The sequence below is a fragment of the Ptychodera flava genome, chromosome 6 (assembly GCF_041260155.1).
Source record: "Ptychodera flava strain L36383 chromosome 6, AS_Pfla_20210202, whole genome shotgun sequence".
NCBI lineage: Eukaryota > Metazoa > Hemichordata > Enteropneusta > Ptychoderidae > Ptychodera > Ptychodera flava.
The window spans coordinates 32,524,534-33,080,384 of NC_091933.1; the positions used below are offsets into that span (position 1 = coordinate 32,524,534).

A 555,851-nucleotide genomic window follows, 5' to 3' on the forward strand; every position below is an offset into this window, starting at 1 on the left:
AATTGGCCATGTAATGATTCTTCAAGACATAAAAGGACAAACAAAACAAATAAATAACTTGGATCTCTTTTGGACCTAAAAGATTGTCGATGAAGAGATACTCTTAAGATCTTTGAGACATCAACTGATCGTTATTACGGGTGTGCACAGATCCAGTGAGTGATTCCATTTACATGTAATATTGCGAAGGATTATTAATATTGCGAATGATTATCGATTGCTCTTTTCGCTTATTACCGTAGAGCCCCCGGAATATGATTTTATCGACAACACGCTCCCTGACCCTTGCTCTATTTCAAAAGATAAAGTGGGATCGTGTTTCGCATTTAGTCATTGATATTAACACAGCGTATATATTAAGCCGTTCGATATGAATCAATTTACTTAAACTTAAGGTTATCGGTGACAGTGTCATGTATAAACATTCAATAAAATGATAAATCTTTCGACTTCTTGATCTGGTGATCCCGACAACTGGTCGCTTTCAGCGAATGGTACGTTATGATGAAAAGGGTGGGGGGGGGTTCATGCAAATAAGAAATTTGACATCTATTACGTATATTATGAAATCATTATTTTTTCACGCAGAATGTCTACGTCATATGTTCAAGATCTCGATTCATCTTGCGCTTCGAACGATTGTCAACTCTTTCTGTCTGTCTGTGTCTGTCTGTGTCTGTCTCTTTCTCTGTCTGTCTGTCTGTTTGTCTGTCTGTCTGTGCCTGTCTCACTCTGTCTGACTGTCTCTGCATGTCTGTCTCTGTCTCTCTGTCTCTCTGTCTGTCTCTCTGTCTCTGTCTGTCTCTCTGTCTCTCTCCCTCTCTCTGTCTCTCTCTCCCCCTCTGTCTCTCTCTGTCTCTGTCTCTGTCTCTGTCTCTGTCTCTCTCTCTCTCTCTCTCTCTCTCTCTCTCTCTCTCTCTCTCTCTCTCTCTCTCTCTCTCTCTCTCTCTCTCTCTCTCCCTCCCCCAGTCTCCCCTATCAGATGCACAGTATAAGAAGTGGAAGTCAGATCAATATTCATGAACGTTCATTCAGACATACTATACATGCTTCACTTTCCTTAGCTTCCCCAACCTTGGACGATATGAAAAAGGTCTTCGCAGGGTCACATACGTTTCTTTGCCCTGTAGATCGCTGACTTGACGCTGATTTGTGACTTTGAAATATTCGAGTTGTACATGAGATGTTTTGAGCGACGTGGGGACAACATGTTTAATACACGTCTTCGTGCAAATCCTCTTCTCACTCCTCTAAGGCAGTTCGTGTTTGCATTCTAAAAATCTCTGTCTTATCTTTTTGTACGATGATACAACGTGAGGCTCGATATTCACCAAGAAAAGATGGATAGTTAATCTTTGATAGCTTCTTCGTGGTAATTTTGACTCGTTGATTTTGCAAAAATAACGAGATGTTGCCAGAACCACTTTCAATCGCAAAGTCTGAAGAGATTTATTTGATTGTCTTCGTGCAGTCAGTCAGCATTGAACTCGATCAAGATGATCAGCCTAACCAGAGACGCAGATAGCTTAGTCGCCGTTTCGCAACCTCAAAGCTTTCAAGTTTTGAAGTCCGAAAAGCAGCTAGATTACAGGAGAAGGGGTGGGGGAGACACGGACTTTTTTGAAAAAGATAAATTTATTCCAACACAGTAGCAAATAAAACAAATCTACATAACTGTGAATGTGTCAAAATTACAATGCAACCTGTCTGAAAAAATCAGTCATTTAACTAAAAGGATGCATCCTTCAAGTTTTACAAGACTTGAAAACTTTGTGATAAAATCCTCATCTTTGTTCATCATCTTATAAGTAAAATATAATGTATTCATCCATGAGGAAAGATAACATTTTAATTGCACTATATAGGATTGAAGGTAACTTTTAATCCCATCAAGAGTAACCGAATTTCGAATATTATACCTCATCTGTTTTGTTTACCTTCATTTGCATGTCAATGGGGCTAAACACGTGACCTGTTAGATTATTAGTTCATAGTTGACTGTTCTTGAATAAATACCCCCTACTGATCCAAGATACCTGTACCTGTGTGTGCGCTTGATGTTGGTGTCATCAATGGTGGAAAATCTGCCATTGCATATAGATGTATACACATAATACACAGATCACGTAATGTGAAGTTCTTTTGTTTATTTTTGTGTCACATCTGAGCATATAAAACAAACTCGATCACGAGTACATAGCTATGATGACAGAAGATCGATTAATTCTAAGTTAAATTGTCTAAAGTCTTTGACTTGGTGAAAACAAAAATAAAATGACCGCCCTAGCGCCCAATCAGGACGCTAGGGCGTCGCTATAGAAATGTCGATTTCTGTCTCAAGCTTGGACACCAAGGAGACGAACACTTTCATCATTCATTCTTTCCTTTATCTGTGAAGTCAGTATTTGTTTATTTCTTTGTTTTTCGATCTTTTCTCGGTACAAATTTGAGGCATAGATTACAATTCCATTGCTCAACAATAAACAGAGGTCTCTGAAGACTCATCCAGTATTAATCTCCAAATTACTTCTACTCCTCGGGCATGGGCACGCGGCCAATCACACAGCAGCCGAGACGAGCGCCGGCGTTCCCTGTTGCCAGACTGCCTTGGTCACCACCTCGTCCAAGATCATCAACCCCGGCGTGAATCTGCAAGGGAAAGTTTCACTTCATCAGTGCTCGTAAGATACAATTGACCAGGTTAACAGAGCTTGTGGCTAGGAAACGGGAAAAACTCTACCAGGCCTACATCAATGCAACTTACAAATTCACAACGTCTCTGTTCATCGTATGCCGGCCCCGCCAAATACGGTGTCATCGCATGTTATAAATAGTCTCACCCGCGAGATATGAAACAAGTTTTCTCATCGACTCAACGCAATCAGTACGATATAATGTTAATGAGGCCTGTTTTATTGGGTGTTTGCAATTCGTCTGGGCTGATTCTCGATGTCCGGGCGAAAGCCTGAGCAAAGACTTCTGAACTTACGACAAAAGATCGTCCGATGATCGAGTTTGGGCCGAGCAAAGAGGCTACGTTGTCTGTCATTGAAAGTTGGATTTCGCCATCGCCGTCACTGTCAATATTACCGAGATCACCAACATGTCTAGGAAGAACACAATGGGAGAAAACATGATTAAATGAGCAGAGCTTACATATATCATCACATATGCATATGTGGGAGATGCGTATAATTATACAGATGTTGCAACTGAGATGTTGCCTGCTACACTTTGAACAGTGGGAGCAACTATATGTGTTAGATAGACAGCGTTTGAAAATCAGAGTGAAATATTTCATTGCCATTTGAGCAAACATAAATCGACAGGGTAGCCAGACTGAACGTTTGAACTATAAAGTTCCATTTTAAGGCCTAGGATCAAAGGCAAAGTGCAGGTATATGCTCCATTGTGAGAAACTGTAAGGGGGTTTGAAACAAAGTGACGGAGTATTCTCAGAAGCGCAGAACGTGTTCAATAAGAAACTTGTAATACTAAATAAATCAAAAGCAGTACCTGTGGGTAACTGAGCTACATTTTCCAATTTGTATTTGCTGTCCATCATAGCCGAAGATGAATGGAGACTTTACCAAGTTATTGGAAAATTAACATTTTGTTTTAAACGCGGAATTCCCATACTTGCTCAGGCTAGAATAGAGATGTACAATAAATTGTTATTTCTGTTTGCTTTGAACTAATAATTCATTGTATATTCTTGAGAGCAAAATCGTAGGCATAGACTCTACCGTTCTTCGTCTTCTGGAGAGCCGTGCACCTTGCCGTGCGGGTTGTAATGACCGCCGGCGGCGCTACAGCCCCGTTGCGAGTCGATGTAGCCATACTGGTGGACGTGAAATCCATGGGTAGTGTTGGGAGTAAATCCAATCAGGTCCAAGTTGATGTCAATGGGATCGTCGGCTGCCTTGAAGTCGAAGATTGCAGGAGATCGTTAGTATTCATACAATAACACGCCACAGAGGTTGTTGGTGGCGATGAGAACTAAATATTTTTATTCCGTTTATTGGTTTTGACAGGCATCATTCTATTTTCTGTATAGCAGACGATAACTGACTTGATACTGCTACATGAAGAATAACGGTATGGTGACTGTAACTTCATTATTGCGGTTCAAATGGTTTCCGTTTTTCAACTCAATTTTCTTGGTGCACCTCAGCGAGCACATTAAGCTATACCCGAAGTTAGCTTTGCTATTGATTAATATTGAAGTTCAGACAGAAATGTCTGCGCCTCGGGGACAGATATTTGGACTCTCACTCTTTTACAATTCTTTTCTGATATACCATTTGTTCAGGTTCGTTTTAAAGCTCTTGGTGTAAAAAAAAACACTTTTCACCGTCTTAGTTTCCGAAAATCTGAAATTTCATTTTTCTCCGCAGAGTTAACACAGGAATGGCGGCCATTTTGAATTTCAAATATCGGTAAATCTTGGTAATTTGTTTTTCTAGTACCGAAATTCGTACGGCGACCCCAAATTTTTATTCCCAATTTTGAAAGAGAACGGTTGAAAGCTAGATTCCCTGAGGAAAGTTTGAACTAAAGTTTAAGTATTCCACCCCAAGGCGCATGGGCCCACTACCTTAAAGAATGAAAAAAGATGCGTTGATTGGCATGGTTAATTCATTATGCTGCCGAAACAAACACAATCCCCCCCCCAAAAAAAAAAAACAAAAAAAAATTGAGAGAAAAGACAAGAGTCGCAATTACCGGGCCTATAATTTTTGTGACATGATATAATTAAATACAGCAAACTGGTAGATCGATGAGTCTGACTGATGACGAGGGGAAGCGAAGTGTAAATATACAATGATATTTTCTTTCGTTCTTTAAGCTTTGTGGCTCGTCTGTAAACTCATCCGGCAGTCTTAACGAACGATGGCGAATTTTGCATGAAATAATGTACGAGGCAAAACGGAGTACATTATGGAGTCCAAAGTTTGCTTTAGTCCATTATGGGTGGGGAGGGGGTACATTATTTTTATTATTTATTGTTTTGGTAATTGTATAAAACACCACAATTCTGGTTATCGGATAAATTGCCAGTATAACATGCCAGATGACGCACAAAATTCACTAGTATCGACAATAATATAATATAATATAATATAATATAATATAATATAATATAATATAATATAATATAATATAATATAATATAATATAATATAATATAATATAATGTAATGTAATGTAATGTAAGTAATGTAATGTAATGCAATGCAATGCAATGCAATGTAACGTAACGTAACGTAACGTAACATAACGTAACATAACATAACATAACATAACATAACATAATATAATATAATATAATATAATATAATATAATATAATATAATATAATATAATATAATATAATATAATATAATATAATATAATATAATATAATATAATATAATATAATAAAGAATAAGAATCTTAAAGAACTGTTACTGCAATTTCAAATCGATACTATAATCATTGTCACCCTTAAAGCGGCACTCCCACTTGGTAACATTTTTAAAGCACATTTTTTTAATGGCAACGGTCGATATTTGACGTGGCGACTGCGCGCGGATCGCGTGATATCGATAAAAACATTTCTTCAAAAAAGTAAAAGTTTGAATTTCGGTGGCCCACCTAAAGTCAGCTTCCGAACATCGAACGTGGCACTGGGCCATTATCAGCTAAGCTATGGAGTACGAGTCTACGCTTACGCTGCTGTATGCCACAGTACCACTCGCGTCGGTGATCGTCATGCCCCGTGGGAGAAAGCTGAGTCTCACTTACTTGGCGAATAAACGAAAAACAATTTTTGCTGATTCCAACAGAATTCGCATAGGTGACTAGCACTAATAGGTACGGTTGATACATAGCGGCCGCCGCGTGGTATGCATAGACGCATACCACGCGCGCGGCAAACCACACGTACTGTGTGGCAGACGACAAAATGTAGTCATCGGAGGCGGCTAATATTTAACACGTAAAAACTGATGTTTATGTGGTACTGGTCAAAATATAATACAACTGATTTAAAATAATGAAAACGACAAAAACCAAGGAGAAGTTTTTAAAAACTTACCTAAGGTAAAGGCATAATGCTGTATAATAAAGTCTTTGCAGTGGGAAGTAAATTAATTGCGTCGTTCGAACTTGTTGTAGACTCCCAAGAATATCGTCAATCAGCACAACAACAAACCTTCGGGGGATTTCGCGTCAAAATCAGAAACGATCGTAAAACTTCGGGATGTGAAAAATACGCTCGGGAAATGACATGTTTTTATCGATATCTCGCGATCCGCGCGCGGTCGCCACGTCAAATATCGACCGTTGGCATTAAAAAAATGTGTTTTAAAAATTATACCAAGTGGGAGTGCCTCTTTAAAACCCTTTCACCACCATGGTTCAGCCCAAACCCATCGTTATCAATGGTGAGTGTCACAGGTAATTAAGGTTTAATAGGTTAGACTTACCCTTTGTGAGACAGACAATCTGCCTTGGATGGGCAGGTAACTTCTCAGACTGGGACTCATCGCCGGATTGGGAAATATGTAGCAACCAGCATATGTCGTTTCTGAAAAGAAGACGGGGTACGCAGACTGTCTTACATTGCTGAAATTATTATTTTATGATATTTTAAGATATCTCGCCAATTTTGAGGGACTATATACTGCAGGATGGTTTGAGAAAATATCTCAAACTCTACAAATGGGGAAACGCGCTTGATTATGTGCAGGTGGAACTTGATACTGATTCAAAAGAGCGCTGTAGTGTCTTTGACGCGTGTAAAAAGTTATCCCTCGTAAAGTCAAAGAGCTCTGGTAGTTTTTAGCTTCGTCCCATTCTGCTTTGCTAAGGAAGATAGGTAAGAGAAGTGTTCTCAGACCTTTCAATGGGGATATTTCGTCCTGTCCAAGCTGCTGAATTTTCAGAAAACGGGCGAACAATCCTCTCTGATATAATTCCCCGCTCGTGAAGATATACTCTGGAATGCTAGGTAGACATAATATTGAATGTCGTGTAAATACTTCACCACAGGCATATTGCAGTGCCCACCTATTGTTTATATATTGCTGTTGGATCACAAACCTAAACAAACACGGTAAACCATACCCCCCCAAAAAAAAAAGAAAAAGAAAAGAAGAGATTACAAATAAAATTTTGAGTGCATGCTTTGGTCTATCTAACCTGTGATACAGAGAGGTTCAGTGCCGGACCACTGTTGTTTGTCATCACATGTCCGTGAGGTGCTGCCATTCAGTTCGAAGCCGTCGTCGCACGTGTAGTAACACTCCGAGTCGACATTGTTGCCGTTTGAGCAATTGACATTGCCGTTGGCCGGTGGTTCCAACTGCGTGCAAGTCGACTGTTGTATAGGCTCTACAGAGAATAGTTTAGATGTGTAGTCGTTCAATTGTTTTGGTATAATCATTTTATAATCATCCGAAATATGTCAACACTAAAACGCCACCTCCCTCTTCTACAACGCACACTGTTTTACAATATGTGTCGGTTAAACATTCACAATGTTTGGTAATCATTCCTTTGAACTCAAGCAACATGTATTGAAGAACATATTGTCGCCTTGTCATGAGAGAGCAATGTGTTAACCCTTTGAGCGCTGCAATTGTTCCCTCTAAAATTATAGTTTGCAACATTTTACCAATTTTTGTGAATTTTCCTATAATTTTTTGACATTTTTGGACCGAATGAACATCACATTTTATTGGCTTCAGATTTTTATCAAAATTTTAGCAAAAATTAGAAATAAATTGACTGGTGTATATTTTGATATAGGCAACAAAAATTGACTTTGGCGCTCAAAGGTTTAACATTATTATGATTCTGTAGAATACTGTATCTTCTTACCTGGTAGCTGAGGAACCGTCGGGGTAACACAGTTACGTCCACACCCGTTGAAACAGCAAATTTGTCCAGCCGGGCAATCGATAGCTCTTTGGCATTCATCGATACAGCCGCGGTAATTTTCCATGTTGGGACAGAGTCCGTATCGAGTTGGTTCTCTCGGATCTATATTTGAAAGAATAAGAAGTAAAATAAATATGCATGTATTTCGTAAAGCGGTAATTTATTCTTTAAATTTTTAAATACGACACTTTTATCTTACTTAACACTGACATCTTCTAATCTAGAGGTTAGGCTGCGTTCACAAATAACGGTTTGGGGGGAGGGGATGGAGGAATCGCGATTAAAATCTTGTTTTACAGATCCCCCTTATTACCCTAAACATTTTCAAGTCCTCCCTTCTATATGATCTAAATTTTTCAAGTCCCCCCCCAAATTATCATATAGCCCCATACTTATTATGTATTGGGCAGTTCTAAAAGTTCTTAAATTGATTCATTTTTAAACGCATTCAGTGGATTTTTTGGATTTATCAGTCTAAGCTGACTTGAGTCAATCCAACTCTTGCCAGGTCAATGGCATCTGCTGAAGAGGGCACAAATGGCCATCATGAGAGAGTATGCAAATTGTGAATTCCTGGCTACGTTTTGCCAAATTGTGAAAAATTGAGCGAAGTGACCAACCAATTTTTTTTTCAAAAATACGTGACATTTATAACTTAGATGCTGCTCAAAATTGACAATACTGGAAGATTAAAATATTCCATAAAATAAACGTTTTAATCTCTAAAAGTTTGGGTATAGGCCTAATAATGGCAAATTTAGTAGAAAATAAATAATTCCATTCAGTCACACACTTTTTTTTCGTTTAAATTAAAGTCTTTGCTGTTCAAAGTTTTACTTTTGTGTAATTTAACGATGAGAATGCGAAACTTTAGAAAATCTAGCATGGTGACCCTATCTTTTTCCTTTAATATTTGATGATTCCCATATGCCAGAATTCAAAAATTCCTGATAACTTTCAAGTTTCCTGGTCTTCCATATCATGTTTTACTCTCTGGTCTGATCTTCTGTACAAGTACGTTTCACTGTCATGAGCGTCATTTGACCAAAAGTCTTCTTCAACTACATCATAGTCAGAGCTTTCTCTGTCAATGCCGATACGCAGTGACAGTGACACTGCAGTAGCAAGGCAGGAGCTGTATTAACTTTGATTATTTTGACAATATTTTTGTTCAGTTTATACAACCGCGTTCTTGTTTTACTCCCTACAGCATGCTGAACTGTCCAGTGTTGATCTTGCCAATACAACCTGTGTATGTGTACCGTGCATTGCATCATTGACAAATGACTTTCAGTCTGGACTCTTTGTCAGTTATCATCCAGTACATATTTACATATACAGGCTAGTAGTAAAGAAAACGTGGGCAACTGGGATGAAGTAAGAATTTTACACCCCATTTTATTCATTTATCTACATGAAGCGAAGGAAAAATTAACCATCCATGTAACTAAAGTATAACCCTGACCTATATACGAACTCACGCACGCGCAGCAGTGCATTGTCCTGTACTAAGCGAGGAAATTCCCTGCTGAGCATGTTTATACATATACGGAAATTCCGTGTGAGTCATCACCATCAAACTAGCCTATATAAAGGAGCTCCGTTGTCAGTCGCGGAGTCTAGCTGATGTTGAACACGAAGTTAACTAAATTTCATATCCATTCAATCCATAATGTCTTAGGTATCTTTCCAGAGGTGGACTAAATCCTTCTTGTTTTTGAATTTCTAGCGCCTGATGAAATATGTCCTGAATAAGTTCTGACCCCGGAGCCTCCTCGTTCCGAAGGGTTGCACCTTTTTCTTGTATTTGTGTAAGCAGCTGTTTATATTGAACATAATAATGTTTATATTTCTCTCTTCTTTTTGATACTCCCGTTTTCCCTTGTATTACATCAATAACGACACCAGGTATAGGTGTTAAGGCTAACAGTACCGGAACTGTCGGAATTGCCGCTATTACAGCAGAACTTACAAGAATTCCTTTAGTAATATTAAGAGCCATATCAATTCGACCCATTAATTTATAACTTCGTCGATATGCAGCACTTGTTCTTTCTATGTAATCAGCCAATTGTTCAACGCTTTCAACAACTGAGATGTGCATTTTTTTTTACTGTATATGTAAGGGGGGATAAAAAATAATTGTAGTAATATAGAAATACAATATGGCAGAAGGAGGAGAAGATATACCATTCCAGGATTTCGTTAATACAAATTTGAATGACGATGATGCTACTGCTGAAACATCTTTTATCGGCGATAATACCCTTGCAGAAGCCGAGCCTTTCCAGGCCGGCTCAAGCGACAGACCCGCAGGTGAGTCGTTGTTTAGACAGAGAGAAGAACTTACAGATATAACAGCTAACCAATACTTAGATAGAAATAGGATTACTGATGCGCATAAACGAGAATTAATGCATACGAATACTAGTATTAGGGATGGAGAGCTGTATTATCGAGAAGCCAGGCTGACATCAAATAAAGGCACGAAGTCTTTAATGCCCTCCTCAATAAAAGGTAAGGGAGCTGCAGAATTTAAAAAAGATATATTAGGAATAGATCCAGATTTTGTAACAGAATTGACTGATAATGAAGCAAAAATGTTATTGAAAAGGCAGGCAGATAGACTGAAACCATACGACATTGGACGACTCAGAGATAGAATAACAGATTTACGAGAAATTTTAGCGATAATGCCGATGAAATACGTACTATCGAAAATAAAATCGAAAAATGGAATAATGAAAACCCTGAATATAGAGCTATTAATGATGAATTAAGGATTGCGAATATGCGTATAGCGACCTTAACAACGAAAAATCAAAATAAGGCTAGAGAAAAGAGAAGTTGAAAAACAGTTAAAGGATCCTGAAACGAGCACCCAAGGAAAAGGAAAAGCCGAAGAAACTACTAGCTGAACTCATAACAAGAGAAGCTAAATTGACAATCGAATTGAATACGAACATGGTAAGATTAGCGGGGCACGTGAAAGTCTGGCTACGACTAGGTCTCTTCGTGATGTAATTTCTGATCCAGAATTATCACTGAGACTGAAGCTGACAGAGTTATTTAAACGAAATGGTATAAAATCGCGGCAATACTGACTGCCCTTGGAATGACAATATCAACAATTGCCCTGGCTGTAACTAGAGGAGGGAGGGGGAGCAGGGGGAGGAGGAGCAGGAACTGGCGGGTCTGGTTCAGGTCCGCCCAAAGTATATACAAAAGCGAAAGAAATTGTAAAGCAATTTGGTGAATGGTTAAAAACATTGGCCGCAAAAAGTGCTGCTGCAATACCAGGTTTAATCGGCTCCCTCGTCAGTTTTCTATTAAAAACAGCAGGATCGGTGGTTGGATTTGTCGGAGAACAGCTATGGATATTTTTAACTGGTTTAACATTAGTCATTATAAATAAAATTATGTATTAATATATGACACCCCTACGGCATCAACATGTTTGGTGAAAAGAATATTGCAAAGTTTCTTTCTAAAAATAAAGACCTGTTTGGTTTCTCTGTCGAATTGGAATGGTGCAAACTCCGACGAGTAAATCGACATATCCTTCGAGCAAATCCAGGTGTCCGACTCAAAGATGATAATCTATATCATAACATATTAGCTTTCGTGAAGGAATGTCAAAAGACTAACTTCTTTAAGCGACTAGAATTCATAGCTGTATTCCAGGATACTGAGGATGACCAAGAGGCTCATCATCTCCAAGAATATTGGGTTCTTCGATTGATTCGCGACACAGGCAATCGATTTATCTTTCAGAGCAGACAAATTAACAAAATAAAAAGGATAATATTTTGTTATGTGATTTTTTCTTCTAAGTTATTATATACACGAAGTGAAACTTAAAGATGTGATTAATTTTCTTTTAACTGTAATTTCTTTTTTTCTTCTACTATATACATTACACGAAAATGGGGTACGATAGAACATTATCACCGACTTTCACCAACCGAATACCGAATGGAACGAAGTCAGAAAGAACTCATCACGTGATTGCTCATAATCCAAGTGAGGCAGATCCAGGCCAGACACTTATCATACGATGTCCGAAGTTAGAAAGCGGAGTACTCTTAGTTCCAGATACTTTCGACCTGGTTTTTGATCTCGAAGTAATGGGAGGTGGAACTACCCGTGTAGTACAAAATGTTGCAAAAAATTTGGTGGAGCGTATGAAACTCACATTTGAGGGTCAGACACTTTTCGATTTGAATAAATATAACCTTATTGAATGTTATCGCGATCTCTTCAAACATAAAAAGGAGAGAACGAACATGACACTGTACGGAATTCAGAACGAAAATCTAAGAAAATTAAGAAGCGGTTCGACCGATGCAGATGCCGCCGTCGTGGGCGATAAGTTACTTTTCGACACATATAAAACAAAATATGCTATTCGTCTCACTCACCCCCTCATAACAGGTCATGGAGTTGCATATCCAAAAGCGTTAGGGAGTCATATTGAATGGGAAATTACGTTGGCACCCGCCCCCCAATTACTTGTCAGTAATCAGTTTATTACAACCAATTATAAATTAAAAAACATTCAAATGGAATACGAGACAATTTCTGACCTCAATCTCGCGAGGTCAACTGCTGGTTATTACAACGGTGGAAAAAGTTACCTTTACGAGCATATACATTATTTTAGAACAATCCCATTCAAAGAATCGGACACGGTTATCAATGAAAATATAAATGTACCACGACGTAGCATTAGAGGTATCGCTATACTCTTCACTAAAAATCAGAATCAGTCAGAACTGAACAGTGAACTTTTCTTTAACCCATCCATTGAATCTGTGTCTGTATCATTGAAGGCATTGCAAATAAAGTGTACGCTCAGAAGATGATACCAAGACAATTTTGGCGAGAGGTGCGACGGTATTTTGCTGAAGATAAAGATTGGTGTGAAATTGATATAGATGAGGCCGATTATTTGAAGAATAAATTCTGTCTGTTTATCGATCTGCGTAGTTTAAAGATATTGAGTTTCATGGAAATGGTTTAAAAGTAATGAACACAAAGGACGGAATTCAACTTGAGATCCTGAAGAAAGATACCGCGTGGGTTGGCGATGACGCTCACATGATAATATATTTGCCCACATTTATGTTATCAGTGATGCCCTGGTCTCTATTGAAAATAGTAGATTAATGTCTTTACAATTTTATAACCATGACCCGTCGTCCGTCCTATCGGCCATGTTTCTGCCAACCATTCGCCTGTGTCTGGATTGTATAGCTGCACACGTTTGATATCATTTGGCGCCATCATGATTTTACTACGCTTTTCACTACGGATTTCTCCAGCCTTTTTCCGTACAAACTGTACAAACTGTGCCGGCTCCGGCTTCTTCCCAGTTTCAAATAGATCTTTATAATCTTCAAAGTTCAAATGTTTTCTAACACAAACATCTTTCACCCCTTTATTTTTTTTCGTCTCCGAAGTTGGAGTTCGAAAAGCATACACTTTCGAGCGTATGCCGACAAAATCAAGAATAGGTTCACCATTCAACTCATCTTTAAATTTACCTATCACTTTTTTATTAATCTTCGGAAAGTTGGGGGCCACCAGGGACCGCTCATCCCACTAGTATCATATATAGACTTCTCACCATTCTTTTCAACATCTTCTCGGACTATATCATTGAAAGTTACGTCCGGTCCGGGAGTCGGCACACTGTAAACAAAACTGTCAGTATCCATGTAGGCTAATCGTATTCCAGGGAACTGGGCCCGAAAGTAATTGTAATGCGTCTCATACATAAGCAGCTTAGAAAGTTCCAGTACTGCGGCGCCGATGAAAACTGGTTTTACATATCTATGCTCATCCGTTTTCAGTTCCAGTAGGGCACTGTCGCAGGAATCGCCATCCTCTTCGGAAGTTATGAAAGTTATATGTTTCATCTTTGGATTATACTTCTGAATCTTTTTACGTCCACTATCCGTGCCGTTCCAGTCCGAAACAAATTTAAAGTCTCTGTACTTTCGAACATCTTCTATTGTCTTACCGAACATTGCATTATTCATCAGCTTATAGAAATTCTTTTCGAAATCTGTCCTCCCCTTTTCCTCATTTTAGTGTTAAAGTCAATATATTTCGCGAGACATGGAGCTTCATCGAAAGCAAGCACCCGATAAATCTTTTTCAATCTCATTCCCATCCGAAGATAGAATTCCAGCAACTTGTAGTGTAAGACGTATCTCTCTCTATCCATCACACTTGTAATCAGTCGACCGCCCTGCCTCGGAAATTCATAGTGATGCGGTGCTAATGGCAAATCGCTGTGTTCTTCATGTAATTCGGCTGGGTATTCTAAGTCTACTTCTAGAAAACTTGGTGGAAAGGTGGAACCAGGTCCCCACGCTCCGGCTCCGCCCCCGCTCCGCCGCTCGGCCTCCCATTCCTCCCACTCTTCCATCGTCATCCAATGAAGTCCGCCCGTAGGCATTGCCTGACTCATTGCCCAGCCGTAGAGATTGTTTGCATCGAGATATTTTATTTCGGTCACCGGCTTCTCTGGATCGTAATTCCCGTAAGCAGGATGATTTGTCTGTAAATAATGAATATTACACTGGCTGATACCCCCTCGTATTCCCCGTTGTACGAAAGTCATCTGCTCAGCATCTTGAATGAGTTTAAACTTATTACCCGTGTAAAGTAACATAGCATCCCATGTCAAGCCAGGGCGCTGACATATAGTGGGCTGGATCTAACTTATATGCTTCTAAACATGTGTCACGGAAATTTTCAAATATATTGCAAGAAGTAGAACGTCAGTCTCACAATAGAATTCCATATAATCACGAATCGTCTTACATCCAACTTCGTCCCATACTCTTAATGCATGTTCGTAATCGGACTCTGAAATCCCCTCTTCCGTCAATTCGCTATAAAATTCCCCCCTCTCCGGGAGCTCTTCCTCTCCCAGTCTGTCAACCGAGTCTAAATATTCGTAGGGGAAGAAACCTTTCGCCCTTTGAATGTCCGGGTACGAAAGTGGGGCCGCCGTCCACCCGTGGGGCTCCGGCACAGTTTTTGCCAACTTCGCCAATGACCCCATCATCAGCTGAGCACTGTCCATAAACTTTATAGAAAAGAAACGTCTCTTTATCTCCCTCTTCCCTCCGGCAACAACAATTGAGGCGTGAAAAATAAATGTTTTCGAGAGACCCATAATTCCTCCATTGCTCGTCTTAGCTATAATTTTAGGCTCTGGTCCGGAACCCCCATCATCTCCTTCGGTAACGATTTCATGTAATTCTTTCAAAATAAAAGAACCATCGTATCCCTTGAGGTTGTGAAAGTAGATAGGAATGGTTCTCGACGGCCGGCATCCTTCGCAATAGAAGGTCGCCTCCTCCTTCACTACTCGGTATCCTGCCGGCTCTCCACATGCAATACAGACTGGATCACATCCGTCGCGCCGGTAATTAGAAGGATCCCTCATCGGTATTATTTTCCAATAATACGATTTAGAATAATACTCGGCCCGTTCTTTCATATCCTTTAGAAAGTCTGTAACACAGGAGAGACCTGTGAATGTTCTTTTACCATAAACAGTGGGTCGGCCCGGGCCTCGTTCCGAAGGTCCCCCACCCCCGTTCCACCATAACATACGAAAGACAAATTGGAATGTGTCGGCCGTCCCCTTCTCAATAATTGCCTCAGTATCTGCATAGACGACGTAGGGAGAAGGAACCTTCTTCCGATGTCCTTCAAATTGACACACTTCCTTAGGAAAATCTGGCTGGGCAGTGTCTGTTCCACAGTATACCTGATGTTTTTTCTAATTCTTCTGTTGACTTAAAACCTCTTTTACAAACCATACAAATACACTTCCGTCTGCGCTCATTCTTTCGATTAGTACGAGAATTACGAAGGCGATTTTCCGCAGTAATTGGTACGAAGTGAGAACGGCCGCCGTCTTCGCCAACTATCAGTAGATATTTGCTATTTGATTCCTATCGGCTTCACCTTCGGCTGGGCACTATATAACACAGTTATGTCGGACGGGGGAGCGGGATCATTTTCGTAGATCTGAAATACTTGAAGTTTGATGCCTGGATTTTGCTGCTCGAAGCGCCTGAATACAGTCAGATCGGCGGGCGTAGGAAAGGGAATACCTTCCCAACAGTAGTCAGCCATAAATGGGGCGTACGTATTCCATTTTCTCCTTACCTGACCACATTTCTTTTCACGAAACTCGGGGTCGCTCAACTTTAAACTTGCTACGATGGCGTATTGAAAACAGTTCTCGCTGCCCGAAGGTAGCACCAGATCGCTAACACAATGCTTATTTTTTAACCATCTGGGAAGTTGGACTGCGCCAGCCCCAGCCCGAGTAAAACTTCTACTAGAATTACTTCAAAATTAAGTATCTCCTCGAGAACGAGACCAGAACCCTCAACATTTTCAATTGTATCAAGCATACGATCGTAGCGATCTATTAATTGTTGCCCCACATCCGATCCCGATCCTCTTACATCTTTTGTGTATGTATCATTTAATTTAACATACAATGAACGCGGTTGTGTATTACCAGTTTTCGGATCCGATAATTTGACTTCCATTTCGGTATAAACAGAGTACATCTTTCGTCCCCTTTGACCATACCTTCAATATCCACCAGCTCCCCGATATCCTTGACTCGCTTGACTTCAGGAAATTCTTTTCGTAAAACTGCTCCCTTGAATGCTGTATGTAATCGACGGGCCATAATAATCTTTATGATATATACTATCCTAAAAATTTTTAAAATGAAAAATAATTATTCTATGATAGGTCATCAAAATCCACTATAATATTTTTGGCAGCATTTATTTGTTTATATATCTCGCCTAATCTTTCTAAGTCGACTAGTTCTTCCGCATCTTGAATTTCTGGTTTATTAGGCGCAGCACAAAATATTAATCTCTCAACAGTGAAAGAAAGAGCACGCTTACTTAAGCGCGGTTTAAATGCTAAGAATTCTATCTTACTACCTTTTCGGATATTACGAGGTACAATAGCAGGATTTTCTCGGACTGGTAGTAACGGACTCACTGTTTTAAAACCGCAGTCAATTTCTTGAACCATATCAATACATGTAGCGAAATCGTGAGCCCCTCTCCCTCTCCCTCTTTTAAACTGAAATTTAAAATACGCCACTGGCTGAGGCCCCTCGCTCCCTCGCTTCTGATACACTTTAGATGGATTGTAAAATCCGCAGTAGTATCTTGGAGTGAGCGGCCAGGCTTGCAGCATAACTTTTAGCAGTGCTTGCATCGAAACTTTCACCTAGGGTACGGAATATTATTAAATCAGTAAACTTTTGAAGACTCGGTTGCCAACGGACACACACCCCATCGCATGTAGCAGGATCCCTCCCGAACCATATTAGGTCCGATGTTGAAAACCACTTCTAGCTCACTGTCTACATATATAATAGGATCTACAAGATTCACCAAATATGAGTTTGCCGTCACTGATTTGAATATTCTCTTCTCCGGTTTCAAGTATTTTATTGCAGTTGAAATAGAAAGGATTGTCATTGTCTTATCGTATATATCTTAATAAAAAAAATTTTAAAAAATTTCTATGATATAGTATCCTAAAATGTCATACATATTCATAAATGGACCAACTGGAAGTGGTAAGAGTTACGATGCAGTAAATTTGGATCCGTATCACGTACCAGAATTTGACACTAGTTTTTCCAGCAACATTGCCGACTTTTATAATGGGCGTGTCACCCACGTTTCGATTGCCGATTTTCAGAACCAGTTTATAGAACATACGCTTAGTTTACAATGTCAGGCTGGGAGAGGAGGGGGAGTTTCCCTCCCTTCAGAACAATACATTATTTGTGACTCTTCCATAATTCAACATCTGACTTTTTCTCGAATCCGGGGCGTTTCCACGGAGGGGAAGAAAAAAAGATTGTTTCTAGAGCATTTGACCATTTACCCAGTTTCATTATCATATTCAAAGATATGCCTTGGGATTATTGCAGGCGGAATGTGTTGACTCGAGCCAGGTCGTACGAAATAGCCGCCTTAGAAGAACTAGAAGAGATTCACAATAAGTTCAAACAGACTTTCTTAGAAATTTGCCACGACTACAGACTTCCATGTTGGTAATTCGGAACGCTCTTACCCCCCTCGTTCTCAAGAATATACTTAATCCAACAATTGATACCGAGACAGTCGGACCAGTAGAATATCCACGAGCTTTTGACTTTGGAATTGCATGGAGCGGCGGCAGCCAGGGATTTTTAATAGACGGTTTCAAGGAGGAGGAACTTGAAAAAGCGTACTTCCCACCTGGTCAAGAACAACTAGAACAACCTCGAGTCTCACTAAAGAACCTACACAAACTTCTTAACGCTTGTGAATCTGTGTGTGCTTATAATGCTTCGTTTGACCTACGAGCACTTGACATTATGAAAAGGGGGGACTTTGAAGTTACTTGTCTATGGCTTATGTCAGTTGTGTACATTATACTTCAACCAGAACTTATCGATAAAGCTGAACAAGGGGGACTCGAAAGAACGGACTGTGGTAACATGAGAAGTCGTTTTGAAGATCTTGCAAACTTAATATGTTCAGGAACTGAGTGGTACCACCTCATCCACATACGGCCGAAAAAGATGCAGTAAGTGAACATTACTTACGACAGTACATGATAAATACTTGGCCAGGTGGGGGGTGGAAGTGGGGTGGTAAACTGACACTTTCGGCTTTCAAGAAATTAAGACTTTTTCCATGGTACTTATTGAATAACTTTCGTAAATACTTACGTTAGTACTTACGTAGTACTTGACAAGTACCATGGACAGGAACTTACGAAGTACTTACGTAGTACCAGCACAGGAACTTACGAAGTTCTAATAACATTTTCCTCCGGCTCCCAACTATTGAAACTTTCTGGATAACCTTTCCATTTTATCAGATAATATTTCTTTCCTCTAATTTTTTTCGTCTTCAAAATTCGTTCTACTCTGTACAGCTCGTCGCGTCCAAAGGGCGCTCTGAAGTTCATCAGAATAGAAAGTGCCGAGTATTTCCTCTCCATTCAGATCTTTTATTTTGTAAACTGGTGGTGTTCCCAAGCCAGCTGCGTACACAACTTTTGAAACTACGAAAATCTCCTCTGTCCAATTTGGTAAATATCCTTTCTTGAAAGTGGTCTTGTATTTTGTAATTCGGACACGTTCTCCCGGCTTGAATTCAGGGTTGGCTCCCCCGGCTGCCAACTCAGGACCGAATAGTGTATAAAATGCCTGCCAATCGTTCTCCTCTGTTACGTCCCTGGGTTTCATTTTGATACTTCCGTGAACGGTGTTATTGTAATTCTCGAGAAGGTGGGGTAGAATAGAAAGCCATTCACGTGTCTGTCTGTATGTAAAGTATTTCCACATCATCGTCTTGAGGGTCCGATTAAAACGTTCAACGACGCTAGCTTTTTTGTCACTGTAGGTGTGAAACCAATGAATGCCTGACTCCTGGAGCCACCCCTGCATTTTTCGATTAGTAAATTCCCGCCCCTCATCTGTCTGAAGTTTGTCGGGTCTTCTCCCAGATTTCTTAATCACATCTTGTAGTGCCTTCAGAGTGTCATCGGCCGTTTTTGACTGTATTGGCCTAGCCCAGGCATATTTACTGAGTACATCGATTACTGTTAGCATGTATCGAATGTTATGATTCTCTTTTGCGAATGCTGCAGGGAATTCCACAAGGTCTGCTTGCCACTGTGAGTCTATCGATGTTACAAAAACGCGTCGGCCGCCCGTAGCATGAGAACGAGGTACCGGTTTATGTAGATTATAAGTTAGCTGAGTTTTTAACCAGTCCTGCACCTCTTTCTTAGTGACGTGGAGTCCGCTGGCCCGTGCTGCGTCATACAATTTTTGCTACACCTCCAAAACCAGTTTTCGGGTTGTAATATAATTCTCTAAGAGTACCTTCAGCTTCCATAATTGTTATATTATACGAATAATTTTATGTCGTACGGATGCCGTAAACGAAATACTAGTTTACTGAATGGCCTACTTTTCAATTGCTTGATTAGGCCCACGGCTTCCCGTTCTGACACCTCCATTCCATATTCTTTTATAATAGTTTTGTTGTCTATCTTGTTCGGTGTGTAAAATAGTACTAACATCTGTATGTTTTCCCTGAATGGTTTACTAATACTAGTATATTGTTGAGTCAGAACCCAGACAGATAATCCGTCGTGCCTTGCGCTGAAACCAAGTTGGACTAAAACGTTACTGCGCTTCTTCATATCTTTGGACGAGGCGCAGTCGTCGAGGATTATTAAAGTGTTCGTGCCGGCCCATTCTTTATGCACGTAGGTTAATGTATCATCCACTGCATCGAGTCCGACTGGAAATATAAACACATTATCATCGGTGAAAATGAATCTTCTATTATACGCTTTATTATTCATGAATGTTGGGCAAATGAATATCACATATTCGAATTTCCTTAAGTACGGACCGGTGAGGAGGTCCAACATAAATTCTGTTTTGCCAGAATATGTCGGTCCAGTTATAATCATGTTGAATGGTGGGGTTACGTATATTGACATTTCCTCTGGATCTATATACTGTAAATTAATGAATCTCTTCTAGTTCTTTTAAGTTACTGGTTCGAGTTAGATGAAACCCAGTCACATCGACAGCATCTGAATGAACTATATAGTTAGTGACTTTATTCCAGTACCTACAATAGTAATGAATATTGCTAAAGATAACAAACCAATTTTACCATATTCGTGAATAGGGTCTGCAGATGCTGCCCGTTCTGGGGAGGGGAGGGGAGGCCCCCGAGTCGTGTCATTGTGAGGTGGTGTACTCTCCGGGCTCGTCTGCCACTTCACAGGATCTCCCCCCTCCATCTCGTGTACAGCACTTTCTCGAACTTCCGTGTTTATATCACCATTCACCCCGAAGGACATAGATTCTGTTGCGTATTGCAATTCATTATTATAACCCGAGATTGCCGGGCCCGAAAGAATGACCATTTCAGACGGTAAGAGAAGTAAATTGGGTGAGACTGCCATATCAAGTTTTACACCAGTATTCATTATTGTGTCTTGATATCGCCTATAACTAATTACTTTGTCGGTATTACGAATTTCATCTTCGAGGAGAACACCGAATTCTTTTCGGACTTGCTCTGCACTGCCAGTATCGCCCACTATGGTACTACGAATATTTGCTTGTGCGCCAAGTATGCAATATACGTAGGCTTCAAGGCTTTCATTGAGGCGGGCGAGACCGGCCTTTGTTAGTCCCGAGTCTCCCTTCAGAGGAATGAAACTATTGTATTGTCCCTCCGATCCATCATTTCGGAAGAAATAATAGTGTGGTCTGTCTTTGTCGGGCAGTACATGTTTTTTCTTTCCAAAAATGGTATGTGTATAGAAAACGCCTCCGTCGGCGGAGAGGAAAAAGTCATGACCGTTGTATATCGCTTTTGGCTGTCGAACGGGACCACGATTAGTGTAATATTCATATCCATAACCAAGACCTTTATTTTGACCTTTTCGATAACGAAAGTCGGACTTCGTTGGACTTATATTTCCAAATTCTGTACATAGAAGTTCATATTGGACGAGATTGTACGGATTGTCGCCCGCTTTGAAGGTGGGGGTATCGTCTGGAAGTGCAACGCCCATTTCGTGAAGGATCCGACGTATTGTAAAGTATACATGGAAACGGCAGAATGATCGTATTTGCGGAGGAAATTTCTTATCAAAGAGATGGGTGAATGATATACCACAACCAGTAGTGCTGCACCATACAGCGAAATTCAGTTGCTGGTCCCAATATTTCATATGCGGGCTGCCCAGCCAGACATTACTTTCTTTTGCTGTTCTATGAGTGATTACATTATCTTTGAACACATCCCGTGGATGAAAAGTAAATTTATCTGTCGGCGTTACATATATTTCTAAGTCCATGAGAATAGGTTTTATTCCCCGTCCGGTTTGGAAGGAATATCAGCATGCTGTACTGTCGGTACGCTCGTCTTATTCAATTGAAAAGCAACTGGGAATAAGTCTGTACTCATTATTCGTGTTTCTATATACATATAGATTTAAATGGAGGAGAATTTTCCCGGAATCCATCCCTGTCGGAACGTTAGGGGTACTAACATTCCAGACTATGTTAATACTTTATTTCGGATTCAGGTTTAAACGAATTTTTTATTTTTTACTAAGAATAGATAACATACTGCAAACAATGGAGAATTTAATAAAGTCATCGGCAGCGGCAAATATGGCAGCGCATTCCGAAGGGGCTTCGGCACCTTCAGCGCCTTCGGACAATAATCAATCCATAATAGAGACAAAACGTGAAAAAATACTCTGTGTCATCGCAAGTGGTCAAAGTAAGTTATTTTTGGTAAGGAGATTTCAGTTGCTGACGTAGAAAAATGGAAAGATGAAACGGTGGTTAAAGCCTTCAAAATGTACGAAGCGAAATACAGTTCTCTTATAAGTGATACCATCACTCAAAGTTTCATAGATCTAGGAGCCCGTGCAATCAGTCAGGTAGTTCCAATCGATGATCGAGATAACTATGCCACTGATCTTAAAAAGGATTTTATTCTAAACAGTGAAATAAAACGATTATCAGGACGGATAGCGTACACGTGGGGGCCCCTGATTGCTCTAATTTCCACCGGTTTAATTACGGGTAAACATTTAAATTTTAAAAAAATCGGGTTTAATATAGTACCTGAAATAAATGGATTCAACTTCGACGACTCAGCAAACGGCTCCCGCCAGGGACTCCGTCAGACGACCCGCACCACGACACCGCACACCGACAGACATCCGAACATCCGACACAGCGCAACATAGAGAAAAGTGACGTTACCGACGAAGCATCCAGGGAGAGTTGCTGCGGGCAAGAAATTAGCGGAATGGAACAGGCAAAACAGGGAGAAGAAACTAAAAGCAATGGAGAGGGAGGGAGGGGGGAGGGGATCGATGCGGTAGCAGACCTACCGCCTACAATGAAAGAACAGTGTGATAATAATTCACGCTGGTATAATAAATGTTATCTTGTTTTAGGAATTGTGGGAGTTTCATTGACTGCATTAGGGCTATATTGGGGGCGTGCTCGGCATACCCCTGTCCCGTTAATCGATCGAGTCCAGATCGGAAAGATCCTCCCAAAATAAGAAAGCGGAAAAAACAGAGCCAGTAGCGCGCCCTCCAGAACAGTTCCGACGGGAGGGGAGGGGGAGGGAGGACCCAGCTCCTCTACATTGTATGAGATGGATTAACTCCCCATATTTTTTATTTTTATTTTTTTATTTTATATACTAGTCAGCAATCATGGATATTAAAACAGTTGTAAACACAATGTACGATGGTATTGTAATCGCAGGACTTGCGATGGGATATCTTATGATCTCCAGCAAATTTCTGAAAATAGAGGTTGGCGATCCAAGTCGTCCAAATTTGACTCGATTGGCAAAATTAGGCGGTGCGACTGCTGCCGCGGTAGCAACCAAAGATCTCCTTGAACAGAAAAATATTATTCCTGCAGAACCTTATACTTCGTAATGGGCACCTTCGGAATATTATTCATCGAACATTTATACTTAGTAATATATACAGCGCACAACATGATCATTTGGATTGAAAGCAAAACAGGTGAACCTGTTACTGTTAATTTTTACCCTTGTATTGACACGACACAGTTTACGAAGATAAGACTGCTAGAGTGCGGACTATATAATTCATGGCATAACATAACATCGACGAATAATGTAATAAAATATCAAGAAGGTGACCAACCGAAGAAGACTAAATCAATACGTCCAGGTAACTACAATATCGATACGTTAAACAAAGCAATCGGGTTGAAGCAAAAAATTAATTTTGAAAAACATCTGCCGACAAACCATGTTTATCTAACTTTGGCTAAAGATATTAAAGTCTATTTCAATGCCACAGGTAGCTTCGCCAACGTCGTCGGCTTTTCAGATAAACCTGAGAACAACCCAGTTATAAAAAGTACTATGAGTCCGAAGAAAGTGGATTTCTTAACAGTCACTAAATATATAGTTCATTCAGATGTAGTCGATGTTACTGGAAATTATGTTTCATTTGGTTCGGGTGCCTCCGGAGGATACATACAGGGAAAGTATCGAACTGTTTACAAATACTTCCCATCCGGGATACGAGAGAAATAAGTGAAAAGGTTACTTACGATTTTAAAAACGGAGCAATTTCTATGCCATTGAGAAAGGGGGAGATTACATGAATTCAATGCGTATCTGGATAACAGATCAGGATGGGAACATGATCGATTTCAATAACTGGCCAATTAGCTTTTGTATTGAATTATTGTAGTCCCGAAGCGGGGCCGGTGTAACCCTATCGGAAGATAAACCATCCCACGACCAATCCTCCAGCAATATAGATCATCTCATATTTCTTTTGCTCAGGACTGGCTGATAATAATCTGAGAATTGAACTGGACTTGACGTAGAGTTGCTTTGCACCGCTTCTGCTCTTCTGCTTCTCAGGATTTCTGCATCTGTATCTCTTAATTCTGCCGCAGCATGCGCATCCTTTGCCTGATTTTCTCTTTCCCAGTCAGCCTGTAGTAATCTTTTTTCTGACCAGACGTTGCGATCATGTTCAAATTTTTCTAATGCTTTATCATGTCGGACTTTCTCTTCAATAAGAGCCTCACCATTCCCAGAAAGCTTTTGTCCGATAATATTTCCTCCTGTGAATGCCGTTGCATTTAATACAGCACCGAGAACTGTCATTCCTATAGCTGAAGCCATGATTGTGTATATTACAAGGTATTATTTTAATTTTCACTGTATATAGGTCCCTACGGAGTATGTCTGATCCAAGTGGCTTCGGTCTAGGTACAATTCGTATGCAAAATCTTGAGCTTGAAGATCTGAGTGATGTTAAAGTTAACAATAATACTAAGATGGCTGCTAATCATAATAAGGATTACGTCCTTCGTTATAAAGACCGCGAAAAATATTTCGTTTTAGCCAATGCCGCGGCGCCACCCCACGAACATGCTGTAGAATTTTCCGAACTTAAAGACATTGATGAAACTGTAATTGACGCCACAAAGGCTTCGAATGATTCTACTCCTTTTGCTCTGACATGGGATTCGGCTAGTCAGAAATTCATGCCTTATAATGTGCCGCGTAACATCTTAGATATATTGGATAGTGAAATTGCAGGAGGTGTTGCTGAACCACCAGGAACTCCGAATGTGATTTATTTTGATAGCAATGTAAACAAATATAAATTGTTAGATTTTCGTAGTTGGCTTACTCCTACGAATCCATACATTGCACTTCTTGGTATACCGATTCACCTTAAAATTAGTCCTCTTAATACAATAATGAAGGCAGATAATACACTAAGAAGGTGGATAAACGAGGGGGAGAATTATTGCTCGTATACAGCTAGCGGAGTTCCAGTTAGATTATTTTGGGACACAACTTTAAAGAAACTGGGTCTTAAAAGTGTCGGTGATGAGGCAGCTGTTCTCACTTTACAGACTGTAAATCAACAGATGACTGATAATATGAAAATACTTCAACATGGTACAGTTCTCATTAGATGTGTAAAGTTAGCTACTGGAGATGAATTTGACGATTTGGTTGGATATTATGCTATGAAAACAGATAACAGAACAACTTGTGATATTATCATAAGTATTGATAAAGATCGGGGAGGGGAAATGAGTATTGAATGTTTTGTTGGTGGGAATAGAATAGAGAACGACTTAGGAACTACATTTGTACGTAGAGATAAAAGAGTGAACACTTTAGATATCAGTACCATTCATCTGAAACGTCTCATATTATTTGAAGTAATGGTCTTCCGTCATATTTTAAGTTCAGAGGAAATTACTAAAATTTTATCTATCAGGTGAACAAGTTCGCCCGATAGGAACTCCGAGTTCAGACCTCAGTCATGTAGTAGAAAAATTCACATCAGCTAGACTCCGCGACCGGCCGGCCGGACTGAAAACGGGGTCCTTTATATAGGCTAGTTTGATGGTGATGACTCACACGGAATTTCCCGTACATGTATAAACATGTTGTGTGTGACTCAGAAGGGAATTTCCCTAGGATTCCCGCTTAGTTCAGGACAATGCACTGCTGCGCGTGCGTGAGTTCGTATATAGGTCAGGGTATACTTAGTTACATGGATGGTTAATTTTTCCTTCGCTTCATGTAGATAAATGAATAAAATGGGGGTAAAATTCTTACTTCATCCCAGTTGCCCACGTTTTTCTTTAACTACTCAGGCTTTGTCGAAAAAAACAAAATATGTTTCAGCACACTGTAGGGAGACAGCGATAAACTGTAGAAAATATTGAAAAAATTATAAACGTAGCAGGCCAACTTGATTGGGTTTTTTTTACGAAAAAATCATACCTTTAAATTTTTTCGAGATAAAAGTCATGAAATGTAACACAATGGCTCCAGATTTTGTCTAAGTATTACTAATATTAGAACAATTAGATGGCATTAAAATGTTATTCATTTTTCATTGAATTACCTGACAAACCTTGGGATTGGAATATGTAATTTTAAGGTCAAGAGAACCAAACAATTCAGCCCCCCTCCAATGGGCAGTGCTAAACCTTCGAGTCTCCCCTCCAATACCCCCAAATTTTCGAATCCCCCTGAATTCCTCCCGTGAGCACCCCCCCCCCCCTTTCACTGATTTTTGTGAATTCAGCCTGGAGTGGAGCACATTTTCACATTACATAGGTATCCTAAGGCGTCCCGATGTTAAAAACACTTATAATCCTTCGTTTTTCACACAACACAGGTGACAGGCTGTTGCCCTGCTTGGTAGGCTTCATAACCCCATTTCAATCCAATACTCGCTCAAAAGATCACATCTCCTACATTGAAATGTAGCTTGTTAGGCCTATTAGGCCAGACGTTCGATTTAATACGTTGGCTTGTTAGTGCAGAATAGTATTACCTCAAATCACACACATACAGACACAGACAAATGAACAGAGAGTCACAGACAAACATCTCTCTCACTCACTCTCTCTCTCTCTCTCTCTCTCTCTCTCTCTCTCTCCTCTCTCTCTCTCTCTCTCTCTCTCTCTCTCCCCCATGTAATTTTTGTAAGGATAAGTTCTATTAGATTTGTGGCAAGTAAAGTATATTCAACTAGAGTAACACTTACGTGGAGGTACGGTAAACAGAACGACATCAGAGAATGGTCCAAATCCATACTGATTTGTTGCTCTCACAGAGAAAGCATATTGAGAACCAGCTTTCAGATAATGTATGTTAATAGGGAATTTAAATGTGCCTGAAATGATTTTATGATGACGGTTGACGTCGGGTGGATGTTCATAATAATAAACGTCGTAGTCGTAACCTGTGCAAGAGACGACACAGAAGCCGATAAGTGCCAATTCGCCCACATTAGAACTTCTGAATTGGCTTCTTAAGAAGTTCGTGAGGAATGTTCGCCTGTCACAAAAGTCGTAGAACCCGTGAAAATCGCCGTCAAAAATTCTTACACAGCTTAGTGACGCGTTTACTTCTACAAATGGCAGTGCTATACAAACATCCTCGACAAACCATTGGTGTTATGGAAAGGGAAAGTTTCATTTCTATAGCAATGTTTTCATGTGCCCCACAACGATCTTGAATAAATAACTATTTTGTCAGAACACACATGAATACATGGACATGAATACCTACTTTCGTGTCTCTCTTCATCCGGCACAGGGCTAATCAACTCAAACGTGACTTTCACACTGCGTTCGTCACTTACGGCTGACACTGACAAGCCGCTTGGAGCTCTCGTTGGCGGTCCAGGCGGTTCTTTGGTAAATTACATAAAAGATACGGAAGAAAGAGAATTGTCCTCAGTCAATACCTACGTCATCCGACAATGTGTGAAAGATAAGTGGAATAATTTAGCCATTGCGTTTTTCGGAAGACTCTCTGTTTTGACTCTCTGTTCATTTGTCTGTGTCTGTATGTGTGTGATTTGAACTCCTTGACTTACTGCCTGTGTACCACGGTTCTCCTTTTGCGTGAATCTCTAACACCACCACCATTGTGATGGTTATTTTAACGTTTTCCATACAGATACGTCAGGAAAAGGCCGAATTTGATTTAACTATCTATCTGTCAAAAGAGTAAAAAAAACAACATTTTTTTCATTTTCGCTCAGCGAAAAGTAAGATGTGATAACACTATTTAAGTTACCAGCTACTTCTTCCGGTCCGCCGTGCACATCGTAATACATTCTTTCCGACAATGGCCCTGCCCCTCTCATATTGAAGTTCTGAACAACGAACACATAGCGAGCTCCAGGTTGTAGTCCCGTTATAACAGGCGACTCGTTTTCAGTGTTATCCAAACGAACAAGAGGCCATGAGAGATGATCCGTAGAAGTCGGATCATCGGAGTAGAATACCAAGTTTCCTGAAATAATTAAAGGACACAAACTCCAGTTTAATAAACGGATCTTTTCCGCTAGGTCGATTGATTAGAATCACGTGGAAAGATCAGTCACAGCGAACTGAAAGACAGCTCTCAAACATTTTAAAGGATAATAACCCACACATGATGCAAAGACACCGCACTAACTCGAAGTCCTGTGATATAGCGTTTCTGAAGTGAAGTCACGCACTCACGGTATTGTGTAACTTTGTGAACAAAACATTCAAGAAACTGTCGAATAACACATAAACACTCATACATATCTACTGAAAACCTCTTCTATATTCCTCTGAACAGTCGCACTTATCCATCCGAAGAAAATCTCTCTCACCTGTGTGCTCAAATCCTCGGGCACTGACAGATCTGAAGGTCACGGTGACATCAACTCCTGATTCGGACCTACCCACTTCCTCGACTTTGACTACAAGAGGTTTGAGAATTGGGGCATCACGGCCTTTTTTGAATAAAAAGATATGTTACAGTTGTTACGGATAAAGCTGGGATATCAATGATGAAATTGTTGAGCTTGTTGGAAAATGTGAGACTTTGGAAAAGTTTTTTTGTAGGTCCATTATATTGAATGAAAATCTTCTCGAAGACCACGTCAAAGGTAAAGTAATGCGTCTTGAAAAAGTATATCGCTGTTCTGGTCAGGAATCTCAAAATGTATCGCAAATGTTCATCAATGCTTGTACTTATACCTCCAATCACAGATGTGGTGGCGTAGACTGGCTCTCCGTATGGTCCGTAACCCGTGTCGTCCCCCTTACGAAGTCTGAACCGATATCGAGTGAAGGAACCAATGCCGTTTGTGATGGTTACTTCTTGGGAGTCAACAACTTCCTGATATTTAGCTCTAGAACAATGAAATGTTTCTCTTAGGAACTGATCGATTGACAGTAGATCCATCGATAGATCAGCAAATGGTGGGTAGAGAGAAATGTATAGATAAATGGCGGATAGGTACATAAATTGATGAACGTTGGCTGGATGGTTGGAGGAGTACACGGATGGATACGTGATCAAGAGGACGGGCGGTTGGACAGATGCATAGATGGATGAGATCAAAGATGCGTTCATGGATTAATGATTGGCTGGTGTTGCATGGCTGGGGAGACGGGCGTTCGGACAGAAATAAAACGAAATGGAATGGTAGGGGCAGGCTGAAAAAGAAACCAATGAAAAGCCAGAAAGATTGCCAGTGACGGACGGAGAAAAGCAAATTGCACAAAACAAGAACATCGCCGAAAAATCGAGGAACAAATAACATATTTCAACGCCAGTAAGAAATGCTCAAAATTTTCGTGTGCATTCATCTTTTTAGAAACCAGTTTCCGTCAATCATCTCAACACTTGATCATTTGCCCAGACCGCTTTCTTTTATTCTGTTCGTTCGTGCGTACACCTGTGTGTGTGTGTGTGTGTGTCTGTGTGTGCACGAGAGAGCGTCAACTTGTTTGTCGATATTATCAACTTGATAATTTACACAATTGCGCATGCATATACTTGAGACAAAAATAACTTCAGTCTTACTCTGGAAAAATGAAAATTGAATACAAACATATCAAAACTAAAAGTTCTTCACGCAAATTTTGGAAGCCAGTTTTACGAATCTCTTCAAGTACAAATCTTAACCAGGCACGAACAGAAGGAATTCTAGCAATTGTTCACAAGTTTCCAACGTTGAGTTGTAAAAGCATCGTTTTATTTTTTGCAACGATGAATTTTTTCATCTGAAAAAGGATGTAAATTGCAAAGAAATTCGCCGATGAAAACATCAAATAAAATCGTGCCTTAAGCGGCGGACTATCTTTAAGTCTATCAGGATCATGAGGGAACTTACCCTTGACTTGTGGTCGATGTCGGATTGACGGGTTGATATTCTATGGTGTAGACGACAGGGCCTGTAGCCAACGAGGCCAGGGGGTCATCCCATGTCAGCCTCACTTTAAACAACGTCACAACTTCAACGCTGATGTCAGGCGGCGCATCGTTATAAGTGCTAGCTTCACATTTGACTGTTGGTATTCAAGAGGAACCGCTAAGGTTATAAATTACTGAACGCAATGATATTCATTATCAATTTTTCATAAGCACAAAATTACATGATTGTCGACGTTGATATCGGTAGTACATGTACCATAGCCACATCAACAGGAACCCCTATGTCATCATCATCATCATCATCATCATCATCATCATATCATCGTCGTCGTCGTCGTCGCCGCCGCCGCTGTCGTCTGTACAATCGTCGTTGAGACTGTTTCATTATTAGAATCACGATGATAGCCGTCATCAGTCTTTCTCGTCCATTTTTTGTTTTCATCATCTTGACAACAACTATGTGCTACAATCGCGTACAATACTGGCATGTGATGAACACACGAGTTTGTTTACAGTTTACTTCCTTTTCTGTCTACGCTATCATTTTCAATCTTTCAATCTAAACAATGCCGACAAGGCAGCGATGATGACAAACGACAGCCAGTCCTGTCGCATGTAAAGGATTAGTTGAAGGTTTTGATGACAAATTTGTTTGACAAGTTTTCCTTCAGGGTTTTCGCTGAAGGCTTAAAGGACCGACTTGACACGAGCTACGCTTGACCTCTGCATGTTGAACTTATGAAGAACTGGCCATTTTTCATGTAAAGTGGTATCATGCGGGAACAATAACCTGTCAATCATATTGTTAGCGGTTTACAAGTACAAGCATGGGAATGTAAATACAATCTGATCCTATTTCCGATATAAACAACATCTGTGTACTGCAAGTGATATACTTTTTATTCAACCATATGCAGTTGGACGACTTTTCACTGTGCGGAAAGCTGCAGCGTTGTGGTTTAAACTGATTGTTTTGACGATTTGGTTGATGGTTGAATGCGTTTTAACATCGAAGATTTTTGTGCACCGGTAGCTCTATCTATTAGAGCGACAAACCTATAAACCAATCTCTCAACAGGAAACCAATCAATCAATAAATCTGTCAATCATCAAACGTATAAATAGCATAACATGTGAAATTCCAAATGTGTTAGGGTACATAGTCGGAACAGTGTTGTTACTTGGGATTCACGTTTTGTCTTAAACTCCTTGGCAGAGTACGCCTCTCCCATTTAAATGTCCCCCATTTACAAAAAAACCCAAAAGTGACATAAACACTAAATATTGAAGTCGATATTTTCTTATGTAGTGGTTTGCCAATCGGGTAATTCCTATTTGTATAGGCAGTAACATCCATGTATAAACTGCACAAGCGAACCGCATCTCGCCATCGTGGATAGATAGTTCAGCCCCTGTACATCTACCATTCCGTAAGGTGATAAAGTCAGCCGACTAACTCGCAAGATCACTCGGCAGTTATCAGACTGTTACACCGCATGAATGGTGTAAAGGACAATATTTTTTGCATGGAACCTAATCATATCTGTTTGTACAACTTGTCTATCTCGTATAGGGAAAGAAGATTTATTTGTTTACCGAAGAAGAAATATGAGAAAGTGCAATGTAGGTATCAGAAGAATTTACAGCGAATTTATTTTGTAAGTTAAAGACAAGACTATGTTTTTGGTGTGTGTGCATTTTGCCATTTCAACTACAATCATGTGACAATTTATTTGTTTAGGTATATAATGGGTTAAAGGTCAATTACGGCGAACTAAGCCCAAGTATATTACTTGCTCTCATCATCATCATCATCATCATCATCATCATCACCATCGTCCTCCTCATCCTCATCATCGTCATCATCGTCATGTGGTTGTGCTGTTGTTTAGCTTGCGCCATCGGTTTGTTGGCGTAAGCTGCCATTAAAATGAAATAACGGGGAATACTCCGCAAGCATATTGCGACACGTATTCAGCTGGTCAAGTGAACCCAGTCTGCACACATGCATTAAATGCACTGTTATGTTTTAAAGTCTGGTCCGGACTAGAATTCAAAGGTAAACAACAACAGTATAGTACAGGCGGTGTTGACAGGCAAAATCATGTGTTTCAACATGCCTTGAAGTTGAGGAGTGTCAAGTAATTGTAGTTGACTCACAAAATACAAAATAGTTGAAAGATCGTCTATCGCTACTGTTTGCTACTGATGAAAGCTAGAGACGGTTATTTTGATAAGGAGGCATGGTGTAACTTTGAACGGCTTAACGATGTGGGTCAACTCTAAAGTGCGTTAACCCTGTTGCTGAATGTCTTGCATATGGCGCTTTATTGATTTATAACTCATCCATGACACTTCATTGCATATCTACTGACTTCTTGAATGAGCCATAAGACTGTCAGCTGGTTCAAATTACTTATTTTCTGTAGCATGATACGGGGCAGTTCAGTTTCTCTCATTCGGGGTTTAGTACACAGTCATTTTCTTTTAAAGTATGCTGTCCTAACACTAACTCCAAACACTCCCCCTTCCCGGTCTGAATGTGAGAAGATTGAATGTGAGAAGATAAGCAAAGTCAGAAAAGAAAATCAGAAGTAAGATTTTTTAGGTTCTGTAAAAGTCAAAAGATGTTTCTGTAATTATTATTAGAAAATCGATCGGATACATTTCTTGGAGTATATGGGCAATATGTTTAAAGTTTCGTTTCCGAGGCTACCGTATCATAGACAGTAGAGAAACTTCTCTATTGTCTATAACTATTGTCTATAACCATATCTGTGGTTTAGTAAAGTTGCCAGAACGACGTAGTGCCTCTGTACACGGTTCCTCTGTGATAGATAGCTCTGGTTCTGTAAAAAGTACTTTTCTAAGTACTTTTCTAACGCTTACCACAGAGCAGCTATCGTGTGTCGATTCACAAACGACTGTGATACGGCATGTTTGAATTAGTACTATCTCGATGGATGACTTTTATAGCGTGTTGGACTTTAACTTCAGTCGAACATCAGAGTTACAAAAGTTATACGGCCCTTCGCGGAGGTTGAGTGTTAATATTTTAGGACAAAGTTGAGGATTATAAGAGGATAGTCTCGAATAATCAAAGTAAAGCGTCACCACGGTGTTTGTCACATTGATATAAATTTTCGAAAATCAGTGTTACTACTTTACTATGCTAAAGTTTGACATCGGAAAATTGATAATTTGTACACCTGCTATCATAAATTTTCTAACACATCACTGCTAAATTGCTCGTTAGCTCAGAACTATTCGAAATTGCTATATTTTGTCTTTTAGAAAATTCGTTTTCAGGAAACACCATAGACAGCTATGCTAAACAACCACGGACATATCAAAAGTTGTATTTCGTCTCGCAATATAGGCTTATCTGTTACATAATCACAGTACTCACCGAAGTGACAAAGAGCAAGACAGATTGCCAGCACGTATATCAGCCTTACGGAGTTGGCCATTCTTGAAGTCACCGTCCAGGGCCCAGACTAGAGATGTCTGATCCGAACGAGGATATGACAAGCCTTGAAAATACCTGCAAAAATAAACAAATAGCATTTGATCCCCCGGGGGACACTCTACACTCTATGTACAGGGTTAAAGATCCAATTTTTGCACTAATTCGATTGAGAAATAGTGCGTACTTCATTGGTATGGGTGTAGAATTAACTTTTCAGTCGTTCGTTGACTCTGTATAAAGACAGAGAAAGAAAGGGAGTAGAGTAGAAATTGGCCATGTAATGGTTCTTCATTTGACCTAAAAGGACAAACAAAACAAATAAATAACTTGGATCTCTTTTGGACCTAAAAGAGTGTCCAGAAGAGATACTTTTCGAGACATCAACTGATCGTTATTACGGATGTGCACAGACCCAGCGAGTGCTTCCATTTACATGTAATATTACGAAGGATTATTAATATTGCGAATGATTATCTATTGCTCTTTTCGCTTATTACCGTAGAGCCCCCGGAACATGATTTTATCTACAACACGCGCCATGACCCATGCTCTATTTCAAAAGATAAAGTGGGCACTTCTCGGGATCATGTTTCGCGTTTAGTCATTGATATTAACACAGCGTATATATTAAGCTCTTCGATATGAATCAATTTACTTAAACTTAAGGTTATCGGTGACAATATCATGTATAAACATTCAATAAAATAATAAATCTTTCGACTTCTTGATCTGGTGATCCCGACAACTGGTCACTTTCAGCGGATAGACGTTATGATGAAAAGGGGTGGGGGGTTCATGCAAATAAGAAATTTGACATCTATTACGTATATTATGAAATCATTATTTTTTCACGCAGAATGTCTACGTCACATGTTCAAGATCTCATCTTGCGCTTCGAACGATTTTCAACTCTGTCTCTTTCTCTGTCTGTCTGTCTGTCTGTCTGTCTGCTTGTCTGTCTGTCTGTTTGTCTGTCTATCTGTCTGTCTGTCTCACTCTGTCTGACTGTCTCTGCATGTCTGTCTCTGTCTCTCTGTATCTGTCTGTCTGTCTGTCTCTCTCTCTCTCTCTCTCTCTCTCTCTCTCTCTGTCTCTCTCTCTCTCCCTCCCCCCCAAGAAGTCAGATCAATATTCATGAACATTCATCCAGACATACTACATGCTTGACTTTCCGTAGCTTTCCCAACCTTGGACGATATGAAAAAGGTCTTCGCAGGCCGGCCGCCGTCACATAAGTTTCTTTGCCCTGAAGATCGCTGACTTGACGCTGATTTGTGACTTTGAAATATTCGAGTTGTACATGAGATGGTTTTGAGCGACGTGGGGACAACATGTTTAATACACGTCTTCGTGCAAATCCTCTTCTCACTCCTCTAAGGCAGTTCGTGTTTGCATTCTAAAAATCTCTGTCTTATCTTTTTGTACGATGATACAACGTGAGGCTCGATATTCACCAAGAAAAGATGGATAGTTAATCTTTGATAGCTTCTTCGTGGTAATTTTGACTCGTTGATTTTGCAAAAAAACGAAATGTTGCCAGAACCACTTTCAATCACAAAGTCTGAAGAGATTTCTTTGATAGTCTTCGTGCAGTCAGTCAGCATTGAACTCTATTTCGCAGATCAAAATTGATCAGCCAAACCAGAGACGCGGATAGCATAGCCGCCGTTTCGCAACCTCAAAAGCTTTCAAGTTTTGAAGTCCGAAAAAGCAGCTAGATTACAGGAGAAGGGGTGGGGGAGACACGGACTTTTTTGAAAAAGATAAATTTATTCCAACACAGTAGCAAATAAAACAAATCTACATAACTGTGAATGTGTCAAAATTACAATGCAACCTGTCTGAAAAAAAATCAGTCATTTAACTAAAAAGATCATCATATAAATGCAGTCCGGGTCAGCTCCAAAATTGGAGACGCTATACCATAATATTTCCCCCTCTCATTAGCCAATCAGCGGCCAGCGCGCCATCAGTAAAAATTGTATTTCCTGGCAACCTCCACATGCGTCCTTCGTTACGTACGCCATACTGTGTCGAACTCCCGCGCCGAATTCTGTCATAATGTCGACAGTTGTGTGGCCACTCTGTCAAAACACAATTTCAAACTCGCGTACCAGTTTTATTCTGGCTAAGGCAACCAACCCCATATATCGCTGTGATTCCTAGACTCTGGCTTGAAGTCCTGCGAAATATAAATCGTGTACCTACACAGATCGTTCAGAATACCCCATTTGTATAGGAGATGGCAGCGATACAAATTCTACCGTATGGGGAACAGTGTGTGGCCACTCTGTCAACTCATTTTCAAAATCGCGTACCATTTTTAGTCTGCGTTTGACAACTACAAAACAGGTATCGTTTTAAAGCTCTGACATTGCTCTTCTTTCTTGCAAAATGTTATACGCGTACCTACACAAATAACCTTTATAACAGTATTTCTAATAGTGATGACGAACATCCACAAATGATTCTCGGTACTTGAGGGAAATCGATAAACTGGGGTAGAAATGAATCGTCAATATTTCGAATATTTGTTCACTAATCGGACTCCTTGTTGGACATGACCTTCTGCAGAACACGTGGATTATGTTGACTGTCGAAATTCGTCGAAATTCACAAGACAGGGGCTTAATAAGCGGCCCAAAACTGCCGATCACACTGGGTGGGTAATTTGTGACCCAGCGTGACCTGTACTTTATCAATGATGTAATCTGGTCGATGATTGGCTGAATGCCGGAATACATTATCATAATGAGTCTCCAATTTTGGAGCTGACCCGGACTGATAAATGCATTCAGGAAGCATCCTTCAAGTTTTACAAGACTTGAAAACTTTGTGATAAAATCCTCATCTTTGTTCATTATCTTATAAGTAAAATATAATGTATTCATCCATGAGGACAGATAACATTTTAATTGCATAATATAGGATTGAAGGGAACTTTTAATTCCATCAAGAGTAACCGAGTTTCGAATATTCCAAACAGTGTATTTTACAAAGGAAGTAATACAGCATATAATGTCAGATGTAGCATTATTAGTATTTTCGATTCCTGCAATTGCTAATCTTTTATATTGATATTGTTTCCAAAGTTGTTTTTCCTGAAAAAAGAAAGAGAAACGGACTACACTGCCACTGCCGGGTTTTTTGATAGCTTCACTCACCAAACTTGTCTGTGCACTAGTATTTCCATAATGCATGAATATTTTATACACATTTTAAAATATTCAAATAAAAGCATTTCGGGTATATTTATCCGACAAAAATACGGCAAGAGATAGACTGAAAGGTCCGTCGCTAGAGGACGCTCTGGAGGGGGGACTGCAGAGAGCGTCCTCAAGCGACTGATCTTTCAGTCTAGGCAAGAACAGAAGAAATAGCATTAAAATTAATACTGAAATATACCTTGTGTAATTTTAGACACAGGTGCATGTCTCAAGCGTTAGTATCAATGGGACTATGTGTACATGAATGTAAACAGCATTTTAAGTGCCGTTATACACTTCAACCCCCTCCCCCCCTCCTCACTTTCGGGGAACACCTTGACGACAAACTAGGCTTTTCTGGAGAAATCATAGAAACGGAGAGAGTTGTTACATTTAGATGCTTTTCATGCACAGGCCCTTGTGACGACGTGATTTACCGATTGGAGGTTTGAGAGCAGTATTAACATCCCATTAAGTATTCCATCCCATCTTGCCTACACTGTGTAGAAAAACCTCGGGTCAGGGGTTTTAGGCGGGCAACCTAAAACCCCTGACCCGAGGTTTTTCTAATGGAAGTTGTCTATGGTCAACCATTTTTTAGACATCTTTCAATAAGTCAAACAACATCATCAACTGCTCGTTTGCAATAATATTGGTGAAAAAAGGGGTCAAAAGATAGCGATAATGTCCCTTTAAGCCCCGGGGGTTAAGCAAAGAGGTATTGAAAGTATAAACAAAGTATAAACAACCATGGTGGTAGATATTTTACTTATCAATAAAACAAAACAAAAAATAAAAAACAAAAACATTTTCCTCTTGATAAGGCAGTAATGCATTTGCATACTAATAACTTGAAGACGAGCAACGATTCTTTCCAAGTAACGATGTGTTGAGTAAATCTCTTTCTGAAAGTCCTGCATTACAAGAATGAACAACATGGGGAAAGATCGATATTCCTCATAACTTACATATCCTACCTACCAAATTGGACAGAACGGTGTTAATGAAGCTTGGCTGGTGTAAACCACAACCTATGTCTTCAGCAAATCGTATGTAAAATACACTGCACATCTGGCCTGTCTAGATTTTGGGAAAATTTTACTTTTAACATGCGAGGCATTACAATGCAGCCATGTTCCCTTCTCCACTGAAGTGCAAATTGATCATGACGCAAATGATTTGAAAATATGTTCATCGACGAAGATGGGTTTTGTCCACTTCAATAAATTTCAACAAAAAGTTAGTTTACAGATATCACTTTTTATTCTACGAGATAACATTTTGTGAAATGATGACATTTTTTTATAAAATTTTGAGTGTTGAAATTTTTCCCACCAAAATTTAAGTGCAACATTTTGCCAATTTTTGTGATTTTTTTGTTTTATTTTGACAATTTTGAACCAAATGGACATGACATTTCCTTGGCTACAATTTTTTATCAAAATTTTGGCAAATTCTGAAAAAAATTGACCGGGGTATATTTTGTAAAGGTGGCAAAATCGATTTTGGCGCTCAAAGGGTCAATACCTGTTACACATACACCAGGAAAGATACGAGTGAAGTGCTCACTTACTGATCAGCAAACCAATCATCAAGTCATGATGAGCGATACTTTATTAATCATAATTTCTGTGTTGGTGCTTATTTCAGTATGCAAAACCACTGATAATGCTATTTTCATTTGGCAAGATAAACGGCAAATATGACGTGCGAGTTTTTTACATTTCTACTTTTTTCACTGAAAATAAAACTTGAGAGTAATTAGCATTGCCTGTGATGTTAAATAAAATAATCAGTTCAACATTGTCATGAGAGTTGTATACCTTAATTAAGAGTTTGGTATGGATATTCAAACGCTCAAAATTTTTTACAATACTTCACAGGTTTGCCGTTTGTATCAACTCATTGTTGAAGCTGTAAATTAAATGGAAAATTTTGTTTTGTTTTTTGGAACAAACAATTCCTATTTGAGTTAACATGGGGAGAATTTCAAACTATTGGTAATTTTTTGCCGATTTGTTTCTCTAATTGAAAACATAGCATGGTGAACTCTATATTTCCATTCTTGCTCACAAAACACAACACCTTCAGCTCAGTATGGTGAAAGATTAAAACTTCAGCTTTAAGGTGTGAATTTTTAACTCTACATTGACTGATGTTAAACCAACAATTACGAATTTAAAACAATCCTTCTTTTACCACTATTTTGATAGGTTATTTTTTTCATGCTCAAATTTCTCTGGATTTGTACTGTCACTCTGATTGACCTTGCACTTGAAATTATTTTTGGTTCTTAGAGTTTCACCTGGTCATATTCCCAGTTTTTGATAACCATATTTCTTCATGTACAAACTACACGTACATGACATTGAATTATTCAAATTAAGCTATAATGCCCCCCCCCCCCCCTTCCTGGCCAATAATAGACAAACTTTGCACGACACAATGTACGAGGTAAAGCCGAGGACTTTATGGAGTGCAAAGTTTGCTTGAGTCCATAATGGGTCAAAAGGGAGGGGGGGTTACATTATTGCTATTTTTTTTAGTTTTGGCAATGCCAGTGAACTTGTAGATGTAGAAAACATCTGGGGCCACAATACTGGCCAATAGGATGCATTATCAGTAATAATCTGAGGGATGACATCAAAAATTCACTGGTATTGTCAAAGCTCTAATGTAAACTTGCTATTAATGTCATTAATTTCTGTCGGAGAAGTTTGCTAGAGACATGCGTCCAAATCACGGCACTACATCAATGAAACAAAACACAGGTAATTGTTGCAAACAGGAGTTAGTTTTGATGAACTCAAGTACACCGTTTCGTTGGCGAAAAACTTTACATAGTCACATACTATAAACATGACCGTAAGAGGTATGTAACATAAACAGAACTTTCAAAAACAGTTCTTTTTTCATACGACAAGTATACACAAAGTAGCTTCCGGTAAGTATTGATTTTTGTTTGGAAAGAAAAAAGAAAGACTGTAAATAACTAATTGTATAGTACATATATCAGAAATTCATTCATAGGTACACTTCTGAGACTCAAAGATAAGGAATGAACTTCAGTGGATTTCAGTCAAACTCACGTTGAAATATCAACGGTAAGCTTTGGCTATGACACACGGAGTCAATAACCTCTGAATGAATGGCTGTACACCAGCAGTAGGTAGGGCCCGGTCATCGTCCGCTCGCATGGGTCCGTTACTTCCCACAAACTACCTGATTTTGGGGAGCATCCAGCCACCCGGACAAGAGACCTTGGCGAGCGAAGATGGGTCCTGGTTGGCCAGAAAGCTTGTCAGTTGATTGCACAAATTTGAGTTTGGCTGGGTTTTTGTTTAGTCAACAACCAACGAAAACGGATGGATTTTTGTGTTCCCAGGTACAAATAAACCGTACTTGTAGCACAACAGTTTCACTTTGCTTGATATCATAGATTGAAGAGGTTGAGCACAAACATTTACATTTTGAACATTAGTAAACCAATTGTCAATGTATACTATGCTGTCTTGAATTTATTTCTGCCTTCATCAGTATGACATGAATTTGAATATACTTTAATCAATTTCTGATGACAAGATGTGAGGTATGTGTGACACTGCATGTCTTTTATGCTGAGAACGTAAACCCTTTTAGCTTTTGAGTTGCTTAAAAAAAAGCAAAGTTAGATCAAGTCTGTGCAATTGATCAACTTTCTGTCTAGATGGACGAGCCACCTGATGTGTTACTGCCATCAAACAATTAGGTGGCAACTTTGAAATGCGTTATGTACCCAGGCCTATCCATCATATTTTATTCATAGCACAGGAATTATCACAGCTCCCTGTTACGATGGCAGGTGTGTTTTAAAATTTACTTGAAATTGCTGAAACCTTAAAAGACATTCTAGCGATTATTAGAGACTTTCAGTTGACAGGCATAATGAAAGGCATTCACAGCAAGGATAAGGCATACTGTAAATCAGTTTCTATGTTACTGAGTGTTTGTACATGTTTGCTGCATCTGATACCCTTATTCTGATGTGTGAGTGAGTGTGAGAGTGTACAATTGACATAGAATATATGTAAGACTTGCTTTGAAGTTCTTGGGCCAATGTGCAGTGTTTCAGAAGCTTTTAGCTAATTGGTTGGCTGAAACTCATAGTTCTTATTGAGTTATTGCCAACTGACAAATCAGCTACCGAATAGCGCCCCCACATTTAAGACTCCCTAAGTTCCTGTAAATAATGATAAAGACTCCTTAAGTTTCTGAAAATAATGACTATTAACCTACCAGAATACATGTACTGTTCTGTCCCACTTCAAGCAGTAGATGGACGTCAAAGAAATGTTTCCAGTTTTGGAAGCAAATATAATTTATCACCTGGTCCCGACTTCACTGGAATAAATGATAGCTTTCTTTTTATTCAAAGAAATTGTTATTAGATTTAAATTTCTGGAATGCCTTTTTATTCGTGTGAACTTCAGACCAGGACTGTGTTTAGACTGAAGAAAAAACTAAAGTATAGACTCTTCCGCCGACCAGAGGCACACAATTTTGGAAGCTCATAGCATTATCTTATCATTATTGCTGATTTTTCAAATAAATGGCTTGACTGATAAAGGCACTTTGTAAGATTATCTACAGGCATTGAACTTGTTTTTAAAGAGTTGCCAACTACACAAAATACAATTATTCTTCTGTATAATAACAAGAAAGAATTTACAAACATTTATTTTCTCATAAAACTAGTTAAAGTGGTAATGTTTTCTTGTAACACATTTCAACATCTAATTTGGGTGATTACGGTTCATACCTGGCCCTGAAAATCACAAGAAGACTATGTGAAATTGAGAGAAAACAGATGTCTCACGAGCATTTGTGATTTGAGTGGACAGACTCGGAATCCAGACTCACAAGGTGTGTTGTTGTACTGATGGACAATGTCCTAGGGAGTCCACAAGAAGTAGGGTACATGTATCAACTCAGTACCACGCCATATGCACACTGCCAGAGCTGTAATGATTGACAATATCCTAGTGACGTAACAAGAAACAGGGTGCATGCCAAAACTCAGTACACCACGCTCTCTGCCACTGTCCCCTCAAGGAGGGACCTTGTCACTTCATTTAGAGCTAGCAAAGATTACAAGAGTTCCAGTGATTCAAGTTTGATCTTGGGAATGTAACATTCATCAAAATACAAACTCACCCCCCAAAAATGTAACTAGCTATCAATTTTGTGAGATGGGCTCATAAGTGCAAAGAGATGGTCTTACTAGTGCAAGGTCAAGTTTTAAGTTTGTTAAATAAAAAAGCTACAAAAGAAGCAATGCTACTAGTTTGATACTGATTACTAAATTAAAAGAGCACATTTAAAACATGTGCAGCAGTTAAATTTATTATCTAAGTCTGTACGTTGACAGCATTTCATAGCACCTGTGGAGGAGGTCATGGCACAGTTTGTACATTTTCCACTGCGCTGGGAGAACAGCTCCAATGTAATTTGAGTGTATGACAGTTGGTGTATTTCTGCTTTCTGCCAATTTTATTTTTGTGTGACAGCACCCATTTGGCTGATTCCCCCGGCCAGACTGCACTAATTAAACACTACAAGTCTCATTTCATGACCTCTCCTTTGATAAGATAGCACATGGGCTTTTCATCACAATTATTCAGCAAAAATCTGAACTTTTATATCATGTTTTTTACGATTTTTTTTTCCATGGCACAAACAATCTCAGACAATTTTCAGATTGACAAGTGAATACCGAGTCCATAGATGGTAGTTCTCTTTTTCGAAAATGTAACAACCCCAATAAAGGGCCATTTTGTGGTTTTGATATAAGACACAGAAACCAACGGATAACAGAAACTTTATGTTCAAACCAAGACAGGCTATTGGGAGTGTGCAAGGGGGTTACACAAAAAATACAGGTGAACTTTGAATTCTATGGTCTCCAAATGATGTCAAAATTGCAATATTTTTGCACTTTACTGTAATAAAACTAACTTTGACTCTATCACAATCTGTATATACACTTTACAAAGCACATCCAAAAAAACCAACTTACAGTGGTCCTTTCAGATTAGTTTGTGAAACTCTAATATTTCTGGTACTTCTTCATCACCTTTCCTTTTTATTTAAATATAAAATTTATTGAACTTTTTCACCATCATGGTTTAGCCCAGTCTGGTCCCCCTTGTTTTCTATGGTAAAGCTGGATCTCCAGACTGGGAAATGAAACTGAGTTGGAAAGATTTATAGATTACATATGGACAACACATATACGTAAACTTGAAATAATCAAGGTATATACAGTTGTTGAACTTGAAGTTACAATCCAGGTGATGACACTACTGTTTAAAAACCAGCTTGACACATGCCCTCTACACTGATATTGAAAAATGTCAATCATTTCAACAAGTTGTATACTTTTTCCATGATTTGCAGCTGATCATCAGTAGCATGGACAAAGCTGACAAGATGGCTTCATTTCGTTTTCTTTGAGAATACAGTACAGCATCACTTGACGGGAGTTGCTTCAAACACCTCTCACTCACTTGCTGCGATTATTTCTATTTTGGGTAACACCTGAAACAATGAGAGAACAATATCATGAAGCTATAACTCGAACAGTAATTTACACTGGTTGAATACAGCCGAAGAGTGGGCGCTGCCAATGGAGATATGGGAATTTTAATATGTAAAATAAATATCAGTGTTTTAATGGATGATTAAATCTGGTTTAACAATTGTAGACTTAATGATGAAAAATTCCCACATTTTGCCATGAATTGGCTAAAACACTTGAAAAGGGTACTTTGAGAGCAATATGATTGAATACAAAATTTGGATACATTTAACATAGAGCAGATACATCGGCTGACAATAGAGAAAGGAACGATACATACATGTATATTGCCGGTAGTGGGTTTGTAGAAAATTCTTACTTGGATCAAGTTGACTTGCAGAACACTTTGAGGTCTGACTCTCTAAGAAGTTGAGTTCATGGCATAACAGTGTATGATTTTTTGTACGACTAAGCAACTTTATATTTTTGTTTCTTCATTAGAAATATTATTTTGGAATGCTATTTCAATGGTGCACATAGAATCCCTTCGTGATTAAGGAGACATGACTGACTTGGTATACATAAAGCACACTGACCAAGACCTGTCATTAAATTTTCTCTCTTGTTAACACTTTGAGCACTGTAATTTTTCCCACCAAAATTTTAGTGCAACATTTTACCAATTTTTTTTGAAATTTTCTGTAATTTGTTTGATAATTTTGGACCAAATGGATAACACATTTCATTGACTACAGTTTTTCATCAAAATTTGGCAACAATGTGAGAAAACTTGACTGGGGTTTATTTTATAAAAGCAACAAAAATTGACTTTGGCACTTAAAGGGTTATGCATGTGGACATAACAGCAGGGCTACATGCACTGCTTGAGAAATGATAGCACATGTAAGATTGTTAAAGGTATACAGTCACCTGTAATCTAAATATGCCCATATATGGTCAAGGGGGTGTTCCTTGGTATTCAAAATGCCCATGTGAGGGCGCTGTTTTTAAAAAGCGGCCACCCGCTTAAAATCTGTGATTGGTTAGATTTTCTCTTTCCATGGTGACTGTGGCAAAATAGGAACAGGTGACAGTATACCTTTAAGACTCAGTTGATTTTGAAGGGACAAACCTCGTTCATCTTTGGCCTCTTCTTTCTGGAGCTGTGGATGCATTGTATGGCTACATCGTACAATTCTGTCATGGTACTTTGGTCGTAATTGAGGCTGGTATCAACCATGCTCAGGAACTCCTCGCTAGATTCACAGCAATCCTCCACGTGGGATGGCAGATCTCGGCTTTCTCTCTCCTGATCAAAGACGGGCAGTCCTGTCATCAGTTCAAACAGCACCTGTGTGAAAACAGGAATGATCAACATGAAGTGTCTGTGTGAAGATGAAGGATTGAACAAGACAATGTTTTCATCTGTTTTATTTTTGGTGTCACATACAGTACATGTATGTCATGAGTTATATTACACCAATATAGTGATGGCAGAAAAAAACGCAATATGATCGGTCTAGACATGAATATGACAGTACTATTTTGTTATATATATATATATATATATATATATATATATATATATATATATATATATATATATATATATATATATATATATATATATATATAATATATATATATTATATATATATATATATATATATATATCTTTGCATCATTCATTTGATTGATCCTCATTACCATTAACCGATTCCTAAGTTGGTGACTTGTGTGCAAAGCCCTGTAGAATCCTGTGGGATCCTTAGGTTGAAAGGTTAGGTGATGAGTTTAGCCGCCTTACTCACCATCAAGAGCTATGGCCAGTAGTTGGTAAAAATGCACGTTTCACATTGTTGAAGCTATCGTGCTATGGGGAGTTGTATGCCATTGTACATTATAGAACCCAAACGTGTAAGGCAAACGTGCATGACAAAACACTGTAAAAGTCTGCACGTTAGACATTTTAGACACGTTAGGTCCGTACACGTTAGGTTTGCACGATACACGATAGGTCAGCATGATTGGCATGGTAGATTTTGACCGATGTTGAAAACCTAAAATGACATACACGTTAGACATTTTAGACACGTTAGGTCCGTACACGGAAGGTCTGCACGATACACGATAGGTTTGCATGATTGGCATGATAGAAATTGGAGTCATGTGGAGAACCTAAAATGACATACACGTTAGACATTTTAGACACGTTAGGTCCGTACACGTTAGGTTTGCACGATACACGATAGGTTTGCACGATTGGCATGATAGATTTTGACCCATGTTTAGAACCTAAAATGACATGCACGTTAGACATTTTAGACACGTTAGGTCCGTACACGTTAGGTTTGCACGATACACGATAGGTTTGCACGATTGGCATGATAGATTTTGACTCATGTGGAGAACCTAAAATGACATGCACGTTAGACATTTTAGACACGTTAGGTCCGTACACGTAAGGTCTGCACGATACAAGATAGGTTTGCATGATTGGCATGATAGAAATTGGAGTCATGTCTAAAATGACATACACGTTAGACATTTTAGACACGTTAGGTCCGTACACGTTAGGTTTGCACGATACACGATAGGTTTGCATGATTGGCATGATAGATTTTGACTCATGTGGAGAACCTAAAATGACATGCACGTTAGACATTTTAGACACGTTAGGTGCGTACACGTTAGGTCTGCACGATACAAGATAGGTTTGCACGATTGGCATGATAGAGGTAGACCTTACCGTGTTTGTAGGCCATCACGTGAATCTTGAGAAATATCGTATAACGTGCCGACCTAAGATTCACGGAGCTAACGTGTCTAAAATGTTAACGTGTATGTCATTTTAGGTTGTCCACGAGTCAAAATCTATCATGGCAATCATGCAAAGCTATCGCGTATCGTGCAAACCTAACGAGTACGATCTAACGTGTCTAAAATGTCTAACAAGTATGTCATTTTAGGGTCTCCAGATAAGCTGAATGGTACAGTCATGATACACACATTAGACATTTTAGACACGTTAGGTCCGTACACGTTAGGTTTGCAAGATACACGATAGGTTTGCACGATTGGCATGATAGATTTTGACCCATGTTTAGAACCTAAAATGAAACATAGACATTGACAGACATTTTAGACACGTTAGGTCCGTACAGTTAGGTCTGCACGATACACGATAGGTTTGCACGATTGGCATGATAGATTTTGACCCATGTCGAGAACCTAAAATGACATACACGTTAGACATTTTAGACACGTTAGGTGCGTACACGTTAGGTTTGCACGATACACGATAGGTTTGCACGATTGGCATGATAGATTTTGACCCATGTCGAGAACCTAAAATGACATGCACGTTAGACATTTTAGACACGTTAGGTGCGTACACGTTAGGTCGGCACGTTACACGATAGGTTTGCACGATTGGCATGATAGAGTTAGACCTTACCGTGTTTGTAGGCCATCACGTGAATCTTGAGAAATATCGTATAACGTGCCGATCTAAGATTTACGGAGCTAACGTGTCTAGTGTCTAAAATGTCTAACGTGTATGTCATTTTAGGTTGTCCAAGAGTCAAAATCTATCATGCCAATCGTGCAAATTTATCGTGTAACGTGCTGACCCAACGTGTACGGACCTAACGTGTCTAAAATGTCTAACGTGTATGTCCAGATAAGTCGAATGGTACCATATGTCAATCGTGCAGTCATGATATACACGTTAGACACTTTAGACACGATAGGTGCATCCATGTTTGGCGTGCACGATACACGATAGGTTTGCACGATTGGCATGATAGAATAGGACTTATTTGTACGCCCTAAAATGCAATACATGTTAGACATAGGTTCTTCAACGTTTGGTCTGCACGATACACGATAGGTTTGCACGTTTGGCATTTTAGGCACGTTAGTTCCAACCTGGCATACACGTTAGACATTTTAGAAACGATAGGTGCGGATATGTTGGGTCTGCACGATACACGATAGGTTTGCAAGTTTGGCTTTTTTGGTCACGTTAGTTCGGCTGTTAGTTCCGACCTAACATGTCAAACATGCACTACTAAAATGTAAAAATGTCTAAAATGAAAAAATCCCGACTTCTGGCCATGGATGACCATCAACGCACAACGAATGGAAAGCCCCATCTAAGGGTCAGGACTGCCCACATTGAGCCGACTGATCCATTAGCTCAGTTGGTAGAGCATCCGTAATGTATACGGGGGGTGTGGGTTCGAGTCCCGCATGGGTCACTTTTCATTAACCACTGTATATATATATATATATATATATATATATATATATATATATATATATATATATATATATATATATATATATATATATATATATATATATATATATATATATATATATATATATATATATATATATATATATATATACACACACACACACACACCACAATACCAAAGTTGTCTTAATGGCCCTGAAAAAGATTAACAGACTTTTCTATAAAATGTAAACACTAAATTGATAAATTTCGGCGTGAGCTTATTGAGAAGGTAAATAAGGCTGTTTTTCTAAAATTAATATAATTAATCAAACAACACACAATCATGACAACAGATCTGTATGCATTTTTCAGTGACAGTGGTACATACACATTTTTGGTCACAGCTGCGTGCACAGAAGCACAAGTCAGCTGCGCAGAGTGCCGGTCAACTGTAATTTTCAATATTTTATCAATTAAAGAAATTAAATACCATACGGCTGTAATTTTTCAATTCCATCACTTATGCACCCATCTCTGAAAAACTGGCGTGAAGATTTAAAACTTACCACACCATAACTGTATGTATCCAGTTTATCGGTGATCAGCCCTTGGAAGGCCTCTTTAGGCATGTACGGAGAAGTGCCAAACACTGTGGTTGTAACGATGGAACTGGCTTTGGGGTCTGACGGACCAAATCTGACAAGTCCAAAGTCGGCTACCTTGCCCACATAGTCTTCATCTAGTAGAACATTGGCGCTTTAACAAAATAGAAATGTCCTTTATAAATTTTGTGAGTACATTATGTTTTACGCCTATGTACATAATCGCTTTGGTGGCAGAGAATTCAGTATGTGGTCATGACCTGTGTGAAGATAACTGCTACATGTTCACAGTGAATCAAAATGTCACTGTTGAGTATCCATCGTTGTACATATTTCAGAGCCCTTCTTGAAAACTCTGGACTGATTCCAATAATCACACAGATAACTGCTGTGGTCATTTTTCCACTGTGGGATTTCTTCAGATGTGAAATATATATTTCCCTCAAAATAACATGAAGTGTGAATAATATACATATGAATCCAGTGAAAACATGAAATACGTTCATGTTTCCACTGGATTTTCATTCTTGATGTTTGACAGCTGTGTGTTTTTGTTTTAATGTTGGGATGTAAGATGTCTTTCATGTGAGGGCAGTGTTCTCAACAGTCATCAGTGTCGTCCAGCGCAGGTACAAACGTTGCTAAATGAGACTTGGAATCAAAATTGGGTGGTCAAAAGTTATCAAAACATGATTTTGAATATTGTCATGCGGGTAAACAAGTTGTCCAATGCCACTTTGAATTGAAAATGGGAGACATGCAAAAGTCATCCAATGTGGATCTGAACCTTGGCCTTGATTACACGCTGCGGTCTAATCGCTGGAAGTGCAATATGAAGACTATCCGTTCAGAACCAGCACACATACCTTTTTATGTCTCGATGAATGAGTTTCTGTTCGTGCAAGTGACAGATTCCTCTTGCAACATCCCTGGCAATATTTAATCGGAGTTTCCATTGCAGCGGAGGTGAGCCCCCAGCACAGCGAAGTCTGTCTTCCAGTGAGCCGTTGGGCATGAAATCGTAGACCAAACAGAAATGGTGACCATCGCAGGAGTAACCCAGCAAGTTAACTATGTTCTCATGTTTAACCCTGGTAGACAAAACAAAATATTACACATTTCTTTCAGACTGATCATGTAAATAAATAAATAAATAAATGAATAAATTAACTTGAATTGATTGTTACATTTCAACACATCAAACAATTTTAATTCAAAATATTGTCAGAGAAGGTGTACATCATTTACAACATGCCAGACTTATAAAACATTTGTCATCTGACAAAAAAAAACTTTGAGGAATGTCTCCATATCAGATAACTTGCAGTAGTTAGAACACTCATTTTAGTTTTTTGATGTGACAGCTATTGAAATGATTCTGGCATATACTTGCATATGAGGAGCCACTTTTCAGTTATGTAGTGCTAAGGGTACATGGCTAGCTATGGACAACGCGATATGTATGGTATATGGCTGGCTATAGACATAGTGATATGTGGGGTAAATGTCTAGCCATAGACAAGGTGATATGTAGGGTAAATGTCTAGCTATACTGGTAGACAAGGTGATATGTTGGGTAAATGTCTAGCTATACTGGTAGACAAGGTGATATGTAGGGTAAATGTCTAGCTATAGACAAGATGATATGTAGGGTAAATGTCTAGCTACTTGTATAGACAAGTCAATATGTAGGATACATGGCTAGCTATAGACAAGGTGATAGATCAGGTACATGTCTAGCTATAGACAAGACAATGTAGCAATAGTAGATGTAGTTGCTATCTCTTTTACCTTGAAAGTATTTCCACTTCTATCCTGAACTGTTCCACAACTTTTTGTAAAAGAACTGTTTGACCCTATACAAGAAATAAATGTAAGTAAACAATAACACAATTAAAATTTCTATTTCATTTTCTCTTGTTGGAAGTATACTAAAGAGATGTCAACTGCATAGAAATGAAGAAAAATTTTCACACTTTCAAAAAGTAAAGAGGCTTTTAACAATTTGCAACATCTGCAGATGAGAGATGATCTTCAGTGTGAAATATCTGTCCATATACCTACCGATTATCTACTGTTCAAGGGCATCTTTGTTATACAATGCAGCTCTATTTACAAATATTTGCATTCCTCGTAACTTAGTATAAGGAGAAAGACCATTGCAAAATGTATTCCGAATAACAAACCAGATTTCCTTCTTAAGAGAACTTTCCAAATATTTTATATGACATCATCATCATCATCATCATCATCATCATCATCATCATCATCATCATCATCATCATCATCATCATCATCATCATCATCATCATCATCATCATCATCATCATCATCATCATCATTATCCTCCTCCTCCTCCTCCTCATCATCATCATCATCATTATTATCACCGTCATCATCATCATCATCATCATCATCATCATTATCATCATTTTAGGGAAATTACATCAAAATAACAAATTTTTCTGGATGTTTGTACTGAGTACTGACTGATCAACTCACACATTGTGTGCTCAGTGTGAGATATACAATGTCTCGCCCACTATGTGCAACCAACCTGTGCAACACTGGCACAATGACAAAAGAAAAAGCTTGATTTTTTAAATGAACACATACACTTATGCACTGAAGAGTACTCAAATCAGCTGAGAGCAAGTCATTATTAATAAATGTAGAACATTCACTTGCCCAAAGTCATGCACTATCTACCTAATGCATCCATAAACAATTCACGAATACATGTATAGCTAATTTTTCATTTCCTGCAGATTCTGAATTGGGTTTCTGATGAAATGCATAAAGTCTGTAGGTATGCCACCTTAGAACTGGACAATCCAAGACAGAAACAAGACAAAATTCATCCCAATCACAAGATTGGCATTTGCAAATTGCTATTCTACTTACCTCCTTTAATCTTTTCACAGCAACAAGCTTGCTATCTTCATGGGTGCCGATGTAGACTGCTCCAAACGCCCCCTCACCTATTCTGTTACCTCCATGTTGTCGAGCCTTTTCATTAAAATTATTTGTCATTGCACAAAGATCCGAGTAAGGAAACTCTGTTGCTGTAAGAATCAGAAGAAAAAAGCGATTGGGATAAGCGATCACTTTAACCCTGTCACCCCCATTTAACTGTCAGGACGTCCAACTCTACAATAGAAAACAGTTGGATTGGTTCAAACCACAGTGGTGAGAGGGTTAAGGTAATAATTGCAATGAAACTGAACGTTTCAAACTTCTGCATAAACTTCCTCAGGGGAACTTACACTATTTCATTTTCAAAATCAAGAATGGAAGTCATAGGCAACCTTCTGAAGTTTGGTAATAGAGAAATGAATTGACTCAAATTGACTGGTACTTAAACCTATTGCGGCTGTATTCTATTTCATGTAACTCTTGGGGAGGGCTAAATTGAAGCTATGACCTGTCGTAACACTGTGAGTAAAACCAGAATTTTTCGAAAGATTCAGCCAAACATTTCAGTTTAGCATATTTGTGATGGAACTTTGACAGCATACAGAATCAGCTCTATTCATGATATGTTTATGTTACTAACCTTCTGATATAGATATCAAGTTGACCCTGGCTTCATCCACAGCAGCTGCAGTTTGTTTCTTCTCCGCATCACTCATAGTTGACTCTGGACTTCCATCACCATCACTGTCAATTTCCGTGGGTTCTTTGTCACACCTCCTCTCTGTGCCGCCTTGTGTGGAGGATTTGACATTCTTGAAACTGCTATCTGTGGGTGTTGAAGATGTGATATCACTCCCCTGGATGTCGTCGGGCTGTGTGCTGTCTAGATCTTTCGGACTGTCCACGCCACCTGAGATGTAGCTACTATGAGTATCGAAATAGGGATTGGAACTTGGGCTTTTGAGGGGTGTTGTTGATGTTGAGCCATCGGTACTGCTTGTGGTGCTGTCCGTCCTGACGTACTGGGTCGTCGACGATCCCGCACTGTCTTTGAGGAACATTGATGACTCAGAATCGGTGGTATCCGGAGACCTGGGTGGAATCCAATGCTGTGTCTCACATTCTCTGCCAGCATCCAGTTCAATTTGAGACTCTTGCTGGTGCTGTAGTTTAAGACGTGTGTAGTCTTGGAAAAAAAAATAGATATTGATGTTTAATGAATCCCCATCAACCAAAAATATTTAAAAACCAGCATACAGATGTGAAATGTGTTAGCTACTCTTCCTGAAATATCAATGTTGCGTAGTTAGTAAGAGTTACAGAGGCAAAGCAGCATTGTAACAATAGATCATTCTAAGACTTGGGGACATGCATTTGTCAGACAGCCCCCTACAACAAGAACAGTCCAACCTAAAGGCGTTGGACCCAGTGTTTTTCAGTTGTGCTGAAATTGTAGATTTCTAAATGCTTCAAAAGGAATTAGATGCAGGAAGTGATATATAATCATAAGTGGAAAATTGAAAACAGACATAGTCATGAAAGCTGAAATATACCACTGTATATTTATTGGAAAGATGCACTGACATGCTTAATTATCTGTTTGTGGGCTTTCAAACATCAATATTCGACGCAACCACCATTCTTGATTTTACTTTGCCGAATAAACAATACAACACATACCAGTATTGCATAAAGTATGAACAGTGTTTTAATAAACTTCTACGATCATGAAAGCCTATACAGTAATAAATATACCAGTATTAGTTACTGTCTGACTTAATTAAAACAGATGCTACTGATATTGTTAAGACTGGTTTTACGAAAACAAGAGAAGCATTGTCCATACCAGGGAGGATGATTTCTGCAGCTGATACTAAATCTATCTTCAACAACAGGTCAACAAGATCCCGGGCTGTTGCATTCTGGGTACCCCAATCCTGAAGCAGAGATATTGTCGGACTGCCACCGTATCTCTGCATCTCGTTTCGAAACATACTGCAGGATGCATGGAACGAGAAAATCAAGGCCATATGTGAGTTACAACATGATAAGTTATCTTGTATACAAAATTCAATAATCCAACATTAACATAATGGTACGACATGTGATACAATATCAAATATTCTCAAATAGTAAAATGGGAACAGCACTTATGCTAAAAAATTTTTCTTTGTTTGGGCGCTGCACCAAACACAGCATATTTTGCTCAAAAATCACTTTTTTGCACATATTCATTCAATTTTAATTAATTTGCCAGCCCAAGATTAAAATATTGGTTGGTTTCACCTTGTAGCTTGTCATGCAGTCGAAAGTTGTGTAATAAAGAAGTGTTGATTTATGCAAATGTATGCAAATTACCCTATTTCCTGGCTTCTCTTTCCTGCCAATTTCGAAATTTCCAAAGAATTTAACTCAACTCTGGCTGGGTCAAATTTTCTGAAATTTTCACATTATGTTCTTTAAATGCTATATAACAAAACGACTATTTCGTTGGGCAATAAAATTCTTACAGTTTGAATAAAAGGCATTTTAATTTTGCTTATCATGATTTTAATCAATGTTTTTGAATGCAAATCTTTAAACCCTTGCCATTTTAGAATGAGGATAGAAAATGCCAAAAAAAATACCGGTAGTCATTTTTGCTACATGTACTCTTCTTTCAAGTGAAATATCACATTACAGAAAATAGCATCAAGTTTTTGACTTAAAGTAATTTTTATCATTAATACCAAAATTGAGGTTTTTTACGCCAAATATACACCCACTTCATCCTTTGAGTAAAGTATCACCGGTACTACCAACCTAAACTTTGAAGTCTCTGCGTTTTGAAAATATATAGTATGAGGGGGTTTCCTTGTCATCTTTGATGAGAAATATTGCTTTGAAAAAAACTGTGTTGGCAACATGCAGCTCCACCTTAACAGCTCTACAAGCAACATATACAATATAAGTTTGTGGACCAAAGGATGTGGTCCACTGATGTACAGGTCTGCCAACACACTGAGTATTTGTGAGTACACAAGGTGTTCTTACAGTATTTGTTGCTGTGAATACTTCGGCTCATCGCTGTTTCTTGACTTGGGGATGATTGCCGCTAGTGATTCCCAATTCCGATTGAGAGGATTTGGAAGATCCAGGATGTAGGCAAGTTCGCGAAATTTTCCAAATGGAAGCTTCCTTATGTAGGTCTCTGGCTTTATCTTTGAAGACATTGTTTAGCTTCAGTCCTGTGGGTGAAACCAAGTGAAGAAATTTTGAGGGTTATTTTTTTCCTAACACTTCTCATATTGGTTGATTATATGAAATGGAGCTCTTTCTGTTATACATGGACAGCAACTCTTCTCGTTTTACATTCAAAAGACCTCTACAGTGTTTTCATCCATAGCCATCAGCTAGCAAAATTGGACGGCTGTATCAGCACCTTCACAGGCTTGGAATAAAGGAGAAATATTATTGAGTACTATGGAAATTAACAATGACTACACAAATTATCGCAAGACATCAAGCAGTAGACAATCACGCTATTCTTCATTCAGTTGTTGACAACAGCACTCCATGCAAGGTTGATGTACTGTATATCATTGGCTGGAAGTATACACATCTTTTGTCGGCAACCAGATGATATAATGTTGCCATACTAAGATGACAGGGTCCATATACACTCAAATCACCTAAAATTCAAGGATTTCAAGGATTTTTCAGTAATTTTCGAAGACTATTTAAGGTCTAAAATCATTTGATTACTATAGATCATTTTTATATATTTTTACATATCATTTTACATATCATTTTCACAATGCCACAACTGATCATTTCATGATTTTGAAAATCATGGGTGGCTTATCCATTTAACAGGACCATCCAAGCCTCAATTTCATTTTCAAGAAACTTCCAAGGACTTTTGTGATCCTGATCACAATATTACGATGCCATTGGTGGCAAGTGGTCAGCAATCACTTTTTCACACGGATGGGGACATGCTCAGTACAGTCGTCAATGTTTTAGTAAAATTGAGAAAAGATAGGCAGCTGTTGCATTTTAAGTGCCAGTACACAGCACAGTTAAATTGAAGCAATGCATTTACAGCAAGGTATAACAAATGATCTGTTTACAAGTATTTTCAGTATATGATAAATTGTCACTAAACAATACTTAACCTTTGATTTTAAGTTTCAATTATCAATAGTCATACTGTATCTACATAAACCAGTACCATATTGAAATATTGCACCCCATTCTTTCATTTGTCATATTCATAATTCACAAACACTGAATTCAAATTATCAGAGTTGGGGCGTTTTTTTCTAGCATGAAATATAAACTATAAAAGTGCTTTGTTAGAATCTACAAGAATGACTGCTCTTTTGTTACTTTTAATGTTCTAATAATGTTTGAGAGCACTTTGTTTGGTAATTATGTCAATACTGATTTTTCTTTCCTTTATTGAAATCACCAAAACAGAAATTGTTTTTCTTGTTTGTATCACAATTCATTCACCCAAAACAGTTGTTTGTTTGACAACGTCATTGAATACTCTCTTAACTGCTTTTGTATTTGAAACAGAACGTATGTGTCAATGGTTGTCTTTCTAATATTGCATCTACAGGCATCAACATTGGTTATAATTAACCAAACTGCCATAAAGAATGGCATGGGGGAACGGAACTTCAACACTCATCTTGTCAGTACATTTGTTTGTGTTTTTTGTCTTTGAAAACTGAACACATTTTCAGCATTGGTCTTTTTCAGATTGAAAGAAAGGGCATCAAAATTGGTTAAAATTGTTAGAAAATCTGCTTAGGTATCTCTCTCATACTGTCCTAAGGCCTAAAGGCCTTTGCCTTGCCTTTTTCTCTGCTTATAATATAAACTGGCCTAAAAATATCCTAATGAAATCCCTGCTTTCTCATGTCCTCAACTGTGCAGCACGGTGAGTAAATCAAGTTGTTTGAAATTTGGTATCACCAATTTGCATTTATTGTTATCAAAGGACCACAATAGTCTGGTTCCCTGACCCATTTCCCCGGTAGAGGGCGTGGGGAAATATAGGGTCAGGTACCGGGTAGCCATCTTGAACAGAATTTTGTTCAAGATGGTGGAGGTTAGTCACCTGACAGAACATGCTACAACAAATATGGCACCTACCATGAAAACGCCGGTCAAAATTCGACTTGTCAGAATTATGTTCGAACACTGGTATTCGAACCAAAAACATTGGCACACGAGACGGGAAACATAAAATGAAATCCAGAAGTACGGGGAAATAGAGGTGATTGAAGACTGGCTGTGATATCGCAGCAGTACTTGTGGCGTGTATCGAACGCGCTAGGGTCATTGAGGTCATCGCCGATTGTGGCGTGACCCCAATGACCCGAGCACGTTCGATACACGCCACAAGTACTGCTGCGATATCACAGCTAATTGAAAGCAAACTTTGTTGGAACTGTGAACAACGATTGATTTCGATGGATAGAATGGTGTCCAAATTTCGTGAAAAATGCCAGGCATCATGTCGACGTTCTCAAGAGGTGTGCTAAATCACAGTGGCTAAATCATGGAGGTAGAAAGTCTTTCTTTCTACCTCCACGGCTTTGTGGTACAAACAAGAAGTTGGTGTCAAGTGAGCCTGAAAGTGCGAAACCCAAGAAAGATGAGAAAAAGTTACAAGTGTTACTTTCATCCAATCACAGCTTGTTTTATTTTAACCCAATAGCGTCCATGTTTACATTAGCCCTCTACCGGGAAAATGGGTCAGGGAACCAGACTAGGACCACAAGTCCTCTGTTATAACAATAGAGCATGGACACCCTAACTTCATGATTAGATTGTAGGGCTACAAGATTCACTGGATATTTTGCTCCCTCAGAGACATAAATGCTCTATATGAAGAGCTTAAACTCAAAAATGTACACTACAGAGCTCAAATTTAGGATTTCTTATCAGGACCATTTCGTTCCCCCTACATAAGCCAAAAAGTGATTACACGCAAAGCAATGTCCTGTACACATGACTTTATGATTAAAATATACACATTTGATTCTAGATTTATGGTACAACCTGTCACATTAAAATATGGCATCATTGACACTGTGTTCTAATTTGATTACAATTAACTTTGACGTACAAAATCTGCAAACATGAACTTATTTTCCCTTCAAAACAAATTAATGAAAGTATTATCAAAACTTACAGCTGTTGTCCACATTAAAAAGAGGTCATGGATGTATTTTGATGAATCAAATCCATGCAGCAAGTCACTGGTTTATTTAAAGGGAGTAAACATATCCTGAGTAATTACTTCTTTCGTTTCTGCTTTTTTCCATCGTCATGTGACTCAGAGTGTTTATTCTGTGCATAATTCCATCAGGTGTCATACGGTTCCCCCAAGTTACTCCCCGTTGGATCACAGTAACCATATGGAAAGCACTACAAAGACACGGGGAAGTCCCCAGCCCCAGTAAAATCAACTTGTGAACATCCTGTACTCAATTTAAATTTTTTCAGATTGTCTAAATACAAGAGAATGGAAATGTACAGAAAATACATAGCTACAATCAAAGCTAATTTAACCCTTATCCTGCCAAGTTCATGTGTTGCCATCAGGTCTGAAGAACTGATCATTTGAAGGCCCTGTGAACAGAGACATTGTGAACATGATTTTTATTGGACTAAAACTGCTATAACAATTATTACCAAGCAAAGTGGGTGAAAACGTACTGTTTTGACTTGGTGGAGGGGAAGTGATACAAACTGTCTGGCAGGAACAACGTTAAAGACACAGAGTTTCCCAGTCAACTAATTCTTGCAAATAAGGAAAGATTATTCATGTCTGTTATGACATTATAGCTGTTGCATTTATAATTACTTGCATCGGGTGACAAATCAAAAGTTGACAAAGATCAATTCAGAGATAATTTTGAAAACAACAGATTAATATACAATACCATGAAATGAATAAATATGTACACGTACGTGTCCAATTACATTTTAGTAGAATACTAAATTCTCCATGGTGTAAAAATTTGTTTGCTTTGATTTTGTCATAGCTTTGCTAACTAGAATGGCACAACACCATCCTAAACTGTTCAACCCTCTTTCCCTGTAGACAGGTCCACACTAATCAATGGATTCGGGTGATGAAAGGGCTTATGCAGCAGATATTTAATTTCCTGAATGTAACAAGTTTGAAGAGGTCATCATTTGGTTTTGTGATGCATATGGTTATAAGGAAACTGGAAAATGCACTCAACCAAGGACTCTTCTCACTGAAAGACACAATCAGAGCCAAAATTTATTGAGTTGAAATGTTAACTTGGTTGACTATTTTGGGACCAAATTAACAATTGCTTTTTTGGATGGGTGAGTAGAGGTACAGAAAATAATTTTTTTTAAAAATCTGATGCCTTATTCAACAGAGGGCTAAATAAGAGTGTTTAAACAACAATTTTCCTATGTCAGTTTTTCAAATCAAAACATCAAAACATATCAGCATGTTCTAAGTAAAAAGCTTTAGGAGGCAAGTTCCTTCATGATATAGAATTATGTTTCCATGTGTGTACCTATCTAAGTCATAAACTTCATTTGTTTTCTATTGAATTAAATTTTAAAAAGAATGAAACAATTTGCTTTCTGATTCTTCTCATCAGGACTATGCCCCTCGGGGACAGATAGTCGGGCTTTCAAATTTCTACAATTCTTTTCTTATCTACCACTTGTGGAGGCTCATTTTAGAGTTCTTGGAGGAAGAAAATTTTCACCGTCTTAGTTTTAAAAAAAATCCAAAATAGAGTTAACACAGGGGTGGCAGCCATTCTGAATTTCAAATATTGCAAAATATTGGGTCTTGTTTCTCTAGTTCCAAACTTTAAACAGTAACCCAAAATTTTTATTGTTGATTTGGTAAGAGAATGGTTAAAAGTTTCATTTGGGAAATTTTGAGCAAAAGTTTAAGTCTTTCAGTTTTACTGTCGAGATGCATACAACCTTAAAAGAGGCATATTTTTTGCAGTGGTATACCAATTGTCATATATAAATTCTAACTGTCCAAGTCCTTGTCTTCCATTGAATTTTAAATCCTGACAAACAATTTGATCTCTGGCTTAATAATTTCTGAATTTCATCAGGAATGTGCCTCTTTAGGGCATGGCTAATATGAGGTTATTACCAAAATACTGCAAAAGGATACATTCAGACATTGACACAGCAGAATGTAGAATGCAAGTTCAACAATTTTTGTTCTGACTTTTAGCACTAGTATGGAATCTCATATGTGCTGCTGGATAGCCTGTGAACTACACGAACAGAGGCACAAGATTTATTCTTGCAATTGTCCTATGGGTCCCTTGAAACTGTTCAAGAGTGAATGCACAGATGCAGCTGTAGAACACATGTAGCATTTTAAATCTGGTGGGGACGCCTAGAAACGGTAAATGTTGTGGAACAGGTGTTCCGTCCTATTACTTTTTGAGCGCACGCAAAATTCTACCGTTCTCGACGGTAGATGTATGATGAAGGAGAATACTAATGCCATACGGCAAAACTGAAAAATCTGACTATCATCTCCGGTGGTCCAGCTGGACAAGATCAATTTTCAGGTACACAAAATGCACTCTACCAAATGAATGAGATCTCCATTCTCACCTTTGACCAGCAGGGAAATGGGCACCAACAGGAAAAGCAAGACATCTTACTTAGTAAGGGTTTTTCCCTATGTTACTTTTTCAAAACCTTATCCATAAAGGAAGCGATGCAGGATAAAATTATCAAATAAACCAACATGCACACATCTAAATGCTTGGTTGGAGGTTATAAGTTTATAATTCTTATGCAATGCAGTCATTTTTTTCCAATACAACAAAGTATCAGCTTTCTCATGTTGCAAATTGAAGATAAAAGAGTCTGAAATATGTTATAATGGATAATGCGCATTTTACTAATTACATAATCTTTGAATGTCACAACAATATGACCTTTAACTTGTTTTGACATATCATGGGATCAAAGGCAAATTTAAAGTAAAATACCACGTCATCAGCATCGTTTTCTCTGATGGATGTTACTGTATTGAAAATGAATACAGACAATTAACCCTTTTCCTGCCAAGTTCAAATGTCACCATCAGGTCAAGATGGTTGAGGACCAGAGAGGCATGACCTATCCAATGTAAAGCAATTTAAAAGAAACTCAAATATTTGAACGCCCTGACAACCAAGATATTATAAATATGATTTTCACTGACCAAACATGTTATGACATGCCAAGTCAAGTAGGTGAAAATGCATATACCAGTAGATTTGGCTCAATACTTCCTTTTTGCTGATCTGGGAGAGGGGAAGTGATAAGGACGATACCTACAATACTGAGCTTCGGATAGTGATTATGTATGACTGATCAGTGATGGCGGTGTATTATACCGGTAGTTTACATAGCATACATACAAGCAGTTAGAACTCTGTGTATTTAGGTGGAGGAACACCGATGCACATCTTTCAACAATTACTTTGGTCAGTCTTCAATTTTGTTACGCCTAAAAAATCTGGAAATTGGTGACACAAAATTCCTTTGTGTGCTCACAATTTAACCATGGTTTATGGTTTGAGGAAATCATTTAATATCACCGGATTTGATGCTTTGCTCATTCCCATGGTGATAAAATAATAACTCTAACGACTTGTAAACTCCTTCGAAATACTATTAGTGTGAAAGAGACAACTTTTGGATCTTTTGTTAGTTTAATAATAGAATGCCTGAAACATAGTCCCCTTGAAATTATATTTATTTATCTCTTTCTGAATCAAATTTCAAAACTAGCTTACGTTATATTGGTGTGGTTTTCATACCCTAATTATTAAACTCACAACTGTATGAAGTTAAATAAAATCGAGCATACACAGATGTAGCACTGGTAGATTGAAAATGTTAGTAGAAGCTGGAACACTAATGGACTACATCTTATTCTTATTTACAGTTTTACAGTATAGTAAAATAAAAGTTTTGTAGTTGAGGTAGTCAATAATTCCCAGTCCTTTTTTGAGGGTGCCGTTAAAAAACGATACAAATTGCTATCCATTATTTGTGCTCCGCCTTTTAAGACCGTATAAGCTTTGGTCGTATATTGCTTTCAATAAAGGCGGAAGTCTTTTGGATTTAGTCTACCAGCATCCGTCTATGATGATGGCAGAATCATGCATGTTACCAATTAGATTTAAAGTCTGACTGCTATCAGACGTTGAGGCCTGTTATTTGCCGTTCCATCATACCGAAACCCATACCTTCGTACGCCGATTTAAACCTCTGCCTACATGACCACGAGCTGTTAAAAGTCGACAGATCGACTGTCACATGTCGTGCCCGGCACTATGTGAGTGTACCGTGTGTGCCTGACACAATACGATTTTGTGCGACCGCACAATCGAACGGAAGTTGTAAAGTTCAAAAATAACACCACAGCACCCTTACCTTGAACTAAAAAATGTTTTGTTGTAGATACCTGGAGGAGAAAGTGTAAGGCTTTGCAAAAGTTTAACACTTCAAGTGTTACATTTTCGGAAAACTCTCTCTCAGGCGGTGAATTCCGTTGAGTTTGTCCCGTGTGATGATTTAGTCAGGGCGATTCCACCAACAGTACTGCGCAAAAGTAGTGACCTATGACCCACCGACCAGAACCAGCGCGACCAGCGGTGTGTCAGACGTGAAAATTGAGTTTTGAGCTGGCCAAGCACGCAAAAAGGGATATAAGTGGCGAGTGTGAAAGCTTAAAACCTAACTTTGTCACTTCTGTTAAATCGCGCGCAGATAAATTAACTCACTTTCACTTGTTTAATACATCCGTGTTCCCTCAATGGGTCAAAACTTCCCCTGTAATCGTATCGTACCCGTAGAGGAACTGTAGAAACCGGAAACGAGGTGTCAACTGTGCGAACTCTTCTTTGGAAGGTGCGCAGAAGATGTTGTTATCATGATGCTCGATTTTAATTGCTGTTTTGACGCTGAATGTGACATCAACGATTTTGTGAGGACAAGGAAATGTCAACAAGCTCAGTCAGAACCCAGGGCAACCTCAGCAGGTGAAAAAGGTAGATGACATCTTCAAATTTAGTCAAATATGAAACATATTGGTGCATATTGTTTTCACACTTTTCGTGAACATGTATTTGTAAATGCCGACAATGTCGAAGAAATAACTTTTACAGATCTCAAAGAATTATACCCGATGTGGACGCTGGTTTTGATTAACATATCGCAACGCCCCAATGGATAGTAAGGTGCACATGAGTGTACCCGTGTGTACGGTGAAGTATATACGGAAACATTGATTTCATGACATGTCAACGCCCCGCTCGGTGGTTTTGGGCCATCTCTAAATTAAGTCCCTCCGAGGATCCAGTTGGAGGGACTGTGGTTGGACGATGATTCTCATGTAACTCAGATTGATTAGTATGGTCATAAAAGCTAGAACTCTGGCTCTAGCTGAAAGGATTAGAATGACTCTTACCCTGTCATGAAAACGTATTGTTCGCTAAGTTGGACTACTGCAATCTATTCTTTTATTTGAGAAAAAAACTACAAACATCCCAAGAAGAGTTGTAAAGGTGCAGAATTCGACATGTGTAGTTAGACTTCCTGTATTGTTGGATTTTGCTGCCCGTTTTTTGTGTGTTTATGTGTTATGAAAAACTTCAAAAGGCAATACATTCGTATGATTCATAAGTTAAAAAGGATTTACTAGTTTACAAGAAATTTTTAGGAAACCTATTTGCTCTACCTCAGATATTGTACATTCTTTAAAGTCCAAAGTTTTGGCAGACTGCAATTTGCATACAATATGTGCTTGAATGCCAAACTTAGCTACTGGTAAGGAAATATACATCATCCGCAATTTCACTTACGGTTGTAATGTTTTGCTGAATACATGCTTGATGGCCAAGCAGCGTAAGGGCCATCCACAGTGTACCAAGTTTCTGGTTGCAGAACAACACAACAGCGCTGATCCCACATGACGTAATTTTTTCTCTAATTAATATGCATAAATAAATATTTGTCTGCATTTACGCAAGAATGATGAAAATAAAACCTGCCAGTGTTACAATGGATATTAAAAATCACACTAATTGGAATGAATTTGTGGCTCAGACTACAAGCTGCAACAACAGCTGCGCATACAACAACAAAATTTGTCTTACTTTTAGGCAGCGTTGTCCAAAGTCGCGCGTGTGCAGCTATATTTAGGAACAAACCTAATATCGCGATCAACGCTATTTAATGTTAAATATTCCCATATACATTGGCCTATATTAAAAAAAGCCAATATAAAATCAGACTGGAAACATTTCTCCCTTTTTTTATCAATGTTTGTTTTCAAACAAACAATATGCATCTTACTGAGGAAAGTTAGTAATCCCTGCGGGTCAAGTTGCTTCATAAAGACAGTGAGGCCCCTACGAGTGCCTGATGTGTTTTCCTAAGAATGATTGGGCCCAGTGTTCTACAGGTGCAGTGTTTCTGCAATTATACTCATTCTATACCCTTCACACAAGTATACAGACATATATAGCTTTTCATTGTAAAGATACTGAAGTTCCTATACATAATAGCCTTCATCTTACAAAAGATGTCCCTGGAGTGAAGCTGTTTGTTTTTTTTACTATTCATAGACAGCGAGAGTGACAATGTCACCATTATAGGCCAAGAAAGGAATGGGGAAATTTTGTTTACATGGGATGATCAACCACCGTCTGAGAAGCGTAAGGCAAACGGAGAAGTCACTTATATCGGCCTCTATGATCAATCAACGAAGAAAAACTCGGTAAGTATCACATACTGCACACACAGTGTCAAACTATGAGGAATGTATACAGCAAATGTCTATCAGAAGGAAGGTTAACTATTGAACCACAGTCTCCAGTGTGATGTACAGATGGCTTATCCCACTGTGAGTGCTGTCATACTGACATTGTATAATCATAATCATAATCATAATCTTTATTTCTTATATAGCGCATTACATATTTAAATATCTCAGTGCGCTTTACAGTGAAAACAACAAAAGACTGACAAAATTACAGTAAATTTAAAATGTTCAATAAAAGTAACAGGTGGTAAAACTCAAGAAACTGTTAAAATAGATCAAATAAAAACTCAGGTATTTAAAATGACTTAAAAGGGTATAAAACTCATGTATAAAATGACTTAAAAAGGTAAGTTTTTAACCCGACTTTAAAACTATCGAGTGACTGAGATGCACGAAGGTGCGACGCCAAAGAATTCCACAAATGAGGCGCACATATTGAAAAAGCCCTATCACCATAGTAAGCTGTGCGAACAATGGGTTGATGTAACTTAATTTCCTCATTCGAAAATGAACGTAATGTATGACTTGTACTACGTCTAATCAAAAGCTCATCAAGGTAAGGCGGTACATAACTACAAAGAACTTTGAAAGTAATACAAAGAATTTTAAATTGAATACGTTGTTCAACAGGGAGCCAATGAAGGTCACGAAGAATGGGAGTAATGTGATCACATTTTCTCTTCTTGATAACAAGTCGAGCTGCCGAATTTTGAATTGTTTGCAGTTTGCGTATTTCAAATGAAGGGAGGCCAAATAAAATGTTGCAATAATCCAAGCAAGATGTGATAAAAGCATGTACGAGTTTCTCAGTTGAAGGCTGATCAAGTATATTACGGATTTTACCTATCTTCCACAGAGCATGAGAGGCCGATTTACACACATTGACAACATGTGCTGACATACTGCCACTGGAATCCATCGTGATACCAAGATTGCGAACAGTGTCAGATGGGTGAACAATGACATTACCTATTTTAATATCACAATGAGGAACCGGACCTACACCTGTAAATTTAGAAGAAAAATGAATGACCTCGGTTTTACCATCATTTAGAGCGAGCATATTGTCTCGCATCCATCCCCTGATTTCATTAACTACATAACTCAATTGAAGTTGTCGGGACTTGATCTGCTTCGCAAGTGATATACGATTGTGTGTCATCAGCGTACATCATGTAATGTAACTTATGCTTGAAATTGTATCCTCTAAGGGTGCTGTGTACAGATTGAATAAAATTGGTCCGAGAACGGAACCTTGAGGTACACCACAATCTATACAATTGTATGTATTTAGACATGTACAGATGGACTTGGTACATGTATGGTGTGACCTATATATGAATACATCAGCAGATCTATTTAAGTTATTTATGGCAAAGATGTAATTGATCAATTTATCCTAATCTCGCCTCTCAGAAATGTGTCTGGCGATTACTGTAACGTCGGGAGGCTAAAAAGAAATTTTCAAATCTGTGCTCTATTAGGTCTGTAGCCACATGAATTTTTGTGGCTGAAAGGAATTCTGAAAGTTAACAGTTTTGAAGGTTTCCAGACACTTGGCACCAAAACCACGCCGCACTATACAATCTTGTCCCATACAATTTTACACCAAAACCTCTGTGCACCAAAACAACCTTGTACCAAAAGCTCTTTGACCCAAGATTAATGTCGCTCCAAAACAATAGCACTTGGCCCCAAACTATCGCAAACCTGTAAAGATGAAAATAACCAATCACTGCCCTGGATCTATCATCCCACGGCTAAAGTCTTGAAAGTGTACACACTTAGAGAAAAAGATATCGTGCAATTCCGCACAAGTTGTAGCTTTTAGTAGTCGAATATGTAGGGACCCAGAGACTGCATGTAATAACCACCAGACTATTACTTGTGGGTCGATGATTTAATGTACCTAATTTTGCCAGCCAATTTGCAGTTTTCTTTTTTCTAATTCTACCATTTATTGAGGTTTTGTGCAAGAATAAATGGTTCATGGTAGCCAAAATGTCTTGACACTGTAATGCTTCCAAGTTGCACGTAAAAACAACACTGATATGATACATCATGGATTTAGGATGAGTTTGCCGTATAATGGTGCTATACTTGGGGTAAAGTGGTTTTAGTATGATGTTGTACATGGGGCGAAGAGGCGTGGGATGAGGTAGTACTTTGGACGAGGTGGTGTTTGTACAAAACGCTTTTTGGACAAAGTTATGTGGGGTGACTTGGTTTTGATGCGAAGCATTTGGACCCCATCCTGAATATTAATGTGAATGTTTTTGTTTCTTTACAGGTGTTGTTTATTCATGACAGTAATGTACACATAGTTGGATGCTCAATAAACCAAGAGAGGACCTTGATTGCTTTCACAACCCTTGGAAATGTTGGGTCAAGCAAGGAAACTAAACCAACACTCTCTGGTAAGCTTTCCACTTTATTGCTGCTAACAGGCCCCCTCCCCAACAACACACACACACACAGTACTTGAGGTAAGTCATAAGTCAATATATGACGTGAGGACCCATATATACTCAACTAGATTGGTACACGAGGATGTTGCTCAATGAAATCAGGCAAATCTTCTCTATTTATGGGATTCACAGAAGAGTCATTAAGTTTGGCAGCATATATGTGGTTTTATGCCTTTCGTTTCATGTTGTAAGATGCTACATACATGTATGTGACATTTATTTTGTTTATTTCGTAAAAAAGACATCAGGAAAATCACTTTCTCCAACGTACACGGTGAGGAACTTTCCTTGCAAGGAAAAAAACATCAAACATGTTGAATATTTTGCTCAACAGCACAAAAAGGATTGAAATCACACAAAAAAATCACTGGCATATGAAAGTAAAATTGCTGAGCAAACAGCATCTGCTGTCAAATTGATTTTGCTCTTAGAATCAAAATCTTGAATTCATCAGAGGCATGTTTACCCATTGAAGTTGTGGTGTATGCATGTACAAAGAAAACTGAGCCCCGTGTTTGTCATGAAAACAGCCAGGTTTTGCTGGGGACCTAATCTTAGCTTTGTGAAGGAACTTGACCACCTAGGACTGTGGTAATTTGCAAGCTAATCAAGTGTGGGCCCAGTACAGTTCAGTCTCACTGAAGTGTTTATAATAATTGTACTCATTTTGAACACTTCTCTAGGTGTCTACAGATCATTTCTGGCGGAGGTTCAGCCCCAGAACAGAGTATTTTCCCTGAACATTGAAAGGAGAAACCTTCTGAAATGTCAGTTCCTGTACAGCAAGCTGAAGGGATTCAGCGAAACCCCGAGCAAGGACACTCACATGTTGTTCTTCCTGCATAAGGAATGTAAGTAGGAATCTGGTTTTGCTTACCTGGAGTTTAAAATCAGTTGTGGAGTGATGCTCATGGATGATAGCGGTGTGGTTTGTAAAAGAAAGCACGTGGTGTCCGAGTATAAATACCCATCTTGATTCGATGGGAAAGCACTGCAGTGCTATTTTTAGATTTCTTAACCTCTGAGCTCATGTGCCCTTACAGGGTATTGACCTGGATTTTATTGTTGAGTGAAACAACATAACAAGGCCATTGACCCTTTCGCTGTTACTGGTAGTTTCAATCATATTTGACCATTGATACAGGATGTTCCCTTTGTAACTAAGCACAGTAGCTGTAATATTGATGGTCACTCTAAATATGGAATAATCAACTGTCAACATTGGTATTTTAGCATTTCATTTATGCAATTTGCATCACCCAAGATTGTTTCCTGGTAGTTTTTAAGTGATTAAATCAATTTTCTTGACAGAAATTTTGAGACTTTCTCTACAAGAGGTGTAACATCACCTCAATTTATGTATTGTCGATATTTTTGCAGCAATTGGACAGTATAGGATTTCACTCGGGCGAATGGGAGACAAAGCTGTGGTGAGTCTGTAAGGTCAATGACCTTTTAAGAAAGCATGTCACGACCACTCTAGGAAGTGCCCAAGAAAGGGAGAATTTGTTGCGGGAAACTTTGGACATGTGAAGGATTTTGACCCAAACTTTGACAATAATGAAAGCTGATGAATATTCTCCATAGAGAGTGACTCATAATAAGTTGATTTACATATTCAAAAATTGCTCAATAATAAATTTGCATAAGTGAATAAAATTATTGAGGAAAGTTAAAGGGACAAATGGCCGACTTTGTCCCTTTAACATTAGATGCAACCTTTGAATGCTAAGAACCAGTAGAAATAAAGGGTCCATATTTTTCATTCTTGACAGGCTCTGAACTTTTCCAAGTGTTGAATTACTTGACAGACCAATTACTATTGGTCAACTACAAATTATTCAAAAATGCTGTCTTCCATTCACATAGAGATGACATACATGAAATATTTACATTTGTACCAGTTAGGCCAAAAAAAAAAATTGTTTCTGGTCACTACGTGCGTCACATCAGAACCTGCATGTCATGGCTTGGAGGGTACAGCTATCCTATATATCCCTGTTTGCATGTCAAACAATGCTAAAAAGAAAGTGGAAGTATTATGCAGCCAGTGATAAAAGACAATAATGTTGCATCAATAGTGCCAAGCCAGCATTGTTAGGAATAAAAAAAAAGAAAGGAAAAAAGAAAAACCGCGTCACCGCATCACTTTTACTGAATGTCAAGGACCAGAAACAATTTTTTTTGGCCCTATGAAATTTAATATGACAGGCATATTGGGGATATTATTGCTGTGATTTTGTAGTTTTGGCAGTGCTAGTGAATTTGTTGATGCAGAAAACACCAGGCGCCACAATGCTGGATAATCGGATACATTGTCAGTAATCATCTTGGAGAATGATGTCACAAATTCACCGGTATTGACAAATCTATTATACAATATTTACGTATGGTTGGATGGGTAATAATCCTCAATGTGTGTGGTCTGCATGAATAAGTTAATCTGAATAAGTACTGTACATGTAGGTGGTAGAGTTAAGTGATCTTTCTTGACCGGATGATGTCCTTTCACAATGATGTCATGTGTTTGCTTTAACTTGTCATACAAACTCCAGAGGCTTGAGAATGACATGACCACAGGTGGGTGAATGAGCCATACCTTGAGTGGATATGAAAGTTGATATGACTTCCTGTACATATTTATCCAGGGAGATTTTAATCATTCACTGTCACAATTTACCATTCTTCTCACACAATTCCAGGTATTCACCATATAAGGAATTATTAACCAGATGTGAACTGTAGTAATGCACTTGACTTCTCATCATATTTCACATTATACCGGTATATCTCACTATGGGACTGATGTAAAGATGTACAGTGTATTTCAGAAAATTCCTATAAATATTTTCCTTTAAAACATGCTGCAAGTATATCACAAAGTCAGCTTTTGTAGCTGATTTGAAAAGGATTTCTCATGGTCAAGGGGAAACCTTAGGAAGCCCACTAAGCCGTTTTTTACACAAGAGGCAATTAAACACCTACATCAGAGTGTTTGATTTGACCTTGGACTTGAAATGATCATCAGCTTTCATCACCAGCCAAATGTAATTTTGCTAAATATTGTGGTTTTTAACCACTCAGCAGTGTAGACGTACCAGGGAAGAGCTGTGAAATGACTTCAATAGATGAGGATAAATTGCCTTGCTATGTGATTTTTTTTAATCATTTTTAGCTCACATTTGGTATACCAATGTGAGGTTATCGTATAAGCTGAAGTCGGTGGCATCTGTATGTATGTGTGTATGTATGTATGTATGTACATGTACGTATGTTTAGTATATCCGTCAACATCAAAAACTCGAGAACTGCTGCACTAATTTTTAGCTTGGTATTTGATGTGTGGATGCATCCAGGGCTATAGATAGGATTTTGTTCAAATGAAGTTTGCATTGACCAAATTATGCAAATGAGCTTTAAAAATGTGAAACTGGTCACAAATTAACTCAAGAACCACTGTTTTGATTGCTATGAAAATTAGTGAGCAAGTACCTTAGGTGGACCTTATACAGTTGTATGTATATGGGTGTATACCAGTAGAAGATTGATGAGGTAGCATTAATTTTTTTTACCTGATCCTTTGTACATTATTTTTTCTCCACTGTCCAACCTTTTCTTTCCATCAAGTCTTCTGTGGCTGATTTTTTTTGTTAAGATTTGCTAATGTACATGTATGTAGGATAGACGTTGATATGCATGTTTCTAAAGTTGACCTCCAGTACCTATGTTACAGACCTTATTTGCTTTTGTCATTCTTGTTTTCTGGTTGTACTGTGTAGAAATCATTGTCATTACATCAACGCAGAATTTTGCTGCACTGAACAGATAGAAACAACATTTATTGTTGATCTTTGGTACCAATACTATCGTGTACCAATTCCGATCAAATGTGAGCAACACCGTTAACATTGTTTTGGATCAACTCTCAATTACAGTTGCGTATCACCGTGACGGTGTTTTGTTTTTCTAGGTAATGATTGGTCAGCCAAGAACGAAACAGATCGCCAAAAAGTTCCTGTGGGCACAGTGGGATGTTTACACACAACGACTGTTCTTCTTGCATCGGCGGAAACGCAGAAACAGCCGTGGAGACAACGGTGACGATGTCCAACTGACATGTTTTGAATTTAAGGATGCTACGTATGAAGCAGTGGTAAGAGGATAGAGAAATTTCTCAAGTAAAGTTTTAATTATGAGATCAGTGCTGCAGTGGCCAAACTGTCTTACTATACCAACTCTGAGTGCTTTTTCAATCATTGCTTCCTATGGATAATTTTCATAACCTTACTCAGTAAGCCTTTATTGTTAAAGCCTTATTAGTGTAAACACTTACATGTACGCTGGCGGTTCTGCTTTTCCCTCAGAAAGAATAGTTTTGAAATTAAAAATGATAATTTTGCTGTACATTTTCCCCAGTTATCTTTTCTTTAATGTTCTAGGCTTAGATTGGTAGGCGCAAAATCATTTAGGAATCTATACTGAACTACTCCTGTACTAGTAGAACAAGAAAAAGGGGAGATTATGACAATGTTATCAAAGTGAAAGCTGTCTATTTTGAAAATTTTCTCATCTCATCTTACATTAATCTTTGCATTCAATTTCTGTTACAGTTAAATCTGTCCCTCACTCTTCCGATGCCAAAGGAGCTGTCATGGTGAGTTATACCAAACTTCATTGATTCAAAGTGACTACAATGACAGCAAACCTATGCACATTCCTCAAGTAACTTTCGTCAACTCCATTACTTTGTATAAATCATGCTGCCTCCTTTTGTGTTTTGTTTCTCAGTGCACAAATGATTTTACCTTCTCGTGTCTATTTATAGACAGAGAAGGTATTAGAGTTGAAAACCAATATGCTGCTGTCAAGAACTTCCATCTGTCAAGACTTCCGTCTGTCAAGTTCCGTTGACGGCATGCCATTGTGATGGGTCATATCATAAACTGGTGGGGGTGTTCATGGCTCAGGTTGAGGTGTGGGAGAACGATTTTGAGCTATGACAAAAATCAAAAGGGACTTAGCGGCATAGCCACAGTGTTAAGCCTTTCTCCAAGGTTTCTTAGTTGACTACAATCTATTACAGACTACTGAGCTGACGTTAGGGGTACTCACTTTGTGTTTGCTCACTCTGTGAGCGCTAGTGTTTGGTACTGAGTTGCGTGGATATCCCCTCATGGCCTCACGTGATCTGGGCCTGTTGCATAATCTGCAGAGATGATCATATGCCTCTGAGTCTGAAAACTGTCATTGTGTAAGCCTGTCGGCATTTTCCTTGCATTTTTTCTCATTTAATTTTGCAAAATATTTCAAGATAACTCTTTCTTCCCAATCGTTTCCTGGAGTTTCAGAGTCATATGAACGAAAATGAGTGAAAGTTTTAGACAGGAAAATCGGACGTCGGCCATGTTCAATGTTTACAGTACAATCAGAAGTTTACGTGGAGGAATTAACCAACAAACACAGGAGTGTTCATGATGCCCGCCCTCTAGAGGCAGACCCTCCTATATGAAGTACCACATTTGATGCTTGTGGAAAGCTTGACCACACAATGGAGCATTTAAACTTTTAGAAAATGACAAACTGAATAAGAAGGTATTCAGAAAATGTCAAATACTGAGGAAAAATGCGCAAATATTCAAATAAACAGGTTAACTGATTGGTCAGCTATAAAAAACAATGAAAATGTTTATGATCAAAAGTTTTTGAGATGCGCACATTTTAACAAATACAGAAATTATTAACATTATAAATATATTACCAAACTAGTTTTCAGGGATGAGGCAGGTTGGTAATGAGGGGCGAGAGACAAAGGCATTCCTATTTCTGCGTGAGAATGCAGGCTCACCATTCCATTAACAGCATATTTATTCAGTGTTGTGTTCAAGTTCCATATTTTGCTGTCAGTAATACAATGATAACATGAGCAAATCAAATCAAATTAGAAAAGCATCAATGCCCTTGTGTGGATTTTTCTCAACATGGCTTATTTCGCCCTATATATTTCGTATCCAGCAAAGGCATATTTTGATGTAAAGTCAAAATTAACACTACATTGCTGACAATATATTTTACCGTTTCTCCATGAATTTTTCTTTTTTAAATTATAGTATATTAGTACTTCAAACAGATTAACAGTTATCGTGATGTCAACCCATAATTTTACATCACAAAGACTGTAATTCTGCCAATTTTTTTTGTTTTCAGTCATTTTATAAATTTTGCACTGCACAAGATGATTGAACAAATTGCAATGTTTGAATTTGTAAACTCAAAGAATAAAAATCCTTTGGTCACAAATTAAATTATTTTTTGAAAAGAAATTTACTCTTAAACACTTTTAGCATATATTCTTTACACGGTCATGTATTTCAAGGAAAATATGCCTATTAAAAACAGTAATTTCTTCACTTTCAATTTTTTTTCAATACTATGACAATTATCAGCCATGAGGTTATACAAACACAAGACCAGATAGGCGTTTTTCATCATTTCCACAGGACTCTTTGGAAAATCCATTAAAAACAGTTAAAAGTGACTGGAAATGATCACTTGGTATACATTTAATTTACAGATGCCAGGTTGTGTATTTCACATGCACTCAGGTCAGTAAGGAAGTGCGTCATTACTATTTTGGACTGTTAATTCTTATTTCTGAATTGTTTAACTTTTTTCCACATTGAACTATCTTTAGGCAGTTTATACAGTAGCTTAGAATTTTTTTGATTGATGTATTTAATCATCTTTTGGGTTCTTTGGGTCCATATCCCACCTCATGCCCCTACATCATCAACTATTTACCAACAACTCCATGCCAACAACCAATTACCTGACCTGGCCACACATTAGAGAAGGTACAGCGTCATTGACGGTATTTTTTAAAGAAAAGTATTAAAGAGTGATGAGCTGTTTATTCTTTGTTCATGCATGTAAAATTTCGATCTCGTATTGAACCCTAAAGCACTGTCTCTCTTCTTGTCAAGGGAATTTGTACAAGGCAGTTTTTAGCTCATATTTGGTATATGTACACCGTATGATAAATACCAAAAAGAGCTTATATGGTGAATAGATGGTGTCTGTATGTCGGTCTGTATGTGTGTATGTATGTTTTTAAAATTTATTAGGTAGTGTGCCTTGTTCTGAGCATAAGTTCCCCTACCATCTGCTGATACCGTGGTAGAAAATTCTTTGCTTCAAAGCCTCATCGGGAAATTTTTTTTTTTATCTAGGCATTCACACCAAGTCAACTTCCTAGGGCAGCACATAACAGGTAAGGCTCATGCATTAATGACAAAGTGGGAACTTCATATAAAGTAGTCTTTGACCAAGGGGGAGGAGATTATTAAGCAAGACACTTTGTATGTGTTCTCTGTGTCAGTGAAGAATGCCATCAAACGAATGGTCTTCAGTATTCATTTTCATTGAAATTATCACTCTCAATAACTCTGCTTTTAGTGTGATGCTTTCCAGATTAAAAGCCTTCTTTGGTCAAAATTGTCAACTTTAATATCTGCACAATACAAGTGTATGTGGAGCATTTCAAAAATGAAACGCCAGTTGGTAACCATGTAAAAGTTGTTATTAAAATTGTTGATTTTAATAAGCGCTAATTATTGTTTTGTTTTTCAGATGAAAATTTCAATATGGAAATAATAACCAATATTGGAGGTATGATATGAAATCAGAATATATCTGAAAACTACTTAAAGCCACATAAGTTTGGCGGAATGACATGTACCAAGTTTCTAAGTTTGTAATCAGGTTTAATGAAAGATTATGTCATTGACTTCTCATTAGCTACTTCTGCCGTAGCCCCAGTTGAGATTGTGTAAAGTTGTTTACGTGTGTACGGGTCTCGCTCAAGCCCTGCACTGTGATCATTGCGAGAAAGAACAGAGCAAATAGCCCCTCGTTTGTAATTGACAGGGTCTAATCTAAATTCTTTACAAAAATGGTGGAAATTTGTATAAGCAACAAAGAAACACAGTTGAACTTATTATTTTTGTGAAAGAGCTGGAGCTGGAGCCTGTGGGAGCTGGTGTGATTGCAAGAGACAGAAATACGGTCGACATAACATTGTGCACTGTGGCCTAAATATATCAAAAATATTTCAGAAATGTGATCTTTTCTCTTTGAATATACAGTAAGTTTTGTCATACTACAGCAATTGTCTTTGAAATCTTCAGTGCTGATGAATGCTGCTCTTGTGAAGTAGTACAGCTTGCAGATGACCATTTCCAGTTTGCTTGTAAGATACTAATTGTTTACAAACAAAAGTAGTCCAGGTTACGATGCTCATTAACATAGGGTTATGGTATAATGATTTTGGTATTGCACTGCAGTGCAAAAACCGATGGTACGAACACGCAAACATGTCAAATATCATATAATTTACATATGCTTCATTGATAGTGATGATTTTTTCCACTTTCACTGTATATTTGAGTAAAGCAGATGTTACCATGTACGTACAGGTGAGAACTGATTTTCCATGTTTCCTTTCAGGTTCACTGTGCATCTGCTACCAGCATCCACTGTTCTATCCCAAATCCAAGAACAAGGAGCCGTTGCAGGTTCTCAAAGACGACCCGGAAGAGGAAGAAGAGTGGGAAGAGTTGGCGGAGACGGAAACTCTGGATCTTTACTACTCGGTGTTGATGTTGCACCATGGTTACACCCTGCGTTGCTGTATTCCTAAAGTTCCAAGACACTTCGCAACGAAGATGAAACTCCAATTTATTTCACTAAGTACGTGCATGTTATGTGTTTGAGAATCAGCAGGTGTCTCCACCGAAAAAATATTCTCACATTGTCAATTTTGATTGCCACTCTGGGGTTGTACGTGAAGATCTTCTGAATTAGTTGTTCCTTTTGAAGAATCGATGCACTAAGTGTTTTACACTTCAAGAGTCAATGGTTTGAGCTTTGCAGTAGACTACTTTATACGTAAAACGTGTTTCTCCCTTCAGATGACTATCTCCTGGTCTTCGTACCTGGGTATGTTGCACATCTACTGAATGTATCTTCAGAGCTGGAGCCATGTCACCATATAGTGCTTCCCGTGTCGGATGTACCGCATCCGACCAAGACGAAAGGTGGCCTGGCAGCGTCAGTGGAGGGATCCCAGCAACTGGTCGGTTTTCTTCACGAGAAGACTTCATGTAAGCAGGGTGAGACAGATACAATGAAATAAGCCTGCACATGTAGTTTGCACGGCTCTGTCTCAATTTATGCTTTTCTTCCTTATTTAAAGGTACAATGCGCCCCAGGGACAATATTCGGACTCTCAAACTTTTGCAATACTTTTTTGGCCTTCCACTTATGTGGGCTAATTTTAAAGCTTGCTTTTGTTAAAATTGAAATTTAATTTTTCCCCAATAGAGGTAACACAGGAATGATAATTATTTGAATTTGAAATATCAGTAATATTGGGTAATTTGGTATTCTAGTACCAAATTCTGCAAGATGACCCCCCAACTGTTATTACTTATTTTGAAAAGGAATTGTTAAACATTTCCGTATATAAAGTTTGAGCAAAAGTTTAAGTCTTTCTATTTTGAGGCGTATGGTACCTGAAATATACTAATAGATGCACCAACCAATCCCCGAGGGTCAAAGTGTGTTAGTCAGATGAACATTAAAAATCCATCTGAATATGTAATGATGTAAATGTCATATTAAGTCTTTAAGTTCCATTAAGTTGTTGAAAATTGTTGAAAATTGTTGCGAAATACAAAAAACTTGTAGCATTAATGTATCTGAGAGTGTAAACAGTGATAGACATTTTGGTATAGTGTGTTGTTTTTCATTTTGTGCTAAGGTAGACAAAATTTAGCATTTGTGGTCTTGGACTGCTAGTTTCTATGTAAACTCAAACTGTTTGGCAGAATGCCTTGCTCACCAGTGTAGGACCTGTATCACAGAGAATTAATACAGGCAAACCTGACTGGACTCGAAGACTCTGTTTTATGTTGATATTTCCTTTATGTCAACATCAAATACTGCATTTGGTCACAAGTAGTGCAAAGGCCTATTCCATTGTCCAAGATTTGCTCATCCCTGATACTCCTAAAAAATCATCAGCTTCAGCCTTGGGTGGAAAATAAAATTCTATTTTCTCCTCACTTGTAAATAAGCAAGTTTTTAAAATATGTACACTTTGACCCAGTCTTTTGTAAGCTGCAAATTTCTGCTTTGCTAGTTATCTTTTGAGTTGATCTTATTGTACTACGGGTACTGCTATTAGAGCTTGGATTGGTAGATTTAGATGGCTGTTTTTTTCTGTGTAGTATGGCTGCATTAACCTTTTGAGTGCTGTAATTTTACCTAACAAAATTTTAGTGCAACATTTTAGCAATTTTGATGAATATTTCTGTTATTTATTTATAATTTTGGACCAAATTGACATAATTTTTCATGGGCTACAGTTTTGAATCAAAATTTTTCAAAGACTTTGAAAAAAAATTGGATGAATAAAAAATTAGTTTGGTTATATTTTTGAAAGGCAGCAAAACTTGACATTGTCACTCAAAGGGTTACTTATCACATGTTGCTCTGTCCTGTAGCGTGCCCCACACTTCTGAATTTATTTGCACTTAAACCAATCCAGTATGTGAGTTAGATGAACTGAAATTTATGGTTACCATAGAAAACATATGAAAGTATAAAATATCGAAAAACCAATGATTAGTTTGTGTATAATAGCGTCAATCGCGATTTCAGGTTTGTTACTAAATATAGCTGCATGCACGCGACTTCGGACAACGTTGCCTGAAATTCAGACAAATTTTGTCGTAGTATGCACAGCTTTTGTTGTAGCTTGTCGTCAAAACCATCAATTCATACAAATCAGTTTTACGTTTTGTAGCCATTGTAACACTGGCAGGTTACCTTTTCGTCGTTTATGCTGAAAATGCGAGCAAATATTAATTTTATGCATATTAATGAGAGAAAATGTGACGTCATTTGCGATCAGCGCTATTCGGTAAGCAGAGGTGGCAGTACTATTTTAAGAAAGGGAAGCAGTCAATGGACTTATAATTACAGCACATCCAACACATTCCACAGACCAGTTGTGAAAATGTTTCAACAAATATTACTGTCTTTTGCAATGCTACGCATGAGTTTCTCAGATTTGAAGCCATTTCCTTGGCAGGTGATAGCATTCTAGATTGTACATCGGGCAAAGCGTACAGAGTTTCACTGAGTAAAGAAGGAATCGTGAACATGTTCAGGAATTCACGTCAGCCTGCCACCAAGCTTGCACTGTTACACCTGGCAATTGTGCATGTCCGAGAAATGGACCTGATTAAAAAGGTGCGTGAGCTTGTTAATTTTATCGTAGATTTTATTGTAGAACAAAATTTAAAGCAGCAAGTCCAATAAAGGCAAATTAAAAAAAAAAATCAAAATGGACACATACAAATCAGCAAATCAAATGACAGTAGCCACCAAAATGAATCAAACTGCTAAAATATTCAAACCAGTATATGACATAATACGTCATGTTGAAAATTCAAAAATGGGAATAACTGGAAGTTGTGCACAGTGTTGAGATCGTGACCTTGTACCTCTGTGCACAATGCAAAATTATACAAGGTTATCTTCGTCGGTGTCTGACCACAGGGTTTATATCTAAACCAATTTGTACAATGCAGTCACTGTACAAGACCTGATGTGCAGAATGACAATTATTTCAGTCTGATTCAGTTTGTTTCATATTGAATACAAATTGTTAAGTAAATTGGATAATACAACATGAGGTTTTCACTGTGTGCACAATTTTGTAGGACCAGAGTCACATAGGTCAAAATATTATCTAATAACACAACCTTGCAGCTACATTGTACAGTTCTGCATATTAGAATTTTAGCAATTCAACTCCAATAGGTTACAACGTTGAGAAGTGTAACAATGAGTGCAATCAGTGTTGCAGTAGGCACTCCAGACATGAACTTTACAGGTGATAAATTCAAATATGGTGAAACTAATTTTGTTAATGAGAATAATAACATTTTTTTGCATTTTTTTCCCCTGCAGTTAATGATTTTAATCTGCAGCGATGTAATGTCATTTGACACCTCTGAACTGTTGTCTGAGGTCCTGGTGGCATCAACTTACAGTGGTATGAGGAAACAGCTTGACAAAGAGGTTTTGAAATTCCTGCCATTTACTGGTGCCGACACATTCAGAGGTCAGCTTGAAAAGGTTAGAGATGTTTACTTTCAAAAGCCAATTTACCAGTATATTGTTTCCTAATTATGGTGACTGTTGTTTTATGATGTTTACGACTGTGTAGAATTGTGATTTAGTCATCTTCTGAACTGTTTAATACATAATGCATCAACTACAAATGGCAATGCAGAAAAAAATCGCTACCAAGATGGAAATGGGCAGTCACAGAGAAATAAACTTCTGATTGTTAATACACATTTTAAAGCAGAGATTCATGACTTCTAAAGTTACTCTGAGGCTTATAACAGCTATAATTTCGTTTTTGAGTACTGTTAATTTTCCTGCAAAATTTTACCAATTTTTATGAATTTTTTTGTCATTTTTCTGATAATTTTAGACCAAATCGACTTTACTTTTCATTGTCTACGGTTTTGGATCAAAATTATTGAAGAAAATTTAAAAGAAAATAGTATCTGGGCCACATTTTGTAATGGCGTCAAAAATTGACTTTGACACTCAAATGTTTAAATGAAGAAGTAGAATCACGAGATGAAATTTTTGAGAAGAAGTTTTCAGTTTGCTGATGCTCCCATGAAAGATACATGTGTAAGACTTTGGTGCTTAGAACTTTTTGTGAAATTATTAAAATTTGTAATTCTGAATCCTGAATTATGATACGTACTTTCATTGTATTGAGCTATGCATTGTGGAATGATCGCATTCAATGGTCAAGTTTTATTTTTTCAATGGCTATTGCAGGATAACAGTGGACAACAAATGGCCAGATTCACCTATGTACCAAAGAGGAAACTCATAGAGGGTATCATAAGCAAGGTGAGTGGTATAAGGGGTATGTTACTTACAAACAAGACAGTGTGGTAAGATTTATCTGTATACATTAAGATTCAGTTCTGTGTACTTACCTGATGCATGCCATATTAGCATGAAGAAGGCACGGTAAGGCCACAATGTAAAAAAATATGTGTTTCCTGTAACCCAACCAGCCCTATCTAAGCCCTTTGACCTTAAAACCTTTGCACATTTTCAAAAACCACGCATGATTTTGCTAAGTTTTGCTGTTTATTGATGGATCACAGTCACACCAAATAGAAATAAAAAAATCCAGGCCAACATACACTACTGGTAGTTTCTGAGGGAATGTTAACGAAACACGACAACCTTTTTATGCCTGAGCACATGGATGACGCAAGTTTGGTAAAATTGCACAATGGTTATTCCTCATGTGTTCTGAAACATTTACTAACAAAAATCACGTGTCAATGCCTTGTCTCAAAGCATATCAAATACTAACCCTGTATCAGTCACTACTTTCTCCATTTGAGTAGCCAAAGCCTGTGAGTCTGTCGGTCAACTGCTGTGTACATTCAGTGTATCATGTATTTCTAATTTGACACCACAAGGAATCAATGCTTTGGAACTCCTCATTGTGGTGTCAAGATGTTGTTACTGTCCATGATTATGCCTAACTTTGCTATTGTGGCTATATCAAATTCTATAGAGTAGTGTGTTTATATACATATAAACATGGTGGTTGCGTGTTGACAGAGTTACCGCATGGCATTGGGAACTCAAGTGGATTGGCAGTATATATGAACAAAACTGACCAATTGACATCTTTCTGATACAGCTATCATTGCACCTGGTGCCTGCCTTTCTGAGAAATAGATATTCCAAAAGTAAAGTAGTTTGCAGCAGTTTTTACCAAGGTAGAGGTGAATAAATAGATAAACATTAATAGATAAATGCCAGTTCTTGAGCAGACAGAATTTGTATTGCTTGTAAAACATCTGTATCACTGTTAAATATGTTTGTTTCACTCGTTAGTTGGTTTTCTCATCATTTCCCTAGCAACCTGTCCGGCAGATCCCTGGCCACAGTGAGGTAAGGTCAAAGGGGAATCCATCCGCTCAATACGAAACATCATATTCCTAGAAATGTTTTTGACTAAGGTCTCATAAGGTCGTGTAAGGTCACAGAAAATGAGGAAGTCCACAGATCATTAGCATTATGAACATTGTTTCGAATAACAAAGCTCTTTGTACTCGTCAAATGTAGGTGAAATAAACCTCCAACAATTTAGAAATGCAAGCCTTCTGAAAACAGGGACATGATATAAGATTTGCTCATTTCTAGTACATTCCTGCGTGAAATAAATTCTGTTCACGTTATTTGAACAACTCCTAATGATGTACACTGTATTGGTGCAAACTCATAAAATATGTGAATACACTTGAAAGCATATTACCCTCATTTTCCATGATCTTTTAGAGGGATAGGAGATGAATCCACGGTCCCCAGGGGGAATCAACTTTGTCAGTGATAGGCAAATACATTGTATAAAGTTCAAAATGGTGACAATGTCACAATTTACTGAATGAAGTCTACTGTATACTTTGCAATCAGCGATATCAACCGTGATGAACACTTTTGCAAGTAAAGTGTTACAGTTACGTAACCATTGCTTAGTTTTTCACCATTTTATTTTGTCTCAAACTCAGCAGTTTAAATCCATGTCATTCATGTGTTTTAAACTCCCTGTTGAGGAATTTCGTTGGGAAAGGCTGCACTGGAATTTAGTGGAAGATGACCTTGAAATATTGTTAAGTGCTCAATTGTATGGCGACACTGTTTCTGATCACAAGTGGTTTTTTTTGTCTATATCAAGCCTTTGAACCTTGACCCCCTAATCCTCATATGAAAAGGGTGCAAAGGTTTATATTAAAATTTATATACATGCCTACAATGTTGCGTAAACATAAATGAGGAAAGCAGCGAAGCTTAACGCTGTCATCTGTGATGGTTTCATTTGCAATGTAATGTAAATTGCGAGTTGCTCTGACCATCAGCGGTGAAAGGGTAATTTTTTGATGAATCTTCATATGTCAGGCTGTTGATCAGCTTGGATGCGTAAACCATGTACAAAAATCATACAATACTTGATAATATCAATTTCACTGCTAATCTCTTCATGGACACATGGGTTGTTTGTCGTAATATACCATGGAGACTTGCGCTAAGCTGTCCAGCTGACATGTCACGTATTTCATTCATTGGAATATCTTTGATTTCTGAATGATAATTTGTTTTCAGTCCGAATTTTTTGCAGATTTGTAGCTATCTCCCTTTTGTGTCAAGATGCCTTTCACTGTGGACTTATATCATATTTTCAAATACTTACTCATAGACCCTGGCGCCCGAATCCCAGGGCCTGTGACTTAATCTTCTACCAAGAAGACATGATGCACTGTCAATATCACAAATTGTATCGTGTGACCTTTTTGTATTTCTCAAACTTATTAACATGCTGACAAACCCCCACCCATCCTTTTCCTGGATTCTGACTTACAAAACTTCTCACCCAATAATGTATATGTGTTGTGTTTACAAATTACATAACATGCATATATGTACTTGGGTTTCAGTGTTCTGGATGGTGTGAACAAATAAAAAAAGAGTCTGGTATTACAATTGTTGTACAACCACAGTCACTCAATTGCTGTCACCCGTAGTCAATCCTTGATGCAAAATAGCAATGCCAAGATATTGCTAAATGTGTTTGATGTCATGTTACGGTCATGTTGGTGTCATCACATTTTGAGAAAATACTCATGCGAACCACCAACATCGGTGCAGACTCTGTTTTTAGCAATATGCTGACCACAAGTTGGACAATACATTTGATCAGAAATTGCCAATCTTGATCACACATCCTCCAAGCAATGACGCAGTAAGAAATGACCATATATGGTCATTGAGTGCACTTTGAGTTTCACATTAACAATTTGCATGTGTAAATTTTTAGGGTGCTGTGGACAAGAGAGACAGACGGCACACCGAAGCTGAATTCTGGGATAGCATCAGAACTCACCTGAAATTGATAGCCACCAATCAACACAGGAGATTCAATACCACATCAGTCAAACATGAACTTGAAGTGCAACAACACAAGTCAATGGTATGAGCTTTTACTTATAGGTGATCTAATTGGCATTTCCTTGGACATAGAATATTTTTATGATACAGGTGAAAAAGACTTTACTGATGAATTTATTCAAAGCTTGCTTATCAAAATCCCTACACATATATACATATCAGAATGATTTAGACATGTCATGTGAAAGTCAAGCCTCAAAATTCTCAAACATTTTTTACACTCTTTGCTCAGATGTTGTTGTTCATGCATATTAGTAGTAGAGCTAATCAATGTATCATGTATTCGACCATAGCTATTGGTCATTGCATATCTCCTAGTCACGTTTTTCCCCAAAATGCCAATTCCAAACACGATCCTAGTTGTTTATGATTGGTCATCTGTAAAAGCTAGATAAGTAAGGCCATAAGACTGTATATTATACTGGTATATATAGTTGACATACAAGTACATGAATATCCAAAATTGATAAGTTATGATTATCATAATATTTGCATAGTCATACAATATCATTAATATTCTTTGCATAAATGAATATCAATATGACACACTTCAAGCATTTGATGAAAGACAATCGTACGTTTTCTCGATTTCCAACCTGACAGGAGAGCAGTGAGATTGGCAATTCGAAAGTTGCCAGCTTACCCAGGCGAAACTACTCAACACCGGCAATCAACAAACGAGCTCAGCTTCAAGATTTCAGTATAACCGTTCCTTTCCTTGAGAAACAAGATCAGCTGGAGATCAGTCAAGAAACCCGAGCTGGACTGGTAACTTAGAAACCATTGGATAGATTATCTCCACTAGCGTTTAAATATAGACAGTCAAAATGTTATGAAACCTTTACTGTAATAACGATATTCGCTTCTTCCAACTATCAAGCCCATCATTTCATCAGCTATTAATATCTTGACATTTAATTACAGCATCCATACACAACACAAGATGATTGATGTTGACAGTGAAAGGTGGAACAAATATTGACAAGGATTCAATAAATTGATGCATGACAAACTGAAACATGAAGAGGGATACTCCTGATAGTTACCCAACTGTAATATAATATACGGCAAAGTCAAGTTGTGTTTGATGCTATTGTCTTCAATGTTAACATCAATTAATTAATCTGAATTGCTTGGTGTAACATTCTACATTAGGCATTCTACAAGTTATGTTTTGACATAATGTTTTTACATAAATTTGCACAAATTTGCACGGACCATGCCATAATTCTAGGGTTACAACAATTCTATAATCTGTGATAAATCAGTTTGCTTTCGAGATAGCATTTTTTCATCTTAAAAGGAAATCCATTACCCACATATGAAAATATTGATTTTGTTGGTTCTGTATTCTTACTTTCATAAATTTCTTGATTATTTTTGTACAGCTGGTCGACAAGCTTGCAACACACTTGTCCAAGAACTTGAAGCGAGAGACCAAAGTGAAGTCCTACAACATCGCCACAGAGTTTGTGGCGTGTCAGTTACGGCAATCCAAGCTACTGCTTCAAATGATGTGGACAGCTCTGGGGTATGAGGCTGACGCTCACTGTGTCCAAAGACTGTCTACTCTGTAAGTACCACTGTGCAGACTTATTCATTGATGCTGTCTTGACCTAGTCACCCCCTACTTGCCTGTAAACAGGTCCACAATCAGCATTGATAACAATGAGTTTGGGCAAAACTACTTTGGTGAAAGGGTTAGATCAGACTTTAGTACATCTATACTGTCTTCAGCATGGTTGGTTGATTTGCATTCAGTAAACTTGGTGGAAAGTGTGAAACAATTCCTGGAAAACTTCAAAATTTTAACCTTTGATAAGCTTACAAATTTGAAAAAGTTGAATTTTACAAAGTTGATGTTCTGGCATGTCCGATTGTTGAAAATTTGTATTCTTGGAGGTGACTGTAGAGTTGCTATAAATCACTCCCGTTGACACCAGACTCTTATGAACCGTAGTCCTGACCAGAATTCACTTGTCATCAATAACAATGCAGTTTACGCATGTACGGGCAGAGTTGACAAGCTTAATAATGTGCATATCAACATGCTTTGGGGAGAAGAGCAAGAGATTATTGTTGACATTAAAACAGAAATAGAGGAAAAAATCAGCAAAGTTAGCATTACTGGCACTTGAAATGAAGAGATTCCGATCCACCTTCAACTGTTGTTGCTCTCTCCGCAGCAAAAGGGAAGCCACGGAAGAAGACCACGCATTTTTTCACATCCTAGAAAGGTACTACTATGTTGCCGAAGAATTGTGCTACCCAGTGCCTTCAGGTGAGCTGTGTGAACTGTCTTCATGCTTGTCAGTACTCACAGACTTTGAAATTGTTATAAGGCTTCATGAACTATCCTGAGGGACAGTGACTATACTACTTGTTGTCTCACACGTGACATTCTTTTGGACTCCCAGTTACAGATACGCAGTCACTGCTTTGCATGTGTCCATATGTACTGACGAGACATGTCAACAATACTTACCAAAAGAATTCTAGTTGCACCTCATAGTTTGCAGTAGCAAACATTTATGCATGTCCCAAGGTATAGATCAGCGACTTCGTACTATAAAAAAGTTTAAAGAAGTCCATTAAGGGATATTGATGTTAGTCATCACTGGAGTTAAAAACGTGGACAGTAAAGCTGTTTTTATGTTCGTTGGTCAGCTGTTTTTCTATCAGTGTGCTCAAAACAGGCAACTGTTTGCTAAAGATAGTAAGAATCTGGTTTATACTATGCTTACTGATGAAGAGCCTGATGCTTACATTGCCTAATTTGCATGATCTGTGATTGACCTTTTCTATCATCTGACCTCTGACGTACTGTCATATAATCAAGTTCACAAAATAAATTTCAGAAATAGTTCCATGCGAAGATTGTATCTTTCAAATTGATGAATAAACAACCATCTGCACTTTGTCACCATGACAGGCTTTGTGTCTCTCATCACCATCCTTGGATACAATTGCCTTGACAACCAGACATTTCTGCACTACGTCGATGCTGGTATTTTTCGACTCAATGATGACTTCCTACGAGCTTTCATACAAGAGCTTAAAAAGGAAGACAATGACAACGAGAGTGCCAGGATGAAATTTCAAATCATCAACAGACTCGACCCTCAGGTGAAAAAAACAACTTTATTCCTGAAATTCAGCAGTGTAGTGATAAACCTGTAGGAGACAGTTAAGTGTGAAGAAAGCATTTGTGGCTGTTGAGGATACTCACATAAAAATAAATATGGAAATTCAAACTGACAAAATTCGGATTTGAAACTGGAGAGTAACTTGTAAGGAATCTGTTTGCATCATTTGTAAAGTTGGTCAGGTATGCCCCCAAAAAATGGGTGATTTTTGGTGAGTGCAGTGTGACTGAGATGGTATTTCATTGTTGCTTGATTTTAAATTAGGGTATATCTCACTATTACGGTGAGAAAATTACTGGTAGTTTTATTCCTTCAGTCGTTGATGGTTGACATTATTTCAGGACTGACAAAATGGCTGTAATAGTTTTTCATTGCATATCTTCCGTTGCTTGTCAGACTTCGATGATCGAAGCCTTAGAACAGTGGAACCACCCTACAGCATCTAGATATTTATCACAGCAGTATGTTTCTGAAGTACTTCTAGAAAATGAAGGTGAGACTTAATTTGATGTGAATCTTATTGTCATTGCAGGGTTTAAAGGGACAAAGTCAGCCATTTTTCATGAATTTTGTTTGATACGAGATACTACTTATATTGTTTGACATGTTGAAAGATACTGAATGAATGGGTGACCATGCATATACTTGACCCCGGTTTTAGACACGATACATGAAACCATCGTGAAAGTGAATAAATGGTCATGACCATTTATTCATTTTCACGATGGTTGCATTTAATTTGTCTTAAACCTGGCCAAGTACGGTATATGCATGGTCACCCTCTCATTCAGTATCTTTCAACATGTCAAACAAAATAAGTAGTATCTTGTATCAAACAAAATTCATGAAAAATGGCCAACCTTGTCCCTTTAAGGTAGCATGCGCGTCTTAAATGAAAGAATTAAACTTTTGCTTGAACTTTTCTCAATGAAACTTTCAACCCTACATCTACCAAATCAAGAATAAAAATCAGGGGTCACCATGCAAAGTTTGGTACTGAAGAAACAAATTACCTAACACTTACTGATATTATATATTCAAAATGGCCACCATCCCTGTGTTAACTCTATGATGATAAATGAAATTTTTGATTTTTGAAAAATTAAGGTGGTTTAAATTTTTCTTACTCCAAGAGCTTTAAAATGAGCTGCCACAAGTAGATCAGTAAAAGTTTGAGAGTCCGAATATCTGTCCCCGAGGTGCATTCTACCTTAATATTCCCCTTCTAGCCATTGAAGTTGAATCTTGTTGAACACCTGTTGAAGCCCAGGATACCTCAAACAATATCGAAATTGAAATTTCAACAATTTTCAAAGTAAACAGATGAATGTCTGTTTTTAAAGAAGCACTACAAGAGGGTGTACCAGATTTCCTCAAAATGAGAATTAAAATATTAACACCCACAAACTCACAGATATATGCCGTTCATACACAGGCCATTGAAACGTCTCTGAAACGGTTCTGGGCCAATACTGACACAGAAAGTTATGTGTGGACACTCCGAAGTGGTTCTGAAGCGTTTCAGATTTGAGACGGTTTAGTCGGTCCGACCAGAGCCGTTGTAGGGATTAACTCTATCCGCAAATCGCTGTGTGGACAGACTGAGCCGCTTCAGAAGCGTTTCAAACGCCCTCACGCGACAGGTATTTGTAACATAAAACAAACAATAAACAATATACAATATTCACTTTCGCCATGGCTGCCGAACACAGTACTACATCTCGCGGTATACTGGTCCGACGAAGAGATAAGCTTGCTACCAAAAACCCTATCGATTCGACCATAAAAAATAATTACAATTTGAAAAACGTCGAATTAATAGGAAATTAAAACTGCCGAAATAATTTAGTGGTCGTATTTAATTTGGTACGACGAGGATGAAATTTAAGCGAGACATGTTTGCCATGTTGAGACTGCTTCAAAGCATGGACTGAAATTTTGTGAGGTCGACAAATTAGGTAACAAAAAAACCTCAAACGCACGTTGGTGTCACATCAAAATCAAAGTTGCCGCGATTACAGACGGAACAATCTGTGACACTGCCACCGGCCGCTCGACGGACGAAACGTAAGTTGACATCGTGTGCCAGCCCTTGGAAATATATTGTAACTCCTTGACAGGCAGATGAGATAGTCTTATAGCGTTTGATGCATTGAAAGTTTGTAAAAATAATAAAAAATGACATCACCGATCATAAGAAACGTGGTGTTGAAGATAATAGTATGACGACCATATTTCTGTAAGTATTATCTAACTTTAGAAAACCAACATCTGAAGATTTACTTCAACCAACACTTTTGGATTTGTTCTACTCTTTATTATAAGATTAGTCGAATTTCTGGAAAGTAGGTGTACATTTTCGATGTCTGTGTATCGTCTACACCGAAGTCATATCCGAAAGAGTATAATCAGTTCGCGACAGCGTAAACCTCTCTCTCCCTCTCTCTCTCCGGCATTTCAATGTTTTATATTGTCGACATTTGTATATCAGTCTGAAGTTTCAGGTCACTGCTCAATGCAAGTAGTTGATGTCAATTTTTACCGTATCGGGCATGGTCTCCATCATCACTCTAATCGTTAGTGTTTTCCTGTTATATTCCATATCAAACTCAAAACACAACGTGAACAACGTTATATTGCATCTTTCGTATCAAAAACCGGTAAAGTTCGTAACTGGTGACATGTCACATGCCTGGAGAAAGTTCATCACCATCGATCGAATGTCCGTGGAGCTTTTGCTTCCAAATAGACATATTGAAATGCACAGGGAACTTCGCGGTATGGCAATTATATGAATTTTACCGTGAAGAAAGTCTGTGACTTTAAACTGGCCGCACAACCAACAATAAACATGGCGGAGCAATGATACCGATTTCAGAGACTTCGATTTTTTTTTCATTGCGACCTCGACCGCTGGTGAGAGCGAGTCGTCTATTTGTTTCCCACTGGCTATTTGGCTTTGAATTTTCAATTGCCATCATGTGCTAAGTTAAAGCTAAAAACAAGACTGGCGTTCTCTGTAAATCAATAAGCCTTTTGAATATGAAAAAATCGGACATCTGAACCTCAACACGCAGCTTGAAAGTTGTTCTCCGAATACGGACAGGGACATCGGCCCGGGACATCGGTGAGGCCGGATTTCACGTAGTAGCTATGGAAACCGACGGCTCGTTCTTGTTAGAAACCATGCGATGTACGCTCCCTTGGGCCATGGAATTTCGCCGTGTCGCCTCTACAGACTACACCGTCCATTACCTAACCATGCTATTAAACAATCACACGGTAGTTCAGTAACATACAATGTATATCTTCATTAATCTACCGATCATCGACCGTCGAACACTTCAAAAACAATGGTCACGGTCACGGATTCAAGGACGTTCACAAGAAGAAACTGTCAATAAGTGGCGCGCAGAATTATTTTTACTGGTTTTAAGAACTTCTAAAATAACTTGTAATCTGTATATCTTCACACATCGAACCGATATTGTATACCTATCACCGTTGAAGTTTATGTCTTTCTCTGTGGAGTTCTTTTTATCCAAAACACATATTCAGAAGAGTCCCACAGAGCAGTCAAATGAAAGGATAATTGCTTCAAACGAATGAAATTGCACGAAAGAATGAAAATCAACAGCACACCCTGGACGTGATTTAAAACAATAGCACTTGTGAATAGGACTATTCTATTTGAGTAAAAAGTGCCGTTTTTCTCGCAATTTTAGCAACTGTAACGACCCTTTATTCTTTAATGCCTTTCCATAATTGAAACTAGGTTTAGGGCTTATACACACAGTTTACACTGATGTACAGAACTTTAAAAAGTATTCTGCTGGTAACGAGCAAGGGTTTACACTCTAATGGGTGCAGTAAAACAATGGTCACGTCCATAGGTTCAAGGACGTTCATGGGGAGACACCATGGCAAATAGTGCAGTGTCGTAAAATTGCTTAGACTAGTTTTAAGAACGGTACAATATCTGGTCATCGGTGTACTGCTACCTTTGAATCGAAACAATAAGTGTAGACCTATAGCTTCGAAATTTTATGGGAGAGACCCCACGACTGAGACCGACAGTAGCATAACAAACTATTCCCAATTGTGCGTCCGTGTTTAATACAGACATCTCTGTAGGTGATTCTGGTTTCTCAATCGAATCAAAAGTCCGACATTGACAAAATTGACATAAAATAAGTCCGAAAAGTTATGTTTTATTCAACTAACTGATTCACCTCCTTTGATATCCCCTAAGCTACATGTAAACAGTCCGGAAAGACTGACATCGATGTCTCCCGGGCCCCCATTTCTTCACCGTTTTGCAAAACATCTCATCAGCCGGACGCATGGGCAATGTCTTTGTAGGTTGGTCAAAACTAATGACAGTATAGGTCAGGATGTAAAATCGGTCAAAGTAATATTGAATATGGAAGACGAAAATGCTTTCATCAATTGACAAAAATGAGAGGGAACGAGTCAGTAAATATCAAACCATAAAGGGGAGATCGAGACTGCCATCCCCTATGATTAATCAACTGGGAACAAAATATATATTTCGATCAACAGACTTACACAACCAGAGACAGCATTTTATTCAGCTTTAAAATAAATCACCGCCTTTCCTATAATAACACCCCGTTTGCGTTTCGATCTACTCTGCTCTGTCCCCAATCATGTATGGCCGTCCGGGTTTCGCCTGCCGTACTGACTGACACATGGTTATTTCTTCACATATTTTTTCATCGTTTGGCATAAAATACAGCATCTCTTTTGGTGCACAAGGCAAATCAACGTTTAGAAGGAAAGTCACAGGAGGTTAGGATATTATATACCGTAGGTGAAATTAGAATAGAATATTGAAGATGAAAAGACTTTTATCGGTCGACAAAAATTGCCATAAACCGAGAATTGAGATTGTCTATGATTTATTAATTGGGAACAAAAATATTCGATTGAGTCATTAAGTTTGTGTTTGATTCGTTTCAAAAATGTGTTCCTACAGTCTTATGCTATTGTTTGTGTTCATAAAAATGTTTGTTTCGCCTCGGATATTTGTAGGGAAGTTTGGATTAGTGTGGACGGTAATGTTTTGTTTGTGTGATGAAAGCTTATGGCGAGGCGAAACAAACATTTTTATTAACACAAACAATCGGATAAGAATGTAGAAACACATTTTGGAAACGAATAATACACAAACTCGACACAAAAACATTTTGGATGGTTAGGTGGGGAGCCTCTTTCACATTCTTTACAGCCAGTACGACGTCGTCCATTTCAGCCATCTTGTTACAAACAATGCTTGGCCATACACACCTTTTGAACTCGAGAGGGCGCATTAAGACGTCTTAAACATCAAAACAATGGCTTAATTTTGTGTATGTGGACGCAAGCAGACTCAATCTATTAATCCCCTGTGTTTACAAATCACAAATAGTGTTGCAGAAGCGTTTCAATTTTTCCCTGTCTGAACATAGTAATAGTAGCACATGAAAAGGCCCTAACTGAATGAACATAAAAGGGCTGTGTTAGGCCATACAAGCAATACAAAAAGTATGTGTTTTTAAGTAAGAAAGGTTTAACAAGTAGACCTACTGAACTTGTAGGAGATGGTTAGGACCTCAAGTGAATCAAATAATGCTTTTACCATCAGCTGTATCCAGAAATATTTTACGAATTGAAACAAATAGTTTTGAGCTGTTGTGCATTGTATGCATGTAGCCTCACCTTTTAATTGATATTTGTCCGAAAAAGGGTGCAAGATACCTTGATACAAAAACAAATACGAATTCCATAATTCTTCAGGCATTTAAGATTTTTGGATAACGTGAGGGCGCTGTACCGGGTTTCTAAACCATTGCATTTGATATGCACTTGCATCAGACACCGACTCTGTACTGTTTTTAATTCTCTCTAGATGATCCGTTGCAAGACGATGGTTGGGAGAAGGTCAAAGTTGGAGCCTTATCTGAGCATTCCTACTCAGAGAGCATACAGAACTCAATGAGTGTTGTCAGTGGTGAGTGGGGATCATTTTCTAAATTACATGCAGCTTACGAATATCCATGAATGACAAACGAGCTCAAGATATTGACATGCATGTTTTGAAATAATGTAGATCGACAATGGTTATAGAGGTGTATTCTCGATAAGATTAAACAAGAACTAGATTGTTTAAGTGAATTGCAAATTTAATGGAAAACACGTAGGTGCAAAGTTTGAATTAGACAGATACACGCAGGGAACAATAAGTTTACCAAGCCAAGAAAAATGCCCTTGACCATTGTCAATGGTAATATGGCAAAATTAGGATTTTGAATCATTGCCAAATGGTTTGTATATTTCAGACGATGGTGCCAGCAGTTTTGAGATTCTCTCCGTGGCAACATTTCCACCCCTGACAACACTGATTAGATATATAGAAAGTAAAGGTAAGGTAATTCACTTCAAGGGTTTGTTACCCATGAAGATAAGCTTGAAGAAAAATCTAAACTTTGAGTTTTGATACCTGCAGTGATGCTTGTCAGGCTTAAGTTAGATATGAGATATTTTTTATAAGAGTGTAGTCTGCATGACTTTAAATGCAGTCTTAGTTGAAAGATGGCTGTTACAGAATGTTGGTAAAGCAGCGAGTTAGAATACTCACAGAATATCCTGGATGGGCATGGATTTCTGCAAAAATACCATTGAGGGCGCTGTTTTCACCAGTACCTCAAAATTTCAGTTGACTTGGGCCCTCAAAAGACATACGTGTAAACAGTACTCAAACTGAAATATTACACCTATCAATTGGATTTGTGCTGCTGATTTTAAAGTCTAAATGCTCAGGTAAATGTTACTTTGGTAGCCATTGGGAAATTAATTCCAGGTCTTTTGTCAAATGCGTATTCTTTGCATTCTCTGCTGATCGATCTTGTGGTGTCAAACATTCAACCAAAAAGTTTACTTCTCAAACCTGTGACTTGATTTCTCAAGTATGCTAAATACATCTCTTGTCTTCATGTTGCAATATTTGACAAGTAGCCGTGAATTCCTTGTCTTTCTTGGTACTTTTCAGAGACAAACGACACTACCCAGCTCGCCGCAAAGATGACAAAACCAATCGACTCCAAATATGTAGAAGATAATGCACTGCACTACACAGTGGAACAGTGTGGCGAGAATCTTAGTCACGTTACCTTTTGAAATTCAGAGTTGATTCACTGCTACAGTAGTTTTAACAGCTCATCCAGTGATCATATGTTTAGTCACGTGCCAAATCATGTGCCACATATGTATTTTATAAGTATAGTTATCTGGATATAGCTGTAATGGTGTATGCCAATATAACCGTGACTGCAAAATATGAATATGTAAGTTTATAGTGTTAGGTTTTGGAGCGCAATATCAACTATAATTTCACCGAGTACTTCCAACATTGCGTGAATCTTTATATGGATAATCACAAAATGTTAATTTAAGTATGGATACTGCGCCATGTTATGTGTGCAGAACAAGGTGTTTGCAAATCTACCAGCCTCTCAAATCAATCAAGACATCAGAAACTCAATTGATGAAAAAACTAGCGGGTTTCTTAGATAATGCAAATGATTCCAGTGTCAGTGTATGTGCTGAACAAATGTGTGCTGAACAAAAAATTGTAGTCTATAACCAGAAAAAAGTTTACTTGACTTTTTAATGATATTACTCGGAATGTGCTGAATATTTCAGTTGTCATTATGTCACATGTGTTTTGACTGCCAGCAGGAGATTTTTCACATTGTAACTTGGGTAGTAGCCATGGTCTTCTGAAAGCTATGGATGTGTGTTAGCAAAGATATATGATTCAAAATCCATTCCCAGATATTTTTAGTAATCAGTAACTTGTGAACGAACCAGTTTTTTTCAGAGTGGAACTGATGATGCAAAAAGTAGGTCTTGACTTTTATCAACGCCACTGTTCATGTCAGGTTTACTCACCCATATGATTTTTTTCAGAAGTGTTGTAAGTGAAATCATTGCTGAAAAATAAATTGCCGTGATATGACCACTGATAAAATGTATATTCAAAGGCAATGTGCAATAGATGTTATCAGTAGAATTGTATATTTCCTCAATGTTTTTAGATAAATTAACACGCCAATTCAAATATCTTAGCAAGAAACATCAAACTGGAACTTAGAATTGAGGTTTAATTGCTTGTCCTTTTAATGTATTTACCAGCAATTCTTAATGCCTTCATTTTAAATGTACAGTCTAAATGATTATTACACTTTTTAACCAAGACGCTTTTGCCTGTGCTAAACATATGTTCTTGGTCTTTGGGTGATTGGTAATTAGAACATGCACTGCAAATGAAACTCATTTTGTTAGACCTGAAAAGCCTTTTACTCTGAATAGAAATTTTTATATCGCTGAAAATGTGATGCAAAATTATTTACACTTTCCTTGTAAATGCCTTTTTAAGCAAGATACATAGAAAAAAGTAATGAAATATGACTGAAGGGAAAGATGTATTGTTGCAACCAGTGCCATATCCTAGAAGTAAATTTGAAAGCAGGTGTTATTTTCACAGTAACAATTGTTGTACAGCCAATAAATCCTTACCTTGACAAACAAGTTATTTGATTATTTGCATGATTTGATAATCCCTAGAAGCTGAAATTTTGACTTTTGAAAGCTTGTTTCATGTAAAGATTATATGAATTGTGTTTTGTCAATAATTGAAGCAAAGGGACTAAAAGCCATATCAAACATAGTTGGGTTACCCAAACTTGTGTGTCCAGTAATAGGCCATTTGCATGACCCCACATCATGCATGAGTGACCGTACATCCCACTATTTTTGTTGGTGTGCAATATTCAAAACTCACCATTTGGTACAGGCTTAAATGCAAATTTTGACTCAGTTGCTATCTAGTACAAAATGCAGTGAACATGGTTAGATTTTACAGCGTATTCAATCAAGCAATTCATACCAATGAAAATGCCAGGATAAGGTCATACAGGGGTCGTGAAGAGTGTCCTATTGGCATTGCCAATGCAGATCTTGTATTTTGATTTTGTAATTCTAACATAGCATACAAAAAACAAGCAGTCCCAAATAGTTTCTTATAAATAGCTTTAATGTTTTTATTCACACAGTTTACCAATGCTTTGTAAAGTGCGCAGTCAAAAGACGGTTATAAAAGTCGTACCAGTAGGAAAAAAATTATACAATTATGTACATTTTGTTTGAAATTTTTTGTCAAATCTCTGCACGTTAAAAACTTATTTTTGTGTCTATTTGTATGGTACACTGTACATCGTGAATGTACAATAAAAGTTTTGAAATCTACACGGTTTGCCATAAATGATGTTGATTTCTGTTTCTGAGATGAAGACAACGAGGTGACATGTACACCAGGTAGCATGTAGATTCAGTGATACCAGCATCAGACAGAATTTCTGCAACTGTTTGTGAACTATTCATCTAGCTAGAAGGTGAATCCTGTCTTGTAATACCACCACACCCTACGCATGAAAAGAAAAAAAGTGTTCATTTCATAATTTGCAAATTTACATAATCCATCTACAAGCTAACAAGTTCTCGTTAGTTTCTATATTTCTATTGGTTTGACAACTGGTTTCCTAATGTGCCTCATGCTGGAGCCGGCTTCTTGTGGTTTGAAGGGCGCCATGACGCCGTACGGCCTGGGTACCGGAAGTTCTGCGTCATCGTCTGGTATGTAAGCGTTGGGTCTGGGTTCGGCCGTCGTGGTCACACCTCCCGCCAAGGTGTACTGCTCTTCCTCCTCCTCAACCTGCAAGAGTGGAATCATGAAATCATGAAAAATGATTGTCTTCACAAGGTGTGGTTTGTGTGGCATTTTTAAAAGCCCCACAGATTTCCAGCTCGTTATATTCCTTGACAGCTTGCAGACAGTACAGGTACTTGCAGTGACTGTGTATGTGGCACCATCAGCAACAAATTTGTGAGCATGACTTATCAAATTTGTAGTCAGCAGAATCTTCGCTTTGAGAAAAGGGATAACCCAAATACATCCAGAAGTAGGGTAAGAGGCAAAATATTGTATTGGAGTATTATCTCAGAATGCACACAAAGTTTGACACACTTCTTTTGAAAACTATAAACCACTTTACATGCTGCACGGCAAACAAAGTCAACTAGTGTTTTCATATTAGCTAATCCTAAGCCTTTATATTATAGACTTACAAAGCCAAAACCACATAATTTACAGCATGGCACTGATTCAGTTCACATAGGTTGTAACACGCCCTTATATGGAAACTTACCATTCGCCTGTATTCACTCTCTTGAGCTCGCCTTGTCTCGTCTCGTAGCATCTTCTCCCATTCAATGGCGGCTTCCTCCGTCGGTGCTTCGCCTTGTTCCATGCGGATGTAACTCTGCTCCAGGAGCGCTTCCTTCTCTTTCACGTGCTGTTGAAGTTTCATGGTCTGTGCCTGGGTCATGGACAGTTCTGACACCACAGCCATCATCTTCCGTGTGACCTCTTTGATTTTGGCCTGGAATTCATTAACCTGTAAAGGGGGAAAAATTCAGAATTGATTTTCAAATATGAACATGAAACACAGTAAATCAAGTTTGTGCCATCCATACACAGTAATCTGAGTGTTCATTTCAACATGGGCGTTGATTTCAGGATATGTGTAAATGAAATGGAAATACTACCTGCCAAATTAAATTCATTTATCATGAAGTTTTTCTGAGAGAAGGGGGAAGCAGACTTTTAAAGCCCAAGTAATGCCAACTTTGGTCCACTTTCTTCATATTTTTTGTTTGAAATCGCATCTTCAATTTATAAAAGTACATGATAAGTGATGCTGAATTGTAGAGTATGCACATGCCCACGATAGAAACCGAGTGAAAAATGAATTTTTCCCTGGTACATGTATGACGATTCCCTGGTATTTAAAAACATCCTCATGAAGCTCAGGCTTTCATTTACAGGGGCGGTATATCTCTTACCTTCTTTGCCAAGTTCAAGGTGTCCAACTTCCCAGACTCCGCTTTGTTGCGGACCCTGTCTGATAACCTGGAGACTTGTTCAAAGACCAGATCCTTCTCTAGAAGTTGTTCCTCTTTCTCTGATAACCGTATTTCAAGCTGCAAACAAATCAAATGTGGGAACTGTTAAAACTTATGCGAATTATGAAACAGACTTAACACCGACAAAAAGAAACCATAACAACCTTGTCACTGTCAAAATGCTGAGCAACTCTGTTGTCCACGGACAGGCTGAGTATGCATTTTATCCAAAATATATTTCCAACACTAAACATTCTCCATTTCTGTTTGTTTCTGTATAACATCCTCTTTTTGTCATTTTAAATGACCTTCCAATAATTTTTGTATACCATTTCCATGTTGCAATTATAAAGCAGTGTACATTTAATGAATAATTTACAGAGTCATACAATCGACATTGAACTTGAAATAAACAGCTCTGTGAAGGACACAGTTCTTACCTCTTCAATTTTGTTGTTGAGTTCGGCTGGAGACAAATCTCTCCCTTCTAAAAGCCGGACTCTCTCCTTATTGTAAGGGTTTTCAAGCTCCTTCTCAAGTTCTGCCATGCGATCTTGACATTGAGCAAGCTGTGAAGAAAATTAATAACATCCACGTTAACAACATATCAAAGGATATGTCCAGTCAAATGGCTGTTTCTTCATTCACAATTCTTGTCATTATAAACCTTAGAACCAGTAGAATTGTTTTCAATTCCAAATATTTGTTGAGAATATTATACTACTGGCAAATGCTGTGTAGTCATCAGAAAGTCATTGTCAAATTTATTGTGGTAACTAATGAGTTTAAAGGTATACAGTCACCTGTAATCTAAATATGCCCATATATGGTCAAAGGGGCGTTCCTTGATATTCAAAATGCCCATGTGAGGACACTGTAATTAAAAAGCGGCCACCCGCTTAAAATCTGTGATTGGTTAGATTTTCTCTTTCCATGGTAACTTTGGCAAAATTGGAACAGGTGATAGTATACCTTTAAACATTTGCTACCTATCACTAATACGCACGCGTGAACACACCCTTATCCTCTTCACTTTTAAAGATTTTTTGGTTAAAACATCTATGTGAAGAAGATTTATTATTTGTTCTGTGGTCAAAATTTCATGATAACTATATGAGGTTAAGGTGATCACCAATTTACCATTTGTAGTATAGGACTTTCAGTATGGACTTTGGGCAGAGGCAGTTATATTGGGAAAGACCTGGTATGTCAAAGGCACTACTACACCGAAGCAATTTTTGCCCTTCTCATAACTAATGGAATTATATCATATGCGGACAGAGTTTCAAAATCCTGCAATGGTACTCACTTGAATTTGCAGGGTCACGAGTTCACCATCAAGCGCTCGTTTGTTTGGTAGACTCTTCCTCAGCAGATCTATTGCCCTCTTCTCCTCTCCTAGCTGCATCTTGAGGAATCGTATCTCTTCCTCTCTGGCCTGGAGTTCCACGTCGCCTTTCCTTATCATGTCGTCTTGAATGTTGACCTTCTCGTAGAAGATGCAGACTTCCTCGTTTCTTACGATGAGCTGCACACCTCTGTGAAAACATGAACAACGGTGTATTTAAAGGATATTTAAAACGGTAAATACCTATGGATTGGTCTCTATCCAATACTATTCCTTTAACCCTTTTTAATTGTCCATGGTTTGACCCGAACTCGTTGTTGTCAATGGTGAGTGTGGATCTGTTTACAGGCAATTAGGGTGAACAGCTTATGATTTCTGAATGATCAGAATATGTTTAGGAATTTCTATAAATTTCCTGAAGTCAGATCTACATACATCCATACATATGTGAATGTTCTTGAGTCAAAGAAAACAGTGGTGTATCAAATTGATTATGCGTACACACTGTGTATTTGTTTCATGGTGTAAGAGGTAGGGTTACCATAATATCGAGGTAACTAAATGTCAGTGAATGGGGAATGCACCACCCAGACATGGGTAATTGGATTAGGAGGAACATTGATAAAAGCAGAACCAGACAGGGGGTAATTTTCAGAAACAACCAATATCTTGAATTGCATCCGCTAAAAGCTTCTCCTAAAGAAGTTCTACAACTTACAGAAATGAAATTTCACAGTTAGAAAGTCAATCAGCATGTCTTCATCAACGGAAGCAACTGTTTGCAGGGTTAAGTCAAAGCAAATTGTCACATTTTCACCTCATAGCACACACTGGTCAGAAATCAGCAGATAAACTGGCATGGAGAGACTCAATCCCTTAGAATGACAGTTACCCTTGCAATGACAACATTACCTGTCATTCCTGTGTTGGACAGCACTTTCGTATCGTTTTCTAAGTTTCACCATCTGTTCCTCAGCCTGGTTGATCATCTGGTTCAGTTTATGGATGTCCATCCTCTGCTGTTCTCGCTTCTCTTTCATCTCAGCTTCTATCCTCTGCTGTTTGGCCAGTTCATTTCTCAACTGGTCTCTGATGACCACTGCGTTCACATGCTTCAGCTTGGCTTTCTGTAACTGCCTGTTTTGATGTGAGTTTACAGAACAACAGATCAAATTCATATTCTCTTCTTTTCAACTTTTCATTGTGAAATGTTGGTGTGTTGCGTCTTCATGAAATGTGGTACTCAGATTATGGAAATGAAAGTTTTCAAACAACTTGGTCACAATGAAGGCAACTGTAGTAGTGTAGTTGATGACAATTTCACTCTTGAAACTGTTGTCAATGTTATGTTACTTAACAATAATGTACCTCCACCTGGCACATAATGGACAAAAAGCAAACTTTGAATGGTATAATGTATGAGGCAAAGATGAGTATATTAGGGAGTGCAAAATTTGCTTGAGTCTGTTATGGGCTGGAAGGGGGTACATTATTGCTATTATCTTATAGTTTTGGCAATGCCAGTGAATTTGTATATGTAGAAAAACATATGGGGCCACAATGCCAGATAATGGGATATATTATCAGTGATAATCTGGAGGGTATGACGTCACAAATTTCACTGGCATTGACAGATCTATGATATAATATTTTAAAGTATAAACTGTATAGTATTCTATGTTGCGATGAAATTCGTTTCTTCGCCTCGATAAAGTTTGTATGTGCGACGTGTGATAGTGAGCATGCGTGAGTGAGTGCTTCACAAACTCTACAACGTGTGGAGCGGTCTCAGTCAGAAAAATGTAACAACTTAGCCGGCTATTGAACCACTCTTTTTTGAGAGTGGGGATTTAGTCGAGCGGTTCTCTCTGTGGCCTCTCCGCTAGGCGACTGATGCCGTATGTTGTGGGTTCGAACCCAATTGAAAACTAGCCGTATTGCTAGAGTTGACTGAAAAGAGAATGTTTCCTCTTATCAAATACATTTAATGTAACTTTTATACATTAATATCTGATACCACACATTAACTAACATAGCACATTGCCACCACGTCTTTGAAGTGAAATGCAGCCTCACCTTTCTTTAGCATTACTAGATGTTCTCAGGATTTCAATTTCGTTCTGAAGAATCTTGATTTTCTCTCTCATCTCCGCAGCTTTCTGTGTGCTGGTTTGTATCAAATTGACGCACTTGTTGCGTTCATTCTTGATCACGTCGTACATCTTTGCAAAATCCTTGAGTCTGATGAAAGCGAGAATAGAGAGAGAGGGTAATAATTCAGCTTTTAAAGTCATTCTATGAGAAACTACACACAAAATATCCTATGATACAATGCAGTACTCTAAGGCACATAATAAATTCCAATATTTACTTATAATCCTTTGAGTGCTGTAATTTTTCCCACCAAAATTTTAGTGCAATATTTTACCAATTTTTATGAATTTTTCTGTAATTATTTTGATAATTTTGAACCAATAGTCACAACATTTTATCAACTAGAGTTTCTTATCAAAATTTTGGCAAAAATCTTAAAAAAATTGACTGGAATATATTTTTCAAAGGTGACAAAAATTGACTTTGGCGCTCAAAGGGCTAAGGTAAAATGCACCTCAGGGACAGATATTCAGCCTGTCAATCTTTTACACTTGTGGGGGGCTCATTTGAACCTTATGGGGGTAAATAACCAGGGAATTTTATTTTCACCCATAAAATAAAGATAGCATGGGGATAGCAACCATTTGGAATCTCATATTTCAGTAAACAGTGGGTAATTTGTTTCTCTAGTACCAAAATTTTGAACAGTGACCCCGATTTTTATTATTTTGAAAAAGAATGGTTGCAAGTTTGCTTGAGCAAAAGTTTAAGTCTCTCATATCCGAGGCATAAACTATTTTAATTTTAAGCAATCCTTTGTTGAAATTGTACTCAGAAATAAGATTACACTATATTGATTTGATTTGATAGAAACTTAATATTCTTGTCTTCATGACACCATAACACACACACAGAGAATAAAAAGCATCTCTCACTTGACTGTCATTTCCTTGTATTTCTTCTTGTTGTCTAATATCGCAAGGTCTTTAGTTTTCAGGTCTTCTATGGCTCGGTGGTACCTCAGCTCAGCTCTCATAAAATCCCTGGCTTTTTGTTCCCTCTCGTCTGCTTTGATGGCTGCTAGTCTGGTCAACTCTACAACTTCTATTCTCAAGTCACTTTGCTCATACAGAAGTCTCTCTTCTTCAGCTATGCTCTGTTCCACCTTCACTTGTTCCACTGCAGTGAGAGAGTTCTGAAAAAGGATGAAGAATTCAATTTAATAAAATTTTCTATTTTTTGTGAGTAACCAAAATCTTGTAGTACCGTACACAGTCAACTTAGACTTTCTCAAGGCCCATAGATAAACATCTGAATGACCCTAAATTTCACAAGTTTATCTGATATACTTGCCATACTCCAGTTAGCGTATGGTTCAAAATAACAGGGGGCAACCGTATTTGTCATACTCTAATCAATCATTGGTTCAAGATGGCAAGGGGAATGTTCATAAAGAGTAGCTATATTCTGGATCTTTTTAGTGATATTTTCTTGTCTCTACTTCCTCATGCTGACGGATCAGACAGTGACATGTAGTGTCTGATGCGATGTGATGTCTAGTTTTCTTTCATATGCTGATTTTTTGAATGCTTTTCAATAACTGGTAAATCATCTGTTGTCAGAGGACAACATCTGCTTCTGTTCAGTTGGTATATATTGCTGGGTCAGGGCAGAAAGACGATGGGGTTTACTGAGAGCACCATAACTTGAGTGGAATGCGACAAAATACACAGGAATCATTTTCAGTGTACTGTTGCGCAAAGCGGTCGTCATATGTACATACAGTGCAATTGCGATATTTCTGTCACTCCTGTTTATTTCTGTGACTGCAACTTTCTTTCACACTGATCTCACCTGTTGAGCAAGCATTCTTTTTGTGTTATCAACCTCTCTCTGCAGCTCTTTTCTCTTATCCAGCAGGGCGTCGTCCTTTGGCGCGGCATCAGCCTGAGATTTCACTTTGTCGAAGACAGACTGTGTGTGTGCCAGGTTTTCCTGGGCCACTTTGAGTTGGAGTTCAGTCTTCTTGAGGTTCCTCAGGTCTCGGTCTCTCTCCCTGAGCTTCCTAGCATGTAGATCATGCTGATTTTTCTTCTCCAAATGAATGTGCCGAAGGCTCAGGTCAAGTGTAGCTCTGAAACGTGAATTCAAACAGAAATAGATTTGTACAATAAACCCAGTAACACAAACTTTTCATGGGAGGTCAAGTCTCCTGTGAACACGAATTCAGCATAAACTTTAAGCTTAGCAATAGTTGCTTAGAATGTATTCTACATGCAATTATGATAATGTTATCTAATAATCTTCATATCTACAATCTGGATCATTGATAAGACATTCAAATTTATATATACATATTTTTTGTTCATTTACATAAAAAGAATATATTAATTGCTTTGATTTAATTCTTCAATGTTTGTCAATCTTGTTTACATTTAAAAATTGTTTAAATTAATTCATTAAATAAATCAATTTTTAAAAGTTATTTATAAATTATTTTCATTTATGTATGTATGTATAACCTTCAGATACATACATTTTCAATTATTATATATATAACCTAAACCGTCAAATCAATTTTATGAAAAATGTGGTCCATATATTCTCATATCAACCTTTGAAAACTTTGAGGGAAATATGAAATGATATCTCACCTGTCACCTTGATAAACAGCTTCCCTCTCTTTCGCATATTCATATTCTTTCATCTGGCCATCGAATTCTCGCTGCTGGGAGTCAACCTTTGATCGTTGCTTGTCAAGTTCTGTGTCCATGTCAAACTTGTCATCTTCAAGCGTTGTTCGTTTGCCCTCCACATCATCCAGCGCTGTTTTCAGCTCTGTGTACTGCTCGTTATGTTCTCCCAGTTTCCTTTCAACTTCACTAAACGTAACAGGAGTATAGGTTGTGAGATCGACAGTTTAAGTTTTTGATACATGTTTGGATGTAAACACCAGCAAGATGTCAAAGAGACCCAAGCAGTAAGGGTAAAAGAGTAACATTCAATCCAACATTTTGCATGAGAATTGTGTTGTAGACTGTGGTACATCGGAAGATATTAGAGTAAAATAAAATCTTTATTATAGGTTTGAATTACATTCTATCATTTACAAATGGTTGATTCTTCATTTCTGTTGCTCAAAGTGAAACGAAAAACCATTTGAACGATAAACAACAATGCAGATGACATGGAACTTAATGCTACCTTGTGCTGCCTTTCATAAATTGTTTTTAATCGTATGACAAAAACACAAATGTTCTTACTTTTTGTGTTTGTTCATCCTGTCCATTTCTTTGATGTATTGTCCTGGCAATGTTTGCACTTGCACAAGCTCTCCTTTAAAATTTTCCATCTTTTCCACCTCTTTCTCCAGATCTTTCAATTCAATGTCAACTTGTCTGTTTCTGTTATCTAGTTCCTCCTTGAGGTTTTTCACTTCTACTTGTCTCTGAGCAATTTCAACTCGCAGATCTCCAATGTTTTTCTCAAGTTCTTTGGTCTGCTTTTCAATTTCTTCCTTTTTGGGCATGCGCGAGTATTCCCTCTCAAGCATCCTTTTTTCCTCTTGCAGGCTGTGGATGAGAAAATCAATAAAGTAAAGTTTACATTGTACTTATATGCAAATTCATGAAACTATGAATTTCACATTACAGATAATCTTCTGACATTGATGAACAAACTACTCTGAAGTGAAAGAATTTATACAGGGTCACTGTAGTGTGGACTCGTTCATGGTTGGCTACATAATGTGTCCCATTCCTGCCCTTGACAATTAAACTTTGTGTAGCCATGCAGGCTCAGCTGAGTATTGGCCTCTGGTTTGGCTCAGCAAGATTGAAGTTGAGAGCGCATCAAGGTAGGGCAGAGATTTGGAAGAGACTATATCGGACCGTGAGCTTTGAGAGATTATTACTGTGATGTTGAAATTCGAAAGTCCTGCTTTGGACCTCTGGTTTTTTTGAGCAATTTTCTGCAAATGAAGTGGAGAAGGTATCCTAACAGAGTTCATTGACCCCAGAATTGTAATGGCTGTACAAATAAAGCCAATCAAAACGTAGTCTTACCTCTCCATTTTGAAATCATATTGAAAATTCCTCTCTTCTGTTTCATCAAACTCATTTCTGTGTTTTAGCAGCTGTGTCCTGAGTTTAGTGACTTCAGTGTTGGAACTCTCAGGAAAGTTATCCGCTTTCTCTAATTCTACTCTTTGCCGTTCCAATTCAACTGTGTTGTCCTTGGCTTCTTTGAGAAGTCTGGCTTCCGATTCACGGGTTCTGGAGAATTACAGCAATGTGAAAGGTTTTTGTGAGTTTCAAGTAACCAAAGCAATTTGATATCACTTTGTCCTTCTTTACATTCAACATTGATAAATACTGATACACGGCATTACTATTTTAAAACACATATTTGACAGCTCTATTCCACTGCTTTAGGTTGAATCTAAAAGCATGTAATAGCCCTTGCTGTGTTTCTGGTATTTCAAGTAATAGTGGCCCCCTCCGCCAAAAAGTTTTCTATTGTCCTGGCTGTGATATATTGAATTATGGTGAATTGCAAAAATAAACATTTTTAAAACTTGAAATAGCCTATCAAGCAACCATTCACTTACTTTGCTAATGTTTTATAAAGGTCAGTGTATTTAGCCTTCAGAAGAGCCACCTTTGTACCGGTCAATTTTCCTTCTTTGAAGAGCTGGAAATACATAATAAAAATTTAAAAAGGGTATGTATGGAAGGAAAGTGTATACAAGTCATGATGATATATAGGTTTGCAAAATTATTAAAATGTATGATTACTTACACATATCGAAAAATATTATGTGAAAACAGTAATAACTGTAGCTTGTCGCCTTCTCTGAGTATAACGGGTAAACGTAAAGAAAGAATCAACATAAAATAATATACCTCATCAAGGCACTGAAAAGCAGGACTTGCTGACACTTCAACTTGACTTTCTTCTTGCAAGACGACTTTCGGAGCAACCGGTACAATGGCTGTTTCGGGTTCACGAGGTGGACCCTCGTCCCCGCTGTGTTCAGCACTCATCGTATGCTTCCTCTACGGGCAGCTGAAACGAAGTTCACTTCTATATCAAGTTTGGTCTATTTCAAATGTATGAACGTTCAGAAAATACTAAATCCCTTCAAGGGATTCCAAACATATTTGAGCAAACTGATGACTATGGCCCTACATATACGCACGTCTATAGAGGTCTGAAATGACAGTTTTCTTTCTGATCGCAATATTCTCGGAACAGTGAAAATCAGTGAATTGTGTGTTCAGTTCACTATGCTCCAGTGACGGACTTGCGACTAGACTCCGTTGCTCACAACTTACGCTTACATTACACAAACCATTACACTCACCTCGACGGTAACGCAGTGATAATTCACAACCTTTCTCCTTATGGCAGTTAAGGGCTGAAAACGCCCTATTATTTTGTTACACGCATAGACTTTCCGAGAGAACGGGTTCAAAATCGTGGTAAAATGGCCGACAATAATATAAATATGAAGTTACCAAGGGCTACAGGATGTGACTGGCGTATGTAATCTTCACTTTGATTGGTTGAAGAAACGTAAAAACATGGCGACTAACCATTTAAACCAATAATAGGTGATCTTTCATATGGTGTTCGGAAACGTGTTTTTTCGGGGTAAAGGGTCAATGCGCATGTTTCGTTCGCATATTTGTAAATCCGCCATTTTCAAGTCGCTCAAGAAGTCTCGTGTGAGTGAAGCCCTTCAACTTTAAAAGGCACAATGAAGATTGAAGAGGTGAAATCTACGACGAAGACGCAGAGAATAGCAACACACAGTCATGTGAAAGGGATTGGTTTAGACGAAAGTGGCACAGCTATTCCAGCAGCTGCCGGTTTGGTGGGCCAAGAACTGGCGAGAGAGGTGAGCATGCGTGATAAATATTCACATGGCTTCCACACTAGTTGATGTCAAATTGTCACTGTGTCTGTGGCAAGGTATTAATGGTCAACTGGACACAGTTCGACAGGATCCAGAGACTCCCTTTGGTCTATTCTGTAACTAGCAATTCAATATATAGTCCATGGTGGCAGTTAACTTCATGACGCGATGAGTGATAAATCAATAGAAACTTAAAATTTCCACCGACACTGGTGTAATACCTTGTATGGTACATTCATGGAGGCAGTAGAGAGTCTTTAATACTTCCTCCATCAGTCCATGGTAGATTGGACTGAAGCTATTTTAGCACACAGACACCTGAAGAACACTTAGCCCAAGAACCATTGCTAAAACGTTCAGGCGTTCTTAAAAGGTCTAACTAGCTTTGTTTTGCAACTTTATTTCCCAATGATTATATCCGATTATGTAGTGAATCATTTATTCTTAAGGGTTGAAAGTTGTTTTACAGCTGATATTGTCACCTACCTGTATGTGGTAATAGTAGATAGTTCATATGTAATATGTATGATGATGAAACGTTGGAAAAGGTAATCCAACTTCCAAGATGATAGTTGACCAATAAAGAGGCACAAAATAAATTAAGAATATAAAGAAAATTTACAAACAGAATTGAACTTGAAAGTTGCAGTACTGCTTTCAATGATATTGATCTCAGAGCCTCTCCTGTTAAATTTAGATTGAGTATTCATGCATTAAAAATTGAAATAGGATGCCACACTAAACACTGGTAAATGAAAGTATGTGACCTCTGTGATAGCAAATATGTAGAAGAGGAACAACACTTCATCACTTCTCGCAAATTATCCACAAGTCATAGAAATCTCTTGTTTGCTGCTGGAGCTAAATGTCACAATGATATGCCTGACAAATTTGAATTCATAATGAAAAAAAGCATATCAATTTTTCTAGCACAGTGCATATATGCAGATACATGTATGAAATTGAGAAAGCAATGCCCATGGGGAATGTAATTATTGTTTTTCTTTCTCTTTATTTGATGAGATAATACCTTTGGCATGATTTTTCTTTTGATGAATTTCGGCATTAGTTTTTGTAACCCTTTTCTTGCCTTAAGGTAGTGTGCGCCCCGAAAGTGAAAGACTAAAATTTTTGCTGAGACTTTCCTAAATGAAACCTTCAACCATTCTCTTACCAAATCAATAATAAAAATCGGGGGTCACCATGCAAATTTTGGAACTAGCGAAACAAATTACCCAATATTTTGTGATATTTGTAATTCAAAATGACTGCCATCCCTGTGAAACTATGGGGGAAAATTAAAATTTTGGATTTTCCAAAAACTAAGACAGTGAAAGTTTTTCTTTCTCCAAGACCTTTAAAATGAGCCCCCATAAGTGGTATATCAGAAAAGAATTGTAAAAATTTGAGAGTCCGAATATCTGTGCCCGAGGCACGTTCTACCTTAGGAGGGAAGTCGTGTGTTCATCGATAAAGTACATAGTATGGTTTGCACATATATGGAAGTTTACCTCTTTTCAAGTGTTAAAAACTCATTTTGTAATGCCTGTAATTACAAATCTACCCTATACACGTTGTGTTCAGGCTGCTGGTGTTGTGGTTGAATTAATCAAATCCAAGAAGATGGCGGGCAGAGCAGTACTTCTGGCAGGACCACCAGGAACTGGAAAAACAGCATTAGCCCTTGCCATTGCACAGGAACTTGGCACAAAAGTACCATTCTGTCCCATGGTTGGTAGTGAGGTCTTCTCATCAGAAATCAAAAAGACTGAAGTGCTCATGGAAAACTTCAGGAGAGCAATAGGTTTGTGAAATAGTTCATATAAATGTCTATATTATCAAACAAATAAAAAAGACAATTAACATACATAATATATACTTATACATATCTGAAGACAGTTTTTTCTGCAGATGTTAGGATATTGGCCTTACATAAACCATGCCTGTGTGTCTTCTTTTACATTTCAATGAAACAAAATTCAAATTGTCATTGATGTTGCTAATTCAGGTCTCAGAATCAAGGAAGTCAAAGAAGTTTATGAAGGAGAAGTAACTGAACTTACACCCTGTGAAACAGAAAACCCCATGGGAGGTAAGCTGGTCAAATTTTCTACCTTTGGTTTTGAAGGGTAATATCAATTTCTGTATACAAATCATTTTCTCTCCCAAATGACCTATTGTGGCAATGCTTTTCCCCGCAGGTTATGGAAAAACAGTCAGCCATGTGATTATTGGTCTGAAGACCGCCAAAGGAACCAAGCAACTTAAATTAGATCCTTCGATTTATGAAAGTTTACAAAAAGAAAAGGTTGAAGTCGGAGATGTTATTTATATTGAAGCAAATAGTGGTGCAGTAAAGGTTTGTTTGTTTACCAATCAAGTTCAAGTTGGGATGATCGCCTGAAAATTTGATCCAAACTCACTCTCTGGTGGTAGTGTATGTGTGTATGTTACTTTTTAGATGGGTGGGTGTTTGGGGTTACTGCTCATGCATGTTAGGTGATTGATAAGATTAGAAAGTGTGGTTTCTTTCCCTTTTTCTCCAAACAGAAAGAGTATATTTAAAATGACAAACCTAATACAAATGTACAGAGTTACAGCGCTGTGAAATTTGTGAATAATGGTACTGGTTTATCTTTGAAAATCTCATTAAAAATGGAAATAGCTTATATTCAATAATTGAGCAGAGTGAACAGGTATTTGAAATCTTTCCATTTAAACTCTGTCTTGGAATGTAATGCTGTAGTGGAAAACAAAAGTAACTGCTGATTTTAGCGTTCCAGCTCATATTCATGAAGTTCGTTGTGATTTCTCTTCCAGAGGCAAGGTAGATCAGATACCTTTGCGACAGAGTTTGATCTAGAAGCGGAAGAGTACGTACCACTGCCAAAGGGTGACGTCCACAAGAAGAAAGAAGTCATCCAGGATGTCACGTTACATGACTTGGATGTTGCCAATGCCAGGCCACAGGTATAATTATGTGTTGCTGCTTCATGTGCAGTTATCAGTGATCACACGTGTCATGAAATTCTGCACTCAGCCTCAGGTTGAGAATGTTTTATTTATTCAATTTATTGAATTGAAAATTGACTTGCAAACTCTGATGTATTGTGAACCAAGGATTGGGCATTTGACTTTGTATGTCTAGAGGGCAGCAGCTTTTTAATTTGGTACACCAATTGTTCTTTGATTGAACTTATCAATATCAATTCATTACAAGTCTTTGTTTCCATCAAAGTTTAGATTTCTTTGAAAATGTTTTCTGTACCTTCCGTTAATGTCATTGAAAATATCCGTCTTTAGTTCCAAGCATTCAAAATTTTCCAGTGTTTTGATAAAATACAAGTTTCGAATATTAGTATGACTTTCTGAAGATAAATGTTTTAATATTTGCCATTCAATGTTTCTTTTCAAAGGGTGGACATGATATCATGTCTATGATGGGACAGCTGATGAAACCAAAGAAAACAGAAATCACAGACAAACTGAGGAAAGAAATCAACAAAGTCGTCAACAAGTACATTGACCAGGGAGTGGCTGAGTTAGTCCCAGGTGTCTTGTTCATCGATGAGGTGCACATGTTGGACATAGAATGCTTCACCTACCTCCACAGAGCGTTGGAGTCGTCCTTGTCGCCCATTGTCATATTTGCGACAAACAGGGGAAGATGTGTAATCAGGTAAAGATGACTTCCATCTGAGGTCCATCAAGAATTGAATTCTAAATAGTAGACTCTCTCCTGGCCCCTCCTTGGCTAGGTAGTATGGCCCTCTAGGGCCCTGATTCTAAGCTAGGTGTAACCTGGCTCAGTGAGCTGGCACAGCCACTGATGTGATAACTTAGCCAGACTGTTCAGGGTACATCAGCGCATGGCAGAGATTGGAAATTGTGCAGCAAACCACGGATCGAGTGAGAATTAATGAAAATAGAAACTGTTGTTTTCTTGACCAGTTTTTTCTTCAGACCTTGATCCTTGGTTTAGTTGTGCACATTTTACATTGAGACTAGCTGCATGTTTCTGTGCTTTGTGTCCTTTTTATGACAAGTTGAAAGTCCTTGAGAGAGTGGACAGCTCTTAAAGTTTTGTTGTTCCTGTACATTTCTCAACAGAGGCACAGATGACATACTCTCACCCCATGGTATTCCGCTAGATTTGCTAGACAGAGTGATGATCATCAGAACTTTGCCCTATTCACAAGAGGAAATGGTTCAGGTAAGTTTTTCCATGCTGAAAAAAAAGCCCACAGTAATCTTGTCTTGTTCAATGCAGGTTATGAAGCAAAAACACTGACAGGGGAAGGAGACTGCTCAAATAGTATAGCGAGCTAAAAGTGAACAAGCACCATATGCTCAATTCTGAAAATAACAATCTCTTCACGATGCCTCGTGATTGTTGAGTTTACTTTTTACAAGTTTTCAGCATTGCTATATTACCATTGATGCCCACATGGCATGAATGTACTCAGAAATCCAGAAATGAAAGGTCTAAAAAACCACATTCATGCGCTTGTTATGTTGTAAATAGTTATAGAGGAAAATATTATATTTGGTAGCTTCTGCTTAAAATGTTTTTCCAAATATACTGCATCATGTTGTCTATAATGAGGACATATTTGGGGCGATTCATGATGAACTAATAAAGTCTGACTCTTCAGAAAATTGTTTGTTCCAGATTATCCACATTAGGGCCCAAACAGAAGGCATTCAGGCAGACCAAGAATCATTGCAATTGCTCGGAGAAATTGGAACAAGAACAACACTAAGGTATAGTAAAGCAGGACACAGAGCAGCCATCACTTGATGCAGATAGCGTTGTACCGTTTTGATAAAGCTATTGTAGATTTTGTTGTATGTCACCGTTTTTAACAATTCGGAAATATCTATGACGTGGTCGAATGATGACTGGGGAATAAAATGTTTTCAAAGGCTAAAAACTGCTTGATCGATGTATTTCCTGTTGAAAGTTGTCAAGAGATATTACATTGCCATTTCTGAATCAGTACTCAATGGTCTCATTCTAACAATGCTCCTTACACAGATATGCTGTTCAGCTGCTGACTCCGGCAAGTTTACTAGCGCGGATCAATGGTAGAGACAGTGTTTGCAAAGAAGATGTGGAAGAAATCAGTGAATTATTCTTTGATGCTAAATCATCAGCTAAAATCCTGGCAGAACAAGAAGACAAATTCATGAAATAGTGAAGGGGAAGCCAAGTATTAGTGTCAGATCATGACAGCATAAGATCTCTTACAGGTTCATTCCTGTACCTTATACAAATAAAATAACAGCAACCAACAGCAAACATTAAAACAGTATTTATGTTGATTCAATTCTCAAATTCATGCTCAAATATATGAAAAAGTTTTCACATTATTGGCTTCCCATAGTTTTAAAGCAAGGTATGATTTCTTTTTCACTACTGTAACCCCTTCACCAACATTGTTTGGCCCAAACCCATTGTTATCAAGGGTGATTGTGGACCTGTTAACAGGGAAAATGGGGGTGTACAGGATAAAATTGTTGAAATGGAAATGCACTCCAAGTCAAAATAGTGATTTCTAAGACAGTAGTTTTGATACAGACCTTGACATCAGCTAAGTAGAAGTGGAAACACTGTATCTTCAGATTTCTACTTACTGTTTTCTCCAATGTAACTGTACTTTGTGTAATTTTCAGGCTGCTTTTTTACAAATAAATAAAATTCTGGTTTTAAATACACGTTTTTGTCTCTTTTTTGTGAAACAACATTTGTATGCTCTGATCACAAAAAGGTTTTTACAATTTTTGTATTGAGTCCCAATCTGCATTAATCAGGAGAAAGACGATCTGTCCCAGTATTACCATTCTCAATAAAGGTATACTGTCACCTGTTCGAATTTTGCCACAGTTACCATGGAAAAAGAAAATCTAACCAATCACAGATTTTAAGCAGGTGGCCGCATTTTAAAAAACAGCGCCCTCACATGGGTATTTTGAATACGAAGGAACACCCCTTTGACCATATATTGGCATATTTAGATTACAGGTGACTGTATACCTTTAAAGCTCCCCATTCCTGGCATTATACCATGAAACAGGCAGCATTAGGCCGCTGAAAGGATGAGCATTATGCCTGTGACAAAACTAACCCTATTGAACTACAAACCTCTTCAAGGTACGATTTGACTTGGTCTAAAATCTCTCCATCATATTGGTGCGCAAAAATTAGGATCGTGAAGTGGCAGAGACACTGCTGACCAGATCCGACTCTATTCCTCCTGCCCTCGGGGATGTCCCTTCAGATACTGGGGCATGTAGGGAAGTCCTACGCAACTTTAATCAAGCGCCAGGTTGTTACATGTAAAGGGTTGATTTGGGAGAACCTTTTCATATCCTGGGTGGGGGGCAGGAGAATTTTGAGGAAAAAACTTGCAGGTCAGATTAGAGAAAATGTGTATTTCCAAGGAGGTATCAAAAATATTTGCTATATCCTATGGATACCAAGTGCAAAAGGGACACTGACTACTGGTCTCCAGCATTGCTGCCAACAGCGGAAATATGGAGATATGTGATCACATAATGTTGAATCCTTTTTAGGGCCCCAACTGTCAGAATGATTTGTAATACCAGTATATCTGATATAGGAGGTAAATGTAGTTGCACTATGTTGCAAATATGATACTGCTTTTAGTGCTGAAAACAGGCTGTAGTATTTCACATTCAAATTTATGGAAAAGATTATTATGATAATACACTTTTACTTTGCCTCAAAAACATATACTTTTCAAACAAAAATAATGAATATGAAGTGCAAATACAAATACAAACGATCAACTGTAGCTACCACATTGTAAACCTTGCGTATCAGTTATACCGCTATCAGCTTTCACCAGAAGCTACGTTAATGCCTACGATAAGATTAAGGCTGCAGTCACAAATACTGGAAAAGGGGATGTTGAGGAAACACAATCATGATTGAAATCTTAATTCATTTTAGATCACCCCTCAATACCCTCAAATCCCACCCTCTATATGATCCAAAACATTGAAATCCCCCATTTTTATATGGCCAAACATTAAAGAGGCACTCCCATTTTGTAACATTTTTAAAACACATTTCTTTAATGCCAACGGTCGATATTTGACGTGGCGACTGCGCATGGATCGCGAGATATCGATAAAAACATGTCATTTCCCGAGCGTATTTTTCACATCCCGAAGTTTTACGATCGTTTCTGATTATGACGCGAAATCACCCGAAGGTTTGTTGTTGTGCTGATTGACGACATTCTAGGGAGTCCATAATATGTTCGAACGACGCAATTTTACCTCCCACTGTGAAGACTTTATATACAGCATTATGCCTATACCAAAGGTCAGTTTTTGAAAACTTCTTCTTAGCTTTGTCATTGTCATTATTCTAAATCAGTTGTATTATATCTTTAACCAATACCACATAAACATAAGTTTTTACGTGTTAAATATTAGCCGCCTCCGATGACTACATTTTGTCGTCTGCCACACAGTACGTGTGGTTCGCCGCGCGCGTGGTATGCGTCTATGCATACCACGCGGTGGCCGCTATGTATCAACCGCACGTAACTGGGCTAGTCACCTATGCGAATTCTGATGGAATCAGCAAAAATTTTTTTTCGTTTTATCACCAAGTCAGTAAGACTCAGCTTTCTCCCACGGGGCATGACCAATCACTGAGGCAAGTGTTACTGTGGCGTACAGCAGTGTCAGTGCAGACTCGTACTCCATAGCTTAGTTCACAATGGCCCCAGTGCCGAACGTTCGATGTTCGGAAGCTGAATTTAGGTGGGCCACCGGAATTCAAACTTTTACTTTTTTGAAGACATGTTTTTATCGATATCTCGCGATCCGCGCGCAGTCGCCACGTCAAATATCGACCGTTGGCACTAAAAAAATGTGTTTCAAAAATGTTACCAAATGGGAGTGCCACTTTAATGAAGCCAACAGTATTAAACTAAAATTCCTGTATCTCTTTTTTTCAGTATTTTGGTCTTTCAAATCTCTTGTTTTACACTTTGCTCAGCTCAACTGCTGAGGGCGGTATTATGGTCTGAGGTGAAGCCAGTGAGCCAGCTGTAGCCAGCAAGGGACTGTGAGAGAGTCTAACCACGGCGCGGGGGCGGCCGCTGTGCATCGAACAACATCGTGCACACGTAACTCGTGTACAGTTACCTGTGGTCTATATACATGATATGTGCGCCCCATAGATGTGTGTACGTATGCCTGAGAAGACGATCTTCTTCAAAGGCATATTTACATACGTCATGGGGCGCATACAGAGCGGAATAGACCACAGGTGACTGTGTGCGTGTGCTCTGACACTGTGACAGGCTATGTGTGCAGCGCTTTGATAGACGCCAAAGCCATACACAGACCGCACTTGGGAAGTTGGGTGATGCAAAATCATTTTATGAGCGATTCACGCACGCGAATGGCCTTTGACTGACCATGATTATACAATCAAGACTGATACAGACAGCCGGCGGCACTGTAGAAGCACATAACCATGGTCGCCCGTGGTATGTAACGTACATCATGCCCGCGACGGCCCACTTACCACAAAGTTGCAGCCGAAATGAAATGGATACTTGTACATTTACGTCAACAGCGTGCCACCCAACTTATTTAAATAACGATATAGCTCCCCCTCCGTCAGCTAACGCCTCCTTAGCTCAGTGGTTAGAGCACTGGTCTTGTAAACCAGGGGTCGTGAGTTCGAATCTCACAGGGGGCTGGACCAATACCTTTTTGCCCCGTACTTTTTTACCTTTACATTAATTTGTCGCTTGTAAACATCTCTGTTTCTTGTGCATTACAGCAACCCTTTGAGATTTTGATCTTTTTTTTTTATTTTTCTTGCATATTGCATTCCACACATCGTTTTTTGCATAGGCGCACAGAAAGGGGGTCTTCTAGTACTACACTAATAGCCCTATCAGCTACGTCGGTGCCGGTGCATCTGTGTTGGTAGTTATGATTACTGTGGATTAAAGCCGCCACTCAATTATCAGATTTATCTAATATAAATATTATTTACTTGATGAAAATATTCAATGGAAAACAAAATAATGACAAACTGTTAATGGGATGTTGACACATTTGCTAATGCGAGACTGGGATTGAGAAGGGCGCCTTTAAACTTTTGATCATGGCACACTTATCTTTTTTTCTCAAACATTTTAGGTTGCAACACTTATACCTTCATCAGTAGGATAACCTGACCTCAACTTTGTTACCTTTCGAACACCGACGTCTCAGATCTACACGCACGGTTTCCCAACATAATCACATTGAATCACCAGACCTCTTTGTGGATTAAGAAAATGTTCAAAGTCTTGATAGGGATCCCATGTCCGAGAGTCATGGCGTTGAGATCAGTTAATCCTGCTGATTGAGATGAAAATAGTATTTCAACCGAAAATTTCAGTGACAAAAACTAAGTGTGTTGAGATCAAAAGTTTAATTGACAGTAACGATTGTTGTTTTGCATAATTTGAGTGGTTAGAAATATACTGTTCAGTGTCTTCAAACATGTCTTAATTAACAGTTGTCAAAAACTATTCATTCAACCACACCTATAGATAGAACCAAAAATGTATGGTAGAGGAGCTAATGATTGCTTTGTGCTCCAAGCTACAAATCTATAAAAAGGTGATATTTAACACAGTAGCAGTAATATAGTACTGTAAGTTGAGGTAGTATCTAATTTTGATTATATTTCATTAAATTTTCACCAAACAAAGTATTGGCCCTGTCTACACAGTATCTTGTGTGAATCTTGTTGTTGACATTGTGAATGGATTCTAGTCCAAACTAACATTCAGTTGTCAACATTGGATATTATCACCTAAAGGTCACAGTGGAAAGCTGAACACCAGATATTTTGACATGCTTGCTAGAGGGTGAGAAAGTGTATTGTACTCTATTATTACACCTCACCTATAGTACTGATCTTGTGACTGGCTGAAAGTCCACCACATGACATTCAAAAAAAGCGATATACCATGGTTTGATTTTCTCTTGCCCTCGACTCTTGCCCGCTATATGCTAGCTGTTCGAACACAAGTTTGAAGCATGCATGGCGTACAGGTGCCACGCCAGGAACTCTTGCATAGGATATATAAAAGGCGTCATTCGAAAATTTGAGCGTCATTTCAACCTGTCATTCAATGCTAACGGTACAAATACTGGATTTTGTAACACATGAAGATTGGTCACTGTAACAATTTGTGGCACGCCCTCGGGCTGGTGATCCTGACTGAAATATTGATGATACCCTTGCATGTGGCTCAGGCATCATCAATATTTCAGTCAGCATCATCATCCCTTGGGCAGACCATAAATTGATATTGCCCTCACTGTCATGTTATTATTTAACTAGAATATATAAAATGGAGAAAAACATCAAAAGTTGCAGCATTTGCAGCCTTCAATTGGTATGTAATTGTTTGTAGACATAACAACTCCCAGAGTACAGTGACTCCATCTGTTCAATGGTGTCATTTTCACACAGGTTTGAATGAGAAAAAATTAAAATTGATGTATCAGTAAGTAAACAAGATTGTGTACATTTCCATTAAACAATTACGTACTGCTTTCCTAAGACAACAGTTGGTATAAGGTGAAGGATTGTGAAATCTCATGACGGCACAATCAATGCTTGACTGAATGTCTTGTTAAAATAAACACACAAAAATCAAATGTAAGACAATATTTTTATTTCATAAAAGTCTACACACAGATGTACTATACATTTCACAAAAACAATTGCATAATTTTAAGTAATATTCACGATTCAGCAACAATATAGTTATTCAGAATTCTTTGTCAATTCATTTTTTATATATACAGAGTACTTATAACAGTTGTATCTTTACAAAATTACAAAATTTACAAAACGTCGTGGTCTTCCAAGAACAGAAAGTATAAGTTCTATGGTAAAATAAAATAAAATACAATTTCGAGGCAACCACTGGAAGATGTTTGCAAAGTGGGGCTTTGGAAACACATTGCTTTTGCTCTCTGCTCAATAATTCATTGCAAGGAGATAACAAAATGCTGCAACTATATTGTTCTTTCCAATTCTTGTTTAACATTTTAAACAAAAGTTTACATGGCAGCTCTCATATGCACGGATTGTCTTTCATTCTCTTCACAATATAATCAAGGATGGTACTCTAATTCATCACGTGTTTGAAATATTGTAAATATCGTGTTTTTTTACTAAAATTTAAACTTGATGAACACTGCCTATGCCAAGGACGCCTCAAACATAATTACAAACTCACGTTCAGAACATTCAAATGATATTAATCCTGTTTGAGCATCTCTTTTGCTAAGTTAATATCTCATAAAATATAAAGAATTCAAGTTAAAAAGCAACTAATAAGAACATGTATGATTTTGATGATAAATCCCACATCTATACTAACACTACTGATGGTCACAGGACAGAAGACTCAAGTCAAACGGCATTTGGAGAAGAATTTTGATCAGAAAGTTAATCGAAAACCAGGCAAAACTTAAAACAAATTTAAAGGGCTGACCTGCGATCCTCTTTGGAGAAAAGGAATTACATATTCTATTGACTCCAAAGTGCAAACTGATATTCAGATTGCTTATGGGAATTAATGTATGATGTAAATCGAAGCTCACAGGAGGTACTTTGAACTGCAAGGTAAATGACAGTAGAGGGCTTACTTTAACCACGGCCAAAACGCAACTGGAAAAAAAGAGGACTTTTTACAAGTAGCAAATGGCAACATGATTACTTGCTCAACGATAATAATTACATATATACACTACATGTATGTTACAATCTGATGACCTCTTACATAATCTTTCATATTAACATTACTTAAATCATCAACTTATACATTGACTCTACTACTATCAATTGATATAGGTACAAAGAAATTGTACTAACATCTTCCATGACACCTAAATATGTCCAACAATGATTTCTTAAAGGCACATGGCCTAGTAAACTTGAAATGAATATCACTGGTCATGTCTTGTCAATATCTAGTAAGAAGCATTTTCCCTTCTCTCTTTCTAAATTGTACTTTTGGAATGTGTGCGATGACGAAGGACGGTATGATGATCAGTGTAAATGACTGGTATGTTCTGTCTTCCACTCCTTTCTGTTACAGGGGTACGCCATCAACAATCCGCAACTTAGTGGATGTTCCAGCGTGTTTGTTTTCAACAGTGAGAACCTGAAAATTGACAAAATGTATACAGATATTAGTATTTTCATCCAGCTCCACTGAGCAAAAGGCACTTAAGTAAGCATACATATATCTGTAGAATATAAACCTTTACAGGGCAGTTCATATACTTATACAACATCTTGTACTGCTGTACTGCCTTTCTGCATGTCAAGATGACTACATCACAAACAAAAACTCTTAATAGTGGCTTTCCTGAGTAATAGTACTATAAATTATTTATGCAAAGCGCATTGGGCACACTTTGAATATGCAAATCACCCAATAATGATTCATTATCAATGGAGAATATTAATTGGCCTAATTACATGCATTATCTGGGCTTGACAAAGAACTACCTCTGAGATTTGCAAGCACAGTAACTGTGTGGAAAGTTTACATGACAAAATGTCTGACCTTGTTTCCTTCTTGTTTCTGGAAAAGGAAAGCTGGATATTTGTACACAGCATGTGCATACATAGCCTCTTTGAACTCTTGTACCAGAGCCTTCTGGGACCACTTGCTTCGAACACGATGGTGATTTTTCTGTCAAGGAAATTGAGAACTTGTCTACGACCGTGCAGTACAACATCCTATGGTGTGATTGGTAGAAATATTTACACTATGGTTGAGCCAATAAATTATGCTAAGTATATCAAATTAGACATATCATCATTGTTTAACTTTGAAAGACAAGATGTAAAATTCTCTTATGATGGTTGAGGTGTACACACATCATGGCTATTTCTTATATGTTAAGTATGGAGTAATCTGTAATCTTGAAAGGAAAGAATCCTTGTCTGATTGCCACAATATTTGTGATTAAAGCGCTTAAAACTACGCAAAACTTTGTCCAGCTCTGCTGTTAGTTGCTACATGAATCATCAGATAAAGTAATAACTTTATTCATAGTTTACATCAACTCACCAGATCAGCCAATTCAAACTTGCCATGGTACCCTTCTTCAATATTGAGATTTTCCAGATCGACACAGACCTGCCCCATTGACTCGTTGTCACCGGTCATGTCAAGTATGTGAAACACAATGTATCTGTTGAAGGAACAGGGAATATTATTGCAAGACTAACATCTTGTATTCAACCTGTTGACATGCTCATCTTCATCAGTGTTTTTGTTAAGGCCAGTACCCGGTAAATGTTATTGGGATTTCCCTCTCATTTTACCGGGGTTCCCCTTGGTATATCAATGGAATCAGATTAGGGGACAGCAGAAATGTTACAGGGGTTCCTAAATCAGTTACCAATATTCCCAAACCTTAGCTAAAACACTGTTCATGTTGTCACATTCACCAATGATAATCTCACTTCTACTGTCTGTGAATTTTACTAAGGTTTCAATAATCTGCTAGGTGATTTTAAAAGCAAGGAAACCTTCTGTTGACCGCTGTACTTAGGGGGACTTACAAACAATTACAGCCTGACTGTTTGAAAAAGTTCTGCATAGTCATAACATGATATCACTGATGTTTTTTAAAACTGAGTAACAGTATTTTATATGCTTCAGCATTAATATGACCACACAACATAAACATGTCACAGCATACACAGCGAGGTGAGGGTATGGTACCTTTCTGTGAGTTCTTCTTGTGGAACATCAAGTTCAAACGTTTCTTCCCATTCTGGGTCAAGTGTGCTTTTTGCAACCTGGTGAGCAATAACAGATAGATGATCATCAGCTAGATACACACAAATGATTCTGAAACAAGAGTACTTTTTTCCACAATTGTCACTATGATTACATTCACAGAACATTAAACTGATATTCAATGTATTATATACTTATGAGAACACCAAGAAAATATAAACAATTAAATTGTACCTTTGTGATTAAATACATCTCAGCCACGAAAATATTGTTTGAATTCCCAATGATTAATTTACAAAGAAGCACATACAAAGAATATGACATATCAATATTAAATTCATGTTGTCTCATGTGATCTAAGAAGTGTAAAAAAAAGTTCAAAAATTATCAAAGAGCACACATATCTGGTCTACCCTTTCAAAGTTCCAGGGAAAATAAATTTCTTGTTCAATCGTTTGGTATTTCTTCTATTCACAGACACACATCACACATGAGTGATTACTGACCGTTGTCTTATAGATTTCTTGAAGACCAGGTACCATTATCTTCACATAGGGATCAGCATCATGTCCTGGGTCTCGTCTTACCAAATCATTTGCACGGTGTACGGTGACCAGCAAAGTCTGAGGCAATCGATATCCAAGGGAGATTTCCAGGCTACCAGTAATACTGAGATCAGTCTGGAAGGAAAAACAATGATAAGAATCATGTCAGGGGTACTTTCAAGTCAGGTATGCCATTATTTATATTTAAAAACTTATATATGTAAATACATGTAGAGCAATTATTAATTTATTTGAACAGGCTTTTCTATTCAGAAATAACCTAATTATATCATATGGCATGTTATTCTTGATTTTTTATGTTGACTTTTATAGTTTGCAAAATAGGGCCAACAAATGACCAGCCTCCAAAACTTGCAAGTAAGTTACCATTTATCCTTGTTCATATGATATAAAACCCAACTTACCTCTGCCTGTAATTCATACCAGTTAGTAAACACCTCTTTGAAGTTGATCTCACTGAGGTTGACTATTTTCTCTCCCATGAAGTCGTCTTTGCCAAAGATATCCTTGTCCCACACTTGAACCCGGAGTTTAGAATCTGAGACGTCTTCTTCGAGTAGTTTAAATGTGAATATCTCATTATAGGTTGGATAGAGGGTGTTTTCAGCAGCACTGGAGGTCTTGGCTCCTTCAGATGTTTGGTCTGGGATCAATTCAAACTGAAGACAACAAGATACTTGTCACAAAACATCACGAACTTGAACTTCTAAATCTACTGATATCAAAACTGACACATTCAGTTGTGACACAAGAAATATTGCAATGTGTATTCCTCAGTCTCGGGAAATTTTTTAATTAACTTGATGCTTCTGACATACTCTCTTCCAATATGATACAGTCAAAACATTGCTGGGTGGTTGTTAACTGATACTGGTAATTAGTTAGACAAAAAATTCATATACCCGAGGATCAAAATACCTTAAAGTTCAAATTCATTTGCTATGTAGCCAATACAATTGCTATCGTATCAATGATTTCATTATCAATACCTGTTTTATGATATCAATGTTGAACTGACAGAAATGATCATTCTATTGCTTACTGATTGATTTTAAGTAAATACTGGGTTTGATTGTTTGAGTGAGATATTGTGGATAGATGAATGTTCAACAACAGACATCTTGGTATGAGGATTATCAATCCTTGAATTCACAGTAATTACAAATGCTTCAGAAACAAAAGATTTACACATAATTTGTTAATTAAGTTATCAAAATCCTATTGATACCGCCGAGAAATGTAGTTAAAATAATTCAGAGTCTATCTTTCAATGTCCAGACTCAATAAAGGACAAGGAGACTTTGAGCTTTGAAGAATATAGACATTGAAACTAGCTACGTTAAAGACCATATTGGCAAAGAAAACAAAAATTTCATCCGGTATACAGAATTTTAGATGAAACCTGTTGCTGTACCTTGACATACGGATTGGCAGCTTTTCCACTGAGATCCTTGGGTACAAGCTCCTTAGCACTTACTAATTTTATCAATAACAAGGTTTTGTACTTGTCGTATTTGAATGATAATTTGATTTCTCCCCTGACGTCGCTAATTGTCTTCATTACCGTGGGATCCATCTTCTTGAACAGGTGTTTAAGTAGATACATGCTTTGCTGCAAAGTGATAACACACACGGGAAACAATAAACCATGTTTCTTGCCGATGTTTTTGATATCTCTACCTATTCAATAGACCGATAAACTCAATCATACGTCTCACACTTTAAGACTACAAATAAGACAAGTATTTGGTCCATCTCAGAGTTTTTGGTAAAGTTTGGGTACATCGGGAACCCACCTACCATTTCTGTTGTCCTCTAATAGGAATGCATAAATTTAACAGTGGAAACCCTGGTAACATTCATTTTTGTAACAGTCAGTCAGAGCACTGCATTAATAGTATGCAAAAAAGCTGGAAAGGGTGTATATATATATATATATATATATATATATATATATATATATATATATATATATATATATATATATATATATATATATATATATATATATATATATTCTCATATACAAGGATGGTCTGTGATCCTGTATGGAAACAGGTAATGTGAAACCGAAAAAATAATATTTTCTACAACTTTGACTGCGCACTTGTTGAGGCAATCACCTAGGGTTCACAGGCCAAGAAATAGAGTTCTCCTTGGTACAATCATGAGGTACCACCGTTGTCCCATACGGTAAGGCACAGTCCCTCCATCATCATTAATGGATGGACTGTGGGTACGGTGAACAGAGGCGATCATACTAGTAGATCATAGAAATGTAATTGAAGATCTCAAACCATTTTCTTATGAAGTCATGTCTCCTATGTGAAAATATGGTACTGTATATGTTATAAATTTCAGCTATTTCACATAGTACCTCTGATTATAAACAGATACTTTTTGCATATAATGTTTCTATGGGTATTATAATTCAGATATTGTATACATTGTTTATCCATTAGCACCAGACTTTGGTCACTACAAAACCTGTTGAGACCTGGCTGCGTACAATATTCCTTTTTTAATACATTTTTAATACAATGGTGCCAGCAAGTTGAACTATTAATTCATTTTTTTAACAATAAGATGAAAAAAGATCTACCTTATGTCTTTGTTATGTTAAGCAGTGTCGTTGACGTAAAGATCATTATATAGAGTGGCTGTTTTGCTTGCTAAATTATTATAAAGTAGAGAAAACTAAACTACAGCATACCTTTTCGTGGTCATACTGTTCTTCTTCTGCCATTTGCAACTTAAAAAGTGGGTGAACATTTTTAGGTCTTCTCTTTTGTGGTCTTGCGGTCATTAGTCTGGCCATACCTTGGACACGATTAGGGTCAGACCCTACGTGGTCTCTCGTTTTCGAAGAAGAGTTTCCTCCCATGGTTGTTGATTGTTGTTTACCTGTAGGCTGCGCTGTTCTACACTCGCAGTCGTACTCGCTGACTGAAGTTGCTGGTCAGTTTGACATTCAACAGGCACTTCAGGTTAAGATCAAAGACAAACCTATCGAAACAAAAAAATATCGGTCAATGTGGGCGAACGGTGGTGTTTCCTTATTCAACACCCGTATTTCCCGTTCTCGCATGCATTCTTTTCGGCAGCTCTTTCTCACCCTACTCGACAGCTTTTGTGATGAAGTTTTACGTCACCAATCGTCACGGGGAAGTCAGGGAAGATAAGAATGCCTAAGTTAAGTATAATTTATACTATGGCTGAAGTAATAGCGATATCAGGGTTTTGGAAAGGGAAATAACAAACTTATGACATTTAGACATTCGGAGGCTCTTAAACTAAAATCTTAGACTGAAGCAAACATATATTGGTCGATGTAGTTAAGTGCAAGCTAGTGCATATATACTATTAGAAAGCTAAGGAGTTTGAACAAGGTCACGTGATATCGCCCCTTTCCACAGCCATTTTGAATATTGGCTATTGTTTCTGCCTCAGCCGGGCAGATTTCACCAAAGTTTCGACTGTTTCACTTGTCCTCTAAACATATTTTGAAGAATAGTTTATAGGCAAGATGGCAAGTAAGTAAACACTTTCGGTTATAGAGATATTCATGGATAACTGACAAAATACAGATCCGTTTGAATTGCTTCCGCAGACGCGTCCGGTTCATGTATGTATGGCTGCATTAGCGTATGGCCACGTACTTCTCAATGAATTGAATTGACGAAACGTCTCGGCAGCACGCTCATACTTTGTCTCTTTTTTTCACTTGTCTCCCTCACAGTTAAATTTCTCGAAGTTATAAAACCGTTCTGTGCGATTCTGCCAGAAGTTCAGAAACCAGAAAGAAAGGTAAGACACGGGAGGCGATGTTTCACAGGTTTCCCTGCTTGAGTAGCCGGGATCAGCTGTGTACATGTTGTGTTGAAAATTAAATGGGGACCGTACCAGGTCAGCCGATCAAAATGAAATTGTAATACGCCATGTCCGTGTATATTTCCAATCTTATAACACAATGTTACCACATTATTACACAAAATAAACATGGCTGGTTATTATGCGACATTAGAAAGGATCACGCGAAGGCAACTAAGGAGAACGACACACTCTGCCGTGTACGTATCTTGAGAAACAATGCATTGCGAAGTGCCACGTTACACACTTTGGGCTTCTCGCAGGTGATAGTACGTTGGCGACTTTCCAGTCGTATGTTTTCATGTGCATTAATTCATATGTAACTCATGCACGCTCGGACCGTACAGCTTTACAATACTCCATTATGGCGCATAGTTGATAGTTTGAATTTTGTAAAAATGCAGAATAGACCGTTTCTATGATACAATATGGTAGTGTCGTCGTCCAACAAATGAGTAAACGCGTGGTCAAAGGTCATACGCTACAAACCAAATTGATATTGTTAATGGATACAGGTCATTCAATTCCACAAGGAATGTCATCCAAATGGAATAAGCACATGGAAAATGCATAAAATTGATACCCTAACAAAGATTAAATCACCTTGTCAGACAGAGATTGATATGCAGTGTGGAACATAAAATAATAAAAACAGCAGTTTCTGATGCAATATTGCAGCAGAATGCAGCACCGATGTAATATGCTGTACCATACTAGTATTGATGTTTGCCTTCGTCCAATATTTTAGATCCAGTTCAGAGAGAAAGTGCTATGGACAGCAATCACACTATTCATCTTCTTAGTCTGTTGTCAGGTTAGTGAACTTTCACACCATTTCCTGTTTTCCCAGACACACTTTTTCATACATGAGGAAGCACATTCCTATAGTTTATATACAAGTGGGTTGAAGTTTGAAAGGGTGAAAAATGTTTTATCTTCCCCATGTACCTGGTAAGAAGTTTGCTTTGCAAATTTCATTGTAATATTTTCTTTATTTTCTTTCATAAAAAATCAAAACAAGTTCATGTCCAAAATAGTATCTGAATTTTTTTATGAAAACAACAATAATAGAAATAACAATAATGATAATGATAAAAATTCATTTTCTTGCACACTTATACAAATACCAAGATATATACTAAATGAGTCACAATAAAATATTACATCAATGTTTGTTTCTCGTCTCAATCAGAACTTATGTGGACACAAATGAACATGGATGCATAAAACATATTATTTTGTATTTGAAACATAGATTGTATGTATATCTTACCACAAAGTTAGGGGTAAACATAGGATATTGTACTGGCTGCTCTGCACCATGAAAGTATGAAAGCAAAAAGTTTTCTTTGATGACGATGTCATATTTCATATTGTCTTACCAAATGGTATACATTTTTCAATGTTATCCATAGATACCATTGTTTGGCATCATGTCATCAGACTCAGCAGATCCATTCTATTGGATGAGAGTTATCATGGCTTCAAATAGAGGTGGGACAATTTTCCATTGTTTCTGAAATTGTCACGTTGCCTTTTGTATATTTGTTGGTATCATTTTGCTGTCATTGCAAACTGCATTGCTACAGTTAAAGGGGAGTATCTATTCATCTATGAATTAATTCTTACAACTTTGAAATACACGGTCATTACAGAAATTTTTATAGGTACTTGGAAGACCTGTTTGTCATGATCTTGATTGCAGTTAATGAAATGAGTTGACAGTAGACAACACAGACAAAGTATGTGAAAATCCTTGAAGTTATTTAGTCTCTTTTTCAACAACTGGGTGTGTGTTGTAGAGACCGAGATGTGCATGGACCCAAACTTCATTCAAATACAGTTGCGCTTACGATACCAAGTCTGTATACCCAACTCTCATACCAGGAATTATATATACCAGCATTGCAATCAAATTTTCATGTGCATAATCATGAACAAAATTGTCATTTATTTTATTCAATAGGTACCTTGATGGAGCTTGGTATATCTCCAATCGTCACATCAGGTCTTATCATGCAGCTGTTGGCCGGTGCCAAAATCATTGAAGTTGGTGATTCACCCAAGGACAGAGCTCTCTTCAATGGTGCCCAAAAATGTAAGCATTATCTCAAATGTTTATTAGTTGGGTAAAGGGTGATGCAGCTTGTAATGGAGGGCCTAGGAATTTGAAAAAAATGAAGTATTTTATGGTGAAATTGAACTGTTTTCAAACCGTAGAAGAAATAATTAATTAGCTGTACATGAAGTCATATTGCATACAAGATTAAACCTTCCTGGCTAGAGATGGCTTAGATTACAAACATTGTTTTAATTTCAATAAATGTAACTTTCAAGTTGATTTGCCGCACTAATAAAAATATTAGTTTTTCTATGATTTCCCCAATGATATAAGTCAAAGTAATAACTGTATGACACCAACAATGAAATGAAATCTTTCCTTGCCTTACAGTGTTTGGTATGGTTATCACTATTGGTCAGGCTATTGTGTATGTCATGACTGGCATGTATGGTGAGCCATCTGAACTGGGTGCTGGTATCTGCCTGCTAATCATCCTTCAGGTAAGCCAACATATCCCACTGACTGACTTTATGATATGTCAAGGAGTGCCCTCTTATGTATGCCTATTACAATTTTTGAATGTTTCTGGATAAAAAAGAGTGCTACTTTTCGGCAAACACTGACACAGACCCAAATGTTAGAATGAGATAAGCCAACCATTATTGAAAAATTTTTGACAATTTTATGGTTCTTAATTCATTTCAGTTGTTTGTGGCTGGACTGATTGTATTGCTGCTGGATGAATTGCTGCAGAAAGGCTACGGTCTTGGATCAGGTATCTCACTCTTCATTGCCACAAACATCTGTGAAACCATCGTGTGGAAGGCCTTCAGTCCTGCAACCATCAACACTGGAAGAGGTATGTACATATCACAAGAATCGACTAAATACAGTTGTTAAAACCAGCGAGGCACAACATGACTCATAATTTGCATTTGAACAATGACTTGAATATTTGAAGGCCCCTGAAAATAGAGATTTCTGTTAACATGATTATTTACTGAATAAACCAGCAATAATATACCACACCAAGTAGGTGAAAATATGTATGGGCTTTGGCTCAACACCGCCTTTCACTGACTCAGCAGATGGAGAAATAACAGGCCTGGTAGGATGAGGATTAATGTTGATCCTTTCATTCCATTCGCCAATGTCTAAGTTCAAGTTCAACTGTGCCGTAGGAAAAATAGAATTATACGTAAGTGGAGTTGTTGAAGGTGAATATCCATTCAAATATCTATTGGTGTTCATGTTATGAGTCCTAACGCAAGCTCACTTATTATCTCCATGACAGGAACTGAGTTTGAAGGTGCCGTCATTGCGCTGTTCCATCTGCTGGCCACACGTACAGACAAAGTGCGCGGTCTTCGTGAGGCTTTCTACCGTCAGAACTTGCCAAATTTGATGAACCTGATGGCTACTGTGTTTGTCTTCGGCATAGTCATATACTTCCAAGTAAGTTATTCTTTCAAACTTTTTAACTTTCAGCTATGGCATGCTTTCATCATGTATATTCTGCAAGAATACTGTGTGTTGAAAAAGAATAAAGGCCTCCAAAATTTCACTTTTAAATTTAGGTGAATAGCTAGAAATGACAGTGTGAAAGACTTGTCAAACTGTGGAAAGATGTTGATACCCAAACTTTTCTTCCTAGGTTAACTTTTTTGCAAAATGATGATGTTAGAAGTAATAATTACAAAAACATAAACTACACATACACTTGTATTAATTTTGAGGGTCATAGGTCAAAGATTGACCTATCAAGAGCAGTTCTGCTGTCCCTGATCATAAGTAAGCTGATTATCATGGTGAACCAAATGACCTAGAAACTCTGGTAAATTGTTTACCTGTATGCTTTCCATGACAACTGCCGCCCTCACTCCCTCCCCCCAACTCCCACCCCAATGTATATTTGATGTACATTTCATGTTCTTTCCACAGGGATTCAGGGTGGATCTACCAATCAAGTCAGCTCGTTACCGTGGACAGTACGCTTCTTATCCAATCAAATTGTTCTACACTTCAAACATCCCCATCATCTTGCAGAGTGCTCTCGTATCAAACTTGTACGTCATTTCCCAGGTGAGATGAAACATCACTTGCTGTGTGCCCTTCATTAGATAATGCCACAGCAGTTTTATTGCATCAATTTCAGAAATAATGATCATGATAAGGTACTTGCAGGTTTATAGTTTTAAATAGAGAGAGAGAGAGATTGTCATGTTTTGAACATGGTATTTCATTGAGTGTAGATATTTGACCATATTTTTATGCCAGGTGATACATTATCAATGAAATTGCAAAGTCACACAATGCGCCTTATTTTACTTTAACACACAACGTACTTTATTCTTACAGATGTTATCAGTAAAGTTTGCCGGAAATTTCTTTGTCAGCCTTTTAGGAGTCTGGGATGTAAGTAACCAGTCATTTCTTATCTTCAGACTCAAAGTATATATAGTCATGTTATCAAAGGGTTCCTATCATATTGGTGCCACCATTTAGGAGGTGGCTGCTAAGGAATTTTTAACTGTTAGTGGCAAGATATTTTTGAATTGTTTGGTGTCAAATACTGTGTTATAAACTTGAAGTTCACTTCTATGATGCAAGAGAAATGAGAACACTGAGCAGAGTAGATCAAAGGAAGGAATGGAAGTGGTTCTTGGCAAGACTGTTTCATATTTTACTAATCTTCACTTACTGTTCTGTATGTTGAGCTGGTAGATCTGTAATGTTATTGTTAATAATGAAAGGAACAATCAGTGAGCAGTGGCCGTGAAAGTGAATCATATTGTTTGTGACCGTGATCAAAGCCACAGTAGAATTCAGTTTGGCATATTCAAAAGTGATATCACTGAACCTCCTGTCTGTAGTTGGAATAGTATACTTTTTCCAGTTTGGGAACAGATTTTACTCAGACTTCACATGATCAAATTCTAAGCCATTCGCCCAAATCAAATATTAATGTCATTTCCAGGATACATCAAGCGGAGGACCGGCACGTTCCTATCCAGTAGGAGGGTTATGTTACTACATGTCGCCGCCGGAAAATTTCCAACACATGATAGGTGATCCCCTACACGCTCTACTCTACATCGTCTTCATGCTCGGATCATGCGCATTCTTCTCAAAAACCTGGATTGAAGTGTCAGGATCATCGGCAAAAGATGTAAGTCAAAGCGTGCCATTCTTTGTTTAGCCACAGTTACTGGTACTCATTGTTACAGATATATGGTGATTGTATTTCCATTCAGTTTTCAATAGAATTTCTGTATGGGAAAAGTTAATTATACTGTCTGACTGAAAAAATCTGAAGTGGTCTAGTCCATTGTCAACTCAAGCCCTGCAGACAGGGCAAGTCATCGTAGAACTTCACTGGTGATGATGTGTGGTCAACCTGGTGTATAGTTTGTGATATTGTTGGAATGTTAATGTTTTCCCTTGTACTCAAGGGTTGTAGCATAATGCCTGCAGACAGCTGACCTAAATTTGCATAATAGCATAATGTCTTTATAAACGAACGAAAAATTTCTAAATTTATCAGAAGATGGTAATTTTGTGTCCCTGGTTTGACAGACATGCATTTTGAAGAGCAGACGAGAAAGGGTCCCGGTTTGCAGCTTATTTGTTTGAAATTGTTGCATTGAGACAGTGTCTGTCCGCCTTCAATCCAGTCAATCCTGTAGATAAATTTTAACCCTGCAGATATTGAATACAGGTCAAATTAGGGATAAGGAACATAACCTGCTTGTGTTTCTGTCTTAGGTTGCAAAACAGTTGAAAGAACAGCAAATGGTCATGAGAGGTCATCGGGAAAAATCTATGATCCACGAACTCAACAGGTAAGGCATATCTGGTTATGTAATGCAAATTTTTTTAAATGGACATAACTTGATAGCAACAACGTCATTCACTAAGATGTCTTGGTTGAAATTGACAAGATTTGACTTTAACTGTGGTAAGTTTGTGAAAGAAAGACTGTAGATATCTTCAGTGATCAATCTTGAATTTTGAAATTGCAGTCAACTAAAATATGTTGAGGGAATAACAGGTGACGTAAAACTCCTGAAATATGATATTTATATAATTGACACTTGTGAACAAAAATCTGCATGTTGTGAATTTCAGATACATCCCAACAGCAGCTGCCTTTGGCGGTCTCTGCATTGGAGCTCTCTCAGTGTTGGCCGACTTCCTTGGGGCTATCGGATCTGGTACTGGTATACTGCTAGCCGTCACCATTATCTATCAGTATTTTGAAATCTTTGTCAAGGAACAGAGCGAAATGGGCGGCATGGGAACGCTACTCTTCTAGAACCACGACTTGGCTAAAAACGTAACATAAAAGAGAAAATTTTATTCACTGGTAAAATATTCATCTCAAAGTTTTTTTTTCTATCAGTTTCAATCGGATCTCATCCATTCATATAAGTGTCAAAAGACACCAAAACAAACTTGCAAAAGCAGCATACCCGAGATAAAGAGCAGTCCGTCAAAAACTTTCATTCTTTCTAAATCTTGAGTTTCCTCACATGTATTTTACCCTGATATAATCATGTTTGCTTCTATCATTGCAAAGTGAACCGGCCCTCATTGTCTACCAAGAATGAAAATGCTGTCAATTTTTTTTAATTGCCCATTGTAGTTTTGCTAAATGTGTATTGTTAACTCTAAACCACCTTCAAACCTGTTCAGGGTTGTCAACTGCCAGAGACCATATTATGTATGTCATACTCATCCTAGCCAATTACCTACCATCCATCTGTCAATTATATGACCAAAAACACTGATTTGAAACCAGACTTTGTATGTCCCGTGGTTTTCAAAAGTATGGTCGGGACCCCATGTTTGGAAATTGATCTGAATGGGTTAATGTTCCAGGAAAAGTAACATTCCTTTTCAATGAAGTTTTGTTTTATTCCCCTATGATGTAATATTTTAAAGAGTTTATGCTAATTATCACATTGTGATGCAAATGACGATGAAACAATGTATTCAGACACATTCTCCAATATATCAGCTTTTAGTTTCTTGCTCTGTATTTTTATCAAAATGTTTTGCAAAAGGAATTGTTTCTCGTCCCAGAACTTTACACAAACGAGCGCATTACATGTTTCTTGATTATGAGGATGATACGGTGTATAGATAAGGATTGAGAGAATTCATGCTATTAGTTTGATTAAGCTGATCAATTTCCTTGCCCTACAGGATAATTGGTTGACAATCCATTGTGTCCTGGGCCATATTTTTAAGCCAAGTATTTTAATATGTCAATCTTGGTTTGGATCTGACATGTCATTGTAAATTGCCATAAGATTTATCCCCCGTGCTGCGGTACAACATTGAACAAAATTTCCAAAAAAAAAAAGCATATGACAAAAAGGAAAAAAAAAATGTTTTAATTCAAATGAAATGAGTCTGTGACCAAGTGTGTGACACGAATGTCTTATTCTGATGTCAATGCAAGTTATAGGAAGAGTTGAATGTAAAAGATCATTTTGCTTTATCGGCAAGTTCTGTCAAGTCATGTCAACAACTGTTTTTCCCATAAAAAAGTAAAACAACTTTCCAACTATAAATTACTTTGATTTGTGAGATCTGTTTTATGTGATCGACAGACTGTGGGAGTGTGTGTTTTATGCCAGTGACCAAGGAATATGTTGATTTGTTTACATAGTTTGTAAACGTTGTGGTCATGTGACAAGGAAGACAATAATATTTGCCTACATGTGCACCAAAGATCACTTCAAGCTGTAGAGAAATTATTGATTAAATATAGAGCAAATGAAAAACCATATCACATAATTTGAACCATTATCTTATGCTTGACACATTGCATTGATATGGTGTGTGCTTGACTTTTGTAGGAAATGATGATAAAGATACCTGCAAAGTGAGTCTGTGTTGGACATTCTTCAATATGTCAGTTTGTAGAACTAGGCTAGAGATCATACTGAGATAAGTGTCATCATTAAAGCAGATAGAGCCAGTAAGATCAATCACTTGGCTGGTCCATCACGTGTTTAACCATGACACTTGTACACAGCTGATACCAACATAGCGATGTCAGTTGCATAAACAAGCTACTTTATCCTGTGATTGCCCAACAAGTCTTTCAAATTGCGGGCAGATTCTTTGTACACCAGCACACAGTTGTGTCCCACATGGTGTGGGCATGTCAGGGAGACCCTAGGTTGAGATAAACTCTGAGAAATTTTGGCTGATTGCATGCACTGCATTGATCTTGATTTGTAAGCAGCTTGTTGATATGGTTTTGTGTGGGATCTTCACAGAACAGTAGACAAGTTCATGTTTGTAGCGGTAAACACAGAGCAGACCCTCCATCATCATTTCACACGTAAAACTCCTATGGACATAGTGATTTGAGAACACTGAAGTATGTTCAAGCGATGACATATTACAACAAACTGTGGTGAAAGTTCATTTCATGACACCTCTTTGCCATGGTATCTTAAAAGTGTTTATTGCTCAATTAGAACACACATTATATTTGTACATTTCTTATGGTATACAGACCAGCTGAAAATATATATGGGTCTTTGATGTCAGGATCTGTGGCCTTTGACAAGTATAATGCTAATACCTCTACGAAGGATAAGTAATCTTATATGAACACACAGCTTTGTCTCTGTCAGTCTTCAACTCTTGTGAACTGACCGTGTTTAATATATCTATAGAAGTGCATGCAGGCAGTTCCTATAAATCCATTTCTGTGAAGCAAACGTGCAAATTGCTGAGGTGAATTAAACGTTTTAGACTTATAAATTAGCTGGCCAACGCTCAAGTTTCTGGTTAAGTTTTTGACAAATGATTAATTGTTTTTGTAAATGAGCTATGTAATTATGTTTCATTCGTACATTCAATTTCACAAAATTTTCATTTGAAGCTTGTTTTCATCCTGCGGTCAAAGTAAGCATTTAATCGCTGCCTTCCACCTGTCCCTGTTAGTAACCATCGCATTGCTAGTAAACAGCAACAAACAAGACCAGGGGCAAACGGATGAAAATTCATGGCATCGAGAGCGCCCTCTGCAGATAATTTCTCCGATTGCGGCTCAGTCCGATGTGCGCCCTCATGATGTTTATCGCACAAGGTGGACTTCTGATTCACTCATTTCATTCATTTATCCTTCGCAATGCGATGTGCAATTTGGTTCGTCAGAGATCGTATCTATGGTTATCAGCCTTCTAATATCATCCCAGAATAGCGATGGAGAGATACGAACTAACAGCCAGCAAGAAGGTCATATAATCTGCATCTAAGCCATTTGATAGCCCAGATAAGCATCGCCAGGGATTTGGCTCTAGGATTACAGAAATCATCCGAAGCGACTCGTCTGAAAATGCCACTAGGTGTCAATCATGTCAGTAAAGTCCCTGCCTCTGGCCAACTTCTGTCAATACGCAGCCAAACTTTAATGACAAAGCCATCTCTCCCCCCGTCTCCGAGCCACAGAGTAAATTAAAATGCGTATTTTTTTTCCTTCAGCGTGACACTTTACAAGTGAATTGGACAAGGCAAACGGTTAAGCGCAGTAGCTGTTATTAATACTAACTTTAATGCCGTAACGCTAATCTATTGTTACATTTGCGGTCATTAACATTGTTTTCTTTACTGTTGTTGGTCGTGTTCACATGATAGGAAAGAGGCAGATAATCGATCATTTTAACAAGTTTCAGAGCACCGTTGGTTTCGGATTTCGGTAATTTCCGAATCCACTACGCGCATCTCCCGACTCTCTTTTCCATAAGCTACGACCTGTAGACTTGCTATTTCCATCTCGATTGCAATTGATGTGGAATATTGATTGATAAGAAGATTCAAATACTCGAATCTTCCGGATCAGAACTTCCCTTTCATGAAATTTTGTACACAGCGTCGTAAATTTCAGTGGTTATTTTCTTTTTCGTGCTGTTTTTGTGTCCAAGGGGAAATGCTACACACCATTAATTTAAAGTAATGTTTCCATTGGAACTGTAAACATCCACATTTGGGCTTCCCACTCAAGATGTGGTCCTGGAGAAGTCTATAATTTAGTGAGGATTTTCGAAACCGATTTGAGCCCGCTGCTTCCAAGTTTCAGTGATAGCACGCGAAAGTTAAAGAGTTGTTTACATGTTAGATGGAAAAACCGACGCCGGAACGTAAATAACATAATAAACAGTCGATAGGGGAACCGAAACACGCGCAAATGGTGTTGCAGTCATCGTGTAATCGTGTGCGTCATTTCTGGATTGGTAGAAATGAGAATTAATTACTTTTTATCGCATTCAAATTCAAATTCGAATTCGACTTTCACCAACCCTGGCTGGTTTATCGCTTTTTGTGGCTATCACGGCTAATTAGGCAGGAACAGACGAGTTTCAATGTGGGCCAGGGGGAATCTTCAATCATCCCCAATCACGGACACGCTTGTCAGGTGTTCACCTCTGTTTTTTCATAATTTGTACACTCTGTCGATTCTGATGCCCCGTCCGATATTGTTTTCTACCAGTACAGATGTCAGGACATCGTGTTGGGCCCTGGTCGGTTTCGTGCCACACCGTGCGATGCCCTTTCAAATCAGCCGAGTCAAATAGGAGAAGTCAGCATATCAAACCCGCGTTCGGAATCCCCACGACGCGTACCGCGAAATCTGCCAGGGATCATTACGAGAAAATGAACACATTTGCAATCAACGTGATGATATTGACAAGCCTCTTGTATCAGGCAGGGATTTAATTAAATTCAATCAGTGAAATATTTATTGATATGAGTTTCTATTTCCAAGTAATGTGAGATATGATTGTAAATGTGCTGGTCCGCGGGGAGTGACCTTTTTAAACAGAATAGTCGCACTGAACAAAACGGACCTATCATTATATAATTAATATATTTCTTTAATTTTGACCTATCTGTTAGGCCGGCAGTTTGTCATCCTAGAAGTGTCTCGGAAAAACGGATTGAAGGCACCCATGAGATCGCATCGGGAAAAATTACATGACAATTTCCCAGAGGATCATGACTTTTTAGCTGTATATTTGGATTTACGACGTCCCAAATAGCCATCGCTTCGGAACGCTTTTTATTGTTTGGAAACGGTCATGAAATCTGCAAATGAAACTGACATGAATGCCCAACAAAAGAGTGCACTACGCGAATCCAATCGGTTTGGATTTGCATCGCCCATATCGTGCGGTTATCAATTTCACCGCATCCATCGTGACTTTGGAGAAAGGGGGAATCTGGAGTGCGCATTTCTCATTTTCATGAAATGAAATCAATATCTTTTTTCATGTTTTTATGAAATCGAAATCGCTATGAATGAACTGTGTTGAACATCCAACTTTGGCGGGCTGCTTTCATCTCTTGGTAATAAGATCGCTTCCATTTTAATACTCCCCCTGAATTACTAAAATTACACCCAAATATCTCGACCAAAGACCTAACAAATACTCAGAGAAAAGTTGACTGCGCAATGAATATTTTATGACGGTTTTGTTAGTCTCGGACAAAGGGGGATGGGTTTCTGTTGCCTGTAACGCACCAATTTCATTTCGGTATTCACGAGATGCGGAGAAATAGATTCCGGAATCACATAATTACGATGAGGATGAAATCGGAGGCATTCATATTTGCAATCTTTTATATTGATTACCAGCTCCCTGGCCAAGTTAGCGAGTTTGTCCTCGGGTTGGATAACATCTGGCGTTTTGTATATATCGTTGTCTCTGGATGCATTTTCCCCAGTGTCCCACCAAGTCTTCCCTCTGTCCTCAATCTATTTAATTCGACCTCCCTCCTCGCGGTATACTCGAATTCCCCCAGTGTGCATACAGTATATTGTAATACATATTACGAGCCCTAAAACTTTGTCCCACTTTGCTGATGTGCCCTCCAACCAACGACCTTCCCTCGTGACCTTCCTTCACTGATTTCGATTCGAAGTATCTGTCACGGTCCGTGAAAGTAGACAAAGAGAGGATTGAAAAGTCATCGACTCTGTTTACGACACTCGTGTTTGTTGTTGTTGTTGTTGTTGTTGTTGTTGTTGTTGTTGTTGTTGCTTTTTTCCGGCATCTGTCCTTCTGCTTATCTTGCTGACCGTCAATCTGCTACAAAGAAAACGCAAACAAAAATACAAACAAATGGAACCATGTTTCCACACTGAGGTGTCGACACATAATCGATGCTCATCTCAGACGACACCGTGTGATAACTACTGGAGGGCCAGAAGTGATCGAGATAAACCTCTCGAGGTCAGAGTACGAGCAGCGTGAATACATGTATTGGAAATATATCACCTATAGATGGACGCTGATACTGTTACGTTATGACAGTGTCACAATACGAGCGCGCATTTTCCTGATATCTACACGATCCACGTTACTCAACATAATACACACATTTGTACCCTTTGTTCGGAAAACCACGTTACACAATTGCAGCGTGCCTGTGTAATGTGATATCACGGTTGATATTAATTTCTTCGTATCACGTATAATTTTCACAAGTTGCCTAGATCTCTGCCTGTAGTGCTTCCAATTTGCATATCAATATTCTTTAACTTTGTAGGAAACGTTTCTGTCAAACGTCTTTAACGAAATTTGTGTGTGTATGTGTCTGAGGGGGGGGGGAGGTAGGGCTTGCCATTTATGCCGCTTGGTATCTTATTTGATGTGTCGTAATAATAATAATTTTGGATGTTCGTATAAATTGGAATCTTAAGAAATACCAAAACAAACCCAGACTGCTTGAGATAAAATTACGCTCGAATTAAAAAAGTCCTCGGACTGGGCGATCTTATCAGAACTATAGCATTTTATAACAAGGGGGGATATTGTCTGGAAAGAATGAAACTCAACCTAAAATTTAACATGGGAATCGGGCAGTATCCACAGCAGAAATGCTGATAATAGATTTGAGTTGCACAGGTATAGCATTGTTGTCATCGGTATGCCCATTGTTATGGATCATAACAGGTGGTGTTAGCCACGGTCCCATGACCAGTGAACATATTTAGAGACCGTTTTAGCCAGTGTTTCATACCGTCTAGACGAGCCGTGAAAACACACACAAAGAACGTTATTATCAAGAGGAGGCAGACAAACTTGCCTGGTGGCACTGTTTTTCTGTTTGTCCATTAGGCTGTGGTGTGTTTTTGCTTTCACAGAACACCTCGTCAAGCTACAGGGTGGACGATCGATTGTGACATATCTCCCCGGTATGGAATTTACCAGGACCCTCACACCGGGAATTGAAAACTCTCGCACAGTTCTGTCGAATCGACTAACACCCATATTTGGATGCTTTAAAGTCATGCGATTTGACAATTGATCGTGGTTTCATCGCGGGCGACCCGAACGTGGACGAAATTGAGCCGTGCACTGCTTCGCGCAAAATATAGCAACACGGCCGCTCGAGTTAGCCGAGCACCCGGCAAAGAGAGATAAATTGCGAAAAAAATTACAGAAGACAAACAGTATGAAAGCGAGAAAAACAGCAAAAAGCCAAGAACAACTGGAAAACACAAAGCAAAAAAATAACAGGGCAAAGTCCGAGCAAAACAGGACAACCAGAAAAAAAAACAAAAACATAAAACGCAAGTACACATCCCATCGCGCCAAATGCAAAGATCTACATCCAATCGATCAAAATATTGAAAACTTTTTTCCACCGCGAAATTCAATATATATATATATATATATATATATATATATATATATATATATATATATATATATATATATATATATATATATATAATGTTAGTATACTTCAGTATTGGACTGCCGATGTTTTTTTTTGTATTTAAAATTGTTTTATTGGTAACATTTTTTAGTAACATGAACTTAAGATAAAATGAAGTACAGTGCTTAATTATCCACAATTTTGTGTAATATTGAAATCCATTTGTTGCAATGTCTCTCTAATTTGTCTTTTTCCAGAGCTATTTCGTACTCTAGATGGTAGTTGAATTTCACTTGCAACATAAAAGCTGCAAAGTGTGGTTTACTCTGTTTCATTTTCATGGCATAGATGTGTCTTTTGGCTAACAGTAGCAAGTGATTATGAATGTCAGAGTAACCGTCAACGCCAAAGAGCACTTCATTTAAGTTATGTCTCGTGAACAAACTGAGAGATGCCTCGAAAAATGTGTGAAACTCGTTCCAGAAGGTCTCAGTGAATTTACAGGTGTAGAAAAGATGATCTAGTGTCTCGTTGCTGTTTTGGCAGAATGAACAGAGCGGTGATTGGTCCATGCCTCTTCTAGATAGATCGTAGTTTGTGTACAGAATATGATGAAGAAGTTTGAACTGGAATTCACGTGTTTTTGTGTCTATGGCTATCTTAAATGGTAGACTATATATGGGAGACCATGGTCCAGTAAAGTCATATTCTCTTTCATAATATCGTTCATTAATTGGACTTAGTTCCTCTTTACTGTAAATGGCGTTTCTGATGCTGGACTGCCGGTGTTTCTGTCGATATTTCGCTGATAAGATATGGTAGAGGATTTATTCATCACACTGACTTTTTCATATTCACTTTTTACCAGAGCGTACGTAATAAGATCATACAAATGTCCCTATCATATAACGTCTCGAGTGAATTTAAACGTTAAAATAAAAAAAAAAGTACACGAGACACAAGACATATGCTACAGTGTGTACACTGTGTATGTTGGGTAAAGTCTGATAAAAAAGCGGTATGAGCCATTATGGAGGCAAGATAAGATAATACCCTCTCCCAGCTCGACCGCTGATAAGAGACACATCTTCGACGATTCCAACCGTTGCTCATTTCAATGTGGAAATTAACACCGGTACAGCTCTGTGCAAATATACGCCGAGTTTATAGTCCGTCACTGGCTGCAGCCTTAGCGTCGTCGGTTGCGCAACACACACCCTGGGCGCTAATTGCTGAGTAACTTTTCACTGATGGAGGGCATTTTTGTGATCTCCCCTGACAAAAAGGTCGAAGAACGCGCAAGGTAAGTCAGGTGGGAGTGGCTGCGCAAACGGCTCGCTCTGTCGACTGTGTGGCACGACATTGAAATGAAATCTACGCACATGCAAATACGATTGTCAATTTCCTGTCGCTGCCTCGTCCCGCATCGTGACAGCGCACTCGAAACCTTCACTGAAAGTGACTATTAAATCGGAATTCCTGTGGACGATGTAACCAGAAACGACAGTCTTCGGCTTGGAAATTGCTAACTCTTAATTTCATTGCACAACGCTCGAGGCGCTTGCAATTTAGTGCAACACAAGTGAAGTTGGTTCTCTCGGCCAAACGGTTCAAGCGCCGCAGCTGTGTTTATTGTCAGTTGCTCGCCAGCCAATATCTCGTTCAACGACCCAAAAGATATTTTCATTAATTACTCCGATTTGGTGTATTAGCTGAAACAGACATTCTGGCACTGATGTAGGATTTCGTAATGAGAAATATGTCAATTATTCGAGTAATGTTGGCGCATTTCTGTTTTGAAGCTGAACGCTCGCAGTTCACAATCGCCCCTGAGTACCGCTGAGACGTGATTTTCCTAAATGATCAAAATTTTTTGATCGTTTTTTTGGCCTAATTGGATATTCACTCTTAGCGTCACAAGAACAAAGGGGTACGATATTTGCATGGGATTAATTTCAATTTCGCTTGTTTAACAGTCAACTCTTCGACGTTTATCGACCAGTCTCCAGGTATGGGTTTGAACTCAAAACTGCGTCGTTTTGAGTTTGAACCCAAGGCCAGTCACTAGACTACACACGTTGACACATGAGCACGGAACAAAATAATGGAGGAGGCAAAAATATCCTCGTTGAATGATAACCTGTTCTGCGTGATCGTAGGGGACAATAAACGTGACAGGGGGATTATCAGTTCACTTCATCTATTTTTTCCCATTTCTTTTCCAAGTCTATTTTCCCATCTCTTTTCCATATTAGCGACTGCGGGATTTAGACGAGTGTTTGAATGCCTAGTAAATACAGATAAATTCAAAGTAAATTGATGATTTTGATGCGATGCGATAAATATATCTAAATCCCCACCCGGGACGCTCTTGCCTTATACTTGCAAAGCTGGGTGACTGCCATTGCATTTATTTATGTTTTTGTTTCATTTATATACCCCCAGGGAACTTCAGAGAGAGAGAGAAAAAAAAAGCTTGGCACTGGCTGAAGTTTAAAGAAATTGCGAGTATAACTCGAAGTTTACTTTTATTGGCGACACGACATTACAGACTCGGTTGGAATGACTGCCGTGACCTCCATAAACCATGTCATTTTCCAGTCGATTCGTTCTGCCGAATTTGTTTTATCTTCTTTTTATTCCGGTGTTTTGTGGATGCCATGTAGAGGAGCCCGGTTCATCCCACCTCTAACCCCCGTAATCAACAGTGGTAATAACGGCAGCTAACGTTCATTTATTTGTACACGGATCACCTAGTCACAGGAGATTTATACAGTAGATTGGGTAGGAATGGCTAGGCGGCGTTTTCAGAGGCAGGCGCGTCGACTTCTTGCAAGATTAGTTTGGCCTTTGGCACGAACACAGCCTGTACCCGAAATACCTTGTTTCATTTCGCCGCCAGTGTAGCGTTTTTTAATAGGCGTGCATTAATTGAGGTGTTCCGTGGGCATATGTTAAAAGCATGGAGTAGTTAATAGAGAAATTCTCTCCCACCGGCCCTTAAACATCGGACGACAATTGAGCGATGATGGTTTTCCAATTTGCCTCTTGTTTTGTCCATCGTCTGTATCCTCGACAAAGTGGTGTAGGTAATGTAAAAGGCGAAATGCGTATAGAGAAAACAGGGTTTGAAAAACACAACTGTCAGTTCACTGTCACTAATTCATTTCCCTGGTGACGTGTTAAGTGATGTCTGCATAGTCACTGCGTGTTCGAGCTTTTCCCCTTTTTTTTGCAATTTGGTCTTTAAAACAATCTACTAACAATAATATTTCAGCCCTTTTCAAACCAGTGGATTTCATTCCGCAAGTGGTTTTCATCGTCGAATTTCACGACCCATGTTTTTGAGTCAAAATATCTTTTAATATTCCCCTTGGCCATACAGCCATTTCCAGCTGCATTTCCGTCACGCAGGGCCTAGAATGAAGATGGCCCGACAGAGAAAGGGCGTTTTTATCACCATTATATCTTATAAGTGGCAAAACTGTGACGAGAACTTCCGAATTCATTAGTTTCCGTACTTTCGTGTTCAGAAAATGGACACACGAGATTTTGTCCCTTTCAAGTTTCAGATAGTGAAGATGAGACGATATTGTACTGGACACCGTGACATATGTTCCTTTCCTTCTCTGTTCAATGAGCAATTTAGGAGTACGCTGATTTATACGGAGAAGCTGACTGTTGCCCTAGCATTTCAGAGGAGAGCTACCTGTCTCATGTGGATACGTACATTGTTCAGTAAAGAGAAAATAAAGAGCACATTATAGAGAGAAATATACACTGTTAGCGTGATTAACACTCGCCTCAACCGACATGTCAGTCTGATGTGCTATGAGAATTTCTTTTAGCCAGCTCAGGCAAGTCGATGCTCAAAACTAGCACTTTCGCGATTTTTTTTTCAACAAACGCGAGGCGCCGATAAATTTTCGGCGTAATCGGATCGCGGGCTCCCGAGCGCAACATTGAAGCGAGCGAAGACAGACTGGCCTCTATTTCAAGATGGCTGCACCTGGCGAGCTAACCGATCTTGATCTACCCAAACAAAATGACGAATTAATGCGGAATAATGCTACTCAACGCGACTGATTTGGTCAATAGACCGTATTGAGCACCAAGAGAAGCAGAAAATACGGCGTGAATTTTTCGGAAGAGAGGAATATGGCCATCGTCTGCGTTTGCTTATCTTGGATTAGTAAAGTCGATTGACGATCAATACTTAGCGCGATGTCATCTTTTGTTTCTCTCCTTTTTTTCTGACTCAGATGACCAGAAGATAATTAAATGAGAAGGAAAACCGATCTGATTTTATTTCGCGCGATATACTACTCCGAGATTTTCATCCAGACTAGACTGCTATCTCCCTTATCCTGTAAACGCTATATGAATACTCGACCTATTCCACAAAGGCGGATATCGGCTCTTGTCAATACCGCAGCCTTCAGATAACAGTTCACGTGGGTTGACGACACTGGATAAGAAGCGAAATATATATGCATTACGTCTCGTATGTTGTGTCGCGGGCCATGTGTATACGGTTGACTTACATCGCGTCTACCACTCTAGATGTAATTGATGATTTAGCAAACATTTAACAATGGCCCATATTTGACATCAGTGTCGGCTCAATTTCTCGGATCCATCATCGACTCCCTGTCGAAGCCGTACCGCACACTTCGCTCTTGCCGCACCGCAGACATCCCCGGATGTCGGACATCACCAGGGGGTGGCCCCAACCTCTTATCAGGAAGAATAATAAATAAATACGAAATGTTGACACACAAGTCTTAGATTTTGCAATAACATCAGCTTCCATCTTGTTATCAAAATAAGGGACGAAGATGGTGTGTTTTGATAAAGAGCGGTGGCTTCAGCTGGACGGCGGGAATGAACCCTAATTTCTTGCAATGTAAACTCGATTAGGGGACATATCATCTGGCTACTCGCAAAAAAAGCATATTTTTATTTAGGCAGGCTATACGGCTGATGAAGGGAGTTCAATCATGATATTTAGCAGGCGCTGTTGTGAAATCGCAACGGTATTTACCCGGTGTCGAATTAGGTGCTTCAACGCTGACTAACCAAGGGAATCGGACAGGTTTAATTCCCTACATTTTGATAGGTAGTACGGTTTCGAGCCAGAGAAAAAAACCCGCTTGCTAATGGTGTGTTGATGTACAAGTAATACTTTGCAATATATTTAATGCATGTATACGGTAAAGCAAGCCAGGCGTGTCAGAGCGTTTCGACGACTAGGGAGCGTTCATCGTGCGCATCCAGGGGTGGGGGATAACAAGTGACCTTACAGAAAGGGCTAGAATTATCAATTTATGACCAAAAAATCGTTGAAACGTGTCATCAATGATAAGCCTAAACCACTGGAAAAGATCTGGGAAGTGAACATGGAATACGTATGAGCTCACCATTTATTTATAATAAAAGAACATTTCATGTCGTATAAATATGTCGGCGGTATTTTCATCCTGCATAATGATTGTATACCTTTTTAAAGAGCATTTTTCCGTTGAAAGAGTCTCGTCACAGGATATAGGGTTGACAAAAACAAAGATGTTTCCCGGTATAGACGGAAGAAAGCAGGTCTCATACGGGGAAAAGACATTTGCAAATCACCACAATCCAAGGGGGTCAAGTTACTTCAAAAAGCTAGTGGAGGCCTTCTCTGAAAAATAAAATTCTTTCCATAATTATAATCCATTGTGTACAATGGGCAAAAGTTTCGTCCCAGACTAAAATCCAATAGTCAATACTAGCATTGGGCATACCCACATGATCATGATACTTGACAAAAAAAAACTACATTTAATGGGTGACAAAAATAATAAAAACTACGTCTATGCTCAATTAAGGGACCTTTCTCCAGAAAGGGTTCTTTTAATTCTAATTTTAATTGAAAAGGTGGCAGGCAGAATTTGCATATCGGTGAACTTTTCATTCAGCATGTCCGCACGTGGGATATATCGACACAGTTAACAAAGGACATCTAAAATATTGTTCATTTATGAGAAAAATGTCCCACCAAACTATAGAAAGTTGGAAAAATTATAACTGTTTCTTTTTATTATACCAACAATTATATTTTACGATGTGACAAAGTTGTAAATGTACTTGCACCAAATTAGGAAGTGAAACTAGTAACCTCTTTTTTTACTGTGAGCAGCATATTTCAAAAGAGACAAGTTTCAGACGATAAATTTTGATACCCTTGATGTTCGAGAAATACTGCTGCATTTGTGGCATGTGTTTCAATATTGTAACAATCCTTACTTGTCCGTTTTCTTTTCCTGGAGTTTTTCTGTCTATCCGTCTACGGATCCGTCTGTCTGTTTGTTTGTCTGTCTGTATGTTGTCTGTGTCTGTCTGTCTGTCTTCCTGCCTGCCTGCCTGTCTGTCTGTCTGTCTGTCTGTCTGTCTAAGTCCATGACTCCATCGCTTCCTCCGCCTGTGTAGCCAGGCAAATTCTATCTGAAGAGGACGACAAGCTTGTTACGGTTTAGTTTCTTCTCATACTAGGACAGATCATTGACTCATGGAACTGCGTGCCTATGAATTCCTAGAAAGAAATATTTACCATCATACGATTCTTCGTAATGAGTAAATTGTCTATAGACGGCGAAAACAAAAGAACACACGTCGATGTAGAGTACAGCTGGTATTAAATTTAACTTTTCACAATTCTCTATCTGGGCAAACAGAAATATTTACTTTGCAGGGGCATTGCTTGTGGCAGTGACTTACATGTTATTTAACAAGAGATAACCTCTTAGTTTGATTTTACTCTGGAAATGTCTGACTTTGGAAGTTTCGACTTCCCCTTTTATCAAAACACTGTTCACAAAAATGACAGTGTGAGGAGGTGTTCGCCTGGAGAACTAATTTTCCCGGCTGTCGTTTGAAAATAGGGCGCCCTCAATAAAATACACATGGACGATGTCACTCCAAACCCAGATAAAAACCAGTCACACAAGAATGGCATTTTTCGAAAAATTTCTCAACAGCTGGGTCCAGACAGTCATGCAAGACAAGTTTTGCGTTATTGTTTTTACAAGAAACGAAAACAGCTAGAGAATGAACGTTCAGGATATTGCCATTGTTAAAACTTCAATTTAAATTTGCATATTTGGTGTGTGTTTCACATCATTCTATTGCTGCAACTTTCGCTTTCAACAAATAACTGTACGTATACTTGAATTAATTCACGAGACGACTAGGACCCACTGCAATGACGATGTGCTTCTTCAAGACGGTTTTACTGTCAGGTCGTCAATGTAGGTCATATTAGTCACGGTACAAGCCTAAGGAGACATTTTGAACCCGTAACCGTGTAATTTTGTGTGAATTGGAAATTTTGCAGCGCATTCACAGACTTTTGCGAACTATTTTAAGAGTATTCATGCTTCTGTTCTCAGTTCTTCACTGAACCATAAACAGTCACAGTTCACGAACTCAAAAACGTAAGATGCTAAAGGTTTTGCCCCCAGTCCCTCTGACATGATGAAACACGCACTCGTATCTCACCATAGTCGAGCCAACACAGTTCGACACAGTGTGTCATCTTCTCAGGATCAGGGCTGCGTTCACAAATATTTTTAGTGGGGGTCGCAGTGACGGGGCACTCCTTTTTCGACTACGTCACTGACGATAACTTAAAACGGTTTCTCTGTTCGCAAAATGTTAAAATCTTGTAGTTATTTAGAAACAAACCGCCGAACACTACTTTTACAAGAAAATTAATCCAAAAGATCAGATTTCGGGTAAACTAATGCGACTTTGTAAAACATCACCATGATTGTATCTCTGATATGTAGACCAATAGTGACGTCTGTATATGTTTACACAACCACATAAAAAATGTTGTTTTTCTTTACATCCATACTTTAATCAATAACTCGGCAAAATAATTTCGCATGGTGAACCTTTAGCTTCTTCGAAATTTTGCATGATATATCACGAGGAAAAAAATACCTGATCTCGTTAGCGAATATTTATTTTAAAAAGATGATAAAACGAATGGCATAGTACTGTCTTTGGAGAATGAATTTTTCAGGCGATCAGCTTGAACACAGGGCGAGTCAACTCCATGGATATCTCAAAAAAATATCGGGCGCAGGAAGCATTGCAACCTAGCCAATGATTACAATGCTTGTCGGAACACCATAGGTTGTGATAAAATTGCTCTGAGTCGTTGGATGTATGATTTCTGTTCTGTCATTTAGAATTTCAATTTATTTTGTTCTGTTGTATGCTGTAGTTGGTTCACAATGAAATTTATAAATTTATTAATTCGAGAGCCAACCAGCACAGTGCCCAATAAGATACGCATACATTATTTCTCTACGTCACTTCTTCACTCATACTGTTGTTCACTCATATTTTTTCAGGTACTCAAAAACACATCTTGAAACTTCGAGTATCGCCCAGACATCATGATTACATCATCTTAACGTTTGGGCTAGATATCGAGATACCGCAAGAGCGGCATGAGTGCCGCCATACCAGGCTCTACAACGCAGTAAAAACACAAAATCGAACATTTTAGTCGACGGATTCTGAAAAACTTTCAGATCTGTTCAAGGAAAGTTAGTGCTCAAGCAACTGTAATCTTTGTGAAGTATTTGCCATTATTACTTTGCATTTTGCTTCTGCATTATAGCTTGAGAATCTGATTCTACTCTACTGCCCTACAGCGTTTACCGGATCAACACAGCCTGTGTGTAATATTCGATATTATTGTTGACAACCGAATTTTAAGTCCGGACTAGCCAACAACAGTATCGTCTACTGTACACATGACGTTGTGTTAATGGGTGTATAATAGCACATCTTACTTCAACACATCACTTCGCACAAAGAAGAAGAAAAGTGCATGTTTTCTATAACAAAACAATGAAAATATTATCAAAAGTTACACAACTGATCCCTTTAAATATCTGGCTCCCTTGCTTGATATCTGGAGCACAACTACAAGAATGCCTGTACTTTACGAAGATTATATCATTAACCACTGCATCCATTGGTTGACACTAACAAAGTTGGGATCGCCTGGTATTGAGAGTTTCTATATGCTATTGACGGGCAAAATAAAGAACACTGCGAATCAACATTGTAACACAAAACCTAACATTGACAATTTTCTAAAAAATAAAAAGTATAAGATTGTGGATTATTTTTATTTTTGAGTTAATATTATGCAGCAGCGGTAACTACGCTTTTTTGGATCATTCATCGATACGGGCGCCCAGAGCTGTCAAGGGTAAAGCGTTTAGGGAATTAGTCATGATAGCAAATGCATTTCAGGCGACACTAAACATTCTTTTGCGGCATTAAGTTGGATTTGTAGCGCTGATATTAATTTCAAGTGAAAGGCTAAACATGGCATCGTTTTATGCCAGTGTTAGGTATAATATCACCATTCATTATTGATGATTTAATCAAAGATTCGATCCCCAGTGAGGCGCAGCAGTTTTCATCTTTCTACAGCGCTTTGCTTGGGGTTAATCCGAAAGCCCAGATTTACCGGACTTTGGCTGCGCGCTTTGTCGTTAAGACATTGAATAGAGTACTATCTATTCAACATCTATCTATCCCGATGGAGAAGGGAAAAAAATGAACTAAATATGATTCTCGTACAGGATTTCCCTTCGTCTTGCTGAATGTCGAACGTCATCGAGGCAGAATCGATTTTGGTTTCTAAATCCCTCTCAATCCACTACTTGTTTGGCTGTCGCAGCGTTGCCGCTATACGTAATCACTGTTTCAGAGTGACACTTGTACCGCTCAGTACAAACGTGGAGATGGATCACACTATACTCTATTTGAATACAATCTGTATACAATGCCCCCCCTCCCCCCTCTCTCTCTCTCTGAATCTGTCATCCATTTCCCCCATAATATTTTATCCAGTATGCCAATCTTGATTTTCACTAGTCCGTCATCAGCAGTTACGCGGGAAAATGAACAATTTATCACATTGTCACGTGACCAATGTTTGGTTACGCCATAGCTCTAAATACGATCATAGAGAAGTGAATGTTTAGAGTTATAGTATGTGAAGAGTTTTTCCTGTTTTGTTCCCTTTTATACAATAGAATTACTTCATTCTGACAAAATACAGCGCAGAGACCTGAGAGATTGTTATCATATATTTTAATATCATAAGTGAACAAAAATGGAATAAAATGAAAACAAGATGCTGTAAAAATGGAAACGATCATTCCGTTCAAAAGATAATTTGAAACTCGCGCATGTGTTTGTTGAGAAGTATGGATTGTGTGAATAAAGAGGGTTCATGATATTGTCTCGTTTTAAATCCAAATAAGCGTTACCATTTCAGTATTTTGCGCTCTGGGTAAAAAAAGCTAATGCGACTGAAACTCCCCCTAAATGAGGCATTCTGCTGAACAAGGCAATCCCTTTCGCCGAGGAGTAGACTATTGGGAGTTTTGAAATCCCGCCGCTACGCCAATGTTTCTGGAAGCACTCGAATTCTGCTACATTTGTTCATAACCGTTTTTTAGCAGTGGCTCCCTAGAGGATCACGGCATTCATAAGATGGGTAGAGGGTTAAGAGAATAGAAATTAGACCGTACCGATTGAACATTTGTGAAATTTGATCCTCGCCGTTCGTGCACAACTCCACCTTCTACTGATGAGAGAATCCAGGGCAAGACTGAATTATTCCGATATCTTAATTTTTTTCTGTTCGTTGAATACAGCGAATTCAGATCAGAGCCCGGGAGAAATTATAACATCGAATGCATATTTCACAGGAAAACATATTCTGGTACGATACGGGTGAACAAAAATTCGTCTGACTCAAAGCCCGACTCTCTCAGCTAGAATTTCAAGTTCTAAGTTGACCTTTTACCAAGCACTAGTGATCCTCACTTGTTTTCCGAATATCAAAATATGGATCGCTCTGGTTAAAAAATGAAAGTGCGTCGATAAGAATGGAATTTTAGGAAGAACTAAATATCGAAGACGAGAGTGTATGGGAGCAAAACTGAAACATATGAAACATGAAAGAGACATCTTATCGCAGTATATCAATATATCTTTCCCCTTTGTTCATTTCAACACAGAGTGCGATCTTTTATTTATGGTTTTCCCCGTTACTTTGGTTTTAATAATTTTTATCTCTTGACATGCTCTTTTATCTCAAATCAGTACTGATGGGCGTTTTGTCTCCATTTTTCCCGAGATAAATAATCATTTTGTTACAGTTGCCCTCCTCCACTCCGAGGTAGCAAATCATTGCTTCGATCTCCCTTCTGTTGTTCTCTGAGTATGATTAAGACAATGCGAGGTTTCATCGATTCGCTGAGGCAACCTGATCTTGCTAAGTTTTGTTTCTGTGTCTCTGTCATCTCCAATTAAGAAAACTTTCGCCATCAGCTGTGAAAACTATCTCGACACATCTCACCATTAAAAATCGATCGCTCCTATCGACGAGGTGTAAAGTTTTTGTAAATTTCACTAATGTACGTTTCAGTCGCGGAATACATTTCGGGGGCTCTGAATGCCAGGCGCGGATCGGCCGGCAGACAAGAAGCCGCCTGATGTTTCTTTGCGCGTTTTGTGCGGGACCGTGTTCATTTCATACTTGTGTCTCCTAATGAGCAGCCAGTTCCCATTTGCGAGTTGCAGAATGCACGTAGGGTCAGTCCTGATAAGAAACCACAATTTGAGTCTCCCGTTCCCCGAGGATGCCTGCGAAAAGTTGAATAATAACGGGGTCCATCTTTTGCGAGTAATATATGTTTTTGTAGGGTAACATCTTTCCCAACTGAAATCATCGCAAAAATGCACGGCTTTAAATTTCCATGAATACCATTGATTTCATTTGTAATTCATTTCATAGTAGGCCCGGCTTTCCATCTTACGTTTTAATCTCACTAATGCAAACCCCTCCTTATCAAATATTTATACGTTATTTTCAGTTGCAGCTAAATAGCCCTCTGTAGCTTGGGGCGATGTTTTGGACAGTCTTTGATTGAAATTTTGTCTGCTTTGTGTTTTCTGTCATTGTTTCCTGTCTCTTCAGAAAAGAAATTCCCCGCAAGTTTTCAAGATGATTTCCCAGGGGCTAATGAATATTCATTTTTTTTATAATGTCAAGAGTTTGTTTCCTTTTCTCTCCACCTTTTCTGACAAAAGTACCCATTTTTTTTTAAAACCAACCCTGATCAAATTCATAAAAATCATTACGGGTATTGTCCACCGCGCGACTTCCTCATCTGTTTTGAAGGAACCACATGGCGATACTTTAATCTTTGAAGAGTACTTAATATCGACAGCGAACTTTTTTAATTCCCTGTTATCGCGGGTTCGGATAAAAAAAGAATGGCAAAGAAAGTTCTGAATTCCATGGTCCAAGTGGCGGCAAACTTGTGTTTCACTATGCGATACCAAGGAAGAGCTGAAAAGTAAGCGGTCTCGCCAAGGAAAGCAATCAGGTAGATTGCCTATAGATATCTCCGCCATTGTTCCGCAACACAACATTTCATAATTATATCATACTTTAAAACTCAACCGAGAGATAAGGTTTGGGAATTTGTGGCGCCGCGCTTTTTCGCCCCTTTTCTCTCCCTTTCTTGAAGTTGAGGAGACGAAGATTCGGGCGAGTCCCCGAAGTGCATTCCACGATTCAACGACTCGTCGGCGGTGCTTGTCGTCCCATCGAGTCACTCAATGAGCGGAGACGGTGACAAAAGATGCAACTTTCCCCCTCATCTCTCCGCCTCCGCAGAATCCATGTCCTCTGACCGGAAAATCGTAGCTTAGAGCACAACCAGTTTAATTTAGGCTTTGGACGGACGCTGGTAAAATTCAGGCTGCATTCAGAATACCTGATTCCGCCGAAACGTTAATCTCAACAAGTAATCTGCGCGCTCCGCTGTCGCCTGGGGGACATAAAATCAGCCGATAGGACCCGTAATGCTTTATACGCACTCGTGGTTATCGCGGCAGATGATTTGACGTTTTGTAATTAGTGGAAGGACAAGTATGTGATTGCTAGTTACGTCTTTAGGGCTGGCCAGACCAGTTCATTGTGTAATGTTCATCTTGCAGCTTTCAAAATTGAAAATTTCGAGTCCGAATCTGAAAGTGCCGTGCATGATTTCTTGTGATCGAGATTCAATGCTGACAACAATCGAGGTTAAGACAAGAAACCGCCGATTTAGTTTAATTGTGCTAAACTACCCAATTTATTGCAAGATCAATCTTTATTTGTGCTTCGGCTTGCCCAACAAGATGGCACTTTCGATACATATAATTTAAACTGCCTGTGCACACGCGTCAAGGCAGATCATAGCAGTTTGATATGAGCACTATTCTAAAAGTATACCTCTCCAACCTTACGCTATGCAACGCCTGATCAGTTACTCAGTTACACAAGTTTGCCTTCACCGATATTGAAATCAGCCGTTGTCTGTTACCGATCTTCTCGATCTACGAACTCAACCCGCATTTTGCAGTTCTGAAAATACAAAATCTCCACTTCCTGCAGAAACAACGGAGTTCAAGTTCATTGCTGACCGACCTTTGACATCGTCAGGGCCAATGGAATTCGTCACTAAAATTAAAAATCACGGCCATTGTTTTTACTAAAACTAACAATTAAAACGAGGAAGTATGCTCCTTACTGTTTCTTTGATCGAGATTGACGGTGATTCGTAAAGTCATGTGATGTGTGTATGATGACGAGAATGACGATTTTCATCAGATGGGGCTTATAGATAAGATCAAAAATTTATACAAGTCCGCTCTCAAGATAAGTTTTTGTCGTTGTTATTTTTGCCAATGCGATACAGTGAGTGAACGTTTTTGTTTTGGGGCTAATAAGACCGGTGGATGACGAATTTTTCCTAATAGATGACGTCAGAATCTCGTTTCGAAGAAACATATACAGTTTCCTCCACTGAAGATTTAAAAAAAATACACTCCATTCACGCAAACCATACACCCAAGATCCGTTTTTTACGGTCTATGCGCAAACACAGTCGATTCCGAACAAGTGTGCGGTGCCACGGAACACATTTACTCGAAAATCCTAGGGAATGATAACGCATTTGTCACGTGACGTCAGTTTTAAAACTTAGTTATAAATATTTACCGTTTACAGTGTAACAGTATCTAACTTTGGCATTGTCAATGCAGCCTTACATGAACACAAAAAATTTGCAACTGAGGTTGTTTAATTAAAATGGGCGTGTTTTTTGTAATCAGCCCGACTCTACAGTGTTTACCATCCTAATTTTTTTACACGTTTTTAAAACTAACGCGGGATCCTACCATTTCTTCCAGTTTTCTTGATGAGTCACAGAGTGGAAAAATTTAAATTTCCTACCGGCAAGGAGCTATAATCACATTTTCCAAGGAAAAGGCTACACGAAGATCACTGATGTTTTGGCCTATGATGCGGAGGACTGAAGACAATCGCTCATCAAAAATAACACATGATGTGTGTTAAACGCGAGCTGTGTTAAACACGTTGTCAAATAAGAGTAAATAGGGCGGGAAAAGCTTCTAGTCGATTCATGGCAAACTCCACGTGGCACAGACACAGAAAACACCACCACCAACTCGGTGCGATTTTATACTTTCATAATCAAACCGAGGCCTTCTCTAAATCGTCCTCGCGGATTGATTAATCTGCGTGTAGTATCTCTTAGTCGTGGTATAGGCTTGCTCAGGCCGAGACAAGTAGACTTTAACTATACGACGGCCAATACACCCGTTGACTGTCGTACATGCGCCAGCCACACAGACTCATCGAATTCGCTTGTCTGATAAAGAATCGCTGATAAAAATAACCCTCGTACTAACGGTCGCTTAATTTTCTTCAGTCGAGGGTCGTCAACCAGAAAATTGCTCGATATAAGGACAAATTGATAAAATAAAAAAAGCCATCTGAAGCGATAAAAATGATATCTTCATTGTTTCAATGGATCAAAAGAAAGATAATCTTAACTCGATGCGAACTACATTCAGAACGGCATTTCCAGCTATCGTATCTGCATTGAGCTAAAGTAAAAAGCGCCTTTAGTGGGAGAGATCGACAGAGCAAATTCCCTTCAATTTTTTTGGGATTTGAAATTGATTAAAATTAGGGAGAGCACAATATGTTATTTATGACGAATTCTATAAGTAGAATTCTTAAGGTCAGTATAGACACTGCTTGAAAGGTCGACATATCTTCAATTTCAACATGTTACAGATAACAGCCCAGGGCGGGGTCTCGTCGTCAAGGAAAAGATAACATTATTCTCAGAAAGTTTGCATAAATGATTCAAGAAGAGTTTCAAGCAGTTGAAATGATATTTTCCACTATTCTTTGCACGATTTCGATGACATAGCTGCTTGCTCAGGGGCATAGGGGCGCAGACGCGACGGGCCTTGGTTTTTTTTTCTGTAGTAATAACATTTTCCAAACTTTTCCTCGGAGCTCTCGATTCTTCTCCCTTTCACGTCGTGTCATCGAGTGAGCCCTCTGAACAGGATTCGCGAGGACCTCATGATGAAAAGTTACAGCAAATTTTTTTCACAACATGATAAATTAGAAATACAGTTAAAAGCACAAAAGACGGGTCTTCGATACGCGATTGTTATCGGACTGAAGAGGTCGGCTTCATCAGATAAGTAGTATCAGCAATAGTTGGTCGAACAGATCGTATAGGGGTCTATACTCCTCCAAACATTACTCTGAGATCGCTTAACGGGCACTCTTGACCTCTGACTCCAGCAACGATTAAATCAACTTCTTCCGATCTGTCTCACAGACACCCTATATTTTGATGCTTTCAATATTGCTGTCCTCCGAAGTATGTCGAAAGATTCTCAGTGGCAAATAATGCTAAAAAGATTCCCTTAGTATTGACGACACAATGCATCATGCACAATATGCGTCGTTATTGTTGACAAATATATTCTTGTCCGTACTGAAGTTCAGCCGTCAACGACGGCAGAGGCCATCATTACACTCGTATTGTGTTGAAAAGTTCAAGTTGAACACTTTGACTTCATATTTGCAGTACGACGAGAAAGTGTTTGTTTACAAAAGCGACAACATTACAGCAAATGTATTAAAAGGTGTAGCTATAATTTGGCTTTCAATTTGAAAGTTTACCACCGGGTACTTACAAAATTTCCGTTCGCATTTCCCCGTGAGAGAAGTACGTATTTGAACCGATAAATATGCAAGCACAATTAGTTCACGCCTTTGATATGTAAATCTAGTGTGAACATTTAAAAATGCAAATCATCTACGCAATCCCACAGTAATATGATACTGCACTTTACGATGCAATACTGACTATTAAAATATGCACTGATCAGTGATTTGCGAGTTGACGTATTAACAAATCCATTAACACCAGATCATCCCACGGTCCAGCTGTTTGCCGATCAAAAGTTGAGGATGTGACCGTGCGTGAAAGGTAATGAGGATAAAACAATCATTCACACAGAAAAGATTACGGCAATATTGCCATCCACCATCTCTTTCTGAAATTCCATCAAGATCTACGTGGCATGGCTCAGTTTCTGTAATTCTAGTAAGCTTTTAAATAATACCAGTGAACTTATAGTCTCGGAAATCACCAGTTCCTACGAATAATTTCTCCGGAAATCCTCGCAACGCGTCGAGCGTTCATTTATTGACGGCGCGACCATGAAATCGTTGCAGATTTAGCGGTTAATTTTATTGTAATCAATTTTCAGGGAGCTCGGCGACGACTTGTGGAGTGTCTGTGACGGTGCAGTCACCAATTGTACACACAGATCACAACAAACTGTTTTCACGACGGTCAACCTCACATCGTGGTACGCATTTCGGCATTTCCGACACCAACAATCAGCAAGATGTATCTCAAACAGTCCACAGTTAGTACTCGATTAGATCACAGCATGATCGCCTATCTTTGGTGACATGGAGCGTCCCCGAAGCTTTTCAGTCGCAAAGTCAGTTGCGGGAAACAGTGTCGACGGTTCAAGAGGGAGCCTATATTTTCTCAGATGAAAGAAATCTTCCATTTCGCTCCAAAATGAGCCAACATCTAAATGTTTCGGTTGTTGGAAATTTATAAAGAGATTCGAAAACTTGTCTATCGATAATTCCATCCGATACATTGATCTGCTGTTCGATATAGTCACGTGGTCTGATACCAACCTCACCGAATGGTAATTCAAGACGAGTCTGTGAAATAAATCGTCAAAATAGCAATCTATTTATTGATAAGTGAACTCGTGTAAAGTCCAACGACTTGTATCGATAAATCATGATCAAAGCGATCAAATCACGACATTTCAAGTCAAATTGTGCAGATTTTTCCCCACATTTTTATAATTGTATCCGTCATCATCAATGACGAATGAACGATATACTTCAGTAAAAGTAAGATCAGAATTGGTGCGTCGACTGGCGTCGAAGCGTAGCTGCCAGAAAAAAAAATCAAGTTTTGAAAACGACTTGACATCAGAGATCTTAAAACCAACCAGGCGCCATGCCAAACCCCTTATCGGTCTCCCGATTGACTTCATTCATTATGAATTACGTCTGATTGTTGCCTCGAATATTAGTATCTAGTGAGTGCAATGGTGAGTTTGGCTTCACAGGGTGGATATTGATCACGTTGTTTTGTATTTGTAGATATATTATATATATATATATATATATATATATATATATATATATATATATATATGTATGTATGTATGTGTGTACGTGTGTAATATATAATATGCATATAAAGTACAAAGTAGTAACGTAGTTATATCAGATATTTACTTTGCACTTGAAGTATCTTTGTTATTGTATGTATGTATATACATACTCTCTCTCTCTCTCTCTCTCTCTCTCTCTCTCTCTCTCTCTCTCTCTCTCTCTCTCTCTCTCTCTCTCTCTCCATATATATATATATATATATATATATATATATATATATATATATATATATACATACATATATATATCACCTTATCTGAGTATATATATTATATAATATTATATGTTTACGCATGTGTATATTATATATATATATATATATATATATATATATATATATATATATATCAGTAGAATTATACAGAATGTATACTTCTAAGTGCGTATTGTGCGGGGAGAGAGAGAGAGAGAGAGAGAGAGAGAGAGAGAGAGAGAGAGAGAGAGAGAGAGAGAGAGAGAGAGAGAGAGAGAGAGAGAGAGAGAGAGAGAGAGAGAGAGAGAGATATTGTATACTGATTGTATTCAAATAGAGTATATTGTGATCTATTTCCTCATTTGTACTGAGCAGTACAAGTGTCACTACTGAGTGCAGTATTCATGATGTAAATTTTTCACGGGGAATCATTAGCTAAGAGTTTGTTTTTGTGGCCGGTATCATGCGGACGCTGGGAATCACAAAATGAAAGCCACTCACGACATTTTCATTCCGCATAATAAAGTAATAAAAGCCGATTCATTGCCCCGTGCATCGAATTATTATGCAGAAGAGCCATGTAAATTGAGAAATGATAAAAGGATGTCAACGTGGTGAATTTGCGAGGGGAAAAAATCCATAGTGTCTCATCTAGGGTACGTCGACTGAATGAAAGTGGAAGTAAGAGGTATTAGGTTCCCATTTGTCATGTAGTAACGAGGGTACACAAATCCCGCTTTATTGGCTCGGCTAGATTGCACAATCCATTTTACTGGCGAGAGGCATGCGTGTGAAATTGGACAGCAGATGATACGTGTCCATTTCAATCTAACTTCGATGTTTACTGTATTAACACATTTTATCCCCAATCACACCAAGATCAGTTATCGTCCAAATCTTAAAAATTAAGTCGTTTAACTTCAAAGAATGACAGAATTGAATTTAATCTGCTTTGGTGATATCACCAGTGTTGATCCGCCCTTTAGTGCAAAGTCAAATTTGACAGTAACGAATGTATGGCCAAGGAATCATGTCCTTGACGTTGAACAGTAAACCTCTAATGACGTCGGTTACTTTACGTTAAACATGCAAATGAAAAGTTCAGGATTTTTTTTGAGAGAGAGAGCAGGCAAATACAGAGCTCTTGTACCAAAATATCGTTATTGTAAAATAATATCAAGTACAGAGAGAGAGAGAGAGAGAGAGAGAGAGAGAGAGAGAGAGAGAGAGCAGGCAAATACAGAGTTCTTGTACCAAAATATCGTTCTTGTAAAATAATATCAAGTACAGAGAGAGAGAGAGAGAGAGAGAGAGAGAGAGAGAGAGAGAGAGAGAGAGAGAGAGAGAGAGAGAGAGAGAGAGAGAGAGAGAGAGAGAGAGAGCGGGCAAATACAGAGTTCTTGTACCAAAATATCGTTCTTATAATAATATCAAGTACAGAGAGAGAGAGAGAGAGAGAGAGAGAGAGAGAGAGAGAGCGGGCAAATACAGAGTTCTTGTACCAAAATATCGTTCTTATAATAATATCAAGTACAGAGAGAGAGAGAGAGAGAGAGAGAGAGAGAGAGAGCAGATGAATACAGAGTTCTTGTACCAAAATATTGAAACACAATATCAGGTACCTTAATTTGATGAAATGGGCTCTGTAACTACACATTGTCAAAATTCTTGGAGATAATGACAAGACTTCATTGAGCAAGGAAAATGAAGGATGAAACACAAAGGGAGAGGAGTCTGTTAACAGGGACGGGAAGAATAGAAAACCTTGACTTGTTGTGGAGCGAACAGTCATTTACAGGAAACTGTCCTCCAAAATTCTGCAAGGCCGTCCACTTGAGTTCTGTTCTTGTGACATTCAATCAATCAATCCATTTATAAAGCGCCTGTATCCTATAAATCAATTGTCATTGTCACGTACAAGAGAAATGATCTTAGCTGTGTACAAGAAGTTCAGCCGTTTTTTCGATTTTTTTCAAAGTCGAATCTCTGCGCTTAGTATAACCAAAGGGTGGGAGTATTATGATCACAGATTGAATAAATTTATTAAAAATTATCAGTCTGAACATTTCTTAAATCAAACACTTTTCTTTTTAAAACGTTTCAGAAGACAACGCCATTGTTATATGCAACTCCCCTTCAAACCTTGTGAGTCTGCGTATTTGCTGGTATTACAGGGACTGTGCTGGTATACGTGAGAGTGCGTTGAGAGTTGGTGTGCATGGCTTGAAGGTTTAGTGTGGTTATCGAACCATTTACTACTTCTGGGGTCTCCATATCAAACAAAATTCTTCCTACACAAAGCTCGACATAAATACAACGCAACTGCAGACGTAATTATATTTACATAGCTCACGAGCGGTTAACTGGAAAGAGGGCTCATATAGGCGGTACAACATCTGCTATATCCCTTTTTTGGATGAAACGGGATGTCTTTTATTAACGGGTAACAGCAGAACAGTTTATGTTATGTGGAAAACAGGAAGGATAAACAATAGACCGCACTTGACTTTAGCAATCGGTGCGTTTCCCCATGGAGGTACCTCCGTTCCCCAATGCTCAAATCGCCCAACGTGCGCATCAAATAGATCTGCATCTTGGGACATTTACAAGTTTGAAGCTTGTCTCACTGTCTTTCCGTGGTTGGTTTGGTGAAAATTTTTAAGCAACCCACTCAATGCTGAAACCACTGTTCGATAAAAAACTATGCTAGTTGAATCTGAAATACACATACTATAAACCAACGGCAGCCTTACTATAAAGCCAGGTGTCTCTCTCCTGAGCCGTTAACGTTCGCTTTGTCCCAGCGTTGCAATACTACAATACGTACACGAACAGGAAAGAGTTTGAAGCATCACATTTTAATCGACAATATATTTTGTACAACATGTACAGACAAAAGGGGTTATCCATATCATACTTATTGTTTCTTTGTCAGTAAGAGTTTACACATTACAAGTTTTTTTATCGTAATCGTTCACCATCTCTGGATCTGAGCCATTCTCTCACTCTGATACAAGCCTCGTCAAGTATCCGAAATGGACACAGACCAATCTATGCTAATGAAAAAATCGTAATCACCTCTCCAATGACGTCACTAACAGTTTTGAAGTGAAGGAAAAATATCATGATACGATCGCTTATTATTTTTTTCTGTATTGCACCAATTATGATTTAAATAAATGGTCATTCTCTTCAAATAAGTGGTCCAAAAAGAAGAAACAGTCTAAAAAGTCTTTCTCATATAAGTTGTTCTGTTTGATAAAAGTTTATCTTTCTTAATTATTAAGAGTTCAGATAAGAGAGTATACATTAAACCCGCATTCTAAAGCTAACATCTTTTACTCTTTAAAATCTAGTGATAAATACGAAGATTTTGTTTACAGTTGCTCTCGTCCCTCCTCGTGACATTCAGTCAAGGCTAACATAAATTGTACTCTCTACGTCGTGCTCAAAGGAAGAAGTTTCCACTTAAATTTGCCAGTGAAAGTATTTACAATGAAGCGTTTATTTCTTGCGTTGTGCCCTTACGCAGCTCGGTAGCTCTCTAATGGGCGAGTTTGTTTCAAGGAAGGGGTGCGAGAAATGACCAAGCGATAGACTGCAAGTGCCACTTCAGGTCTCTGAATAAATTAATCATGCTCCACCATGGTAATCCACTTGACAATGTTTTCCTCAACACTGAAAAAGAGGAAGTTTAGCAGACAGACAACCCCCTCCCAAAACTCAATGCAAACTCACGTCTTGGGTAATAAGCATGCAAGAAAGGCGGTGGTTGAAATTTCCCAACCAAAATCTTCGTCACTGATGTCTAAAACAATAAGTACTGCTTGCCTATACAAAAGAAAAGAACAACACCACTTAAACGAGAGTTGAGTCTTTTCAACTTGTGATACGATACTGGTGAAATCGACATGAAATCTCGGAGTCGAATGTGCTTCCTAAAGCGGTGTGTCCGTATGTCCCCCTCCCGGTGGGACTAACCGATCAACCTCTGGTGATTTCCCATAATGCCGTATAACTTCCCCAGCTATTAGGAGAGGTCGAAAGGCGTGTCCCCCGACGATGGGGGCATCTAGTGCCTCTTTCTCTCGATCGGTACTGGCAGCAACGCGAACGGCAGTCAATAATTCACGACCTGGGGTTTACCGGGTTATTTTGCGCTAAATTGAACATCCCTGGGTGTGTTGGGAATAGGCCACTGAACACTAAAGGAAGGGTATCAGAAAAAAGTCTCAATGAGAGCGATATTCTGGACCTCTGGAAGCTTAAAATTCCCTTTCTCCGAATGCAATGTACAACTAGAAAGGAGAAGGGCGTGTCCCTTTCTCTAAGAAAACGTGTCCCTTGTCAGGCGACCCGACTGTTCTGGATTCTTTCCGCTCATACGATGTACACACCAGCACGACACGGTTCTACTGAAAAGAAGCAATTATACACATCGTCGCTGTATTGTTCAGTTCCTTAGACATGTATTTAATAGAGGTATGCTATCCCAACGGCAGTCTCTCTGGGTCTCGGTTCTGATTGCTTTTATACATCAAATCACTCTCTTATTGGTTATGCAAACACGCATCGCCGCCAGCCATCTCAATCCTTCGCCCAGGAGACTCAGCTTTTGAAAGTCTAATTCATGCCATAGCTCCCACCATGCTCATGCTGGATGTCGGTGGGCCCAGCGACAGGCTGGATGGCACTGCCATGTGCGCCGGCGGGGGAGGAACGAGCGGCGTGCACATGCCGCTCGCCGCCGATGGGTAGGAGTGGTGCAGGGTGCTCATCCCCGGAACTTGGTAGTCTTCCGACTTCACCATGCTCGAAGACTGGTGGTAGGGCGATGGGTGGTGGGGGGCTCCGAACGCCGGCTGCTTCATCATGGAGTCGCTGTGCACTTTCAGGTGGTCCTCAACCATGCCTTTGTTCTTGTTTTTCTTTGATTTGGTGGAAAGTTTCCGATTTCGGGTCTGAATGCCGTCTTTCTTCATGGTGAGAGGTCTGTTCACCTGTAACAATAACATTAGCAGAGCAATCAATACCATTACTCATGTTCAATTCGCTATCTCCTGTGTTAACATACCATATACACACAAATTAAATCAGTTCGCCCGCGCTAAGGTGAGAGCGGGTCTTCGAAAGTAAATAATGTAATTCCATTGCGTCAGTATTTAATTTTCCAACTGATCTGGCAATACACTACTTAAGTGCCATAAAAAGCTCTCCCCCCCGTAACAAAATGATAGTGACAAGTAGGTGAATCACTTTTCTGAGGACGTAAAGCGAACTGATAACAGGACAGAGAACTCTTTGCCCCAACACCACGACCTAACAACGGGGCTACTTCAGATTGACATATACCAAATACTCATGGTATTCAAGTTCAATGCGTAACGATGGAGGTCGTAGGCGCCGCAACTAGTCTGTAACTGATTTTGCCTTTGCTTTTGCTTCAGTCGAGGTATTTCATATCAAAACAGGGCTTTTACGTTCAGATATTCTAAATGTCTGTCTTATATAATATATATATATATATATATATATATATATATATATATATATATATATATATATATATATATATATATGTGTTTGTGTATGTATATGTATGCATCATATATTAAGGCATGTGATTTACACGCTGTTTAACATAATTATACAGCTTCAATCATGTAAACTATATCTTTTGAACAAGTGTTGTCAGGAAAGGTGGCCACAGCTAAAAGGAAGCAGGCGGGACTCATTTCCTTATTTTTATTTCGCAAATACATTTCAACGATCTAGTTTCACTCGCGATGGACCTTGCTTTTTTTGTGCGTTCAAAATAACTACTTCATTTTCTCGTATTAGTTTGATAAATATCATGGACCGGATGGCGATGTTTCCTCTTTTGTGCATGATGTTTCTAAAGGTCAGGAGAGCAAGTGACAGAAATGCGTCTGTTTCCGCAAGATTCAGCGGCAATAACTCACGGTTCGGAAGTGTGATGGTGAGCGATAAGAGCGAAGAGATGTTCTTTTTCAGCGGTCACGCTTAGCTGGCTTCAAAAGTGGAAGACAACAACTTGCGGGGCGAAAGCGAAAAAAGATGCAATACGTGGACTGTCAAGATTTGTCATGCTTAAACGAGGATCATTGGGTGGAAGAGCGGGGGGGGGGGGGGGGGTTCAGGTATTGTTCAATGTCGGCTAGTTCGGTCCCAATGGCGCGTGGAATTCCCCGCCTAGTTCAACTGACGTGCCCTCTTCACCAAACACATGCAGATCTAAGTCTGGGCAGAGAGCTTCGATGAAAGAGACGAAACAAGAGATCTGTATTAAAGTTACACTCGCCACAGATCGTTAGATTGTGTCGGGCAGATAGCCATCTAAAGATCCTCATAATGATAACAATTTACTCATTGACCCCGCGACCCCCACTTTTCAAGAGGTCTTCGACTCGGCGTCTCCACCGGAGAGCCTCGAGTCCCAGTGAGCCGATTCGGTCGAAGGCAAGCTGGGACGGCTCGACTTAGATTTCCGACGGACGCGTCAAAGTAAATATATAGCATATTTTATAACATTTAGCTTGTCCAACGTTGAGATACACATCTCATGATATGGCGATCGCTATCACAGTGGTGGAGATCATGTACCAGATAAACAGATCAGATCTGGGTGTTCAGAAAGGCGGGTAATGATTGGCTAATTATTATGCAAATTGTAGGCAGACGTGTTTTCTCTGCTAATCGGTGGATAAATAAACACACTACCAACTTGGTTGGGCTTCAATTCACACAATGGCGGGTGTGAATTGATTAATTAAATTACACTGGCGCCAATCACGTGAAAAACAATACCAATAGAGGGCTTGATTTATTGATTTTTGATTGGAGACACTGCGAGGTGTCCGGTGACTTGTCTTCGGGGTATAGGTGAATGCGGCTGTCCGCCAACTATAACTCCGAGCCGGATTTCTCTGAAAGCATCGCTTTGCGCGATCGGTTCACGGCTCCATAGGAAGCCTCATTTAAACTGTACTGATGCATTACACGGTTCAAGACTATAAGGGACGGGAGAGGACACTGCGAAGAAAAGAAAAGCCACCACGGCCGTGTGCAAATCGCCGGTGTCTTGCCTTCCCTTCATGTGAAAACAAATTAAACCCGCCCGAAAAGATCCGAGTATTGCTGAACACCATTGAAACCCAATCAACCATGTAAAGGTTTTTACGGCGAGCCACGATGTCTGGCAGTGCACTTCATGAAAAATTCATCCTCTAAAGATGCTTTTTAAGTTGTTGGCGACAACGGGGGTCTATTTTAGCATAGGCACCCTATCCTCCCCCCCCCCCCTTTTCCTGGACGTAGCCAATGCACAATACAAATACTTTATACAAACTGCACCGTTTGTGCGTGCTTACTAACAACACGGTAATAAGAAAGGTACAAAGGACTTTCTAAGTCTCTCTGCTTTCAAAAGTCTTGAAAGTCTACCCTGGAGTTGTTTGTGTTCGTCTAATTTGTCAAACAAAACGCTATTCAACTGATCTCATCTAGTGCCATATCGCTCAGACTAATACACAGATTCGACTCCGGAGGAGCAAAGCCATGGTTTTCTTGCCGGTTGCGATACTGAGCAAAAGTCGCGGCCGTTATGTGTCAGCTCTTGACAAGATCAGGCCACTGGCATTAAGAGAAATCGAAGAGGCGCGTTGTTTTGACAACAGATCCGCCATACCATGCCAAGCATGTGTCAGTTTGCTCGTCCACGCTGATATTCTCAGTCCGGGAAGGCACCGAGAATAGCGCAGCAAGGGCCTGCGGTCGCATTCATCCACGTTACACAGGACTGGAATAATATCTTAGCAGGCGAAAGGTCCTGGGCCACTCGTTGAGATCCTAAACCCTCGATTTATCATGCGGTACTCACGTCGGCTTGGGCTATGAGAGCGCTATCACTCGCCCATATGCCCGGAAATGACGGGGCAGACCCTTTTGATAAAATTGGTGACTTTTCTTACAGAGCATATACTGCAAGGAGCACTTCTCTAACGGGGAGGGAACAAAAATGTTTTCACAGAGAGCAGGAACAAAGGTCAAACGAGAAACAAAGTGGTTTACCACTTGATGAATGACCCGACAAGAGAAGTCTTAATTCGACTGTCAACGAGCTCAAGTGGTTATATCAATGTCGTCGAAAATACTTACCCCGTGAAGTTTGTAGTACAATCCGCAAGCGTTGCATACTGGGTCGCCGTTGGCGTTTCTTCGCCACAACGTTGTCTGAGTACCTTGGCAGTTGGCACAGCTCGTCCCAGCTCTTCGGGCTGCAGACTATCGAAGACAAAAAAAAATATATCAACGGAAAAGGTTAAAAATATTGCTGTCGTAAACTGACAAATAGAGTTTTTGAGAGACTGCAGACGGAGTAATTCAGTCGTGGGGAACACAAGGCACTTAGGCCACGCCGTTTTAAATTTCAAGGACTCTAAGTGGATCGTCTTTACTTGTCTGAAATTCAACTCCGTCTAGCGTTTCGTTCGTTCATTCTACCGATACGACACAAATATATAAAACAGCCCTTTACAGTTTTTCATACAATATTTATACGGAATTTGGAAGAAATTTTCAAGCACCACGACGAAGTGCCATTTCGCAAATTGAACCACTGTGACTTTAAGGCACGTTGTGTAGTTTGAGAACGAGCTGTCATTTTAAACGAATGGTATGGCATGAACCTTTAAAATTGTTCTCCAGCTCGTACGCAAAATACACAATGTCATTATGGCTTGATGTTCATATGATTTGAGGTATAGTTTCAATTCCTGCATCCAAATTAACAAGCTGTTAAAATAGTTTAAAATATTTAGCCAAACTGTCGCTCCCCTCACTACCTCCGTTCCATTTTCCGAGCGGATTCGCAACTGTTTTCCGCAGTCTAAAAAATAAATACATCCCCCACTAAAATAACACCTTCAAATCCGGTTGTTGGACGAAGCGTGTTGCAATCCCATTAGAAATCATAACAAATTGGCGCCGAGGAAGCTTCACCGGACTGTCCAACTGTTTTCGAACAATTTGAACCAGTAGGGTTGGCACATCTCGTCCTATAAACAACTGTACTAATTAACAACTTTTTTCCAAAGCATCTTCAGAGATCGGCTAAGAACGCAAACCATACGGCTTGATGATCACCATCATATATACGATATACGATTTTTTTTTTCAATACTTTGAAAACGAAGAGAAAGGGCTCACTAAGAGGGCAAATGAAGATTAACCATCACGGCATTGCGAGTTCTTGACCAAGTCACACTCTTTTGCGGCACTACTTGGTCGCTTGGTGATGCCAAATGAACTTTTCCCTCTCGAAAACTGAGAAGTATTTCCGAGGAGGTGCCTAAACTGCACCTACAGCTCATTTCGTTTCAAGTGATTACAGCCTACTGGTAAAGATCAACTGGTGGGACAGATATGGTTCGGTTCATAGATGACAAACCATTGGACGACCTATTGGGTCTTTCAAAACATGTCAACGCGGGCACATCATGTTACTGCAAGAACCAACAGAAGAAATCTCCCCCATAAGAAAGGGCGCACTGATTTCACTCTCAACATTGGCGCCAAGTGTCTGCCACAGAACGGGACGGCTACGATTCGCTTGACGGCGATTTATAAAACCGTGTATTTCCACCGTCAAACACGTACAAGAAAATGCGTTTTCACTTCAGAGGAGATTCTGAAGGTCCGACATTACTGATAGACTATTCTTTGTGATAAAGATTTCTTTCTCTCTATAATAGTATTAGCCTCGGGTAGAACTCTGTGAAGGGGGCGAGTGTCGGATTTCGGTATCACCTTCTGCTACAGACGTTGCATTTCAGAAGCCCTGCGTGCGGGAAGTTAAAGTTTAAAGCAAGACTTTGAACAGCTGATCCCACACAAGCACAAATTTCTTTTTGATATTTTTTTGCGAATTTCGGGGTTTTCACATACCACTTAAAAGTAACCCGTTATATTCCCAGCATCCATTGCTAAAGATTTAACAAAAGACAACTATAAACGAGGCTCAATGAAAACAATGTCATACCATGTGATAAATCTCCAGGGTGTTTATTGAGATAACACACGATTCCTATCGCATTGTTCGTTCGTTAGCAATTTTATTAAGGCAATAGAAAGTTTATAAATTTCAGTTTCTACTGTTTGTGCCTTCAGATACGAATGATATGTTCACAAGTCAATAATGGGGACTTTTTAATTAGCATGTTGATAGTTTTACATATAAGTTTCATGACAACCCTTAACATAAAACACTGCAGTCCACGGGGTGGAAAGAAAACCAAGCAGATATAATCTGTAACGAAATCAAAGATTGAAAACAATCTACAAACTTCAAAGTGTAACAAAGCAAATAAAGAGGTAAATAATAAACAAGCAAACATAAACTTACCAGTCTTCGTTTGGGTTTTATCAGTGGTCTATTCTGACCGTTCATTTTATGATACAGTCCACATGCGTTACATAGGTAATGGCCGGTACCATCTCGCCTCCATAAGGGTGTCGAGGTTGCCCCACAATTCACACACTCACGACCCTCTGCTTGAAAAGATCATGATACGAACGTGGAGATTTAGTATCAAATCCCCGACCTTAAACATCTTAAAACATACATCAATAATACCTAATACATGTGCCTACCAGCCTACATTAACATTTATATGCAAACATACTTATACATACACATGCAAGCATACATACATAATACATACATACACACACATACATACATATAAATACATATGTAGACATGCATACATACACACACAGTCCATACACATACATACATAAATGCATATTAGACGAATACATGCTAGCACAGCCATCCATAACATTTATTCACTCATACATACATACATACATACATACATACATACATACATACATACATGTACACACTAAAGTTCATACACATGCATGCATGCATGTTAAACGATTGCATGCCAACACATCCATCCTTTCGTTCATTCACTCGTTCATTCAATATACATACATACATACATACATACATACATACATACATACATACATACATACATAGACATATGGATACATACATACATACATACACACAAATACATAGAACAGGATTAGAACTAATTTGGGATAATTGGATGGTGAAGTAATGTCGGTTTTATCTGCAAATGTAAATTATCTGCATTTCTTTTTACGTTATACACTTGTTTTTATGAGTACTTTGTAATATCGCAACATTCAGCTACAGGGTACCCAACATTTCTGAGAAATTTGAAGAATATGAAGATCCAATTATCCCAAATTACTTCAAATCGTGTTATACATACATGCATACATTACATACATGTGGCATGCATACATACACACACACACAAATAGTGCAAAGGGTGTCATTATCAGTAAAAGATTGCATTCGATTAATCTACATTCCCTGAAGTATGAAATTGATTCCTTCCTTGAATATGTACGAAAAGACTATCCCGATGAACTGAGGTAACAAGTCGAAACTCTATGAAGCACATTAATACTGAAAAAAACGCCATCATATATTAATTTAAGCTAAACAACGGTTCTTAATTCATAGCTGAACCTGGAAAAATCGTAACGAAAATTGTGTCATAACTTGGGCAAGGGGGGTTTTGCATGTCAAACAGATGGAAAATTTCCTCATGATTTTATGGCTCAGTCTCGTCTCGCTGTCTCCGTATACTTGATCTCAAATGTCCAGAAATGACCAGCTGCAATCGAAAATCCAATAAAGCATATGCCTTGTATGCAATTTGTCGTTTCGTTTTCCTCATAATATTTACGGTTTAACGATCCGTTCGCTCGCTGCGTATCTCGGAGCGGAATACAAATTTTTCGATGGCAGCGAGCTCGCCACAGAAGCCATCTCCAAGCAACACGAAATGCATGCGTGGTTCATTTTCGGACGGTTCTTATATTGTTCAATTGGCTTTACGAAGTTTTTTTCTTCTTTTTTAAGTATGTTAGATCTGACTTATACATTGCATTGCATACTGCCCATCATCGTTTTGTATGTATGTAAGTAGACGTTTTCGTTAATGTAATCAACACACTGAAGTCGCTTATATTTTCGGGTCTGCTAGACCCGTCTTGGCAAAAGGCTCCGAAGTTCTTCTAATCTTACAAGTCGTTCGACCAACGGCGACGAAATCTAACATTAAAACTGAAGTACGAAATTTCACGATCTTCATGAATATTTTGTCACGATTCTCTATGAGCACCAGTAAAAGGACCGCTAACACGAAATCACTGTGTCGTAGTATTAAAGTAGGCGATTGCAGTTTAATGCTAAACTATGAGAGAGGGGCGCGATGCAGAAAGATTGGTTGTTGATCTCAGATGCATGCTTCAGTTTATTCCTGACGACATGTTGCCGACTTTACAGTCGCTGATCATCACTCAATTTCAGACCACGGTGCCCAAAGACTAACTCTTTAACTCCCTTGCGGTTACTCTCTGACGGTCCAATGATCGGCGAGCATTCTTTCCGTTATTAAATGACCAGTGTTGTTTTTATTACTTTCTCTCGCCGAACCTCGGTTAAGAAATCCCCAAATCCTACAAAACTTTCACAACTTACAAGAACTTAATAACATCAGGTTTAGAAAGAAGTCATTTTTGTTAAACGAGAAGTATGATTTTTTTGTTCTGCGTTATTATTTCATGGGTGCGACTTTGCGGAAGTGCTGATCGCGTGATTTTGATCTCAGCGTTCTTCGTGTATATTTTTACAACTGACGCATTGCATAATTGTCGTCTCTTCAATAGGGGGGGGGGGTCGTGGAGGCAGAAAGGACCTCCGTGAGGAGTTAACACTTTGGACGGGAAGAAACGGTACCTTTAATCAGCGGAGGGAGAGATCGTGAAAATTCAATTGACTGGGGGTGTTTTGTAGCCGTGCGAACTATGTGAGACAGGGGTGCAAAGTTAATCTGGCGTTGCTCCACGCAATACGACGTTACGTGTGAAAGCATGACAACCCCAATAAAATTTTGACGCCTTTCGCCCGTTGATACTGATGCTATCGTGTCCCGATAATTAAATCTGTTGAGTCGCGTCGGTTTAACCAGTAGTGTGACTATTGGTATCACCGAAATAATTTATCATATTTGATCAAATTCCCAATAGGGTGTCGCCTACATTATGACGAATAAATTCAATTGTAGTGCAACGCACCTTCGAGGCCACAACGTAGTAATTTCCTTGTATGGCAGCCCGTGCCATGCGTGCGTTCATCTGTAGAGAAGGCGCCTGTAAGACCCTTGTCTTTTACACAGAGATAGAACTTTCGTACAGCGGGATTGTTTATAAAACATTTACTTCAGTATTTCTGTGCGGGCATATGGATCCCTAACGTGCTTGTTTCGCTGCGTTCCCGGCACGGTCAAGGGTCGGAAAGTCATCTCCCTAATCGCCTGGCGTTTTTTCTTCGGCGAACAATAGACAAGAGTGTAACAGTGACACAATTGCTACTCCGAACAGAAAGCTACACAACAAAAAAGGCGCTTCTTAAACCGAGATAAAGATCGGTTAAAGAAGACACGGGTGCGATAAAATAACATGAAAATTAGAAACCTCGCTTGGACATACTTACCGGAATTTGAGCGGGTTTTTGTTCTCGGACGAGGGGTAGAGAAGTTGACATTTCTGGCACTCAGAACACTGGGGTGAAAACTGAGCGAGTTACTGAAGTCCGAACTCGTAACGTAGGCTGGATATGTGGGCATCGGGTGGGTTTGGCTCATACCGCTTTGTGAACTCATTGTCAACGCTGATGAAGAAGACAAACTGTTGTCCGAAAGGCTGCTCGATAAACTTGACTTGGAGTGGATTTTGTCGTCTGTCGATTGGGAGTTGTAGTCTAGGGGATAGGTAGCGGTGCCCGTGATGTTGTCTGGAGTGCTTTCCTTTGGCGGAGTCGGTGGGAAGTTAAAGAGATGGGGGCTCGTGTGAGCATGAGCTGTAGATGAGAGCGAGTTGGCTGGGTGAACGCTGATGGGCCCAGTTGTCGTGGAGTGGTGTGGTGTCTTACTGAAGGGGTTGGCGCACCACGCTGTGTGTCCACCAGAGCGACTTTCGATCCACTGTATCGGCGGTGCGTGGAAGTGTGGTCTGCAAACTTGGCTACCAGGTACATTTACCCTAGCTGTTGGTAGGACAGGAAACATTATGATAATTTTTTTTCTGAGCGTGATACCACAGACAAAGGCTGTTTCGTGTTCTGGAACTTCCCTCTCAGTGGTCGACAAGCTTGTACTCCCTCACCGGAAGCGAAAATGAAAACAAGTGGTGAACACGACTCATAGTTTACGAGAGATGCGGAAACAGGATGCGGTATTGAAGCGTACTCTCGTTTCCACATTGGCTGTCAAATACCAACTTATCATCCCCGCGTCAAGTTATTTTCATTTCTAACGAGCAAATGACTTACCTGTGTAATCATTCTCATTAACTTCTAAAAATCAATACGGCCACTTAAGAATCTAAAGCCACGCAATTATCACAAGTAGCCATTTCGTTACAGTATGTGTACGACAAGAAGAGTGCACACACACAGCAAATTCTGCGGTGTTGGTTTTTTTTTAAAGAAAATTTGGTTTTGAAATTCGTACCGTGGTGCGGTGGGCGGTAACTATGCACGGCAGCCCTGGCTGCAGCTGGGCTGGCGTAGTAACTCGCCGGGTTGACAGGGTTGCCATTGCCGTCAAGATGGTGAAAGAAGACGTCCACTTCGTCCGGTGGCAGCAACTGGGACGGCTCCACGAAGTTCAGTCCGGCTGCGTGGGCCGCGTGCATGCGCTCCGCCGTGTGGCTCTCGTGCTGCCCGTTCATCATGGAGTGCATCCAGCGGCTGTGCTCCGATACGCTTGTCGAGTGGGCTACTTCCATGCTTGCGATGCTCGAGGTCTCGGCTTCCGTAAGAGCTTCGGTGACCTTCCGAAGTACCTGTAGTAGTCGTACGAGTTTCAGTAGCAGACGATTAATGCAATTACAAGTGGCTGATGGGCCTGTAGTCACACACTGTTGACGTATTGGCTGTAACCGGAATCTCAATAGTAGTCTGCAACGAGTAGAGGAAAAATAAATCAGTGCTTATGCAAACTTTAACTAAAGACAGTCTCAAACTAGTTTTAAAAGGTTGCATACATGCTAATCAATAGTGCTGTGAACAATGTTGGCAAATAAACCAATTTCAACATTTACGAATTTCATTGAGATATCGTGGAAATCGATACCAGCCAAGTGTCAAAGGTTTCTACTGGTTGATGACACTGTCGCGCAATAGAGGAACCGAAAATAAATTATCACCGTACATGATAGTAGCGAATTACACTTGATTTACGGCAAAACGACGATACCTCTGAACTTTTGTATTCAGAAGGACTGATATAATTGGTGCGATAAGCTGGTGAGTTATTCACTCCAAACAACCAACCAACTATCAATGTTTACATCGGAAAGGGGTCGTAAACAGAGAAGCGTGCAGGATCAGAGCGAGCCGTGTAAACTTCGCGGGCAACTTGCGCTAATATTCGCAGCAAACTCACGAAACTTTGTAGAAATGTACGGAAAAGACTGGTCTGTCTGATGCAGGCTGCTAAAAGTGAAGGCAAACTCCCTACCTCATGTATGAACAGCAAACAAGAAGGCGTTTGTTACCCATCTCTTTTGCGGCACATTCTCCCGCTATGCTGGCGCCAGTGGGCTAAGCTAGTCAGACAAGCATGGCGCGACGCAAGTACTAATGACCAATCATAGGCTCTATTAGAATGTTGATTTTGACATTCGCTGGACGTGCCCCATAAAAGCCCCGCCCTGATTGGATAACAAAGCAAACTACTGATTTCATGAACGCGATCTGTCAATCATACCAAGACGCCTAGTGACAACCCAGCTAATAGATTACCAGTCGCGTCGGGATGGTCCACTTGGACACGTTCTCGTCCTCATAGTAAGAACTTTCGATAAGAAGTGTTGCCGATAAATACTAAAGCACTTTGACTTGTAATTGTTTACAATGTAATCATAGTAAAAAGTGATTCATTGATCCAAATCGTCGGTGTTAGTTGGCGCAGAGACAACTCGACATCGGAGTTCAAGACGAGTGGGGAAGTTAAAGCTCTTTATCAGATTATGTAAAAAATCCTTTATGATTATTTCACCTCGCTAGAGAATGGTTTACAATATTTGTAATTTGCGCGACTTTGTAATTCTAGACTTCCAAATAAATATTGTAGCGAAGCAGCCACAGAAACCCGTGTCCATTTACCCTCAGGCATAAAAATTTCTTCATATTTTAGGGGGCTGGCAAGTGAGCGTATTATGATCTTAAATGGCCGCAATGATTGGTTAAGACCGGTGTTTAAGACCGAATGAAAAGGTGTGAATAGGAGACGCACGCGTCACTCTGATAGAACCCGGTAGAAGATCATTAGCTTTTCTTTCATTCATGTACACACACAAAAACACTTCAAAGTTTATGACACGCCCCACGAACAATACAGCCTTTTGACGACCCTTTAAACTTACAACTTTGACCTGTATCATTGCGTCGTCCTGGTAGGTACCGTGCGGTGCCGTGGAACCACGGGATGAACAGACGGGAATGGATGTTACCACATTCTATTTTGCCGTGGGGAGAGCGCTTTGGTTTCTGCTCACACACCCGATTGACAGCGCCATAATTGGCTAACTGTGCGGTGATCTTTTGATGGTCACACTAATTTAAATACGTCGCCACTCTGACGCCAGGGTCATGACGTCATCGCTAAAGTAAATACCCCCAAATTGTAACAACTTTGGCGGCCGGATTTTTTGGGGAACCAGAAATTCGAACCATATCTATTACTAAGATAAATATGTTTAATGTGCAATAGTTTCTCGAAGTGTCTGTTGCATTCTTTGAGAAGTTATTGTTCTTCTTTCTTCTTTTGCTTTGAGACCCCACTCATCATAGAAGTTAGCAGACAATAAAAGTTGCCCGTGGTCCGATGTAGCCCATTCTCCAAGACTTGACAAAGACGAATCTGTAACTGTTTGTGACTATATTGACAACTAAACGATGTAAACAATCATATAAGTAAGCCCCATTGTTGAATAATTTATAAATTCATTTAGATAATTACTTCTGCACTTACGCATTGTACTCCAGTAAATTATTACAGACGTCCGTGCAGGGGTCTCAGTTGGCCTCAAGTCAATATGCACGGGGGATAACCACCCAACCCATTTACATTGATTGCGCCTCTAAAATTAGACCTACTACTTCTAAGGTTGTACATCCAAAAATAATAGCATTTAATTTCTAGTCTTGAAATAGTTAATTTTCCGGGAGTACGTCGACTGTAATCCGAATTCGCGTTTCGATAACAGCGGGTCGAGTAGTCAAATCCCGGAGGCAGCAATCGTGAATGGAGGAATATAACCGGCGTTTTACATACACGCACGGGCAATAGGCAGGAAAATGTCGGTTTAATGCTCAGATCAACCCCTGACCTTGTCGCTTTCGCGCTCGATTTCAAGTCGTGTTTTCAAAGCTGCGCTTCGGTGATCCACATCGGTGCCTTCGATGCAGGTTCGCTGACGGACGTATCCGCATTGCAACGTCTAACTTTCTAGTGTTGTCTTAATAATGATGCACTCCGTTCTTTGGCAAATCTTCACTGCTCGAAATGACGGACGAATTTTATCGACCACTGTTCGACAACAGCCTGGCAAAACTGGATCGAGTGAGCATTTTAAAGCTGTTGAAACCAGAGAAACTTTTCACTCTGAAAAGGCGGGTCTACAATGGCTTTGCAGCCTTTGACCGCTTCAAACGTGAACTTGAGAGAACGGTTAAAATAATTTTTTATCGAATTCGGGACGAGGAAATTCAAAAGCAAATTGTACATGTTCCTTTTTACATCACGATTTTCAATGTCGGCGAAGGATGGTCGTAATGCATCTGAAGGTGAAATAAACAAAACAAATGAAGTGGCATTGAAAATAATGCAATAACACGAAGTAATTAAACGTGTATTAAACTTTTTAAGGGGGTAAAATTATGTTATTCTATAAACTACACAATGGCAGCGTCATAAATCTTTCAGCGATTCTGCTTAATTTGTAGGTATTTGTACGATCCATGGCGCTAAATGGCCCAATTTCTCATGCTGGCGTGACCATGGCGTGACCCGCTGAATGTTCAAATCCTCCATGGCGTATACAATCAGACAAATATTCTTAACTCGTCTTGTTCGTATCTTGTCTCTGAAGCCTTCTGTCACCTTTGATGTCTATTCCAATATTTTTGTTCTGTCCGTACAAGAGAGTTATTTTTTATATTCATGGAAAATGCGTAGTGTTCGACTAGTCAACGCCATTCTATATTTGGGCATGGCCACGGTCAGTGACCGCGGTATTGCGTGATTTGATTTGACCACTGAATATCATCACTTCAGAATAAAATTCATTTGTCCACAGTAACGTTGCATTTTTGCACAGAGCGCGTTATGTTTGTATAGCTGATACTTGTTTTACAACACACTTTTAAGAAGAGGACGAATGAAGATGGTGTACTTCTTTGCCGGGGCAAAAATAACGAAGTCAGATTTCAAGTTAAAAGCTATCGTCCCTTAAAATTGAAAAAAAAATGCGCGGTGAATCTAGAATCAAGCCATCTGTTTCAAGTGTTGCTGTGCTTGTGGTTTAGCAGAAGTGTATGGTTAAGTTCTAGACTGAGGTGCGATGTCTTGCTCATCCGATAAAATCTCTAATAGAATAAGACGAAGTTCACGTTCGCTTTACTTTGATTAATTTAGAAATTTAAATGCAAAAATCTCCCTCTCTTTGCCAGCTGTTTTTAAAAACTCTACTTTAACCCAGCTCTTTCATGTCATCTCACTGAAAATCAAAGCAAAACTTATGTTTTGCTTTTTTTAAGTAAAAACGCCAGGCATTCCGCACCAATAGCTTCGGTGACGTACATTAACTAGCGAAGAGTTCCCCATTTTTTTGGCAAATCTGCCTTACTATTTTAACAATTTCACGAGAGGGACTGAATAAAAACGACAACTGAATCGGCGCTAATCGCCGACAAACGGCAACCGCGCTGTTTTTCAGCGGCGCGACTGTCAGCTTTCTCAATGTACTACAATAAGACTGCATGGCCACAAGGCATGTCACTATCATTACCATCTGACGGACACTCAGAAGTGCCAAGAACTTATCATTTCCTTTTTCCGACGGATTCATTGCCAAAACTTTACATAATTTTCAATTAAAACCTGAAATCTCCTGAGATGTCTGGTCGGGTTCGGGACTAAAAAAAATCTTTTTAAAATATGTGTATATCGCATTATGGTAAAACCGTTTCTCTCGTTGCAAAGTACCAACCCATATAACCGGGTTTTTTTTACAGGTTGTGTTTCAGCCCTGAAGCGGAATAATCAATTTGTCAATAGATCAAGTGTCGAGAGGTAGTCATTTCGTTTCGAAAACACACTACGCAGTGTTTGCTTTTACACTCAATATAATAGTAATTTTGCGAAGCATATATACAACTCATCCGATTACTTTTTTCTTATGTGTGTGTGTCAGTGTGTGTGTGTGTGTGTGTGTGTGTGTGTGTGTGTGTGTGTCAGTGACTAAGTAAAGCAGCAAGTCTCGCCCGCCTCTGCACAACACCGAAATTCGCTCAAAATAAGCAAATCGGGGGAATATTCTGGGAATTCAATTACTCCTCCCGATTTCACACAAGTGTGAAAAGATTAACTGAATCACAGTTCTTTAATTAATTTACATAAATTACCTAGAAAAAGATAATTGTAACTAAAATCAGTCCATTTACACTCGAAATCAAAAATCATTAAAACGTTCTGGTCGCGGCGTTTACGACTAAACTGAGCACCTTATCAAAAATCAATCTGTGTCTTCTTCTATTTTGCCGTCTTTCTCGCTTAAAATTAATGAACAGTGATTTGTATAATCAAAATACCAGTGTTTTCATTTATTTTTAATCCCATGGATTTTAGTTTAATGCATGGATAGTGGAGTCACACACGAGATGCCGCGGCCATATGGACACTGCACGATAAATCGAACGCAAGCGCCAGCGTCGACGGTCAATATGCATTTTGAAAACAGTCAATACTATAAGTCACCCAGCTTGTCTTGTAGCGACCGTCGGCGAGATTTTTGCTCCGGTTACAGGCAATCCTTGCAGTTTTATGAGTAAAACCATCCAAAATGTGAACAGTCGAAAAAATCCTAGAACAGTCGAAAAAATCCTAGAAAAAAGGTGTTCTTGCCTCTCTTAAACTGTAATAGCGTGATTGTGTTGGAGGGTCTGGGCTGAGCTGTGATTCTACGGCGGTAAGGACTTCATTGACTTCGCTAAATTAAATTCCAGTCCCGCTGTGGATAATTTTTACAGAAAGAAGACCAAACTGACCAATTTCAGTAAAAAATATCATTAGATACGACCTTTAGAAAGGATGCATTTCATTGTCTGCTGAGCGATGGAGGTTTTCGCACCCGATAAAAATCCGCGCGAAACAAACAACACAGAGAAAAGCAGTCTCGTCTGAAAACGTTTCCATGATTAAAATCAGCGTTGCATTTTACGCTGAAATAAACACTACCGGAGAAAATATCATTTCAGCAGGACCTTCATCAGAAATACTTGTTTTAGGCAGTCCTATCGGCTATTTTAATCTGTATAATGAAATGAAACGAAACAAAGGCCACGGCGCCGAAAGCATTCCAAATCTCAGCCTTACTCAACGACACTAGCCTCAAAGTAAAGAAGAAATTGGATGTTCCCAGAAAAAAACACCAGTCACTCTCTTAAATTCTTTGAACTTGAATGCACATTTTGAAATCTCTAACTTTTCAAAATTAAATTTCCAGCTCTAACCAGTATAATTGGTGTCAATAGCGACAGGTGTATACAGCCTGGGCGAGCTACTCTCAACGTAGATTACTCCCTGTTCCTCGCATTGTTTCCACCTCCAGGCGAGTTATGCAAAATTAATCCGAAAATATTTTAAAATGCGATTTAATAGCAATCTTAATTACTAGGGCCAGATGATCCGATTTTACTCCTCGCGGGAAATACTGGAGGAGAGGAGGAGCTGTTCACAAATTGGGATAGCGATGGATAATCATAACCCATGAAGAGGATAAGTGTCAATACGAACCGTCAGATTCAGGAAATAGCGCCCCCTCTTGTCGAAATCCCAACACTTCTTCAATGGCCTGACTCGTGCATCGGCACAAGTACCTGTTATCGGCTGCAAACGAGCTAAAGGTCTGTGAATCAAAACACCTGTGTTCTAAATTTTAGACCTACACAAACGGAGTAAAGTTGGCCAGGGAGATCTCACAGAGCCCACAATCTCGAGTTGAGGAGTCATCGATCCCATACCATCCTCAACAACGAAATTTATAGCAACGACAACCGAGAATTACCCTAAATCATCCGCGATATATGCTGGACAACTCCGGTGGAACATAATAGTAGCTCCGATAGTTCAGCTCCGAAGCGCAAAATGAAATCCGTTGTTACCCGCAAAGAAGAGGAAAAGCAAAAAACAAAAACAGAGATAGTTCGTCAGTTTGAAATTGATAGTGACAAATAAACTGCCAGGATCGCTGGTATAATGTACAAAAATGTCCACCCCAGCGTGAAAATGCAGACAACTAATATATCTTTTGCGACAGCTTGAAATTTCTTTAGTCACAAACACCGTAAGTTTCATTTGATAACGCAACTCGATTTGACAAACTTCCTGCAAAGTAAACATTCATGTTCAAACTAAACGTACATGTTAAAATACTGCTCTGCGGAGCCGTGTCAACACAGAACATTAAATACGTGCTCATAACAATCTAACAAGTTGGGCATCTAGTCAAACAGGAACCACCACGGGGTGATGTTAGCCATGGACTTAAATAAACACTAAACGTTTTTTGTAAACACGGACGGGTTTCTGCGACTGTCATTCCTATGATCATGCAAATATACATAGTGAAGAAAAAAAAAAAAAAAATAACACGTTAAAAATTATGTTGAATGCCGGGCAGATGTTTAAGCCAGCACAATGTGATACACAGCTCGTCGGATTCCCACGCCGCGGCCCTGTAAGCCAACACTTCACGCGGATCTAAAAATGAGTACAAATAGGCGGAGATAAAAGACAGGGGAAGAATATCTTATCTAACTGTAATAATTATAAGGTGTTTCAAGTTTAATCAATGATTATCTTTCCGGGCCTGATAAAGAAATTGACACAAGAGCACGGAGAAGCTCGCGTTCTGCTCACACGACACTTGAGCACGAACCACATTCCACATATGTGCCGATTTCACGGGCAAATATTAGTTCGAATTTATCTTCATTTTTTCTCGTACGTTCTGTGACACGCGTCATCAATTGCGTCACATGATATCGTGAAATGAACACCATATCTGGACAAGGAATCGTGTAAGGAGCGCTAAGTAATATTAGAAGATGTCAGAGCACGACATTATCTGTGTTTCTCGTTTCACGCTTTGTGTGGCGAATGAGATCTGCCTTCTTGATACGGCAATTATCCGTAACGTTTATCTGTGAAATTTAAGACTGGGAAACATGAAAACATCGACCGTATCTCTCGGCTTTTTTTTTTGATATCGTACTCATAACGAGATATGATCGCATCTGGCAAGTGATCATAGAAGGCCATAAAGCTACCCCTAGACAGCCTGGGCTTCGCCAATTTTCATTCGTGAATTCCGCCGTTCATTACTTTGCTTACCGAGATAAGTCCCGCGCCAAAGGTAAAGTGGATATTTAGATCTTGATGGCATGTCATTTTAACGCGATTTTTCGATTTTCTTATTCTTTTCTTCTCCACTTTCAAACGGCATTAATGAATGTTGTCTAGATTATTATTTTTGCACGCTCAACAAGGAATGCATCTCCCATAATTTTGTAATACAATGAATGTTTAATTTTGAGATAATTACTACATCATGATTGAACATCCAAGAAAAGTCCAAGATATACCATAGGAAAATTATTGATTTTGAAAATATTTTCAGCTAAGATTCCAAGATAGGAAAATTATTGATTCTAAAAATATTTTCAGCTAAGAATCCACGATTAATATAAAAGAGGGTATTTATCGGATATGTTTATCGTGAAGCCCAAATATATTTTTACACACCAATTTCTCTATCAACTTACAGAATGTCCAAGAAGTAGTTGCCTTTAAGTTGTACGGCGACGTTTGTACATACACACAAAAACATACACACACACACAAAAAAAAAATATTGGCGCATGCCCGAAGTGTGTTCATAATTTGGATTTTGTACCATTTTCGACAAACTTGTTAGAGATTTCTCATTGTTTTGTTGAAAGCGTTCCTTGAATACGATAAAAAGGAAAAATCAAGATGCAGCGAAAAAATATTCTCGGAGTCCCCATAACGGTGAACGTTAGGATACCATCTACAGATGTTTATCTCACTCAGAAGACGCGATACAGGTACAGCCGACATGTTTCAATTGATGAACCAAAAGGAAGACAACGATAAATGTTCATTTGTACAAGTCTTGTCCGTAATTGTGTTCCTCTGAAGGCTGTGTGAGTGGTTATAGCAAACCGCTCTCAAGAACAGTGAAGGTGTTGACACTAGAGGGCGCCGTTGAAAGGAAGAACCCGAGCTAGCTATTACTTGACGCGTCAAGCTGGAAAGTTTCCGGAGCCGCAATCGAATCTCCGGTGTCGCGCAACGGCGTTGAATGAATATGTCTTGTCCTTCTGCAACCGATCTTCATCAGGTTGAATGTACAGAAAGAAAATCTCATTTTGTAATCTATTAAATGATGTGAGACAAGCAGGAGAAGAAAACATTTCTCTGTGTGCATTTTCAAATACCTTGCCTGCTTTGTGAAAGTAAACGATGTTTGAACTCGGCGGATATGCAGTGTCTATAGATATAGTCAATCAGTGTGTTATATTTGTATCACAACATTATTCTGTTTGATAAACAACGTAATGGGAAATATTTTTTTAAAATTTACGTTAGTATGTGGAAGAATTCATATCATTGTTGTTCACATGATAACGGAAACAGCGGCCGTGACGACGAGCAGTAAAATTCAACTGAGAAGGTATCCGAACAGTACAGAAGTCCTCGCTCGCACTAGCTTTCCGTAATCAAGGAATTTTTCGATTTTTCCGCACCGACGAATGTGAAACGTTACCGAGAAAATAAAAGAAATAAATCATAGCGATATACTTTAGTTTTTTACCTCCCACTTTATGATGAGAAAAGAGAACCCGAAACAAATCTCCGCAGATCAGACCGCCCGACTGTATCGCGCTTCGATAGTACGACCCGAAGGCCTATCGTTCTTGTCTTCGCACCTGATATTAGGAATTTAATAGCAGAGGTGTTCGAACGAGAGCGACAAAAGTAAAAAAAAACACGGAGCACTTAGCTCATTTGCTAACCCGGATTGATAAGAGTGGTTGTACAAAACAATGGTGATTAGTAGATTTCATCGTTGATTTCATGACGTAGATATAGATGGCATCACGTTGTTGGTATCATTAGGACGCTGTACATCACCGTTATCGCTCATAATAATACATATATCACGGCAAAATACCTGATACATTCTCCGCTATCAGATCTTTTTTCTGTCAGGAAAATGTAAATTTTCAAGATGCCTTACCTTCATAAAATAGATGGTCCTTTTTGTAGATGGCGATCGAAAGGCGTTTATAACTTCTGGTTGTGTGTGCGTATATTTTTATGTCGATTTGAACTCCCACTATACGAGCGTGCGTGGTCGATGCGGCTACCTGACGTTCATGCGACGGACTGATTAGCGAAACGGAACATGCGCTTTAAACTCCTGGTGGAGCACAGAGGCTAGGCCTGGGCTCAGCCAACCAACGTGTACGATACTCCGCCCAACTGCACTTGCACGCCGATTTGTTAAATTGTTTGACTATAGGATTATTATAGAAATGTTGCCATTTCGCTGTTGACTCAAGTAATCAGAAAACAAGCGGAATACTTTATCATCCTTCTGAGTAAATCTCCCTACCCAGTTTGTACAGCCTAACTCAAACTCCCAGGCCAGACGGCACTGTTGGCGTACACAGCGGATTTCGGTGTCTTTGTAGAGTGCCGCGACCCTTCTTGTGGAGGAGCTTTCCCGTGTTGTAATCTCCCCTTGGGAGCTGAACTTTCGTGACAAACGTGTCGAAAGATCCAGTAAGACTACCACAAACGTGAAATAGAAAATGAACGTAGCGCTCTACTTGAAATTTTTGCAGATGTCACGATTGTATTTCGCAATTGCTGATACAATTATTGTATTTCCATGCTAGCGTGATGATGGTAAAATTACTTGGTTGATTCTAGCATCGATATAAAAAACAAACCAAACAAGTAAAAGCAAAACTCCAAGCCATACGAACAAAGAAACGATAAAGAAATAATTCAAAATCAATTGAACATAACACTTTTTTAAAAGTTTCGAGAAATTTTCCAAACAATTTATGAATACATCTCTGTGAATAAGTCAAGAAGTGAGGTTTTTCGTCGGCATACTTTGCGAAATACTTCTATACTCTCACAAAGTTGATGATAACTGCCTGCCGCAGAATGCCAAGGGCGCCTGCGCAAGCGGATTTGATCTGTCATTTGGTGAGCGCACACATTTTCAAAATCCCACCTGTCCCCGGCGCCGCCAAGCTATACAGGAATAGCAGAACACCCCATAGGAATTAATATTTAATCATGTGGTCAGGGAACTGGACTTTCGGCGATCCGTGTGGTGTACGATTGTTTGCACAGAGAAACCCGCAGACTGCGGCCGGGTCAATGCTGTTATGCGACACAAAGGCGGTTGCCGGGGAAATGGTAACCATGACGAAACCCAATGTCGCATGTTACATTACATCACCGTTTGGAAAAACATTTGTTACAACTTGCATGGTTTCCCTATGGAAAATGTTATCTTCATTTTCTGAATTATTTTATCGCCCTTATATCTCGTTAAGATGTCAATGGAATCTTCAAGTTATTAGCTACTACACTTCACCGAATCCATCAATTCATCTTCCTATCTCTCTTATCAAAATTCCTCGGAAAATATTTATCTCATCAACATTATTAATTGATTTCATGGTGATAATTTCATATTCTTGTCAACACGATCGTTGTTTCAACACGCCGATGGACAACATGTGCGCTAAATTTTCAACTGTCAAAACTATCTATTACTTCGATCGAGAGCTTTTCAAAAATCCAGTTAAACGCAACTTCAGGTGCGTGTTTGTTTGTTCCAGTGCTTGAAAGAAGTGCGACCCCATCGTCGAACACCTTGATATTCACATGACATCCTATCTATACGTCTCTCGCAGCAAACTTAGAACCCCCAAAAAGTTCGAATTCGCAAGTCAAAATGGGACCACTTTTTATTCGCAAGGGTGAAATCAAAGTCGCAATGCTTTCGCAAAACAAGTAGGATAAAGCTTTCTTTTACTAGTTTAGTATGAATCATTTTGCTGGATGAATTTGTCCTGTGCGGCCCCCATGGGTCGTCTAGATCCGACAGGAAATCGCTGTCATGTTGGATGACAGCCATAATGGTGATGATGATGATGGTGATGGTGGTGGTGATGATGATATCATCATCATCATCATCATCATTATCATGATGGTCGTAGTGATGACGACGACAATTGTTGACGAACACAAACTTAATGATGATAAATTAAGTGTCGATAACAACAACAACAACAACAACAACAAACTCGGTAATGATTGTTATTTTTTTTACTTTTTTCCATCTTAATATTTTTCATAATTTATAATATTGGTTTATCTGATTTATGCGAGTGTTTTCTTAAATGGCCGGATGTTGTTTGTCATTATTATTTACGTGGATGCGTCCTCCTAGATGTTGCTTTCTTTTTTTTCTCCGTATATACGTATGTGTGTATCTGCAAATATCATACAGAACTTATCATGACTGTACCCTGGCTATCTACACACAGCGTACAATATCAATATGATCGGCGTGTCTCGATGCGCTCGATAAATTCGCCATAGGATACACGTACGATCGATCCGCCCGCTGACGTCGCAGCAACAGAAGAGAGCTTATCTCGTTGACCTTGGACGTCACCAAGAACACAATTTCTGCGAACTAGAGAATGACCCTTGGCTTCCACTATCCATTGTCAAACACTTCCACAGTCGAGATACGAAAATGTAATTTTTCAGAATAAACAAAAAAATCATCGTTCCCCGACCTCTTTAAAAATCTGTGATGAATTTGAAAGATGTTTACAGTGACAGAAATTAGGGCTGATCATATTAATGGAGGGGAATCTTGATGGGATGTGAAAGGCATTGGGAGTGTGGTTAATACAAATGTCTGTTTGATATATTGGAATATAAAGGTAATATCAAATAGAAACATAGCAATAACTTTATCGCTTTCGATGAAGGTCGTGTTTGCATTTTACTAGCACACTTAGTGTTTTTGCATTGACATTCTGGTCATAGCAACCGTAAAAAGCTTGCAAGTCCTGCTGCAGATCGTATCTCTGTCTTCGGTAATGGGGTGCGACCGTTAGAAGACCGTAGTACAAACTTCGTCGGCTGGATCTAGCTCACTTTTAACTTTGGGGGAAAAACAGAAATGGTTGCTCAGGGGCTGTATCTTTCGAGCGGACATAATAATTTAACATATTCTTTGTGATAGTACGAATGGGATCTGTCTACAGTATCTTCTGATGATGAATAGTCTGTGATGCTACAGTGAACCTACCACAATGTGAAAAATATCATACAAAAACGATAAAAATTTTGCGCTTCTATCGAAAAGATACAGGTGTAGATCAAGACTATCTTTTTTAAAATTAATTTTGATGTATCATCCTAATTTCAAATTCGGTATCGCCTTATCACACATTTTACTGTCATTTCAGTGTCCAAATGTGTAGCCTCTACCCACCCTTTACTAATATAAAATCTGAAAATATATCAATTTATTAATTTTAAAGGTAAAACTTTAAGTACAAAAAGTCTTTAGTTGGGGTTACTTTTATACTTCTTAAACTTCAAGAAAAGAAGATAATAGGGAAGAGCAAATGATTGGGCTGCTTAAAATCTATTCTGTATGAATATAACGCCAGTGTTCTCCCTCGTTGAAATAAATTGTTGGTAACCACCAGACGATGAATAGGGTAGCAAAATGAATAGCGCTTGTTTGACGAGTTTTGTCTCTTCAAATAAAAGAGAATAGTTTCATTTTATAGCTATAACCAATGGCTTTCTCTGTACGGTTTGTTGAAACAATAGACTTAGATTTGGCGCGCTGTGGCTTAGCCGGAGGTCCCGGTCAGACCGCACATGCCTCGTATACGAGTCCAAGTCCCTGGTTATTATTGGACGACACAGCCCTCTCCATGGACAAACTCAGCACCCAACCCACCGGCGCACGCTCCTGATGTATTGCTCACAGGATAGTGAACTTGACATTTTGTGTAGCATTGATTAATTGTGCCATTTGTGTGTCACGAAGCGAGAGTGAGACTATAGGCGACAAGAGGGGAAATGTATTTGTAGCATCAAAAAGACGCGGCAAAATCTATCTTGAAATCGTCGGTTTGCTAAAAACTACAACTTGTCGATACATGAGCAATTATTCATAAAAGTGCCGACAGACCTCATTCCACGGCGGGGAAAAAGTTGTTTATTTTTATGTTATGACGTTTCTTCCGGATTGTCTTGATCGAATGTTTTGGGCGACAATACTTTTCCAGAGTCGGAATCAAGAGAAAAATGGACAAAACGGAAACGTCACGAATGTTTCGTTTCCTCATTGTTCAGAATTGGGTTGGCGCGCTAATTTAGAGTCAAGTTGCTATACGTAAAAAATATAATATTTCACACGTATTTCAAAATGAGAAAAATCATCTTATATTATTGGGAAAAAGTCAACGAACGATACGACGTGTTCTTATTGCATTGTATACTTGTGACTTCGCCGCGCGCCGTCGCCACTTTGTAAAATAGAGAAATATGCAATACCTGTGTTTGGAGTAGCTATTAAATTTTTGAAAGACTCACAAAACCACAGAAGAATGCCGACGTCACGCTTTCTGCTTAGCAGGTGTTAAAACAGAGGGACAAGCTACCATGTGTTTGGAATTTGAAAATGACACACAAAGCATTTTATAAGAACAATCGGCTTAAAGAAGTTCACAGGTGCATAATTTCTTCCATAAACCAAGTTTAACTTCGTGTATGAACATGTACTTCCAACAGGACTTGCGATGTGAAGTGACAGGAAAAGTGTGCGCAGCTCTGACGTCATAGATCCCGGCTGCATATCGTTTCGTCTGTGACACATGACGCCTAAATATTTATGTAAGTTTGGCAGAAAACGAAGTTTGTTGACATGTCGTCCATGTTATGATAGTGATCATAATGCGCTGGGCACACACGCGGTACGTCTTTGCGTATCACTTGTAAATTGGAGGTTTTTGCGATGTGCCGCTCTCACACCGCGAGCTGGTCGTGGTATATGTCAAGATGAGCAACCCTTGCTTGCTTTTTGAAAATGCGCCATTCTTCCGCCCCCCCCCCCCCCATCACCGTGCCAAACGGATATACCATTTCCGTCGCCCGGTGCTGCTAGGACATCCGCGGGGCTTAACATCATTGCTGCATGCCCGACAGCTGACTCGGAGGCAGGTCGTGCAATAATGAAGTCTACCCGCTGAGTCATAGCGGAGATCTTCATCCCAGTCCAACTGACGCATCGCATCAGAGGCAGTCGTTTCTCATCGCATTTACTCGTAACGCTTGGCTGCCGAACGGAATACGAACCATATGTAACGAGTATATATTTTATATTAAAACTGACTCTTGTCTCAGGGCGACTTCTGTTGCTGTCATCTTGGCAGCCTGTCTGCTTGACGCAAAACACACACGGTGCTGCTTTGCTGTTGACCCGTTAATGGCTTTCACACACAAATATCACGCGACTAAGTTATCGCACAAATAACACTGTCAAGTGTAATACAACAAGGATATGCATTGATATTTTCATAAGTATGAGCGATGCTCTGTCGGCTTCACATCCCGTGATCCGAAGAAAAAAAGAAACTGGTATTAAATGGCTTTACAACTCGCTGTGAGGAGTTATTTGTAAACAATATTGTTAACGTTAACTACTTTTCAATGTATGAGAAACTTGCGACCTTCTGCGGTGCACCGTAATACAGCAATCAAGAAATGAAGACATTAGATTTTTAAGCGCTTATAGGTGTGAATTTCAGACGACAAAATTACAGCCGCTTTCTGTGAAAACACATTATAATGTTTATGTCTTTATATCATTTTTATTTGATGTCGAGAATGATAAAGTGATAATGTGATAAAAATGTCGAATGTTGGACTGATCGATCAATCGATTTTATTCCATGATACCCCTTTAATTTTTTCCTCTGAGGTACAGTAATATATCTAGTATTTTTTTTTAACTTCGGCTATAACATCGGAAATGGATATAGCTTTCCCTATTTATATGTCCTGTCAATCTGTAGACAAAAAGTACAGCAAGTGCCATACTGAATAATATCCCTGGATGAATATAAAAGCAAGCTGGCCTTGAATTCTAAGGGTTATTATTGGTCATCCACAGAATATATATAAATCTTCAGCCTAATTAAGGTCATCAATTGAGTCGGCAAGTTAATTATCACTGTCAGTGAAGGGTGTATAATCTTCACAGAGAAAACTGAAGAGAGATGTGTACCCTGCCCTACTGTGTTTGTCTACGAAGAGTAAAATAAAAAAGCGTCGTTTGAAAACGTCAAAGGACCTGCCAAACTTAGGAAAGGGACTAAGTAAGTGTTCCGTCTGGTGTGATATGATGACATCAAGGAACTGTGTTGTAGAATTCAATCTGGGCTCATTTTACTGGGTAGAGTTGCCTCCTCCTGTAAAACAGTCTCCCATAGTAGGCAAAGAGGTGGCCATTGCTATTACAAATTTCTCGTTGTAGAGTCTTGAACTATCCGGGCGAGCGGCGCAAAGTTGGCCGGGGGTGGAGGGATGGGGGTGAGGGTGGAGCTGATCACATGGAGAGGATGATTCGATCTTATCATGGAGTGTTTTTGAGTTGAATACTCCAGCTACCCAGATACATTGTACTTTGACGAGGCTGTTTTTATCACCAGGCTTTACAATTCTGAGACGTAGGGGTGGTCACATTCAGGAGGTCTGTGCAAACTTCATAAATTGCACTTCAAACGCAGAAAAAAACCCCACCACTGAGTGTTATTCTTTGCGGTATTGCTAAAGAGTTGTGCTACTTCCGAAGCAGTGGATAGCAAACCAGAGGCACAGCACCATTTCCGAAACTGTTTTTTTTTCTCTCTTTTTTCACGTATCTCATCCGGCTAAAATTGCACTTTTTCAAGGGGCAAAGTCACCGGTTTTAGGCATTGAGTTTTTTTGTCAAGTTTGCACTAGTTGAGATGGCGGTTAACATTGGCCATAACCTCGACATATACAGATGGATTGGTCGACAGAAGGTACCTCAAGCCACGCCTGCCGTCAGAACAGATACAGAAAGCAGTCACATAATTGCTAGTATCTAGCACCATAAATAATATGTTAATGAGGTAACGGCTGTTCTCACAACTACAAACCCTCGCCGTACCGCGTGGTTTCATTTAATAATTTTACCTTGTATGGTCAACAAAGCTTGTCTTCATGGTAACTTTTTGGTCAATATTCCATAATTTTAAAAACAATCTTCAAAATCTACTACTTTATTATGCTAGCTAAGTTCAGTATCTCTGCAAACTTACACCCTTATGCTTAGATCGAACAATGCATAAAAATAAAAATAAATAAATAAATAAATAAACAAATAAAAGTTGAGGTGGTTAATGTCTCTAAAAACGATCAATTGGAGTGGTATTGTAAGCCTGATGGGATTAAGTTTACTCTTTTGTTCACCTGAAGCATGCCACTGTATAGAATGTGAGAGATCTGGAGTGGAGGTGTAAGAATTTCAACTTCTATCCACACCTTACGACTATGCTATTTAATGACTCCGAGTTATTAACCCTACATCCATTATTTATGTGACTGAGGCATCCTTCAAGCATTTACTCAATGACCCTTTCGACGCCTTGCTTCTTTTCATTGCAATATTTTTTTTCACCCGAGGCATCAACTCACATCCGATGTTTTTTTTCTTTTTTTCCACTTGCAAAGCGTTCCACGCCAGTTTGTGCGAGCAAGGGGCGGCCAACTCTTCGACGGTGCACCGATATGAAAAGTAGACCGGGAAAGTTGGGTACCTCGGTGTTCCTATTTCTGTAAATACATGTACTGCGTAGAATTCTTTTTTTTTATGGGAGTTGAGTTTTCCCATGGCGGTGAGAGAACATTAATATTAGAGTGAAGAGGCTGTGGAAGAGGATCATCGTTGCATACTTTACAAGACTATTATCTGTAGTTTTCCGTTCGGATGGACATGATCGCCCGACTCGTCGGCAAAACCTGCTGCGCGCTTATTCGAGCGATAGTAAGCCGCGTCATTTCTTCTTCTCTGCGTCATTATTTAGCCAGCGTCTGCCAAAAACTATTACGGCTGAAACTGACGCCGACCGTATTCGTTAGCGTCGCAGTCAATCGAACTGTGTTATCGGGCGGAAAGCCAAACAGCGTCCCCTTATCCCAAATAATTGTGCCGGTGTTTTACGGCTAATTTGACTTCATTGTTTGTTTTGTTTTATTTATTTTTGGCGCGACTTTTTTTCTAGCAATTTTTATGCATTCTTTTGACCGACCAACATTCACTGAACCAGAAATATACAAAGTAAACAATTGTAAGGATGGTTCAGTTAACACTGACAATGTGCTGCACATACCCGTCTGTGTGATCATTTCAGATATCTTCAGACGATTAAAAATTAACAGCCTTTCTGTTTCTTTTCATGCTATTTATGATCTTAAAAATGCCTAAAATTGAAAGCTGTCGGATTTTACAATGTTCCAACAGCTCACACGACTGAGTCTTGACTAAATAAATGGTTACATGGCTCCGCACATGGCTACCGTTGTCGCATATTGAACTGCATTTTGTAACAATTTCCTTTGAGAAAAACAACTGACAAACATTTTTTTCGTGTTCGAGTATTTGCCGTCATCTCCCGAATCACCAAGTCCCTGCATTGGTATGTTGACACTACAGCTCATCTGAATGGTTCGACCGTCGGGACATACCTGCGTTGTATGAGTCTTTGAACTAAAGACTGTGTATGTTCGGCTTGTCCCGCCTGTTTAGTTTGACTGTCGGTTTCTTGTATGCCGTTAAAACGCATTTACGGGCGATTGTCACCGCTGCTGCTGGAATGTCTATACTTTTTTTTTCATTTTTTGCTCTCTTTCTATGTGCTTTGATGACGCCCAATTTCAATCAAGGGAGTCCAGGGGGACGCTGTAGTGAGTGCACCAAATTACTTGCTTTGACGTGACTAGGATGCGGATTCTCCGTCCGGTAACCGTTGTGTCAGCCGTCCTTTTGACGCAGGTTCTTCTTGTCGTGTTCGATAGCGTCATTGATAGCTACTAACTTTCATAGTTTCATTTTTTAAGGAACTAGTTGACACTTGTTTTTTATTTTTTTTCATTTAACTTGCCTCTGCAAACTGTAGCCGGTACTTCGAAGAATCTATTCGAAGAAAAAATGATTGATGGGAAAGGGCACAGCACGAAACCTAACTCACAACGATCGTCGAGTGAAGTCAGGCCCCACTTAGAGTAGCTGACAAAAGCAGCACATCATAAATGTTGAGTTTAATTCACGTGCGCATTTTTTCCCCAGTTCCCAAGCTGTCATTTCAACGCATCACAAAAATACAAGATGGCGGTCTCACTTTAGCTCACCCGATCAGTTCGACTCGTAATAACCTAAGTTTTTTTGCCATGTGCTCCCGAAAGAAGGGAAATGCTTTGAAAGATAATGCAATCGTAAGATCTTGTTGGTCGCGGTGGTTGCTTGCTGGATGACAATTTGAATGCTGAAGTTGTTATTATTATTGTATCAATTTCATCGCGGACACAGAGACACATTGTCCTCTGATTGGGTGAGAGACAGACGGGTGTTCGTACGTCACAGGGTCGACGATAAAATAGTTAATCACGAGGCTGCTGTTGTATGCGGGCCAACATAGCCATATAACATGAAATGAACAACGCCATATTTTTTACAACCGCTCATGTGCGTATCATTGTTCTATTTTGGCATGCCTATCACGTGATACGCTCAGCTGATAATATTAGAGGAAAAGGCCTATATCCTGGCCTCGATCATTTTAAAGAGACACGGGCCGAATAAACTCTAAGAGAAAAAACTTGTGTTGAAATATGGGGATTGAAATGGTGTGTTATCCTACAAAGTTTGCAGTTCATCATTGGTTGGCTTAGTTTCGCACTGTCGTTTCGCACGCAACGGCAGAAAGTCATCAATGTGTTCGTTTCAGATGTGTAACGGATGAAGAGAAAAGTTGTTAAAAATCTTTCACAATAAGTACGCACATGGACGTTACCGTTACACAAGTAACATGAATTTTAATGACATTTGACACTTTGTTCATTATCTTTTGTAGTCTTACACAAGATTACATTATTAATAAAAATTGACATAGCTGGCACGATAATAAGTCAATTCAACACAAGATTTCTCCTGTATGTATGTATGTATGTATGTATGTATGTATGTATGTATGTATGTATGTATGTATGTATGTATGTATGTATGTATGTATACTTTAATTAGGAGAGGATTTACTTCGCATGGAAGTATACAACACAGAAACATACATATTTACTTATACATACCACGTGTTTTTACATACACATACATGCATATATATATATATATATATATATATATATATATATATATATATATATATATATATATATATATATATATATATATATATGCCGCAGTTCAGCAGAACATGCCGCAAATAATATACATGTATGTACTGGTAAGTAAGTAAGTAAGTTAGTACGGAGCTATCTAGCTATAACATGAGAACTGCTTCTTCAGAGAACGCCAAAGTGTAAGGTTTTGTTGACCAAAAAATGACGCAATTGTCTACGTCATTGGGCAACTCTTGAAAGCAACTTGAAAATTTGATTTAGAATATTAACGAGATAAAGTGGACAGGGATGGTCCTCCAAAGACCATAACAGAACAGGTCTCATGTCGGTTGGTCTCCACTCAGGCAGAGATATGCGACGTGACAGCCCGGAGCAACACAACGGTTCACCTATTCTTTGTACATTAGTGATGTTTTTCTGACTTAATATAGTAGAATATGTCTCTAATAAAGTGGGGTTTTACTGGAAAATTACGCGGTGTACAACGTTGCGCTGTCGTTTTCTCTGGAGCTAAAAAAAAACTCGTCCCAATTCCGTTGAGGGAATGAAAGGAAACGAAGAGGCTTGACTGTACTGGAGAGCCACATGGCGACAGGGGGCGACTCAACGCTGTATAATTCGACTAAAAAATTTCATAGCTGCTCGATATAATGATCCAATTTATTAATAATTTCACGCTTTCTCCTTTTGAGATGAGTATAGTGACGCTAGGGTGATTTCCAAGTTTCACGCCAAACTTCACATACTAAACTGCCTGCTTTTGAGCTCTGCAGCTGTTGCCTGCAGGGATTCGGCGCGAATTAGAAAGACTGAGCAGAGCGGCTCCCCCCTTTGAGGCTTGCTAAAGGGGAACACGCGACAAATTCAGCAGGAAGAAAAAAAACCAGGCAAATTATTAGAATAATTGCCTTAACGTTCCGGCTATACCTCGGCGAACACGTCATACAACATGTCCCCGTGTTTTCCGTAGGCCTGACCAAGAGACTATCCAACCGCGTCGGAATAAAGAGGGAAAAAATTCAGTTTGTTTTTCTGAAATAACAACATCGATAACGTCACTTGACGCGACATTTCTGAAATCCACAAAACAGCACGTTTAGGTCAAAAGTTGGCAATTATACAAGCTCCAACTTTGGCCTTGCCAGCGTGTAGTAACGGTGAAAGTCGTCTCATAGCCAAGCTAAGAGTCTACAGCGTCGGGGACTTAGAAATAAAAGCGAATAGTAATTGTGGAACACGTGACGCTGTTGGAGTTTATATGAAGGGCTTCTGCAGTGGAAGCGGTTATCTGTCACGGTACAAGAATCAGAGGTGTCGATGGAGGATTTATATCATCTGCCTCGCTAATCATCGGAATAGTTGAATACTAAATATCATTTATGATTCCGATGAATACATGGGCAAACACGTCATTTATAATTACATTAAGCAAAAGCAAGATACTCGAATTGGCCAATGCCAACTTTCCGGTGCCTCCACAGCAAATCCCCGACGAGTCGTCAGTGTCCTTATCTTTCCGTGCGACCAGAAACGGACCGATGGTCCCTAGGCATCAATCGCGATGAAGTTTGCGAAGTAGACTAAGCGTGTCCTTTTTCTTGGGCACACAGGGTGTAGTAAATTTGGAACTTTCTATACTTCAACGGATGGGCACCTGATTCTGATACGCTTCTAAGCCCATGAACGGAACTCCGCTGTCAAAGCTTTAGAAACCCCCTGCCAAATTTGTAAATTTGTACACGCCCAGTGTTTACGACTATTTTCAACGAAGCAGGTGTTTTATGCTTGTCAAAGAGGCCCATGTTTTCTTTTTGGGAAAATTAATTTGATTTGAAATTAACAAATCAGCCTTTACCGGGAAGCCGCAACAGGAATACATCCCGCAATAATACGGATGCTAAATTGATTTTGCGAAGTCAAAAATAAAACCTGACTTCGTTACATTGTTGGTTTTTTCTTTGCCCTTTGTTGTGAAGGGTTAATTTTTGTGTCTGTTTTCTCACATTTGAAGCACCGCTACTTTTTTATTAAATTCACTTTTCTCCAATCATTCTTGGACTGCGTCGTTTTCAAAAAATCCAGAAATCGAACTGTATCTCTGGTTAAATTTCTATTTCAAACGGCAGTGCTCGGAAGGGGACAATAACTACTCGTTTTAAATGATTCTAGTCGTTTGGTACATTGAAATGTGCACCACATTGGCAAGATCCCAACGCGCTCCATTCTCCAATGGTTTGATCAATGTAATATACATTAAGAAAGACAAGATACAATTATGATTGATGGCTGCTGTATGTGTAATTATTTTGATTTTTATAGTTTTCTTTATTTACATTCCCCGAGGCGTCATTCTTTGTACAAAGGCACACACGGACCAAATTGCCGCAATGGAGACGCAGAACGCGAGCTCGGTCTTAGGGTACGTATCTCGGCGGACCCGCCCCGCTTTGCAGACTTTGGTCCGGCACACGATCAAGTCGCTCCAGTGGTTCGGTCGGTACACAAGCTGCAAGCGTTGCCCATTTACAGATACGTTAATCTGAAAGGGGAGACAAGTTTCCCGCACCCGTATAGCGCACAAAGAGCTGGAAGTTCCACCTCGACCTTACCAAAATGGGGCATTATGGAATGGCAACACACCCTAGTTTTGCAGGTGCACGGTTTTTGTCTCAGCTAATAGGCACGTTACACTTGGAACCTGGTGAAAACCAAAAGAAGTGCCTCGCCATAGTGTCGAGTAATGATTAACAAAGTGCGGGTAGAAAAAAAAAGCTTACAAAGTTCTCTCCCGTCGTATAATGAAATATACATCGTGTAGTAAGAGTCGCTTGTTCTAAGGCACTATAATTACTGCGCGCCAAAGTAGATTTTCCAGCTCTTCGTTGAATTGCCTGGTCTAGAGCTCGGCACTGCAGGTGCATGGACATCGCCGATCTCGCCCTGACTTCTGTGTTTGCTAATTGCCCGGTGTAAAATATTTCTTTGTTGTATTGTCAATTTAAATAAAAACCAGTGCGGTGCGCGCATTTAACAGGCCCGGCGCTGAATCCGCTACGCAAATAGTCTTGACGCAGAAAGAAAAGGAAAAGGAAGAAATGAACCAACAAACATGATTCAGTGGATCATTTGAACTACTCCGCCAGGGCTTTTCAATTTATTCGATCAGTGGAAACAAACAGACTACATTCAGAAAGAGGGCTCTAATTTAGATTAAGCTATACCTCCATACCTGAGAGAATTCGATCCCAACCATACTTAAGGTTATTGAGGATACAGGACATTTTAGAAGAAGTCTAAATGCGGATAAGCGCCGAGAGACAAAAAAAGCGCGCCAGGCAAAGTTAATTTCATTTTCGCCATGGCGACGCGGTACTTTAGGAAAACAACTATCAATTTGCTGAGAAACTGCCGATACACTTGCTTTCAAACCAGTATGACTAATCAGAATCAAGCGTTAGGAGTAAAACAATGAAAAACTTAGTCCCCTAAATGTTTTTCCTTACAGTTTGTCTTCACTCGCACGCTTCTGAGAAAGGTGAATGGCCGGCTGTAACTTGTCGATTGCTTTGTTTCTGGAAACCGATTACTCTTGCGCGCGAATAGTTTTGTCAAAGCTGGGCACCCGGAGAAATATTTAAGTGCATGCATTGGTTTTGTTTTTGAAGGATTCTCTTGTATTGTTTTGTTTTTCTGCAGCGCGATGTCCTGAAGAGGCTTTAAACCACTGTCGACTTCACAAAGACACTTGCTCGGACCGCGTTGAGACCGTGAGCAGAAGCCGCCAAAACAGGTTGTTCGGTTCCTCCACTTGGAATGAAATGGAGAGGGCTTTTGAGCGTTTAAAAACGATGAAATTTGCCAAAACATCAACGTGATGCTTTTAGCACAATGAATTATTAAAGAGAGAGGGGGGAACTGCGACGATTTCTCAGTCGATGCTTGTTTAAAACCCAAAACCGTTCTGTGCCCGCGGAAAAATGAGCGCGAAATTGATCGCCCAGCGCACGGTGATAACCAACCTACTATCCTAGCGACCGAAGAATTGAGAAACCGATAGAGAAAACGCGACTTATAGAATTCCTAAGGACGTGCGATTCGTCCGCTGTGGTGACTTTTTATACATTTTAAAACTTTAATCGAATTTCACGGTTTCATTGTCAATTAGGCAAAGTTTGAGCGCACTCTCAATTCTTGTTGTCACGGGAACCCAGAATGGATTGCTTAGAAAAACGAAAGATGGGGCGTCAATTGTTGTACTCGGCGAAATCGTACATAATTTATGAAATTTAAGAGTGAATAACTTAAACACTAAAAGCTGAACGAGTCTGCTCGAATTTTCAATTTTTGTTTACAGTTAAGGTGATAATATTCGGGAGTATAGCTGAGAGCGGCGGCCCACCCCTCTCGTCATGTCTTATGGGCGTCTCTTTCTGTTTGCTCGCTGTTAAATAAATCTATAAATTCGGCCGCCATATAATCTGCTTCTTTGCCTTACCTTCATGTTTACCCGCACACAGATAGATAGATAGATAGATAGATAGATAGAGAGAGAGAGAGAGACAGAGACAGAGACAGAGGGGAGGGAAGGAGGGAGAGAGAGAGAGAAGGGGAGGGAAGGGAGAAAGAGGTGGCGAAGAAGAGAAAGAGGGGACGAAAAGGTATAACAGACGTCATGTGAGAACAACAACCACCTTAATGAAAGTTTTTAAGCAAAAAACAACTCCGCGCGTAAACAGTAGTTCATACACATTTTCACAAACTGATGTCTGTAGAATCCTCAGAGTGCAGACGTAAAATGCTAGAACCGGAAAATACTAACTTCCTGCTTTAAACTGTTGAATTTTAAGGTTTACAATAGTCTCAATGAACCGAGAAAAATCGTATCTCGAGAAATTGTATTAATGTAAACAAAATAGCTAATCTAGTTTAGATAATTTTTCAGAGGAGTAAAGTTTAGCCTCGCAAGTTATGCTGAGCACGCGCGCCATGTGAAATTGGACATGGGTGATTATGCATGATGATGGGATAAGAAATGTGACATTTTTTCTTATCTGATATTTTTTTCTCAGCTTCAACAAACACGGCCGGAGATTACTGCAAAATCATTTACAAATGTACAATATGTGTTTGCAAAGGAAGAATGTTGTATCATGATCTTGAACAAAGTATAAGCGTCCAAAAGGATACCCTCTGGAAGATAGGGACGAAGTTTGTCTCTGCAAGTTAATTGCCAATAAAGATGATAAAATGTCAGATGCGATGAAGACGCCCGATATCATAGGTTGCGCAAACAGAATTTCACACCATTTGAAAATGATAAGCCAGCAGTCGTGGCTAAATTTGATCAGATTTCGTCGTTTTACACCAAGAACTGTGACGCGAAAAAAAATGGGCAACACACTTACCGTCAAAATAATTGAATTTGGTGGTGAGGGAGGCACGGTACAAGTCTGATCCGGGTCCCGATCTTCGCTTTCCACAAGTGGACTCACTCTCGCGCTCCGTGTATCTCTCCACTGCGGTTATAGTGGGCAAGGCTTTTATGCTGGCGCGTGTCGACGACGGCCCAGTCCTGCATAATAATGAGAAACCGGTTCGAAGTGAGACACAAGCAGCGTAGCTGGTGAGCTTTTATATAGCATAGGAAATACAAGACAAAGCAGGTTTCAAACATATCGTTGTCAAATGTACAGGCGTTTGCATGGTGTTATTATTCAAGAGTACCCTATCCCTCTATAGTTTTGTTGGTATAGACATCCCAACAATGCGCATATTCAAGGGAGACCGGCGGAGTATAAACCACCGCTCGGACCCTAACAATCACTGGAAAAAAAGTTTCAAAATATATTATTACAATACTAAAACTGTGGAATTCTAGATTCTATCGTCAAAAATTCAAATCGGTGACTACTTTTATCGATGGAAAACGTTGAAGAGGTTTTTCGCGGTGCAGATTCTTTTTTTCTATATTTTTCCACAGTCCCTCCACAAAATGTGATTTTTCTCATGTCATAAAAAAACTTTTGTATCAAGCGCCAATATTTTTTAATTGAAAATAGTCGAGAATTTCTTTGAATTGCTCCGCCGAATCGACAGGGGAAAGGGAAATTGTTTTTCCTTCTTTGCAACTTCGAAGGAACTTTCCTGGATTGATCGAAAGCGCATATGCAAACTTTAAGCGCAAAAATTTAAAGCCATACAGAATGCGCCCTTCTGAAACTTAAATATCAAATTAATATTTAGAGAATCGGATTACAATCAATTGACGAATTTGAAGTCAAATTGGCGATCGATAAATTCTGGGCCGACGATTTTCGGGCGAATGGCCATTTCGGAAGTGACTTACGAGGCATTGAAGGGAATTAGCCATGCAAATGACAGCGGTCGTGTTTGTATCGAACGGGTCCGTTGTTTGGACTTGTTTAAATGTTTTGATCGCAGACGCGCGGCACAAGTTCGATGTTCACTCGCTGCGGGCGGGCATTTTTACGGCGTGCCACTCGGCAGAGCCGCTCTAGATTTGGCAGAGAGAGAGAGAGAGAGAGAGAGAGAAAGAGAGAGAGAGAGAGAGAGAGAGAGAGAGGGAGAGGGAGAGAGAGAGAGAGAGAGAGAGAGAGAGAGAGAGAGAGAGAGAGAGAGAGAGGGGGGGGGGGCAAAGGATGGTAAAACTTTGTACTTTTTCTCAAACGTCAATCGCAGTGAGTATCAGCCGACTTTTATCGCCGCATCCAATTAAACGGGAAGTTTTTCTCCTCTGTCGATAAGGTAATCCACTGAGGCGTATCCGAGTGGTTTGACAGAGATGCTGTCGTTCAAGCAAGCCACTGATTCCACTTCTCAAAGTCGACAAATATTCCCAAACTCCTAATGCCGGCAATGGAAATGTCATGTTAAATATAGGGAGCTGCCACCTCCGTAAGTGGTAGTCACTACTGACACTTTGTAATCTTTAAGACATTTTCAACTCGGGACTGCATCTGACACCCTGAGGTGACGACCGCACGTCAGGTGCCACCGCACAAATAAAAAACCGACTTGAAATGCGGAATTCCCACATCGCTTCTCCGGAATGGAACGGATCTTGTCCCGCATAACACCAGGTATGACGGAGCGAAAAGTAAAGTAACAACACTTGTTTGATATTTGTCATTTACCTATAACAGTCGGCAATATCGACAACACGGCGAGAGAGTCGCATTCTCGGACAGACGGGACACGATTCTCATTTCCAGTGATCAATCGGTGGAGCATACGTACAAGCGTCAGCGGACACGATTCGACCGACCAATCGATTCGACGCTTTACCACTTGTTTCCCCCAACGGCCAACGAAGAGCGAACCGTCCAGGGAATTCTCCGCAGATAAAACTTTTTTTCCCGCTCCCCACGCGCTGCAGCGGTATAATTGATTGCCTCACTGTCTATTTACGGCAGTTAGTGTTGGTTTCATATGAAATGGACACACTTGACATTGTCAACAACAACCGACATCGGAGACAATTACCCGGCACTGGCGTTGCTATCTCATCAGTTTCATCCGGAAAACGATCCATTCTCACCTTACAAAAGACAGACGACAGCATCCGACCAACTCTCAACAAATTCTCAACACTAAGAGGCCTCTACGAATGAGCCAAATCGACTTTAAACCACTCGAATAGCTTAACACTCCGAGTACATATCAGCCTAGCCTTTTATTCTCTAACCGTACTTGAACTTGTTTCAATAGCTTTCCCTTTCTTAACACTTTCTTTGCGTGGGTGCGCAGAGGGAAACACTAACAAAAAGTTAATTTTACCACATTGAAATCAATTAATACAGACTTTTATCGTAAACCTTTTCGGTGATTCATTTATCTTCTGTTTATCTGCGTTCTAGGCAGGTTGTTTATGTTTTTTTAGATTCAAGAATTTTTAAAACTAGCAGTTTTCCCGATGCGTGCGAGCTCTCCTATGCAACAAAAGTTAGAGATTTCACATCTCAAAGAAGAATATAATAATATGAAAGATAACTTGAAGCAGTTTTGTTGTCAGAGGCATTTCAAAGATGAGGCCTCTGTCTTCCAAACAGCGAAACGAGTGCCGGAGAAAAGTAGCAAAAATAAGAAGCAAAACAATTTCGAATCGTCATATTCACGAGTTAAGATCGAAAAAAAACTTCTTCGTACAAAAAAATCCGTTTACCGGGGAGAAGATAGATAAAAATAGTTGAATATATTTTTAAAAAAAGTTTACATGGCACTCGCTGCGTATTGTTTAACCACTTTCACAAGAACCCGGACAATTCAAACCTATGTACGGTATCACCGGGGTGATGACAAAACACACGGACACAACACAAACCACAAAGCAGCAGTTTCTTCATTAGAATTGAAAAGCCACCAGTCTCAAAGTTCAAGGGATGATATACAGCACTCCTGCGTTCATCAGCGGCTGGCATGATGATGATGATCAAAAAAAAAAAAAAAAAAAAAAAAAAAAAAAAAAAAAAAAAACTGCCGGTGCTCGGGCGCATTTGAATATACTTATCACTTGGTAATAATGCGCATAGAAACTGGTGATTATTTGGGGTCACTATTTTGGCGTAGAGCGCACTTTGAGGTAGTTTATGGCGAGCCGGGCGTTCCCTATTGTAGTCTGTCTGCCTCCGGGCTGTAAGGTATTACTGCTAGACTTCATGGTTTTTGTTTTGTGTCAGTCATTCGAGAGCTAGTATGAATGACACCCATATGCAGGATAATTCAATTTTTCAGTTAACTTATTTATCTTACAATACGCATTGTTTACGGACCCCCGAAAAGACTCCCCTAGCGCACTCCACAAACTTTCCACTGCTTTCCTGAAGTCCTTGAATTGCGCGCGCGCGCAAAAGCAACTTTCCGCACTCGAGGTAAAAAAAAAAATAGCGCAAAAAATTATTTTGCACGGGGTATAAAACTTCCGCGGGGAACTTTATCCGTCATGAAGGATGGAATCAATACGGCTGAAAAATATCGCTAAAGGAAACCGTACACCATCAATCAAGAAGAAATCGACAGCGCAGCTACATGAAACGGACACAGGCGGAGAAAGGTGCGTCTATGACTTTTTCATAGGCTCTTACACGCGTCATGCTCATTTGCATGACAGTGGTCCGCAGCAGGTGCCTGGACGGGATCAGACCCCGTCACTTGGAGCTAACAATAATTGCACAACGCTATGAGTTATGCATGCATGTGTTCAACAAGTAACATCAACCGGCCAGCATTCATTAACCGTATACGTCTCCAATTTTCCACCTCATCAATATGGAAAAAAACAAGTCGAATATTGCAGAAAGAAATTTTCGTCCAAAATCCAAAGAAATACACTTTAGAGGACGATAAAAAGCAATTTTCGAGGAAAGTGCATCAAACACTGAATTATAAGTATTTAACTAATTTAGAAAAAAAATCCCAACTTTTGCTTAAAAGTTGATGTGTTGCGGAGAAAGTTTTTTCAAACTCATCGTAACTTTCATCTGTTGCTCCAGTGTCCACCAGAACATCTGTACGAGAATATTTTATGGTCCACAGAGACCAGAGATCTTTTGATTCGCTACTTATAAGTTTTTGAATACTTCAAAATTACATTTTGTCTATTTTTCGCTTTTACTCAGCATTTTATGGATGAGATAGATATTTTATGTTTAATAATTGCTGCCGTTATCAAGATTTTTTTTGTCATGGTAGCTGCCAATTTTTTTATTTTGATCAATCGCTGGCCATGTTTATTCGACAGTAACTATCACATGATTCGGTGAGGCACCAGTCCCTAAGATTACATAGCAGCAATGGTTTGATTAATTCATTGAGTGGATTTATAAATTTTCTTGAACACTATAAATTTCGTCAACATTTTCCCTTCCTCCACGTGCTCTGGTGCACAAATGACCTCAAGTGCCCCCGTGTGTCTGATCAAAGAAAATTTTAGATGCCTTATTTTTTCGTTTCCAATACAATATTTTGGTGCATTGTGTCCTTTTGTTTGATGACATTACAAGTGGCGGCACATATAAATTGGGGCACCTTTAGCAGGCGGTAATGGCGAACACGTGTGGCTCTGTCGGTCCTTTCTTTGCGTTTCCAGCAGTGCGGTTTGCTTCTTTACACGGGGTACAGTCGCTCGGACCACTTAACCCATGTGCACTGCCGCAGAGCCTTCCGCACACTCTTGCTACCAGAAGCGACCAAAGGGCACCACATCGTTGTCTCCGCTGTTACTTATTTACACTCAGGTAGCGAGTATTTGCTTTGTCATCGCGGTCTGTTTATTTTGAGCGACCCAGTCAGTGGCTTTCATTGAAGGCGGTCACCAATGAAAAAAAAAAGTTCCCCGCATTTTTTCAAAGCAACGTAATTATAGCATGATTGTTGGATAAAGAAACTTTTTCGGAAATGCAAAATAACAAACTTTGGTGTATAAGTACAAAAGAAGCGGTTTTTTTTCAATGTTGTGAGTATATCCTTTGTATTGTTTTTATTTTATAAACTTTGTTGCCGGCGGCTGCCGCAGATCTTAACAATAATACCCTGCTTGTTCTCATTTACACCCTACGAATCCAATTCTTTACATAGGGGAAAAGTACTACCGGCGAGGGAAAAAAGTACATATAAGATTAGCGCAAAGAACATGACTGGTAGTGAAAAAGGTGACCAGTCACTATGGCGAGCGGGACTTTGGTAAAGGCCACGAATTATGACTCTCTCTGTATTTTCTTGTTTCCTCCCCTCATGAATCCAGCATTGAAGATGGCTAAAGTTGACGACAAATGACCACTGCAGCAAATTTCTTTTCAGGTCCCAAGAAACTACTGAGGCTATGAAGTCATTTAAAAAAAAGCGCGGCATATTTAAACTGAAAGTTAATCAACCTGTGTTGCGATTTTGAATCATGGAATTTATGGGAGTAAGGCACCATCTGTAAAAGTCGGTCTGGATTAGGTACAGCGGATACGGTGACGTCGGTAGTGCCATATAAATGTCCGTGAATCTGACCTCTGCCGCCCTAATCGACTTAATGCCAACTGACTAATAAAAGCCGAGGTTATCCGCAAAAAGCCTTCTGAAAACACAGAATAGAGAAAAAATCGATCTGTTCCAAACCAGGACAGCCAGAAACGAGAGTTAAGGATGGAAAACCCGGTCAAAATCGTGGAATTGATTCTCTGAAATGTGTAAACAAATTGCGGTCGGACAAATATTTCGCTTACGTCGTGTCGGAAAACGTTGCCGCAGTCAAACCTTCAATGAAAAGTCACCAGCTTACCAGATTAAATGCTTCGATGCGTCAGTTTCGAGTCGACAAACCAGAATTAGACCTCTAACAAGATTCTATCTCTGTTTGCATTTTACCCTTTTCATTTCGGTTCCAGGTATTGTGTGCTCGCGCTTTTTCCCCCTTTAAGTAATGGATTCCGTAACGACACGTATTGTAAATTACAAGAACTGCGTCAGATCGATTCGGAAATGCGATAGTTTACAATTTCTGGCCTATGTGACTTGGATTTTTATCTCTTGTGCCAAGGTATTCAATTCGATAACATGAGGCATTCTTTAAAATTATAGTACCTATTTTTTCAATAATAATTTATATTTGATAGTTGTGTAGCTGATTTCTTTTCCAAAAACCTAAACAGACAATATTCTGGCAGACAAAACACTATCGAAATAGCGAGCAATATCACATCGGCATTTCAACACTGCTAATTTATTGTTTTCAGTCAAAAATGTTTGAAAGAAACTACAACTTTTTTATGTTTAGTGAAACCATCGGCCCTAAAAATGTCATTCTCTTCGAAGTGTGTCCGCCGATCACTTTAATCCCATGTATGTATTCCTGAAGTGAACTTTGACCCAGAATACGATCGTTTTCCTCTCAACAAAGTGTCCTCATTCAATGCTATCAACCGTCGTTATCGCCTTCAACATTTATTCTTGGGTTTTTTTTTTAGATTTTTCTCCGAGAACCTCTTATTCACTGCATCAACCTGCGTGTTATTACATCAAATATATGCTATGGCTTGCGTATGTACGCGCATTATCAGTTATTGATGACAGAAACGGCCGAATGTGAGGAGGACATACAAGCACCCTCAATTTAATTTCTCCGTGCACTACACGAGGCGCGATGTCAGATAAGGAGACTCAATTCATGTAACTCTACACACCGGCCTGGGTAGCAGCAATTCCGAGATAAGGGTCGCGATAATTACATAAATATTGTCTTAATAAGCGAAACGAAGTATTGATCGTGTTATTATTACCCAGACCTCGTTGCCTATATTATGGCGGGGGCGCGACGGATCAGATCGCCGACCGAGCGGGTGATCTGGCAGCCGATGTCGGCGATAGGTAACGTGTCAGCCGGGATCGTGTCACAACGAACGAAGAACAAGGTCTCCATCCAATTTGCAGATTGATATAGGAGTAGCCAACCCATGTCCTTTATCACCGAATGAAAGACAAGGGTTGTGAATGCGCGTTTTTTTCCCAGAAAGCCCATCAAGCAGCATTTCCAAGCGTCGGTTTGTACTGTGTATGCTTCCGGTTGCTCATGTTGGTTGCTCTGTTATGATAACTTAATTTGATCGTATCGACGGTGTTTAACCCGGCGGCTTACAGCGTTTAGAGCGGCAATCAAATAGCTGAAAAGTGCGCATCTATATTGGTTTACCATGACACATTGATTCTTCAGCCCCAAGTCTCTCTCTAACAGCTATATATTGGCGAAAGAATAGAATGCCCAACCTGTTTTCAAATGCTCGAAGCAATTCTAAAACTACCGGGATATGTCTGGGGAATGCGTCCTGGTTTTAGGAATTATTTTGTTGCACTGAATTTCTGAAACTTTTGACCGTGTGTAGCTTTTGGAGCTCAAACTTGAAACAGTCTCCTTCTCGCCTAATAAAAAGTGAGTCATTAATACATACATCTTTTTTTTTCACTTTAGCTCAATTTGCAAAGATCGACTGTTCTCGAACTCGAGTACTCTCATCCATCATGCCTCCCTTGGGTTCATTCTGAATTTGAGAATCCAAATTAATATCATTCCTAATAATTCATTATCCTTGCTTTGGAAAATCTGACCGGCGTCACACGATGATTATTATTGTTAGCGAGTGTTCTCTCTCCTGAGCTCAGTCCCGACAGCGACGTGCCATCACTAAGTATGGTTTGTAATTTTTAGAATTTTTTTTTACACTGTCATTGTAACCCTCTTGCAGAAACAAAAAGAAATGCACAATCAAATCCCGGGTTTTGAGTGCCGCGCTCGAACACTGCGCGTCCGAACCAATGCATAAACGATGTCGCCCGTCGTTACGTTTAAATAAGAGGCGAGCATGAATCATTATTATCTGCGATGATAGAGGAGTTGAAGGTAATGAGAAGTAATGGTGAATGGTTGTTTCGATATCTGATGCAATTCATCCACGAAAATACCTAATAACTGAGATCGAATGTCAATGAATGAAATGAAACAGCGTCATAAGCGATAAAAACATCGCTTTTGGAAGAAAAAGCAAAAACAATGCGTTGGGAAGTATAAAAATACTACCCGTACTATACCCGATGTCGGGTTCCGCATGTGCAAAATATACATATAATATTCTAGCGATATTTCTGAACACAAAAAAGGCGATGTTATCTGACAAGCAAGTGTGAAATGTCTTCTATCAGTGTTGAAGAGTTGTTGAAGACGGAACCTTCCGGAACGGTTGGCGCCTTCGCGAGGTGAAATCGTAGCTTCTTGTTTTTCCAATTAAAACACGAGACTGACGAATGAACGGAAGCATATGTATTATTTGCGAGGCCTTTCGAACTTTATCGACACGCCCACAATAAATTGTGCTAATTGGTCTTTCATTAGCGAGTAGCCTCCGTCAGGACATGATAACTTGTTTTATCACCTGGGTTTTGAAATGAATCATATTCAATCATAAAAAACGATACAACGAGAACACAGTCAAGACAAACTGACAGATCAGGATGGCCAGCCCGCCCATCCGTCCGTCCGTCCGCCCGTCCTTCCGGCCGTCCGTCAGTCCACCCGTCTGTTTATCAGTCTCTCTACGTGTGTCTACGAGCTACTGTTTTCCCTTCGTGAAGAAACGTTACAAAATGACAGACAGACAGACAGACAGACAGACAGACAGACAGACTCAACAAGTCTATGCGCAATGGATATTTTACATTAATCGGTTAGCGACATGCTACTTGTTTAAGAAACACTTTTTCACTTTCTTTTTCCTATTTTTGAATTTTTACGCTTTTTGTATCAAACATTTCTGTCCCATTTCACGTAAGCGTAGTGAATAACCAATTATGTTCATCGTCATAGATTAATTAGAAGTAAGCGATGCGTATCGAAGCGGAGCGAAATATGTATTAACGTTCGGACCTAAAAATACAATATGTCAACACCAGCCTAAATGATGAACAGGTCTGCACTAAGCATTATGTATGTTTGTTTGTTGTTTGTTTATTGTTTGTTTTCAAGCGACTATGAATACAGCTAAATGACAGTTTAACAATGCGGTTGCTACTACAAAAAACCCGAAACAATTAGAGAGTAGAAAATTGGTGCACGGTCTCTGGGTGGGTGACACACCAGTTAAATTTGCACTATAAACTATTGACGTTGACCACACTTCAGACACTACTCCAACAAACTGACAATAACAGTGAAGGAACTTCGTGAACGGGCTTTTTGATGTTTATTTTATCGTGTGTCTAAAATCGTCTAAAAACACTGCATTAATATATTCTGCCAGAGTAATAAAACAGAATATATATATATATATATATATATATATATATATATATATATATATATATATATATATATAAGCTTACATATACATACATACATAAGTATATATGTACATATGTATATATGTATATATGTACATATACATACATATGTAAATATGTACATATGTGTATATGTATATATATATATATATATATATATATATATATTCACACATATATACATGCATATATGTATATATGTACATACACATACATATGTATATATGTACATATGTATATATGTATATATTCACACATATATACATACATATATGTATATATGTACATATGTATATATATTCACACATATATACATACATATATGTATATATGTACATACACATACATATGTATAAGCTTATATGTATATATATTCACACATATGTACATACATACATACATACATACATACATACATACATACATACATACATACATACATACATACATACATACATACATACATACATACATACATACATACATACATACATACATACATACATATATACATACACACATGTGTGTGTTGTGTGTATTCACTCGACTCGAAGTTTTTTAGTTACTTTAAATCTTTTAGGGAAATGTAACGTTTCTGTAGGCATATTCAACAATCTTATATGAATTACCGACATAAGCACTGACATGGTGACATAGCAGTGTTTCCACGGAACATGCGCTAACTTTTAATTATGTACGGAATATTATTTACGGTCTGCCTGGTTCTTTAATGATGATCGTAACATCGCAACGTCCTCTGAGTTAATGGTTACATAATGAATTTTCATTTGGAAATAATTAGTTTTAATCAAGTGTGTTGTTCACACCTGAACCATCATTTATCAATTAATTGTAGAAATCAATCCCTGCCTGAAAAGTGCTTTGTAGTTGCAAAGTATCTGAGTTATTTATATTGTTTGTTTTTGAATTCAAAAGTGAAATAAAAACCTTGGGAAGAAGAAATAGACCTTTTATTTAGTTATGGTTTTGGCATTGCATGGGAGACGCATGCTGTGGGCAATGAATATCTTTTTATTTCCACTTTTAAACAAAGATGTCTTGATATTGGGCAACAGTTATGGCATAGTGAATTGGCCAAATCCACAAAGATGGATTCATATCGTTTATTTAAAAATAATTTGTCATGTGAAAAGTATTTGAGATGTATAAATATCGAGATATTTAGATTATATCTGTGTAAATTTAGAATTTCGAATCATAACCTACTAATAGAGAGTGGACGTTTTGAAGGTTTGCCAAGAGAAAACAGATTATGTCAGTTGTGTGATTTGCAACAAGTTGAAACAGAATTTCATTTCTGTTTAATTTGTCCAGTTTACAAGGAATTAAGGAAAAGATTCCTCTCACCATTCTTTTATGATCAACCATCACTGACGAAATACTCTAGCCTTTTAAGCTCGGAAAATACTCATACCATATTAAACCTGGCAAAGTTTATTTATTATAGTTTCAAACTAAGGGGTAGCCTTTTAGAGAAAACTTGACTTTCTTCACGTTTATCTCTGTACAATTTCCATAGTAGTTCTTTCACATGAAGCCCCACCATACTTGTCTGTATATCTATTTTTCAACCTATTGTATGAAAGGCCGGTGGCCTAAGATACTGAATAAATTATCATCATTATCATCAAATAGACCGATAAGGAACAAATCTTTTTGCCAGCAGGATTACGAGAACACAATTATTTCCAAGAGAATTGCGCGTCTTGTCATTCAGAAAGAGTCGTGTACTTTTAGCTTTATGTTACAGAAAGTCTCGTGTTATTTCCAAAAGTTCAAATGCAAGTGGTCCATAATAACAGAGTTGTCTAAATCGATTAAACCTTTCAGTGGACACGCATCTTCAGAAAATTCCTGCTGTCTTTGTTCAATGGTAATGTTATATCTCCAGAATACAAGGTACTTACGAAAACTTTCAAGCTTCATACTTATATAGCGTTGTCTTTCAAGGGGTTCTCATCGTATGGTTATTTCCCCGGCTTCGTGTGGGGAAAACACGAAGGTTCAGGGGGCATCGCTGAGTCTGCCAGCTCAAGATGGTATCTCTCATACATTTTACCATCGCGTGTTGGCGACTCCAGCAAAATAATACTCGATCAAAGTAAGATGTTCAAATACGACCGTCTGGCGGGTAGTGGTGATGTGGAGAAGGTGATGTTACCATGACGCATGGGGAGAAATTAGGTTTTTTTCACACTCTAGGCATTTGGCGATTAGTCTTCATTTCTCAAAACGTATGGCGAAAAGCAACAGCAATTTGGCAATGACGCTGAACATCCACAACAAACATGCAAACAAACAACAAACAAACAAACAAACACATCAGATTCTTAAAGCACTCATTTGCTTTTGCTACCAACGCTTTAAAATCTTACAGAATTGATGACCTTTCCCACAACTTCGATGAAAACTGATTTACGTGTACACATAGCTTTTTTCTTTGAAGGTATAAAACCCAATGTTGATCAGTTATTGAAACCAATCATTCTGAGAATGCATTAATTTATTTAAGTAAAGGAAACTGTTGTAAATTTCGATGTTGATTTCCCATCATTTGTTTTCTTCATTTCATCCATTGTTATTTTTATTGTACAGTCCACTATTGAACCGAGATTCTAAATCACCGTTGTCAGAGCAATAGGGTGAACTCAGAACTTCAAAAAAATACCGCAAAGTCTGCACTAATATCTAAGGGATCAACTCGTAAAGCGGATTACTGGGAGCAATTATCGGACATTTATCTAAAATCGCTCTGCCGGCTTTATTTTACTGTTAAATCCACGTAGGATTAAACAAGGAAAACACTCAACTAATCATGTCAGACCCTCGCCTCAACTCGCCGACTTGTGTATCGTTCGAACTGGAGTGTTCCCTGGTGGGTCAGGGATCCAGGTCCTGGTCTGGTGGGATACTCAGAGCTCTCTGGCGTGAGTAAGATTCTGCCAAACTGGAAGAGTTTGATGGATGACACCGCTCGTCTGCGGTGTCGATAAATCAATAAGTTACATTTAGGTCGATTAATTAATAGGAAACTATACGGACGTCTCGCAATGATAAATCTCCCTGCTACGTGCGGGGCTTTTTAACCGTGCAGCCTTACATATGGGACTTCTAGCCACAGCTTTTTGAAGTTTCTTGCGCCGAATCGCTCAACCTTGAAGTGTGTTTGTTTTACAGTCGCGATAACGGGAAATGTTGATATTAAAGCCATTTGGCAAAGGCTAAATATTGTCAAGCAAAGCGAAGAGCGAGTTACCTATCCCCATTTTTTTTTTTATGAAGGCCGCCGTAAAATCGTGTTTGTGTAACACAGTAGTGGTATAGTCCACCGCCAAAGTGATCATCGAATGAATCCATAATGTCATCTATTACAAATAAGCGATTTCATGTGATGTGACATTCATTGCCCCTCTCGGAAACCTAACAGACACCCACATTTCTTGCCGGATGTTGTTTATCCGCACTCTTGATTAAAGATAATTAAATTTACCAATGACACTTCACTGTTTCTCATGTGCGTATCGCCTGCCAACCACACCGTCATTTTAATTCTCCTACCAGAAGATATTCATTTCAAATTAGGCCGGTCGTACTTTGGCATTTTCGGGGCGGCTGCAGCGATATGAATTTTAAAATAACGGATATATGATAGGATTGCGCTCGCATTAAAGTCACAATTATTGCCGGGAGTCACCAATCAAAAAATTGGCTGGGTTCACTTGTGGTTTGGGCGTGCGGGTGCATTGATGATAGTCCAGCGTGCACTGTGGTGAGAGGACCATTTGGGAAATAAGTTTAATTACAATCGGAGTGTGGAAATACGACACGGCTGATCTACGATGCTTGAAAGAGAGATATAATGTGAACCAGCGGTAACCCCGTATTATCGTTACAAGAGACTCGTGGAGCACCCAGGAACATCATCAGTCCGCCTGCGTTGCTTATCGAGGGCCCAGTCATCTCGGCTAATTTTCAATGATTTGTTATAAGAAATAAATCCATATCTAATAAACTTTGCCAATTATCCCAATTCCACCGTTGACCCTCTTGTTTGTGATAATTACGGCGACGGAGAAGTTTACAGTGGGGCTCTCGATAAATCATTCTTAGCAGTTCCCTCGATGCCCCCAAAATCTTCCTTAATAACCGTAAATCATGCCCGTTCCAATGTTAACGTCCTAATTTCGAGCGAAACTAAATAAAAGTTGACAGTTTGTAGTTGTTCATTTCAATTTTACCCCGCGCAATGTTCCATTTCGATTCAAATTGCTGTAATTACTCCAAATATTTGTCAATTTATGTCGGGACATCCTAAACTGAAAGCCATACATTTAAATACAATGATCAAAGTGGACAGTAGTGTTTAGCATCAGAATTACGATAGAGGACTCTCCCCCTACGGTAGATCTGTTACCAGCGAGCCGAACAAGTAATTGAACTCATGTATTAGTGATAGCGAATACATTGTTTATTTTGAATTATCTATACCGCTCCCGTTTTCTCCTTGACTTTCGCACCTATTTTTCCCCTATAAGTCTTTTTTTTTAAAAAATTCATGGAAATAAGTGAAACGGGAAGAAAGTGGCCTGTTCGGCGTTATCGACGACGTGAAAACAACTGACTTTCATAACTTTGGAAGAATCAACAGTTCGAAGTTTGATAGACTGTGTACGCAAGCGTTGTTGAACGGACTAAAAACCCACATTGCAAGCCGCTTTATGAGAGGCCTGGCCACCGCCGGAGACCAATGCGCTCAGCCTGGCCGCTGTGTCATCTGCTTGCCTGGAAAATTAAGATTTGTAAAGAGAATGATAATCTCCGCTTAAAAGAACGAACCTCACAATCGAGGGTTTTTTTCGGGCATAGTGTGTGTTTTATTTTCCTCCGTCGTGGGGTACCCACATGCGCGCGTGACTATTGTCAGTATCAAAACAAATAGCATTGTGAATATCACTGGGGAGGTAAGTGGTATCTATTATTTGATTTCCGATTTCTTTTATCTTCGCTTTGTCTCCGCATTCGTGGCAGGATATCAGTTTAAAGAGCGATTGCTGCCTTCTTTATTTAATGAAATAGAGGTGTTCTGCCTCCAGCAGAGGGAAACCCCTCTCCGAATAAATTAAGCGACTCAATTCAATTATATTTTATTGCTCTATTTTGCCTGGCGCTAGGAAAGGTACAAATAGGTGCGCTCTCTCCGTTTTGCTGGGGATTTAATTCATCAATTTTACACACATTTGTATCGTTTCATTTCGCGAGGCGGCCAAGTATGTGTAGGTGGCAGATGACAACTGGAAGTGTAAATTTAATTTTCGATGCTAACACCTATCTTTGCTCTGCCGATATTAAGCGAGACAGCTCCTAGCAGAGGGACCTATTGCGCAGGCGCAGTGCTTCCATCCCTCTATTTAACCACTTTTGAAAGGTGCACCGTCCTGATACCGATCAACGTGCGTAGCATTTGGAGTGGGGTCTCCTGAGACTGTCCATTTTAACATACTTTAACATTCTCCTCTTCGCTAGATTGTCGTAGCGAGTCTTAATTACCGTGTTTCATAATATAGCTACCATTTATTTCCATAAAACTACTATAGCTGTCTGGCCTGTTCGCTGACGTCCTTTTTGTCGCTAGTCGTTGCTGCTATCATTTTAACAATGAAAAACTCATCACGCTCTTAATGAGCAAATTTACCGCCGACATCCATTTTGACTCACAAATTCCTCTAAGAAAAAAAATATCTGACATTATTCCTGGCTGGTTATTTTTATTGCGTTAGCGCGCTCCAGTACAACGGTTTCCTCATATTTTTTCTCAAATTTTTTTTTTAAAAAGTGAAGTGAAATAAATGTGGGTGCCAGCTTCCCTCTCATGGAATTGAATGTGGTGACGAGTGCGATGGTCCTTTCTCATTAAGCCACATAAATCGTATATCACCTGTGCACGGGCGCGGATCTATAAAATTGAAAGCTTTTCCACAGTAAACAAAGAGACACGACAAGCCAACCGAGGGTCATTATGTCAGCGCGCCCATCATCACAACATTTCAGGCCTAGGCGAACTTCTCAGCGCGGGAGAAGTCGGAGACACATTATTTCTATAATGATATCTAAGGAAATGAAATCGACATAATAAAACAAAGGATAGGACGCAAAATGAGCGCGCTTTATGCATTGCCGCGTAATTCACCGTGACTAGATTAAAAACCCCGTGCACGCGCTGCTTTCTTTTCATATTTCCACGTTGCTGAGTAAAGATGCCGATACAAATGTATTACATTGAATAAAAAACAGGGATAAAAAATCATTTGCTTTCTTTTTGGATACCGACGCGATGACAAATGGGACTTGTCGTCTGCTATCCGCACTCTTTCAGCTTCTATCAGCCAAAGTGATGGTAACGGATATGAGGAAAAAAGCACTTATCCCAGAATCCGAGAGATTTCCCGTCATATTAATAGAAAACAAGAACTCACGCGACAGTGTGTTTCAACCCCAGCGACTCCTATAAACGAAGTCTATGGCAGGATAATCGCTGTACTTACATTACATCAGAAGCGGACATCTTATCTCTTATGTTGCTCCGCTAAATTTGATTATGTTCTCAATTTTCCCGTTGACTGACCCAAAACACGGCAAACATAGTCACCGTGTAACAGTTGAAGTTGAACGCAAAACAGCGCAGCACAGCACAGTGCGGTTGGATTGCTGAAAAAAGCTTAACGCAATCCCATCACACTGGGAGTAAACGCAAAGCAAAGCAAAATAAAACTAACATACAAATATAACCCTCCATCTCAAACACAGCCGTAATTCCGGGAACATGCAATTAATATCTGGAAACGACTGAAAACTCACGGCCCCTATTTGAAATCGTAGCGCAAATATGTTGAATTTTGCAAGTGTCCCTTTTAGGGAATGTCTATTTTTGTTTCGTCTTGAAGGAATTCTAAGATATTGCTGTTTGACGACAATTATGTTCTACGAAATATTTCAGCGATAGCTTTCTACGTTTGTTATAATATGAGGCTAATACATCAACAACGAGAAAAGACATCGGCTATGCTATCACGTCATTTATGTAAGGATTAACCTCTATATTGCCATCATTAAAGTTATAAGAGAATTTTTTACCTTACTTTTCCATGATTTATCGAACGTAACGTAACGTAACGTAAATTTCATCAAAAAAATCAATAATTAAAAGAACAACACAGGAATGAAATACACATCGGATAATTTGTTAGAAAAGTCGTTTTACACCTATTGTAATTTCTATTGTTTATAATAAGTAATGCGCAACTTATCACACTTCATAAAAGCCAAACGCTGCAAGCTAAAATGTCCTACCTGCAAACTTTGACTTTGGTAGTGAGCTGTTTAACATTCAAGGGCTAAAGCGAGGTGAATGGAAGTCATGTCGAAAATAAATGTTTGGGGAAATCGAGACTCTAAATTTATCGGTCGCCGAGATTTAACACTAAGAAACAAATCTTGAATAATCACCATATTATTGATAACACCAAAGCTATTCGAGTAGGTGATATTTCGTCTTCGATTTCCTTATAAAAGAAAAAAAATGGGTGATTGTATTCTTGTGTTCCTTCAGAAAGATTCTGTAAAATTTACTGTGACAAGAAATCCAATCGAATTTAAAAAAAGATTGTGAGGTGCTCACCTAGGGTACGTTTTGGTATCTGTCAGGCTGTAGCTCACCCTTCTTGGCTAGGAGTGTTCTGGCTACCGTTGGCGATCCTATCTATCGATAATGCGTAAATGACATCACGGACTACAGAAAAAGTGCTCTCAAACCAATATTGGTTGAAGCGTCACGACCCTTGCTGCCCCTCATTATAATATGTTAATGAGCTTGTTTTATTCTGAAACCTTACGCATCGGTGGAGTTTTCCGGGAGCAAGTTAACTGGAGGCAAAGGGTTGGCGTCATATTTTCAAGTTTAGGGAAGAGCTGGTCCGCCGTGGCCTCCACACGGCCTACAGAAATGAGAGGAGCGAGTGCGATATCAGTTGGGGATTTATGGTTCACGGAAACTAGACAATTTTCAACGACTGATGGCGTTAAATCAAAGTCGCGCGGGCAGACGCGCACACGGCGTGGACGGCTAGCGCACTCACACAGGCAAACGCACAGGCACACGCACGCCAGTTTAAAAGTTACTACAAATTGTATTTATCTGCAACAAAAGTCTGGCGATTTCATCAACTCGTTTACTCCGCACGGTGATGAGCTAATTTCTAAATTTACTTTTTGGTTCACTTATCTGCCCTCACCATCAACGCGAATAAATTTCGCACCTTTGCGAAACATCAGACATCGCTCTAGTGGAGGTGTTGAACGCCAGTTTGTTGATATTCCCGTCACGCTATGCACGCAAGAAAAAGTCAATGGTGAAACTGTCAGGTTAGCAGAGTTTTTACCTATTGATTACGCGGAAGAGCTATTTGCCCGGAGTAAAAGAATTATCAAGTAACTGAAGGTTATTCTCCAAATCGTATCAGCCCTAGGAGGCAATAAACTAATTCACTTTTTTTTTCTCGAAAATACAATAGGCTTACGGAAATGACCCGGTCGTCATCCCGAAATGTCGACCGCGGCGTGACTTGGGTTGGTGTCTCTTTACATCTTAAGGTGACACCGCCAAGTCACAAGAAGTTTGCGGGGGGGGGGTGGAGGGGAGGGGGAAAACCACCTATGTCTTTCGACTGGTGAAGGCAAACAGCTAGCAAAAATGGAGGCACAGCTGCGTAGAGACACAGAAAATTGGCCCATTTTCGTGGCCCTTTATGGCTTCCCTTTTACTTTCCATTCACGGGCTGACAAGCCTTCGCTGCAAATCGTTGCAAATTTGGAGACAGCTTTGCAGGGTCTTTTGTGGCATACATCTGATCGGCAAATTACGAGAAAATTCGCTTTTGTATGGCTTGTTACATTTACAAAAGGGCAGTCGGCATGTAGGACGTGTAATTTGCCAAATGACTGCGCTACCAGTACACGCTGAAGTCGGATGGGTAGAATGAGTTAATAGTTTTCGGACACGCTAATTATTCGAGCTGTTGTACGTTTCGTCTCTGAAATGGCACCCATTTGTTCTTCTTCGCTACTTTCTCGCTTTCTTGACGCCCGTTTTTGCGCCGCATTTTCGATTTCAGCCTCTTTGCCGTGGATGACTCATGCCAAGTTCGACTTGACTGGCTCGTTTGATGTCGTGCGAGTAACACGTTTTTCACACTTTCACTCGAGAAATGTCTCCAACGAATGTAACCTTTGCGCGACGATATCCACAAAACATTAGGATCGCTAAATTTAGCAAAGAAATGCGATCTGAAAATAATACTTTGGGCTCCCAATCCACTACTGTGAATTATTCAGCGACGTTAAGTAAGGGCGGCATATGGGGTACACCGACTATGGCATATGGGTGTAATGGGAAAATGATGCGTAATTTATAAGCCGTGTTCGAGCCAGAGTTGGAGACGCAAGGTCGAAAATACAGCCCTTTACTCCAAATATTTACATACAAAAAACAAATACCAAAATTGAATGTACTGTAGTCTCAACTGAAGGCACCACGCGGCATAAATGAACCATAATTGGTCAAATTGGAGTTGAACCCCTCAAAATTTCGTTTTGGAGTTTTCTAAAATCACGGTCTTCCGACTTTCGTGCGGTAGAGCCGTGATGTTGTTTTTTTTAAAAGGAGACGCGCAAAAGAAGCGCGAACGGAGTAATTAACCCACTTGTGTTCAGGAGATCGGTAAAATTGCACAGTGAATTATATATGAATTTGGCTTGATCAAGAATTTTGTTCAGTGACAAATACAAGCGGTACTACGATAACTGAGTTTTGGAACAAAATTATGGTAAAGTAAGTCGTTTTTGAGGTCTTGAAGCTGCCTCAATCGCTTTGAAAACAGCCATGGTTACCAAATTTTAAAAAAATACACTAAATTTGAAAGTTGAAAAAATGTCGCATTTACGGTGAAGGGGTATAAGGTTTATGAAATGGGCCATGTTGATGTCTCGATCGACAAGAGGAGTAAAAAGAACCAGAAATTGACAGAGTATATAATATTCAAGGTGCTGTTTTGGCTGGCCATTCCTCTCCAACTGTATCTGCCAAGCTACATCAGTATTTTGACGGATCCATGTCAGTGCACGATTAAGGTATCCGGTCGATTCTCGAGCTCTGTCATGCATAAAGACTGATCACTTCCTAGCATGGGACCCATCGGTTTTGCTTTCTTTATAAAGAGTTTCTTGCCCTGAGCAGTTTGTATTGGCAAGGGGATCTTTGGTAGCTAAAAAGTGGGCCGTGACGGTGTATCGACTGAATTAGCAATATGATGTTCGCGAATAGCACTCCAAACGGTATAACAAGGCTGATCATATTAAGCTTGGCCAAATAAGCTCTAATTACCGCTGATTGCAATACAGGGAGAGGAATAAAGCGCAGTGGAGTGAAGCCGCGCGGAGTCGTGATTTATTGATACCGGGGAGCAATTTGTCCAGTTGTAGCGGGGCTGCATCTGCGCGCTCCTTTCCCTTATTATGACCGACTTCGGGGCGAGGGGCAACCGATAATCCGAGACGAGTTCCACCGAAGGTGAGAAAAATTGCCGCTAGATTGAAATATAAGACAACGAGACACTTGCATTGAGTAGGAGAAGGTTAGAGCGATCTAGAAAGAAAACGGCTCCATTGCATTTTACTGGGGAAATAGACACTGGAGTTGTTAAGAATACATTATGAATGCATGGCCAGTTGCTAGCACCCAAAAGTAGACATCAACTTTGGTTCATACTGATGGTGGCCCTCGCTAAGATTCACGCTGATAACGATGGATTTCCAGTTCCAATTTATATAAAAAAAGTACTCCGTCTAGACTCATGGAAATTCAGTTAAAAGCCGTCGACATCACATGAAACAGAAGTGCTGGATATGAGCAGGGGGAAATGGGCACTGGTAGCTGTGTGGTACACCAGGGAATTGGTCGACTGCAGTTGGAGCCTAGGCAAATGGCTTCTGTCGCAAATCCACTCCTGGGAACGTAGAGAGCACTTCTCATGATCTTTCAACAAAACACCAATAGCCATAATTACTGCTAAACTTAAGTTGCTACTCATTGCAAAGACACTGTACATCTCATACTTTATTCACACAACCGGAAAAAAATCCACGTTGTTTAAGGGGCGATTATCATTTACGTTGGTTGATAAATATGTAGGGAGATGGCAAAGTTTTGTAAAAAAACTGACGTCTGGATCTTTCATATCGATTCCGATTTTCGTTAAAAGGGAATGGGTGACTTGGAACTGTTCCGGCAACAATTTGGAGGTGGGTCACGACCGTACGTTTCTCTAGGAACCCTTCATCCATCACTGTTTATGTTATAGTTGGTCCGAGATGTGTCTTAAAAGCTACATTTATAAAGAAAAGTATCCCCGTGTCGACAGTAAAATCAGCGAGGTGTGCAGAGAGACTTTTTAAAATGATCACGCATATGCTGAAGACTTAGAGCGTTAGACTCTGCGGAGACGAGATATTCTCAGCGAGACAAAAAGGCATGAGAAATTTATTTATTTTTCAAATCCCCACTAAATCCCTCGACAAACTTGTCCCGTCCGCCGTTGAGCGGTAATTGATCACCTGCCGTACTCCCAAAACAGCCCAAACGCATCTTCCCTATAGTTTAAGCAGCAATTTTCCAGCTATCTTTTAAGGGGGAACGATTTATTCGTTATAAAATGGTAAAACAATATCAGGCAATTTATTTGCATGGTGCTTGGGGAGCGCACTCTGGCTGATAGCAGTATGGCCCGCTGTTAAATGTGTTTCGGCACAGGCACAGGATATAAAAAAATCTGGGATTTGTGACGCATTCAGGAAGATCGTAAGTAGACCTATCACTCATTCCAGCGGTAGCATCACAATCAACAGTGAACGATGTCGAGTTTCGATTGTGAGCATCATTTACTCAAAACCTATTCCACACAAATTCAAAATTAGTTGACAGAGAGAGAGAGAGAGAGAGAGAGAGAGAGAGAGAGAGAGAGGAGAGAGAGAGAGAGAGGAGAGAGAGAGAGAGAGAGAGAGAGAGAGAGAGAGAGAGAGAGAGAGAGAGAGAGAGAGAGAGACCAATATGCTGTATGATGTGATAATATTGGCTATATTATATAATATCTTCTAACTTCAGAGTATCGCAGTATCACCGTCCTTTAGAAAATCTGATATGCATTTCCTTGCGCTTCGAATGTAGTTAACAAGCTTTAATTAGCCTATCGGTGTATGGCAAACTATTGGATAAAGTATATCTCTTGCTTGCCAACGATAGCGCTTAAGTGAAAACTTGATAAGTTAACTTGGGATGTTTTTTGCCGCTATGATCGCTTGTCTGCGCGATGATCGTTAATGTCACACGTTGGTACACGCGCATACATACAGTGATAACAAGCGAAGGCAAACTTACCGTTATCGGCGCAAGTCTTGGATAACCAGAAAATTAGCTTCACGTCGGGGATGATGCGATCTACTGTCAGTCCGATCACCGACTGTAATCTGCTATCCGGGTTCCTCTCTGTTATTCGCTGTTAAATAGAGTATCGTGATGGACACAAACGACAGCCGGTTAGACAATCAAAGGACCTAAAGACAGCGCACAACACATCTGAAAAGAAGCAGTATCTCTAAACAATCTCTGACATGAAGCTCTCGTTATTAAAAAATCAGAGAATGCCAAAATATTTCAATAAAAACGTTCCTTCCGGCCCTCGTGGGGGTCTGCACACAAATGAATGATATTTGAGATAGGGGTCTCTGCACGACAAACCTATCTGATCGATAGCACACGAGGATGGACATTGCGATGGTTAGATTCTATTGAAATCAATGTGAGACGGCGCGGAGCATTCATTTCCCCTTTTTGAGTTGGGACCAACAATTTTTATCGGTAACAGCTGGGATGGAGTTACGCCTTTTCCGAGAAGGGAAGTTTAGGGTATGACAAATCCTGCGCACGATAAATATCTGAAGAATTGATATAAAAAGACTTCCATATCGCTAGCTGCTTGAGCGCCCATTGTGTATCAAACAATGTGCCGTTTTACCTTTTTAAAATCAGTTTTATTTTTCGTAAATATGTAGTTAAACAATGGAATCTCCTTTGTGTTGTTATCAAGTTTATTTGAAAACGCTTTCCTCCCCCACGAAGGCAAGCTTGTACAGATGAGCTCACCCCTTAATAAAAAAAAAATCAACAGTAGAAAGAAATTAGCGACCACTACCCCCACCCTCCAATGATACCATTTGTTCATATTTGCTCGGCCTGAAAAAGGAAACTTTTGAATTACGCATTGTTCCTAGATGTCACGTGATTTCTAAAATTCAAACTTTCCTTATGACCTTGCTATAAGTGAGATGGTCGAAGTTTTATTAGACGAACCGTGAAAACACTTGCTTTCTTAGCGTCTTGAAGGAATATACGGATCGGGTGGTGTTTTTTCTCGTTGCATGTAATGCGTCCACAACCAGAAGCATTAACTCCAGCAGATGAAGCGAAGCGCGGTGACTTTCGATTCGTTGATCCTATCAAGTTTGCCGCGTTTCCTGGCGTGCGTATGAGAGCCGAACTAACTCCGTGATTTTTTTTAACACAAATCATGTACCTTTCTTCCTTCCATGCGCGCTTGCAGTGTGACAGCAAGGCTTAAAAGGCCTGCTTAACACGATATAAAATACTTATTTCCCGAGGCTATGTCCCCTGCTGTACCTGCGTACTTCTTTTAACCCGAGGAAAACACATTTGGAGCGGGACACAAGAGAAATAGAAAAACCTGCTCGGCGCAAAGTAGCCGCAATCGAGTTTCAGTCTTCGTTATTCGTCCCAAGAGACGCGTCAACAACTTCAGAATGTCTTTTACGGGAAGTTTTTGAAAACCTGCAGTATGACTGATGCCTCGTCTAATTATGCAGACTCAGGATTGTAGAGAATATAAAATCGGAGATGTTACCGGAGATGCTGGCCGAGATGAGAGCTTATCAGCTCGAGCTTCCTCCACGTCGGAACATGTGTCTGACGCAATAATTGTTTTAATATCCCTCAATTAAAGATTAAATCAGAATCTACTTCCCATTGTAAAACACACGAGTGCTCTGAATACATCTTAGAATCCCTTTCATTACGGAGACTATCAAGGTCGGAAACGCCGCGGCATTCCTGAAAACATACACGTATCCATTGATGTTAAGTACAGTACTATATATATATATATATATATATATATATATATATATATATATATATATATATATATATATATATATATATATAATATATACATATACATATATAATGTATGTATGTATGTATGTATGTATGTATGTATGTATGTATGTATGTATGTATGTATGTATGTATGTATGTATGTATGTATGTATGTATGTATATGCAATATAGTATATAACATAAACAGTAAACACACGTATATACTGCATTTACCATATATCTGTTTACATATCTGTGTACACAATATCACATATAAGCTGCCTATATAATATCACACTATATACAGGGCTCGAAATTAACTTTTTTTCCCTGGCAGTCCAATTGGGCTACCATTTTCTGAAGTTGGTAGCCCAATGACAATGGCTGGCAGCCCATGCATATTTTAGTTGTGGGATTTATTTCATTAACAAGAGAAAAAAATACTATTTTTCAAGATTCTGTCAATAGAGTGAACTTATTAGTCATTTAGTCATTATTACCCAAAGGAAACTTGTATAATTGACGACAGTGACACTAAAAAGTTTTGGTGACCTATCATTGTATTGACAACCCGTTTCATTCCCGGAATCGTATGCCAATTCTGACTGTCGTCATGGCAATGACCACCACCTTTTCAGCAGGGCTAAAAACAGACCATGGGCTTTCTGTAGTAGGTGTTTGTGACAGATACATTTTGATCAAAATGCAATGAGAATACGTTTTCATTGGCCTTCATTTTCTGTGCCCGTCATCCAAGTACATAAGTTAAGATATTGCAACTTTATTGCAAAGTTCCATGGCAAGATCGTCTTTGTAATTTGCAAAACAAAGTCATAGTCTGGCCTCACTGTGTCCAGCTGGGTTTGACTGCATTTAGCTCGTCTAAAAGTGAAAGACCGGACATGGCACGCAAAGTACTGACTGAATTTCATGTCCCAGGCTTTGGCAGTCTATGTGGGCTACCATTTCATGGATTTTGGTAGCCCCAAGAAAATGTTGGTAGTCTGTGGACGCGGGACTACCGCTAATTTCGACCTGATATATATATATATATATATATATATATATATATATATATTATATATATATATATATATATTGGTATTTGTTTAGGTCACATCTGTGGAGTATCACTGTATAGTACTTAAAAGATCAGTGTATATCACATAATATATATATATATATATATATATATATATATATATATATATATATATATATATATATATATAAAACACTATCTTAGGGCTGGTTATTGTTCTTAAAACGTGCGTCTTAGAAAAAATCGAATTATTAAAACATTTTATGAGTAAGTTATTGAAATACATTAAAAGGTTGTTTCGTGCCATAAATACGTTTTCTTCGATAAGGTATAGATAGCGGATTGATAGCGGGATATAGTAAATGTTCTTAATTTTCTTATTATAACTTTGTAAATCTCTGCCGTCCTTCTCTTGATAACTTTTCCCTTTTTTTAATTTCTGAAATGGCCTGACTGCGATACGATAGTTCTATGAAACTTCAATGCTACTGTGAATGAACAAAACGGTAGATGTACTGGTTATAAAACTAGAATAAGCCATAGCATGAATGTAGCATAATGAGAGAATTTACATGTCTAAAAGTTTGCTTCGTATATTAACAACTTAAAATCAAAAAATGAGCATATGCATATTTTGTTGTTACATTCCTCCAGAAATGAATCATATAAGTCGTTTGCAGATGATTTCGCTGTCGACCCAAAGGATACGGCAAAACCTGGCAAATTAATGACATTTTTTGAGAATGCAAAGCAAAGTTTCACGGTTCCGAAGTAGGATAGATCGGATAAATGGAAACGGGCATTTTGCCTGGGCCTAATTGTATTTTATGTAATACAATAAGGAAAAGAAGCATTTTGTTTGATCAACGCAATGATTAGTACAGGGGGAAATCTGACGCTCTGGTTAACTACAATATTGATTTTGTCTGATATCTATTTCAAATTTAGCCATATCTCTTTTCTTCTCTGTCTTACATCGTCAGGCCAGTGTTAAAAATTTAGGGCCGTCAATAGCTTATCCTAGGAATAATAGGAAAGAATAACACGAAATCAACGCTTTCCATGATTTTGGTCAGCTGGCGAACCGAGCCATTCATTCAATCCTCGTTTTAAAGTATAAGAGAATATAGGGAGCAATAAAAAAATCTGTTGTATCCCCCCTCCCCTCATGCCCCCCACGTTGGAGATTCCAATCTAAAGACACAGCTTTGGCTAACAGACCCCCACTGGCGAGTTCTTTTGTGCTGGGCATATTGCAAACACATAGGTTGTGGATTCTGTGTCGTGTTTCCAGCTTTTGTTGTGCAAAGCACCGGGCGTGTGCCGGCTATTGAGATGCAGAGATCCGTGTTTCATTGGCGGGACCACATCTTTGTGAGAGAGCGGCGCTGGCTGCAGCAGCAGCTCTGTAGTTCAGGGTCGACCTTTCCACCCATCCCCCGCAACCAAGTTCGCGAAGCGAGGTCAAAGGGCAATGCGCCAGGCAGCTCAAGCCGGGCCCCCCACCTTTCCATCTTGTCACTAGTGTGCTGTGGCGATTCTTTGTTGTCAAGGGCCATTGTCATTGCTAATACCCAGACTGGTGTATTGTTTATGTGCCCAATCATCTTTTTTTAATTTCAAATCACAAACGGTTTGGTTTGTTAGCGAAAATGACCTTTTCATGTTGTAGCAAAAATCTCCGGACAGGTTTCGCTGTAGGTTTTTAATTGGTATTTCAACGTCGTTACCGGTGTGACCTTTGAACTCTTGTCAGTTATTCTTCATGGAATTTTCGATGTTTCTCCTCGGCGGACTCATCAGCATTGTACGCCAATAATTCATCTTCCGTGTGACGCACTAAAAACTGTATCCCTCTCTCGAAATAGATGCAATATGCCTTGTGTACATTTCGGTCTCATTTGTCATTGCTAGACAGGGCACCCATCAGTAACAACCAATTAATGAAACCTGTTTAGCTAGATAAAATAAGAAGGAATTTGGCAAAAAAAGGAAATTACGATATATAGCCATTCTTTGAAATGTATTTTTGTGCGCAATTTCACTCCGGATTTCGAAAATTCGTTGACGTCGTCCGGTGAGACACTCGACGAGTTCCTTCAGCGTGTTTCTGAGACCAAGAAAGGGAAAAACAACTGCAAATAGGTAATGATTCGGTCGTGACATATTTTAATGACAGGGAACAATTGAAAGAACGAAATTGCGAGAGTAGCACACTAATTGATTCGCTATTTTTCATCTTCCGAGATCGAACAGAAACGTCTGAAACCCGGATGGGTCTCTCCAATCACCAAATTAATCGGTTTATTCCGACATCAATTAAAGTGGTCGGCAGCGACAGCGATTTAAAGAGGAAGCCCGAAGTGATTTGACTTATAGACGAATAACAATCGATTAATTTCGGACTGTTGGTAGAGCTTAGGCTTGTCTGAGCTTAGACGGACGGGCCAAGCAACAGCAATCTAATCAAGGGGTAAAGACAACCTCGATTAGATGGGGCAAAGTTACATTGAGGCTCCCCATTCTGTTGATAATTATCTTGGAAATGTCTGAGTATTTTTTCTTCTTTGTGACGATGTGCTGAATGTGGAATGAAACGTGTGACCTTAATCGGAGTTAAAAAGTTATCAAACGGGGCTACACGCAAAACCACTCGAGGAAAGAAATCGCGGAATAAGAACAATCAGAAAATGGGGGACCAGAGCCAGGTAACATGTCTTCACAGTCAGAGCAAATCAATCAGTCAAAATCTTAATATCGGCATCTTTGCTGTCTTGACCCCTGATGGAGTCACACAACGAGTAAAGAAACAGTATACACACAAAGTTTAAGATTAAACCGTAGACAAACGAGAGAAGTGCTCCGGATTGTCTGTGAAACGCGACTCTGGAGTGAAATTAACAGGAAATAACAAGGGGTGATAGGCCGTCTGGTTACTTGATATGATGGCATTTACCGATAGTTCTATGTCAAGACAGACAAGGAGATTTCTCTCGTCGTTTTGTGTATGTGTACACTTCGTTTTTGTTGGGTAAATAACATGATAAGGCGTCGGAATCAGAAAACAAAGAGCCAAAACTTGTTCGCCGCTGGCTGTGTTATTGTCGTGAAAAGAACCGCTTGATTTCATCCATTGTCAATATTTTTCAGGTGACGGTGTTTGATACATTCAAATTCATTCAAATGTTCTGAAGCAAGTGGACTTTCACAATGCTCTTGTTCTCCTCCCCTTCTTTTCCCCCCGAGGAATCCGCCACCGATTGTTTAAAGCACAACAATTGAATATATACAATCACGGTTGCAGGTTCTTTACAGTAAGCCGTGTAGAGTATTTCGGAATGCATAATTGCTACAATTGACGCCTCAACAGTTTCTTTGTTCTTATTCAAATTACAGTATTGTAGTTGTTAAAATTGCAGCTTAAAACAAAGTTTACTTTGTTTATATTTCTGTCAATGTCGAATCGCTAGGAAATTTCGGTCGATAATCTGATTTTTCTCATTTACATCCCAGAGCAACATGAATTTCCAAAAGCCCAGGTCAATAGGCAATCTCGGTGTATGATCACAATCGTTGGCGAAGGATGTCAAAGTATTTCATAAAACAGTTACCGCACAATACATTAGCACTGATGTATAGTTACATTGAGGATGGGAACTTTGCTTTGGAAGTAAACTTTCTCTGTTTCAGTTTTAACGGCGGAGAAAACCGTGTAAGGTCACTAACCTCATCAATAATACTCAGCCTGCAAAAATGTAACTGCGAGTAATTCTCCAATTTATAATGACATTTTGCCTGGGCTAAGGTAGAAAGGTGAATGGGAGGCGGGGGGGGGGGCACATTTGGTAATGTAACCACCACCGATAAACTCTTCTAGATATTCTATTGCATATGTCTAGTTTAAAATAAGTTTTACTTCAAAGTCCAAGATGACATGATCTGTACATTACAAACTATGTCGGGGCTAAACGCTTCATACATTACAACTTCATGACAGCAGAGGTGCATATCCCATAATACCGGTCACAGAATAGTATAAAAACAGACGAGACTCACATCAAAACCAATACAAACATTATGCAAATAATCATAACGGTACTTTCCCGCATCAAAATCATATAACAAATCGCCCATCATGAAATGAGCGAAGGTTATAGATGGTGCAGATTTTAATACACATCAGTGATGCAGAAGATTTTCATGTTGTTTTGCTTTGTCTATTGCCTGGCAGAAAGAACACGACAATTTAAACGACACTTTTAACAGAAAACGTTTGTCATAATGTTGCTATTATAGTTTTACTCTCTCCATATCTAACCCCGGGAATGTTTTACACTGATAAAAAAATAAAAATAAAAAAATAAAACAATACAATTTCGTCAAGTACAAAATGAAACTTGACTGTTCTTATAAGCAAAGAAGACTATCGTTGAATTCCATTATTTTGGAAAAACGACACACCAGCGTAAAATCTCCTGAATGATCTTTATCAAAGAAAACTTCATAAAATTGCCTTAGTCAAGTTATCGAAAACTAGTCCTTGTAGATGATTTAGCTCGTATCGCCTAAATAAATCATGTATGCCATGGTTATTGAAAAAAAAAAACAAATGCGTATTTTGTTGAAAAGAAAAGTATAGTCGAGGCATAGTTTCATAAATCTGACAAAAATCCAATTTCCTGCGTTTCACCCCCAACTATCAACCTGAAAAATCCTCAACAGCTTCTCGGTTATTAGTCTTCTGTCACATTTATAGATAACATAGTGTCATGGCTTATCTCGTCACAGCCGGTACGCAGCATCAACCACGGTTATTTATGAATAGATTTGATCTTAGTTTTTCCCTGGAATTTGTCCGCTGAATGTTCGTAAACCGTTTCCTCCAACAAATGCGTGCCGCAAATGAAACTTCATCCAGCAACCCTTTTTTTGCGATTCATAGTTAGTCTTTGAAGTTCACTGTAAACACTTTTGTAATCAAAGTATTTTTTTTTATCTAGTTATGTATTTAGAGTGGGTATTCAGTTTGAATCAGCCGCACGCATTATAACCGTTAATTAATTCGAAACTAACATTAATTTGATTTTTGTAGTGACCTTATTAATCGTCGGTATTCAGCTAAATTTTCGTTTTTCGAATGCAAAAGGATGCACGTTGTTAGGATGTTCAAATAAAGCAAAATATGGATATTTTCACTTTGGGGATTAAAAGGGGATTATGCAATCTCGACGATCCGATATCCCGCCAACCACAACATTTACCAACACTGGACCTTCAGTGGAAAATTGATCAATTTTGCTAATTGCTTCACGTCGTTATAGTCTAAGGGTTTGATTATTTCGTAAAATTATAATGGTGCGTATTTACTTATAAGCGGTGAATGTAGCCGCGTCATTATACTGAAATAGACATTTTGAATAATAACGGACCACCGCTAGTATTGCATTCGTAGTTTCTAAATCTGCCTAGTCGAAAACTTTCAACTCGATTCATGCACGTTTCACTAATACAACGACCGTTTTGCATCTGGTTTATCATTTCCCTTGAATAATTTAGCGAGAATGCTGGAAACAGAACAATTTCTCATGTAGTGAAAAACGACAGAAGACGGGTGGATTAACTGTTCTTCTGTCGTCTTACGTCAGCGGCCGTAGGGACTTGAGTAAATTTAGGCTCGCCCAGGCATAAATTTACTCAAATGGAACACTGCTCAGCGAGTGCGTGCCGCGCGAAAAGCGCACAGCGCGTCTGCGATCGACGATTTAAAGTGACGATAGACGCAATCACGGCTATGTTGAAATACGACGGCTAATTGAGGAGCGTTGTACCAAGGAGCGCTCACGCAACACTCAATGTGACCATGAAGCCATATGTCAAGTGCTTCGATTCATGTCCTCACTTTTGAGCAGCCTTACACTGTACCTTCATTCCTTTCCCTGAGGTCTGACATTTTCACTGGCGGAGCAAAGCGCTGACACTACAGGCCCCTCATCCACGCAATTCGTCTTCACAGACCCTGACACGCCGCAAAGGAAACGTCGAAGACGCTTTTTTCCCCGGATGGTGTCGATGACAGCTTTTGGGGCGTATTACACACCGCCTCGCTTCTCGGCTAGTGGCAAAGTCACCGACGTGTGATTAATCGGCACAGACAAGGCGGGAAACTGACTAGATGCTCGGTCCCTTTTTTCACGTTCCTCTTCCTGGCCGAAAATGGGCGACGTCGACAATTCTCGAATTTAAACGCGGGGAATGGACGTTTCGTCTTGTCTGAGAAATAGAGCCGTTAAAAAGCCATAAAATGGGCGAGAGGTACCGATGAAACATTTCTCTAGCGCTCGCATTTGGCGAGCTACGTAACGTGGCGAATTACTACTTTTCATGCAAAATCTGTTCGTATTACCTCGACGTAATTGATGAATGAGACGGGGCGTAGATTTGTTATTCTAAATTTTTAGTCAGACATCTCAACTGATGGTTGGTTTATGATGTCAACTGGCTAAACTGGCGACACAGCACGTTCTTTTCGGCTTACCAGAAACGGGGGGTTGGGGACAGGGACGCGGCGAATATTGCCACGTCCCCTGACGAGTTTTGATTTTGACTGTCCGTTCTGATTTTTAGGTCAGCAGTTGACTGGAAATTCCGGACACAAGAACACTGAATAAACCACTTTAGCTAAACCTTTTGCTGAATATATATACCCAACACTCTTCGAGACGCCAAAGTCCACGTCACAACTCAAAATGTGAGATGCGAGCAGACGACCCATTCTTGTGTATGGAAGTAAGCAGGGATTTCTGCAAGTAAGCCGTATGGCGTGGAAGGGCTCAGAGGCCGCCGTTACATTCATCCTTAGCAGCCGTAATTAGATCACGGGCCTTTATAAACGCCGTCTTTTCTATCGGACAAGCAGGCCGCAAAACTACCCAGCGTACTCTCTCAATGGTAGCGAAGTTCATTAGCTTTGTGGCTGGTATTGTTCGACTCTTTTTACCCTACTACCTAATAGTGCCACTTGGCATAATACCGTGTAATGACTCCCTATAAACTCCAGCCCACTCCATATAAGCTGTATTCTTTTAGAAAGAACAGAGTGGGAAAAAAGAAAGATTTGACTTTACACAGCATCATTCCGTTTGACACCATACTCAAATACCCCCTCCCCCCCCCAAGAAAATCTGTCTAGAGTAAACAATGGAAACGGCTTCGGTGAATTAAGATTTCACAAGACTCCCATAGAAGGTGGGACAAAAACGACAAGGCATGCTTGAAATTTCTCGAATATTCCAAGCTCTGCTAATAAAATTTCAGACGATAAATTTGGTGCGATAGATTTGACAATCAGAAAGTTTTGGGGACATTTTGTCCCCCTTTTTTGAGGAATCGAGAGTACTTTCTTTGTTGTCTGTATATGGTGTTATCCAAGGGGTTTATCTGGTCTCTTCACAATGCTTCAAAGCGAATGCAGCGAGTAATCCTTTCCGGTCCTTGCCAATGTAACGTATGCACATTACTGCTTCTAAGTGTCAGAAACGTTGGGTATATTTTGTCCATTTCTCGCGACATGAAGTAGAGCGAGACAAGTGTCATCGCTGCCAGGACACTTCTTTTTTCCTGGGATCAGTGAGGAGTCATCTTGTGACGTGTTGATACCGCTCAGAATGGAACACGGAATTTTACAACAAAAAATAACGGCAAATCCAGTTCTAACCCGATAGACTGTTTGTCTGCAAGAAATTCTGGCTGGACGCACGCGAACAAGAGTCACAAAAACTACGGACTCGGGGAAAATACCACGCTCGCGCGATGCTACCCCCACGTGTGCCGGTGATCGCGGCGTCTGTTTAAGTTGATTGGAGCAAGGCTAGCAAGCTTCAAGCTATTCGCATTGCGACTACTTAATGCCGTGCTTAGCAAAAAACCCCCAAAACCGAGTAAATTCGAATTATAGGCACATCAAATCCCCGATATTATCAAATAACCCCAGGCAGGTACGTCTTGCATTATTCATTCACGAACGGTATCTTCATCTGCCCACAAGTAATAACAGAATTGTTTCATTGTACAGGCGTTGTTTAAATCCAAAAACGATTTCGGTGTCCATCCTCTGTTCACAGAAAATGGTGCAATATAATAGTATCAATAATAATAATACTAATAATAAAATATTAATATTGCATACGGTTTTATGATATGGCGTTTTGGTTTAATACGAAATGGTGAATGCTGTTGATGTGCATTTTACCAGATGCGCAATATTTCAGGATAGTTTACTGGAATGAAAATACACGCATACATAAATTAGTTTGGTAAAACGTAAATCACAGAAAATCACATATTGAGATTGTTAAGTGCAAAATGCTGCGATCGCCATGGTTCACTGTGTACGCGAGTCGAAAGTCATTCGTTCTTGAGTGAACATTTTCACCCTGGGGCCGAAAATAAACCATAAGGCGTCCATTCATTTTGAGTCTGAAATTTACGACAATGGCACACAATTCCCCCCAAAAACAGTTGTCTCAGAGTCATACAGTGGATAGTTGAAATCGATAGACTTACTTTCTTAGCGACAGTCTCATCACCTCCGACGCTGTTGACGAAACAAGGGACGAGCTGGAGTTCGCTGTTGTGAGTGAATCGCCCGCGATCCAAGCGCTCGATGTGCCGGGGCTTAATTATATGCACGAGAATTAGCGATATATTGGTGACCAATCTTTTGACCGTTGACTGCGCCTAGTTAGGCGAGAAAGTTGGTGAATGAGAGCCAATAGATCTCAAGGTCGACATAAAAACACCGCAGTACTAGCAGTCCAACGACAATTTGAAACGCCAACTCTGAAGTTTACGCACTCTCAGAGGCTGTAAATTCACAGATGATGGAAGGATTTGCCATGTTTAGCATCTTGCCTGGGCGGCATGCTAACTATAAAATGTGATCGTGATTTACTGCACTGAAGATCGTACTTGATGCAGTGGATGAACATGATTTTTTTATTATATATATCATCTCTTGAGATGGAGGAGAATGCTAAATTTCTATGTGAACGTAGCGGAAGGGGGGGAGGCTTTTGTAGCGATTGAACTCCGTGTGAACAGAATCCAATCGTGGGGAAGTGCGTGTTTCGTATCGGAAGGAGCTTGAACACTTACTGCAAAATAGAGCTAAACTTCTCAAACGCCATCGAGACAAAGTTTAGGTGGGTCTTTTCTTTACAAACTGACAGAAAAGCCCCCTTAATTGGTCTTGGTAACTGCAAAGTGGGTGAAATCCAGCACCAAGTGTTATCACAGACCTCGCTAGCCTGTGAAACACAATGTTGTGGTCGTTTGCCAGTCCGTCATTTTCTGGCGTCCCACTTTTAACCTTTATATCCCCTATGACAGCCTCGATTGGTACCAAATTTCAGTTTTTGTTTTCTAAGTGTCAGCGGTATCGCTTTGAAATCCGTGAGTTACCAGCGCAGCGTCTGTGACCCAATCGAGAATTGGCGACGCTGCGTCTCGACAATCCTGTACCTACGCCCTTGTCACTCGCCCCTGCTTTCCACGGCGTGCCGCGCATACACAAGAAAAACGGCAGTGTGATATTACCTATCGCCGATCTCTGATCGCGGCACTTGACCAGCAAGCCCCCCATACTTCACGAAAACACTCTTAAACTCTCAACTTGCCACATGTGCTTAAAACTGCGTAACGAACCGTTCGTTGTAGAACACGAAACTCCAGTTTAGGTAATCTACATAATGGCCCGGTGTGGTGTTACAGCCCAGAGGTTTGTCGACATTCAATATCGCCACTCCGACTCGCTCAATACCTGTAGGTTCAAGTCCCCTTTCAGAGTAAACACACGCGTTAGCAAGGTTGAGTGCGTGTTCTTTCGTCGACCAAAAGAGGCTTCATGTCGAGATGTGCTGCAAACAAATACAAAATATTACAAAAATGTTTGTATAGAGAAACTCGAGCCCCCTTAAACAATATGTTTTCTTTTAAATTTCATGAACACGGAGACATAGCCCAGGGCCATGTACATGATAGCTCATTCTGATATCGCTACCCAAGGCGAACGTCTCATATGATACCGCGGACAACAATCTATAATTGAAAAAAATATCTTGCTGCTAGACCACCACCGGTTTGAAAAAGTTCAGACGATTTTGAAACTTTAATTTCAGGCGAATCTTTTCGAGGAAAAAAACAACAAAAGTTAAGTTTGTATATGTGACCCCTCGTTTCACGGTTTGGACGCGGAGAAGTTCTCAATCAGAACGCAGTGTTTGTTGTGTCTTTCCTCAAAAAAGGGCCTGATGCTACTAATGGCGATTTCTTTTGGTTGATGCTAATTTTAAGATATACATCTATTTTATGCAGGTTTGCGACATGTTGGGAATAAAAAATGAAACGCCGGAGCTTTTCCCTCGCCAACTAGTAATGTACAGAGAATTGGGGCTTTTGCTGGGCTGCCCTAGGTTGACAGAAAGTTGAAAGCGCCGTAGAAAAGTGACAGCGATGGACCACGGACACACACGGATGCCTTTGAAGGAAGACGCTCGACAGTGTTTCACCCTTGCTTCACATGATCGCCGCCGATCTTATGAGAGAGCGGAACGTCGATAAGAAAGCACCATCCGAATTAAATGTATTTGAAGTAACACGCCGCCGTGATTTGAGTAATTTTGACAAATTCGCCGATAACCTTATGTTTGTTATACAAAAGTTAATGTAATCTAACGGTAGGGCGGCCTACACCGAGGGACGACAACAAGCCCGATGTCGAAGGGACATAGCTCCCGTGTTCGGCCTAGCGTAGCAAATGCAGAATATAATCACTTTCGATAAAACAATCAACACATTTTTACTTCTTGGATAATTTGATGATTTGAAAGTTTGTTTAAGTTCATTTGAAAGTTTGTTTAAGTTCAGTGTTGATATGGTTAGTGATTTGAGTTACAATTTTAGCTCTCAAGATACAGATTTCACGCGACTAAACTAAGGATTATATTCAACCCTTCCCGCAATTTTCCACTCTTATTGACACACGCGCTCATCATCTCTCATGCACTTCGTATTTACATAATAGGATCCCCTCGACTTTTACCCGATAACCAGAGTAAAAAGCCCCCGAAACTGGATCCGAAACGCAACTATGAGGTACAAGAATTCTCAAGCGACTGTCGAATGCCCCTGGGTGTGCAAATGAACCAAACGTAACCGTGGTCAATGTTCTTTAAAACAAACAGATGACGAGGAACAGGGACACAACTTCACACTGTCAGTTCGATGTTTTTAATCTTCAAATAAAATCTGACGTTTGAATTTGAAATTTGAAGTTACTCGGCAAAATCGTGAAGTTGTTTTACTCCAATTTTTTTTTCAAGAAAATCTACAGTTTCAATCTTATAGCTGCAAACGTTACGAAGATCCAATGACTCACGTCCAAATTTCCCGCTGTGACAACTTTCTTTCCCGCCAAGTTTTAATATGAAAATTTACCACGTCCTGGCGACACTGATCTTGTCCGCATAGACGAAAAAAAAGAATAACGGTCGCTGATGCATTGTTTTACCGATAATTGTATCTGACAGCTTTTAAAAAAACTTTCCACTTTTGTACAGAGGTATAGGCACAGAATGTACATAATAAACAGAGGTGTTATTGTGTGTGCTTGTCTTATGAATAAATTTCAACGATAATGAAACTATGGATTGCACTGTCCTTTCAGAAAAAAAAAACTATGAAGACATGTCCTGAAAAATCATAATATGCGGCCGCTCCAGAACTCTAGTTTAACCTATGACCTCCCTCCAGCACCTCAGAGTGAGAGAGATTCAGGTAACACAGGGTCAGACATGATTTTGTAACCACACAGATATATTGCAAATAGTCATTCAGGAAATGTTCGTAGGGGTTTTCATTCAAGTGCCAGGGACAGTTTTTTACATGACAACACCATTAAGGTAATATGCACCTCGAAAGTGAAAGACTTAAACTTTTGCTCTAACTTTCCTCAAGGAATCTTTCAATCATTCTCTTTCAAAATCAAGAATAAAAATAGGGGGTCACCGTGCAAATTTTGGTACTAGAGAAACAAATTACCCAAGATTTACCGATATTGGAAATTCAAAATGGCCGCCATCCCTGTGTTACCTCTATGGAGAAAAATAAAAATTTTCGAATTTCGAAAAACTAAGCCGGTGAAAAGTTTTCTTTCACCAAGAGCTTTAAAATGAACCCCCACATGTGGTATATCAGAAGAGAATTGTAAAAGTTTGAGAGTCCGAATGTCTGTCCCCGAGGTGCGTTCTACCTTAAAATGGTGTCGTATACCTATGAATGAAGGGGAGCATCTTGTGGACCGGTACTAGTACAGAAGACTAGAAAACTTTGGATATTCGGACTCTTCCAGGAATAAATTTTTATTCAGATTTTGTACCAAGGACTTCAATACATCATAGTTTTCCATGTTGGTTAAGATTTGAGGAAAATCCTTTTTCACAAAAAATAACTCACCACCCCTTTTGCACTGAGCAACAACATAATCGTCGTTTGTAACAACACCACTTTGTCCCAACATCTGCCTGGAATATATAAAACCTAGCGTCTATCAAAGCCACCCAATGACGAAACAGTGCTGTAACGACTAGAGCCGTGCAAAGCCACTGAGAAACACGAACGTTATGATTATGTATCAAAACCATTCAGTGGTAACTTTTGAAACCATTCTCTGACAACCCTAATGGGTAACAAACCTCTCCGGTCACAACGATGCCATTCATGACGAACACCGCCATGTAACAAACTTGAAGCGGACCGATTGGGTCGGCTTATCAATCTGTACCGTTATTCACCGTACAATAACTGATCGTTTTAATGTTAACGCCTAGCTTTCGATTAATCGGCGATGGATTAATACGTAAATCAGTTTGTGAACGATTAATTAATCAATAAGATAAATTAATCGACATCTTTGCAATAAGACCGTACAAAGTAAGGGGATCAGGATATTTGCTATCCACCTGTTAACTATTTTCCATCGACACTCTAAATGTTTTTCCTCTGTTCGTGAAAATAAAAGAAAAATACACGGGATATGTAAAATGACAAAAATAGCATCTTCGAGATATATCTCTATCTGATTATCTTTGAAAAACGTGTCATTTGGAGAAATTGTCTACTTGTCGTCTGTTTACGCGCTATTCAATGTTGAATGGGAGTTTTCACGTCCTTAGAAATACATTTTATCATTGTCTATTTCATATTTCGTGTTGTAATCTGACATTTCACGGAAAATGAGTTTGTTGAATCGAGATTAGACCTAGTTTTCGGCGTTAAACCAAAATATCAGAAAGTTGACAACAGTAAAATCTGTTTCGGCTCTGTAAACTGCGAAATCTGTAATACAGGGTACGTAACTGCATCCTTCGGAAGTCCGTGTGATTTTAGATAGAATAGAAACGGCAATCGGCGATGAATTATTGATCTCGTCCGTACACTCCGGCTTTGAGTAATATTTCGATGATGTGACGTCATCGATCTCAACTTCACCCTGAAATCGACCACATCCCAGGAGACGGATTTGGATGAACAGGTTCTGTCCCGCTCAGAACACAAAGATTTGGGATGGGAAACGGAATGGCGTATGCAGTGACAAACAGAGGGTGTGAGAGAACGCCGGGAGAAAAGAGACAGGCTCTCTCATGAGCTCACCCAAATGGAGAGTAAACTTTGAACGCACCACGAATATCTGGACACAAGGACAAGCTGAGCAGGTGTACTCACGTTGAGGGGCATTGAATATTTCCCCTCTTCAGCAACAACAAGAGGAGCCTCAGTCAAGCCAGTTTAGCACTACCTCATAACATGTCCTTCGCCTCAGAATGGATTCCGTGCTGTGGTTTAAACGGGGGGCTTCGCGTTGATGGCATCGTCATAATGAAAATAATACATTATTCAGTGTTTTTTCGATCTGAAGCGTACACTCTGAAATACTTTTTATTTTCAATAACGACCGAAAACTAGTATTGCACTTAAATATTGAAATCCTTGATCAGGGTGGATTTTTGTGTAATGGACGTTTGTAATTACATGCGGATTGGTCAGACACCGATACACCTATTATTACCACCTTCTGATTATTTTTTAAACAACCACCGAGGTTGTTGAGAAAGTAGAGGTTTACAAGCCATGATCATATGAGCAATATCACTCTGGCATTCCATAATATCTCACTACTATTATTTTCCTTACATAACGGTTGAAATATAAAAGACAGAAAATTCATAACGTAAGCTAAAATTGTATGTATGTATGTATGTATGTATGTATGTATGTATGTATGTATGTATGTATGTATGTATGTATGTATGTATGTATGTATATGTGTGTGTGTGTGTGTGTTTGTATCAATCTATCTATCCATATATGTACACATATACTTACATGCAACTCATACATATATTCACAAGGAACCAACCATCTGAATTAATAAATAAATAAATACATAAATAAATAAATAAATAAATAAATAAATAAATAAATAAATAAATAATATATGAACAAAAAATAAATAGATAATTACATAGATAGATAAATAAATAAACACAAAACAAACAAACAAACAAACAAACAAACAAACAAATAAATAAATAAATAATTATATACATACTGTGAGATACACAGATAGATAAATAGCTACATAGCTACATATATACTTACATAGTTCATAACACATACATACATACATACATATATACATACATACATACATACATACATACATACATACATACATACATACATACATACATACATACATACATACACGTTTTCTGAGTATTTGGATGTAAATGCTACCACTGATAGTACATACGAAACCGAAACATGCAAAACGTCGTCTAGAATTTGTGGGTAAAAACTGGAGTGTCTCAAGTATCTCTTATTTTTTACTTTTCCTTCGAAACAAATACTAATCTCTTCAACTGACCAATCCTTGGCAAGGAAGAGTCTGGTATCAGTTATATTGTTAATTAACATTTATAAATAAAAATATCACGATATTCTGCTGCCATATCGTGAAATATTTCCCTCTTATGAATACAGGACGGCCGTATGCACATGGCACGTTCGATGACATGAAAACTGTTGCCGCGTTGGAATTTGTCTTATCTATTTTATCGTTCAAGATCATGGTCACAGTTAATGAGCAAATTAGTGCGCGATAGTTTTGACTTGAAATGCGTGAAAATATGTTTGCATCTTTCTGTCTTTTGAAAGTCACGACCACATCATGTAAATTTTCCATGTCATCATACACGGAATATAGGACAATATAACAATTGAGAAAGTTTCTTTTATCTTTATAGTTGAAACAAACTCGAGTTGACTCTTTCAAACAAAGATATTGATGGCATGAGTCGATCGTGACATTTGATTCGATTTTCTCTGCTTTAGGAAGATCTCATGTTTTAGTACAGTATTTGTTTTGGCACTTGAAAGCGGAGGAACTACTACGACCTGGCGTTTGAAAAGATATAAGATCAAGTTGTCGGAGAAAAAGCTGAACACAGAGCGGCTCAGACATGCGTGTTAGTCTCATTTGGCAAAAGGAGATGGCGCTATGGTTTCGCAACCGGGAGTACTAAACAACGTACTTAAGCAATAAGACTTAAATGGATCACTACTTTGTTCCATTTTCAGAATGTCTCCGAGTTGTTCAGCTCTTGCCAAATAACCGGCAGAGACGCTAATGTGTGGAGCGAATGACGTGCGAAGTCGGCGGCGTGGAACGGTCCTTGGCGATGACTCATTCGCCGAATTAAGTCATTTTAACTTAACAGCGGGACACCTTATTTGTATTTTGCGAGTGGGCATTTGATCTTTGCTGAACGACTTTGCGGAGTGTGTTTGCACCCGACATCGAGGGAAAGTATCGCCATTGACCGCAAACATTAAACAAAACGCGGACATTTGAAGAAAGACCAAAGGAAATTGAATGACTGATAATGTCTTGATATGTTAACGTTAGACACTTCTGTTTATTTCAGCGAATGGTGGTCGCGTAGTAAGTTGTCGGATTTCACTTCTAGTTATTATATTATTCTTTATACTTTTAATTAGAAATTGGACCGCAACGACAAAACGTGAGCCTTATCATGCCAATGATGAAATAATTGAAAATACACAAAAATAAGGAAAAGAGAGAGAGAGAGCATGGAAAAGTCCGGGAAGTACTTGAATCCATCTCCAGACACATTATCGATTTTTGTAAATGATCAGGACATACAGTCATTTGTCACAAAAAGATCACGGAAATTGCCATAACAAATATCAGTTATACCATTGTATATTTCAAATCGGCTCATGTAAGTAAATCATAACATTAAAACCAGTGATCTATCTCATTTACAGGTGACACTTTAGTCCTCCTGTCTTTTTTTTGTTTTGACAATGGAGATGGATAATTCTTTTATCTTACGTGAAAGTTACAGGAAGCAGAGCTTATCATTTCAAAAGTTTTGCAAGGATGTCATGTAACACATTGTCTCGCGTCAAATCAATATCGGTATCTGTTCATAGTTGAAGCCGTACGTATCTATACCGCAAGTTACAACATCTTGTGAAGGTATGCCTTACACGTCGCTGGCATGTTTTGATATTTTTGATATTTTCGGGAAAAAATGAAGTCATAAAATCCAATGAAATTGAATTTCCCATTGGGAACATGTGTAAAAGTCACGCAAAAGGGATAGGACAAATATTGCAGATCATATTTCTACCTCCAGAATGAACCAAGAAATACACACAATCACGAGCTCAGGTCGGACCTGTGTACATGTTTATCCTTGACCATATGCGTTGACTACAGAAAAAAAAACTCCGTTAGGGTACGACACGAGACGAACAAGAAACTGTGTTTTACGAACGGAACAAACATATTTGGGAAATATATTAGAAGTCACTGGCTGGCGAAATTTCAAGTCAGCATAGAGACACCTAATGCTGTCATACAAAATTTGCCACCCCGTCACAGTCCTATCGATGAAGATTCACACGGCGATAAGCGGATACGCGTGTCGCTGACGGACGCCCGGAAAAAAAATTAAAGAGAATTTTCTATAAGAGAAGCGCGAGCGGGATCTTTTACATTTACACGATGTGATGAGAGATTAGACATGGACGTTTGCTTTGGGGATGTTCCAGTTAACTCCGGCACACGCCAAATGAAACATTTATCTCGTGTAGGTGAGAAGCTGACATCATCTCGACAAGTCCGCGGTGACCTCTCGTGACAACGTAAAAAGAGAACACAGACAAAAACGCATGATATGACAAATCATTCGCCGTAGCATTTGAAATATGAGATAAGAGGTCGGAGTGCTCCTTCAAATCGTAAAATGAAATTAATTTGACAAATATTCTCCGTCTTTGAGATAAGGGAGAAGACCACGTAGCGGCTAATAGATAGCACGCTGCCTGCCTCCCAAAGTGTGCTATTATTGGTCCGTATTGTTCTTCAACCAGAGCCAGCAGGAATGCATCATCATGCCGAGCCAAATCTCCTTTTCTGATCTAAGAAATGGGATTTACAGATTTTGATGGCCTACAAAGACAGTTATATCGGAAACTAATGACCAGTATATATTACTATCGCTAGGATGACCCAGGTCGTAAAATTGATGAGTATACGACATGTGCGTTGGTTTGTTTGTTCGTGGTGATGTCGATTCACCCCTTTTGCACCGCCTCTCGACCGTGGAAAACAAACGATTTAATAGAAAAGTAATTTTATGTAATTACATAACAATTGTTCCCGCAGTCGCATGTAGAGGTGAAAAGTCTCTGCTTTGGTGTTTTGTACGATAATGAAATTAAAGGAATATATATATATATATATATATATATATATATATATATATATATATATATATATATATATATATATATATATATATATATATTCATTTGCATACAGTAAGGCAAAACAAAGTAACGTCTTTGTCGAAAAGTAATGGTCTGAACCAAAATTCAGCTCTTAAAAATAATATTTGACACAACACAAAAAAGTTATGCTGTAACGAAACGTTTATCACTCGTAGGCATTGTCACTTAAATTGTGGAATAGGACCAGGGAGTGTCTCCCTGAAACAGAACAACAAATACTGGGGAAATAAATCGAAAGTTACAGCTGATGGAAATTCAGTGGCGAACTCAAGTAAATATTGTTCATGCAGGATGTTACTAGTGTTAAATGAAAACCTTGCTGTACTGTAAGTGAAACTGTACAATTTGTGCGAGCACTAGTTAGTTCATTATCATGTACTACTGGTTGTTTCCAGAAATTCTGATATCGTTTTCTTCCACCATTTCTATGTGCGGAGTTCAAAGTATTTTCTGTACCACTCCTCCATTATTTTTAGCTGTCTAACCAATTAATTTGAGGGAATAATATATGTGGCTTTCGTAATATTTTATTATTTTGTTTTAAAAGTCATTTTCATGTATTATTCTGTTCGCTCGAGGTTGTTGAAACACAAGTCATAGTACTGCCAACACAAAATGCAATGTTATCGATGACGATTGAATTCCGGTCCGGACAAGAGTTAAGTGAAAGACTGAAAATCTTACTTAAACTTTCCTCAAGGAATCTTTCAACCATTCTCTTTCAAAATCAAGAATAAAAATCGGGGGTCACCGAGCAAATTTTGGTCCTAGAGAAACTTATCACGCAAGATTTACCGGTATTTAAAATTCAAAGTGTCCGCCATCCCTTTTGTTAACTCTATGGAGAAAAATAAAATTTTCGATTTCGCAAAAAACTTAGACGGTGAAAGTTTTTCTTTCTCCAAGGGCTTCAAAATGAACTCCCACAAGTGGTAGATCAGAAAAGAATTGGAAAAGTTTGAGAGTCCGAATATCTTTTTCCGAAGCGCATTCTGACTTAAATGAAACTTACCAAGAATAACACGGGACATCATAGCTATACAGGCTGTGGAGACAAGCTCGTCATTTCAACATGATTGTTGGAGTAGAAACAAAAAACTGCGTGTTCAAAAAAACAGAACTAAACCATTTGAAAGTTCATCTAAAGGGTCAGCCAATGGAGCTTTAACTTCTCTAATGACGCAAATCGACGGCATAATACCAAACGAGGGGTTATTTTGTCCATCAAAAGCCGCACTTGCTGTAGACCCTGAAAGTATTTGCCAGTTTTTATCTGTTTTGCGAAATATATGAGTTCTTTTTCTGTTTGAGTTGTTGTTGTTTTTTCACTTCTTCATTCTGAAATTAAAATAAGAAGCATGTACACAACCGTCTGATGCTCATTTATCCCACAGATGTCGAAATAATTTACAAATTTATGAAAACTGTTCTAGATTCAGTCTCGCTGTTTTATCTTCGTGCACGCCGTGATGCCCACAGGAAATTAACTGTGAATGAATGGACCAAGAGTTCCAAGACATTGGCAACAGTGAATGTTTTAGTGTCAAAATGTTGGACTCTACGACGTTTTAACCCTTTAACCAAAACATTTTGGACCAAATTCATTGTTACCAATGGACCTTTTCACAGGGCATTGGAGTGAACAGGCAAGCGGTGGAAAATAGTCTCGACAGGTAAGTTGGTGCTGAATATTTTAGGTAAATTAGATCCATAGATTACTATAAGCAAAGGCGTGGGAATACAAAGTTTCCACTCAACTATAATCGCATAATTGAACAAATCGATTTGTACTATACGACAAGGAACTTCGAGTCAAGCTTAAAAGTTTGCTTCATAAATCTCAATAGTTGTGTGTCTTTTGGTATTGTTGAAACTCGATATTTTCGTCTGGAGAACAATCTTTTTTGCCCATTATTGTACTCATAAGACTATTATGATATGGCATTTGAACATGAAATATTTTCTGAAAATATGATCGCCCCTACTTAACTCAGTGAAAGTTAACATTCAAGAAATAAGATGGAAACTGCTTTCGTTTTTTAAGAAATATGCAAGAAATTAATGGTAGTCACAGCGATCAGGCATAAATACTCAATAGTAATTCAGTCATAGACTGATTTCTTATCAACAATGATATAGCGTACATCACCTGATATCACTTCTTGGTCTTTTTGCCAGAGGTCCATATATCTCTCTTTCATGAATTTTGACTTCGTAGTGTGAACCGGTGCTTTACTGTCTGTTCTGTGCTGTTTTGTGTCTACGTTTATAACAAACGACTATGCATTACGAATTTTGACATAGTGTTATCGGATTATGGATTGGTATGATTGTGATTATTTTTATATCGTTTTATTAGTGAATACTAAGAATCAAGGATAAGATTCGATGGGAGTCTATTTATTTTAAAAAAGAAAAGATGTATAGCCGTCGGCTACTTTATCGATTTTAGCATTTCCATTATTGTATTACCTTATATCAACGTCACTGCTGATTACACAAATTATAAATGGAAATGAAACATTTAAGTGTCGCAAAAAAGGAACACTACTTTTGTAGCAAAGTGACTTCTCAAGCTGTTTATTTATTCGGTTCACGAAAATATAGATTATGTGAGTTGATAGGATCAATACAAATGAGTTTCAAAATCATGGAAGAAATATCAATGATCAGAAAAAAATGTAAACCGATGAGAGATGCATATGTGTGTGTGTCTTTGTTTGAAATATGCTGAACCTAGGAAAATTGAAGAAGAAAAAACTAAAATCGAAGCAAATCAGACATCGTTATTTACAACACAGTCTGAACACCTCCAAATGAACTTTGACGCCTAACTGATGATAAAACACGTCCGCTATCAACTCACATTCGAATTTCCTAAATCTATACGTATGTGTGACCCTTATAAGATTGTCAGAAATTGCATAGAATAGCTTGCATAATATCGGGGAGGTTTTTTTTTTAATTATTTCGTTCCGCCGAGCCTGTTGATGTATCTTCACAGAAGGTTGTTTGACGACAATCTGCTCATATTTCATGTTCTTTTACTTTAAATGAAAGTGTTTAGTTTTGTAAAGATGTAAACTATTTTTTTTCAAAGATAACTGTGGCCTCTGACGATTTTGCGTGCCCACTGAAAAAACAGGGTTGAAATTAAGAGTCGATTATCGGAAAGAGACGGGAAGCTTCGGCGGGCGTTATGTCAAACTGCGTCCGTTTTTGACCGGAGGGTGGTGTGTTTTATAGCGAACACAGATTACACGGTCTGATAGGAGGGGATGACATCCCCCCTTTGCACATACTGGGAGGAGGTTAACATATTCGATGGAGAAATATAGCCTGTACTGCGCACTTCAGGAGGCAGTCAAGCGTAACGTGAATTCCAAGCCCGGAGCAGTAGGAACTGGTGATCGGTATTCTGTTGAGATGTCGGGGAGAAGGGAAGATGAGAGAAAGTGTCTGTTACAAAAGGATAACAAAAAACGGCAACCTGGAATGACTCCGGTCGCTATCCCTGGTGAACTTTCAATTGTTTTTGCATGCCATGCTAAACTCCTAAGGCAGACTCAGCGTAAAGCGACTCCGACAGGGCGATAAGGATCGCCTCATCTGCGGCTTTAATGGAAGGGGGCTTGTAGGGTACTCCTACAGGCCCCTCCCCAAATGGAAATCGCTGGCAAATAACGAGCGATGCCCAGCTATAAACTACAAAACACTTAACTTGTAAATGGCGACCGGGATACGGCGCTGCACAGTTAGGAACGAAAATCGTCAAATGGTTTTAGTGGAAAATTTCTGCGCCCCTGTTTTTTACATTGGAGGGAAGTGATCATTTCATTAGTGAGGTGATGTTTTATTGTGGGCATTTGTCTGCTACAAATAGGTCCGGCATGAATTGGCTTTCATTGCTAAGTGAGATGGATGCCGAGCTCTTAACCAGGGGAGAGTGCTCATACTTTTAATGAGACTCAAGACATTTCGCCTTCTCCATTTGAAAGGGTTATACAACTTTCAAAAAAGAAATCACGGCCTGGCAGAATGAACATAAATCACTTGAACGGGGGGCTGGGGTGGCGCAGGGGGTAAAAAGTGAGAAATTATCAAGCGCAGCGTGTTATAGCGCCCTCTAACAATAAAATGTTGTGATGAATTAACCAGGTCTCGTCAGAGTTTTACCACCGACATGCGGTTTGTGTTTTTTTTTATTTTGAGTTTCCCTTGTAGGAGGTATGTACGACAGACATAACCGTGATATGGCATTACGGGATCATGCCGTCATGGCCAGGTTTAGGCCTAGGACTCGTTACTGGCGTTTATCTGCGCGGAGAATCATCGAAAAAAAGAGTATCTCCAACAGCGTGGAGATTATCGGGTACATTATTGGTCGCTACTTCTGATAGCTTGACCTGGCAGCGCAGATTTGCACGCATCTTACAAATCCCCGAACACGATAAGATGTAAAGAGAAATTTTATGGGGTCAGCGGCATGATGGCAGATCGCGTACATCTCATAAGTTTTGACTCCGAGCTGGATGACAGGCTCGCGAAGCAATAGGCCGTGGATGAAAAATGGTCTCTCAAGAAAAATGACCATTATAAACACAGATCCATTTGAGCTGGCTCTGCACAGACTGACGACAGAATAAATGATAGACAATCCTTGCAACCTCGACACAAAGCTTAGAAAGCAACAGATCCTATCACTGAGAAACGTCTTTCACAAAAGCACGCGACGAATAAACAATACTTTGATTGCTACATTGAAATTGTCACTCAGGAACAACAGTAAAAACAATCAGTATTGTAGACAGTGGTATTATTATGTATTTCATCGAATGTAAAGATGCGATAGAAGTAAACATAAATAGAAAAACGCTATACGTACGTACGTACGTATATACATACATACATACACACATACATACACATATACATACATACATACATACATACATACATACATACATACATACATACATACATACATACATACATACATACACACATACACACATACACACATACACACATACATACATACATACATACATACATACATACATACATACATACATACATACATACATACATACATACATACATACATACATACATACATACATACATACATACATACATACATACATACATACATACATACATACATACATACATACATACATACATACATACATACATACGTTTGACATGTTAGTTTTTGATGTAAATACATGTATGGAACTATGTATGTATAGAAAGATGAACCATGATCGGTTTGTCAGTAATTTATTTGTTTTATGAACGCGGAATATCAAGTCGATTGGTTATCAGTTTCCCAGGTATTTATTTCTTTATTATAACTCGCGATTCGTTTCTGTGATTAGACGCCGCGCCGCCAAACGCCACAAACGATGTAACATCGTCAATTTCCAGCGAGCTATTGCATCTTAATGCTATCACTGTATTTCATCTGGTTCGTAAACATGGGTCTGAAAGAGATAAAAGAAAAATATATCGCGCGCCATAATGTTTTGTCATGCAATTTTTGTCATGTTATCAGCTAACAGCGTTTTTTTTGAATATCTGCTCGGAATCATAAAGATGAATAGAGCCTTGAAGTTTTATGATAATGGTAATTTTCCATTAAATCATATTTTTACTACAATTCATACTCTTCAATCGTACAAATCGTGTATTGAGATATTCGGTGTCTCCACCTTTGTGCATCGGCATTTTCAAACAAAAAGCGAAGTTTTGTATCGCTGTGTTTTGCCTGAGGATTGTCGAAATAGGGGCTAAATTTAATAGAGTTAAATACATTAAAATTACTTTTATCATATAACACTGACAATGTTGACGTTCTTAAGATATTCTTGTGCATGCTAAAAGCGCTTGCGGACGCGCGTGTATGTATGTATGTATGTATGTATGTATGTATGTATGTATGTATGTATGTATGTATGTATGTATGTATGTATGTATGTATGTATGTATGTATGTATGTATGTATGTATGTATTTAAGGATCGTTGTGCAACTTTTAAATTGCACATGTATCTGTATTTGTAGGTATTCTTAATCATGTAGACACCCATAGAAAGGAAGGCAAAACTTTAGAGTGAACCGATAGAACTAAAATTTGTGCTTCAGTTAAGAGTATCGGCCAAAAGGTAATTAAGAAAGACATGCCTAATTGGTGAATATCATGCTAAGGTCTGCTCCTTGAGCGACACGTTAGTGCATGGAGATAGCCATTTGTCACGCTATCTGCTATCATGCTAGCTCTGAGCAGATGGCCTCCCTTTAAGATGAGATAACAAGAAAACATCGATTTAAGATAAAACAAAATTGTCACGGTGAACAGTCTTCCACTTCATCTGGTTTAGCAAACGTCCTTGAGGGTGAAGCTGCGCGAGGATGATTCGACTTACCCTCACGCTTCACCACGCTCACCCCACCAATCACTGACCCCCCCCTCCCGTCCATATTTTACAGAAGTCGTCTTCATTGCGAGGGGATGGTGTTATTCTGGAGGGAAGAGATCACAGAATCTGTAAATAGCAGCAGGTTAAATATGAGGAGTAGAGTTGAGCATGTGAATTAAATATAAATTCCCATAAACCTCCTAGGAGCTACCTGAACTCACGTTGCACCGGAAGAGACGTCATAAACCGTAGAAAGAAAATGTATTTTTAATCATAATCATACAAACCCGTGTAAAAGTTATATGGCTTTTCTAAATCAATATCTGTACAAGCCAGTCCAGACGTGTGAGACGTGTGAGAATGAGTGTTGCCATACAGTCGTGGGTGTAGAGTTACGCCCTCTACCGTTTTGAAATAGTTTAACCGTAAGTTTGCAGACGGAAGTTTAATCGCCACCTTTGGGCTCATCAAGTTTGTCAACATCTCGATCGGGAGACGCGAAAATATTTATACAATCAAAGAGTCAGTGCATTGATTAGTGAATCGTTCTCACTCTCAGTCAGTCAGTCAGTCAGTCAGTCAGTCAGTCAGTCAGTCAGCCAATCAATCAATCAATCGATCAATCTATAATCCAATCATTTTTGTAAGATAGTCGCAATAAACAATAGCTACCATCATCCGCACATGCATGTAGCACTATCATCTGTAAAGTGTACACTCACAGTGAACTACTATACAATAATGCAGAGGACCAAAAGATGGATTCAAACGTGTGAAAAAAAATTAGATTAATTAACCAATCCAACAATATTAATGACACCCTTTATTATCTATTCAGAAGAAAATAATCGCCTGTTTTGTGTAAGAGAGATAAGGACTGGGAACTTCTCTCATCCATGAACGAGTACGCGTTTTTCAACATTCTTGCGTGCTGCCGACGAAGTGACGTGTTCTATTTGCAATTACTATGATTTATTTCCCAATATTCTCAACCGCTCTGTCTTTTCGCTTCATTTCTTCTTAGGAGAAATTAAACGCAAGGCATACTCGACTTGAGTCAATGTTTGCTGTCGTTATCAGCTCTTGAGAGTTGCTTTTAATTACTATCAGCACTAGATTAGGTAGTGGGCACAAAATGTGCTATTTCTGATGACGCGCAGTCAGTCACGTGACGCGAGTCCTTCAAGGCAATTGGTGGCCTTTTTATCGGTCGTCTCGGGAACACACAGATCATCGGGGAACCCATCCGTCACAGCCATGCCTCAAACTGTCATATCACACACATTTTCTCAGAATCTACCTTGCTGTAATGATAAAAGACGTCCCAGAGCAGTCGCAATTCTTCCTGTTGAGCAACAGTGACAGCCTATTGTAGGTGAGGGCGCCGTATCGTTACGGTGGTGAACCCAAAGCGGCGTTTTCAGTTTTTGAAATCTTTTGAAAACTCGTCAATTACTCAACCATAAAAAGACAAACAAAATTCGCAGAATAAAAGTGCATTCAAGAGTTATAAGTAAAGCTCTTGACAACGTTAATTTTCCCTCGAATATTCCACTGAGTTTTAATAGGCTGGCAAGAAAGATAAAACGCACACGATTCTCACTATCGATTTTCACATGATCATCGGTTGGTAAATGGTTATAGAATTGTGAAAAGTCAGGTTGCCAAGGATACCCCGCATCCAAGCTTCAAAACTAATGTTATACGTCATGGTAAATATTACCTTGGGTATATAAGCATTAACACTGAAGTGTAGCCGGGCCTTACATCGTAAAATCTGTTCAATATTTCATAACTTTGTAGGAAATATATGTTAGTATCAGGCAAAGTATTAGCAGTAAAAGATAGTTATCGATGGACAAGCATATACCAACTCTTTGTCGTTTTAATAGATACCGCTGTTGCTTTTTGTAAGATAGATAGATAGATAGATAGATAGATAGATAGATAGATAGATAGATAGATAGATAGATAGAACCAGTGCTGTCTGCTTAATTATAAGGATGTTTTGGATATTTCGACCCATTTCATCAATAGCGTGTCACTTCCGATGAGATTGAACCGATGATGTAAAATTCGAGTGAGAATGTTTGACGACTGCCCTCAACTGCAAGTTGTTGCTAATCTTTCAACATTTTCTATGCTGCTTTCGCCGATTGGGGGTGTCATACGTTGAATCTCGAGCGTCTGTAGTTGTATGTGGATACCTAGACACGCATTTTATTGTAAGGTTTTAATTATCTTCATCGTTGTATGAGTTCGGAACCGCCGATATGCGCTAGCGACCCTTAATTATGCATATCTATCCATGTATCACAAACAGTCATTTTGTTACAGCGTTAAGCTAAGGAAAAAACACCAGACTCATTTACAGCCCCCTTTCAGGCTACAAACTATATATGGGTGCTGTAGTGTAGCTCTGTGAGCTGGTGCGCCCCGGCTTCACCAGCTCATCGAGCCGGCTACGTTCCAAGGAACAGTAGTCAACGTGTTACAGCACCATAGTACACACCTAACTGACAACTCAAAACATGTTGTTATTGTTTCTTATTCCAAAATGACCAGATAACCTGTAGATATTGGCGCATAAAACCATGGTACATATGTCGTTTTTAAAAGAGTTTGACTTTCATCTTTTTGTTTTAATTTTAATGTTATATTTACCATGCACGTTATGTACATCTAGGCATACAGCCCAGAATGCCGCAAATGATAAGGGTAATGCAGGCGAAGACGACGATGACGATGATTGTCACGATCATGTTGTTCGATTATTTAATCATCTTCAGCACCATTCGACAGACACTTGCAGATATGAAAGAAGGAATATAAATGACAAAGACATATAAACCATTGATATCACCGTGTTTTCTTCGTCGTCTCGTCCCTACAGTCGATAAAGGGATTCCTACAAGAGAACTGTCTCCTTCAGAGGCTAGGGCTTGCGTTTGCTTTGTTTCATTCTTTGAGAACACGGAATTTTCAATACCGTGTAAGGTATAACATACCTGGCTACTTTACCCGTGATCAATGTGATTTCATCACAAAAATGCGTCCGAGTCCGTCCTTTACCTTCAAGTTTCACGAGATTTGAAAATATAGCCACAAAATCATCGACTTCGTTCATCATATTATGTATAAAGTGCAACGTATTTATCCATGGATATAAAGAGCATTTCAGTTGCGTAACATAGGATTGAAGAGTAATCCATCAAGAGTAATTTCATTTCTTATATTCAGATTGGATATTTCAGATAGGGGAGTGACGAAGTAAATAATATCTGACGCTGCGGATAATAGGATGTGTTTTGGAGTTTCATCTTGGCGACAAATATGACATTTTTTTCACTGAAATATTTTGGCCAAGGTGCAACAAAAGGATGTGCGCCCTCAACGACCAGTTTAGCTGCAAATTTTGTTCTGTTCAAATCAGACTCACTGCAATCGTTTTTTGTACATTATAATAATAATAATAATAATAATAATAATAATAATAATATTTAATTCTTAAAAACGCACTCAACAAACATCTCAGTGCGCTGTACACAACTGTTAAAAAGATAAGAAGACAGCTAAAAACCTTTAAAATTATTACGAGTAAAATTTAGTAAATAGGTGGGTCTTTAAAAAACGTTTTAAAGATGCAATATTTCTGGCGCAACGAATTTCCGAAGCCAGTGCATTCCATAGCAAAGGAGCACATACCGAAAAAGCTCTCTGACCGTAGGACTTATTAAAATAGCCGCGTTCAGAATTCACACGCAATTTCTGAGAAGATCGTAGATCTCTTGTCGGTACATACAGGTCAATTAAATCAGTAAGATACAGGGGTGCATCACATCTGACAATCTTAAAAGTAGTTTGTAAAATTTTGAAATGTATACGAGCTTTCACAAGTAGCCAGTGTAAATCAATTAAAACGGGAGTGAGGTGGTCATATTTGCGTGTACCTGTGACTAGACGGGCTGCCGCATTCTGAACAGACTGCAGATGATATGTTGGTCATTTGAAATGCCATAAAACAGACTGTTGCAATAGTCAAGTCTGTAGGTAACGAATGCATAGATGAGTTTCACTGTAGTGGGCCAGTCCAGTAGTTTACGAATTTTACATATTCTTGACAAAGAGAAATATGCGTAATCTCTCAATGTTTGAGGACTGATGGTAAACTATGAAAATTTGAGAAAAGCTCAAGGTGAAAACAAAATACAAAAAAATATTTCGTGACCAATTTATCACGTGGTAAGAAGTACCCCTTTTAACTTTGAATTTAATCTTGAACCGAGTTATGCACTTTTGCTAAGGCAATTATAGACATATTTTCAAATTTGATACATTTAAACACAAATGATCTTTTTAATTAGATGGTTACCATTTTACTCAGCAATAGTTTTTGGGTTTTTAAGCACGAATTCAAATAAAACTCCTACGTGATTGACAATCACATTTTGATTTTGATCAAAATTCTTTCCGTGTAAAAACGTCTCATTACCCTTTCTGAGTAAGGTACGATCACCAGTTCGTGAATTATTAATTTACCAAGAAATCAATCAGTGTTTGAGAACCCTTTGAACTCAGTGTGGTAGGTTTTAAGACAACACACATGATAGTCAATTGGATAATTATCAAATATTATGAACACAGAATATAGGCTGTTTTACGTCGCCATACATTATTCCTAACCTAGAGACTATCATGATCAGGAATCTAAAGGTATACAGTCACCTGTAATCTAAATATGCCCATATATGGTCGAAGGGCCGTTCCTTAACATTCAAAATACCCATGTGAGGGCGCTGTTTTTAAAAAGCGGTCACCCGCTTAAAATCTGTGATTGGTTAGATTTTGAATTGCCATGGTAACTGTGGTAAGATTGGAACAGGTGACAGTATACCTTTAAATTGTGCATGGAAATATTTCCAATAATTCATTCATGAATGATGAGGGTATTCTGGTGAGTCAATCGTGTCTCTTATTTTGTCATGTTCACAGGTACAAGATATATGGATCATTAGGTTTTGTCGATCATGGCAATGAAGTCACATATCGGTATTATTTAGGGACTGAGCCGAGCGGCCGAGCACCCAGTCGCAGAACAGAGTGTACACGGTACACCATTTGCGTGCCTACCTCTTCCATTTCTTTATTCATCACAGTAAACCGACCTTTATATTTCCATTTGCGCGTTCATAGAGTATAAATGAACTCGAACCGTTATATTTAGGACGTGGAATTTAATAGCGGTGAGTCGAAAGCAACAACATGTATGCTGTGGTACACTTCATTTAAATGGCACCTCGCTGTAGAACAATGACGTCATTGAGCTTACGATCCGGGATCCCCCGCTGTATGTTTACGTCATTAACTTCGAGGTCTGGGATTCCCCGTTCGTAATGTAGGTCACGGGGCTGGGCACGCGATGAACTTTCGGAGATCAAAACTTGGTTCTGCAAATTGTGTATTTCGCTACATTAATACTCACCTGATGTGAACATTTAACAACTCGAGGTCGACATTATACAGGATAAAACTTTAAAAAAAGACCAAAAGCATTTCTTGCGCAGCGATATCGCGAGATTTAAAGCTTGGTGGGTATTCCCCAAGATTCTGCCAATGGTTGAACACACTGAGTTTGGTACACGTTAAATAATCGGGTCATGTTATGTATTAAACGCCATCAGGTCGAAACATTGACAGCGCAGTGCACCAGCCTCAGCTAGTAAATTAGTTTCATGCAAAAACCTTCGTCTAAGCCAGCTAGGAGATGGTGTGCCTACTGCAAACGAAGAGGACACAGTTTATACCACAACGAAGGGGGATACGTAGTCATAGTCTGTGCAAAGTCTAGACTTGAAGGTCGCTGCTTCAAAGATCATGCTTTTCTAATCGATCTGTTCAAATCCAGGGAACTGCTACCCAGATGCAACGGCACATTTATCCTACTCTGTCGAAATCTGTGGGAACTCGACGAGCGCCTGGAACCAAACAGACACTACGAGATTTGCCCGAGACTGGCTGATACTGCTCATGACGACGATTCCGTAGGTAGCCCTGTTGCTGAGGCAACACCTCGTACTAAGCAAGCTGACTCGCGGCTGTTCCGTCACGTAGACGACGCTGTCCTGGAAACTTCATCGTTTAAATACTTCTTGAAGCTGTTGGAAATATTCGGAACCGACGACGCGGAGAAGATCAAAGCGGCCGGGGAAGAGACGGACGAATTTCTCACGGCAGTGCTGAAATCATCTGTCACGAAAAGACTCCAGACCTATCTGGTGGAAAAACAGATAATAGGGCCCAATCAGACACAACTGAAAGAGAAGTTACGTAACATATGGTTTGACATGGAAGAGCATGAATCGCACCTCTCCTGTGCATTTGAACGAGTCTTCATAGGTGAGGAGGTTTTCATCGTAAACATGGATCATTCATGCCTTCAAGTTCACATACCCTTGAACAGAAAAACAAATTCCGAGGAAAACACACTTCGAGAAGTGTTGGGATACCCTAGGCCTATAATATTGAATCGCAATGGAGAACACAGTGTTTGCCGTGTACTTTACTCTCTCAAAACGTAGTTTATGTAGCTGACTTTACTGTACGTAAAATACGATTTACATCCCGAGAGGAATATTTTACATGACATCGACAGTAGACACACAGGCAGGTAGGGGTAGGCAGGTAGACAGGCAAACGGGTTGACAAATCGATAGATAGCTAGACTGACAGACAGACATAGACTGATATGCACACAGACAGATAGGCAGATACTCAGACAGCTAGCTACTAGATAGATAGGTAGATAGGTAGATAGGTAGGTAGAGAGGTAGAGAGGAAGAGGTATATATATATATATATATATATATATATATATATATATATATATATATATGTATATATATATATTATTTACAGATAATAACAGAAAGTACCTGTATAATTATATCTTAAAATTATCTCAGAATTTTTATTTCTGCGTTAATTCATAGAGTACTACGATATTGAAATAACCAGCAAGCGTTTTTTTCCAACGCGAATAGTATGTGAATGTGGCATATCATAACTACATTGTTCCCCTTTGGATTTGAATTCTAGATTCATTCAACTATAATACAATGCACTTCTGGATAGCATCATGCTTTACGTAGCTTTTGCGAAACATCCTTTGACGTCAATGGCACTGCAATGTCGATCTGATATTCCCGGATATTGTAGATACTTCATTCGAGTGGGCCTTCCCCGAACACAAGAAGCCTTTGCAAGCGCATTTCTTTAACCAAACGTTGGGATTATAAACATTTCCCATCATTTTGATTCATGACGTAGTAGAGTACGTCATGATTGACATGTAAAGATTGCCCATCTGTTTGGTTTAAAATTGCCATCTGTTAGATAGTAACAAAATATGAAAATTGTCACAGAGTTTTAAATAGTCTTTAGATATATGTACACCATTTTGATAATGTCGCGTTTCTAGGTTTTGCATTAAGTTCAGAATACTTGAGTCAACAGGTGAGTATTGCCCGTTTTCATCACAAGAGCGTCCTTGATTATTTAGGCTTATATTTCCGTAATTGCGTCACCCAAATGTTATTTCCTTGTTTTACAAGCAAGCATGGTCCTCCTTTCAACAAGATTCTCTGAAATATAACAGCTTGAAAGAAGAACATTTCAAAATTCTGTCATAAATGTATGCCGCTAAGCATTTCCAATTAAACATTAACAAAAATACAACTGAACTTTTACCGCGTTATTGACAAAACTACCTTTATCACAGCACGCCCTCCAAGTGTACTTTGAAAATAGAATCAACCCACACATATTTATGAGTTGGCTGACCTATGCCATCTGAAACAATTAAAAAGCACCGAATGGCGTCGTAGAAAATCAGACTGAACAGTTTTTGTCTAAATGGCGTCTAGTGATCCAGAGTGCGGATTTTGATGAAAAAATACTTCTTGGAGCGTGCCATGCGTTACTCTCTCAGTTTCTCAATAAAAATACTCCTATGCGACGCCTTTCAGTACAGTGGAAAAAATGTTTCTAATTTAATGGTTTAGACGAGTAAGGATAACATTACATTGCCACGATATGTTTATGTTAAACTGACGTTGGGACAAATTACCAATATGAAATATGACCAAACTTCCTCATGCGAATAGCAGAAAACAGGTACCTTCTGCCGATTGACCTTACAGCCTTGAACCAGTGGTTATAAAAGAATATTCTCGTCTTTGAGACAGCTGCTATGCTACTTGTGCGTATTCAATATGAATCTTTTGACGTAAAAGGTTTTACGGCCTTAATTTTTTCGAAAATTGAAAATGAAATTTTGCCTATAGCTTTGGCATTGGAACGTAACATAGGGAATTTACATTTCGGTAAATTGTAGTCAATTGTTTTCTTAGCAACAAAATTTGCTGGTAACGCCTGATTGCTATTCTTGTTTTGAAAGAGGTTTAAAATTTCCTTCAGTTTGAGCGAAAGTCCAAGTTTTTCAGTTTCGAAGCACATGCTCCCTAAAGAGAATCTTATTAAACTCTAACTACAAAAGCACGTCTATGATGACGACGCTCGGTGGTTTCCTCAAAATTTTCATGCAAGGATAACTTAAGGTTTGAATTTTTGCTTTGACTCTTAAGGTAATCTGAAAATGCGTGCAAACGGGGACAAGATAAAACCAGAAGGGCTAGTGAGCGGACTTCACAATTGGGTTAGGCTTTACTTGCTAGAAAAGAATGGCTCCATTCAATACAGAGGGGTACATGGACGACAGGCAAGTGACCTTTAACACCGCTTTGACTTCTGACCCGCTGCTGTGGTATCGATTTTTAAATACATGTAATAGACTGAAACAAGGAAGTATTTCGTTGACTCGATATCATACCAGGATGAATAAATGAAAATGTTCACACATTGGAATGATTCGATATGCAAATATGGTCTGCATACAGGTGAAACAGTTCCCTGTCTCGGATTTTTGTCAATGAAAAACAAAACATTACAAGACTTACACTCATAAATATCCAGAAACTTGTAGTCACGTTTTTTTTCAAAGCAGGAGACATGCTCACAAGAGAACATGAGACACCAGACCTTTGAATGAGATTTGGATAGGAAAGCCTAAATGACTTCGTGCTACCCCCGAATTAAATATATATATATATATATATATATATATATATATATATATATATATATATATATATATATATATATATATATATATATATATATATATATATATATATATATATATATATATATAAAGTACAAGCCTAGTTACGTACAATTTGAAACTTTGAAATTTTATGGGCAATCAATAGGATCTTTCAAGCTGGTGGACGGGGTACTAGCGAAGAGGATTTGAATTGCAGACAGCCCTTTGCACCCCAGCTGCTCGGCTATTTGTGAATGCAGCCTTAAAAACCCAGCCAGCATATCATTATACAAATATGCATACCTTTGAAAGTGTACCTGTATTGTGTGTACATGGGTTAAAATGACACTTTTGCGGGCCATGAAGTCAAGGAGCTCCGGGAAGTCTTTTCAACATTTTGTATGTTCCGGAAGTAGTTGAGAATAGCGATTAACCTCTTGGTTATGTGCCTGACACAGAGGGCATTTTGTATCGGTTCATTAGGTCCACACATTTTCAAAACAGGAAGCAATGACGTCGTGACTACACTGCAAACACTTTAGCTCATTCTCTTTGTGTGTTGTCGAAATCATACCATAAAAGGCAATCCTCTCGCAGTGTACTTTCTCTCACTCCTTTCTCTGCAGGTGCCCAGCGAGGATCATCCTATCATGAATATCGAATTCTCCTGGCATGATGTCATCAAGCCGGTCGGCAGTACGTTCATTAGTACCACGCCAGCATTCGAGATCTGCCTGTACACCGCCGCCTTCCTGTGTGGCTGTGAGGCTGGACATACCTACATCAGGCTTGGATCCCACAACGTCGATCTGTACTGTCCTTCAAATATCCCCAACGGTGACAGCAAACTCACAATCTGCTATCCAGTGTGGGATTAGTAGACGACGGAAGAACGCATATGATTGGTCGAAAGTAGCTGCGTGCCAACGTCACGCAACGTCATATTTTGTAATTGCACCCTTCACAATCGGACACTTTGTCACTTTCTCTGTATGCTCGTAAATAACTGTATACCACAGTGTAATTATGATAGAAGTTTACAGTAAATTGGTAGCAAGATATCATTATTCCCAGTGAATAAAATGAAAAGAGACCATTTGGTCAACTGTATATGAACTCCGATACTTTGGAATATCTGAGAAAACTTGCAGACGACAGACGAGAAATGTATCGTACTTTCACTCTGGTACTTTGGCACTGTAACACGTGACCCCAACCAAGGGGTTTATGAAACTTCAGAGGTGCATACTTTGAATCTCTATTACCGCAACGATCCTGATTGAAGACAAACCGCCTTACTCCATTCAAAACGAAAATTCTAAAAATAAACACTAACGTAGGCAAAGTATTGGTCGCAGAAAGTGTTGTTTCTGTGTGCTAGTATGACTGGCGTATCACTGGATATGAAGGATAACATAGATTAGTGCGCTCTGTGATGGACGTGAGTTTGCTGTAAACAACATTTTACCACTCTTCGTAATAGCTTGGATTATCATAGCGGAAGTGCGCGCTACTGCAAAGACGCTCTTAAGAGCTCTTACGCTAAAATCGTATAACATCACTAATATGTCGTGTTTATCTTTCGAGACATTTTAGGAATGTGACTGTGTTCAGTGTGTTATCCTGACAAGTACTTCGACAGTGCATTTGGCGAGAATGCTTGTTTATTACACATATAAAACCATAGTTATAAATATATTTTATTTTATGGCGTTATTGAGCAAATTTGTCGGTCGGGATGTTTAGAAGCTTTATCTCTCTTACAAGTTCGACTATCTTTTACTGTCAGTTTCAGTTTGGTATTTGGATAAGGCCACCAATAAAAACGGCTTGCTCAGCAGTTATACTCTCAGTTCTGTCTATTCTTACCATCTTTCTTATCTATAATCACGGTCCCTCTTTTGTGGAGGGACCGTGCTATAATGCACCAGTGGATGATTTTAACTTGGCAATAAAGCATACGTTGCTTAACATGCATTGGATCAGTGTGTCAGTGTTTTTAACTGCCAGCCTCACGGTGGCTACGCTAGATTCTGAATTCAGATCGAGGCCATGAGTGGACGGTCCTTGGATGAGAGGCAACGTAATGGTACTCCCCCATTATGGGCGTCCGATTTTTTCGACAATTTTGGTAATGTTGTTTCGGGTTTTTAGCAAACAACTAAAGCACAGAATGTTTAAATAAAGCAGGATGATCATATATTTCATATACTCTTTGGCTACATGGGATTACAAATTATGCAACTTTTACTATATTGCACATCCCTATTAATGACGTCATGCACACGTGACAAGATGACTCACGCTCATATGATAAACTCTTTATGCGTCTGTTTGCTTTCAATAAGCACGTAGCAAATGATGGATATATAATGGTTTATTCATGTTAAAGGTCAAATATTGTTTCATCGTGCCGATCGGGACCACCGTTTGATCCCAGTCAACGCCATACACAGAAATATTGGGAAAACCAACCAGCAGATTTGCCCAGAGTCTAAGCAAACATTAAGTACAATCAGGTACATTATGCTGGGCTCTGCATTGGAGAAATGCCAAGATTTAGGTGTTTCAAGTGATCTTATATACATAAACATGCTTGTCAAAGTTACAACGAGCGACCATTGTGTTACTGTTGGATACCTCAGAATTAAATGGTGATCGAGGTCCTGGTATGGCGATTGGTCAGACCAACTTCTGTCTCCCAGTGTTTTTATTAGTTTCTTCCTCTTCGTTTTGGTAATATTTTAATTCGATGGCCGCCTGTCTCGTTGAATGAAGCATGCGCAGTAATTTATACAAATAGCTTGATTTTCAACCCTCGTGAGGGCTAATAGGACAACAGCAGAGTTCAGATGGCCTTTTTTTACTGATGTAATTTTATGGTAGGACATCCAAATATCAACGTTCAGTTTTCTTAAGAGGCGTCGTTGAGAAGCTGCAAATAAGTTGATTATTAAAAGGTATAAGAGAAAATATAAACCAGCACTATAATCTTCACATCGTCTCTTGTTTTATTATCTGTGAAAGAGGAGGAGGGAATGACTTTCATCAGGTCCACTTTTCACAATGTGGAAGAAGCTTCCGAAAATGTAAATTAGTGCAACTGATAGTACAGTGCTTTAATTGGGCCGACTTGCAGCGATTTCGAAGCTGTTATCCAATTGGTTGGCAGAATCGTACCGTTATAATGAAATAATACAAATAAAACTCCCTAAGTTGCTGTGAATAGTGACAATCGACCAATCAGATATAACCTTGCAAACACGCTGCGAGTCAGTGCTTTAATTTAACAAAACTTTTTATTGGACTGAGTACGCCAAACACAACATACTTTAACATAATACACTGTGCTGCTGTGGTTTTTTTGGCATCGCGGTTATATCGCAGTTATACCTGCTTATTATCCTACACATCGACTTTTTTCATAAGTTTTCGACTCTTGATAACGCATTCAGAAGACAAAATCATGAACAGTCACTGTGTTGTCCGTTGAGAATAATCGATGTATGCGCAACGTGTCATACATTGTACGTACTATGTATGTCTAGACGCACAGTCACAATTGCGTGTTTGAATTAGTTACACTCTGCCGACCGATGACCCAGGGCATCGAAACATTTATAGAACGGGCAAGAGTGTAAACTAAGAAATATCGTTGCAACAGTCCCGAAAAGGACGATGGTAAAACCATCTGTTTATACCCTACATTGCGCCTTCAGAAATTCTTCTTGTATGTCATTCGCTTTTCGTTTCATTGTAATTGTTGATTTAGCATTTCAATCTTGGATGGGTAAAGCATCCATTAACGATTTTCTGAAACAATCAGAGTCATATCTTACAGACGTTACAGATGTCATGGCGAGTATAAGAACGGCTTGTAAAGCAAATAAAAACAAAATACTGTTATTTAGAGCAAATGACGACATTCTAGTACTTGTTAGTATAATGAACGTAAAGAATAAGTCGAGCCTTTCTGTTTCTGTCTGCGCACGATGCAATCGATAGCACTACTGTTATACTTACATCAATATGGTCACATGTATTTATAGTTGGGCCTGACGGGTTTGTCTACAAAATGTCAAGTACTATACACACAGGCAATTTAATTTGTAATTCTATGATGTCAATGAAATTTGCAGTGCATATGCAGTACTTTATAGTTGATGGCTATTTTATGTTATAACACTATTGCCTGTTTGACTTAAAGTTTCTGAGGCAATGTGTAGTGACAGGAAGTTCACTTTAGTGAGAGAAAATCTTTTTATTATTACTAAATTAACATATATTAATAATTCTATACCTTGTGGATGCTTTTAAGAGTTTTGCCAGTATGATGAAATAAGTTCGCGGTAAGGAACCCAATACAACCAAAAATCCCCACATTTCTCATAATGCGGTCCTGCAAGCGTTCTTTAAAAAGACCAACAGACCCTCGGTGTAGTATTTCGTTTCAGGTGTTAATTTCCGTCAGAGGAGGTCGATGAAAATTTATAAGTAACTGTTGAACGGGCAGTGCCGTAAACCCGACACAACAATTTTCATTGTGATTACCAGCTCACATTGTTCATCTAACACAAAGTCTGTCTGTCCATCTGTCTGTCTGTCTGTCTGTCTGTATATATGTATGTGTGTATGTATGTACGTATGTACTTATGTATATTATAAATTAATATGAGAGAGAGAGAGAGAGAGAGAGAGAGAGAGAGAGAGAGAGAGAGAGAGAGAGAGAGAGAGAGAGAGAGAGAGAGAGAGAGAGAGAGAGAGATTGCAGGCAAATTTAAACCTCGTATTTGTTTGTTTGTTTCCTAGCATACTGGATAGAGCTTATGTGACTTGGACATTAATTTTCTTTTAAGCACAATGACTACCGCGAGGAATCCAGGTGTTCTTTGAAGAGCTACTTCACACGCTTATAGAGGTGACGTGGTTTTAATGGAATGTGCAATTTTGATTCAATAGACCTTTGTGGAGATCTACTGTAAAGTCGATCTCGTAATTACAGCACATAAGAAGGTGTTGAGTGCCATTAAAATGCAGTGCCACGTGGACAACAAATTTGGGACGCTTTCATTGGTCAAAGAGGGTTACGTGCCTGACCTTGTATATATTGGATGTTTTCAAACACCTGGATGTGCGTAATAATAAAACAGATATCCACAAATATTTGCAGAATAAGCGTAAACATAAACGTTGAGATATAAAATCTCCTACAATCAGTACAATGAATACATCTTAACTGAAGAACTTAAAAACATGCTTTTAAGTACCGGATTTACGACATTTTCACCACAGCAAACAAGCAGCAGACGATACACAACTTGCGTCATATTCTGTACTGAAGCTAGTTGAGCGCTCTTACATTACATCTTTACCATGAAGGCGATTGTTTTGTTCAAGTTTAACTATGTTTAAAGGAGTGGTCGACCTTTTCTTTCATCAGCTTCGTGCTTTTACAAATAAACACTACTACTACGTTAAGGGTTAGAGTATGACCCCAGGGGGCACTGCAGACCATCGGCCGGAGTGTTCATTGCTTAGGTTTTATTGCTTACGACGTGCTCTGTCGATGGAAAGAGTGTACCGTGGCAACCTCGGCACGACAGGACTATGTCTAGGCGTTAGGGCAGGTTAGCATTCTTATAACATGTGGAACTGAAAGACGTTATTTCAATAAAGGATACCTGAGAGACTGCCGACGTAAAGCCAAGTCTAGTTCTTTAGACAGTTTAACACCATAAGTCATTTTGTTCAGTGGATCAGTGATGATGCTATGGCATGGCAAGTCTAGATTGTAACACGACCTTGGGCATACTAAAATTCACTGCATCTGATCGGAAGGTTTTGGTGTAACTTACTAGTATTTAATTCGTCTTCTATTATGGTCTGATAAACTGCTGGCAGGACAACTAGAGCCATAAAGCAGTTCAGTTTAGGGCACATTACTGAATACAAACTGTATTTATGTAAAATTATTTTAAACGATACCACTCTAATCTACTTTTGCAAGCTGGAGTTATTGACTTGAAATGTTCGTAGACTTTCTTTAATAGTAGCCAGGCATTGACGTAAATCACAGGGAGGCTCATAAAGGCTTTGTAGCATTATGGAGAGCGAATTTCTCTGGATATCTCTTCACGTTTTGGAGAAGTGGTGGAAGTTCATGTTTTGATTCTATTTTTGATTTCTATTTGTTGTTATACCACTCTCCGCCTCGTGCCCATTGTTCTAACCATGCTCTCTAATTTCCATAACCGAATATTTTATTATATACCACCTGGCTTTCTTTTGTTTAAAAAGTGTCCGATTTACAAGTTCTTTTGTTTAAAAGTGTCCGATTTACTAGTAAATCGGACAGTTCTTTTGTTAAAAACTGTCCGGTTTACTAGTAAATCGGACACTTTTAAACAAAAGAACTTGTAAAATGGACACTTTTTAAACAAAAGAAAGTCACGTGGCGACGAGTAAAAAAAACAAATGCGAGACATTATACCAGAAGAAATTTATTTCACCATTAAGTACAGAGTAAAGACACTTTAAAAGAATCACCGGACTGAATTAATTTTGCACGACTGTACATCTCAAAATCAATTACAGGTCACCGTGAAATAACGGTATTGATTGCAAATATCACTTCAGTGTTAAGGTTATTGTTATCACGATCATTCGAAGCTGAAATTTAAGACTTCAAAGTCAGTTATCAACACTGAATGTAGAGGTTTCAGTCGCCTTTGGTAAAGTTAAATCTAGCTACAGGCAACACAACACACGCAGTACCACAGTCATTGTGGATCTACACGTATTTTTTTGTACTTGCAGTTTCTGTTGCGCCTTTTTCTGACGTGGCTGTGTAGCTTGGTCTTCCGATTGTAGCCGTTAGCACTGGCGTGACAGGGGGACTTTCTTTTCCATCTTTGGCTTTGGTAGTTGAAGTGCACTGGATACAGCTTTCATTTGTACTTCATCCGCCATATCGAAATACGTAGAGCGACTCGGCAACTGCGTGTATGCTGCTCAAAGTTTTCGACCCAAATGAGCAAAGCGTGACTCTAACGTCGATCTGCAAACACCTTTTCACTTCATTCAACCAACCAATCAATCAAGCATAACTCATATAATTCAAATCAAACCAGGTGCTCAACTGCGTCATCGCACTACAATAGCAACACTTGTCAACTTTGTTTTATCCAATCATGGGTTATTTTTTTATACTTTCGTTCAACAAGGTGTCAAAACGCGTCAATGTTTTCCTGCCAAAGTTTCAACTTGCACTGCACTAAAATTACAAATAAAAACTTTCGACATGCAAACAAGGCTCTAAAACTCGGCAAATTCGTGGTATAACACGGTCAGCGAACTCGTAGTCGGCGGTTTACGGAATAAAACCCCTCGCCCTGCGGGCCTCGGAGTTTTACTGGCAAACAGTACCGTTAAATTCCGTAAACCGCCTCCTACTCGTCCGCTTACCTATAGTAAATACACAACTCAGGGATTCTTTTGTCAGGCTGTGTTCACGGATAGGAAGTTTCAAGATATGCCAACTTTCACACTGAATATCAATTACGGGACTAAAGCGAAATAAACAAAACCGGAACGGTATTTTAAGTGGGGAAAAATGCTTTACATGCCTAATGAAAGGGGAATAAAAACAGCAAAAATATAAGAGAATATCACCGTGAAAAAGCAACACAATAATGCTGTAAAACCTTTCCATCACGACGTGTATGTATGCATTAAGTGTTTTTACCAAGAGGGAAACATAAAATAAAATGTTGGGTATCATCTCTAAACTATCTAAAAGAACCGCTAAAGTATATAGAGGAAACCGATCGTCAGCTGTGCATGTCATAGCTATTTTATTTTTACAAACAAGTCCTAACGACGAGTGATTCCTACTCGGAGTCAACGTGGTGAAAGTTTGACTTGGGCAAAACCGTTCTTGTAACTGTTGATGAAAAATGTAGATCAACCCAGCGCTTACAACCATGAGAGAGCTTGTTTCCGTAATGATATAAACTCTACGCTTTGTCTAGGTTTACCTTTCTCTTGCTCTGACTTCAATTTCACCCCATGACCATGAGTGACCACACATCAAACTGACAGATCCAGTCATGTATGGGTCTCCAACAACTCCAACTCCAACAACTTGTATTGGAGTTGGCGGAGACCAATACACAACTGAATATTTCACAATTCTATAAAGCCGTAACAAAATTTCAGGAATTTTATTGGTAAACCGCGCAGTGGCTTCGAACTTGACTTTCACACTCATTCTCATCCCAATGTAAGTTAATTTTCGTCTGAAAGTCTGTAAAGCAGATCGACCAAATAAATGGAACGCTCGACACGATTTGATTAAAACAGATGACCTCACTTCTAAAAATAAAATTCTGAGTTAAATTTGTGACCTACTTTAAATTTTAACGCACACCAGAGGTTATGATGCTATTTACAGTCTAAAATCAAGGACAGCAATGAAGCTATAGAAATAGGCTATGTGATGAGAACTTTGCTATTTTTTGTGTTGATAGTTTTTGCCCTCATGCCAAGTTTTGTCGCAGCTGTGAGAGTCATGTACATTTTGCATTTAACTCATGACCTCAATAACTGTGACACCAAACTCCCTACTTACAACTTTGTATGGTTTCGAATGGACGAAATAGGGTCATGTTGTATTTTCCAACCTCCTATCGTTTCTCTGGATTAGACTAGGACTGCAGTCTCCCATGAATCTCCGGAACCTTTCACTATATACCGTGATCTGTCATACATTTTTTGTTCTTAAAATCAGCGTGACTTCACGTGCTGGCAAGTATTTTTTTCAATATTTTTGGCCAGCGTCTCTTACAAATTGAATCTAAATGTTCACCCTAATCTGTTTCCGGGGGGCCTCACTTCCACATACTTGGTCGATACAATTCATTTGTAAAACCCTCTTTAATACGTTGCCAAGACACATTATACAACCATTCCATCTGGGCAGAGATCGACTCCCTGGAGACGTAACAAAAAAATTGTGAAAAAAAGATGTCAGCGATCTTCCTATGGGAACGACCCTTAATCAACTTGAAAACAAAAATAGTATATCTACGTCATTGGAACTTTTTTCTCGTGAGAGTTTTAAAAACCAGGAGGTAAAGGAGATCCAAATTTAGGTTTGGTAAATATTTCACCTAGATGTCTGCGGTACGATGCGGTCGAAGGCAAAGTCGCCTTGCAAAGGAAGCTAACCCGACAAAAAGAGGTCGTTTTAAGTTGTTTAGCTTTAAAATATGTACATAAAGTTAATTAATGTTATCCGTGATTTAGATAGATTATACCAAGGACAATTTTTCAGTGTAATAATTGGCAGGAATGGGCCCAGCGAAAATATTTCAGTCAGTCAGCTTATGTCTGGTGAATATCTGACCATTAGATGTCTAAAAATAGCTTGGGAATTTCCAGACACCTCCTCGACGTGGAGAGCCTTCAATCAACTGTATAAATATTTTTCCCCCAAGAATAATTCATTTATGTAAATTAACCCACCCGTATACTTATCACGTAAGCGTAAAGTATAAACCTTGAATTCGAAGTGAGTGCACGCACACATTAGGAATGACGTCAGATAATTGTGTAATCAGTGTATTCCGTATTCATTGTTCGATACTTCCAAGTGCGCTCGCTCCCTCTACTACATACATATGTAATTATATACGTACGTACGTGAATGTGTAAGAACGTGTATGAACGTACATATATATATATATATATATATATATATATATATATATATATATATATATATATATATATATATATATATATATATATATATATATATAAATCCTTCGCCATCAACCTAGGGATACCACCAGCCTAGGGCACTTCCCTCATTCTAGACCTTAAAACAAAGAAACAAACAAAAAATAAGCCAACAAAAGCAGCTGGCCCGGCTTTGCAAACAGCGAACGGCTTCTACTACCAGAAGCAGGCTACAAACGGTTTCTGCAACAAGGATTCTACAACAGGCAGCAAGAGCAACTGCCAGAGGATTGCAGTGCACATACATCGGCTGTCGAGCGGCTCGATACTACTTGCCGCTGATCGAAAAACCACAGAACCCATGGCAAAGTGTGTATAAGAAAAGCAAGGCATGCACGAGACCGGAGATCCACGTACACCAAAAGAGCAAAGGACTGAAGACCTCTACACACCTAAAGAGCAAGAGACCGAGCAGGCACAAACACAGGATATCAACGCTAAACAAGAGCAAGAGGACCTGTAGCAGCTGCCAAGACAGATTCTATCCTGCAAAGCAGTATTGAACATCAAACACAAAGACGACTTGTGTTTGTACTGGTCGAATCGAACTGCCATGAAAATGCGAAACCCCCATGCAGCATGTCTTTGCGACAAGGTATCTGGCAAAAGATATAGGCCATAGTGTTCCCCAGTCCACATCGACATTGCACATTGCATATGCCATGGGCGTTGCAAGCTAGTTGACCACTTTGGTCCCTCCGAAAACCAGAACAGCACTCCCTCGCAGTAGCTGATGGCGTATAATTCACAGATGTCCCAGTCTTGTAATTTTTATGCCTGGGAGGGGCACCAAGCACCCATTCAGGTGGGACCACTACCTATGCACGGTGATCACAACAGGCCAAATCTCCCAAAAGGCCACAGTGGTGGAGGACGAGGCCAAATGGGAGAAAATGGTGCTATAGGCCACCACTGACTTCGGCTTCTTCATGTACCCTATGTTTGGGGTGGACATCCTGACGATAGATCTGTAGAACATGGAAATTGGGTCCATGTGGTGCTACACCAAAACCAGTGACACGGGCATGTTTCAGGCCCAACGTTTCTTGTCCAAGTGTTTTGGAGGAATTGGACAAGTGTCTTGGCAAGTCCGTAGCAAAGTTTAGCTATCGGCTTTTTTCTTGCCGAAGACACTTGAGCAACATGACTTTGCCCCTAACGACTTTCCAAAGGACAATACGACTTCTACCATATAGATATAAGTGGGCATTTCCTATGAAAGTCAAATACCACCCAGGCAAGATCTGTCTGAAGAAAAAATTAGAGAAAGTTGAGATCTGCGGGGAAAGCTTTCTGCCAAGCCGACAAAGAAAAGATATAGAATTGGCACCATCCACCTCTACAAAATTTGGAATGGAGCAGCACAGTCATCTATTCCCTTTGTGGGACAGCTCCTTCCTGCCAAACAATCAACAAAGGACTTCTACGCTCAGCTTAATCAAAGGGTAGAGCAAAAAACCCCAAAACCCCCCAAAACATTTCGGCATTCTCCAAGCTGGACGACATTTACATTGCCCTCTTGGGCATGGACAAGCAGGCAGAAGGGGATATCAACAAGGATGGCAACCTTCCACAGTTTCGGGTGATGGGGAGGGAACAACCAAACGATCCTGTGCTTTTTTAATTCGTTTTGCAGTCTTCGCTTTACCGATCTTGCAGACTATGGGGGATGACTGTTTCTTCTTGGCAAAACTTCTCTGGCTCTTTTTCCAGAAACATGCCATGTATTTTTCTTCTCCTGTCTGCTTGCCCTCTGCGTTGATTGAGTAGAAAAAGAGAATCATCCTGGGTGTCCCTCGGTACACAGTGCCTCACCACAAGGCATAAAGGTAAACCAAACCCTTCCCCCCTCTTCTTCTTCCTACTCCTTCTCCAGAACGGCTATCCTCTGTAGGGCCTAGATTTCCTCCTTGTTGAAGGTTTCTAGGATACGGAGGGGACTCCAATAGATCTCTTTCCTTATTCCATTGCAGAAGGCCTCACTTTTGCCAATCTCAAGGTGCATCTGGGTTTTGTCATTCGCTTGCAGCCAGTAGAGGTAGCAATGGTTGTACTGTAGGCCTTCTTGCTGGAAGTACCCACATGTGGCCTCCAGGACCCTGTCCAGGCCTTTTGTCACCTAATAGCAGTACGCGGTTGTGAAGTCTGTCCTCTGCGGTGGGAGGAGGAGCTGCAGCATGGCCTAAGGCCTCACGGCTTCTATTTTGTGTGTTTCTTGTCGAAGCCCCACAACCCAACCTGCTTGCCGGCGATGTATCAAATCTTTTTAATAGGTGTTATGTAGGTCATTATTCCCCACTCATGACCCGAGTTTAATTAGTCCACAACATTCTTAAGGTCATTTTCCTCCATGACCTTGAATTAAATTAGTCATGTTTAAAACTTTCTGGAAATTTATTGTGTCGTGTTTACTACAGGTGAATATATTTTTAGAACAGTAATTAGCATATCAATAGAAGTCTAGATTGTTCTTATATTCTCTTACATAACAATTTAAATTTATATACCTGGGCGGCACAGTTTTTCAGTCAGACATTTTGGATTATGTCACTGATGTAATTAATTTTGGGATTACTCCAGTAGTGTTAATTTTAGGAGTTTTAAAGATCTTCACAGACACGCTAGATTTATTCTGTGGACTTTGCACGGACCAACCTCAAGTCTGCAAGTCAAATAACCGCTCACTTCATCGATCCGTCTGCCTCAACTCTGAAGCTTTGTGCAGTCCAAGCTGGGATAAGTAGCCTGTTAACTTTTACAGTTTGTACTTTAGCCATTGATCTAGTGATTGGTTTTATTTTTCGTAATATATTTTATTTTCAAGAAAATCTCCGACTTCACACTGTTTTTTCTAACATAACACAGGACTGCGCAGTGTCCTTTCTACCATGCCATCCAAGTTTCCCAGGCCTCCTTGATATCTTCCAGCACAGCTGCGCAACTTCAAAGGTTGTCCAGCTCTTGTCAGCATCTCTTTCTTGTTTCTGCATCGAGGCGGCCCCTTCATCCATGTAGGCTCCGAGCCACCTCCTCCCACTCCTTGCTGGCCAGGGTGTTAGCAATCTCCAGCAGGCGTTCCTCTCAGCCGGTTCAGGAGAGTGCCAATACCTGCCTCTCAGTGGGTTCCTCTAATAGGGGGAATGGACTTCGCGACCTGTAACATTAGCTTTTCTTTTCTCTCCATTGCGAAAAGACATGGTGGTCTCAGGGAGGTATTCCTTTGGATTGGCAGTAGCTTTGTCAGTTTTCTTTCTTGGGGGTCAGAAGTGTGCCCACATCGCTGATTTGAGTGTAGCACCAGAAGGACCCAATTTCCATACTCTCCAAATCTATCATCATTTGTCCACCCGGAAAATGGGGCACATGGAGAAGCCGAAGTTATCAGCGGCCCATAGCACCATTTTCTCCCATTTGGCCTAGTCCTCCACCATGGCAGCCATCAGGGAGATTTGCGTGCCGACTATTTTGCATTTGGCTATGTGGGCGTATCAGAACATATTGATGCTCCTGGTGGGCCTGGAGGCCATGGCATACCTGTAAAGGGAGGTGGCAAGGTTCCACCACAGGGCCATTGGCAGTTGCCTTTCCTCTCTTGCCTCTTCTTCTAGGCGCTTCTGTCCATATCCCTCTCTATCCTCTCGACGGTGCCTCAGATAGTGCTGTCTAATCAATGCCCCAAATGGCGATGGTACGTATGATTACCATGCATAGGTGGTGGTCCCACCCGAATAATTGCTTGGTGCCCCCCACCCAGCAAAAATGGCTGGACTGGGACTTGGTGAACTATACACCATCAGCTACTGCCAAGATGTGCTGTTATGCCTTTCCGAAGGGACCATAGTTGTCTACTAGCTTGGAATGTCAATGGCAGTGTAGTAGCAGCTTGCAATGCCAATGGCGGTTCAGTAGCTTGTAATGTTGATGTGGACTGGGGCCGCTATAGCCCATATCTTTTGCCAAATACAATAATCTCCTTTGCCACACAGACATGCTAGCTACCTGGAGGGTTCACAATGTCAGGCAGTTCGAACGGACCAGTACAAAACAAGTCGTCTTTGTGTTTGATGTTCCACACTACTTTTCAGGACAGAATCTGTCTTGGCAGCTGCAACAGGTCCTCATGCTCTTGTATGGTGTCGATATCCTGTGTTGGTGCCTGCTCGGTCTTTTGCTCTTTGGGTGAGTCTCTTGCATGCCTTGCTTTTCGAGTATACACACTTTGCTATGGGTTCTATGGTTTTCGGATCCACAGCTGCAAGTAGTATCGAGGCGCTCGACGGCTGATGTATGTTCACTACCATCCTCTGGCCACTGCTCTTGCTGCCTGTCGTAGAATCCTTGTTGTAAAAACAGTTTGTAGCCTTCTGGTAGTAGAGGCCGTTCGCAATATGTGAAGCTTGGCTTGCAGCTTTTGTGGACTCGCATATCCATGATGTCTATAATACTACAAATATCCTTGTGGGAAATTACAGTGCTCGATCCTAAATAAAAGCAGAGCGTTATAAATTACAACAAAAATTATGAAGTACGAAGTATTTATGTTTGTTACTTTAGTTTCATGAAGATTGCTAGATGCATAGTAGTTAGTAGTTATATTTATTATAGTGACTTATGACATCACTAATACAAGAAACTGATTATATGTCATACATTATGAGAGGTCATCCAGCCCAACGGGCTTACAAGTCACTATAAAGCAAAATTAAGCATCATAGAGGGTCTCAGGACGAAGACAGTAATGAACTAGAGTTAAAACTAATAAATAATGTAAATCAATATCTCATTCGTGACAAACTTAGGAAAGGAATATTTGCAGCATACACTGCGTCAACTAATTGAATAAAGTGTTGCGTCTTTTCTGAAACGCTTTCTTGATATATTTTGCCGTTAATCTGGCATTATTCAACATAAGATAACATAATTTTTGCATATCATCAAAAGAGGAAAAACCCTGATTTGTTAACTCAACCTCGTGATACAAGTGTTGACGATAATCATTATACATAGGACAGTGAAACATAAAATGCAGTTCATCCTCGATTGCATTTAAATCACACAATCTACAAATACGTCTTTCTATAATCTCATTTCGATATCGCCCCGTTTCAATTCGTAAAGGAAGAATTCCAAAACGTAGCTGAACAAAAAGGATCTTTCAGTCCTTGACATGTCCAGTGACAAATATTTTTCCTCGCCAAACTCCGTCTTGAATTTCGCAAACGTACGTAATTTTGGCTTATTTAACACATAAGTGTACCAATGCTCGTTACATTTGTTTTGTTTCATATCTTGAACATCTTTTACATTACAAGGATAGATGTCGTCTATTTCTAAATTATCGAAAATGTTATACATTTCTGATGCCCAGTTATTACAATTTAACGAATTATCCCATAAAAATATTTTCTTAGTTAATCTATTTCATTCAAATTACACATTCCACAGGCGTGCTTTATTTGCCCAATGCCTTGAAACACAAGATTTCCATCCAGTATCTCCATTAATAGCCAACGTAGGGGCAAATTTGTGTATCCCAAGGAAACACCTTAATGCTCTTATCTGAACAGATTCACAGACATTGTACTTTTCGTAAGCCCAGACCCCTGAACAATAATCTAAGATTGGTACTATCGAAGTTTCATATATTTTAGTATATGTCTTAAAACCCATATTATTCAAAAATTTAAATTTTGCTATCAGAGCACCTAGGGCCCTATTAGCTGCATCAGCCAGAGCTGTGGCAGTTACTGAAAAATCAAGATGTTCGTCGAAAACGATTCCTAAATATTTATATTTTGATGCATGATCTAGAATATAATTACCTACTTTAAAGCCGTGACGACTGCGTTCGTCGTTATTTTTTCGAAATGAACAACTTTTGATTTCAAAGCATTAAATAGACAATCTCCATTTTTTACACCAAATACTAAATTGATCTAACATTTCTGAAGATTAGCTTCCGAATCAGAAAAGAGTACAATATCATCTGCGTAAAGTAACATACAATAGTTAGTTCCTCCTATGGTGATAACACAATTTAAAGCACACAACTCGGTAACTAAGTCATTTATAAAAAGTGAAAAAAGAGTTGGCGATAGGTTATCTCCTTGTCTTACACCACTGGTAGTGTCAAATGAAGCCGTTAAATTACCGTTAAGACAAAGTCTGGCATTAGTATATGTGTACAGAGATTTAATTGACCAATACATCTTGCCATCTACACCATTTATGAGTAATTTAAAAATAAAAGAGAATCCCTATCAACAAAATCAAATGCTTTGCGCAGATCAATAAACGAGGCAAATGTAGGTAAATGCTTATTTAGGCGGTTACGCACAATCGATGTCAGAACATAAATGTGGTCCTGGCAAGACCTATCTTTTCTGAAACCATTTTGTTCCTCGGCCAAAATATTATTACTCTCCAAAAAAGCAATAAGTCTCATGTTATATCCCAAGCATAAAAACTTAAGTAACACACACACTCACGCCTAAATTTATAAATAGAATAAGAACTTTATATAAGTGGTGAAGATTGAAGTTACATTTTGCAATGGACCACACATTGAACAGTAACTGAGAGTTTAACATTACAGAACAGTCTATTTGAACACATTGCTTGTTCACAATGTCATACAGTTCTCTAAACCATGTCACTTTCAAGCCGAACCTTCGTCTACACCACAATGCATTTAAAATGTTTACTTTTACTGTTGTAAATCTGTTTCAAATACACTGCAAATAAGTCTTAGTGAATGAATCAAATAGACTATATCTTAAAAATAAAAGCACCAATGACGAAGATTAGGGATAAAGTGACCCCTTGATTTTGAATAGGTCGAAATAGACTTCAGTCTGGCTTGTCAAAGTAACGATTGAAAAACATGATTGATCTACTTTTCACATTTCCTTTCCATGAATAATAAACACTTACATGCATTATCCAGTGTCATGTATCATATCGATCGTTCTTTACTATTGAATACTTATATATAATCCCCCCGTATTCCGAACGAGTGTGGCTGCGTCGCGGACGAGTGATTCCACGTGTAGTGGCCGTATCCCTCCGAGCCGTAGGCGAGGGGGGATACGGCCGCTACACGGGGAATCACGAGTCCGCGACGCAGACACACGAGTGAGGAATACGGGGGGATTATATATTTATCACATGCATAGACCCAGTTTTCCGTGAATAAACCTTCCAGGAATGATAATTACTGGGAAAAACGAGAGGGAGTATTTTACAAGAATTCATACGCTTGTGTTATGCGGTCGTGGCTGGGTCACAGCTGACTTGACTGCGGTCAGCTCAACATGTCGGGGCTGCTCCTATGGATAATTAGCGTCTCTCGTAGGGCTTTTTCTGTGCGAATCAAGCGGAAATAGGAAAGACTATGGATTTTTAATGCAAGGTATTTATTTGGTACTTACTATAACATCAATTTTAGTGAAAATTCATTCATAAAATTATTGGACGTACAAGCGGGACGTCGCGACACTCAGCCGCGGCTGGCGAGAACGGGTTATTTTTGTCAATATTCGAACATCATTCAAATAATTCTTCTTTGCAAAGTTTGTATGAAATTTTCAAAATTAACAATTATTATGTTTTACGAAATTGCCAATTGTATGTTTAATATTTTACGAATAAAATGAGCGTGTTTAAATATAATGAAGAACAGTGTTCGGAATCGGTAAGACAACATACAAGCAACGAGTCTTTCTTAGCTCAGACGCGAGACGACGGAAGTTCAACAACAAGGTACAATACAGGAAACGTGATTCACAATATGCATGGACAAAACAATAGCTTGCACCTTTAAATGCACTGATAACATTGTGAACTCGTCGCTCTTGAAAATATAATAGCGTTTCTTCTGATGAGTCTCAAGTCCGGAGTATCGTCATTGCTGTCAGAAATAATGGACGCTCTCTTTGCTTCATCGGCTCGCCCCGGGGGCTCGACTGGTTGACTGCCGCGGCAGCATTGATCGTGATGTTGAACTTGAAACCCGTCCATGTTGATTCAGAAAACATTCTTACTGCTGTAGGGATGATTGGTACGTGTCTTGGGTTATCGGCTATGCTTATTATGTTGTTTGATGGACATCGAGAAGGGCAATTTTGACGAGGTAGACAACACAAAATGCCGGTAACATACCGTTAAAATGTCAGCGGTGTACAAATCAAACGTTTCAATCGAAATCAACGACGAAGAAACACAAATTCATAAAAATTCTAGTATCGACGGTATTTTGTGTTCTACACATATATTTTAATACTCCATATTTCCTTATGTTTCATTACCCTCCCACTTTTGCATTTCAGGGATTTGAAAATAAGTTCTGAACTGAACAGCTGATTTTTTGTTTACGTTTTAAAAGTAGTCCGGGTCCCATATCCACCACATGTGGAATATGGATTCATCGTAGTCATATACCTATAGTGTGACGTCATACTATAGGGATAATTGGGTCTATCTATTGAATACATATCATTAATATTACAATCTCAGTATATATATCCCAACTACAAAGAGCATGACACTTCAGTGAAAGGTATTACAACTTGGAAAGTAAAGTTACAGATACATCGCGTTGGTCTGTACAACGATATCTATTAGTTTATAAGAAGAGATTTACACTTATGGTCTTAAAGATCTGCTTTGAAATCGATCACTTTAATTTCTTACTAAGATATCTTTTATATTAGTTCGGTAAATCATAGACAGCTACCACTAGTGAAAAAGTCTTAGGGTGAAAGTTAATCGACAGATAGTATTTCATTTTACCTTCGTTAACGTTATATTTATATGATCTCTTGATCTCTTGATCTTATGAGCTCTCTCTCTCTCTCTCATATATATATATATATATATATATATATATATATATATATATATATATATATGTATTTATGTGCAATACAATGTTGTATTGTATGTACTTACAGTTTTCTGGTAGACGGATTTGTCAATTTATAGTTGATGAAAAAAGGAAATATTTACATCATTGCTTGTTGCCTCTCTGATAGTAATTCGTGTTTGCTCCCTTAAAAAAAGAAGTGTAATTATGTATCTGTAGAAAACATTATTATAGATGAGAGATAAATAATATATATATATATGTTTTGACGTTCTTGAATGGTATTTCAGAAGAATCATTGCATCAAGTTTTACCTGAGTAGTGAATCGACAAAACTTTTACATGTATTTCGTAGTTAACGTCGGTCGAATGGTTTCTCTTTATCTCTGATGACTTGCATGCTGAACCAAAGTGCACTCTCGATCTTGGTTATCAAATTGGTTTCAGCTCCTCTATTTTCGAACATTAACAAAACATTAAACGTGGTAAGAATCTCTCTATTCGTTGTTAAAATGGATCATTTGACGATATCATGAACTGCGAAGTAAAAAGAGGATAAGCAGCCGGCCATAGCTGGACATTATTTTGCCAATTTTTGTCACAAGTACACCTTTAAAGAATACCCCTCAGCCAGCTTAACACATACCATACAGACATAGATTTCTAAAGACTGCAACTTATTGTAACCTTTTGGGTGTCATGGCGAATACATAGTTTTAAATATGTGAACGTAGTACCGTGCGTGTAATGTTCAGTGTTATCATTGGCGACTAAATTTTGGTCGGGACCAGAATTCACTTGCCTACAATAACACTGAAGTTTCACAAAATGCATTTGTCTGAAAGGCTAATAGTCTGCATATCAGTATACCTTAGAGGAATTGAGAAGAAAATGTGCTTGTTTTTTTGGAATAAAAACAATTAAAAGATTATTAAGAGTTAAAACTATTAATCCTTTCAGATTTTCGGTTACTTATCGATTCGTTTAACATATTTGGAACTTAAAATCATTTCACTTTGGACCTCTGATATATATCGTGATCAACAGATTGGGACAATTAAAATAAATTCTCATGATGAGGAAGTTCCAAAAGACTATAAAGAGGTTCTGGTTTGCCATTTTAAACTTTGTCTCTGTTAAATCATTCCGAAAGCAAAACTCTCTCGTTAAAGTTGACCACACTGCACACTTCGATATATAATCTGTGTTGATCGCAACGCATTTCCGGTCAGGATTTTCCGAGGGGGACAGAAACTATCGTTTCTCCAACTATAGGAGGTGTGCAGTCGTCGTTAAGCCAACACAGTGCAAACAGCTCTACAGTATCACTGTTGTGGACACTTACAGTTAACATTTCCACCCTATTCCAACGATCAAAAACTGTATCCTCCAATATTTTACATACAGTAGACTCCAAAGGAATAACAGCAAGCGCCGGATGGCGTATGAACAAGCCAGTGACTTAAAATCTAAGGATAAAGTTTTGATTCGATAGCGATTTGCAAAGCACTGTCGAGAACACGTGGAAAATATATAGTGGAATTACAATAACTGAGTTCTACCCGTTACCTGTTTATAAATCGTCATCAAACAACGATTTGCTTTCTGCCGAAGATATTTCAGAATTATCACACTACCATTCTAGCATCATATCATGTGTGGCATCTCACGACGCCTTTGAACCATCTTTGCATTATCAATTATTGTCTTTTGCACATTATTGATTATTGTTTACGTTCTGTTCCAAATAGATGATGTCATATATTGCGAACGAAGTCTTTAGTTCTTCTAAAATAAGGTTATTGATTTTTTTTCATCTTGATACTTAACAACAAAATGTACTGTGTTGTTTTATTTACTCTTGTTTCGAAACAGCGAAACTTTGTTGTAGATATGAAACTCTGCAAGTGCTTTAAACATTTAAAGGTTACGACATGTTGTCAAAGAACGTCGGAATTATATTAATCTTCGACGGGATAGCAGATTGCCAGTTCATCGTCACCATTTTGGACATTTGAAGGACAGTACAGATCGACGTTGTGGGATCCGAGTCTGATGTACGTATGTCCTTCCTGACAGCCGCACAAGAAAGCAGCGGTGTAAAGGCAGATTTCGAAGGCGGGACTTGTCCCGAAGAACGTGCTGCCGACGGGTTTGATGACGTCATGATCGCAGATGAATTCTACATTCATTATCTTCTTCTCGTCGCTAGGACACTGAAATAATCAGGTAAACGAATGATAAGAAGCATTTCGCGACCGAAAACAGTCAGTTTGCCCGAGGAATGCGCAAGTTTGCTGTAATCATATGACCTCAGTCATTTACAGAGCCATTCATGATTGCGGAAGTTTTGGAGCGTGTCTCAACCGCACAATATATCGCCATGCAGTGAGGTTATAATACGTGGACATACACTTTAGTGTTTCACTGAGAAGAACAAATGTACGCATGAGCCATGCTGATTTTTTAAACGTGAAAGAATGACGTGAATTGGGTATAAATTATACGTCTAACTTGTCTCAACGTACCTGAAAATGAAAATGCTAAAACTTTCAACCATACTTCGCTAAACTTGAAACTTTTAGTGATCAGCCACAAAAAGATCAGTGGCCAAACCACAGATTTTTGCATTAGAACATTGAAGTTTATCGAATTTGCTTATATTGAGAATTCAGTATGACCATCCTTTGGCAAACTCTCTCTGTATAAAATCCATCAGAGAAAAAAACCCAAATCAAAGCAAGGCAAAAACCTGCCCAAAACAAAACTAAAAGGAAAACTCTACTGTACTTGAATACTGAGTGAAGATCGGCACAAAAATTAATCAGGAATCGGGAATCATCTACCTCTAACATCTAACAAATTGTGTATTCCTGAACTATCTTTGCATTATCAAGTCTTCCGTATCGTTTGTTACCCGCAGATACCGTATCAATTTCGGTTTTATGTGTAGTATCTTACTCTGATATCGCCTGTAGCTATATTATAGCTGTAGCTATATTGTACTATTGACAGAACATTTAAATCACGATGTATTATATTGGATAACGAAGACATTATCTTTTTGAAAGGGAACATTTATGGTTTATTTGCATACTTATTCATGTAAATCATAATGTATGGTTGTAGCAACTGCTCTCGACATTTATGTGCAGATCTATACACGCCTGTCTCACATGATGTATGACGTCATGATGGTGAATGGTGTCGTCATAGCCACGATAGTTCTATCGCCAGCCACTGCATACAGATCAAAATACAAGCCCCTTGACAACACCCTAGTCTAGACAGCTGAAGAACGTCACTGATAGAATATGCATAGTATGAACATTACCATCATATATTGTTCAGACTTGTAGGCCTACTCCTATAGTAGTTGTTTGCAACTAATGTTTCATATCAATGCTAACTTCGACAGCATTAACAGTAAAAAATGACAATCTGCAGATACAGCCTCCGCAAGTTACTATTTTTTGGAAACTTAGTCCACGTACATAAAGTACAATTCGGGGAAACTTAGCACAATGACAACTATGTTGGTATGTGATATACTTTTTAGTCAAACATATTGCGTAGTTATAGATTAAAGAATATCTAGAGAAATGTCACTATGCTATATTTGCTATATACTTAGTAATACTCAATATCTGTTTGTGGAATGTATTTGTTGGATATTTCAGCTTTGATAAGAGACCAAAAGGTTTTGGAAAGGATTGTGATAATCGCGATGAAATGTTACAGTCGTAGGATGCTGCCATATTTGCGCTAGAGCTCTTGTGCTGTGACACCCTAACGTTTCGCACAGCTCGGTTATAATACCAATAAATGCAATTGCAACCAATCACGAAAATCGCACATACCTGTTTCCCGTGGATTCCGCTGTATGTGATGTCACCTCCCTTTTCCAACAAATAAAAGCGTATCCAATTATGAATCCCGGAAACAAAACTCTCTGCCTTCAGTTTCCTGGTTCTTTCATACATCTTTAATTTGCCTAGCGAAAAATAGAAAAGGTGAAGTTACTGTAGAATGACAACGTATGACAGATCACAATATATTCAAAGGTCTCTTTTAATATGTTCTGACTAAAATGCAAGGTTCAATCCTTGCAGTAGCTTTCGTTCCTTCGCGGGTTATAATTCAATACCGTATTGTAACAGTTTATTGGTCGCCGGTACGGCCATGAACGTTGGCAATGATCGACATGGCAGCTGGTAACCGCACTGAAAATAAAACGGGAAGCACGATTCGCAGTTTGTCTACAATCATCGCTAATTTCATAGATAAAATGTGCAATTTTTTAGCAAGTTTTATTAAAGCTCATGCGCGGATTTTAGTCTTTAGCTCTCAAATAGCATTGAATTCATTCATGGCTGAAGTGAATGGCAGAATGGCATACAATTGTCAACTGTGGCACTTAAGGTAGTAGGCATCTCGAAAGTAAAAGACTTAAACTTTCGCTCACATTTTTCCTAAGGACTCGTTCAGCAATTCACTTTCAAAATCAAGAACAAATATTTGGGGTCACCGTACAAATTTTTGCACGAGAGTAACAAATTAGTCAAATTTTACCGATATTTGAAATTCAAAATGGCCGCCATCCCTACGGAGAAAAATAATGCGATTTTCAAAACAACGAAGAAGGGAAAAATTTTTCTTGATCAGAGAGTTTCAAAATGAATTCCCATAAGTGGTAGATCAGAATAGAATCGAAAAAGTTTGAGAGTCCAAATATCTGCCCCCGAGACGCATTCTACATTAAGTTGAAATCAGAATGTCAGTGACAGACCAGTACAAAGCAAACACGGAAACGATGCATGATATCTATAAGTATCGTCTGTTTTACAACCTGTTTCCAGTTTTACCGACGTTTTACATTAATGGACTGACCGGCATCAATGTGCACAGTATTATGATAAGACAATAGGCCTATATCTGCAGTTAACACACGATAGATTTGATAAGGGCAGCTGGTAGAAATTGATAATCTCTGTCGTGGCTTGGTTGCGTAATGGAAGGCTTACATAAAAATAGGTTTGTTGTCTGTGCATAAATTACAGTGAGGAATGTTGACCAACCAATGACACCCTGTCAAAGTAAAGCTCCGAGACTTGAGTTATGAAAGCAATGCACGAGATTCCAAGACCACAGTCCCTCTTGAAACGACTGTGCTGAGATAAAAGGCTGAGAAGTCCGGGCGCTTTTTATTATACCGGTCATTTGTCGAGCGACTTTGCGACACTGCCTCCCATATGATCCTAGGCCTCCTCATGATCCCGAACACAAAGCGGAGTCGCATGACACAAGTGACAAGTATAACCTTTTCTGCAGAAGCAAACTGTATCATCGAAACAAACTTTGACGGTTTGTGACAGTATCTTCTAACACACATATATGATATATATATTTTGGCGTGATCTGGCCAGAAAACCCGTCGAAACAATATGTATATACATGTGCTACTATTTTTTTATTGTGCTGTTAGAAATAACGTGATGGGTACGATAGGACAATTCTCATATCATTTTTAGAAATGAAAATTCATGTCGTATCAAATTAGTTCGCCTTTTATATAGTTATGCTAAAATGTCCTGGACTAAAAAGCTTCAAAACACGAGCAAAACGTGAAGCGTCACCGTGTTTTTCTCCAAGATGTATCTATTAGCGCTTTGTTCTCGTGAACTGCAAGCTTACCTTGCTTGCGAAATAAACATGAACGATCACAAACGTACACCTCGTCTCTCGAGTAGAACAGAAATACTGTTCAAGTGTAACAATGTCAACTAAAGTCGTATTAATTTTTAATTTGGGATGTGAAATGTTGATCAATGACGTGTTCGGTGAGTATAATGCATAGTTCACCTTTTCATTGATTTGAAAATAGTCTCGATTCTATCAGTAAAAATATACACTTTCTATTTTGATCTGCGAAAGTGGCGTCATGTCAACTAAGAGAAAAATATGAACTTAACACTTGCGACCAAAGAAGGCGTGAGGCATTCTAATAACTACTAAACGTTTGTCGTTTATGCAGTTTTTTTTTATCAATAGATACCCTCATTGTTGCGAGAAAGCGACGGGGTACTTCGCATTTTCCAAATACAATAAACAGAGCACAAAGAACTCAAGAGAAGGCAATAAAGTGTGTCCGTAAAAAAGACGTGACTACAGAATTTATTGGCATTTGTGGTAACAATGGTCGTGATGGGATACACTATGTTGTGCACGTTACCCTGGCAGGTTGAAAAGAGAAGTATTGAGACTTTTCATTGATTTATTATAATATTGAGTGCGCTTTATCTACGGTTGTTCTGAACAACAGAGCAAGGGTTTAAAAGCTAACTTCGTAAATTGGGTTTACAATTTAGATGTTCAAGCATTTAATTATTGTTCCATATATACAGCACGTGAAGGCTAGATGATATTTAAAGGGACACGTATAAAGCACATGCGCACTGCGGAACATTCCTTATGTATGCGGCAACGATAGCAATTGTCATTTCGTCAGAAGTCTCACCTATGAACACACGTTGAAAAGCGCATGACAAAACCCCATCATTTTCGGTCTGATGAAACCAAGTTTTTCTCAACTTTTCTTTGAAGTCAACCCTACCACCGTCTGCGAGATTTCTTTCCTTAAGATAAGAACGCAAGCGTTCGCCGCACTTATGTTGAACCACCTCATCCAAGAAGAGTCCAACAAGCTCGCAATCGCTCCGAAACCCAGAGGCGGACGAGCCAAGCATTTCCAACAAGTCGATGAAATATCTGAATATTGGAATTTCAAGAACAGCGTCTCTCAAATACTCAAACAGGTGACCCTTTCGGGGGGCCACCGCTGCCGCTGCACCCAAATCTGTCTCTTCGTCAACTTCGTGACCATTGTTATTGTAATCGTTGAGTCTTGGATTAATTTTGTAGTCCTTGTTCGCCTCAATTCCCGCATCAAGTTCCCACAGATTTCTGCAAAGCAATATAAAGTCTCCGTTGTCCTTTGGAAGGGTGCTCCTCGCATTAAACAGGTCGGTCAGAAATTCTTTGCTCTGGTAGCAACGCCCACAAATCCTAGATTTCACGCAAACGATTTCAATGTACAGAACTCTGTCTTCATACAGGCTGTGACCCCTTCTCTTGCAGTATGCACACCATGTTCTCCCCATCAGTATCGGAGAGCAGTTCGATTTTTGTACAATTCGACGGTTTGCAGGGACCTTTAAATCCGTGGGCGTTTGTTGTGGTTGTATGTAAAATATCTTCCCTGGTTATCATGCGACACGAATCGCAATTATTGTTTAATACATGTCTTAGTGGTGCCTTCATATTGGTCCATTGCCGGGTATTTCCGAGTGTTCTAAAAATAGCACAATGCTAGCCCACAGCTTTGCAGATGTGACCTCTACGGACACTGTAGTTGAAGTGAAACCGACTGAATGAACGAACACATCGTTGATGACTTCAGCAGTACATTTTGTGGTGTCTTTTCTCAACCCTTTTCTTGCTGTCTTGGCTTTTAGTCATGTACACTAGTACTAGAAACTGCGGCATTCAATCCGGGCATTCAATATCTCAAATCGAAGCATTCTCCGGGATTCCCCTATGACGTCATGTTCATGTCGCGGACCGACGCCGTATAGGGACTCAAATGTAAATGCATAGGGATGCAAATCTTATATAATACGTTGTCGTTTACCGATAGTGCGTTACCGACAGCATCCATGGATTTAAGAAGAGACAAAGATTGGTTATGTGTACGGAACATCAGAGATGCTGGGAAAAGGTTGCAAAATACTTGACCTTTCACCTGTATCACTGGCCTGAATACGAACTTTGACACAGTTCTCATTAAAATATCCCAAATACGCTCTTGTTTTGCAGACTTGTTTTCATATGTCAGCCCTGGTATGTAGTTCCGTAGTCTTTTCATACAACATACAGACAAGAGGAATTTCGTCGGCGTCTGTTACCATACAATACGTATAAGTACATAACATGATAATGTCCTTCCCTATTAAAGGTAGCCTAAATAACAGTGTACGACGCGGTCCGAGTCCGTCACGAACTGATAAAGTTTGCGATGATCACGGCCGTATTCCAATTTTAAAAATATCACAAGATCTTGCGATCTAGTAAAATGGAAAGATCAAAGAATCCTCCATTTCCCTCGAAGCTCTATAACGTTGTTTTCAATGAGACTAAAAGATATTTTCTTCGAAAAATAGTTCCGACGATTCTATGCAGACATATCGATTAGGCATTCTTTGCATATTTCTAGGCGATATTTTAATTTGTCAATAGCAACTGTCTTTCATGTTTTCGTCATCGTTACGAATAATCTACGTGGTAGATTCCTCGAACGAACTTCAATAGTAAAGAGGTATTTAAACTGAGTTATAATTGTATTAATTTTCTTCTTCAATGAGTTGGCACAGCCATGTTTAATTTGCATGTAACACGATTGGAACCAATTTGGGATAATTGGATCTTCATATTTTTCAAATTTCTCAAAAGTGTTTGGTGCCATATAGCTGAATGTTGCAATATTACAAATTACTCATAAAAACAAGTGTGTAACTTAAAAAGAAAAGCAGATGAGCTTACATTTGCAGGTTAAAACGACCTTACTTCACCATCCAATTATCCCCAATTAGTTCCAATCGTGTTATGTCTAGACTCTTCTGGCTGTTCGTCCTTTTCGGTACACCAGATGTTCTTTTTCTTAAAAGTTGATAAAACTCCTTACGATTTCAAAAGGTTAAATCCGGGGCGAGGCACTTACCCCTGAATTGGAACCAGGTATACCCTGGAAAGTTCGTTGAACTCCTTCCGATTTCAACAGGTTAAATCCGGGAGCCCGGGGCACTACCCCTGAATTGGGTACAGGTGTACCGTGGAAGGTTGATTAATCCCCTTCCGATTAGAACATTTTGAATTTGCTGGCAGGATGGGGAACACTTAACCCCGAATTGGGTACAGCTGTACTTGTACCCTGGAAAGTTCCAACTACAAAGCCGCAATGTCATAATTTCCGTTAAATAGGAAGGGGTGTTGTCAAAAGTATATTTTTTTGCCAAATACTGATGTCAAGATCTACTTTTTTACCATCCTTTAGTCAGAAGTCTACATAATTGTAAAAACTGCAAATGCCATAGTAATAGAATTAAGAAAATCATTGTGTATTTTTGGTGTCCTATCACACACAAACGATTCTTTACTCATGTACGGAGTTCTTTAGATTGAAGTTATGAAAGCCGTTCTAGATTTAAAAAGCGGGTCGAAAATGTGGATTTTATCAAGTTGACACTTTTATCAAAAGTCCACATGGGGCGAAAACAGGGGAGGGGGTCGAAAACCGCCGTATATATGTGTTTACCCTTCGAATGGCATTGCCTCCGGCTCCAGGGGCTTAATGCAAGATAGCTTTAAATGCTATTTCGATGTCATAGGACAGCCAGGCCCTACATACTCTCGGCTTATCATATGATTGGGTGAAAAATCAAAACGAAATTGAAAGTTTCGCAAAAATGGAAACGATCATGATCAGGTTTGACAAGCCGTGGTTCACATTTAATTATGAAATATGGGAAAATTTGTGGTTCATATTTAATTATGAAATATGGCAACAAACTTTTAAAATGTGATTTAAAGTTTGATGGCATCACAAAACATTCATAAACATATTATTTGAAAGACCAAATGTCAACTATCGGTTGTAGTGCATCAACACTGCACATGCACATAAATAGCTCAACAGCATAGAATAAACATTCCTAGCATCGTATTTCAAATATATCAAGAAATGACAATACGCCATGGGTTCTTAAAGCTCTTTCAATTGGCATGAAAATATGGTTCACGCAAAGTTCCCATGCAGCTGTCCGTGGTTTGTGTCAACCATCACAGGGAACGGGAAACACATTCATTTTTACGAATTCTTGGTTAAGACTATTAACCGTTAATATCTAAACAAAATATGTCCGCCCCTCTGTTAGTGATATTGCCTAAAGAGTAGACAAAATACTTAACTCAAACAATTTTCCTCTTTGATAACTTATACATATTCCTCGCAGCATACCACTTAGGCCGTGGGCTAGAGGGGGTCTACGTGCACCCCCCCCCCCACAGGATAACAAACCTGTATTTTTCAGAAGCCTTGGGATCCCTAGAATACGAAATGGAATTTTAACAGAAAAAATATAGGGATGGAATAGCTGTTAAGGTCATGTTTTGAAGGGTACCGCAAAATCACGATTTTCCAAGCCAAATGCATTTTCATCAAATCTGTCTTCTTGTAAGTCATGTGCTGAGCTCATTTTTTACATAACCTCACTTGTTTGGTATCATTAGAAAGGGAATTTATTGCACTATGCAATATTCTTCTACAGTTTTTGTCAAATATAACCAAAACTTACCCCTTACCCCAAAATTTAACATTGCAAATTACAGTAAATCTCCAATTCTAACCAATTTTTTAGCTAGGCATAATAAAAAAAGCAATGTTTTGTCTGAAATCTGTTTTATTTGATACAGGAACATGTCAGAAATATGAAATAGACTTTTAACAGAAAAAATATTGGGAATCTACAGCTGTAACAGTCATATTTTGAAGGGTACCGCAAAATAACAGTGTTGCAGATTTGCATACATTTTTGTTAAAACTGTCTTCCTATAAGTTATCTGCTGAGCTTGTTTTTGAATATAACCTGGCTTGTTAGGTATCATTAGAAAGACAATGTACTAATTTTCAAAATGACATATTGTAACATGCAATATATTGTATGGTTTTCATGATATATAACCAAACTTACCCCTTACCCCAAAGTTTACATTGAAAATTTCAGTCATAGCTAAAACCAAATTCTACCATTTTTTTAGCTTGACACAAAAATCTGGCCGTTTTTGCTATTAAATCTATTTTATTTGGTACAGGGACATGTCAGAAATATGAAATAGACTTTTAACAGAAAAAATATTGGGAATCTACAGCTGTAACAGTCATATTTTGAAGGGTACCGCAAAATCACAGTGTTGCAGATTTGCATGCATTTTTGTTAAATTTGTCTTCTTATAAGTTATCTACTGAGCTTGTTTTTGAATATAACCTGGCTTGTTAGGTATCATTAGAAAGATAATTTACTAATCTTCAGAATGACATATTGTAACATGCAATATCTTGTATAGTTTTCATGATATATAACCAAAACTTACCCCATACCCAAAGTTTACATTGAAATTTTCAGTCGTAATAAACAAAACAAATTCTACCATTTTTTTACGTAGACATATAAAATCTGCCCGTTTTTGCAATTAAATCTGTTTTATTTGGTACAGGGACATGTCAGAAATATGAAATAGACTTTTAACAGAAAGAATACTATGGCTGTAACAGGCATATTCTGTGGAGTATTGCAAAATCATAGCAGTGCAGACTACTCATATGTGTTTTTGTTAACTTTGTCACATTGTAGGTCATCTGCTGCGCTAATTTTATAACATAACCATGTTTATTTGGTACCATTGAAAAGCTAATTTACTACTTTTAAAATGACATATTGTTATATGCCATATCTTATATAGTTTTCATGGAATATGACGAAAACTTACCCCATACGACAAAGTTTATATCGAAAATTACTTTTGTAGCTATCGTCAAATTCTACCATTTTCTGGCTAGACATAACAAATAAGCCAATGCTTTATATAAAATCTTTTTATTTGGTACTGGGGAATGTAAGAAATATGAAATAGACTTTTAACAGAAAACATATTGGGACTCTACAGCTGTAACAGTCATATTTTGAAGGGTATCGCAAAATCACAGTATTGAAAACTCGCTTGCTTTTTTATTAAATCTGTCTTCTTAAAAGTCATCTGCTGAGCTTGATTTCTGACATAACCTGGCTTGTTAGGTATTAATAGAAAGGTAATTTACTAGTCTTTAAAATGACATATTGTATATGAATGTTTTGTTTAGGTTTCATGAAATAGGACCAAAGCTTACCCCATACCCAAGGTTTACACAGCAAATTACTGCAAATCTGAAACTCTACCTTTTTTTACAATTTATTAACTTTACATACCAAAGGCAATGCTTGTATGCAATCTATGAAATCTGTGTTTTTGTTAAAAAAAGTATGTTACAAATATGAAATTAACTTTTAACAGGAACATAATATGATTTTGTAGCCTTTTGGATCATATTTGGAAGGGTACCCAGGTATCAGGGCAAATTTGCCGAAACACATACATTTGCAATATATGGGTTCCCCCTCCAAAAATGATCCAAGTGGCTACTAAATTGTATATCTTAATGTTAAAAGTTAATTTTATACTTGTGACATACTTTTGTAACAAATAAATCAGATTTATAAGAATTGCCTTTTGTATTATGTGCAGCAAAAATGGTAGAATTTAAGATGAGCCGTAATTTGCGATTTGAACTTTTTGGGTATGGGGTAAAGTTTGACCATATTCCAGGAAAACTATGAATGACATTGTATATTACAATATGTCATCTTAAAGAAGAATAAATTTCCCTACTAATGATACCTCACAAGCCAGGTTGTGTCACAAAATAAGTTCAGCAGATGACTTACAAGAAGAAGAATTTAACAAAAAAGGTGCCAGTTTGCGGTACTGCGATTTTGCATTTCCCTTCAAAATATGGCTGTTACAACTATACAGTCCAAATATTTTTTCTGTTAAAAGTCTATTTCACATTTCTGACATGACCAGTACCATATACAACAGATTTAATACCGAAACAGAGCTATTTTTATCATGTCTAGCTAAAAATTCACGGAAATTGATCACGTAATCTATGACAGTACTTTCACTATAAACCTTGGGGTATGGGGTACATTTTGGTCATATTCCATGCAAACTATACAAGATATTGCCTTTTACAATATGTCATTGTAAACACCAGTTAATTACCTTTCCAATGATACTAAACAAACTCGGTTATAATCAATAACAAGCTCACGTAGACGACTTATAAGATGACAGATTTAACAAAAACGCATGCGATCAGGAATACTGAGATTTTGCTGTACCCTTAAAAATACAGCTGTTACAGCTATAGAATCCCAATATTTTTTCTGTTAAAAGTTCATTTCATATTTCTGATATGGCCAAGTACCAAATAAAAAGAATTTCATACAAAAAATTGCCTAATTTTTTATGTCTGCGTATAAAAATTGCTTGAATTTGACATTAGCTATGACAGTAGTTTTCAATGTAAATTTTGGGGTATGGGGTAAGTTTTGGTCATATTTCATAAAATCTGTACAAGATATTGCATGTTACAAATATGTCATTTTAAAAACTAATAAATAATCTTACTAATGATACCTAACAACTTACATTATATTCTATAAGAAGCTCAGCAGATGACTTACAAGACGATAGATTCAACAAAAATGCACGCAAGTCAGGAATACTGAGATTTTGCTGTACCCTTCAAATCTGACTGTTACAACTACAGAATTCCAATCTTTTTTATGTTAAAAGTCAATTTTATATTTTCGACATGACCCATTACCGAATGAAATAGATTTCATACAAATAAATGCCTGATTTTATATGTCTAGGTAAAGAAAATGGTAGAATTTGATTTTAGCTATGACTGCAATTTTCAATGTAAATTTTGGGGTATGGGGTAAGTTTTGGTCATATTTCATGAAAACTATGCAAGATATTACATGTTACAATATGTCATTTTAAAGATTAGTTAATTATCTTTCTAATGATACCTAACAAGCCAGGTTATATTCAAAAACAGACTCAACAGATGACTTATAAAAAGACAGATTTAACAAAAATGCATGCAAATCTGCAACACTGTTATTTTACGGTACCCTTCAAAATATGACCGCTACAGTTGTAGAGTCCTAATATTTTTTCTGTTAAAAGTCTATTTCATATTTCTCACATGTCCCTGTACCAAATAAAACAGATTTAATAGCAAAAACGGCCAGAGTTTTTGTTTCTAGCTAAAAATTTGTAGAATTTGGTTTTAGCTATGACTGAAATTTTCAATGTAAACTTTGGGTAAGGGGTAGGTTTTGGTTATATATCATTAAACCTATAGAAGATATTGCATGTTACAATATGTCCTTCTAAAGATTAGTTAATTATCTTTCTAATGATACCTAACAAATTCGGTTAGCCTATATTCAAAAACAGACTCAACAGATGACTTATAGGAAGACAGTTTTAACAAAAATGCATGCAAATCTGCAATACTGTGATTTTGCGGTACCCTTCAAAATATGACTGTTACAGCTGTAGATTCCCAATATTTTTTCTGTTAAAAGTCTATTTCATATTTCTGACATGTCCCTGTACCAAATAAAATAGATTTAATAGCAAAAACAGCCAGATTTTTTGTGTCAAGCTAAAAAAATGGTAGAATTTGGTTTTAGCTATGACTGAAATTTTCAATGTAAACTTTGGGGTATGGGGTAAGTTTTGGTTATATATCATGAAAACTATAGAAGATATTGCATGTTACAATATGTCATTCTAAAGATTAGTACATTATCTTTCTAATGATACCTAACAAGCCAGGTTATATTCAAAAACAAGCTTAGCAGATAACTTATAAGAAGACAGTTTTAACAAAAATGCATGCAAATCTGCAACACTGTTATTTTGCGGTACCCTTCAAAATATTACTGTTACAGCTGTAAGTTCCCAATATTTTTTCTGTTAAAAGTCTATTTCATATTTCTGACATGTCCCTGTATCAAATAAAACAGATTTCATACAAAACATTGCATTTTTTATTATGCCTAGCTAAAAAATTGGTAGAATTTGAGATTTACTGTAATTTGCAATGTTAAATTTTGGGGTAAGGGGTAAGTTTTGGTTATATTTCACAAAAACTGTAGAAGATATTGCATAATGCAATATGTCATCTTAAAGAGAAATAAATTCCCTTTCTAATGATACCAAACAAGTGAGGTTATGTTAAAAAATGAGCTCAGCACATGACTTACAAGAAGACAGATTTGACGAAAATGCATTTGGCTTGGAAAATCGTGATTTTGCGGTACCCTTCAAAACATGACCATAACAGCTATTCCATCCCTATATTTTTTCTGTTAAAATTCTTTTTCGTATTCTAGGGATCCCAAGGCTTCTGAAAAATACAGGTTTGTTATCCTGATGGGGGTGCACGTAGACCCCCTCTAGCCCACGGACTAACTACATTTGGCGTTCCACGCTCCATGACGTGAAATTGAATTTTTCAAAATAGATAAAAGGGAAACAGTCGTCGGAACTGTGCCTATGCGAGTTTCTGTTTACAAACAATGTATTTCGTGCACGATCTCTAGATGCACCTCATCATCATAGCTGCAACATTTAATTATATGATGTAGATTATGACGACATGTTTTAACTTTCATTAATGAATCATCATCGTACCTTGGCATTGGTTGCATGGGTCCCATACGACCTCTGAGCGCGGTTGCGACGACTGTTTCCCTGTAAATGATATTGATCTTCTTAGGTATATGTCTTATTTCTAGCACGTTCATAATATCTCTGCTAATAATACCTGCTAATATAAGTAACTGAAACTACCCCATAATTATTTTTGCGTACAGATCACAGTAACTTGCTTCTTGGTACCTCAAAATTCCCCTCTCCAGAATGACCAATGACATTAAAGGTCTACCGGAGAGCTGCAACTTTATTTTGGCATTGTTTTGCTGCCTTTACTTTCAGATGAAAATCAGTCCGTATCGAGTACCTACCGAAGGATGAGGTATCATTAACCACCGAAAGGGACAAGAAGATAATAAACTGTTGCTGCACTCAAATATGCAAAAGACAGTGGATGATGTAAATGAATCTTCACAGCACCACATGGAATCATCCAGTTGAATACAAGGAACTGACTGCTCTCTACTGTGATACAATATTTGACACATATTAAAATGGCCATAAGAAAAAAAATGTTTTATTTCTTGCCTCTTCTTTCACAAATGAATGCTGCCATGATATATTTAAAGGCAATAAATTTAAAGGGATATGATAAGAAGGTTATCTCAGTGATTAGAAGATATTTTGAGGTCGAAAAATTTCAGAGATTTCCAGTTCATGGGCCTTCAATATATACCACCTTATATCATGACGTGCTAATCATTTTAATGAATATACGCATCAGCTACACAACATCATGGACAGGGATAAAGAACTGACATGCATCACTAAACAACATCATGGAAACAGGATAAAGAACTGACCGCATTTGCCAAAAACATGAAAAAAAGCCTGTTTGAAGTTGAAGGCAAATGCCAGTATTTATGTAGACACCTCCCTCCCCCCTCCCCCCACGAAAAGTAGTACAATATCTATACGTCCATTCAAACTGGTTTCAAGTTCAAAATGGGCAAATACATGCTACACTACACAAAGAAACTAGTAAATTATGAAGTTTTTTCTCATTGCAAAGTATTTAATGTTCAGAAACAATTCATTGACAACACAGACACACTGTTTGAGAGGCAAACTTCCAGTTTTCAAGACTTGCAATATTGTGTAGTGGCAAGTGAACGAGCTAACCCATCCAGTGAATAAACTCAGTCCCTACAAGTTTAGCTTGATCACTTTTGAAATAGAGTGTACATGCTTGACAATACAACAAAGTCTTACTGTAAGAAATCTCATGATCGTTTGTACATGTACTTTGCTATAGATGTGTCTACTCATGAAGATAGCATAGCCATGTTGTTTGATAAATATTATTTTACGAAGTGGAGTTTATTCTCGCTCTTTCCTGATGCAAAATTTAGTTCTAAAAAATGTGCAAAAAGAGCAGCAGTTAAATGGATTCTTTAGAAATACAGAGCTACAAATGACAAGTAAAACACTAATAATTACATATACATGTATGGAGACATATATGTATAAAGTTAAGTTTTATTCTCTATGTTCTGACCTTAACTTGCACTGTGTGCTGGAGGTTTGTCTTTCAATGGTATACAATACAAAAAATCACATTTATTCAGTGTGGCTGTAATGGACTATACACGTTTACTCAAAATATGAACATGACAGCGTAGTGAAAACAATGTAATTTTCTCTCGTCTTGAAATGTTTATTAGTGCAAGATGCGAGGTATAATGATATTCAAATATGCAGATTACATTAATGAGCATTGTTTCGGTATTAAAATTCTATGCTAATGACCCTTAATCAATGTGGAATATTTATGTACCTCGGGTCTTGCATTGTATATGAAATGTAGGGTGAGTGTGTTACCTTGAGTGTCCGAAAGTTCAAGTGCCATAATGAATTACTGGATGTTTGCATACAGGACAATTCCAGCATGATCTTATACCTTTTGAAGTTTTTACAGGATATTTGGTACACTTATTTTACCATAATGTGGTGGTCAAGAGGTCAGGGTCATGGCAGCGCATTGGACATGTTCCTATGTGTTCCTAAACACGGCCTAGGAACTCAAGTAACTTTACTGAAGTTCCCTCATCAAAGTGCTTTGGCACAGAAGAGAATCCCTATGAATGGCTACGGAACAGTGGTAAGATTACTGGCTGCCTATATCCCTGACACAGACACTGCGATACCTCAAAGCTAATCTGCCGATAGGTCAGCATTAGTTCTGCGGAAAGACTTGTACAAGTAAAAACAATAACTCATTTTAAATATCTTATCGGTGGAATTCCAATGGGGTATCCATGTACAGTCATAACACTGACATTCCTGTGTGACTGAGGTGACCGGTACGGTGATCTCAATCTATAATCCTGTGATTGTTCATGGAATTCATGGCAGACTGGGGAAAATAATGCGTATCTTGGTGAATGGGAACAGCGAATCATGCCAGTGCTGAAATACTAATACGTTCTATCCTCCTTCATACAAATTTATCTTTGACATAGATGTCTTCTGGCGCCGGTGTGTTGGCGAGTAGTTCCTCTTCTACATTGTCTAGCTGACCAGTTGTGGATCGGTGATTTGCAGAGCTTCCCACTCAGCCTGAAAATGAGAACAATGCAACATGTGTGTTAGACCTTCTGAAGATTTATCTGACCACAGAGTCATGTGAAATCTGTTTATACAATCTTACATTATATTTCATAAACCAAGCGTTACTTATTACTGACATCTAAGATTTATTAATCGCCGTATGCTAGCCAAAGGTCAAAGTGCAGTGGCCGAAAAGTTTGATATAGATATGTCTCAGCCATTACTGTGAAATATTCATGAGGATTTGAGTCTTATTGCTCTCAAGTCAGTCCAACAAATTTACTAAATGCAAAATACAAAAAGTCCACTACTATTTCTCATCGCACCATGCACCATGGGGTAAATATTTGTGAAAACTGGACTCTGACTGTACATCACATGCTTTCTCAGACTTTGCACAGGGTTCTAAGGGCAGTAACCACCTGCACACTGACCCAATCAGATGTTTACCAAAACCCTATCCCTGACCCTTGCTTCAACTGGCGGGTGGGAAACGTCCATATGATTTATGTCAAATGGGGCATATGCTATGACACTGTGCCGAGTAGTTAGAATGGTTTTGCCTGCGATGACTTTGGCAGATATTCAATATGATGTGATAGCCACAAGATGATGACTCTCTTGAAACTGAATTTGTCTGTGCAAGCCATGATTTGTAAGGGTGGGAATTATGGTACAAACTGCAAATGACAACATTTGCACGTCTCAGACAAATAACCAGATGACTCAGTGTTCTCCCCAGGATCAAGCAAAAGTGCAGCGGCTAATTTGCATAATCATTTGCATATCATTAATTTATATTTGCATATGGATATAAGCTTGCACATGCACCCAGGCATTCATGTACACTCACAACAAAATGCAATGGTAACACACAAGTATGCAATTTGAACATCATGGAAACTCTTTATTACACTTAAATAAATCATCACAGTATAGTACAATTGCAATTAAAATAGAAGATTCAAACAGTAACAGCAAGTTCAGATTGAAAGCAGAAATGGTTCTGCTGATTGGAGTTTCATTAATACATATATTGCTAATAAAATTGTCAAAAATTGCCAACAAAGAGGAAAATTCATAAGTTTAAGCTTTACATGATTCAAATGTAATTGAGTTCTATATCATTTTTGGACGACAAACACCGCGAATAATGTTTCATCATGGCCCCCCCCCCCCCCCCCCCCCCCCCCCCCCCCCCCCCGTGTAACTACCACTGCCACTAAACATCGTCGTTCGATTCTTGATTTTAAAAATACCACCAAGATGATCACAAGACATGAACTAAGTACGACTAGAATAACCCGAAAACCAGGTGTAAAATCTTTCGGAAAACGTGTCAGAGTGGAACCACACGCGACGCCAGGATCAATGTCAACACGTTATAAACACGTCGGCCAACATGGCCGCCGCCATATTGGAATTTATGCAATGTGAACTCGATCACGATCGTGATCGTACTCGGGCAAAAAAAAGATCATCATTGTAAAATCATAATCAACCTCACTAGTCAACTGCTTCTTTTGTTTCTTTTGCAGTCCATTTCGTTGATCAAAGCATGGGAATGTGATCAAAGGCCCCGCTAGTGCTACACCGCCTAACTCTGTGAATACTTGTCCTCGGTGTATACCGACTAAAAGGTCTTTGTTGGTCGTAATAGTCGTTGTAGAATGAAAACTTGTGAACAACCCAGCCGATTCTTCTATTGTTTTAACGTTCCTCTCAACACTTACGGACAACTTATCGGACGCATACCATACTTCACACCTTCCACTCTTTCACCAGTGCAGTTGCAGTGAGCGCTAATGTGTAGACAATGCATGCAACAGCTGGTAGCTATGCAGAGCGCTAGCGTGTGAACTAAAGGATGGCGGGAATATTTTAAAGCGTAGCGGGGAGAATCAAAGCGTAGCGGGGAGAGGCGAAGCGTAGCGGACCGCTACGCTAAAATGGCCTGGGAGAACACTGAGATGACTCAGACTCCGACCAAAGATCCTATACACTGGTAATATGTTAAAGTACAGATACTTGTACAGGGTTACAAACACTATAATTAAATTCTGTCACGAGTAATAACCCATGTGGATATCTATATGAATCATTCACAAAGCACAGTTGCTGTGATGGGGTGTCAACTAAATTCTGGCTGTGAGGGTAATAAACGTCAATACATGGAAAGGTTTACATTGAAATCATACAGTAAAGAATACAAAGAAGAGTTACATATGGATAAATGTCCGGGTCTAACATTACAATATACATACAACATCGATGAAGAAACAAGATCAGACAATTATTAACCCTTTGAGTACTGTAAAATTTCCCAAAAAAATTTTACTGCAAAATTTTATCAATTTTTATGAATTTTTTTGTAATTTTTTTGACAATATTTAACCAAATGGATATCACTTTTCACTAGCTACAGTTTTTGATCAACATTTTTGGAAAATCTGCAACATTTTTTGAAAATCTGAAAGATAGTCAGGGAAACATTTTATCACGGTACCGTGCTTTTGGCACTCAAAGGGTTGAACATCCAAGTTGAAAATTCTCAAATCAAAGGAGAGTGTTAGAATTTCTTACCTTGAAAGCTTTTGAAGGATCTGGAGGCATGGCCATACCTCCACCTGACATCTGTTCTTGCATTATACGGGCTTGATCAGCAGCTGTAAGTACAAATATAGTTATGTCTACAGGTTTGCCTCTCAACTGTCATCATGTATATTTCCACACAAATCACTAAAATTCTGTCAATTCATTTAAGGTGTACACAAGACATTGAGTGCATTTACCAACAAGGATATTTTTTGAGATGCTTACAAAGACAAATCTGTGTTCAATGACAATACAAGCATGTCTCACTTGTCAATTTTCCTCCCTGAATCAGCAGTTAATTTCATGACGCTGGAGAATTTGGATGCATGAAATAAATATTCTCTGATGTTGAGCTGACATAAACAATGGAAAGGTTTACATGTACAAAAAATAATTGCAACGACTGGTATGTGATACATCTACCAATACTTTAAATTAGTATTATATTGATCTCATTTTAATATTCAAAACTAGAATGTGTTGAATTAAACCAGTCCATTGGCAATATATAAACGTATTTCAGCATTATGACTTCATGAAGCTTGAGCTGTCTCTCAATGTCTGCAATCCCTTCACCCAAATTTCCCTGTGTATACATGTAAGTAAAACTTTACTATAGAAAGCAACACAGTCAGACTAAACAATGGTGGTGAAAGGGTTGTGTCGCACATCCCTTCAAATTTACCCTGTTCCATATTAAAATAAATTTGTCATTGAATATGATGTACATTTAAATCAGCTTAAGAGAATTGCGTCAAAAAGTCAAATAACATATGGGCAGGGGTTTCACTAAAATTTGAAGTAGAAGGCCATAGCTGCAAAGTAGGGGGCCAATTGCGCGCAGCGGGGGGTGGGGGGACGGCATGTTGACCTTTGACCCAACATTATATTATTAATCATTCTTCACACCAACTCATTTCAGTGTTTCAACCTTTTATTTAGTAGCATGATGTTATTACAGTTACAATTTAATCCTCTTTCTACCAAGCTCCATAGACAAAACATGGAAATAACTACAACTTGGGGAAAAAGAGGATTAATCAAATTCAAAATCACTGTCAGGGTCTGAGGAACAGTATTCCTCTGGTAATCCTAAAGCAGCTGAAACTTTTAATATTTCATTCTGTATTGAAACTTGTTCCTCCTCAGTCTCAACAATATCCACCTGCACTGAAGCATCAGCATAAATGGCCCCATCTGAAGCCAGTGCTGAGACAGACTCACTGTCTACTGTAACACATGGTGCATGAACCTGTACTTTTGTACGGTATCTTCTACTTTTGGCTTGTTCCCATTGTTCTACAGCTAGAGATATTATCTGTTCTGCCTCAGCACTGGCAACTGGAGGGCCATTTATGCTGACATGCAATATAGATTCTAACATTTCACTTGACAGTCTACTTCTCAGTCTAGTTTTGACATTTTTCAAAGTGCTTGCACCCCTTTCAGGCCAAGCATTACTCACAGGAACACAGAGTGCAGCTTCAGCTATTTTAGTTATCTCTGGGAAAAATGGGGTTAAGCTATCACATCTCACTAACTCAGTCAAGAGCCACTGAGTTGGTGTTACTGTGCCTTTACATTCCTCAACATCAGTAGGCATATTTGCCTTCATGTAATCTACATAGTAGTATTTTAGTTGTGTAAACTCATTCACTAATTTCTGCGTTTTGCTTTCTTTTACAGCAACTTCCTCATTTTGGTAAAAATGATCAGCTAGTACTTTGATATGTGCTTGCCCATATGAACTGAAAGTTTCATTGTCTTTACTTGGCATACTCAATGGGTCAAAGACAGACAGTGCAGTGAGCACTGGAGATGACTCAGCAAACCTATTATCTATATTCTCTATCAGAGCACCAATGTAGTTTCTCATCAGACTTTCAAGATCAAGTCTACTGCTGCCCTGGAAACCTAGCTCAGAGGATATATTTGTGAATGAGTCAATATCACACACAAACTTATTTATTGGCACATTATCACTGAGAATCTGTTTCAGTTTATCTTTAGTTGCTGAAACCATGCTTGTAATGAGGGAGAAGTTAACCTGATCTCTTTGAAAAACAAGAGACAGCTCTGACAAAATGGGTAATACAGACTGCAATATATACAATGTGCCAACAAATTTAACTGACCTGATTTTTTTTAGTAGGCCACAGGCAAGTGCATCGTCTTCAAACTCATTCAGGGTGAGGAGCAATGCCTCAAAATCCCTCAAAGTCGCCTCTACAGCGAGATTAAAACTCAACCACCTGGTGTTGCAAGCCTTTTTAAGTCTGTGCATGACAATTTTCTGACTCTTGTCAGAAGTTAACTTTATTTTTGCCAGCTTTTCTTGCATTTTCAGGTATGCTGATAACCGTTTGGGGGAATTTTCAAAGAACTGCCAAAGCTGGCGAAGTACTGTGGACACATCCTTCACATACTTTATGTTTGTGTTGCTATCTGTACAAGCTAATGCCAACCTGTGGCAGACACAGTGCACACTGATGATCAAATTATTGTCAGACTTAAATTTGCTTGCAACACCACTTCTACTGCCAACCATGACAGACGCCCCATCTGTTGACAACCCCTTACAGCTTTTCACTGACAGATCATTAGATTCAATTTCTTTTTTTAGCAATGAATAGATTGCATTGGCATTGGCTGAATTATATTCAACAAGGATATCTTGACTTGATAAAAATTTTGTTTGCATGCAACCCTTTGATTTATCAAAATACTGAATGAATGTTACCAACTGTTGACTGACAGATATGTCAGTTACTTCATCTGTCATAAGTCCAAAACTGTCACGACATCTAACACTGTCAGTAATTTCTGTTTCAGGGTCTTGCCAAGTAAGATAAGTATTTCTCACATGATGCAACCGACTTGTGGTCAAAGTATCTCAAGTCTGGGACATGTAATACAGTTTCTGCAAACTCTATCAATGGGACAAATACTCTATTAGCTATGTAATTAGACATGATGAAATAGGCAGTGGAAAACGCTTTATTATAGACTGAATTTCGCACAGCCTTTCTCTGGACATTTTCCTGGTGGAATGGTGACATATGCTGGAGGAGTTCATTTTCCATTGCGGCTGCATGAACTCCTACAGTTGCATGGGTATTAAGCGCATCATACTTGAAACGGATACTTGGTTTACTGCAGAATTTTTCACTTTTGTTTTGGGGGGTTTGCCATCTGGTGTTTTTTACAAATAAAACAATACATCCCACAATTTTCAGCTGATTGATCCTCTTTGAAAACCAACCACCAATACTTTGCAGTTATAAACCTATCATGGTGAAACTTCTTGCTACCTAGAACAGATTTACAACATTGTGTGACAGTATTACACATGTTTTTACTACATATGAAATAGTTATGGATTTTAGTGTCTCTGTCTACAGCAAAAAGTTCAGCAATGATATTGACGACATCTTCAGGGGCAAAAGGACATCCACCGCTTGTTGCACTCCTACAAAGAAAAAAGAATTAGGAATACATTGAATAAATAGAAATCATCTTGAATAAAACATTTCAAAACATATATCAGGATTAAACTTGAGAGTGAAATTGTTCTAAACTTAAAAGTTGTTTCAAGTGACTACTGTCTAGTGATTTTAGAATGAAAAGTTCATGATTATGTCACTATTCTATCATAATTAATCAAAACTTCACACAATAGCTGTAACTCACATGTCACACGACATCTTTACTTTATCTTCATCTGGTGTTTTGGTATTTTCAAGATCACTTGTACGAGTAGCCATGGCCTGCATGTCCTTTGGCACTGAAGATGTAGATGAGGAGGCTTCACATGATGATGATGCAATGCCAGTGTCTGGCTGAACGGTTTTGTCACAACTCGATGCCCCATCTGAGATAAAAAAAAAAATAGGAAAATGAAGAATCCAAATCATTGGAAATGCTAACATAATTATCAAGATCACCACTAGTCTACCCATACAATAATAGCTAGGGAGCAAATTACCCATATTTACTTTAAAGTTTTGATAGGCAGTGGGAAAAAATGATGCAAGTGTAACTGTGATTGGCGAAGCAAACTAAGTAAGGTAAAATCAGCACACAAAAAACATGTATGTTACCTTTAGGAGTTAATATAGGCAGCAAGACTAGTGTAAGGATTTAAGTAAAGTTATTACAAAGAAAAAGCAGTGTTACAGTTTTAAAATTTAAGTACTAGGTACGTGCAACTTAAACAACAATCCCATTAGACCGTGGCACACCGAATTTTAAAGGTATTATTACTTACGCTGTCATTTGAAAACTTATCCTGAAAAACAATTGTACAAAAGAAATATCAATCTCCGTTGTTTACAATCAGCTGGCGCACAGAAACTGGGTACGCTGACGTCACTCATCAGTTAAGTTTCAACCTGTGACGTAAACTGTGCGCATTGCTATTTGTCGACTGAAATCATATTAATAATAATTTGTCATCTTAATACAAACAATACTCCATAGCAGTCTACATTCAAAATAAAAATTCAGGTACAACAAAATTGACAAAACGTAGCGAACGAACCCACGTACATGAACGTCCATCTCTCGATTGTTTGGTCTTGAACGTTGCACACAGTTGACCAACGATGAATTATTTCGACAAAAATTAGTGAAACTCGGGTCTAAATTCTTTCTAAAGAGGTCCATAACTTCCAAACGAAGCTTAAAGCTTACCTTTTAAAAAGAACTCTTCAATTTTCCGCCATTTCGGCGGACCCCCACTTCCCTGAAGACGTGTCCGCTTAGCCGACGACGCCATAATGGAATCAGTTTGGAAAGTGTGACTGCTGACGCTGACGTCATTATTACTAAGTGTGTCCCGGATGCGCTATAGTCACGCCCCTTCTCATCGTGCGTCCTGTTGGTGAGTACATAGCCATCGTACGTACTTTCGTCGTACTGAGGTTACGTGACGCAACGCTGGATATTTGACCATGTTCGATCGGTCACGACCATTTGCTCAGCAAGTCGTCGATTTTTTCATTGGAAACAACTTCGAATTGACCTCTTTTTTACTCGAGGGATTGACAAATATCTACCTACAATGGGCATGAACGAGTATAAAATCAAAATAATCGCAATGGCTTGAGGAAAAGTAGACGGCCAGTTCAGTGCAAGTAGCCGGCCAATTGGCCGGTGGCCGGCGCTTAGCGAAAACCCTGATGGGGGGGTTTAATTAAATATTACAAATAACAAGTAGCTGTTTAAATGACTATGAATGCTAACTTACCATTGTTCTCTCCGAGAATAAGTGTGTACATGCTGCGAAGTCCAAAGACGTTGAGAAAATACCAGCTAGCAGAACTGACCCATGATGCATCGAGTGAAGCCAATTCAATACCTCTCTGGAGCATAGGCTTAAACCGTATTGTCAGTGGAAAAGGTACCTTTGCTGTAATGTGAAAAAAATACAGAGTCTCAGAACGTATATTATACCATCATGTCTAAATACGATGTTCAAATTTTATCATACAGTACGATTGTGGGGAAGAGTGTCTAACCTAAATTCCATTAGTGAACTTCACTTTTGCAATGGTATTTTCTTGTCAAAAGTTCTCTTTCTATTGTGTGTAAAAATGACCAAAACTGCACACTTGTACAAACAAATTTTACAGTAATTGTTTCCAACTCATTCGGAGGTTTTGATCTAAACAAATGAATTTCGTTTCACAAATTTATGCGACAATCCGAGATGGTCCCCAAAGAATAATTAATTTCCAATGAATCTCCAGCCTCAACTCAGTTTTGATGTTGTATCTTCAAAGACTACCAATAGTACGTTGAATGTAGACGTTGATTTTTGAATCATCAAATTACTATTGTTGGTCCTTTAAAACTGAATTTGTCATTGTGTAATATTGTTGGAACCGTATTGAGCAGATATTGACATTAAACAAAGTTTCAATTGGGTACAAAACCAATCAATATCTGTCAAAACTATATTTTCTCACACATGTTCATGTACTTCCATGTGGCTTGTATGTGTGAGTTTTATCATCTTTGCTTTAAATTTCAACTGAAGGGCTACACGTACCATCACACATCTGCATTTCATGTGGGACTTAAATTAATGTCACCATTAAATTTTCAAAATTGTTTTTTTCAACAAATAAAATGCCAATGAAAACAGCCAAAACTGCATGATCCAGCATGCCACGGTGCGGTAAAAAATCAGAAAGTATGTTGAGTGTGTACATTGGTCTTGCAATATACCTGCAACAGAGTAACACGGACACACCTAGTGTGGCATGCATCCTGGTATTTCAAGCCCTGCATGTTGTAGACACCGAGAGTATCTGTTACAGCATACCTAGATTACTGTGGAATTGAAAGGCCCCTTAACTCACTTGTTATAAATCCTGAGAAGGTCCAGTTGATCCAACCTCCTATCATTATCATTGGTAAAATGTTTGTCACATTGCCTTTCAGCATGTCTGTCATCATTGATGGATCTATCAAGAAATATCAAACACTAGTGTTAATCATGCGGTGAAAGTCATAACTATATGTACACACAGAAAGATGAACATATTTCTTGTTTGCTCTTATAATGCAAAATTTGTTTTCAAACCACAATTCTTCAAAGATAGCAGTTGAAAAATGAAGTCGTCAAATTTTTACCTGTCATTGGATTCTTGACAACACCCTGTCTCTTCTGCGTCTTAAAAAATCCTTTCTCTTCATCGTTGAAGAAATACTTCCTCGACACAAAAGACTTAAAAAGACAAATCAGAAACGTTAATGTCAGTGGGGATATGAACAAAGAAAACTTTGGGAAAGATGATTGCACCATGACTATATCTGACAATTATTTCAAATGGAAATCATCAAAAAACACTGGGGTTGAATATATTGCTGGCCACCTTGGCTCAGACAGAAAACTGTAACATTGTTGAAGTACTATGGTCACTTTACTTTTAGAGCAAGAAGACAAGAAAAGGATTGAAGCCCCACTAAATGGACGTGGGGGATAACACCTTAGTCCAAGAGTTCATCCATCTACAGACTACGGCCACTGCATCTGTCAAGTTTATCATGGTATTATAATCACTTACATGTACCGTATACTGAAATGATCTGGCCTTTGAAGAATGTGGCTGATCTTTAACTTTTGATGGAAAGATCATCATAAAGACTGGGTTATTGTTATGCCTTCCAACTGAAAAAGATCATTCACATTCAAATACTTACTTCTTTTGGTAGGAATTTCCCATTTTCTCTCAGCAGTCGACTCCTCATCAGAGCCTGGCTGTAATTTAAATAGGTACAGTACAATCTCTATCATTGATTAATGCAGACACTTCATTTTGAGTTCATAAAAGCTGTAAATGAACATTAATACTCTGTAATGCTTTGTCAAGAGAAGCAAATATGTTCACCACAACAGCATGTTTTCTATATTTGCAAATTCGTAATTATTATTATTTTTATATCCATTGTTATTTCATTATTATTATTGGATAACAACTACTGTTTTTTCACTGTTCGAGATGAACATGACTGAAGTCATATACCTTCTGAAATGTCAAAGTTTAAGGCAAGACTGAAGACCTGGGGACACAAAGAAATTTTGTTTGAATAGAAAATCGCTTTTAGTTTGTATTTTGAACACAAGGTACATACATGTACATGTATGTCCACTGATCCTCAGTGGTCTGCAGTTGAAGATTGACAAGTACACTCAGTGTGACAGTTTTCAGACAGGGTAGTGAATTTCGCTCAAAGCCGTTTCATAAATGATGAGCAGTATGAAATCTTATTACCATAGCCTTCGACACTTTATTGTGTTTGTCCTGAAACTGTTAACAGGACGGAAGTGGTATTTAGGGGGTGAAAGTTGCAAATTGTTGACCAAATGTTAGTGCGTAGTAATCGGACTGTTATCGCAGTAATCGGACATCGTATTGGAATGTGATTATAGGGGCTAAATACTGATATTTTGAAACTTCAAACCCTGGATTTTCAACTTCGATGTGTTTAGAAAACTGTTTGTAAAAACTTTTGTGATAAATTAGTTATGTTTAATCCATGGACAATGCAACTATATTTCCACGTGTATGGCGCTTAGATATCGGACATGGGCTGTCTAGATGTGTGTTGTGTTTGACACCTTGTATCGTACAGTGCGGCTAACTTCGCCAAGTTTGTAGCTCGAAATTGCTTCTACCGAAAAAAACCTATCCAAAACCGGACAGCAGCGTCACCTGACTTCATATGCTGTAACATGACTTGTAAAACCCTATCAATACAGAGCGAAGTGCGTACAACGAACAGCATGTCATTAAATGTCAGAAAACTGAGGTCTTCCGAAAACTGTCACACTGAGTGTATGTTCGTTCCTAAGATCAATCCTATATTGTTTATACGTATATTACAATAAAAATAATTTTCAGTGGGATGTGTGCGGAAGAAACATTTCTGAGAGATATTTACAGTTTATAGTAGATGCTCTACATATTGTACGTACTTTGGCTGTACATGGAGAACTACGTGCGTGCGTGTGTACTTTGCCAGTAGAGGGCAGTAATGCTTTGTGAAAACAATGTCCGTTTTCACATGTGCAAAAAAAGCCATGCATTGGTGACCGTATTAGGGCATTGTATGGGGAGTGTGATATATTGCTTGTTTGAGGAATATTGTGAAATCAATCGTTAGTAGTTAGACTGATCTCTGCATGACCGTCCCGACAACGACGCATGGCCGTCACGCTAAGCTTCTAAAATGAGACCATCATGACCATTGCACTGAACCGCTGTACAGTAGCACTACCAGTGCCAATGCTTTGCATGGAGAACGAGACGACGAAGCACTCAGTTTGTTTACTGCGAGAGATTCATGTGATTACCCACCTATCTGAAACTTGTTGAAGGTCCACCTTCTTGTCTGACTGTAGCAGAATGCTAACATAATGTCGGATGATGCCGACGAAGAATGTTATACAGACAATTGGTAAAACTACCCAGAATCGTATATTTGTGTCGAGCAGAAGCTCCGCCATGTTGAAATATTGAGAGAATTACGATATCTCGTAAAAAGCGAGACTTCAACCTTTTCAATAATTTCTCATGGATGGGGACCTGTGCAGGAGTCTTCATCATTTCATATTTATTAGTTTTATTTCAAAAAACAATTATTTGGGGGACAGAAACTTTGAAGAACCGTTGCATCTGATATAAAGCCGCATAGTCTCGAAAATGACATAACCTTTGAACTATGTTAGGGTCACAGCAGAAGAGGGTTCAGCTGACGTCGCACATGTCCAAACAATGAAGTTTCTGGTTTCATGGAAGCTTTACAGCACATAAAATGGTTGGTTTGGTTAAGGGCGTAAGCACGGTTGAACTTCTAGAAAAATAATTCAACAGTTTTAGTCGCATATAATGGCACAACCATCTGAAGAAATCCCGGCAAAGGTCTTAGAGTACGAACGGTTTGTGAATGAAGTGCTCAGAGCTGACCTCAGGTACGTACGGAAGTTGTGGTTGTGAGACTCGACATGTCGCACCATGAATGTAAAAAATAGATCTACATCCATGGTCGCACTATCTGCACAAGTATATCAACACAGTGTTCTTTTTAGGGTTATCCAATGTCTTTGGTGTTGCGATAGATAAGAGTGAAGCTGGCAGTACACTCTCTACTACCTCCATGGTTAGCTGCAGTACAGTAGTTGCTTGAGTACAGTATTTGGGTCGGACGGCAAATACACACAGGCAAAACCTCGGGAGATACTGTACATGTACTGCAGCTAAAGTACGATTGACCACAGTGGCACAGGTATGAAAGGGGCAGCCAATCACAGTCTGTCCGTGAGCCAATGAAGCTAATTCATTTGAGTGAAAGGTGTTGCAAGCGGTTTGAATGCAGGAGCGCATTTATTTTATTCTATCGCATCAGATGGAAGAGGGCATCGCTTTTATGTCAGCTGGCGGAGAAAATGTTTTTGGTTCTATTTTCATTTTAAGCGCACTTTAGTGGAAGGACAAAATCGTTATAGGGCACTACGGAGTTCTTGCAACTTGAAGTTAGGAGAGAGAGGGAACTTGGGAGTTTGGTAGTGGGAGGGGAGAGGAAAACATTTGGTGAGATGGGAAACTTTTCAAACAATGAAGGGAAGGTAGATGTGAACAGCTTTTACTTTCCGCTCCAAAATTTTCTTTTCCCCAAAGTCTTTTAAATGATATTTACACTTAAAAACACTGAAAATATCTTTGGTTACAATTTCTTGAAAATAAGCTTGTTAGCTGCCTCTGTGAACAATAGCACACCTGATCTTATTCGACAACTTATGTGATCTCATGTGTGCTTTGGTTTAGGGATTGTGGTGCTTTCCATAACACCATGCAGGAACTTCAAAGAGGTGTGGAAGTGGTGGCAATACTGGAGTCGTAATAAATGACAACTATTGCTGTACTTACAGTCATTATACATAGCTTGATATTTGATATAATATATTTTATGTCATATATTACTGGTATACACCTTTACCTGCCAGACAATATCACTTCCCCATCTGCCAAGTCAGTAAAAAGTAGTATTTAGCCAAAACCATATGTATTTTCACCCACTTGGCTTGGTATGTCATAGAATCTTTAGTCCAACAGCCGTCAAATGTTCAATATTATGTTAAAATACACCATATAGACATATAGAATATGTTGTGCTTCACTAATTTTAACCATCTTGATCATCATTGGTGAAATATGGACTTAGCAGTAAAAGGGATATGTAACGCTCACAGTAGTCGCATGCAAGAGTGTACACAAGTAAACTACAAACCATTTGCATTTCCAACCGACCTTACCAGGTAATTTAAATGTGCCATTTGATCCTGTTTTTGTTTTTCCATGTTTTCCTCAACAACGCATTATTTTACGCTAATTTGCTGTATTTTCAGAGAAACACTCATGATGTTTCATTGTCTTGCTTGATGTCACTGTTGTAATGTTTCATTTCCTTTCAAAAACGTCCAATCAGGATCATTTGTTAAAACCAGGAGAGGCCTATTTTAACAGATTCGAAAATTTGAAAGCCATTAAATTAAGGACCAGTTGCTGTAACATATTATAATGGGTTTTTGTTTTGAATGTCAACTGCATGTTGAGATACTTAGTAACCAGCTAATCAACTCGGCCTGCACATGTATAAAGTCCTTTGTAATTATTGAAAGCGAGTGAATTCTGGTCTAGTCTAGAAGACAAATGAAAACAACATCAGTGCATGCTAGGATGCTATGCATATAATATATGTGCTTTATTTGCAAGCCAAATAGGACTTTCAACATGCTTTGGGGAGTAGAACCAGAACTTGCAAGTGATATACAAAACAAAAATAGCATAAAATCCATCGCGAGTTATGGCTACTGACCCTTTAAAAGCATATTCAAGCATGATTTTGCAGATTTTTTCTTGCTTAAAGATATGGATATCATTGTAATTTGACCAATATGACCTACTAATACTTCTGTACATTACAGTGTGTGCCACTTTGACTTGGTACCTTGATATAGGAAACTTGCATTCACTATACTTTTGATTCACTTTAATGATTTTTTGTGAAAATGATGTTTGATGAATGTAATGGAGTTCATTCTATATTTTATTTTTTATATTTTCAGGAAAGTTTATGAGTCGAGAGATAAATTATACAGTCAAATTTCTGAGTACCTTCAGTTGAGGACAGTTATTGAGAAAATACAGGTGAGTAAAACAATCGTTTTTATTATCATTGTTGTAGTTAGGCCTGGGCAACAAACTCTCTATATATTACTCATGGGGTCGTTGATAATTAAAGCTGATGCATGACAAACCTGATTCCTTCATTTCAGTTAAGACCCCCTCCCTTCCCCCTCAAAACAGAAGTTCCTATGTAAAATGGAAAAAGCAACACTGTAAGATTTACATCCATGGCTGCATATGGTTTATTTCTCCGCCTGTTCTTCTTCGTTCGACACTGCATGAGAACAAGATTAGGAAACAACACAAAAGTCCTTACATGATTTTGACTTTTGTAAAATGAAATGAGCTCTTACCCCCTCCCGTGAACAAAGGAATTACATTTGTAGTGCATCAGCGTTAATTATCGATGGTCGCTTAATTGCTTTCTGTGCTTGAATAGCACCTCATAACGCTCTGCAAAGAGTGCCCTCATAAGGTACACCTAAATTACTTTGTTTACAGCAAGTGCTAAATTTTGCCAAGGCCTTGCCCTTGGACTGTAATTTATCATCTGTACATTAATCTTGTTTTTTATACTCTTTTCTTTTATAAATTGTTGTTATCTTCAGTGCATGATGTTCAACAGTCTAAAATGCAAATATTATTTGTTGCTGTGTAGTTGGATAATATAATACTGGTAAATTTATGTTTAATAAAATAGATCTCAGGATCTGTACAATTTGCTGTCACTATTTGCTCAAACGTAATGTGACATAGTGATTACAAATCTTTAAGCAAAGTCATTTTGCAATATGCCGTGTAAATGCCATAAGATATTAGATTAGATGTGAGATGTGAGACTTTATGGAAAGCCATCATTATTTTCTTCAGGTCTTCAATCATATTTTATGAGACAGTACGTCGTATCAAGTGATTGAAATTGCTGCCAAAGCCTCCTAAGTATCTAGATCATAAAAATCGCGGCGGATTTCAAAAGGAATCGCTGTTTATTACAAAGTTACTGAGTCAGGAATCACTGTCATGCACATATTTTTAAAAATTCTTGTTGCTGTGAGTTACACAAGATTTCTGTGCTTGATATTAAAAAAAACCCATGAGAACGTCTTTGTACCATCTTTTGTGTGAAAATGCTGCAGGATGTTTGGATGAAATTTGCTTAATGGAAGGCGATAATAATTATAGTTATGGAAAAGCGCTGTGAGCTGTATTGCTTGGGCCTTCATTTTACGTGATGCAATATCTTTATCAGGACATTAAAATCTGTGAATGAAACCTCAAGCACAAATATCATGAAAAATGTTGATGGCTAGAAATGTTGTCGACATTTTCTTAGCTTGTTGTTTCTGGTGCGTAATTTTTAGGTGTGAAAATTAATTTTTTGAGAAGGTTGCACTGAATATTGTATCATCTCATTCTTGCACAAATTGGGGGGGTGGGGGGTTATAGTTCACAATCACCAGAGTGTGCATAGTTGAAAATGCGCTCAAATTTTGATGAGTTTTTGAATCAACCTATCTACTGCAAGCTTCATTTGATTTTGATAGATAATCTGTTCATTGCCCCTTAACAGTCTGGATGTAGATGTTTCTTGTTAAAGTATCAAAATTACACAGTCATTTGGCAGTTGTGTTGAACTTTCCTTTCTCATATTTTATGACACATCACCTGAGCAAATGAAAACTTCTGACAAAATTAACTTTGTGGAAAGACGATGATGAACCCTCTAGCCAACGTGGTTTGGCCCAAACCCACCATTATCAATGGTGATTGTGGACCTGTTTACATGGAATAGGGGGGTGAACAGGCTGAATGTTCCCTTACCAATATCTGAGATATTAAAAAATATATGTACATCACAGGAATCACACATTTCAAATTCCACTCACCACTAGTAACGATATCCACCCTGTCATTGATAGGAATCAGAGCTGGAAAAAAATGGATTGAAGACCAGAGTTGATCTCGGTTGCAACTTCTATGTACAAGCAACAGTGTAAGTCAGTGTACCATTTCTTGCAAATAATGCTGGTACTAGTACCCGATACAAAATCCCTTAATTTTATGGGAAACTTTTTTGCACATTTTTATCGATTCCGTAAAGTCCATTATTTGATTTTCATACTAATTTACATATATCCAGCATTGTTTTGGCATTCTCAATTTGATACACTGTCTCCGTTAGATCCTTTCACAGCCCTTTGTTGGCTTGATCAAGGTGAGTATAGTCAACAACTGTTTTTGGCCATGCCAACTCAGTGGCTACGTCTTATCGTTGAGGGCGCATTCAAAAGATGTAAACAGCCAAGAAAGGGTAGTGAACTACTGGTAGTCTATGTTTTGAAGTATCCCAGAATGGACAGATCAAAATTTACTTGCTGATCCAGAATTTCAATCTGCCAAACCTGTGATCTTGTTTAATGATATCATTAAAATGTGGAGAACAAAAATATTCATATTTGTTTGATAGGGAATGACCTTCAATTCTAACTGTCATCAATCCACTCTCACAATCCAATGTCCTTTGGTGACAGTGCAACTGAAGATTCTACAATTGTAAGGCATACAATTGACAAGTTGTACATATTTGGGTGTTAAATATGTACTGGTCGTAGGGTGATATACAGTTCTTCACTGTAATTGTGCAAAGATTGAACAACATCGTTGTCAGCTAATTGTTGCAATAGGTTCTGGTATACAGGCAATATGCCTTGAAATCTAACATTGGCAATTTGGCTAGTGCATGGAAAGATCTGCTCACCTAACTCGCTTTTCAGTCACATACTTAGATTTTGCAAGTAGGAAGCGGAAACACTGATATATGCCAGGTTATGTATAACCTCAAACATTGTATACATTGATATAATATTTTGCACATTACAAATTCCACATCAACATAAAGCCATTTTATAAAGTATTTTAGTCACGTTTTAATCACCTACTTGCAAATAGACACGTATGCTGACCTTTACTCATGGTACATGTGATGATTTTTACAAAGAAATATCCTTGTTTGACATCAACAGACCAGATGCATCTAGAATCTTTGTGGCAGTGGGATTTGGCTTCTTTGTGGAGTTCACCTTACCCGAGGCTTTGAGGTTTATTGAAAAGAAGATAAAACTGCTGACAGAGTAAGTTGCCCTTGACTACAAGATAGTTCATCAGTGTTTCACACTTGATTGGTATGGCTTTGATCATCAGAAGGCATTTCTGTAGGTGATTTTAGAATTGCCTTGACTGCACCATTTTATGCCCAGATGGGGTAGTCAACTTTCAAACAAACTCATTGGGGATGGGATGGCAGGAAGCCAGTTACAATGAGCTTCCGTAGACATTTTCTCTCATAGAAGTCATGTTCTGCTTTGTCATGGCTGAAAACAAATATCTCTTTATGTGTGGTTTAGGAGATAAGTAAAAATAGTTTACTATGCTTGACAAGGTTGAGAAGATGCTGTGGAGGGCATTTAGATTGCAGCTGTTGATCAGCGTTGGTCAGCCATAACCTTTTTCTTTGAATAAGTACTCAGTTAGACTCACCACTGTTATAGCATGAAACGTTTTCTATCATACCATATTTAAATCCTTTGAGTGCCTAGGTCAATTTTTGTCACCTTTATAAAAGTGTAACCCAAAAAATTGTTTCAGATTTTTCCAAACTTTTGATCAAAAACTGTAGCCAATTAAAAGCGATGTCCGTTTAGTCCAAAACTGTCAAACAAATTACAAAAAATTCATAAAACTTTATAAATTTTGCACTGAAATTTCAGAGGGAAAATTTGCAGCACTCAAAGGGTTAAATGAAACACTGATACTAGTGTAATTATCACTTCTGGCATATGTTATTGATGTACTCAGAGTAGATAGATTTTTTCTGCTGATCCAGTATGGATGAGTGTCAACTAGAATATTCAAATGTACCAGTTTTTGTATTAAGTTGTTATATGAATGCTACTTTTTGTTGTATAATTCTTTTGCAGCCATGTTGCATTGTTTTATCACACAAGAGTGACCAAATTATTAAAATGATCATGTCTTTTTTTCTGGCGTCTAGTCTTCTGCTAGGTCTGAAAAATTCCTAAGCAAGGATTGAAAAAGATTCCATTGATTGTGCAAACCTAGAGAGAAGCTGTGGTGAATTCTTCTCAGCTTTTAGAAAATGGTGTCACTAGAGCCATATTGTTAAAGAAATTATTGCAAAGCACTATTCAGATTGCCAGGATTTTTTAAATTTTACTTTAGATTGCAACAATTACGAGTGACCTCCTGCATGGCCAAGAACATCAGTTGCCATGAGAACACCCTCCTCAGCGGCGCTCACATACAAACTGTTAATCAATTGTGGTGTACTGCTTGAGAATCTAACACCTTTATTCTGACATGTGAGTGTGTGTGTACAATTGATATGCAATGCATGTAAGACCTGCTTTGGAGAAGTAATATTTCTAGTCAGCTGCATGTCTCAGAGAAGCTAGAAGTCACTAGTAAATGATGCAATCTCAAGTAAACTTAAAAAATGTCTCGGCTGTCTGAACAGTGAATATTGATAATTTCTTTGAGAGAATTGTCATTGTATCCTGTACTTACACACTCAAAGCAAAAAGAGCAATGTGTACTTTGTTCTCTCGTAAATTAACTTGAAGTAGATATGTTCTGACTTTTAACGAGAAGTATTCAGAAGATCTATGGCCACTACCGGTATTATATTTTGATTTAGGGCAAAAATGACAAATCAAAAGTGGGCAATCAGACGTATATATGTTCCTCCAACCTTTAGGTCACCCGGCAAGAGCTTCCGAAAGATATCCAGATTACATCCGGCAAATATCTAGTGTTGCAAGTTTGGCATTTTGGTGCTATTGTGATGTCTAGGGCAATCGTTAATATTGATCAGAGCTCTGCATTGTAATTGATTGTCGGTCATCTGCTAAAACTGCTCTGCTGATGGCTGCATTGCTTTTGATCAGTCGAAGACCAGAGTTTTTTTTTAGATGTAGAGAAAGTTACATAGTGGATTTATATGTAATGAAAGAGGATCATGTGAGGAGCTGAATTGTGTTGACACCAAATAATTGAAAATCATTTGACAGTGATAATATCCTTTTATGAAATAAATCATGCTTTGTGTGGCAAATGGTGTAAAGGGCAGTCTTTAGACTTTGATTTACAGAAGTGATGAAAACTTACTCAACAAAATCGTTTGTATTTTGCTCTCTTGGAATCAACCACAAATAGAGCTTTTCAATTTGATGAGGCAGATCTCCTGTCTATCGTGAGCACTTAGGTGTTCATTATCTGCAGTCAGTGGATTTCTTTTCACACAAACAGATCTCAAACAGATTTATCATTCCAGTTCCTCTTTTTCAAAGAATGTAGAATGCGGTCAAGTCATTTAGCAACTAAACTAGCCGATGACTTTATAAAAAATAATTGCCTTGGCTATGAAACTGCATGAATGAATCACTGTTACCATTGAAGACTTTAAAGACTGTCTGTATTTGATTTACCCAGGGAGTGGGTGCTAAAAATGATCAGCATGTGTGCGTAAATGAACCCTAATGAATCATGGACAACTCTCAATTGCAGTGTAGATAGGATTTTGATAGACTTCATATTGCGCAGTACGGTTGAATACTGTCACACCCACGGGCCATAGCCATGAGAAAATTAACTGTTTGAACGTCTGATGAGTCACGTTCCAGCAATCTGTTGAGTGTAAAAAGCACAAGCGTGTGGCCTACCCTCTGGCAATGTTTGCACAACTTTGTTGAACCTCATCCATTATGTACATTGCAACATTTCCAATTTTCCCATCGAAGGATTTTCATTTTAATACTGAACTGTCTGAGTCAAAACACAAACTTGAAGATATTTAGGTTTGACAGAGAATACAATTTAATTATATTCAGCAGGTGCACAGGTGTCTTAGCTGATAGGTTTTCGTATCGCATAATTTCTTAGCTGATAGGTTTTCATATGGCATAATTTCTTATTTTTTTATCAGTATTTCTTTGCTACCGACAACTGCGATTTCCCAATAATTACACTGCACATGTTACCTCTGTGTGTTGCAGGCAGACAGAGAAATTAACCAAAGATTCAGCCAAGATAAAAGCTCACATCAAATTAGTGCTCGAGGTAAGAATAGTTTTCTGATAATTTCTATGACCTTGGATCACACTGTTATGTCTGTGGCTTTTTCATACGAAGATTCTTGCAAAGTGTTTAGCTTCCTTGACTAACGGTATCATGTCGGAGACTGAAAATATCACGTCCAGTTGCTGTCATGAAAATTCGTAGTCATCATGAAAGGAGATGGGTTTCCCCAGGTGCCAACTTTTTAAAGAGAATTCAGGTCTTACGATTGCCGCCATGTATGAATACAATGTTTTAAATATGTCAGGTGACTCACATGTTGACTTTTGTTGTTCGGACTGTCATCCACATTTGCCATCTTTGTGTCTCGATGGCAGTGGGCCCATCTAAGTTAGAAAATTCTGGACTCTTGGAGTCCATATAGTAATGTCTGGAAATTTCCCCAAGTCCACCTTGTACCAGTACAAACAAATGCAAAATTATCATGAGTCAAAAAAGGACACTAGTTAGCCAATGAGGTTTAAAATTGGCTCGAAGGATACACTGCTCAACTTTCCAGATGATGATAGATCCATCATGTGATGTGATGCAGGTATTGCAGGGCTCGATATTAACTTTTTAACCTGGTTGTCCACTTGGGCTACCATTTTCTGAAGTTGGTAGCCCAGTGACAATGGCTGGTAGCCCAGGGTAAGCCTAATTCACGTGCCACGTGCCGTGTGCCACGCGCCGCGTGCTGCGAGCCGCGAGCCCAGAGCCAAAGTTCACGATGCACGATAGCATGTTAAGCTAGAAATAGGTGCATTTACACTCCAATTTAATTCATTGATTCATTTTCATGGATAAATCAACATTCGGGCTTCAATGCCGCATTCTAAATGCATGAACCGGTGACCAGCGAATGTGTGTTTACGAATTCTACATCAAGGGGCATATGCAGAAAGGGACTCGAGAGAAATTACAGGGAGGGAGGGCCAGTAGTTTTCAAAATCACACTGCATGTAAAATTGTAACATTAAAAATTGATCAATCAAAATTCTGTACATTATTTGTAGACCATATGGTAAGGTTGCCATATTTCAAATGTGTCTAGGTCTTAAGCCATGATAATATTAAGAAGATTTTTACAATATTATTTTTGAGAATTTATGACCTTTGACCTGCCCTATCCCCCCTCTGCAACTAAGCTGTGGCTTATTCTACGTAAGAGTCAAAGACGGCTGGTGTCTATCGAACTGTGACTGGTATGGGACACCAACCTTCGACCCTCAAATCATCCTGTACCTCACTAATTATGCACATCTATAAATTATAGTCTAGCTAACAGAGGTGGAGGTCTCAAGTTTACTGGACAGAGATGATTATGTTAACTAAGATTTCTGCTAAAATATCAAGCGACCAGGATGACATTTGACCTAGCCAATATGGCTATAGGTCTGATGTTTGCTGGACGGCCATCATGGGAGGAAAGTGTACAGCAAAAATATCAAGTAACCAGGATGACCTTTGACCTGAATTTAACTTATTTGCCAGTATATTAGTGCAACAGCCTTCCTATTTGGTGAGATGAGGCGTCACATTATGAATTAGTAAATATTTGTCAAATAAAATATTATTGATGTTGACTATAGCACATACAGGGACGGCATAACAATTGGGGAGAGTCACTTTTCTCAGCATCATTTTGAAAAATTCGCCCTCCCTCCCTATAATTTTTTTCCAGTCCCTTACCGGCCAGCACATGTTGAATTCGTGAACACACATATCGCAGGTCACCACTTTATGCACATACAAGGCGTCTATTAAATGTGATTTAACAGTGAAGATGAATCGATAAAGTGAATTAGAGTGAAAATGCACCTATTTCTAGCTTAACATGCTAATCGTGCATCGTGAACTTTGGCTCACGGCACGCGGCGCGTGGTACGTGGCACGTGGCACGTGAATTAGGCTTACCCGGTAGCCCATGCATATTTTAGTTCAGGGATACATGTATCTTTTTTTTGCCTTAACTAGACAAGAAAAGGCTATTTTTCAAGATTCTGCCCTTGAAGTGAATTTTCTAGTCTTGGGATGTGAATATTGCACACCTTTAATACCCACAGAAACAGGTATAATTGACGATAGTGATACTCAAAAGTTTGGTGACCTATTGACAACCCCTTTCACGCTCAGAGTTGTATGCAAATTTGATAGTCATCATGACAATGACACAACCTTCTCAGCACTGAGACATACTGTAGCAGGGCTAAAAGACCATCGGCTTTCTGTAGGGAGGAGCCATAATATTCATGTAATTGTGATTGATATATTATGATCCAAATCACGATCCCTGTCAAAATGCAATGAAAATGTGTTTTCATTCACCATCATTTCCTGTGCCTGCCATTCAAGAACGTCAGAGTTTAGATATTGAAATTTGTTGCAAACCTTCTCAGCACTGAGACATACTGTAGCAGGGCTAAAAAGACCATGGGCTTTCTGTAGGGAGCAGTCATGATTTTCGTGTAATTGTGATTGATACATTATAATCAAAATCACAGACCCTGTCAAAATGCAATGAAAATGCGTTTTTATTCGCCATCATTTCCCGTGCCTGCCATTCAAGTATGTCAGAGTTCAGATATTGAAACTTTGTTGCAAAGTTCCACCGCAGGGTGGTCTTCGTAATTTGCATAACAAAGTCATACTCTGGCCTTTCTATGTCCATTTGGGTTTGACTGCATTTAGCTCGTCCCAAAATAACGGACCGGACATGGCATGCAGAGTACTGAGTAAATTTCAGGTCGCAGGCTTTGGTAGTCCATGTTGGCTACCATTTTATGGATTTTGGTTGTCCCAGAGAAAAGTTGGTAGTCTGTGGACGTGGGACTACAGCTGATTTCGAGCCCTGTATTACCTGGGTGGAGTAAGTGATGAAACACAACGTTATTGTTAAGCATTTGACGTTGCCTGATCGTACAAGTTTTGATTCACCTGAAGAACATTGTGCTACTTTCTTATAATAAAAGTCAGTGCTTGACTATACTAGGGTGCCAAATGTCGAATAAAGTACTCACATACACCTTAGGATAGAGTTAAAGTGTACAACAGTTTAGCATTTGCCCGAGATTCTTCTGTCTTGGCTGAGTCTGAATCAAAAAGCACAGTTTGTTGAAAAACAAGTGAGTTAGCATGCCAGATTGGCTGCAGGGGAAAACGTAAATCTCGGTCATTCTTTATTGACAGTGCTTGGCAGGTGTGACGGACTTGCAGTATTTGCTGTGTGTCACTGTCAGTCAATTTGGTTGAAGCTATATGTCACAATTGTACGGTTCTGTACGGCAAGTGTTGATGTTTATAGCGTTTGTTCACTCTGAATGCTTGGCATTCTAATCCCAATGCTTGTTTTTATTCACTTCAGGGCTTGAAAGAACTTCAAGGCATCAAAGATCTTCCTGAAGAAAAACAAACCGTGGTATGGTAATTTTACACTGCCCCTTATGAATAATTTTTAGATAATTTAAAAAGGTGAATTTGTTGGTTTAAATGGCAGTCCTTCCACAAAGACCGTGTTCGAATTCATATTTCATGTACTGTTAAATTTTATGTATCAATTTTTTACTTACCATATATCTGCCTGTATTTTCATAATATCATAAGTACCCATGCAGCATAGTGTTGATAAATCTCTGTAACTATTTATCTAAAAAAAGGAAAATTGAAGAGTGGCACCATAGAATTGTGCTGAATACATGGATGATGTTGAACTTGCCAAGCAGCAGATTGTAATTAGTTTTCTTTCCATGTCAGATGTACACCTTAGGTTACAGAATCTTTCACTCGATAAGAAGTCAGTCAACTCTTATATTATCAGGATTATGATGTGAAATTACTTTGTATGTCTGTCCAAAGGCTGTTTTGTCACTAGTGGCATGACGCAAATGACTTTGAAATCCCTTTGTGTAAAAGAATCCAGGCAAAAAACCTTCCTTGAGGGGGTAGATTGAAGATTGCCTGAAATTTCTAATCATGTGCATATAAAAACACAACAGAATACTGTATTGTATTCAGAAAGTTATCAAAATAAATGGCAAAACTGGTGAAATGTGATGTTTTACTAAATGGACAGCTCTTTAGATTTTTAAGAAAATTGAAATGTGAGAATGTGGGGAAAGGGTCAGTAATGACACTCGGCAGCTATATACAATGTGTTCCGATGATTACTACAGAAAGGAAACTTTTCACTGCATGTTGCGGATTTTTCCTCACGTGCATCATGTGGAATGGTTTAGCTGCACTGCTTACATTAAAGATGTGGTTAGACCAGTGCAAATTGCACAACTCAAATTTTTGTGTAGGAGTGGCTTGGAACCAAGGTTCATGTTAGGGGTGGACCATTTGATATCCTGGGGGGGGGGGGGCTTGGAAGATTGGTGGAGAGCCATTATTTTTTTTCCCACGTGCTTCACCATGAATTATTTTTTTTCTACAGGGCATATGCTGGCAACTTTTTTTTTCACTTTCCTTCTTCGAGATATATTTTTTTTTACAAAATTTCGGTGCAATGTTTGTTTGCTTGGTTTTTCACACCCAGTAACAAGATGCTGTTCTATCGCACACAGACTATATTCAAGAAACTAAATGAAGTTATGTAAATACATGTACATTTTTGATTCACTTTACAAAAACATATTTGTAAAATCATGTACATTTATGGCATTTACTTGTTATTGTTGTCCTTACATTGAAAGTAGCCGGGTAATTTAAGAAAGTAGACGGGTGGACTGCAAGGGAGCGAAGCGACTGAGTGGCGAGTGAGCGTAGCGAACGAGGGGGGGGAGAGCGCGAGAGGGGGGTGTCCCCCCTCTCGCAAGGTGAAAAATGAAATTTTGGAGTGGAAATGGTTTTCTCTGGTGGCATCTGAGGTGACATTTACTGACTGAAACAGTACTTTTGTGGTGTGTCTTAGACGTGGCTCACATACAACAAAACAAACAAACATGATTTTGTTTTGTTTGTATTATTTATGACACACTTATGGTTTTATTTGCAGTGAAGATGTAACATTTAATCTTAAATCACCTGCTGTCTGCTCATTTCATTGCCCATTTCCCATTCTTCATTACCACATAGTAGTTTCCCCAAAACCATCAAACTCATTCAATTCTAATCAAAGCACATTCGCTTTTGTTAAGAAAAACATTGGTAAGATAATTCACTATAACAGTGTTCGCATTTACGAATAAAACATGCTTATATAGAAAACTCATAACAATGAAAAAATGTGTAGAGAGTCGATCCAATGCGTAATAATATTACGCATTGGATTGAGTCTCTACGCATTTTTTCATTGTTATGAGTTTTCTATGCGCAAACGATAATAGTAAAATGTTTGCAGGCTGTCTCTCTTCTTGTGGTATTTTGACAAAATCCTTACATTCTGATTTACACATTTCTGGAAAACACTGGTGAGCAATTTCAATTTCAGCATACTTCCTCTAATCAGAAGGTCATGTATACTGTACAATTGTTCATATTCAGTTATTGTTCCTCAAGCTTGAAATGGTTTATGCTTTATAAAACTCTAGAGCTACTGCTTGATTTTTATTGATGCTGCAGTGTGCATCGAACAATTGCCAAGATTTTTTTTTTCCGAGTCGCAATGGTCCATAATTTTTTTTCCATCAGCACCTAAAGCCAGATTTTTTTTTCGAGCAACTCCACCTGGCATCTGAAATCAAGGGTAGTCCAGAGATGGCATATCTGATCTCCTTGTGTTCAAATTCATGTACAGACGTGTAACTGTTGTACAGGCACATCTATTGCATTTCACTCAGAGGAATGGTTCTGAGATGTCGCTGACAGTAACCGGAGGGAATATTACACAGAACAAGGTTATACCATCTGTTGCACGCCACTTTAAAGTGATCATGTTGTATTGCGTCATGTGTATTGAAGTCCTTTAATTTCTGTGATCATAGAAGATCGTATGAACTTTGACGATCATCCATGTACCAAAGCGAATGATTGATATCATTTTTGATAAAAGATAGACTAACAAGATGGATGGTGAAGAAATCATAGGCCAGCTAACTGAGTAACGGACCTCATTAAGGTGTTATTGTTTTGCGACCTTGAACAAGGCGCTTGTCATTGCATGTTTCTTCTGCCTGTGAGTGATGGGTTATTGAATATACTCATCATTGCGATGTGCATTGTCATTTTACTTCTATAATTTGAGCGTGGGTGCTCCAGTTTCTCTCCCATGATGATATATGTAGAAACAGTGTCTTTGTGTCAGAGATACAAATGTCGTAGCTGGACAGGTTGGTAATGAACACTTTAATTAGTCTGCAATAAACCTTGCCTTGCATATTTAATGACCCTTTTTATAAGGCATAAACTTGCTATGTTCATCAGCTATGGCGAGTGACTCAATATGGTTAGTAAATCCCACTCTTGGGGGAAATAAAGGAAGTCTACAAGTAGATTTACCGAAAGTAGCAATTTAAAGCAATTTTTTTGCTGCAAAGTCGACGTGTTTTCAGAGTGTATATGACACTTTAACAACGAGATCAGAATTTTACGAGGTTTTATCTTCACTTGAGAATTTGCAAGATGCGAGTCCCGCGTAATCCATGATTTGCATACCTGCGGCATTGTACAAGAGTTAATACTGAGTAGAAGATATTTTCTCGAACGTCTGCCATGCATTTGACTTCTGTTTGATACGGACAGCACCAGAAATAGCTCCACTTTAGGTGAGAATCGGGTTGGGATTGGGGGTAGGGGCGCAATGCCATGGCATGGAAAGTGTAACGTGTACGGTGATTTTTATCCCCTTTTTGGCCCTGTAAACTTTTGAACGAAGAAATATTGACAAAATGTAGATCTTTGAATCCAGTTTTGGCCTGTAGAAAATGTAGAGTTTTGAAGCCGATATTTTGGGTCAAAATGTAGACTTTTGCTCCCCGATTTTACGGAAACTTGTTTTGCTTTGAAGTGCGCGTTGTCCAGAGTACGTGCATATGCAAATCGAAGGGGTGGGTGGGGGTGAGTGCCCAAACCCCTCACTTCTTGGAGCTGAAAGTACTGAAAGTAACAAGGCGAAGGAGTAGTTAAAAACATAGACGGGCAGCTTTCCTCAATGGCATATACAGTTGCGAGACTCAGAGCTGAACTGACCGACGCTGGAACCACTAATGATGTGTCGGTGGAATAATTTCTTGTACTCAGAAAAGTCAGGACATGTTGAAGTGACAACCTATTCCTCTTACATGAAAAGACGATCGTGTCTTCATGCTCATTTTGATACGTGATTCACCAAAACCTTGACAAGTTAGCCAATGAAAAGAAAGCAAAATGATTTCCAGTTTGCTGTGAATTGTGGGGTGGGGGGGGGGGTGGGGAGTCCTCAGTATTCTTTTCATTCAGTAATCGCTCGAAAAAAAGCTCCGCGAATACGTAAGTTGTATTTATCAACAATCAACTGGTAAAAAGGAAGTGCCAAGAAGTCTTAAATCCAGTTAAAGCAAGGTCAGGTGAGAGTGTGTAATTTATCAACAGCATTATTGCCAGTCCCTTCTGAGTGATAATATCTCTGCGTGCATTAGATCATGCCAATAAATCAGACCACATACTTTGACAGCGCAATGTGTAAACGACCTTTAGTAAGGTATGAAAAGCGCCAATATCGTCAACTTGGTGTTTTGCACGTCCTTTGAATTCGGTTATTTTTTTATCAACGGGGTGATTTTATTTTGACAGTATGGGAAAGCTCTTCGGACGGGGCCGAGTCGAATGTGCTCCAGTCTTCCGCGCCCTCTAGCGTTGAAAATGTCGAACAAAAAAACTACCCAGACACGTTACAGATTGTAGATCAAATGTGTTTAGGTCATGCGGCTATTTTAGGGTTTATTGACTTTCAAATGAATTGTTTGTAGTCTTTCCCTGCACCCTTTCCATCATTTTGTGGAAAGGAAAATGTCAAAGCGAGTGAAGTAATCTGTGGAGTTTCGCGTCCGCCCGGAAGTATCAAACACAGCCCCCACAGGTGCAATATGAGACCAGTCCTAGTTACGGAATGAAACCCTGTTATGTAGCTAGGATACAGAATGATACTTATGTAACGGAACGATGGATGAGTAAGTCGACATTCCGGGGAACATGGTGCAGACGACAGCTCTAGGATTAAAGAACGGTTCATTGTAAAAATAATGTGATAAAAATTGTAAGTCTTAAATTGCCTTTCAAAGTATCAGCTGACTTCACCTTTGAAGTGAAATTTACTAAGATTCGAAGTACCTTTCGGATTTTACCTTGGTATATCGGGGACGTGCTTTTACTAAATACAATTACGTTCGCCACCGAAACTGCCGGAAAAGAGGAAAAAGCAATCACAAACGTTAGCATTGATAAAAAAATCCTAATTTTCTCAAGGTAGTTTAACACCGCCGTTATGGCTTAAAAACAAAATAAATCGCCCTGTTCAAGCCGTTTTAGGGGTCTGCCATAACTGCGCATGGCTTTGTTCTCATAAACTGCGTGATTGGCTGTAAAATACCAGTTCAACTGGGAAGATTGAGTCGCAATTCCCCATTTCAGTATTGCCAACCAGATTCTTCAGAAAGGCTTGCAAGATCACGCATTTAAGATTCAGTAATGCTGCACCCATGCTAGAAAAAAGTTCCTGATCGAATCGAATATTGCCCTGGCTTTAAATGTTTCCTGGAGCAAAACGTGGCGTCATTTATGACCTGGAGAAAAACGTTGAGCCAACTATAGCATGCATGGCTCAGGAGGATTTACACCTGACGTCATTTTACATTGAAGATAGGATTCCTTGGCCCTCCACGGGGGGAAGAAAATGAAACGAGATATATATTTATCTTCATTATCGAGCTGTTCGTAGAAAAAGCATAAGTATGGCACCTTTCCCAAGCCATTCTACAGCCTTTTCCAAGACTTAGGTTATTTTTAATAACCTTTACGTCTGCTGGTGACGCCACCAAAAGAGCAGACGTTTTTGGACTTAAGATTTTACGGCGTAGCTGTTTCTCTATATTGCAAAATATTATAGTACCGAAAGAGACCATTTAATTGGTTCCGTTATTGATAGCTACGGTTCACTACGTGTAGTCTGTCTGCTATTCCCACACTAATGGTATACCTTTGACAGATACTGACCTTTCACTAACCCTTTGAACACGCATAAACAGAGCCATTGAAAGAATGCCATAGACGAAGTATCAGAGACATGTTCAATTAAGGCGTTGTTTGAATGATTGCAACGACATTTGCCCTTAAAGTAAATTAGAATGATTTCACTTCTTCATTGACAAATATTGCCGATCATTACATTAATGTGAGGATAATGTGCAGTTCTACGAAAACGGATCCATTATGTCTGTCTGTGTCAGCATATATTTATATATTTGTATGTATGTCTGGGTGAGTTTGGTTGGTAGGCAGACAGCGTGCGTACGTGTATGTATGTATGTGTGTATGTGTGTATGTATGTATGTAGGTAGGTAGCTAGGTAGTAGGTAGGTAGGTATGTTGTATGCATGCATGTATGTATGTATGTATGTATGTATGTATGTATGCATGTTTGTATGTATGGGTATACGTGCGTGCGTGCACGAATGCATGCATGCATGCAGTATGTATGTATGTATGTATGTATGTATGTATGTATGTATGTATGTATGTATGTATGTATGTATGTATGTATGTATGTATGTATGTATGTATGTATGTATGTGTGTATACATACATACATGTATGTATGTATGTATGTATGTATGTAGTATGTATGTATGTATGTAGTATGTATGTGTGTGTGTGTGTGTATGTATGTATGTATGTATGTATGTATGTATGTATGTATGTATGTATGTATGTATGTATGTATATATGTATGTATGTATTTATTTAAGGATCGTTGTGCCACATTTACATTGCACATGTATCTGTATTTGTAGGTATTCTTAAAGGTAATCGGTCACCAGTTTTTTAATAACCAATCACAGATTTTACGCGGGTGGCCGCTTTTTAAAAAGGGCGCCCCACACGACCAGCCATGACAGCAGCGTCGTCTGCATGTCCTTTGACGTAGAGGAAATACAGGTGTTAAGGGGTAGTACTCTAAGTCCCGCCCCTTTACCATATATAGAATATGCAAATTTACGGTGACCGTGTACCTTGAATCATGTAATAAAAAATTGACATAGCTGGCACGATAATAAGTCAATTCAACACAAGATTTCTCCTGTATTTATGTATTTATTTATGTTTGTATGTATGTATGTTTTTATGTATGTATGTATTGTATGTATGTATGTATGTATGTATGTATGTATGTATGTATGTATGTATGTATGTATGTATGTATGTATGTATGTATGTATGTATGTATACATACATGTATGTATGTATGTATGTATGTATGTATGTATGTAGGTAGGTATATATGTAGGTATGTATGTATGTATGCATGTATGTATGTACGGGTATACGTGCGTGGAAATACAGGTGTTATGGGGTAGTACTCTAAGTCCCGCCCCTTTACCATATATGGAATATGCAAATTTACGGTGACCGTGTACCTTGAATCATGTAATAAAAATTGACATAGCTGGCACGATAATAAGTCAATTCAACACAAGATTTCTCCTGTATGTATGTATGTATGTATTTATGTATGTATGTATGTATGTTTTTATGTATGTATGTATGTATGTATGTATGTATGTATGTATGTATGTATGTATGTATGTATGTATGTATGTATGTATGTATGTATGTATGTATGTATGTATGTATGTATGTATGTATGTAGGTAGGTAGATAGGTTGTAGGTATGTATGTATGTATGCATGTTTGTATGTATGGGTATACGTGCGTGCGTGCACGAATGCATGCATGCAGCATGCATGCATGCATGTATGTATGTATGTATGTATGTATGTATGTATGTATGTATGTTTGTATGTATGTATGTATGTATGTATGTATGTATGTATGTATGTATGTATGTATGTATGTATAGTATGTATGTATGTATCCCTTTTTGCTGCCAAGTCCATATTTCACCATCAGGTCAAGATGGTTAAAAATAATGAAACACAACATATTCCATATGGTGTATTTTAACATAATACTGTACATTTGAGCTGTTTAAAACACAAATACTGTAAACTTTGATTTTTTCGGACTAAAGATGCTATAACCTACCAAGTCAAGTGGGTGAAAATACGAAATGTTTGGGCTCAATACTACTTTTCACTGACTTGGCTGATGGGGAAGTGATATTGTCTAGCAGGAAAAGGGGTATCTATGAATGTATATATGTATGTAATATGTAGGTAAGTCGGTCGGTAGAAAGGTTGCCTTGTGGTTGATAAGCTGGAAGTAGAAGGGAATAGGGTTTTGGTTTGAATGTACACTCGAGTTCTCTTTTTAATGTTGCATGTTGCGTTGCCTTTTTGTGTAGAAGGTTAAATCCAACTGTAAAATAAAGCTTGAAAGAAGACGAATTAGGAAACTCTATTATAATACTTTTATCCCCTTACATGTGCATGGTTATAAAAAAATGTATGTTTATTTTCCATATTGCTCATATACACTAATTATTTAATGCACATATGTCCACGCACTTCCTGTCTTATCACTGTTCACGTCATACATGATAGTTCAATAACTTGCCTTTTTTCAAGTAATGTTAGACCAATTAAAATAATTTTCCCTATGTTCAATTTCACCAGAAACGTGGAACCTTAAATAGCAATTTACTAATGCGTATCTTTGGTTTGTTCACGTCCTCTTAATCTTGCATTAACCCAAGCCAACCTCATTTGATCAAATACATAAGTAGTGCCCTTTCGTTCTACTTTGTTTGTCGTATATTTAAAGACCTTACGTCAGAAGACAGAATCAATGAAGCGTATTGCGTCTTTTCTATTTTCAACGACATTCAGCCTTCGTATACCGTTGACTTTACAAACTATTAGTTTCCAATCTTTGCTGTGTATCATGTCAGTAAGAACTCTCAGTTTAATTTGGTTCATATAGGTGCACGCAAGCGTACCATACCTGATAACTCCAGGTTTTTTTTTCTGTTCGTCTGTGCTTTCCTAATAACGTAATTCCACGAAATGATGGGGTTAATTGAAATGCGATGTAAATGTCAATCTTGTGACCTGTGTCTGTCTGTTTACCCCTGTGCTTACCGTCAATGTAAAGTATACACTTGTATAGATGCTCCTACTGTCAATGCGTGTCATGTGTATATACTGTATATACTATATGCGTTGTATGTGTTGTAGCCGTCTGTGTAGGGACACTATCGAACAGTTTTACAGCTGTCTATTTTGCACATTCATCAAATTTTAGTTGTAGGTGACCTGCCATTTCCCTGAACTAACATGCATTACATTTTGCACGCGCATGCATGTATGAAGCATAGCTTATACGAGTGACAGACGGCCACAGGATGTACAATTTTGCTTACGTTGTGCGTTGAAGGGACAAAGTTGGCCATTTTTCATGAATTTTGTTTGATACTAGATACTACTGATATTGACCATTAATTCATTTTTACAATGGTTTCATTTATCGTGTCTAAAACCGGGGTCGAATATATGCATGGTCACCCATTCATTCTGTATCTTTCAACATGTCAAACAATGTAAGTTGTATCTCGTATCAGACAACATTCCTGAAAAATTGCCGACTTTGTCCCTTTAATTAATTGAATACACACAAGACGTACGTACTAAATTTTCGGATATTGTGCATTCGCTGACTGTATGAACCCAGGTATCCATAAAGGATAGTCAATCTATATCTGAAACACGATAACATGTTTTCAAAACTTAAACTTTCGATGGCAGTAGTTCTTTCGTTGTACAGATGTTCCGTTTCCCGCAAGGCGTCTGTAACATGAAACCAATTGAAGAGAATCTTGTTCAATGATAGTTGCAATTTACTGTAAGGGCAGGAAAGTTTATCTCCCAGTCAAACAGACGGAAAAAAAGGTCCTTCATAATATACGCAAAAGGGAGTCGTGCATTGCGGATACTGAAATATTACAATACCGGTGATCAACGCCGACAACACTCGCTTTGAAGGAAAACGAAAACGCGTTTAACGTTTGTTTGTTGAATTCCGTTTCTCGTTTGGGCAGTTAGCGTCATGAAAAGAATGGAAATATTTCTTGTGATATAATTTCACAATTATTGTACTTGGGCCTCAGCCCAAGTACATTTGTTTTCATTCCGTGGGAAAAAAACTCTGTAAGGTATAACCATTCCTGGCTGAGACCAGGGAGGGCAAAATGTCTTGGCTTCATCTTTCTTGGCATAATAAATGGCGTAATGATGTTAACTGAATGGAAGTGCTGCTCTCAGCCAGTCTTGAATAAGTGAGATGTGAATATTAATGCTTCTCTATCTGAGTTTTTGCCACAAAATCTTCTGAATATAATCAAAATGTGCATCGAAATGCAACAATCAATGCACCCTCCGTTTCCTAGGCGATGGCACGACCCTTGCTACACCCACTGGACGAGCCAAAGTGGGAGGGGTAATTTCAGTTTGGTCGAACAAGAGGGCTCGAGACCAGAATTTAACATTTTAACTTGAAACATGTTTAATCGCTGACAAGATGTGGACTAGTGTTAATCGAAGTAAAATTGTGAAAAGGAAAGGTTTTATATCCGGACACAATGAAAAACATTACAACTGGAAACTGTACCCCCAGTTGAGAATAGTAATGCCCACAGCGATGGAGAACACTTATCCCTGAGCTGAGAAAACCAGACCATCATTTCGAAATAGAGCTGCAGATTCGAGAAGCTCGTTCAAAATAGCTAGGTACACCCCATAGGGGTGGTTTCGAGTTTGAGGGCAAATTTCGCCTCCTTCATATAGAAATCGTACGTTTGTTTTTCCAGGAGAAAAACACCATTTGACACAAAATTTGCATGTAAAGGGGTCGCCAGTAAGCACGTGGTCAAATCTGGCATAAGAAACAATATGAAATGTTGGGTAAAGCCAGTCCAAAATAAACTGATTTGAACTTTTGTGTTTTGTAATTTATACCACTGCAGTAACATTACCTTTTTTGACAACATCACACAATGTAATACGTTTTGAAACTGAATACTCCGACGTATTCTGTGTCTCCTTTGCTAAAAAATACGGTATGCCGATTACCATGTAAGGAGATGATGACATCAAGACAGATTTGTAGTGTGTTTGGTCCTGGATGGTGCGCGAAGTTTGTCAAGGTAGCTTGTGTATTTATTTTCTTAAATGGGAGAGATTAGGGTCGATCTAAACGAAGGCCGAGAATGTTATGATCCTCTAAGCGAGCTGAACTCTAACGCGAATGGTTGGATAATTTGGAGGATGTCTAGAATGATCTCGTCTCATTAAGATTATTTGGCGGTCAGTATTGAATTTCAACTGCGTCACAAGTTTGCAAAATGAGTATTCCGTCGAACGGTCAACGAACGATATTTTAGAAATCTGGAGACATGGCACATCGCATTTTTATTTTGATATTTTATATTTTACAAAAGATGTAAGAAGCAACGATTTTGTCGAAAATTCTGAAAAAAAATATAGGAAGATTTGATCGCGAACACATTTTCACTTGGGGTCAACTAGCTCTGCGTACGATGCTGTGTGTTCCGCTACAGCTAATCGCCCCGCTCACCACAGCCCTGCAAAGACCCGTACGCGTACGTAGGGTCGGTGACTTCAAATCCATTTTGGGACTTGACGTAAAAAGCCAAATTACTGCCGAAATTCAGCGTTCTTGGGCCCAAGTCGTATCCCAGCCTACCTCAGCTACTCGATCGCTTCCAAAAATGACAGTCTTTTATTCACTTCTCGTAAATAACCGTCGATGTCGGCAACTCTCTCGCTAGCCCTGCGTACAATGCTGTGTGTTAGCTGTAGCACATAGCATCGTACGCAGGGCTAGGGGTCAACATGGGGTCGCAGCCATGTTGCCTCAAAACTTATTTCTGTCTGCACTCAAAACTCAAAAATGTCGGATATGAACCTGAAAAATCGATGCAATTTTGTCAAACTTCGGCGAAATTTCAGCATATAGACAAAATTTCATCTAGGTAAGGTAAATTTACTGAAATTTGATCGACAAATAATCCTGAGCTTGAACGTGACAGCTCGCCTTCTCCGGGAAGTCAAGTATCCAGCTGCTCATACACAGTTGCCCATATGGCCAGGTTTATGAGATTGTTTTCAAGCAACGGCGGCAGACCGTACGGGGCTCTGGATATGAACCTACCGCCGGTGTAGCTGTAATAACTGTTGCGTTGTTTTTAGTGTCCACGGACGAAGTCCTGGGGGAGTTATAGGTTTGGTCATGTCAGTCCGTCGGCCGTCCGTCCGTCCGTTCACGCAGATATCTCAGACATGCCCTGGTCAATTTCTTTCAAACTTTGCACAAGAATAGTACCCAACCCCATACAGATGCACGTCGATTTGTTTCACAATGCGATCGAATTTGGCCGTGTTAGAGGACTTTTTAGTTTACACCTCCATAGACTCCCATGTATAAGGCCAAGAAAAATTAAAGCTGCAAGCAGCGTTGGCGGGGCCCAAGCGATTAACATGGTTTCCAGTTCGTGCAGTGATTTTATTATTAATTTTGCAAAATTTCAACTTGAAAACAGTCGAGTCCTTGTAAAGAAGAATTTTGAACATCATCATATTTGTCTGTTTCATGCAAAATACGATATGGGGACAAAACCATGTGACCGATCCAATTGCCTTTCACAAACTTGAAAGAGCTCTCACTAAGAAGGACAAAAGTGGAATTTCACTTCCATCAGTGTTTGGTTCTGGAGAAGAAGATTTATAGAGATAAATTGCGATTTTCGCGAAATCAAATGTGGCGTCTCAAACTGAGCACGGTTACCTACCAAAAATTTGTTTCAAAAGTACAAGACATATATGAATTAGATGCTACTCAAAATTGACAATACTGGAAGGTTAAAATATTCCATCAAATGAATGTATTCATCTCTGAAATTTAGGCCGTAATAATTGCAAATTTGGTTAAAAAATAAATAATTCCATTTAGTCATATATTTTTTCATTTCATCTTTACTGTTCAAAGTTTTACTTTTGTATAATTTTATGACAAGACTGTGAAAATTTAGAAAATCAAGCATGGTGACCCCATCTTTTGTCTTTAATATTTGATTATTCTCATATATGCCAGAATTCAAAAATTTCCATGTGTTCTTCCTTGTGTTGCTGTTTGGCCTGATCTTGTTTAGGTAATGTTTCAATAGCTATCATGAGCGTCATTTGACACAAACTCTTCTTCAACTACCATGTATATCAGAGTCAGAGCTATCTCTGTCACTGCTCACGTATGCAGTAACAGTGACACTACAGTAGCAGGGCGGTATCTGATAGTGACAGTTGCCAATAGGCAGTATCTGTTTTAACTTTGATAATTTTGACAATATTTTTGTTCAGTTTATTATACAACTGTGTTCTTGTTCTACTCTCAACAGCATGTTGAACTGTCCAGTATTCAGCTTGCTAGCACAGCCTGCAGCTGTGTATGTGTACCATGCATCAGTGCTGACAACTGACTGTCAGTCTGGACTCTAATTAAACTATCACCTAATACATATTTATATATACAGGCTTTGTCGACAAACTGAAAATTGTGTGTTTGAGCTGCTGAAGGGAGACCGCAAGAAACTGTAGTTGATATATTGGATAGAGATTGCAAAAATCATCAACGGTTGCAGCTTCTGCCCTGTTACTAGGCTCAAGTTTAATTTATTACGACAATCACACATGTTTAGATTTTTTCGAGATAAAAGTCATGGAATGTGACAAAATGGTTGTAGATTCTGTTAAATTATTACTAACATTACAACATTTGAATGACATAAAGATGGTATTCATTTTTCATTAAATTACCTACAAAAACCTTGGAATCGGAAAATGTTCGACATAAAAGGACCACTAAATTTTCAAGTGCCCCCTACAGGTAGAGCACAATTTTCAAGCTCCATGAATTTAGCAAGCGATGCTCGGACAGCGCACAGCGTATCGATGACAGTTGGGTCAGGGGTCATGACCAAAAACGTCAGTGCGTATTCATGGCCAGCTTGAATCATGCCACGGATCACGGAAATCACGGATCATAAATCCAAATGTTCATGTCTATTACGTAAACAGAACCCCACAATATAAAACACATAATGTTTGATATGGAATAACATCTTTTTGTTTCACTGACGATCAAGTTAAATGCTCAAATATCGCGACGAGACTTCTGCATTTGCACGACATAAGTGCGGAAGTGAGCCGAGCGCCTTCTCTGAAAAGCTGTTTACGATATCACGTCACAGTACACTGAAAATTCTTGCGAATTCATCATTAAGGAAGCCAATTCACACAAGTTTCTAAAGTCAGTAGGGATATTTGCTTGTTCGCAGCAATATACCACCTACATTTCGCCGTTCAGGAGTGCCTTACTCGCTCTACGTTGTAAAAAAGCCGTATGCTTTTGCCGTGACCTAACTTTCCAAATTCACGGTAGACTTTCCGCGGCATAGTCGTCGGAGATTTGTTCAACCACAGTCCCTCTATAGAGGGACTGTGGTTTAATATATCACGCGTGGTGGAAACCGCAATTATCCATAATCACACAGGCACCTACAGCCAAACACGGATTTCCAAACTTATCCGTAACTTGAACAGCCTCTTCGAAAAAGTTCAGTGACTCCAACCCATTTTGGTGGGTCAACGATCACATAGGAATGATCGACACCCGTTGCACTGATAGCTGTCATCAAGAAGTTTTCTTATGATTTCGTGTTTCCTTGGCTGCCGCCTTTAGTAAAACTTGTTTTGTTGTGGACAACTCTGGTGCGTTCTCGCACTGGTCTATCACTGGCTGTTAGGGGAGGACACGGCGACATTGCACTTTTATATGATATCCGATAGTTACGGCTAATAGACTATACAATATCGAAGATAGATTGGCTCGGCTAGATCTATTAGGTGGTGAAAACAGAATCTAGTATCGTCTAGTGTCGATATTAGAGTCCCCAAATCACCGATAATATCTGGTAAATATTGGCGATTTCACAACCTTGCGTGCCGAGGCACAGGGCAAGTCATTCTGGTGCCCTATAACCATTGCGTAAATATCGGCGATTTCACAGATCTGGCGTACCGAAGCACAGGCAAGTCATTCTAGTATCGTCTAGTATCGATATTTAATAGAGTCCCCAAATAGCTGATAAATATCGGGTAAATTTCGGCAATTTCACAGACCGGGCGTGCAATGGCAGAAAGCAATTACAGTGAAATACGATCAAGCTACAGAACTTCATAAAACAAGGTGTTGTTTTAATCGATGTGTATCAGCGATTTTTATGACATAAACACACTGGGCTTGATGTGGTCTTGTTTACATCTTTAATCAGCTACATGCTCTCAGTTACATAACGCACAAGGGCCACTCCTTGCATGTCTGATAGATAATCATAAACAAATCACCACACCTTGCAATGTCATGAATCTTTCTTTTTATTCGTGATGAATAGTGAGCGTGCATTCAGACACCTACATATAAAATTACCCGAATAGCTTCATTTATGATCCTTGACACTCACATATCAGCTGTGCGTAGACCCCAGTAATTGTGCCCTGGCGGGACCTTGTCCCACTCTTATTCAGTCAATCACACCAGTCGGCCACCCCTTAAAGCTAGTGGCACACTCCTCTAAGTACTTCCGTGGCGGTATACTTGACAACGTCACCTGGCGTACAAAAGCTGGTCGCCAAAGTTGCCTTACACAAGGGGCCGAGATTAGGGTTCGTGTGACTGCTAGCTGAATTTGACAGCGGGCATTGCAGTCTGTTGTGCCGTCTTTGTACAATATAACATACATCACTGATCGATCTTCTGACTGACGAGGTTTTAAACTGCTGCCTTATGAACATTGAGGCGACATAACCGATCCAAATGCCTTTCGCAAACTTGAAAGTGCTCGTACTAAGAAAGACATGAGTAACATGTCAGTTGAATCTGTGTGTTGGTTTTTGAGAAGATTTTTAATGATTAAATTGCGATTTTCGCTATATCCAATACGGCGAACAAACCTTCTGACTAACCCAAACGCCTTTCGGAAATTAAAAAAGAACTACCACTAGGTATTATGAGTGTACAATTTTAGTTCAATCTTGTGTATTGGTTCTGGAGGAGAATGTTTTAAAGATTAAATTCGAGTTTTGCAAAACCATATACGGCAGCCAAACCATGTGACCGATCCAAACGCCTTTCGCAAACTTGAAAGAGATCACGCTTTAGATGATATACATAAAATTTCAATTGAATCTGTGTGTTTGTTCTGGAGTAGACGATTTTTAAGAGTAAGTTACGATTTTTGCAAAATTCAATATGGCGGCAAAACCAGGTGACCTATCCAATGCCTTCACAAACTTGAAAGAGATAGCACTATAGATGATGCATGTACAATTTCTGTCGATTCGGTATGTTTGTTCTACAGAAGAAGATTTTAAAGATGAAATTACGATTTTCGCAAATTTCCAATATGGCGGCCAAACCACGTGACCGATCGAAATGTTTTTTTGCAAACTTGAAAGAGATCACTGTAAGGATGACATGAGTAAAATTTGAGCTTAATCGGTGTTTTGGTTCTGGAGAAGAATATTTTTAAAGATTAAATAACGATTTTTTGCAAAATCCAATATGGCGGCCAAACCACGTGACCGATCCAAACGCCTTTTGCAAACTTGAAAGAGATCACACTTTAGATGATAGATGTAAAATTTTAGTTCAATCGGTGAATCGGTTCTGGAGAAGAAGATTTTTAAAGATTAAATTGTGATTTCACAAAATCCAATATGGCGGCCAAACCACGTGACCGATCAAAATGCTTTTTGCAAACTTGAAAGAAATCACTGTAAGGATGACATGAGTAAAATTTGAGCTCAATCGGTGTTTTGGTTCTGGAGAAGAAGATTTTTAAAGATTAAATGAGTATTTTAGAATATCCAATATGGCGGCCAAGGTCACGTGACTGCATGCGATTTTATTTGCAAATTCTAAAGACCTTAGGTCATGCTTGCTATACAAAAAATTTCAAATCGACTAGACCCCTAGGTCTTCTGGAGAAGCCATCTTTAGGTTTTTGGAAAATCCAATATGGCCGCCAGGTCACGTGACCAATCAAAATTTCAAGGGTCAGGTGCACGAGTACTAATTGGCTCCTATTAGCCCTGCAAGTTTGAGAAGTTTTCGTTCAGCCGTTCGAGAGATCTAGGTGAGCAAAGAAACGGCAGAAGAAGAAGAAGAGGAAGTCAGTAGAACTTGAGCAATAATTAAAGCTGCAAGCAGCGTTGGCGGGGCCCAAGCGGTTGCCATGGTTGAAAGTACTTGCACTGATGATACTATGTGCACATTTTGAGCTTCCATGTGTCTTGTGTGTAGAGAAATTTTTAGACTAGTTGTTAACACATTTGAAAATACATTTAAAAGCTGACGCATCTCAATTCTCATTTAAAATGATTTTGAAAAGTATGCTTGACAGAGAGAGGCGAACAAGCATTTTAAGTACAATTGATGTATATCATCATAGCTCATTCTGTAAATTTACCATGTGTCCTATGTGTTGATATATCCTTGAACTAGTTGTTATACATGAAAATTTCGTGTCAAAGATCGTTTTCCCGATTTCCCATTTACATCACTTTGAAAAGTGTGTGTGTCATAGACAAACGGTAAATAGCATTACAATAAATTTCAACTGATTATGTGGTCACTTGTAAGCCATACAGACTGATGTGATGACAAGAAAAATAAAGTTTTTTTTTCTCATCCTCGCGTGTGTCAATTCAGATCTGCTGTGTCCACCTAATGAGGAAATAAATGAAAAAAACTGCAAAAAATACATCACGATAGTGCATGTATAAAACAGAATCGTAAACTAAATAATTGACTGAAAAAAAAACTGCAAAAAATACATCACGATAGTGCATGTATAAAACAGAACCATAAACTAAATAATTGACACTAACATTCCATTCAGAACTGTACACGTATTTCACTGTTATGTTACTTTGTGAAAAATTTGCAAATGTTGCACTTAAAGTCAAACCGCTGAACTGTTGCTGTACAAAAATAATAAAGCAACGCTGCTGTTCATTTATCTCTGCGTGCATTCATATGTTGTTGTCATTTTTTCCTGCGTTGTTGATTGAAGAATAAATAAAGAAACCCGCATCACCACATAATTTTTGAAATATGTCTAGGATAACAAAGAAATGTTTTATTTTTTTGGCATACTAGTTGTTTTGATGACCTGTATACTATGAATTTCAAAATGTTGGGTAGAACAAAAAGGTGTTCTTCAAAACCTGAAGATTCCAAATAATAAACTGCAAAAGTTACTGGCAATAAGAAAGTATGGAGTTGTCACTCAGGAAATAAATGCTAAACATCGTTGTAAAAGTTGAAAATACTGTCTCTTTTATAAGATTACAATTTTTGCAATAAGCTTAAGAAGAGTGGGTAGCTGAACAAATCATAACAGCCTTGAGTACGAATCCTCCTTTTTAAGAGTCAAATAATACTAGTCCTGAGCACTGTTTCTGTTGAGTGAAATGCTCCCTTAGCTGTAACTTTAAAGGCTAGCTGTACTTGTCAAAAGTTAGGCGTATGCGATGCAGCTATATTTAATAGTTACAAACCTGTAATCGCTAGCAATGCAGTACTGTTCATATCGCGCTATAGACAACGGCACGAAACCTGCTTCAGCATACCAGTTTTTCAAACAAATTAGATATCCATTTTCATAGCAGTTCAAAAGTAAAAAACTCTCAGACTTGAGAAATGTGTGCATTTTAGACTTTCGACACATTTGCTTTACACTTTAATTTAGCGAGCTTTGGTAGCTCGATGAATTTAGCAAGCGATGCTCGGACAGCGCACAGCGTATCGATGACACTTGGGTCAGGGGTCATCACCAAAAACGTCAGAGCGTATTCACGGCGAGCTCGAATCATGCCAGGATCGCAGAAATCATGGATCATAAATCCAAATGTTCATGTCTATTACGTAAAGAGAACCCTAAAATATAAAACACATAATGATTTGATATGGAGAAAGATCTTTTTGTTTCACTGACAGTCAAGTTAAATGCTCAAATATCGCGACAAGACTTGCGCATTGGCACAATATGAATGCGTAAGTACGTCGACTGTACTCGGCGGACGAGCGAGCGCCTTCTCTGAAAATCTGTTTACGATATCACGTCACAATACACTGAAAATTCTTGCGAATTCATCTTTAAGGAGGCCAATTCACACAAGTTCCTAACGTCAGTAAAGATATTTTCTTGTTGGCAGCAATACATCACCAATGTTTTCACCGTTCAGGAGTGCCTTACTCGCTCTACCTTGACAAAAAAGGCGTAAGCTTTTGACCATGCAAATTCCAGGCGACTTTCCTACTCTGATCATAATCTTTCTTTCCATTTCATAGCTCTACTTGCGCTTAGAACCTGTGTTAGGGGTGGTTTCTCCCCATATTGGTGGAGCTGCCTAAGTCAAAAAACGAAAGTTTACCGTTTTTGCTTAGTTTCACCGTCACTACAATCCTTCAGTGTTGACGACGACACTGTACTGCACAGTGCACGGAGTAATCTGTAGGCACATAGTTGTCCAGCCCAAAACTTAGTAACATTTTAGTCAAATAGTCATGGTAAACATATGGGGTACTTTTGGTTTGTGAGCTATTTCGTTACAATGTTATTCATTACTGTATGTGTTACAAATACGATCTTCTGACGGGGATGAACAGAGATAAAGCATTACGTCTCAAGTTGAATGCAGGACAGCGCGTGGACAGACTAAGTGATGACATCATAGTGCAATTTTCGATTCGCAGGTTTGGCTAATTTTTGCCTAAATCTTCTCGGCAAACGCTACTTTTTTCTCGCATTTGCGATTTTGCGAGCAGGCAGCGGAAACACTGCCTGCGTCATTGCGAACAAAGGAAGGCCACAACGCACCTTATTTTCAAGCAGGCGATTTATGTTTGTTTTTCAGATTTCGTCCATTGAAAATCCTACCCGCACGCGAAAAGCAAACAAGAATTAATTGTATGGCGCCTAATGTAGAGTGTGTGGATAAAATACACAAGGAAAGTGCTAAATGAGTCATGGAGTTTATCGTTTGACAGAATCTAGTATCGTTTAGTATCGAAGTTAGAGTCAGTCCTTGGAAGTCGGATTTGTGAAAACCTGTAAGGTGGTGAAATCTACGATTATATATATATCGGATTTTTACCAGCGATTTGACAGAATCTAGTATTGTCTATAGAGTCAGTCCTCGGAAGTCGGGTTTGACAAGAACTGTGAGGTGGTGAAATCTCCGATATATATCGGATATTTACCCGCGATTTGATAAAATCTACTATCGTCTAGTATCGAAGCTAGAGTCAGTCCTTTGAAGTCGGGTTTGGCAAAACCTGTCATTTGGTGAAATCTCCGATATATACCGGATATTTACCCGCGATTTGACAGAATCTAGTTTCGTCCAGTATCGAAGTTAGAGTCAGTCCTTGGAAGTCGGGCTTGACCAGAACTGTAAGGTGGTGTAATCTCCAATATATATATCGGTTATTTACCCGCGATTTGACAGAATCTAGTATCGTCTTGTATCGATATTATAGTTCCCAAATTGCCGATAAACATCGAGTAAATATCGGCGATTTCACAGATCTGGCGTACCGAAGCACAGGGCCGGTCATTCTACTATCGTCTAGTATCAATATTACAGTCCCCAAATCCCTGATAAATATCATGTAAACTTCGGCGATTTCACAGACCGGGCGTGCAATGGCACAAAGCAATTACAGTGAAATACGATCAAGCTGCAGAACTTTATTAAACAAGGTGTTGTTTTAATCGATGTGTATCAGCAATTTTTACGACATTAACACACTGGGCTTGATGTGGTCTTGTTTACATCTTTAATAAGCTACATGCTCTCAGTTACGCAACACACCAGGGCCACTCCATGCATGTCTGATAGAGAAACATAAACAAATCACCACACTTTGCAATGTCATGTATCTGTCTTTTTTATTAGTTATGAACAAGTGAGCGTGCATTCAGACACCTATACATAACATTACCCGAATCGCTTCATTTATGATCCTTGACACTCACATATCAGCTGTGCGTAGACCCCAGTAATTGTGCCCTGGTGGGACCTTGTTCCGCTCTTATTCAGTCAATCACACCAGTCGGCCACCCCTTAAAGTTAGTGGCACACTGCTCTAAGTACTTCCGTGGCAGTATACTTGACAACGTCACCTGGCGTACAAAAGCTGGTCGCCAAAGTTGCCTTACACAAGGCGCCGAGATTAGGGTTCGTGTAGCTAGGGTTCGTGTGACTGCTAGCTGAATTTGACAGCGGGCATTGCAGTCTGTTGTGCCGTCTTTGGCTTTTCAGTGTACAATATATCACACATCACTAATCGATCTTTTGACTGACGAGGTATTAGACTGCAGCCTTATGAACATTGAGGCGACTTAAAAGATCCAAATGCTGTTCGCAAACTTTAAAGTGCTCGCACTAAGAAAGATATGAGTAAAATTTCAGTTGAATCTGTGTGTTTGTTTTTGAGAAGAAGATTTTTAATGATTAAACTGCCGATTTTTGCTATATCCAATACTGCGAACAAACCTACTGACTGACCCAAACGCCTTTTGGAAATTAAAAAGGACTACCACTAGGGATTATGAGTGTAAAATTTTAGTTCAATCTGTGTATTTGTTCTGGAAGAGAAGATTTTTAAAGATTAAATTGCGATTTCACAAAATCCAATATGGCGGCCAAACCACGTGACCGATCGAAATATTTTTGCAAACTTGAAAGAGATCACTGTAAGAATGACATGAGTAAAATTTCAGATTAATCAGTGTTTTGGTTCTGGAGAAGAAGATTTTTAAAGATTAAATTACGATTTTTCGCAAAATCTAATATGGCTGCTAAACCACGTGACCAATCCAAACGCCTTTCGCAAACTTAAAAGAGATCACACTAAAGATTATATATATAAATTTTTAGTTCAATCAGTTGATCGGTTCAGGAGAAGAACATTTTTAAAGATTAAATTGTGATTTCACATAATCCAATATGGCGGCCAAACCACGTGACCGATCGTTATGGTTTTTGCAAACTTGAAAGAAATGACACTAAGGATGACATGAGTAAAATTTCAGCTTAATCGATGTTTTGGTTCTGGAGAAGAAGATTTTTAAAGATTAAATGAGTATTTTTGAAAATCCAATATGGCGGCCAGGGTCACGTGACCGCACGCAATTTTATTTGCAAATTCTAAAGACCTTAGGTCAGGCTTGCTACACAAAAAATTTCAAATCGACTACACCCCTAGGTCTTCTGGAGAAGCCGTTTTTAGGTTTTTGGAAAATACAATATGGCCGCCAGGTCACGTGACCAATGAAAATTTCAAGGGTCAGGTGCACGAGTACTAATTGACACCTATTTGCCCTGCAAATTTGAGAAGTTTTCTTTCAGCCGTTTAAGAGATCTAGGTCGACAAAGAATCGGCAGAAGAAGAAGAAAAAGAGGAAGAAGAGGAAGTAGTAGAACTTGAGCAATAACAATAGGGTCCCAGCCGGTCGGCTTGGGCCCCTAACAATAGGGTCCCAGCCGGTCGGCTTGGGCCCCTAATAAAAATTTAGTTTCTCATCGTATTCATATTGCCTAAAGGATGCAGTGACACAGTTTTTTGTCCCCACGGATACGGCTGACTCGCAGCGTGTTTGCAAGGTTATATCTGATTGGTCGATTGTCACTATTCACAGCCACTTAGGGAGTCTATTTGTATTGTTTTCATTATATTGGTAAGATTCAGCCACCCAATTGGATAACAGCTTCGAAATCGCTGCGAGTCGGCCCCACGGATAAAGTCCAGGGGGCTTATAAATTGGGTCATATCCGTCCGTGAGTCCATCAGTGAGTCCATCGGTTCACGTAGATATCTCAGACATTTTGACAAAATATCATGTTACCTTGGTGACCTTTGACCTCAAATATACATTATTGTCCATAACTCAGTAACCACAAGTGCTAAACCTTTCATATTTGGTATGATGGGACACCTTATGACGCCACATATTGTACCTCATTAATTATGCGCATATCTAATTTTGAGCGAGCCAATAGAGCTAGAGGTCTGATTTTTGGTATATAGGGATAAGTTAACAATATAATTTGTTTGACAAAACGTCACGTGACCTTAATGACCTTTGACCTCAAATATACATATTTGTCCACAACTCAGTAACCACAAGTGCTACACCCTTCATATTTGGTATGATAGGACACCTTATGACACCATATATTGTACCTCATTATTTATGCGCATATCTTATTTTGAGCGAGCCAATAGAGCTAGAGGTCTGATTTTTGGTATATAGGAATAACTTAGCAATACAATTATTATGACAAAATGTGACGTGACCTCAATGACCTTTGACCTCAAATATATATATTTGTCCACAACTCAGTAACCACAAGTGCTACATCCTTCATATTTGGTATGATAAGACACCTAACGACACCACATATTGTACCTTATTAATTATGCGCATATCTAATTTTGAGCGAGCCAATAGAGCTAGAGGTCTGATTTTTGGTATATAGGAATAACTTAGCAATACAATTATTTTGACAAAATGTCATGTGACCTCAATGACCTTTGACCTCAAATATATATATTTGTCCACAACTCAGTAACCACAAGTGCTACACCCTTCATATTTGGTATGATGGGACACCTTATGACACCACATATTGTACCTCATTAATTATTCACATATCTAATTCTGAGCAAGCCAATAGAGCTAGATGTCCGATTTTTGGTATATAGGGATAACTATAGGGTAGAAATCTAATATGCCCATCTAAATATTAGACATCTACCATCGAGAACAAAAGAAATTTGCTGTAATTTGAATATTTAAGGAGTTTAAGCAATTTCACTATAAATAAAGAGCCCCTGCCTCAAACTCCACAAAAGTTGTTAGACAAATTTTGCCGTGTCATGCGATTGCTTCGTTTAATAACCAGTTATAATCAAATGCCTAATTGACAGGAGGAAATTCAAGACCATTATTACGTTGTTATATTCTTTCATTTTATTGTTTTGACATTTAATTTTTTTTTTCACATTCACGTGAATTGTGACTCTTAGCTGGTTGTCCAAGTTTGCGTCTGATACAAACCTTCATTTTTAACAGTAATGATTGCTTTTCCGGAAAGAATGTACGCGTGCCACTCAAAATGAACTGGCGTACGTTTGAATTCCCAAAGAAGCAAATAAGTTCACCGAAGGCAGTTTCCAACTGTGACGAAGACATGTTTGTTTACGGGGATTAAAATACGAGGGTCACATGTATGATCTCCATTAATTGACTTCAAATTATTTATTTCCCGGAGTTGTTTATCAAAGAAGCTTGAGAGTATGATCTTCGTCATATTAGCCCACAATGCCCCTTGGCTTTCATGGGATAGATACGCTATTACATGTTTTCAATTTTCGAAACTGAGTACACATTTTGAAATTATTTCGAGATGAACAAAAATATCATGCACGCTGCATGTAAAAGGAAACTTAGCGTCCGGCAATTCCTCTTTGCAAAGCTAGACCAAACGACAATCAACAATGTGTCAATTGACTTTCAGATTTAACTAATACATATTTAATATGAAAACATTTTCACAAATTTTCGCTTATTCACACTCCCCTTTCGAAAATTGAAAACATGTGATAGCATATCTATTTCATGGAAGCCAAGGGGCAATAGACTGGCCCATAATGCCCATCGGCTTCCATGAAATGATACGCTATCGCATGTTTTCAATTTTCGGAATTGAGTACACATTTTGAAATGATTTCGAGATGAACAGAAATATCATACACGCTGCATGTAAAAGGAAAATTAACGTCCGGCTATTTCCAGTTGCAAAGCTAGGCCAATGACAATCAATATGTGTCAATTGACTTTAGATTGAACTAATACATAATATGAAAAGGTTTTTACAAGTTTTCGCTTATTCACACTTTCCTTAAGCAGATTATATGCTAAAGGAGAAATCACAAATTTCCCACACATGATATTTTAGCTTTGTACAATCAGTGGAATGCATGAGGTTGAAGTCACTTTATGATCTAGCCGACTCTCCCTCTGCTTCTATTTTAGTCGACAGTAACGATATATGTGTTGATATTACTATTTTTAGCAACATACGATGCCACTTTCCCAAATTCAAAATTCAACAACAATTTTCAGTATCTTAAATACGATATTGCCACCCAAGTGAGTCATAAAAGTCCCAGGCGGTTTACCTACGGCGCGCCAAATGTTTCAAAATATTTATCGATTCAGTGCAAAAATAAACTGTCTTTCTCAATTGAAATAAAAATTCGGTCTCATTAGGAAGGAAATAAGTAAGAAAAGTATAATTAAAAACCAAAAGACAGAAATGTCATTTAATACTTCATTTTAACTTTAGAAAAAATCTTTTAAGCGTAATTAGGAAATAAACAATTTTCAACGATTTGAAAAAGTCATACATCCATACTTATCGACATACAATACACGTATAATAGTTCGTGTAAAAGGTGCAATTAGTGCTGATTTTACACAAAAAAAAGAAAAATATGTTATACTGAGGTACGTCCAAAAAATTCTCAAGAAAATCACTAAAAATCACTACTACCACTCGGAAAAAATAGTACAAAAAATAAAAACGTGAACCACATACAGAAAATAATTATAAAAGAATCAGACAAAAAGCCATGCGTACATAAAATTATTTATGTACTTAAGAAAATTAAAAAGCGCTACGTCTCATAATAAACGTATTATAGATAATCAAAAATAAAATATGAATCACCGGCCGCTTTGACAGTAAAGAGAGAAAATCGGTGAAAAAATTCGGCAGTGATGGCTCTAAACAAAAGTGGATCTACAAAAAAATAAAATAAAATAAAATAAAAACGAAAAAAATAAAAAATGCCATGAACAGAAATACAAAAAAAACGCGTGGGCCTGTGGAAAGAAAAAACAAATGAGGACTCGCCACAGCAAAAAAAAAATAAAAAGAAAAAAAGAAAAAAAAAAACAAAAAAACGAGCACTCGCCACAGAAAAAAAAACTAACAAGCCCGAAATTACAATTATTTATTCAAAAAACTCATGGTTCACGTTTCCTTCGATCAATGAATCCCCAACAGCGGGGAATCCGATCACCACATACTCCAATGTTTGACGAAATATTAATTGAGCATTTCAGTGATAACGTGACATCTTGAAACCTAGCTCTGTTCGGCTGGGCCCTGCTCTACTTGAAACCATACTTGATGAAATGAAGTGGGCAAAATCACCTAAAGAACGTCGAAGTTAACAGTGAATAGTTCCAGAGAGTCAAGTTAACTGAGCCAATTTCAGGCTGTCCACAGGTCAGATCACCAGCGCGAGGTACAACCCATGACCCTTCATAGCAACACTGAGAACATATCGATGCCTTAGGCGCGGTATGGCAGGGAGCTCACTGCAGGCCTTCCACCGAGCCGCACTGTCATCGCCTTGTGCCTACATGATTTCTACACAGTTTTATACGTGTGGTCCGGTACATCGGGTTCAAATACCATGATAATAAACCACCTCGTTGTTTGCTAATTCCTCGTCTATCCTCAAAGATCACCCAAATCATGATGAATAGTTTTGAAGAAATCTGCCGCGTGTTGAGAGAACGTCCATCATTTTCCGTGTTCGACAAGACGACCGACGCAACTGTACAAGCCTTACGACTACGAGTATGGCGAGAGAGTGTCCGGCCTTCGCAATGCCAGACACTCTCACTATACTCGCAGGGCTAGACCGGCACATACACGACATGTCGATCCCCATTGCAGAAATCTTTATATCCACACAGTCCAATATATGGAGCTACGATATTTGTGCAGTAGCCTTACCCCTGCGTACCGTGCTGTGTGTTTCGGGCGTTACACGTAACGCCCGAAACACACAGCACCGGTACGCAGGGCTACAGTAGCCTTTACATAGCTCTGGGTGGCCTGGCCGTATCCGGTAACTCACAGCCCGGCCTAGCTGCAGTACAGTAGCTCGAGGTTTTGCCTGGGTATTTGGGTCGTCCGACCCAAATACCCAGGCAAAGCCTCGAGCTACTGTACTGCAGCTAAGCCCGGCCCTGCCACCCAGAGCTACAGTATACAGAGACATAGCGGCTGCTTGATCAGTGTTTGTCAAGTCGGGCGAGTTCGCGTTCTACATGTACTAAGGGAGCCTTCAGTAATTACAGGGTGGGGTGGGCCGGGGGAATTGGGGGAGGGTCACTTTTTAGAAAACAGTTCAAGGGGGAGGGTCACTTTGGACAGAAGCTGATTTTATGGCCAAAACTTTGATTGTCCGTGTGATATTTCCTGAATAGGAAATCACCAACAAAATACGCACACACTTATAGACCGCCATGCATAGTGAATTGACATTTGGTGAGATTCCAAAATCAAATTTCTTGCACAACAATGGACTTGTAACCACTCTAGTCTAATCAAGAACAATAATGTGAATAATCAAGCATACATAAATGCACAGATTTATCAAATTTTGTACTGAAAAAAAATTATTCATAGTTTCATCATAGACCCCAATGCATAGTGAATTGACATTTTGGTGAAATTCCAAAATCAAATTTCTTGCACAACCATGGACTTGTAACCACTCTAGTCTAATCAAGAAAATTAATATCAATAATCAAGAGTACACAAATGCAAAGATTTACCTATTTTTGTATTGAAAAAAATATTCATAATTTCATCATAAACACCATGGATAGTGAACCAACTTTTTAGATGAAATTCAGAAATCAATTTCTTGTACACAAATGTTCATTCAGTTTACTTCCCTATTCAGCAAAGTACATTTAAATACATTATCAAACATATATAAAATACAGATATAGCATGTTTTATGGGGGTAAATTGTCAATAATTTGCCTGATAGACTCCATGTATTATGATTTGATATTTTTGGATGAAGCACTAAATCAGCTACATCTTGCCTTCCTATAGTTGCACAAAATATGGTGACCCTCCCTAAACTGTATGAAATACCATATCTCTTCAAAAATTCTTGCGTGATAAATTGCGACTGTCCCTCCAAAAACACCAGCCCTCCCCTCTGTAATTTGTCCCTAACATAACAATTGAACCAATTGTTATGTAAATTAGCTGATAGTGTTTTAGTTATTCCCGGGGAGAATACCGCAGTGGTTGGGGGGGGGGGAGGGTCAAGTTTTAGAATGTCGGACAAGGGGGAGGGTCACATTTTAGACGGGAGGATTGGGGGGAGGGTCACATTTTACGGTACAGGTGTTCGCGAAATTCCCCCGGCCCACCCCCCTGTAATTACTGAAGGCTCCCTAATGAAAACGTTGCCTCGAATTTAAACGGAGTGTTTCAGCCCGAGTATTTTTGCCTTTGCCGCACTCCGTTCAGAGGCTAAACCCACGGGATACGTGTGGTTCGATACATAGCGGCCGCTGGTAGCTCTGCATGGCAGGGCTGTGTGTTACCGGCGTTATACGGGAGGCCGTGTAAAACGCCGGTAACACACAGCCCTGCCATGCAGAACTAGGGCGCTGCGTGGTATCATGGATGTAAACATCCATGGGGGCAGTGGTATGCAATTTTACTATGCATACCCACACGGCGGCCGCTGTGTATCGAACCACACGTAACCGTGGGCTAGCGGCAAGCCATCGTTTTGTTGGGGTTTGGGCACAGACTGTCTATGGTTTGGGAGAGGCGGCCCTACACTTTACAGCGAGGGGATCGCTGGTTGCCGGCGTGTAGGCCTACTGTACTAGCGACGGGACCGCCGGCCGCTGGCTTACCACCTCGAGTGTACATTGGAGCGAGGGGACCGCTGGCAGCCGACGAACCATCACGAGTGTTTTGTCCACTTTAACCAAAACTGGTAACTGTTTAATATAGAATGGGACGTGTCGGTAACTTGGACGTCCATGAGATGATATTGAAGACTAGAAGCTGAGAGTTATCGCTGAAATACTCCAAATATCTTGTCCAACATCCGAGTGTGTAAACTGTAACAATCATGACGTTGACTTTATTCAATTTCATGTTGGGCTTTTTCTGCGGGGTATCCCACTCTGTTTTCTTTTCTCGAACGGGCCTCATTTTTTTCTACTGAGGTTTTTTTTTTTTTTTTTGGTATACCTCTTTTTTTTTTTTTTGTAACCTCGCTTTGGTTTTTTTCCCAAGCTGACCTCGTTTTGGTTTCTTTACAGCCTCAACGCGGCCGGCGCGATCTCGGTCGACTTTTCAATTGTGATTCTCTTTCTTTTTTAGTCAGACCTGATGGTGGTTCGTTTTGTTTTTTGGGCGTAGTGCAAGTACTATTTGTGGTTTTGTTTTTAATCATTTCAATATTTTTTGTGTGTGTGCTTGATTTTTTTTTCTTTTTTCCCTTATAATCAGCATTCATTGCACCTTTATATCAAATACACGTGTATGTGTACGTCAATAAGTATGGGAGTGTGGTATTTCCAAATTTTTGAAAAGTTTATCTTCTCATTACGGTTTAAAGAATATTTTATAATTAAGCATTACATAACATTCTGCCCTTTTTTGCAATAATACTTTTCTCGTTTATTTTCTTCCGTTATTCCATCGAATTTTTATTTCAATCAAGAAAGACGGTTGCACGTCATCTTTATCTGTACAGACACATTCAAATATTTAATGACACGTATTTTCAAATGAATGCTATTTTTATGAAAAGGTACATTAATAAAATGCAATGATATGGACGAAAGAACTTTTTTCTATATTATTCATACACGTTTAAGACTTTTTTTTAGAAAGAAAATTTGACAGTTTATTTTTACTCTATGACGATAAATATTTTTGAAACATTTGGCGCGCCGTAGTTTACCACATTTTCAACATGGCGGATTGCTACACTGATAAAACACACGAGATCAAAGAAGTAGAAGTTAAGTCTTAGGTTATGCAGGAATATCATACTAGAAACGCCTAAAAAAGATGAAAAGATGCATGATTTTATCTAGTTTCATAGACACACAGAACTTGTTTGCAATGTAGACTATTGCATTTGCGATCAGAGTATTCATAAAATCACCATCACAATATCTTGCTGTGGTGCACGTGAGAATTCGACTTTTTACCCACATGCATTTCAATTTCATGCAGTTTGACCCCCAACAGCTATTTAAGGTAGCGAAAATTCTGTCATCGATTGTTTTTTGAACAAATCTACCAATTTTTGTTTAAATTGCGAGAAATAAACACTCATTATTGCGAGTCACATTCTATCCGCTACTTTGTGTGAAAACTTAAAGCCAAGCAAGAAAAGAGTCTCGTGGTCGTCGCGTTGAAAACGGGAGTAGTCGATTAACGAAATACAAAAAAGACTCATTTTGGAGTTCAAAAATTGTCAAACAAAGAAACAAACAAACGTACATACAATAAACAAACAAACAAACAAATTAATAAATTTAATCTATAAAAAATAAATGGCGCCCTTTCCGATGCTTCTGAGGCTCGACTTCGCGGAGAGTAAGGGTCTCGGGGTCGTTCATGCATTGTCTAAGAAAATGCATTTTGATAAGACAAAAGTATCAGACATAAACACTCCTTTTCAGGGAATTATCACTGCGAGACGTTCTGCTAGCCTGTTAGCCTATTAAATAACCATCTGAGGGCAATGTCTCCAGGAGAAAAGAAAAGAGATTATTCGCCATTACCTAAAACATTCTGAAGAAGGCCTTGTTTGTTAATTAGGATGTTTCTGGAATATTGTCTTTGGACAGATAGTAAAGATAATAAAGGGATTGAAGGTCATTCAGGTCGAGTGATCTTTGGAAATGGAGCAGTGAAAAGAAAGCTTCGCGGAAAGCCCTTTAGTGAAAGGGCGAAGACCATTATTTGTTGTACTCCCAGGCACAAGACATATAATGAGGAACAGTCAAACCTTAAAGCATTCTCTATACTACAAGATACATATTTGATTGAGCGGAGTTGACTTTCTAGTAGGCCAACTTTGGATTAGCCAACACGATGCTTATGCGGGAAATGCTTTTGTATCATTCTGGTCTGGTCATTATCGTATGAAAAATGCTATCATTTATAACATCAGGTTTGCCTTTAGCTTATTTCACAGTTTTCGTTGTTCCATAGCCGAGCAAATCTCTTACGAAGACCATTATCCAAAGTGGCTCTTAACACTTAAATAAGTCGGGAGCGATGACCCAGGATGGCCAAGGTCACCGAAAAGCTCACTTGTACCAAATAAACAGACACTTAAAAGGCAGTAATCATAATCCGAAAGCAATCCAGGACCGATACGTCAGAGTCTTTTCCTTAAATCCACTGAAAGAGCATTGAGGGGATATTGCCTGAGGTGCGTATTTTCCGTATCCCACGGTGACCTTTACCTCCTACAGCATTACTTGTGTGGATAATCTTACCTGCCATGCATCGACTCTTGGTTCAGCGATTCTGAATTTTAATGGAGGTACATGCAATGTCAGCTCCATCGGTCGTGAAGGTCATCCTCCGTTGACATCATACTCTAAATTTCAAATTTGCCATTCGTTAGACAGCTTACCATAGAGTGACTCTATAGTGATCTAATTAAAATATACTTGATATGCCTGCGGGTGACTGGTAACGACGATGGAAATACATTCTCAAAGAACAATAAAAACTGGAAAATATCAAAATTGCAGTTGGGCGTTCATCTGTTGAATAATGAATTGAATAAAATAAGAGCCAGAAAAGGAGAAAACGGCGTGGCTCCAAATTTTGAAAATGAATATAATATACAATACACACTTCATTGGAACACTTTTTGGGCAACTGAAGTGTCTACGAAACTGGTGGATATGTAGAATAAACGTGTAGCAATATTGCAATTCGGAAACTAAAGAGGTCTAGTGAAATAAACGTAACAGTAAAAAATGTCCATATTGACATGCGTGCTATTATTTTGCCCCCTTGTTCATTGATGTACGTGTGTGAACGTAAAGATTAAAAAATGCCACAGACTTTATCAAGCACGTCGAGCAAGCACAAAGATTACAACGCCAGTTCTGTTTATTTATTTATTTATTTATTTATTTATTTATCTATTTATTTATTTATTTATTTATTTATTTATTTATTTATTTATTTATTTACACTTTTAATGAGCGTCCGAGTTACTCAAATGAGTAATTTTCACCGGGGCTCGATAATTAACAAGTCACAAAACTGGTAAGAATAAATAAATAAGATTACAGCGGAATGTTCTTTGTTATACATTCTTTCAGAAGCACCTTGAAATTTCCAATAGTCGAAGCTAATCTAATATCATTTGGCAGTGAATTCCATAATTTAGTTGCACGATAATGAAAACTCCGTTGTCCAATATTTAAAGCAGATTTCGGAATATAACAATCCTGTCGAGAAAGCGAGCGCGTTTGATAATAATGGACATTACTCTGAAATACAAACAAATTCGACAGATAATGTGGAGCACTGCCAGTCATACACCTGAAAGTTAACATTGCAATAAAGTATACAGACATGACATTTAACGAAGAAAACAAACTGACTGAAGGGTTATCATTAGGCAATTCAAACAGAATACGTAACGCTCTCTTTTGTAATATGAAAATTTTGTCAAGGTGTTTTGCTGTGGTATTTCGCCATACAAAACAACAATAGTCAATTGTGTTCTGAATTAATCCATTATACAAAACAAGACGATGGTTCATCGGAATAAAAGGACGTAATCTTAACAAAAGACTTATTCTCTTACTAATAGTCTTTCAAAGAAATTTCCATGATAAGCATTCATCAATAGTTACTCCTAATATTTTTCCATGATTGCTACGAGAAATTTCAGTTTCATTAATACAAATAAACAACGATTTGTTTGACTCTTTTAAACAGTTCAACTTGTGAGAAGTCGTTACCAGAAGATACTTTGTTTTGTTGACATTAATGCGCATCCAATTGGAAATTGGCAAAACTGAATTATTCATTTTTTCAATAACATCATCAATAGATTTTCCACTTGCCAGTAAATTTTGATCATCTGCATACATGTGTAAAGTTGAAGTATCGGCACATAATGATAAATCATTGATAAAAAGCAAAAATAACAACGGACCTAGGATTGACCCTTGTGGGACGCCAGCTGTAATATTACGTTTCTCTGATGAACAACCTAGATAACTGACTAATTGCTGGCGATTAGAAAGGTAAGACGTAAACCAGGCAACAACAGTTTCTGCTAAACCATAACAAGACAGTTTCTGTAATAAAATATTGTGGTTGATAAGGTCAAAAGCCTTAGATAAATCAAGTAAAAGAAGACTGTTCATATACCCCTTGTCCATATTCTGCAAGATTTCATCCGTGAGACGTATTAACGCCGTTTGACAGGAAAAGTTTTTTCTAAAACCAGACTGTGTGTCAATAAGCAAGTTTGTACGTATCAAATAATTATAAAGGTGATTATGTACATGTCTCTCAAGAATTTTAGAAAGGGCCGGTAAAACTGAAATCGGCCGATAATTTAACATGTTACTGACATTACCTCCACCTTTGTATAAAGGAACAACTCTCGCACACTTGAAAACGTTAGGAAAGACAGAAAACCGCAAGCTAAAATTGTACAGGTAAGTGAGAATATCAGAAATTACAGGAGCACCAACTTTTAACAATTTAAAGTTAACATTATCCACACCAGTTGATTTCGCTTTTAATAAATAAGAAAAAACAAAACTTTTTTTGATAAGTGGAATTTTAAATCTTGGAATATTAGTCAACTTATCTTTGACAAAAGTCATAAGTTGTTCAAAGTTAAAACGAATTGACGGTTTATCAGAACTACCAACGCCAGTAAAATGCTGATTGAAAGCATTTGCAATATCAATATTACTTTTAAGGAAAACATCACCACATGATGTAAAAGTGGGACTGCGTGACACATTAGGATTCATTACACTATCATAAATACGCCATATTGTCGCAGGGTTCGACTGCTTCTTTGTAAGAGTATTCGTAAAATACGATTTCTTTGCACACATTATGAGATGCACAACTCTATTTCTTTCATGCCTGTAATCATTCCAAAAATCCACAGATGAGTTCACTCTCGCACGTTTTAGAGACAAATCACGCTTCTTTATCGCGTTTAAAATGTCAACAGAAAACCACTTTGGTTGTCTAAAACGCTTTACCCGTCGTTCAATGATAGGACAGTGTCAATCACAGACACGATTAAAAATAGAAATCCACACTTCAAATGCAGCATTAACATCATTTATGTCATTGAGTAAGTACCACGGGGCAGTTCTCAAATCGGAGAGAAAATCTAACTCAACAAAATTTTTAAAAGATCTATACTTGACAGAAATGTGGGAACCTGACTTGACTCTACAAGCATTCGATTTACGGCTCGTAAGAATGGGGAAATGATCAGATAGACCTATCTCCCTGATGCTAAAATGAAAAAGTTTTCAGGGTTGGAGACATTGATGTATCAAGACAGGATTTTGAAGACGGTCGAGTAATACCATCAATTAACTGTGTCATATCAAGCATTACAAGAGACTGGTAAATGAAGTGCTTTACACCATGATCATAAATATTTACATCACCACAAATAATCATTTCTTTACCTTCAAGGACCGCATTTTCTAAATTATTTACAGCAACATTTGTGTCATGGTTTGTGTTAGGTGGTCGGTAAATGGAAGAAAACAAAAAAACTTCGAGATATGACGCGGTTTAATTTCCAACCACAAAATTTCAAGGTCATCATGTTCAAGGTCTCGTCTCTTATCATAAGGTAGGCTCGACTGATATAAGTGAGAAGGCCACTGCCAAATCTCTGTAATCTATCTTTTCTCTCTAAAAGAAAATCATCCATGAAAAATTCAGAACTTAAATTACATTCCGTCAAAAATGTTTCAACGAGACACAATATATCAACAGATGATAAGACCGAATCGTAGTTTGACAGTAATAAATACCTGAGTTGGTCAGTTTTGTTAGAAATATGCTGAATATTCCAAGACCAAATGTTTAGAGCACCTTTCTTCGTTTTATTTGCGCGTTGTGGTTCATTTCTATTTATTCGTGATGATCCTTGGTCGGCTTGAATCTTCTCTGCCTAGAAGCTAACCGATTCGCGCATTACATGAGCCCTGCTAATGTCCTAATTTTCCACAGGTCCAACACTTGATTGCATCTCCATGTCGGCACACTCGTTGAATGTGTCCTTCTTCGCCGCAGAAGTAACATCTAACTCTGAAATTACTTCTGGGGAAGTCTGAGGTACGTTCTCGACCTCTATAGGCGTTGTTTTGATCGCCGGAATTTTCATAGTTACGTGAGATGCGTTGACCATCGTATGGGTAGCGGCCTCGTACATCATTACGCCTTACCCATCCATTGAAAGGTCTCGGACCGTTGTCGCCGGACTCGCGAGTTCGTTGATCACTGTAGTACGGGCGAGAAGGCTTACGATTGGTTATCTTTCGTCGAGTCACAAAGAGAGAGGTGAGATCTCCATTACGTAACAGTAGATCGACGCCAGCATGGGACAGATGACTGCCATCTCTAAGAAAGAGTGACGATACTATAGCGTTGTTACGATATCGGGAGGAGGAGTCGTTGTCAATACAACAACATCGCTCATGTTCACATAGACGTGATAACAGGTGGTTGACTTCTTCGACTAGTGACTGGATTGCCGGATCATCAGCTCTCGGACAGATACTAAAAATATTACTTTACCATGTGCAATCTGTTTGTCTTCCTTTATAAGCAATTTGTAGTCCGCAAAAATAGAATCAGAGTGTTTCTTCATGCTACAGTCGTTTGTTCCGACCTCAATGATAATTTCCATAGAGTTTACGAGTCCGGCATAGTTATTACGCAAATGCATACGCAATTCCTCTATTGTACACCCTGGTAAACAGACTGTCTTAGAATTTGCATTAGCTTCGTCAATGTCTCTGATGATGGAGTCTCCAATAAGAAGTGTGTGTATTTGTGGGGAGGAATGTACAACTGCTGGTAGGGTGGTACTTGACACAGCATGTGATCGCTGGCGTGAATTCGTAGGAGTGTGACGCTGATCACTTCGGCCATCTGTATTTGTAGATGAGACCGCATAAGATTGGTAACCTGTTCCATCAACACTTGTCGACAGAGGTGTGACATTCTTTTCACTTTGCACTCGCACTTTTTCTTTAAGAGACATGCATTCATCCTGCAGTTGTTTACATTTATTCATCAAAGTTTCATTTTCATTGATTTTGTCAGACAGCTGCGCGCATAAACTGGTATTCGATGTTTGCAGGGATCGGAGTTCTTGTCTAACCGCCTCAAGTTCAGAAACGATTTTGCAGTTTTCAGATTGTAGATTGGTTACATCATCGCGTATCTTCAGAATATTTTGCGGAAGTGCACGACAAATAAAACATGGCCAAAAGAATCTGTGAGTTTCTTCTTCGTCAATTCCAAGGCAATCGATGTGAAACCACTGGCAACAAAAACTGCAACGTATCATCTCACCACTATCGGATCGACCATGTTTACAATTTGCAACGCAATACTTCGTGTCTTTTGATTCCTCGTCTCTAGATTTCACGAACGAGTTTACATTTGTTGACTGGTTTTTCTTCTTTTTCTTTTTGTTTGTCATTACAGTCTCGGATTCGGACAAAGAAATATCCAAAGTATCGGCAGTGTTATTAGAGTCTAATGGAGACATACCGGCTAAGCCACTTGTCGAAGGCAATTTGCTCGATATAAACTTTATAGGCGTTGTAACAAGTTTAGTGAGAAGAGACGGTTCGTCGGGTTCAGTGGGTGTGGTCGCCTCGCTTGCTCTTGCTCTTCTGTGCAATGCGCGATTGTTCAATGCGTTGCCGATGTAATGACAGGTTGACTTAACGGCGTCTTCGCCGAGATCTGGTCGAAGTTCTTTAAGTTCTTTCTCCATCCTGTGCACATATGGCCACTTCGAGAAAGATTTTAGCTTAGTGACGGAAAGATTGTCGATAATGCTGAGATATTTCTGTTTAATAAACGTTTCTAGAGCAAATGCCGAAGTCTCTTTCTTCATTATCGTATGAGTGAAGTTCACAAAGTTCACGAAGTTTATGCAAATTGTCTCACCTAGGATGACGCCATCTTGAGAATTAGAAACACTCGCGGGTCCAAGTTTTCTAATCCACAGCAATCACCTCCAGAAAGAGTCAAAAGTCAGTAAACCATAAACCAGATTTACCGCAGATAGTCATACAATCATATTGTGTCCACTATGGAACTCGATGAGAAGTAGAAGAGCAGATAAAATCGAAAAAAGCGGAGCTCATTACAGACACTGTATCACATTCTGAGTCATGCGCATTCATCATTCTGATGCTGAGATATTTCTGTTTAATAAACGTTTCTGGAGCATATAGTCATACAATCATATTGCATGATTTAAATGAACTGGGTCTATCATTGATCATTGATTTCCATTGGAGACATCTTCATAACTTTGTGTGGCACTAAGCTTTCTTATAAAATCAGTTACCGCATAAAACTTTTGTAGCTTGTAAAATTTGCATATGGCGACGCGACTCAGGATTTACACACTGCACGGGTGTGAACATACATGAAAATATGATAGAGACCACATACACGGACCATTTAAAGTCTTGGAATTGAATTTCTTGATATTAGTTATCATAATAAAATTTAAGGGACAATTATTCAAACTCTCAAACTTTTAGAACTTCTCTCTAGTTCCAAACTTTGCACGGTGACCCCTGATTTTTTATTCTTGATTTGATAAAAGAATGGTTGAATGTTTCACTGACGAAAGTTAGAGAGAAAGTTCTAGTCTAGATATTTACTTTTCGAGGCGCATATTACCCTAATGCAATCCTTAATCCATAATTATGAATTGCGAACCCCACTTTCGAAACAAAATGCACTCAATCTTTTCAAACACTTTTATCCATTACATCATAAACGAATGCTCCGGGATCCGAACATATATGCCATTTATGCTGTCACATTTTGTTCATTTCAATATAATTTCTGAACGTTCGTAGAAGCATGCCGTCTATCGATTGTGCAAAAATGTGCTGTCGTTACTTGACTGTTGACGTCGCAAAGCTGTCTGACCGAAGACTTTGATTTATGGTTCTGTTCTGTGTGATTTATTTACAACCTAATATTCGATAGTCAATGCCCACTGATGCATAACAACCTCTGGAAGCGTGTTTGCGTCTGTTATCTACTGATAATGTGAATACATCTGAGCACCTTTCATAGATTCATCGCTAGTTATTGATTTGTACGCTACGAGGTGGGCTTGATCCATCATTTCCTTCGAGCTGTCGTGACCTGCAAGTTAACTTGCTGGAAGATATTTGTTCAGCTTTGAATTATTTTTCTACCCTTGTCTTCGCAAATGACATAGAGATATGCTTACCGTAGATTGTCAAACATACTCGATTAAATTGGGTACGATTTGATAAAATATACGTGGAAAATGCAACGTGATACGTGAGTGATAAATTAAAATGAAACTAATAACATAAGCATGGTTTAATATCACATGATCGTTGTATATCCATGAAAGCGTAACACACATGTATAGGTAACACACCGGAATAGGCAACGTAATACGATATAGTTTTTAGAGGTATTGCAAATAAATCGGGCAATTTTCAGCTTTGCAAGACGTTTCATTTGTTGACGGAACTGCAGTTTTATTCATGGAAAGTTAACAAGAACTTGATAAGACGTAAATATTGGAACACATATTCCCTGAGCTGTAGCTGTCACCATATCGACTGTGTGACTGTTACTTGTGACTTACTTTTACTATCGCAATATTAAAATGCTCATCACATCTGCTCCGCGACAAGTCAAAGCAGAGATATGAGCGTTAAGTTGGCGTCATCCTCATCCTCACCCTCAGCTTCAAGTGACCTTTATAGCTGACGCTGAAAATGACGCTACTCAGCGTTATATCCGAAGAATGCCGTTGTGACTCTGCCCGACGAGGGATAAATGATAAAATTCGCCCGAAACTTCGAAAAACAACTGATTCTTTCACAATTTCCAGTCCATGATCCGTGGCAGTGTTTGTTGGTGTCTCGGTAACTCATGCGCTAAGAATGTGTTGGCAATGTGTAAAGATCACCACCACGCACGGGGATATGAAAGCCCTAATTAAATGGAAAACATAAGAAACAATGAACTTGAATAACTGTAACTTACGGCCTAAATAGTCGACGTAACTTGGATTTCAAGGAGCAACAACAAATACGCGGCATTCAAACTTATGGCTATTATGTCGCGTTGTAACCAAGTTGCTGTAGACGGACATTATAATAAGAAATTACCAAATTTTATAAAATACAAAAGTCTCAGTGTTTTGATTGATATTTAAAGTGACATAAAACTTGGAGCACAATTTTACACTCGCGTTTTCACTTATCACTCCATCGGACACACTCGGGAATAGTCGGATCTGACGCCGGTGGAGCTCAAACTGTACCGTCATGCCCAATATCATGTTCTCCTAACACCTGTAGCCGAGTAAGAGGATGAGGATTACGCTCACTTTACGCCCTTACAACCAATTTTATGCTGACATGCCGAGTTACTAAATATTTGCCCGTTCAGCGATGATCTCATGTTGACCTAACATGAAATTCATATTGTTAGATCGTTAAACGTCGTAGTCGTAGACCAATATATGAAATTGAATGCAAGAAAAGAAGAGAGTACGAAAATCGTACAAGGCACAACTCCACAGACTTGAGATGAATGAAAAAGAAATTCAGCTAGCATCTTCAAGGTGCGACATTGTTCGATAACCATTACGCAGTTGAGCCTTGAACAAGAGACGAACTCCTCAACGACTTATCATGACTGTAAAATAACACATATTAAATATGTATATATGCTTTTAGTGTGTCTCTAAAACTTGCTCTGAGAGTCGAACACATCATATTTCTTTTACATTAATTTGAAAGCTCCTTAAAGCGTGCCAAGTTTCCATTTTTTGCAGTACTCAATACAGTTTTGAAAATAAAACGATACATTCTTATAATCTTAACCAATACGAAATATATTCCCACTCCCTTTACTTCACATTGTCACCACATTTTCCCAACCGTTCCCGTGTTGAAACAAGACAGACTCGCCGCAGCCACCTCTGTCACGTGAACTAAACCGGCTCTAAACTACGTAAATATGTTAAAAGCACTCCTCGGAAGCGACAAAATACCAAGAAATCATAATAAAACGTTGACGCTTTTCAACGCAAATTACTGAATGATTTCCACACGTCGACACCACTAAATCAACTCGACACCAACTAATATAAATCGAAGCTTGTTGATTTATTCGGGGCACTTTATTTTAATAAACACGGTGAAAGGACTCCATCTAACATATTTTTAATCTTCTTTTAAAGCAAAACAGACATTATCGGACTTTTGCGTGGGATCGGTATTCAACAACTCAGGTCATGACGTCCGCGTGCTGTAAATTACGCGAAGATACTGTCAGATACGATTTCGCACCTTTGTGATGAAGTCAGCTGAATTTAAAACGATTTCAGCAAGCCGGGCACTGTTCGACAAATTCTCGAGTAAGCCTCGAAGTTGTGATAACCTTTCAACGTTTGAAAATAGCTCGAGATGCGGATCTCAATGGGAATTAATTTAAAAGATTTTTGTACAATATCTCATTAATGATTTTCCCCGTGTTTTCCCGCAGTGCCCTATCTCCATTTTGAATGGATAATGAATTCACGTGATTGGATTTGAAATGCAAAAAAATATTTAAATCCCACCGTGCCTCGCATTTTTAATAAAGAAACAATTACATGTGTACATCTCACCTTATCAGATTTACCCTGTGGTTATTGCGTAGGATCTTAGGTCCCTCAAGGACCTGGACTGGGTAAAACCACCACTTCACGCAGGTATGGCCACACTATGGGCCCATTTCGAGCAATGCCGCGTGTTTACGAGACATGCACTCGTATTATAAATCGCACGGTGCACTGGCGGCAGTACAATCTGTAAATAAAAAAGCACAAAGCCCTCGGCGTTTATTACCGAGAAATATCCTGTAGATCTACATAAATTGACCGACTGAAATACCCTTCAGTATTTGTTAGCAATGCAGTGCATGATGGTAGCCACCGACTCTGTTGTTTGCCAAGGGTTTCCAATGATTTATGACGATCATCCGAAAACGTGTGGAAAAGACAACTTAATAGCGCAACGGCATCATTCATATAGAACTTCAACTGGCTTCCGCATTAACCAGCATTCTGCGGTCGCCTTGAACCAGAGATGAACTCCTTCAAAGTTAACAGTGACGGTACTGCAGTGCAATGAACTAGATCTTATATCTGTGCACTCATACGCCGTTTACTTATTAATTATAGTAAGGGAGACACAAAGATATTCACTTAAATTCTCCTCCAAATTTCCAATAAGCTCATGTTTTTTAAGTATCGTAACCTTTGTTCATAGCATGATCACTGTTTATTCGGTACAGACAACGGATTTCCATGCAAATTATCTCAGTGAGTGGTGGTTAAATCCACTTATCGTACGATTCATTCGAGACACTTCTTCTCTATTAAATTATGTTTGTTTCATCATAAAATCGGATTTACATTCCACTTTTCATCACAAAATCTGATTGACGTTCCTAGATACGAAATGTCATCTGATTGACGTTCCTGGATACGAAATGTCATCTTCGCCGCACAAAATTAAAGCAACATGCCTGGTACATTTTCTGCTTCCTCCGATTGAACATCACTTCGACCATTAAAATGTAATGTGTCCGAGAAAGACAAGGAAAACGTGTTCCTATTTTCACATGCAAGTCTATGAAATTACGCGCCAAGGACAGTCATCCCGCGGTCAGCAAAACTTCACATCTTCAGTAACGCATGGGTGATTTGAGAAACGTAATGCAAGGAAGACTATACGTCTTGCAACTACAAGGGCTTCTTTATTGTGTCTATTATTGCCTACTTGAATATTTCAATTGTGTTTTACTGCCTTCTTGAATATTAATTTCGAGGTAATATATCTCCATTCAGATAGTTTTTTTAACGGGAGTGATGTACAATGGAGATATACTGTATACTTCTTTTATAAATAAATTTCCAATAAATGACAGGGTTCGTGCGTAGGATGAAGGCATATGGTCACATCCAGTCGAGTCTACTATCTGCCAATGTTTTGTCTTTAGCCTTTTCCAAAGCGTTCGGCATCTTGAAATGAAGGTCCTATCAGTCGATCATAAACGTAAACATACATACATACATACATACATACATACATACATACATACATACATACATACATCCATCCATCCATCCATCCATCCATACATACATCCATGCATGCATGCATGCTGCATGCATGCATGCATGCATGCATGCATGCATGCATACATACATACATGCATACATACATACATACATACATACATACATACATACATACATACATACATACATACATACATACATACATACATACATACATACATACATACATACATACATACATACATACATACATACATACATACATACGGTTATGATTGAAATTTCAGGATAGTTCATTTAATTGTTTGACTTTTTTTGTGGTTCGACTATGGATACGATTGCTTGACACTTATTTCAATTTACTTTTACTGAAGTTCAAAATCCTCACTGATCAAATGTAGGAAGAATTGAATGGTAAGTGGCTAGGCCTTAGCCGCCTAAATCAAACTGACGAAGAGTATTTAAGTCACTGGGTTCACTTGCGGAGATGAACCGCGTGTACAATTACGTTTTATATAAAACATTTATATTAAGACTTCCTAACAATCAGTATCAGCCTCTCCTCCGCGTACTCTGCCTAGGAGCGAGCCATTTCCACAAATCTGCAATATCATGTACGAGAACTAAGCCGCCTCTCTTGTCTCTTAGAATTCTCAGTCACCATATCATACAATCTAAATATTAATGTGCACGACTATGCTAACAGGTCATCCATATTGTTGTGCATATTTCAGTGTACATATACTCGAGTGGCATATGTAAAATGGTCGAATGTCTCCCAGAGAAACTATATCAATCGTAAGATTTCTCATCTTCAATAGTATTATTATAAATGACAGTTATTCATGTTTATTTTGGTTATTCATGTCGCTGGACATTCTCTAAGTGATAACATCTATGGCGGGACCGTGTGAGACAGCATTCATTTCCTAAGTTGGTGTGTAAACATCGACTCCTGTACTTGAAGATAAGATACTACATCGCATGGAACTTGCACAGCGACTATTTACTCATGAGTGATTTGCTGTATCGAATTACCCGGACAGGTTTTGTTATATTCCCAACCCTGATATTATACAGCGCCAAACATGAGTCTATTTTGAGCAAAATCCACCCGAGCGAAATTTCATTACCCACAGAAAGCAATTTAATACCGTCTAAGCTTGCCGTTGTTGAGACTCGCCACAAGTGTTCTGCGCCAATGTTTATTAGCCATGCTGAGTAATACACCGTGTTTATGTGATGTACAGACGTGGACGTGTTACAAATAAAATTACACATGTAAATTCATAAGTACAACAATAGAAAGCGAAGATTGGGTCGGGGCTTCATGCGCTCCCGTGCGTTCATGAAAAACCTGGATCTAAACTCACTGTAGAATTACTAGCGTGGTGATTTTCTTATATGCCTACAAATTTACATTGATTCTTTTTCAGATTCAATTGAGACTTAACTTAGCAGCGCACGGTCTATTTAAAGGCCTGTTACTGTCATATTGGAGCAGAATGAAGTATAATGTAGCTTAATTTGTGCCTTTCCAAAACTCTGTATACAAAAGCGCGGGAAAAATATCAGCTACCTGACACAAATACGGGTATCTTCAGCACAAGTAAATGTATGTGAAGTAAAAGTATTGACAGTAAATTGTCACAATTTCCTGTTCATGCGCTATATTGGAGGCAGATGAATTACAGCAAAAGTCAGCCAGCCGTGCAGGCTCTGTTATAGTGACGCCTGTTGTTGTTGCAGATCATTGTCCCCTGTTATGGGTGATGCAGTAAAGCGCAATATTTATTAGAAAAACATAACAGATGCTCAGGTCTTGGAAGAGACAGATGACCATCACCAGAACTCAGTGGGTGTCTGTTAACTAGTGACGACACATGCAATATACTTCACATGTAGAAGGTTATTAACGGACAGCCACTGAGTAAATGGTTAATGGTTTTATAATTGGTAAGTCAACTGTATCCAAGATTTAGCAAGGCAGAATTGTACTTTGGCTAATGCATCTCTTTAAGATGTAGACGTCACGTGAAGGAAGTCTTGACATATGAAGAAATGAGTTTGCGCCATCTTATGCAACACTTTGAGTCAAATTTACAGAGTGATTTTGCAAGCCATTTATCTTTTCAAGTACAGTATGTACATTAGACGATACGTAAAAGATCCACTTTATTCTTAAATTGTGTCTTAGATTTTCATGTAATTTCAAGGATGACGAAAAAGACGCTTTGTTCCCCGTAGGCTAATTACTGAGTTATGACGCAAGTGGGTTAATAACAGGTATGGCATTCTCAACACACTTTTAAGAACAACTGCAGCCTTCTATGGTTAAAGAACCTCTGCCTTAAAATGGATTCAAAACGGTTAGTTTTCATTTGTGGCCTAATTTCAAAGTTGCTTTAAAGATGCAAATTAAACGTTCCTAATCAATGTACAACACTAATTTAGACGAGTGTACCTAAAAAGTCCTAAGGAAAACAGTGCATCCAATTTGATATATGGCATGATTACAATAGACCTTGAATATTCAAATGAGCTCATCACCATCATTATGCTGCCAATCAGACTGTCAGTATCAGTGAATCAATACACTTCTTGACATTCTTGCTACAATTGGATTCTGACACAAGTCAGTGCTGTGTGTTTTGATAGATGACCTTACTATATAAATGCGTTACGCATGCAAATGGCTTCCTGGCCATTGTGCAACACCCAACAAATTTTCAGAATAATCGAATCTGACTATGACTGCTGTACCCCTGAAGTCCACTAATGTCCAGTGCGTGCAGTCATTGTTAGTGGGCTTGATGACAAGAATTCGTGAAACCGGATAATCAGATGTCACACAGGTCAATCACTTTTACGTCAATGCTGCATAAAGGTCAATGATCAGCTTCAGAATTATGAACGATGTATACGAAGTTGAAGGAAGTCTTCAAAGATAACGCCGTTTGTTTCTTGTGACATGGATGTTATCCATTGCCAGGTCACGGTCCCTCCACAAAAGGTGTTGTCCCTTCTCTTAGGTGCTTGTGTTGGTAAAGATACCTCCTATATACTATCTGTACAGTGGTTATTTGCATACAATTATCATGTCATCAGTAGTGCCCCGCCCTTGTAATGGCACATTTATGGCCAAGATTCATATCAATGGCCAAGACCATAAACACCAGAACAATATTACTGTTTGATTTCTCACAGTCCGTATCACTCTCGTACATCGTTAATAATTCTGAACCTGATGATTGACCTTTATGCTGAATTGCCGTCATAGTAATTGACCTCTGTAACACAGTAAACTATGACCGACTTACTCCTCAAGTTTGATCGAATTCATGACAATCAGTTTCGATATATGGCCTAATTGAAACATAAAAAATTCATTTGTTAATGAAAATATAATGGGTATGCCACAAATGTTTGCCATTGTAATGTATTAATGTTATGAAAATAATTGTGAAGTCACGTCACAGGAACTCTGGACCCTGGAGGGATTGTAAATATCAATAAGTAATTATCCCAAAACATTGTGCAATTATGGAAACAAGTCTTAAATATTCTAGTCACAAGTCAAAGCTAGATCTTTTCATGAACATATCCAGCTCACGCCAAATTACGTCAACTTCAGCTCGGAGATCATTGAGTTATAGGGCAGAACATTTCAGTTGGAAAACAGAATCATGCAACACGAACATGACAAGAGCTATTCAATTGTGGGGGCTACGCCCACACATGGGCCAATAAACCAACTTACCATTAATCAACAAAAATAGGAAGATAATGCAGGAAAAGATTTTACATTGCTGTCAGCCAAAAACCTTTGATAATTTCTTTCGTTTCGGTTCAGGCTGTCCCTTGTGCAGAGACCACTGGTCGTCGCACGTCTGGTGGCCACTGGCAATATCCTATCATGTGGATTGACAACAACAGTAATCGCGCTGTTTTGACTTACAGTTCGCCTTAATAACTGTCTTATACCGCCAAAAGTGAAATAAAATAATCATGGGTTATACACAACGTAATCTGTTCTCAGTTATCTAGCTTTTGGCAATAGTATCCCCTGACATCGGGAGGGGCATAGTGTATTGAAAAGTTGTATTGCTGCTTATATGTCAGTTCTGTATTCGCGTCTCCCGATTTTTTAAAGACTGGATAATCCTTACCCGTATATTCCCAGTAAATCCCACCTGTACATTTCTCTTTAACCGTAAAGGTTTTCTGAACATGCTTTGTTTCTGGTAACACACCGAATCGACGGCAATAAGTTTGTTGACGTGAAATACTATGTTTTTATTTCTCAAGCATTTGTATGGAGACAAGCACACCAACTATAGTACTTTACCGTATGGTAACAGCTTATGGAGATATAACACCATACAAAGAAGATTAGGTTGATCTCACTTGGATTAGGTTAATTCCAAGTAGATTAGCTTAATCCCACTCCCTTTCTATCTGATCAAGCCCCGATAGAGACTGACACAACACATGATGACGTACTGCAATGGGATTGGTATATTATATCCACTAGTATAAGTAGAACACACAGCAAATCACACTAACATATAAGTACGATGTCGGTTCATACTGTTTGAAAATAGAAGTGTTTGTCACAAACATATTTCATGGATGCACAGCTTTTGTTACTGATCGTTCAGCACATTGTGAAAAGATAGCTTAAATGCCGTTCACTCTGTTATTGGGTAAACTGTTCCGACCTATAAACACTTCGATCTACCTACTGGATCTCGTTCAGCGAATCAGCCTTCACTACATGCGTAGGTATAGCATGTTGCCTTCTAAAAGTACATTTGCGATCGGAAGAGAAAGTGGCACTCTGATTAAGACGTGCCGACCACAATGTTGTAAATGTCGTTGAAAAAGATATGGCAATATCCTAGGCGTTAGCGTACAGGATTTTGTACTCGCGTGAATCAAGAGACGAGATATTTGCCCGTATTTGAGTATCAACGTCGTCTCATGAAGTGCACTGCTTCGTCGCAAATGTTATCTCATGTCGGAAAAACAACTATAGGACAGTGACATGCTCGGCTGCGAAAGGTTGTTCAAACTTTGCGCGAATATATGTTAATCAATGTTTTTGAACGAGTAGAGAAATTGTTGATCGTAGTGGGACATACTGTCTGCCAGAAGGAGTTATGGATCAACAATTTTCTGACTTCGGCTTTGGTAATTTAACTATAGCTGGCAAATAATGTGCACATATTCTGCATCGTGTAGGGTTTAAAAGACAATTTGAATAGGTGAAATAGAATCACCAGGTGTGCCGTGGTACGTGTCGCGGATTGGTGCTGTGCAGGTCAATTCGAGGTAAGCAGCAGCGAATTGTGATCTGCGCGTTGGACTCTTCGACCGACACCTCGCCACTTACATTTCAATGGTACACGAATATGAAATTATTCTGCGATTTCTAAGTCAGTCTGTAGATGATACTTATTTTATCATTCATGCGTCTCGACAAATATGTATTTCGAAAACCTGCAATATTTTATTTGGCTGTGACGTGAAAAAATATGCGGTTGAGAATGGGGCTGTAGCTAGGCATTTGATACCATGGTACCGTAGCTGGACACTGTGGCGAAAACAGATCACACCGTCACCGTGCAAACTTACTCTATCGCACCCTGACAATGTCCAAATGCGAGAGTCAAGTCACGACCAACCGTCGTTAAGTTTGACAAGTACTCTTAATTGCAATTTTCTTCCCAAGCAAGAGATATGTTTTGCCCGCTATTCAGTCTATCATGGTGTTTCCGTAAAACCGAAGGTAGCGTGAGTTTCAATATTCGACAGTAAATGCAGACCCTAAACTCTCTTCCATGTGAAATCCAGAACAATACTAATTAATCGATATGCGTCTAGGGAATCTGTTTGGGAATGGCTAAATTTTAAAGAATGATCCCTTATCCTCGACACTTATAGACCGCACAATACTAGCACGACAAAGTTGTTAAGGTAGCTACATACCTTACAGACACTTTCAGATTTTTATTTTTTTCTCAGTTATGGAAGTCTCACACCCCTATAAAGTATATATTTTCTGAAAGCCTTGATATGGGAAATCCGACCGTGCACAGATCAAGTTTTTATTTGCACAATAGTCACATGACAAGCGTTTTGCTGAACCTTCCAAAAATCGGTAGCTACCTTAAAGACAGACGGCCCATCTGGTTTTTTTTTTTAACAAGGCCACCCAAGTCAGTGATCGGCTGTTGTACTATAACAATGGATGACCGAATTCCTTTCATTCTAATCTTCTAAGAAGATATTACGATTGTTTCCGTTTCGCGTCGCGATGGAAAAGAAGAGTTCAGAAAATGTGATCAGATAAGATGGTCAACCGCAGAGAATGCACCGTGTTTCACTCAGCAGAACAACATACAATACCATTAAAGGTATACAGTCGCCTGACTGTAATCTAAATATGTCCATATATGGTCGAAGGGGCGTTCTTTGGTATTCAAAATGCCCGTGTGGGGGCGCTGTTTAAAAAAAGCGGCCACCCGCTTAAAACCTGTGATTGGTTAGATTTTCTCTTCCCATGGTAACTGTGGCAAAGTTGGAACAGGTGACAGTCAGTTTACCTTTAACTAACATGACAACGATAATTCCATGGAAACTTGTCCCATAAGATTTTTATCAGCAAAAAGCAATTTTAATGTGAAAATACTGAAAACTTCTCGAGTGTTTAAACAAGGGTTTAGAATTTCATTGGAGAACACTTGAATTACAACAGCCCATGCTCTGAAAACTTTGTATAGTAACGTGAATTTAATTATATGGAGTATATATTTTGCATACAAATGGTTAAGGAGGGATGGGATCGAATATTACCTTTGTTAGATAGAACTGCATTTTAAAGACGACGGAACTATATACTTTAGTACAAAACTCACCCAAACCAGAATATAAAGGGCAGTATCGTGGTTAAAAGTAAATATTCATTCGCAGCAATCGAGCTCAGTGAACACTCGCCTGTTGGCACCACGACCGCAAACTTCGGGAGTATCATTGTGTGGACGTGTGCACACAATCATTGATTTCCAGGCGAGTTTCCTTTTTACGACAAAGTATAGCGAAAGACGATTATTAAGATCATACAAGTATATGATACGACAAATAACATTTATTCACCATTAATCAAACGCTATATTGGTTCCGATGGCAATCATTTGTTTACACATCAAGATGCCAAGAAAATAATATTTGAAAAAGGTCTTACAGTAAGGTAAAATGCACCTCGAAAATCAAAGATTATTAAGACTTTTTTTATTACTTTGATTGATCGAGGAGAACATTTTTAACTTCTCTGCGTTATAAACGAGTCTTAAGATGAAAGGTCATTGCTCACCGACATATGGTATTAAAGATGGAAACCATCGTCTTTGTTAATTCATTGGGGTGAAATTAAATTTTAGATTTCAGAAAATATACGACAATGAAAGATAGATACTATCTACGAATTTGAAATATAGTACACAATCCTCAGCCAGACAAAGATAATGAGAGTCGAAAGTCGAGACAGCCTCCCCGAGGTGTATTCAACCTTAAGTGAAAGTATCAAAATCGCTACTTTTGGATACAAAAAAATCGCACAAGTATTCCCATCCTTATAATACAATGCGTTCTGTTGTACATTGAAATTCAAAAGATAAAAAAGATGTTTGGGTAAAATGACAATTCAGAAATTCCTAGTTTATCTGATATGTTTTGATATAAATTACATCGAAAGGCACAGAGGCAGATGAACTGACGTATTAACAACAAATGAACGTCCATAAGAAACTGTGAATAGTTCATACAGATTTGTGTCCCGTAAAAATGAATAGATTGTAAATACGGACGTATCCACAAATGGATGAATAGCCAGGTATACATACGTCTTTAAGTAAATGAATCGACCCAAGACACATGTGCAAGACTTTGTGTGAATTACTAGATAAACACTATACATAAATTATAATAGTGTGCATGGCTAGACACAAACAAATCCATTAAGTTTTCGATGTCCGAAATCCACGCTATGTATTCCTTTATGTTGACTATTTTCATATGTAAAAAACTCATATCTTTCAGTGCGACTACTAGCATGTTTAAAGTTTACGTTTACTTGAAATTTGTCACAAAATACTTATACACTTTTATCTACTAAATTAAATCAATAAAAAAAAGGCTAGTGTCAGATATTTTTTCAATTATCTTTCACTAATGCCTATATGTATAGTAACAGGGCATGTCTATAACAACTAGTAATCCACAACGATTCTGTAATAGATGCCATTCAAAACTTTGTCAAAGCCAAGGTTTATTGACCAAACTAATGAGTTAGCATGACCCTATCTCTAAATGTTTACCAGAAAGATACCTAATATTTCACTTAGTGAATTTTCTCACGGGTCCGCAGCAGACTGTGTCGTTATATATTCGGCAGATAAATCTACAGAAGAGTCTTTGGAAAAACGTATTTCTCACAATAAAGACAAGGAAATATTATTCCGTTAATATTTCCGTCTTTATTTTTGAGCAGCTGTTATTATCCATTTTCTTACTTCTTCTGCGGTAGCTACGCCACGCTGAACATTTTGGGTAGCAATTATTCTAAATCACCGTGATGTAATCTATCTCGGCTTCGCGACAAATTGATTAATCCCTAGTTTACACATGGCATCTACTGCTTCAAAGCGAGCACGTAACTTGTAGCGCATCACTCAAACTAGAAAAAACAGATGTGTTCGCTGTGCTTGTATGGAGTTTGCCCTAATGAGAGGTCAGGGCGCTTTCATCACGATCTCTGGTTATGGATGTCTCCCCGGTTACGAAACTCGGAAATGCCTTTCCCGTCGAACAAAATAACAAAACAACGATAATGTCATTGATCTTCCTTTGCGAACTATGCCTATTTGATGAGATGCCAAGCCCAGATATATACATGGGGCATTATATCACGTCAAAAATCTATTTACCTTCAGTCTTGTTGGATTAGTTTCAATCAGCGAGTGGGCGCTTTGATGTGGGATTAAACTATACGATCAGTAGCACATTGTATTTGAAAGGTTGATAACATTAGTGGTAAGGTGAGCTGTATGACCTGTGTTCAGTTTTTTCGTCGTTTTCGTCGTTTACTACTATGACGATCAACGGTTTCAACACGCGAAGAAATGAACTGTTGATCTATGAGCCTGTATAATCAGCACTGAGAAAAATTGAACAGGAACTGTCCATTAGTGTCTCTAAGGTTCCAAGACAAGCAATTAACCTTTTTAAGCTAACAATTCTCTAGTGGTTAATAAGCTCAGAACCCCTGTAAATTATATATATTTTCGGAAATTCTAGATAAAGGGAACATTTTGGTTACCATAGTGTCACCATAGTTTACATAACTATCTCGTGACAGGTAATTTGCAAAATCTTTCCAAAATTAACCACCAGATTAGGTCAATTACTTGTCTTGGAACCTTAAGTCCTTTTCCACTCTCTGAAAGACAGGTTCGCCGTGGTTGTGTTAATGTCATATATTTCTTTCAACGGGCCGCCACTGCAACCATTGACAAAGAGCAAACTTCGGAGAGAGAGAAAAAAGGTGTTGTTATACCCATGTGACACGTTTACCGAGAATTATGACTCAGTTCGTCTAGTTTCACAGAATGTCGCACATAAAACGAAAAGGTTGGAATAACATGTCAAAAGGTATTATTGATCCCTGGTGTGCCATACTATCATTGCATTGAAGCCTTGCATTAGACAACCAGACGGGCGACAGTGCAATGAATTGGGATCGTGCAGCTAGCAAAATTAAAATATATCACCGTTACCCTCTGTAATTGATCTCAAGATGAAAATTGAAAGTCTCATTTCCCCCAGAGACAGGTCAACTCGCCAACAAGGAGATTGCTTTTAAAGGCATTCGTCAGACTTGTGAGTATATGGTACGTGTACTGTTTGTTGTGTACGTATAGTGTGGACACTGAATGCAGAAACAAAAACACACACAGTAATGTGCATATTTTTTCTTAAAAGAACATGCATTTTGTGTACATTTTAACATGATTACTAACTCTGTATCTATATGTCTCATATGAATCGTGTCAGTGAGAAGCCTAGTACAACACAAGGCAGCATTATATATATATATATATATATATATATATATATATATATATATATATATATATATATATATATATATATATATATATATATATGGTATACAAATGTCCTGGTGGGAAATTACAGTGCTCGATGCTAAAAGTAGAGCGTTATAAATAATAACACAAATTACAAAAAGTAATAATATCTGTTACTTAAGTTTCATGCATCCTGCAATCTTCAGACAGAAGTAAAAGGATTCTTAGCTCTTTAGTATACACTCTCATTCATGTGATTTGGATATATATATATATATATATATTATATATATATATATATTCCTTATAGTTACTTTTGTATTAAATAACAATTGTAATTGGTCTCCCATATATTGCCTTTAAAATACCATGTTGTCTTAATTAGTACCATATCTTGCCACCGATCGCTTTTCGCCGCACTATTTGGTACATGTAAATTTATCCTGCAGATAAGACATTCTCCTCAGCTTCAGTTGAACTTGCCGGCAGGGAAACTGTGACCGTAGAAGTTGAACGTTTGATGAAATGTACGCCGACATAAGGCTCTGGCATACAATTTAAGTCTAATTATCGCCCTGGGAAATTAGAACGGTCATTACGATTCATAGGTCACTCAGTCTTGTCGATCCTCTGGCGCTAGTCCTTCTATCATTGAGATAGCGGAGCTCGTACACTGTCCTGTCGCAGTAGACGTATCGATCGTGCGTCCTGCAGGACAGGCAGAAACAGCAACAGCAGAGGCAACAGAAAGCCTTCCTGAACGCCCTCCTCCTGACGCGACTGCCCACGTTGTACAGGATGGGACTCAGAGCGAGGTGAACGAGCAAGGCTATCGTCTGGGTATTCGTCAAACACGTCCTGATGTTCGGACTGATCGGCGAGTCCACTAAAATCCTCGAGTACGTCTGAATTAGTTGATTAACGGCCAGAGGCGCGAAACATATGAAAAACAAAAGAGTGATCAGCCCGCAGAGAATTAAAACATGCTGCTCTTCAGTTGACCCCAGAGAGCCGCGTTTTTTCGACTTTCTCATTTTCTTTCTGGTCAGATGGTCAGGTCTCTTCAACATCAAAATGTTTACCATGACAAGAGTGTAGCATATTATCACGAAGCAGACAGGCATTACTGTAACCAAGGTGAAGACGATGCAGTATGCCATGAACATTTTTTCATCCGATTTGAAGTAGATAGTATAGACGGCGAAGAAGCCTAGCCCTACACCCATCACCCAAGTGAATATCATCAGCGAGATGACGCGTTTTTTGCTTCGGATCTTCAACATGTTCGCTTTAAAGGGATGACAGACGGCGATGTACCTGTCAACGCTGATCAACGTTATGGTTAAAAGCGCCGTACACGAAAACGTCGGCGTCACGAATATCCACACTTTAGGGATCACATCTTCGAAGAGGACCAGATTCTTGTAATAAGGTAAAAGGCGGACCAAACTCAATCTGGTAATCACATCATAACCCAGCTCCGTCACGATCATCATCATGTCCACCACTGCGAGGTTGATGAAATGGATATTCGGTATCGTCCTTGTCGACTTCACCCGGCACACTACGAACATGAACGATACATTTCCAAGAAATGCAATAGTGCTTAAAATAGCCCTGGTGTAAAACTCGATTGTCGGGTCAATCAAACAGGGTCCCATAGTGAAGTTTCCATAAAAGTCTCCATACCAGAAGTATAAACTGGCATTTTCTGAACCGTCCTCAAATTGTTCCATTATTTCGGTTTCTGAAAAAAAATCAAATAAGTTTTTTGTAATAAAGTTAAGGTAGGACACGCCTTGGGGACAGATATTAGGACTATCAAACTTTTTAAATTCTTTACTAATCTACCACTTGTGGGGTTCATTTCAAACCTCTTCGTATACGAAAACTTTTCACCGGCTTAGTTTTTCGAAGTTCGAAAATTTTATTTGTCTCCATAGACTTAACACAAGGATGGCGGCCATTTTAAATGTTAAATATCGGTAAGTCTTGAGTTTTAGTTTCTGCAGTACCAAAATTTGCACGGTGACCCCGATTTTTATTCTTGTTTTTTAAAGAGAATGGTAGAAAGATTCCTAAGGAAGGTTTGAGCAAAAAGTTTAAGTCATTCACTTTCGAGGCGCATACTACCTTAAGCAGTTAATCATGTTCAGATAAGTTTGCCATTTTCTCTGACATTTGCCGTTGAAAATAATTGTTTCATACATGGATCCCTGAATAGGAGAAAGTAAGGTAGAAGCAGTACAAAATATAATGAAGAAAGAATTTGTGTCTTGTCTCCATACTTTCAACAATAAGCATTTTGATGGTTTTTTTCGCGGCTTTGAATGCAGTGCTTTTTCCAGCTGCTGACGATTATACCGCAAATTGGGAACTGTGGTGAATTTCACTCAAGACCAAAGTGATGAACCCGGAGTGTCTTAAAGCGAGGAAATTCACAAGGACCATACGTGCATCGTAAACAGTATTTGGTAAACCACTGTCAAAATGAATTTCGACGGGCAGCAATAGGGTGATTAAAACACAAGTAGCTAATGTTCAACGATGCTTTTAGACTAGAAATGGCCGGGGAAGTGGTGGGAACCGTCACAAACAAAAGTAAATGCATCGCAATTCTTACGAAGATGTTATTATATTATGATAGCCAAGACGTCAGTACTCGTTCTGAAAATGTATACTGCCAAGGATGTATCAGTTCTTTATAGTGTTTTAATTCAAAGCACGTGTCGGTTATCACGTGCGGTGTAATGCACATTGTCGAAACATCGAACACATGCCGCGCTCTGCGTTAATTTCACCTATTCTTCCCAAGATGTAGATATCCACAAAAAATACATACCAGCGACATCAATATGTCTGGTGTTGCACAGAATATTTACTGCTCTTGAAATTAGATTGGTTTAGATTGGTGATTGAATTTAAAGTATACTGCAGGGGGGATTAACAGAAACTGAAGTTATCAAGAAATCCATCTCCCGATGTGAGATAAACATGTATAGCATTATATTGTCACTGCCTTCCGAGGCGTTAATTCTCAAAGATCATTAAGATCCCGAAGGATGAAGACTATACACCAACGAACAATTTCTAACTTTATCTTCTGATAAAAGGGAGAGAAACGTGATGAAGTTTCCATGGTGATGGATTAAAAATTAAATGATTTTATGACCTGCGTTTTCACTTCGACTTGCTTTCAAAGGAAATGTGTGTGTATGTGTGTGTGTGTGTGTGTGTGTATGTGTGTGTGTGTGTGTGTGTCAAATATCTAATTTGAAATGCAAGTTCATTTATTCGATTAAAATCGTCAAGTGTATTTACAATCTTATATGTATGTAACTACTTAAAATAATTTATGTCTCCAATGCTACTCGTTTGAAATCCAATGTCAGATATTATATATCGCCTGTACTTAGAGACGATATACTTCTCGAATAAAAACGAGTGGAAAGTCACATATAGTTTAAGTATCTCTGCGATGTTGGCAAACAACAGATGACACTCCGGATGGTATTCTGATCTTACGGCTCTTTCGCAAACCCCAGTCAAGTAACTGACTTCTTGCAAACATCCTTATGAAAGAGTTCACATTTTGTGCAAGTTGACGCCAGTCTCTCGAACTCCCACGGTCACATGGTACAATGAACAGCGTCTCTGACGCATGGTTCTGTCTCCGAGGTATCAACACTCCATGTCGTGACTCCTACAGAGTAGCTCAGTAACGGCAAATTATGACCCGAGAATCCTAGACGTAACGTTTTTTATACAGTTGGACACAGAAATTTGAAGCAAAAAGACCATACTGTTATAAATACATCAAAGTTCTCAGCAACGCATACTCTAACGTGTTTACAGTTTCCTTGTACATATTTTACCAAGGGTTGTAATTTATCATTGATTGCCTTTTAATGGACTACACAGAAGCATTGCATCTGTATGAAATCACTCTTTACTAATCTATATTTTTCTAGTGATTCCGGTTCATAAGTAGTCTGGCCGTGCGTTAGAAATGATGGAAGTAGTTGTCAAAATCACCACGTGAGCGGGCGTATTTCAGTTGCAGTATCGCGTTAGGGTCATGGTTAGGGTTCGATTAAGGTTGTGATGGTCATCGAGAGATAATCACCCTCAGTAAACGATTTGACGATCATCTTACATGTAAGCACGGCGGTCCACCGTTCTTAATGTGTGTGCAATTCTGGCGTATTTGTTTCAACGTGACACCGCGTAATAAGTCGACAGTGAAATACAGCATGATATTATAACACCAGGAATTGAGATGAGAAACCATCGATTAGGAGGAAGTAAAAACGGCTCACCCTTTTCGCGAAAATCACGCGTTGCGCCGCTTTTACGGAATACGTGTAAAGGAACCGATTAGAGTTGAACGCGTCACGTGATTGGGAGCCTTAAAAATTGCCTCTTTGGATGAACTATAGGGAGTGTCCATCCCTTCGGCTATTTCAGAAAACGATGCTCGTTGGTATTTCAAAAAACATCTTCGATTAAAAACAACTTGATGATTTTTCCTTTTCCTGATCTGAAGTTAGTGAAATCTCCTCTAGCCCTTTGAAGCATCGCACACCTATCTGCTGCGTGACTGATAGCATTTTCTTCTGTTTGGTTTGTGCGAATCAAGTTTAAAATGAAAGGGCTCACAGCTAAGTGATGAAAGAAAACTGATTGTTGCTTGTGATGAAACTTGCTTTCTAAAGCATCTTGATCATGTACGCCAGGAAACCAACAAGGGCTTCAGATATGGTGGACGCAAATTAGTCTCTTGCCGTATGGGTTCATATATCGAAACTATACCTTAGGGCTACATGATCGCAGCAAGGGAGCAACACCCATAGCGCTACGTGTAACATGTATCGCTAGCATCGTAGTGATTTTTGAATTTAATTTTCGCTCAAAGTGGTATGCCATTTATAAATATTTCTACATGTATTTCGTGTTTTACCGGGATGAGGAAAAAATCGGAGATGTTTTGACAATACGCATTCTTACAACATCGTTAATACATCTGTTATCGTTCAACTTTTTCTGTGTTATACTTTTTAAATCTTTACATCTTGGTAAGTCATTGTGATTAAGAAAACCAACAAAAACACCGCCTTTCTCAAATACATTTCATTAACCATGGCAGTCGGAACCGTTTCTTTGAAAAATCTATCAAATATCGTTCAATCGCGCAACACCCAGACTTAACTGAAACACCAGCTGTAGCAGGACTTCAACCACATGCAATACATTCAATATTGATTGGGAGAAGCGTGTCGTATTGAACCATTTCACCTCCTCCCTCCTATTCTCTTGCTAATAATTTCTACCCTGTCTTTTGTATGGAATCGTCCAAAGTCGGGTTGTGAAGAGGTGATACCATTCTCATTACGGGAAAGAAGCCTTCCTTAAAGTTACACTTGCTCTTATTGGTTTGTTCTATTTTAAAGAGGCAATTTCTTATTCTGCTCAGTCCCCACATTATGTCGCAAAGTCCAGTATTCAACTCGTCAACACCGCATTTGTGCGTGTAATGCCCAATATTTTGTTGACGACTGTATTTTAAGACTAGAATTCATCCATTAGCAAGTACATCGCATATTGTACTCAGTTCATTGTGTTGGCCAGAGAAATACTCTGTATTTGCCATACTTTAGAGAACAGAAGAAAATATACTTGCTTTATAGAAGAAACACGAGTAAACTGCCATCAAACGTTACTGCTATTGTCCCTTGAATATAGGAAAGTCGTAATATAAAATAATCTTACCATACCATAGCCATGAGCACGGATCATTGACAACGCAGTAATGGTAAAGAATTAATGGACAATAATTTTACAACAAGAGGGAAGTGGTACGTACAATGGTTGGCGGCGTTATGGACGCCTGCAAGGCATCACGGTGACGCTGAGAAACATGTGAGTGAGGCGTTGGAGCAGAAAGGGTACCGAGTAGACCTTGTTCAAGGGATTTGATGATAAGTGTTTGGTACAGCGTTGTCATAACAAAAGAAAGCTTGGCATTAAAGTTTTAAGACAACAACCATGTTCTCACGTGTTGTCTGTAACTCCGGCGCCCATCACACTGTAGTTTCTGCCGTTGCACTTGATGGATGATAAAATACACTTTGTAACTTTGCTTTGCATGGAATATCTTATGCACAGTGGAACTTACGTCCTGCATGTTTACTTTTCAAGATCCTACATCCGACTGCTGAATCGGTTATTGGAATATCATAATCTCCGATTTTCCGGTCACCCTGTCGGGCAATAACTCACTCTACAGTCATAAATATGAAATAGTCGACGTTATGAAGGCCGACAGGAAACAGAGCCTGCCCAGCATGCGTTAAAAATAATAACCCGTGGAGTGCTAATGGTCTCGTTTTTATCTTACTTTATCGTCATAGTAAAGGTCATATTTAATTTATTTGACGTGATTTCATTTGCCAAAACATGGAACACCATTGGTGAAGCGTAAATTTGCGAAGGCGCGCGACGCGCAGGGCACCACTACGAGCGCTGGAAGTTCTTACAACGACAAATGTATTAATCTGCGCCCCGCCGGCGTAGTTACTCAGAGATGAGTATGATGAATCGCGGTTTGCAATTCGTAATCACGTTTGAAGCTGTGGGTAATTGGTAGATGTCACACGTCAGCGATCTCTGTGATGGCAACCGAGCCGACTGAAAAAAAAAACAAAAAAAAAACAGAAACGAACCGCCACAAGAACTCCTCAAAAGTTTTGAGATATTGATGTTCAATTTTCCAGTAAAGTTTTTCTTCACTACCCATTGGCCAGAATCTAAGGTAATTAAACCCGGCAAGTTGGCTCACGTGCCATTTTGGAACTGATAACTCGTAAATGTCCTGAAAAACGGTATCTCACACGACATCTCTTGTCGTTGCGGTTCGCTAATCCACGTTGTTGCGCTCGATGGATAAAGGCGCCATGCTTGAGAAATTGGCACTGAACAAGAAGAGAATTTTAATCTCACCCATCAGCAGAAACATTATAAGATTACCAAAGACAGGGTATTTCCATTAGGTTTATTACGATTAAATCTATGTATCATATATTGGCACACCGTTTAAAAACAGTTATTTCACGTAAAACCATCATTTATATTTATCGTAATATGTCGTGATATGTTATTAAAAACTACTATCTGAGCATAACATCTGGAAATTTTCTGCGTAATAATTCAATAACAATTAGCATTATGCAAGATTCCGATAATTTCGGGAAAATTAGGTCTCTTTAGAGGTGTCTTGTTAAACGAAATGAAATTGATTTGAATATAATCACCCGCATTTTCACGATACCCATGTATAAGAAAGTCGCACACATATATGTGCGTCATCCATTATCCCGTGTAGAGCTGCGACATGTTCGTTTCCTTGTACTTGCCTATTAATGATTCTATGACGAGACATTCTTTGCGATGCTTCAGCGGTCGTCGAGCTACAGTCAAACCTGAAAATCGCCAGCACAACATTTTCCTGATATCAAAGGAAAATCCAAGTAGTAGAGAACATACATGTATGTCTGTTGCTACGGCCGTATTACATGCATCCCCCCGCTGCTCAAAGTGACCGTATATAGATACTTAGCACTGTTTACAACGTAAAATCTTATATCACACTGTAAAAGTATTACTTTCGGCAGGACTTAAATACGTAGAACTCCCCTCGCCCATTTGATAACGGTGTGGCCCATAAGATACTACACAAAAGCGGTGTGCTAAAACTGTTTTAGTTCGTACCGCGCCGTTGAAATATTTATTCGCAGAAGAATTATGTTAATACTCCTGTATTGAATCTCACTATAAAATGAAATATTCATATTTGAGACTGCGAGATATATATGAGATTTGGTTGGAAAGGTTATCCTTGGACAGGTATATAGGGGTGATATATTAGAAACAAAGGCGAGCCTGGTCTATATAGTTTCATTTGCATCCCATTTCATAACCAGTCAGTTCCACTACCTATATAGCCTACAGGTATCTGATGGCACAGAACTTTAACATCTTTTACTTCATGCTTGTTCATGTCGATTGTTCTAGAACTGGCAATTTTACAAATGTTTCAGAAACCATCGGTTAAGCTTTTTGCAAACTCAGTAAAAGAGTTTTTCATAACTGATCCAAATAGACTCAGTGAAGTTCTGAAATCTGAGTCAAAATCTCAAGTTCCTCACACCGAATAATATCCCAGCGCGTCTTTCGAACAAAGGCCGCACACACACCGATGATTACAATACAGTGACCATTCTATAAGAATACCTCACTTATCCTCTCATATCCTGGACGAAACATAGCGAAAATCGTACTACATGTACATGGCCATGCATCGGTTGTACACTGAATCATTCCATCACAGCGGTTGTGCATCGTGCAGTTAAACACAAAGCATCTGTACTGATTCATATAAGATGGAATGGCCCTTGCAACGCTAGAATAACATTCTTGCGTCTGCCTCATCACACGCTACAGTTGAAAAAAGCCACTAAGGATTGGGTCCACGATAATAGATTTCACAGTACTGCGACTCCCATATAACGAAGCATAACAACACCGGGGGAATGAATTTCACTTCTTGCTTCAGGCTCCATACTTATAACTTCCAATTTTTGTTTGCAATTTAAATTCTTTTTACATATTCACAAGATTTAGTATATAATTCACTCGTTTGTAGAACGGCAAAGTGAGGGATTAAAGTATTTCAGTCAAGCATTTAATTGCAATCGGCAGGTTGCCAGGAAACACATCTTGCCATTCAGTGTTGTTAAAAAAGATGAGTAACTCTTTCAGGGAGATCTAAGCGCCGACAGTTTTTGCTATTATTGTACAAGTTGCAACGTGAACGTTCTGAGATACAGCGAAAATTCGCATGGATGTTTAGCTTTCCGATCGTTCAGCAGATGGATGCTAGAGGTTTCCTATTGAGAGACATGCCCATCTCGTGAAAATTAATAAAGGTACTCCCATGAGAATGCAATTTTTTCGTCTAAAGTACCTCAAAAGTACATCAAAATCGATATTAAACTGAAAAAAGATACGAAAATTTCAGAAACATCACGACAATCATCTTATTTTCACATATAAATTATAATAAATTACTGTCGATTTTGCACGACCAATGATGAAAAGTTCCATACCTCCATTTCACATCTCAAAGAGGCATTCCCGTCCATGTTCTCATATATTAAGGCATACAGTAATCTGTTTGGCTAAAATTTGGATGTTGGTATGGTTTCAAGGGAATAAAAATGGCGGGCTACGGCAAAAAAATAACATAACATAAACGCTTCAAAAGCGAGTCACCCAAATGCCAATCAGTTCCATAAACCTTAACTGAAAGTGTATTCCAAAGCCATTCGCGTGAGTCAAAGTCAAAAGGACGTCCTTGGTGTGGGGCTAGCTGGGCGGTTGATGCTTGTCACGGATATCACGAGCAGCGGCGGCGGGAAAAGGACCTTAATTCTGCTCAAAATAAATACATTGTTCATCTGAATAGTAAGGCTTTTTGTGACCTGAATACTGATCAAGATTGGTCTCATCTGGCGATAACACTTCAAAGCCAATTAATTTTGAGAGTATAAATCGTTATCGTGTCAACATGCCTGCGACTTCTGAAAATGTGAACCAGACGTTTCTGTACAGAAATCTTGCTCTGCGCTCATACATACTATACTTTTTATGTGCTTGTTTGATTGACAGGCAAGACGGCATTCTAGTTATCCTTCAAAATTGTCTGACCTTAGGTTCGACGCGTCCCATACCTTTCTTTGACAACAAAATGTAGAAGGGATTAAAGACAACGGCGAAAGAAACACCGACAATGAACATACCTTATAACCGACTCAAAAGTTCTGAGATGGCGACCAGAAAATTGTAAATCAATGAGCACGACAACCCACCGTGCATGGCCACATCCTCCGAATGGGGTTTCTCGACAGCGTCGTGTTTGACTGACAAGAAGATTTGCATCCACGTGACGCGACCATTCCATCCAGCAGCCATGCAGAGAGTTTGGAATCAGCAACGTCCAAACGGTAGTTTCAATCGAGTTAGCGTGTATTTAACAGCGTGACGCAAATCATTACGAGAAGATGTAAATACGTTAGCAATGAACGATTCCGTGCTTTGACCGGAGATGGTTTAATAAAACGTGTAGTCAACTATGCCGGTCAACACTTCCAATTATGATCGCACTGCAAACCACGTGACTAGCCAATCGAGGGAATAAAGTACAAACACATGAATGATGAAATCTTTCATATCAATTTCTTCGTCTTATAAGTACATGACTGAATTGGAAAGGGGAAAAAAAATATGACGTGCGTTCATGTCAGTACTGTTAATTTAATGAACCCAGGTATGGCTTTTAAACATGAATCTGACGAATCCCCCAGAATCCCACAGAATTTAGCTGATGTAAGATCGTAAAGGAAAGACGGTACGGGCAGGTAACACTACACCCTGCAGTGACTAACACCCTAGTGCCTGAACAAGGAACCGTGCCATATTAATCTGCCTCACGTTCTGAACACCATTGTACCTTCGAAGGGTTCATGACTGCATAGAGTAATTACATATAAAGTCTGCGAACGCTGAACAAAATTGATCGATCTTTCAGCGTGTCGACGAGAAGGTTGTCTTCAACAATTGACTTAGAACTTGATACTGGCTCTTCAATCTCATTGAACGTCCACGCACTAGTCGAGATGAGCTAGTCAATGGGCATCGCTCTTTTAATCTGGGCCACTCTTGAGATTTTGAGAAGTGAAAGTAAAACTTGCGCGGTATTAATGATGCATAGTTCAAGTCACATCCACACCGGAGAAGATTATTTCAGGCACAATGGCGCCAATAACAACACAATTACAAACATCAACCGATATCATTATCCACTCTCGTTTTACCTGATTGGCTGAGTGTTAATGACGAGCGGACATATTCGATGTCCAATGTTTAGGCCGATGCTACAACCTTCAACAGTGGAAATGACCGATTTTGTTTAAAGTTGTGAAAATCATGATGATGATGATGATGGTGGTGGTGGTGATGGTGATGACGATAATGATGTGATGGTGGTGGTGGTGGTGATGACGATAATGATGATGATTACGACGATGACCTAACTAACTTAACCCGTAAAGGATGATTATAATGATAGTCGTTTAGCGAAAATAAAATACGTAACCTGTTTCATAGTTTGATTCAATACGTCCGACTGAATAAACGAAGTTTTCGTCACACTAAAGCATGGATGGGGAGAAAAGGTCACGTTCAAATATTTTGCGGAGGTTGGCTTCTTTCAAGTATGTATGTATGTATGTATGTATGTATGTATGTATGTATGTATGTATGTATGTATGTATGTATGTATGTATGTATGTATGTATGTATGTATGTATGTATGTATGTATGTATGTATGTATGTATGTATGTATGTATGTATGTATGTATGTATGTATGTATGTATGTATGTATGTATGTATGTATGTATGTATGTATGTATGTATGTATGTATGTATGTATGTCGGTCGGTATGTATGTATGTATGTATGTATGTATGTATGTATGTATGTATGTATGTATGTATGTATGTATGTATGTATGTATGTATGTATGTATGTCTGTATGTATGTATGTATGTATGTAAGTATGTATGTATGTATGTATGTATGTATGTATGTATGTATGTATGTATGTATGTATGTATGTATGTATGTATGTATGTATGTATGTAGGTAGGTAGGTAGGTAGGTAGGTAGGTAGGTAGGTAGGTAGGTAGGTAGGTAGGTAGGTAGGTAGGTAGGTAGGTATGTAGGTATTCCAATAAATTTGAGATTATTCAGTTGCGAGAACCTATGCTTGCCAGTTTGCAGTGACCTGTATATTTACAGCATCCACATACCGAAGTAACCTGCCACCACGCAGCAGTAAAGCAGTGTCTTAAAAAGGAATCATCAAACTGTCAAAGCAATTGCTACTCATGATGCAGAGGATTATAATTTGACGAGATTTAAGTACCTTTACCCCTATATTTAGTGATGCATGTATTTGATTAACGTAACATTATTATACCAGAGACAAACATTTACTTGAACTGCTGAACTCAATCTGATATATCTCCATTATATTACGCGGTAGTTTAAATATTTGTATTCCCTGTACTCATAAACCGGTAGATGAAATACGTCACATGCAAAATAATTGATATATGGGGAAGAAGTGGTAATAGAAAATGTACCGTTGTCTTTGGCTTTCATTATATTATAGTTCGCAAATCTTGCCGAAATGTTATTGTAGTTTCAGTCCAAACCAATTGAAGAGGTCGGGAAGACTGGATTGTTAGGCTCAAGTGAGAAAAAACAGGAAAATGATTCAAATCTATGCAACACTTATCGGACTAGAAAGGGCTTGGATTAACAAGGGGAAGGCAGTACAATTTGGGGACAGTTTGGCAACAGGGGTCGCATCAAGTCATGGTTTGATCAGAGGAAAGGCCGTCATTATTTAGTACAGCTAGAATATATTGACTTATGAATTTGAATCTGTAGAAGTATATGTCTCTGAAGTGTCAGGAGAAAATAATGAAATATACATAATGTATAGATCAAACATATGACTTGTACTGTCAAATTGATTCTCTACAGGCAATATATAACATTTACACGACTCTTCTAATCATAGATATTACTTTAATCTGTCTTTCAGAAATGAAAGGTAACCTACGTAATAGAATAAAAAAATATGAGCTTTATTGCCCATTGAGTGTGCTTTCGCTGCTTTCCTGGTTTTTTTTTAATGAAAATCGAAAATTGATTTTTCCATACGTTAACACGAGAATGGAAGCCATTTTGAATTTCAAATATCGGAAAAACTTGGATGATTTGACAAAGAATCAAAACACTTCCGGTGACATAACGGTAAGATTTTCATTGCACTTCCCACGGCCTTGAATGGATGGTATAACAGTCCTCCAATGCATTGTATTCACATGATCATTCTTATCGCGTTTCATTTTTCGGCTGCGTGCTGACTGGCAAACTAGTCTCATTTCATATAAAACGATTATAAAGACCTGCGTAAAAATTGATAGATACTCCTGAAGCGTGCAATTACATACATAACTCATAAACTCAGAGCTAGTTTTAGTAAGAGATCTGATCGCACTGTTGTAATTGGCCATAGCAAGAAGTTGTGCCTGAAAGGCGTTTAAACTGTTTGTCACGCGACACAATTGACATTTATCGCTACGAAGTAAACTAAAACATAGACCTAACACATCCATCATATCGAATTAATTATTCCAAAGTTTTACTCATTACGAGAGCTTATTCGAATAGTTCTTGAGAGAAGCGTATTATTTTCCATAACCTTATGCTATTATTGTTTTCAATTGTTAATGAACGATTGCCATAAAATGACTGATTTGTAAGTCTTGTGACGGTGACTTGTGTCTTCCCACACCTATTCGATGATACCGACTTTCGCCAATGGCCTAATATGCAGGCAAATAAGTTAATCTGCGCATTTGGATAAAGACTCACAAAGAGGCAAAAGAAATCATAAAAATTTAAAAGATTGTACGGAAGCACTAAAGTTCTTGTGTCGGCATAACATAAATTAATACTGACATATCCTCCAAAGACACGAGCCCATTAAGATCAACCATGGATGTAAACTTTAAATTCACGTATCATGGACGACTGAATCTATTGGTTTAACGCTGGCATGCTGCCAAGTCACATCAACTCACCTGTGAAGATACTATTTTCACAATTTCGCATATGAGTACTTAACATTATAAGCATTTTTTAAAAAAACGCAATCACGATCAATTAAAATTTCTCGTGTATGATTGATCACATTACCTGTAAACCCCAAAACGGCTCGGAAATAAGAGTAGATATCCGGGAAAGCGTCCATTAAGGTAACCGTACACGCAAACTTCGACGACTTGAAAAAGAGTTATCGTCCACCGACACGAAGATGGGGATCTTAATCTGTGCACATTGTATATGCACATGCCTATTAATGTTCCACAGTCACTGTATTGCATGACTTGAAGGTAGTATGCGCCTCGAAAGTGAAAGACTTAAACTTTCGCTCATACTTTCCTCAAGGAATCTTTCAAACATTCTCTTTCAAAGCCAAGAATAAACATCGGGGCTCACCGCGCAAATTTCGGTACTAGGGAAGCAAATGACCCAAGATTACAGATATGTGAAATTCAATATGGCCGCCATCCCTGTGTTAACTCTATGGAGAAAAATAAAATTTTCGATTTTCGAAAAACTAAGACGGTGAAAACTTTTTTTACACCAAGAGCTTTCAAATGAACCCCCACAAGTGGTATATCAATGTAGAATTGATAAAGTTTGACACGCCCGAATATCTGTCCCCGAGGCGCGTTCTATCAATTTCAGATTGCTAACATCAAAATCTGTCAGCCTGGTTGGACATGAAATAAGTTTGTCAGCAGTACATAAAGATGACAAATGCAGAGCAAACTTATCAGTCATTGTCGGAACAAGAGCGCAAAGGACCATGGGAAATTAAAACACACTTGTCAATACGAAACTTAAAGCCTTTGACTTCAAACCCCTTCTTATGAATAAAGCCTGGAAAATGTGAAGGTAAAATTATGACCAGAAAGTCACCTAAACACGATTAATTACGGATATTAGGTGTTTGTCCGAAATTTAATATGCGGGAAGATTTGTGCCCGACAAACATTTCGAACATATATAATGCCCCGTCCCTTTGTACATTTTTCTGGCAAGCACTGTCACACAAACTTCGTACAGAAGATGCATATTTCATCGAGCTAAACTACAAGCGAGCAAACAAATGACACCAAGATATTCCAGCTTTACGGCGATAAGATTGTCTCCGACTTAGTAATTTTACTTAAACCTAATAAAATTCGCAGGGAATGAAAGGAGGACACTTGACAGAGAGGTTCTCTGTCAATCATGGGTTCAACGGGAGAATAAAGATTAACATTGTTTATTATTTTTATTTATTTATTTGTTTATTTTTATTTATTTATAATTTATTTAATTGTTTTATTCAATATAAAGCCATACAGGTGTAAGCCCAATTGTAGGATAAGACAACCATTACACAGTGAAGTTCCCCGGCGTAAGGGCATAATACCATGCTGAGTCTTGAACTCATCATTCTCTGACAGTGATTGCGTTACACTGGACTTACTGGGTCTCGAACTCACCATCCATGAACAGTCATTCCGTACGCGATATTTAAAATAAATATTTAAAATACACCGCTAAAAAGATAAGCAACACTATAATGGTGATCACTTTTACTTGACAGGATGGCACAGAAGCAAGGAAGCTGGATCTTCGGCGTCGAACTCTCTAATATGACTTTGGAAGATTGCAATTGGGATATTTTCTCTCGAGAGGGAAATGATTAACTCTCCGCGTATGAGCTTCACACTTCTCGGCGCTCTAAGAGCGACAAAGGGGATTTTCGTCACCGACGAGCCCACGATCACACGCCTACATATAGCTAAGCGCCTTTAAAACCATTTGTTATTGCGATTCATTTACTGATAGTAAATTACAAAGACAAATAACGAGCGACAGTACAGTAAATCAGCCAAGACTTGCCCGCGAAGGAAGGGTATTTCTCACTTTTTTTGCTTCGACACCTAATCAAAGCTAGCCGATCGGTAAAAGCAATAGCAAGAAGAGTTAAGGATTTATTTGTCTTGAAAACCGTAAAATTCACCCTATCCACGTGATCCTTCTCTTTGAATAATTGATCTACTATGATTTAGTAACCTGTAGAAATCAAGAGGTTACTAAGCAACGGCCTGTGGAAGACAGCCTGTCTATACGCGCTAATTAATTTCACCGTCGCTGAATTTATCAGGTCTCGTAACGCGGGTTTTCGGATTACAAAAAAGGCGAGGTATAATTCATTTATATTTTTTTATTAGTTTCTTAAAATGACTGATTTTGTCCTGTTTTACCGACTGCTTCAATATTTAGGATGGAACCTAGCGACAAGGTTGTTGGAATGCAAAGTTCTGATTGTAGAGTACGGTTTTAGCTCAGTCTCCAAAAACGGTAGTTTATACATTCACACAGAATGCATGGTCTGTGTAGGAGAAAGGGTTGAGCGGTATCTCTCTAAAGATATCTACATAAGATATTCAAAAACAGTCTGATACGCGTATCCAACATGTTTCCATCATCTGGGAAATCTCTGGTAATTTTACTATTTAATTTAGACCTTTATTAGTTCTTAGCAAGGAGGCAGAAGACAAGTATAAATTTTCGATTCGATTTTCACAACTTCAACAACGATGCGATAACTACACATTCGATACCATTAACTGGCGTTGTATTTCATATAAGATTGCTGTTATTCTACATATGAGTATCCAGCGATATTGCATAGATTTTCTTGTGTCATAATGAACACCTGTGACAAATATGGACACTTTGTGCCATAATCTTGACAAAAGAGGAGACTCAAGTCGCAACACATTTGGTCACTCTTGCAGACAACATGGCCATGCTACCTAAGCAAAAACGTTGTGTCAGTTGGTTGTAAATATACATAAACATACATAAGCATAGATACACGAACATACAAACAAACACACACACATATCGTGATAGATGTGTATGTAATTTAATATAATATATATAATTATAATATATATATATATATATATATATATATATATATATATATATATATATATATATATATATATCACATATTACTTCAAGCACAAAGTAATAGTGTCTGTTACTCAAGTTTCATGCATCCTGCAATTTTCAGACAGAAGACATATATATATATATATATATATATATATATATATATATATATATATATATATATATATATATATATATATATATATATATATATATATATATATATATATATATATAAGCATAGAAATATTTTCGCAGACATAGAAATATGAAAGTGCTCGATGCAAAAGCAGAGAGTTATACAGATAAATTATTTTAATTACAAAGGTTATAATACCTATCAATTTAATGCGTCTTGCAACCGTCAGACAAAGAAGAGCTTCCATTTTGCTCATCAGAAAAAGAGCAAATAAATAACACTTATAAATCCAAGCTGTTAAAATAAACGTCCTAAGTTGTTCTCAAAATGTTCTCAAAACAGATATTGTTTGTCTAACTCTTTAACTATCTAGAACCGTAGCTTAGTGGCACAGCCCATCCATTTATTGGGATAGCACTATTTTAATAGCTGCGGCAGTTAATGTCTGACGATGGCAATACGCTTGAAGCATCAGACATGTACCTTATAAGTAATTTATTTTTTCCGATGATGTTACTAATAGTTTCCGATATATGAGTGACAACGATTTGTAAATGATCGTATTATTTGATGAATTGCTTGACTGCACAGATTAGGTGTTTATTGATTAAATAAACTGGGCAATTGCACATATCACTCGGAACTAATTAGCACATGACGTACAATACAATTTTTATCTTCATAAATTAAAAAAAAGCCAGGATTTACAACTTTGATGTACGATTTCTTTTGTCAAACCATTCCCCCCTTTAAGCCATTTACATGTTTTATGTCTGACTAATTTAAGTATAACGTCACACAGAAGAACAATGGCGTCGAAAGTTTTGAAATATCACTTTAGCGAAACCAAAGTTTCACGGAGTTGTTTTAATAAATGGCGTTTTATTATTCATTCAAAAATGATTAATACAAAGTAGTTTTGTGTATCGTATAATTGTTAGTGCTGTAAATTGAGAGCTTTTGATACAAAATGCTTTGTGTCTATTCCAAATTTTAGCCCTCGACTGCAGTAGCGCCGCCTACAGAATATTAAGAATCATACCACATTCATTTGGTGACGTATTTAAGGGAGGAGTTGCTTCGGAGACAGATTTTCAGATTTTAAAAGTTTTACAATGCTTTGTTGGTATGCTGTTTTTACGAACTGATTTTGAAGCTGTGGAGTAACTGAATGTTTAACCGTTTCGTTTTTTGTAAAAAAAATTATGTTTAATTTATTTATCTCCATAAAGTAAACACATGGATAGCCATCGTCTTTGTTTCTCCAGAAGCAAAATTTGCACAGTTTTATTCTTGACTTTTAAAGAGAATGGCTTCACGTTTCCGAGAGGAAAGTTTGAGCAAAAGTTACAAATATTTTCGTCCCGAGGCGCGTATTGCCTAAAACATTTAAATCCATGATTTTAATCCTATAAGTCTGTGTGTATGCTTAGTACAGTGGGTGCGAGATGAATTGCAGGATTATATGCAAGACGAGATATGCAAGTCGATATTGCCTCGAGATATAAGGCTTAGGTCACCTTGCCTTACTTTTACAAAGCACACTAACCCGACAATCGGATTTGTTGAAATCCTACAATGGAGCGTTACAGACTCACTAATAATACTCACCAAAGGCAGAACAGGCACGGTTAAATTTGGAAAATTTGTTTTAGAAAAGATATACTATTAGTAATGTTGGGGCCGGGTACATTCAGGACAAAGACTTTTAATAATCTGTCTAATTTTTCTCTGGGATACACCAAAATATCCACCACGCCATGATATCTTTAAATAATAGTTTGATTTGAAGAAGATTCTTCCGCGAGATGAACTTGATTACACATAACGTAAGAATGATGACCACGTATCTTCGATCATTTGGTGTCGATCGCATGTTAAATGTAGATTATGGCATACAAGCTACCAAACTACGTAGCTCAGACTGATGAAAATGGAACGTTGTAATTGACTTTTTCAATTGAACAAGTTTTCACCGCAAATCTTGGTCGAAATGTACGCTACGTTCGTCATGGCGTAGTCATGGCACCTGTTAATACGACTGCTAGTTTTTTACCAAACTGAAAATGTTACTTTGCCCTCATTACATCTGGCTATAGCTTATCGAATTATAGTTCAAAATTTGCTCACGTGAGAGTTTGTACAAAATGTGTTCACATCCATGTTCGCTGCGGGAAGCAAGTTCGTACACCTCGAAGGCATCGCTACAGAGACGCGGACCGGCAGGGAAAAGACTCCCACATCCCACTAGAAATCATGTTATGCCGATACTCATTAAATTACAACCAACCGTTCTCGTTGATGTATCACGAGCAAATTTACATGTCTCAAATTACAGCTCTCGTCATAATTCTGAGGATATATTCCGCATACAGAGAATTTCGACATGTAACTTAAAATCTAATGTTATGGTTAAGGCATTTACAGAGCTGAAATTTGAGCTGACTGCGATTGAATGGACCTGAAAACGTCACCAGATGATCCCTAAACGTTACTTTAATGAATAACCGTCCCTGACGACTGTTGCTACAACAGCGTGGGAGTATTGGTATAGATGGGATCAGAAACATTCAGGTCAAACTCGTTTGTTAATTATTGGCCTTTTGAAAGGAGCAAAATTAGGAAAGCAGTCCGTTGATCGCGCTTCAAACGCAATGAAAGGGCGAAGCATACTAGGCTTATTATTACCATCGATCAAATCGTTGCATACATGATCCTGTGTATCAACTGTTGAACTTGATGAAATCAATAGTACAATGGCTATTTTTACTGCATAAGACGCTCGTCAAAATTTCTTATTACCAGCGATATGACAGGAAACGGTGTAATCGCCGATGGCGCGATTATCAAGTATTTTGATGAAATTTAAAGGCTAAAAGATGCTTACTTCTGTATTATTAAATATGCTGCATGATCGGCGGCGTACTTCTTTTGTGAAATTTGCTAATACACCTTTTAAACATTTACAGCGATACGAACAAAGTACCAGTGCACCTGCTTATAACGTCCTTATTAGACCAGTCGGCGTATGCTTCCGGCCACGAACTAGCCACTGCCCTTGAGTTCTCCAAGGAAACGGAAGTACTGAAAATTACTCATATATACATATGTACACCATCGGGTCGGCATTACTGTCGCATTCAAAAAAGTACCTTCAGACACACCGGCTACTTGCAGTTGGCATGCATAATTCACGACTCCTTGGCCGTATTAAACGAGATTACTTTGAGTCGCCTTCTCAAGAAGGGTGATTATTTTTCTTACTTCTTTACTTAAAATTGAACGTCTCGCTGCTATTGAGGTCTTCCGATCTGACCAAACACCAGGGCACACTTCTTCGGTTAGAAGTTTTGAGGAATTTGATAGATTAATGCTGACTTTCTGTATTTGCCTGGTGACTACCGTAATATGTTACAGTCTCAACCCGCGCTGCATGGGTTATGATAATGTCGTTTGACCTTCTGAAGTGAACATCTGTTTTTTTCAGTCTGACATGAAGCTGGCGCGACGTATATTGAGTAAACGTTGCTCGTATGTGAGAGGCATATGTTGCACTTTTATCGATACGACCACACATTTTACAGTTCGATCGCCTATAAATAACTTTTTGCCTAACATCGAAGAAATTATCGACCAGTAGATGTTTTTATTATAGGAAGGTATTAGTGTTTAAAATATCAAATAAATTTTAGCATGAATCCAACGCTCCTTTAAAAAGCTATTTAACGTAACCCGACCAACTATCGCTTTGCGTGGGCGGCGTTGGTTGGTGTGCGACGTTGGTAAATTCCATATGTTCTTGGGTCATGGAACTTCTATACAGACAGTGTTTGCTCGAGTTGTTCAAACAGGTAAAATAGGATGACACTAGAACATCTACAACAGTCTATTGATCAACAAAGGCTGAATACACAAGTCCACAACTAACAACCGTTAACATTTACACGAATCGATGAGCGAGGTTTGCCTTCAACGTGGCGTCAGCATTGTTTGCCCCGGTTCGTAAAAGAAAGATAACCGGGAGACATTGAACGTTTTGTGGAGCAGAAGGAGCGTTACACAAACGCATCTTCACTTGGCATTTGTATCGACAACGCTGCGACGGTCTGTGGGGATGGTCCCCGGGAAGTGTCATTAGGTATCAGACACTTCACTGGATTCAAACGGGTCAGAGATTGCCGATCGCAGTCTTTAATCATTTAAACCTTTTAATGTCATCTATACCCCTAGTAATGGAGCGCTAATCCTCCCCCGGATCAAAGGTACTTAGAGATCGTAAATTCCGCTCTACGTGCGACTTAAACACTTTGAATTGATCGAAGACTTCCAAAGTTGTTTTTCGTGGGACGTAACGCTCTGTTTTCCAGATAGGAGTGAAGCAACTGACTTTTTCAAAGATGTTCTCAGTTGTCGTTAGGAGGTGAGCGTTGTCGCGTCTTTCTTGGCACATTCTTTTTATAAAAGAAGCTATAGCTTTAATTTCTGGTAATGTTGTCATTAATCTTTGTCCCAAAATAACCTTGAACATTTTTTCTTTTTCAAAAACATTGACGTGTTATCATTGCAAGCTCAACATCCTCTGAACAATATGCAATTTTATTGATAACAAACGAGTTCATGGTGGGAGTGAAAACCAGTTTTAAACACCATAACATTGGACATTGCACTCGTACACGACTGTCTTGAAGACATGGCAAGGTAACTCTTGAAATTGAACAAGATATTGCACAAACAGAACGAACATAATGCTACAGATGACAATTGTAAAAGCTAATGGAACATTGAATGAGAGCATTTACCATAGGTAAATCTATTTACATAGACCAAACATGTCAAACAAAATGATACTGATATCAAAGAATCGGGTTTCCAAACGTCCGACGGAAAAAAATACTCGTAATCTAATACGCATTAACGAAAGAGTCAAGATAAAGTTCGGTAATAAAAATGAGTAAGACATCATATTATACGGTTTATCAGAAGTAGCGATTCAGACTAATTCATTCTCTTGCCTCTGGCTTTGGAGTTTTTAATTTTGGAAAGACAAGGAATTGAAATATTTCTTAAAACATTAAGGATTACAAATGATGCAGCGTCTGACACATTTTTTACACATATCAGAGAAAAAGTACAACAACAAGTTTCAGCTCCGTCTTCATTGGTTTCAAATCTTTATGATTTTTGATAACACAAACGACGAGCTGAACTTGCTATGCCCATCAAGAATCACTTCATAGGATATTTAATTTGGTTAAAGGGAAGTGGTCGTTGGAACTGCGCATGTGCAACTTTCTTGTTTACAAACAATGTATTTCATGCACTATATATAGGTGCATCATGTCAAAATAGCTGCAACATTTAAATTTTACGATGTACCATTAAGACCAACATTTTTTAACTTTCATCAATCGCCAACGTAGCTTGGATACTGTGTTTATATTGGTCGCAGGGGTCCCTAGCGACCTTTGAGCGCCCTTCCGACGACCACCGCCCTTTAAGTTACATTTCGTATCAAGTTCAAATATTAGTAACGCGCATTTTGCTAATGAGGTTGACGAATCTGGTCAACTTAACAGTGATTTGACCTAAAGTCGTTATTTTCACTCATCATATATGACACAAATACTCAACAAATGCTCTACATACATACATACATACATACATACATACATACATACATACATACATACATACATACATACATACATACATACATACATACATACATACATACATACATACATACATACATACATACATACATACATACATACATACATACATACATACATACATACATACATACATACATACATACATACATACATACATACATACATTTAAAAGGGTAAGCTTATTTTTCTAAAAATTAGTTTTTTCAGATTCATTCTATTTTCATTAATCTGTTCCCTCAAGATTAAAATATAAAAATTAAAAATTAAATAATTTCAGAAATTGGTATCAATCTGTTAATTTTAATTAATTTCTATCATTAATACCAAAATTGAGGTTTTGTACCCTGAATATGTACCCTCTTCATCCTTTGTGTAAATTCCTAAACTAAGATTATCTGCGTTTTGAAAATATATAGTATGGGGGGCTCATGTCATTTTTGATAAGAAGTATCGCTCTGAAAAAAGTGTGCTGGTTATGACCTAATGAGAGGAAGTTATGTTTCAGATAACTCAGCATTGTACAGTTGCATTTTTGACCAACTCCATAATCGTATTTTTGAAGCACCTTTCGGGATTATCAACTGATCTATAACTAGAAAGTTCACGAACGGAAGAGAGGTCACGGCGGTCACCTGTAATTTTGGATGATGTTGCAAGATACCTCGTATACTCTTAATCATCTGAATTGAGAAACCTTGTAGTAACGCATACTTGTATTAGGGGCAGCCATTAAAGATCTTCATGCAAAAAGCTCTTCGTATGTATGTATATTCGTAAGCGATTCTTGGTGGCGGGTAATTTCTTTCGTACCTTTTAGATGGCTAGGAAAAGATCATCCGTATCAGCAGGCGGGGAACGGACGCGTTGAGTAGCTTTCCCTCGGAATTGAGAGGGGGAGATTTTATTCTAATGCTCCGACAGCTAATTGAGGAGGCCATATGAAGCAGGGAAATTGTTGATTGGCATGGGAAAAGATGGGAAAGAAATGGCACTTCACTTTAATAGAGGGGATATGGGAAACTTCTGAGCGGGGTCCGGAGTCCAGGGAAAGAAAATTTATTGGCGGGAGGGGGAAATGTTTCAAATCTTAGTGGGAGGGCGGTTACGAATAGCTGTTTTATACCCACTGGCCATTCTAAGTTTCTTCAAATACATTAGAATAACATACTTGAACGTGAAAAACATATATGGCTACTATTTCTCCACACAAATCGTCAGTTTGGTGCCCCTTTTTAATGACGACGACTAACTTTATACCGATGGACCACTTGCAAACTCACTGACGAATCCAAACGCTTAGCCATGCCCACGTGACTTTCTGTGCCTTTTTCCTTAACACAAATCGTGGCATGGCTAAATACTCCCGGACTTCAACTAAACCTTTATACATAGAATTTGTTACCCTATAGCGTTGTAAATTTATTGCAATAGCGATTACGAGACACTCTGCAAAGTGATTCGATTTTGTTTGAAAGTAGTTTGAAAAAAAAAACGCTATCAGGTTATCGCAGAGGCCTAAGTCCTCATTCAATTCCCACAATAATTGTTAAAATAAAGTGATAAGTATTTCAAATCAGGAAGGAATACTCCTATAGGTCAGAATATCATCGATTTTCATTCATCGGATTGTAGAGATTTCCTCTGTGACGTCACGGGTCCTTTTATCTCCTTCTTAAAGTCGGAAACTACGCGGAATTTCAATTTAGTTGCCACGGCGATCGCGTGTTCATCCAGTGATAGCAACACGTTCGTGTACCCTTGCCTTTTAAGTCGCGCGAAATTGCCCGTGTAAGTTGTACAGGCGAGAAAGCTGAAGTTGGCCGTATAAATGGATGGCATCCGAAACACTATCTGACAGAACACTTTTACGACGCAATAAGGGACAATATAACCAGGGTAAAATGCATGATAACTGTTGGTTTTATGGATGGATTGTGGGCGCAATATTTTGTCCGAACTGCTTGCCTTGACGAACACTTAGTCTAGTCATGTGTAAATGAATCAGTAAAAGTAAACTTTTTACTAAAACGTTCACATGTTATTAATGATGCAACTACCTTTCCAAATAGGTAGGAAATTCGACGCAGGTTGCTCTAATGATTAAACCGCTATTATTTCACTTTTTAAAGAAAACAAGTTATCCTAAGAAAGCGTGTAGTCGTCCGTGTCACCGTCTTTCAATTTCCATTCAAAATGTTTATTTCCGTTGTGCATTTTTTAGGGCTAATATGTAAACTCCTTCAGCATGGATACACAGAAAGAGAAACGTATAACGCCATTTTTACAGAAATCCTATCAGAATGAGTTTGATACACAACGCTGAATAATTGTCAAACACAAAGACGGTTAATGACTCTGTAAATGATACATTCATTTTTCTGTAAGGGTCTGATATAGTCATCTTTTAGCAAATGCTATGAAGGTCACGCAGATGTTAAGTACCTCACAACAGAGCAATAGTGAACGCTGAATCCAATGTTGCCTTTGAAAGAGTCACGAGCGATTACTGCTCGTGTATTGTTAGATTTACAAAAAAGGCTAGGCCTGTATGACGCTGGTCTTGAATGTTCAAGCAAAATTACTCTCTTTGTTATGAAGAATAGACATATTCTTGTGCAGTAAATCGAGTGTTAACGATGATCAGAGTAGACTACATTGCCATATATTTATTTTTGTATGATCATGAAAAAGCTATTTGCTCTTTCACGTAATATTTCTCTTCTGCACCGCTAATTGACCGTCGTTCTTATGAACCTGTTCAATTACAGTTTCATCGTCAAAACCCCGGTCCCGGACATGAGACCCAGTGTTTACCGTATGCTTTTCGATCCATTAGAAGTAAAATGCGCTTCGGGACAGATTTTTGGACTCTCAAATCGTTTCAATTCTTTCCTGATCTACCACTTGTGAGGGCCCATTTTAAAGCTCTTGAAGTAAGTAAAATTTTCACCGTCTTAGTTTTTTGAAAATCGAAAATTTTATTTTTCCCCGTCGAGTTAAAACATGGATGGCGGCCATTTTGAATTTCAAATATTGGTAAATGTCGGGTAATTTGTTTCTCTAGTGCCAAACTTTGCAAAGTGACCCATGGTTTTTATTCTTGATGTGGTAAGAGAAAGGTTGAAAGTTTCAGTGCGGAAAGTTTAACCAACGGTTAAAGTCGTTTAGCGGTTTTAAGTCGTTCACTTTCGAGGCGCATACTACCTGAATATACCGTAACATATCGCACTTTCTTAAAACTACAAAGAAAACAAAAATGGAATACAAAAACTTAGACAACACGACCAAGTTATATGACCACGGATACTGGATTCGCACGGAATATTCCGTTTTTATTGACGGCCTGGCACTATACAACCACCTTAGCTATATTCCGGCGTGTGCGGAGTCCTGACTTCATTCAACACAGCCGAAACCCCTTCATTTATCGTAAATTGTGCTCATCCGATGATTAGCATGCGCGGTGTGGGGTATAATTTCCTACGCAACACATAGAGCTTGGTTAACGGTGACAAGCGCTCATTTCCGTTGCTTTGTTTTACTATTGATGGAAGTGCCATCTTTCCTTCCCCTGCAAGTGCTTCCCACCTGCCCATCTCTTATCGCAAGTCCAATAGCGCTAAAGGACTAGAAACCCGCCCACGCAAAAACACTCCAAACTCAACCGAGCGTTATTTTTCCCCAAGTGTTGTTAACTCTCACTGCTTCGCAAACATGTTCGATTCCCGAGACTGCTCTGCCATGGTGTCGAATGTACGCAAAAATAGGGATTTTAATATTCGATAAAATACTTTTTTTGAAAGACATCGATATTGAATCAGTTGGGCGATTTATCGACCTGGGTGATTTCAATGGACCTTAAGACCGTGTTAGAATAAAATGATTGTCTTCTTTGGTCCGAAAAAATGAATGACATTAAATTATCTTGACAGTTCTCACACTCAGAGACGGTTAGCAACTGTTACAACATTTCAAATGTCAAACTTTTTGAAGTTGTTTATTCCGTGTACATCGAGACTGTGTCATTGAATCAATTCTGTAGTATATATATATATTCTCTGTGTTCTCATTAGTGCGGCTAACATCGAACAAGATGGTTCAATGGTTACAAGACGGTTTATTAAACAAGGCCCGGGGAAAGCAATATAAACTGTTGATTGTGTTGTAGATTAGGAGGTTTTAATAGGAGTAAAGCACATCAAGTCATTAAAATGGTATCTTTGGTAAGACGTGACAGCTGTAGTTTAATTTGCATTACCCTCTTATCTCTGTACACTAATACTGACCATTTGTTCCGATCGTATCGATTCCCAACGTGAACCGTAAGCCTCTGTACCTTGGCGGATATGTAAACCTACATTAACGGCCAAACTAATCATTCCGCCCGTGAAACTGTCAGAAGCACTGTGTTTGGTCACCTATCTTTTAGATTCCTGCGGTATAAAATGTGTTGTATCCTGCCGCGGTGTGACTGTATACAGAGCCCTGATTTATGATATTATGCTGGCGGGAGCCGCGCAAAGATCTGCAAGACGCTCTCTGGCCCCGAGCATGGAATTCGTTACATTGAGACTAATATATCGATCATATTATTCCTGATCCTGTTATGTAGGTCATTTCCCCCACACTCATCATGACCTGAGTTCAATTAGTCTAGAACATTCCCAAGGTCACTGCCCTTGATGACCTCACAACCTTGAATTCAATTAGTCATGTTTGGAATGTTCTGGAAAGTTGATTAGTTGTGTAAGGGAGATAATTTTAGAATAGTAATTAGCATGTCAATAAAAGTTCTAGATTGTTCTTACATGCCTTTATAAAAGGGACGTGCACAGCTTCCAGTCAGACTTTTGGGATCGTGTCTCTTGTGTGTTACTAAACTCCAGCAGTAGTCATTCTCAAGACTTTTCAAGACCTTCACTGCCAACGCTGGATTTATACTGTGGACTTTGTGCAAATTCAAGCCTGCAAGCCAAAGGACTGTTCATTCATCCGACTGACTGTTACAACTCTGAGACTGGAGCTTTGCCGTCCCAGCTGAGATAAGTAGTCTGTACACTTTTAAAGCTTGTACTCTGTCCCTAACTTAGCAATTAGTTTTATTTTGTAATAAATTTTGTTTAAACGTTAACTGCTGAGTTCACCCTTTTGTTCGTTTTCTCTGCACGTAACAAATTGGGGGCTCGTCCGGGAGACGAATATTTTGAGCCGTTTGACAACATTTTGCCAGCCTTTTCAAAACTACTGTACACTGTGAACTCAGCCAAATTCCAATCATGGCGGAATTTAAACCAGACGAATTTATGGATGACCTTGATCAGGACACATTTAATCCCTCAGAAAAGACAACCTCATAGCACTGGCAAATTTCCTTAAAGTAGAAGTTAAAAGATCTATGCGCAAGAGGGAAATACAGTACCGTATTGCCAAACATCTAGTTGATTTAGGCCAATTTGAGGAATCCACCCTGAAAGATTATGAGCCCAAGTCTACCTCTGAACTCAGAAAATTAGAATTAGAAATGCAGACAAATTTGGAGATCAAGAAACTAGAATTACAAATGAGAGAAAAGAATTACAAATGGAAAAAGAGAGACAGGCAGATTTGGAGCTTAAGAAATTGGAATTAGAAAAGGAATGAAAGAAAAAGAATTGCAAATGGAAGAAGACAGAAAGAAAAAGAAAGGCAGGAAAGATTAGAAATGGAAGAAAGACAGAGAGAAAAAGAATTGCGATTAGAAGAACAGCGATTACAGGTAGAAATAAAACGTTTAGAGCTTGGACAGTCAGGAAAATTCTTCCCTTCAGACAAGTTTGACATCACTAAGCATTTCAGGTTAGTTCCCCCTTTCCAAGAAAAGGATGTTGACAAATATTTTCTCCATTTTGAGAAAATTGCTCAGAGTCTGAATTGGCCTAAGGAGTCCTGGTCTATGCTTTTGCAGAGTGCTTTGGTGGGTAAGCCAGAGAAATTACATTCAGTTGTCAGTAGAGCAGGCTTCAAATTATGATTCTGTGAAGGAATTAATTCTCAAGGGTTATGAGTTGGTGCCTGAAGCGTACCGTCAGAAATTTAGGGATTGCGAGAAGGCGAAGGATCAAACTTATGTTGAATTTGCTCGAACAAAAGAACAACTGTTTGATCGTTGGTGTTCTTCTGAAAGGTCAGTCAGAATTATGACAAATTACGACAGCTTGTTTTGATTGAGGAATTTAAAAGGTGCATCCGGAGTGACATCAAGACGTTTATCAATGAACAAAAGGCAGATACATTGGAGGTTGCTGCACGTTTGGCCGATGATTATTCATTGACCCACAAATCTTCATTTCTCAGCAAACCATCCCAGTCCTTTTCATACAGAAACAATGCAGGTAAATTTAACTCCTCCTTTTCATCCAAGAATTTTTCAAAGGACAGTAGAAAATCAAATGACAACAGTTCACAGAGTTCAAGTAACACTCCCACATCATCAGATCCCAAGTCTCAATCTCCTTCTGACAAACAGTTTGGTACACTTTCTTGTAATTATTGTAAGAAAGACGGCCATTTAATGTCAGAGTGTTTCAAATTGAAAAGAAAACGTGAAGGTCAAAGTGGTCAAAGTGGATCTAAGCCCACCGGCTTTATTTCTTCATCAACTCAATTAGAGTCTAATAATGTGTGCAACACATTTTCTGAGGTTAAACCCCTCTTATCCCCAATTAATGAGGTCAAGGTCAATTCTTCTCAAGATAGCATTATGGGTATTTTCGAGCCATTTATTCATAATGGTTTTATATCACTTTCTAGTGATTTCTCTTCCGCTACCCCTGTCAAAATTTTAAGAGATACCGGGGCTTCCCAGTCTCTTTTGTTGGCAGATACCCTGCCGTTTTCTGAAAAGTCATTTTCAGGTTCTAAAGTTCTTATTAAGGGGGTAGATTGTAATGACTACATTCCTGTTCCTCTCCATAATGTCTATTTGTCTTCGGACTTTGTTTCTGGACCTGTGGCTTTAGGTATTAGGCCTTTTTTGCCTTTGAAGGGATTCACCTTCTTCTTGGAAACGACCTTGCTGGGGACAAGGTCATTACTAATCCACTTGTGACTGATAATCCTAGTTTAGAGCAGGATCCAGAGCCAATTGAACAAGAGATACCCGATTTATTTCCTTCATGTGCTATTACTCGAGCCATGTCAAAGAAAACTTCCGAGAATCAAAATACTCTCAAAAATAATGTCACAGATGTTGACTTAAATGACACCTTTCTCAGTCAGGTGTTTGACACGGATCATTCCGTTATCCCTCGTGGATTTGAAACTTCCAGTAAAACTTCTGCTGACCAAAGTCAGACATTTTCTAGATCAAATCTCATTGCAGAACAACACAAAGACCCAGATATTTTGTCTTTGTTTGACAGGGTAGATGATGAAGGTAAAACTTCAGATAGCTCTGTTTCCTATTATACAAAGTCTGGTATTCTCATGCGTAAATGGAGACCTCCAGATGTTTTGGTTGATGACGATTGGGCTATAAAACATCAAATTGTGGTTCCAAAGCCCTACCGTGCTGAAATATTGCGCCTGGCCCATGAAACTCCCTGGGCTGGTCACTTAGGAGTCAGGAAAACTTATCATAAAATTCTCAGTCACTTTTATTGGCCTAATCTCAGGCAGGATGTAGCACATTTCTGTAAAACTTGTCACACATGTCAAATGGTAGGAAAGCCAAATCAGACCATTCCAAAGGCCCCTTTACAGCCAATTCCTGCATTTCAAGAACCATTTAGTAGGATACTAATAGACTGTGTTGGGCCCCTACCAAAAACAAGATCAGGAAATGAGTACATGTTGACAATTATGTGTACATCAACTCGGTTTCCAGAAGCCATACCACTGAGAAACATAAAGACAAAGACTATAGTGAGAGCTTTAGTCAAATTTTTCACTTTATTTGGCCTCCCTAAATGTGTCCAATCCGACAGGCTCCAACTTTATGTCTGGTATTTTTCAACAAGTAATGGATCAGCTAGGCATTAAACAGTATAGGTCATCCGCCTATCATCCAGAAAGTCAGGGTGCTCTTGAGCGATTTCATCAAACTTTGAAAAACATGATTAGGACCTACTGTTTTGACACAGAGAAACAGTGGGATGAAGGAATTCATTTTTTGCTCTTTGCTGTTAGAGAGTCAATTCAGGAGTCTCTTGGTTTTAGCCCATTTGAGCTTGTATTTGGACATACAGTCCGTGGCCCACTTAAGCTCGTTAAAGAGAAATTCCTATCAGACGATGATGATTGTCTGAATATTTTGCAATATGTGTCAGATTTTCGTACAAAACTCTCTAAAGCATGTGAATTAGCCAGAGAAAATCTTGAGTCATCTCAGCAGTCAATGAAAACCAAATATGATAAAACACCTCAAAACGGAAGTTTGAACCAGGTCAAAAAGTTCTTGTTCTACTTCCGGTTCCTGGCAAACCACTCCATGCTCGTTACTTTGGGCCATACCTAATTGATAAGAAATTGAGTGATTTAAATTACATCATAATAACACCTGACAGGCGAAAACAAAAACAGCTATGTCACATAAATATGCTTAAGCCATATTTGGATAGGGATAATCCTACTATAACTCAGCCTGTCAGTGCAGTCAGTTCAAACCATTATGAAGATAGTGATACTGAAACTGACTTGAGTGAAAATACTCTAAACTCAAAGCTGGGCTCGGTCAAGCTTCAGAACTCAGAAATCCTGGAGAAGCTGGAGTCTACAAAGTTGGCACACCTCCAGCCAGAACAACAACAACAGGTGAAAGAACTGCTCCATGAATATAAACACCTGTTTCAAGATGTTCCAACGAGGACAAACGTCATCTATCACGACGTTGATGTTGGGGACAGTAAGCCTGTAAAACAACATCCATACAGACTGAATCCAACAAAAGCAAAATATCTCCAGGAAGAAGTCAAATACCTGCTGGACAATGACTTTATGAACCCAGTAAAAGTAACTGGAGTTCGCCGTGCATACTTGTTCCCAAATCAGATCACAGTTATCGTATGTGCACAGACTTTAGGAAGGTCAACACTTTACAAAGACAGACACTTTCCCAATCCCGAGGATTGATGACTGCATCGACCGAGTGGGAAAAGCCAAGTATGTGACGAAATTTGACCTACTGAAGGGATTTTGGCAAGTCCCTCTGACGGCTCGTGCTCGTGAATATCCGCCTTTGTTACACCAGACGGATTGTTCCAGTACAAGGTGATGCCATTCGGAATGAAGAACTCTCCGGCAACGTTCCAACGGATGATCAACGACGTCATATCCGGGCTAGACGGGTGTGCAGCTTACGTTGACGACGTCGTCCTGTATAGTGACACCTGGGAGGAACACATCAAGCTCATGCGGAAGTTCTTTGAGAGACTGAGCAAAGCAATGTTGACTGTCAACCTTGCCAAATCTGAGTTTGGTTGGGCGAGGGTGACTTACCTCGGACATACTGTAGGACAGGGTGAGGTAAAACCTGTTGATGCCAAAGTCAGTGCCATTTCAAGTTTTCCCATACCAAACTGCAAACGACAACTGATGCGCTTTCTCGGTATGGCTGGTTACTACAGAAAATTCTGTCCAAATTTCTCCACAATTACTGAGCCTTTGACTAACTACTTAAAAAGAAAGTAAAGTTTGTTTGGTCAGAGCAATGCCAACAGGCATTTGATACACCCAAAGCCATACTGCAAAGTGCTCCAGTGTTGTCTGCACCAGATTTCACTTTGCCATTCAAATTAGCTGTAGATGCTAGTGATACGGCTGCTGGTGCTGTTTTATTGCAAGAGGATAGTCATGGTGTAGATCATCCTGTTTGCTATTTTTCACGCAAATTTAACAAATCCCAGAGAAACTACTCTACAATTGAAAAAGAGTGTTTATCTTTGATATTAGCTTTACAGCATTTTGAAGTTTATGTTACTTCTTCAAATCAGCCAATAGTGGTTTATATTGATCACAACCCTCTTGTTTTTCTGCAGAAATTTAAAGGCAAAAATCAGAGATTGCTAAGATGGAGTTTAATGTTACAGGAGTTTAATCTTGACATTCGACATATCAAAGGCAGAGACAATTTAATTGCAGACTGTCTCTCTCGTATTTAGAGTTTATTGATGTTCACTTTCAAGAAATTTTACTTTAGAGTAGAAAAATTTTGAGTACTTAAATCCTTTTCAAGATTACATTTGTAAAAGAAAGATTTTTCTTTGAAAAATTTTCTTTTTTGAAGAGGGGGTGTGTTATGTAGGTCATTTCCCCCACACTCATCATGACCTGAGTTCAATTAGTCTAGAACATTCCCAAGGTCACTGCCCTTGATGACCTCACAACCTTGAATTCAATTAGTCATGTTTGGAATGTTCTGGAAAGTTGATTAGTTGTGTAAGGGAGATAATTTTAGAATAGTATAGCATGTCAATAAAAGTTCTAGATTGTTCTTACATGCCTTTATAAAAGGGACGTGCACAGCTTCCAGTCAGACTTTTGGGATCGTGTCTCTTGTGTGTTACTAAACTCCAGCAGTAGTCATTCTCAAGACTTTTCAAGACCTTCACTGCCAACGCTGGATTTATACTGTGGACTTTGTGCAAATTCAAGCCTGCAAGCCAAAGGACTGTTCATTCATCCGACTGACTGTTACAACTCTGAGACTGGAGCTTTGCCGTCCCAGCTGAGATAAGTAGTCTGTACACTTTTAAAGCTTGTACTCTGTCCCTAACTTAGCAATTAGTTTTATTTTTGTAATAAATTTTGTTTAAACGTTAACTGCTGAGTTCACCCTTTTGTTCGTTTTCTCTGCACGTAACAATCCCCTCGCCAGACATATAATACTAAATCTATCAGACCCTGCTCTTTTGATGTCAAGCGCTAACAGTGAAAATTCCATAGCCGTTATACCAAACCTAATCATGTTTGCCAAGAACAGCCCACTTGAATGTTCCAACAATATCGTGGAACCGAATCATACTCCTCTAATCAAGTTTGCCATGATATCTAAAAATAGTGAGCTGAAAAATTGAAATAATCATAACTCTGAGCCCGAATATCTTTCCTGATTAAGACTCACGGAGATCAGAAAAGGCATCCAAAAATGATTACCCATTTCATTGTTGGAAGTCTATTAGCTTTGCATCTGTTCCTGGGTCTATATCTGCGATATAACGCTGGCAGAAATCAATAACACGTCCTTATACAAATAAGTTGTGCTTTCTGATTGAACATCAGAAGAACTGCAACCTGACAACAGCGGCTGTGCAAACTTCACACCTCTCCGCCAGCCTCCGCAATATTGAACCGAGTCCGTTTTCACCCGGTATATAATCCCTTCAATATGAGTTGACACCGACGAGTTCGCGGCACTTTTGTGAATGCACGGATGTCTTGTATGAAATGCCAATAAGATAAGGCGCGAACAATTACTTACCCACTTAACAGGGAACAAATTCTAAATTTTCGCCGAGCTTTAACAGTCGACACGGAGTATATGTTGTCTACGTGACAACGTGATATGTAGAGGTGTCTCCAGAAACGTGCGTCTTGATGTACCGCGCCCTTCCAACTGACGATCAAAGTCCTGCGTATATGTATGTTGGTATAGCTACTGGGTACGCTAGTCCAACCGGTTCATTAATGGGACCACCGACGTATAGATGCACCTCTCGGCGACGTTGTATGGTTGAAGAACTATCGGAAGTTAATTGAGATTCTGAGATGGATTCAGACGTAGCACATATACGTAGCTGATGGAGGGATTTTGCATACACTGCATACGGAGAACGCTCCGCAGTGTGCTTCTTTCGGCGCTGAAATGTTCACTACATACAGTCCGCATCAATGAGCTCAGCACGAAACTTAGAGTGCAAATAGTGCCTCGCCACACAAACACCGTATATAAAAGATAGTAGTGCGTCATTGACAAACCAGTCACGATAGATTAAAGTCATTCGAGATTTCTGCGCTTGCGCGAATATGTATGAAAGCAGAGACAGTAATACTATCACTTATTTTTCTTTTATTTTATGAATAATAAGCAATAGCTTACGACTTGTAAAAACCAACTGTCGACAAGATGTTTTGCGTCAGTGCCAGTATTTCAAACGGTTTGATTTATCTCATTAAGAATGCAATATTTTGTTATACAGGCATATGGTTTTGTTCCATAAACGATGTCAATAATCGATTACACCGCTTATGGCCGACAGCTCGCAATACACAGTAAGAGTGTTTCAACCGCATTTGTGATTTCAAACCCGAAATGAGTTTTGATTTATCAGAAGACATAAACGACACTAAACGTCAAGATTTGATTGGTATTAAATGCAACATAAATGGTTTTATTTTCCCTGGACAAAACGGGAACGAGAAATGAGACCCAAGATGCATATCTGGAGCTGATCTGAGCCAGCATGCCTTGTGGCTCAAGGCTACATGCAGCACACTAAAGGCGCGAAAATGCTAGGTGAAACCGACGACTTGGATACGGTTCAATTTCAATATATCTAGCCCTGTGGCCATCATCTACAACAATCGCGCCTTTTGCAGTTCCAACAATAATTTGATTTATTTATAGTCACCGGAGTAGAACCACTGTATATACAAAAATGTCAAATGTCGATGTTGACACGGTTGTTGAAAGAGTGAGTAAACTATGGCGTTAATGATCAGTCAAGTGTCGTGTGTCCCTCTAAAAGAATCCGTAAGCAAGCCGACGTAACCGAGAGACCTTCGCGACGATCAATTTTGCGATATTTGCCCCAGATGATTTTATTGACATATTAAATATTCTGTTCGGATCGGTTGTCCTAACCTACAAATACAAACATACGAGATTAGCCGACGAAGCCTCCTCTTGATGCAGTTAATATTTCCCGAGATTTCTGGTGCGCTGGCTGAGTGCGCATGGCGGATCACAGTTCCGTATGATAAATTTAAACACACACCGTGTATAATATAGCGTCAGCGCGATCCGCCCCACCATAAATTTAGCCCTAAGGAAATATTATCTGGCCGAATGCAATTTATCAAATTTTATTAACTTCAAAAAACCCTTATTATTTGACTTGGGAATTAATTTTTCAGACTGTTCTCGACGTAACCTTTCTGTGGTGGCGTTATCAAATGTATCGTCATTCGCAAATGCTCGTATTTTAAAACGTCAGCTTAGCTTATCGAGAAACAGTATGCAGAGCCATGTCAAACTCGGAACAGTTGTTATAATTGACTAGCGTATCCATGAAACCAGATGTGTATTATCTTAATTGGGCTTCAGCTTAATTTGTTATTGTGTGGGAAAATTCCTTTGCTAGTTATTACCATTCAGCGTTGGATACCACAATAGCGGGGCCTATGAACGCCAAAGCGCCGATCTCTGCCTCCAATTAAGATATGACAATCCTTCGTAATTTGTGTCGATGAAGTTGGTTTTGTACTGTTGTTGGTTATCGACATTGATTCTGCATACGTTGAATTTTGTGGCCCCGATTTTGTAGAAAAAAGCATACCAAAGTTGGATAAAACTGCAACGAAATTACCAATTATGCATTTATGCAGCACTATGGTCCAGCTCACGTCAACATGAAGCGATTGTAGATCTAGAGGAACACGAACATGGCCAGCGAACACGTAAATTTAACGTAGTTGAAAGTCTTTATGTTAATAGGTTACGAAAAACTGTTACAGTACCGAGCCAAAGAATGTGTGAAATAATTCATACTCACAATAAAACGCTTCCGATGAGACTAATTTATCGAAATCATAAATGGTAGGCAATTTACGCGTCCGACAGATGTCAAAGCTACATGTACCAATACCTATATATAATAGGTTAAGAGTAGATGTCAACATTATGTAAGATAGGATGTTTAAATATATTCACCATTCAAGCTACACGCTGACAAACACTGGTTTTTACAATTTTTTTTTAATTTTTCCCGCCGTTCTTCAGGTGTACCGACGCCCCCTTATTCTCTTAAAAGTTTTGTTGTCCATGTATAGTCAACAACATAATGATTTGACCAGGATGCAAAGGAACGTCGTATTTGTATACGAGAGAGTGAGCCTCCTTATAAGGTAGAATGCGCCTCGGGGACAACGTTCGGACTCTCAAACTTTTACGTTTGTTTTCTGATATACCACTTGTGGGGTCGGGGGTTCATTTTAAAGCTCTTGGTGTAAGAAAACTTTTCACCGGCTTGAGCAAAAGCTTAAGTCTTTCACTTTTGAGGCGCATACTACCTTAAAGGAAACTGCGCAGAGATATCCCATTTGAGAAGTTCAAGCATTGCAGACGAACTTCCCGGTCGCGTATTCTTTTTTTTACCAAAAACCTTGGTGTGGTGGCACTGTGGAGCAGTGCTTAGGGCACCGGACTCACTTATGGAGGATAATTTATACCTGATAACATGAAGAACGTGTTTCTTCAAGTAGAACTTTCACGTTTGCATGTTGAGATCTGCAGACTGCGGAAACATACAAGGGTGTGCGGTCCCGCATGCAGGACAGGATGTGACCATGAACAACCAACAACAATATTTGGTGTAAAAACCACAATTTAGAACACCAATCTTGCTTTGAATTTTCCTTGATTCTTATTTTTATGTTTTTAGTCCTTTCATTTTCTATGGAATAGGTGGTTGTTTCAATAGCTGCAATATATACACGCACAACAATTATATGGTGTTTTGATTGACATGTCTATTGAGAGCGCCGACTCACCAGAGAGGCGTTGCCGATGGAAACATCATTTAATCACAGAATTCAAGGACACTGTGCTCAATTTGTAATAAGTCCGGTAAACCACTTGATGCTTTTTTTTCAATGATGACTTGACATTTTCGCGAGCTGATTAAACGATCCTAGGCATATCGGTGTACCTTACACGAGTGGTAGACAATTATCACCTTTGTGCTGACAAGACCGCTTGATGCAAAAGTCACCAGTTCAAAAGAAGAGTTATGCATATCAACAAGAGATAAGGAAACAAAATACAGTCGGCTTCCTCTGCTTGCTATTTAAATGCATTTTCTTGAATTTGACAGCATGGTCACCTCTGTACCGCCCTGTATGTCAAAAGGAACGATTATGATCATAACATTACTAATTTCCCAGACTCCAATTTACACCAATATTATATTACACTTTGGCTAGACTACGTATATACATTTATCAGACTGTTCACACTATGCAAGAACATTGACTGCACGTCCTGAATTTTAGAAGAATCACGAAATTCTCAATGGAAGACTTTTAAACAAAGGCTCCTCGAGGGAACGACTTGTGTCTACTTTCAAACGCTATACTGAAACTATCACGGGCTGTTGAATAAATACGGTATGTTTAGTAGATTAACGATTTCATACGTAATCGATGATCTTTCACATTAAGTGTCACCGTTTCCTATTCTGACTTCATATTGATAATTTGTGGTTCCCATATGTTTGGAAAGGATGTGCCCAATCTTTCTGAGACATTGACATCACACCATTGTTCAAATAGTACATGGTTTTGACTACTTCCGTGTGTATATTTGCTCTGTTCGTTAATGTCCTGTTGTGTGCCACTTGATTTTGTAAACATTTTATGAGGAAACCAAACTTGACGACAACCGGTTGATATGATGTTGATTTTACTTCTCACTAAACGTGCTATCAACACCATTCAAATGGAATTTGACATTGTCTTTTTTTATAGAATAAACAAAAGTGAAGTCATTGTCCTTGGGTTCAGAAATGACGCCAGAAGGTAATTTGCATACCTCGTTGAAGAAGACAACCTCGAAAAAGAGAATTGAGATGCTGTTGATAATATCATGCAGCTGAACGCTTTCCGGGCGCTCAGCAGATCGCAGCCTCGTGAACGGCCCACGTTGAACAGATATGACAGTATTGACGCTGTTGCAGGTACCAATTATCATGGTTTTATTGTGTACGGATTGTTAACAAATATATGTCATATATTGTAGTAAACATGTCTTGTCATGCAAGATGTGAGTACCTACTTACTGCTATAAATATAACGAGGAAGCTGCACAACCTTCGTGTGAAACTACATGCTTCCTTCTACACTTGATACAAGGCGAATGTCATTTGCATTTTGTATCCGGAGGAGGGGATTTTTTACCTCGAAGGTGTTTCTTATAAATTTTACCCATGTGTTGAAAACATCTGTCGTGCAATTGGTGACGCAAACGATGGTATTCTGTGACTCGAGAGACATAACATCGGAAGAGCTCATCTGCGCAATCAGACTTGCTTATGTGTCTGGTTGAATTAAACGACGTTAATTAGGGGGTCCAAGCCTATAGGGCTTGGGTCCCTACTGTTATTGCTCGAGTTCTACTCCTTCCCCTTTCTCTTCCCCTTCCGCCATTTTTTTTGTTGATTTGAACCCTCAACTGCTTCAAGTAAACTTCTCAAAATTGCAGGGCTTATCGGATCGTCCGAGTGCTTGGACACTCAAACCACTAAAATTAGGCTGGTCATGTGACCTGGCGGTCATATTTGGTTTTTCTAAAATCTTAAAATGGCTTACTTGCAAGGACATAATGACAAATAGACTCTATCTTTTCCATGTTAGAAGTCCCTCAACTACCCTTCAAAATCTGTAAATAAAATCTTGAGCGGTCGTGTCATCTTGACAGCTATATTGTTTTTTTGTAAGATTAATATTGAGTCTGCAAAAACCCACTTTTCCAGAACTGAAAGATCATTTGAGCTCAAATTTTGCAAATCTCATCATAAGTCAGAGTATTTGCAAGTTTGCAAAATGCATTCTAAGCGTTTTGGTGGCCATGTTGCCCTTTGCAGAAAACTTTACGATAATCATGAATAAATAATAACAAATTTTCTCCTCCTCAATCAACAGGCCGCTTGTGCTTAAGTTTTGCCATTATCATCATTAGTGCAAATCCTTGCAAGTTGGCAACCAAAGGCCGTTGAAATCGTTTATGTATTGGAGGTCATATTGCCATTTGTGAAAAACCTACGATAGCTATGAAATAATACTAAAAAATCTTCTTCTACACAATCAACAGGCATTGGATTGAATTTACCACACATCATCATAGGTGTGAGAACATGCAAGATTGTGACTTTAAGATCAAAAGTATCTTAAACTAAAGGTACTCCATTCATTACTTGCGCAGTAAACCTGGAGTTGTTTAAAGGTTTGTTGTGAAAAATATGAGCAAAAGTCAATCTATTTTTATTTTAAGGTGTGTATTACATAAAAAACGATACTGTTGCTTTGAATTAACATCATTCAACATTAGTAACCCGTCGATGTAGGTCGGGATCAGCAAGACGACCAGAAAATCAAAGTTGTAAACTCCGATTAGCATGGACGTCATGTTCCACGCCGTAAAGTTCCTCATTTGTCGACAACTGATATACGTTACCTTTGCCGGACATGGACATAAAACCCGGTTTAGTACTGACGGATCGCACTGGCTGTGTTCCCAATTAAGCTACTATACTCACCGACGACTGTGTCGAGTGCACTTTACGGCAAGTCATAAATAGCAAACAGCGGTCAGTAATTAGAAGTTTATAAACTTATGCTCGACTAGAACTTTAAACCAATGTATTGAAAATATTAGGAGAAAATTGGCGGTCACCGCGTAGTTGTTCCCAATTAAAGAACCCGATCGTCAAAATCGATGACCCGTGTTTTATAATGACACTGGCAATCGTATTAACCGTGATGGAGGGGAGGGGGACGTTATTTTACACAAAACGAAAGATTGAAACCAAACTTTCTCTTCAGGTTTAAAGCTGAGTTTGTAAAATCTGTAGTCTATCGAAGAATAATAGGATTAGAGGCCGAAATATGTCCATGAGAGGCATTTTTGCGCAAGGATAAATAGCCCTTTTCTTAGGCCTTGAGTTTACAAAACATCCTCCTATACGCGTGGGATGACTTTCAAACATGACAGCTGTCAAACTTTTCTGAATAACAACTTCGAAATCGTTAATTGCTGCAACAAATCTTCTAGACAGGACATAAACCCGCCTTTTATTACATTGTATGAGCTCAGTGTCGCGCACGCAATCCATGAGGATGTGCACGCAAGTACAAACGTGTACAAAAAACCGTGTATTTCGTATATGTCCGTAAAGTTTTCAAGCAGTCTCATGAATAATGTATGTCTGAAGTAGCAACAAGCGAAAATGACTGAATATAATTATATCGACCTTTCATGTTATGTCTGTCCAACTGCGCTATATTCCCAATCGCTTGGTCAACTTTCGACATGCTATTGCGTCGAGAGAAATAACCATCACAAACGTTCACAACCTTCACTACAAGTAGAACGAATTAATAGGAATACCATTTAAAGTAGAGCGCGCCTCGGGGACAGAAATTCGGGATTTCAAATTTTATCAATTCTCTTCTGACCCACCACTTGTGGGGACTCAGGTTAAAGCTCTTGATAAAAGAATTGGTTTCACCGTCTTCGCTTTTCGGAAGTCGAAAATATTATTTTTCCCCATAGAGTTATGTTAGGGATGGCGGCCATTTTGAATTTCAAATATCGGGAAATCATAAGTAATTTGTCTCTCTAGTACCAGAGTTTGCACGGCGACCCCTAATTTTTATTATTGCTTGGTAAAAGAATGGTCGAAAGTTTCATTGAGGAAAGTTTGAGCAAAGTCTTTCACTTTCGAGGCGCATATTACCTTAATTTTCTAGATAGATAGATAGATATAAAGAGGGTATTGATTGTAGCACATCGATAATTATCTGGGATAGACAAGTTATGTACCTCATATGTACTTGACCATACATTCAAAGATCAAGTTTGTGTTGGTCTTAAAACTTTGAAGTGTATTCCCCGGCCCATAAATATATGTTTTATCAAATAAACGGTACAATCCATTTCTATTGCATTATTAAAGTGGCGACCGTCAAGCTATGATGTAATTTCCAAATGCAGATTGCACCGGAAATCAACTTCAAGTGGAATAAACAGTCATGCCGATATGCGGGAAGAACATTGAAAAGAACATTCGCCCAGATCACGAACAATCCTGAAATATTGAAACCATTGACTGGCATGTCATCATAAAGTCATGTATCGATACTCGAACTTCAACGTGGATTATGGAAGCCCGAATGACAGAGGCGCTATCGATAGGGATTATTTTCGAAGAGAAAAAAATGATCAACGTTGCACTTGTTTTTCTAACACACAAACATAATTACAACCGCGGCAAAGCAAGTGCATAGGTAACTGATTGTAATACAAACACTAATAGTAATTAATATGTAGTCTAACTTCGCCTTGTTTATCTATACTTTGTCGCTGTCAGTAAGAAATCTCAGCAGGGTGGCGTTAAATGGTACTGTCTTCAGGAAGTCCATGCCAAGTTGATTTCTTATATTTACGTTTGGCAAGGAGACTTCTCATATCTAAACCAAGCACCCCGTGGTTTATTAGCTCTTTATCAGTAAAATAAAGATGCCGCTTCTATACTTTAAAGTTTTCCAGTACTTTTTCCTATCGTAGTTTCTGTTTGTATTACAATCAGTTATCTATGCACTTGCTTTGCCGCGGTTGTAATGTTGCACACACGTACATGTACGCGCCGATTTGGAAATTTCGCTTTGTTACGAATCATTAAAGGCACTTTGTCATTTGATGTGTGTTAAATATCTGTCCATTCGGCCAGTTTGATACACTCTGTGTGTATTCACTCCAAGTGAGCACACATTAAATTGACTAGTAAAATATCTAATACGCGCGTATATCACCCATTTAACCAAGCACTGACGGTAGTATGCCGTCGTACATTAAGGCCGCCATTTAAGAGTCATACTCGGAGTACATATCATTAATATTATTACCAAGAGACGTTCCATCGTGTCGAACCTGAAACGTTTGGACAAGGGTAGTTCAAATAGAAGCTTTTACGCAATACTTCAAAATTGCTTCGCGATAACGTCGATTTGCTTTACCGACACAGTTTCGTTGGTACTCCCGCTGACATCGTAAATCAGAGTCTCTTTTTTGCGACTTGTCATAAAAAGGCGCGTTTTTTCCCACTTCATTTCTTTTATAACGTTTTCACGTTTTCCTTTACTGCCGAGATCAATTTGAAAGGTCCGCGCTGGCCTTTAACTCTCTCTTTACTCAAAACGAGCCTTATTAAGTCAGTGACGCATCTGACATTTTTATGGTGACTAAAGGAGAACGTGGAAGATGATCAGGGGAGGTAATTTTCTTATCCGTGGACCACACAAGCGGTTCTTAAAATGACTGTACGTCATGAAGAGTCTGCGCAAGACGCTGTTGCATAAACGTGGTGACGACAGAAGGCACAAACAAAATGTATTCCCGTTAGCATTTTCCTATACTTTTACAATATTTTTCAATATGACACACAATAATCAATGCCAAATAACGCCGACAGTTACTCAGTAAAAACCCCGAATAAACACAAGTAACTCTTTTACCACAATTAGGTATATCTTTTATGTCGTTAATGTATTGCTATAGTATAACATATATTTCGCAGAAGTAATTGTATAAATACGCCTAATGGGAAAAGTCTGTAGATGTAAATTGTGTGGCTTCCCATGTCATCTTTAAAGGTATTCTGAAATCTCCCACTTGGAAAACTGATTTTTCTTCTAAACACTGAACTCGATTTTAAATTATATTACGTATTTTTTAGGCAAACCTTCAAACGATCTGGAAGCAGTTCCTCAAACAGCGGTATTCAATCTACCAATTATAATTATTACCACGATTATGATAGACACCTGTCAAGCTTACAAATACGCGCTACATGTATATTTCCTCTCGATAATTGACAATGGAATCTTTTTGCAAAAGAACATCAGCCAAGGACTTGTGCTCCAAGATTAAATCCCGCCAAATTCTATTCGCATGGCGGATGGGGAAAGTCTCCTGGTAATACGGTATACAATCTTTTCATGTAAGTCATTCAACAGGTCGCCTTCAGTTTTTTTTTTCAAATTCACAATATAATTTTACCTGAAAAAAATTGACTATCCATTTTCCTGTTGTTTTCTTCTGCTATCCAGGATTCTTCGTACAGCGTTGCAGGTGAAACAGCGCTATCTTTTCATCCAGCATACATCATAATTGCTTACATATCCATCGGATAGCTTGATACCAGCATGAAATCATGCAGAGCCTGGGGAAAATGGGACACGCATACCTTAGACTCGAAAATGGTGTACATTTTGGTCGTTGTTCTGTACGGCGCGTGAACCTTCCATGGTCGCGTTCAATAATACATTTCTTCTTTACAGTCTCGCATTTCAAGAGCATCATTTTTGCAGAATTCTATATCATAATCGAGGACACAAATACAAAACCTAAATGGCAGTTACTATAGTATCTCACAATAAAATGTCGACGTTATTGATGTGGTGATTAATTCATTGACAAAATGTCAATGTTATGGATACTGTGATTAATTGATCGATTGATTATAATGTCCGTCATGCATCACGGCAGATATATATATATATATATATATATATATATATATATATATATATATATATATATATATATATATATATATATATATACCAGATATGAACTGAATATGCTCACGTGTTTTACAACAGGTTCATTAATAGTAGTACGCTTCACAGAACAATGAGATATATGTTATCACTATATGTAGCAGGTATTTTTTTAAACTTCGCACAGTACTCTCAGAGTTTAATCACTAATTACAAAACTTTATTTAATATGCGAATGAGCTGTCAATTAACTTGACACTGCTCAATGCTTTATGGGACAATTAGATATCCATCAGATCAACATTTGTAGCACGTTTTATTTAATTTAATGCTGTAATTTTAGAGAAATATCACTTATTACAAAGTTCATTAAATACGGAAATAAACCCTACATTAACTTGACACTGTTCAATGATTCATAGCACAATTAAATATTTATCAAGTCAATATCTGTAGCACGTTTCACAAAAGTTTAGTGCCGAAATTTCAGAGTTATATACCTAATTACAAAGTTTATTAAATATGCAAATGAACCCTTTATTAACTTTATACTACTAATCTTTACTAAATGCTTTACAACACAGTTAGATATCTGTCGTATCAGTATGTGCAGCAGTGTTCATCACATTTGATGCAGTTATTTCGGAGTTAAATGACTAATTATAAGACTTCATGGAATATGCAAATGAGCTAATCATTAACTTGACACTGCTCAATGCTTCTCAGTACAATTGGATATTTATCAGATCAACATCTGAAGCAAGTTTCATCAAATTTAATGCTTTAATTTTGGAGTAAAATCACTAATGACAAAGTTCATTAAATATGCAAATGAACCCTTAATTAACTTCACACAACTAAATGCTCTACACCAAAATTAGATATCTGTCGGATCAGTATCTGCAGCAGGTTTCAGCACATTCGGTGCAGTTATTTTGGAGTTATACCACTAATTACTAAACTTCATAAAATATGCAAATGACCTATTTGTTAACTTGACACTGCCAAATGCTTCTCAGTACAATTAGATATTTATCAAAACAATATCTGTACCCAATTTCACTGACTTGGGTGCTGTAATTTCAGAGTTATATACCTTATTACAAAGTTCATTTAATATGCAAATGAACCCTTAATTAATTCTACACTACTAAATGCTTTACACTACTGTTAGATATCAGTCGGATCAGTATCTGCAGCAAATTTCATCACATTTGGTGAAGTTATATCGGAGTTATATGACTAATTACAAACCTTCATAAAATATGCAAATGAGCTATTATTAACTTGACACTGCCTTATGCTTCTAACTTAATTAGATATATATCAGATCAATATTTGTTGCAAGTATCATCAAGTTTGGTGCAGGAATTTCAGAGTTATCTCACTAATAACAAAAGTTCATTAAATATGCAAATGAGCAAATAATTGACATGACACTCACAGTATCATCATAATGTTCTTAGATTGTCACCTGTGAAAAGTTTCATGAAATTTTGTGCAGTATTTCTTGATATATGTCTACACTGTCATTACCGTCTCCATAGGGAAACCATTGTATGGAAAAATTCGATATTGCATAACTTCATTAATATGCAAGCCACACTAACCAAAATCTAATCAGTTCTTGCAAGTACCACATGGTACCTGTGTACCGAATCTAACTTGAATCCGTTCAGGCGTTTTTGAGTTATCGTGTAAACAGACAGACAGACACACACACACACACACACACACACACACACACACACACTAACACACACACACACACACACACGGACAGACAGACAGACATCGCTATGACAATAGCCCACGTGTTTACACACGTGAGCTAAAAATATAATATACAATACATATGCCGAAGCTAAGTAAATTAGGTCAATAACCAAACTCTTATTGCATTCGCCAACATCCTTAATATGCCGGGTATCGTGTTGTTTGTGCTTCAACGTGTTGCCGGAAGCAGTCTAATTCGAATCTCATGCCTCATCCTTTCCGAGATGTCCCGCAAATATTGACTACAAAACACACCAGGCTACGTACTAACGCAGAAGGAGAAATGTTTGCGTCTACCCTCCAGGCATGCAGGAATGCAGTCTACCTGGGTATGTGTGACGTATTCCACGATGAAAACAGTGTTATTAAAACACTCCGCGACGGAGAGGTACATGGATAGACTACAGTCAATTAAACGGCGTTAACTGTCGCCTGATTAAAGGTGAAATATCACCTTCTTCCTTGAGTTTGTGTCTGGATGCTGACTGAATATGTAGGTTATGGGAACAACTCTTTACATTTAAGGTCAGTCGATTTTCAGGCGAATAACTCTGTGATAATTTTATCACCGCGGTGCTATTGATTTCTGGAACAACTGTTGAGGTAACTGTGTACGTGCATTAAATAAAAGTAATCGCCATGAAAGGAATCGATGTCTGCGAATTTTCAGCGGGCATATACCTATTTCCCGTTCTAACAGTGGGAAGAGTCACACTTGAGACAGCAGGAGAATACAAGCATACATGAATATTGATATTTAATGGATATATAATCAGTGATATATAATGGACACAAGAAACATAATCTAAGTCCTCTTGAAAATAATAAGCATTAAGTATCAATCAAAACCTAATGTGTATACAGCGAGACGACTGTGGCTCTCGGTTTGTCATCGCTTTCTGACACAGGCGTCTGGGAAATTATTCAGAAACGGAATTCGATGATGAGCATGTTCAAATAGATAACAAACCATTTAAAAAAGGTCCCGTGACTTAAAGTACTGCATACAAGTGCTGGGGTGATTGACACATTTGCCACTGAAAAGGAAAAAGTTGAACTTGCGAAAATACTTCAAACCTAATTGCACTATAGGTTTGTGAGATATTATGTCATCAGAGGGCAACACTTGGAGTCGGTGTGGCGAGAAACGCTCTGTCGGAAGATATCGCAAACCAGCTTCAGCAGTGTACGTCAGTTTTTATATTGAACATTGGCCTGCCCGACGTCATATCTTTTTGTAACGTTCGCTCATTTTTAATTAAATGGCAAAATAGTTTGGGGATCAAATCGAGCAATTAACTGGGATACTCGATAGAGCAGCTATCTTTGAATTTTGCAGAACACAATGTCAAAGGGAAATTTGTGCTCATACGCACGTCTGTGTGTTTACTTATTTATTTTAATTGGTTTATGTGTATTGTGCCTAATATAAATGACAATCACATGCAGTGTTTTCCATTTCATATTACCTACTGGGACAAAAGTCAAAAATACGATGGAAGACACATATAGATATTAGACTAAATTTAGTATCAACGTCAGATTCTCCTAACATTACATGACGGTGCGTGTCAGCTACAACAAACACAGAGTAAATTAATATATGAATAATATATTACAGTGATCTGTTAAAACCATTACTCAAGTAAGTCTCTCTCTCTCTCTCTCTCTCTCTCTCTCTCTCTCTCTCTCTCTCTCTCTCTCTCTCTCAGTATAAAGTAATGATACTATCTGGGAACAATAACAGCCATTTATAAATGCGGAAAGACCTAACCGTAGATGAGCTAGATCTCATGAATGATTGCATATATGAATGAAATTTAGTTTCATGTATTACTACATTTTATAAGTCATTTTAGGAAGTGTTAAGTCTTATGAAACTGTGTTCCAGTGTTTCTCTCTCTCTCTCTCTCTCTCTCTCTCTCTCTCTCTCTCTCTCTCTCTCTCTCTCTCTCTCTCCATATATGAGCGTGTTCTATGTATGTGTATATGTATACATATATTAAGTCTCATGAAACTCTAAATACTACAGACTTACTTGTAGAAACATGCTGTTCAAGAAATCTGACCTGATGTACATGTAATCTTTAGGTTTACAAAAGGAATAGTGATTCGTCATTAACTAGAAACTTCTTAGTTTTCTCAGTTTTATTTAGTATCGAATTAGTTATGCAGAAGTAAGGCCACACTCAATTTTATATATCTGCAATATTATTGCACTCGCCTTTCTAATATACTCTCTTCACCCTAGCGATGACCATCGTGACTATGATTTTGATGACGCTCTGGTAAACACCATTAACGTATAAGCCTGGGCATTTGTGTATTCCAATTTTGTGGCGCAGATAATCTGACACCTATAGGAAGCTCATCATCTCTAAATCAAAATGTCAAACGATCGTGACGTTTTCAATCAAACAAACTTTACAATCAATTGAGGATCGTGACCCATGAAAAGTATAATTAGCGCCATGATCACCCGCGTATGGAAAGAAAAGATCATTTCAAAGATTACATCGTATAAGTTTTGTTTTACGATTCCGACATTTTATGGTGATACCCTTTCTATCTGATTTTATGGCAACATATTACCTTTTACTTTCATTATAGCGTATCTTAGATTGAAAACCTGGTCTGTATCATGGTCTGGTTGAAAAATGGCGGTTCTATTTTCCATGCAAGTGAGTCTTATGCTTGAATGAGTCTTTGAAGGTTCTTAAAACCCAGATGTACATACTTGACATTTGTTCATTTATGACGATAAGGTATCGACTTCACGGTAGCACTGTATTTTTCTGCCTCGTCGAAGATCAATCGAAGCTTACATCGGTAAACTGCGTTCTCTTTTACTTCACCTGTTGATGGAGCGGTCATAGTCCAAAAACAGTTTTTTTCACATTTGTCTTTTTTTTGGAATAGTTTTACGCTTTACGCCACTATCTAGCATTCTGAATCACAAAGACGCGTATTAACGTCCCCAGCGATAAGATATCATAACAGATGTGACGTCACGATGCAATCAAGTCGGAGCGAAATGCCTGATTATGATTACTTTTGTCGAAGCAATTTTCACTAGGCAAGCCTAATCATAAAGGGCTCTGCTTTATTAGGTGCTTTGAAAGTGAGTTTAGGAGCAATTTCACGGCGCATTGATGTGAAATTGATCATCTCATAAAGGAAATCATCACAAATAAAATCATAGTGCAGACATAATTAAGAAATCATATCCTGAGCTGCGTCAAAGCCCTGGTCTGTTTTATCATTGCAGCTCGTGTTTATTGTTTAATACATCAACTTTGCTTAAGCCTTCAAAGTAGAATATTGAACTCACGTTACACCAAAATGCTTGACAATACTGATAAATTCGACACATGCACATTCGAGACTTGTCAATTTATTTTCCGTGGAAAATTCTTTAAACTATACATGTTCTTTATGTCAGAGAGACGTTCTTACCAGCAATCAGCAAAATGTGCAAAGTTCCTTTTGAACGAAACACTGCTGATTTACATAATATACACTGCTGATTTACATAATATACAAAGGCAGAAGGTGATAAATAAGTTATCAGTGTGTATATACACAAAACACATCAAGTATCGTGTTTACACTCTCTCAACGTTTACCATGTATGTATGTATGTATGTATGTATGTATGTATGTATGTATGTATGTATGTATGTATGTATGTATGTATGTATGTATGTATGTATGTATGTATGTATGTATGTATGTATGTATGTATGTATGTATGTATGTGTGTGTGTGTGTGTGTGTATGTATGTATGTATGTATGTATGTATGTATGTATGTATGTATGTATGTATGTATGTATGTGTGTATGTGTGTGCGCGTGCGTGCGTGCGTGCGTGCGTGCGTGCGTGCGTGCGTGCGTGCATGCATGCATGCATGCATGCATGCATGTATGTATGTATGTATGTATGTATGTATGTATGTATGTATGTATGTATGTATGTATGTATGTATGTATGTATGTATGTATGTATGTATGTATGCGACATCTTCAGATGATAGAGACAGTGAATGTACTGAATGAGTGTACTCTTCAAAACGTTTTACTCATGCAGGTTTAAGTTTTAGTATTATCAGTGGTGTGCGTTTCTTTCTGCGTCCCTTCTTAGACGCTTAGTCTTTACGCTATCTGCTTCTTGCAGGTCCTATGATAACAACGAACACCGTCTGGATATTTTATGATGTCCAAGTCAGTGGAGTACGAACACACTCACAATATCAGCAATAACACAACCTTGCTGTGGATTGTCATTGAGGTTGTAGATGGAAGCTTGGCGCGTCGATGAAGGTAGCAAAACTTCAGAAAGTCGCTTCATTGACTCAAGAGAGCATCTTTTCTGTCAATAATAGCATTTGCGGCAGTTCAGTAGCTCACAACTTGTGGTGGTGATGGTGGAAGGGGTCCTTTCTGCCACTAGCCGGAATCTCAAGGGAAAGATGTGGGCTACGGAACTGCAGCCAATACTATTATTATTGACAGTACAGACGCTCTTCAGTGTCAATAAAGCAATTTTATGAAAGTCAAGATATCTTTATCAAAAAAAGTGTCCTTAAAATCGAGATTCTTCTTTAAGTGGCTGATAAGGCGGCGTAACTCATGGCCCAACCTTAATACCAAAGAAGGATGTAAAGGATATTGGCAGGTATCGCAAGCTGGTTGATAAATACAATATCTCTCTTCAACAAATGATAATAATATAATAATAATGTTTATCCCACCCCCCCCCAAAAAAAAAACAAGTGAAGATCAAATGTAAATTTACAATGATTCGATTACACAAAAGGAGGGAAAAGGAGTGTGGAAAATAGATGTCCAGCAACTAATCGAGTCCGCCATCAGTGACATTGGGCCTTAGTTAGTGACCACTACCTATCTAACTTACAGATTGATATATGGCCGGTGCCACATGCGGGGCAGGATGCGCCTACTATTTTCGAAACACCTGACATCACTTCTTGGTCTTTTGGCCAGGGGTCCATATATCTTTCTTTCATGAATTTGACTTTGTTGTGTGTACCGGTGATTTACTGCCTCTTCTGTGCTGTTTTGTGTCTATGTTTATAACTAGTGTATTACGAATTTTGACCTAGTGTTATCGGATTATGGGTGGGTATGATAGCGATTATTATACACAAGGAGTAGCACAACTTTGTGATCCTACATATCTCTCGTTGCCTCCCTATCTTTCTGTCTATCTCTCATATATATATATATATATATATATATATATATATATATATATATATATCATACTGAGAGAGAGCGAGAGAGAGAGAGAGAGAGAGAGAGAGAGAGAGAGAGAGAGAGAGAGAGGGGAGAGAGAGAGGGGGAGGTGCGGGGTTCTCAGACCATACTGGACGTAGATACTTGTCATGAAGACAGATGTGCCAAAGAGCAAACTCGTCAAAGGACAACCGATGAGTGGTTCTCATCAATGACAGACAGCCCTAACAACTTTATGGCATAAGCCATACAAGCTCATGTCATCTTTGCACTTGAGTTACCAGTGCGAGGTCCGTTCTTCCCACGCGAAGTATGTTAATCCCACGTGAAGTACGTTCGTCAAACGTGATGCATTGTCCAAGTTACGGAACTCGGTGTATTTTCCTGTCGACACAAGTTAGATAAATTAAGTCTATAAACATGCCACAAACTACATTGTAGTTGTTTTTTCACTATATGGTCATACGGTCAAAACAATGACGATGAATCGAAATTATCTGAGAATCATGGGAAGATTAACAGAGAATCACTGTGGAGTAAGTACTTTTAAGTACTTAGCCGCCTTAAGGAAGAAATGTATGTAACGTCCAGAACTCAGTAAAATTAAACGTATTCTACATCGTTCCTAATTTATGCGCATGACATTAAACTTTAGAAAGTTCTCTTAGTCGGGTCAAAAGTTCAGTAGTTTGCTTTCTTCGTTGACAAATCAATATCCGATCATAACTATTGAAAGGCATTTGGTGTTCGAGATAACTTTAAAAAGCACGCCGGCGAACCAATTGTAAATTTCCTGATTGTAACACTTATTTCGATGTCAAGCACTGAGTGAATGTACATGCCTCATGTTTACATCTTTATTGAAAAGAACTCTAACGATTTATTGGTCATTTCAGCTTTCAAGTTGGTTCTGTGACATTGACTCCTTTCTCCACTATTCTAATGATATTTTGTCCTTCAGATTTTATACATTCGGTATTGCTGCAAGAAAACGTGACAATATTGTCAAAGAAGTTGGCCTTTTTTCTTTGTTATTAAGATTCAGACCTTTTCATGATATTCAAGGTTATGAATTCTAGGACACGTTTTGCACTGCGACATTCTGACCTTCTATGCCTATAAATGAAGGTATCGTATACAGTAAAAACGCCGTCGTGAATCAGGAGATGCAATGTGTTTTTCCGTTGAATCCGAGTTAAAATGTGTCGCTAACTGCACATCGTTAACATCCGGTGAAACCTGTGAAGGACTATGTTTCCGCTCACGAAAGCAATTATAGACTTCCCCTTTTGTGTAGATAACCCTCAACTGCGATCGAACTTTTCGGAAATTGTTTTCTGTTATTCTGAAAATATCAACTATGCTACCTGTGGAAGCGTATAGAATGACCGCCATAACCCGAAAGTTCGATAGCCAGAAGTTAATAACTCTTGCCTGCCACTTTCGTTTACAGATTGTTCGAATGGAAAGCTATATTTTGAGGTGATGTACGACCGATCAGCCTGTCATAGTACCAAGAAAATCGACTGCATCGGGGTTTGTCCGCAGTTATTGATAGACGCCTGCACTTTATCAAAACTGGATCAGTCTTTTTCTCTGCTCAATGCTTTGCCATAAAATGATATCACGGTACGTCATGGTGACTTGTAAGCATCAAGTAGTATTGCCCGGCTACTGGAAACTCGATCCATATCTCATTCTTTGAAGAAACCACAACGGTCAGGACGAGGAAAAATAGGAAACCACTGAACATTAAAATTCTTCTGACGAAAGTCAAGGCAATAAATATTCTGATCACGGATTAATTCTTGAACCTTCCCGTCGAGTAATTTGTTCAAGCGGCAATGTTTGTTTAAGTATCGCGGTGTTCATGAAAATTAAATGATAGTCGCCCTTTGTTCAGTTAGGTCTCATATATGCAGGTAATTTATTACTTCGGTAATGTGAGTGGCTAAACTAGTCTAGCCACTCAGCTTCTTCCTTCGGTGTATCGTGTATCTTTGCTTTGAAACGAGTATCCCCAGTGTCTGTTACGAAGATTAGTAATACATACGCATATATATTTCTCTCTTTTCGCTGTTGTTATATAACATTTTCATTGTTGCTTTATATTCCCTTCTATTCATCTAATTGCAAGGCAAATCAACTAATCAAGTAAAATCCTTAAACTTCATCGGACATCAAATTTGGCATTTAAGTATCCAGGTGTTTTCCGTACACTTGTGTTCTCGTGCTGATACAACTTTTCCAACTAAGACTCTTTCAAAAAGGTTTTGATTTGAACAAAATATATGTTATGACTGCCACAAATGAGTTAACAATGACAATGTTACGTTAAAGGTATACTGTCACCTGTTCCAATTTTGCCACAGTTACCATGGAAAGAGAAAATCTAACCAATGTCAGAATATAAGCAGGTGGCCGATTTTTAAAAACAGCGCCCTCAAATGGGCATTTTGAATACCAAGGAACGCCACTTTGACCATATATTGGCGTATTTAGATTACAGGTGGTTATATACTTTAACTCACTTTCAGGCCTTCATAGAGTGAAATCGTGGATGCATGTATTTTCTTGTATCTCTGACAATGCACTGCTTCGCAACACAACTCGATCTAGTATAATATATTCTGTATTAGGGTGTATTTGATTGCTCACGATGGAGGCAGTTTCAACAAGATTCCTGAAATATCAGCCTTGCTACCTGTCTCAAAATTTAATTACCCTAGCAATGAGGTTAGTATAAGTGCATATTGTTTTGCAAACCTCATAACTCAACCCACACACTTTACACACGTATCTCTACGCCATCGATGGCTGTTGCAAATACATTGCATGGAGGCCCACATACCATTAAGTATATTCGAGTTCTTTAGGATGTAATTATTTCTGGTAAAATGGCATTTAAACGACAGTCGACTCACCTTCGAAATCGTTAACGAATCTTACCCCTGAGGGCGTTGTATCACAGCAGTAGCCCGGCACTGTCAAACCGAGCGTCTGGTGGCGCTGAGCCGCATCAAACGGCCTGATAGTGCAGAAAACAGTCTATCGCAAACAGTCTATCGCGTCCCTACAGTTGGTACTTTCGTCACGACTGCAATGATTTGCGCAATCAACTGAAAGGTCCCACTTAATTTTTAGATTGATCCAACAGGAAATGTCTTTATTTGATAAAAATTTCTTTCGAGAACAAAAATTGACAAACAATATACCAATGCGAGAACCTTAAATTGAAAAGGGCACCTTTGACAATAATTATGTAAAGCCATGCAAAGAGTTGCCCTGACAATTTGTCTTAATTAATCATGTTTATCTACGTATTTTATGATTACCCTGTGTAATATTTAAGCAATAAAGCACACCCAGCGGCGGTATACCACGGGATTTTGACCAGTTCACGACATATATGCAAGAGTAACTGTGAATATTAAGTGAACTGGTCAAAACCGAGTGGTATACCGTCGCTGGTGTGATTTATTGCTATTATATCACAACAGTATATTGAAATTCTGATATGAAACGTCAAAAAGGATGTTTGCACTTGCCGAGAGTTCGCGCACGTGTGCCAATTGGGGTATATTCAAATATACGACGGTTCTTTTTACGTCTCGACCAATCAGATCGCTGCATTTGCGCCATCTATGTATTGGTATGATATAATATGCAATTTATTGTTAGTCTACATTGTTCCTTTCTGTCGTTTTAATGTGCTTGTTTTCTCTTGAATTATTTATTGCTGTTTGTACCTTTTTACCCAGTCTGTAGTAAAGTGAATAATACTGATGATAATGAGAATATTGAGATCAAAATATATTCACAAAAGCTCACTAATTAGACATACATGCATTGGTCGACTAGAATATTCGCTTTCCGACTAAGGTCACATATATTGCTCTGGGTTGTACATATCCAATCTAAACTCCTCAGAGAATCGAATTAGAATCGAAGAGCTTATTTGGGCTTTCACTTTGAAAGCACCGAAAGATGACTTGTGCCGCGTTAGTCTTTATAGATCAATAAGGCTGTCTTAAAGCGATGAGAAATGTAAAACTCTATAATTCACGACCAGAGGATGGATACGAATCCGTTCATTCGTACTGTTATGGAGGGAGAAAATGGAATCCTGTTCGTATAAACGAAGATCTCACCAAAGGATGAACTTTATTCGACCGCTAGGCTACGATACTTTTGCCCTGCCATTTTCCTGTCGTGACAGTCAGTAATTTTAAGTTTGACAGCGATCTTGCATGCCCTAAAGTGAACTGGCAAATAACGCATTTTGACGGTACCGCCCGCTGTTTCAAGACCATATCGATTGTGCGACTATTTTTGCTCTGTTTCCGCGTTTGTCCCCAATAGAGAACATTTCAGAAACACCATTACCGAAGCTATTAATTGGTAGCATCAGGGTGATTTATCATTTCTGTATGCACAACAGATGTACCGTATGGAACACTGCACGCGATATTGTGGTACCTTACCATAAGCCTGTCAGCCACTATGGCCCTTCAATTCGCCTCTTCATGTGCCGACCGGCTGAAACGCAAATGGAAGTAACTCTGTTCACATTACTTCAGTTTCGATGTAGTATTATCTGAATAATGCAGAAAGTCGGCGATTCAAATGAAAACTCGGGGATGGAATGGAAACATTGTCAAGGAAGACGCCTCCACAGAGCACAAAACGAAAGATTGTTACAAGCATACACATCATTAGAATTGCTTTTTACTGATGTGGCTGTGTTTTTCTGTTGCGTTGCGTTCACAACACGTCTAATCTCTTTCAAGGTCATTTGGAATGTAAAGAGGAGACGATCTTTTCACAGTTGACTTTGGAAGATTACTTTCATGCTGGACAAAATTTCATTCAATGCGCTTGAAATGTTTGTTTTATGGCGGGGAGATTAAATTTTGCTTCTTTGTAAATTGCCATTCAGCGAACATAGTATTTCTGCGTTGAACACAGCAAGTTCTACAAGTTCACTCAGTGGTCACCTGGTGCTATTATCTTCAAGTGGTTAAAAGTAAATGTGACCAGTATCTGGTGCTTGCAGACGAAGTGTAGCAGAGAATAGCTTCAAGCACCTTTCCATTGACGTCCAATTAAGCTAAACTATTCGACAGCCGACTGATAGACATCAAGTGTTTGACTACACTATAGTCACCGGGTCTCGACTAATTGGTTTATCGGAAGGCAGATTTGAGCGTAGGATGACAAGCTTGTATCTATTTCTTGCGGGAACAACGTTTGTCCAATATGTGTTGTGCGTTTAAACCTCCTCTCCAGTTTTTCTCTAGGGAAATTGGCAAAATACCCAACGATCACTGAAATATAGCTGTAATCGGCTTGCAGATACAGTTGTGTTCGTAAACATTTACAGAGAAGACGGTTAGAGGGGAAAATTCCCTGTGGAGATGTGCCGAATAAAAGCATTTTCTAAAGTAAACACAAGCCCATTTCTGAATCAGTGACTTTTCTTGTAGATGTTATTTTAAGTTTTAGGAAGAATTTCTCTTCAAACAAGAATTTTACGGAAGACCACAGGCACGCTTGACAGCATTACGATTTTATTACATAATTCCATAAGCTACCCCCTCCCCGATCAACTTTAGCTGTAATTGGTACAATTTCACGCAAGACCGAAAGGGAGTAATACAAGTCGCTCAAACTGCCAAATGGACATGGACTCGTGAAGTAAGACAAGTGCTAGATTTTCTAAAAAGTAATTTCGAATTTTCTTTGCTTCGTCAAATCTGACAAATTTTCTCGGCAGTACGGTCCCACATGTGAGATATGATGTCGTTGCGGAGAGGAATAAAGAAATGTAGATAAACATTTCCTGGTATGTTACCTTACTGAAATATTGCCCGGACGATGTCATCTTAAATATCCGGAAGTTAACCCGGCATCTCGACTACCGCCATAGAGCATTGGACTTACAATAAACTTAACCTTTGTTGTATTCCAGTTATCGTGGGCTAACGGCCATATGCTTATATTTGTACGTCTTACTCAGTGATTGATATAACAAGAGGAATGGCCACAAGAAATAAGATAAAGACCCCGGATGATTACACCGGTCACCGAAAAACACATTCCTTTCTCTCTTTTTTTTCAATTTTATATAATTCAAAACAGCATGTAATGATATATGTATTTTATGGTCGACAAGAGTGACCTTCAGCAAATTACAAACTGAATCAATGTATAAAGCTTGGAGGATGTACGATATTAAGTAGTGAACTGTATTACATCTGTACGGATCGACTTACAACGGAATAGCAAAAACAATTTTTTTTTCAAAATCAGTGGCCGTGATCGCACATCAAAGAGTTCAGAACTTAAGCCGAGCACTTATGTCTGTAACAAAAACTTATCTGTACGGATCCAACGTGACCATTGAGGGCGATCATGAATATAATGCTTTCTCATTGGGAAGTCTATGACATTCAATATCGTTCACCATACATACACCATCGAGAATACTTTTTGTCTTAATGTCTACCTGCACCAATCGTTGCTGATTAGCGCGGGATAAATTTATGTCCAATCGGAGGCTCTGCTATACTGGCGAGGTCATCTGTGTACAAAATATGTCAATAAAAAATGTCGCCAGTCAATTATTTAGTATCTACCTCGTTTTAGTCTCCTGGGGTATGTATGAACGATACGCGTCGCTCGTAAATTGTTATATTGTCCCCAAAGAAGATGTTTCGCTGTTACTGTATGGTGATGTTATAATCCCAACAATACAGTGATACCTCCAAAGATTAATAGCAAGCAAGCAAACAGATACTTATTTCTAAATTGTCAGATGATATATTACATGTAATCAATTGGGTATTACTTTCCTATGCACATCATACGATCATTAACAATATAAATCTCCCTCTATTTTTTATTCTATCGTAAGAAAAGCAGTGCCCGTGACATTATATCGTACTGCCTTGGTAATCCTCGGGTAATCTTATCAATTAAACGCGATTTCACATTCGTTTGGAGATATTTTGTCAGCCCTACCGTGAAAGACGTTTATGCCTCGTCAAAATTAATCCGAATTCCCCTGAATGTGGAACACATGGTATTTGCAACAAATCCCTGCTTTTCTTGCTGCTCTGAGTAAACATAATGTAGAACACGTTATTACCATTGGGTTCCATCTATCTTACCATTCGCCTTTGTACAATTTTAATCATTCGACCAATTTCGATGTCAGCTTAAAGGCATTTATTTCAATTTTTATATGATATCTGTAGTTCCAGAATATCAATCATACTTTGAAGTTCATTTCATAGAGTCACAAAATAAGGAGATAATTGCATTGATGATCAAATAAAGAAATGTCGAACTTGTCAAATATGTTACTGGCGACTGCAGAGCAAAGCACTGAAGGGTATCTCATTTCAAATGTTTTACTCTGTATAGAAATCCCACACATGTTCAAAATTCTATGTATGTTAGTGGTGACAACAGGGAAAGCCACTTTGATTGATGACCTGCAAGATATGGATCCATCTAATAATTGCCAGATATATTGCTCACGCCATGGGAGATCTCGCTAAACACGTCACCAAGCCGTTTGCTAGGTTCGCACTGCGCAGGACTTAGGGGTCGAGAACGTGACACAATCAAGAAATCGTACTTTCGGTCTTGACTCGACCTAAGGACGTCCTATCATCAAGACAGCTAAAGTATTTCGACCCGCTAAAAATACCAAATTAAAGTTTTATCACCCAGCTTACGTTGCGGATTGCTAACTCAGGCCAGTCATTTTAGTACATATTTGCTCATCATACCAAGTCTAATCGGTTGATTAATATCATGGCTGCCCAAACCGGTTTGTCCGCCATCGTTTCGTGGAAGAAGACAGTCATCTGCACACTTCTATCAATTTTCAAATATTGTAGACCATAGCGAAGAACAAATGATGCTAAAAAAATTGTAAAATTGTAAGGTATCACAACAATCATATTCTGCTATAAGACGGGAAAGTTTAGGGAAAACTCGGAAAATGACAAATAGCATCTGTTCGAAAGGTAGAATTATATTCCACGTAGTAAAGGAGAGACGAGCACAGAAACAGATACAGATAGACAGACAGAGGCAGATACACAGATATGCAAATACGAACGGTAAAATCTCCAAAACTCAAAAAAGATATTAATGTATAGGAACGAGTCGCTGGTTATTTGATAACTCCGATGTCTGGTAAAATTTTGATATTTGTGTTTATAAATAATTTGTTTTAGGGTTTAATGAAATTGTTGACAGAGTTTGACGTACACGTGAAAAATTACTTCTCAAATTTCGGACAACTGTGGCATACAACGTTGACTGAATCTTCTTAATTGGCGCGAATGTAAAACATGGTGACTGGAATTGTAAAGATCCGACAAAACGCTTGGGGAGGAAATCCCTGGTAGATTGATCGGTGATTATTTTTATCTCAGAAAACACTCCGCGACGAGAAACGATTCACATCAGCGTGAAATTTGTTTACCGTATTTTCAAAGTCAGTATACATGTCTCTTACTCCGTAACAATTTTAGGCTCCATCTACTCTCTCTTTGTCGAATGATTTTGTCTCCCCCAGTCTGACCAAGACAGCCTATGTAAGTCTAAGAGAACATTGTGCATGCTTTCGGCTTCATAGTAAGCTATTCGCGTTCCCACTGAATAGTGGTCTCACGAGGATAGCCTTGATTTGTTCGTCTTTTTCATTTTGAGAGAGGTTGAGATCACTAATAATTCTTGACAGCCAAAATACTGTACTCATTGCACTAATATTGATGATGTCAAAATCAAAGACAAGGGTATAATCACTACTACCGTTATGGACATACCTTTCCAAGGGGTATTATAATATATCTTGTTCAAAATCTCTGTCATGATTCGTCAGTGTATGGTCACGTGGTCTACATTTTGCCAAGGATTCTCGGAAAGTATCAGTTCGATCATTTACGAAGTTGGCGGTAAATGTGAGACTTTTGTTTCTCAAATGATTTTGACAGCATTCCTGGCTTTAACTAACGCAAGTAATTTAGTAACTTTGCCGAATTACACTGAATCTATCACTTCGGGTCGATCTTGACGAGTGTAACATACTATCAGAGTGCATTACTCATTCCGGAGATGACACCTGGTATCAAAACTAAACAGTGTTTGAAGATTACCCTTAGCAACTGTTATTGTAATTTTCAATTTTGTTCATTGAACCTGGTGTATGTACCTTGAGTAATACTTACTTTTGGACCTTTTTTGATGTCTTGTACATCGACTGGTCATACTTGGGTAACAGCATACGTATATTTCCATCAGACCTGCGAGTCGCCACTTAACTGTCCGTGTCCCTCGAACTATCATCTGGCGAAACTGATTGGTTTTTGGGCTAGTCTTTTGTGGCTAGTCTTTATACTGTTGTTTAGCTACACCAAATTTCCATCTTATTCAGTCGTAGGTAGTTGGTAGTTCTGACGCTATGACACTGCGACAACTATGACGAGTTGCGCAATCAGGGCACGACAGTTACCATGCGTATGAAATAGGCGCACTTAACTCCAGTAAACGTACGTCCCCAGCAATGAAGAATGTCCACAACTACGTTAACACTGTTTACGTGACCAAGTCTTTGCTTATCACTAAAATGTGAGGGGTAATAAATGATGTTGGAATTAGAAGTCTTGTGACAGATGCTGTTATCATATATTTCGAAGATCTATGATCACCAAAAGTGCAGAAATCTCGTCGACCACAGTTTCCTGCTCAATTCGCTCGGTCTAGTAGTTTTTCAAAATCATCCATCATGGAAAGAAGCCTCCCTCTTCCTATACTTATAGGATAAAATGTAACCCCCTTCTGCCAAAGAACGGCTTATGAAGACCATTTTAACGAGCCGCACCTGATTATGGTCTAATGTACAAGCCACTCGATTCATTTGATTTATTCTTGCCATCCATTTCTGGCATCATGTTCATCACTCTCAGAAGTTTTGAGAAATTTATATCATGAAGCAAACCAAGTATCAGTGTCAGCGTATAACCTTCCCATGCACAGAGCATGGAGGTGATAGTGACTGTGTCCAGGCTGCAAATCATGAAATACTGAAGTGAGTTCACTGGTGCGTATCTGCTGATCGCTGCTATTTATTAGCATTAAGAATCTTTACAGCTCGTGTTACAATCACCTTCACGGCGGATGCTCGATTCCCTTTCCAATTTCACCGCTAATATCGAGGGTACGTTCCCTTTGCAACACTCAATTTATTATTCATTTATTTGTTGAACCCTCCCACAAGTTAAAAATATCAGATCCATCGTTTATTTTTATTCTGACCGATTCAAGACTTTATAACTTTTCCGTGATGTTACAATAGTTCAATTGTAAAATTTAGCTGTTGATTGTACAAACGTATAAAAAACATACATCAATCCATATGAACCTACCTGCATACCTTCCCATCTACCAACCCACCAACCTACCTACCTACCTACCTACCTACCTACCTACCTACCTACCTACCTACCTACCTACATGCATGAATGAATGCAGACATACAGACAGATAGAAACATAGATCACCTCTGAAATATACACCGCTAATGGAAGTATCAGTTTCTTATGCATTAATACTTTTCATTCCCAGTTCCATTCCCTAATCCAACACTCTAGATAGCCTGTCGTAATAGACGACCAATTTATTGTATGTTTATCTGTTTTTCTACCCGACAGGAGTTCCACCGAGAGTCAATAGGTGAATGGCGATAAGGAGTAGGACACTGGTTGGTTCATTGCGAAATCTAAACACACCTATGTAGAATGGCACTCAGCCATGGTTATGTTCTTACATCATGAAGATCTTGTTCCTTTCTGTAACGACATCTGAATTTATAAATGAGTTTATGCTCATCCTTTCTATGCATCCGATACCAATTTTGATATTCTCTTCCTTGGAGACGGTGTTGTAAATTGGCAGGGCACTATTGGATCATTCAAACATTGTGCACATCCCGTGCCCTACTTATTTTCGGTCAAGAGGGTCTTCTCTGTAATGTTTAAATTTGCATATAAAAGTACCAAGCGGTTCGACTATCGACTCCTTCATTGCTATTTCATCTGCATGTGTTCACAAAGCCATCTGGTCTCGCAGTTAGGGGGATTTGCTTTTAGCCCCTTAAGACTACAGCTTGTATGAACATGTCAGAGTAAAAGCCAAGACTTGGTCGACCTTTGGTCCGTTTAGTCAAAGGTCGTATATATCTGATGTAATACGGAAGGATGTAGTGATAACAGCATAATTTAACCAGATTTCTTTCACGAAAAGGGTCATAATCCCTAATATGACAGACAGCTAAATTTCCTTCTGATAGGAAGGCTTGCTAACTTCTGACTAAAGAAAAGAAAACTTTGTTAGGAAAAGAAAATCTCCATCAAGATCTACAGGTAGTCTTCACATTATCTTTATTCTCAGAAAATCCAAAATATATCAGAGTTACAAATCTATCTGAACAAGCTCGATGGTAATCGATTTAACATTGCTTACAAGACTTTTTTTGCAAATTCTTTCAAAAATAGCAAATCCTGCGATTTCGATGGCATTACGACACTCGCTGAAATTTCACTCGAGGGAAAGGTAACGTCACCAGCCCTGAATCGACCACTGGTATATGTTTTGCAACGCATTTGGGTCTATCAAATTAAAAGAAGGATTGTTGAAGCTATATCTTTTACAATTCTCATTTTATATTAACGGTTTCAACCTTCATTAGTTATAATCAAGTGTTGTCACATGTAGTGACCAAAGGTATACCTCTTTTACTTTAATTTGTTCCATTATATGCCTTTTGGTAAACAGTTACGAGATTATGTTAATATGGTAATCTGACATAAATTGCCAATCAACGGCAGGACTTTCCTTGAAGGGTACTAGGTATGGCTTTATATTCATTACCCTGACGGTTCTTTCTTCTGTACATTTACCCACACGGCATTGCGTGAAAGGTGAACAGTGAGCAATGACCACACACATGCACTGTCTGCCTCATTGAGTAATGCACACACACAGCGCTATTGAACATCATTAATGTAATGTATTTATAACGAGGCTAACATCTAAAAGGATGGTGCCATTAACGATCACATCTACGAACATCGCGTGAACGGAGCACAGGCAAATTTTCAGAACTCTACTTCGAGCTGGCCACGTTTTTTCACGTTGTTTCAACGCTGCCGTTTGTGGTTGCTGTGTACGTTTGGCAAGATGGGAATGCGGAATATTCTAAATTCCACCTTTTCACGAATATCGTTGCGTCTTTTCTTGTGCACATTCCCTTCGACAAAAACTGACTTAAATTATATTTTGTCAATAATGCATGGCCCGTTTTAAGATATAGGATTTACACCAAGGGACGTGCTCTCAATAAGTATTTTACACGACGTTTCGGAAAGGATGAAATGCTCTTCGAGTTTTTATCTTCTGCCTTAAGATCACATTCACTTTTATGGTCCTCATATCCTTTAAAGAAATAGTACAATAAACGGGGAACGGGCGTGTGTTATTATCGGAATCACATAAGCCCCTCTAGACGATAAAGTCACACTTTACCGCGGACGAAAAATGTATCGCAAAGTTGAATTTTTAAACCAAGCGATATATGAAGAAGTTGGTGTTTTGCCTGTGCGAGGTGTTCCTAAAAGTGACGTAGGGGCACCTTCACTTTTATATCGCATATTTACACTTGTGTTTGCTTCACTGAGACGACATCCTGGCACCTTCACTTATAAGAAAGTAGGGCAGAGAAAACTACCGTTAGAAAAACACGTCCTCACCTCAGAAGTGTTTGATGAACGATATTTAGAGTCTGGGTTGTAATTTCCATTTCCAAGTCACCATAATCCACTAATTACGTTGTATTGCAAAACAAATACAGATAGCGATCAAATGCGTCGATATTTCTATCATTCCGCTTAATTTTCAGAAATTTTGCTGTCGATGATAATCTCGTTGACTGAAACACCTAAATGTGAAATCACTTGTGTCAATAAATCATAATCGGTATATCAGGCGGCTTACTTATCGCTACATTTTTATTATGTGACTATGTATAACACTGTCTTAGTGTAAATTATTTTTACTCTCTGCTCATAAAGTACTCTTATCGCCTGATTTTCATGTTCTTCGTCGCTCACAGTATCTGTCTTCAGTTTTCTTGCATCGATCACACTGCAATACAGCTTACCTACAAGTCTCATTGATACCTACCATCCGGTATTTCTGTTCCAATCACTTCAACTATACTTCGTTAATTGATAAATACGCTTTTGAAATATTATAGGTATGTTCCCCAAAAGTACATTCATAAAAAATTGTAGTTGAGATTATACAATGATAGCATAGATTACAACGGTTTACGGGTTATCCAAAAAATGCACCACTTGTATAGTTGCACTCAGGCAATAGCAAACTCTTGTGATTGTTTTGAAGAATTGTCGTCAGTCTGATTATGATCTTCTTTGGCAGTCGCTAATTCTACAGGGACAATTGGTGATTACATTATTTAATGTTCTCATGGCGAAATAAGACTGGTAATTTTTGACCTGTCAATCAATGCATAAGACTTTTCTGTGCTTGTTTCATTAATAAGACCAGTGTTCTCACAACGCAATACAGATAAAATTGGTTTCACGATTTTCTTTTTTTATACTCTGTATTAATGACAATCTACAGAAGACGATGGCCCTTTACAAAAGAACTTACCCTGCAAAAGGTCACCATCAACAAGTTAAGATCAATCACAGAAACTTAAATTAAGTATGTTCTCAAAATTGATCTAAGTTCTTTGCGATTTGTCTGTGAACAGAAGAGAACTGTTTGACTTTATGCCCCGAGTATTTTTCCTACATCTGGTAATGTGCAGAAGCAACAGTAATTACCTGTACTGACATTTCCATCATTCGCTTGGATTAAGCAATAATTTCTGTTTCTCCATTATTCATCGCAAGACAGAACATATCGCATTATACCTGTGCGCCTGCGCGTTGTATTACCTCTCTCAGGTAACATAGTCGGCTTCAAGGATGAATCTTCACATCGAACAATTCATATAGCTAACCTTTATTCATATATATATATATATATATATATATATATATATATATATATATATATATATATATATATATATATATATATATATATAAACATTGCTTATGGTCTTCCATTAAAATTGGAGGTATACATTCGTGCAATAATGGTCGATATCCCCCAAAACCTGACCTGTACCATTGTTATTCCCAATATAATATGCGTGATATCGGATCAAACTCAACCAGGCTTATCCAAAACCTTATCGAGAAATCTTGGTACCATACTGGTCAATAACTTACACAATTCAAACCTAGAAGAACATTCTGTAAGTGTGTTTACCTTCTAGGAATAACAGTGAACGATTCAAATCTAAATAATATATGACATCACTTTGCATATGCAAAATCGCAAAATTAGAAGAAGTTCGTCACGGAGCGAACGGATTTTAAAACTGAATATCACATCACTTCGCGCTCAAACTTTGTTATCGTGTACGTGTCGCCTTTTGCGTGTCCGATGCGACTTTAAACCGAGATATTTTATGTAATTCCACGCGTTCTACGATTCATTTCCATTCGATGCTCCTCGCCGATTGCGTCGGTCAACGTGTATAGCATCATCCAACGACACAATATACACATTGTGCCAATTTCGCAATAAAATTATATTACTATCGAGAGGATGCAGGTTTTTTCCCGTGCACACTTGCTGCGTAATACGCACAATCTTCTTTGTTATTGGAATAATTGATGGCCATTACAAATTACATGCAGAACAAACAGTGCAGCAAAGTAATCAAAACTCCCCTTGAGAGAAACTTATAAAATGTCTGATATCACTGAAAATGATTGATGCGTTGGATACAATGTAGACGTTGAAGTAAACGGGGACTGTGAGAATAGAATAAGATCTTATCAGTGAGCAATATAAAAGCAATCAACGATTTTCCATATGACTTACTGACGTATTTCTTTTTTCGTTTTGATTTTGTATAAAAGTGATGACTATCACAAACGTAATTCTTAAACTAATTTCATGCAATATCTAAAGACAATAAGAAAATGAAAAATGAAACGCATAAGTATTCGCTTAACCTGCCTGAGCCAAACGTTTTGAAGGGTACACTCATTCTAGGCCGTGAGATGGAGGGGGTCTACGTGCACCCCCACAGCATAACAAAGCCTTGGGATCTCTAGAATACGCAATCGAATTTTAACAGGAAAAATATAGGGACACAATAGCTGTTACGGTCATGTTTTGAAGGGTACCGCAAAATCACTATTTTGCGATCCACGAGCACTTTTGTCAAACTTCTCTTTTTGTAAGTCCTCTGCTGAGATTTTTTTTTAAATAACCTGGTTTGTTTTGTATCATTTAGAAAGGAAATTTATTCTTCTTTAAAATGACATATTGTTATATGTCTTCTCGGAGAATAGCTGTAGTTTGCAAATGAAACTTGAGGGTTGAGGTACGTTTTCGTGCTATTGCAATGTAATGAAAACTGTATAGATGATAGTGCATTTTATAATATGTTAATATGAAGAGTAAAATATTCTATCCAATGCTACCCTACAATTCTGCTTTGTGTATCTAATGCAAGTAGGTTGACAACTTTCATAAAGAGTTCTGTGTTTGATAAAAATTATGTGTTTCAGTAAATTTGCCGTATCTGGCCACCCCTCTAAATATGATACAAATGGCTACTAAATCATAGAGTTTTCCTGTTAAAAGTTTATTGCATATCAGTGACATACTTCTGTAACAAACACAAACAGATTTCATACAAACATTGCCTTATGTATAAAAAGTTAAAAAAGGTGAAAAATTGGCAGACTTTGAGATTACCTGCAATTTGCTATGTAAACTTTTGGGTATTGGATAAGTTTTGGTCCTATTCATGAAAACTATACAGGATATTGCATATTACAGTTAGCCATTCTAATAATAATCAACAAACCAGGTTATAGTAAAAATAAGCTCAGCAGATGACTTACAAGATAACAGGTTTAACAAAAACGCGTGCAAATCAGCAATAATGTAATTAAGCTGTGACAGTATTTTTCAATATAAACTTTGATGTATGTGGTAAATTATGGGCCTATTCATAAAGACTATAGAGGATATTGCACATTACAATATAATAAATAATAAATTGTCTTTTAAATGATACCCCACAAGCCAGGTTATGTTAAAAAATAAGCTCAGCAGAGACTTACAAGAAGACACATTAAACAAAAAACATACATTTACATACATAGTACCTACATGTAGATACATTCAAAGATACATACTTAGATAGATAGATAGATAGATAGATAGATAGATAGATAGATAGATAGATAGATAGATAGATAGATAGATAGATAGATAGATACATACATACATACATACATACATACATACATACATACATACATACATACATACATACATACATACATACATACATACATACATACATACATACATACATACATACATACATACATACATACATACATACAGTGACAAACGCATACAACATGTACATACATATCTATTTCAACTGTACATGAAAGGTGATCAACGTAATGCAATATGCCTACCTTTTTCACATGACATGGGTTTCTAGGAAAACAAATACCCAATACTTAAGTTGGAGATAAGCTTTCTGTCTCCGAAAGAAAACACTTTATATCCTTCTGGCGTTTCTGATATCTTGCTCTTTATCTGTTTAAATCTATGGTAGTTTTATGTTTGCCTCTACCATCGACAGTTGTACAAATGATAAGAGGTCAAATGCTCCCACGGGTACTAGGGCATAATTCTTTCAAGCTTGTCTAGTTCACTTTTCACTCACCGAGCTAACTTACTACCCATGCAGGCATTGCGTCATATGGTTCATCTTTACAGATATAGAATTCTGAGTGCATGTCTCTCTAACAGCCCCTCACAAAGGTTCATCCATTAACGGCTCCTTCAACAAGTAGAAAGTGAGCATCGAAAAGGGAATTCTTCGCTTGTTCAGCTCCGAGGTGTAGATAAATTCCATCGATTCTCTGCACACATACTTTATAATGCGTCGCTGATGTCGTTGGGTCACGTAAACTAATCAGCGGCCGGCCAAATAAGACTGATGTAAAATCTATACAATAAAGTGGATGCAAGAAAGGGAAAAGAAGAAATACAAGAAAATGGCTCATCTGAATTCACGTTTTCCCGCAGACATATAAATGTACGTGCTTTGTGCGCATATCATTGCGATGGAAGAAATGCATTTGTCGTCACGAAATTCAACGTTGTTATGTCGAGGTTTTGAGCGGCTTACATTCGATCTCGTCTTTTTTTCAAATGAAGCTTGTCTTTTCATTAATGTGCTTGCTTCATGCAGTCGGGGTTTTTTTTGGCAGAACAAGTTCTTGTAAAGTGTAATTCTAGTTTTCGTGGCATGCTCGCCCGGCACACGTTGGGGTAAGATAATTGAAGTTGTTTCAAATATAGTGCAATAACAATTTCCCCTGATGGATTCAAGCAATACGGTGGCTACGCCTGTTTCTCGACACCTTCACTAACAGTAATCCTGAGCACGCTGTCGCTGAATGCGCGATAATAACTAAATGCTCGGGGATATCTCCACAATCATGACATGCATACGTTATCGTGTTTTTTCTTCTTTCCACGAGCTCGAGAGAAAATAGGATCATGCTTGATATAATAGGACAAGCCATGATTACATGAGGTGTGTTTAATGAAATTCAATTCCGCATTGAAAAGCGATATTGGGAAGATCTCAACCAATTTAGTAAATCCAACATTTGAACGTGTCGATTATCACAGTGGGCGTATTCCATTTACGTTGAACACGTTTGCTATGATGCTGGTACAGAAGGTTCAGTCATTATCGAAACGATTCCGTCAGTTCATCCGCTTCAAGAAATCATAACAGTCCGTCGATACATTTTCCGTTTCCGGGCAATATGCAACATGCATGTCGAAGACCTGAAAAATTTCATACTAGCCACCGTAAATTTCCCCAGCCTCTCGCAAATATCCATAATTCACGAAGCGTATATTACAATGAAAGTTTCAAGTTGCTTCAGAAAAAAGTAATCTACAGCTCATGTATGTTTAAGAGGCCCTTATCGCTTCGGGATGAACTTATTTTAAATATTCAATATTGCGACTGTCATTCGTGAGGGAATGATAAAACGGGGCTCTTTTAATCAATAACTACACTCGATAAATTAATATGCCGACTGCTTGCCTGGATTAAGGTCATAGTTCAAGTCCGCCCTCGAGTATAAAAGCCGGCTTTAATGATACCCTGTTTTTGCATGCTACCTAAAGTTGATAAAGATATAAGCGACAGGGTTAAAAGTTACACATGACTTTGTCCTAGTTTGACTTGTGATTTACGCAGGCCGTGGCCTCCTTTTATCAATTTCAACCACTGACTTGCTGTACAAATTGTACATAGGCTTACATCTTGCGTTGCTGAGGCGCTGTCGATATTATGAATGAACTATGTGTTGTAAACCTTTTCACAACTGGAGTATGGCACATGTAATATTTTCATAGGAAAAGTGTATACACAAAGGGAAATTGGGCGGGACAGTTAAATGATTTAATTGGACTCAATGTAATGTTTTCTGAACGAATGACAGAAAACAAAAGACCGACATATGGTAAAAGTATCCTGATGTCGGGTGCAACATACTAGTTTTATCAAAGAAAATGCCTGACATTCTCACAATGTAAAGTGGCAATTTACAACAGACACTGACTTACACACAGATGTCTGGAAGCACGTTCACATTCCCACAGTCTGTCTCTTACATTGCGGCGTCGCCTGATAAACAAAGGAATACCGTGTCGATAAGGCTGACCTTTCGTGAAAAGTAGCGACCTTATTATTCAACGGTTTAAAGATGTGCCTTCTATTAACATATCACCGATGACGGTAAATTCCGGAACAGATGGTGTAATTATTCGCTAGATGGAGTGAAAAGTGTTCTTTCAATTCCCCGAGGGCACATTCCTGACTAGAGAATGTCATAGGAAATGTTGGGCGGTTAATTTTGTTCCCTGCCTTTGTTGCACTCCATTTCTATTGATTTCACTATTCCCACACTCAAGCAAGACTTGACTGTCGCAAAGCTAAAATAGCAAATTACATGTAATCTACGACGGTAGTGGTAAAAAAAACCCATCAACAATGATGACGTGAGTGCGTTCAGTGGGGCTTATTCCACCCGATGCCGCTCTGAAAACGAATCTGAAAATACGTATACCTAATAAAGTTATTAATATATATATATAAAATATATATATATATATATATATATATATATATATATATATATATATATATATATATATATATATATATTTCCATCTCTTCGAAAAAATTCATTCTCTTTTTCTTGATTCAAGTTATATATAGATAGATAGATATATAGATAGATAGATAGATAGATATATAGATAGATAGATAGATAGATAGATAGATAGATAGATAGATAGATAGATAGATAGATAGATAGATAGATAGATAGATAGATAGATAGATAGATGCACTAAAAAGAAATCCCTCTGAAGAAATTCCTTCCCTTTTACTTGATTCGTGTTTCAGAGAATAGAGAATCCGTATCAGATCGACGGTGGTCCTTGAAAGGCACTGCTGTATTGAGAATAGAACAGCCCTCCCAATATCCAAAGAGATGATAAAGAGAGAGTCTTTTCCCCAGGAATTCCCAGATGTATATAAAATGTCAGCATCCATAAATTATCCTATATCGTGTTTTACGACTTTCTCGCTATAACAAATGAACGTATCTTGGATTATCTGATGCTGGATGGATATTTTATGAAATAACCAACTAGAGAATATTTAGTTATGAACGATTTTTTGAATCCGATTTATTTTACCAAGGGCGATAAAACAGACTGCCAATGAGTAGCTCTGATTCACACCTGATGACGCCAAAAGATATAGTTCTCATTTTGCCTTACAAAGTACAGTACGCAGGTTGGGAGGTTCATATTTGCGGGGTACAGTTTCATAACCCATTCTGCATTTGCCTCACGAAGGAACTATTTATGATTTTCGAAAAGCCGGGCTTTAAAAAGGGCAGGGGGGCATCCATTGTGATTTACCTTGGAATGGAAAATTACTTTCAAATCATCATTTTAGTCAACAACTCAGAACGCCGTTGGTTAATGTCTATCATAATGCATGCATTAGCGGCATGTAATGACTCTTTGCCGTGTCTTTGTGATTCTAAGAAGTTGAAAGGCGTTACGTTGGTAGGGAGACAGGAGCACAGAATACGGAAGAAAATTTTTCAGCACATCAATGTCACTTAGATATGAGGGTCATGTCTGTTGTCGTGCTGTATTCCAACTAGCCAATTTTCAAAGCAAGCGCGGCGTACGAAGACAGTTTTGATGTGTGAATCCCTATACGAAACTATGTTTTATTCATATTGTATACTGTAAACCACAATGCCTCGTGTTTGATACACTCCAAAAGAACATGTCTCCTTAGTATACAGGCAGATGCGTACCGGTAAAACCAAAAAATGCACATATTCATCAGACACTGGTTCATGTGTGACCTTTATTGGATGAAAAAATGTCTCCCAGGTGCTAAAACGGGGTACAGAATATCTCAAAGCTTCGAGAGTTATCACGGTGTCATGTTTTTGTAAGTCTACGAGAATCCCACGAAGCCCAGGCGTTGGAATTTTTAACTAACTGTAGCTCACAGTTAAGCAACGATCAATGCGCTGAGATGGTCCAAGAATTTTGAATCAATATGCGCACTGAGCACGAAGGGTCGATACATCGGTGATGGCTTATTTCGCCTAGCTGTCGATTGAGTAGAGAGAGCGCAAAAGGTAAGCCCTAAGTGTCAAATACAGATGCTATAATGAAGGTTAGAAATTTGTTTTATTGGGATGAATGTTGTCTAATACTATGTAAGATTTTGTTATGTATTCTTTGACCACTGACTCAGAGGGTAACGGTGTTCAGTATCCGAATATGATGCTGAGTCCGAACAGATTTACTCAAATCATGATATTTGAAGTGTTGTAACATATTTCATTGGACAGGCTGCGCCATGGAATATAGTATATTTTTGATACATGATGATGATGATTATGGTGATGATGGTGGTGGTGGTGGTGGGGATGGTGGTGGTGGTGGTGATTATGATGATACTACGATGATAGAGTTGGTGACAGTTGTGGCGATGGGTAATAATAATGCTGGTTGGCGACGATGATAAATATCATGATATTCATTATCATAATTATTATTATGAACATCATGATGGTCTTCATGATTATAATTGCCTTCGTCATGATCATGGTCTTCGTTGCTGTTGTATCTGGAATCAACTGCTCCTGAACACTGTTTGCATGTTAATGGCTTCAATAGTAGACAGGAATATTGATGATCAATTACTGTGACGTTGAGAAAACACTTACAATGATCGAACTCTCTTGGAGATTTCACAAAATGCTATGAATTATGGACATGTGTGAGTTAAAAATATACATTGAATAGGCCTATATGACTGAAAAGTGATTTATGAGTGCTTAACAGAACAAAAAAGTCATGGCCGCCCGATTATATATTCGGCGATATATGCAGAATTCGACTTTGTGCAACTGTTTTATCAGGGATTTAAACTGCACCGCGTAACGAGGCCATCGAGGAAAGCGATGTTCCTTCTATCTATATTATAAGTATAGTTATGGTACAGAGGGATCTAATAGTCAAAATTCCACTCAAACACGAAATAGAGTCAATGGCAACATTGATATCAAGGTGTGCAAAACGGATAACTTAAATGAATTGGAGCTAAGATCACCTGATCCCTAACTAACATTAAACACAGCAACTTGAAATTGTGTTAGTGTCTTCATACTAGACAAGAGACTACAGAGACCAGGAACTGAGCTTGGGTGACGTCAGAGAAGCTTGACTCATAATACCTAGTAGACCGATGGATCTGATTTAACGTCGCCAAAGTGATAATTATCTTCAAAACAAGCGCATTGCCTTTATCGGAGCATGCATTAATCTTGGCCGTGTCGGGCAATACATCCACAGATGACAACTTGAAAATGAAGACACTCTGTGGGAATCGCTGAGAAAAATATCCCTTTGAGCCGCAAACTTTCAGACGAAGCTTCTAGGGTTATACAGTACAGAGTCAGTTTTTAAGCATTTACATATTAATAAGAAAGTACTTGTGCGTCTGCCATTGAATATGATGGCGAAAAGTGAATGTATTCTGTTACAACAGAAGTATTTTACTATCCCGATAATTCTAACTCGGCTGCTAGCGGAGCTCGAACTTGGGACGTCAGGATTTTTCTTTCACCTTTCAAGATTAACTGGAGTCAAAAATGGAACTTCGAGAGTTCCAGAAAACACGTCTAATTTCGAAAATTTACCTTTTAGGATGAAGAAAGAAATCTCAACAGGCTCACCTGTTTGTAGTTCTGAGGTCATCGTTCTTAGAAAGCAAAGTTACAACGATTTGCTCTTACTAAAGAGAAAGACTGCTTAGTTTACGTCAGTTTCTCAACAGAAAGAGTCTTTGGATTTCTCTTCCCCCTCTGGCATCGAAAGGTCCTTTTCTCGAATTCAAAATCACTACTTTTAAAAGACTATCCACTTGTACACCGACTTACAGGGAAATATTAACACTTGTTGATGATTAATATCACACGGATTATACTAAGCATATTATAGTATTTTCAGTAAGTATGAAATGGTTATAATTTTGAACCTTCAATCCTAAAAATAAGCCATAGGATTGTATCACCATAGGTGCATGGACTGCAATACTTCAGTAAACCGATTTCTCATTATAAGCACGTTCATTGTTTTAAAAATAGAGCTTGTACGTATACGCACATTCCCAAGAAAATATTTTATCTTGCTTAAAAGCGGACACGGACACAGATATTTGTTTCGTGGCGTCAGAAGGCTTTCAATTGAATGTCGTCTGTGCATAAAATTCGATATCAGGTTTGTTCGTGCCGAGTAACCCCAAACCTCCGTTCCAGACGGGTCAATTCAATCATGTTTAACAAAATCAAACCCGCGCCTTTGAAAATTTAAGAAAGCACATCCGTTATAGATTTGAGATCAATTTAAAAAGAATCTTCACCATTTCGGGTAGTCCTAATAATAGTAAAACATTTTCCGTACTTTATTCAGATTATCTTCAATGAAGAATGCAGATATAGCGAGTGAAAATTTCCTCTTTCTTTTTCGAAATCTTATCACTAACTTTCCCTCCGCAGTAAATGAACTTTTCATCCCTCAACACCGACTCCAAGGACCACGTTGTGTCGTTGCCGTATTTATATCAGATCATCATGTTCACCGAATGAATGCTGAACGCTAGGGATTTGAGTCCATGAATACGTAGGTACGCAGACGAATGTTAAATCATATTTTTCAGGGTCGTAAATTAATAGCATAGCAGTGTCAGATCGCACGATACCTCCTCTGCGGACAATTGCACTCATGGAGAGAAACTAGACGTTTGATGTCATATGATTATAAAGCCACCTGTGTATTCGTTTAATGTCACTATTCAAAGATAGTCACTGGGTTATTTACAGTAAAAAAAAAAACTGTAGGGAAAGATGTAAGATTTTATCGCATACAACTAGGAGCATTATCGACGTCCAAACAGCACATAAACGATAAAAAACACTTGCATGACTCAAAGGGTATTAGAGGCAGAAATAACATTGTCAGTGTGTATAAACAAGAAAATGAGGCTGTATTACGGATGATGCAAGGCATCTAATACTCGGAATGGAACATTATCCATAGATCTGCTGTAGCTTTACTCAGTAATGCTTCCTTCCGAGATAGATGTTGAAGATGTTCTGGAGAGCCATTACGTCTAAATGTTCTACAACTTCCAAAACTCGACTCGTATAAGCAATCATGCTGTCATGTCTGCACATTTGCATAACATCATTTTAAACATCAATCGATTACATTTGATTGGCTCTGACCCCGACTGCCTTTAATGATTAATGTACAGGCTTTACTGACGTGGGAAACTGTTCTTCTATCAGCTAATTTGAGACGCGTGATACCCGTGTGACCTTGGTTTCCATCTTTCAAGACCTTAGAGTCCGGCTTTCTACATGTACGGTTTGTTACATCGAAAAATAGGTCTTAACCGACTCAGAAATCCGATTAGGTACATCCATGCGTGCATCGATGAAAATGAGGGCTTTGGCCGTGTGGTGGACGTAGGTATTGTGTCTGCAGATTCCGTGGTAAATGCGCCCTGGCAAATTGCAACAGCCGACAATTCAAGAAATGCTTGTTTTCCCTTAGAATGCAACTCACCTTGTGATAAGCTTCAGTGAACATATTAGCTGTCAACCGCTGTGCTCGGAAACTTTGTATTTTTTTTGTGTTACGTCATATACTTCAGAACATTTACACTCGAAGACACGAACTCGCAAAATTTATGGGTTTTTTTTCGTTAGATTTTCATTTTATTATCTATTTTATTGAACGCCTTACAACGTTTGATTCTATGAAAGGCTAGTCTGTAAGTTGTGGATGGGACAGTTGAGTGAATATTGCAGTGTGTATAGCATGTTACAAAAGAATGTCCAAAAACGTATTTGCTTTTTGATCTTGCATCCGAGTGAACAATTTTTTCTCCCTTTTTAGACAAGCAGAAGCTAAAACTTGATACTTTTTAAAGTGAATTTTCTGACATTCAATTCACATCTTTCGATTTTTTTTAAGTCATTAAGTACGCTGCAGTACTTAGTATTTAGGCGGCGAGGGCCAAAGCAACCTGTTGTTTTTATAATCTCCATTCTTGAAAATTGAGTTCAAGTACGGACTTTAACTGACTTGTCAACAATAACAAATGCACGTTTCTGGTGCGATGAAAGATAAACCAGGCAAATTCTGGGTATTTCAGCACTGCTTAACATCTATAGAAGCAGAACAAGAAACAGCATGAAAGACAACGAACAAATAATTAAACTAAAACAGGTATCAAATGTTACAGTTATTGTCCCAATAGTCGTAAAAAATACCAATCAGGATTAATGTCTTTGGATTGCAATGGTATGAAAATACAGGCATTTCATTATCTTTCAATACAAATTGCTTTGTTCAGACCAATCTGAAACCTGTACACGATTTGAACTAATTTGGGATAATTGGATCTTCATATTTTTCAAATTTCTCGAAAACGTGTAAGGTACCATATAGCTGAGTGTTGCAATATTACAAATTACTCATAAAAACAAGTGTGTGACTGAAAGGGGAAAGCAGATGAGCTTACATTTGCAGATTAAACAGACATTACTTCACCATCCAATTATCCCAAATTAGTTCCAATCGACGTGTTACTGTTGGTCGAGGGAGGGGTAAAGGAATGCCATCATCGTGTTATTTTTCTTTAAAGGATGGCAGCTACTCAGAGTAAGTGTGCGTTTCTGACTGTAAGTAATGATTTCTTTTGCTTACAGCCTGTTTTTGCAGCCAGACTTTCTGTCCATGCACGATTCCTGCGGCGATTCGATGGTTTTTAAGCGAGTCCTCATCTTAGAAGTGGTATGATTGGCATCCATGATGATGCATGGCCGCCTTAATATATTGCAGAGTATAATTGCAGTTTGCGCGTCCATTATCCACCATGCGTCATCCACATTATCTGTGTTTCCATAGAAACGGACAATGCTTTCCGATTTCCTATGGGAGTGGACGTTACTTTGTTGTTTGTGCTTTGTTTCTGTCACAAAGGATGGCGGGGATGGTCGCCCTCATTTGTTAGGGGTCGACTTGTTTCGTGAAAACAGATGCTAGATAGATCTTGGAGTTTATTGCCATTCTGTTGAAAGCCAAATGTAACAACATTCTTCTTAAGAACGTTTCCATCTGCCCTTGTCGCAAATATTTCAAGTGTAGCAAAAACGAACGAACAAGGCAGATACCCATGAGCTAATTCAACTGTTATTGTAACCAAAGGTAATTCACAGCATGTTAAGTAACCTTAATAATTGTTGTTGAATCGACATTAAGTGAAGTTTTGCAAACTTTGGAAACAAACGCTTATATTGTCTCGCGCTCTTTTAATCTAAAAAACGCGCACAATTTGTCATAAAAATCGAGTGGATATGAATCAGTAGGCAGAAACATCAAAGATAGAAATTTTACCAAACCGCACTAATGGCAACACGTTGTCGTATAGCGCATTGTCAAATAAGCGCTGCAGGTAAGAAAACTAAGTAATTGGCGGCGTGTTTTTTTTCCCGACGCTACACTGACGTCAAACTGTAGTTGCGACTGAAATTCATATTCTGCTGTCGCTTTTCCCGCCGAAACGCCTGGACAAACGCCCTCCTTTGAGACTTACTCGGTAGATTGTACACAAATGGATTCACGACGAAATTCACGATCATCATCAGCGGCGAGATAAAACTGATACACATCGAGAGCTCTGGCGATATATTCAGCGACGATATGAGAACGAAAGGAGAGTAGATAAGCATACATATTTGCGGGAGCATGCACAAAATGAAAACTATAAGGACGAATGTGCACACTACCAACACCTGTTTCTCCCTCCGCCACTTGGCTCGGGACCGGGTCCTCTCCAACGTCATGTCGCTCCGGAGCAGCTGGCGACAGATCAAGACGTACAGGACGCTGACCAGCAGCAGCGGTATGACGGTGAAAATCATGAAAAGGAACAACACGATCTTTTGCGACTTCAAGTTGCGAATCGACGGCACCACGGCGACGAGAAATTCCGCCAAAGCCAGGCAAACGCCGAGCGACCACGATGACACGATGAGAGTGCACGTTCGCCGCCTCCCTTGCATCTGGGCAGCCCTGAATGGATGGCAAATAGCCGTGTAGCGGTCTACGGTCACCAGCACCACAGTGAAAATGGAACTGAATGTGGCCACGTCCATGATGAATACACGCAGATAGACAACCATGGCGATGTTCACCGCACCGACGTCTCGCAAAAGCGGGAAAAGCATGAAACCACAAAGACACAGTAGGTCAGCACAGGCAAGATTGATCACAAAATAATTTGGCAGTGTACGCATTGACTTCTCTCGCACGACGACGAAAATGAAGAGCGCATTTCCCAAAAAACCGATTACTGCTAAAGTGGTGACGATAGCCATTAGCTTACTGTCCTCCATGTAACATTTTGGTGGTCCACCGAGAGTCCAGTTGAACGAGAATTCCAACTCGCTGTTCGGATTTCTTCGGCAAGTTGAGCAGTTATCGGTATCGAACAAGAAGTAGCTCATGTCGGCGAGGCGAAACCCGTCAGACGTAAGGCACAGATAGGAGACAAATTGGACGCAAAGTCAACGCGTCAGGTCTGGCTACACACAGAGAAGAAATCGGACTGCCTACAAGCACAAGCAAAGAATAGGGCGATTCAAACTAAGGTCCTTCGATATCATCATAGACTTCTCAACATTGTCTGGCCACCACAGTGTGAACACAGAAATGAGATTCAAGCTGACGCGATGGTAGCTCTGGACGCCTCGCGTATAAAACCAAGTGTACGATGCGAATTGGGTGAAACTCCGCACAGACTGCACCCAGCCTCCCTCCAGCTGAAGCATGTGTTCCGCACAATCTAATTTATGTCATAGCAAATGCGTAGGGCGGCAGTATTTTAACCAATCACTTCAAAGACGATTGCAGATTATAATAAAGTCGGTCGCTATACTTGCCGGAACATCGGCGACCAATGAATAATGAATTCGCGAGTCGAGGTACTGTCACCATGGAAACTTGTGATCACAAACCGATCTTTTGGGATTTTTATATTTTGAATTATGCTCATCAAACAAACGAACTTCTGAGATGGGAATGTCTCCCTGCAATGCTTATTGGGAGATTTTTTAGAGGGTCGCCAAGGTGTCATCGTTAACGAACATCGACAACCTATTTGACATCCAAATTTGCACGATTTTTCGTGTACTACTTTTGCGTTGAAACGATCACACGACTGCATAAGCCGCTTTCCGAAATACGATCGCATTAGTGCGAACTTTCCTTGTAATGTTTAATTAATGAATTGGGTCGAATTACGACATAGCTACGAACAAGACACGGATAATACATGGATATTTTTTAAGTGACCCCTGACCTAGGACGGAAGGTCAAATCAGAATTTTTCACACAATTTTTTGGCGAACTTGAAAATTCAATCAATCAATCAATCAATCAATCAATCAATCAATCAATCGGTCGATCAATCAATTAGTCAATCAGCCAATCTTAACTATTCCAGTTTAGTCAATTAGCAATACGTTAGTGACAAACATATGTACATCAATTACAAAATGACAATTTAAAATATATTTATTAAAATCTGGGCAGCATTCAGCAAACAACTCAATAAAAAGCACACGGGGGTAAAATGACGAAAATACAAAGTTCTAAAAGCTAGTTGAGTCTGCTCAGTTGTCCGATAGCCCTGTTGATCAAAAAGCATTTAGCTCTTTGGTTTTAAAAATCGGTACTCTGGAACGAGGACCAGATGGGAGCGAGTCAAATTCATGACGTAATAATGGATGTTGAAACTTGGAATGCAAGATGGAATTTCCTTTGCGTAACATGATTTTTCGATACAGATAAGGTCGGATGACATTTATGAAAGCCCGACACGTCACATTTTAATTATTCAATTTTTGAGTTTGTCGAAAGATCTGTATGCAAATTGTTTCCTATTCTTCTCATTCGATTCGCTCGATACTGAAGATAGAATGAGATTCTCTATTCCCCGACTCGATTTAAGACTGTCAATCGATAACCTAGCAGTTTTCGTTACACAGATAATGTCCCTAGGGCGTTAACAACGAAGACACGACTGCAATTTTGCCACAGCTCTGCCTCGCGCCAATGTCTCTGCTTCACTGTAACTTCGCCACATTCGGAATGAAAAATGTGACTACCGTGATTCCATGGTCACCTGTAAACGTGTTTCAAACTGAACTACTTTTATTTGACCCCGAGGGCACCGGCTCATACACTTCTCAGGTAAGTAAACATGCACGCATCAAGGAAGGACATTTTGAGATACAAACTCTCAACGTCTAGTTTATAAGAGAAAAATAGATGCACGCATTTCATTAGTATGAAGAAACTAAAATCTGGCCTACGCAACGTCCTCCAAGTTACCTCATCTATTTGAAAGAAGTTGGAGATAGACCAACAAAAATAACTGATTGATTGATAAACCTTTCTGACGACTGATGTAAGCCAGAGTTCTCCGGTGGACAGATAATTTCAATACGTGACAATTTAAATGACAAAACATAGTACCAGCAGGGGCGCCAATGATTCTGCAGTTCATGTAATGTCATGACAACCAATTGGGATACAACATCTGTTGAAAATAATCCCTCAGATAGACTTTTCGGTTGAGTGTTTAGGCTCTTTTTTATAGTTACTCAATGACAGTGGCATGACTTTATGTCGTGTGGAACAAAGAATCCGAACCGTTAATCATTGTTTGGGAAATTTTCACCTACTGCAAATACGAGTAACTCACCCGTAAACCTAGACCGCGTGAAAGGTCTGACGTGTCTCCGACCCACGCTCACTTTGACGATAGCCGACAATGCTGCGCTTCGTTGTCTTTCATTATGGGAACAAACAACTACGACCTACGGTTGGTACTCGAAATACGCCCCTGCGGGACTCTAAAAACAAGGATATCCATTAGGTATTAATGCACCTGTGAATATTTTAGTGTTTACCGATACTTTACCAATCTCCGCGGCGTAATTGATATTTCCCAATCCATCTGCTGCAAGGTCCAGCCTTCCGGTAAACCCCCTGTTTTCAGACTAAGATGTGAATTTTTGGGGGTCCATCGTCGTGTCTTACACTCGCTTGATTACAAAACGGAAGCTCTATCGCGCGCAGTCGTTCATTAGTTCAATCCCGCGGCCTCTAGACATTAGTTTGACCGCGTCATTGATGTAAAGACCGATAAACGCAAAGTTTTAAGGTGATAACCCTTAACGATAACCGTATTTCGTGTTCACGAGATTATTTGCCAATGAGTTTTGTCACCCCTGAGACGGACAGCCAATCGATTGTACCGGAGAAAGCAAGGTCACCCCAACCCTCTTTTGTGTCGACCATCATTAAGTGCGTAATGTTAAGATATACTCAAAACTTGATTTCACAAGCAATCATTTCCTGTCTTGAGCTCATGTACCGGTGGGAAGACACACTTAAAAAGGTGTCCAAATTTGAACGCAAACCACAGATGTTAGGAAATCATGCCATAACCCATGTACTCGAACTAAGTGACCAGTAAAACGTGTTTGTCAAAATATATTGCATATTTTACCGAAATGCACTGTGTTGGGTAAGCCTGACAATTTCTATTTCAAAAAATTTGCGGAGAGGAATGAGAAAATGTTTATGTTTCATTTAATAAAAACAATGGAAATATTTCTAAAAGTTACTGCTATTGTCTCTTTCAAGCTCGCCGTGTAATTATGCCATTCATGTGACATAACTGAAGCTTCATGGTCGAAGCCTGGTACTGTTTGACACGCTCTCTTATAGGAGCCACCACAAGATGACATAAAAGCATGCAGCATCTCAAATTAGGGATGGACCAGGGAATTTCCTCCTTTCAAAGAAATCCTCGTTAAACCTAGTTTCATGAGGAAATTCCAAGGACCACGATGCGTTCTCGAGGTACGACGATTTTGCGATGTATAACAAGGTATTGCATGGTTACTCCCGCAAACTGATAAAGAATGATTTGAGATGAAGCGTCCGTCAGCCTTCAGAAGGAGTGGCGAATTCACACATATACTTAGTTCCTACCGGCTCATTCGAACCAGCATGCTGGAAGTTTGTCAGATGTCTACTCAAGCACGAGAAGCCGGAACTCTAACAACCCCCTACCATGCTTATAATGTCTCTCGCGCACGCAATGTTTCTGTGTACATAAACACTATCGAATTTAATGATGTAAACGAGAAATAATCATAGAGGGCAGGCAAGGGAAACTATAATTGATTTCTCAATTAAAGAGACACGCTTCGCTGATTATTCAGCGTCAAGTTTTATAAATTGACCTGCCTACACTGGTACGTTTAACAGTATTAAAGTGACCTAGGTTTTACATATATAGCTGCAAATTTTTATCCATTGTCTTGACAGAGCTATTAACAGAATAAAATCACGTCGATGGTAAATATTAGACAAGTGCCTGTATTCAGCTATGATTTGGGATCATCGTTCTAGTGTAAAAAGAGTTCAAAAAGTACAAAGAAATTAATGCGAAAAATTGATTTGTTTTGCCATTAAGTAATTTACAGCAGATAACTAATCGTTGGAGGACGTTGTTATAATCACTTGTTTTCTATCAAATATATAAAAATTTGAAATCAAATTCTCTAATAGGGTTGAAATGTATATACTTTGCAAAACAACTGACAAAAAGGGATGTGTACATTTCAGTTTGCACACGTATTAACATGGGTGCATGAGGTTTACGATGCTAAAGTCATACTTTCTGGGCAAAATTCCACGATAGTCAGGGATAATAATTTTCAATTAATCTGCAATTATCTACAGCTGTAGACAAAAGCATGTACAACTCTTCTAGGAATGGTTTATAGTAGCCGCGTTTGTAAGGGTGAGGCGTCCTTGCGAAGATGCGGAAGTATGCTTTTTTGTTGCAGGATGGAAAGTCCATAAAGTAACATTTTGGTTTTTGTCCAAAATTGAATGTCGGATATAAAATTTTACAGGAACGGGATCGATAAATAATGATAAATGACGATGACAAACTCAGTGATTCGGTCACCCGTAAGCGACTGCAAATGGACACTTTACAAAAAACGCTGCCAGTCACACCAAAAAAAAAACCAAACAAAAACAACGCTGGCAATATATACAAGTAAATATATGCTGTTTGAATGATGTACGATGCAGGAACAAATCCACTGGGAAAAATTATGGCGGTCGCTCGGGATTGCTTAATGCAGAAATACTGAAACGATGATTTTGAATAAATTTCTGCTGGATTAGGCCCGTGGATGTATTACAGATGAAAATCAACGTTGCCTCGCAGAGTAAGTGGACCCCGCTTTTCTTTGATGAAGGGTGCTTTATAAAAATAAATTCGTTAAATCAGGATGCATTAAGTAGATTAAGGAAAATGTTGGTTCAGTGTTGTATAATCGTTCTTTTTTTTCTGTCTGTCGGACTACGTGTAAGGACTAGTTAATGCTTTGCCAAAAGCGTTCTTCTTATCTATGGTGAGATAGTAGTTGAAAGGAATGTTGTAATACAAACGGTAGCCACAACCCAATAAAACTAGCTCAAGCCGTTAAATATAAAGCGAGCAACGGCTGAAAAAAAATATGAAGGACTACATGAATTCGTAAAAGTTATCAGCTCTTATCTTGATGGCGGAAACTCATACCGTTCCTGCCTAAGTAATGGGTTATCATTGCCAGCAAGGAATTTATCATCTTCGTCTCCCTTTTCTTTTACATTTTCCAAATCGAGTCGAGGAGAGTAACCTCGTTTTCATTCTGGAATTGATATGACTGGGTTTTTTATTTGTAAACTGTATCATTTTGGTACATAACGGTCGATTTGAGTTTCCTCTTTCAAATAAATCGTACCAAAAATATCCTTTTGCAAGAGACAGACCACGGCGGTAGCCCAAATGTATCCGTGGGAAGATTAAAACTATGATGGAAAAACACGAAGAGTAAACTTAGATTGATGAATATCCCCAAAAATCTTTTTTCATGTAAATTTGTTGGAATGAGTCTAAGGAACCATACGTATTTACGACATTATTATATGGTCGTAAAGTGATGGGCTGTCGTAAAATATAAATACCAAATTTCGACACCTGGTTGTCTCACGTCATGGGAAGTGAGCTAGGCTGTAAATTTCGCAATAATGTACGAGAATCAAGTACGTCCGACGGTTATTGAGCTCTTTGAAGTGCCGAACAAAATTCAATATGTCATGCAACCTGCGATGGCACTCTGGAACAGCATTTCAGAAACACTGTTGATCCCGAGTCTGAATACAGATTAGCTTATGATCTATTGCATAAAACATCTGATGGAATAGATAAACGATAAAGAATACACTTGTTTTATTGATGACGTCAAGAATGTAGCAAGAACAGTAGGATGCACATGGACAATTATTATCTCTAAAGATTTCGCGGGCAGTTTGGTGTTTACATAAGCCATACGCTAAGTGTCAATGAAACAGAGAACAACTCGGCATTGTGCAGCATCCACATACCTATCGCTCAACGCAGACGTGCATTACATTGTTCACTGGAAATGAGGTCAGCCCGTAGTGTTCCATGGTAAAATAAACGTTTTCAACTATGCCGTGTCAAGCTTTGTGAGACAAATTGCTTCGTCAGAATTTTCTGATAGCATTTTTGTTGACAAACAAGATTTCCTTCAAACTTCAATTTCCAATTACTTGTAGGACACTTATAGCTAAAGAGCACGCCGATCTATGTCATGCCAGATCATACTATACCATACCATACCATACCATACCATACCATACCATACCATACCATACCATACCATACCATACCATACCATACCATACCATACCATACCATACCATACCGTACCATATACAATACCAAACCATACTATACCATACCATACCATACCGTATCATACCGTACCATACCATACCATATCGTTTTATACCATGCTGTACCATATCGTACAATTATGTACCATACCATATCGTATCATACCATACCATATACCATACCATGCCATAACATTCTGGTATACCATACCGTACCATACAATACAATACCATACCATACCATCCCGGTATACCATACCATACCATACAATACCATGTCATGTCATGTCATGTCATGTCATAGGTTTGAAAGCAACATCAGATAATGACAACACACCAACTTTCATTATTTTGTCCTATAGAACTGGGTAACTGGACAAAAATCACCAGAACTGGGCAAAAATCATCAGAACTGGGCAAAAATCATCAGAACTGGGCAAAAATCATCAGGTATATAAATGAGTTATATGAGAGGGTAATCTTTGCTTGTTGATGTCAAACGTTACGTCACACTGGTCGATAGACTCTAGTCGAATACAGAAGGCCCGCCTTTGTTAACCTTGAGTACTCACAGGGGGCAGTTGAAACTCCCTCGGGGTGGGGAGGAGGGTTTTTTGTGCAACGGTTTACCTTATTTGATTTTATTAATTTTGACTGTGATATTTCAAATAAAGCTGTCGACTCCAAACTGTCTGACTGTGTTTTCAATACCTACAATTCCTTATCTCCGCTTCAACCAGTGCACATACCACTCTAATTGCTGCGCAAACATTGCCAACTTGTTAATGACTGCGCGTATCAGCGGATTAGCTTATTAAGTCAACACCACAGCCGTCCCACACGCGCGTAGGACGGCTGTGGTGTTGACTCAATCACTGAATCCGCTGATACCGACAGCGGATTAGCAAGTTGGCAATGTTTTCGGAGCAATTACAGTGGAGTATACACAAGTTGGAGAGGAGATAAGGACTTGTCGGTAATATATAAAGCAGTCAGACGGTGTGGAGTCGAAATCTTTATTTGAAATACCACAGTCAAAACTAATAAAATTACTTGTAGTAATAAAGAAAGCAGTCAGACGGTTTGGAGTTGAACTTTATTTGAAATGTCACAGTCAAAATTAATAAAATAAAATAAGGTAAACCGTTGCACAAAAAACCTCCTCCCCACACCAGGGGACTTTCATCTGCCCCCTGTGGAATACTCTGTGATCTACATGACTTGCATAATTGTTCGAGACTTTGTCGTTAGGCTGGTTAGGTAGCATTTGTTAGGACAACATTTAAGTGAGCCATTGTCATCAATAAAGGCCTCTACGACATGTTTGTGTTTTGTGCCGCCTTCACTCGATCTCGCATTCACAGTCGCTCCTGAAGAGACTGTGCTTCGTTTCACCACGGCACGTCATTTTGTATCGGAATAAGTCTATAATTAGATCAAAACACTTTTTGAGCGGCGCTAAAAATCATCTACCTACATGTAGGATATGTAATACCCGTTCCACTTATAAGGCTTAACAAAAGTAACGTATCTGAACATGGTAAAGTTACAAATACCCAGAGTGGGACGACGCTCATTAAAATTAACACCACAGTAGAAACGTGGGTATCAATTACCATTGTGCCCGTTTCATTATGGCAAAGTTTTAATTAGCATGTCTAAATTTAGTAAAAGTGCAGCGATACCACCGATCAATTCTGAAGCATCCATTTTTGCTTTACACATCGGGGGCATCGTAATTACGATTTCTGTTCAGTATTAAAGTATTGTACGCAGTCGTTTTACAACAGGATCTCTCCTATACTGTTGATGTCCCTTGTTTCTATCATTTATGTGATCTAATTCAGGGGTAAGCTAAGACTTCCTCGTAAAATATAATTCTGCCAATGTGCTACATACTCAGTTTTATTGGAAAACAATTTTCAGTAATTTCCTAAACGAGCAAGACTCCTTCTCCAAGCCACTGGTAATTGTATATATTATAGCCCAAACAAGGTAGTATGTGCCCGAGGGTCGGTGACCATTTTGTCAACGTCAGGAGGGCAAATGGTCTCCTGCCTCGAGGGTACATAGTCCCTTGTTTGGGCTATAATGTTTATATTACATCCCTCTCTGACATACTTTTCACTCCAAATTTTTGGTTTATTTGCAAAGGACAATCACATGCTCTATTTCTATGATGTTAGAACGATTTTCATCGTCAAATGGCGCATTGCACTCTTATAGATGTTTATAATTTTTTATGTATAATTTTCTAAAAAATCTGATTTCCCATAACACAAAAGTTGTCAAGGTAAAAATAGTTCCGGTTCACTATGAGTCAAAAGATGACTATGCGGCTCGAGACGTCATCATCGAGTTACCTTTGAATCCTATGGAACGTGCGACGTTTGGTACACGAGGTAAGTAATAAGAGGAAAACAACAACACTGTTCACATCCATCTCCCAACCTGCCTTTACAGCGATCTTACCTGCGTTTTTATCTCTTTTGTAAGATTACGCGATTATTTACGCCGATATAGGATGCCATAATCTCAGCTCGCCAGTAAAGATGTCGAAGACAAGACCCTGAAGTGTCAAAATATCGACCAAAATAAACGAATAGAAGAATAACAACCCGGCGATATTTCAAGATACAGGAGTTTTGAAGTACACAATTTCCTTTCACTGATACTAAAAATAAGATGGTTTTAATGGGAATTTCAGGGAAGGATGGCTTGAGAAGCCTATTCTATGACTATTAAATCGCATCAGAGTCGGACGCGATATTAAAAAGTCATGGAAATTACCTTGGGAATGTTTATGGTATTATACTTTGGCATGTCAAACGCATCAATTATACATCAGCAAATCCAACTGACAGGAGTATTTTAATCATTTCGTGTGTCGCACGTTAATTTTAGAATCGACGTCACAATTTACCTCTACAACCACCACCACTACTGCTGCTACTTCTATAACAATGACTTGGACTTATGCATGTAGAATGTCATTTTTGACATCAGCATAAGTAGGAAAGCTCATAAGTTCGATCATCTAGCGTTTGCACTCACTTTCACAATTATTTTAAATTTCTTAACTTTTGAAAGCGAATTTGGTTAACAAGAAATTGTGGGTTATGATTTCATTAAACCAAGGAAAGCTATAGGAAATGTCAATGGGTGAAAACAACTGCCAATATTAATATAATCTTACCGTAGGAAATTTCTATTTAGGTTGAAGGTTTGTAATGTTTCTCTTCCTATTTCTCTTCTGAAAATGATGCCGCGACGCAGATTTTTATTCATAGTTTTGAATATTTTAAACTCACAAGACCAAACCCACAGGTCACCATGCAAACATGTGAACGAGATTGTTGGAATGCAGCAGAAATCTATCTATCTATCTATCTATCTATCTATCTATCTATCTATCTATCTATCTATCTATCTATCTATCTATCTATCTATCTATCTATCTATCTATCTATCTATCTATCTATCTATCTATCTATCTATCTATCTATCTATCTATCTATCGATCGATCGATCGACCTATCTATCTATCTATCTGTCTATCTATCTATCTATCCATCCATCCACCCATCCACCCACCCATCCATCCATCCACCCATCCATCCATCCATCCTTCCATCCATCCATCCATCCATCCATCCGTCTGTCTATCTATCTATCTATCTATCTATCTATCTATCTATCTATCTATCTATCTATCTATCTATCTATCTATCTATCTATCTACCTATCTATCTATCTATCTATCTATCTATCTATCTATCTATCTATCTATCTATCTATCTATCTATCTATCTATCTATCAATCTACTATCTACCTATCTATCTATCTATCTATCTACTATCTACCTATCTATCCATAAGCGTCTAATATCCTATATGTTAACCAATGCTCATGGCACTTTGAGTGATGAAGAGAATTAAGATCCTCTCTGAAAGATGTAAAACTTAAGTGTCTCTTGAAATGTTGACATTGGGAGAGGTTTATATGTTCAACAGCAGAGAGTTCCAAAGGACAGGAACTGCTCAGGAGAATGAGCGGTTACCATTGGTAGCCAGAGTCCATCTGGGTGTGTGCAGAGGGCATTTATCTGATGAACGAAGAATACTGGATTAATAACGTAGTGTAATTAAGTAATCTTGAGATATTATGGAGGGAATCCATTGAGGGCCTTGTAAGTGATCAGCAAACGTTTGAACACGGTGCGATGAGGTACAGGAAGCCAAAGAAGTTGCTCAAGCACATATAAAGTCCGATTACTTAGCTTGAGTGACAATTCTCGCTGCTGTGTTTTGGCACGCTGTAAACGCTGGAGCTGAGCATCGGGCAATTAACCCATACAATGGAGCAATGCAATGGTCCATGCTTTGAAGATATAACTGCATGGAAGAGAGTGGCAAAGGAATCCTGAGAAAAGTACTTCCTGACGTTTTCCAATATTGCAGAGAAGGAAGCCAATGGTACGGCAGGTGGTACCGATGTGATTGTTTGTTAAAAATAACACCAATGTTCCTGGCAGGTGAAGCAGGCACTATAAACCTCGAGCCGACTTTGACGTCAGTGAAATGACATCCGTCCTGGAATAGTTCAACTTCACTTTGTTTCGTGCCGTCCAATTCACATTCTCACTGGGACAATAGAAGATACAGCAGAGGTATTTGTGTTCTTGCAAGACGAGTACGGCTTATTAATTATCATCGGCAAATCGACGAATTGAAGTTCATGACGCAGGATAAGTCGGCAAGTGGTGAAACGAAGATGGCAAAAAGTTCTGACCGCAGCAAGACGACGGCGCTTGCTCGCACTCTTCACATGTAAACAGTATTTACTTGGTATGATGTGTGATCCTTCACACAATGCCATAATGTTTCTAACGTGTGTAACCTACTTTCAATCTTCTATATAGATATTTCTATAGCTAAATGCCTTCATAATTCTGACACTGCTAATCTGGACCGACTCATATGAGGATGAGAAGCAAATTTATTTTTTTGGCCCACTTTGATGTAATTACATTAAAACTGACCCGATGTATACGATTAAGCATACATGCATGTCAGTGCATTGCGTCATAATGGCAACTCTGGTTGTAATAAAGTCATTTCTGTTTATAACTGGTTGCATTTGGAGATAACAATACCAGGAAATCTATGGTGATATAAAATGGAGCAGTATTACTGTGTGATTCCAGACACCGCTTCCATTAGCCGTCCATTATACCATTGGTCGTACCTTTAACAGAAACACAAAATTTGACCTATCTGTGTTTCAGAGAAGGTTCCATGTTACCCTTTCGATGTCACTGTAAATTTATTATTTTCTTGGCATTGAACTTAGATATATGAAATTTGTTATATTTTGGTGAGAGCGGAGATAGAAATACGAATGGTCAGCAATAATCACAAGAAGTTCCATTGTATCAAACCCATCTGCGGTTGATACTTTGATCAAAGTTCTTAGAAATCGGTTGTTGGCAATTGGAGACTGGTATCATATTCATCAAATTCATTAAGCGTGTATGTAATACTTCAAGATGATGGCTACTAAAGAATTAATATGCAATAATTTACCCTATATGTAATAATAACCCAATGTGTAATAACACTTAACCCAATATATGTAATACCAACCCAATGTGTAATAACACTTAACCCAATATGTAATAATACTAAACGTGGGATATAGTACTAATCAAAATAAGACAAAAACGCCTGACAACCATGAACACGTCGCTCTGTAGCCAACGACGCTTCAAAACGTTAGATGAAACTGAAGAAGGCGATAATTATTGAGGTCAGTAAACTTACAAAAAAGCTAAGTATGCCAAGCAATCATAAGCACGCCCTCAGCAAATATGTAAATTTCAATTTTAATTGTGCCTTACTTTTTATACAACGAAAAATTCCGGAGTACATAAACATATCTTTTAATCATTAAATTGATAATTTCATGACGGAAATCCTGAACAATAGAGTTATGATTGCAGGCTAAATTTATCTGTTTATTTTCATGAGATACACGAGATATAGTTCAGTAAATAATTACATGCAGGATTCTTTGGCCGCAGGAATAACGTTTGTTACAAAGGAGAGTGACATAAATTTTATATGTATTTTTTTGGCTTGGTGTGACTTTTTTGTTTTGTAGTAAACCAGCCAATCGCGACTGTGTTTTCTTTCGCGAAAGCAGCTGAGTTGATTTTTAAGGGCATGAATACGTTGCCGTATATGTTTACATTTTGTTCTGTTTATTAACTGATCAATAACGCGAATATGAACATACAAATCTGCAGCGATCATAAGCAATTCACTTATCTAAACTGGTTTTTGCAAAGAAAGCTTCACATATATAGCTAGTTCCTGGTCGAACAACAATAAGAACATGACAGCAATGTTTCAAATTTAAGACTTTTACTTGTTTGTTTACATGCTGAACCTTTGTGGCCATCAACAGTCCTAAAACCATAGCAACATTAGGGTAAATATGAAAGTGACTGCCTGTATATTAATATATTGTGTAACATTACAACTTTATGCTCAAGTGAGCGGGAATCTTTTCCAGACATAAACGTTGCCAGATACAAATAATAAGGACATCTATAATTAATCGAGACTGAAATGGCCAACTTTGATTGACTGAGATAATTAACGATTTGTTTTGTAAGACTTACTTTATGGGAAAGAAAGAATACATGTATGTGCCAATACACAATATTTTTGGGCGAACACAATATCATAAAACTCTGTATTGATGATGCTCGTAACTTTCATTACATATTTGGTTAACATATTGGGTTAACCCAATATGTAATAAAACTTCCATGCATTGTCTATGGACATTTATTACATATTGGGTTAACCAAATATATAATAAAGCCCCCCATAGAGAATGCAGGACGTTTTATTACACATTGGGTTGCCCAAATATGTATGTAATAAACTTTCCATAGTCAATGCACGGGAATTTATTACCTATTGGGTTAACCCCATATGTAATAAAGTCCCCATAGAGAATGCATGGAAGTGTTATTTCATATTGGATCGGTGTTACATTTTGATATGATATGATATTGTAGGTCAGTATTACTCTTATCACTACAATGTGTCTATCACTAAGTGTTATTAGAGGATGTGTTTCCACCAGTTCAATAAAGTGTATGATAGATCATTTTACTTTTTTTATATAGCAGAAGAGACCAATCGCTATAAAAGACATGTAACTCTTCCAATGATTCAAATCAAAGATCACTTCTAATGCACCGAGCGTCCCAAAGCCATCAAAACATTTCAAGTTGCTGTACCTGCTGCGTCGATAACAAGCTTCCATTTATACTAAATGTCTTACATCACTTAAAACGGGACAACCGCTCATGCCTGCTGGGTTCAGATCCATTTGTGAGTTAACTTGGTAAGCAAGGATAGACACAAAAACATTTGTGGTTGAATCGTTTAGATATAGTGCCAACCTAGTGAATTATTCGACGACGTCACTCGATGACTATCCTTTGTCAGTCCCCGAGCTCTATGTTCTAGTTCTTTTAATGAGTTATTGGTAATATCCTCAAGGAAATTCTCTTTGGTGATCATCAACGTTACGATTTAAGGTTTAATTTTATATACATCCATTTCCTAAACAAACAACAGCAGTTTTCTTCAGGTGTGAGAAGGATGTCAGTTTTAAAGAGTTATGTTGCGGAGTCTACGATCGTTATTTTTTTTTGCGTTTTTCGTTTATTTAGTTGATCAAACAATCCTGAAAATTATTTCCTTTTACAAAATAACCTCATTGTTTTCGGGTTTCTAAGGACATGATAACAGTGGTCATGCATATTTACATTTTATTTTGTGTATTTACTGAGCATGCTTGCCTAAGATAATTTGAAATTTAATTGCTTGCTTAGGGCGTGCTTATAATTGCCGGGCAATTTTTGTATTTTGGCAAATTTTCTGATTTTTATAATTATTGCCATCTTCACTCTCATCAATATTTTTGAAATATTAATGAATCTTAGAAATGCTGCGGGCTGTGAAAGGGCGTGGTCATGGTTGCTTGGCATATGTTTGTGTTATTTTGGTCAGTATTATTTCCCAAGTTTAATTTTATTAAATATTGGATGAAGTTATTAAATTTAGGGTTATATTACATTTTGGGTTAAGTGTTATTACAAATTGGGTTAGTTCTACATATTGGGTTAAATATTACATAGTAGGGTGATACATGGCCATGCCCCTCGCAATATAAACAAATCTTGATTGGAAATCTATGATAATTCCTCTTCATGTCCATTTTGAAAGTATTGTGTGAAGGCTAGTTTCTAGCCGTCACAGTGAACTAGGATAGGAGTAACGACTGGGCTATAGAGAACACATATTTCATAACTTCGCCAATAGCCTGACCAAACTTTATACCAACAGCACCATGGAGAGCAAAGCAAGCGAATTATAGAGGGGCAATTACACACAGTGATTCGCCAGCAAACTAACATGGTTAAACGTGTTGTATTAATGTTTTACACAGTGTTAGAACTTTTTAAAGAAATCGGTGAATTAATATTTAAAACACAATCATGGTAACTGGCATACAATTAATCATCGCTCAAACGAAAGCTATAGAGTCAGATATTTGAACTTCAAGATATAGCTCGGAAAAGGAAGGCTCACATCTCTAATTCTGAAACAATTTTTATTTCCTATTCTTAAATACTTTCTATCGCGTGTGCATGGGTAACACATTGCATTCTGCGATCTTTACCATGCTTTTACATTATCTACATAGATCGACTTCATATTACGATAACTTAATCACAACAGTCCATCCTGTATGAATTGATTGATTGAACGATAAAGGAAATGAAAAACGTCGAAGGAAACGGGCACAGAATTGATGACTTAATTTAATTCAGGTCGCTCCGTAAAAACACAGGGGGCTGTTTGCTTTAAATTGGCAAGGCAGGAAAGGGAAAAAAGTAATGAGTCAGCTGGACAATGCATCGTAGACTAATTATGATGAGTAGTATAAATTACAACCCACGGTACGATACACGATATTATTAAAAGAAAGAAGCATACAGTGTGATTTTTGGCTCATCAAACATAGCCGTGAACTCTGCCACTGCTGAAGGAACTCTTTGTTGTATTAGGTATAGAAGGCTTTTGGCGCTGAAATACAGGCGTCGTTTGTTTGGAACATCTATACGTCTGCTTGTATACAAAAGATGGAGTCCTTGATGTCACGCAAAGTAGGCGCCTGATGAGGAGTTCTCTAGACTTACTTGGATAACGTTTGAAGTGATGATAATAGCTGGTGTTGCTATGGTCGTAGAAATCCGCGAAAATCAGGACCAACTCATATGTTACAATTCTGCAATTTTGTCTCATACGGAGCTCCTTCATCCAGAATTTGATCTAAGGAGGCCACATCGAGGCTAGCATGTGTATGTTTGACTTTGTATCACCTAGTTAATGATATATGCAACCACAAATAAAATGATATTCTCTTTGTTTGCATATTTACCCGTTGTAGCAGATTTCATAGCTTATAAACGTTAGAGCATATGTAATTCCTGTTGTGACGGGTTTATAAATCATCACGGATAATAAGAGCACATTCAAGGGACATACAAATTAGATGACCAAAGAGGTGGGAAAAGGCTACAATGTATCCATATGCAAAAAAACTTCATTTATTTAACTGGTTATTGTAAAATAAATCATGACAAGTCTTCCCTATGGCGCGTGTTATCATGTTTCGCCAATGTTTCTTCTTTAAACATTGAGTTTTCAACGCCATATGCGGTTCCCAGCACACTCTGATGTGTTCACAGCCTGGAAAGATGTCGGTACGGTGAAGCAAAACTGACTCACTACTTATCGTTACGATCACATGCTTCTCCAAAAATCCGAATACGGGTAAATTCCGCGGATTAATACAACAACTATAAACCACGTCTTTCGCCACTATTCTAGCAGCAAAATTATTTATGAAGGTCGAGAAAGAAAGAAAGAATATAACAATTCTGGAGATATTTAAGAGCTTCGCGATTTTCAATGATGGCATCAGACGTCAAATGTGAGACAGAAATCAGAAGATGAACACTTTTCTCGTTTTTTCTCTACCCCGTTCGGGATTTACTACTTTATATTCGTTGACAGATTTATGACAGCGTCTGGGTGATAATGACCCATTATATGAGGACTGGGGAAGACTTTTTCTTTGGCACGTTGTTAATTTGCTACAGAAATAAATTGAAGTAAATGTAAGGCTGCGTGCCTTCACTGCGGGAAAACTGTTACCCTTTTGCATACAGTCGCGCAAATAGCTACCTGTTCTCGGTTTGTAACCTGATCTAAAAATCGATGATCATTTGATGGTTGAAAATTATAAGGAGTTCTGATTTCTGACTATCGGAAAAGCGATTTCATATTGTGTTTTTCGCCAATAGGCAAATACATATTAAAATTGTCAAAAAATACAGCCATGGGCAAAATACGATGTTTGTGTATATCTATATATAGAAACAGCGAAATTTTCAGACGATACGTTATGTTTTCTTAAAGTAAACGAATTAACGGATCCTTTTGGGAAAAGATATTTCATCGGACCTGTTGAATAAGTCGGCGCTCGCTTAGGGGAGACGAGGATTTGTTACCTTTCAAAGTGTCACTTGGGACAGCAAAACATACAACGGTGGTTTCAATTGATGGTGTTTACCAGTCGCTAACATGAGAATGAACTGAACAGTTTGTCATACGTTGGCAAACGGACCTGTATTGCGGCAGATATAAACCTTCATTGGCTGTGAGGTTTTATACATATTCATCATGTAGTTGAGTAATATTGCATATTGAAGTAGAAATGCACGGGTTTGTTCAAATATTGATAAACAATACTTTGGGCTAAAAGAGGTGCCATTATATCACGAATTCGATGTTTACCGAAACGTTCTTTTGCTGTCAATCAACACTTACACCCTTCGGTAATCTGGATTTAATTGAAGCGAAGATTTCCGAACATAAAGTTCGGGGATTGACAAAAGATTTTCGCATCGAGTGCCGTCGTCGAGTATTTCATAGGGATGGCACTATTGCTAAACGATTCCAACACTGACGTTTAAGAGTTATCTTTTCTCGCCAGCTGTCACAGAACTGCATTTGAACGCACCGCGTATATGCGGCTGTCCCGTTTTAAGTGATGTAATACGTTTGAGGTAAATGGAAGCTTGTTATCGACGCAGCATGTATACATCCTCTTGAAATGTTTTTATCAGTGAGTTAAGAACGTTGGTTGCATTAGAATTGGTCTTTGATGTGAAAAATCGAAAGCGTAACGATGCAAATCTAAGATATGAATGTATTGCTCCTTGCAATAACGCCATCTGTCACTTCGCTTCATATCCATCCCGTCTAACAATTTTATAATTTCCATGTTAAAATTCTGCGATGACCTAAAGGAAGCCAGAATTCGCCTCTGTTGGGGCAAAAGTTGATACAAATAATCGTACGAGCAAAGGAAGACGTTTTCAGCTGGAACAGAAATACTTTGTCGTTTAACATGTCCGTGTTATCATTTAACGTTCCTTATTGGACCTGACGCATCTTCTCAAAATATAAATATTAGACTCAAGTTACAACTATCAAAAAATCAGAGACGCCATTAGAATGTACATTCATAATCTGAGAATGATGTTAAATCAAAGACTGTTTATATTATATAATTTATACTTCGGCTAAAACGTAAAAAGACAACACAGCCGTCGGGTTTCATGTATAGGTTTTAAACTCCTATCCGTTTTAGAGAGTTTGGCTTTTGTAATTGAAACCGCAAAACTAAGGTCATTGATCCAATTTTGCCCGAAGAGGTATATGATGGTTTGAATATCCAAAAGGCGCGTCTGTTAAATTTCCAAGTCGTGTTTGGTTTGTTTTTTTCTCTTATCACGAAGATCAAAAGCAAAAGACATCAGACATTCACCGTGTATTCAACGACGTTTGCCTCTGATTAGGATCACACAATACGTTAATTTTGTCGACTCGAGTAGTGCTCTCATGTTCGGCATTGAGTTAGATATCGTTTGCAGTAACCAGGTGAACAACACGCTCTGAATATCGATAGGAGGCGTTCGACGCCACTTAAACTCCTTTATACTCATTTGAGAGAGTAATAGCTTTAGATAATGTCAAATCATGTTATCTGCCTTCTGATAAGTTCTTCGGGAAACGGTAAACATACTTTTTAAGCCTGATATCTATTTCAAAACTCGAGAAAGGTACTAAAACGCCATTAGGAAAAGCCAGAAAAAGATTAGACTAGTATATAAGCGGCGTCATTTACTCTGCGGGAAAAACATTTCAAGCAGCGAAACACGGATACATTGATGACGAAATAAGCCTCAAAGTGAAAAACACAAGGCATAGATAGATCCTGCAATTTCTCATCATATAATCAGTATGCATCACGACATACAACCATCATGAGACGTTCAGTTATCAATCAGCAAGAGGAAACATAACAGAATCGTGACGGTCGATCAGTAAATAATTTATCCACAGACAACCCATACAGGTTTTCTTATGGTATCTTCATTACGTTGGTGGCCTGAGTTCGCCCACTATCCTGCGCGCTGTTCATTCTAATACAACGATATCTAAGAGAATTCCGATAAGAAAATAGATAAACTATCTTTGTCTCTTTGGAGCGTGACAGAGGTTATTAAACAGATACCAGACTTCTCATTAGGGAAAATGCCGTATTTTGTGTATCGCAAAATTGTGCCGACTTTTGTTTGTCGTAAACTTGTGATCACAAACATGGCTCTTTTCACCTTTAGTACGCCACACGCCCTGGCTGTGATATTTAGTTCGACGTCTTTCTTCAGTACTTCTTTCAAGAATTCAGACACTGATGTGCAGATTAAGGACTTACTAAATGAGCGAAATGACGAGAAGATGAAATATCGAATATATTTAAGCCCCGAGAAGAAGAAATACTAGCAATGTCAAGTTTTAGCACTCTGCTGGCCTTATCCGCACCGCGATATGAGAAGAGTCTACACAGTGTCCTCCAGTTCATGTATGTATGTAAGGCAATTTCTTGTGCAATTTTCTCACATCCGTTAGTTTATGAAGAAGACTGCATAATGTCGCTTAGTAACAGCTCTTCCCGAAGCGATCTCCTCGCAGGAAAGTGACTCGTAATTGGTCAGCAGGTGTCGGTAGAATTTTAATAATAAAAACGCGGCATGTAACCGACAAGATGGGGCGGAAGTTCCTGATCCAAGATTTACCTCCACACTATGACTGAAACTTCTATTTTAAAAGCGTAATGGCGTTATGAATTTTTATGTGATTATATCATTTCACCTCAAATGTGAAAAACAGAAATGGGATTCATGTTATTCATTGACTAATGTCCAGACTTTTACGCATGTAATACTATTTTTTGTAAAGTTTAGTGACAGGCGAAGATCTGTAAACCAACGAAACAAACAATATATACGCCATTAACACGATTGGAACTAATTTGGGATAATTGGATTTTCATATTTTTCAAATTTCTCAAAACTGTTGGGTGCCGTATAGCTGAATGTTGCAATATCGCAAATTACTCATAAAACAAGTGTGTAATATAAAAAGAAAAGTAGATAAGATTACATTTGTAGATTAAATCGACATTACTTCACCATCCAATTATCCAAAATTAGTTCCAATCGTGTTCATTATATCGTTTGATGTATCGTTCGTGGAACTGAGGTAGCTACATACCTTATAGGCACTTCCAAATTTTTATTTTTTCTCAGTTATAGAAGTCCCAAACCCCGATAAAGTGTATATTTTCTGAAAGTTGTGATATTGGGAAATCCGAGCACAGTACATCGTCATTGCTTGCATAATAGTCACGTGACAAGTGTTTTCCAAACATCGATTTTTCCTACCTTTAGCGAACACGCTGCACGATTTCCGGTTGAAATTTATGCATTGACACGCCTTGGTAATACCCTTGAAATCCATGTCTGGATTTCCTTTATATGCCTTTGTTTTTTGATATGCATTGAAGGTGTTTGACCAAGGTGCTTTTCAAGGAATTTTTATTGTCGTGCCATATACTTTGAATTGTGACTCGGAGAATAAATCGCAGACACAGATTTAAAGGGTATTGCTAGGGCTTGCCAATGCATAAATTTCAACCGGAAATCGTGCAGCGTATTCGCTAAAGGGAAGAAAAACAGATTTTGGAAGGTTCAGCAAAACGCTTGTCACGTGACTGGTAATTGCAAATAACGACTGTGTACTGTGCACGGTCATTTTGACAATATCAGGGCTTTCAGAAATATATTACTTTATTGGGGTTTTGGACTTCTTAACTGATAAAAAAATAAAATCTGAAAGTGTCGATAAGGTATATAGCTGTCTTAAGTGAAATATCAAATGAAAACGTCTTGTTTTGAATCAGCGTCATGTGACGTTAGTTCACCGAATTATTTGCCGCAAACTTCATATTGACAGTGAACACTCCAAACTTGAACCACTGTAATGGCCAGCCGTTAAACTATCTCAACGCTATCGTTATTCAGTATCGTATCTTTGTTTCCGTCTACTTACATGCAAAAGAACTAACTGCTTTTAGGATTCGTAAACTGGTCAACTTTATCCACATGTGAATAGAGATTTTGCTTTGTAGACACCAGCCCTTGCAAAAGGCAACTTGTGGACTCTGTAGTATCGTCGGAAAAAAGATCCTTTTATATCCGATTATGTTATTTGACCATGTAAACATCAGCTTTGAAGAAACTATGAAACATGAGCCAGCATGACTGCGGCTTTCTGCTTGTACTCTTTACAACTTTCCAGTCGAGTTTATTTTGCGTGAATCGCAACGGCCTGCCATAGATCTATAGTATGATGTAGTTATTTTCCCATGTTTCGGGTTGTCCTTAACATTCACTTTGCAGAGTTATAAGAGCCAGAAGTGTGAGCGTATGAGGGAGGGAAGTGGGAAGGCAGGTAGGTGGGTGGGTAGGTGGGTAGATAGCTAGCTGGTTAGGTACTTATCTTTAAACCTCCTATGATAAATGCATGATCCCACTTTCTCGTCAGTATTGGCCTGTATGGTCTCCTTAGTGAGCTCCTTGTCTTATTTTGCTCTTTTGCTCTTTTATAGCAAAAGCACCGTATACTGTTGCGCCCTAGGATTATTACAGTTCTTAAGACTTTGTTGCACATAGTAAAAAATTCCAGGAATACCACTTCAAACTACATGCTCGAATAAAATGGTTGCAAATGGTGCCGTATATGAGCCTGGAATGGTACATTGCCTTTTCAGGATTAAACGCTCAAAATACAAGATTACAAAATACGGATTGCAACAATACTCTATACAATTAGTCACGTGTCCAAACTTTGAACATTGTAAATTAGTCAAACTCCCAGTCGAAGAAATGTCGTTTTGATGGACAAGCCTATTTTCCCAGTATGTGGCAATGGAACTCAAGAGACCGAAACATAACAGTTTTGTGCCATTAATAGCAGATTTTACGTCGGCTTTAAGTCTAGACCCACGCAAGGACGTGTCCATCCCAACTCTACTGGAAAGACTATCCAGAAAAAACACGTGACAAGGCCATGTCATATTGTTGAGTTAGGTATTTGCCGTCCGTGAGTAACCTCCGCATTTCGGCACGCGTGAGATCCCTACAAACCTGCATGCTAACGTTTTCAGTAGCCTTCAGATTGACGGCCTGTCACTCTTCTTGTCGCGGAAAAACTAGCCATTCTGTCTCCTGATTAATCGGAAGCCTTAGAGATATCAACGTCAGCGTGCTGCTTTGTGATTAAACATTGAAGAACGTGGTGGTGAAATCACACAATACGATGTAGATATTATGGCATTGTAACTTTTGCATGTTGGGTAAAATGTTGATCAACAAGCAAATACGTCAATGATAGAACTGAACCATCAGGATGACATACATAATCAAGAATTCGAACTTGAGGAGGATAATAGCATATATATATATATATATATATATATATATATATATATATATATATATATAGGCCTATATATATATATTATATATATATATGTATATATATATGTATATATATATTATATATATATATATATATATATATATATATATATATATATATATATATATATATATAAATTACAGTGATTGATGCTTAAAGCAGAACGTTATAATGATAAAACAATTACTACTTCAAGTATAATTTATCTGTTACTTAAGTTTCTTGTATGCATTTGAGGTTTGCATGATGTTTGAAACTTAAGTAACAGATATTATAACCTTGTACTGAAGTAACTTGTGTTGTATATATATATATATATATATATATATATATATATATATATATATATATATATATATATATATATATAATATATATATTATATTGTGTTCCTGCAGAGGGCCGAGAGTGCTAAATTGTAGACAGTTGTATAAGGAGAATCGTTTTTTGTGAAAAAAGTAGATGTATTTTCAAGACGTCCATCAAACAAGACTTGAACTTAAAGCGAAAGATAAACTAACCCTAAGGAATTATATATGGTAAGCAAGAGTTCAGGAGTGTCCTGTTTATTCTGAAAAGATAGTGTTATACGCGCTGAGTACGATCACATTCATTTTTCTGATAGGTCCAGTAGTGTTAAGGTTATTGAATGGTTGTCATCTGTTTTGTTAATTAAGAGAACACGGTTGCTCGTTTTCTAAAAGCAATGTCTTCGTGTGTAAGGATCCTTAAGATGAAAGCGAAAAGGTCGCATCCTTGCAACCGTTGTTATAATTATAGAAAGACATTAATCATATCTCAGAATACGATCATGAAAGGTTTCGACTGTTCGCAGCATTCTTTGATGCCGAAAAGAATGTGTCTTACGGCACCCTCTAGTCTTAACTTAACAAGGCTCTTCTAAGGATAAATTATGCATTGCTCAAAGCCTTCTATGTTACATTATTTAGATCTCCGTGTGCCCTGCAAGGAATCCTATTACGGGGCAGATTTGTGTATTTTCCTTCAGCAATCGAATGGCTAGAACCACTATGTTTATATATGCAAGGCAGAGATGTTCATCGCCCCTCATTTGTAAACACGAGAAGCATTCGTGATGGATGACTGATGGCTGTCTGATGAATGAATACCGAAATTAAATATCTTCGTGAACACGACGCAATTTCTAATTTGTTTCTCTGAAATATCTCGTCAATGTCATTGAACCACCATGTGCCCAGATAATCGATTTATCGGAGCTCATTCATCGGAGTTAATCATGATAATTATTTTCCGGGACAGAAATTGCTTTCGAGCCATGCTTTTCTGGCTGTTTCAGCTTCAAGGGAGACGGGGGAAAATCTTGTAGCATTGTGGTTATAAACGACAAGTGTATCATTCTGAATATTCTTGTCAAACAAAGAAGTGATAACTTTCTGGCATAGATTAGCCATGAGCTTTGCGCCCCACTTTCATAAGTTGGAGTATGTATGTATATACATATATACATATATATATATATATATATATATATATATATATATATATATATATATATATATAATGTGCTTTTATTAATGGTGGTCAAAAATCGACTTTAACCCTCGTGCCTGCCTAATACGATTCAACGTTGTTCTGGCAATCGAAATTCTGTAAAGTCTGCCATATGGTTTACATTACTAAACTTCTCCACTGTTACAGGTCAGGTAGATCTCATTCGTAAGTTTACGATGTTTGTATGAGATTTAATTCGATTGTATGACAGCTATTTGAATCGTTTCCCTAAAATCAAAAGAATACTCATATTTGCACCTGAGGCAGGCGTTACTGAGCGGTCATAAAACTGCTCCGACAAACCAGTGAAAGAGATTTTAAACGTTTGTTCCATGCAAAGAATACATCCTGGTTTATTTTCCTACAGCTTATATATGTGAGAGAAAAAATTGAGGATACTGACAATCTGTTACATCCATTGTGGTGTACTTTATTCTACCGATATTTTATCCTACTTGGAAACATAGCACCCAATCGAAATCTCTTATCAGCGATTACAATCAGCAATCTCACTCTTTCGAAAGTCTAATCAGCGGTCAAAATCAAAGATCGCGGATTAGGAAAATCTCAATGGAAATGAATACTTGATCCGGAAAGACCGGACTAACATGAAGTCAAGTGAAGCTTATAAAGGCATTTTTGTAGGGCGATAAACTTTCTTTACGTGACCGTGACGTTTCGAGATGAAGTTCAACATACTTTCCCGTCACGCAAATAAGCCACTGTCAAGTTCACGCTACATACAGCCATGCTGATACCCCTGCGTCTGACATGATGAATCCCTATAGCTGACGGCATATGGTACGGGATATGTTCGAAACCTATTAAATGTTGGTATATGGTTTTGGTTGGGGAGATTTTTAACGGGTAAGTTTGGTTCAGTTTAATTTCACCATTCAAATCCATAGTCTTCGACACACATTCTCTATATCGTCAGCTATATGCCATATAATGCGACTATTAAAGTAAACAAAACTTCTGTGCCTCGGTGCTTCATGGTTCTGACAGAAAATGCATAAGAACCTGCTCTAAACAATCTTTCTTTGAACTCTAGAAATGGCTTCATCGGCATGACCAAACACTCCTTGCCCGAAAACAAAAGTTCTCAAACTAATAAATCGGTTAATCAAATACTTAGTGTGATAAATGGAGAAAAAACCTTCATGCATCGATAGACAACATGAAAAGTTAGGTAAAATGTTTTCAAGGCGTAGTGAGGTATGGTCCCAACGTACAACGCGTCGACGGACGTCATTGCACGCAAGTAGCACAAGGTCGTCACATTGTCGGCAGTGAAGTTCTACTTCGTCGAGCAACCAACTTCGATTATTCTGATAAGGACGAACTTGAGTAGTTATGTCTTTAATTGGGGAGAAAATTGGGATGTTCCGTTTTGAATAAGTAGAATACAACTCGCATAGCTGAATTTTTGCCCTTCCAAAATCGAAAAGTGTTAAAGAAGTTAATGATAGCTTCAACACTATTCAGTTTTTGCAGCAAGTCAATATTAGCATCGGATACGTGGAGGGCCACTCACAAACTGAAAAGGATTTTGTTCAAATGATAGTACGTATAACATTTCAATTAGTTTCGTCAAGGTATTGTGAAGTTCTGTCCCTTAGCATCGCCAGTAAGATCTCTCCTTTTTCAGCATAGTGATTGAAAATAAATAAACGATGATTACAACGCCGACGACTTACATGTACGTAGTTTTTCAGAGGGAGTCATAACAACGGCTGAACAGTAAAGGAGGGAGCAGTTGGTTCGGGGAGGCGCGAAATGAAACTAATTTATGGCGTTTGATGTCCTCACGGAGTTCAGCAAAGATGAAATATCCTCAAAATGTGTGTTACGGTCACGGTAGCCAGTCATCACAATTTTCGGGAGAGCTAGAAATCACGACGGTGAAATGAGTTTGCTAACTCACCAATGAACAACGACACTGAACCAAACATTGTAGTGGTCTTTTATTGAATTATCAGTGCAAGAAGCACTACGGAAGAAAACAAACACGCGACAGAGAAGACAATCAGATCCCCCGGAGTGATGGTAATTGATTCGAACGGAGTGAGCGCAGCCTGTCTCGGTCGGCCTAAGAAACTGCTGTTTACCCTGAAGAAATGTAAATTTTCGTGCTATCGTCATGGAAACGAGGATTTAAACTTCCCGACTGTTAATCTATAATATGCAGGCATCCAGGAAATGTTTGTCCGTGACAGATTTCAGATGGTTGTGAAATTGAATGGTCGACAGACTAATCGAAATCGAGGAGTTACAAGTCCTGTCAGGCGTAATTACCGCCATGTTTGTGCGAATCAGATGGTGTTTTTATGACTATGTCTGACGTCCTTCTATAAATATTTTCAACTTTCGCGGCGTTGATTTCTCTTTGCACGACTGATATTACCTCGAAGACGATCGTGACACCTGAAAGTGTTGGCAACTCCTCAATTTAGATGGTATATCTAGTTCACGTAGTGCAAACGGTGCGGCGCAGACCACTGTAAACACATGGCGAAAGTAATTCGCATCCCCAAATGTGATCTAATCGATTATATCGTTAATTATTAAATTATGAACTGCCGAGTATAAACAATTGCAGCCGGGATTTCAATATCTAAATTGTGTGTTACAATTTCAATATTCAAATTGTGTGCTACAATTTCAATTTTGTGTGTAACATATCCTTTCAGACCTTGCCCTTTCATAGATGTCTACCATTAGCATACATTTTTGGTTCAACAGGTTACGTTTAAGCGTAGATCTAGGAAACTGCACCGGGCCAGACAGTAACGAATGCCATCTGGTGTAAAAAATACATAAACATCGCTCTAAATTGCATCCATAATATTCGAATGTCTGAAATGAATGAATCGAATGAACAGATGCCAAAATTCTAACATAATCAGTAGTTTTGTAGTCTATATGTACCAAATGTAAGTGAAAGAATTGTATCTGATAGCCCCTAAGAAGGAACATATGAACTTTTTACGATGGTGATACAAGGTCACGTAGTAAGGAAAAGTACTGGTAAGGGGGTCTGTCAAAGTAAATGCCCTTACGTCCACGGTAGTCATCATATTCTTATCCTTGTAATGATATTAGTTCTGTGTCTGCTTAGATCCGAAAGTGGACCGTCTTCAAGGAGTTGCATTGTAATGTACTGTCGGACCTGTTACACAGCGAGAGTGTTATTAATGCAACCGTAATACAGCTTGATGAGCGACCCATTCATGCTGTAAATTCTACTGGCCCTAGTTTTGATGTACACTTAGCGACTATGGCCCTAGTTTTGATGTACACTTAGCGGCTTAGGCGGTATATTCCTAATTAAGATTACAGATCTGAAGATGTGATAGAAACGGACTTGATACGCATCACCTTGTAAGAAGAGGAGATAAGCAACATACGATGCGGTATTATTCTTCCGCAATATCTTTACGGCAATACCGGGTCGAAGTTGATGAGAGGCGTCGTGTCGAGCCTTGGCGAGATGTGAAAAATTCTATTCTTAGCGCTTATGATACTGTAATACAAAACGCCGACAAGAATTATTCAACGCAAATATCTTTGAAATACGTGAAGATGTTTTTATGGTGTCTACAAGTTCTAATCTCGGCTGTCGGGGGGTTTCAGAAGATGGTGTGAGCTAAATTTTATAAGAAATATTTGTTCAGTAAAAATGAAGATAGTTCCATCGTAACTATGAAAGCACACCCAAGAAGAAGCTATCAGACTAACGTTAACGACTGAATAAAACATGAGTGACATCTCACTTCGTCTCCAGCCGTTACATACACACACGGATGATAAATACTTTACAAGAAGCATTATTGAGAAATCCCTTTCTTGTTGTTTCAGATGTTTGTACTGCAAGGAGTTGACTTCGTTGCCCACTCCGTGAGTCAACTATGAGTGGAATTTCTAACCGCAAACGATTAAGGTAGAATGCACCTCGGGGACAGATATTCCGCCTCTCAAACGTTTACAATATTCTTTTGGCGTACCATTTGTGGGAGTTCATTTTGAGTCTTTCGCAGTAAATTAAGTTTTCACCGGCTTAATTTTGTGTACATCGGAAATTTATTTTCCTCACAGAGATAACGCAGGGGTGGCGGCCATTTTGGATTTCAAATATCGGTAAACATTGCGTAATTCGTTTCTTTAGTATTAAAGTTTGCAAGGTGACCCCGATTTTGATTTCGATTTTGTAAGAGAATGGTTGAAAGCTTGCTTGAGGAAAGTCTGAGCACGTGGAGGGACTGTGATTTGAGCAAAAATCTATGTCTTTCATTTTGAAAGCGTGAACTACCTTAACCTCATTATTTACTTAGTTTTTCCAAAGGTAATTCCTTATTCCGAATTATTCCTCGCCCCAGAGTGTTTGAAACAGACACTATGTCACCCACATTGTCCTATGCTTCCAACTGTATCCTCTTGGCGAGAAAAAATCGTGAGCTGGACTGATATAACGAATCCACTTGAGACGTCAAAAAGTATTACGGGTGTCATTTTGTTGTTTACTGCTTGGGAATCGCGCCAACGACTCCGAGATTTACCGATACGGCACACCATGATAATCAATTTTGATTTGTCCTGGGAACATGTGACGGTGAAAACAAGACAATGGATATATATATCCTCGGTTTCTGTACCATCTGTTTTCATCTGTGGCGGTGTGTCGGTCACAACCTTTCTGAGCTTGATTGACTGCCCTGTTTGCTGTGTGGGTATTACAATCCTGTGTAAACATTACACGATTTTGTTTTGTAGTCTCTCAGAACACGTTGGCTTGGGGAAGAATAACTCCGGCAAAATTCAAACAAATTTAGATTGAAAGAAGTAACGAGCTGAAGTACAGCGAGACAGATTACTATCAACAGGACAGCCGCGTGTGTACATTGTGTTCAATCGTAAGAACTCTTTAACTATTTGAGAGCTGTAATTTTTCCCATCAAAACGCAGCATTTACCAATTTTTATAATTTTTTCTGGTTTTTTTTCTAATTTTGGACCAAATGGACATCACGTTTCATTGTCCACAGCTTTTAATCAAAATTCTGGCAAAAATCTGAAAAAAAATTGACTACGATTTATTTTATAAAGCCAACAAAAATTGACTTTGGCGCTCAGAGGGTTAAGAGCGGAAAAATCAGTGCGTAATTTTCTAAATTTTATTCCGTTATCGGTTTTGGGGTCTGCCACAAAGGACATTGAACAGAAATCCTAATGAAAGTCGACAGACTTTTGCAGTTTTCACCAATCGAAGACGTACATTGGTCATCTGATGAATGCAAGTGAATACATAGGAATATATGCCATGTGTATTCATACGGCGTCTGCGTCAATATGGCATATTGTCCATAACAAGTTTGATCTCTCTGATCACCATTATAGTTGTAAACCCTCAAGGATATCTGCACGGACTTTTAATCTAAGAGGTAGATCAACATGACATGTACAGTTGCCTATAGACCGAAAAAATATTAATACTGAGCAAGACTCAGTGTTTGTTATAATACTCTCTGGAATATACCCATGTCATTTTTACCCCAATAAATTGATGGAATCGACCTTCCTGCTCTCTATCTCTCTTTCTATACCCTTTACAGACCAGCCTGCAATTTTATGGATGATAGACAGAAAATTTGACGAGACGGCGTAGGTAATTTTCTCTTCCCTTCACTTCATAGCAACCCCCAGATCTCAAAGGTGACTCTATCTATATACTTCTGCTAAGGGACGGCTCTATCTATATCATCTCTGTGTTAACAAGAGGACATCGCCATCATGACGCAATTTTCTTTTTCGTTACCTGAGTTTCGCGATAAAATAAAATCACATCTTTGTGCCTCTTTCGGGAGAGGGTTTTTTTCTCGAATGATGCTAATTTCATTCCCACATACAACTACGACTTGTCCGCGGATGATTTTTTTCAGGCGTGTGTATTCTGTGTAATAGTTACTACTATACCTCCGTAAAGGATACTCAAGACTTTCTTACTCAGCGGTACTCCTTGAAGGCCGCACGATCCCAAATCGAGGCTTGTTCTCTTGGTGCATACTCGACCTTAATCCAAACAAGTTCTGCTGGGAACATCCTTGAATATTGATCTAGGCCAGATCCTATGGGAACATACCTGATCTTAGCAGACAGTGTGTATCACAGGTAGCATACCATCTGTTTAATATCTTATCATTGTTCAAAATCTTTGCAAACATTTTTATAAATGTTTTCCCGTTTATAGCACACTCTTCAAATCAGACACTGTGTGACCTATACGTCATAAAAGAGGTAATTCAAGAAACACATGTAGCTTCCCCATCCCCCGGTTGTCGTTCAAAGCGAACTCATAGAGCCCATCGTCGGTAGACAAATGAGATTTGCAAAACACAAAGGTCACATCTCTTGGCATAAACCATACCCAAGATTCTTCGAAATGAAAACCAGAATAATTAATAACAAACGAATATTCCAGCGCACAATTATACAGAAAACGTGATCCCGAGATTAAACTACGATTTTTGTACACACAAATAAATGAACTATTTTCTATTCGTCGATGGGAGATTTACGATTTGGAAAGGTCACTGATGAGGAAGCCCTGACTTCGCAAAAAAGTTTCCACAGAAAACTAATTATCAGATGACCTCGAAGGTGGATCGTAGCTTCTTGCAGGTGTCAAAGCTCTTTAAAATTGCACCGCCAGTCCTTGAGCGATAAGGTCGTAAAATCGTCCTTAATCTTGTCCACTGATGTTTATACATCCCTGTATAGCTGACGTGATTTCAACAGTTCGTCCATCTAGCCCTATTCCATCTGAAAAAAAGTAAACGTGATCGTCTAAAGAAAAGTAAATCAGGTTGACTTTATCGCCATATTATCTTAAGATCCAATTATTTGCGGGTCTACCTGATAGTTCATAAGCTTACAGATTTATCTTTATTTATCATTTAGGTTTGGAGAAACCGCATATGAAGTAATAATCGCCGCGAGTTTCTATTTATATCAGCATCTTTCTCAGCCGATAGAGGCAATTCACGTTACAGACCTGAAAACTGTTTTGCCACAGTTTTGAGGGTAGTTCAGGACCTTATAACCTCTACTTTAGGGGCGGGGGCGTTGCTGGACCGAATGCGTTTCTCCAAGTTCAGATGAATACCTGCCTCCAGTGATTGACATTCTAGGGTTACGTTCAGTGAATGGCATGTTTATTCTCTCTGCCCGATGATTGCCACAAGTATGCAAACTGTCCACCACAAAGTACAATGCTCAATAAAAGTAATTCATATTTTTCTTGACTTTTGAATTTTCCTCCCCTGCGGCTCTCTCCTTTATGTGTTCGCGTGCGTGAAATCTGATGGAGTTCATCGACCCCATTTAACGCGTATCTTGTTAGCCCACTGGGATGACGTAATATCTCTGTCTCTGTCTGTCTATCAGTCTGTCTGCCTGTCTAGCTCTCTCTCTCTCTCTCTCTCTCTCTCTCTCTCTCTCTCTCTCTCTCTCTCTCTCTCTCTCTCTCTCTCTCTCTCACACACAACATGTCTATCTATATATGCCTTTTCTTTTCAAGGGACCTGATTATCGATGTTCAGTGAAATGAATATCTTTTGATTGACAGCGCACTTCACATCTTCTCTGTAAAGAATTCATAGCTGAATGTTGACAAGTAGAATTTTGTTGCTATCCAGAGTTTTGGCGCTTTGCCGTTTCTGGTGAACGTACAATCCTCATATAGTTACTGCAGTAAGAAAAATGCCCTAAAATGACATATTTCAGTTAATTTACATCATGGCTGTTTAGCTGTATTTTTAATTTTGAAAAGTAGATGGTGTTCATCGCATAGTAGCACAGAGGTAGTGACATGCGCTGATGGAATGAATGGATCGCACGACTCGTTCATAAATCACGACTCAATATCGTCGCCTCGATTGTGTACTTGAATAATGCATTTAAGGATGGCGTTTGATTTTCACTGTTGATGCCTCCAATGAGTGTTACTCCTGAATTAGACAGACTTAAAGCTTGTTTTAGTACCATTAGTTTTTTCAGTCATTTTTTCTCAAGAAAAATAGTAGGCCCACGTCTTTACTTGAACAGTTATCTGTACTTACGGAAATGACCGGAGTAAAATTTGCGACGTGACCAGGCCCAACTACTTCACCTCATTCTGTCCACTCTGCGTGCATGTTTGAGTTTTGTAGTATAATTCCCATGCTGTGTCGTTGTCGGCTAAAACCTACCGAGAAAGAACCCGTCGTCATACTATCGTCTGCGAAAACACCGTTTGTGAGTGGCGATTAAACTGATATTGGCAACGAATCGTGTTACAAGTCAGCAGTTCCGTCCGGCATTGAGAAACCATTCTCCCGGGCCAATCTGTTCCAAACACTATAATTCTTGGAGACAGGTGATGTGACAAGAATACGAAATAACGAGAAGAATGCAAGCTGCAAATACGTGCATAAAACTCTTTCAGCGCTAACGAGAAGGAAAAAGAAGGTGTTATTATTTTTCAGACTCGCTCTACAGACCGTGTTTTTTTGAATTGCAATGTGGTTTGTCAGAGCTTTAAATTGCCCCCGTGTGCACTGTTACCGCGTAGAGCATGGAGTTCCAATCACGAGTGTGAGATTACACAAAAAAAATTTCCATCAAAATTAGGCAGAACAGCAGATTTACAAACCGCATGCAGAGATTAATATTTCAATATGTGATAAATACATTTGTCGTTGATGTTGCAATATCAAAGCACTGCATGGGCTTGTCGTAGTAGTCTCGATACACGCTTCTCATATTTAATCAGAAAACCTGAGATTTTGTCACCTACGTTGGTTAAAAAAACATTAATATGTATCGTTATTAGTCCGTCGTGACGTTTGGGAAGCCGAGGGTCATGACCTGTTCAAGCAGTTCATTTAGTGCCACTGTTACACACAACGCTGATAAAGATTGATTTGCCGATTCCTACGTTACAGATTTCCATTCTATGTTTACGTAATTACCTTTCATCCTGATAAACCCTTAAATGTTTTTGGCACCTCACTTTTAGATTGCTTTGCATGGGATGTTCCATCCGGGCATTGTCGATTTGCAGAGTACAGGTGTAATTAACAACCGTTGTCAATTTTCAGAATACAGCAGTGTAATTCACAACACGACCGTCAAAAAGCAGAGCAGTCCGTATGTTTGTTCTGATACTGTTATTTACGCGTCTTTTTAAACTCATGTACTCGCAGGTCACGTCGCAAGCGGAAAGATCTAAAACATAGACAAATGCGAATATTTCGAATCTGTAACTGTTTCGTGTCTTTTTGTAGGTTTCTCGTCACAATTGCGCCAGAAAGATACGCTCAATACAACCTACGTTTCTTCATGCTCATAATTATTTCCGTCTGGCAATGTACACCTAAAACTCTTTTTCGGAAAAATTTCTGCGTTTTCAAATGATTTGATCGAATAACTACTGCAACTTTTTCACATTTATAGTACGGCGCGCCAAATGTTTCAAAAATATTTATCGTCATAGAGTAAAAATAAACTGTCAGATTTTCTTTCTAAATAAAGTATAAAACGTGTATGAATAATAAAGAAAAAATTTCTTTCGTCCATAAAACTTTATTTTATTAATGTACTTTTTCACAAAAATAACATTCATTTGAAAATATGTGTCATTAAATATTTGAATGTGTCTGTACAGATAAAGATGACGTGCAACCGTCGTTCTCGATTGAAATGAAAATTCGATGGAATTACGGAAGAAAATAAACTAGAAAAGTATTATTGCAAAAAAGGATAGAATGTTATGTAATACTTAATTGTAAAATACTCTTTAAACCGTAATGAGAAGATAAACTGTTTGCAAAAATTGAAAATACCACAATCCCATACTTATTGACGTACATACACGTGTATTTGATATAAAGGTGCAATGAATGCTGATTATAAGGGAAAAAAGCAAAAAAAAAATCAAGCACACAAAAAATATTGAAATGCTTAAAAACAAAACCAAAAATAGTACTTTCACTACCCCAAAACACAAAGCGAACCACCATCAGGTCTGACTAAAAAAAGAAAGAGATTCACAACTGAAAAGTCGACCGAGATTGTGCTGGCGTTGAGGCTGAAAAGAAACCAAAACGAGGTCAGCTTGAAAAAAAACCAAAACGAGGTTACAAAAAAAAAAACGAAAACGAGGTTACCAAAAAAAAAAAAAAACCAGTAGAAAAAAAAAGAGGCCCGTTCGAGAAAAGAAAACAGATTGGGATACCCCGCAGAAAAAGCCCAACATGTAAATTGAATAATTCTCAACGTGATTGTTAGAGTTTAGTGCCACTGCCAGGGTTTTGGATCATCGCACTTGGATGTTGAACAAGATATTTTGGGTATTTCAGCGATGACTCTCAGCTCCTAGTCTTCAATATCATTTCATGGACGTCGAAGTTACCGACACGTCCCATTCTATGTTAAACAGTTACAAGTGGACAAAACATTCGTGGTGGTTCGTCGGCTGCCAGCGGTCCCCTCGCTCATGGCGTGCCTCAATGTACCCCCTTGAGGTGGTAAGCCAGCGGCCGGCGGTCCCGTCGCTAGTACAGTACACGCCGGCGACCAGCGATCCCCTCGCTGTACAGTGTAGGGCCGCTTCTCCCAAACCATAGACAGTCTGTGCCCAAACCATGGAGTCCTACCCCAACAAAACGATGGCTAGCCGCTAGCCCACGGTTACGTGTGTGATTCGATACATTGCCGCCGTGTGGGTATGCATTGTGAAATTGCATACCACGCAGCGGTCGCTATGTATCGAACCACACATAACCGTGGGTTTGGCCTCTAAACGGAGTGTGGCGAAGGAAAAATTACTCAGGCTAAAACACTCCGTTTAGATTCGAGGCAACGTTTTCTGTAGTACATGTAGAACGCGAACGCGCCCGACTTGACAAACACTGATCAAGCAGCTGCTATTTCTCGAGCTCTGTATACTGATTAATGTAGCTCTGGGTGTCAGGGCTGTGAGTTACCGGCGTTACACGGCCAGGCCGTATAACGCCGGTAACTCACCGCCCTGCCACCCAGAGCTATGTATAGGCTACTGCACAAATATCGTAGCTCCATATATTGGACTGTGTGGAAATAAAGCTTTCTGCAATGGGGATCTAGATGTCGTGTACGTGCCGGTCTAGCCCTGCGAGTATAGAGAGAGTGTCCGGCGTTGCGAAGGCCGAACACTCTCGCATACTCGTAAGGCTTGTGCCGGTCCTGAGGGATCGCTGTTGCATCATAGTGCGAGTTGCGTTGCTCGTCTTGTCGAACACGGATAACGATGGACGTTCTCTCAACACGTGGCAGATTTCTTCAAAACTATTCATTTTTAATGATTTGGGTGATCTTTTACGAGGAATTACCAAACAAAGAGGTGGTTTATTATCATGGTATTTGAATTCATTCCATCGTAGAAATCCACGGTTACATGTGGTTCGATACATAGCGGCCGCCGCGTGGTATCGAACCACACGAAACCGTGTAGAAATCATATAACGGCGATGACAGAGCGGCGCGGTGGAAGGCCTGCAGTGAGCCCCCTGCCGTACTGCACCTAAGGCATCCATATGTTCGCAGTGTTGTTGTACGTCTCGCTCGTGATCTGAACTGTGGACTGTCTCAAATTGGCTCAGTTAACTTGACTCTCTGGAACTATTCACTGTTAACCTGGACGTTCTTTAGGTGATATTGCACTTCACTTCATCAAGTACGGTTTCAAGTAGCTCTGCTTGCAGGGCCCAGCCAAACAGAGCTAGGATTCAAGATGTCAAAGTTATCACTGAAATGCTCAATTAATATTTCGTCAAACATTTCAGTATGTGGTGATCGAATTCCCGGCTGTTAAGGATTCATCGATCGAAGGAAACGTGAACCATGAGTTTTTTGAATAAATTAATTGTAATTTCACGCGTTTGTTTTTTTTGTGTGTTTGTGTGTGTGTGGCGAGTGCTCGTTTTTTTTCCGGTTTTTTTTTGGTTTTTTTTTTTGGTTTTCTTTGTTTTTTTTTTTTTGCTGTAGCCAGTGCTCATTTGTTTTTTTCTTTCCGCAGGGCCACGCGTTTCTTTTGTATTTGCTGTGTTCATGGCATTTTTTATTTTTTTAATTTTTATTTTATTTTTTTTTTAGTAGATGATGTCCACTTTTGTCTAGAGCCATCACTGCCGAATTTTTTCTCTGATTTTCTCTCTTCACTGTTAAAGCGGCTGGTGGTTCATATTATATTTTTGATTATCAACAATACGTTTTTTTATGAGACGTACTGCTTTTTTATTTTCTTAAGTACATAAATAATTTTATGTATGCATGGCTTTTTTGTCTGATTCTTTTATAATTATGGTTTTCTGTATGCAGCTCACATTTTAATTTTTTGTAATATTTTTTCGGAGTGGTAGTAGTGGCTTTTAGTGATTTTCCTTTGATTTTTGTGTACGTACTATTGTTTACATCTTATATTTTTTTTTGTAAAATCAGCACTAATTGCACCTTTTACGTGTCCTATTATACGTGTATGTATGTCGATAGGTATGGATGTATGACTTTTTCAAATCGTTGCAAATTGTTTATTTCCTAATTACACTTTAACGAATATTCTCAAGTTAAAATGAAGTATTAAATGACATTTCTGTCTTTTGGTTTTTAATTATACTTTTCTTACTTATTTCTTTCCGTAATGACACCTAATTCTTATTTCAATCGAGAAAGACAGTTTATTTTTGCACTGAATCGATAAATATTTTTGAAACATTTGGCGCGCCGTATTAATAGTAGTGAAACGATGCCAAATACCTGTGAAGCATCTAAAACGACACAATGAATTTGAAACGAAATGGATGTTGTCGCGTCAACGTGTCCTTCCAGAGTACCACCCTAACAGCCTAACGACGTCGAGATCTTGTATGCCTTCTCCAATTTGCTAAGGCAACACAACAGAAGGAAACAGAACTTGTGGTGAATGTTACCTTCTAAATTGAACGGCTTCACGACATTTAGCTTTGGCCCATTATTCACATAATTAATTGAGCACAGTTTTGATAATTGAGCACAGTTTTGTTTTCTGTGGCAAAGGACTGGATGTTCTGAAATAGGCAACAGATTTCTATACCAGTGTATGATATAGTTTCCTTGTAGAAATTAGCTTATCTGAACGTTGGCAAAGCTCCTTCGATGAGATAGAGTTGTTTAAAGTAAACTTAAGTCGAAAGCATTGATTTGTAGTCTCCTTTGAATATATACAAATATGATTACCGGAACCCAAAACTAAACACAGCTGCAGGCAGCGTTACCAGGGCCCGACCTATTTGTCAGTCTTAAACTATAGGTATGCACATAATTAATGATGTGTATTTGTTCTGAAAGTGATTAGCCAGAGGTTTTACCTAACGTTTGTTAATACTATACCTATAATTGCCGCAATTCCCGAGATACAAGAAAATAGGTCAAAGGTCATCAAAAGTTTTGCGCAAAAATTAGCCATATTAATATTACAACAAAAACCAAACTTCTAGTACTTGTAGTCATTGAGATACGTTATCTATGTTACCGACTTGTCACTTCACCTAAATAATTCATCTTGTACTTCATTTGCAGATGATACCACACTTCATGTTTCCAACAAGTCTCTAAACACCATATCTACTTACCTGACCACCGATCTGAAAATAGTTGAAAATTGGTGTCTTACAAACAAATAATAAAGCCTAGTAAAACAAAATTAATGGTCATTACAACTTCGCAGAAGAGACTGCACATAGACAATGAAAATTTCAACCTCATTCTCCCTGAGACCCCATCTCATCAGCGAGCTTACTAGGAGTCACCATTGCTAACAACCCAGACTGTTCTGAACACACTTCAATTATTGAAAACGAAATCAGTTCCAAATTGTTTCTATCGGCACGCATTAGAAATCTCTTCCTTTCCACTCACGCAAGCTATTCTATTACTGTTTCATTTCAACACACATCAATTACTGTTCTAATGTTTGGAGCTTTACTACCGATAACAATATATTTGGCTTGGAGCGTAAACAAAGACCTGCAATGAGATTTATTCCACCTCTTTCTACCCATCAGATTCATTGGTTACCGATTAACCAGAAACTCCGTCTCAACCGCCTGGCCCATATTTACTAGTAGAAGGCAACTCATAATTTAACCTCTGATTATATAACTAGTATGTTCAGTTCCTATATCCTCCAGATCACTGCGTTCTTCCAAATCAGAACCTATTAGAATTTCCTCGAGCACGAACAACACTCTATCGAAAACACTTCATGTGATGAAGGTGTCGATGAAAACAATAATCCAGATAATCTCCCCAGAAAGCCATCAGGGATTCTGAGGAATCTTAGGATTTAGAAATCTTGTAAAACCTTTCTGTATCTTCTATTTTCTTGTCTGCCGCTTCTACCAGTTTCTTGTTTGTTGTTCTGCTTTTCGTTTTTTTCAATTTTTATGAATCTATTAATTTCTTTATGCATTTTTTTATTTATTCGACTTCCATGAAAAGAGGTGTTACACCTATGGAGTTATCAAATTTGCATAAATCAATAAATGAATAAATAAAAATAGTAACAGTAGTAGTAGAAGTTGTAACACTACTACTACTACTACTACTACCACTACTACTACTACTACTAATAATAATAATTAATATGTTTTATATAGAAATAATAACGCGAATAATAATAGGTTCAATTTCTGTCAAAATTTCACCATTAATAAGGGTATTTTGGGTCGAAAAGACCAAATACGATATCGATTTCACTGCCCCATGTTTCCATGGTAACCATTTTAGGGGTTGAAAATTTGAGTTTTTCCAATATCCAATGAAAAGTTACTTTGATTGATATGGAAATTATCTAGCGGGGGGAGTTCGGGTCAGAGAACACAAAAAACAGACTTATTTTAATGTTTTGAGTTGCCATGGTAACTATTCTTGGATTGAAAATGTTACTTTTTCCCTACTTCCTATTAAAGAACTATTGATTGATGTAAAAATTGACAATAAGGGTTTTTTCTGGTTAGAACACAAAAGACTCACACTCACTTTAATATGAGATGTTTCCATGGCAACCATTCAGGAGTAAAAATTACCATTTTTTCAAAGATTCCACCTAAAATCCAGGAATCAACAGAATGTGTTATATCAAAGGTATATTTTGGGTTAGAAAGACCACATATCCAGTGTAAAAATCCAGTAATCAACAGAAATATTATACCAAAGGGTTATTTCGGGTTAGAAAGACAAAATATGATATCCATTTTTACTGCCCTGTGTTTACATAGTAACCTATTTGCGTTTTAAAATTTCAATTTTTTTCCCAAAGTCCAAAGTAATCCCAGTTACTATGCAAATGCTCTCCTAAGTATATTTATAACGGCATGAACTCCATGTTCATTTTTGTTTTATGTTGCCATAGTAACCATTTCGGTAACCACAGTTTTTTTATTTAAAACCATAGACCCTCGAGAGGGTCTATATTAAAACATAATTCACTGTTTTTTATTTATTTTATGGATTTCTAAGTAACAACTTTTAACATTTGTTCCATAATGATAATAATAATTGTGATTTCTTTGCCTACATTCTAGAAAGAATAATAAAGGTCTTCTGGCCAGAGGTTTATATGTCTTTCTTTCATGAATATGACTTTTTTGTGTACCGTCTATTTACTGTCTGTTTTGTGCTGTTTTGTGTCTATGTTTACAACCATTGTCTTACAAATTCTGTCCTAATGTCTTCGGAGTATGGATTGCGATTATTTTATTTTATAATGTATATTGGGGCCATTCTGGTCAAAATTATGTTTTCCGTTAATTTTAGTGTGTTAGAATTAATTTTACACAGACCAGAAATAATTTTTCAAGCATTTTTAATTGTGTTTCATGCAGTCATCCTAAATAAGTGTTATATAGTATATTATTAACTTATTATGCATTTATCGAATTAAGTTTATGCCTTCAAATTAATTTTATGTGCTGAAATTAATTCTACTAGTATCCGAACCCAATCCTCCTTATCATCCAATGTACCATTATATTTATCACAAGCAGTTACAGTAGCGCACAGTTTTGTTGTTTTATTAAAACATAATTCGCTGGTACTTATTTATTTTATGGATTTATAATTATCAACGTATAATAATGTTCATTTCATAATAATTTATTTTGATTTCTTTGCCTCATTCCAGAAAGAATAATGAAGACAAATTATTTCTGATTGTTTAACTTAAGTAAAATTATGGCCATGTAGTGGTGCATTATATTTTGTGTGACTTGGCGTGACCCCATAAACTCTATGATTCTGATATTTGAATATTGAACTGTTATTAGATTTCTATATAATACTTATAGCCCCTAAACTTGTAATAATAATAATAATAATAATAATAATAACAAGGCAGTATTGCTGAAGGCAATGAGTACTTGGGTCGTGATAGAGTAATTTTGAGGACAATATATACTACTATTCAAATATGGTCTTGAATTTCCTCCTGTCAATTAGGGATTAACTGGTTATTAAACGAAGCAATGGCATGACAACGGCAAAATATGTCTAGCAACTTTTGTGGAGTTTGAGGCAGGGGTTCTTTATTTATAGCGGGAATTGCTTAAACTCCTTAAATATTCAAATTACAGCAAATTTCTTGTGTTCTCGATGGTAGATGTCTAATATTTAGATGGGCATATTTAGATTTTTACCCTATAGTTATCCCTATATACCGAAAATCGGACATCCAGCTCTATTGGCTTGCTCAGAATTAGATATGCGCATAATTAATGAGGCACAATATGTGGCGTCGTAAGGTGTCTTATCATACCAAATATGAAGGATGTAGCACTTGTGGTTACTGAGTTGTGGACAAATATATATATTTGAGGTCAAAGGTCATTGAGGTCACGTCACATGTTGTCATAATAATTGTATTGCTAAGTTATTCCTATATACCAAAAATCAGACCTCTAGCTCTATTGGCTTGCTAAAAATTAGATATGTGTATAATTAATGGGGTACAATATGTGGCGTCATAAGGTGTCCCATCATACCAAATATGAAAGGTTTAGCACTTGTGGTTACTGAGTTATGGACAATAATGTATATTTGAGGTCAAAGGTCACCAAGGTCACATGATATTTTGTCAAAATGTCTGAGATATCTGCGTGAACGGATGGACTCACTTATGGACTCACGGACGGATATGACCCAATATGTAAGCCCCCTGGACTTTATCCGTGGGGACAAAAAACTGTGTCACTGCATCCTTTAGGCAATATGAATACGATGAGAAACTAAATTTTTATTTTTCTTGGCCTTATACATGGTGTCTATGGAGAACTGCCTTATACATGGGAGTCTATGGAGGTGTAAACTAAAAAGTCCTCTAACACGGCCAAATTCGATCGCATTGTGAAACAAATCGACGTGCATCTGTATGGGGTTGGGTACCATTCTTGTGCAAAGTTTGAAAGAAATTGACCAGGGCATGTCTGAGATATCTGCGTGAACGGACGGACGGACGGACTGACATGATCAAACCTATAAGTATAACACCCCCAGGACTTCGTCCGTGGGCACTAAAAACAACGCAACAGTTATTACAGCTACACCGGCGGTAGGTTCATATCCAGAGCCCCGTACGGTCTGCCGCCGTCGCTTGAAAACAATCTCATAAACCTGGCATATCAACTGTGTATGGGCAGCTGGATACTTGACTTCCCGGAGAAGGCGAGCTGTCACGTTCAAGCTCAGGATTATTTCACGATCAAATTTTAGTAAATTTACCTTACCTAGATGAAATTTTGTCTATAGGCTGAAATTTCGCCGAAGTTTGACAAAATTACATCGATTTTTCAGGTTCATATCCGACATTTTTGAGTTTTGAATGCAGACAGAAATAAGATTTGAGGCAACATGGCTGCGACCCCATGTTGACCCCTAGCCCTGCGTACAATGCTATGTGCTACAGCTAACACACAGCATCGTACGCAGGGCCCAGGGCTAGCGAGAGAGTTGCCGACATCGACGGTTATTTACGAGAAGTGAATAAAGGACTGTCATTTTTGGAAGCGATCGAGTAGCTGAGGTAGGCTGGGATACGACTTGGGCCCAAGAACGCTGAATTTCGGCAGTAATTTGGCTTTTTACGTCAAGTCCCAAAATGGATTTGAAGTCACCGACCCTACGTACGGGTCTTTTCAGGGCTGTGGTGAGCGGGGCGATTAGCTGTAGCGGAACACACAGCATCGTACGCAGGGCTAGTTGACCCCAAGTGAAAATGTGTTCGCGATCAAATCTTCCTATATTTTTTTCAGAATTTTCGACAAAATCATTGCTTCTTAAATCTTTTGTAAAATATAAAATACTAAAATAAAATGCGATGTGCCATGTCTCCAGATTTCTAAAATATCGTTCGTTGACCGTTCGACGGAATACTCATTTCGCAAACTTGTGACGCAGTTGAAATTCAATAGGCCTACTGACCGCCAAATAATCTTAATGAGACGAGATCATTCTAGACATCCTCCATTCGCGTTAGAGTTCAGCTCGCTTAGAGTATCATAACATTCTTCGGCCTTCGTTTAGATCGACCCTAATCTCTCCCATTTAGGAAATAAATACACAAGCTACCTTGACAAAACTTCGTGCACCATCCAGGACCAAACGCACTACAAATCTGTCTTGACGTCATCATCTCCTTACATGGTAATCGGCATACCGTATTTTTTAGCAAAGGAGACACAGAATACGTCGGAGTACTCAGTTTCAAAACGTATTACATTGTGTGATGTTGTCAAAAAAAGGTAATGTTACTGCAGTGTATAAATTACAAAACACAAAAGTTCAAATCAGTTTATTTTGGACTGGCTATACCCAATATTTCATATTGTTTCTTATGCCAGATTTGACCACGTGCTTACTGGCGACCCCTTTACATGCAAATTTTGTGTCAAATGGTGTGTTCTCCTGGAAAAACAAACGTACGATTTCTATATGAAGGAGGCGAAATTTGCCCTCAAAACTCGAAACCACCCCTTATATGGGGTGTACCTAGCTATTTTGAACGAGCTTCTCGAATCTGCAGCTCTATTTCGAAATGATGGTCTGGTTTTCTCAGCTCAAGGATAAGTGTTCTCCATCGCTGTGGGCATTACTATTCTCAGCTGGGGGTACAGTTTCCAGTCGTAATGTTTTTCATTGTGTCCGGGATATAAAACATTTCCTTTTTTACACTTTTACTTGGATTAACACTAGTCCACATCTTGTCAGCGATTAAACATGTTTCAAGTTTAAATGTTAAATTCTGGTCTCGAGCCCTCTTGTTCGACCAAACTGAAATTACCCCTCCCACTTTGGCTGGTCCAGTGGGTGTAGCAAGGGTCGTGCCATCGCCTAGGAAACGGAGGGTGCATTAATTGTTGCATTTCGATGCACATTTTGATTATATTCAGAAGATTTTGTGGCAAAAACTCAGATAGAGAAGCATTAATATTCACATCTCACTTATTCAAGACTGGCCGAGAGCAGCACTTCCATTCAGTTAACATCATTACGCCATTTATTTTGCCAGAAAGATGAAGCCAAGACATTTTGCCCTCCCTGGTCTCAGCCAGAAATGGTTATACCTTACAGAGTTTTTTCCCACGGAATGAAAACAAATGTACTTGGGCTGAGGCCCAAGTACAATAATAATAATAATAATAATAATAATAAGGCAGTATTGCTGAAGGCAATGAGTACTTGGGCCGTGATAGAGTAATTTTGAGGACAATATATACTACTATTCAAATATGGTCTTGAATTTCCTCCTGTCAATGAGGCATTTGATTAACTGGTTATTAAACGAAGCAATGGCATGACAACGGCAAAATATGTCTAGCAACTTTTGTGGAGTTTGAGGCAGGGGTTCTTTATTATATAGCGGGAATTGCTTAAACTCCTTAAATATTCAAATTACAGCAAATTTCTTGTGTTCTCGATGGTAGATGTCTAATATTTTGATGGGCATATTTAGATTTCTACCCTATAGTTATCCCTATATACCAAAAATCGGACATCCAGCTCTATTGGCTTGCTCAGAATTAGATATGCGCATAATTAATGAGGTACAATATGTGGTGTCATAAGGTGTCCCATCATACCATTTATGAAGGGTGTAGCACTTGTGGTTACTGAGTTGTGGACAAATATATATATTTGAGGTCAAAGGTCATCGAGGTCACGTGACATTTTGTCAAAATAATTGTATTGCTAAGTTATTCCTATATACCAAAAATCAGACCTCTAGCTCTATTGGCGCGCTCAAAATTATATATGCGCATAATTAATGAGGTACAATGTGTGGTGTCATAAGGTGTCTTATCATACCAAATATGAAGGATGTAGCACTTGTGGTTACTGAGTTGTGGACAAATATATATATTTGAGGTCAAAGGTCATTGAGGTCACGTCACATTTTGTCATAATAATTGTATTGCTAAGTTATTCCTATATACCAAAATCAGACCTCTAGCTCTATTTGCTCGCTCAAAATAAGATATGCACATAATTAATGAGGTACAATATATGGTGTCATAAGGTGTCCTTTCATACCAAATATGAAGGGTGTAGCCCTTGAGGTTACTGAGTTGTTGACAAATATGTATATTTGAGGTCAAAGGTCATTGAGGTCACGTGAAGTTTTGTCAAACAAATTATATTGTTAACTTATCCCTATATACCAGAAATCAGACCTCTTGCTCTATTGGCTCGCCCATAATTAGATATGCACATAATTAATGGGGTACAATATGTGGCGTCATAAGGTGTCCCATCATACCAAATAGGAAAGGTTTAGCACTTGTGGTTACTGAGTTATGGACAATAATGTATATTTGAGGTCAAAGGTCATCAAGGTCACATGATATTTTGTCAAAATGTCTGAGATACCTGCGTGAACCGATGGACTCACTGATGGACTCACGGACGGATATGAGCCAATCTATAAGCCCCCTGGACTTTATCCGTGGGGACAAAAAAACTGTGTCACTGCATCCTTTAGGCAATATGAATACGATGAGAAACTAAATTTTTATTTTTCTTGGCATCATACATGCGAATCTATGGAGAACTGCCTTATACATGGGAGTCTATGGAGGTGTAAACTAAAAAGTCCTCTAACACGGCCAAATTTGAAAGCATTGTGAAACAAATCGACGTGCATCTGTATGGGGTTGGGTACTAGGCGTGAACGGACGCACGGACATGACCAAACCTATAAGTCCCCTCGGACTTCGTCCGTGGTGATTAAAAACAACGCAACAGTTATTACAGCTACACCGGCGGTAGGTTCATATCCAGAGCCCCGTACGGTCTGCCGCCGTCGCTTGAAAACAATCTCATGCACCCGGCCATATGGGCAGCTGGCCGGATGCATGACTTCCCGGAGAAGGCGCGCTGTCACGTTCAAGCTCAGGATTATTTGTCGATCAAATTTCAGTAAATTTACCTTACCTAGATGAAATTTTGTCTATAGGCTGAAATTTCGCCGAAGTTTTACAAAATTACATCGATTTTTCAGGTTCATATGCGACATTTTTGAGTTTTGAGTGCAGACAGAAATAAGTTTTGAGGCAACATGGCTGCGACCCCATGTTGACCCCTAGCCCTGCGTACGATGCTATGTGCTACAGCAAACACACAGCATCGTACGCAGGGCCAGCGAGAGAGTTGCCGACATCGACGGTTATTTACTAGTACGAGAAGTGAATAAAAGACTGTCATTTTTGGAAGCGATCGAGTAGCTGAGGTAGGCTGGGATACGACTTGGGCCCAAGAACGCTGAATTTCGGCAGTAATTTGGCTTTTTACACCAAGTCCCAAAATGGATTTGAAGTCACCGACCCAACGTACGGGTCTTTGCAGGGCTGTGGTGAGCGGGGCGGTTATAGCGGAACACACAGCATCGTACGCAGGGCTAGTTGACCCCCAAGTGAAAATGTGTTCGCGATCAAATCTTCCTATATTTTTTTCAGAATTTTCAACAAAATCATTGCTTCTTACATCTTTTGTAAAATATAAAATACTAAAATAAAACTGCGATGTGCCATGTCTCCAGATTTCCAAAATATCGTTCGTTGACCGTTCGACGCAAACTTGTGACGCAGTTGAAATTCAATACTGACCGCCAAATAATCTTAATGAGACGAGATCAGTCTAGACATCCTCCAAATTATCCAACCATTCGCATTGGAGTTCAGCTCGCTTAGAGTATCATATTATCATAACATTTTTCGGCCTTCTTTTAGATCGACCCTAATATCTCCCATTTAGGAAATAAATACACAAGCTACCTCGACAAAACTTCGTGCACCATCCAAGACCAAACGCACTACAAATCTGTCTTGACGTCATCATCTCCTTACATGGTAATCGGCATACCGTATTTTTTAGCAAAGGGGACACAGAATACGTCGGAGTATTCAGTTTCAAAACGTATTACATTGTGTGATGTTGTCAAAAAAAGTCATGTTACTGCAGTGGTATAAATTACAAAACACAAAAGTTCAAATCAGTTTATTTTGGACTGGCTTTACCCAACATTTCATATTGTTTCTTATGCCAGATTTGACCACGTGCTTACTGGCGACCCCTTTTCATGCAAATTTTGTGTCAAATGATGTGTTCCCCTGGAAAAACAAACGTACGATTTCTAAATGAAGGAGGCGAAATTTGCCCTCAAAACTCGAAACCACCCTTTATAGGGTGTACCTAGCTATTTTTAACGAGCTTCTCGAATCTGCAGCTCTATTTCGAAATGATGGTCTGGTTTTCTCAGCTCAAGGATAAGTGTTCTCCATCGCTGTGGGCATTACTATTCTCACCCGGGGGTACAGTTTCCAGTCGTAATGTTTTTCATTGAGTCCGGGATATAAAACCTTTCCTTTTCAAACTTTCTCTTTGATTAACACTAATCCACATCTTGTCAGTGATTAAACATGTTTCAAGTTTAAATGTTAAATTCTGGTCTCGAGCCCTCCTGTTCGACCAAACCGAAATTACCCCTCCCACTTTGGCTCGTCCAGTGGGTGTAGCAAGGGTCGTGCCATCGCCTAGGAAACGGAGGGTGCATTAATTGTTGCATTTCGATGCACATTTTGATTATATTCAGAAGATTTTGTGGCCAAAACTCAGATAGAGAAGCATTTATATTCACATCTCACTTATTCAAGACTGGCTGAGAGCAGCACTTCCATTCAGTTAACATCATTACGCCATTTATTATGCCAAGAAAGATGAAGCCAATACATTTTGCCCTCCCTGGTCTCAGCCAGAAATGGTTATACCTTACAGTTTTTTCCCACGGAATGAAAACAAATGTACTTGGGCTGAGGCCCAAGTACAATAATAATAATAATAATAATAATAATAATAATAATAATAATAATAAAATAGCTCAAAGGTCATCCAAGATCATTCAACTTTTAAATTAAAAATTGTCTCATACTGCTCATTATTGAACAAAAACCATAACTTTAACCCTCATAGTTGCCGATATACGCAAAAGTATGTCAAAGGTCATTCCAAATTGTCGAGAAAATCTTTTGTCCCATACTGGTCATCATCCAACAAAAACCAGATCTCTAGCCGTTAAAGTTGCAGAGATATATGAAGGTAGGTCAAAGGTCATATGAGGTCATCCCAGCATTGTAGGGAAAAAGTTTTCATTGCGTAATTGCCAATATGCAAAAGAAAAACTCCTGGCCCTATAGTTAGTGGGATACATGGAAGTAGGTTATCCTATATTTAGGAGAAAAAGTTTTTCCTATACTGATCAATATCAAACAAAAAGCAAACCTGTGTAGTTACTGAGTTTCGTGAAGTAGGTCATAAGTCATCCATGGTTTTCCAAAAAAAACTTCGGCAACAAATTTTGGTGCCATACTTGTCCATTTAGTCTGATGGTTCAGATGAAAATTTGAATTATTGCAATATCTGTTATAGGACTAAATCAGTCTAAGCTATCTTTAGGTATTATTTACATTCCTGTAGTGATACGGAATCTGGCATATCGACCACCTCCCTCGTTATTGGACATTATGACTTACATTCAACCGCTCCATCATTGATAACGATGCAAATAAAATGTTCCCAAAGTGACATTCGGTATTATATCGGTCCGTATTTAATAAGTAAGCTTTATCCGTTTGCCTCATCTGCGAAAACGGCACGATCTTATTTTGAAAAGTGGAATAAGCTGAAATCATTGATTACTTTATCAGCAGAGAATATGGTACAGCCATCAGTTTCCCAGTGACCTTAATATTTTTCACGTCTGCGGTTTTAAATTTTAAATGTGTAGAATCGATGATCTGCGTTATACGATTGACATGATATACCTCTCCTCCTTGCGGGAGATTAGTTTGAAAGATGAAGATGAGGCGGACAAACGACGCCATAAAGCTGGAACAATTCTCGTCTCTACATAGGCAATACATTAAAAAATGTGACCTTTCTCGAAAAAAAACCCCGGGAATTCTCTTCTTTCTGGACATCATTAACATGCCAACGAAGAAGATATACTGTATTGTTTCTATTTGAACGTCACCACAATTAGGATGGAAAGGCGCTATCTCTTCGCCTCTTCACACTTTATCGCTCGACAGGGCATGTAAAAATACTTGGGATTAATTCACACCCTGAGGTCGTCCCGACCGACTGGGTTACAGCTTTGTGAAAATAATCACGACTGTGGCTACACAACTTCCTCGCTACCCTTGTAATAAACCTGCAACGTGTAGACGGTCGTTAATAAAATCAGTCTCGTGTCTCTGTTCCCAGGAGCGGTCATTGACGGCATACATAGCAATGAGTCACTGCGTCGTATCAAATGGAATGGGAACGTATAGCGCATTCTAGTCATAAGAAATAGCAATCTCCAGTATTGATCTCTGTGAACGAATGCATCTGGAGTGAAAGAACGCTCGTTTTAAACACCGAATGTCAAAAGATCACAAACGAGTATACGCAGTTTCTTGTACCTCCATTGCAGCGATAACATGCAAGATCAGTCCTCTGAAATGCCGCGGGCCAAGGCCTGGCCCATTGCGTCTACCTCAAATGAACAAGGATATCAAATTTACACAAAAGTCCACGGGATCCGCAATGGTTGGTTAAAGGGCAAAGGAAACATTATCGCGAGTGAAATTGGTAGATTCGATGTGAATTAATCTCAATTATCACGCAGAGCATCGGTATAGCGCTATCAAACGATTTACGAGTGATTGGCATTCCGGGGACGAAGAAACAGGAGAGGCGAATGTCTCTCTCTCGGAATAATCAGTGACGACGAAATATAGCTTCTATTTACGGACTCTTGACCCCTGACACCGAGTCGCTCGCTGAACGTCACTGTACAGCGAAGTTCTCTTGCATACAATTGTAAAAAAGTACACGCGGCACGCTACGTGAACAGCAAGCAAAGACGACTTGCCACAACACACATACAGTAGATGCTTTAGCCGTGGACAGATCATAACGATGGAGCCAGTCATTTGGAAATCATGGGATACGTTTCTTATCAAGTCACTTTATTTTTCCACCGACACCATATCTTGTTCCAAATTTCTCCCGGAAAGATCTTAGCTCCATGCATCAAACACGCAGCGGTATACACTTTCATTCGTATGTTGCCGTCACTGATTAGATTACGTTTGACACGCATGTAATAAAAATGAAGACGAAATCAAAATCCGCGATAAAGCAGAGCAACTTGCATCTTTAGATGATGGGGTCTGTCAAAGTGATAAAGCTTTATGATCTCGGCTCGTCTGATACGTAGCGAAGAGGTTGACGATGAAAGGAAAGCGCTAATCATGATCTTGATTGTTTGAATTTTAAAGGGAGGTCGTCGTCCGAACAGCGCTCAAATGTCATACCGGACCATATGACCAATGTAAACACTCTATCCAAGGTACGTCGGCGATTGATAAAAGTTTAACACATTTGTCACAATGCACATCGTAAAATTTAAACGTTGCAGCTATGTTTGACGTGATGCATCTGGATATTGTGCACGAAATGCATTGTCTTGAAACAAGAAAACCACAACTGGCGCAGTCACTAGCGACCCTCTCCCTTAATACAGTAACCAATCAGCTAGCGTAAAGTTTTCCGACGACAATTAAGACACAGATATCATTGTCCGGAAGCTTTCCATAATTCCTGGTACTATTCAGTAGAAGTCTTTCCGACTCCTTTCAGTTTAAACATTTATAAATCAGTGCATCAAAAGACCGACGGGAAGCCCAAGCGGATGACGTTCTTCAGTTTAAGACAACATACAAGATAAAGTTATCAGCGAATGCATAAAACATCTAACAAGTAATGATTACCGGCATTTTGAATACAAGAATTTGCAAAACAGAGATAAAACATTCGCAAAATAAATGCACAAGCTAAGTATCCCTGATTCATTTAAGAGAACGAAATGTTATCTGTTCTTATTATTTAGTAATTTATAGACACTTGGTTTGAAGTGATGGATTGTAGAATATTCCGAGGCGTAAAATCATGTATTTGAGCGCAAAGTTCATCAGAATGATTGCCCTTAAGTTACCCATAACCCGAATAACACTACAATGTCGTTCTGAATTACGTGTGTACGACAGAAAGCCGTTTTATGTTATGCGTTTAATTGCGACTTCAACAACTCTAGTATTCTAGACTGCGTTAAATAACAAAAATTTGATATCCAAAAACCAAACTGAAATGAATTCCAGTACTTCAGGTTATGCATAAGGTCAGAAAAATAACCAATTGACACTTTTAAGGACATTCCTGGGTGTTTAAATGTTACTTTCAAACCATTACACAACATAGTCAGCTACTTAAAGAAATAGCTGACTTGTCCATTATTAAAAGTGTCTACGGTCGCATCCTGTCTGGGTCAAGGAGCAGTAGGATACAGTCGGCTTTGTCATCACATCGCGTCAAAATTTATTTCCATTTCGACTCTCTGATAATGCACAGAATGTTGTAACGACGAGAGAGTGAGCGGCCACACGGCACGAGAATGTTAAAAAAACACACCGTTGATATATAAACCAGACGATCTCTTGAACATGTCAGAAAATTAATGCATCAAACTGTTTAACAGGACGAATCTCAAGGGGAGAACACGTATTCACACCTGCGCAAAGCGAAAATGTAGATTTCCCAGGCGACATAAAAATCGTTCAAAGTGAATTAATACAGACACAGATTTGGGGATTATGAAATGGGCGACATTTGTCACGGTGTACTAAAGGGCACAATTGACTGATAGGTGTTATCAATTTTGCGAGAAATTAATCACAGTCGCATTATCAGAGGTGTCACTTCGGTGTCCAGATTCTACTTCGATCAGAATACAATTCAAGTGACACTAACTGGAATTGTGTCTCTCAGCTACGGCAGATTTATGACCTTTTGATGTTGTTGTGGATTTAATGAAATGAGGTGAGCGACGCTTTGTCTCCCGGTAACGAGGTACCCAGTGGATGAAGCACTTTCAATTGATGGGCATATCTCAGTTGTAACGAGTCAATTCAAGAGCACTTGAAATTTTCATCGGTTCTAAACCATTCCTATTATTATAGAGATCAATTGTCTGTATATCACATCCTCGATAGGGAGCCATCAATTTCGTTCCAGGGCTTGCCTATTTTCTGAAAAGTACCGCTGATCAAAGTGAATCTTTCACAAGAGTCTTATTTGGTCTTATTTGTCTGTACAATTCAATCGATTGCGAGAAAGGGGCGTCCAGCGGCGACGCAGACGGCCAATTCTCGTTAGGTTAACGTAACTCGATAGGTGAACGCATAACTCAATAAAAGTGCACGAGTTCCTACAGGTGAAATCAAAGGAAAACCGTAAAGATTGTAGGCTTACTAAACACAAATGCCTCGTCATGTTAGACAGCGAATCAGACAAATGTTTTCTAAACGCAGACTGTAAAAAGTAAGCGTCTCTAAGACTTTCTCAAGCGCCTTTAATTTCTAATTCCGTGACAATTGATGTTTCTTTGTGTGAGGGTTTCAAACAAAAAACTTATTTCCATGAATGTTCATCCGTGAAATATACCATGACGATCGATCTCTCTGCTATCTGGAAACTCTTGGAACATAAATTAAGCATTGGCGCATGCCTTGGCTGCTATATTTCTCAGACAGCTTCAATTAGTAATATATCAATGCATCTTACGTACCCTTTGGCGTGTCTCGGGTGGAAGACGGATAACTACCGTCATACTGCACAAGGAATCAAGACGCCAATAGTCACCTTCCGTGTTTTCTGAGGGTCATTTCATTCGATTGGATTGAAGAATTTTGATAGTCAATGGTTCTGTTTATTCATCAAAAGCACGAAATTTGTTAAATACTTCCGAATGACTGCACGCACTATAGTCTCCTGAAATGTGTCGATGTTTCCAACTCTGGCAGTGTTTGCTCACTGAAATAATTTTCTGTAGTTTATACACAGGGGACTAATTGTTTGTTTTTATTTGTTTGTTTGTGTGTTTGTTTACACGTATTTGTTTATTACTTATGTATGATTATATATCTATATATGTGTATTTATTCATGTTTGTCAATAAAGAATGGTGTTTGTTTATGTTTTGGTTTATTTTAGTGAGTATTAGAAAAGGGTGAGTATTTAGAGAGAGTGGTGGACACTCATGAATACTAACTCCTCATAGCAAAAGGCGGGCTATGCTTTATTTTTCATGTATATGGGATTGTATTCGAAACTTTTTAACGTGTCATTTATTGACTATACTTGTAAACAAACAAACATAAATGAATAAATAAGCACTGTTTATTGGTTCTTTATTGCAGATGGAATAAATCATACATAATTAAAAAACAAAGACCCATAAAAAATAAACAAACAAACAAGGAACTTGATTTCCCTATACTACGGTTTATACCGTCGGCTTTCGTTCGGATTAAGCCGTTCTGGGGTCATCGTTTCTTCATTAACAGTTTTCAATCTTCATCTCTATCTGTATTTCCTTTGTTTTCTTCTACATCATGTTTTGTCTGTCTCTTTTCGAATGATGTTATCAGAACAAGCTCCCTGGACGACTGGGAAGCCATAAAGTGCAGAGGGGTTTTTTTGAAAATTGTTTCTTGATCACGCGACTATTACAGAAAAGGAAGAGAATGAGATGTGGAAGGGGCAAATACGTGCGTATACCAGGATGATCTGAACCACAGGCTACCCAGACAGTATTAATAAGCTCATTATTGAGTTTTTCTCACTGTTTTCTCTATCAGTTCCTCTCCTTTTCTTCATCACAGTCCGTCTATGGATATAGGGACTGTGACTTCATGCTTTGACTGATCGGAGTAAATAAAATAAACGGTTATATAATCGAACCTAGCCTCTGAACCCTTTATTCATTTTACACCCATTACGTTTATCTCTCATATACACATCTTGTAATTAATTAGTCAACACAACTAATTATGCTAATCCGTGGACTTATCAGGGATTTTACGGGTTGGTCAACATCGCGAAAGATAGGAAAGGTTACCTTTTTCATTTACATCTCTATCTTTGCGGTGTTGACCAACTCTTGATAAGTCCACGGATTAGCATAATTAGTTGTGTTGACTAATTAATTACAAGATGTGTATATGAGAGATAAACGTCCTTGTAATGGGTGTAAAATGAATAAAGGGTTAAGAGGCTAGGTTAGATTATATAACCGTTTATTTTATTTACTCCGATCATTCAGAGCATGAAGACACAGTCCCTATATCCATAGAGGGACTGTGATGAAGAAAAGGAGAGGAACTGATAGAGAAAACAGTGAGAAAAACTCAATAGTAAGCTTATTCATTCTGTCTGGGTAGCCTGTGTCTGAACCAAGCAATCCATACGGCGTCCAACGTCTTTAATTCATCGCCATATCATCACCATATACAACACTCTGAACCCTTTATGACTTTGTCTGTATTTTCCTTTTCCACGAAGAATCCACAAAAAGGACTTCTTATCGGACACGGGCGACGGGTTTAATGATGAGCTGTTTGTCACCCCTAGGATAATTTCAGCATGCACAACACAAAATATTAGGCTGCCCACTAACCATATTCTTCCCTCTACGACGGTATTTGGGAACTGAAAATCTAGCACGCAAATAGCAAATATGACTCGTCGACGCGAAGGCGACGCGAGAGCAAAGCCAAGCCATCGCGCATGCGTAAATCTTATATAAAGTCTAATTTTCTGTACCGTCGCACAATGCAAACGGGACATTTTGGAAAGGAAGGTAACGTATTTGACGTTTAATTTTGCTGATCAAACGATATTCTCCCAAAATATATCAAGCATGCAGAAAGACTTGGTAAAGCGAAGTGGAAGATGCTGTGTAAATTAGATATGTATCTTAAAATTGAAAATTTATATCTTATTGGACTATTTTGTCCGAACTCCAAGCACATGGGACTGTCGATCGTTTCCTGTGTTGTTGATGTTTTTTTTTTCGATTGTTGTAAATTATCAGTCCTAAAGTACGCTATTCACCTCTAAACATAAATAAGACTTTTGGCAGTCATGATTTACTGGTAGTACCAGCACATATGTGAAAGTCTTCACATTTGAATCATACCATCTTTTTTTTCTCAATGTAAATTTGTGCCTTCTCGGGGGTAATGTGCGTTTCAATTAATCACTTTTATTTGCGTGTGTTTCGCCTTTGTTTCCGCTTCCTCTATCCCCGGTCTTTGTTATCTTTTCGATCACAGCCGTGGGTCACATAAATCAAAAACAACCGAAAGAGCTCTTTGTACTTGAATATACATCTTGCTTTCGTCGTAGTTTGCTGTGGGATCTGATGGCAGTGCTTTGTCTGTCTGTCTATATGTTTTCGCTTTTGTTAAATTAAATAAACGATGTATTATTTAAATATTGCTCGTTTATACAGCCGCTGCCGGCTCATTTCCAGATTCAAGCCCCAGTATTTGTAACTTTTAACCCTTTTTTATGTTCGAAATTACATCTTATTCTCTTACATCCATCGTGAAATGTTGTTCAGTGAAGAAATAAGCCAAATTTGTGCTCCTGTAGTGACATACAAACGCTAAATATTGCCCGATCGAGTTGGATTGCCGCGCGGGTTTGTTGACAACTTGTAGGCTGTGCACGTGATCGAGAACGCCGATACTGATGACATCATCGAGCCTGCAACATTCCTGGGGCCTTGCCATGCCACGCCACACTGCCTAGGTAATCGTCCATGGTCGCCGGCTGAACGACCTGCGAATGGTTTTATTTCGTTCTTCTCCGTTCAAATACGTACTGCTACTGTGTTTCAGAGGATACAGAACTTTGGCAGAGGAGGCTAACATTCTATTCTGGTACCGTGTGCGTTATATACGGATTATTCAAACTACAGTCGGCAGTGCCCCGACGTGCACCCTGCAGTTGGTCACTCAGAACTCCGGGTACCGATGTAAAATCACGACGACACTATATACACTTGGCTCACTTCTGTATGCAAATAGCTATGAAAATTGAGTAACTTGAAGTAATAAATTTCAGCTGATTGTCGCTTTAGCGGCAAGGTGATTGCGAAATCGAAGCAACATAGTTTGGCAATGTATGATAGGCTGTCGAATGCAGTGAACGCGATGGCCTTTGGCAGCAAGTAAGGGAACCGTCAGTATTTACGACCTGGGGGTCATTCAAAAATTGAAAGTTATAAGGGGGTGCTCAAAATGTTTTTTCTTTGTCTTACTCTGTCCTCAATGACATAATGATTAGTTGATTATATATATTTTACTCTGATACATATTAAATAAAAAGAATATAAATACTCCAACAGTACAAATAAATATCAACTGGATGAAGCAAGGCAAAACACTACAAGTAGCTGCTACTACTAGCAATACTTATTATGAAAGAGATGATGGTGATGATGAGAATGATATCGTTGTTCATGTACGCAATGGCACCAGCGACATTAAAGATGAGGATCAACAGTGGTGATGATGATGTCACACAGTAGTTTTCTGCAGTCGTTACCAGGGTTGGAAGGAGAGGCTGGGTCATGGAGAAATGTTCTCGACAGATACCATTATAAGTGCACAGGATCTAGGACAAAACTGAACTGTTGTGAATTCATCCTTTATATTATCATAGAAATGTATATTTTATTTGACTTGAGTTCAACAACCATTTGGACATTTAACCATACCATAATGACATGCTACCCATCCAAATTTAACAATACTATATGGTCGGAGACTGCTTATTAGGTGAGCTTTTATATCTACATATAGTTACATGGGCTCAGGTAAGCCAAACTTTCTGTTAGAGAGAGAGTTACTCAAAGTCATCATGGTTGGCTGGGGTGTGACTCAAAATTTCGGAGTTTCTAATGTAATTCCTCCGACCCCCAGATCGTAAATAATGTTGGCTCCCTAAACAGTTGTGAACGCCTGAGTCAGAACGATCGGGACAAGTATACGCACTGCTGTATCTCAGCGAAAATTTAGAAAACAATGGAGCTACTGCTAAGAAATTTACAGACTCTTTGCTCTTGATGCATCAGTTACCGAGCTTTTATACTGGTAAAAAGGCATTCTGAATACAGCGGTAAATTTCCTCCCAAACGAGAAAGGATAACACGCGGGCATTCTGCAATGGACGCTGTCAACTTTACCTTGCTGCAGGCCCCACACCAATCTCGGCCCGGCCCCGCTGCACTTGTACAATCTACTACCTCCATGTAGTACAGCCTTACAGGACTAGTAGCCGGCCAAACACACAAAAAACAACGTCGCAGTGTAAAATCCGTAGGTCAGAACCGTTGATCATAAATTTTCAGAACCAGTGATGTTTAAAAGTTTTGTATTGATCACTTCATTTAGGTTTATGTGAATGACTTTCTCATCGAGCTGCGTCTCTAATTGTCCCGGGCATTGTCCATACAAATTTGGGGCCTGCCTTAGCTCCCTCCGATCGTCTGTAGACTACAGCCAAACTCACAGTCCTGAGCAAATTGTACAGTTGTGAAAGTCAGATATTTATCATGAATTTTATACAAAAAATATATAAACAACAGAATCTTACTAAGAGGTTAGTTTGCTGTCGGGCCGGGTGCGCATGGGACGACTTTGCAGTGAGGCCGGGATCTCTCTTGTGTTCGAACTTCTAAGCTTACAATGCCTGGAGCTCCATCGCATCGCAGCTAGCCGATACTTGTTGTACTACTGTAGTCCTTGTGAGGATTAGATACCCGTTACGTTCGATATTATTTTGAAATACTTTTAAATCTAATAAGTAAGACTTTTGTACTGCATGCAAGAAATGATTTTTCCTTGATCGTTTTCAATTACGCCGTACGGCAACGATATGCGAAGTTGATAGGCTGTGTTGCCTAGCCTGCAGCGTAGCCTGGCCGTACACAAAAACTTCGTTTGAGTAGACGGAGCAGAATCAGTCGCGTCATTTATTTTCAACGAAATTTTCATTATACTCCATAATGGAAGAAACAACTACTTCAATGATTACAATGGTGAAGTGTTGAATTTTTATTCATATATGTTTTTTCTCTCTCAATTCATTCAGCAAACTTGATCTCCGTACCATCGGTCACAACGTGCAGTGCCTTGCATGAAGCTTACAATCGACTGCCTCCGTCGTTAGTTTAGCTGTTCAAGACGTTTGTTTGCACGGCTCATTATAGTCGGAACAATCTGTAAACACTTACATATCTATATCTTTCCGGTATTTCACCCAACTTTCGCGCGTTTTTAGCTGAGTCTCCAGTTTCGATGGACCAGACCTTTTCGAAGTGCGTATGGTTTCTCCGGACGCCACAGTAAAACTTGCGTAGATGTGGTTGAGCATGCGCGGTGGTGTGATTACGTTTCGTTTCGTGTGTCAACAAAGCTGACTTCTGGTCCGGACAAGAAGTCATTTTTCACTCCTTTTACTGTTAATCGTGAGGAGGGCTGGGCATGCAAACCATGCGCTTCAGTATTAATTATGGTCTACTTTCGCATACTGAGGATGTCATTTTAATCAAAAATATGAAAAAAATTGATAAAAGTTACAAATACTGGGGCTTTCACCAAGAAAGTTGGCCATCATCGTATCGGATCAAACAGGTTGATACTTTTAAACTTGTAATTGCATGACGACACGCGTATTAAACCTCTCGTTTAGTTTCTGCGGACGCACTTTTCACAGTCAGTGGTTCTAGCCTACAGACTTTTTACTGATGAGTCTTTTGAATTTTAACGCTGTTCTGTCATCCATAGACTTAACTTGTATTACATCATGGTGCGATGGTACATATGGCTTTTATTATCAAAGTGTGAATCAACAGGAGGTTGGACCGGTGGATTGATTGAATGGTGAATTGACGAGAGAATGCAAAATATGAAGAGATGAACATATGAAAGATTGGGCAGACGGGTAGACGGACGCGTTGCGTGCGAATAAAAATTAAACAAACTTTTGCTGTACAGTAACTCAATTACTATTTCTTAGCACAGAGTAATATCAGACAGAGTGGCAACAGCTATTGTTTAAGGCGTGAAGCGGTTACGTAAGCAATCCATGTTTGCCTCGCCTCACGAAGCTCTTGGCTCTCTTTTCCGAAGAGTGCCGACCATGCACCCTTCGGTAATTTTCGGATTTTCACCAATTGTTAAGCGAAAGTATGTTCGACAAAGCTTGTGTTGTTGTTGTCGTGTGGTGCTGATCGGAATTGATGTGCTGGCGAAAACGGGAGTGTTTTGAGCTTCAGGAAAGTGGGTTTTACCGTTTTAAAAATTCCTCTAATATTTTTATGAATATATAATGAGTGTGTTTGAACCAAATTTGAAAGTCTTTTATCGATACTGTCTGGTTTTACTCAATGGTTTACGGTCAGTCATACCGTCTTTTACACGTGCGCCAAGAAATGACATGTTTATGAAACTGCTGGCGTGTTATGTTTTGATTGGCGTGAGGCAGTGTTTCTGGCCTGAGAGCTCACAAAGTAACTATGGTTGCTACGCGACTGGCAGTACGATGCCATCTCGTCGTATGTTTCGCATAATCTCGTGTAATTATCAACCACAAACCAAGCCTCCAAAAAGTTTAACACCTTTTAAGCTCATTTTAATATGAAAAGCCAATAGTCTACCGAGACGACCATGGAACAAAAGGCATGCAAGTGTTGCCACTCTGTTTATGTTACTCTGTGTTCTTAGCAATGCAAGTTCTTAACCGGAGAGAACCATATGCTCCGATGATGAATTACTTTTAATGTATCCGAAATATCAACCGAACGTCAAACAACGAAATTTTCAGGCCAGCGCGAAACTAACTGCGCTGCCATGTTCACAGACGTTCAGTATTGTGAAGATAATAAGGAAATACCAGAATGAATTTATTGTACACAAAAGGTTACTAGCAGCAATCTTAAGATAACGCATAAAGTGTTAACACGAGATTCAAGCTGTACCAATAGAATCAAAAAACACGATTGGAACTAATTTGGGATAATTGGATGTTGATATTTTGCAAATTTCTCCAAAGTGTTAGGTGCCCTATAGCTGAATGTTGCAATATCGCAAATTACTCATAAAAACAAGTGTGTAATATAAAAAGAAAAGCAGATGAGATAACATTTGTATTTTAAATCGATATTACTTCACCATCCAATTATCCCAAATTAGTTCCAATCGTGTTAAAAATAGAAAGTGTGAAGCATTTTGATAAATTGATTCATATGTCGATTGGTAAAATTAAGTCTTTGATACGCACATGGGAATAAGACGAATTCGTAAGACTGGCAATATTGTCTAACGAAGCTATTGATAGTTGACTCTTTCAGAAGTGTTCCTACTCTTCGCCTTAATCATTTATCACTCTCCCACTTGAGGGTGTTCAGTCTCCTGGTGTCAGTATGCGATCTTCTACCAGCAAATGTGGCAACCATCCGACAGTCACACTTACAAAGCACCGGTTGAGACACCCTTGATTCTAATTGAGGAATTCAAGGGTTTGCATGTTCAAGATAGAGTCGTTTCCCTTTCTGACGTCATCTATCTTGGAGATTAAATAAAGAGTCGCGTCATTCGACAAGATGACTAACTAATGAAACTCCAACTCCTTCCGATCGCCACTGAAAGGAGAGTCTCTCTAACCCCGTGCGTCAATTGATCTATCGAAGTCTAGTTGCAAAGTGTTGCCATGGCATTTAACTAAAGGTGGATCACTACAGATCACATCCTCTACGATCAAGAAACTTTCACACTTTTGGTTACCAAATGTCAAGCAATCGAAGTTTCAATCGCTGATATAATTTAATGTTTGAAAACACAAAAATGCAAAGTGATCGAGACCTTGCTTAACCGTCGGCTATTGGAGACCCTGTCGAACTTGAAGAAGACATGCGCAGAAGTAGTTTTCTCAGAGATGTGAAATGAAGCAGAAATCGGCAGTCACATAACAATGTTATCGTCCGTGATTTACGATGATTTGTAGATTTCGCCGACTGCAAGTTTTAATAGCAAGACATCTTTCTAGAATATCTATGTAACGCACGTGCTAACAATTATTTCCATTTTCTCCATAAAGGAACACAATTTTTCTTTCTCATTGTCTATCTTTTATTCGTTGTAGATTTGTTGACCGCAGTAAAGATGAAATGTAAAGTGTTATCCATTTTGTCCCTGTCCTGGTCATCTCTGCGCATGCACACCACGGTGCAAGGGATAAGCGCGGTGGGGGTATGTATATTCGTGAAGGATGATCATTGCAAATGGCAGAAATAACCCAAAAAATTTTAACATAGTGAGTAGATTTCTTTACATTTCTCACCTTATATGTGTATGAGGGATGCAACAACAAGGAATGGCAGACTATATCCTCTAGTTGGATAAATGGAGCAATCATCAGATGTCAAACAGAATTTCTCGAATCAAAAACTATCAATGTTGCCGTCCTATGCAGAGGATCGTCATTAGGGTCTATATCAGATTTCATATCAGGGCAGCATGCGAGCTTGTCTCATTCAACAAGCCAGACTATATCCTTTAGCCACCTATGACTGCTCAACACTCGAGATCCTAGCGAATAATCATCTTGATAATGGCATAGATGGTTCAGAATGATATGTCTTATTTCAGTGTCCGAGTGTTAATTCTTTAATACTCGATATTCTTTTTTTCTGTATGAGCGATGAACATTTCTTTCTATGCGACTGTGTAACAGTGTCCTGCTCTGAAGACGATACGTGCAGTGGTGTGTTGGAAGATTGCCCCTGAGACCGGCGATGCTGTGCACGCGATGACAACCACTTCATGAATGAATTTTGTATCACTGTATGTGCCCGCCGGCGTTGTTATCTGAGGTTGAAAAGATTTCCATAAAGTTTCCGTCCGCACTTCAATTCTGTAATTTGTCTCACGTGACAGCCAACTGTCGCAAAAAAAAACTAATGAACAGGTTTACGTCATCCGAGTAATCGTGTTTCTAGTTCCACCACAACTCCATGCCACGCTGTAACGTACATATTTCAGCGACACTGCAGAGGTCACATGGTAATGTGTCACTCTTCTACCTGCAATGTTAGATTTTTGACAGCTTTTGCTAATTACCTACTTCAACGATGCATAGTACAGGCACGTAAAGACCTCAATATGCAGTAAAAACAGGGCGGAACTTCGTTCTCTGCTTCGTCGTAAAGGCAATCGATTCCTTTAAAAGCATTGCTCGTGACCTTTGGCTCGAGGTCAATTTTACAAATCTTCACCAATTGACAAAGAGACATCTTACGTGCGTTAACGACACTTTCGATTTGCTGCATCCTTGGTTGATGATTTTGTAAGTTCAATGACATCATCAATGACATCATCTTATTTTCTTATAGTAATTAACTTACTGTTTATACAACAGAAATGTTCATTTGTTTACAAGTACAATGTAATGTTCTAACGTTAGTCCACATTCCGACGGTAAAGCTCCATTTCCGACAGGAAGTGTTATGTTATCAAGCAATCAAAACGAGTCGATCAAAATTAGTATTTCAAAATTTGAAATCAACATTTATTTTCAGAAAGAGTAAAATATCTTTCAAGTCCTAGGACGTGTAATGAATCGTGATTTCACAAAAAACCACTTAGTAAGCTTCGCGGATCTCGTATATGTGCTACATTCTAACAATGTCATTGTGCATTCCTTTCTACAGTAAACAATCTGATTTGAAGACGGAGATGACGCGCAAATGCTTAGGCATCGCTGTTGACGAAACCCGGATTTGTTATGGAGACGGGGTTACTTTGAATTAGGGGTGTAGCTGTTGATTAAACTTAATATACACTAGACTAGTCGGAATAAAACCCGAGGTATCCTGTGGCGCGGTCTGCTACTTGTTAGTAAACTGTAGCCGTTACATCCCTTTGCTCCATGTCAGCAGACTTTACTTTTTCCAACTTATTTCAGAAACGAATAGTTTGGGGATTGTTTGCGCAATATAATTCAAGATACTGTTTTTCGGCATCAATGCCTTCAGAGAGGTGCCCCGCCTATTTACGGCGGAAATGACGCACACTGAAGTAACGCTTCTGTGCTGCAGGGCCGCTTCAATGTTGACCTGATGAGCTCCTCGGCTTGATTTACAATCGGCCGTCTGTCATATCATACGAAACGCAAGTATAACATCATTTATGATTACATTTGTTTCGTTGCAAGTTATCATGAAAAGAAAGCAAGTGAAAAAATCTTCACCCATGAGCAATATGCATGCTTTTGGGACACTGTTTCCCCAAGACAAAATGCGTAAAGGATATTCAAAGTAATCGCGGTGGCCACAAAGTTCCAGATCATTATTAAAAAGCACATGAGAAGAAACTGTTTCGGCGTGAAATTATGACATGCCGGTAATCAGTTTTCTGATATCCATGGCAACAGAGCATTGCTGTCGGGGCTTAGCGATGGAAAAAAATTCCCGTTCCATTAAGGCAGTCGCGAAGGAAGCACAGTAAGGGTATGCCAAACTGCGTTAAATGACGAGAAATGGCTTCGGGGCATTTTTAGTGAACGATATTTTCAGTGCGAGCGAGAAATTACAACAGTCGTGATGGATGAATTCTGATCGCTGGATATAAATGATGATCCATGCCTCTTCTCATACGACACGGAGCATCGGTCGCCGTTTGCATCGGGCACATTGGATCGCATGGCAATTAAGATCATCCGACTGAAGTTTGAATAATTTTGTCGAGGGCGAGAGTATTTTAAGGTCTCGTTGATTTTATTTCCTGGTTCCCGGAATTGTAGTTAAAAGGGTCTAAGTGTCACATTTTTTCAAAATAAGAACGTGCTCCTGCGCTCAGTGCATATCTGTACCAGCAGACACAAAACCGCTGCAGTGCTATCTATCGATTACGTAGCCGTCAAAATTGCATTGACCCGTTGCTAAATAGGTTCTATCGAGCAAACGAGTAATGTGTGTTCTACGTGAGTCCTGCTTCGCCACTGGATCATCGTCGATTGATGAAGCTGGAAAACCGGTATTTGGCCACATACATATGGTTGTATGCATCTATACTATACAAACTAAATGAACTGCATGTACTTGATACAACAAGACAAGTATTCTCAGATGCACAATTGCAAAATGTCGCGACGTTAATAAAATTTCGACTGACGCTACTACAATATGGTGCATTTCATTTCGTAGCAAGCCAACCTTGAACATATCACCTGTGAATGACATTAGTCACGTGGTTCTGCAGAATCGAGAGCGGACACTGAAAGCCCCGACAAAGTGAACCTTGAGAGGGATGAGCGTCTGTACATCCAAAAGAGAACGATATCCGACACTCTTTTGATGTATGAGATATCTCCCTGGTTTCAAATGGCATATTCCCTGTTTTAATGGAAGTGATGCCGTGAAAGCATAGGACGATATTGGGCACCCCTGATGCAGTTTAATTGAAACAAAAGTATATGTATGAAAAATAAATGAAAATTCTCATTCTGTGTGAGTTCTGTACGGGGTGAGATGGGGGGAAAGAAGAAGAAACGCGAAACGAACTTTGCAAAGAAGTTTTTAAAAAATTTACTTTGAAAACAAAGGATTGTTGTAAAAGTGGAGTACATCACCTATACATTGCGGAGCAACCCTTGCGAGGTTGTTTTAAATTCTCCTTTGTTCGTGAATATCAACTTTGGCAATTAAGTTTTGAACAACCCAGCTCATTTTTTACGCTTGGTAATATTTTAATGAAACTAGACATTGACTCAAAGAATGCTAATGAACTTTGCAAAGCTCGACTATGGAAATCGCTGCTGAAGTCGATAAAACAACACAATAATGTAATATTATAGAAATAACGGACGGCTCGCAGACCATTGACGTTTATATATGGGCAAGGGCGAGAGGAAAGCCAAAAATTGGCTTTCCTTTCGCCCGCGCCCATAAACAAACGTTAATGGTCAGGGCGGAGTCCGTTATTTCCATTATATTATCAACGAAACTACAAACTGTCAAAATTTACGAAAATTTCTCATGCTAACGACAACTGGGCCCAGAACCTGTCAGTGAGTATTGTGCGCGCTGCAAAACTTTTCCAATTCCTGAGATTTTTTGAAAAAAAGAGTCTAAACTTGGCCCACAAATGCTCCATTTTATTCCGTGATTGATTATGATCTTTGTACAGATCACAATTTTCTTTTTAGCTGTAAAGTTAATATGTTTACGATATTATTCATATTCACGGGCATGTAAACAAACCATTACTGTGTATTTGTGGGTAGTCAGGTGGTCCAGCTCGACCAATTAAAACGCAATGGACAGGGCATGGTAATATAATCGCCAATAACGTTCGACGCGGTGGTATTCGTAAACTTCCGTTGAGATTAAGGACTATTTGGCAAGTCTGAGGACATTCAGAATCCATTGGAAGTTGAAAAACACAGGTACAATTTGACTGTTTGCTTAGTACTTGCCACCAGCTGCCATCGCAAATACAAGGTCCATTTTTCCAGGGCTAGTTTCTGAAATATAATCCTTTTGGGGAGTGAGATGAAGAGGACAATCAGTAAATTTCCTGAGGGGATGCAAATCCTGAATAGAAATGCAATTGGAAGAGGTTTAACGTTGAGAAGAATGAGGGGTTCCTTTGGTCAACTACTTTTGGACAGGGAACTAATTGAGTGAGTCAATAAATTACGAAATAAATCAAGTGTCGTTCATATCAAGTGATATGTCAATTTCGGTGATTTGAAATTGGCAATTGCCGTGTTTCACATCTTATCGTACATCCATGCCTTCATCGGGGAGAGTTGAGCACTTATCACCTTGAAATAAATTGAAATGATACCAAGTGATGACTTTGATCTAATACCCGTTGTACGAATGACAGTGACAGGCGTTTTAAGGTAGAATGCGCCTCGGGGAGAGATATTCAGACTGAGTCTCTCAAACTTTTCGATTCTTTTCTGATCTACCACGTGTGGGGGTCATTTCAAAGCTCTTGTTGTAATAAAAATTTCACCGTCTTAGTTTTCCGAAAATCAAAGATGTTATTTTTCTTCATGGAGTTGATTTTACCATGTCAGCTTGAACGTTATAGATGTCAGTGGCGGAACACTGCAACTAGCCAGGTATAAAGAGCCTGTTTCCGAAAATTCAATGCGTACGCATATAGCTGGTAATACCTTCGTCAATGCAGAGGTTACAGTGTTTCAAGGGACATGGACTCATTTTGATATGAAATGAAGGATTAACGACGCTACAGACATCTGCAGGTTTACACATTGGCAGCGTTCGTTCGATCTGCAACTGGATTATCGAAGGATGGTGTACAGTGTATCGCGGTTGTGAAACCAATGCCACTCGCGCTTCATGTCATGAACCTACTATGACGCTTCTTAATGCAGTTTTGTATTGGCCTAAGGCAAACGGCTTAGGTAGCTAACTTAGCTGATTAGATCACTAGGTAAATCCACATGGTAGTAATACGAATGCAATCGAATAAATTTTGTCTAAAATTTAAGCAGCAGTTCTTACTTGATGTAAAAATTTTAGAGGATTAACATCGTCAAAGTCACGCCAACAGCAAACTCACGGCATTGACAATTCACGGCATTTCATAGCAGGCTGTACACGGTTATGTTGGTAAATAAAGCGAGCTATACGTTGAGTTTTAAAAAAGTAGAGAAACGTGACTGCATCGATAAGGAGTTGTCGACAAGAAACTTAGTCATTGATGAGCGTCGCTGACTCGCCACACTTCAGGACATGGCCGACAACGAGTCAATTAAACTACTTACCCCGGACCGTGTACTTGAATCAGTAAACTTCACATTGCAGCCCTTGAGGCTTTTGTAAAGCGATGCACTACACCTGTGTTTCAAAGATCGAATTACACGTTTACTTGAATCACTCCTTCATCGAGGTCACCCTGAACTTATCTTCTAGGGCTAAAGTATAATCAATCCATGTCTTGTGGTTCTAATTTTATGCTTTCACCTCATCTATGGACAAGACAACATTTCAAGATGTGTCCGCAAATTTTCCACATTTTGAAAGTAATGGTGAATTTAAGAGTTGGTTGGATTATCTTGTAAGGTTTGACCAAACGGAGGTTTTTCATCGATATCGAAATATAGGTTAAATACCTGCTTTTCCAAATTTTCACTAAAGACGGATTTGTAACTCAGTAAGTGAGATGAAGCTTTTTGGACAGAAATGAGTTGTTCTCTATATAGGAGCAAGGCATGCTACTTTTACGTAGGTGTCTGTTTGATTACCAGTATTCTGATGATTGTTATCTCAATGACCTTTGTTTGACCTTTGCTTGACCTCCTGTATGCCCGACGGAAAGAATGACCTCGGCCCTCGTCAGAACTTAAACCACTAACCCAGCGTGTATCACATTCGACCAAGTCCGATTCAATAATTCCCAGAGATAAAACGGAAGCTTACACTAATTTCAAGGAAATGCGGTAGGATTCTATGGGGAGATATTTCTGAATATGGAATAGGATGGACGCTTGGCAAGCTAGAGTCGAGAGTCGTAAAGCCTCCGGCTTTTTGTGAACCCGGGAATTCTTATTCAATGTCAAGGCCAGAGAGAATGAAAGACTTGCTCCTTGGAATATATAGTTCTAGTGAATTTACCGAGTTTTGATTTCTTTGTGTTCGAAAAAGCCGCAAAGTACGCTTTCGCTTCTTAATTTCTTTATTGCTTGTAACCATTTTCTTGTTGTCGTTGTAAATGCATTTTAAATACACTATGCAGTCTTCTTTCATCTCATGATATATTCTTGCGGTGAAGAGCATTCTTCTAAATGAAGAGCGGCGAGGGAGATTCCCCGGATAAAGACTGGAACAAAACCAGGAAGCGTTTTTGCTATCCAGTTATGGTACATCAATACGGATTGGTGTACGGCTTGTTTGATATGCAACGAACTAGATGTAAGGAGCAATTAGGGAAAACCGATTTTTGAAAGATTATGCAAATTACCTGTCACATGATAGTCATGTAAGCAATAGTAACACTGTGGTTACCAAAATCTTCCCCTATATCTGGGCTTTCCGAAGATATATAATTTACGGGGGTTCTGAGCTTATTAACCACCAGAGAATTGTTAGATTAAAGAGGTCAATTTCTTGTCTTGGAACCTTGAGCTATTCTAATGACAGTGAAATGGTGTATTTTTTAAAGTAGTAGAGAAATGTAAGATATGTTTCCTAAAATAGTTTAATCTTTGTTCTAATTTCTCTCGCTCTCTATCTTTAAAAGAGATAGCCAAATGATTTGATTTAAGGTCAAAATTTGAAAAAAAACCATCGACTCCAGTTGAAATCGTCCCAGGGAAGAGAAGCGAAGTTGGAATTTATATGGAGTCACCAGTTGGATGAGATTAGTTTGCTAGAATGTTTCCTCCTGATGAAGCTCCAATAAGAAATGCTTCCTGAAATTCAAAGTTATTGACGGGTCACAGTATGTGGTCGTCATGTTGCCAAGGTTACATAGTAGGTCACTAGCCGGTCGATTTATTCGAATATCTGTGGCGATATATCAACGGCATGCAGAGCAACAGAATAAAGGTTTGAAGTGTGTCAGCCAGGTATTTGCCCATCCAATTTGAAGGCAACTTTGCCACTGATACAGTACTTTTTAAGGAAAGTCATGCGATGTCATTGCTACGTGGTCACCAGTGCCGGAGCACTCACTCCTCCATATGTTGTTGCCCATTGTGGCCTATTTTCTCTGTCAACAGTTTTACCTCGCTGGGAAGCTTGTCTCAAGGAAATTTGGTGAAGCCGTAAAAACAAGACTTAGCACGAATGATACATGGTTTCTCGAGGTCCAAACTCGTCCAATTTCAACTGAAGCCGGGTCAATAGATGAAATGTGGGCTCGTACAGTGTTACTATCGGTCAGAACCTCGATGACACCGTGATATAATATTCGTCCAGTCTATCAACGTAATAACTATCCCGCATCGCCTCATTACGCCGAGCACACGAGAAGACTTACATTGAAGAGTGCTGTAATAGCTCTCGTTCAATTTTGCCCAATTGAAAACTGGTACACTTGTTCAGGAACGAAAAGAATCTTTCCTTTATTGCGTTGACAGTCGTTAAACTGCTTTTCAGGGAAGTAATAAATATGTTCGTGGGCAATTTACTGTAACAGATCATAACTTGGATATTACGTTTGATGGAACTTACACTGCACGGACTGTCCAAATCGAGTGATACCGACTTCACAAATGACACATTCTTTTTCCAATGTACTGTAAGCCATATGATTAATTTTTGCCAAATTACCAGGACGTACGATGAAACTGAGGGTACATTGTGAAATATGCGTAAATGCAAAACCGACGGTGTCATTGTTCGCCCTCAGTTGGAACCATTGGTTGTGGAGACGCTTAGAAAAGTTGTGTCGTAACAAAGAAAAATGTGCTTTATTCTCAGAACCTTCTCTATCCATCATGAAAACATGTAAGAATTCGACTAGTACAATGATGAATGTCTTTTTAAACCTGAAGTATAGGACCTGAAGTACAGGGAAGTAGACTTGATTCCACCCACCTGCAAATTAACTAATACACTGATGCTTGTCAAATTAGATAAGGCATCCAAGCAATCGTACTCGCCGACGGGAGATCCATCAGTGAACCTGATGTAGTTTAATGTTTCAGGGTACAGTTACAAAGGCCCTTCGAGCAGCAAGATGTGACTCCTATAGTCACCCAATCAGTTACACAGAACAGGAAGTTTACCGATGTCTTGAGAATAGTGCCTGTTCAAGATCCTCGGTCTTTTAGCGTATCATTCTGCGCGGAGTACGTCGTAAGTAAAAAGACTCTACACCGCTGCAGCTGGCTTCCTTTGAGTTCCGTTTTAAGTGAATAATGTTTTTTTTTAAATCAGGGCAGTGCACATTTTCGTCTACCCGTGAAAGCCTGATACAGCTCACGTTTATACATGTAGCTGCGATCTACTGTATTTCGCACCAACTGGGACACGATGAACTTTCCCAGACTGAAAATATCGTACGCTATATTGTACCTGTGCTGATTAATTAATAATTGAACCGAAAGTCCATTGTTAATAATTCACACCTTACGTCATTCATAGGTGGCATTGAACAGATTTCACTGACTAAATCATCCTCTAATCATGTGGAGTGTAAAATGGCAAATTTACGAGGAGTTCATACTAGGCCACTGTAATAACATCATACGTTATGTACTCTGCAGCCTCTTTCACAGTCCCTGTGTTGGAAAACAAAACTCCCCGAGGTTCAGTCACGTTTACAGAAATCAGGACTGATGTCGGCCAATACGTTATTTCACTCAACACTTCGAGGTCTGTGTCCCGAAGGTCGTTACTGCAAAACAAAATTCATCATTCAGTGACTTGGTGATATTTGAAAGACGCATGCTTCACTGACCGGCTATTTTTAGAATTCATCCACTTTTAAGAGACGGTTTTTGCACTTCATTAATGGGACTCTGCCTCTTCGCCGTTGAAATATTAAGAAGTACACCCTGATTTATCCAAAAAGATGACTAGATCTTACCCAAGACTTCATACCAACCAAACGTTTCTATAATATTGAAATTGTCAATGTATACATTCTAACAACGGCGATTGTAACATGTGTCGGTTAGTCGCTCTAATTAATGTAGGCTTTACTTCATAATGTGTACACTTGAGACCGTTGCATCAGGATTTATTGAAATGAAACGTCATTTTTGACGAAAGTAATGAGTATTCAGAAACAGGAAGTATGGAGAATAAATTTAACACAGCTGGTCTTGGCATCGCAATGATTGTTAGCTTTCAGACAGGGGCCAACGATTAATATCTTGCGCACACAGGTTGGTTAACAGGTTCATGGACAGGTAGAAATAATTTTCGGTATAACTCAATAGCGTTTCCAGTAGGCCAAAAGCAGACTATCACTTAATTCTCCAGAGATTCCAGATACTAAAATGTCAAAGTTGACGTCATCGATCTAATAACCGTAGTCAGATTAATTCGCATACAATCACGTCACTAAATTTCTCATTGATTGTATATTTTAGAAGCCTCATATTTTATTGGCCGTGTCTTATCATTTTATTTTTCTTGTTTGTAACTTAAAGTTTTACCGCGTGGCTGAATTTGTTCTTGTCAGCTTTTAGGGTGACGAGAACACGCAATGTCGGATGAAACTTGATCATTTAGCAGGATTGAGCACAGCAGTTTCCATTCGACAAATCAGTTTAATGACGGGAGGGAGCTATTAAATGAGAAAAGATAAAGGAAATATGGATAATATTGCTTTAAAGTTTCCGGACTGGGCTTTTGTTGACATACATTTGAGACAGTCCGCGACTAAATGTTCTCGTCAAAGCGTAGACTGTTTACTTTTGCTGAAACAGAGAGCTGTATTTTGATACATTCACCTCCCGAGTGAATTTAATTCAACCTCTAAATGTGCCATAATTTACTTCATTTAACATTATGGAGTCCCGCGGGGACTTTAACATGAGTAAATTATATGCCTGCGGGATGTGGGAAGAAACTTGAGGAATTACAAAGTTTACTCTGCAGTGCTTACGTCGTACTTATAATAAGGAGGCAATGGCTGTAACTTTTCAAAATATTTTTGTTATAAACTTTCCTCAAAAGAGACACATTTCTTTTCCTCTTCTCGCACTGGTATGTGAAAATCCACGGACCCTTTGTGGAGGGACCGTGGTAAATCGCGTCCCTCGTGACGACCCTCGTCACGCTGATTTCAACGACAAAATAAGCGATACACCATGAGATTACCACCTGGCTGATGAAAACCTAATCTTTAACTTCACCGAAGATGCATTTCACAAGCACCCCATTCCTTTGACGCTCTAAGGTCATATTTCAAGTTCACCCCGACATTCAATAGATATTCTCCCGTTCACTTTGTGAACTTGATATTCAAGAACGATACCGTTAGGTAACTTTCAATACCAACATGATATACGATACACCAACATCCGATACACTTCATTCTTCCGTCCTGGAGATTATATTTGTACTATGTTAATGTAACGTTACTGTGATTAATTTCGAACCTGAATTGCCAACTATTCAGGAGAAATTCAATGTCACCTGCAAAAGTGTGCTTTTAAGTCTTTACTGATCGAAGATCGATAATTTATGATAATGACAAAGTCATTAACGGAGTCCTTGTGAACTATAATGATAAAAAATTCATGTCAGCAAAAGCCAAGAATGGGAGATATGTTTCCTGTTATCCGACCCATTCAGTTTTAAACCTGGATACACTGTACTTCACTTTCCCATATGGGTGACTAGTAATGCGTGGACTTAACAAATGTTGTTGCTTTTTTTCTGAATCACGACGAGCCAGAGGCATGTGAAAAATATAAAGCATTCTACCCTTTTTCAATAAAGTTTGAAGACGAGTAGAATCACTTCATCGTTGACCTTACATGATCTGAAACGTAAGACCTTTCAGATGTTTGTGCTGTCAGGCTTTAAAATGTCAAGAGAGACGTCATCGGTAGAATTATACATCAGTCACTCTTCAATCTTATGAAGACATTACTCATGTCCGCCTGGTTGCATATGCCTTTAGGGCAAAATACCTGTCTTATTCTACCTGGACTCTTTCTACGTTGTGCGTGTCAGTTGCTTTTGAGATAGTCTCTGTGTTGCACTCGCCATCATATCTGACTTAATCGGACAAATTTCGAAAATGTTTTCATTCACACGGTAACAGCAAGAGTGGTCAAGGGAAATTATGGTAAACATACCTAGGAAAAAGGTTAGAGACTAGACAGAAATTGCGGGGAAGGGAAGGGGCTTGTGTTTTTCGAAACGACACTGCGCAATATAATGACCCTTCAACAGTGTTTGCACGAAAACGACTGACCCTCCCCGACGTTCATGCGCCAAAAAATGACACCCCCTGCGTGTCACACTCCATATCAATAATATCTTAATCGACAAAATTTCTGATTTGACAATGAAGTTTTCAAAAAATTTTGGAGCTGTACAAATAATCACTTGTGTATTCAAGATTTCAATTCATAATAGCTAGAGTTTAGCTTCTTTAGTTTGGCTTGTAGTTCTACAGAGAGCAGTGTTGCAACTAAGAAAATTGTTTAGTATCAAAGAACTTATTACAGCCAAAAAGTCAACATATACATGCTCAAACGTAGCTAGTTTAGCAGGGAAAAAGTGTTAATAGTTTACCCCATAGATTCCCATGTATGGTAAAATGATATTTTTGGTTGAAATTCGAATATTGTGTTTGTTACTCACACTTGCACTTTCATCTACTCTGTTATAGTCCAGTACATTAATACAATTTGTCAAACACCTAAAGGTGCACAGATAGCAAGTTTTGTAAAATTCTTCATGACTTGTTCCATAGACTGCCATGTATAGTGAATCGACGTTTTCGGTGAAATTCCAAAATCAAATTTCTTGTACACATGTGCACTTCTTGAACCCACTTCTGGTACAGTACATTTACATTAATTGCCAATCATACATAAATTGATAGGTATAGCTAGTTTTTTATCAAAAATATTCATAGTTTTCCCAATACACTGCCATGTATAGTGAATCAACATTTTCGGTGAACTCCCAAAATAAAATCTCATGCACTTTTGCCCTTTCAGTCACCCTACTCTACTCAAATCCATTTAACTTTAATGAAAGTTAGCAATACTTACTTCACATGTCTTCAAGTTTTACTATACCTGCGATCCTACCCAGAGAATGGAACTGTCCGCCATATACCAAGCCTTTGCCACCCGGGCGCCATCGAACTTTTTATGTATGCCGCAAGCAAGAGTTCCTCAGTTACTTTTGTCACTCCTGTCAATCCTGAGGTACAAATCGCTCTGCGGAATGATCGCGTCGAGCACTTTCTCAACCAGCGAGTACACCCTAATGTTCTCTCTCTCTCTCTCTCTCTCTCTCTCTCTCTCTCTCTCTCTCTCTCTCTCTCTCTCTCTCTCTCTCTCTCTCTCTCTCTCTCTAAATATATATTAATTACCTCAAGTACAAAGTAATGATATCTGTGGCTTAAGTTTCAGGCATCCTGCAATCTTCAGATATATTGCAGGATGCATGCAACTTAAGTAACATACATATATCATTACTTTGTACTTGAAGTAATTTGTAGTATGATTTATAACGCTCTGCTTGTAGCATCTAGCAATGTAATTTCCCACGAGGACACCTTTGTACTTTGAGATATATATATATATATCTAGAGAGAGAGAGAGAGAGAGAGAGAGAGAGAGAGAGAGAGAGAGAGAGAGAGAGAGAGAGAGTTAGATGTAATATGTATAATGGATCTTCAATATTCAAAGAAACGTAAGACGAAAAGCATATGTTACATTCAATTCAGGAACAATTTGTTTTTCGAAATGTTCAATCTTTAAACCATAATTTGGACCATATAGGCTATATCTTGACTTCATATAGGTATGCAAACCATAGTGATTCTTCCTAAAAATGCAAATTCCATAGCCCTTCAAAAATGCTAACGCGAAAAATGGTGACCCTTAAAAAGCACAAGAAACAGCAGCAGCAGCAGCGGCAACAACAACAACAACAACAACAACGACGACGACGACGACGACAACAACAACAACAACAACAACTCCATGTAATTTGTGTACGGCCCCTTATATATCACATTACCCATATGTGCGCTACGATACCGGTTCAACTTGTGTGTCAAACTAAAATAAAAAGATTGTCAAACTCCATCTTACTATTGCAACGGTCACATTCCTTCTCATTTCACCATTTTATGGCGCTGAGGGATTTTACGGCACACCGTATTCCCGCACATTTGCGTTGTAAATATATTTAACTATTAAGATGAGTTATCTGCCGCTAGGAAAATAAATTAACGTCTTTAGTGCTATGGTTCACCCTGACTTTCAAACGTGTCAAAAAGGCCGCCTCTGTATTAGGCTTCAGCTTTTGCCCGCTGAACAAAAATTTACAACTTAATGTTAGTCGGGTGATCACATCAGTAAGATTATATTCCATTGTGTAGACTAAAAGCAATTTTCGCGCTTTTCATTCCGGCTATTCTGTTTATGTATCATATATACGTTTCATCTCATCTCATCTCATCTCAGTAAAAATTTCAATAATTGCGGACAATGAAACATGCCTATATAGAAACCATAAAATAACAATGTTTTCAGCATCTGTCTTTCATTTGAAAGCCTCTCAACTCCGATGGGTCATATATCTGACAGCCGTTCATCTCATTTTTAAGAGGTATGTTTTTACACGCTACACACATACTACAATATACGTACCCATCTAAAGGTACTATGCGCCTCAAAAGTGAAAGACTTAAACTTTTGGGAAAACTTTCCTCAAGAAATCTTTCAACTATTCTCTTTCAAAATCAAAAATCAACATCGGGGTCACCGTGCAAATATTAGTACTAGAGAAACAAATAACCCAAGATTTACCGATATTTGAAATTCAAAATGGCCGCCATTCCTGTGTTAACTCGATGGAAAAAAATGAAATTTTCGAATTTCGAAAAACTAAGCCAAGGAAGAGTTTTCTTACACTAAAAGCTTTAAAATGAGCCCCCACAAGTGGTATAGCAGAAATGAATTGTAAAAGTTTGAGAGTCTAAATGTCTGTCCCCGAGGCGCGTTCTACCTTAACACACATTTTGCAAGTCTTCATTTTCTGCTGATTTTAAAATCAGGGGACCCATTTTACATTCCTTTTTCATGTCTTTTTGTCAAACTGGTTTGCATTGTACCAGGCGCCAAATGTAAAAAAATTGATTTACACAATCAAGCTTTTTTTAGAGATAGAAAAGATGGAAAATGTGTATAGGGCCTATAGAGAGGAATTATATATATATATATATATATATATATATATATATATATATATATATATATATATATATATATATACATATATATACGCATATAGGGTATGCATTTATACATGTAGAATACATACATACATACATGCATAAATACGTACATACATACATACATACATACATACATACATACATACAGACATACAGACATACATAAGTATGTGCACACATACATTCGCAAAAACATGCATAAACACACACACTATACATACATATAAACAAACACAGATACATACATGCATACATACATACATACATACATACATACATACACACATTACATAAATACATAGAGCCTGGACTTGGATAAATTTACAATCAGCCTCGCTTTCGACATACAGTTGAAAACGAGGTTGAATGTAATTTTTTTCAACTGTGAGCTTATGTCTCGAAAATATTTACATTCAACCTCGTTTTCACTTTGCATACATACAGCTGTAAAATTTTATATACACGTAATACCAACTGCAAAACTTTATATACAGTCTCGTTAACGTTTTCACATAGATGGGACTCGGAAATTTATTTTCACATAGATGGGACTCGGAAATTTACACGCTAGGAAGTTGTATACACAGACTCGGTGGGAAAATGTTACAAACAGCTAGCTTGGAAGTTTTATACACAGACTCGGTGGGAAAATGTTACACACAGCTAGCTGGGAAGTTTTGTACACAGACTGGGTGGGAAAATTTTACATACAGCTAGGCTAGCTGGGAAGTTGTATACATAGACTCGTTGGGAAACTGTTACATACAGCTAGCTGGGAAGTTTTGAACACAGACTGGGTGGGAAAATTTTACATACAGCTAGCTGGGAAGTTGTATACACAGACTCGATGGGAAAATGTTACATACAAACTCGTTCTGAAGACACAGCTAGCTGGGAAGTTTTATACACAGACTCGGTGGGAAAATTTTACATACAGCTAGCTGGGAAGTTTTATACACAGACTCGGCGGAAAATGTTACATACAGACTCATCTTGGCCTTGGATTGAGAGTCACGTACTCAAGATAGGATCAGCCTGATGTTTTAGTTTTGTGCGGTTAACTTTCACAGTGGCTGGTGAAGCAGCTGTAAAGCTGTCACAGCAAAAGTTAACCCAGCCGAGGCAAAGTGCCAACAGTCTGAGTTCAGAGCCATAGAGTTGTTGCTCGGCGTAGCGAAGACGGAAGCTGCGTGTATACATAGTACATAGGTATGTTCTGCAGATCTGATAGGTTCATGACCATTGTACACTGAGTTCGATTAACGATTATGTTGTTGTCCTAAGACATTCACAGTCACTGCAGTGATTTCGGTCACTCAACTTTTGTGGATGAGTGACCGCGTGCACTGCCTATGGGAGCACAGACGCGTGTGTGAAGTCTCTATATGTTGTAGGCTGCAACAATATAGCCCTGGTGGGCTCGGCCTAATTGCGTCTTGGGCTTCTGTCTTGCGGCTTGCGCGAAGCCCAACCATGCCGCACGAAAGCCCTTATGCCTCAGCGAATAACTTACAAGTTTAACATGGCCTGAAAGCCGGGCCCTGCCCAGCTGAAGAGGAAACGGTGTTTTTTTTCAACCATGGAACTTGGAGGCAGAGAATTCACGCAAGTTGTTACCGTATAAATTTAGCTTATTTGAATTTACTTAATGTGGTGATTTTCGAGCAGACTATAGGTCAGTTGTTGAAAATTTTGAAAGGTCGACTCTCTTGTTTAATTCTCAGTCACAGTTAAGACTCACAAGCAGATACACTAACAGTGCTAGTGCTCATATATTGTATCACAGTCCTCTATAGAGGGACTGTGATTGTATTGACGTGCAGATGAGTAAAGTGAAAAGGGGAAAAGTTACATATTGCAAGTTCATGACCATTTTAGGTAATATTATTGAAATATATAAGCCCTCTGTCAGTCTTCAGTTAAGGTCTTGTCATCCATGCACAGACATGAATTAAGTGGCATCAGATTCACTACACCACCTGTTTCCGTCATTTGCCAACTTCTGTCATTTGCAAATTTGTTTCAGGAATTTCATGATGTCAACGGCAGCTACTCAATGGTATGCGTTTGCATGTGATGTGCAGAAACTTTTCAACGAAAGTGAACGCAAATCTCATACTGAAGATTACAGAGTATTCATCACATGATAGGAAGAGTTTCAATGCATCTTAAATTTACTTGCAATCTTATTCATGGTATGCAGTCTCATTGCAACTCAACAGAAACACAGATGAATGACAGTATACATGGAATTATTGAAGTCTTGAACAATGTCAAGCTGTCTTTACATGTTTTGCTGAAAAAATGGATGGATAAAGTACCAAGTTGTCACACTCCTGAGAAAAAGACATTGTCATATGAAACCATGCCCAAAGTTTATACAGGGGAGCCAGGCAGACCTTCCGTTGCACTTGATCCCAAACTGATAGAGATGTTGTTGTCTAATTCTTTCAAAGTAGGTGACATAGCAAACATTTTCAGTGTGTCTAGGCAAACAATATGGAACATCATGTCTAGAAGTGGTAGCTACCCAAAACAAGTAAAGTACACAGACATAGATGATGGTTGTCTCGATAAACTGTTGACGGAGTTGAAAAATATTGGCCCTTTCAAGAACAGTGGAGAAAAAATCATGCAAGGTATACTTCGAGCTGTTGGAGTGCGTGTTACAAGACAGAAACTCAGGGATAGTATGAATAGGATTGAACCAATACAACGAGCCTTAAGATGGCCTCTTCTGAAGACTAGAAGTAAACATGGTGTGTATAATGTTAAAGCAGCGCAAAGTTTATGACACATAGGTAGGTAGTCATTCAACTTGTCTTGCTTCCATGAATATATCATTCTTACTGTACTTAATTGCACAAATGAGTGTAAGTGAGACCAGCTGAAGACAACCACAGTTTAGTACACGGTTACTTTTAGTAGCTGTACTTGTATTGTACAATTACAAACATTAATGATATTTAACTAAACAGATCGATAAGCGTCTGAACATCATCTGTTCACTTTTCATGGCTAGAAATCAGTAATTCTTTTAGGTGTTAGTCAAAGTGACCTACCATTTTTGAAAATTTGTAAAAGCATATTCTATTCCACTTGAACCCCATCCTTAGAGATAATAACGGTATTACCAATATGACCACTGTTTCTGACAATCTGAGAAGCAAACAATACTCTAAAAGCATCAGATCTTTCATCTAAGTTAATTACCTTGCAGTCAGCCCAGCAGCACTGTAACAGTGCACAAAAGCATTTAGGCTGCAATCATATAAATGACCAAACCACAAAATGGTCATATTTGTCATATTGGCTCACAAAAGAGTGCTTTTTGTACATGTACTCTTGTTTCAAGTGAAATATTACATTTCAGAAAATAGTATCAAGTTTTAGACGTAATTGTTGTCATTAATACCTAAATTGATGTTTTTTCCCAAACATACACCCCTTCATCTTTCGTATACACTATTACTATATCAAAATAAACTTTAGATTTGCTACTTTTTGAAAATACAAAGTAAGAGGGGTTTCCTTGTCATCATAGATGAGAAATTATCCTTTAAAAAAAACTGTGTTTGCTGCGTGCATCTCCAACTTAATTCCTCTCCCCATCTCCCAGGTATAACGTACAGCTTGCATACCAGATGGACTTGAAAAGTTGAGACGTTGGAGATTGTATGTTCATGGCGGAATCGATGGATATTCAAGAGTGGCTGTATACTTGATGTGTGCAAGCAATAAGACAGCAGCGTCTGTATTTGTAGCTTTTTATGGTGCGACTAAACACTACGGCTTACCTTCAAGGGTACGTTCTGATTTTGGTCGAGAAAATTCCGATGTAGCCACCTTTATGATAGCTACTCGTGGTGACAACAGAGGTTCGTTTATAGCAGGAAAGTCAGTTCACAATCAAAGAATAGAACGATTACATCAGGACACATACAGGAACTGTATCCAGTATTACCATGAATTATTTTACCAGATGGAAAAAGATGCACTTCTTGATCCTAGCAATGCAGCTGATATTTTCTGCCTTCATTATGTATTCATGCCCAGAATTAATAAAGATTTGGAGATTTTTCGCTTAGGCTGGAATGAGCATCCACTAAGCACTGAAAGTTCACAAACACCGAACCAGCTGTGGTTGAGAAGTGTACTTGCTCTCGAGAATGCAACTAATACTGCCATAAGAGATATTATTGATCCACCAGTGATTGATATTGACACCTATGGTGTTGAGCATGTAGGAGAAATGCCCGTTGAAACTGCAGCTGATGGTGAAGACATCCATGATAGAGAAATGGAAACACTATATACAGAACTGAATCTTAATAATGACATCTTTGAAAGACTCAGTGAAGCTATTGAACCTTTAGGACCATCTGATAATGGTGGAATTGACCTTTATTTACGGACATGCATTCTTGTTGGTCAGTTACTCAGTAGTGATTAAGGTAACACATATTGACTGTTTTCTCAGTTACTCTCTGTAGGCCTCAGCCCACAGACTATATTCTTTCTCACAAAATAGTCTGATCACACCATCATGAAACCTTATAAAATACACACATGCAAGTGTTTGTTGATCATTGAAGTGGCTAGTAAATGTATATTGTGTTTGTTGATTAACCTGCTTTGTCAGAAAATTTTTGCCCAGGCATTGTAAGATTACTTGGACTTACTCTGAATGCTGCTGGTCTGTACATATGTATGCACACATGCGTACATAAGCTGCCATTTATCTGTAATGTTAGTATTCCTTAGTACCTATATGTGTTAATGTGTGCAAGTTGAAGGTTAGGGCCTCATGAACTTAATGTATTTTGACTCATGGGAAAAAAGCTTCAAGCTTGGCGTTTTTCATCACTTATATGGCTAGGGTCCCTCTTCCAATGGGTATGGCATTGTTATTTACAACAGGCCAGCTGTGTATTATTTAGCAAAATTTTTGTGCATGTTACGCAAATACATACACCTTGGTGTGCGTGTGAATGAGTGGACAATGCCATAACCATCAAAAGATGGTGCCTGCCATATCACATGATGAAAGTGCCAAGCTTGTTGCTTTTCCCTGATGATTCCTAATGCATTAAGTTGATGAAGGCCCACAATTGCAACTTCCGCGACTATTTTTTATTAGTTTTAGTAAAAATGCATGAGTTACAAATGGTGCAAATGGTTTTTGCCAAGGATGCAAAAGCTAGCACATATGCATTTGTGAACTGTCCTTTAAATACATAATGAAGAAAAGGTTATGAGAATGTTTCATGCAAATAAAAAGATAACTCTACTCCATAATCAAAGCCTTGTGGAAAGGTGATAAAAGTTTTTGTTCACCAAGTGTTTTAATTAATTGAAATGAAAGGACGAAGAATTAGAAACACAAGAACAGACAAGTCATTTCAGCTCTGTCAAGTCACATAACAATCTTTATTTGTCAATGAACAACTAACTTGAGCAATATTCACCAACTTTTTATTAAACAAGAGCCTCTATGGTATGACAGCAATGATAACTTTACATGGCATGTTCATTAACCTGAACTTATTTTTATAAGAAGACAATAAAAGTGCTTTTTTTGGCCTATCAGTTCCCTGGGTCACTCATTTGAACTCAAGTACACTTATCTCTATTTTATATATCTTTGTAGTCACCAGTGCAATGTTTCTTTTATGTACTGTTGAGGCAATTGTTGCACAATAAGTTGAGTTGCCAATAAATATTAAGTTAAACTTTGTGAAAAACAGTTTCACCTGAGACAAGCATCAAAAAGTTTTCTCAATCATCAGGGTGTAAAATGCTTTGTTGTTGCAACACAATATCTGATAATGTCAATCAGTAATGTGTGGAATCTTACATAAATGCATGTGGCAAGTGCATGATCATATAAACATAAAGACGCTACATTTGCAGGCAATCTACAAGTGAAAGAAACAATATAAGTGCACTTTAGCGGTGATGAGGTGACATTTAGGTAGGTTTACTAAAGCAATTGCAAAATCATTAAACAATGATACAGGGTTCATATGCGGCCATGATAATCCAAAATTCACTGACGGAGGGACATTTGTATGTCTCTTCAAAAAGCATGATGCAAGGTTACAAAGCTTCACATATTGCTTTGTTTTCATGAAGTTAACTTTCATGAACATGCACATGATCAAAAATTACTCCTACACATGATCTGTTTCCAGAATTTTTACATTTTATGACCTAGGAATTTACAGAAATGTATGAATCCAGTGGCAGAATGAATACATTTAATTTCCAGCAGTTATTATTTCTGATACTGAGGAAATGATTGACAAAATTTGTGTTTCCAATGCGTCTGTAATTGAATGCAAAACCCTTCAAAGAGGGTGCTCTTTGCAAAACTTTCCATTGTTTTGTTGTGAAAACTTTGGAAGCATATTGGCTGATCATGTTTTATCAAAGGTTGATCACGGCTAATCATAGAGAAGTTGAATGGTATGCAAGTATACAAAGCCTTGGTTGGCACCAATTCAAACATAAAATATTAAACAATTATTACTGAGTGAAGCATAGTAAACGGGGCAAATTAACTGATGGATTCACACTGTTTTTGTGAAGATTTATATGTAAATAGGTAAATGCTTTGGGAGCCCTAGTAACATTGACCTGTTGTCCCCTAATAACATTGCACTTGTGTTTCCAGGGGAACTCTGATACATCTACAATATCAATGCATTTGTACACTGGTGAGTGGTGCATTTACAAAAGAAAACAACAGATTTCCCAGTATATAAAACAATAACGCAACATCAAAGAAGATGTAACAGTGAACATGTGAAGTTAAATGAATGTGACAAAAATGTACACTGATGGCTCATGATATGGTTAGGAACTACCAAACTTCAATTTGGTCATTCAGCATGTGGACTTGTTCATTTGCTTGCTTGCACATTGAAAAAGGGCACAGTGATATATTAGAACAAAAATATGCCACAGAAAAAAATATTAAAAATTGAAGCATTTTCCAAAGGGTGCAAAATTAAAGCTTCCAAACCAACTACAATTAACAATCACTACAATTATTTTAGTGTAAACAAAAAAGCCATGCCATAACACTGTAAACTCTATGCTTACATTCCATGTTTTACATGAACAAGCGTGGCGTTGTCCAATCTCGATAACAAGTAATTTCAGTCCTTCCAAACAATAGGAATAATATTATTGTATGAAAACTAACGATATGCATGTCAATTTTAAAAAAGTGATGTAACCTACTTGTACCTGATACAACATTCAGTTTTCAAATGTAGCAAATAAGAACAAAGCAAATTTTTTTTGGAATTATAGGATATGGTCTAATCTGGGTACAATAACAAATTTAAAAACATTTTAATGAAAACTGACACACAAACAAAAACACAAGCATGAAAATGCAGCTGATACATTGACAATTATATATCAATACAACTACCCTTGTGCTCAGTATAATATCGGAATAGGTCTTATGATCATAGAAAAACAGAAACATTCATAGCCTGTATCCATTTGTACTACCTTTGCGTGATGATGATTTAATTACACTGAAGCTCATGAGAATAATTAGCCTACGTCATATATCATTAACATCAAAAACTCATTAAAACTGAAAAACAAGCCTTTCGTTACTTAAACTAGGTTGTACATATCTCCCACCATACATTGCAACCTGTATAAATATCTAACAAGCAATTTGTGAATTCCAATGCACGTATTTGAACCTAACCATCCTCTGGAAACACAGTCACAATGTCTCCCTCTAAAAGGTCTTGATACATGTAGACAATGACATGCACATAATGTCAGTATACCGTAGTGGCATTCAACACTATAAAGAATCAATGATAAAACATCAGGTTGATTGATTTAACTCACTTGCTTCCAAGCTACATGTATATCTGATCCGCAAAAGCTGGACAACTATAACTATCTAAACTTCAGTTAGCATCCTGAATTTATATACTACAGTGTTATTGAACTACATAAATTAATCGCTGGATCAAGTTTCAAAACCAGTTCGGTCAGTGATTTCTGATCCAAATTCAACGATTCATAGGCTTTTGCCTTCCTGAACTTCATTTAAATACTTATACATGGACAAATTCACATGATTCACATTTCTACCCTTTGGTGCAACTACATGCACCAAAGATAAAGATGAATCAGATGCTGATACACAAGATTTTGATCTGGATGGGTTGAAATGTATACATGTACATTTACACAACACCTGTAGCTTACTCAATTTTCCGGACATACCGGTATGTGGATACCTGCTACTTTGCTACCTATACATGTGGAAATTTGGAACTAAAAACAATTGCTAACACCTAAACACATTGTGTGAGCAAAACATGGTAAAACACAGGAAATCTCTCTGTCTATGCAGCATTCATGGATTTCCAAGACAAAAACGTTCATAAAAGGCATTTCAAACAGACACCTTTATGGTCCACATCACAAATACAACACAAACCTTAATTGTCCCCATACTGTATTCAAATTAGTGCCATGTAATGCAATATTACTTTCAACAATTTACTATTAATATTTGGAGTGAAAGACATAATTACTTCAATTTTCCGTTTTGAGATCCAGCTAGTCGAGCTGCTGCCCTTGTATAATATAATTTATGGGTGACATTTACATGAGTTTTTATCTGCATGTCTGCTGTACTATTTATTGTACCTACAGCTGTCAAAGTATGGTCTACATCAGTATGCTTTGTCACTGGTTTTAAGTTTGACGACGATTCATTACTTTCTGAGTTTGTGTGTGACTCTACATCATGCCCACATCCTGTTTGTGTATGTGTGTTTGCAGAAAACGTGCACCCTCTGTCTGTGTCTGTGTGTCAGACATCTCACAATCTGTCTGTGTGTTTGCAGACAAATCAGTCTGTGTCTGTGTGTCAGACACGTCACATTCTGTCTGTGTGTTTGCTGACAAATCTGTCTGTGTGTCAGACATCTCACATTCTGTCTGTGTGTTTGCTAACAAATCTGTCTGTGTGTCAGACATCTCACATTCTGTCTGTGTGTTTGAAGACAAATACTCACACACTGTCTGTGTTTGTATGTCAGACATCTCACATTTTGTCTGTGTGTTTGAAGACAAATCTGTCTGTGTCTGTGTGTCAAACATCTCACATTCTGTCTGTGTGCTTGCAGACAAATACTCACACACAGTCTGTGTCTGTGTGTCAGACATCTCACATTCTGTCTGAGTGTTTGCAGACAAATACTCACACACAGTCTGTGTCTGTGTGTCACACATCTCACATTCTGTCTGAGTGTTTGCAGACAAATACACACTGTCTGTGTCTTTGTGTCAATCATCTCACATTCTGTCTGTGTGTTTGAAGACAAATACTCACACACTGTCTGTGTCTGTGTGTCAGACATCTCACATTCTGTCTGTGTGTTTGAAGACAAATCTGTCTGTGTCTGTGTGTCAAACATCTCACATTCTGTCTGAGTGTTTGCAGACAAATACTCACACACTGTCTGTGTCTGTGTGTCAAACATCTCACATTCTGTCTGAGTGTTTGCAGACAAATTTGTCTGTGTCTGTGTATCAGACATCTCACATTCTGTCTGTGTGCTTGCACACAAATGATCACATTCCTTTTGTGTCTGTGTGATAGTACTGTAACTGCAGACTTGTTGAAGGGCTGCCACAATATCTTCATTGGTTATACTGCTCAATTGTATTAGAGCAATATGACTGATTTGTTTCTTTTGCATTACACGTCTGTCAATGATATCTTTGATGTGTGACAATAAACGTGCACAGAGAGATCCATTAAGTGAAATCCTAATCTGTGCTGGAATCGCACTAAATATATCTGTGAGATTTGTCTGGCTCTCCAGCTGGAATCCTTGCGTGGTGCAAATTTGCTTGAATATTTGTGCTAGCTCCAACGGTGTATAGTTTGGAAAAATCCACGGACTGCGAAAACGCCTCTTCAATCCCTCATTACTTTCAAGGAATTTAGTCATCTCATTCCTATAGCCACTCATGATGATGACAGGCGATGGGCATGATGGTAGATCATTATTCATGTACTTCATCAACGTATTGATAACATCCATACCAAAGTCATTGACACTATTGTGTTTGTACAATGTATAAGCTTCGTCAATGAACAGAACACCACCATTGGCACGTTGCACTGCTTTGTTTGTTTTTTCTTCGGACTGTCCAATGTGAGATGCAACGAGATCATCTCTTTGCACTTCCCCAGTATGGTCTCGTTGTATAATGCCAGCAGAATGTAAACAACCTAAAGGGATGATTAAAGTTAAATTTTCACAAATTTGAAAGTTAGAACTGGGATAGATGTGCACGAGATCATGATCATAATTCTCCTAAATGTAAATTGGTTAAGCTATCAAATTAACTAAGTTGAATCATATTCATAATCAAATTTGGTTTTCATGACTTTCCCATAGGGTGACAGAAGAAATGTTGCTCATGAGTGGATTTCATATTTCTCTCATCTAATAAAGTTCACTGAAATGCCTCATATGCATGGGATGTCAAAGCGAAGGCCAGTAATGCTAACTTTTGTCCCTAAAAGCATGTTCATAGAGATACACAGTGTTCAGCTTGTCAACTCAACCCAAACAGGTGTAAACTGCATTGTCATTGTTGACAAGTGTATTCTCGTCTGGACCTATAGACTTACAATGTAAATAATAACATTGAATTTTATGCATACAGATGCTATGTGGACAGCTAAATAGCGAGTGTTTCAACATTTTCTCGGGAGGAAAATAATAATTATAATCAACACCCATGTGAGACCTAGCAGACTATGGAAAAATTCCTATAAACAATCAGTATTTGACTGAAATGCTGGATTCATTGCAGTCTTTCACTTGTGCAATAGAGCTTATTTGCCACATATTGAAAGCCTAACTTGATCTATGGAATGCCTGGGAAAATTGGAGCTTCATAATGCGATAAAAATATACAGGCAAATGTACCATGTCTTCAGTTTCACATAATAAAAACAAGAGTCTCAACTTTGCCAAAAATTGACATACAATGGCTTATTGTGATGAGAAATTAACATTCTTTCACTGAAGTCCAAAGGTTATAACACATGCTTTTCAGTCAAATTCAGTCTGCATTACATATATCTCAGTCATGGTGAAAGGATGTTCATGCAATAGTGATATTAGAATGCCAGAGCAAAGTTAGGATACATATAATTAATAAGCACACATTGTGACTCCTTATTCTCCTTGCTATCTCCATGCATGCCTTTACAAAACAATTCATACAGGAGACTGCAGGAAGATGATAATATCTAATGTTGGGTTAATTACCTGCAAGCAATCTTGCTACCGTTGTCTTACATGTACCTGGGCCACCGACAAAAATCAAATTCAATGGCTCCTCTTCTGGATGCATTCCTACAGCTTTCCTTATAATATTTAATGTATGATGTGCAATGATGGCTTTGACATTCTCCTTGATGTGATTGAGACCAACTACACCCTTAAATTTGTGATCAATTGCAGTGAATATGTCCTCGAACTCCACTGAAAAAAAGTATATGAACATGTTATTATGTATCTTTCACAACGATCATCACAAATCTAAGTACTAGTCACCATAAAGAACCTGCATGCACACCAACTGTCAGCAAAACGTGGCCTGCGGTTTCAGAGTTTTAGCGATTTACTGGATTTTCTCATTCTTTACCTCATTTTCATACTTTTGAAAGTACATGTTCATTCTAACAAATTCACATCGCCACCTTTGGGTGAACCTGTATACCAAATACAAAGATGGTACGCTGCAGCTTTGGAGTTTTGATGTGGATAGACATGCAGATGCATAACATACCCATACATACATACCAGTACATATATACATACATACATACTGTACATAGAGACATACATTCATGCATACATACATGCATAAACATGCATGCATACATACATACATACAGACACACATACACACATACACACACACACACACATACATACATACATACATACATACATTTACAACCATATACAGATGCAGAAACTAGCCACAGATCGGAACGTTCAGTTTATGAGCTACTATGAGCAATACCCATGTAATCATTGGCCAATAATGTGAGGAACATTTTGGCTGATTTACTTTCGAAGGCCGCCAGTGACATTATTATCTCTCTTGGAGACCATTCACTTTCAAGAGTGGTTATATGAACAGATCTCTTATAGCACTCCATTCTCATCAAATACATGTACATATAACTACATACAATACTTACTGCCTGTTTGGGATGTCCAGTTTTCAGATGCAATATGTATCTGTAGTCTGAAATTAACATATTATGGAGAGGATAACATTTAAAGGCATCAATTTACTGATATCCATGCTTGCAATTACTGGCATTGCTGATGGAGATGAATATCATAAATGCATGATCATCTTTGTATCAATTTCAATCACATGTTAGGTAGCTGGTCTGCTGTACAAATAGTGCTATCCCAGTGCATATAAGGTCAGAACATATTTGACAATTGTACATGTATGGTTTAATGCATAACATTTCAAAATTCCTGCTGTCACAGGCAAACCATCATTTTTCTTTAGTTTTTGAATTGTCAGAGCTATACATGAGACTAAGCTTTACTACAGCTACACAAAATGAAGCTCACATCTCGTTGCTACATGGCATGAATTTAATTATGATGTGAATTCAACTACAGGTTTTACCTTTTCCTTGCAATTGTCAAGGCCTCATGGCTGACTTCTGGTTCAGCTGACATTGTATTGCTTGTGGCATAGAATGCAGCCATTGGAACACAAGTTAAGGAATCAGACTTTTCACTACAACATAATCTAAATAAAATGAAACTACATGTGTATTTATGCAGCACATCTTCTCCTTTGTGCAGGCAGGACTGCTTCCACTTGCCACGAACAGCTGGAAGTTCAGGAGAAGTACCAGGGCAAGCAAGGAGAGCACCATGCAGTTGGTCATGGTTGAAGGCAAAAAGCAAAAATAATTGCCGCACATTTATAAATACAGGAATTGGACTACACCAACAAGCTGTTAATGCAATGCATTTACCACAATTTCTCATAAACTGCTCTCAATCCCTATTGTTAGCTTTTCACTCAATAAGTGACAGCAATTTGTTGTCATTTCAGATATAAATCATCCAAATGTACTGTAGGCATTAAATAAAATTATTTGTTTCCATAAACAAGTTATCAGGAAATGGTTTGTAGTTTGGTGGTTCAACTATTTTCATTGTTAATTTGGCAAAATTATGCATGACTTTTAAAATGTGAAAGAAGTTCAGGGTAAGGTTTCCAAATAGTATAGGTTTGGTCAGAGGAAATGCATACTAGTATTTTTAAATAGACCTTATGCAACTTTGTTCATGACAAGTGTTATCCTCTTACATCTGTGACACCTAAAATAGAGCAGGTCATCCAAGGTCACCCCAAAAGGAACTATTTGGCATTTACTTTTGATATAAAGATAAAGTAAAGCATAGTATACATACATACATACATACTTACATACATACATACATACATACATACATATATATATATATATATATATATATATATATATATATATATATTATATATATATATATATATATATATATATATATATATATATATATATATATATATATATATATATATATATATATATATATCATACATACATACCATAAACATTGTCAATATATGCTGTCCTTGACATATAAACAATGTTTAGCTTATACATATATATATAGGATATCAATGGAATCGTTGCGTGATCCCCTTGCAAATATTTCCACAGAGAAGTAGTCATTTGGAACGATGCGACTTTGCTGTCATCATATATAAACCTAAATTGACATAAACAAAAATGTGAGGGTTAAAATATGCATAAATTTGAATAGCTGGTGCAGTGGACTGCTGAACACAGTGCACATGTGTCACTCATTTGCATGAGTGAGAGCAGTAAGATGACTTGTGACTACAAAATTGCCACCATTCTAATGCTATGATTCTTGTGATTGTATCAATTATCATACCGGTATGTCATGGCCTATACAGATTCAATGGGTTTTACTTCGGCTGATATTTGACTGCAATACAGCTATAAAGAATAATAAATTAAGAGGAAAAAAATTAAAGTAGGGAGCATTAACATTTACAATTTTGCTGAAACATATCACATTGTTTGATAACATTTATACCCATGCACGTTTTGCACGCAGGCAGCCTAGCTGTCTCGTGACAAGGGTCACGCCATCTGACACAAAGTACAATGCAACATCTTCAGTAGTTGGTGTAAGCAAGACTTCCATGCTGCAGGCATAGCCACTGAGGCTATATCAACACCTGTGATGAAGAGGAGTATCTTGAAATAACTTTGTCCAAACCAAAGTTACACGAAAAGTTAACTTTCACTCTATTGAAATTACATGAGTGTAATCTTAGGGGCTAAGCTCTACTGTGACATAAAATATATCTAATTACCATTTACTCAAGATACCTAGCTACATTGTACATGTATCTGATAAATGCACAATCGGATATGCATACTTCGCATTTGCTGGAGTTAAAAGTTTATTACTCAATCTTTCCTTTTAAGAGGTTGCTCATCATTACATTTTCTATAGACACTGCAATAAGTGAAGGTCCATTCTTACCATTCAGACATATTTCTTTTTGTCAAGAGGAAGTAGTGTTCTCTGATCTCTGAATGCACTATTACTGCAACCAGTTCAAGGTTTGTTTTTGTGTAATGGGCAAGGAAATCTTGTGGTTCCATTAAATCTTCAATAATGAATTCTTGTGGAACTGAAACAGCACTGTTTATCTATGGAAATAAATACAATTTTAATACAATTATAGCTTAATTTTTCTCCACAAAGCTTAGCAAGACCGGTTTAATCATAATCAGTCTCTCAGATGTAGTTATAATTATTCAAAGGGAAAGTTGCATGAAAATGGTGATGAAAAAGTTTATTTCTCTTCGGTGGGGTCTGAAACATTCATATGTCATACTTCAAGAGCTTCATCAACCAGTGTAGCTTAGAATAATGGAAAGTGTTCTCTTTGACCCATTGACCAGTCTCCAAACGCATGAAGGTGCATGGTGACAAATAAAAGTTTGACATTTGACATGGCTATTTCTCTTGGGCATAAAGTCCCCATTACGAACTCATCCATGGGTGTAAGTCATATGATCAATGATCAATCAATGGCATGGTCAATGAATGGCCAATACATACTTCAATGTTAATATGCTTATATGTGAACCAACACATTCAATACTGAACAATAAGTACTTGTTTAAGAATTTTAATAAAACAGGAAATAATGGGTTATGAACTTGCCTTTCCAGATGATCCCTGTCGCTCAATCGTTATGGAAAGCAAATCTGGGCATTCAGTCCAAAAATCAATGTGGTTAACTGGTGAATCTAAATGATAAAAAGAATTATACATATACCCCATTACATAATGCATCTATAGATACATGCAATATTTACTCATAAATTCTACTTATAAACATACACAGCTTTCACCTGTTCACCCCAATTCCCTGTAAACAGGTCCACACTCACCATTGATAACAATGGGATTGGGCCAAACCATGGTGGTGAAAAGGTTAATAACAATGGCCTATACATGTCACTAGAAGTACAGAGAGGCTTTCAGTTAAAGCTGCCTAATGGGTGCATTGTATTGTGCTACATGTACATTCCAAGGGTTTGTTCTAGCTTTACATCCCATTTTCAAATTGAGGCAATTTGGTTGGTTTGAGGCTGATTTAAAGTTTTGCATTTATAGGGAACATTGCATTCGTCAACTAAAAAATTGACTTTCCTTTTCAAGCACAATAGCAAAATAGTTACAGCAACATCACTACTGATACATGTAATTACTGTACAGCCAATACCGTCCTTGCAATAGCATGGTATGAAGCAATTGAAATATATTTATTGTGCCGTTTTATTGTCACAAGTTAAGACTATTATGATATCATCATTGCAGGGTACATGTATATATGACAATTTCAGTTCAAAAGTCAGGTCTGGGCCTTAAAGCCACAATAGCTGCAAATTTTATGCATTATTTTCATGATTGTATTTTGAGATCAAAGTTGGTTCATCACAGGTAAATATGCTACGTGAAGGGCATGCACAGAAGTATCACTGCTTGCTTATTTTGACCATGCCTACATTTTTTTAACAGATTAAATAATAAACAGGTGCAGCACTCATAAAATGGCGGCCAACAAAAAAATGGGCACATTCACAATGCAACTTATGGGCCCGTTCTCTGAAAACACACTGGTATGTTACAATTTTCCATAATACTAAAGCTGCTTGTGTGCCTGAATATATTTGCGTGTGTCTGCCAGTCTACCTGTGTTTTATTTTAAAAATTAATAAGTGGGACTCTCAAGTAATATTTTCTCAAATTCTCTCTACCTTCAGTCATTGTGTTGCATCTTCTGTGGAATTCTTGTTGAATATGTGGAGCCATATCACCAAACTTATAAATATGACGTCTTGTTAGCATGGCATTAAATAGGCTAGGTAGAGCTGCTATCACTCCCATCAAATGACGGGGGATGTGGTAAGAATACCATGACAGTGATATATAATTAAGGCATAAAAATAACATTACACATTTGGTGAATATGTAGTTCTCTTTGTGCATTATAAATCACCACCACTACAAATGGTAATTTATTTCAACAAGTTTTGAGATTGTGATTTTTAACCAATCTTCAGAGGTTGTTCACCTTTCAGGAACTTAAGTTTCAACTAATCTGTATCTAAATGTGAAAAGGAATACACTTGAAAAATATGAAAGTTACAAGGTATGTTTTCAGAGTAGCATCTTTGATGATTGATTGCACTCTTCCCATTTCCACATTGTGATCCCAAGGCATTTCAATAATCTTGAATATCATCAAACTATGACAATAACCACAAAATACTTAAAGTCCAGTAAATATTAGTTACAATATTTTAGCATGTACCCATTTATTTCAACTATGTATTTGCATATCATCCATATCAATAAACTGGTACCAAAACACAAATTAAGGCAAATTGGCAATAAAAAATGATGCCATATGTTTAATGTTGTGTAAAATATGAGTGATTGACCTGTAATACTCTGTTGACATTTTTTGATACTTTTCCATGCATGTAACTTACATTATCAACATGGTTTCAATAATTGTGTATATCAAATTAGGAATATGTGCATAAAATGTAAAGTTAATAGGTTTGTAGTTTTGAGTGTGTAATTGTTTTCAGCATCTTCACATCCTTTTCCTCATGAGCCCACCATTAAATATGGTGACTTTCATTACACAGACAAATATATAATTGCCCCCATAACATCATCATAGGGGACAGTCATTGAATGATTCCGATATTGTCAGAACTTTGTGTATATTTTACTTTTAAATTTTATGCAACGTATGGACGAACTTGCCGAGTCTTTGTACTTTCAATCTAAAGAAGTCCTGTGTCTGCTGTCAGTGTAATCTATTGAAAATGGTAAAATCATAAGCTGCTGGTGCAATGATTTCAAGCTGAATGCAGATGAACATTGCAGATATTCATGTACATGTATAAGCAGGCTACGAGCATATGCAAGATGTTGCACACATGCATGCACTGCTCCACACAGGCAAGCAGGCATACATGATACAACATGTAGTAAATGAAGTAGGTAAGATTCCCAGGAATTCCTTCAGCTTCTTTAACCCTTTTCCTGCCAAGTCCATATTTCATCACCAGGTAAAGATGTTTAAAACTAATGAAACAAAACATATACATACATGTATGGTGTCTATTTTTAATATAATACTGTACATTTGAAAGCTGTTGAAATTATAAATACTGTAAACTTGATTTTTGTGGACTAAAGATGCTATAACAGACCAAACCAAGTGGGTGAAAATGCGTCATGTTTTGGATCAATACCGCTTTTTACTGACTTGCCTGATGGGGAAGTGATACTGTCTGGCAGGTAAAGGGTTAAACATGTGAGACATGTAGCTTTGAAATGAATGCTACAGATTCATAAAAGGATATTATTCATATTTTCTTGAACCATTTCACTCTCTTCTACACCAGGTATCATCCACAGTCTGCTCCGTTTCCCATAAAACAATTTATGGATTGGATTGGTCAGATCCTGTAAAGTTAATTAATGTTATTATGTCAACATTTCATGGCCATTATATCACAAACACTGAATATCACATGTATGACAAACTATTTTACGCTATTTGGAGAACATTTGTTACCAATGAATGATTATGTGTTTTAAACGTGTCATAATTTGAAATGTGCATGTTTTGCACAACAACAGTGACAACTCTTTTGGGTTGGAAGCAGCTAGTGGCCGACTGGTTTTGTGTGAGGCCTATCAGCTAGGCGATGTTGCCGTGAGTGTGTGGGGGTTCGAATCCCGTTTGGGTTATAGTAAATTTAGATTCCTTGACACTATAATTCATTGTAGACTTGGAATGTTCATTCTCACTATTGTCTTAATTTTGACTCTGCTTATGTACTAGTATTACCAACATGGAAGAATACACATCATATTTCCACTTGAACTCACTGGCATACACCAATAATTACTTACTGTATCATACCAGTATTCACAACACAACAACAGTGATCTGATTGGTTGAGACGTGGAAATAAGAGTGGTATATTCACAATATAACAATGCTCACACATGTGGGAGTTCTCAGCAACAGCTAAAATCCTTTTCAATACACTGTTATGATATGATAGCAATTAACCACAACCAGGGATAGTAATATACCACTCAAATTGACCAGTTCACTTCATATATGCACTAACTATCACTTGTGCTTGTATGTTAGGAACTGGTCCAAATCTCATGGTATACTTGGTGTGCTTTATTGATTACATATGCACCATCCTACCTCTGTGGTGTCTGTAAAGGAGGATATACATACATTTATATTTATTTTGATTTACCTACCTGCTCTTCTTTTAGCTTGTTTATAACTTGCTCAAGGATTTCATCCGTATCTCCATTTTCAGGCAACACTTGGAAGTGCTGAAAAAAATTTGCCACAGCATACTCATACACTTCAGTCTCGGAAGATTCTGTTTGTCCTCAAAGAGACATAACCTGCGACATGGAGACAAATTCATAATCTAGTACATCAGCTTTTATGATCGACTGCTTCAAAACACTATCTGAACAAAACACTATCTATGACGTTTTTATATTTATGAACATTATTTTTTCAAAGTAGTGTATAGGCTTCCAGAGTCCAGTTTTGGGAAAAATTTATAAAGATGATGATGAAGTATGATTTCCATAATGCAAACTATTACCCATTCTAAGAAGCCATACAAAATATTACAATTATATCACATAAGCCTTGACAGAGTACGGATGTGAAAGAAACATATAGTTCAAAAGTCAAATAACTATCTCACAAACCTTCCTTACTTGACACTTTACTGAACATAACATTTCCTCAGTGAGCAAAAATGATATATAATGTAAACATGTATAGTAAACACTACGGACAAACCATGCTCGCCATAAAGGTAGGGGATTCGATCCAAGGGATCGAGTTTGTTCTAGTCTGTAAGAGGAATTTGGAGGAGTCATAGCGTTTTCTAGCAAGTAAATTTCCTGGCAAAAGACAATCTGACGCCTGAACCATGCCTTTAACTTGGCCTGTACAATGCATATTTACCTCAATAATTGCAGAAATACTGTTGTCTTTGTTTTCATTCCTTGAGTGCAAGCACATGTAAGTGTCACACAGGAGCTTCATAATACTTGGAACACACTGTAAAAGTGCTGTGACGACATTTAGGGCACAAGTGTTATTGACATTCAGCATACCTGCATTGAAAACACAAAAAAATTGACTGTCAATATATACATTATACATCTCTTGCATACAATTATAGCTAAATGAAATTACATGTCACACAAATTTTTACAAAATTGTTGCCTAAAAGTAGGTAACCATTTTGCCTGCCATCAATAGGACAAATTGTCTCCTGCCTCCGGGGTACACAATCCCTTTTATGGGCTATGATTTCATTGAATGCACATCTTGCATAATTTTCACTTGATATTTTCAAGTTATTTGCAAATGACAACATGCGCTGTAACCATGAAAAATAATTAAAAATAAAAGAACTTTCATTATAAAATCGCACATTGATAGATTTTAATCACTTCCATAATTTTCTAAAACATCCTTTTCCATGTAATAGTCAATGTCATCAGTTTTTTCCCTGAACCTCTAAGAAAAGTAATGACTGTGTGGCCTAACCTGTCACTAGTTACCACTGGATTCTATGATAGACTCATAACATTCGATACATCATTGTCAAATGGTGATTTCAACTGATTATTTTGTTCCATGTTAGTATTGAGTATACTGCAGCTCTCCTATGACTGAATAATGATTGAAAACTTACATTGTAAATATAACAAAAGCTTTAAATTGAGAAATACTTACCATACTTTGGAAATTCCTCCTTTACTACGTACAAATCTTGAAATGTCTTTTCAGAAGGTTGTACCCTGTTTTCAAACTCAGATAGCACTGTGGTCGAGAGACTAGGTCTACTAGGCTCGCATTCCAACAAGGAATTTATTGCAGATGTTGGGGTACTCTCTTGCCGCTGTACATCCTTTACTGTTGAGGTACTTTCTTGCCTCTGGGGGATTACAATGTCCTGTTCTATGTCTACAGTCACTTGTGTCTCATCCTGAACAAGACTAGAGGCATCATCTTCCAACTCTGCTGTATTTGCCAGATTAACACGAATGTCATCAACTTCATGGATGTCATCGTCACCAATGTCATCATCCTCAAATCAGGAGTGAACATTGAATTGGGCTGTAAATCAATTGGTGTCATCAACATAATATGAACTGCACCACTTGATCTTATGGAATATAAGCCTTTTGCATTGTATTTGAAGTTAGTTGATGCTACACGCTTTCTAACATAACCCTTTGGCCGGTGTTTACAGTCCACATAAATGAAGTTTCCACTGAAGTCTAAACAGTCCTGCAGAGCATCTGCTATTTCCTTGCGCACTGCATCTTCGCCCCAAGTTTTGTTGCAAACATAAGTCCACTGTTGTCAATGGCTTACCATCCCAGGGACATTCTTTGTCGAGCACGGTCGGGATGTGTGGCAAAACAACTAACTTGAGGTTGTAGCACATAAATTTCTTTTTCTTTGTGAGCTGAGGCTGTGCAAAAGAGGTCTTTTTGCGTTTCACAATACCAGCACTGGTGCGCTGATTTTGAAACACAGTTGGCAAAACGTTTCCTCTTCTCCCACTGAAAATGGATTGTACAACATTTTGCACATCAGGGCTCCGCAGCTGCTGAAGAACCAACTGTGACTCCTCCTGATTACTGTGATTATTGGAAGCCATTTCTGTAAGCAACAATATACTTATCAGTATTGTCGTTCAAAAATGTAACAATAAACATACATAAATACCTGGTTGTAGTGCTGGTCTCTGATTAGCTTACGAATATTTCATGAACATAATTGACAAACGCTATATGCAGTCTGAAGTCTTAGCTAACTCTGGCAGTATAGATTATATAGGCACTGTCGGTCAGTGATTGAAGTGTAATTTCGTCACCCTTATTGTGCACACCAGTTTTCCACATGCACCTCAGGCTCTCATTACCTGCACCACTGAAATAGTAACTCATCACCCTCATCGTTCCTCCACCGCAAGTTCCTCTGCAGCTGTCTTGTAAATGTAACGTCGTACTTGATGTTCCCATTGCTAAGCTACATGTACGCTGACAAATATCTGACGATCCAGCATGATATGACTATAGAGATCCCCTTCCAGTGATGCTATAGCTTCTCTGACGTCCTTTTTGATCCCGAAAATAGAGGTCTGCTGTTTTGCAAACTTCAAAATGACGGCAGACAGAATGATAACAATGTCATGTGACTGACATAAACGACTTGTGCCGATTAAACGCGAGAGGCCGAAGGTGGGGCCGTCCACGGTATACTGTTTATGAGTTACTGCCGCATATTGTGAATAAGGGAGCCACACTTATGAAAACCTCGGGCCTCACATATGGCACGGCTTACGTAAATCCCCCCCCCCCCAATCGGATTTTGTTGTAGAGTTTGACAAAATAAAAACACGAAAAAATTTAACATATAAAACTAAAAAAAGTAACGGAGAATATTACTGCAAAGTAAAAGTTCTAGCCCAAATTAGCATCGTACGAATAGGCTAAGATCTAATGGCATGCTCAACCTGCACATGGTTTATCCACGTGCATCGGAGTCTGCATCGAGGTAAAATTGAAGTGTACAGTGCATGGAGTGCACTCGGTTTTTTCAAAGACTGCTTCGTTTAACGGTATGGTAGTGGTCATTTAACATCGAGACAGAACCAAACCGAGTATAATCACCAACATATACTCACTAAATTCGGTACCTGCCGAGCGCGCAGCAGATGTGTTTGAATTTGTGCTACACTGAGTATACTCGATGCAAATAAAAGCCACCCGTTGTCAAAATTTATAAAGGACCGTTGTGTTTTGAAAATATATATACCTCGATATATCAGTAATCTGTATTTCTGACTTAATATACTCATTTTCGGTTGTTCATTGAGCAATCATGTCAATTGTGCAGCGTCAGTGTCACAAACAACTATTCTCCATCTCCATGTGATGTATGTTTACATACATCTTTGATCAAACCACAGTCCATGGATAGAGGGACTGTGATCAAACCGAGTGCAATACGTTCATGAAATTATACATCATTCTAGAGCAAACGTACCTGCAGTGTTGTCGAATATACCGATCAGCCTTTCCAAGGAGCAACTCCATCTGAATGTCACCAGAGCGCACGTGCTCTATAAAATGCTTTCAAACGGAGCAACACTCGCACAGGCAAGAACCCGGGCAGAGTTCATTCACGCTTTCTGAGCACAAGCATCACTAGGTATTACACTTAATCAAAAACGAGTCCTGTATGTAAAATTTTCCCACCGAGTCTGTGTATAAAACTTCCCAGCTAGCTGCATGTGTCTAAGTTCAGAACGCGTCTTTATGTAAACTTTTCCCACTGAGTCTGTGTATAAAACTTCCCAGCGTGCTGTGTCTTCAGAACGAGTTTGTATGTAAAATATTCCCACCGAGTCTGTGTATAAAACTTCCCAGCTAGCTGTATGTAAAATTTTCTCACCCAGTCTGTGTATAAAACTTCCCAGCTAGCTGTATGTAAAATTTTCTCACCCAATCTGTGTATAAAACTTCCCAGCTAGCTGTATGTAAAATTTTCCCACCAAGTCTGTGTATAAAACTTCCCAGCGTGCTGTATGTAAAATTTACCCACCGAGTCTGTGTATAAAACTTCTCAGCTATACCTCTCTTCAGAACGAGTGTGGAAGTCACTATCATATTTCGAAAACGGGGGTGTATATATATAAATTTCCAAGTCCCATCTATGTGAAAATAAATTTCCGAATCCCATCTATGTGAAAACGTTAACGACACTGTATATAAAGTTTTGCAGCTGGTATTACGTGTATATAAAATTTTACAGCTGTTGTATGCAAAGTGAAAACGAGGTTGAATGTAAATGTTTTCGAGACATAACCTTACAGTTGAAAAAATGTACATTCAACCTCGTTTTCAACTGTATGTCGAAAGCGAGGTTGAATGTAAATGTTTTCGAGACAAGCTACTGGGTGCGTTTGGGCGTACCGTTCTCGTCAAGAGAACATCCGACGGGGGCGAGCTTCCGATAGCTGTTCTTGTTCTTGACGACCAAACGACACACCGCCTCGCTTTGGCAGAACTTGGTACAAATGTGATTATAGTCACGGCAACAGACAACTTTCACGAAGGAAATCCTGTTCCGCTATATTTTAATCATCGTTCATACATAAGCTTTACCCAAATATTACGTTGAAGACGTTTGTTGTACATTTGTACAACAGTTTACTCTCAAAAATTTTCGACAACTCTCCAAAAACGAAAAACATCAATGTTTGGAAAGATCAAACTTGTAATAATAATACACCTATCTCGACTTGTATCCTGAGACGTTTTTCATACAATAGCAACATAGCACTGACATTTTCATTTCGCGCGGCTCGTTTCCGCCATCTTGTTCTCGTCTGCTCCCGGATCAGACCAGGGTTGTGTTCTTCGTTCTCGGAACAAAGATCGGCTATTTCCGGAAATGTAGCGAAGAGAATCGAGTGCGCTCGGCACATCCGAGCACCGTTCTTGTGTCGAGAACAGTGCGCCCAAACGCACCCACTGAATTGAAGAAATGTTCATTCAACCTCGTTTTCAACTGTAAGTCGAAAGCGAGGTTGAATGTAAATGTTTTCGAGACAAGCTTTAATACAGTTGAAAAAATTACATTCAACCTCGTTTTCAACTGTATGTCGAAAGCGAGGCTGAATGTAAATTTATCTAAGTCCAGGCTCTATGTATTTATGTAATGTATATATGTATGTATGTATGTATGTATGTATGTATGTACGTATATATGTGTGTATGTATGTATGTATGTATGTATGTATGTATGTACGTATTTATGTATGTATGTATGTATTCTACATGTATAAATGAATACCCTATATGCGTATATATATATATATATATATATATATATATATATATATATATATATGCATACACGTATATGTATGCATACATATGTATGACCAATGTATATGTGTGTTTGTATGTCTATATATATATATATATATATATATATATATATTTAAATTCCTCTATATATACATATCCTCTGTAGCTGTTCTATCTCTAAAATAAGGCTGATTGTGTAAATTATTTTTTTACATTTGGCGCCTCGTATATATATGTATATATGTATATATATATGTATATATATATATATATATATATATTTTATATATATATATATATATATATATATATATATATATATATATATATATTATTATATATATATATATATATATATATATTCCTCTCTCTATATACATTTTCCACCTTTTCTATCTCTAAAAAAAGCTTGATTGTGTAAATTAATTTTTTTACATTTGGCGCCTCGTATATATATGTGTGCGTGTGTATACACACACACAGATACATTGCCCCACACATATGTTTGCGTATGCATACATGTACATACATACATATAGTAAAAAATACGCGCACGCATATAGCGTATTCATTCTTACATGTAGAATACATACATACACACATACATAATAAGTACGCACATACATACATACATACATACATACATACATACATACATACATACATACATACATACATACATACATACATGCATACATACATACATACATAGACTATAGAGCCTGGACAAGGGTCGAGCCTCGACGCGAAAAAAATTATATACATAGAACCTCGTTCTGACTTACTGATACAGCTGGACCTCGTTCTGACTTACTGATAGAGCTGCAAAATTTTATATACATTGAACCTCGTTCTGACTTACTGATAGAGCTGCAAAATTTATATACATAGAACCTCGTCCTGACTTACTGATAGAGCTGCAAAATTTTATATACATAGAACCTCGTTCTGACTTACTGATACAGCTGGACCTCGTTCTGACTTACTGATAGAGCTGCAAAATTTTATATACATAGAACCTCGTCCTGACTTACTGATAGAGCTGCAAAATTTTATATACATAGAACCTCGTCCTGACTTACTGATAGAGCTGCAAAATTTTATATACATAGAACCTCGTCCTGAATACTCAGACTCGATGGGGAAATTTTACATACAGCACGCTGGGAAGTTTTATACACAGACTCGATGGGGAAATTTTACATACAGCTAGCTGGGAAGTTTTATACACAGACTCGATGGGGAAATTTTACATATAGCTAGCTGGGAAGTTTTATACACAGACTCGATAAGAAAATTTTACATACAGCTAGCTGGGAAGTTTTATACACAGACTCGATGGGGAAATTTTACATACAGCTAGCTGGGAAGTTTTATACACAGACTCGATGGGGAAATTTTACATACAGCTAGCTGGGAAGTGTTATACACAGACTCGATGGGAAACTTTTACATACAGACTCGTCTTGGATTATTAAAGTGTACTACACACGCGATTGTGCAATACCTTAGTCCAAGCTTAGTCAAAGCTTATATGAAGCTTGGCACCGAAGCTTAGAACAATGTTTTGCGTGCCAACCTTAAATTAAGACTGGGACGCCCAAGATCAGCTGAAGCTTATCCTTGCACACCTTTGTTGAAGCTTAGGGCAAACTAACCTTTATAAAAGCTTAAACTTCCTAATCTTGTTCCAAGCTTGGGCAGTAAAGCTTGGGCCGAACTTTACGGATAAGCTTTTTATCATCCTCGTTTCTACTGTAGCTTTTGGGTCCCTTGACCCAGCATTTGACCTAAGGGTTATTTTTTTGCTCAGTTTAGGGAGCCGATTTTGCTGCAGAGTCTTGCCAAATTATTGGTTTGAAAGTTATGATCCACATTTAAGTAAAAATATAGACCAGTAGGCGGGCTTTGGATAAAATAACCACGAACGCGTTGAAAGAATATGTTTGCGTTGAGACTGACATCGCGACAGGAACACCTCTTGTCATCACTGTCCAGTACGCCCGGTTCTCATGTCGTCTGCACAGCTGAAGAGTGCGGCTTGATCGACTGCATCACGACTTTTATGAATTAACCGCTATATGGCAAAGTTTCTTGTTGACAAGGTTTAATACCGATGTACTGAATTATATCGAGTATAGCTAAAATGAGCCACAAAAATCCGACTACACTTCTGAAAATACACGACAGCGAAGAGATGCACACACCACACTTTACGATTTGTAGTGACTCAGAAAGTTCGTGATCCTGTTCCTTGTAAGTTTTTGACACAAATCATATTACGTAGTAAAGATACTCCCACGAAAAACAAACTTTAATGTACGTCGTTTAAACAAGTTTAGTCATATTTAGGTAAGCCAGTGACAAAAATATACGATCAGACGATGTAAATACCTTTGAAATGGTTTATTCGTATATTGCAACAAAATGTACACAGTAATCAGTTACTGTACTCACTTCAGGTATTCCCTAATCCGCTCACAAATTCCTTTCTAAGATGATAAATTCGGCATATTGGACGTGTTAGGAAGGACATGGATAATTCTTGAAAATGAACTGACTGGCACAACTACATACTATTAAATGTACATCCACGTTGCATTCGTACAACTTCAGGCGAGGCCGTACAGATATCTGTAGGTTTTCCTCCGGGAGCTGCGCGAGGTCGATTTTGACCGGATTTTGGTGGGCCTCGTAACTTTCATGAAGGGCTTTGAGTATTTTTCGGAGCTGAAAAATTACTCACTTTACACACTGCAGCCTATTTTTCACAATTAATTCGGTAATTCATATAAATATTAACATCCTTCAAATTATGGAAACCCGGATTGACATCTTAATAATTAAATCGTTTAATTTGAAATTTTACTACAACCACCCAGTGAAGTGGAATGGCCCAAAAGCGGAATAATATCAACAAGTGAAACGGTTGCCATCACTCCTTCGCAACCAACTTTCTATATGAGTACGGCGCGAATAATGAATAAAGGAGGGCCTATTTCTGTCGATTTCGTATCGAGTATCGAAATGCCGCCAGGGAAATGATCAAAACCAATGTATGCATGTATGATAAAGGGGTTATTATACATAATGCGTTTGCATTTTGGACACATCACTCGAATACAATACGATATCGACCAAACTGCGTATCTGCGTTTTCCGGCGTACGTAACAGCTCCGTTGTTTGTCCTTAGGTGAAGGTTAAATGCCAAGCTTCACTGAAGCTTAATCCCAGCTAGGCTTGATTTAAGATTTGGTAATAACCCTGTTCCAAGCTTTGGACACAATCCTTATTTCAAGATTTGCAAACAAGATTGGATTAATCTTTATCGACGACAAGCTTGGCCGAAGAGCACTGGCAAACCTTCACCCAAGCTTAGAGTACCGCCAAGCTTGGACTAAGGTTCTGCACAATCGCGTGTGTAGTGATGCTTGTGCTCAGAAAGCGTGATTGAACTCGGTAGGCCTCTCGCGCCGCGCTGGGAAAACACAGTATCGTCCGCAGGGCCATGGAGCTAAGAAGGTACCATGGCAGGGCTGAGAATGACCCAGGCTAGGTGCAATTATTGTAGCCCATATGCCGTGCGCTGGCTTTTCTGACCTGTTTTCTTTGCAGTGCTGGCCTGTAGCGGCTGCTGCTTCACAGCAACAAGTTAGGAAAAGACCGCGCACAGCCCGGCCAGCCGCCGGCCGTGAGCTGCCTTTTTTGTGGCTAGACCCTGGCAAGACTAAAGCTAATACACGCATAGTGCTAGCGCTTATGCTATTCAAGTGCATTTGAACTTTCCGGTTTATTTTGTGCTAGCGACAGCAATGACCGTGGTATTGCTATCACGAGAGATCACCACTGATCTGGGCTGTTCCTAGAAGAAAGGACATGCGCTATAGCGTCGACCACACAGTGCTCGTTCACTGCAGGTCACTGCAGTCGGCTGTGCAACCTACTTTTGCGGTCTACAGAGTGAAGAGAATAAAGACAAAAATTTTATTTGGAAATTTTGGTGCAATAAACCCATGCACTATGATGGATGAATGCAAATTTGTGTAACAAGACAGCAATTCTTGGTCTTGGGCTTTCTCGGGGCATTCGACGCAAGGAGAACGGCGGTACACAGAGCAGGGTGCTTGGGTGTGTTTACGAGAATTAGAAATGATCAGACATTCCAATTCACCAGTCAATCAGCGACGCTCAGCCGATAGAGTATATGAGATTCATTGAACATGGCATGGAGGTAGAAAGAGATCTCTTGCGACCACCATGCCGTCTTCCATGAATCTCATATACTCTGTCGGTTGAGCGTCGCTGATTTACTGCTGTTTTGAGTGTCTGATCTTTTCTAATTCTCGTAAACACAACCGTTGTATTAGGGACTGGTCAGTTTCTTTGGCCTAGGGGGGCGTTGGATTATTTTTTGCCGACGTTCAAAAAGTAGCTGAAACCCCCCCCCCCCATTCCAACTTTCGAAAACAGGGTGACCCCACATTCCAACTTTTCAAAACAGGGTGACCCCCCCCCTCTGTGAAACAAAGGTAAAACAAAAGGGGGAATATAATTGAATAAGTCTCTATATATAATTTTTAGGGGTATATTTTCAACAATCAGTCATTCTGTGTTTTAATGAAATTGGTGTCATGTCAGTTGTAAGATAGGAACTTAAAAGTGTCAATTCTAAAGCTTGAGTACAGTATATTGAACGAGCTGTATGTATTCCAACTCTCTTTATGTATAAGCAGATGTCAAGAACTATTGTAAGGAAAATGTGATTGAAATATTAGTGCATGTTTCTTTCTTATACTAAATTCTCATAGAGAAAACAGAAAAGTATCAGGAACTTGCCATGCTTTTCATATGAAGGGCATGCTGAAAAATATGTTTGATATTTTAAAGAAATGCGCCCAAGGGCGCGCCAAAAAATGAAACTCAATGCTGGAATTTGTGGCTGGCACAATGCATTTTATGCAAGTATGAGCCCTTGTTGAACTTGAAAAACACACTGACCCCCCCTATTGGGCATTTCAAAAACATGGTGACCACCCCCATCACCAACGTCAAAAACAGGGTGACCCCATGAATCCACCGGCCCCCCTGGCTGAAGCAACTGACCAGTCCCTTAGCTACATGCTCGCGTGTACCTCCATGCTCCTTGTGTCAAATGACCCGAGGAAAGTCCAAGACCAAGAATTGCTGTCTTTTTACTCAAATTTATCTTCATCCATCATTGTGCATGGGTTTATTCGCTCCAAGATTTCAGTATTAATTTTTTGTCTTTATTCTCGTAACTGTGCAGACCGCGAAAGTTCGTTGCACAGCTGACGGACTGCAGCGGTCTCAGTGAACGATAGTTGTATGGATGACGCCGTTGTATGGTTGACGAGTAGCCCTGCGTACAGATCTGTGTGTTCCCGGCGTTATACGGCCTCCACCACAGCCGGGAACACACAGACATGTACACGGGCTAGGCTACGAGCAGCCCAGATCAGTGGTGATCTCACCTGATAGCAATACCACGATCATTGTTGTGGCTAGCTTACTAGATCAAAATAAACCGGAAAGTTAAAATGCACTTGAATAGCACAAGCGCCAGCACTATGCGTGTATTAGCTTTCGTCTTGCCAGGGTCTAGCCGCGTACAATACCGGGCAGAGTTCAATCACGCTTTCTGAGCACAAGCATCACTAGGTATTACACTTAATCCAAGACGAGTCTGTATGTAAAAGTTTCCCACGGAGTCTGTGTATAAAACTTCCCAGCTAGCTGTATGTAAAATTTTCTTATCGAGTCTGTGTATAAAACTTCCCAGCTAGCTGTATGTAAAATTTCCCCATCGAGTCTGTGTATAAAACTTCCCAGCTAGCTGTATGTAAAATTTCCCCATCGAGTCTTTGTATAAAACTTCCCAGCTAGCTGTATGTAAAATTTCCCCATCGAGTCTGTGTATAAAACTTCCCAGCGTGCTGTATGTAAAATTTCCCCATCGAGTCTGTGTATAAAACTTCCCAGCGTGCTGTATGTAAAATTTCCCCATCGAATCTGTGTATAAAACTTCCCAGCGTGCTGTATGTAAAATTTCCCCATCGAGTCTGAGTATTCAGAACGAGGTTCTATGTATATAAAATTTTGCAGCTCTATCAGTAAGTCAGGACGAGGTTCTATGTATATAAAATTTTGCAGCTCTATCAGTAAGTCAGAACGAGGTTCTATGTATATAAAATTTTGCAGCTCTATCAGTAAGTCAGGACGAGGTTCTATGTATATAAAATTTTGCAGCTCTATCAGTAAGTCAGAACGAGGTTCAATGTATATAAAATTTTGCAGCTCTATCAGTAAGTCAGAACGAGGTCCAGCTGTATCAGTAAGTCAGAACGAGGTTCTATGTATATAATTTTTTTCGCGTCGAGGCTCGACCCTTGTCCAGGCTCTATAGTCTATGTATGTATGTATGTATGTATGTATGTATGTATGTATGTATGTATGTATGTATGTATGTATGTATGTATGTATGTATGTATGTATGTATGTGCGTACTTATTATGTATGTGTGTATGTATGTATTCTACATGTAAGAATGAATACGCTATATGCGTGCGCGTATTTTTTTCTATATGTATGTATATGTATGCATACGCAAACATATGTGTGGGGCAACGTATCTGTATGTGTGTGTATACACACGCACACATATATATGTATATATGTATGTATATTTATATATATATATACATATATATATAATTCCTCTCTCTCTATACATTTTCCACCTTTTCTATCTCTAAAAAAAGCTTGATTGTGTAAATTAATTTTTTTACATTTGGCGCCTCGTATAGGTGGACGGCATAATTTTACTTGAGGCAGTATCGTTAGTACTCGACATTTTATCCACTTTTTAACCGAAAGGAAGAAACCATTATATATACTGATCAAGCCAAAGTCTTTATCAAGAAATTGCATTCGCATAGCGTTTGCATAGAACATGTTCATCTACTCACTCCGTAATCTTTGAATTCATTGTTGTATGCAAGTGGAGTTGCCAGCCTATGTTGGCAGCTCTGTCTATCAGTTTATAAGTGTATATTACGTGTTTTATAGCGTTCAGTCTTCCAATATTACAAGCTCGGGGTGGGGGCAGACCAGATTCTGTAGGCCCGTTCTGCGTGTTCCCTGAGCCGCCTTTCGAGACAGGCGTGTCTCTGTTAGACAATGAGTGTTTTATCACATAGTTTAAAATGTGTGCGTATAAATTTGTAAGTAAGAGTGTATATATGAAATGAATATGTTCACGATTTACACGGAATATTTATGGAAGGGATAGCTTTGTCCCACGCGATGCAAGCAATCGGACACTGGTAAAATGTCACTTCGTTGTATTATATGAGCCGGTGAAATCTCAAGCTTTAAAATCGGGGATCACGGTGCAAATGTTGGTACTCGAGAAACAAATTAGCCAAGATTTACCGATATTTGAAATTCAAAATGGCCACCATCCCTATGTTAACTGACATCCCTATGTTAACTGAATGGAGAAAAATAAAAGTTTCGATTTTTGAAAAACTGAGAGGGTAAAAGTTTTCTTACACGAGAGATTTAAAATGAACACCTACACGTGGTTGATCAGAAAAGAATTGGAAAAGTTTGGGGGTCCAAATATCTACAATATACAATATTCTACTTAAAGGTTGGCGTTGTAGCATCTTCCAGCGGCAAATTCGTTGGGGTGAATTATGAAGACTAGTGTAATCTGCAATAAAATATCTTGTGCGCAATCCACGCACTTTTTCCTCTCATGTTCATCTTTTATATTTGCTAAACGTTTTGGAAAAGCATGACAAAGTCCAGATACGATTAGTACTGGATATTTGCGGACTCAATAATAGGCCACTGACACCAGTAATCCTTCATTTTCAACGAACTGTTATCGAAACATGTTAAAAAAGACATAAAAGTGTCATTGTCAATGCTTGCGCTATCATTCATTTTCATCCTTCACGCACAAGTTTTATCATCAAAATGCACTCTTTCAACTTTAATGGTTATATACTACACTATTTAATAGTTAAAAACTTTCCGTTTTATTCACTCTAAATGGGGTTTTTATTCGTCGTAGAAATTCAAGGGTATGCCCAAAGTTCTGCAAGCGACAATAAAATCTTCTTTAAAGATGTCGCCTGTCACAGGGTAACTTTTAAACGGTTCACTTTCTGCCTTGTAAATAGGTCCACGATCGCCAATGGTAGCAATAGGTTCGCGTCAAGCCATAGTACTGAAAGAGTTGAAGTAAACGCCGATGATACTAAGCTGGTCTGTTTTGTCAGTGTATTGATGAACTGCGATAGGATATGGAACAATGTCTTCATGCGAATAGACCTTTCCCTGGTCACTTTCCAACGGGCCATGCATCGCTGTGGCTATATCAAACACCGTGTAAACACCCAAAACAGCTAAAACACACTGATTTTGTGCAGCTGTACAACGGTTTTTATAGAAAAATGACACAAATTTGCAATGCCAAAAAAACTCTCGTGTATTTCTTAGCCATCGGCGACGAAATTATAGGTCATGGTGTGACCTGCCATTATGATAGTGTTCTATGAGCAACATGCCCTGCGTTTTTACTATGGCTAAAAAGTTCTATGAGTAACGTACCCCTCTGATACCCTAGCACACAATGCATCATGGAACCGGTAAAAGAACTATTACGAGTGTGAAGCAGTCTAATCGATCAACCATATTAAGAGTTGTCATTTGCATGGAAAATTACATAAATTTGAATTCAGAACGTACTTCAGCCAATCACGCCACTAGATCTACGCGTCAAAAAAATATTCTATTTTTGTACATCCATGCCTTGAAGGAGGCCGACGTTGACTGAGCCCATGTGACAATGGTTTACACCACAGTCCCTTCATCAAGACTCTCTTTCGTGTCACGTGCATGCTATGTAGCCTTTGATCATACGTGTGTGATCATGGCTAGACGGTCCTTTTAAAGGGCACACATCCTCCAAAAAAGAGATATGCCGTTATTTTAAGTTTTCATTACCAACAATATGCGTTCCATTATTTGTTTATCTATTGCATAATTTATTTCGTAGTTTTTTTTATTTTCTTCTCATTTCGTCTTTAACATGTTTGGGTACGGTCCAGTTCAGTCGTGATTATACAATCTAACAAGCAAATTATATTCTAGTAAATGCAAAATTTATTTATACTATATTTGTAAACTTGGTGTTCCCTTCTATTTTCAAAAGGAACTGCATGCAGAACCCTGATGAATGAAATAATTCCTGATCATGTTGTGTAAGAGCTTTCTGTGCTACCAAAATGATAGTTGTTGAACCACAGTTATCTGTTGGCGGGGTAGCGTCGCTATGCGGGTCAAAGGTAAACCCCGCCACGGATAGCTGCGGGCCAACTACCGGCGAAAGTGGGTCCATTACGACACCACTTGTATCGGAACTTTGAACGAAAAATAAACCAAAGTGAGTGTATTTCAATAAAATGACCTATACATGTACCTGCCTGAACTCTGATTATTGCTCATTCCCTAACTCCTTTTGTGAACAAAATTTCTGGTTCG

At 38.6% G+C, this 555,851-nt stretch overlaps 17 protein-coding genes, 3 long non-coding RNA genes and 1 other non-coding gene across 45 annotated transcripts; 7 read left to right on the forward strand and 14 right to left on the reverse strand.

Moving 5' to 3' along the window:
- Window positions 1–1,850: 1,850 nt before the first annotated feature.
- On the reverse strand, window positions 1,851–27,326 carry LOC139135522 (uncharacterized). The gene is made up of 7 exons (XM_070702935.1): window positions 27,145–27,326; window positions 7,867–8,028; window positions 7,186–7,377; window positions 6,471–6,571; window positions 3,747–3,922; window positions 2,990–3,107; window positions 1,851–2,649 (listed from the first exon to the last, which is right to left on the reverse strand). The coding sequence occupies exons 2-7, from the start codon at window positions 7,988–7,990 to the stop codon at window positions 2,530–2,532; spliced, it is 831 nt and encodes a 276-aa protein (XP_070559036.1). The 5' UTR covers window positions 7,991–8,028; window positions 27,145–27,326; the 3' UTR covers window positions 1,851–2,529.
- Window positions 27,327–27,579: 253 nt separating this feature from the next.
- Window positions 27,580–33,844, reverse strand: LOC139135521 (protogenin B-like). Its single transcript, XM_070702934.1, has 6 exons — window positions 33,715–33,844; window positions 30,265–30,439; window positions 29,123–29,277; window positions 28,753–28,875; window positions 28,185–28,403; window positions 27,580–27,794 (listed from the first exon to the last, which is right to left on the reverse strand). Exons 1-6 carry the CDS (start codon window positions 33,773–33,775, stop codon window positions 27,595–27,597), a joined length of 933 nt encoding a protein of 310 aa, XP_070559035.1. The 5' UTR covers window positions 33,776–33,844; the 3' UTR covers window positions 27,580–27,594.
- A 6,018-nt stretch (window positions 33,845–39,862) lies between these two features.
- On the reverse strand, window positions 39,863–67,627 carry LOC139135535 (interleukin-1 receptor-associated kinase 4-like). 3 transcript variants are annotated; one of them, XM_070702970.1, is made up of 10 exons: window positions 61,759–61,938; window positions 54,334–54,527; window positions 53,147–53,295; window positions 51,941–52,486; window positions 51,289–51,449; window positions 50,176–50,240; window positions 49,251–49,475; window positions 48,349–48,538; window positions 44,669–44,887; window positions 39,863–43,556 (listed from the first exon to the last, which is right to left on the reverse strand). In XM_070702970.1, the coding sequence occupies exons 2-10, from the start codon at window positions 54,510–54,512 to the stop codon at window positions 43,518–43,520; spliced, it is 1,773 nt and encodes a 590-aa protein (XP_070559071.1). In that variant the 5' UTR covers window positions 54,513–54,527; window positions 61,759–61,938; the 3' UTR covers window positions 39,863–43,517. The 3 variants fall into 3 exon arrangements, with proteins under 3 accessions (XP_070559071.1, XP_070559073.1, XP_070559072.1); XM_070702972.1 differs by lacking the exon at window positions 61,759–61,938 and adding an exon at window positions 67,496–67,627 and having other exon boundaries at window positions 41,357–43,556; XM_070702971.1 differs by having other exon boundaries at window positions 41,357–43,556; window positions 61,790–61,925.
- LOC139135532 (gamma-secretase-activating protein-like) lies at window positions 61,933–93,772 on the forward strand. Of its 4 annotated transcripts, none has more exons than XM_070702965.1 (24): window positions 61,973–62,375; window positions 63,954–64,105; window positions 66,441–66,567; window positions 67,302–67,469; window positions 67,999–68,048; window positions 70,589–70,771; window positions 71,229–71,272; window positions 73,845–73,885; window positions 74,245–74,283; window positions 75,121–75,363; window positions 75,585–75,785; window positions 77,771–77,931; window positions 78,655–78,822; window positions 79,549–79,623; window positions 80,659–80,691; window positions 82,613–82,765; window positions 83,347–83,511; window positions 84,132–84,316; window positions 84,930–85,024; window positions 85,676–85,869; window positions 86,286–86,382; window positions 91,801–91,902; window positions 92,231–92,314; window positions 92,941–93,250. In XM_070702965.1, the coding sequence occupies exons 1-24, from the start codon at window positions 62,258–62,260 to the stop codon at window positions 93,066–93,068; spliced, it is 3,006 nt and encodes a 1,001-aa protein (XP_070559066.1). In that variant the 5' UTR covers window positions 61,973–62,257; the 3' UTR covers window positions 93,069–93,250. The 4 variants fall into 4 exon arrangements, with proteins under 4 accessions (XP_070559069.1, XP_070559066.1, XP_070559067.1 ...); XM_070702966.1 differs by having other exon boundaries at window positions 62,186–62,375; window positions 75,585–75,776; XM_070702968.1 differs by lacking the exon at window positions 80,659–80,691 and having other exon boundaries at window positions 61,933–62,375; window positions 75,585–75,776; window positions 92,941–93,772.
- A 1,196-nt stretch (window positions 93,773–94,968) lies between these two features.
- LOC139135534 (coiled-coil domain-containing protein 146-like) lies at window positions 94,969–105,867 on the reverse strand. Its single transcript, XM_070702969.1, has 15 exons — window positions 105,722–105,867; window positions 105,261–105,423; window positions 104,966–105,048; window positions 104,421–104,630; window positions 103,620–103,928; window positions 103,011–103,238; window positions 102,211–102,490; window positions 101,292–101,551; window positions 100,339–100,503; window positions 99,175–99,399; window positions 98,224–98,452; window positions 97,355–97,483; window positions 96,855–96,992; window positions 96,158–96,406; window positions 94,969–95,664 (listed from the first exon to the last, which is right to left on the reverse strand). Exons 2-15 carry the CDS (start codon window positions 105,399–105,401, stop codon window positions 95,461–95,463), a joined length of 2,850 nt encoding a protein of 949 aa, XP_070559070.1. The 5' UTR covers window positions 105,402–105,423; window positions 105,722–105,867; the 3' UTR covers window positions 94,969–95,460.
- Window positions 105,868–106,026: 159 nt separating this feature from the next.
- LOC139135536 (ruvB-like 1) lies at window positions 106,027–111,994 on the forward strand. Its single transcript, XM_070702974.1, has 9 exons — window positions 106,027–106,258; window positions 107,861–108,080; window positions 108,285–108,368; window positions 108,478–108,635; window positions 109,097–109,246; window positions 109,693–109,955; window positions 110,387–110,489; window positions 110,949–111,040; window positions 111,315–111,994. Exons 1-9 carry the CDS (start codon window positions 106,118–106,120, stop codon window positions 111,472–111,474), a joined length of 1,371 nt encoding a protein of 456 aa, XP_070559075.1. The 5' UTR covers window positions 106,027–106,117; the 3' UTR covers window positions 111,475–111,994.
- Window positions 111,995–114,952: 2,958 nt separating this feature from the next.
- Window positions 114,953–115,025, forward strand: Trnat-ugu (transfer RNA threonine (anticodon UGU)). The gene has a single exon. It is a non-coding gene; the product is annotated as a tRNA-Thr (tRNA).
- Window positions 115,026–116,987: 1,962 nt separating this feature from the next.
- LOC139135538 (synaptotagmin-1-like) lies at window positions 116,988–123,857 on the reverse strand. The gene is made up of 8 exons (XM_070702976.1): window positions 123,385–123,857; window positions 122,086–122,283; window positions 121,076–121,330; window positions 120,612–120,785; window positions 120,088–120,164; window positions 119,428–119,551; window positions 118,918–119,046; window positions 116,988–118,509 (listed from the first exon to the last, which is right to left on the reverse strand). Exons 1-8 carry the CDS (start codon window positions 123,553–123,555, stop codon window positions 118,438–118,440), a joined length of 1,200 nt encoding a protein of 399 aa, XP_070559077.1. The 5' UTR covers window positions 123,556–123,857; the 3' UTR covers window positions 116,988–118,437.
- Window positions 123,858–124,053: 196 nt separating this feature from the next.
- Window positions 124,054–132,182, forward strand: LOC139135537 (protein transport protein Sec61 subunit alpha-like 1). Its single transcript, XM_070702975.1, has 13 exons — window positions 124,054–124,204; window positions 124,411–124,478; window positions 125,290–125,355; window positions 125,957–126,035; window positions 126,508–126,639; window positions 126,994–127,103; window positions 127,309–127,462; window positions 127,898–128,058; window positions 128,545–128,685; window positions 128,962–129,018; window positions 129,581–129,772; window positions 130,369–130,445; window positions 130,732–132,182. Exons 1-13 carry the CDS (start codon window positions 124,198–124,200, stop codon window positions 130,916–130,918), a joined length of 1,431 nt encoding a protein of 476 aa, XP_070559076.1. The 5' UTR covers window positions 124,054–124,197; the 3' UTR covers window positions 130,919–132,182.
- Window positions 132,183–159,066: 26,884 nt separating this feature from the next.
- On the reverse strand, window positions 159,067–235,412 carry LOC139135523 (GATA-binding factor 2-like). Of its 20 annotated transcripts, none has more exons than XM_070702951.1 (8): window positions 235,189–235,412; window positions 218,574–218,771; window positions 196,645–196,811; window positions 170,873–171,321; window positions 169,855–170,406; window positions 166,651–166,796; window positions 164,406–164,531; window positions 159,067–161,227 (listed from the first exon to the last, which is right to left on the reverse strand). In XM_070702951.1, exons 4-8 carry the CDS (start codon window positions 171,147–171,149, stop codon window positions 160,856–160,858), a joined length of 1,473 nt encoding a protein of 490 aa, XP_070559052.1. In that variant the 5' UTR covers window positions 171,150–171,321; window positions 196,645–196,811; window positions 218,574–218,771; window positions 235,189–235,412; the 3' UTR covers window positions 159,067–160,855. The 20 variants fall into 20 exon arrangements, with proteins under 20 accessions (XP_070559052.1, XP_070559043.1, XP_070559044.1 ...); XM_070702942.1 differs by having other exon boundaries at window positions 166,651–166,799; window positions 235,189–235,301; XM_070702943.1 differs by having other exon boundaries at window positions 166,651–166,799; window positions 218,574–218,691; window positions 235,189–235,300.
- Window positions 235,413–250,770: 15,358 nt separating this feature from the next.
- On the forward strand, window positions 250,771–256,910 carry LOC139135526 (poly(U)-specific endoribonuclease-B-like). The gene is made up of 3 exons (XM_070702957.1): window positions 250,771–252,169; window positions 254,416–254,549; window positions 255,560–256,910. Exons 1-3 carry the CDS (start codon window positions 251,506–251,508, stop codon window positions 255,809–255,811), a joined length of 1,050 nt encoding a protein of 349 aa, XP_070559058.1. The 5' UTR covers window positions 250,771–251,505; the 3' UTR covers window positions 255,812–256,910.
- Window positions 256,911–274,504: 17,594 nt separating this feature from the next.
- Window positions 274,505–280,882, reverse strand: LOC139135527 (poly(U)-specific endoribonuclease-like). Its single transcript, XM_070702958.1, has 3 exons — window positions 280,115–280,882; window positions 277,458–277,591; window positions 274,505–275,813 (listed from the first exon to the last, which is right to left on the reverse strand). The coding sequence occupies exons 1-3, from the start codon at window positions 280,755–280,757 to the stop codon at window positions 275,559–275,561; spliced, it is 1,032 nt and encodes a 343-aa protein (XP_070559059.1). The 5' UTR covers window positions 280,758–280,882; the 3' UTR covers window positions 274,505–275,558.
- A 10,542-nt stretch (window positions 280,883–291,424) lies between these two features.
- On the reverse strand, window positions 291,425–303,229 carry LOC139135528 (ER membrane protein complex subunit 3-like). The gene is given in 8 exon segments (XM_070702959.1): window positions 291,425–291,562; window positions 291,565–291,606; window positions 294,181–294,263; window positions 299,441–299,602; window positions 300,558–300,662; window positions 300,832–300,925; window positions 301,402–301,459; window positions 303,060–303,229. Coding segments are annotated over 8 exon segments (771 nt in total). The 5' UTR covers window positions 303,209–303,229; the 3' UTR covers window positions 291,425–291,484.
- On the reverse strand, window positions 297,882–299,023 carry LOC139135530 (uncharacterized). Its single transcript, XR_011553007.1, has 3 exons — window positions 298,885–299,023; window positions 298,460–298,480; window positions 297,882–298,063 (listed from the first exon to the last, which is right to left on the reverse strand). It is a non-coding gene; the product is annotated as an uncharacterized lncRNA (long non-coding RNA).
- An 18-nt stretch (window positions 303,230–303,247) lies between the features above and the next one.
- LOC139135529 (protein UXT-like) lies at window positions 303,248–316,073 on the forward strand. Its single transcript, XM_070702961.1, has 6 exons — window positions 303,248–303,673; window positions 305,828–305,909; window positions 307,808–307,881; window positions 308,912–309,019; window positions 311,960–312,023; window positions 315,385–316,073. The coding sequence occupies exons 1-6, from the start codon at window positions 303,591–303,593 to the stop codon at window positions 315,445–315,447; spliced, it is 474 nt and encodes a 157-aa protein (XP_070559062.1). The 5' UTR covers window positions 303,248–303,590; the 3' UTR covers window positions 315,448–316,073.
- Window positions 316,074–368,033: 51,960 nt separating this feature from the next.
- On the reverse strand, window positions 368,034–402,089 carry LOC139134332 (kappa-type opioid receptor-like). The gene is made up of 2 exons (XM_070701213.1): window positions 401,675–402,089; window positions 368,034–369,431 (listed from the first exon to the last, which is right to left on the reverse strand). Exon 2 carries the CDS (start codon window positions 369,418–369,420, stop codon window positions 368,287–368,289), a length of 1,134 nt encoding a protein of 377 aa, XP_070557314.1. The 5' UTR covers window positions 369,421–369,431; window positions 401,675–402,089; the 3' UTR covers window positions 368,034–368,286.
- A 43,093-nt stretch (window positions 402,090–445,182) lies between these two features.
- On the reverse strand, window positions 445,183–446,193 carry LOC139134450 (bombesin receptor subtype-3-like). Its single transcript, XM_070701311.1, has one exon. The coding sequence runs from the start codon at window positions 446,191–446,193 to the stop codon at window positions 445,183–445,185; it is 1,011 nt and encodes a 336-aa protein (XP_070557412.1).
- A 76,361-nt stretch (window positions 446,194–522,554) lies between these two features.
- LOC139135539 (uncharacterized) lies at window positions 522,555–527,291 on the forward strand. The gene is made up of 3 exons (XR_011553008.1): window positions 522,555–522,788; window positions 523,606–524,380; window positions 525,224–527,291. It is a non-coding gene; the product is annotated as an uncharacterized lncRNA (long non-coding RNA).
- Window positions 527,292–529,934: 2,643 nt separating this feature from the next.
- Window positions 529,935–535,064, reverse strand: LOC139135540 (uncharacterized). Its single transcript, XM_070702977.1, has 4 exons — window positions 534,318–535,064; window positions 533,869–533,915; window positions 532,925–533,140; window positions 529,935–531,873 (listed from the first exon to the last, which is right to left on the reverse strand). Exons 1-4 carry the CDS (start codon window positions 534,686–534,688, stop codon window positions 530,582–530,584), a joined length of 1,926 nt encoding a protein of 641 aa, XP_070559078.1. The 5' UTR covers window positions 534,689–535,064; the 3' UTR covers window positions 529,935–530,581.
- A 246-nt stretch (window positions 535,065–535,310) lies between these two features.
- LOC139134333 (uncharacterized) lies at window positions 535,311–538,186 on the reverse strand. Its single transcript, XR_011552786.1, has 4 exons — window positions 538,060–538,186; window positions 536,960–537,045; window positions 536,270–536,439; window positions 535,311–535,459 (listed from the first exon to the last, which is right to left on the reverse strand). It is a non-coding gene; the product is annotated as an uncharacterized lncRNA (long non-coding RNA).
- Window positions 538,187–538,827: 641 nt separating this feature from the next.
- Window positions 538,828–543,421, reverse strand: LOC139134451 (uncharacterized). The gene is made up of 6 exons (XM_070701312.1): window positions 543,322–543,421; window positions 542,977–543,059; window positions 542,124–542,478; window positions 541,344–541,495; window positions 540,611–540,688; window positions 538,828–539,788 (listed from the first exon to the last, which is right to left on the reverse strand). Exons 1-6 carry the CDS (start codon window positions 543,419–543,421, stop codon window positions 539,672–539,674), a joined length of 885 nt encoding a protein of 294 aa, XP_070557413.1. The 3' UTR covers window positions 538,828–539,671.
- Between the last annotated feature and the right edge of the window lie 12,430 nt (window positions 543,422–555,851).

What these genes read in the sequence shown, in the direction of transcription:
- LOC139135526 (XM_070702957.1), top strand. Translation starts at nt 251,506, where the DNA reads ATGCAAAAACCTTCGTCTAAGCCAGCTAGGAGATGGTGTGCCTACTGC. An exon ending in ATTTGAACGAGTCTTCATAG is followed by an intron (nt 252,170 to 254,415) that starts GTGAGGAGGTTT and finishes TTGACTCTTAAG; the next exon opens with GTAATCTGAAAATGCGTGCA. An exon ending in GAGGGGTACATGGACGACAG is followed by an intron (nt 254,550 to 255,559) that starts GCAAGTGACCTT and finishes CTTTCTCTGCAG; the next exon opens with GTGCCCAGCGAGGATCATCC.
- LOC139135529 (XM_070702961.1), top strand. Translation starts at nt 303,591, where the DNA reads ATGGCACAACCATCTGAAGAAATCCCGGCAAAGGTCTTAGAGTACGAA. An exon ending in GTGCTCAGAGCTGACCTCAG is followed by an intron (nt 303,674 to 305,827) that starts GTACGTACGGAA and finishes TTATATTTTCAG; the next exon opens with GAAAGTTTATGAGTCGAGAG. An exon ending in ACATCAAATTAGTGCTCGAG is followed by an intron (nt 312,024 to 315,384) that starts GTAAGAATAGTT and finishes TATTCACTTCAG; the next exon opens with GGCTTGAAAGAACTTCAAGG.
- LOC139135538 (XM_070702976.1), bottom strand. Translation starts at nt 123,555, where the DNA reads ATGGGAGGAAACTCTTCTTCGAAAACGAGAGACCACGTAGGGTCTGAC. An exon ending in CTGCCAATCCGTATGTCAAG is followed by an intron (nt 121,331 to 122,085) that starts GTACAGCAACAG and finishes TGTTGTCTTCAG; the next exon opens with TTTGAATTGATCCCAGACCA. An exon ending in AGAAACAAGAAGGAAACAAG is followed by an intron (nt 118,510 to 118,917) that starts GTCAGACATTTT and finishes GTCAATTTTCAG; the next exon opens with GTTCTCACTGTTGAAAACAA.
- LOC139135535 (XM_070702970.1), bottom strand. Translation starts at nt 54,512, where the DNA reads ATGTCTTCAAAGATAAAGCCAGAGACCTACATAAGGAAGCTTCCATTT. An exon ending in GAAGTGGAAATACTTTCAAG is followed by an intron (nt 49,476 to 50,175) that starts GTAAAAGAGATA and finishes TTTGTCTACCAG; the next exon opens with GGTTAAACATGAGAACATAG. An exon ending in ATTCATCGAGACATAAAAAG is followed by an intron (nt 48,539 to 49,250) that starts GTATGTGTGCTG and finishes ATTTTGTTAAAG; the next exon opens with CGCCAATGTTCTACTAGATG.
- LOC139135522 (XM_070702935.1), bottom strand. Translation starts at nt 7,990, where the DNA reads ATGGAAAATTACCGCGGCTGTATCGATGAATGCCAAAGAGCTATCGAT. An exon ending in GACGGTTCCTCAGCTACCAG is followed by an intron (nt 7,378 to 7,866) that starts GTAAGAAGATAC and finishes TATTCTCTGTAG; the next exon opens with AGCCTATACAACAGTCGACT. An exon ending in GATTGTCTGTCTCACAAAGG is followed by an intron (nt 3,923 to 6,470) that starts GTAAGTCTAACC and finishes TTCGACTTCAAG; the next exon opens with GCAGCCGACGATCCCATTGA.
- LOC139135540 (XM_070702977.1), bottom strand. Translation starts at nt 534,688, where the DNA reads ATGAGAAATTGTGGTAAATGCATTGCATTAACAGCTTGTTGGTGTAGT. An exon ending in TTGACAATTGCAAGGAAAAG is followed by an intron (nt 533,916 to 534,317) that starts GTAAAACCTGTA and finishes TGTTAATTTCAG; the next exon opens with ACTACAGATACATATTGCAT. An exon ending in CTGGACATCCCAAACAGGCA is followed by an intron (nt 533,141 to 533,868) that starts GTAAGTATTGTA and finishes ACTTTTTTTCAG; the next exon opens with TGGAGTTCGAGGACATATTC.
- LOC139135536 (XM_070702974.1), top strand. Translation starts at nt 106,118, where the DNA reads ATGAAGATTGAAGAGGTGAAATCTACGACGAAGACGCAGAGAATAGCA. An exon ending in AAACTTCAGGAGAGCAATAG is followed by an intron (nt 108,081 to 108,284) that starts GTTTGTGAAATA and finishes TTGCTAATTCAG; the next exon opens with GTCTCAGAATCAAGGAAGTC. An exon ending in AACAGAAAACCCCATGGGAG is followed by an intron (nt 108,369 to 108,477) that starts GTAAGCTGGTCA and finishes TTTTCCCCGCAG; the next exon opens with GTTATGGAAAAACAGTCAGC.
- LOC139135523 (XM_070702937.1), bottom strand. Translation starts at nt 171,924, where the DNA reads ATGGGTAACAAACGCCTTCTTGTTTGCTGTTCATACATGAG. An exon ending in TTACCGCCCACCGCACCACG is followed by an intron (nt 170,407 to 170,872) that starts GTACGAATTTCA and finishes TCCTACCAACAG; the next exon opens with CTAGGGTAAATGTACCTGGT. An exon ending in TGTACTACAAACTTCACGGG is followed by an intron (nt 161,228 to 164,405) that starts GTAAGTATTTTC and finishes TTATTGTTACAG; the next exon opens with GTGAACAGACCTCTCACCAT.
- LOC139135534 (XM_070702969.1), bottom strand. Translation starts at nt 105,401, where the DNA reads ATGAGTGCTGAACACAGCGGGGACGAGGGTCCACCTCGTGAACCCGAA. An exon ending in CTTTTCAGTGCCTTGATGAG is followed by an intron (nt 105,049 to 105,260) that starts GTATATTATTTT and finishes ATGTATTTCCAG; the next exon opens with CTCTTCAAAGAAGGAAAATT. An exon ending in TATGATTTCAAAATGGAGAG is followed by an intron (nt 103,929 to 104,420) that starts GTAAGACTACGT and finishes TCTCATCCACAG; the next exon opens with CCTGCAAGAGGAAAAAAGGA.
- LOC139135521 (XM_070702934.1), bottom strand. Translation starts at nt 33,775, where the DNA reads ATGGCCAACTCCGTAAGGCTGATATACGTGCTGGCAATCTGTCTTGCT. An exon ending in ACATCGACCACAAGTCAAGG is followed by an intron (nt 29,278 to 30,264) that starts GTAAGTTCCCTC and finishes TCATTGTTCTAG; the next exon opens with AGCTAAATATCAGGAAGTTG. An exon ending in CACCACATCTGTGATTGGAG is followed by an intron (nt 28,876 to 29,122) that starts GTATAAGTACAA and finishes TATTCAAAAAAG; the next exon opens with GCCGTGATGCCCCAATTCTC.
- LOC139134450 (XM_070701311.1), bottom strand. Translation starts at nt 446,193, where the DNA reads ATGAGCTACTTCTTGTTCGATACCGATAACTGCTCAACTTGCCGAAGA.
- LOC139135532 (XM_070702965.1), top strand. Translation starts at nt 62,258, where the DNA reads ATGATGCTCGATTTTAATTGCTGTTTTGACGCTGAATGTGACATCAAC. An exon ending in ATGCCAAAGGAGCTGTCATG is followed by an intron (nt 71,273 to 73,844) that starts GTGAGTTATACC and finishes TTTTTTATCTAG; the next exon opens with GCATTCACACCAAGTCAACT. An exon ending in CTCAATGAGTGTTGTCAGTG is followed by an intron (nt 91,903 to 92,230) that starts GTGAGTGGGGAT and finishes TGTATATTTCAG; the next exon opens with ACGATGGTGCCAGCAGTTTT.
- LOC139134451 (XM_070701312.1), bottom strand. Translation starts at nt 543,421, where the DNA reads ATGGGAACATCAAGTACGACGTTACATTTACAAGACAGCTGCAGAGGA. An exon ending in TTACTATTTCAGTGGTGCAG is followed by an intron (nt 543,060 to 543,321) that starts GTAATGAGAGCC and finishes TGTTGCTTACAG; the next exon opens with AAATGGCTTCCAATAATCAC. An exon ending in GCCCTGATGTGCAAAATGTT is followed by an intron (nt 542,479 to 542,976) that starts GTACAATCCATT and finishes TCCTGATTTGAG; the next exon opens with GATGATGACATTGGTGACGA.
- LOC139135537 (XM_070702975.1), top strand. An exon ending in TATCATGGCTTCAAATAGAG is followed by an intron (nt 126,036 to 126,507) that starts GTGGGACAATTT and finishes TTTATTCAATAG; the next exon opens with GTACCTTGATGGAGCTTGGT. An exon ending in GCATAGTCATATACTTCCAA is followed by an intron (nt 128,059 to 128,544) that starts GTAAGTTATTCT and finishes TTCTTTCCACAG; the next exon opens with GGATTCAGGGTGGATCTACC.
- LOC139135527 (XM_070702958.1), bottom strand. Translation starts at nt 280,757, where the DNA reads ATGGGGAGAACATGGTGTGCATACTGCAAGAGAAGGGGTCACAGCCTG. An exon ending in TTTTCAACGTGTGTTCATAG is followed by an intron (nt 277,592 to 280,114) that starts GTGAGACTTCTG and finishes ATTTTTCGCTAG; the next exon opens with GCAAATTAAAGATGTATGAA. An exon ending in GCGGAATCCACGGGAAACAG is followed by an intron (nt 275,814 to 277,457) that starts GTATGTGCGATT and finishes TGATTATTTCAG; the next exon opens with TGTCCTAGCGACGAGAAGAA.
- LOC139134332 (XM_070701213.1), bottom strand. Translation starts at nt 369,420, where the DNA reads ATGGAACAATTTGAGGACGGTTCAGAAAATGCCAGTTTATACTTCTGG.